The following is a 571,395-nucleotide window of genomic DNA, read 5'->3' as shown; positions in this document are numbered from 1 at the left end:
GTCTGCTGCTCCCTCTGCTTCTCCCTCTGCCCCTCCCCCAGCTCATGCTCTCTTTCACTCACTCACTCTTTCAAATAAATAAAATCTTTTTGTAAAAAAAGTATATTCAGGAACTTTAAAAATACACATGGACCAAAGAAGAAATGACATTAGAAGTTAGAAAATACTTTTAATTGAATGCTAGTGGAAATACTACACACCAGTTTTGGGGGCTGTGGTCAGGGGAAGCTTCTGGGGGAAATGTGCAACCACAGATGCACTCGACAGGAAAGAACAAGGGGGTTTCCGACTCCAGGGATTAACTCACTTAAAGGAGCCCCTGCACTGGGGATTACACCCCTCTCCTGAAGAGCAGTGGAAATCTGAGCCTGCGAAGGTATGACCAAAGGCAAAAGGGATCACAGGAGCCCAGGAAGGCTGTGCAGTGTGAGACTGCACGTCACCCCAAGAACATGGCCATCCAGGCACCCTGGGTTCAGGGCCACAGGCTGGTATAAGGTGGGTGTCTAAAGGGAGAGCCTCCCTATGAACCTGGACCCCTTCCCCTGACCCAGGAAAGGGGGTCTGGCTGGCTCCTGGCAGAGAGGGTGGAGACAAGAGGGCCAGCCCCCATAACTTGGCCCTGGACCTCAGGCCACAAACAGTGGTTCTGGTGCTTCTGGATTGGCAGAAGTGAAAGACCCCTCTCTGGAAGAAATTGTCATCCTTCTCAAACAAACCCAAGCATAAATGTTCACAAACTGACTTTGAAAATAACCAGGCACAGAAGACAGCAAGACCCCATGAGTGAGAACGCAGGGGTCACAGCTCAAGCAGCCCCATGAAGACACGAGAGATCAGAGGGACCAGTGACGACTGTTACACATGATAGAGCAGTCCCACTCAGTGTTTACAGAATACAGGACAAACTCAAAAAACAGTTTCCAAGAACAGGAAGCAAGAGAATCACGTAACAGATTCGAAGAACCAAATAGAACCTCTAAATTCTGGAGGAAAGAACTAGAAACTTCTAGTTTGAGGAAAGAAATTCTCTTCGGTAAATGGAGTTGGAGCAACTTGTTAGGTTTGGGGGGAAAGTGGACCTCACACCACATTCAAAAAGTAATTTACAGTGATTCATAGACCTACACGTGAAAGCTAAAATTGTAAAGCTTCTAGAAAACAGGAGAGCATCTTTCCGACCAGAGGGTAGACAGAGACATCTAAAACAGGCCACAAAAGGCTCCAACCATCAATAATAGAGGAACAAAAATTGCATTTCCTCAAAATCAGAAACTTCTTGTCAAGATGTATCATTAAGAAAGTCAACCAACCAACTGGAGAATGAGGAGCGGTCACAAAGCCTGCGTCTGAGACAAGGCTCAGACCCAAAATTCTACAACCCAGCCTTCTAATGGACACGGGAATTAAACAGGCATTTCACTGAAGAAGGCCTCCAAATGGCCAATGAGCACATGAGAAGGTGCTGCTCAGCATCATTAGTCATCAGAAAAATGCAAATGACTATAATGAGCCGGCACTCCACACCCATGAGGACGATTCAAAATAGGCCCCTACCAAGGGTTGGCTGAGGATGGGCACGTACTGGAACGCTCCTGTTGCTGGGGGAATGTGCAAAATGGTAAAGCCGCTGTGCAAAATGTCGGCAGTTTCTTTGTAAACATTTGCTCACCTGTGCCCTGCAGTTCCTCCTCCGATCACACGTGTTTCCAGGGGAGTGGAGGGTGTGTGGCCACAGAAGGCCCAACACAAGAAAACTGTCCAATCCATGTTCAGCTTCATCTCATTCACAACCAGAAACGAGCTAAATGTTCCCTCACAGAATAGACAAAAAATTCTGGTATGTTTGTGTAATGGAATGGGTGCAGAGTCATCTGCATTGTTGGAGAATCTCAACATTCTGAGCCAAAGAAGCGAACTATAAAAGAGACAGAATTAGTTGCTAGGGATGGCAATCAAAACAGTGGTCCCGGGCGCCTGGGTGGCTCAGTTGGTTGGGCGACTGCCTTCAGCTCAGGTCATGATCCCGGAGTCCCGGGATCGAGTCCCGCATCGGGCTCCCTGCTCGGCAGGGAGCCTGCTTCTCCCTCTGACCCTCCCCCCTCTCATGTGCTCTCTCTCATTCTCTCTCTTTCAAATAAATAAATAAAAAATCTTTAAAAAAAAAAAAAAAAAAAAAAACAGTGGTCCCCTGGCACGGTGGGCATTGCCTCCAAAGGGCCGGAAGGAAGGTCTGTGATGGGCAATGCCCTCTGCTCGTGGACAGTGGTGACATGGGTCATCCATGTGTGAAAGCGTGTCAAGCCATGCACGTAAGTTTTGTGTGGCTTTCTGTTTGTAAGTAAGAAACTCCTCCGAGAGATAAAAGCGCGTCCGAGCAAGGACGGGGCACCGTAAGAAGCCGCAACGAGCTCGGGAATGAAAGTCTGATGGCAGAAGTGCAACCCCTGAAGACTAAGACATCAACGTGGAGGAAGTCACATAAGGAACCACAAGAAGAAAGGGAAAATCATACACGAACTCCAAGGGCAAGCTGGTGGTTCGGCGGTCGGAGCAGGACCCAGGAGAGGCCAGAGAGGAGACGTCAAAATGTCCAAGAAAAGCCCCTGCAAGTGAAGAGCAACTTCACAGAACAAAAGGCCCCGGTAAGAGACGAAAGTAATAACTACAAGATTTAAAGGCGATGGAGGCAGAGACCGGGTTCCAAGTGTCGCAGGAAGAGAGGTCGGGACTCAGAATCAAGAATGGCGCGGGATGGGGCACCTGGGTGGCGCAGTCCCTGAAGCGTCTAGGCTGATATTCCAGAATTCAGACACTCAATCCAACCCCGTCTCCGGGGGCCCCCGGCCTCCAGCCGTGTGTGCGGTGCGGCCGCCCAAGGAGGGCCCTTGGGGGCAGAGGCGGAGGTAGGGAAGGGCGGTGGTGCAGGGTAGGTTGCAGGGGTCCTGGCCGGGGCACCTCTTACCTCTCGGCAAAGGTGGGGAGCCCTTCCTGGGCGCAAGTCGAGGGCCGGGTGAAACTGGTAACCGAAGCGTTAATAGGACTGATCCCAGCTGCAACCTGTCACCCAGACCTTTTCCTTCACCTTCACATTTCCCCGATTTCCCAGACTCCCCTTTGAGGAGGCGGATGTGAGGCTTGCCCCCCGCCCCCACCCCCTTCCCCCTCCGCACCCCCTTCCCCCTACCCCCGTCTCCTCCTCTGGCTGCCCCTTGAATAAACCCTTTTCTTGCTGCAAACTCCATGTCTCTGCTGCGCATCAGGCCGGTGGAACTTGTGTTCCGTTCCACAGGGTCCCTAAAACCTTCCTCCACAGCCACACCGTGCCACGTGGCCGTCCCCGTGTGGCGCTGTGCCGCCCTTCCCAGCTCTGGAGGAAGGACAGGCGGCTGTCCCACACTGCCTGGGTGGCTGCCACAGCTGACTACAGCTGGCCGAACCCAGCGCCCCCGGGGCCTCCTGCGCTGGAGGGGGCCGCCCTCCGCGGCCAAAGCACCAGATGCTTGTGGTGGCCTGGGCCAGGCCTGCTGAGCCCCTCGGGGAGCTATTCTTCATGAATGCCTAATACGTCCGGAACCCTGTTTCAGCCTTACAAAAACACAGCAGCCTTATTTCATTTTGAAAACAAGAGACCCCAGATGCCAGCCGCTCAAGGTCACTGGTAAGGCCCAGAACCCCAAGTTGCCTATCCAGAGTTGGTGTGCATGGACATCTGAGCCCCCTCCCACCCAGAGGGCAACTGCTCACTACTGGAACCCTGGACTGGGGTGTGCAGCCCATGCTTTGCTCCCCCCTTGTAATTTAAAAGGGAAGTCTGACTACCCCAGAATCTTGTCCAGGGCATGCTAGTGGGGGCCTTTTAGGCTTAGAATCTGACTTGCTTGCAGGATCAACCCTGAGGCCTTTGCATCCCAGAGGCTCAGGACTGGGCCTACTTCTGCCTTGCCTTGCAGGCTTCCCCAATAGTCAGGTGTCAGCTCAGAAGATGAGGCAAGGAAAAGGGTGCTGGTGCTCTGAAACCCATCAACCTGAGGGATCTCAGCTGAGGAGGAGAACATGAGTGTCAACCACTTACAGTAGCCTCAGACTCACTGGGTCCTTAGTGGATCGGGGTGGGGTGGGAGAGGGATGTGGATGGATGGTGGATGGATGATGGGTGGTGGATGGTTGGTGGACGATGGATGGTGGATGGGTGATGAATTGATGATGGATGGATGATAGATGAGTGGTGGATGGTAGATGGTGGATGGATGGTGGACAATGGATGGCGAATGGGTGATGGATAGATGGATGGCAGATGGATGATGGATGGATGGCAGATGGACAGTGGATGGATGATGGTTGATGGGTGGACGGATGGTGGATGGGTGATGAATTGATGGATGGATGATAGATGAATGGTGGATGGAAGATAGATGGTAGATGGATGATGGATGGATGGAGGATGGGTGGTGGGCGGATGACAGATGGGGGATAGATGGATGGGTGGATAGTGGATGGATGGGTGATGGAAGGTGGATGGATGGCAAATGGATGGTGGGTGGTAGATGGATGGTGGGTGGATGGGAGGGAGAAAGGGCGGGAAGAAAGTGTCTGAATAGGCTATGGTTGGAGACCCATCAGGCAGATCAGAGCCCCATTTCCTCTAGGAGACCAGGGTCAGAAGGCCCAACCCAATGCTTCCCTTTCATGACTAGGGAGGAATGTCAGGAAGCACCCCCACCAACTCTGGAAACTTCCCAGCGACCCAGACACCCATCAGCCAGTGGAGCCATGACCATTCCCTCCTGCTCACTGAGTCATGAAAATGCCACAAAACTTCCCCAAGGCCACAGGCACCGTTGGGAGGAAACAGGGAAACCCCACCCAGACCCACCAAGGTGGGGATAACCCGGCACCTGAGCGCCTGAGCTGTGTCAAGACGACAGAGCCGTGTCCAGGGTCAGGCAAAGCCACAGCCCAAGAAAGAGAAAGCACCTCATCCTTCAGGAAAATAATGTGCATGTTAAAAATAGAACATTAACGATTTTAAACTATCTGCACGACCAACAGTAATGGGTCCTAAGAAGCAACGCAGTCAGGTAAACGTGTGTGGGGCCACATTAGGAGCCTGGTGGGTCTGAAGGGGGAACAGCCCCGCCGCCCCCAGGGCTCCTGGGCGGCAGGGTCCCCAGGCACAGGGCAGTGGTGACCCAGGCGTGGGACAGCCGGAGGCGACTGCAGGACGCTCAGCAGAGGTGGGACCTGGTCCGGCCTTGCTGTGGTTTGGGGCCCTGTTTCCCAAGGGCATGCCTGGCCTCAGCTGGGGGGCCACCACCTCCAGGGAAGGGGAGGGTGCTTTGCATCCCAGAGCCGTGGACATTGCTGTCCAATCCCCCCAGGGCACCTGCAGCGACACGCTGCTCTGTCTCAGGGGACCAACTGCAAGCTGCCTGACGCCTGGACGCGTGGCTCCCCCCGACTTGCCAGAGGTCCCGCGTGACTCATGGAGGCCAAAGGAAGGGTCAGGTCTGGGCAGCAGTGACCAGTGGGGCGGGGAAGGCGTGGGGACCAGCCGTGGCCACCTTGCAGCCAGGAGGCCCCAGTCACAGGGCCCAGACCGCCCGGGATGCAGCAAAGCTGGCGGGCTCCCTGGTGCCCTCGGCCGCGGCCAGCAGAAGTGACTCCGGCTCAGTGAGCTGCCCCGTCGTGGCAGGGGGTGTCCTCACCGTAGGGCGCCCTTCCTCCTCCGCTCCAGCTCCGGCAGCCGCTCCTCCCGGCTCTGTGCATGCTGGGCCCCCACCCTGTGGGCCGCCTCGGTAGCTGTGATGTCGATCTGTGCATAGCGGGAGGCGCCAGCCCCTGGAAGCAGCCCCGGGTGAGCTGGCCCGGCCGCCCCCCGCCCCCCGCCTCCAGGAAGCCCTGCGTGGCCCATGCCTCCCGCAGAGGCCTCGGCCTGGAAGAGGTGATGGGATCCAGGACCGGAGCTTGGGGGGGTTGCTAAGCTGGGAGGAAGGTGGGGCCACACCCTCGGGACGCAGCTCAGCAAAAGCATGGACTGGGGGGGACCCGGGAGGGGGAGGAAGCCCCCTCCCCTGCGGCGGCCTGAGGCGCCCGGGGAGGGGAAGGCCCCCACGTGGGGACCCACCTCGGATCCCTGCGCTGGCCCCCTGGAGCTCCAGGCCCATGTAGTGCAGCTGCGTTTTGGAGGAGGGGCTGACCGGGATGTTCACGTAGGGGGGCGCCTCGCTGCACGGTCTCTCGGGCCCTGGGGCTCCTGCGGGGGCAATGACAGTGAGTCTCCAGGGGCAAAGAACTCTGCACCCACGCCGTCTGGCATGCCTCCCACCCTGCGCCTGGCCAGGGCCTGGGAGCCCCCCCGGGCCCCCGACTCCCCGGTTCCCCTGGCCCAGCACCGCCATCCTGAGACCCACCCGCTCCCCCTCCCAGACCCAGCACCACCCTTCGCCACCCTTCACCAGTGAGCTTCTAGAAAGGGTGTGCCCCTCTCCCCGATGCCGCGGGCTGATCACTGCTGAGCCGCCCCCTTGGACGCCCCCGTGGCCTGCGGTCAGGTGGCCACACTGCCCTCTCTTCAGTCCCTGCCCCCTGCCCTCAACCCCCTTGGCTGTCCTCCTGGGTCACCGCCCACCCCCACCGCGGCTCCAGGCTTCAGGGACCCTCTCTGGACCAGTGAGTCTCCCCAGAAAACCCCTCCCCTGCGAGTGCAGGCCCGCACTTCCATCCACAGTGACACCTCCTCCAGGATGGCCCCAGGCACTTCGAGTCCTCCCCCATCCAAGAAATGCCCCCCTGCTCCTCCCCGATGTCCTAGCAGCAGATGGCACTCTATACCCCCCTCGGTGTGGGGCGGGCGCAGCCACAGCCAGGGCACCGGAGGGATCCTTCTCGGGCTGCAAGGACGCACAGCCGACCCACCCTTCCCCACTGGCCCAGGAGCCCTGCACACCAGGCCTCAAGGAAGGACCAACCTGGCTGTTCTCCAGCAGACCCCCACACCCCTACCCTCAGGAACCCCTGGGCCACAGTCACACGGGGGCAGCCGCTCTCTACTCCTCAGAATCAAGGGGGTGAGAGCAGGCAGAGGGTTGAAGCTGCTCAGGACACCCTGTCTGAGCCGCCTGCTCACAGGTCGAGGGAGCCAGGCCCAGGGCTGGGGGGCTCCAGCAGGCAGCCCGTCTCGCTCAGGGCCCCAGCCCACCACACGGCACCTGCTGCCACAGGGCGCCTTCTGAAGGTCCACACCGCATGGGTGCCTTTCACCCTCGTGCCCTTTCGCCGCCCCAGCAAGGCCCGGGGTGGGGGGCACCGGACCGCCGGCCTGCTCCCAGCAGGGTGGAGGCCCCAGAGGCCCTGAGCTCGGCCAGGAACAGACCGAGGCCCACAGAGCCGACTGGGCCCGGCCGTGTCGGTGCCCCCACCTGATTCCATGAACCAAAGCAAGTCACAGGGTTCCTGCCCCTCCCGGCCTGGAGGCCCTGAGAGACACCCCCCTCCTTGCAATGCATGGTCCCTGCAGGACGGGACCCCCTCAGGATGCCGCACCCACTTCCTGATACGCATACGGAACACAGGTGCCCGAGGCCCTCCAGACCCCAGGGGAGGCCTGCACGCGGGGAGCGGGGGTCCGGGAGACTCAGAGCCAGGACTGGTCCCAGATGAGGAGGACTCGCAGCGCCCCGCCCCGCCCCGCCCCTCCCGAGGCCCTGCTATAGAGGGAAGGAGGGAGGGAGGGGCCAGAGCATCGGACGGAAGGAGAGAGGGGTGTCCTCAAGGAGGGAAGGCAGCAGGCTTCTGCTGGACACAGGGGACCACCTTCCAGGTTTGGGGAAACAGGCGTGTTGATTCCAAGGAGCATGGGGTGGGGGGCCCTCCGGACACTCAGCTTCCAAGCCAGGCTTAGGGCTCTGGGTGCCTGGGTGCACGGGGGCAGAGGCAGGTCATGCCACAGGGCACGCTCTGACGGGCAGCTCGGAGAGCGTCCCGCGAGCTTCTCAAGCCAACGATGGGCTGTTTTCAATCCCCAGAGAATCTCAGCTGCGAGGTGAGGGTTCTGTAGACCGGCTGCATTTGTGACCACAGAATGTATCATAGGGCAGGGAGCCGCCTCCCAGCGGACGGGCAGCCTTGGCAGGGCCCGCTCCCCTCCCAGGCACACCGTGTCCACGAGGGCTGTGTATACCCATCTGTACCCCAGCAGTGTGGGACTCTCCCTCAACCGGTCTGGAGGGGGCCAGTGCAGACCCTCTCCCACGTAACCCAAGGTGACAGGCAGAGGCACCCACGGGAGACACCTAGACCAGTGAGGCCAGGGAAAATCAGGGCAGGCTGCCTGGAGAAGGAGGCGTGTGCCAAGGGATAGAGGACAAAATGGAATGGGCATCTTAGAAGCCACCTTCCAGAACAGAGAAGAGGACGGATGAGCGTGGCCCTGGCCTCTCCTGCCGCCATCACCGGGGCTCAGGCCACACCATCTGGGGCCCGGGTCATCTCTGTCCTTGCCAAGCTCGGGCTCCACTTCCCCCAGCCCCTGGTCTCAGTGGAAAGGGTCTGTATCCTCCGGCAGGCATCCCCTCCCCACCCCTTGTCAGGGTTAAAGATGTCCACAGGGCCCCACGGGGAGGCGGGTGGACAGCAGGAGGACGTGTCTAGGACCGTCTGGGAGTGGGTGTCAGGGGATAACGTTGTTGGGGGTGGTCCTCAGGGCCCTATCCCGAGCCAGGGAACCCCAAAGCCAGCCGGTGTGGCCCTTTCCTGTGGACGCTGCTTGCCACCGGCCCTGCCTGCACCCTCCTGCCCCCAAAGGTACACTCCGGGTCAGCCTGCAGGGTCCGGCCCCAACAGACATCATGCGTTTCTGAAGAAGGATGGAGGATCTAAGCTCGTCAGGCCCCCCTGCCCAGAGGCTCCACCAAGAAGATAAGGCACAGAGCTGACCCCTGACCTCCAGCTACCCCCCCCACCCTGCCCAAGGCCAACCTTCCCCAAACTTCAGCTTCCCCCAACCCTCCAGGCCTTCCCCTGGGTGACGGCCAGCTTCTGCCCAGCCTTCACCTTCTAACTAGGCCTTGGAGACCCCGAGTCTCCAGGGCGGCCTGACTCTACCCACTCCATCCACACACCCCTCTGGGCAAGCTGGCCGCACCCTGGCCTCAGCTCCCTGCCTGGACCCGCCCCACCCGGGCCAGGGCTCCTCGCCGCTGCACACTGTCCCCCTCCAGTGCCCGTGTCAGCCTCCGTCCACGGCCTCCCGGTGTCCACCAGCGCCTGCCTCCCTGTCTGCTGCAGGGCTTCCAGCTGAGCCGTGGGCAGCCACCGCGCCCCCACTTCCCTTGTCCCGAGCTGGGGCCTACCTGAGTGCATCATCAGCAGGCCAGGGGCTGAGGCAGCCGCTCCCTAGACCAAAGAGAACACGCGTCAGTCTGTCCATCCTGCGCCGGCTCCTCCCGCCCCAGCCTCACAACCAGGACGCTGACCCAGGTGTGGCCAGGTCTCTGGGGGCCCGGCCACCCCCAGGGAACACCAGCCCAGACTCCTCATCTCCCAGGGGCCTCTTACCCACGCGTCCCAGGACTCCAGCTGGCCCACCAGCCCCGACCCCCACTCGCCCTCTTCTAGGGAGAGGGGTGGGCAACTCTGACCCCCAGGCCAAGTCTGGGCCTTCCTGTTGGGGCGGATACAATCCCACTGGCCCCCGGCCTCTCATCCACGGCCGCACGGCAGGGGGCGTGGCCCCCAGGTGCTCGGAGGCTGGAGCAGGTACCCCCCGGGCACCGCCGGCCCACTCCCAGCAGCACCCGTGGAGGGGCCCACAGAGGCCACGGGGATGAGCCGGGTCCCCCCAACTGCAGAACGACCTCACTGTGGTGCCTGATTGCAAGTGCAGAGGGACCCGCAGGAGGGAGGGGCCTTGGTGGCCTCAGAGCTGAGGGCAGGGTCTGACCAGGAGGGAGGGACAGTGGCCCATGGCCGGCACATTCATCGCCACCTGGGCCTCGACCTCCCAGAGCCCTCGAGGGACAGGCCCTTGCCAGGGCCCAGGGCAAGCGACGGGAGAGGATCCAGCACCCCCAGCGGTCTGGGGATCACAGGCCAGTGGCAGGGCCTCAGGGGGAGCTGGGAACTGGAATGGGGGTGCAGAAACCCCTACCCTGTTCCGGGGAACATAGCTGGATGCCACAGACTTGGGACAGAGCACTCTGACCCTGGGCCCGGGCCAGGCTGAGCTGGTCTCACACGTCACCTTGTGTTAAGGAGCCCTTGTGCGGGCCTGGGACTTGGGCAGGGCATGTCTGACCTCCAGCCCTGCGACGGAGGCCAGCTGCCGGCCAGGAGCCATGCATCAGCCGCTAACTGCCCACGCCGCCCCCATACTGCACCTGCCTCCGGGGCCCAGTCCCGCAGGCACAGCATCAAACCCAGCACCGAGCGCGGGCGGGATGCAGATCTGCCCCTTCCCCTTGCAGGGGGCCAGGACCCCTGACCCCCAGGTCTGGGCCAGTGGGCTGCACACGCCCTGGAGAGACAAGGAGGAAGGACTCCTGCATGGGCCTGCCCACTCTGGTTGCGCCCGGCCCCAGCAGGCAGGGCCCTGAGCCCCGGACCCCATCCCCAGGGCTACCGGGGGTGCAGGGACAGCTGAGGCACACTCGCTGTGCTGTGGAGGGCCAGGCCCTCCTCCTCCGGAGCCACGCCATCCCACAGGATGCCTTGGCCACCAGCAGCCCCCGGAGGGCCTCAGGGGTCAGTGACCACTCCCGTGGGCCCCCGCCTCCTCTTGCTGAGGACTTCATGCGACAGCCCAGCCCCGACCAGCCCAGCGCCGCGGCCACGCCTCCGGCCAAGACCCACACCTGCCTGGGTGGCCGCAGCCCGTCCCCCCTGCCCTACCCCCAGACAGACTTTCCCTGATGTTCGTCAGCCTCGGTCGAGGAGAACGGAGTCCACGGCCAGGATGCCCACCAGGGCAGGGGCCAGCAGAACGCCCCGCCCTGGCCCTCCCTGGCTTCCCATGGCGGGCAGGGGGCAAACCAGTCGCTGGGGCCTCAGCGGGCTCTGGTCGCAGACGCCTGCCCCCCTCCCCGCTGTCTGGGGCCGGGGACCCACGCAAGTGCAACAGGACTGAGCCCAGCCAACGAGGGGCCCCGGCAGGAGCAGACACCACCCCCACCCCCGGCCTGTGGTGCTGGAGCTCACAGCCTTATTTCCTTTGCAGCCAGACTGGCTGGGGCGCCTCGGGTCTAATGACGGCATCCCGTGAATAGACATCTACTGCCCACGTGCATCTACCACCTCATTAGACCCTCTCCGTGTGTCCGGGGAGGTAAGGACTATTGTCCCCATCTATGCAGGAGGAAACGGAGGCTCAGAGAGGTGCAGTAACTTGCCTGAGGCCACCCAGCTGGCGGGGCAGGTGCCGCTCAGCCCCCAAAGCCTGGCTTTCCTCACACTGCAGGGCACAGGAACCCCACCCAGAGCCCCCAACTCTGGGGGTGCAGAGCTGGCTCCCCAGCAGGGTGGTGAGCAAGGCTGAAAATGGGAGTGACAAGGCAGGGCATGGGCCCCCGGGATGCGCAGGAGACGTGAGCTGGGGTCCCTGGAGTTCTGCCACCCAAAGGGGGGAGATGGGAGGGGGTGGGGGTTCCAGGCTCAGAGCAGGATTCTCCCTGGCGTCACTTGGACACGGGGAGCCACCTGCCTGCGCCCAAGCAACCACCGGAGACCTCCCCGTGGTCTCCAGTGAACAGGGGAGCGTGCCACACGTGTGCACACGCATCACTCAGACCACACACATGTGCACACGTGTGCATTTGTCCACACAGCATGCATAGACACACCACACACGCAAGCACAGACACCACACCAACGTGTGCGTGTGCACAAATGCACACTCCTGTGCACGCACACACGTGTGCACACGCATCAGACATGTGCACAAACACCGTGCACACATCACACGCGACACACACATGCAAGTGCACGTGCACGCACACAGGCCCCACGGGCTGTCGGGAGCTGCCGCTCCTTTTTCAGGCCTCCAGTGCGTTCGGGCTTAAGGCAGACCACACAGGCGAGGCCTCATGCTGGCCCCTGAGACCCACAGGCTGGGGGGCTGGGCCCCCAGATTTTGGAGACCGTCAAAGGCCCCCCGGGAGGGCCGGGGTGGGAGGCGGGGAGGCTGGTAAATGGAAAAGGACAAGACGATAAGAAAAGAACATTTTATTTCCAGTCTAAGAATGTATTACAAACAGTGTCAGATTTTAAAAATGTCAGAGAGCGACAAAGGTCTTTAGCCAACAGTAAAGGTACAAAGCAAAGTCTTTACAGATGAGCTGCTTGCCCCCCGGCCGGGGGCTGACTGCACACAGCGCAGGACGGCGCCAGCCTGCGTCCGGAGCCGCACGGGCATGGGCCCCGCCTCTCGCGGGTGCACGGACTGCAGAACGAAGGTACAAAACCAGGCAAGGCAGCTGCACCCCATGCAGGCGAGCAGACAGACCACGGAGGGCGCCGGAAGCAGCTCTACCCCTGGGCCACCCACGGGCCGCCAAATGCAAATGAACGGGCCCTCGGAGCCCTGGCCTCCTCTGGTCCCGACCACTAGGCTCCGGCTCAGCCAGGAGGGTGGCAGGGGAGTGAGCTGCAGCCTCCGGAGCCTTCACAGGGGCCTCCTGGCAAGCTGACCCTGCTGGGCTGGCCAATCAAGGACATCACCGCCTTGCTCCCTGCTCCGCGGGGCGGGGGGCTGCCGCCGGGCCCTCCCTGCCCACCCCTCGCCCGGGAGCCTGCAGGTTCTGGAACAGGCTGGTGGGTGAGCCATGGAGGTCCGCGAGTCAGGAGACCCAGACCCCACAAGTCCCTGCACCTCCTGAGCCTCAGTTTCCTCCCCTGTAAGATGGGCCCCTGTGGTGCTACTTCACAGAGGAGGCGTGGGGCAGACAGGTAAAGCTTGTCCTGCACGCCCCGTGCCGCACGCCTGTCCCGGGAATCCGGGTCTGCAACTGCTGCAGAGGAAGCTGATTTTTAGCGGACGGCCTGACTGTGCACAATGGAGGGGATGGATCTGAGAGGTTAAGCACGGCGTCCACCAGGTAGGCAGTGGAACAGGAGGAGGCCGCGGCCAGCGAGGGGCCTCCCAGCCCTGATCACCCCAAGGGCCTGGCACGAGCCGGCTGGGACACAGCACCCGCCTGTGCCCCCAGCACCTGATCCTCTCCCGGGCTTCGGGACTCTACGGGCCCCCAGCCTGCCCCACCCAGAGCTTCCCACTTTCCAGAACACATTTCAGCAGCAGGCCGTTGGGCCTCTCCAAGTCCTGGGGGCCCTCCCTGCAGGCTCCGCTCCCCAGAGGGCAGGCTCTGGGGCTGTCACCCCTCCCTCCAGGCCCTCCCCACTGTGCCCACAGTTGCTGGCTTCAGCAACAGCACAAAGGGCACCCCATCCCCTCCTGCCGGGAGGGACAGAACCCAGCCCCCCATCCCTCCCCCGCGCCAGCGGGCCTGGGCTGAGGCTCTCAGGGAGGGGGGTTTACCTTGAGTCCTCCACAGACCGGACAGGTGGAAAAGAAAGCTGGAGGAGGCCCAGCGTGGGGGCTGCCTGCTTCCCAGCCCTCGCCAGGGGCCTCGCAGCCCGGAGCCTCCGTCGCCTGTCCCCGCCGCCTCGCGCCCAGCCAGCCGGAGGGACACCCCGCGGACATCTGGCCACCCGAGTCCCCGGCCCCACCGTCGTCAGGGCCGCCCTGCGCGGCCAGGGTCTGGTCCCTGGGGGCCTGGCGCAGGCTGCGCGGCGTGTCATAATGGTGCCGCAGGGCCGTGGGCACTTGGTACTCCGCTGTCCCCGGTGGGCAGGTGCACAGGCTGGGCTCGGGCACCCCGGCCACCGGCGGCAGGCTGAGCAGGGAGCCAAACTCGTCCCCTGCGCGCCACACGTCCAGGCTGCTGCCGGCACAGGACGAGAAGCTGCCCGAGTAGGAGGAGTGGCTGCCCGTGGCGATGCCGCTGTCCGACGAGCCCTGGCGGCCGACCTCCTGCAGCTGCCGCGGCCGCAGCGGCTTGGGGAGCGGCCTCGAGGTGCCCGGCACCGCCTCCCTGGAGGCCTGGGCAGCCGCCAGCCCCGGGCCCTCCTGCGACGTGCCGGCCGAGGACGAGGGCGGCTCCGGCCACGCGGTGAGCCGGCTGCTGGCGCTGACGTCCGAGTGGCTGGCCTCCGAGGACGAGCTGGACAGGCTGCGGTCATCCCCTGAGAGAGAGCACGCGGTGGTCGGGGGTGCGGACGCTGTGCTGGGGGCTGGGGCGGGCTCACCGCTCTCTGGGCCCACCCCGCCCCCTCCCCAGGCGCCCCCACCGCCTGGAGGCTGGTGCACGAGCCAGCTCACCCAGTCGGGCCCCTCGTCCGGACACCAGTCCTCCACCCCTCCGGCCCCCTCTGGAATCTGCGCCCTCCCTCCCACCCCCTCAGCCACCCCACTCCGGGAACCAGCTGTGAGCCCCCATAAGGTCGCGGCTCAATGCAAATCGAGGCTCCCTGCTTCTAGGGGCAGGCCACAGTGCTCCCAGCGCCCCCCATGGGGCTGGCGGCAGTCAGAGGACGGACAGGCCCCAAAGGGCAGCTCCCGACCCCCACCCCCACCCCCAGGCAGGCCCCTTGCAGGGCCGCAGCCCCTTCTGTCCGTTTTGCAGCAAACCGAGAGTGTGGGCTGCTGAGGAGGGGCCCTTTCGTCTGGGCACGAACGGTAAAGCTTGAGCACAAGAGGCCGCCGCCTTACCCAGGCCACACGGCTGCCGGGCAGCAAGAATTTGCACCAGCTCTCCCAGCTCTCTCGGAGCACCGTGGCTCCAGTCAGGGCCGAGGCCAGCGCACCATGTTTGTGGCATCATGCATGAGAGAACAAATGAGTGAGCAGAGGAGGGATGAATGAATGAATGAACAGAGGGAGCATGAATGAACGAATGAGCAGAGGAGGGAATGAATGAGTGAGCAGAAGGGGGGAGGAATGAATGAGTACAGGGGGAGGAATGAATGAGTGAACAGAGGGGGATGAATGAATGAATCAATGAATGAGCAGAGGGGGGAATGAATGAGTGAGCAGAGGGGGAAGGAATGAATGAGTATAGGGGGAGGAATGAATAAGTGAGCAGAGGAGGGATGAATGAATGAATGAATGAATGAATGAGCAGAGGGGAGAATGAATGAGTGAGCAGAAGGGAGAAGGAATGAATGAGTACAGGGGGAGGAATGAATGAGTGAACAGAGGGGGATGAATGAATGAATGAATGAGCAGAGGGGGGAATGAATGAGTGAGCAGAAGGGGGAAGGAATGAATGAGTATAGGGGGAGGAATGAATGAGTATAGGGGGAGGAATGAATGAGTGAGCAGAGGAGGGATGAATGAATGAATGAATGAGCAGAGGGGGGAATGAATGAGTGAGCAGAAGGGAGAAGGAATGAATGAGTACAGGGGGAGGAATGAATGAGTGAACAGAGGGGGATGAATGAATGAATGAGCGGGGGGGGAATGAATGAAGGAATGAGCAGAAGGGGGAATGAATGATGAGCAGAGGGGGGGAATGAATGAGTGAGCAGAAGGGGGAAGGGATGAATGAGTACAGGGGGAGGAATGAGTGAGCAGAGGAGGGATGAATGAATGAATGAATGAATGAGCAGAGGGGGGAATGAATGAGTGAGCAGAAGGGAGAAGGAATGAATGAGTACAGGGGGAGAAATGAATGAGTGAGCAGAGGGGGGATGAATGAATGAGGGAGCCCCGGGGGAACAAACACCGCCTACCTCCGCTGCCGGGCCGGACCGCGTGGGCGAGGAGGCTGAGCCGCTTCTCCAGCTTCAGGGCTTCCAGGGCCTCCTGGGCCACCCGCTCCTCCACGGTGGCAGGTCCCCCGGGGCTCGGGTCTGCCGCAGAGAAGAGAATCAGCAGAGACGCAGCCTCAGTCCCCGCCCCTGATCCTCGCTGCAGGGGACCTGCCGCCCGGGACGCACCGGTGAGTCCCGCACCACCGGGGCCACCTGCGTGCTGGGCGTGCCTCGAGGCCACGGCAGGGCCACGGGGGACCCCTGGGAGCCCTAGCTCCTCCCCACGCCTGCACCCCAGCCACGGGACACCAGTCTCAGGGCGCCTGCCCCCTCCAGGCCCCCCGGCCACCAGCCCACGTCCTGTGCCCCAGAGCCGGCAGGCGAGGCCCAGGTGGGGACGCGGGCGTGTCCTCCTGACCACTTCCCGTCTGGCAGCGATAGGGCAGAGAGACGCTGGTGCTGGACGGACTCCCTGAGCCCCTTGTCCACATCTGCAAAGTGGGGGTGCGGGGAGAGGGCACCCCGATCGTGGTGGGACCAAGACGGAGCGCACCGGGTTGTGCTCGGGGCAGGGCGGACCTCGGAACTCTCCCCTCTCCCCTCCCACTGTCTGCCTTTCTGGGCCTCGGTGTCCACGTGGGTCCGACTGAGCAGGGGGTGAACAGAACAGGACCCCAGACGGGCTGCAGCATGAGGCTGCTGACCCAGGCGAGGCCATGTCTCACGAGAGCCGGACGAGCACAGGGCCTAGACGCAACACCAGCCAGGCCGTCCACACCTGCCCATCCACACCCTGCCGTCTACACGGCCCCTGTGGCTGCAGGCAGGAGGGCGCCAGCAGAGGGCGCCACCACACCATCCCGCAGAGCCCAGACGGCGAAGGCTCTGGCCCCAGGAGCCACCTCCTCTGTCCCCAGCCCGTCCAGCGCGGGGCCTGTGTGGGGTTGGAGTTGGGCTGAGGGACCGTGCCGGGAGAGGGGGCACCTGGCGGGTCGCTCGCTTCTGTCCTCCCCAGGTGGCCCTGAATGACCGGCACTGGGGTGCGCATGCAAGGAGACCCCGGACCACTTGCCGCCTGGCCACAGGCCTTTGTCTCTTCCACCTGGACAAGGTGACAAGCACCGCCTCGCTGGGCTGTGGGGGCACCAGCGATCCTGGGTACCACCCACCGGGGGCCTCGGTCAACGGAGGCCGCGGCGACGAGCACCAGCCTTCGTCCCTCCCGGGCCGTCCCCCAGGGGAGGGCAGCGCTTCCTCCAGTGGGAGAAAGGGGCCAGGGCCTCGGGGGTCCAGCCCTGCCCGCAGCCCCTCCGGCGTCCAGCTCCTTCCCGGCCCAGGGCTCTTGGAGAATGCGCCCCAGGCCCGACCAGGGAAGGGGGGGCAAGGTGAGGTGAGCTCAGTGCAGCCTCACGCCCACCAGGCAAGCACACAAGGCAGCTTCCAGCCCAAATGCAAACCCCAGCCCACAGTCCCAGCCACAAGGGGCAAGGCCCCCACCCCAGTCTGGCTCAGAAGTTGTCCGCGAGCCCCACACGGGCTCTGTGGCCTCTTGGTGCCCCATCGGGTGCCCCACAGCGTATGGGTCCCAACCGGAGGCCCCGCCCCACAAGCGTCGCCAGGCCTGTGACCGGCGGAAGGAGGGCAGTGAGGGTGTGAGCTGTCCCCTCGGGAGCTGGGCAGCGTGACCCCTCCCTGCAGGCAGCCTGCACGGATGGCAGCCCACCCAACGCTGCTGACCGATCGGGCGGCCCCGGCCCCTCCCCACCGGGCCACACGCACCTGGGAGAACCGGCCGCAGCCCGAAGGGCCCCTTGGTTGGGGAGATGCCCCGGACGATGCAGTCGAACAGGAAGCTGATCTGCTCTCCCTCGGCGGAGGACAGGAAGAAGACTCCGGCCCCTGCAGCGGGAGGACAGACCCTGGTGTCGGAAGCTCGGGTAGGGCGGGACCGCAGCAGGATGGGCCCCGGGGCCACCAGGATGCAGAACGCGGGGACCTGGAGCGAACCCATGAGACCACACACACAGGGGCGGGGGTGGCAGGGAGTGTCCCCCGAGCACCCGGATGGGCTTCTGCCTGGCCCTGGTAAGCCCTGCTCCGTCCTTCAGGCCCACACCCCTCGTCCGGGCAGCTGGGGCGCAGGCCTGGCCGTCCCGGGCCTGCACGCACTAGCCAGCCCAGGCAACTGCGCTGGGTGTCAGGACGGCGTGGGGGAAGGGCGTCCCGCCCTGCTGGTCCTCGGTCTAACCCGTCGGCCCCCACTGGCCAGGACGGGGCTCCTGGGGCGCCTCAGGAGGACGTGGCCGCAGGAGGAGGCGGTGAGGGTGTCCCGGTTCTCGCGATGCCCAGGCTCATCGGAAGGGCAAGCGACAGGCCCACCTAGAGCGGGGTTCACGTGCCAGGAAGCAGCTGGGGGATCTCGACCTCGGTAGGTGCCCCCCGACCCTGTCTCCTGACCCAGGGCTGCTCTGAGGGTGAGTGTCTGCGGGAGGTGGGCCTGCCCCACACACGAGGCGGCCAGCGCTGCGGTGGCCGGCGACACATCCTGCCCACTGCACGGGCCCCCCTCCTGGGTGTGTTTTCGGGTGGGAAACGGGCCCAAGGTGTGAGGGGGGAGGCTGAGGTCGTGCCCACGGGGGCCCCCAGCCAGCAGAGGGCAGGCCGTGTGAGTCAGCACAGCCCGGCTGCGCCCCAGGCCCGGCCGCCCTCCCGCTGGGCCGGAGCCCCGCCAGGGTGAATGAAATCCCTCACCGCCCGCCCAGTGAATGGGGACACCGGGCCACATGGGGCCACACACTCGGCTGGCGTCACCACACAAGAATCTCTCCACACCCTGCCCTCTGCCCTTCGCCCAAAGAAAGGCCTGCTCACTCTGAAGGCCAGGTCCCGGGGCGCCCCCGCGGGCGGGCCGGGGTGGGAAAGGGAAGGCTTCCCAGTTAAACCTTGGCCGCCGGCCACGGTCACGGACGGTCTTCCCAGGATCCCAGGGGCTCGGGCCAGCCCCCACACGGGGAATGCCACCCCAGGGATCGGGGGGCTGCGGCACCCTCCGGTCGGGAGCTCCATCCGTCCAAGGCCCCCCAAGCTGGGTGACAGGCCCTCTTAGGGATGAGTGCACTGAGGCCCAGAGGGGGCCACGAGGGACTCCAGCCTGGCCAGTGGGCCACCTGCACACATCTGGGCACCACAGGGCTTCCAGCCAGCCGATGGGCCGGGACCTGGAGGGCAGGCGAGGAGAAGGCCGGCCCACGGCGTCCCCGCCCCAGCGAGGGGCCGGCCTGCCAGCCCGCACAAAGGGCCGGGCCCCTAATCCTGAGCTTACAGACAACTGGCAGAGGCCGCAGCACAACCAGTCCCCCGACTATAAAAAACCACATTACGAAGTGAGGGGAGCCGTCGGCATTCCACCAGGCGTCTGCTGAGCGTCACGCTCCCCGAGATGCAGCCGGTGAGGCCTGGGAGCGCGACTGCCACCCCCACGCACGCCAGGGAGCTGACCGCAGAGGTTCCCTGGGGACGGCACATGGCTCCCAGGGTCCGGGCTGCCCGAGCCTCGAGGCGAGGCCTCTGGGACACAGCTCGCTGACCGCCGGCTGGCCTCTGCGGGCCCCCCTCCCCCCCCAGGCTTTGGGGACCCTGGGAGCTCCCCCCACAGGAGGCGGCCACCCCCATCCCTCCACACCCCTCGGCCACCTGTAATCCACTTCACCTGCCGAGACTCCACTCACCTGACACCGCCATTCCTGACCCCTGAGCCCTGATCATTCACTCGGTGCTGCTTGGAGGGAGCCCCTCCTCCGGGTCACACCTGTGATCCTTTACTTGGCACGTGCCCTCATCTGCAGCTGTCCTGGCCTCCAGGCAGACAGGGGCTCCTTCTGAGGCACTGGGGCCCCAGTGTCTCACCGAGGGCCTGCTGCCCAGGGGACCCCAGCACTCGGTGTGGTGGGAAGAAGGAAGCGGAGGCGAGTGGGCCTTCCCCAAGAAAGTGTTCCTGGAACTTCTGTTTGCTTGCCTGCTTGCAGGGCCGGAGGAGGTAGGGCCCAGCCCCCTCTGCCACGCGGTCACCCTCGAAGACAGCCCCTGCACCTCCTCCCATTCCAGTCCACGAAGCCCCAGCCCAGGCAGGTCCATGCCTGGGGCCATCCTGGGCCTCCCAGCCAGGCCACCCTCAACGCCACTCCCTGAGTGATCCGTCCACCACATGGAGCAGATCCCTGACCCACAGAATCACAAGCAAGGAAACCGCCGCCAAGTCCTGGGGTGTTTCTTGCTCTGTGATCACTGACATGCGGAGACAGGGATAAGGAGGAGAGAGAGTGTGCTGAGCGGGAAGCCAGCGGCTTGCCCGAGCTGATGGCCACCTTTCGCTCTGGGCAGACCCTGTGGGTTCTCGGGGGCTGAAGGCAAACCTTACGGGCTTTACAAATGCAGTTAGTCCCTAGGACAATATCTGAATGCGAAGGCAGTTGCACCCCACGGAAAGAGTCCCCAGCCCCGAGAAAAACACTCTTCCATCCAAACGTGTGCCCAGTTCCGTGGGCGGATTCCTGTCAGAAGTTAGTCCAGAAAACCTCCAGTGTCCTGAGCTCTGTGTGTGCTCGGTGTCCTGGCTCCACGGAGACCAGAAGCACACGGTGAGGTCCTGTTCGGTAGAGAGTGCCTGAAAGCGTCTGGAGGACTTTCGTGCAGAGAAGGTTCTAGAAAGCTCTGCCTAGGCAGCACCAACCTGCCTGTTGTTAGACTTTCACTCAGAAGACCAGGACCCCTGGGGTCTCACTTTGCACAGGGCTCCCTAACAGAGGTACACATCTACTGATTCAAATTTCGTTTCTTTCTCTCTGTCCTTATTTTGAGAGACAGGACCAAAGTTCAATGAAACATGTTCATTCGAAATCAAGTTTTAAGTTTCCCCCAACAGTCTCACCCCCCAGGAAGACTGATTAAAAACAAAACAACAGAACGCAACAGGTGTTGGCGGGAACCTGGGCAAACTGGAACCCGGTGCACTGTGGAGGGGTCGCCGTGGAAAACAGCGTGGAGGGTCCTCCGAACATCACACGCAGACCCAGCGATCGCACGTCTGGTGTGCACCCGAAGGAACTGAGAGCAGGCACCGAACAGAGGCCCGCACCCCCGTGTTCACAGCAGCGACCACTGATGGAGGACGGATAAAGGAACGTGGTCCACACTATGGAATGCGGTTCAGCCTCGAGGAAGAAGGACATCCTGACACCTGCTACCTCACAGATGAACCTGGGGGACTCGGTGCTCAGTGCAGCGAGCCAGTCACGAAGGGACAGGGACCGTGTGATCCCACTTCTGCGAGCCCCATAGAGGAGTCAGATCCTAGACTCGGAAAGAGGACGGTGGGTGTCAGGGGCTGGGCAGGGGACATGCGGGCTGGTGTCCACTGGGGACCCAGTGTCAGCTGGCCAAGACGGGGCGGGGACTGCTGCACGGCATTGAATGCACCTGATGCTTCTGAGCTGTACTCCTGACCACGGTTCAAGGGGTAAAGTCTATGCGTGTCTATTCCGCCCCAGTAAACACAGGGCAAACCATTCCCGCAGCCCCTCCCGGGCACACTGCACGCAACGGCCCGCCCTGGGCAGAGTGTCGGAACACTGCTGGGGGAGCCCCAGCCCTGGGCTCCATCCCCAAGGAGGGGCTGCTCCCCGTCCCCGGCTCATGCGAGGCCCCGCTGAGACCACTCCCCAGTGACCGTCCCTCTCTGGCAGCCGTGCCACCCTCCCCGATGGCCCCACGGGGCACCTGGGCGCCCCCCGCTCAGGTAAGGGGCTTCTCAGGGCAGGCCCGTGATCTCACTTTCCCTGCGTCTCCCCGAGTGCCTGCTGACGGTTGTGAATGGGACTCTGTGCCCATGGACCGAATGTCTTGTGTTTGGAGATGGGGGTGGAGGCTGCCCCCCCCGCAGGAGGCCACACTGTCCATCCCTGAGGGCAGGGGGACGTGGTGCCTTCCCGGGGCCTTTCTGCCCGGGAGGAAACAGAGTGGAGCAAAGCCCCCCAGAGGGGAAGCCCGGGTCGCCATCCTGGATACTGGGGGCAGCCAGGACCAGCCTGGGAGGCCAACCCCTAGTGAGCTAGAGGGGCTGATGGATTCCAGGCTCGCTCCTGACCCCATCGCAGAAAATTCCCAGCAGAGGGGTGGGATCGACCACAAACCGTCTGCAACGTGACCAGTGGTCTAGACCCAGACAGCAAACTGCATCTCCTTGTAGGAACCTGAAACCGTCCCTATCAAATGACCCCAATTCATAAGTGTCCCCCAACGTGCTGCCGAGGGGAAGGAAGCGGGGAGCCGGCCTTTGCACGGGCTGGATGCCTCCCCGTGGGCAAAGCACTGGAGCAGACCCGGCCCAGGGCAAGGGCTCCATCTTCCTGGGACCCTCACCCCAGCAAGCACCCCTCCTTCTCCCGCCCACCCACTCCCTCCCTCCCTCTCTCCCCATTTCAACCGCTGGTAGTTAACATTCCTGCATCCCCGGCGACCCCCCACGCACACATGCTGCTGACTCAGCCTCAGACCACATCCAGAGCTTTCTCATAGCCCCCTGCATGGCTCCCCACCTCAATCCCATCTGCACCCTGGGGCCAAAGTTATCACCCTACACAGACGTGTGGGTGGCACTCCCCTGCTCAAGCACCTTCGATGGCTCCTGGCTACTCTGGGAAAACAGTGCACTCTGGTCCAGCTTACTGGGCTCTCTATAACCCGGCATGGCTTCCTCCTTCTCCAGCCCCACCTCTGCCACCACCAACTAGCGGGGTTCCTGCACACACCCTGCGGGTCACCATCCGTGCCGGACACACATTCCTGGGGTCAGAGACCAGGGCTTCAGCCAGCTCCATCAAGACTGCCCGGCATGCAGACCACAATGTCCACCCACCAGAGGACTTAGCAGAGCTGGACAATGCAAGTGTTTTAAATACGCAGCAAGAGAGTTCCTCCCAGTTTATGGCTTCATCCTTTACTCGCTTAAAAAAAGTCATTTAAAACTAAATTGAATTTAGGGACGCCCTGGTGGCTCAGTCGGTTAAGCGTCTGCCTTCAGCTCAGGTCATGATCCCAGGGTCCTGGGATTGAGCCCCGCATCGGGCTCCCTGCTCAGCGGGGAGCCTTCTTCTCCCTCTGCCTCTGCCTACTTGTGCCCTCTCTCTGTCAAATAAATAGGTAAAATCTGTAAAAAAAATTTTTTTTAACTAAATTTAATTTAAATAAAATTTTTTAAAAGACGCACTCTTTAAAAAAAAAAGTCACCTAGAAACGCCCTCCGTGCCCCAAGAGGCTGAAGCCCTGGGTCGCACCCCGAGGAGCCGGGCACAGTGAGTGGAGGAGGGGCCGGCACGCAAGACGCGGAGGGGACATTTCTGAGGGTCACTATCCACGACGTACCTCCACCACAGGCTCGGGACCTTTCTGCCACCTGCTGAATTCCTTAGCATCCGAGGACCCTGATCCTCTGCAAAGGAAGCTGGCTCATGCAGATGTGGAAATGCCCTTGACAGGAGGACCCGTCAATGCAAGGGACAGAGACCTCCTCTGGGCCCCCTCCTAGAAACCTCCATTCACCCTTCGGCTCGCTCACACACCCCTCCCCAAGGCCTGCCCTCCCTGGGCTCTGGGCGGGCCCCCCTTCTCCCATCCTCTGTTCCTGCCCGAAGCCCTCGCCACACACAGTGGGCCTCCACCAACCCGGAGACAGAGAACCAGGCCACCCCGGGAGACCCTGGACTCCCAGCCAACAAGCCCACTGCCATCTGACTAGGAACAGGCCACCGAATGCATGGAGGCCACAGAGAGGAAATGCCCACCTGGGAGGGACCCAGAGCCACACCAAGCCCCCACATACCTGGCCCGGCCCTGAGAGGCCTCTGCCAAACAATCCTGGTCATACCCACCTGGACGTCTCCCCCAAACCCTCAGAGCCCTGAGCCCTCTGCCTCGCCCCCCCCAGGGCCTGACCCCACCTCCACATCCTCCTGACACTCGGGGTGGGCAAAGAGGGCCGGGGACCGTTTCCCGCTCTCTGGAGAGTTATCTGTGGCCAAGGGGGTGTGGTTCTGGGGGGGCACAGGGACCGGGCCAGGGGAGGGAGGGGATGCTAATTCCTTATACTCCAGACCTGCCAGGCCCTTCCGATGATTCCAACCCAGCTCTCTGCCCTCCAGATTAAACGCGCCCAGGGCCACAGGCCCATCAGGACCCAAATTCTAAAATCTTCACAGTCAAGGTGACCCATGTCACGGGCTGAATGGTGGTCCCCAAAGGATAGGTCACACCCCAAACCTGGGACTGTGACTCTACTTGAAACAATGGTCTTTAATCAAGTGAGATGAGATGTGATCCCAGGTTATCGGCTGACCCTAAATCCCACGACTGGTGTCCCACAGAGAAGACACGGGGAGACGGCCGTGTGACAACAGAGGAGAGACTGGAGCCGGCGGCCACAAGGCCAGGGCCGCCGGGGGCCACCAGGGCCCAGAAGAGGCAGGAAGGCGCCTCCCTGGAGCCTCCGGAGGGAGCACCGCCCCGCCCACACCTTGACTTTGGACACAACTGTGAAGGAATCCGTTTTTCTTGTTCTAAGGCCCCAGTTTGGGGTCACTGGCTACGGCAGCCCCAAGACCCTGACGTCCCTGCCGGGATGCCCCGGCCCTGAGTGGCGGCGGTCTGACCACACGTGCGGGGCGCAGTGGTCCCCGTGACGGCCTACAGCCCAGCGAACGCGGGCACGGCCCTGGCAAACTTGTCCCCGAAGAACGGAGCCCAGCGGGACCGGCCCCCCCCGGGGTTCTTCCACAGTGGCTGAGCGGGCTGGCTTGGCCAGCGGCCCCCTGAGAGCCTGGAGCAGCTGGGAAGACCGAATCCCGGGTCAGCGTCCGCTGCGGGGCCCGGCTTGCCTGGGAACAGCCACAGGACGGCCCACCGGGCTCCCTCTGGGCTCCCGGCAGCCCCGGGACGTCACAGCTGCCCACCGTCGGTCACAGGCAGGGCCCACCCACGCCCAGTCGGGATTTTAAACTGGACGCCCTGTTACATTATGGCCGGCAAATATGAGGGTCTCTGAGGAAACGGGTCCTCTGACTGGCCTCCCTCGGGGCACATGTCGCCGCCACCCCCAGGCGGTCTGCACCCCGTTCTCCCTCTTCCAGGGCCCCCACGTGGAGGGGATCTGGTGGGGGGAGGGCTGCCCCGGACCCAGGGCACGTGGCCCAGCTCCGACCACCCACACGGCCGGGAACCCTGCGCCTCCACTGCTCTGGACCCCAGTGCTGCCCCCTCGAATGTGCCAGAACTCGGGGCCCTGAGGGCACATCCAGCAGGGGGGCCTCTGGCTGGCGTCTCACACGCCCCCCCAACGCCAGCCCAGAGCAGGTGCCCGAGCAGCTGTGCTCAGACTCCCACTCAAAAACCCTGGGGCCTGGCTCGCCCACCCCACAGCTTGGGGGCCACCGCCCACACTGCCCCACCCCGTAAACCCACTGCACCTTGCTACCCCACCCCTGTGGCCTGCCTTGGCATCTCCAAACACTTCCCCTCCCCCAAGCCCAGGGTGCAGCCCGTCACAAAATTCAGAGGTCTCGCTGCCTTGAGCAGGAACCTCACCTGCTTGTCTATCTCTTTGCATCTTTGTAGATCATGACGTACGTCCTTGGATGCAGGGCCCCGCGGGCTGGCCCACAGGGCTGGCATGTGGCCCCAGGCGGCCTCTCCCACCCTGCCCACCTTTTGCAGAAAGAGGGGCCCAGCTGGCCAGCATGAACACGTCCTCCAGCACAGTCCCTCTGCCGGGGAGATCCGGGCAGGACCAAGGTCCCAGAGCCCCGTGGACCCCACCCAAACCTGGCTGTACGGAGTGTGGGCCAGACCCTGCGATAGGGCCCTTGCAGGGGTGCAGGCGGGGGGAGGGGGAAGTACTGTCGGTCAAGGGATTAGCGCCCCTATAGGGAGGGGGCACAGGTGGGGAGAGGTTGCCAGCCACTCAGAGCCTCCAGGCCCCCCTACCCACAAGAGAGGGGGCCGTGATCCCCGTCTGGCGGGGGTCCCAGGCTGAACTGAGATGGGGGTGCACAGCCCCCACCCAGACTCCACTCTCCAGCCCAGCACACTGGCTGAGGTCGTCCCCGCCACCGGACAGGCCACCGGGAGGCCACCCTGGACAGCCAGCGCAGGTGGGCCTGGGCTCCTCGGGAGAGAGCAGAGAAGGGGGCTCGTGCCCCCGAAGCCGCTGCAGGCCCAGACGTACGCACACACCCATGCGTGGAGAGCAGTGTGCAGGAGTGTCGGCCCATCCCCGTCCGCACAGCGGGCGAGCTCTCGGCTCCAGGAGGACCAGGCTGTGCCCCTCCCGCCCCACTCCTGGCCCGTGCTCAGCTCGCTGGCACACTTCGCCACCGCACTCCCCCCACCCGGGAGGGGCCTGGCACTTATCTGCACCTCAGGGCACCTCTCCGCCTGCCCCGCCTCCAGCTGTGGGGACCCAAGGACCACGGGAGCTGGTGTGGCCACGAGGAATCCTTGGTCCACAAATGTGTCCTCGGCACATCCTCGATAAACATGCTCATTCTTTTCCCTTTTTCTCTTTCTCATTGAGTCGGAACATGAATGCCCTGGGGCTCTGTGACTTCAAACACAGGGCCACGCGTTGTGACGGGCAGGCCTCGCTCCGGGGTGCTGGGCGCCCCGTGAGTGGGCTGCATGCCCCTCCTCCCACCCTCAGCGGCCTGGGCCGGACAGAGGCAGCGGGGGTCTGGCCTCTGCTGAGCGCCAGGTTTGGAGACACATACCCCTCGCCCGCCACGTCCCCCAGATGCCAGCAAGGCGAGCGCACAGTGGGGTGGGCGGCTCTAAGCCGTGGGTTTTGGGGAGAGCGAGTGCTGGAGGGGCCTGTGGCCCGGGGCGCCCAGGCCCCGCATACTTACAGTACCCACACCTGGTCCCTCCTTCAAAGATGAATCCGTTGGGGACGGCCCCATAGCGCCGGAGGTCGGACAGCTTCCACTGCCCCATGACAGCCGGGGGGACGTCCCTGGCCACCACAAGGATGTCATTGCAGAGGTGAAGGGTGGCGGGGCCGCTCTCCAGCTTGGTGCCTGGCGCCACCGTCACGTGGAACCTGTGCACTGGGGGCAGGGGAGGGGCGAGGGCATCACCGTGAGCAGAGGCCCCAGGGAGGGGGCAGCTCCCGGGTGTCGGCACCAGACGCAGGGCTGGCCCCCCACCCAGGCCTGGCTGGCGCCCTCCAGCCCCCAGGGGCCGCACTCCCCGCTCCCAGGCACCAGACCCTACCCTGGTTCAGAGGCAGGCGAGCGCCCAGAGGGGCCGCCCTGGTCACCTTCCCTGTCCTAAACCTCAGCGAGCCCCTGGGAAGCCCCCAGCTCGGGACCAAACACACAGCGGCCGAGGCCAGCGATGCTGTGATGATTTTTTCAAGCAAATAAAAATTAATGCAAAAGTCCGTGATGAATGAGTATCAAATGGTTAAATAAAGACAAGGCTTGTCAGGGTTGCTGGGGGGCGGTCAGGAAAGAAGGGGAAGGCAGGGCAGGCTCAGGGCAGGCCAAATTTTGGTATGCGGCTCGTCACAGGCTTTGTGCATTGATCCTGAGGGTTTTAAAGACTGTTACAGTGTCACCGATCTTGACGGCTGTGTTTCTGGGCGTCTGGCATGAGGCCCTCCTCCTCCCCGAGCTCACCGGGGGCCCCCACCTCTGCACCCCGCCCAGCCACCCCGCAGAGCTGCACTGGCCCCCCTGGTCCTCCTGGCCTCCCTGGCTCAGGCACAGAAGCCACCACACCCCTGGGGGACGCTGCAGTGGGACAGGGTCTCTGCGGCCTCGCTGCCCCTGGAACCCTGGCTCTGGGCTCGGGTGGACAGGGTGGGGAGCAAGAGGCAGCACTTAGGAAGGTCACTCTGCTCAACAGGGCCCCCTCGGGATAAGGGCCCTGGTTCTAACTAACAGGATCGAGTCAGGGAGTTGGGGGGGGCCCCGCGGCCCCAGCTGCTCCCCGAGCCCCCTCACAGGGCCCGAGCGCTCTGGGCAGCACCGCGTCCTCCCAGACCGCGAGCCCGAAGCACAGAGCCGGGCGGCGGAGGTGCTCGGCAAACACTTGTGCATCGTGCCCTGGGGTCACGGCACGGCTCCGGCAGCCTGTGGGTGAGGGTCCCACGGGACACTTAGGGACGAGGTCTGTCGCCCCGGCCCCACTCACCCTCGCCGAGCGCATAGCGGATCCGGGCGTCCCAGGCGCACATGGCCTCGCGGCTCTCGAAGCCCAGCATGACGGCCTGGGACAGGCAGATGATGGCCAGCGTGTGGGCCAGGCCCTCGTAGGGCAGGCCGGGCTCCAGGCCACAGATGTCCTCCAGCATCAGGCTGCTGCGCTCCCGGAGGCCCTTGGCTCGCTCCGCCTTGTCCTTGTAGGCCAGCATCAGCAGGCAGTCTGCGGGGACGCCGGGCAAGACACGCGGTACAGGCCGTCAGCGGCACGGCCCCCTGCACACCTGCACCCCTGCAGGGGCCACAGCATGCCCGGAGAGCCCGGGCTTGAGGTGTGACCCCCAGCAAGCCACCCCAGCTCTGGGCAACATCTCCCACCCCGCCCGGCGCACAGGCCTCACGGACACTCCACAGCGAGCCTGCCCACCTGGCTCTGGCCCTGTGCCCCACCCCTGCATCCACCCTGCCCCAGCCCTGGGGCCCCCGCAGGCCACCCTCAAGGGCTGCAGGGCCTCTAGGAGCCGTGGCAGGGGGCCGTGGGGACGGGCAGAGAGCCAGCGGTGGCGGCGAGCCCCCTTCTGCTGCACGCAGACCCGCCGGGCCTCCTGGGTCTCTCGTTCTCCAGGGTGTGGACTCTAGCCCTAGGGGGGAGCCACTGGGCCTGAGGTCCCACCACCGGCCCCCACGCCGGCCCACCCCCAAGACCAGCAGGCCTGCCCTTCCCCCCCGGCAGGTGACACGCCTCTGTCCTGGAGTTCCCGACTGTCCTCAACATCACAGTCGCTGTCCCCGTCATCCTGATGGTATCCCAACGGGACAACGCGCCAGAGCCCGCGACGGCCCTTAGCCCCGGGCGCACCACGGTCAAGCAGACGGCACCTGTCCCTCCTACAAGCCTGCCTCGCCATCCCCCCACCTGCCCAGGCCCTCCCATCTCCTATCTCCTTAGCTTCTGAAATGCTTTTATCAGAAAAAAGCAAAGACGTTCCCATTTTGAGGGGGAAACGCCCAGAGCCCACAGAAACCCACATGCTCCCCTGAGGCTTCCCGGGTGTTTGCTCCCAAGAGCAGCCCAGGCAGAGGCGACCACCACTGCCACCCCTCTCCCTCCAGCAGGCTCCGGGATCCCCCACAGCGGGTTTTCTGTGCAGAAGTCTGTGCCTCGTCTAGCTGCCGTCCCCACCCCCACCAACCTGCTTGCGCACAGGGAGGGCGTGGAACCATCGGTCAAATGGAAGACCATCCCTTGAGGCGTGGCCTGACCTGCACTGCAGAGTGACTGTCACCTCCTTTGTTCTAGGAGTTATGCTCCCAGGAATAGAGCCGCAAGCAGGCTCAACACAGCTTTCCGTAAAGAGCCAGGCAGGAACTGTTTTTGGCTTCAGGGGCCATGCAGTGTCTGCCACAGAGACCTAACTCTGAAGGCAGCCAGTGTAACTGGTGCGTGAATGGCTCTGCTCCAGCAAAACTTTATTACACAAACAAGCAGAGGGCCAGATTTGGCTCGGGGTGGTGCTTTGCTGAGTCCTGGTCTGGAGTGGAGTGTACCACCACTGCCACGGTGCCCTCCCACCTCCCTGAAGCCTCCTGCGGCTGGGCAGGTGCTCCCACCTCAGACGTGCCCACGCGCAAGGCTGGTCTGGGGGCCTGCACGTGATGAGAGCCGGCAGTCGTCCCTGAGGCCCTCCTCCCACGCCTGCTCCGTCGTTTTGGATTCTGCCTACGTCTGAGATGCAGCCCACATCCCACTCCGTAAGGGGATGAGAATGCGAGAACACCCTCGCCCATCTGCAGCGGGCCGAACGGGCCCAGAGGATATGTCCACGTCCTGACCCCAGACCTGCAAGCGCGACCTCATTTGGAGAAAGGGTTTCTGCAGATGTCATCGGGTTAAGGATCTCACAGAGAGGTCATCGCGGATTATCCACGGGAGCCCTAGCCTGTCGGCGCTGGTCCTACAGGAGACAGCAGGCAACGCACGGAGGAGGCGGCCACATGAGGCCGGTCCCAAAGTGAGGCGGCGCCTGGAGCCACCAGGAGCTGGAAGAGGCCCTGCAGACACCCTGAGGTTGGACGTCCCGCCACTGGGACGGGAGAGGGCAGATCTCTGCAGGCCCAGGAGACTAGCACGTCCTCCAAGCCACTGCTCACGTTCCTAGATGTGAACCAAACAGGCTGAGGGACGCGGCTCTGACGCGCTCCCGCCTTCTGCCCGGGGGGAGCTGACCCGGCTCACCGCCTGGTTTCGGCTGGGGCAGGTGGCCTCCGCCCCATGCTCAGTGCCCCCAGCATGGGTGGGAAAGAGGTGGCGGGGAGGGGGCCGGGTTGGGCGCAGCAAGTGTGGGGCCCTCTCCCCTCCACGTCACCTGCAGCAGTCAATGGATCCTGTTTTTGGAACTCCTTCCCCAGGAGTGCTGCACAGGCATCGGAAGAATGGCAGTTTTCAGGTCAGGGGTCCGAGACAGAGCAGGGTCAGCCCAGGAGAGACGGCGCCAGCCCCTCCCGGGCCACAGCTCCCCTGCAGACACATGGGGCCAGCACGCCGGGGCCCGTCCCAGCAGGACAGCTCCGCGGGCCCCCTACGGCTTCTCCCCTCCCGGGGAGCCCAGCAAGACTGGTCCCCTGGTGAGGTCTCCTGGTCACCAGACCCCCCACTCAAATGGCCTCTGTCGGGCCCCTGTCCCCATGGCCGTGTGGACCCCGCTCACAGCCGGAGGGCTGCACCGCGGCTCCAGGGCCCGGACGCGGGGCCGTCCACAGGGACCGGGGAGGGTGGGGGCTCATGGGGGCAATGAGGTAAACCAAGGCAGCGGGGACTGACAGGTGCACACACAGGCAGACACACGGACACACACGCGCTCACCAACACACACACTCGCACACATGCACAGCCCCCGCCTCGCTGCCGTGGCCGAGGGCAGAGGTGCCACAGTGGGAGACCGGCTGACCCCGTCCCAACCCTGCGTCCACAACCGCCAACCCACGCTTAGCCTGCTTCCTGTCTGACGAATGGACGCCACCCAGCCCGCCCAGGCCCCGTGCTAACACAGCCCTGGCTCCCCGCAAATGCCACCCTGTGGGCAAGCACAGAGCGGCCCAGCAGCGGCCCCGGCCCCGAGCCCCGAGCCCACCCTGCCCTCCAGCGACTGCGCCCTGCAGTGAGCGAGGGCAGGTCCAGGAAGGGGCAAATGCCCCGCATGAGGTCCCGCTCCCTGAAAGACCCCCCTGCTGGGATCCCTCAGAGCCCACCCAAGCCTCCCGTTCTGAAGCCCTGGGCCCGGGTCATTGTGCTCCTGAGCGGGCAGGGGACCCAGGGCACAGAGCCCAGGCCCCCCGCAGAGTTGACACCAGGAGGGGGGATGGTCAAAGGGATGACAGCAGCTGCGGGGGGCCTGGGTGCCAAGCCGAGACCCTCACAGAGGGCACAACAAAGGTGACTCCCAAGGGACGCCAGAAGCCAGGGCGGCGGGCCCGGCAGGGATCAGTGCTGTGCTGGAGGGAACACCAGAGCAAAGGCCCAGAGGCAGGAACCCAAAGGGCCTGCAGGCGGGGGAGGGAGGGGAGAGCGGTGCCGGGTCGGGGGCCTGGTGAGCCTGGGGCAGAAGCTGCTCAGGCAAGAGATGCCCTTGGCCTAGGCTGGGCCAGGCCCTGCAGTAACCATGGCGACAGCCCAGGGGGGCCTTCCCCGCAGGGCAGATGTGGACACTGGACTGGGGGGCAGGGGCGCCCGGGGAGGGGGCTGCGGGGGCGGGGCTTGGGCCGGTCCCTCCCGGACACGTGAGCTGCAGAGGCCCATCGGACACCGCGCGCAGGCGTCTGCAGATGTAAAAATAACTGCGGGGTCATGAGCCCTCAGAGGTGCTAGCAGCCAGGGGCTGAGAGCCTGGGGGAGGGCAGGCCGGGCAGAGTCCAGAGGAGAGGCCGCGGCACGGCAGGGAGGTCCACACCCCCGTGGATGCGGCAGGAGGAGCGGCTGCTGGAGGCAGTCCTCCGACAGTGACCTCGACAGTGCGCCTTCAGCCGAGCCGCTAGGGCCCGAGGGGACCCTGCTGAGGGGGCGGCAGCCTGCAGCAGCCGGGGGTGGGCGCTGCTCACCAGGCCGCAGCCGCAGGGCCCAGCCCCACTCAGGGTCCACCTGGGGAAGGAGGCCCATGCAGTGTTCCGGGGGCGTGCAGGGCTGTGCGGCTCCCGAGGACGGGCCACCCCGAGAGCACGGGCGTCAGTGGGGGCACACAGGCCGTGGGGCTGGACCACCCGTCCACCCTCAGCAGGTCCCACGGCGGGAGCCCAACCAGGACGGGTGCAGACCACACGCCGAGATCTGCGCCTGGGTGCTCCGACGCCCAGCCCTGAGCCCTGGGCCTGTGGGGAGCCCAGGCCCCTTCTTCGAGGTCTCCACGGGGACAGGAAGCCCGGCCACCACCCACACTCTGTCCTCGCGCTGCCTGCCCAGCCTGGGACTGAGACGTCACACCCATTCCCGCGGGACACAGACCCTCCCCACCACCACCACCTGGTACCTGGCCCTTTGGAATACGCCCACCTTAGAGACGCTGCCAACCGCGTGGGGCACACGCCAAGGCCCCGCTCCCGGGTGAGTCTGCACGGCCCCAGGTGTTGCTGAAAGCAGCTGGGCTCACAGCCCCCACCAGGCTGCCTGTAAGTAGTGATGCGGGGTCCTTGCCCCCCAGGACTGGGGGCAGGGGTCAGGGGAGACTCTGGGTCCAGGGACAAGAGGTGGTAGGTGCAGGGCTCAGAGGGGCGGGAGCCTGCCTTGCATTGCCCTTCATCCCCTCCACCATCCAGGCTCTCATGCAAGGCCCTGCCTGGAGTGTCCTCCCCTCTATTCTCCAACAAGCCCCTCAAACCCAGTTCCAGTTCCTGTGCCAGAGGCTGCCCACCCCAGGCTCCTACCATGCTCTCCACACCGGGCCTGCCTTTTCTACACACACGGGAAAACCCAGGAAAGGCTTCATGACCACCGGCCTACAGACCCAGATTCTGGATGCGGGGGACCCCTGCAAACTCCCTGCAGTGCAGAAAGGCCCTCCCTCCGAAGGCAGGTGCTCTCCGGGTCCAGCAGGGAGCTCACCTCTCAGGGTAGCTCTCTCTCATACTGAGATAAAATCCACCCCCCGGGGCTGCAGGAGGGACAAAGACCACCTTAGGGGCTGCTCTTCAGGCGGGACATCTGGGCCAAGAGCCTCCTTGGAGGCCCACACGGGCCCCAGCTCACCACTGTCCACCAAGCAACACCCCAACCTGCAGCCAGGCCCTGCCTCCAGCCACAGCTGGCCACAGCCTCCTCAGTGTTACCGGGGGCCTCCGCCCTGCCCTCGGCCTGGCCGGTGCCTCGGCATCCCTGCCTTTCAGGGGCCGCTCAGTCTCCCCAGCCCTGACACCTTGTCGGTCAGGCCTTCCCCTGGACAAGGACCCCCAGGGCACGAGGCGCAGGGTCTGGGCATGGAGAACGGACTGGCTGAGTGAGCAGTCCAGGGAGCCCGGGCCCCCTTGGAGGGGGAAGCTGAGACCTGGGCACGAAGCGTGTCCATGACCAAAGGTAGGCCCTCGGATGGCGACTGCGAGCAGGCTCGGCACAGGGAACGAGGGGACCCGGGAGAGGGAGCAGGGAGGGCGCCCCCCACCCAACCTTTCCGGGAAATGACAGACACCCCAGGCGCCCCGGAAGACATTCTGGCAGGCCCACACGTGTGAGGCAATATGCACTCACACCCTGAGCACCCCACACAAACCCCGGGGTGCCTGGGCCTGCGCCAGGACACCTGTCTCCCCAAACAGCTGCAGGCCCGCAGCTCCAAGCCTCCCAAATGCTCGAGAACGGCTCACTGAGGCCAAATGCCCAAGTCGGGGCTCGCAGCCGGCCTCCTCCCACGTGGGGGGTGCTGGCCCAGGTGAGGGGGGCTGGGTAGTGCCAGTCACTGCCCCCCACCCCCAACGCAACCTCGGCTCGTCTCTTCTCAGACACAGAAGCGCCACTGTTCCTACCTGGCGGCCTGGCCTCTGCCACCTCCCCACCCCCCCAGAAGGTGGGAGGGCCACCCGGGTCAGCGCTGCCTGGAGGGTCCCATCCGGATTCGGACTCAGGGGCACCACTCCATGCCCCCAGACGCACAAGGGCGGCACCTCCCCGGGGAGCTCCTGCCGCCTGTTGGGGGAGGGGGAGAGCACTCCTGCACTCGAGCGTCCGGCCCCTCCAGCCCGCCCCCCACCCCCGCCCGTCCGGCCTCAGTCGGCCTTCCCCGGAAGGTGGGGGTGCGGGAGGGTCCCGGCGTCAGGGGCGGGGGCGCCCGGGGCTCCCGGCAGGAGCAGGCCGAGGCGGCGCCCTCCGCTCTCCGGTTACCGCCGGCGACGCCGCCGGCTATTTCGGGCGCGCTGGCCGCGCTCCGGGCGGCCGGGCTCCGGAGGCCGGGGCGCCCGCCGCCCGCCGCCCACCGCCCGCCCCGCGCCCCGGCCCGCTCACCTGCCACCGGGGACGGCTTGCGCAGCACCAGCCACCTAGTCTTCCACTGCGGGGACAGAGGAGCGTAAGCGGCCGCCGCGCCCCGCGCCCGCCCCGCGCCCGCCGCGCGCCCCGACCTTCTTGCCGTCCCGCAGCTTGACCTGGCCCTCCACCAGCGCCGCCTCGGTCATCTTCTGTCATGGTTCCCGCGGCGCCCGCCGCCCCGCGGCCGCGCAGCCCAGGGTCACTTTCAAAACAGCTCGGGGAGGGCGCTGCGCCGCGGGCGGCGGGGGGCGGGCCGGCGGGGGCGGGGCGCGGGCGGGGCACCTGGGGCCACCTGGGGCTGGGACGCGGCGCCCCGGGCCCAGCGGGCCGGGGGCTTCTCACCCCAAAGGAAGGGAAACAACCTGACCCCGCGGAGCCGCCATCAGTGTGTCTTCACCCTGGCTTCACCCTCGGGCACCTGCCCGTCCCACCACCCCGGGGCCGTCCCAGAAACCCTGACAACCCCCTGACCCCGGAGGACCCTGGCCAGGACGCGGCCTCACCCCCCAGCCCTCCAGCCCCCTCCTCGCAAGGTAGTGGAGAGGGAGTCCATTCATGCCCCTGGCAGCACGGACCCCAGTGCAGGTTGCTGTGGGGTGGTGGGTGGGACCAGGATCCCCCCCGCATGCACCACAGGGCCCCAGGTCCGTGTGTCTGGTCTCCCCGACTCGGCTAAGAGCCATCCCCCCCGCGAGGTGCTGTGCTGGGAGGCTGCTATTTGAAAGGCCCACTGGGAGTCCCCTTCACACAGGAGGTGGGGGCTCTGAGCTTCTGGATTTTTCCTCCCCCACCCTGTAGATCGAGTCCAGCTGCCCCTGGTTCTTCCAGAGCCCAGGTGGTTTGGGGGACAGGTGTACCCTTGGACATCTGCCCCCATTTCCAAGATGGCTTCCAACGCCCATACCTTCAGGAGCGTCCAACAAGGTAAGGGGGCGGAAGCAGAGCTGGGGCGCAGTACCCTAGAAACGCAGTGTGCCCTACTCAACGTTCCCAACCCCGACGGGCTCACAATCGGGCAGGGACGAGAGGGAAGGAGTAAACACTGTTCTAGTAACTCAGCACCTGCACAGCAGGAAGGCTGACGTCTGTGGGGCTTGAATGTGAGTCTTCACCCCGTCCAGGCCCTCCGGATGTAATGCTCAGAGCGGCGGGCGGTGGGGCAGGCAGGGGGTCTCAGTGCCGGGACTGCCTGTGGGGGGCGGACAGGGAGCCGCGGGGGCAGGCAGAGGTTTGGAGTCCCCACGCAGCAGCCACCATGCTGGGTGCAGAAGGCCAGGCTCACCCCCTTCGGGCGCACCCTCCCCACGGTCCCTGGGGGTCTGACAGCGCGGGTCCCTGGTGGGCCATGGGCTTGAATATGATGCCGGGGCCTAGCGCAGAGCAGGGTGACACCAGGCCCAGAAGCAGCTCTGTTTCTCCCACCGCCCCCAACCCCCCCACCCCCACATCACCTGCGCAGCCACCAGCCGCCTTCTGCAGAGCAGCTGCCTGGCCACAGAGCCCCATTCATGCCCCACACGGCTCAGGCCCCCGGGGGCTGGTGCGGGACAGCCGGCCTGGAGCCGGATGGCGGCTGGGGGCTGTGGCCAGAGACACATCCGCCGCCCCGGGCGCCTGGCACTCGGTCATCCCTGCAGGGAGGGGCAGCGCCCTGCTGCATTCCCCAGCGCTGGCCCTGAACCAGCCTCCTGCCACGCCTGGCAGCTGCACCTGCTCCCGCACTGGCCCCAGAAAATGCGGGCCGAGGCTCAGACACAGCTCCTCTCCCCCACCAGGCCGCTGAAAGGCGGGGAGAGCTTCCTGCCCGGCTCCCACCCCCAGATTTGGGCCTCTCTGCTCCTCAGCTCCTGCTGTGGACCCCAGATTCATGTGTTGAGATCAACCCCCCGAGGGACGGAGTTGGGAGGGGGGGCCTTTGGGACAGGATTAGATCATGAGGGTGGAAGCCCCATCACCCGGTGACAGATGATTCGATTGATGATTTTTCAACCTTAGGATGGTGGGGAAACCATACACATCCACTAGAAACTGTGCCTCAGATTTTGACATTGGGTCTTTTCCGGGGCCAGCGATCCGCGGCGCATTCTCTGTGATGCCGAGCAGCTCCCGGGCGAGCCCTCGCTACGCGGACCACCGTCTGTCCCCACACGACTGCTCCAGTTTTCACTTCCAGGGAGACCCAGGAGGTGCTCGACACTTTGTTATGAAATAGGCTTCGCGCTGGACGGGCCTGCGCACCTGTAGGCTAACGTGGGTTAGCCTGAGCACGTGGCCGGCGGGCCCGGCTGAGCCACGACGTTCGGTCGGTTAGGTGCGTTCAGTGCATTTTGGACTCACGCTATTTTCAACGTGACCTCATGGTGCGCTGAGGAAGGTGTGTAGTGCCCTGACAGCGTCCTTGTAAGAAGAGACACGAGAGAGATGCCCTCTGTCCACCGCGTGAGCACCCCCGGAAGGCGGCCGCCCACAGCCAGGAGGCGAGCATGCCAGCACCCTCATCTCAGACTTCTGGCCTCCAGGACTGTCTGCTTCTTAGCCACCCAGCCTCTGGTTTCTGTTCTAGCCACCCAGGGGCACGAAGACCGTTTCCCCGGCGGTTGCGGCCAGGGTTGCTGGTGGCAAGCGGCAGAAACGGACTCTGGCCACGGAAGCAGGAAGGAATTTGCTGGAAGCAGTCAGGCCTCTAGTCGAACCCAGGGGAGGCTGGAGAGCCAGCAGGAGCTCTGGGAGGCAGGGCAGTAGGAAGCCACGTTCCTGAGACCGGATGCCGCCCCGGCCCCGCACCCCCGCACAGCTGGGCTGGGCAGCCACGGGACATGGCCAGCGCCTGCCAAGCAGCCCACGGCCACGAATGATAGCTGCAGCCCTGGCGGAGCACACAGCCGGGGACGCCGCTGCTGGACATCGTGGCCAGGGACACCGCCACTGCTACCAGAGTCTGTGGCCACGGGGCCCTGCTGTCCCACCAGTGGCTCTGCCGCCAGACCCAGACACAGTGCCAGACCCCCCCTCCCTCGCGTCTCGCGGCCCCCCTCAGTCAGGGGGCGCTGCAGGAAGGAGGCCCAGCCCGCGTGCGTGGGCAAAGGGATGAGCACCGCTCCCAGGCCCAGCCGAGGGCGCCCAGCACCAGCCCCCACATACGTCACACAGGCCGAGTCGCATCCCCCAAACTCATGGGTTGAAGCCCTACCCCTCCCCGTATTTGGAGATGGGGTCTTTAAGGAGGCACGTAAGGCTGAGTGAGGTCACGAGGGTGGGGCCCCGATCCCCCAGGACTTCAGCCTTACAAGTAGAGGGAGCGACACGGCCATCTTTCCTCTCTCGGGGCGCACACAGACAAGGGCCCTGCGAGGACACGGCGGGAAGGCAGCCATCTGCGGTCCGGAAGGGAGGCCTCACCGGAAACAAGTGCTGCTGGATCCTGATCTTGGACTTCAGCCTCCAGAACGGTGAGAAGATACATTTCTGTTGTGTCCTCCCCAGCGGGCAGCCCAAGCCAACAGGGAATGGGGTGATCTTTTGAAAAGATGGCTGCAGTGATGCCCCCGCATCCACACCCCTGGAAATGAGGCTGTATGCCCCGTCCCGCTGAGACCCAGTCCGCCTCTCCCCCTGGAATCTGGCTGGCTCTGACACAGGAAGCACAGTGGGAAGGCTCACGGCCACTGTGTTTGGGAGCCCAGCCTCCACCACGTGAACAAGCCCAGGCGAACCCGGTGGGTGAGGAACCACATGAGGCCTACTCACCACGTGGCCCCAACCAACAGCCAGTTGGTCCCCCAGGAGCAGAACAGCCCCAGACCCACGGAAGCCTCCAGCTATGGGAAGGAGCCAGCCCAGCCCAGAAGAACCAGCCAGCCGAGCCCCGGCCAAGGTGCCAACCCATGGAATGGTGAGCCCGGTACGTGGCTGTTGGGTCTGGAGGTCAGTCATGACACACACACAGCGTTCTGACACAGTGTCTGACTCCAAGCCTCGTGGACATGGGAGGCTCCAGACTCAAGGAGGCCGGATCCCTGAGTCGCCACCGGGACGGGTTCCGGCTACCTCCCAGCTGGGCAAGAAGTCTCACAGACAACAGGCAGGGTGGGGAGAGGGAGGGAACCCATGTCAGCACCCGTCACGGTGACCCCACGGCACGTCGGAGAGAAGGGGGTTGGAAAAGCCACCAGAGGGAGAAAGGTATTTAGGGAAGGTCCACTGGAGTAAAGCAGATTCTCAACAGTGACACCAGTGGCTGAGGCCATGGAGAACCTTCCAGAAGCTGACAGAAAGGAAGGACGCTGGGATGTGTGAGATTCAGTGATGGGGGAACGCCGTCAGCAGCTCTGTGGCCCACTACAAAAGCTCAGACAGATCAACTCACCCAAGTGCACCTTCTGTGACCAGCTCAAGAAGAAACAGAATTCTCCTTGAGGCCAGTACCGATTAACATACTGAACCAGCCATAAAATGTCGTCTGGTAAAGGAAACACGGAGCCCAGGGCATTTTATCAAGGATTCTACCCGACTTTCCAAGACAGATCATTCCAGCCTTATACCGAGTCCTCCAGGGAATAAAAAAGAAGGCGTCATCTGGAACTCATTCTGTGAGTCATTCAAAGAGTGCAAGAAAGGCCCATCTCACTCACAAACGTAATGTACGATCCTCAACAAAATACAAGCAGACCCGAAAACGCTTGCAAAAAGTTAAAAGGGCGTGGGTCAGCCAGGGGCCCGACAGGCCGGCGCGGTATCAGGACAATTCAGAGAGGTGGTCTTGGAAGGGGGGCCAGCAGGGCTAAGTCGGGGGGGCCTGGGCTGGACAGGAGGAGTGGGTACCACCTCGAGGCCTGACGGGGAGGTCCCCGAACCACGGAGGAGAGGGTCATTCCCATGCTGGGAGGAGCAGGGGCCTTCAGCGAAGGGACCAGGTGCACCGGCACAAAGCGCCTCGGACAGGAGTCTTCACCAACAGAAGTTGATGCGCTCCGCATCAGAGTCCAAGACAGAGAGGCCGGCAGGGCTGGTTCCTTCTGAGGCTGAGGGAGAACGTGCTCCAGGCCTCTGCCCTTGGCCTGCGGATGGCCGCCTCCCCCTGTGGCACTGCCGTGTGCCTGTCTGTGTCCACATTTCCCCTCCTCCTAGGGACACAGTCCTATTGGATCAGGGCCCACGCTCACGGCCTCATCTGGACTTGATCACCTCTGTAACGACCCTCTCTCCAAAGGTCACATTCTGAGGTCCTGGGGGCTGGGACTTCAACATTTGAATTTTAGGAGGACACAGTTCAACCTATAACATGGAGGTGACCCTAAACGGAGGGAGCCAGGGAAATCAATATCCCAATGTCACTGCCCTCCCTCCTCTGACCTGCCGCCAGGGCCCCCCAGTGTCCTCAAAAACCCAGTGGGCACAGGAGCCATGCGGTCCGTGGGGATCAGCCTCCTGGGTGGAGAAGGCAGGGAGCAGACCGCAATCTGGAGGGGCAGCTGGAAGATGCCGGGCTTGCTCCAGGCAGGCAAGGCTGGCTCAGCGCCACACGGTGGACAATCTCTCATCGGGAGCCGCCTCTTTAACAGACCCACATGCAACACCCACAGGGGAGAAGAGGCAGGGGGCCATGGGGGGCCAGAGCAGGGACAGTATGAGAGAGAACATTCTAGATGCAGTGGGAACAGCATGAGCAAGGGCAGAGGGAGGCCAGAGTCGCCAGAGCACAGAGTGGGGGGCAGGGCGGGGCAGAAACGGACTGGAGGTAGGTGGGGTTCCACCCCAGGGATTGGGGGAGGCTCCGAGGTGGGGGGGGCAGTGACCTGGAGAAAGTCCTGGCCTGTCACCTCAGAGAGAGGCGGGAAGACCTGGTCCAAGGTGGGGGCTGTGGAGGTGACCAGAGAGAAGGAGGCTTTGGGGGTCCAGGAGGAGCAGGAGAGGTGGGTGGAGACTATGCAGAGGACCCCCACCCTCTGGGCAGCTCTGAGGAGGGTCCCCTTCCCAGAGCGGGATGGGTGGGTGTGGGTCTGGATGCACCGAATGTGGGGCCATCTCAGGCCTCTCCCTGAGACCAGGGCTCCCAGCTCCCCAAGGCACCGCTGCTGGGCACGGGGGCTGTCTACAGCACCTCTCTGCCCGCCCCCACACACCCCGGCCTCTCTTCCTGGCCGCACAGGTCATCACATGTCCACCCTGCTGAAGCCCCATCAGGGACCCCTGGGGCACACGCAGTATCTCACTGTAGCCCGCAGCAACTTGACCCCCCAATCCCTGCCTTTGCTGGTCTCCAGCCACACTTCCTTACTTTGATTCAGAGAAACCCCACCCCGCTGCCTCAGGGCCTTTGCATCTGCCGCTCCCTCTGCCCGGAATCCTGGGCTCTTCCAGGCATCTCTGATTCCTTGCCCCAGGTGTCCTGGCCAGCTGGCTGCCGCGGCGTGGCTCCCGGAGGTACATCCCAGTAGCGGCCCACTGCCCTTCACTCCCCAGACATCCGGGCCTGCTGGTTTCTTTGAGAAGGAGTCTCTGGCCTTCCTCCTAGGAAACAGCGCTAAGGGACAGCTGTAGTCAGGGCACCTTCTCGAAACAAAATGAGGGCCAATAAGTATTTCCAAATAACCTGTCTCGTCTTCACGTTCCATACGCTGCTTGACTCGGACCCTGCCCTGGGACAACCAGAGTGTGTGCGCTCCAGCCCCAGCAGCCTGGGGGTGGCCCGAGGTGGGTAGGCTAGGAGAGGGTCGACTAGGTGCCATGCCCTGACTCCCTGGGCCTTGGGGCCAGACCCTCCCTGCAGGGCTGTAGGCTCCCTTCTCCACTGAGAAAGGGAAGATGGGGAGCTGGCCCCGGGACCCCCCAGCCCCAAGCCACACCACCTATAAATGTGGGCTGGGCTCCTGGCCGGGGGAAGGCTGAGAGGCGCGGGCGGTGTGGGCGGGGTTCTTGGAAGCATCTTTATTGTTATGAGTCTGGGAACCGTGGGGAGGCAGGATGCCCAACCCAGAGGTGGGGGCTGTCTCAGGAGGGATCTGCAGGCCGCTTAGGGGGCCATATCCGGTCTTTGATCCAGTCCACGTACTTGGCCACACGCGTGTAGACACCAGGTTTATTAAGCCTCCCACAGCCGTCGCCCCAACTGATGATGCCATACAGGTAGGCCACGCCGTTCTTCTCACAGGCCAAGGGCCCGCCCGAGTCACCCTACGGCGGGGCTACTGGTCAGAGCCAGGCGCTGGCTCAGCTCCTCAGCAGTTGCAAAACCCCCCACCACCCACTCCTGCTCCGCCTCCCTCACCCCAACTCCAAAGATGTCCCCAAAGGGTCTCAGATGTCCCCTTTGGTGAGGACTCCCCAGGAGCTCCCAACGCAGACTTCCTGACAGCCTGGGGGACAGATAACAAAGGTACTTCCAAGTAAAGGAGCTATCCCACCTTCCCCCGGCCCCCGGACACAAAGTCTCCTCATTCCCAGGCTGCTGTGACAGCGTCTGACCAGTCATTCCAGTTCCTAAAGCTCTGCCATGGATTCCTCTCAACTCCGTGACCAGGAACGTGCTCCTCAATCTGGCTCCCCAACCCACCCACCAGCACGCACCCTATGTGGACCAGGTGGTCCTTGTGTTCTGGGCTGATCTCCCCACTTGAAATAATAGCCCCCCGGCAAACTCCTATTCACCCCTCAAAACAAGTGCAAATGCCCCCTCCTCCAGAAAGCCAGCCTTGACTTCCCCCAAAAGTGCTTGCTGTATTCATGTGGTCCAGTTGTCAAACCCCCCTTGCCACTTCTGAGTTGTGTGACCTGGGAAGAGTGATGGGACCTCTCTGGGCCTCAGTTTCCCCACCTATAAAATGGGAAGTAAAGCAGCTCCTCCATCTCAGGATTGACCTGCAGCCTAAACAAGAGGGTGCTTGTGGACCCCTGATGAACGCTAGCTCTTGGGATTGGCTGCTCGACTGAACCCACTTGGAAGAACTCTAGCTGTAAAGGGCTTTGGCCTTTGGTGTCACGTGACAGCCCCACCCTTGGCTGGACGTGTCCAGGCTTTGAGACCCACACATCCCTAGGCCTCGGTCTCCCCTGCTGGGAGGGCTTTGTGCAGTGGCCAGGCCGGCCTCCGGAAGAGGTGGGTGCCCATCCCGGGGGTCCTCTCTGTCCTGGTTCCCCGCTGGCTCTGCAGGGCACGGTCCCTCTCAGCTCTGAGCTCCCCTCCCCCGGGGGCGGCAGGCAGTCTTGGGATCTGGAGCGCAGCCCCGGCTCACCTGGCAGGCGTCGGACTTGCAGTCGAAGTAGCCGGCACAGAGCATGCTGGGGCTGATGTCGGCCCCGTACACCTCCGGGCTGCTGCACTTGTGGTCTGCGACCAGAGGGACCAGTGCCTCCCGCAGGGAGCTGGAGTAGCCACTGCCGTCTGTAGACAGGGTGCTCTCAGGCTGGGCGAGGCTCCCTGCGGCTGGCCACGGCTCCCCTGGGCACGGTGCCCCCACCCCCACTCACTCTCGTCCTGGTGGCCCCAGCCCGCAATCTGGCACTTGTGTCCAGCGGGGAAGGGGCTGCTGGGCTCAGGCAGGCAGATAGGCTGGACGAACTGGGAGCGGACGGCACAGCGGTCCCCCCTCTTCTTCAGCCGGATCAAGACTGGCCAAGAGAAAGACCAGAGGTCAGCCTGGGGCATGGGGGCCCATGCAGGGGCAGAGGGGCTATGGCCTGGGAGACCCGGGCGGAGCAGGAGGGCCGGCCCAGGGCTCAGCAAGGCTAGCCAGCCGGGTCTTCCTCCCACCAGGCCAAGGCCACTCTGCCATACCAGGTTTCCTTGCTGCCCTCCCCTCCCCCTCTCCCTTCCCCCCTCTCTCTCCTTTCCCGCCCCATCCCTCCCTTCCCCTCTCCCCAGGTCGGCCTGGCCCCTACCCCCTGCCTCGCTCCGGGCTCTGGCCTGGGGTGTGCAAGGCGCACACACATCCCTGGCCCAGTCGCACCCCAACGTGTCCCAAGCCTTACCCAGGTCATGGTCACTGGGGTTGAACACTGAGTACATGGGGTACGGGATATACTTCTCGATGCCAAACGTCTGTGTTACGTCCGTTGTTTGGTTGAAGAAGTGTTGGCCTAGGACCACTAAGACGTCCTCCCTGCGGGGGCTGTGCAAGGCTGCCGGTGGCAGCACGACCCAGGCCCTCCCCACAGGCCCCGCCCCTCGGGTCCCACCCCCTCAGGCCCCTCCCCTCCCCACAGGCCCCTCCCCTCGGGCCCCGCCCCCTCGGGCCCCTCGGCACAGGCCCCTCCCCTCTGGCCCCGCCACACGGGCCCCTCCCTTCGGGCCCCGGCCCTCCTCAGACCCTTCTCCTCGGGCCCCGCCCCTCAGGCTCTCCCCCCACAGGCCCCTCCCCTCGGGCCTCGCCCCCTCCGGCTCCTCGGCACAGGCCCCTCCCCTCTGGCTCCTCCGCACAGGCTCCTCCCCTCAGGTTCTCCTCATAAACCCCCTCCCCTCAGGCCCCTCCCCTCAGGCCCTCCCCTCTGGCCCCGCCACACGGGCCCCTCCCCTCGGGCCCCGCCCCTCCGGCCCCGCCCCCTCCGGCCCCTCGGCACAGGCCCCTCCCCTCTGGCCCCTCAGCACAGGCTCCTCCCCTCAGGTTCTCCTCATAAACCCCCCTCCCCTCAGGCCGCGCCCCTCAGGTGCTCCCCCACCGGCCCCTCCCCTCCGGCCCCGCCCCCTCCGGCCCTTCTGCACAGGCCCCTCCCCTCCGGCCCCTTCCCTCAGGCCCTCCCCTCTGGCCCCGCCACACGGGCCCCTCCCTTCGGGCCCCGCCTCCTCAGACCCCTCCCCTCGGGCCCCGCCCCTCAGGCTCTCCCCCCCACCACAGGCCCCGCCCCTCGGACCCCGCCCCAGACCCCGCCCCTCGGGCTCCTCCCCACCCCCGGCTGTGGCTCAAGCATCCAGGAGATGGGCCCAGAAGGGCGATGCTGGGCAGGTCCCCTGCAGCCCTGGGGAGAGGCCTGAGCAGGGGGCAGGGGAGTGGTGGGCTATGGCCACACTGGATCTTGGGCAGTGCCATCTCTAATGCATCCCCTTTGGTAACTCTGGGGGCTTCATGCAGGCGGGGTCCAGGCCGATTGAGGCCTGAGTGGGTGGAGACCCCAGCCCTGCCTGGAGGCCCTGACCCAGCTCCTGTCTAGCCTGGGCTCCCCAGATACAGCCCCTCACTCCTGCTGGGCACAGGCCCTGGGCCCCCGCGGTCGGCCCCTCTGTCCCCACCCTGGGCCTCTGTTTTCCCAGCTCCTGGTGAAGGGGTTAACTCGCACCCTGGCTTGGCCCTCCTTCATTGGACGCCAGCTCCAGGCCACTGTGGGACTTCGGCCCCTGGCCCTCCCAGGTCTTAGGCCCTTCTGGAAATGGGCTCCCATGCCATGGGCAGCCAGCCGGCTCAGCACACAGTGGGGCTTGGTGCCTGGCCTTGGGACAGGGTCAGCAACCCACGTCCAGAGCCAGACGGGGTGATTCGTGGGTCTCGTTCAGGTGGGCTCTCAGGGGGATGGCCAGTGAACCCAGGGCTTGAAACACTCAGGCCTCCAGGGACAGGAGGAGGACCGGGTTAGCAGAAAGGCCGTCTGGGCGTGCGGCAGGGCAGGGCGGGCTGTCCATCGGCTCTGAGCCCCTGGTTCTGTCCTTTGCCACTTTTGCTCCTTTGCCAAAGGAGCATGCCCCTCCTGGGGGGCCCCCTGGGAGTTCACCTCCAGCACCCCTGCCTCACCCCCCAGCCCCGCCCTGGATGTGAGGAGTGGGTGCCGGCCCCCCCCCCCAGCCTCTTAAACCCCCACCCAATCTTATTCCGTCCTGGGGAGGCCTCGAAGGTGCTATCTCCCAGGCCCAGCGGGGAGCCTGCTACAGGTCACAGCTCCGCACAGGCAGGCCTTGGTCCACTGCCCCCCACCCATGCTGTAGTCCCTGGGTGACCAATGGAGGCTCAGGGCCAGACTCAGGCTGCCAAACCCCCAGCCCCTGATCCTGGGATGCCACTGTCAGGCGCATCCTCTCCCACTGGACGCCCTGGGGGAGCCTCCCAGGCTGGACCCCCAGATGGAGAACCTTGTTCCCATCACAGCGGGTGGAGGCAGAGAGGGGCTGGCCTTCCCTGCTCTGAGTTGGCTGGCTCCTCTGGGTGTGTGGTGGTGGGCGTCGCATCCCAACCCCCACTCCCATAGCTGCCAGCCCAAGCCTGCCTGCCCACAGAAGGCTCAGCTCGCCGAGTGGGTGGGGCCTCGGAGTCCCTACTGGGGGGGACCCCACCTGTGCAGTCTGGGGTCCAGGAGGGATGGGATCTTCTCAGACAAGGGCCTGCCCATTACCCCCTTCACCCCCTGCCCCCCCACCCCCGCAGCGCAGGACTGCCCCCGAAGGACGGGGCAGTGACCCAGGGCAGGGGTGGGGCTGGTCTCCGCAGCCTCCAGGCCCAGCACCAGGCTGAACACTGAGGTGTCCCCCTGGGGTCAGTGGGGCCACGGGAAAACGAGATGGGGGCTGAATGGGTAGTGGGGACAGGTGGGGACACAGTGTGTGAGGAAAGGCCGATGGGTGGGTGGGAGGGTGGCGATGGAGGGTAGGTGGGGCATGGGTGAGTGGGTGGGGGAGAGATGGAGGGTGGCAGATGGTGGGCACAAAGATGTGGAATGGATGGTGGGTGTGTGGCCAGGTGGATGGGCTGAAACACGCGGGGCGGGTGCGTGGACAGAGCCACTCACCTGTTGGAGAAGCAGTGGGCCGCGGACACCACCCAGCAGGTGTGGACAAGACTCCCTGCACAGAAGTTGTTCCCGATGTAGATGGCGGCCAGCCAGGGGTGGGAGCCGGGCAGGGAAGATGAGCCGCCGATGATGCGTGGCCGGAGGAAGGTTCTTTTCTTGTGCCTCTTGCCACAGGCCTGGCGTCCCACTGGGGCAGGCTCAGCCTGCCTCAGCAGGACCACAGGGGCCAGGGGCGGAATTCTGGCGAGGGATTCTGGGAGCACACGTCAGCGGGTCACACCCCCGGGGCTCCTTCTGCACAGCCCCGCCCAGAGTGGCCCCGGCTGCTATCCTCACCCGCCTCCCGCCCCAACCCCAGGCAGCTCGTCGGGAAAAGGGCCCGGGCTCAGCCCCCTCTGCCCTCACAGCCACACCATCTACTCTCTGAGCCTCAGTTTCCTCTTCTGTACGATGGGCAGAACAAGACCAAATCGATCACAAGGCTTCGTGGGAACCAAAGCGGGGTGGCATTCTTAGCAGGGGCTCCTGTCCCTCCCAGAGCCCAGGCCGGTCAGGTGGCCCCGGGGGGCACAGGGCCGGAGGGCAGGCTGGCTTCTTGGAGTTGCCCACCCCCAGAGTCCGATCAGGGTAACCATTATTCACCCCTAACTGGCACTTCCCTGTCCCTGGGAGCCGTCAGCTCGGCTCAAGCTGGGTGGGAGCCCCCGAGGTCCCGTGATCGGCCAGCCTGCTCTGACCCCGGGGGCCCGCCCATCGCATGGCCTCGGGCGAGCCCTGCTCCGGGGAGCCTCAGTTTCCCCATCTCTCAGAGGGGGCAGTGGTCCTCCACAGAGGGGAGGCCGCAGGGAAAACGGCTGTGATCGCCGTGGGAGTGGGGCCGGGCCGCGCCTTGCTGCACATTCGCGCACCGCAGGCCGCCAGGCGGCAGTACTCCCAGGAGAGTGCGCTGTCCTTCACCACGTAGCACCAGGGCCTCTCGTCCTTGTCTGGGTTCCTGGGGCGCACGGAGAGGCGGGTGGGCCGGGGCCCGGGGAAATGGGAGAACCCTGCGGGCTGGGGCTCCTGACACCCCCGCCCCCTCCCAGCAGCATTTGGCTGACTCTGCAGATGGACACCGTGGCCTGGGGCCCCGTGGGCCTGACCTCCGGCCCCAGGACAGACCCTGCCCACCCTGGATGAGGTGGCCTGGGGCAGGCCAGGCCTGTGCTGACCTGCAGTAGGCGTGGGGGCCCAGGCCAAGCAGGGCCGCGGCGCCCACCGAGTCCACGTGCAGCTCCTGGTAGAGCAGGTCCGAGTTCCAGGCCAGGCAGCTGAGGCCCGAGGCCGCCGTGCTGGCCACGCCTCGATACTCGGTGCCGTTCCCCACGAAGCAGCGCTGGGTGGGCACTGTGGGCAGCACGGTGTGCGGTGAGCCTGGGCCCAAGGCTGGGTCCACCTCGATGCCAGCCCCGGGGCACGGGGCCAGGAGGCCGACCCACTCACCAATGTTGCAGAGCCGCCCAGCGTGGCCCGGGGGGCAGGAGCATACGGTGGTCCCAGTGGCCACGATGAGGTGGCAGCTGCCCCCGTTCAGGCACGGGCTGCTCAGGCAAGCTGCGGGGAGGGCTCAGAAGCTAGGCCTCAGGCCTTGAGGATGCCAGCCGCCTGAGGGCGGGGGCGGGGCCGGTCCCCCTGGGGCCTGCGGCTGGGGGGCCCCGGGCCAGCCCCTCCCCCGGCCATGGCGTACCTGTGTGGCGGGTGCCCTCGCAGCGGATGCGGCCCCCGGCACACTCACACTGTTCCACTTGGCCCTGGCTCACTCGGGCCCAGCGGTCGCCCACCTCCAGGTGTTCGTAGCGCGTCTCGTCGAAGCATTTCTCTGGGGGTCACGGAGCACCTTCAGACTGCTGCCCTCGGGCAGGCACCCCCCCACCCTGCCCATCTTCCCAGGACCTGGCCCTGCTTACCTGTGCTGCAGTCCTTGCCTGTGAAAGCCATGGGGCAGGTGCAGTGGTAAGACTCGGGGTCCTGGGTGTTGGAGCATAAGCCCCCGTTGAGGCACGGGCTGGAGGCGCAGGGGTCCGGGGCGGCTGGGGACACGCGGAGGAGTAGGGGGCAGGTGTGAGAGAACCCGGCCCGTCAGCACGGCTCCCCCAGACCCTGTCTGCTTGCCAAGGCCCGCCGTGCCCCCATCGGGCCTGCCGCCTTCAAGCTGCCCCTCCGGATTCCTTGGGGTGCAGCAGGCCTTCCCTGTCGTCCCAGCACTCAGACCCTGGGCAAGCAGGCCTCTGGCTCTGTACCGGGACCCTGGAAGCCCAGCCCCCCATCAGGCAGCACAGTCCCCCCCTGTGTGCCCTGGGGCCCTCGTAGGTAGGGCTGTCAGCGCCCACCCCCTACCCAGACCCTATGGGCCCTCGTCTCTGTCCCGCGCGCTGTCTGTGCAGCCCTGGGGCCCAGCCTGACCACCAGGGGGCGCCTTGGTCCCAGCAATGACCAAGGCAGCCCTGTGGCTGCAGGAGAGGGCAGGGTCCTGCCTGGGAGGGGCTCCACCCCGCGCTCCTGCAGTCCCCCTGGGCTGATGACTCCTCTGTCCCTTCCCAGGCCCCCAGGGCTGCAGTGGGTCAACCCCAAGGTCCCCTCCTGCACGCCAGGCAGGACCCCCCATCCCAGGTCAGCTCTGTCCCCTTGGCTCCCACCCCCATCAGCAGGTGGACCCTAGCACTCCCTTAGACTCACCCCACCCCCAGTACCCCCCCTTCCCCCCTCCGCCAGCACCCACCTGGGTCCTCCCTGGGCACCGAGACCTGTGCACAGTAGCCCCAGGCCCTGTCGCGGTCATAGTTGTGGGTGGTGGCGCACCTGGGGGTGAGGAGACAGGTGGGTCCCAGCCCCGAGACCTGCACCCCAGCCCGCCCTGGCAGGGCACCCGCCGAACGCTCCGGAGCTCTGCCCTGGTCACACCCAGGCCTTCCTTCCCGGCTGTTCACGGGGCTCAGGCTGGAGGAGGGAGGGTGGAGGGCAGGAGGGTCTCCGGAGTGGACAGGGGCCGCGGGGACCTGGAGGAGGGAGGCTGGCGGTCTGTGCTTGCCGGCCTCGCCCCCAGCCGGGACCCACCACTTCCTGTGGGCGCTTCCCTCTGAAGTGCACGAGTGGAGCATGCGGCCGCCGTAGCGAAAGGGAAAACTGCAGGGCCGCCCGTCCTCCGTGAGCACTGCAGGGGGAGGGCAGGGGGGGGTCAGGGGGCTCCACATCGCACACCCCGCTCCCCAGCAGCCGCCTGCCATCCTCCCGACCCTCCCGCCCAGGTGTAGCCCACCGCCTCCAGGAAGCCCTCCTGACCCACCTGGGCCCCCAGGGCTGCTGCCGGAGGGAGCTGCCCTGGGCGGGGGGGTGAGCCCCCTACCATGGGGTCCCTGTGCCTCTGGAGCACTCGTGGCTGGGGTCCCAGGGGTCACCGAGGTTACAGGGATCGTGGGGGTCCCAGGGGTCACTGTGGCGTTAGGTTCTGGGGGTTCTGTAAGGTTCTAGGAGGAGCCAAGAGGGCTGTGATGGGGTGGCCCCCCTCACACTCAGGCCACGCTGGCTGGCTGGTCGCCGTCCCCATCTTCAGTTGCCATATGGGGGCCCTCAGGTCTTAGAGCAGAAACCAAGGGGACCCTGGCCACTGGCTGTCCCCATCCCCTCCCGCCGAGCCCACAGGCTTAGCCAGGGCAGGCTCTGTGTCTGCCCAGGCTGGGGCACCCCTGCCTTCCAGCCTCAAATCCTGGGGATCTCTTCTGGGGGATGGACGAGAGCAGCCGTGAGGCCCTCAGAGGTCCCTCCGCCCCCCCAAATAATGGGACCCAAAAGCGGCCCAAAGAGAGGGGAGTGGCCCTCAGACCCCAGGCCTCCTGTCCCCCAGGCCAGCCCAGCACGCCCACCTGGCCCGCGGAAGGCCGGAAAGCCAGCTGGCAGCACGCTGGGCCCCTCACCCACTCCCCGGCCCTCCCTGGCCCTCCCCGGCCCCAGGACCCAGAGCGGGCACACGGAGCCCGTGGTCACAGCGCCCTGGGGTCAGTGCTCACCCTGCCAGCCTGGGGCTGAGCCCCGCAAGGCACCAGCAGCAGCAACAGGAGCAGGGCCATTCCCGGCGGGGGGCAAAGCCTGGGACCCCAGGCCCCGCGCCCCGTGGCTCCTCCTGCGCTGGCCTGAGGGGCAGCCGGAAACACAGCGACCAGGCGGGTGGGGTCAAGGCCACCTGGAAATGATTAACCCCGGCTGCCTCCAACGCCGGGCCCACATGGCCCCCGTATCTGCTGCCCAGCTGGCCCCGCTGGCATCTGCCACACTGGTCCTGCACTTGACAGTGTCCTCGGGTCTCAGCTTGGAAGCCTCCTCCAGGAAGTCTTGCAGGACACACAGCCAGCGGGGGCCCGGACTCTCGGCCCCGGCTTCCGGCCCCCACCTCTCCACAGGGCTGGCCACTGTTTGTGAACTCTCGGTAACCGGAGTGGCTGTGAGTGGTGCGCCTCCCAGGCCTGGAGGGCCCCACCAGGGGCCACAGAGACCTGGCTTGGGGTCCTGCCCAGGTCTGCGTGCACCTTGCTCTCTCCATCTGGGACCTGGGGTGGGGGCACCGCCCCTCGGACACAACCGCAGCAGGTCCACGGCCACGGACCCCAGAACGCATGCCTGGGGGCCGCGGGCAGAGCTGCCAGGAGAACCTCTTCAGCAATTTCCGAGCACGGGTTCCCCATTTGTCAGCTCGGCTGCCCCCAGAGAGCAAAGGTGCGGGCTGGCCCTCACTTTGCTCGAGGGATCAGCCTGGCACTGCAGCTACCTCACTGAGCACCCCCAAACCACTCTCTCTGGGCCCCCGTTTTGTCATCTGTACAAAAGGAGGGAGACTGGAAACTGGGGGGCACCCAGTTTGGTGGGTAGTGAGTATAGCGTTCAGGGGGCATGAGCATCAGGTGCGGGCGGGGGAGCACGGTGGGTGCGGGGACATGATGGGTGCTGGGCCCCCCCTCCCTCTGACACCTCCCAAGGACCCTCCCAGAGCACTGCTCCCTAGAAGATTCCAGAACCACCCCAGTGGTCTTGCCGAGGACTCGCAGGTTGGGCCCTTCCCAGCAACTTGTGGAGAGAGGGGTGCGGGGTCCCTGGGCGCTCAGCTGCTCCACGTTGGGGTTCCACCAAGGCGACTGGACCGGTGGCCGACGGGACCTGCTTCGGCCAACACCCCGCTGCGGCCCTGTCCCCCAGTTTGCCCCTCGCACGCCCTCCTGACGAGGCTCCTCCGGCCGCTCTCCGGGCCCGACACCACCCAGGCCCTCAGTTGAGGGCCCCTCCACGGACGGATGGACGGACGCAGAAGGGTATCACAGCATCCTCTAAACGAGGCCAAGCGCGGGGCTGGCGGCACCTCAGAGCCAGGCAGGACAGCACAGGGCGCAGCGTGGCTCGTGGGCCGACCCCCAGGGCCCTGCACTGACTTGTCGGGCAGGCAGGAAGCTGACATGACCGCCTCCTCTCACCCTTCAGGGCACCACAGCCTCGAGCCCCGTTAGGCTGGCTTCATTCTCTTTGCCCACCCTTGACCTCAGGACCAGAAGCCATTGCCTCCTCGACCCCTCTCCTGATACGCTCCCTGAGGGCAGGGCCTGTGACCCCCGCACCCAGCACGAGGCTAACACTCGGGGGATCCCCAAAGTTGATTTATTGAGGGAAGACTGGAGGCCGAGAGGCAGGAGGGGACAGGGTCCGAGGAGCCCTCTGAGCGAGCTGTGGCCAGTGTCCGAGGCCGGGCCACCCTGCCCTCTCCTGGTTTGGCTCCCGAAGGCAGGGTGGCCAAGGGGGCCCCTCCAAGGCCCTCAGGATGATTCGGGCTGTACCCCCGAGATCACGGGCGCCCGCACATGTCCAGGTGGGGCAGCGCCGATGCGGGGGCAGGAGGGACAGCCGGTGGGGCAGGGCTTCAGGCAGCCTCAGACGAAGGTCGCATGGTGCGGGCTGGCCTTGGGCTTGGCGGGCCCACCCGGGACGGGGCTCAGGCTAGGGAGGTCTGCTGTCAGAGGCCCACTGGCCCGTGACCTCTGGGGGCCTGTCCGCACCCCGGGGACGCTGCTGCCCAGCCCGGGGGCCAAGCCCGCGACGCGGTCCACGTCGATGATGGTGTTGACCGGGAGGCCCTGGCTGCCTCTGGCCCTGCCGCCTGTCACAAGAAGAGAGAGACTGTCACCCGTCTGCCCTGCCCTGGGCTCTGCAGCCCTGCAAGCACCCCGGGCAGGAGACCGCACCCCACCCTCGTCATCCAGACACTGGTGATCGGTGACCTCGGCTGCCCTGGGCCGGGGGCAGGATGCCCAGGTCTGCCCCCAACACAGCCGTTTCAGAGCGCCAACCGCAGCCCCCGTTCAGCAAGCCCCCAGACCCTCCTAACAGCGAGGAGCCCTCACAGAGGGGCTGCACAGTGAAGGGGGGGCCAGCCAAGGGGGCTTCAGGCATGAGTCACAGGGAACAGCGAAGGCAGGGACCCCGGGTGGGGTCCCCCGTGCCCCTCAGGCACTCCTGTGCCCCCCATGCCTCCACGTGGACTCAGAAACAGAGCTCAGCCAGCCACCTGCTGAGGTCCCCAACCCACCCTACCCCGCATCCTCCTGCTGGGCTGTCTGCAGGGCTCACCCTTAGGCCAAGGGGTCCTCAGGGAGGTGTAAGTGGGGGGGATAGGGCCCTTGGCCGTGCGGGGGGATTGCGGGGGGGGCACCTGTGCCTTGGCTGGTGGGGACTGGTGGGGAGGACCAAGCCCTGGGTGGGGGTGGGCCTTCCGCACGTCAGCATCGGGCACCTGGCCTGAAGGGTCACCGCCTGTCCCACAGCGGGGCTGCTCGGGGCCTGTCCCACTCAGGCAGCTCCAGTGGGGGTGGCACCATGTGGGGGAGGTCCCAAAGAGACTGCCCTCCGGAGGGTCTGAGGCTCCACACAGCACAGCCCTTTAGGCGTTTCAACAGCCACTCTGCTAGGGCTGGCTGGGATCCACCCCATCCCCTGCTTGTCACTGGGTCCCCATGGCCCCAAATGCCAGGCTGCGGGGCCCACACATGATGGGGCGGGGCTGGTCTTCGCCTGGGACTTGGGGTGGCACAGAGGCAGGGATTGGCCCCCTCAACCAGCATGTGTCTGGAGCGTTAAAGGGCCTGTGACCCCACCCAGGCTCAGGAGCCCAGCCTTCTCCCGTCCAGCCCCAGACGGACCCCCGGGAAGACAGACAGCTGCAGGGAGCGGTCAGGCCTTGGCCACGGGGCCCCCCGACCCCCGGGCAGCTCAGTGGGCTCGGGACGGCTTCTGGGGGCAGGGCATCAGGTGGGTCCTTGGGCCAAGGACGGGAGTGTCACGAGGGGGGAGGGAGCGGTGGCTGCAGTCCGGGCCCTTCCTGCCTGCCCTGCTCAGACTTGCTCTCCTGAGTAGTGGCAGCCCCAGGAACCGTGACTCAGTGGCGGGACCCAGCCCTGTGCAACAGGCGTGCGTCACAGCCCCTGGGCCAGGGCCCGCCCCAGAACGGCTCCCAGCCCAGAGCCCTCATCGGCACTCCCCGGCCGGCCGGGCTCCAGGGGCAGACATTTCCAAAGGGAGCCTGGTTCTGCTCTGGGCATGAGGTTTACTCGTGGCGAGGCTCATTAAGGTCCTCCGTCCCGGGTCCCTCACACACCCAGACCTGATACTGGAGCCAGAACCTTTGTGTCCTGCCCGTCGGGTGGCTCTGGGACCCTTCTTTTTCCTGGGGCACCGCAGACCCTGCGCCCTGACCATCCTGGAGCATGATTGCAATCCGGAGCCCTGGGAGCCCTGGGAGCCCCGGCTGCCCCTTGCCGGCTGTCTGTGGTCCGTCCTTCCCTGGGCCACCCCGTCCTTTGTCCACTAGCATTCCCTGTGCTAAGTACCAGCTCTGCTCAGGCCGCCAAGGCTCCGCATCGGGAGAGTGTGACACAGAGCCAGGACCCTCCTCTTGGGGACAGCATGGCACAGGGCGACCCTGGCAGGGCCAGGTCCAGGGACATGGCCTGACCCCTTGGCCACCTCCAAGTTCTCCTTCAGGATCCAACTCTCGCGGCCCTTCCTGACCCAGAGGAGCCCTCCCTGGCCTCCAGGTGCTCTGCTGGGACTTCAGCCCCCCATGCTGTGTGTCACCTGTGAGGCTGGATCCTGGGTGTCCCTCCAGGCAGGCCATCCTGACATCTCTGTGAGGCTCCCACAGCACAAGGAGAGGTGGGCACAGCTGACTTGGAAAGTTGGCAGGGAGGGGAGAGGACCAGGGACAGGGACCCCAGGGTCTGCCCTTGCCCCTGGCCCTTCCAGGCCCTCCGAAGGCCTCTGCTGGCCCTGGGTACCCTGTTCGGCCCGCTTTCACAGAGGCTGACGGGGTCCCCATGGGAAAGAGCGGGGACAATCCTGACCAAAGCCCTGGTTCTAGCCCATGAAATGCACAAGGGAGCCCTCCACTTGGACCCCCAGGCCCACTGGACTACGTCTGGATTAAAGCTCTTCATTCAGCAAATCTGTACTGAGCACCTACTGGGTGCCTGGACCACAGCACATGGCAGCACGCAGTGAGGGGAGGGGACGTCTTCAGGGAGAATGGGGACCAAGCAGTCTCAGGGCCAGACCGGGTGCGGGCATGGAGAGGGCGGCCCTGGGGACGGGCTGCAGGCAGGAGTCGCAGCAGTGCTGGCCCCGGGGGGGGCACTGTAGCTGGGGTCCAGGACAGCAGGGGACAGCCGGGGGGGGGGGGTAGGTCACGCTAAGGACCACGGGAGCCTATGGTTTCCACTCAGACCCAGGAGTCAGGGAGAGCAGACCAAGGCAGGGACAGCGGGGTGCGGAGCATGGCCTCTGGGAGGATGGGGTTGTCCTAGCCAGTGCTGGGGGTCTGGGGATGGGGCTGGGCCAGCACCGTCTGCCCCGGGAAGCCTGTGGAGGCTTCCAGCCAGGCATCTAGCTGGAGAAGGTCTGCTCAGGTCCTTTCCAGCCAGAGCAGGGCCAGAGCACCAGAACCTGCTCTGCTGGAAAGGGGGGTTCTGGCGAGTTCCCTGGCAGACGGCTGCCCCCTGACAACTTCCAGTCCTGAGACTGGCGGCAGGCCCCTGGCGCCGACATGTCCCTGAGAAAGCCGGCCAGCCCTGTGCACGGCATGGGTTGTACTGGGGGGGACTGGGCTGTCTGCCCCCCGGATGGCAGGGGTGCTCAGTGTGGGGATCCTTCGGCCACCCAGAGGGAAGGGCCAGACCTCTGCTGGAGAGAGAGACCTGACGGGACGCGTGCAGATGTGGGGAGGGACATGGGAATAGGAGGTGGCGCCCGGGGCTGGGGACACGTGCACGGCTGTCCCCAGAGGCCTCCCCGTGGCTACTGTCCTGGACACAGCTGCGGTAAGGCAGGGCATCCACGTCATCTGGGGCTGAGCAGGGGTGACACAGCAAGGCTGTGGCTGGGGGAAGGGAGGGGCGAGGGGGGCTGACCACTGAGCAGCCAGACGAAGACGGGCTCCCGGGATTGCGGCCACACCAGGAGCATGTGGTCTGGCTACCTTCACTGCCAAGGTCAAGGCCGTGGCCTCTGGTTAACGCTCCAGTTCTGTTCCCGTGGAAACCACATTACTAGGCCCCCGCGACCCCTGCTGGGTGGGCTATGTGCGAAGGGACCAAGGGCTACAGGTGTCTGCTAGGAAGTGAGCAGTGGGTCCCAGAGAGCCGCCACTCTGGGAACTGGGTGTGCCTTTGGGGACCCTGGACACGGACAGCTGGAGGAGGTGTCCAAGTGGGGATGACTTCTGCCCCAGCCAGGGAACAGCACCCCTCATACCTGAGCCCCCAGACCCCGGGCCGGAGTGGCTGTGCGGGGACCCCTTCCTGGGAGGGGTGCAGCCGTGCCCGTGTGGTCACCGAGGGCCCCACTGTTGCTAAGGGCCGCTGGCTGCTGGGGTCCCCAGGGGCCTCGCCTCCTGGAGGGGCTAGGAGGGGCTCAGCCAGGACCCTGACCCACTGCCCGGACACCAGTATGGCCAGACAGCGGTGAGGAAAGCTGGGCTCTTCCCACGCCTGCCTGGCGCCGGGTGAGGGGAGGGGGCGTGGGGCCCTCCCGGTCCCCTCTGGCCCATCCATCGCTCGGACAGAGGGCCAGTTGAGGGGAGATTTCTCTAAACCCAGCCCTTTGGGGAAGGGCTCCAGGTGTCCCCTTGCAAAGACCTCTCCCAAATCCCACATGGTCAAGCCTGTACCCTGGGGTTCCTGGCCAATGACCCTTTCCTCATGAGTGAAGCCCCGCCTTGGGTCCGACGCCACCTGAGCATTGGGCCGGGCTGAGGCGGGGGCTGCTGGGGCCACCGGCCCGCACTGAAGGCGGCTCCTGGGCCGCTCTGGACGCCCTCACCAAACACTCAGCTCCACAGATATATTTTGCTCCCTCGGGAGGAGGTGCCCTGTGGGACACAATTCCTACGCCCTCTCTGAGGACGTGGACACAGGCATCTCCTCGCGCACCGGAGAGAGGCCAGCACCACCCTGGGCGTGGGCCGTGGAGGGCCCACACTCGGAATCGGTCTCTGGCTCTGCTGGGACCCGAGGACGCGCACCTCCCCAGCTGGTCCTTCCCAGGACTGCAAATGCCAGGGGGTGCCCACAAACTCCCAGGGTGTCTTTGGAAGCCCAGTAGGTAACAATGAAGAAAACAGCCGGGAATCAGTGTCAAAGCCACCACAGGGTTCATTTTCAGGGGCCCTCTGCATCGGACTCACTTCTCAGTCCACACATCCATCCCAATACCCCGTCCTCTAGCCAGGCAGGGTGCTGACGGGCCTCTTTGTGCATGGGTGCTGGGGACTGTGGACCAGGGCGGGCAGGAGGACACCCCCCCGTCACCTGGGGGCCCGATGCTGGCAGCCGCCCAACTAGCTGCACGGCGCGGACGTGGCCATGAGCTGCGGAGCCCAAGGGCCCAGGGGCGTCAGTGCCCCGCGTCTTCACCCTGAACCCGATCCTCAGTGACCACCATGTTGCTAAGAAATATTTCACAGCAATTTCGAGAATTGGTGAGAGTAACTGTGGGTGCACTCTGCCTTCTAAACCCTGAGAAATAAAATTCAGTGCTCGGTGCCCCTTGGCGGCCCCAGGGGTGCAACAGATGCTCTTGCCCCACTCGACGGAGGAATCTCAGGGGTGGCTTCCCCTTCGTTGCAACATGGGGGCGCCTGACACACGGCTTATGGGGCCAGTGGTTCTCCCCCGGAGAGCCCACCAAGAGCCTAACTCAGAGGCCTCCAGGCTGCCGGCCTCCCAAGATGGGCCCGAGTGTGTGGCACGGAAGGAAGCTCAAGCCCAAGGCCCTTCCCAGCAGATGGGCTCGCCAGCTCCAGGGAGACACGCGTGTGTCACGACCCGCACAACGCCTCAGGGCCCGCCCGCTCCCCTGGCCCGTGGCCGGAGCCCCTCCGTCTCGGCACAGCAGCGAGCCCAGGGGCTGGGGCACGCGTGCTGGCCGAGGGGCCGCTCCGGCCAGGGTGCGCGGAAGACCCATGTTCCCGCACAGCTGCCCTCGCCCGACAGTGCGCGGCCGCTGCGACATGCCCGGGGGCCGAGCCCGGCGTGGCTGCACTTCCCACGCTGGTGGTGGTTCTGTGGGCAAACAGCCCCCGGTGGGGCAAGCGCGTGGCCCAGACGGCCGGTACCGCCTCGGAGCGCGCAGCCCCACCCCGGGCCGGCCAGCCCCGCGGGCTCCAGGCTGGGAGGAGCGGGCCGCTGAGCTCAGCCACGCAGCCTCACTGACCACCACCCGGCGCCCAGACTCTTCTCCCCTGCAGGGGACGGCAGACGGGGGAGGCCTGAGCACGGAGGCCCTCAGCACTCTCGGAGAGGGGGGCCCCTTCCCATCAGGCCCCCGCGCGGCCCGAGCGTGGTGCTGCGTCTCCCGATGCAGCCCCGAGGGGCCTCCGGGGTCGTTCAAACGGCCCCCTCGCGCTGCTCTCTGTTCCCCGGCCGTGTCTGTGGGTGTACGTGAGGTGCTCAGGGATACCCCCTGAGTGGAGGGCGGACCTTTAGAAGCCACTGTACTAAGGCAAAACCCCTTGAAAGTGGAAAGGAATTTTCAAAAGCAAAAGAAGAGAGCTTCAAACCAGTCCGATGACAAGGTCCAGAGTTTATTACTCTTGGAAGAACACAGACTCGGGACACGGGGGTGTCTACAAACGAGAGCAGAAAGGAAAGTCAGCCACAGCGCAGATGTGCAAGAGTGCAACACGGGGAGAGACCACGGCTCCTCCCGGCTTGGCGTCCGTGCGCGGCCTCGGGGGAGGGCGCCAGGGGAGCCTGCCCACGTGGCCCACGTCCCCAGAGTGCCCAGATGTGGACATACGTACAGAACACACCGCGACACATGCCTCCCAGGCCCCCGGTCCTGGGACACACTCGGACTGCCAGCGGCATCCTGGGCCAGGCCGAGCCAAGGAGGCACTGGCGTCACCCCCCACAGCAGACCACACGCGTGGCGTCAGGGTCCACGTGTCACCGAGCACACACAGGAGAAAGGACAGCCACCAGCGGCCCCGTCAAAGTGTCCACTGCAAAGGCTCCTTGTCTACAGCCCAGGGATGGGGGACGGGGGGCTGGGGTGGGGATGCAGGCACACACGTCGTGGTTCGGAACAGGACAGAACTGCTCCTGGAAGGCCGGGAGCCCCGCTTCACGCCCGGGCAGCTGCCGCTCTCGGGCGCCCACACCGCTCGGCTCCACACCCACGAATCCCAGCGTCTGTCTGGAGGAACGCCTAGGCCTATTCCGGGCCAGGGAGCCCCAAGGACTTCCCCTGGCACCCTGGGAACGGAGCCACAGTGCGGCCCACACGGGGCCACCCCCCCGCCCCGTGGTCTGCCGGGGTCGGGCAGGCGTGTGCAGTCGTCCCTACGGAGCACCGGGGCCAGAGAGCACGCTCCCTCCCCCAAATCACACGGGGCTTTCCCGGTTGCTCAAGACAGATGCTATTTTTTCTTCCAGTCTTGAGACTGCAACATGAAAAATGCTAGCTATCCACATTTTAGGAGTGGCACATACGTTTTCGGAGACTCCCCGGGCCTTGCTGGGAGGCGGTCCCGGCCACGGGAGCGAGGAAGAGGCTGGGGGGCAGTGCGGACACCGCTCACACGCACCTCCCTCCCAGAGCACCGCCCGGCCCCGGCACTCTCACCCCGGACCCCTCCAGGACCCATGCTGGCCACACGCAGAGGCGCTCCTTTCAGAAAAGGCAGAGGTGGCCCACAGTGAGCAGGACAACAAAGGTCACGTTGGAACCTCGTTAGAGCGAGGATTCTAGGTAGAGGGGGACTTACCACAGCTGTTTCTGTTTTTATTGGAAACGGAGTGGATAACACTGGGCGGACAGTGGAGGAGCAGAGAGTCAAAGGTGTGCAGGGGGGTCAAACCTAGAGGTACCTGGTCTCGGAGGTCCGGCCGAGTCCTGCGGGGTGGGGGTGGGCGGCAGTAAAGTGCTGTTGGGGCTGCTGATGTCCCCCTCCCCCATGAGCGTCAGGTCAGCCACGTGCTCGCCCTCCATGGTCTGGACGCCCCCGTCCTCGGCTTCCTGGGAGTGGGGCGAGGGGGTCTGGGGGGCACTGAACGGCGGGCTGTCAGCCGAGCTGGGGCTGGTCGCGGGGCTCTCGCGGCAGTGTCGGGTGGGCCCCCAGGACTCTGGGGGCCGGGGAGCCTTCTCCTTGCCGTTGCTGGTCAAGCTTCTCTTGCCAAAGCTCTTGGCGGCGGTGGGCGAGGGCAGGGCCAGCTCCACGGGGCCGGGCGGTAAGCGCAGGAACTCGGGCAGCACCAGGTCCTCCTTCCTCAGCAACCCACGCTGGTCGTCTGCTCTGTTGCTCTGAGCTTTGGAAATGAGCTCAAAAAACTCTAGTGGAAAAAACCCACATGGATCAAGCTTTAGAGAGTCCCACACCCAGGCCTGCACCGCAAAAAGTTCACCATCTAGAAAGCTCGTGTCGTGGGCTGTCCCACTGCCCCGGAAACTAGAGGCTCGGGCCACCCAGGCGCCTCCATCCGGCACCCTCTCTGCCCCCGGAGTTGCAGGGAAGGCCCCGCCCCGAGAATTCAGTTGTCTCAAGTCCAGACTCGAATAGACCAAAACCCCCGACTGGACGCGGCTGTGTGAGGACGCTTCGAAAGGCCCATTCATCGTCCATACTCCAGCCCGGGGTTTCCGAGTAACCTTGGAAGCCCTGTACCTACGTCCGGTTCCCTTGTGATGCTGAGGGGAGGCCACCTGAGGCATGAGCAAGCCCACAGTCCCCCCAAGAGAGGTCACCACCTCCTGACAGAGCGTGGTCCTGGCGGGGTCCCCACTCTCTCCCCCACCTCTGCCTCCAGCCTCCTCGCTGGCTCCCCCAGAGCTCCTGCCTCCTTACCTGGGCCGACCACCAGCCGCAACTGGAGTTCACTGTTCAAAGTAGGAGGAGTCTAAGCTGAGCTTTCTCTAGCATTTAAATGATACTCTTTGAAGGATGACAAGGACTTTAAAACCTCAAATCTTAGTGGCTCTCGGCTGGGAGCCTTGTGTCTTACTTCTGCCTCCTCGGTGGCCAGCAACGGCCAAAGGAGGGGGGTGAACGGGCTCAGGTTGGCCTTCATGGGGAGCTAGCTGTGGGCCCCGCGGCCTAGCAAGCACTCCCTGGATCACAATTCAGGTCCCAGTAACAGCTGTTAGTTTTGATTCTGCTGTTAGAAGCTTTCAGAAGAAAAAGCAGTTTCCATAAGAGATCACCTCTCCTTGGGTCTCTGAGGCCACCTCCCTCTCCCCTGCAGGCCCAGGGAGGGCAGGGCATCCAGCCAACAGGCTAAGGCACAGACCTGCCTCGGGGCCTCTGGCCAGCAAGGTCAGCAAGTCCAGGGCCCTCCTGGCTGCCGCCCCCTCACCTGCGCCCCCCCCCCCACTGGTGACCCTGACACGCACCCCCTGACACTAACTGACCCCTCGCAGGAGCTGGGGAGGGGAGGGCACAGGCAGACCCTTGGGGACCACTTGCTGCCCCCCTCAAGGGCACTCCCTGGCCGCTAAGGGGCCCGATGCTCAGTCTGACAACCGGGAAGCGGCACGGCAGCCCCAGACGGACCCGGGGCGAGGGGCATGCTCAGCTCAGTGTGACAAGGATGGCGTCCTTCTGACGTCAGTGGCTCAGAGGAGTCCTAGTGACGGCCCTGGAAGACTAACATCGCATTCACTAGAAAACGCCGAAGTTGTAAAAAGTACACATACCCTCTGCTTCGTCCAAATTAATTTTCTGATATTTTTTTTTCCCAATCTTTGCAATAGATTCTTCTCTCTTTGAAAGCCGGGGATCCCTAGCATTTTTTCCATTTTCTCCTTTTATTTTAATAGAATTAGACTTGCCTAGTGTTCTCTCCTCTCCCTGCATTAGAAGGAAAGTCAAAGTTCTGCTTACACGTCAGACACATGACAACACACAATCCATCAGTTAGAGACAAAAAGCACCCCCCGAAATACAGACTTTACGTGCCTTGCGGAAAAACCAATCACAGTGACAAAGGTCACAAGAACAAGAGCATGAGCGTGAGGCACCGCCCCCCCAACGCAGGGGAAGAGCCAGCCCACAGTCGGGGGAGCCAGGCAGCAGACGGGGAGCAGGGTGTGGGGCCGGCCCAGAGCGCACAGCCCCTGGGCACGACAGGAGGCGCACGGAGGAGCGTGAGGGGCCCGGCCCGAGCTGCGCCAGCCAGCAGCGAGGGACCCATGCAGACGAGGGCAGAGGGCAATTACCGTAGCCGAGTGATTTCTGGAACTGGAATTTACAGCTGCATTCTGTTTGGCTGGTGCACTTTTCTGTTTCTCTGTGGGTACTAAACATAATGAAACATGCTTTATAATTACAGCGAATTGCAAATCTACCCGAACATTCAAATATAATCATATTTCTATTGTTTTTGAGAGAAAGCTATAGAGAAGCCCAAGGTACGAGACATCCTATATTAAAGACGCACATATGGGCCAAACCCCTGGTGCAGGACGAAGGGACAAAGGCCACGGTCTCCCACCCGCCACATTGGGGCAGGAAATGCACATCATGTGAAGACGTGCACAGGAGGCACAGCGGGTCCCCCCCCTGCAGGCGCGGGGACTTGTGGAGGCGTGGCGGAAGAAAAGCTCATTTCAGGTACTGTCTGGTACGAATGTTCTTTAGAAAGCAGAAGAGTCTCACGCTTACGACATGTTTTCAAATACGGCTGTCGCCCCACGTCGGAATGGCAGGCTGGCTTCTGCCGGCACCAGAGGGACAAAGACCACCCCTCTGGCCCGGAATCAACTAGGGGACTAACCGCGCTCCGAGGTGGCTCCTGCCTGCAGCACCCCGTCACACCCCCTTGGGCACAAACAGGCCGGAAGGTCTGACCTTGCCAGACCCTGAGGGAGGCCCACGCCCTGCTCGGGCCACTCACCCCACCCGGGCCGGGTACCAGGCCCCAGAGTGAGAGCACAGTATTCTCTAGAACCGAGGGTGGGCCCAGGAAGATGCCTCCTCGGCAACAAGGGGGGAGAGGAGAAGGAACGAGCACGGGGGGCCGCCAAGGGGCAGAGATAAGTGAGCCCAGCTACACTGCGGAGCAGAGTCAGCCTCGCTGGGTGGAAGCCCAGGAAAGGGAAGAAGCCGCCCAAAGCGGCACCCACAGCTCCTTGCAGAGTTATCTCCTCGCTTGGGTACTGGGTAGGAGGTTCCAGAAAGCCCTCTCCAGGAGACACGCTTCCTACTGCCCTCCGCCTAGAAGGGGGCTGGGTGTTCTGAGGAGGAGCATCAGGGGTGAAGCGTGGGGGACTGACTGCTGGCCCCGACGTCGGGCACCGGCTGTGGGCACCCCAGTGTCCCCAGGGCAGGCCTGTCACGGCAGAGGCAGCATGAGGGAAAGGACTGTGTAAACCTCCCGGTTCCCTGCACACAAGCAACAATGGGACCGCTGACGGCACCAGCCCACCGCCTCATCTGCTGGGCGTATGTCCCGCGGGCAGACCACCGTGAGGCCTCCCAGGAGGAAGCACTCTCTGGCCAAAGCCCTGGACACAGGGAGCGCTGGAACCTCGGCGCAATCCTATGGGGAGGGGGTTTCGAGCAGGCCTGTCGCCCCTTCTTACAGCTGAGAGGACCGCCCCCCCACCTGTCAGCAGGCGGGCAGATCCCCGAGCGAGGCCCTCTTGCTCCTGGTCCCGCTGCCTCTGGCCCGCAGACAGGCCTGGACCGGGCTGGGCCCCTCAGATGCCCAGCTAGGGCTGAGTTCTGTCATGGCAGGGGGGTTGCCAGGCCCTGTAAGACCCTAAATGAGACCACTGGGGTAGCAGGGCTGGGGGCTTTCAGGAGGCAGAGAGAAGGGGCCCCAGCAGGCCAGGGGGACCAGGGAAGCCTCGAGGCCTGGCTTACCTTTTCCTCTGGAGGGCTCCTTCTCCTCCAAGATGACCCGCTGCCCATCCAGACTTGATATGGGCGCGCCAAGGTCCAGAGGCTCCTTCTCTCCACTCTAGAGGCAGAGATGGTGCATCGAGTCACTCACCCGGGTCAGAACTGTCCGGCATGGCTGTGCGTGGTCCAGCTGCTGACAGGAAGCCCATTCCAGGTATGATGGAGTCACACGCCAGGTGACCCCAGGTCCTAGCACCTTGGAGGGCTGCCTCGGAGGGCACCCCACAGGTGCCCAGCCAACACGCATGGGACCATGCCGGGGCTGGCCACGTGCCCCTGCCACAGAGAACACGGCCTCCGAGCCCTGGCCGGCCCGCGGGGATCGGAGACCCGGGGGAAGGAACGCTTGTGAATGCTGCGGACATCTCAGTCCACAGAGCCGACGCTTTAAATATCGCGTCAAGTTGGCATGAGTCTGCGCACTGCTCCTATCCTGGGTGAGGTGCGCGCGAAAACCAGCCCCCCGCCCCTCAGATGCAGCTGGAGGGTGAGGGGTGAACGCAGAACACCTCCCCTGCCGACTACTTAGACAAAGGACCCTGAACTCGTCGGCTCCCCGAGTTCCGTCAGTCGGGAGAACAATAAAAGTGACCAGATGCCACGTCGGAGAGTGGCAGCCAGCTCCTGGTGCCGGCCATGAGGAAACGGAGCGCCAGCTCACAGGGCTGCCCTGCTCTCCACCTTCCTGCCCTAGGTGGGCACCATTCACTGAAGAGGCCACATCTGTCACGACCCACTCCACAAGAATTCTCCGTGGCCGGAGCCCCAAGGCAGTGGACCCGCTCTTCCCAGTCAGGGTCTCAGCAGCCCGAACGCAGCTCAGCCGGGAACAAGCCCAGGGGCATGCTCCCAAGACTCACCCAAGTTTACAGATAGGGAGACTGAGGCCCAGAGGGGTGAAGTGCTAGCTCAGAATCTCAACAGAGTAAGCAGCAGGGCGCTCAGGCCACGTCCCTCTCCGACCAGCAGCTGGGGAAGTGGCTTCAGGCTACCCTCAGGATATCTGTCAACAACTTAACGTGGTCCTCTCACTCATTTCAAGGCTTCTTAACAAGGGGGGCCCAAGTCAGAGAAAAATTAAAATCCTAAAAATACTTGTTGGGCACCTGGGCGGCTCAGTCAAAGCGTCCGAGTCTTAAATTTCGGCTCAGGTCGTGATCTCAGGTCATGGGATCGGGCCCTGCATGGGGCTCCCTGCTCAACAGGGAGTCTGCGGGAGATTCTCTCTCTCCCTCTCCCTCACCCCTCCCTCCCCACTCACATGTACTCTCTCAAAAAAAAAAAAAAATCCTAAAAGTACTTGAAATCATAGCTCTGATAAAGTGTATTTTCTGAAGAAGGAACGCAAGGCGAACACTGTGTCATTAATCACCAGGTTTCACAGCAAAGGAGGATAGTGCGCTTGGAACACATGGTGCTTTCAGCAGAGACCAGGTCTCGGGCACGCGGGCTCCCTGACCCAGGACATCTCCCACAAACACCCTCTGCTCACAGGGACAGGGGACTCTGCCCCAGCTCACGGTGGTGTCTTTGCCCCAAAGTGTGGTCCGCTCTCACCCACTCACCTACCCCGGGGGTCCTGCTTGGAAATGACAGAGCTTTTAATCTAGCGGTGCAGACGGGACTTGGGAGGTGTCAGGGAGAGCGCCCCCCCACCCCGGGGGCCACCAGCAGAGGTCTAGCAGCCGCTCACATGCAGGACACATCAGTACCCTCGGCACGCGGCCAGCCGAGCACATCTGCAAACGGCAGCCGTATTCCAGGGGTTTTTAGTGGTGTGTTTCGCCTCTTGGTTTCCCTGGACCAAAGCCACATCTCCACGATCACCCAGAACCCACTGGGAATGATCAGGTGTCACTAAACAACGAGGATTTCCACTCGCGGGGACGCCCTCCCACCAGGGCCTCATGGCCTCTGCTTCTACACGCCCCCGTCCGCGGAGCCTCAGGGGCCAGCAGCCCGTGAGCTGACCCGTCCGCGCAGGGAGCACAGCCGAGGGGCCCCACGTCACTCACCAGCCTGGCCACCAGCTCATTCAGGTGCAGGCCATACTTGGCCACCACGGGCCGCAGCACTTCTGTGACGGGCTTGGTGGGCTTGGCCTTGAGTCCCACGGACCGGTTAATTGGAACCAGATCCAGCCTGGTTGGAGGAGACACATGAACAGCGTCGCTGCGGATACAGACTTAGCTCTCCTCCTTAAGGGCACCACAATGCAGCAGCACCGGGGGGTCAGCAGGTCGGCGCCAGGTTACGGCTGTGGAGCACTTTCAGCATGAGAAGGAAGCCACGGGGGGCGGGGGGAGCTTCTCGAAGGTCTCCAGTGGGCTGTCACAGCCGGCAGAGCGCCCCCCACCCCAGCAGATGGCCAGCACTCTGCTGTCCCGCCTGCGCGCCCCTGGGTGCGGCCCTACGGCGGCTGCCACACAGGACGGAGAGTGACCCCTTGGCTCCGTGGGTCCCTGGGGGCTGCGTGCGGCCGCTGCCACCCCCCACCCCGCTCATGAAGGGGGCGCCAGCCTTCCTTTCCCAGCCCAGCGTGCAGGGCTCGCCGGGACGCCCCCAGAGACAGCCGCGTGGCCCAGAGACGTCAGGAAACCGCAGGGGCGTTTTTCGTACCGAAACAAAGTCCGCTTCTCTAGCCGCAGGTCCCGAGACTCCAAGATACTACTGTCCTGGTGCAGCACCAGAGGCTTTGCGATGCAGGGGAGGAAAGAGACCAACGTGAGAGTGGGGGCGAGCCCGCGCCCCTGCGCACCCCCCGACTGCCCCGGGATGCACAGCTGCGCCGAGCCAATCGCAGCTTCAAAACCGGCTGCCCAGAGGAGGCCCCGCTGCAGACAAGCAAAGGTTTGCGTGCTGAGGGCTCCCGGCAGGGGGGCCAGGCTTCAGCGCAGAGCGTCAGCCTGAGGGCCTCAAGCAGCCCCAGCCTACGGTGACCGGGCAGGTTTGGCTGACCAGACCAACAGACCCGCCCTCCCCCCAGCCCCGCCCACGGGCAGGGCCCCGAGGGTCCACGCAGCCCCATACCTTGTCCCCGCCCACCAGGAAGAGGTCGACGGCAGCCCCGTTGATGCCGTGTCGTTCGCAGAGGCCAGCCAGGACCTCTTTGATGGACAGCCCCGGCTTGACGACCACCACGCAAGACGTCCCGTCGGGGAGCTGGATGCAGCAGGGCTTGGTGGCCTTGTCCCGCTCTGGCACCAAGGTCCTGCAGGCCTCCGGCTGGGGAGTCGGGAGACAAGCGTTACGGGCAGGTGCGCGGGGTGCCAGGAGAAGGGCTCTGGCGGGCTTGCGTGGGCCTCGGGAGACTGTACGGTGCGTCTCCCTGGGCCACACGCAGCTCCGTACATGCAGAAACGCCGTGACAGATCTACACGGGGGGCTGGGCACGAGAAGCCGACAAAGTTGTTGGGGCTTCTACAGTAACACAGGAGAGAAGAGAGCAAGTCTGTCTGCATCTCCAGTCTTATCTTCCAATCTCCTGTGGAAGCATTTCCAAGGGCCATATTTAAGGAGCTTTCGTGCTCAGAATAGGATGGGCCCTGCCGTGTTGTTTTCAGGGCTCTTGTCTTGGCCTGAGGAACCCACTCCTCCTGCCTCTCAGTCCGCAGCACTGGGGACCCACCAGGCAGGCTGGATCGCCCATGGAGGGCCTGGGGCCCAACCCAGGCGGGGAGGCCCCTCTGCTGCTTCTCCTGGCCTTTCCGGCCCCTCCTACCAGAGCTCCCAGGACTGGAGGCCTCTCTGACAGGCACGGACTGTGGACAGCACATCGGCCTGAGGCAGGGGCTAGGGCAGCTCAGACAAGGGCTCAGAGGCAGGAACATGCACCCGAGAGGGTAAGGACCCCCCCACATAGACACCAGCCATCAGGTCAGGAGAAAGCAGTGAGGGGCGGGGTTGGTTTGTTCTTGACCATTCTGTACACTACTCAGTGCCCAGCATGGTAAGTGTGGGGAGGCCAGGGGCTGCGATCCTGCGTTAGCTGCTGGCAGAGGGCCCGCCCCGCCAGCACCAGCGCCAGGCTGAGGCCTTGGGTGCCCTTTCCTCCCAGAGGAGGCTCGACACCTCTGCCTGGGTGAGGACATGGCCCAGGTTCACCGAGTGCTCAGCAGTGAGACGCAGCCGCGGGGTGGGGGAAGGTGGAGAGCGAGAGGCGTCTGCACTATTCACCGACTAAGCCAGGAGCGCAGGAAATTGCTATTTAGCGCTCTGTCCCAGCACCAGGACCCATACTCAGATGTGGGGGCTCCTGATGGGCAGGGGGCGGACCAAAGGGCCATCAGGGCCCCGTGTGTGCGGCAGACCTCTGCGCCTCTCGGCGACGTCTCCTGTGGTCTCTGAGTTACAACAGCATCCCCTGGCTGCAGACGGCCCCCCGCAGAGGTCCTTCCCATGTGCAAACTACCCCACCACTATCTCCTCCTGACAGTCTGGAAATCTCTGCCACCCCAACTGCATTCTGGAAAACACAGTTTGTAGGTGGTAGGCTGATGATAAAACAGGCCCAACTATTCCCTTCCCACGGATGCAGACGCAGGAATAAAGGGTCTTTGTTTTAAGCCAGAGTTTTGGGGTGGTTTGGCGGGCAGCCACACCGAACTGACATGTGATTAAACCCCTCCAGCTTTAACTGATACACAGTGTAACTGAAGAAGGAATAATATGCTACATTGTCGTTTGACAATGACAAGTGACTAGGATGTTGGCAACAATTAGGGTTTCCAAACCTAGTATCAGACCACAGCCAACAGCCAGCAGGCCCCTAACTGGAGACTGGGGCCACGTGGGTAGGGCGTGAGGGGAGGTGGAGCCCCCCGCCGCGGCCAGGCCCCCACTGGCAGAAGCACAAAACACAGGAAGGTTTGCGTTAGTGGGATATTCCAACTGTGAGACAGACACAGAGCACCTGGCTTCAGAGCCTTCTGTTTGCTCTTAGTGGGAGTTGAAAATATGGCAAATGAATGAGAGCAAAAAGACCTCCAGAGTAAATCCAGAAATATCTTTAGTACTCAAGGAGCAGCCCTCCCCCATCTGCCAAACACACGGCCAGGAGCGCTAGGCCGGCAAGGGCCCCGGCCCAAGCCCCGCTCCCCACATCCAACGCACGCATTCGTGGGGCCTTGTGAGAGTGGGCTCTGCATGACTGAACACTGAGGCGGGGTTCACCGATCAGCTGTGACCCTGGGGACGGGGAGGTGGCGACTTACCAGGTCCAGGCTCCCCGTGGAGGACACGGAGCCCTGTGACTCGCGGCGGCCCAGGCCTCCATTGGCGTGCAGGGGCTCTTGATGGGGAAACACAGTGACTCAGAAGACCAAACAGCACCAGCCCTACTTTTCCCCACTTACTGTCGCATCTCCCAACCCCGCCCTTCAGGCTGAGCAGACAAAGGACGTGGAGAAGCCTTTCCGAGGCACGGCCTTCCCTCGCGGTCAGGCGCACCTCCTGGGCATAGCTAGATGGCGCGCTCTGCTCTGCCCTTGGCCGCAGCCGGACCCCAGACCCCCCAGCGGCTAGCAGCAGGTCAGAAACACAAGTCCATGCTCCTGGTGCAAGACCTGCCTTCCCTTCGGTTAATCTGGGATTTTTATTTCAATGTGTGGCTTCTGGGCCCAAATGAAAACATCCCAGCCGGTTACCGCACCTCTGCCCATGGCTCAAGTCACATCTTCCTACAAAGTCCCCAAGTGAGCGGACAACCATGCCATTCACCTCACCGCCACCTGAACTCACTGCTATCTTTGGCTAAAGAGCATGAAAACTGACCCAGAGAGGCCCTTCGAGAACACGGGACCTGCTCCCCAGTCATGCCACCGAGCCACAGCCGGCAGCTGCAGGCCCGGGAGTAAGGAGACGGCAGCCCCGGGTCCTGCTGACCTTCTGAGCCAGTGGCCCACTGTCCTGTCTCCCAGGTGCTCAGGGGTCCCTGCCCCCATCTAACAACTCTTCCCACCCCCACAGCGGTCTCTCACTGGTTGAATTCTGCAAGTCTGTCTGCCCGGCCTTTAGAAAGAACACTTGCATTAACCACCCACAGCACGACCCAGGAGCACGGCCATCTGTAAAATGGGTACAAGAAGACAGAGTTGGCGGGCTGCTCTGAGGAGGAGATAAGACGAATGCTATCCAGGGCGCTTGGGTGGCTCAGTTGGTTAAGCAACTGCCTTCGGCTCAGGTCATGATCCTGGAGTCCCTGGATCGAGTCCCGCATCGGGCTCCCTGCTCAGCAGGGAGTCTGCTTCTCCCTCTGACCCTCCCCCCTCTCATGTGCTCTCTCTCATTCTCTCTCTCTCAAATAAATAAATAAAATCTTTAAAAAAAAAAAGACGAATGCTATCCAGACCGCCTGGCACAGCATCGGCCCCGTCCCGGGAGTGGCCACTGCCTCTTGCCCGCAGGTGCTCCCTGCTTGTGCTCTCTCCATAAATGCCCCAAACTTAGGGACCACAGGCCTGGAGCCTGTGGGTTATTTCCAGGAAAACAATCCCTTTCTTGAGAATTCCTCAAGGAGAAAATCCTTCCGAGGCCTTTCCGCCTTGTGCTTTCTCATGCCTGGTGTCAGCTCTCTGCCTTATCCAGAAAGTGCTCTCATTCCCTCAGACCTACCTCCCAGGATGAGCCTGTCCCTCCCACACCATCTTCTGAGCTACGCACAAGAAAGAAAGCGAGGAAGAAAATATCTAGAACAGGTGAGCTTTCAGATTTACAATAATAAGAAATTACAAAGGCTCATATAACCCTACGCACACCTGGAAGAAAGCGGTCCGGGTGCACAGGTAGGGCACTTGTATTTTTCTTCTCCTCCCAGTTTCCTACGAGAGGCCAGGAGAGGACGGGATGCAAGGCCCACCCCTGCAGGGCGCCCTGACCCGAGGGGGAGTGGGTTGGCATGCACCCTCATCCCCTTTCTCAAAAGGCACTAAAGCCGCCCTGGTTCACTCTGGCTGGCCCGCCCCGGAAGGGCCACGCCCGGGACACAGCGCTGCACTCCACGCGCCCCAGATGCGCCCTCCCGGCCCGGCCCCACCACCCTGTCTGCGCCCGAACGGGCCACCTCCCGGCCACCCATCTGCACACCACAAACCGTTTGCGTGGTCACCGTGCTCCTTCTTCTTCTGGGACCGCCCGGTGCTCCTGGTCCTTGACCAAGAGAAGAAAGCTCCTTTCCTCTTCTTCTCGCTGTCCTCATCCCCCAGCTCTTCATTCAGGGATCTTCCTGATTTCGATTTTCCGCTCAGCTGCCATCCAATGGAGACGTTAACATAACATGATTTCAACGTTACCCGAAGCGTGAAGGTGGCTCTGCCGCCGGCCGGAACCCCCACCCCCAGCCACAGGCACAGGGTGCGTCCTGGGGGGGCTGTGTTGTCCCCAGGGGGGCACTGCATCCCAGCGGCCTCTGCTCTCCCTCCCCACAGGGCAGCTCCCCTCGCTGAGAAGATGCGGCCGGAGCGCAGGTACCTTTTTTGGCGTGGACACGCTGGAGTGCTCTGAGCTGACGCTGTGCTTGGAGGCTGGGCTGCTGGGGACCTGCAGCGCGTCGGGGAGCGAGCGGCCTTCCACCTCGGCCAGGATGCACTCCTGGTACAGCTGGGACTTGAGAAAGCGGGTGTAGCTGTCGAACTTCATCAGGTTGAAGATCTACAGAGCACATGCCGCACGCTTTAGCTCCGGAAGCAGCTAGGAACGTGCAGTCCCGGAGACTCTACTTCGTTAGAGTAAGAATGAGACCCAGAGTAACCAGAGATCTGAAGGAAGTGAGAACCACCTTGGAAGTACTTCCCTCCATTTTCCCACACTATTTGTGTGATTTAGCAACAGAAGTCATCTCCGAGGGGGCCAGCGGGACCTGGGCTCTAAAACATATTAGGTCCCACGTACCCTTTTAATCACAGCATCATCCTAGAATTGAACAACTCCGCACCTACGTGCACGTGACATCCACGCATCTGTGACATCACACAAAGGAGAGGCCACCACAGCCTGCTCCCCGAGAGCCTGGCGGGTGACACGGGGCTCCTTCCGGCCACACCACACCCGTCAGCACCCCTCCTCTCCGGCTGGTGGCCGGCTCGCGAGAGCGCTCTCCCACAAGGAGAGAACCCTGGCGAGGAGTCCCTGTGGGAAACTGAGGCACAGTCACCTGGAGCTGCTGCTCCTTGAACATGTCGGGGTGCGGAGCACTGAGAATGTCATCAGCCAGCTGGGCCTGGCTATCGATGTTGACGGGAGTGGTAGCTTTGCTGCACAGGAACTTGCTGAAGATCTCGCGGGCCCTGTAGGAAAGCTGAAGGACACGTGTGTGAGCGGGGCGCGCGGGGCACAGCCCCCGTGTCACTCCGCATTCCAGAGCCGGACACGGGGCCAGGCACTGGAGATGTGTTTTCTGAGGGCCCAATAAATAATTCTTTCTTGAATAAATAAATAAAAGTCCAAGCCAGTACAAAACTTTCCACCAAATAGGCTCCTCCCTGAATTTTTTCAGTGGACTACGGAACTGTTCCAGAGACTCGGGTGCTGCGTCCAGGGGGCCCCCAGGGGCGCCGTCCCGTGTGCGGCGCCTCACGCACGCGGCCCCAGCGAAGGGGGAGCTCAGTCCGTGCAGCACCAAGCGTGGCAAGCAGATAAGAGGCCTCGTGTGTGGCAGGTGGAGGACCACGGACGGCCTCGAGTGGGCTGCAGCATGGACCGGGACCGGCCCCGGGGGCCTTAGCGGCCGGCGCGTGCGGCGCGTGCAGCGAGGCCGTACAAATGGACATCGTGAGGGGCTCTTCTGTCTGGGGATCTCGGTCCCCCTTTCAACACACTGAGTGGCAGCACATGTGCTGATCAACACCAAGGGCGTTTACGCACACCATGTTCACGCAACATTAAGTATCACATATATTAAGAAACTTATCCTGAAAAAGAAGCATTTAGATATCATATGAGGACATTTTTACGTCGACCTCAAGCTGCACTAGACGCTAGCCCATAGTGAGACCATCCCACGCTCCAGGCGTGAACACACTTACCTCCTTTTTATCATGTGCAGGTACATGGTTAAAGTATTCACAGGCCTGCCAGAATAAAATGTTCTCTTCACTGAATTCCTTCCTTAGGAAATCCTAAGAAAAACGCCATCAGTGAACGCTCACACGTGACCAAGCCGCTGCTGCATTCCCACTCCTTCCCTGTGTTCGCCCTCACGGACGCCAGGGGCTCATAAGCCCGTCTCCCTAACTCACCTGGGGCCACGCACAGCAGACCGCAAAGCCACGTGCACTTCAAGGACCGCTGTGGGCTCCCAAGGGCATGGCGCCCCTTCCCCCTAGCTGGCCTCGCCACATGTAGCCTGCCTCCCAGCGTTTACCAGAAGCTCCCGTGCCCCTTGCTGCGGGGAGACCCCCGATGCAGAGCCCAGGCCAGGCTGGGCAGAGGCCCCCCCCGACCCCTTGGCCTCGAGTGTGCCGAGCAGGTGGGCAGGGGAGACCCCTCGGGAGGGTGCCACGGTGACCGCACCATCTCCGTGCTCGGGGTCGGAGCCCCGGGTCCTGCTTGAGGAGCCCCGGCAGAGGGTGCTCGCGCCCACCCCCCCGCCCGGCCACATCCCCTCACTCACAGAGAAGTACCGAACCCCGAGAGGGTCCTGCAGGAGGCGCTCGAATGACACGGCCCAGCTGGCGGCTCTCCTCTCTCGCAGACGCCGGCAGCTCTGCACGCTTGGGAGGCTGGCATTGCTGCTCAGACTGTGGTGGCTCACGCAGTCCTTCAGGTCGGCGCCGGTCAGCTCTGCGGGGCCAGCACACAGCTCACCTGCAGGGGTGTCCTCCGCACCTGCCCAGCAGGGCCCGGCCAGCCTTCCCGGGGGGCGGCGGGGCTCTCCCCGACGCACCTTCCCTAAGACACGCACTCGGCCAACAGTCCGCACCGAGCGCCTACGACACGCCTGGCGCTGTTCTGGGGACAGGGGACGTGGCGTGGAACACGGCCAACCCCGGTCCTCACACGGCCACACGCGCACGCACACGGAGCAGGGAGAGCGGCGACCGCAGCCACACGCCCCAAGCCCGTGGCTAAGCGCACGCTGCAGACACAACGGGGCTTCCAGGTGATCCCACGTGTGAGGCTCGGGAGGCGCTGGGTCTCCATGGGGTGAGCAGAGGGCAAGGGGCACAGACGGGGTGTCCAGGACCTGGGGCGCCGCTCTGCATCTGGAGGGAACGTCTGCCGTGTGAAAGCACGCGCTCACATGTGTGCCCTGTTCTGCACGAGCACAGTCTCGATGCAGAATGTGTGGCATAACGTCCAAACGTCCTATTTAACCACAGTGTTGTGACAACTCATTAGAGGCCACCCCAGAGCGGAAAACATGACACATGCCGCAGGAGGTGGCTCCCAAGCATCTACAAAATAGCCCCAAATAGCATGAGTTTCTTTGTCTTTTAGGCGAGTTCCTGAATAATCCGCCCCCTTCACAAAGGGAAGGGGAGGTGCTCGGGGAGCCCCATGTCACCGTCTCCCATCTTGTGTGAGCAGCGCGGGGAGCTCCTGGTCCCCGCATGGGCAGGCCTGGTCGGCGCAACCCAAGGGAAGGACCCAGGCCGGCCGGGAGCAGGACCGGACAAACATTCTGCCATGGACACGTCCCCTTCTATACAAACAGCACGTCCCACAGGGCTGTTCCCTCCGCGGGCCCTAACACCAAGGAGACTGAGGACCGAGCCACGGCCAGCCAATCACAGAGGACACAGGACAGGGGAATCCCTAACGCGTGTGGGTGTGAGGCTTGGAGGAGCAAAGTTAACTAATGAAACAGGGCTCGTTTGCTACATCCTGGGCTCCTGTCCCACCGCACACAGGCGGCAGTCGGGGCTGGTGGCGGGAAGGAGCCCAGGGGACTAGTTGGTTAGCTCGAGCTCTAGGCCAACTGGAAATGCAGCTTCTTAGTGACGAGGGGCCAGCAGTGGGGGGAAGTGGGAGAAGTGAGGACCAGCGAGGCAGCGTGAGGCCCTGCTACCCTTTAGGCTGACGCCCACTCACGGTTGTGCAGAGAGAGCAGTGGACACAGGCCTGGCCTGTGGCCGCCATGCCCACAACCAGGAGCCCAGAGGGCCGCAAGGAGGCCATGGCACAGCCCCACTAACCCAGAGAACAGAGGGCCAAGAATGCAGAGCCCAGATTTTGGTCAAAGGGGACCCATGTGGTAACTAGAAGCCACTTGGGCAGGAATCACTTAAAGGTGGAAAAGCACTTAGATTGGAAAAGAAAAGAAAACTAGGAAGTCAAAAAGTAATCTAATATTATACTGCTATAGAAGAAAGTTTAAATAAGATTCAGAAGATGAAACAAGATGAGAGAAGGACAGCTTTAATTTTCTTAGCTGCTCAGTAGACTCCACCATGCGGTACATGTCACTTCTGAGATGAAAGCCTCGTGATAGAATCTGCCACCACTACTCACGAGGACTGCAGGGGAAGGCCCCAGCCCAGAGCTCACCACATGGCACAGACCCCCTGCTGCTAAACGCTGAGCACAGCATGGCCAGCCGCGAGGGGCGCGAGCACGGCCCTCAGAGAACTCAGCAACTCCGCCATCACGCCGACGGACCACCTGGACTCGCCTTGCTGCACGATCCCCACGTGCAGAACGCCCCGAGCAAGAGATCCGCTTCACACTCACACACAACCCCGCTCTCTCTGATTTGCATCCAGTAACTGTAGCAATGAGGGGCAGAGCCCCACAGATGTTAATTCTCCCTAAATGAACATGTAATCCCAACAGATTTCCCAAGAGATATTTTATTAGAACCAGACGAGCGGGGTGTAAAAGTTCACGTGGAAAACTAAACGTGAAATGCTGGGAAAACAAACCAAACCAGAGCCAGGAGGTGGGGCCAGCCCCACCTGGCGCCACACCACAGCCATGTCCCCACTGGGGGGGGGGGGGGGCGTGGACTCGTGACTGGGACAGAAGGCCACTTGGTGTGGGGACAACTGGAAAACCACCTGAGAGATGGTGAAATAAATCTCACCTGGACTGAAGGTTTCAATGTAAGAGCATCAAATTAGAGAAACTCTGGAAGGGAAGACGCAAGCCCAGAGCCGTGAGAGACAAGACGGATAAACGGATGACACCAAACTCTGAGGGCAGGGCTGGCGGGGCAGGCGGGGAGGGGTGCGGGGGTCAAAGGTACGTGCTTCCGGTTACAAGACAAACAAGTGCTGGGACGTGGTGCGCGTAGCTCCCAACACAGTGTTGCAGGGGGTACTGGGGAAGAGAGTAGATCCTAAAAGTTCCCAAGAAGAAAATCGCACGTGCACGCATGTGTGTGTGTGTGTGTGTGTGTGGTGAATATGTGACACCAAGCCATCATGTCATACACCTGCAGCCCCCATAACGTCACCTGTCAACTCACCTCGGTGAAAAATAAAAAATGAAATAAAAGTTTAAAAACACCATAAGCAAAAAAGACAAAGCGTGGGGAAATACATTACACAGATGAAGGACTCATTTTCTTTGTATTTAAGAACACCTACACATTGGGCGCCTGGGTGGCTCAGTTGGTTAAGTGACTGCCTTCGGCTCAGGTCATGATCCTGGAGTCCCGGGATCGAGTCCCGCATCGGGCTCCCTGCTCAGCGGGGAGTCTGCTTCTCCCTCTGACCCTCCTCCCTCTCATGCTCTCTTTCATTCTCTCTCTCTCAAATAAATAAATAAAATCTTAAAAAAAAAAAAAAAAGAACACCTACACATCACTAAGAAAAAGATCCGGGAACCAAAGACAACTGGAAGAACGGTGTGGCCGGTCACTGAGTGGGGGCTTGAGATAATTTTCAAAACACACTGTTAAGTATGAGCACCAAAACATTCTTCCTCCAGCCTTTTTTTCCCTGAGGCAATAAAGGCTGAACTGAGAACTGAGGGGTGAACAGAAGGTAACTGACCTCAGAGGAGCTGGGAAAGATGAGGGGCCAGATGTGCAAAGGCCCTGGGGCAGAAGGGGCATGACTCAGAGCCAGTGTGTCTGGGCTTAGGGGGAAATGGTGGGCCAAGGAGCACAGACTGTACCCTGGGGGCAGGGAAGAAGAAGGGAAGGTCAGGAAGACACTCCTTCACAGGTCCATCGGCCTGGCTGAGTGACAGGGCGGCCCGAGCTCTGCCCACAGGAGGGTGCAGGTGGTTGGGGCTGTGAGGGCAGGCGGGCACAGAGGAAGACCGGCTGCAAACTGCAGACACAGCAGCTGGACCCCAACAAGGGTGGTGGCGCTTTCTGGTGTCCTGGCATCTGGATTCCAACAGAGCAGCGTCAGAGTGATTTGGAACACCTGCCCTCCTCACTCCCAGGGCACGTGGGGCAGCAGTGAGGAGGGGCGCCTGGCACCCCGCCCTGGGCAGGTGCTGTGGGCCGCAGCCCGAGCATGAGAGTGGATGAGGGAGGACACGGCTCAACAGAACTTGGAAGTGAAAGGTGACCCATCTGTTGACTGAGCTCATTTTTACGAAACCTGGCAAATACTAATTTTTTTAAGACTCACAGATCAACAGCTGACACTTTAAAAGTCCAGTGGAGAAAGGCACTTTAAAATTGCGTCAGGACAGGGCGCCTGGGTGGCTCAGTTGGTTAAGCGACTGCCTTCGGCTCAGGTCATGATCCTGGAGTCCCGGGATCGAGTCCCGCATCGGGCTCCCTGCTCGGCAGGGAGTCTGCTTCTGCCTCTGACCCTCCCCCCTCTCATGTGCTCTCTCTCTCTCTCTCAAATAAATAAATAAAATCTTAAAAAAAAATAAAATAAAATTGAGTTAGGACACTCCTGATGCCCCACCCGCCCCACATGTCGTGCCGCCCCCAGACCTTGGGGTCCCCAGTGTTGACAGTCCGGCGGGAGGCAGGCCGAGACGCACGCAGGCCCGTGCAGACACAGGCGCAGGAGATGAAGGGGAGAGTCCCCGTGGCCGCAAACCCACTCCTCCTGAAGGCGCGCAGGCCCCAGGGGCTGGCTCTCCCAGGGCCCCGCAGGGTCGGGGAGAGTCATCTTGCCGCCAGGCTCCCTGCACCGCGGGAGGAAAAGCTGAGGCTCCTTCCCACGGTCTCCTTTTGTTCCCTTCTGTTTTGTTTCTCATTGAAACCATCAGAATGCCCGCTGGGCCTCAACTCCAGAGCCAGAGGAGCTTAGAGAGGGAATATGGGACACAAGGACCCCGAAGGAGCCGCTCCCCGACCCCCGCAGGGCAGGCCACACACTGTCTGAGGCCACGGACTCGCCACTTCCCTCCCGACAGCCAGATTTCAAGGAACATGCACCGTCTTCAAAGTGGGGAAATCAGAGATAATTGCCGGCTGCACAAAGCACGTCAATCCCAAGCTCTCCTAACCAGAAGGTCTCCTAGCAACTTTGACTGAAGGCACGTGGTGGGTGCCGGGGCCCTGGGGCGGGGGAGTGGGTGCTGCTCAAGTGAATCCCAGCCCCTTCCACGCGTCCGCACCACTCAGGGGCCGGCACCTCACTCTCCATACCCACCGTCAAAGCCTGAATTTCCTAACTCCACATTCAGGCTCGCTCTGGAATTGTTCTCCAGCCCAGACGACAGTGCACATTTGAGAAAGAACTGATCCTGAGGGCCAGGGCCAGACAGGAGAAGGAAATGAGAAGGCCCAGTGCGTCAACCGCACCGCCTGAGGCTCCTGCTTGCTCCGAGCAAGGAGAAAACGGCAGCTCTGCCCAGGATGCCCACAGTCCCGCGTTAAGGCATCATGCTAGGGAACAGTCCCTGCGCTTGGTTTCTTTTGTTTCTTTTCTCTTTCAATTGGCCAGTTTGAGTCAAAGAAATGCCTTCCCGGTGAGAAAGTTTTTAAAGTCCGTTTCGGATTTGCTTGAAAACCGGAAAAGCCCCCACCTTTATACTGGCTGGATAAACACGCGCGTTACGTGTTAGAAATGATGTCGACAACGCCTGGGATTACAATCTTATAGCTAATTCCGCACCACAAGGCTTTAGCCCATTACCTCACCGGAACATCCCGTCCAAACCATCATCTCAAGCCCCTTAAACGTGTAAATCACAACTTGAGGTCAGGATCCTGGGCTACCTGCCCCCGGTCCCCTGAGCCCCCTGAGCAAACATACCTGCAGCCTGCTCAGGTCAGCCAGCCCCCGACAAGCACGACAAGGCGCACAGACCACGAGGGACTTTACCTGGGTAAAGCTGATAAGAGCCACCGTGATGCCACTTAACCAAATACTTCCAACCATTCACCGCAAACCACCCCTCCGAATCCATACCAGGCTCAGCCGGCACAGCCCCCAGGGCCCTGGGCAAAGGCTCGGGCCACACAGAGAGACATTGTTCCCAGCTCACGCTCCCCAAGGAGGCCGGTTAGCTCACTCCCCGGCAACCTGGGTCCGCAGGCCAGGCCAACAGAGGCGGCGCTCCCCCTTCGGGCTCACGCAGAGGAAACCAATAGTCTATTCAACACAGAGCATCACAGGGGCTGCATGCATAATTCACGGTGAGACCTTTAGCCACCGCTGCTCACGGAACTTGAATTATTTAGTCGGGCAGAGCTCAGCTAGAGAAGCTGCGCGCTGGAGGCCCGCGTGCCCAGGGGGAAGCCTCCTTCAGAGCTTCCCCACAGGCTGCCGCGCTTTCCGTGAAACCGCCAGTGGGAAAGGAGAAAAAATAAATCCTCGTAGCTTTTTATGATAATTGTGAGGCTTTTAAACTTGGATTTCCCGATGTAGCTGAAAACTTTTCTAAATCCCATAAACACAAAGGCCTGTCTTTTCAAAATGAGACCAGAGAGTTCACCCAAAACTGCAGGGTGTCAGGAACAAGTATTGAGTTGGGTCATAAAGCAGCGCATTTTTAGCAGAAGCGCGGAAGCTTTCTTTTCGAAACCTGCAGGGGGCGGGACCGGCTCTGGCTGACGTGTGCCGTCCCCACGGGGACGCGGTTCTCCCGCGGTTCTCCCGCGCAGGTGTTCGGTGGCCCCTGACAGTTCCGGAAGGACGGAGAGACGAAGCGTGGCCCCCCGCGGGTCCTGCTTCCCCATCAACGTCCTTTCTAGCCTCACATTTCTGAAGCACGTGAAGACACCCCACAACCACTCGTGGGGTGGCAGCAGCGTGTAGGAGCAGGCTCTGCTCCCTCCGGGCCGCAGGGTCTCCCGGCCCCGGGCGCCCCCCGCCCTCGTGCACGAGGCCAGAGCAGGTGAAGAGGCCGAGTCACTGGAGCCACGGCTGGTGCGGCTCCCAAAGGCGGAGCCCTCAGGGCAGCGAATCAGACAATCAGACGGGGCGGCACAGGGGGCTGAGCTAGCAGGTGCATGCAAACCCTCACCTGCACTAAAACTGCCCCTTTCTGAGGGCTCTAAGTGCCGTCTTCTGGGGGCGACTTTTTATTTTCGTACACTCTCAAACTTGCAGAAAGGTGACAAGAATAGTAAAAGGAACTCCCACGCACCCTCTACCCAGATTCACCAGACAGCTACCTACACTCTGCCCTATTTGCCAGATCATCCTGTCTCTCCCCCTCCCTCCCATCCTCCTTCTCTACACACACACACACACACACACACACACACACACACACGTACCAAGCTGTTGGAGATTTAGCTGCAGATGGCGCCCCTCTTTGCCCCTACATCCTTCAGTGTGCATTTCCGAAGAACGAGGACAGTCTCCTCCACAAACGCAGCACTATGACCAAACTTGGGAAAAGCACCACAGTCCGTACTCCAATGTCATCAACAATGTCATTTCTAGCTATTTCCCCAGGTCAGCCCAGGATCAAATTCAGCTCACATAGCTGTCATGTCTCTCTGAAAACTCCCGGCCTTTGTGTTTCCAGACCTCCACCCTCACCATTATTTTGTAGACTGCCCCTCAATGTGGGCTGTCTGATGTTTCCTCGTGATTTGGCGGGAATCCTCAGGCAGTGACGTATGTCCTTCTGGGCACCTCTCATTAGGAAGCACAGAATGTCAGTTTATTGCAACCCTGGTGATGTTTGGGTGGGGCATCTGCTTCCCCCACCACAGGGCTGCTGTCTCCTGGGGGGGGGGGGGGGCAACGGGTGACTCTGGTCCCCCATCCGGCACGTGGCCACCACCCTCCTCCACTTCCAGTCAGAAGTCCACTGTAAGGAAGAGCTTTCCTTTCTTCCCCATTTTTACAAATTCATTTATCTAGATGAGCAGGCACTCAGTGGGGTTTTATTTTATTCAGTGGCTTATAATCCATAAATATCTGGGTTTTTTCTCCTCCCTTTTTTGTATGCTCTGCCTCCCGTGGCGCTGGCCCGTGTCCTTCCCGTGAGCCTGCACGCGTCCTGAGTGTCTGCTGATTTTCAAGTGCACTTTCATTGCTCCGGACCAGCAAGTAAGGCGTGGCGTCAGGGACCGCTGGTTCCTGTTACTGAAGAGTGGTATTCGGGCACCAGGATCTGCACACGAGGGGTGCTTGCAGCCACTGGCCGGTCTCACTGTTTCCAGAACTTTCCAGCAGACAGAGCTAGGAAATAGATTCACACGCACGCACACAGCCACAGGAGCATCTCCACATTTATCTGTACATCTACTAGAACCATGAGTTCATATTGACACCTCCAACTCCGACCCAACCCCAAGCACATTCTCCCTTTCCTATAACTCCCTCCCCAACTGTGGGGAACTGGGCTCCCATTGTCCTGGATTGTATTTGCTCATTTGCTCAAGCCCAGAATACACCTGAACTCTCTACAAGATCATTTAAGAACGGCCAACCCACACCACTGCAAAAAATAAACCTACTAACTGCAGTCAGTCTTTCTTTGTAGTTCTTTTTTAGATAAAATATACACAGAATCAAATGCACAGTCTTAGGTGTAGGACTCAGTGAGGTTAGACAGACACCCCACAATTTGCATGGAGGCTCGGGGGCACGGAGACACGTGGGCCCAGACAGGGGAAATCTACATTCTGAGCCTTTCCTCCCAGTCGGCACTAGAAGTCTGATTTCTCACTGTTCTGGAAGAGCAGAGCAAGACACACTCTCCACGTCTGAAATGACACAAGTCCTTCTGAAGAAGGAAATGCCAAGCAGATGGGGTAAAATGCTGCAGGAGCTCACGAGGCCACGGGAGTGGGCAGAACAGTAACCGAAAAGGGTCAGTGTGGGAAGTGTGAGGCGACAAGTGGAGATGGGTGCATCTTGCCACTTGTCACACTGAATTTTCAGGATTCTGGTCTCAGAGCCATCCACTAACGACCACAAGTGACTAAAGGTGGCATCCGACCGCAGGGAGCCTCCGGGACTCCCCAAAGGGCACATGGGACATTTTTCAAAGATGAGCCATCATCAAATTCATTTATTACACTGGTTTAGACCTAAAAAATGTGCCTTATTCACTTACTAGTTAATTCTTTGTGAAATCAATTTATTTCATTCCACTGAGTAAAACATGTATACTTTATGAAAGCAGTGTTCTTTTATCCTTGTGCCAAGGGCCACACGGGAAGTGTAGCTCTCCCAGTTGCAGCCTGCCCTGTCCACAGGACACTGCCCAATGCAGAAGCCCAAGGACCCCAAATTTGAGCTCCACCAGGAAGATTCAAAATGCTGCTGACCCCTCCCCACAGCTGAGGTAGGGCCACCCGCACAGAATACTAACGGCACAGCGACGGGCCCTGGGCCTGCACTGACACGGGGCAGGGGGAGACAGGGCAGGGGCACTTTCCCCAACAGGCCCGGGGGCTGGAGCGCTGGCCCTCAAGAAATGAAAAGGATTGAGCACACACGACCCTAAAGGATGTTTGCGGCAGGCAACGTCCTTCCCCAGGGACAGCGCTCAGGGCCCACTCCTGCGAGCGGAAGAAAGGTAATCGTGAGACAAAGGAAAAGACCGACTTTATGTGGCAGGTACACACAGTGCAGCCATAATCCGTGCCTTCTGGGGCAGTTATGGAGTCACGGCGTTTTAATGAAGATGGTAGGGTAGATAGAAAACCAAACACTATGGAATATCTGTGCCCCTTCTATGGCTTCCAAAGAAAACAATCATGTTTAAAAAGTCATTTGTCCAAAACTGGGTTCCAAAAATCTGGTCCCCATGCTGGTCTCATGTTCTCTGGGAGCCTTCAGCCTCCCCGGCCCAGAGAAAGCTGGTGTTCACCTGCTCTTCCTCCAGCAGCAGGGGCTGTGAGGCTCCCGGGACCGCAGCCAGCAGACTGTTTCTCCAGCCGGTGGTACTGAAGCCTGGGGTGCCCACCTCGCAGGCTGGCCACGGGGATCTGTCAAGCCTGACTCTTCTGTGGAATAAGCAGATGATCGGAGCTCCGCTATACAGGGAGCCCATTCTCCACGTTTTCTTCCTAAAACTGGGTGGGGACATTTAAGATGACTGGGAGGTAAATGGGCCACCTCTGGTTCTCATTTGATAGATATTTGTTGGAGGTCAAAGCTCTGTCCTAGGAGTAGGAGTCTCCAGCCCAGCTCCACCTGGCACAGGTGTGGTGGCTCAGAGCGTGGGTTCCGGAGTCACGCTGCCTGGTTGAATGAGAGCCCCAGTCTTCCCAGCTGGGCCCGGGACTCACCCTTCTGTAAAACTGTGGTAAAAGTCATGTGCCGACTCCACGGGGATACCGTGAGTCCCCTCCTTACTCAGGATTGTGACAAACACTGCCAGGCTCATAGGAGGCATCAGTAACATCAGTTGAATAAGTGGGTCGTGTATCCAAATACACGAGCTAATGATGTGGTACAGGTGGAAAGGCACGTAACTTGAAATTATATGTATCCTGTGGTTTTAATGCACAATTCATGAAATATTTTCTCCTTTAAAAAATTTAAACATAAATCTAAAATCTCTATTGACCATTACCTAAAATCCCTGCCCTATCTTCCCTCTCCAGAGAAAACCCATCTTATTAATTTGGTGTTGATCTTTCCAGATATGTTTTAATGCTTTTACCAACATATATATGTTCCCATAGAAACAATGTGTATTGTTTAGGAAAGCTACTAATTTTTGTCTTTCTGAATTCTATTAGAGTTCTGAAAGGCCTGGCCATCTGATTGATGTGCTTTGGGTTTTCTATTTAGATGCTAATAACATTCAAGAATAATGATAATTTGGTTTCCTCCTCTCCAAGCTTTTTGAACGTATTTCTTTTTCTTGCCTTATACTGTTGGCCAGAATTCCCGATACAATGTTACATAGTTGCTGAGACAGGGAACATCCTTGCCTTATTCCTGGCTCTAATGAGAATGCTTCTGATGTTTAACCATCAAGTATAACTTTTAAAAATCAGAGCGGGCAATTCTATCTGGTACTCCTTTAGCCTCTATTACGATAATCATATGGTTTTACTCTATCACTCTACTAACACAGCATAATCCGTTTATATGCTTGTACTAGTCAACTACCAAATACAAGCCCATGAAGTCAGAAGAAAGCAGGAGAAAGTAGGAGCTCAAAATATAATTGCTAAATGAATAAATGCCTCATTAGTTTCTGCTTTATTATTTCCTTAATCTTAATTTGCACTTATTTTTCTGTTCTATTTTCCTACCTTCTTATGTTGAAAGCTTAGCTCCTATATTTTCTAACTGTTCATTTTTATAATATATACATTTAATGCTATGAAATTTTCTCTGGAAACCACTTTGGCTACATCCCATGGTGTTAATATGTAGCACTATAATTGGGAAGCAGTTCTAAACTGTATTGTAATTTCCAGTTTAATTTTCTCCTTGACCCACAGATTATTTAGAAGTATAGCTTTGAACTTGCCATGTGTGAATTATTTTTTGCTGTCTTTTTTGTGATTGACATCTATTTAATTACACAACTGTCAGTAGATGTGCTCTGTATGCTATAAATATTTTTAAAATCTGTAACAATTCCATCTGTGGCATAGGATAATAGTCAACTATAGTCAACACCTTTGGAAAAAAGTATATTCTCTATTGGGTATAAAGTTCTATATACACTTGTTAGATTTTATGTTTCCATTTATTTACCAGCTCGATGTCTTAGTTTCTGAAAAAATTATGTCACAGTCTCTCTCCAGGAGTACGTGTCCACGTGTATTGCGGTCCCAGCTAAGTTTGCTTTGTAAATGAGATGCTCTATTTTTGGTGCACAGAGCTTCTCTTCTTACATTTTTTTTCACTATGTGTTATTCTGTCCAAGATTCGTATTCTCATACCAGCTTTTCTTTCTTAGTATCTGCCTGTTATATTTTCTTTCATTTAAGTATTTCAATCTGCCAGGGCTATTTGTTTTAAAGTTGGACTTGCAACAATCTAAGTAGAGAGTTTGTGCTGTTTGATGTTTTTCTCTTCCATCGAACTTGAAATCTTCTTCAGGACCTGCCCTAGGCTCCTTCTCTGCCCAGTCCCTCTGGGCAGCTGTATCTGCTTCCAGCGTTCCGTTACACTGAAACGCAATCAGAACAACAATGGCGACACTAAGCGGTAGCTCGGTCGCCACAGCTTGTGATGATGCACCGGGTGCTGCTCACAGGGCACCACGTGCATTAACTCTGAGAGTCAGTCCTGGAGCCCCCTGCACAGATGGGAGCACTGAGGCACACCACCAGGGGCAGAGGTGGGCTGTGGCCTCACTGTGCACCCCGCTGCCTCTCACACTCCAGCCCCCACTCACCCTGAAGGTTTGAGACTTGCCTTTTCTGCACCATCTCTAATTCTTCAAGCTTACCCAGGCATTCAATTCCACTGATACACTGATGACTCCCGAACTTTCTGCATTCTGTATCTGTTTATCTAACTGTCTACACAGCATCTCCCCTTGGACACTGAGTGAGCATCTCGAAAACCCCAGGTCCAAAGCAGAACTCTTGTTATTGCCTCACTGTCTGTTTCTACCCATCCTACTCCTTCGCATCCCTGCAAATACCATGATCATCCCCTAGGTGCCAAAGCGAAATCCCAGAGGTCAGCTTGGGGACCCTGTCTCCTCATCCATGCTTCCCCCGTGGACACAGGCATTCTCTCTCAGGTTCCCCACTGCCCCTAGCTGCCCCTTCTTGCCTTCTCCTGACTCCTCCTGTCTCCCCAAACCCATACTAGGGCTAAGCTCAATTCATGTTTCAGGCTCAGCTTTGCTCGGCCATGCCGACCCCTGGCTGGGTCAGGCCCCGCACCTTTGCCACTCCAAACAACATCACACCTGACCACAGTCCACCAGTTACCCACAGGCAGGCATGGTCTTTCCTCTGGCTTCTCTCTAATGTGATGGGTCACCTTATACACAAATCCTCAAAAAGTCTCATATGTTGCAGGCTTCTCCCTCACCTTATTTTGGACAATGGAATCTATTTTAGGGTGACACATTAGCCTGAAATCATCTCAGTTAATCCTGGTTTTAGGTGGTTATGGAGATCAGTCACCTAAAAGAAATAGTTAGTTAAAAGACAAATAAACCAAGCCAGATTTAGTGTTTATTCCTGGGGAATGACCTCAAGATTTTTATAGAGCAAGGCAGTAAGCGGCTACATAATGAAGACCACAAATGTACAGTTACAAAACAAATTTTTACACCCAACAGTCTTAATGTCAATGGCTGTTTGTGGCTTTATAATAACATTTCCAGGGAAAGCGTCACTCAGAAGTGCTATATCTCGACCAGCTGAGACAGAAGCGAAGATGACTGGAGTACGGCCAGGGACACACACACTGGCTGAGATGCACGAGCAAATGCACGGTGCCTGGAAGAGCAGGAGTGACCCTGAAGGCACACAAAGCTGAGACTACACCACAGGTCTCATAGCGCTCCAAGAGTGAGAGTAATTACAGCATGAAGTGTCGACCCAATGACAGACAAAGAGGCCAATGGAACAAAAGACAGAGGCCAGAAACAGACCCGCAAATATATGATTACCTGATAAAGGTGCTACTTCAATTCAGTGAGGAGAGGATCGGCGTTTGCGACACCTGGGACCAGGTCAGCTGGACCTCAGGTGGGACAGACGAGTCTTGTCCCCCGACTCACACTGTGCCCAAGAAACTGCTTCCAGATGATCTGAGATTTCAGAGGGAAACACTAAAACAATGGCTTTACCTTCACGGTCACGGGACCGCAGAAGGCACCACTAGCGGAGTGAACCGGTGAGCCACAGAGGGGCTTACCTGTACACACAAAGTTAAGACAAGCTGATTTCTAGGATATATTTTTTAAATTTTCTACAAATCAATAAGAAAAGAGAGACGATCTGATAGAAAAATGAGCAAAAGTCTTGCACAGGCACTTCACAAAGAGGATATCCAAGGGGCCAAAAACGCAAAAGGTGCTCGGTTCACTGGTCATCAGGGAACTGCAATCGCAAACCACGCCCCAACGCCCCATATTCCCTACTTGATGGATAAAATGCAAAGGGACAATGTGAAGTGTGGAGAGGATGTGACCCCACACATGCTGGTCGGTGCACATGCAGTAGAACCATTCTGGAACGCTGTATTTACGCCAGCGTGGAGCCGCCTGTCCCAGCAGCAGTGCTCATGGATGCTCGCCTTGAGTCCCACGCGGGCATGTAGCAGCGCGCCACCAGCGACGGCCAGCAGTCAAACCCACTCAAGTGTCAGCAGCAGTCCCGTGGACTCATGGCCACGGCCACAGAAATGAACGGTTATTGAGATGCACAGCATGTATAAAACTCATAAGCCTCAATGAAATGACAGCAGCTGGACGCCGAGGAGGGGGTGTGGCATGAGCGCATTGTGTTCAAGTTCAAAAACAGACAAACTGAGCGATGGGGTCAGCAGTCAGGCTACTGGTCCGCTTCGGGGTCAGGGACTGGAAAGGGGTACAAGGGGCTTCCGAGGGCTGGTAACACAGTGTGTTCACGTTGTGGAAAGTCCTCAGGCCACCTGTCGCAGGTGTGTGTCTACTTGCAGTGTATGGCTTATTCCCCAAGAACAAATCTCCATGGCTCGAAGAAGAGTTGTAACAAAAACACATCTGAGGTGTCTGAATGAAATATCAGGAAACGTGAGAACAGAAGAAAGAACAGCCTTTCCAAATTAGTATCACGAAATGTAAAACGCAACTTTGTAGAATGAAATCAATTATTCTATTAGACTTTGTTACTGACATCCCTTTCTAGAGTTGTTACCTACCGTTTCTATACTCAAATCAGCCAGGATTGAGTTTGGGGACTTGTCGTTAGGAACAAAGATGGGGAGCTGTCTTAAGTGAGGACTGTCCCATGTGTGTTCCAAGTGGATGTGTCAGCTGGGGGGGCAGGTAACTGTGCATCTGTGCTCTTGCATTTCCCCAGCAGCGGGGACAGTGACCGCACGCGCAATCTGCTGGAGGGAACAGTGGTGTGCCTGCAAAGAGCTGGGGCCTGAGAATGGAGAGGCCACGTGTGAGCAAAGCGGGCAGAGAGGGTCGAGGGCGCGCTGCGCATGGGTCCGGGGCTCTGGTTCCTCGCCTCCTTCCAGCCGCCAGCAGGATAGACGCAGGGAGCCTGGCCAAACCCAACCTGCGGCCGACCCCTTCCTCCCAGATTCTAGCCATTTCTCCACAGGTCGGTCACTGCTGTGTCAGTGAGCTGGAGCTGGAGTAACGGGGACTAACTCAAAGGGTTGTCTTTGTAAACCAGGGGAAAGAGGACGTATGTCAAGACTGTCAGACTTAGCAACACTTCAAACACGCGTGAGAGCTTTTCAGCAGCCAAGAACTGGGACAAGTGAGGCGCACACAGATTTGCTTCTGGTGGTAGCAATGCACTGAGCACTGGTACACCTGAGATGAAGCTACAGGACAACCCGTGACGGGCCTCCTGTCCACATGCAGTTAGCGGGCAAGTGCGTGCACTGCTGTCGGACTGCGAGGGTCAGATGCCCTGCCCCTCTGACCTGCGAGGCTGTCGACCTGCAGACTGGGAGCTGCCTGCTCACAGGGAGGACTACATGGGTTCAAGCATGGGAAGCACCCAGGAGAGCCCCTCCTAGCTCGAGGAAATGCACTCGGGCCCCTGGTGTTTCTCCGTATGGAGCTAGACAGCCAGGAATCCCTCCTGACGAGGTAAGCTCCCCGCATAGATTGCTTCCAATCAGAGGAAGGGCACTTCCTGGGGCCCTCTGGGATCCCCTGCACTGGTTCCTAGAGAGGACTGGGTGGTGCTGGAGACACAGGATGCCCCCCAAGTACGAGGCAGAGCCTAGTTACGGCGGCCACGGGAGGCCCGTCTGGGAGAGTCAGGGCAAGAGTTCCTCGTTCATTTCACTGGTTCATTCTGGCGCCACAACAAATTCCACCAGAATATTACAGGAATGTGAAGGTAACCCAGGCTTACTGGATTCCAGAATTCGGTGTTTGCTCATTCACTGGCTGTTCCAAGTGCCCCACGCTGAGCTGGTGCGGGATACACCAGGGACAGGCCTGGGGGGATGAGAACCCACTCTTTCTGGTTGTGAGGGCAGCTTTTATCCTCTAGGTAACGGGAAATCTTGGGAGTTCTTTGTGCAGGAAAGTGTCATGGTCTGAGTTTTGTTTAGAATTTGAGAGACCATATCCCACAATTACAGTGAAAAAAATTATATCACAAGAATTCTATGTGTGGCACCGATGGGGTAACTGGGACCGGTTGCCACATATTATAGAAAACTAGGCAAAACAGACCAACAACAGCTCTCAAAAACTGGACCACAGTCACTGTAAGACCCTGATTCCTGATGGAAAAGAAATCAGTGAGGTGAGTCCTGAGACTGCCCAGCAGCCCGCCACAGGCGCCCAGAGGGCAGCGTGGGGAAGGGGGAGCCGCACAGACGACATCCCTATCACTGTGCTGGACAGACAGAGACTAGACTCAGGGAAGCCCAGGGTGGCTAGAATCGGCAGGGGCCGCACGAGCGAGGGGAGAAAGAGCTGCGGGGAGCTCACAGGAGACCCTGGGGCCTGTTGCTGAGTTCCGGCTCACGCGGGCACAGGGTGAAACCCCACAAGGCTGGGCAAAGAGCAGCTGGCCAGCTGCAGGCTGGCCTGGTCCCACAGCTCACGCAGGGTTGGGGGATCTCAGAGTCCCAAGCAGTTCTTGTTGGACACGTGCCCCTCAGTGGAGACCACACACGTGTCAGGCTTAAGTGGCGTGGCTAAGGCAGCCTACAGGAAAAGCTACCTTAGACTTGCCCTAAAAAAGCCTAAAAACAAGCCTCAAAGAGATCGAGCCAACCACAAGTAGCTTTACTGCCTATTAAACAAACTTCTGTACTCTTCAAAGGAAGACCACAAAATCCAGCACCAGTTGAAAATCCCTAGACGTGTGAAGATGCAGAAAAATGTGACCCATAACCAGTCAACAGGACAGACTCACGAATGCAGCGATGGTGTGTTAGCAGCCAAGGACCTGAAGACGCGCAGAGATGCTGCGAACACGCTCACGGGTGTACGGATGGCAGGGACACAGTGAGGAAAGAGCAGAAGGGCTGGAGGAGCCACCAGGGGCACTGCCGAGACAGAGACACGGCCTCGGAAGTGAGTAGGTCACAGGACGGCACGAATGCATATTAGACACTGTGGAAGAAGAGATCAGTGGACTTAAGGACGGAGCTAAGGAATCTACGAACTGTGAAGCATAGGAGAGAAAAAGAAGGACTAAAAATGAACACGTCTCCAGGGCGGTAGGAAAAGCTCGAGTGGCCTAACATTCTTGTAATTAAAGTAGGAAATGCCTGATTCTCAAGAAGCACATACACAACAAAACCAAACCAAGAGTTATCATAGTTAAACTGCTGAAAACCAGCAAGAAAGAGAAAATCTTAAAAGCCTTCTGAGTGGTATGCCTAGATGCATACCCTTTACCTTCTTACAGTTTATCTAACTTGGGGACAAGGGAGTTTTTCCCTCTTTGCACAAAAACTATTCAGAGAGAGTCCTTGGGAAAAGCCCTGAGTCTTCCCCGACCTCAGGGTCTACTTTTAAACCTTTCCTCTAAATTATTCTGGCCAATCAAGTTTTAGACCCAATCTATAAAATGTGTTTTCTCAGCAACTTTATGAATATTCTGAGAGTGAATCTATTAAAATTTTTTAGACCACTTTGAAAGTCCTTTGGTAAAAAACCTCCAACATATAAAACAATATGATTTCAGCAGACTCTTTATGAAAGTATAACACAGACTGAAAAATGCACGTCACAAGTGCATAGCTGGATTTTCACATGTGAATGCACCCTTGGAACCAGCTCCCAGATCAAGAGGCAGAACTTGAGCAGCCCGGGAGCTATAACCACTTCCCAGATAGACACACGGCTTATGAAAACAGCCTGTACACTCCACTCTTTTTACACTACAGTTTCATAAAAGAGCCTCCCCCCGCCCAACCAAGAATCAAAGTAATCGATTCCCTTGGAGTAGGAAGGATATACACCTGCTTCCAGATAGGGCCACTCAGAGGAGGATGAGGAATGGACACAGGAAGGGTAAAGAGGGGACCTCCACTGTGATTTTAATGCTTTAGAAAAAGGGTCTAAAGCAAATATGCTCAAATGTTAACATGTGTTACTTCTGGGAGGTAGGTATATGCTCACTGGCTTTATTACTTTAAAATTCTGTTTGCTCAAAAAAAGAAATTCACAATAGAAATAATTACTAATAGGGCGCCTGTGTGGCTCAGTCAGTTAAGCGTCTGCCTTCAGCTCAGGTCATGATCTTGGGGTCCTGCGATCGAGCCCCATGTCAGGGTCCCTGCTCAGTGCGGAGCCTGCTTCTCCCTCTCCCTCTGCCCCTCCCCCCACTCGTGTTCTCTCTCTCTCTCTCTCTCTCTCTCTCTCTCGCAAATAAATAAAATCTTAAAAAAAAGAAAGAATTAGTAATAAAAACTCTCTCCAAATATCATATAGAACTGGAAAGAAAGAAGCACATTGGAAGGCATCTTGGCAGAAATCAAGTTTCCATGCCTCCCCAAACTAAAATCTACAGTCTAACTAGTGTTTACAAATACTTAGTACTTCATTCCCCATAAATACACTATGTTATTCTGGCTATAATTTTTCAGTTCTAAAGCAAACCATAAAGAATGTGACCAAAATAAAGAGTTCTGGTTAAAAGGGCCCCTCTCACACAGCAAATTACAAATTAACATTCCATCTCTACTATTTAGCAAACATTTTTGAAAAATGTTCAGCTAGGTTACACTGACAACAGCTTCTTCTCTGAATAAAGGCGGATGCAGGTCAGCCCCCCGCTACTCCATCAGCAGGGGTCACCTCCTGTCAGGGCTCACAGCAGCCTGACTCTGCACCCGCATGGCGATCCCCCAGACCCCCCAGATGGCAGAGGAGATGAAGACACAGACGGAGAGGACACACCCCAGAGGGCAGCCTGGGAGCCGTGCAGCCCCACGTGGTGGGAGCCTGGGCGACGCTGGTCACGGAATCCTGGTGAAGGTGGAGTTTCATAGAAGGAGTCAGTTATCTCCAGTGAACGATCAGAAGCAAGAGGGAGTTTATCTGAGAGTTACATTTATTCTCGTGCAGGATGATGTTAAGGGAGAGACTCTCCAAATCTCAAACACCTAAAACAGTAAGAGTCACTTCTAGAAATTAAAGTACACTATGAATGTGAAGTGAGTGGAGCTCAGAGCCTCGAGGCAGACCCACATGGAGAGCTGGAGGTTGGCTTCTGGTGGGAGGAGGCAGAGACCCCCAGCTTGGAGGTAGGAAATGGGGGTCCTCCTGTGGATCTGATCTAGACTGTGCCCACCATCATTCGCTGGGTGTCCAGCCAGAGTTAAAGAGGGGACAGAGCCTGGAAAGACATGGCCTGGCAGCCCAGGGAGCTGTGCTCAGCCTGTCAGGTGTGTTCAAACTTCTGGGGGGCAGAGCCCTTGCTGAGCCCCGGAGACAGAACGGCCAGACCCAGCCCCTCACCACCCAGTGCCCAGAGGAGCTGGCGAAAAGGGGGATTTGTAAAGCTCTTGTCTACAGCAACCTACTTTCTCCACTTTCATTTCCTACTAAAAGTTGTATTTAGAAACAAAACAAGCCTGCACATGGCAGCATCCCAAGTAAGTACGGGCACGTGAAGTAGGCTCCCAGGCCCCTTCCCCACACCACTGCAGGCGGGAGGGGGGCGGCAAACTTCACAAAAAGCAACCACAGGAGGAGGCCGTCTCATGCCATAAGCTTCAAACAGGAGAAAGAAAAAAAAAGGAAGGGGAGAAAAGCCAAAGAAAGATTAAAAAAAAAAGTTTCTGCAGGTTCTCTGCCTGACCACCCCTGAGTCCCCAGCAGTTGTCCTGGGGAAGGAGGTGACTCAGCAGAACCCTGACATTCTCAGTAAGGCAGGCTAAAGGGGAAGATGAGGAGAGTGGGGATAAACCTTTGTGGGTACATCCCCAGCTGGCTCTGAGGATCTCGGCCCAGGCAGGGAGGACGCAGGGGCTCAGCGCTGAGGTCTCCCTAGGCTGAAGAATGTCGGTACCAGAAAGTGATCAGGGTCATGGCGACCGCTAACCTACATAGATGGGAAGATGAATGGATAGATGGGTAAATGGATGGGTGGTAGATGGGGGGGTTAGATGGAAGGAAGGATGGGTGAGTGGATGGGAGGTGGGTAGATGGAAGGATGGATGGATGCGTGGATGAGTGGAAGGCTGGATGGGTTGATGGACGGATGCATGGATGAGAGAAGGTATAGAACATGCAAAAGACAAACACAAAGCCTGGTCTGAAAGGAAACATAGCACAAAGAACATTAAAATTCTTCATGTTCTAGGAGGGAACGAGGAGAGTACGCAGCTGACAAAACAAATTCCTCAAGATCAATACTATTACAGACCCAATAAAGAGGAAAAAAGAGACGAGATAGGTCTGAAAATCAAATTAATGACTTAGAAATAAAGACTTTTGCAACCAAGCTGTATGGAGTATGATGAGAACAGAAGCAGCAGAAACGTGAGGAACAGAGCACCGGTGGGCAGTTAGAAAGCCGCTGGTGAGCCCAAGTGAAAGAGCAGAGACAGAGAAGCCCTTGGAAGGGCTGACGGCGAGCTGTCTCTCCCGCACTCCCCGCAGAGCGGGAGCTCGCAGCCGTGGGCTGAGCATTCCACGGGTGACCGTACTCTGTGGCTATGAACCCAAGAGGGGTGGGAACACAGGAGGAGCGCGTGGGGGCTGCTGGCCAGGCCTCCCTTGGGCGTCTGAGCCACCGAGCAGCCTGAGGGCCCCCGGCCTGGTCCTCTCTGCTGATGCCACACCACAGGGGACCCTAATCTGCACGGATGACCTGGCGCACCGGGCAGCGTGGCTCCGACCTGCTGTCCCCCAGCCTCAGCTGCTCTCCGGAGAAACACCTGCAGTGACGTTTACCTATTTCAGGGTGGTTGGATTTGGGTTGATTTTTTTTTTTAAGATTATTTATTTGAGAGAGAGAGAAAACACGAGCAGGGGTGGGGGGCAGAGGGAGAGAATCTCAAGCAGACTCCCCACTGACCAGGGAGCCCGACACAGGACCGGATCCCACGACCCATGAGCTCACAACCTGAAGTGAAATCAAGAGTCAGCCGCCCAAATGACTGAGCCACCCAGGAGCCCCCTGGGGTGATTTCTTTAAGCCGTTTTCTGTTTTACTTTTTCTTATTACCTAAGTTATTTATGATACATATGTATCATTTTACCCAAAAAGGTCATTCTCCTCAAATATAGAACATGTAAAAATAAAGTGGGGATTCGGCATCTGTGGCTGGGAGGGGAGACGAGGCATCGGAGCTGAGCCCGTCGGCTCCAGTCACCCCGCGGCTGCCACCCGCCACATGGCCTTACCTCTTGGAGGCTTAGCTCCCGCTCTCCCAGCCTCCGGCATGAGCGGAGCACCGTCCGTCCCTGGGTCCTCTGTGTAGACGTGTGCCGTGGCAGGAGGAGCGAGCTCAGGGCTCTGGAGGGCTCCGGTGTGTGAGGATGTCAGGGTTAGTCACCAGTCTGCTGGTGGACATTGGACCTGCCTAGCAGCGGGGCATCAAGATGGGGGCGGGGCAGGCACCCAGCAGAACTCTCCTCCTCGGCCCTCCCCGTGCTCCCACGGGGCCTCTCCTCCTCGGCCCTCCCCGTGCTCCCACGGGCCTCTCCTCCTCGGCCCTCCCCGTGCTCCCACGGGGCCTCCTCCCTGGGCTCTTCCAGGCCCTGTGCCACACTCAGAGAACGCCAAGGCTGAAGGTCTGAACTGCTCGGCGCTGGCCATGGCGTCAGAAGCCCCTCTGCAGAAGGTTGGCGAACCCTATCTGGTAGACGAGTCATATCCAAAATATATAAGAAACTCATACAATTCAGTAACCAAAAACCCGAGTAACCAGATAAAAAGGACCTGCACAGACAGTTTTCCAAAGAAGACATACAACAAATGGCCAACAGGCATGCGGAAAGATCCTCAACATCCCTCATCATCAGGGAAATAAATGCAAGTCAAAACTCCAGTGAGCAAGTCCCTCACCCCCGTCAGGATGGTTTTCATCAAAGAGACAAGAAACAACAGGTGTTGGCGAGGACGTGGATAAAGGGGACCCTCGTGCACTGTTGGTGGGAAGGTAAGTTGGTGCAGCCGCTGTGGAAACAGTATGGAGATTCCTCAAAAATAAAAATAGAACTTATCCTATGACCCAGCAGTCCTACCCCTGGGGATGTGTCTGAAGGGACTGAAATCAGGACGTCAAAAAGAGATCTGCACCCTCATGTTCACAACAGTCAAGACATGGAAAAAAGGGTTGGTCGACAGGTGAAGGGATAAAGAAATTGTGACATCTCCCTACGGTGGAGTATTATCTGGTCTTCAAGAAGGAATTCTGCCTTCCAGACACCATGGATGATCCCGGAGGATGTTATGCTACGTGAAATATGCCAGACCCAGACAGTCAAATACTGTGCATTCTCCCTTGTATGTGGGATTTAAAATATAGCTGATGCTTGAACATCGTGGGGGTTGGGGTGCCCTAACCCCAATCCCCGCATAGTCAAAAATCTGAAAATCCACGTATAGCTTCTGACTCCTCAAAAACTTAACTACTAATGGTCTCCTGTTGAGAGGGAGCTTTGCGGATGACACACACAGTTGATCCACACATATTCAGTGTGTCATTTGTTATCATATGCTGTATTCTTAGAATAAAGTAGGCCAGAGAAAAGAAAATCATTAGGAAAATACACTTACAGGACTGTCCTGTATTTATCGGGAAAAAAAAATCTGTGTCTAAGTGTGCAGTTCAAACCTGTGTCGTTCTAGGCTCAACTGTAGTCAAGTCCACAGAGGCAAAAGGCAGAATGTGGTTAGCAGGGGTGGGGCAAGGGGGTCGCCCGAGGTGCTGATCAAGCTTTACAAGCTTTACCACAAGTTCCAGTTATAAGATGAGTAAGTTCTGAGGACCTCAGGTACACATGGTGACCACACTTCACAAACCTGTACACTTGCGGTTTGCTAAGAGAGTCAGTGTTAAGGTCCTCACCCCCCACACACACGTAACCATGCAAGGTGATGGCATGTTAATTATCTTGATTCACAACGTATATGTATATCAAATCATCACGTCACATACCTTAAACACATACAATTTTTATTTGTCAACTATGCCTCAATAAAGCTGGGAAAAATTAAAATAATTGTAAAAAAAACCACAGAAGCCTGTGTGCAGAATAAGGGTACTGGGAGCAGGGATGGACCAGAGTGCACACGGCCAGGTACCAAGTGTGGCCGAGGATGCGCAGCCTGAACTAGCAGCCTTCCTTCCGGACGGCACCTGTCCTAAGACCCAAGGTCCATGACATGTATGATCTTAGTGGCTGGCTAAAATGACATAGGAGTTGCCCTCTACTCTGACCACAGTTACTAAATGATCCCAACCTGCCAGCACAGCCTCTTGGCTCCCAGTTACACAGGAACTAACGAGCAGGGGACATCTCCCCATCTCCCCGCTACTGAGCGCTGAGGACTGAGGCAGGACGGGCACTGCCCCGGAGTTTGCAAAGCCAAGGCCTGTGTGCTGGGTCGATGGAGCCCGGCGTGGCCCCAAGCCCTGGCCACGCAGGGCTCCTCAGCCGCCCTGTCACCCCTCACCCGCCAGCCCAGGGACACGCCTGCCATCTCCCCACTGCCCAATGGCTCGCCGTACTGTGCACGCCCCTGGAAAGGGCAGACAGAAAACAGGGTAGAGAGTAGGCTTAAAATCAAAGGCCATCTGCATTCAGAAAACAAAGAATTAAAGATCACATGTCTTTTATCAGGTATTTCTGATTTCAAAAAAGGTTTCCGTTTTGGAACAGGAGGTTAAAGGTTAAAACAACCAAAACTAGTAGAAATGACTGCTTAGCTTATGGCACGGAGTTTACAGCTGACTTCAAATATATGTGTGTTTGTAGTAAGAGGTGATGGATGGCAGCTTCTGGAGGAAGACAAGAGACTGGCCACACCTGCCCCATGTGGGCCCGCTGCCTGGGAAGAAGGCGCACCCACACTCTGGCGCTCGGGCCGCGGTCACAGCGCATGACTCAACCAGACCCTCTGCTTTTGTGCTCTACCAAATGCAGTTCTGCTGAGCTTGTCTGCTTGTGTTTGGAGAGGGTTCCGCTAAGAAATAAAAACTTAGGAAGCCACTGTCCCAACCGAGGCTCGGGCGGGCACCTGCGCATCCTGTGAACGCCTTAATTCAGTCATTCGTCCAGCAGACACCCTGTGTACCGCCCGCCGCACGGGGTGCCGAAGCCACCACAGGGAGGCCACCTGCTAGTGGGTGGACGGGCAGGCAACACAGCCACATGGATGAATAATTAGGATGGCGGCCCTCGTCGGCCGTGCTGGGCAGAAACGAAGCCGGGCTGGGACTCAGAGTAAGGCTGGCGGCGGGCACAGGCCCCTCTGAGGAGCTGCTGCCGGATGGGGACGTGGCCTGAGTGGCATGCGAGACCAGGGCAGGAGGACGGTGCCTGGCGAGGCGAGGGAAAGCGCCACCTCCGGCCCCGGGGCTCGGAGCAGGCAAGCAGCAGGCCCAGCTGGGTGTCAGTGGGGGAGCAAGCCGCAGAGGGCCAGCAATTTCGGGGAAGGGAGCGAGGGGAGGCGTCCTGGCGTGGACAGGCCCCCAAGGGGACAGAGAGGCTCTGGGAGCAGCGCAGGGAGAGCTGAGAGCTGGACGGGTGAGGTGACGTTCATGAAGCAGCTGGGGCGGAGGTGTCGCGTGGCCCCTGCGGGGACTGCGCCCGTGGCCATGCCCGCGCGTGCCTGGGGTGGGGACGCTTACGTGAACGCTCCCCCTCACTCCTCACTTCTCAGCTTCAAAAGGCACATCTAGGAATGGCAGAAACCAGCCTAACCTTTTGGGGATGTAGGAGTTGGGTGGGAGGGGAATCCTGGCAAAGCTGCTCGGTATGGGGTGAAAAAAAGGAGAGAAATAAAATACAAGAATAAGCGTTTATTACAAGGAAGCCGCACTGTCCCGAAGCCCAGACTGAGAGAGCCGGCTGGCCCCTCTTGCGGCCCCACCTCTGCACTTCTGGTTTTCGGCTGTGGGCATCCTCTGTGAGCAAGTTTTGAATAACTTCCCACAGGGCGACGGCTCCATTTCTAAGCCTCTCTGTAATGCTAGAATGTCCTTCCTTTCCTGGAGGCAGAATCTGCCCCTGGACTTCACCCCCCCCCCGGTCCTGGCTTGCCCTCCACGGAGGCCGACCTCTAACCCTGCCTGCACAGGGGGTCTCTGGCTACGGGGAGCAGTCGAAGAGCCCCTCTCCTTGTGAGAAAGTGGAAAATCTCTTCAAGTTGACGAGGATCACAAAAACAGCACTGTCCACTTCCTTAAAACGAAGCCACACAACTAGATGGTGAGAGGCTTCGAGATAAAGAGACGCTATGTGAAACGGAAGACGACAGTTACTGACGGTGTTTCTGAGTGGGTGACGACTCCTCACCAAAGCCACGCGGGACATCCACGTGGAGACCACCCCAACCTGTGAATCGGCTCCCTGGGCCCTGCCCTCCTCCCGGAGCAGATGTGCTGCTTGGGCTCCCAGGCCCCTCGGGGAGCCCGACTCTCCCGGCCGGCACAGCATCTCACACATCCCCGTGTGGAAACCCACCCCGAGCCTCCACCTGGGTCCACTCAGCAGGCTCCTGTCCGCCGCTGGGGAGGTGTCCCTGGGAAGCGGGGTCAGGGCCGGGGGGGCCGGGGCTGGACCTGGGGTGGGAAGACGGGAGCCACGAGCCTCAGCAGCCGGGTTCCCCCCGCAGGCTCTGTGCTCGGGCCGACCTCAGGGTCTGAATCCCCGAATCCCAGCCACTAACTTCGTGTGTGACTCTGATCAGTGTAGCCTCTTTCGGGCTCATCGGCAAAGATGGAGGAATCCAACGTATACCTCCTAGAACTAGCATACAGATTCGATGAGGAAGTTTTTCTTCTTACAAATCAAAAGAGAAATCGAAGGTGGGAAAATAATAAAATCATTTAAAAAACAAAATAAAACACATATACGCTGTCTGGAGCAGTTCCTAAGATCCAGGGTGTGGTCACGAAATAGTGAGCCCCTCCCTTCCAGCCTATGGCACGGAGGCCCCAAGACGGAGAAGGGCCCGGAAGGTGCCCGGAGGCACCCAGGTCCGCAGGGGTGGAAGACCCTGCAGGGGAAGGGCCCTGCCTGCCACTAGCAGGCACCACTTCCTCAGGAAGGACACACAGGACCTTGAGTTGGGGGCTCCCCACGCTTGGGGGGCTTGGCTCTGTACACATTCTAAGTGGACGAGATTCCCAACCTCCGGGGCTCCCGCACCCGCTGCTGACAGAACAAAACTGTCACGACGATCGGGCTTAATATTTATGATGAAACTGAACTTCTCACATTTATAAATCTCCTACAGAAAGGAATATCTTCTACCAGGAAAGAAAGGGTAAGCATGAACAGAAGGCTATAGAAACCAGTCACTTTTGTCCTGGATTTTGTTACCGGGCCTATTTCTTTTTTTTTAAGGTGAAGACCGATTAAATGGCATGATTATCACTGTACGTAAAACAGGGAACGTAATTCCTTTTATTAAAATAAGTAAATCCCCAAACAACCTTCAGGATCCGTGGCCCCAGCCTCAGGGATCAGCACATCTGTAATTCAAGAGGTGCTCGGCAGGTACTCCACGAGCGGCGGGGAGCAGGGCCGCAGGCTCGGGGCCCAGCCGCCCACTGTGCCAGCCGCCCCATCCAGGGCCCACCACCAAAGCCAGCCGTTGTGGGACAACAGAAAGCATCGAGAAACCTACGCTGAGTTTCTCTTTCCCTTGCAGTCCCCAGGCACCCTCGAACCCCACACCTGTCCCGCTGCGGCCACCACCGCCTGCCCTCCGACCCACAGCCAGCAGACCATGAGAACACGGGGCTCATACCTTTAAATACACTAGAAAATTCAACTCTCAAAAAACGGAAGAATAGATTAATTAAAACATGTGGAAAACAAAAGGGAACTTGCGAGCATAAGGACCTTCATGAGTATCGTAGGAACTTTGGAACCAGCACTGAGCTAAAAGAACGAGGTTCCATCAGAGCTGGTTCCATCCAGTCAAAGAGGACACCTGTGGCCTCCCCGTGTTGGATCACTCCCAGGAAAGGAGTCCCCACGTACGATACTATTTAGAGGCAGGAAGAAGGCTTCCTTTCCACCCGGGGCCGCAACTCTCCCACTGGGCTCTTCCTAGGAAAGGGACACAGAGCACCTGAGTCTCACCCGAATTTCCAGAATTGCTCAAATTCGGCCAGAGCTCTGAAATCTTGGCTTGCTGCTTAGCAAGCCGGCGTGCTTGGACTCGTCAGGACAGGTGTGGGAGGACGCCACCAGCTCAGGGCCAGGCTCGTCACATGTCTCTGCAACGAGCGGCTTCCAGAACTCGCGTCCCGGCCACCTGGGAGCCACGGCAAGCTCCTCCACCTCTGCCCTGACTCAAACCCTCCCCCAGGGGCCGGGGAGAGGCAAGGCAAACATCTCTTCTGGGTGAATCAATGGCAAATACACTTTCACAATTGGAACACTTCATTAAAAATAATAAAAGTAGACATCAGAAATTGTGACTTACCCCCATCAGATACAGTTGCAGACTGAAAGAAAAGAGAGAGAGACATGAGTTAATGAAGCCTCATGACAAGTCGGGAAGCAGCAGGTCCGTCGTGTGAGCGCAGGGCTCCCGGCTCCGGGCGCGGGCGACCCAGGACACGCGGGCACCCCAGTGAGCTGAGCGCCGCGCTCCCACTTCCTGAACGAACCCCGCCCAAGCCGGGCGGGCCGGGGACACAGGGCTCTGCGCAAGTCATCACCACTTTCATGGGAAGAGAACAGATCCCGGCACGTTCGACACCATTAGGAACACCTTGGAGAAAGCTGGCTCAGGAGCCCACATCAGTGCGGGCAGCGTGTGGGGCGCACGGGGCACCGGGGAGGCAGGCCCCCTGCACACCGCACCCGGGGCCACCCCACACCAGGCTGCTCGATCGCCTCCACCTGCGTGGGGACCCAGGCCCAACCACGGGGTGCCGGGGACAGGTGCTGGTGACAGCCCCGCAGGGGTCAGCCCACAGCCCGCCCGCCAGGAGGGAGCCTGGAGCAGAGGAGGGCGGTGGGCGGTTGGCTCAGAGGCACCAGGGCAAGAAGGAACACGTTGTGCAAGGGGAAAACAGGCCAGTAGGCAGCAGGAGGCCGTGAGGGAGGGCCTGGCAGGACGGACGGTCGGAATGACAAAAGGCCCGTCTGAGGAGGACGACTGGAAGGTGCTGCGCAGGCCGAGGCCCGTAGAGAAGTGGGGAAAGGGGAGGAGCGGCTGAGGAAGGAGAGCATTTGGGTGCACAGACACGGGAAGCCGGAAGGAGCCAACAAGGAAAGGACTCGAGAGCCTACAGGGGACACCCTGCAATCCTGCTGGGCGTCCTGGCCCCAGCAGAGGCCGTGGCTCCCCAGGATGGCGTGTGGGTCAGGCCCCAAGGTTACAGGTGCTGAGACACTGGCCCTGGGCCCCCCCCCGGCCATCCCCCGGCTGTCACCGTGCGCAGGATCAATCCTCGCAGCTACATGTTCTCGGTGGTGACCAAAGCCCCCGGGGCTCAGGCCTGGCTACAGAATCCCTCCCTGGTGCCCTGGCATGGAGAAAGACCCCGTGTCCTCTCTGCAGAGGCAGGTGAGAGCACAGTGCACAGCATGAGGAGGGTCTTCCCAAAGGCCCAGCTGACAGCCCATTCCTGGCACCAGGCCCCCCTTAACCTCACCTCCCAGGCTGCATGGAAGATGGGGGACCCTCTCCCATTCAGAGCCCCTCACCTCGTGGGACTTAGACCCGCAAGGCTAGAGGACCGGCTAAGGGAGGACCTTCTGGCCCAGAAAGAGGGCCTGTCCTCCGACAGCCCGGGGAAGCCACCTCCTGACCGTTTTGGAAACGGGGCTGCTCACGGTTTCCAACCATCCTGAGTGCTGGGGCCAGAAATACTCTAAAACTGGACCCTGGCACCTTATCAAGACGTTCCCAACAGTGAACACACACACTGGTGGCATGTCCGGTTTTTACACCACCATCGGGCCAGATGGGCAGGCGAGTATGGGCCCCGCAAGCCAGCGCTGGGCCATCAGCCCTCTGCCACCAGACCCCTGGCGGTCTTTACTGCAGCAGTGCGGGGCAGGCTCCCTCCCGGGCTGACACGAGCAGTGTGCAAAGCGGTCCTTCCCGTCCTCACAGTAAATCACCTACAATCCGTTATAAGTTCAGTAGTATGAAGGCACGTTATTCCCTGGAGATTATGAGAAGAAAATCCGCAAGACCACACACAAAATCAGAAATACTGTCAATAATCACGTCTGAGAAGTTAATCATAAAATGCAAACTTCTATAAATAGGAAGGCCACAGTCAACTTCATGTTACGGTCACGGTGGAAACCACCTTCGCAGACTTCAGCAGGTGGAAAAAGGCACTAAAACTCTGTACGTCCACCCCCAAAATGGACCAAAACCCACGACCCAGGACAGAGGCGTGTCCCTGAAGCCAAAAGAGATGGAAGCAGGCGGCGTGAGAGTGGGGTGCCGTGGAGTGGCAGCGGGGGGAGCCGCGTGGACGAGGCGGGCAGGGCGCTGCCAGACTCCAGCCCGTGGGGCCTTCCGTGCGGCGCAAACGGATCCAGGTAAAGCGCAACAAACACGCTTTTTAAAAAAGTATCCTTTATTTTTTAAAAAAGTTTTAGATTTATAGAAAAATTGTGAAGACAGTACAGAAACAAACATGCTTTTAATATGCTGCTGCTCCGAACCCAGCAAAGGAGCCACGAGGTGGGACCCAGGGGCCGGGCTGGACGCTGGGCACAGGGCACAGCCCACACACCCCGGGACTCCTGGGCCAAGATGCCCAGCTCCCTAATCCTTCCGGGAGGAAAGCAGTCCGACTGAGGCCCGCAGGAGTTCCAAAGAGTGAGCCCACCCAAATTAGAGCTCACAATTCAAAAATCCCCCCGAACTCGAGGGAAAAGCCCACCAGGAGAAACGACAGGAGACGCACGGGCACTGGAAAGTTCACATACAGAATGCCCCAGAGCTCTGAAATCGTCGGTAGAAGCCGTAACGCAGACAAGAGGAGGTGAGGGGGCCTCCGTGAAACAGAACCCTCCACGAGGCGTCTGGCCGTGCACGATGCTGAGATTAGACACCGGGGAGAGAGGCGAGCAGAGGGGAGGCTGCTGAAGAGAGAGTCTGGGAACTGGAAGACAGCCCTGAAAACGGTCACCCTTGCGGCCACTTGGAGACCAGAGGGCCGGGAGCGAGCAGGGGAAGGAGAGGCAGGAGGCCTGGACGCGGGCCAGCGAACTCTCAGAGAGGACAGCTCTCCTGCTGGTGCCAGAGCTCACCGCCCACAGGCCACCCCCGGGACCCCTCACGCACATCCTCCGGGAGAGGTGCCCCAGCATTCTGGGTGCCTCGGTTGTTCACCATGTTCCAGGAGGCACTCAAGAGCTCTGAGCCACAGCCTCAAATGTGCATTTCCTTCCCTTTCCCCAGTTTGGGAAGCTGTGTCCAAAGAGCACCTCCCAGGCTTAAAATGCTAAGGAAGGTTCAGGGCACCTGGGTGGTGCACTCAGTTAAATGTCTGACTCTTGGTTTCGGCTCAGGTCGTGATCTCAGGGTCGTGCGATCGAGCTCTGCATCAGGATCTGCGCTCAGCAGGGAGTCTGCTTGAGATCCTCTCTCACCCTCTGCCTCTGCCCTGCCCCCCCAAAATCAATCAATCAATCTTTAAAATGTTAAGGAAAGGGCACCTGGATGGCTCAGTCATTAAGTGTCTGCCTTGGGCTCAGGTCATGGTCCCAGGGTCCTGGGATCGAGCCCCACATCGGGCTCCCTGCTTGGCGGGAAGCCTGCTTCTCCCTCTCCTACTCCCCCTGCTTGTGTTTCCCTCTCTTGCTGTGTCTCTCTCTGTCAAATAAATAAATAAAATCTTAAAAAAATAAATAAAAAATAAATAAAATGCTAAGGAAAGTTCTAGGCATCTGGAAAGCTGTGGGCTAGTGGGCTCATCCTGGAGGGGCCAGTAAGGGCGCAGAGGTCACAGATGTCCCCCGACCACCCCACATCTTCTCAAGCTCATACTGGGATTGCTCCTCGCCCACCGCAGTGTGAGGCAGGGTCACAGGGAGGCCAGCTCCGCAGCCTCACTCACGGCCTCCACCCTCTGCTCTGGACATGTTGCCCTGGTGACGCTCATACCCCTGGCAGAGCTCTACGGAGACATGCTTCAATAGTATCCGGACACAGGGCGCCTGGGTGGCTCAGTCGGTTAAGCGTCTGCCTTCGGCTCAGGTGTGATCTCAGGGTTCTGGGATCGAGCCCCACGTCGGGCTCCCTGCTCAGCAGGGAGTCTGCTTCTCCCTCTGCCGCTGCCCCTCCCCAGTCTCAAATAAATAAATGAAATCTTTAAAAAATATATACTATCCAGACATAAAACTACTCTCCTCTTCCAAGTTCACATATTTTTGAAGAAATAAGTAATGACTTTTCCTGACTAGATTATTTAATTTGCAAATAAATAGTGTATAATTACCATTAACCTGATTCTCCTGTTTACTGTCCAATATTTATTCCACTTTACAAGCATGCAGTGGCAGAGCCGGGCCATGACATCAGCCGATCCCTGCTCAGCACCCCAGCTCCTTGGCCCCTGAGATGGCCATGGGAGCAGGCTGAGGAGCATGGATCAGGGGCCTTCGCTCCAAGAGGAGGTAAGGCCTAAAGAGGTGAAGCGGTCTCCCACGGCCACAGGTGGTGGCAGGGAGGAGCCAGGAGGCGCCCTGCGGGGAGCTCGGGCCCAGCGTGCTTTACTGGTGGCCGGGCTCAGTGCTCGGCGAGCGAGGTGAGGAGACACAGGCAGACAGCCTACCAACAACAGGGAGCTGGAAAAGACAGGGAACCCCCAAATCATTCCTATTTGCCTCAGGATCAACAACATGTCTATGCTGACCCAAGTTACCCTTTTAAATCCTGGTATGCAATTTTTCTTAGCAGAGCCCGGCTGACGGGGGGAAGCAGTCCAAGATGGCAAAGCTTCAGAAACCCCCCTAAGATACTTCCCATGGAGCATCGCCCACAGCAGGGGGGATGACTTAAAGTCAGGCATTCCCAAGGTCTCAGCACACTGAGACCACTGGACCACTACAAACGCTTTTATGAATTACAGCTTAACACCCCTAAGGTTTATGCTGATATCCAGTATAATCCGGATCAATAACTCGTTTTCATTAGTCTGTACTCGTGGGCTCTTCCTGCATTCCCATATCTACGTGTTACACCTACAAAAGCAGCAGAACTGTAAAAACAAGCTGCCAGTGACAAAGATCCCAGTAAGTGAGCATCCGTCTGTGCTCATCGTAACAAAACAGCTCGAGAGTGTTCTAGAACATATGCCTACAGGACTGGAATTTACACTGACATAATGTATTTGTTTGAAAGAAACTTACAAAGTATTTAGATACGCAATTTAAGTTCAAACCATCTCCATTCCTCGGGTCAGCCTCTTAAACCTGATAGTTCAGTGGAAATCGGACTGATTCCCAGCAGGAAATTTGGACGACACAGGTTCCATGGATATTTTATTTTAAATCAATGGTATTGGGGCGCCTGGGTGGCTCAGTCGTTAAGCATCTGCCTTCGGTTCAGGTCATGATCCCAGGGTCCTGGGATCGAGCCCCACATCGGGCTCCCTGCTCAGCGGGGAGCCTGCTTCTCCCTCTCCCACTCCCCCTGCTTGTGTTCCCTCTCTCGCTGTGTCTCTCTCTGTCAAATAAATAAATAAAATCTTTAAAAAAAAAAGTTTTAAATCAATGGTGTTAAAGTTTCAGATCATTAATATGAAGGGAAGTACATGATGAATCTAACCTTTATCAAGGCTGATCCTGTCTGTAACATTAGACAAGAGCAAGTATTAAACTATATCGTCACCAAATTACTTTGATATACAGTAATACATAATAATATCAACTTTCAGTTTTGAATCACTGACAAAATTTCCTAGCTTAGACATAAAAAGTATTAATCAGTCCTATCTGAGTCCTAAATAAGAGACCAAAGGCTGTAAGTTGCCCAAATGCATCAAATGTTTTGAATACAAAGAGAATATAAATAACCCAAATGATGAAAAACCTTAAGAATTTAACACTTCCTATTTGTATCTAATATACACTTATTTGACTTTTTAAAAACTTCATCAATGGGGCCCCTGGGTGGCTCAGTCGGTTAAGCGTCTGCCTTTCACTCAGGTCATGATCCCAGGGTCCTGGGATCGGTGCTCAGCGCTCAGCGGAGAGCCTGCTTCTCCTTCTCCCTCCACCCCTTCTCCTGCTCGTGCACACCGTGCACGCTCTCTCTCAAATGAATAAATAAAATCTTTAAAAATTTTTTCAAAATAATGAAAACTTGATCATTTAAGTTTTAAGTGACTCCTCGCTGGACCGAGTGTGGAAGCGAGCAGGCCCATGTGGGGCCTGTTGGGGGCGCTATGCCCTGACTTGGGCTCCATGGGCCCAGGGGTCTTCACACCCAACCACAATCCCCTAAGGAGCTGTCAAATCAATTCGAGGGCCATGAGCCGCATTTGTCAGCCACCAAGTAAGATGGATAGAAAAATGTGAAAGGAAAATACCAAGTACTTCCCGGGATCCATGCTGTGCTCAGGCCCAGCTTCAGTCACACATGTGTGTGCACGTGAGCACACGCATCACGTGCGCGAGGTCCCCACGTGACCCGCATCTCCCCCTGCAGAGTGTAGTCCCAGGGCTCTGAGAGCTGCTGCAGGAAGGACCCAGCCCCTCCTGGACCCTCAGTGTGCCACTTCTCACACCCCTCCCCCCCCACCCCGCCCCGCTCCCACCTGCGGCCTCACCTGCAGCCCACCTACCTGGCTGTGGCCCCAGCTACGCCTTCTCAGGGAAGCCTTCCTTGCCAGGCCCCTGAGGCAGGCCCACCACAGCCTTGATGTCTGCCCTTGCCAGTCAGCTCCCAGGTCCCTTGGTGGCAGGGCACAGGAGCGACCTCCCAGAGGCCCGGCGAGAGGGCTGTGTTCAGCACCCGTCCCCACGCTGGGATGCCACAATGTTCTATCCCAGCCCCGCTCTCTCCATGTTCACGCATATGAGTCACGAGCACACGCACACCCCACACCACTGCTTTCCAGCAGCTCCAACCAGAGACACCTGGACATAGGGCCTCCCATGACACAGGTTCACGGGAGGTTCAAACTGTGATGTTCACAATGAAGAATTTCTGTGATCCGGGAGATAGGGATGACATGGGGTGAATGGCATGGGGTGAGGGCACTCTGGGCGCTTTCAGTGCCACACGACGTGGGCGGGGGTGGACCCATCACAGTGTTTGCAGGGGGGAGGGGACGGGGCAACCGAGTGTCAGATGTGGGCAGAGCCCCAGAGCTCAGAATGGAACCTGGGCTTCGCTCTCTAAAGTGCGTGTGCGTGTGTGCACCTGCTTCCCAGAGACCTCTTCATTCTTCAATAAAATCAGAAGAGAGCCAAGAAGGCCAAACCCACAATGACAGCATTTCCCCAAGGATTTAAGACTGAATGTTCATGTCACACCCTCAGTGAAGGCTGAGATGGTGCACTTTGCAAACACCCCGATGAGCGGCACGGCACACAGGCCCCACACTAACACTAGGTGTTCGGTGTGAGCATCTGACCTCACCCAGAAATCCTCTGACCTTGACATAAAGACTGCAAACCCCATTTCCTCACTGGCTGGCCCAATTCAAGAAAGACACGGGGTGGGAAGCGGCCGAAGGTCTGGGATGATGCCCACGACCTCGCACCCCAAGACAGGAGGGACCGCCAGTGAAGTGAAGGTAGGCACGGCCTTCCTGGGATGCTCTGTGCAGGAGGCGGCACCATGTCTAGCTCTCAGACACTGTCACGGAGGAGCTCCTGCAGGAATGGGACATGCAGGGACACGCAGGAGGCCGGAATCCAAGCCCCACTCTCGTGTGAAGTTGAAGCCCAACCCCAGGGACTCGCTTTCTCATAAAGGCTGAGATGTGTCGGTGGTTTTAAAACCTCCACCCAGCAGAGCTGAGCCTCAAGGTGGAGCCCCCCGTCCTCCCCAGGCTGGCTCCATCAGCTCCCAGCAGCCCCTGGGCTCCAGCAGTTGCCCTGTGGGTCAGGCAGGGCCGGGGGAGTTCCAGCTGAGACTGCTTCCACTCATCAACGCCTCTGCAGGCGCGAGGGATGCATGCAACAGAGCCACACACCAGACCGGGCAGCCCTGCCCCCAGGTGCTTCTGCTGGGCGCTGAAGATGAATCCAAAAATGTCAGCTCCCTGCTGCCTGGGCAAGTCAGGTGCCACGGGAGAGCATGGCACAGAGAAGGGCACACAAAGGTGTCCCCGCAGGGTGTCGCTGGAGAAGGGCTGATGCAGGGCAGTGAGCAGCGCCCAGGGTGCTGGCAAGAGAGCAAGGTGGGGCAAGGAAGGAAGAATGCAAGGACAGATTTGGAGGGCTGGTCCACGGGCCTGCCGACACGGAGGGCTCGAGGGATGGCCTGAGTGAGGGGCAGGGGAGACCGAGGGAGAAGCCCAAGTCCGACTTGGCCACTGTTCCCCACCCGCCTCCTGCACGTCCAGAGGGAGCTGGGAGCGGACATGGACCCGCTGCTGGGTCTGGAGCGTGGGGTCCCCGCTGCAGAGGCAGGCTGGAGAGGGCAGCCTCTAAGTGATAGCTTGGAGGCACCTGGAGGAGAGAAGCCAGGGAGGGATCCTGAGGGAATGGGGCCCCCAGGAAAGCTGGTCAAATGCTGGGACACCCAGACATCCTGCTGTTTTAGGAAATCTGGCCTTTCTTTCGTGGGAGGATGACAAGCACTGACAGACAAGTCATTCAGGGACGGATGGTGAGAAGGGGCAGTGCACTGGACACCCCTCGCGGGATCAGGGAGGAAGAAGCCTGCATGCCGGCCGCACCCCAGGACTGGGGGTGCAGAAGGCAGGACCGTCTTCAGCAAATACCAGGGAGGAAGAGCTGTTGCTGCAAGGCGGCCCACCTCTTACTGAAGGAGAGGGGAGAACGTGCAGACAGAAACTGGAGTCCACTGCAAATAGACCGGGGGGTCTTCTTATACAGACAGCCAGGAGCAGAGCCTCAAACAGCGAGAGAAGAATGTGTGCAACCAGTGCCTTAAGTGGGATGAACACGGATCACAGACCCGAGGCCCCTCCCCCAAGGGTTTTAGGGTCGAAAGCGATCTGGGGCAAAGTACGCACCGACTGACTGACCGCCAGTCACGCAGGGCCAGCCCACTGGACACAGGCCCGCGGCCCTCCACCCAGCTCTGCTTGGCACCGTGGGAGCCCTGTGAGTGGGACAGGCCGATAGGAGAGACGGGCAGTGAAGAGAAGTCCGTTCATCTGAGCTAAAAAAAGAGAAACTCAGCCAAATGCAAAAGAATTCTGTGCAGCCCACCCCGCTCATCCCAGAGGTTCGGAGCCAGCCGGGCGGGAGGCGGCCCACAGAAGGGCGGCCTGCCGCGCTCGCTCCCACCCCACAGCCAGCCTGGGAGCCGGGCAGCCCACACGGCCTCCCCTGGGGACCTAAGCCCGCTCTCAGCTCTCCCCCCTGCCACCCGCCCCGACCCCCGTGGGCCTGTGACCGGAGCCGGCCCAGCCCATCCGTGGCGCCACAGCGGCCCTGCTCGCGTGGCCAGCCCTGCCTTCTTCCCCACCGAGCCTGGGCCTCCCCAGGTGCAAGCCCAGCGGCCTCCTCCCCGCCACCTCCCTGTCTTCCTCCAGCCTCTGCGGGGCTCTCTGTGGGGCTCTCTGCGGGACCCGCTCGCCCTTTGCACGCCCCGATGAGGCGCCCCGAGAGCACGGCCACCTCCACCGCTCATCCCACGGCACCCAGAACACTCCACCGCGTCCTTCTAGTGCAGCCCTTCTTACTTTCAAAATGCTACCCAGAGCCCCAGTGCACGAAGAGGCGAAAGCCGCTTGGTCTCTGGGAAGTTCTTTCCCTCACGCAGTAGCAGCCCCAAGGCAGCCGCCGGGGCAGACGGACCTCAAAAGGCATCGGTGACATGAGATGTGCTCCCAAGCCCCTGCCCGGCAAACCTCTGCCAAGCGTGCAGCCCAGTGGGGTCTGTAGTTTAGGACCAGGAAGGAGGGACAGAGCCCAGGAGGGACTGAGCTCCGTGGGCAGCCCCGCCGGTGGGAGGCAGGGTGGGGGCCGCAGCCCCGGACGGGAGGCCCAGCCCCCCAAGTGCCACAGGGGCAGCGGGGCGAGGGGTCCACACGGGACGCCTGCCGCAGCTTTCTTCTTGTGACGCTCCTATTCCTTTCAGGCTGTGGGGTTTGTGTCCCCCACGCAGCCTTGGCAGCCTCTGCGGCTGACACCTGTCCTGACGTGCTTGGAGGACGACGGACGGCTTTGCTCGGACAAAGGGGCACATGTGCACGTTCCAAGTCTACGTCCGCTCAACTTCACTCCTTACAAGATGGACAAACTGCGATCTGTTCGTTTGGCCGAGAGCCTCTCGCTTTTCCTGGGCCGGCAACCACCGGCTCTCCTTTGTGCTCCTCAAACGACCGTGGGAAAGCGCTCCCACGGAGGCGGAAGGGCTCTCCGCCTGCAAGAAACACATCCTTTCCCGCCGCACGGCGTCCACTGAGCACGCACACACACTGCGGATGGCGGCCTGGCCCCCCGGGGCACCCCCACTTCCGCACCAGCAAGCGGAGGCTCCGAGGGAGAAGCAGAGCCAGTGAGGCGCGGAGCCAGCCTTCCCACACGGGCCCCCCAATCTCACTCCCCTTGCCCATGGGCCTGCGGGGTTAGCCCCCCACAAGGACCCGCCTTCCGCCCGCTTTCCCACGGGCCCCCTGGAGCCCGGTGGAGCTGCACGCAGTACCTACCACTCATCCCACGACCTTCCGGCACCCCTCGACCCCAGAGGGGAGGGGGCTGCTCGTCTATGCTGCTTAACACAACCATACCACCCGGTCTTCACACACCCATGCCAGCAACTTACTTGCCAGTTTGAGCCTTTGCAAGAGGTTTGGAAGGGATCCAAATCATTTATACAGGCAAGCACAAAGCAGATTTTTAGTGACCTTTTTTTTTTTACTCAGAATAAAAACCAACATTTTCTAAAACTTGCCTTTATATACCATTGAACTGAAAATGCAGCCTACGCATATGTACAAATAACTAACTGGCTAATAGGCCCACAAAGGTCACAATATATTCAAAATTCACTTTTCCATCCAGGACGAGGAGGGGGGTCTATGGGAACACGAGGCAGCCAGAGGCGGCCCTGCGGCAGGCACGCCCGTAAACATCAAAGGCGCCTCTCCACCCTCTCGAGTGAGCGTTAGTAGTCCCTGGGCTTTGCAAACTACATCCCGAGTATTTTTAAAATACATTAAAATCGGCACTCACTGCATCAGGATGATCCGTGACCTCTCCAACTGACCTATTCCTATTTTCCATGTAAAGGGAAGGAGACAGCTCCTTCCCCTTCACCTCACATCCAAACCCGTCACTTCTAACTGACTCCCCTGCAGCTCCCCAGAGCTCCCTGGGCATTTGGAAAATATCAGGATGAAACAACTCTCAGAAAAGAATGAATTTAAAATCAGTACCCCGTAATTAGTGACAATCTCGTGTAAGTAATTTCTTTTTACCTTTATGTCAACACAGCCCAGCCACAAGAGGAAAAGAAACATTCTTTTTTAAATCTCAAACCTTTTTTTTTTTAAGTTTCATAGTAAGTTCAACTTTATATATAAAAGCTCAGATAATAATTCCTATGCCAGAAGTTCCCTGTGTACCTGTATGAGGCAGAATCACCTCACTACGTTTTACAATATTAAATACAAAATGGTGATTTAAAGGCTATGATAGATTTTAATAATCCAGTTGAAATTTAACACTTCAACACAATGAGCTCACTTGCCTTAAAATCTGCTTAAAATCTCATTCCTCCAGTAAGGACGAGAAAAGCATGGGATGCTCTCTGTAGGGCCAACTTCAAGGCAAGCAGCTGGGAGCCGGGGAGGCTGGGCTGGCCTCGCTGCAGCCGACCGGCCCGGCCCAGCCTCGCTCCGGGGGCCTGGGGTCCCAGAGCCCCGGGCGTGTGCTTGAGCTCCGTGATGCAGACAAGCACTGTTTTCAAAGTTCACACCTAAAATCTACCATTCGCTGAACAGTTTAAAAACAAAACAGTCACGGAGATGCCAAGTTGTCTTACAGAAGATCTGTTAAATGACAAGAAACAGCTAGAATAACTTACCTGCTGATCATTTAACATGTGCGTTTCCTTTGACAGCCCTTTTCCCAAATTCATCTTAGGGCAAGAACACTTCCGACCCACACCAGGCGTGCGGATCTACACTATACCATTCGACGCAGCCGCATGCCCGTGCATGTCAGGGAAGTTTAAAGACATTTCAGATGAAGTTCCATTCCGCTCCCTCCGTAACCCATGGCAACAGGACACTGCAGGAAGCTGTGGTTTGCCAGGGATTCAGACTCTATCTCAATTGTCTCGTGTGGAAAAAAAAAAAAAAGCCGTTTACATAAGTCACGCTGTGAGATCATTTTTCAAGTATTTCCTCTACCAAATCAGAAGAATAAAACTTCAGCTGATAGGGGTAATTCTCAGTCAGTACAACAGCTGCAGAGAATTTGTTTTTTTAGCAGCGTGGCGCAGTTCACAGCCTTAATTACAGTTGCTGACGATTCTATTATAAGCCTCCATATGCACGAGTTTATGTGATGCCAACCTGCGGATTCGGCCGTATTCCTAAAACCCGTCTCACGCATCTATCTCTGTCCCATGATCCGCCTCATCTGCCTTCTGACGCCTGACACAGGCTGAGAGGGAGGGAACCACGGCAGATCCTGCTGGACAGAGGAAGAAGAAACAGGAAACTGAGTCTAGAACTTAGGTATCACTGCAAACGGACCTGTTGACTTTCTGGAGACCCAAGGGCAAACTGCTCACCCCAAAGGACTTCTTTGCACCACGTTATCCGTGTCTGGATCCCCTCTGCACGGGCTCCAGGGCTCAGCATGCCCACCCCACCATGGAGGGTTAGGCAGCCACAGACCTTGGGAAGCATCCTATCCAGGGCTGCAAACTCAATGCCAACAGGGTCAAGAGGCTGGGAGGATGGCCCTCAGGTTTGGGGTCGGGCCCTCAGCTGACCGCACTGACCATGCTGAGCCTGTCCTGACTTTTGCTTTTCCGTGGGAGAAACATGAGTATTCCCAACGTGAGCATTCGGTGAAGGAAGTCTGGGACACCGAGCACAGGATGGTGTTTAATGCAGAAATGTACGGTGCCTGCCTGAAAGGTGAAAATCTTGCAGACGAACCACGGGCATCAGCTCAAGCTGCCTCAGACTGCTTTTCTCAAAAGATCCACACACAACAAAAGTATGAACTGATGTCAAGGCAAAAGCGAGGAAGGGGCAGAAGCCACCATGACCATCCACACCGCCACCACTGAGCACAGGAAGCACCTGGCCTGAGGGGGGTGGGCGAGGGAGGGGCTGGGAGGGGGAGAGCACAGCCCAGGGCTGGGGGACGGGCTGGGGGACGCAGGGAAGGCTGCACGGAAGGCTAGGACCCGGTGAGAGAGGCGGGGATGGGAGCAGCAGCCTACGGCATGGGCCCCCCGGAGGTGGGCAGGGATGCGCCAGGCAGCCCCACCTCTCCCCCTGGCCCCTGCACCCTGCGCCTAGTGGGGGTGATGTAACAAGCCTCAGCCCAGAGAGCTCCTTCCAACCCTCCTAGGAGTCCAGGGCTCCCGTGGTTGACCCGCCAGGCCTGGAGGGGCCTAGAGCCCCTGCCCTCGCTGGGGCTTCATCCTTAAGTTCCATGGCCCACCCCCTCCGCCTGCTCTCCAAGATCGTCTTTCCCAAACAGGACAGTCGGCAGTATGAAGGAAGTGGGGGCCTCCACTAACAGATAGATCTCCCGGGTACACCAACACGTCACCTCTTCTGGGAATAAATCAAGTCTGGCAGACAAAGCCCACAAGCCCACCTCCTTCCCCCGGCGGCTGGAAGAGAGGAAGTGGCGGGCAGGGCGCTGTGTGGTATCAACCACAGACTGGCAAGGCTGAGACAGGCTCTGGCCAGGCCCAGTGGGCAAACAGACAGGACACATGCCACCCTCCTTCCCCAACCCACTCACCGCCACCCCTCCTGCCCAACTTCACCCTCCAACAGGCACACACCCATGCATGCACACACACGCACCTTCTGAGGACACACTCTGGCAGGTTTTCGTGGGTGGTCAGTCGAGCCCGTGACTCTGTGACCCTGGTTATTTGCCCTACCGATTTCCAAGGGGCCTGTACTAATTTGTAGGTTTGGCCCTAGTCCCGAAGGCCTGCCAGACCTCGGAGGACCACCAGGGACCAAGAATGGAACCAGACTACAGAATAGGAAGGCCATGCCCACAGGGCGCCCCGTGGGACCTCTGGCCAGGACCTCGAGAAAACCCAGCACCTGGGCGCTGAGCCATCCACACTACCACTCAGGGGCCAAGCTTCTTTTTCTTTTAATCACTTCAGACAGAAATGCCCACACCCCAGCAGAGGAAGCGCAATTTCATCTTGTCTGTGTGGTCCGTCACGTGTGGCCTGAACAGTGGCCTGCCCCTACCTGGCTCCACGCGCCACAGTCTCTCTGCATCCTTGTGTTCTTTGCAGGCTTTCTGTGTCTCCCCTCTGGCTGTCCGCCTGCCCTTCTCTGCTGTCTGCAGGGCGAGGAAAGGGAAGGGACGGGGGCAAGAATCTGGCGACAGACCCCCTATGCTGGATGGCACCTTGGCCCCCAGAGCCCGGCTCACCTGCAGGGGAAGGAGAGATTCCCAGGCTGTCCAAGCATCCCAGAGTCCCAGCAGCTGCTGAGGGCAAGTGTCCAGGACACCAGACACACTCACCATCGCATCCTCCCTATTCTGATGGGTATGTTGGCTCAGGGCCGGTTGGAGACTGAATTCAGACCTGGGCCCACAAAGATGAGCCCCTAATAAAACCAGGTGCAGGTTTGGGTACAAGAAAAATCTGGTGGGGGTGGCGGTGCAGGGTGGCAGTGAGCTGCGCAGAGGGGCAGCAGGGAGAGTGCCAGCTCAGCAGGAGGGTGGGGGGTCCTCGGCCCCCAACCCCAGGCCTGCCTGACCACGTGAGCCGCCTAGCAGAAGAGCCAGGGGCCTTCGATGGGGAGCTCTGGCCCAGGAACCCAGACAACAGGAAGTAGGTCCAAAGCACCCACTGGTGCATCACCAGGCTGGGGAGACCCCAGGGGCCCCTTGTTCCCTCTGCCCCGCACCTGCCCAGGGGTCTGATCTGAGCTGGGAATCCAGTGTAAGCACTTGGGAATGGCAGCAGAGGACATTCCAGCGGGAACACAGGCAAGCCAGGCAGGGAGAGAACCCTCTGTGGCCACCTAGAAAATCCTGCTGAGAGCCCCTCCTGTATTCTGGCAGGAGCCCTCCTGGCGGCAGCCTCCCACCTCCCCAGGCGCCCCTCATGGGTTCTTGCCCCCAGCCCCACGCCAGTCTTGGGAGGGGGAGGAGCACCTTCCCCTGAATGCCCTGGACCCATCAGGACTTCCCAGGTCTTCTGGAACACGCACACTCTACTAAAGGTTCCAGCATGGCAGAGGGAGATGAACACGGGGAGCAGCCCAACCTCAGGTGCAGGCACCCCCCGCCGCCCCCCGCCCCAGTCTGGGCAGGTTGGAAGGAAATGTATGACCTCGGCGCCCTCTGCTGTCCAGGCCCTGAACTGCCAGTCCTTGCTAACCACACCTGGGCCGTCTCCCCAGCCGACTTCCTCCCAGCACGGTGCTCTAGACCTCTAGACCTCCACACACAGGGAGGACCTCCTGCTCTGCCCCTGCGTCTGCCAGAGACCCTTCCACACACAGCCCCACTGACCCGGGCGATGAACACACCCAAGTTCTCCACATTCAACACAGAAGCATCACTCTCTCCCTCAGCTCCCTGTTGTGAGTTTCCCCAAAGCCTCCTTTACGCTTAGAGTAAGACCCCAGGTCTCACCCTGGCCCTCCCTGCCTTCTGTTCCCGAGACCTTCACGTGCTGGCCCCTCGCATCGATGGCTCAACGTGAACACTCCCTCCTCAGAGGGGCCCATCTCTGGTCACAAACCTATTCCAGTCCCCCCTGACATCCCCCTGCCACAAATGTGCCATGCCTCCTTCCAGGATGTCCGCAGTACCAGAGGCCTCCCACTGGTGTCCCCAGGTCCAGGGGCCTTTCTTCACCCTAATGACCCTCGACCCCCTCCCTGGGCCCTGGCCAAGCGCCAGGCACCCCTCAGCTCAATCCAAGAGCCTTCCTGCCACGCCTGCACCAAATCAGAGGCACGGAAGGTCCCAGGGCACCCTTCTCCCTTCCCCTGTGCCCTGGGGGCTCACGGGCCATTTCCAACCCCCACCCGTGACAGCCGTCCCTGCTGGGCTGCGCAAGCACCTTCCCAACACTGTCTGCTGACCCCACACACTCACACCTGTCACCCAAGCAGTCTCTCACATTCTGCACCACGGAGGACTTCCTGGCACGCGGCACGCTGGTCCAAACAGCTAAGGAGAGAAGCTCCCACCGACCTGCACTCGCCGCTCCCCGCTGCACCCATTCTGCGCTCTGTGGTGGGACCCCGAGATCAGCCCAGCTGCATGCACAAAGAGCACACGCTTCCGACTCCATGGCCAACAGCCCACGACGGCGACACTCGACGGAGGACCTCTAGAGACTCGGGCCTCCCGTGCTGGTCTCGGGGACATGGCTCCCTTTTAAGGCTGTGCACATTCAGCTCAGCCCCCCTGCCCCCGGGGCCCCTCTCCTGGGCCCTCTGCACCTTGGCAGCCTCTCACAAACATCAAGACCGTCGGTTCATGCCCCGATCCGTGCCTGACTAAACACCTAGGGGGCAGAGACGCCCCGCAGTCCACGCTAGGCCTACAGGGCGGGCCATGTTCTTCCCGACCGGCCTCTCAGGTCACTGCCTCCTGGGTGACCGTCTGCCATGGTCATGACCAAAATGGGCACCTTTATTAAAACACACAAGAGGGATGCCTGGGTGGCTCAGTTAAGTGTCTGCCTTCGGCTCAGGTCATGATCCCAGCGTCCTGGGATCGAGCCCCCATCGGGCTCCCTGCTCGGCGGGAGGCCTGCTTCTCCCTCTCCCTCTGCTTGTGCTCTCTCTGTCAAATAAATAAAATCTTAAAAAATAAATAAATAAAACACACAAGAACTCACTTCTGACCTTTCTCTAGCAACTGTCTCATTCTCGGACCCCACCCCACAAGGCCCTTCCCCGTTCCCGCCACCTGTCAGCAGCTCATCTGCTGAGGGCAGGCCCCGGCTCCTCTGTCCCATCTTCCTCCTCTCTCAGGCTCACCTGCAAGACCCCAGCCGGTGACTACTGCCCACCCCAGCAGTCAGCAGGGCTGCGAGGCTCAGGCTGAGCATGTTTTCTGGAAGCTGGAACACAAATTCGGAAAGGAGCACATAGTGGGAATGTGCGGTTCAGAGATTCATCACGAAGTGCAGCCCATGGGGCTCCTCCCAGGCCATAACGAAAAGCCACATTCCAGCCTCTCTCCACGGTTCTACGCTGAACATACAACCACACGCCGCGGCTCAGTGTGGCCTATTTTCTGACGTACGGAAATGGAATCTTTGGTGTCTGCCTTCTTTCTGGGACGTTGACCTGCGCTCCCGAGGCGGCCACGGCGCGTCCCGCTGCACGAAGAAATCACAGCTTACCTGTCCTTCCCAGGGCGGGCGGACAGGCAGGCGGCCCCCCCCCGGCACTGGTCGGACGCTCGCGCACGTCCCTCCGCGCACGTGACGTCTACTTCGGATGGAGTGGAGCTCCAGATGGCAGGGTGTGTGTGCCCCCCACACACCCAGCCACACCGACACGCGACACCGCGGTCCTCACTCCAGCCGCCCGGCTTGCTGACCTCACCACAGCAGTCACGGCACGTCCCTGACGACCAGCGTGGCTGGATGAGCCCTCGGGGCATCATCTTCCATAAAATGCCCCCCAAGTCTCTTGGCCACTCTTCTCTGGCAGGCGTCCTTGGATGGATGGGCCTTGGGGGCCACCCCTCCACACACCCCGGTGTTCTAGCACATGCGTTCGCATGAATGGAGGGTCCTGACGTTCACCAAGTTGGGGCAGCAGCCTTTGCCTTTATGGTTCATGCTCTTTGTGTGGGGTTTAAAGTCTTCTCCACCCCCACACCCAAGGCTGTGTGGCTGCGTGACCCTCTGGTGACGCTCCTGTGCTCTCTGCACGTCACATCTGCAGCACAGCTGGATTTAGCTGTGTTTGTACGGCATGGGGAGGACCGACTGACTTTCTTTTTCCCACGTGGATGTCTCCTATTCCAGCACCACTGAAAAGATCACACTCAGCCCTGCTCTGCACACAGCCCACATATGCAGGCACTGGGTCTATTTCTGCGCATGCTCTTCTAGTCCACTGTCTGTCTGTCCATCCGTGTACCAACACTTACACAGTCTTGATTTACTCCCACTCTGTCATAAGTTTTGGTAGCAAATAGCAGAAGTCCTCCTACTATTCTTCTTCAAGAATATCCTGGCTAAAACTATGGAAAGAGCCAAGATGTCCATCGACAGATGAATGGATAAAGAAGATGTGGTATATATATACGATGGAATATTATGCAGCCATCAAAAGGAATGAGCTCTTGCCATTTGCAATGACGTGAATGGAACTAGAGGGCTTTATGCTGAGCAAAATAAGTCAATCAGAGAAAGACATGTATCATATGACCTCAGTGATATGAGGAATTCTTAATCTCAGGAAACAAACTAAGGGTTGCTGGAGTGGGGGGTGGGGTGGGAGGGATGGGGTGACTTGGTGATAGACACTGGGGAGGGTATGTGCTCTGGTGAGCGCTGTGAATTGTGCAGGACTGTTGAGTCTCAGATCTGTACCTCTGAAAAAAATAATGCAATATATGTTAAGAAAAAAAAAGAAGAAGAAGGTAGCAGGAGGGGAAGAATGAAGCGGGGGAAATCGGAGAGGTAGACGAACCATGAGAGATGATGGACTCTGAAAAACAAAGTGAGGGTTCTAGAGGGGAGGGGGTGGGGGGGATAGGTTAGCCTGGTGATGGGTATTAAAGAGGGCACGTTCTGCATGGAGCACTGGGTGTTATGCACAAACAATGAATCATGGAACACGTCATCTAAAACTAATGATGGGGGGGGTATAGCTCAGTGGTAGAGCATTTGACTGCAAAAACTAATGATGTAATGTATGGTGATTAACGTAACATAATAAAAAAATAAATAAATAAAAAAGAATACCCTGGCTACCCTTTGCATTTCTATGCCAACTTCAGAATCATCTTCTTAAGTTCAACAAAACACCTGTTGGGATTTTGATTAAAATTGCATTGAATCCACATGGTATTTTCTAACTGTACCCACAGCTGAATGGTGTATATTGACAGAATATCCAACAACCTTGCCAAGCATTCATTAATTTTAATAATGACTCCATAAATTCTTTTAGATTTTTGACGTCCTAATCACATCATATAAGACTAAGAACACTTTCATCTTTTTTTTGCGGTTTTAAAATTTCTGTTGTTTTTACTTTCTTAGTATGCTGAGACTGGCGATAAACACTTGAACAACACGGTAACAGTGTACATCTTTCCTCTTGCTCCTGACCTCACAGGGAAAGCTTAAGTATGCTGCGTGCTCTCGGGGTTTTTATATCCTTGTCAGATTAAAGAAGTTCCCTTTAATTTCCATTTTGTTTTGTTTTTTACCATGAATGGATACTGGCTTTTCCCAAATGTTTTTCCTGCTTCTGTTGAGATGACAGACGATTTTTCTACTTTCCTCTCTTAATGTAGTTAATTATACTGACTTTCAGGTATGAAAAAAATCACGTCCCTGGAATGAATGTGACCTGCTGGGCTGTGCGTCTGTCAAGGGCGTGACGTCCTTCCACCTGTGCTCCCCGCTGGGCAGCCCTACCCCGCCCCTCTCCGCTCAGGTCCTCATCAGCTTTCGGGGCCAAGGTTTTTAAGGCCTCATACAAAGAGTTGGGAAGTAAGCCCAACTTCAGGGATTCTTTTGCTGGTTCAGCCCGTTAATTTTCTGTTTCATTAATTTCTGCTTCTGCCTCCCTCACTGCCCGGCCTCTACTGCCTCCAGGTCAGTCTCACTGCTCTCTCTCTAGGCTCCAGACAACCTTCCACGTTCAGTCCTCTCTCATGCCTGTATCAAAGCACTGTGAGCGCCCCCTTGGCACGGGGGCAGCTGGGTGCCACAGGTCAGATGCGTGCGTTTCAGCATCATCCCACTCTGCTCCGACCTCCACAGGGATTCTCCTTTCAACTACAGAGTGCTTGGCGGATCGCGTACCCACAGGTGTGTGGGCCTGCCTCCTCGTCGCTGGATTCCAGTCCCCCTGGCTGTGGCAGGGGACAGACTCTGTCAGGAGTCCTCTGCAGCTGCTGAGACTTGCTTTATGGTCAAGCATGTGGTCAACGTTCATACACGTCCCATAAGGGAGTGGAGAGAACGCGCTCATCGGGGGCAGTGCCGCGTGTGGTCCAGGAGGCCAAGTTGGGAGTCGTCCCCAGGTGCCCCATCACATTCTTCTGATTAGCGTTGCACGGTGAGTCTTTTCTCATTCTTCTGATCGCTTTCTGTGTCCTCAAGTTTTACACGTGTCTCTAGTAAGAGTATAATCAGATTTTTCATGCAGGCTGACCATCTTTTCTTTTTAATTAGAATATTGAATTCATTTAAAATCAATGTACTGGGGGGCCTGGGGGCTCAGTCGTTGGGCGTCTGCCTTCGGCTCAGGTCAGGATGCCAGGGTCCTGGGATCGAATCCCGCATCGGGCTCCCTGCTCGGCAGGGGGTCTGCTTCTCCCTCTGACCCTCCTCCTTCTCATGCTCTCTGTCTCTCATTCTCTCTGTCTCAGGTAAATAAATAAAATCTTTAAAAAAAAAAAAAAAAAGAAATACCATATCCTTGGGGTGCCTGGGTGGCTCAGTCGTTAAGCGTCTGTCTTCAGCTCAGGTCATGATCCCAGGGTCCTGGGATCGAGCCCCGCATCGGGCTCCCTGCTTGGCAGGAAGCCTGCTTCTCCCTCTCCCACTCCCCCTGCTTGTGTTCCCTCTCTCACTGTCTCTCTGTCAAATAAATAAAAATCTTAAAATAAATAAATAAATAAAATCGATGTACTTACTTCCCTCTCTCGCTGTCTGTCAAATAAATAAAAATCTTAAAATAAATAAATAAATACATAAATAAATAAATACATAAATAAATAAATAAAATCGATGTACTTACTGACATATCTGGACTTCACCCAGCGCTCTAGTGAACGCCGCCTCTTGTCAGCAGCTTCCTGCTCTCGCCCTCCTGTCCTCTCGCCTCCCAACTGTCTCACCTTCTTCTGAGCTGACTGTTTTTTATAACTCCATTTTCCCCTCTTGCAACCTAAAATTACTCAGTATTTTATTGTCTCAGGTTACCCTAAGGATTACAGCATGCATCCTCCTGTTGTAAGAATCAAGGATTAACTTGATTAAACTGAGGCAAGCGCCCGACCCTTGCGTCCCCTCTCCCAGCGCTCAGACTACTGCTGTGCTGTCAGGTAAATTGATATATTTTTAAACCAAACAAAACACGGTTATTCTTGTTTTATACAGTCACCATTCATCTGGATTGACCCACACATTTACCATTTTCTATGGTCCTCCTGGGTCCTCCTCATCGTCCCCAGGCTTAAATAGCTCTCCATCGGACTCTACCTCCAGGGGACACAACCAAGATGCTGGTGTGCCGATGGGCTCCAGGGAAGTGGACTCGAGACTGGACTCGTGACGAGGAGCCGGGCTGCTGGTGGTCGAGGGGATGCAGAGGCCCCTGGCAGGGTGCAACGTGCAGAGGGTGTTCCTAAAAGGCCCAGGATGATTAAGCACCAGTTGAAGGCTGATGTGAAAGCCAGTGCCTCTGGGGAGGGGACCATACAAGGCAGTGAAGACCAAGAGTCTGGGACAGTCTCAGAGACTGCCTAGGACACCTGCTAAAGAATAACAAAGGGAAGGACAGACAATGTGTTAAACGAGCTGCCCGTAGAAAGAGGCTTACCAGTGGCGAGGGTTCACGAAAGTTATGCGCAGCTTCTACATTTTGAAATCCTCAGACAGAAGAAAAAATAGCAAAGATTCAATCTTATGTCTCTATCGTACCACTTTAACAAAAGTGAGAGGTCCCAGATGTGGCAGAAAGACCACAGCTTGCAGCCTGGCATGGCCTGGAAAATGCTGTTGAACCTGCACCTCAGTTTCCCTATCTGTACAACAGAGATCATGACAGGCTCCTTGCGGAGCTGATCTGAAGGTCAGAGAGACAAGATAGGAGCTGCCAGCCTGCCCTCAATCAAGAGCAGACCACGGTGCACGGCGGGTGGCGTGGGGTGGGGAGCCCCGGCACTTCCTCGTGGGCGAGGAGAAGTGAGCAACAACCGCAGCGGCCTGAGCGGGCCGGGGCCCACGTCAGAGACATGGAGGTCTGACCACAGGCTGCCACCGCGAGCCCGGCTGGTGCTACCTCGTCACCTCGTGGTGGCTCAGACCCCTTCCACGCCCCTTCCAGAAACACGCAGACATAACACCTGGCAAGCCGCCTAACCTGAGAACGTGGGCGTAGTCGAGACACCCCCTTCCGGCGGGAGCAGCACCACTCTGAGGGCCCCCACCCGGCAGACCGGGCCTTGCCTGAGCACGGCCACGAGCGTGGCATGCACACCTCTGCTTCTTCCACGAGAGCATGGGTGCTGACCACGGCTGGCCAAGCACGGCATGCCGGCCTGAACTGCCCCCAGCTAACACAAGACCACGGGCGAGGGGTCCCACCACCAGCCCAGCTCCAGCTTCCGGCCTACACCCCCCCCCCCCCGCCCCAGGCCCGCCCTCCGACTCTGACAACCCCCCACATCCAGCCTCAAAGATGCAGTGGTCTCAAAGGCCCCTTCCGGCTCTAACAGTCAGTGATTCCAATTTCACACGAAAACACAAATTAACCTACTATTCTAAGCAAGAAACAACTAAAGTTGTTTGTTTCAGTTTATCGTTATTCAGGCTGTAAGAAATGATCTTATTTAGAGTTAGTTTTTAAAACAGAACCAAACGGATATTTGCACAACCGTGTTCACAGCAGGATTCTCCATGGCAGCCAAAAGGTGGGAGCAACCTAAGCGTCCACTGTTGGATGGACAGACGGACACAGTGTGGACTACCCATAAGGTGGACAAAATGGAGAAAACAGAAGGACGTTCTGCCACCTGCTACACCGTGGAAGAACCTGGAGAACACTGTGCCCAGTGAGATAAGCCAGACACAAAAGCACAAGTCCTGTGTGACTGTCCTGACAGAAGGGGCCTAGGGTCAGCAAAACCACAGAGACAGAAAGTGTGGCGGTGGGCACCAGGGACTAGGGGAGGGGGACAAGGAGTCCGTGTCTCACGGGGACAGTTTCCGTGTTGCAAGAGGAAGAGTGCTGGGGACGGAGGGTGGGGACAGCCGTGCGACACTGTGGATGTGCGTGATGCCACTGAGCTGGACGCTTAACAGCAGGGGATTTCACGCTACAACAGTTCACCGCAATTAAATACACGTATAACTAATGACACCCTAAACAAAGGCGGAAATGAGCCACAAAAATTTTTTCAAAACATTTATTTGACAAAGGACCCATATCCAGAATAATATATAAAGAAGTACTTCAAAATCTTTTTTAAAAATAGAAAAGGGATATGAATAGGCTGCTAATTCAGAATGGTGAGAACCTGACTGGCCAGAGAGCCCGCAATGGGCCACTCGGCCTCGCTCGTCATCAGTGAAATGCAAAGTAACAAAGATGCTCTTCCACTGAAATGGAGAAATTCCAGTCTGACGGCGCTCGGTGCCAGAGAGGAGGGGTGACCAGAGCTGCGTGGGAGCGGCCCCTGCGAGCGGCGTCTGGCCACCTGTCACCCAGCAGTCCGTGGCTGGCCCCCTCGCCCCCACAGGTGCTCAAGGGGCCCGTGCGAGAGCGTGTGCCCAGGCCCCGCACGGAGGAGAGGGCTTCCCGCTTCCCACCGGGTGTCGCCGACAGCAGAACGAGCGGACCGCCAGCTCAATCACAGCGGGATGCCACGTAACAAGTCACACACCGGACTAAGGCCCGAGGGTCGGTCTGGAAGGCGCCAGGCAGCGTGTGAAAGGGGGCAGCGCGAGACTCTGTGTAAAGTACTAGAACACACAATGATCCACAGGAGGATCAGGGGTTGCCAAGGGCTCAGGGGGAGAAGGGAGAGTGACCAGGCAGAGCACAGGGTTGTCGGGGCAGTGAAACCCCACATGCGACATTACACATCTGTCCACAGCCTGTGAACACACAGCACAGAGAGTGGCCGCTCACGCACACCGTGAGCCTAACAAGACCGCGTCCACACTGGCTCGTCAGTGTCCCGGGGCCACACCGGTGCGAGCCGAGAGCGCAGGGGGCTCCGTGCCTTCTGCTGCACCTCTGCGGACCTACAACGGCTCTCAAAGTCAAGTCTGTTCGCTTTTGTAAGGACTGTGGATAAAAGCAAAGACTCTCTCCGTGAATCCATACCCGATCTTTGAAGAAGGGGCCAGGAGAGGCGCTCCCTCAGAATTCCTGTGAGGCCCGAGCCCAGCTCACATGCATAAAGCGTTTATAGCCACGCTGGCCACACGGAATCAGCGCGAAAGCCGGCGTGCGCTCTGCAGGGGCGCGCGGGGGCGGGAAAGGCCTGGATGGGCAGTCGAAGCCGCCCCACCTGCAGATCACGGGTACCGAGGGAGAGGGAGGGAGGGCAGTAGGATCGGGATGGGATTCAGAAAGATTCAGGTATAGCTGCACAATTGATGTTCATTTCAACGTAAGAAACCTGATGAAGGAAAGAGAAAAACTGAAATCAAATACCTCAAGGTCATCAAGGGAGCGAGTGATACTAAATCTCTTGGATCTTCCAAACGATCTCCGGGCAGAGGTGCGTTGAGAAGTCTGAGTGAGTCCGATTCCCCGCCCAAATTTTGAGCCCTAAACACAAAGAAAAAACACATCACGTTACCTTCTTGGGAAGAGGTGCTGAGTTCTGCCAGGTGCACTACCCTGAGGAGGAGAAGGCGCTGGGGAACAGAGGCGAGCGAGACTGGAGCGTCGCCCGGGGTCAGTGTCACGCTCTGCATGTGTCACCATGATAAAAACCCAAAGTTGAAAACAAAAGTCACCCAGGACCTCCACATATTTGCCCTGCCACTGAAGCTCTGACCCCGAGGACAACCCCAGCTCACACCCCATAACCACCCCAAAACCACACGCTGGGGCCCCACCAGCCGGCCTCCAAAGGCTTCTACCAAGAGCAAATGAAAAAACATGTGTGAATATTTGGGAAAAGATAAAGTGTGTGGGGAAAGAAATAACTATTAATGTAAAGATCATGCTTTTGCATAATTTTATAGGCATTTTCGGGAATTAAAGAATCCTTAGACATTCAGCTGGTGTCTGAAGACCAAACCAATTCAGGTGCATGAAATAACTGGCCATTAAAACATCTTGTTCTTTTCTCCGGGAAATGACCAGAATTAATTCCCTGTCATTATGCTGGACACTTCCCCAAATGTGATTTGGGTCCAACAAATAAGGCATCACATTTTAAATATAAAAAGCATCACAGCTGAAAATCTCTGATTTCCTGGGTACTTGAAATCCTGAGTGACCGATTTCAGGCATAAAGGACGTTCACGTGTTTTCTAAAGACTGTGAGGCTCTCCAATCCCATCAGCTCTCCCCCTGCTGAGACCCCAGGGCATCCTACAGAAAGGGCCACCCTTGCGGCCCTGCCTAGGAGAGCTCTGTGGGCTGGGTCTCAGCGCCCCGCAACCCTCACACACACCCTCGATCCCACCGTCCCTCTCTGTCCCCCGGGCTGCACCTGCGCCCAGGCCACTAGGCTGCCTGGGGGCAGAACACACCCCCTGACATTCCTGATGCAGACTCGAGGTGCCCTCAGCAATGTGACCGCCTTCCCTTCACTCGCTCCCCCTTGTCTGGGACCTCAGGCCACAGGGGCCTCCAACACAACAACAGACAGACGGAGCACGCTGTCACGGTCACATGGCCGTGGCCCAGCGTCGGGAGCAGACTCCACCTCGCTGGGGTGAGCAGCTTCTTCCTCCTTCCCCTCCCCGGCCTCCCCCTGGCTTCCTCGCACCCCTGGCTGCTCCCCTCCCTCCCTGGTACTCACTCCCAGAGCCCGACCTCTCACCTCCGCTCCCCCCCAGCCACTCGGCCTGAACCGGAGCAACAACGAACACATTACTTTTAATCCCTCGATTTTTATGAATAAGTAATGTAGGAGCCAAGAGCAACTGCCTTTACTTCCTCTGCTCCGCGCTGCCACGGGGCTCTCGGCAAGCGCTCCCCGAACACAGCCAGTGCGCCGGACCCCGGGGTAGGAACCCCCGATCGATCGGGCCTCCGGAGGGGCCACCTGAAGATGGCCACAGGGTGGCTGCGGGCTCCTTGAACACTTGACACTCTGGAGGAAACCAGAGGCCCCTGGAGGCTACACGGCGGACCGCAAGCCCAGCGCTGCACAGAAGACTCCACGCCAGGACGGCTAGAACAGGCCAGGCTGACCGGAGCAGAGGTGAGGCTGGACACCACGGTGGACAGATGGGGCAAGGCCATTGCAGACGCCACTGGCAGGGCCACCTCAGCAAAGTCAGCTGACATGGTGTGCAAGCCGAGTAAAGGGCAGCCTGTGTGCGGCTGTGGGCACAAAGGACTGAACCGAGCAAAGACGAGTGGCACAAACAGCGAAGGGGGTGGGGAGGGAGGGGGAAGGGGGACGGAGGGAGGCAGGGGAGAGGGAGGAAGGAACTGTCTCGGGAACAGGACAGTCAAGAGGCTTGAAGAAAAAGGCGAGCCAGCCCAGGGTCCCTGTCCCAGACGCACCATGGCCACCACCAGCAGCACAGGGTCCTTAGAACTGGCAATAAAACATCCCACTATGCTCATCAAATCCTAACATCCCAACAAGATGCAAAGAGGATCCGTGCTAGCGGGTTACCTGTGCAGTGTGGTCCCCGCGCACCTGCCTGGTGGCCCCTGCTCAGCGCCCTTCAGAGGCTGCTGCACCAGTCCCTGCCGTCCAGACCCTTCTGGGCGCCTGCCTCTCCTCCCATGAGTCCTCCACCCCAGGCCACCTGTTTTAAGAGGCCACCTCTAACTGCACTGCCTGAGGGGCTGTCCTGGGGCCCCCCTCCGAGGCTGCGCTCTTTTCCTCCCCACTTGTTAGCACAAACTCCCCCAGAAGCAGGGCCCTCTGTCTTCCGAACACCTACGGCCCAGCACAGTGCTGGGAGAAAGAGAGCAAATCGTCCAGGGACTGAGGGCCCAGCAGCAGGGAGCCAGCCACTCTCGGCCACAGGAAGCCAGGCAGCCATCCAAGTGCCTTTGCTGCAGCCGAAGTCACACTATGGGAAATGCTTTTAGTCTGTTCCTAAACCAAAGAAGGCTGCAAACACACACAAGATGAACCTTTGTACAGATCATGTATTTGCGATTCTGTATTTTTATTTTGGGAGGGGGGGTAACGAGCACATGGCTTTGTGATAAGAACGCAGTATCACTGGGAAGCCCCAGAGGCCGAGGACACCTGGGCTGGGCCGGCCACGTGGCATTGGAACATGCTGGAAACCCCAGCCACCAACGGGAGTGAATGCAGGTGGCGGACACCTGATCCCGCAGGCAGACGCCGTGGGCTTGGACACGAGAAGGAGACAGACGGAGCACACTGTCACAGTCACATGGCCGTGGCCCAGCATCAGGAGCAGACTCCACCTCGCCCCAGCTCTGGGCATGGAGAACATGGCCTGACCACCGGCAGCCATACCGGGGCTGGGGTGTACAGCCGGGCTTCCAGAAGAACCAGAGGGCCTTCCCGTGTGCCTGGCCCCTGCGTAGGACGTGGGAGAAACAACCCACCTGGCTCCTGTCACCTCAAACCATGAGCGGGAGGGCCCTCAGGGAGGCTGAGAGGTGTCGGTTCTCTCCAGGGTGGAAATGGGGGGCGGGCAGAACCCCACTGCCCGGGGTGCCAAACTGCCTTGGCTACTCGGCACCAATGCTGAACCGTCCCACAGAGCCACTGCGTCAGGTGGCTCGTTTCAGCACAACCAGTGACCCAGACCAGCCAGTCCAACCTCCTCCATCTCCACAGGAGAACGTGGAAGCCAGCGAGGCCCCTGCTCATGGTCACCCAGCAGGGGCCTGGGGCAAGCCCCCGTCTGTCATTTTTTAGTTACAATTAGAACCAGAAACTCCTAATGCCAAGAATCTAAACACTAGACCATCAGCCCCGGTGGGGCCAGGGGGTGCCTGTCCTGCTCACATTATGCCCCCACCCCTCCCTCCCACAGGGCCCAGTACATAGCAGGTGCTCAGTAAGCACTTACTGAACAAATAGACCCTAACAAAGAAGACTGTTTGGTTCAAGATAGAGACCAAATCATCTGAGGGTTTTTCTAAAATGCGGGAACATAGAGAATTTAAAGAGTGAGACTTCCAGCTGACACACTGCTCCTGGTGCGTGAGGCAGAGTCTAGTCAGAAAGCAAGACCACACCAGTGGTTTTCACGGGAAGAACTCCCTGGGAAGAACAGTTAACCAGGCATCAGAGACCTGGAAAGGCAGAGACCCTAGGAGGTCAGGAGATAGCCAAGGCAGGAAGCAGCTGCACCCCTGGGGCTTAGACAAAGACCCAAAGAGGAGGGAGGGGTTTAAACTCAGCAGCCAGAGGAGGACCCAGACCTGGAGGGGGTGTGGCCACGCTGGTGTCTAAGGGGCCAGGTGACTGCCCCCGGGGGAGGGAGGAGACCAAAACGGAGCTCATGGGTTGCAGGTGAAAGAATTGCCTGCTCACTGGGGTGAGGAACCGTGGCAAGGTGGGGGGAGCAGGCAGGGAGAGGCAGGACGCTCCTCCTCCCCCCCCACCCGCCATTCCCCAGCACCCCTGGGGGCAGAGCCTGATGGGGACCCAGCTGGCCAGGGGAAGGGGACACAGACGCCAGCGTCCCGGAGCTGATTGCAGAAGGGAGGCTCTAAAAATAAATCTATAAACCTAATTAAAGATATTTATAAAGGGAGTTATAAATTTTTATAAAGAAAATAAAGCCTAAATAAATGGAGAGAAATACCATTTTCATGGATAGGAAGACTTAATATTCTAAAGATGTCAGTTCTCCCAAATTGGTCTACAGATGAAAATACAATGGCAACAAAAATGTCAGTAGCATTTTTGGACACTTTACAAACTCACTGTAAAATCTATATAAAAGAGCAAAGCTCAGCATAACCAAGATAAGTTAAGGAGATCCACCATATCAGATATAAAGACTCATTACAGAGCTACAACTTTAAAAGGAAAGAATTGTTGGAGGTGTGGACAGTGGGGAGTAGAGCACTGAGAAACAGACCCACACACGTGTGAACATGTGATGCAAAGGGGCACAGCTGAGCCATAGGGCAGGACAGAGGCAGTGTTTTGGGGGCTCCTCACCTCCAGTGCAACCCTGGTGTGCACAGGGTGACACGTAACGTGGCTGTCACTGCAAGGGCCCAGGGGCAAGGACTGAGCGCCGGGAACAGTGTGCTTGTTATGGTTCAGTAATTCAACCTGTCCCTGCTCCAGAGACCTGGCGTAACTCGTCAATACAAACAAATACAAATGCTAAAAACTCAACACGTGGCCATTACCTGCAAAGATGGACAAGCACTGCTATGGACCAGCCGTTCCACTCCGGACAGACCCCGGGAAATCCCTTCATGCATACAGCCAGAGACAGAGGTGGGTGCAGGGTGCCCACAAGAGCAGCACCCGCCATTCTTTAAATGGCTCGGGGTGTGTGAGTGTGTGAAAGAGAGAGAGAATGTGTGAGTGTGTGTGTGAGTGTGTGAGAGTGTGTGTGTGAGTTGCGTGTGAGTGTATGTGTGTGTATGTGCTGAGTGTGAGTGTGTGAAAGTTGTGTGTATGTGTGTAAGAGTGAGTGTGAAAGGTGTGTGCGTGTGAGAGTGAGAGTGTGTGTGAGATAGTGTGAGTATATGCGTCTTTGTGTGTGAAAGTGTGTGTGCGTATGTGAGAGTCGATGTGTGTGAGTGTGTCTGTGTGTGGTGTGAGATTGAGTGTGTGCGTGTGTTTGAGAGTGCGTGAGTGTGCGTGAGAGTGAGCGCGTGCGTGTGTGAGAGTGAGTCAATGTGTGTGAGTGCGTGCGTGAGAGTGTGTGCTTGAGAGTGCGTGTGTGCGTGTGCCAGTGTGAGTCCATGTGTAAGTGCGCGTGTGTGGTGAGAGTGTGCGAGAGTAAGCGCGTGCGCGTGAGTGGCGGTGCGGCCGCAACGTGAACGGGCGGCGGCCGCGGGCCTCGCGGGGGACGTCAGGGCGGCGGCGGCGGCGGCAGGACGGGGCCGCTCGGCTCCCAGGACCCCCCCGCCACGGGAACCGCGAGTCGGGGTGCGCCCTTTGCATCGGCTCCACGTGGCGCCACACAAACATCCGCACACGTTTGTTCGAGCGGTGGTGAAAGGCTCACACGGGCGTGGGCTTGTCTCAAACGCGCGTACTTCCGGGCGCCCCCGGGGCTTCCCACGCGGGGCTGCGCGGCCTCCGCAGCCTCCGTGCGGCGGGGACGCGCCGGGACCCCGGGACCCGCCTGGCGCGGCGGACGCGGCCGCACAGCTGGGGCCGGGACTCGACCGCCGCTGCAGCGCGGGCGCGACGCTGGCTTGTCCCCGCGGCCGCGTGCAGGCCGCAGGCGGAGGGGCACCAGAGGAACCCGGGCCTCGCGGGGCGGCGTCCGCGCCAGCGGCCGGGAAGCCGAACCCCCACGCCCCCCCCGGCGCCTAGGCCGCCCGTCCCGTCCACTGGGACCGCGCCGGCACTCACGCTGCCTTGAGATGAGCGCAGGTGGTCACGGCATTGTTCCTTTCAGCACTTTTTCATCCTACTCATTCATTAGGTGCCCACCAACACTGCCAGCCTGGAAGGGACTCACTCCTGAAAGTCTGTCCTGCGGGCTGGTAAAGCGTCCCGGGGGCACCCGTCCTCAAACACCGGGGTCCCAGGATGCCTGGACCGCCTTACAAACTACTGAGGCCCCCAAAGAGCTTTCGGCTCTGTGGGTTCCATCTATTGATATGATTAAAAACCAAACTGAGAAACTTAAAAATATTTATTAATTCGTTTCCAAATAGCAACAACAAATCCCTTAGATGGTATCGTAACGAACATATTTTCATTTCAAAATTTTCCAAAATCCGTTATGCGCCAAGTGTAAGAGTGAGGATTTTGCTACTTATCCAGATATTTTCGTTAATATTATTCTTAGAATATCCCTCGTCAAAGAAGCAGAATGAAATATTCTTGATGCAAATTAAATGTAATGGAATCATTGTTGGTGCTACAGACAGCATTTCAAGGTCTTGGGTTTTTCTCTTTCACATTAGTCATAGGCTCCCTTCTGAATCTACGGCTACGGACAAAAGAAAAGCAAAGTAAACAAAGCGGGCAATCACCCGCGTAGGCTCCACTTAGGCTCCGACTCCGACTCCGAGGAACTCCCCGCTCCCGCCGGTGCCTCGTTCTTCCGGCCTCCCCAGGCCCCCCCAGACTAGAACCTTCAGTGCACCCGGGCTGGCGCTCGGCTGTTAGCAGGACTGGGAGTGACCTTCCCCGTGGCTTGCTGGTCTCCAGGCTTCCACGGGAGTGGGGCTCCCCCAGGCCAGGGTCTGACTGAGCCTGGGCGGGAAGGGACGGAAGAGGCAGAGACAAAAGCATGGGCCGAGGCGGGCAGTGAAGAGACGGGGCTGTGAAGGGCACTCCTGGCAGTGGGCTTCCTCCTGTGCACCCAGGGCCAGCAGGCTGCATGCAGGAGCATGCACGAGCCACTGACTCGACAGGAGCAGAGCGTGGGGGCCGTCAGAGCGCCTAGAGACCAGGAAAGGCCATCTTGGGGCAGGGGGAGCGTGTCCCTCCCCAGGCTGCCCCCAGGGAGGAGGAGCCACGAGGCCGTCCAGGCCAGTGCTGCCCCACAAGCCCAAGAAACAGCCCTCGGGCACAGGCGGCCAAGACTGGCTCAGGGAGAGCTGGGGGCTGAGATGTGCTGGGGGGAGGCAAAGCTCCAACGTGTTCCCCACTCTGCCCAGGGCAGATGCGGAGCGGCCACGCGACGGCCTTCTCGCCGCCTGCTGGCTGGATGGAGGCTCTGTCAGCAGCGCAGGGAGGGAGGTGTCAAGGTCGAACAGGAGCTTGCTCTGGGTCTGGATGTCTTCCAGGTGGTGGTGAGTGAGTGCTGGGCCATTTTTCTCGGGGACGGCCGTCCAGTCCCGCAGTGGCCTCGGCTTCTGCACTGTCACCAGGGGAACAGCGAGACCCTGTGGCAGGGGCCGCCTGGCCTTGGGGAGCGGCCTCTGAGCTCCCCGCCTCTCCCCTACTGGCCCCTGCCTGGCCCCTACTGCGGGGCCTGCCCCAGGGTCCCCGAGGGCTCTCCCTCCTAGCAGCTCGCCACCTCTGGCCTCCTTAGCACCTCTTCACACTGTTCCCCTGCTCAGATCCTGGTGTTTTCTGTCTCTGAGCTGAAGCCCCACTGATAACGGCCTGATTGTGTGCAAAGGAAGCCACGGCTACGGCAGAGAAGAATGGGAGAAACCTGGGGCCTCCGCTGCACCCCTCCGCTTTCCCATTGCCTCCCCTCCTCTCCCCGTTTCCGACCACTTCCCTCATCCCTCCTGGCCTGTCCTCCTCATCCCGACACGCCTCCAGGAGGGACACCAGGAGACCAGCTCACAACCTCTGGAGGCAAGGGAGGCCATGGGATTAGGCAGAGCTAACAACCAGGAGAATCCACGGAGTGAAATAAAGAGTAACTGATAACTTTCAAGAGATTATAGCAAGAACAATTCACGGCTACTTATTTTTAGATGACCAAAGGAACAACAGGTCGTACAAACAAGTCTAATGTAGGAGGCCGGACAGACCCCGGCGCAGTCTGAGTCTCAGCACTTACTTGCACTCGAACATGGCCAAGTCCTCCAACGCATATAAACCTGACTTTCCTTGTCAGTAAAATGAAAATAAAGATGCCCAGCCCGACGAGCTCACAGACCCCATACCCGGGTCCGCGGTACACTGAGTGCCTTCCTGTTATCTCCCAACACGAGAGACAGCCCGACTCCACTGCTCTGTTGCAGCCTGAGTCCTAACAGCCAGGTCCTCCTTCTCACTACACCTGTGTTCAAGCCTGAGACCCTCATAAATAGTCACTGATCTCTGAAAAAGGAGGAAAAGGGCAACCCAAGGGAGCAGAGACGGCGTCTTCGACAGATGGTGCTGGAGCCATGGGACGGCCCTATGCAGAAAAATAAATCTAGCCAAAGACCGTCCACCCTTCACAGAAATCAACAAGTGCATCATACACCTAAATGCGAAATAAAAAACTAGAAAACTTGAAGATGACACAGGGGAAAAGCTAGGTGACCCGGGGCTTGGTGAGGCCTTTTCAGATACAACACCGAAGGCTCGGTCCATGAGAGAGAGAACCTGTCAGCTTGACTTCATTGCAACTAAAATGTTCTGCCCTGGGAAAGACCCACGTCAGGAGAGTAAGACAAGGGGCGCCTGGGTGGCTCAGTCGGTTAAGCATCTGCCTTCGGCTCAGGTCATGATCCCGGGGTCCTGGGATCGAGCCCCACATTGGGCTCCCTGCTCGCGGGAAGCCTGCTTCTCCCTCTCCCACTCCCCCTGCTTGTGTTCCCTCTCTCGCTATCTCTGTGTCAAATAAATAAATAAAATCTTTAAAAAAAAAGAGAGAGAATAAGACAAGCCACAGACTGCAAGCATATGACAGGGAAGCCTATGAAAGGTGCTCAGATTCACAGTCACGAGGGAAACGCAAATTCAAACGAGGCACACCTGTGAGCGCGGCCAAACCCGGGACCCCGACACTGGCACGTGCTGGAGAGGATGCGGAGCCTCGGGAGCGCCCGTCCGAGGTGGTGGGATCGCAGAAGACGGTTTGTCAGTTTCTTCCAAAACTGAACATCTACCATCTGAGGCAGCGATGAAGCTGCTTGGCATTTACCCGCAGGAGCTGAAAACTCAACGTCCACACAAAAACCTGCCCACAGGTGTTAACAGCACCTTTATTCATAACTCCCCAAACTCAGAAGTAACTAATACGTCCTTAGCAGGTGATGGGTAAATAAACTGTGGTCCCTCCAGACGGTGGAATATTATTCAGCACTGAACAGAAACGAGCCCGTTCTTACCAGCAGTGCCATTATTCACTTCCACACCAGCAGGGGAGACACGTTTGTAGGATATGTGCTCAAAGGGACGGTGCATTTTCCCATCTCAGGTAACACTGACCGCGTTCCGGGCCTTCCCCTCGGCCGCCCGCCCCAGCTGACAGGGGCGCGGGGTGGGGAGGCTCAGGTGCGAGGCGCTGCCCACGCCGCGGCCGGCCCTGTGCGGGCGGACGGGAGGGAGAGGGGCAGGGGCCACCGCCCCGAGATCCCAGGCCACGTGCGGCTCAGGCGACGGACAAGAGAAGGGGTGTCATGATGGCAGAACGGCTGGAGGCAGCGGTTTAGGAACTGAGCCAAAAACCCACATGATGACAACTGTTTATAAAGATGAAAATCTACCTTAGGCCCGTCAGAATGTGACCATGGCCACTGGGGGAGGGAGAGCCAGGGGGTCTGTCCTCCCTCCATCTCCAAGTGTCCTTTAATGTGGTGCACAGTGAAAACTACTGCGCTGGGAAGGGTACGGGCGTGAACGGAGTATTCGTCGGGCAGCCCCCAGCTCTCCCACGCCCCCGACCCTGCCCTCACCAGCTGGCAGCCCTCAGACGGTTGTGTTGTGAGGCTCTCAGCTGTCGAGAACAAAAATGTGAACACACGGAAGAGGTATTTAAAATCACGAAAGTCCCCTGAGGAAAGCCCTGTGGAAACAACCAGAGTCAGGCTCCCTCCACCTCTCGGCGGGTCATTCACACAACGGCTCAGCTGTCCCCCCAGCGCCGCTGGCCACCACCCTCTGCTGAACCAGGCCCTGCACGCTGACGCCCACCCTCGTGCTCCAAACTGAGCCCCTGGGGGGGAAGGCAAAGGCCCCAAGGGACACAGACGGATGTAGGACGTTCAGGGCGCTGCACCGAGCGTGGCCCCCGCCGTTTGATGTGCACCTGCAGCGAAGAAGGAGCGCGAGCCACCAGCCCGCTGCTGAGGTCGGCTGGTATTTTTTTTCTCAGCAGGATTTTCCAGACGAAGGAAACAGAGAAGGATCCACACCCTGGGAAGCTCCCTGTCCTGAAGTCAACCGTCTCTGTGCTTCAGGAATTTTCTCTCCTCAAAAGGGCATGCTGAAATGGGCTCCGAAGGGGCCCGGGGACAGGACCCTCCTCGGCACCCGCAGTGCGAAAGGGCAGGAGGAGGGAGGAGGGCCTGGACCCGGCGGTGAGAAGTGACGTCCCTTCCCCCATCACCTGCCCCACCCAGATGTCCTGCCCAGGACCCGCGAGAGGGCGGGCAACGCGTGGAGCCTACAGCACGTAAGCAAAAGACGTCCTGTGCTGGCCAACAGAGGCCTAAGGGCGGCAGGGGGAAGCCAGGCTTCTTGTCAACTAACATGCATCACCCCATCGGGGATCGACTGAGCCACAGTACCGAGCTCATTTTTCCTGAACCGCACCTAACAGGCTTACCTTCTTGTCTTCCTTAGTCTTTCTAACTTGTCGATGGGGACCAAAAATGTTTTGCATCCCAAAAGCCTTCCTGGACCAGTCCCTCTTCTGGGTGCTCAGCGGGGGCTGCACCAAGCTGCCCTCCACCCTGTAGCGGTCGGCGGGGATCTTGCTCATGGGAGGGGGCAGCGTGCCACAGTTGACACTGGACCACCCATCGGTGGAGTCCGTGTACGACTCCTGATCGCTGGCGTGTCCGCACTGCCACTCCTGCAGGACGTGGACCGGAAGCCACCGCTGGCCGAGACCCCCGCCGTGGCCGGCAGCGCCCCTCTTGGAAGGAGGGACCGAGCTCCGCAAGGAGGCCGGGGGAACCTCCGCGTGAGCAGCGGGTCCCAAGTGCTTACTGAAGTCCCGGCACCTGTCAGCCTGCGGAGCGGCCTCAAACGGGGGCCCCCCCTCGGCATCGTGGCAGAAGGCCCCGTTCCAGGGGGCGGCCCAGGGCTGGGAGCCCCTCCCACCTGCACCCTCCCAGCCACCGTTGCTGGGGCCGTGCCTGCTCGAGCTGGCGCCCAGGTCAACCACAAGCACTCGGCTGCTTCTCTCCTCCTGGTGGAAATTCCCAATGCCACTGTCACTGTTGCTGCTGGTGCTGGTGTTCTGGTGGGCGTCCGCATCCCCGTCCACAAAGGCCCGGGCCCGCACCCCCTCGATCAGCTCGCCCATGTCTCTGTAGAGCACGGAGATGAACTGGAGGACAGGGAGAGAGGACACCGGGAACTCAAGACAGCCATTGGTGTCGGGGTCGGCCGTGCACTCAAACCCAAACCGCCGAGCGATGCCTTGATGGATTTTGTGGTTGAACAAGTCTGGATCCACCATGAACACGTGGCAGGAAGTCCGCAAGGCGCCCTCCTCCTCGTGCGCCAGGCTCCCATCGTCGCTGCTCTGCATGGTCACAAGCCCAAAGAGCCTCCTGTCATCTGGGCACACAGCGCTGAAGGCCAGCTTCTCAGCCGGGTACTCGGCCAGAATGGCGGCCTGGTCGGTGCACAGCTGCACGCGGTCGTGCAGGACCCGCATGGTCACCAGGGAGTGGATTTTCTGCTCGGCCCGCAAGCGCCGCAGGCAGCCACGGATGGCCTGCAAACTGTCCGACTCCAGGTTGCAGCTTGTGGAAGGAAGTTCGATGGAACCTAAGTAGCCTACGACCATGGCAACGTTCAGAATACTTGCATCTAATGCAAAATCCTCATGATTCTCGGGTCCGATACTGAAAACAGAATCATCATGAATAACTTTCGATATTTCCTCCTTAGAGAGCAGGCTGGGATTCGGATGACTTATACTTTCACGTCCAAGGTCAAATCGCGCAGCGGCTGACTCTGAAAGGGATCTTTGTTTCAATTTCAAGGGCTCTGAAGTGCTTGCACGAAGACTAGGGTTTTCAAAAATCATACTGAAAATTCCACCGGACTGCATCTCTTCAACCACTCTCTCTGCCCTATTGATACCTAAGGCTTTGGAATCAAGCTTGGGCTTCAACCAGCCTTTTCCTTCATAAAATCCAACCTCTTCATCACTGGAACAGGACTCCACATGGCCCATGCCTTCACCAATCACCATGTGCAGGACGCCAGAACACTTCCCAATCAGTTTCACCACATCCTCGTGGGACGCTTTCTTCACATTGATTTCGTTGACAGCGAGTATCTGATCACCAGCACGGAGGCCCACAAAATCTGCGGGGCTCCCTCTCATGACACAGCTGAGCACACAAGGCGCCTGGCCAGAAAGGGTGAATCCGTACCCTGCTCTTCCTCTGGCCACCTCCACACTCCTCATGCGAGGGGGCGCCGGCCCGTGAAGAGGACGCTCCACTGTGTCCCCTGCTCTATACATCCCGATGAGCTTGCAAGACCACAGGCATCGTTCTTTACTCCGGGGGATCCATCGTTCACGGAAGGCTGGACGCTACCGTACTTCTTGAAATGCCCTAAGGAAGAAAATAAACAGCTTGTTACTAAAGATCCCATATTTCTATTGCTTACGCATAGTACCTAAACATAAGAAGAGAACTCATCCCAAAAACCATGACAGAAAGAGTCTTTGGTTACCACGGAAATGTCCAAGTGAAGGAGAAGTGGTATCTGCATACAGTCAACCTAAGTCAGGCTAAGAAATTTCCCTCCAGACTAGACCGTGTTTCCCAGAATTGACACCCTTTCCAACACTGACATGAGGCTAAGCCCCCCTTAGGTTTGAGGAACCCAGGACTATCGCGGAACCTGGACTGTTTCGCCTGCCCTCTTCTGCCTGTCTAGGCGGATAGGGAAGACCCCTCGAGACCCTTACCATTCGAAGTGTGGACCGAGGACCAGCAGCCCGGCGGCATCCGGGAACAGCTCTCAGGCTCCCCAGCAGACCCAGCACATCAAAGTCTGCACTTGAACCCGAGAGGCAGAGGCAGAGTGAGAAGCAGGGTTAGCTACAGACTTGGGTAGAAAGGCGCCTGTTTGGTCACAAACCCCTCCTTCACAAGCAGCTCTCCATCAGGAAAGAGTTAGCTTATGTTCTCTCATATTCCACCACCCTCCTTCGATTAATGTCTTCTGAACAAGGTACCATGCGGGGAAAACACATGAGTCTAAAACCGCCTCAGTCAATTACAGAGGCCATCGGATAGAACAGATAAAACCACCAAAAAGAGCAGAGGAATATGATACTTAATTGTTCCAGGGGATGACTTCATCATTAAAAGTACTGGTTGTCAGCCAACCTGTGTCAGGGTCCCAGGACCACCCCAGGGTCGATGACTTGCTAGGAGGACACACGGGACGCAGCACACAGTCGTGCTCACGGCTGAGATTTATCCCAGTGAACCCATACAAAGCAAAATCAGCGAAGGGAAAAGGTACGAGGTGGAGGGCGTTGCGGGGCACAAAGTCCAGAGGAAACAGGCACCAGCTTCCAGCACCCTCTCCCGGGGAGTCAGGTGGGACACGCTCTGTTCCCGGCAGCGCGTTGTGACAACACGTGTGGGGTCTTGTCTGCTGGGGAAGCTCGTTAGAGACGCGGAGCAGGGCTCTCGCTGGCGCTGGTCCCGCAGGCCCCTCTCCCTGGCTCGGCCCAAACCGCAGACCCCCAGGAGGAAGGGGTGTCGGCACCGGCCACAGCGTTGGCGCGGACGGGGGAGGCACAGCCGGGGAGCCGGGAAGGCTCCTGATGGCCAGGACCGGACACCTGCTCTGCGCGGGCCTCTGGAGGGCGGCTCGGGCCCGCGGGGGGGGTGGGGGGCTCCTGCTGCACAAAGCCCTTCAAAGATCACTTTAAAAAACAATATGGCAAATCATGTTATGGACCCAAAATATTATAGAGATCACGTTTTTTAAGGAGTGTATGTTTTTTAAGTAATTGTTTTAAGCTGTTAGGAGAAATTCTTCACCTTGGGAAACGTTTGCGGTCACAGAAGCATTAACTCCAAGTCCCGCACAGCCACACACGAGAGAAGGAACTGGGGGGACTGAAAGGTGTGCTCTGGGGGGACCCCACTGGCGGACGCAGGGACACAGAGGACATGGTACGCAGGACGTCGGTTTGAATAAAGTCATCCCTATTGCAAGAGGGATAAAAGAACAATTTACTTCTAAACTACCGTACTATTTAATACCTATGTGGTGATACATGAATCATTTAAGTATTATGACTGCACATTTAACTATTTGATATTCATCATTAAAAACATGTATATTAAAGTTGGCCAAGAATAGTGTTTGTGGGTCTCCTCACTGGGGCTCTTCCAGGCTGAATGGTACTCCCCGACCAAATATGCCTCACCCCTCCCCACCGGGGAGCTGGGAAGTAGCCTCACACGGCCAGAGACCTCGCGGCCATGGTCAGCTGCAGGCTCCTGACACGGAGGTTATCCTGGATGATCCGAGCAGGCCCAGGCCACTGGCAGGGCGGCCAGAGTCAGAGAGAAGCGGAGATCAGAGTGGCAGGCGGCGAAGGTAGAGGAAGGGCCACAGAGCTCGCGAACGGGGCGCCTTTAGAAGCCACAAACGGCGAAGAAACAGACCATCCCCTGGGGCCTCCAGAAGGAATGTCCCTGCGACACCGTGACTGTAGCAGGTAAGACTGACTTTGGACCTGCCACCCCCAGAGCTGAGAGAGAATAGAGTTGGGCTGTTCTAAGCCTCTCGCAGCCACAGAAACTCATGCCAGGGGAATCGCCCTACTGCTGGGGAGGGGGCACACAGGTGCAGGACACAGCACAACGGGGCTGCCGCTGAGCCGGCCCTTGCCGGCCATCACTGTGAACCCTCCCAGGACAGGGGTCGGCGAGGCCCTGTGGCGCTCCTCCAGGGACAGAAGACCACCTGGCTGTCTCTGCCAGCCAACAGGTGTTGCCTCTATGAAAGAAAGGATTTCCCAGTTTTACATGCAGCATTATTTTGTAATTCATCCAAACATCAGAGTCCTCGCACTGTACAAGGTTAACACCAAGGAGCACTATTCTATGTGCTTGCACCAAAAAAAAAAAAAAAAAGTTTCTAAGTCAGATAAGTAATATCTTAATGCCTATAACCACATGTTATGAGTTCAGCCTACAGGTGAACTTTTCCTTAAACTGCATCAGTTAATAGTAAAATGAGCAGGCAGTGAAATTCAGAAGAAACCATAGGACACAGTTTCCAGCTCCCACTGGCTTTCTCCCATCCGGGCTGCTGAAGTGCCAGTTCCCGGGTCCCTTTCCTCCACCAGGAGACTCTGGGTGAGTAGGTCTGAGCCACCTGCTTTGACAAAGTCCCTGCCCCCACCTAACCAGGTGCTTCTGACAGGTAGCAACACGTGGAACGCCCTGTCTCGAGATCAGCTGCTCTGGGCTGAATGTGTTGTGTCTCCAAATTCATGGGACATTGAAATGCTACCCCCCCGGTGTGCGGGTATTTGGAGGAGAGCCTTTGGGAGCGATCGGGTGTAGACGAGATCAGGAGGGTGGCGCCGTCAGGATGGGGAGGAGGGGATGAAGGCCCTCCCCACCTCCGCCCCTGCTCTCTGTCACATGAGGACAGGAGGACAAGAGAAAGCGGCCACCCGGCACCAGGAGGTGCCCTCGCCAGACACCGGACCTGCGGGCACCTGGGCCTCGGTATGCTTCTAGCCACTCCGCGGGCAGTGTTCTGGCAGCCCAAGTTGACAGAGACATCCTCCAATCCGGCCTCCCCGTTGTGCAGGAAAGGGAAGCGAGCTCAGAAAGAAGCTACAGCTTCCTCCCAGCACAGACGGGGCACGAGGGTCTCCTCAGTCCGCCCACTACCGGGATCAGTCTCTCGTCACCAAATGACATGGTCCTTCCTTTACCGACGCATCGTTCAGACGAGCAGGACCTACAAACACACGTCAGCTGTCTCCCGACTCCTCTCTAAGGTTTAAATCAGAGTAAGACGGTCCCGTCCGCTGAGTTTCTCCACTCAGGGCCACCGAGGGAGCGCCCACCCCGTGCCCCGCAGCGTCGCAGACCCAGAAGCCCCCGGGAGGGGCCTGGCCCTCAGCAGCCCACAGGCCCCAGCCTGGGGGGGGGGGAGGAGCAAGATGGGGCGAAGCACCACCACCCCGCACTGTGCTCAGGTGCCCCGCAGGAAAAGTCTGCGGGCAGAGCACGCACGGCTCGGCCTCCACCGCCACCCACGCTGGGGCGCATCTGTGAGGGCGCAGCCCCACTGCACCATGGTTCTGCCACCAAAGGCTACAGGCATTCCCGGGGCCGAAGACCAAAGCCGTGCAGAACAGCAACAACAGCACGTGGGGCGGCGGGGGGAGGCTGACAACTTCCAGGCAGGGAGTGCCCAGCGCACCGAGGACAAGCGGGACATGCAGAAGCACTGGCGGGGGGCCTTACGCAGTGCTCGGGGCTCCGTGCTCGGTGCTCCGTGCTCCATGCTCGGCACGGGCCTGGGCTGTCCTCAGGACTTTACATGTGGTAACACATGTGTCCACAAGCAACGCTGCTACGAGGTGGGTACGATTAGTCCCATTTTGCAGATGAGCAAATGGACACACTGAGAGGTAACCTGTCGAGGCTGCACAGCTAATGGGTGTCACAGGTGGACTGGAACCCAACTCTCTCTAGCTCCACACAGAGGGGTCCTCGGCGGAAGCAGAGACAGCCTTGGGGCTGAGAGAGCAGGCACTGTCCACCTCCACGGTCCCTCCCACAGCCCAACCCCTCACCGCAGGAGCCTGGCGGCACCGTGCCACCCTCTCTGACTGGGACCCAGCCACCAGCAGGCCCCGCTCCTCCCCTCTCCCCCAAAGCCACTGTGTCTGGGCGCTACCTCCAGCCACCACCCAGGCACTGCCACGGCACCAAGCACCCCTCAGGCACCACCTCCCCCCAACTTCCCTTGGGGACATCCGCTGCAGAAGTGCTAAGCCACCAAGAGGGTCGACCCGGAGCTGCCAAGGGGAGAAGTGGGAACGGAGGGGAGGAAAACATGTGGATAATTTGGTGACAAGTCTCTCTGCTCATCTGTCACTACATCACCCACAGAAGGCAGCCGGAAAGCGTTCCCCAAATTTGTAGGGTGTATTTGGGTCGTATGACTTAAATTATACATGATATGGAAAACACATTCTCTTCAGAGAACCCTGGAGGCAGCTGAGACCGAAGCCACACTTAAGCATTTGGTGGGATGTCTGGCCTTGTTTGATGTTAGAAAAAAGTAGAAAAGGAGGACTGAGAGAAAGAAACTGTAAAAAAGAGCAGAGGGGTCCTGCAGGTACCAGAGCAAAGGGGACACTCCCCAGCCCCACCCATGTTCAAGGGACAGGCCACTTTCTCAAGCCCCACCGACAAAGAAAAACATAGCAGTTTCATTACAAGCCCCAAACCACAGTCATGCTGAACCTCAGGGAGTGGTCTGCAACAGGCTGCTTCTGCAGGAGCAACAGGTTACCACAGCCCCAAAAACACAGCTCCAGTGATGGTGGGGGGCAGAGAGGATGGACAGATGTATGCAAAGATGGATGGGGGATGGATGGATGGATGGATGGATGAGGGATAGATGGATAGATGGGGGATGGATGGATGGATGGATGGGGGATAGATGGATAGATGGGGGATGGATGGATGGATGGGGGATAGATGGATAGATGGGGAATGGATGGATGGGGGATGGATGGATGGATGAGGAATGGATGGATAGATGGGGGATGGATGGATGGATGGATGGGGGATAGATGGATAGATGGGGATGGATGGATGGATGGATGGATGGGATGGATGGATGGATGGGGATGGATGGATAGATGGGGGGTGGATGACGGATGGATGGGGGATGGATGGATGGGGGATAGATGGATAGATGGGGATGGATGGATGGATGGATGGATGGATGGATGGATGGATGGGATGGATGGATGGATGGGGGATGGATGGATGGATAGATGGGCGATGGATGGATGAGGGATGGATGGATAGATGGGGATGGGTGGATGAGGGATGAATGGACAGATGGGGGATGGATGGATGAGGGATGGGGGATAGATGGATGGATGGGTGGGCGATGGATGGATCGGGGATGGATGGATAGATGGGGGATGGATGGATGGATGGGTGGATGGATGGATGGATGGATGGATGGGTGGATGGGTAGATGGGTGACAGACGGACAGATGAGTTGGGGGATGGAGAGATAGATTAACTGAATTTATTAGTGATAGTCATTGTTTGCCCAATAAAACCTGGTTGGTGGGTTGGTCCAAAAAATCAACGGACCCTTTCCCCGAGCTACAGAAAAAGAAGAACCTTTAAAACAAAGAGCCCACCAAATGCTAAGCAGGGTAATTGAAAAAAGTCCCATCGACCTCTTAGAGCGATGAGATGGGTCTTGTACAAAGGAACAGAATCTGCCGGAGAACACGGGAGAACAGCAGAAGGGCCTGGGAGGCTCTGCGGCTCCCCGCCTGCATGCGGAAGAACAAGCATGTGAGCGGTGAGAAGTGGGCAGACAGGTGAAGCTGGGGGCGGGGTCCCCAGCAGCGTTCCAGTGGCCACGCCCGTAGTGTGCCACAGCCTGCCGAGCTGCCCCGGGGCAGCCCGCACCTCCAGGACTTGCGCCAGGAACGCGAGGTTGTTTACCCCCATCCCCAAGACCCCCAATCTGTGGCAACTCTCAAAGGTAAGCGGGGCCAGACAAAGTAGCGTGTCCAGTCTCAGCACGTTAGCATGACGGTCACCGCAGAGCAAGGGAGGCGCGGAAGTGAGGCATTCACTCTGCGTCTGAGTCTGTCCCATGGCCACTCCTGTCAGAATGAACCGGATACCGCTGATCTGGGAGCCATCCCCCATTTGTACCACTTGTTTGACTCTCGGGGTTGTGTTTCTTCTTACTCATCCATGATGCAAGCTCTAGCCCGGTGTGGGGCTGGACAGACCGCACTCGTCCCAAGCAGCCGGCCAGACGGTGCACAGCGGGCGAGGCTCCCCGAACAGCCCCCCGGTATCTGTGGCGTTGTCCTGAACATGAAGAATCCAATAAACACCAACAACGTGTAAACAAGCCCCCAGACATCCTAGAGAGGTGGGATGAAGCCCCAAATATTCCAGGCAAGAAAAATTTCCCGTGCTCTCCATAAAAGACTTCTTGGACTTTGGCACCAAAGAAGGAAATTCTTTTAAAAGGACTGCTGCCCAGGCAGCACCAGCGTGTGTAGAATTTGACACTCGTCCCCTAAACACCAGAGGCACTGAAACAGCTCTGCTAACACAAAAGAGCGAGCTGATGTCTGTCCACATGCGTTTCACAAATACCTAGGAGCACCTTCTCTGCGCAGGCGTTCTTCTAGGAAGAGGGAACAAGACAGACAACAGGGCCCACCCAGGCGAGCCTGTCCCGGGGAGCCTGTCCTGGGGCAGCCCATCCTGGGAATCCTGTCCCGCAGATGCTGCCCTGGGGGAGCCTGGCCTAGGGAAGCCTGCTTTCTGGCCACCCAGCAGTAGGTAAGACAGAGTCCAGCAGGCTGTGCCAGTCAGGGCTCTTGTGTGGAACTGGACCTTAGATGACCAGCCCTGCCACTCCTGTGACCTTGGTCACGTGACGACCTTGATCATGTGTATGGTAAAGACCCCAGAGCCACGGCTGAGGTTGGGTCCGCTGAAATCATGCGTGAGAAGGGGGGCCTGCCCAGGCTTTCGCTTCCATCCTTGCCGGCACTCCGCACCCATCTGAGGAGCACAGGACCCGGGAGACCACACAGGACCCCACGCACTTCCCCAAGGGCAAGAATGTGCTGGCTCTCTCCCCTTGTCACCAGCACCAAGCTCACCGCACCCTCCCCTTTGGAACTCCCCTTCCCGGACCACCCACTGTCTACAGGGCCCATCACAGGCCCAGGTCCATCGGCTCGCTCCCCTCGCTGACCCACACGTGACGTGTGGCTACACGGGTGGTCTCTGTGTTCACGTCTACGGGCCCCCTGGAGCATAAGAAGGCGTTCAAGAAACACCTGCTGAGCCTTTAATGTGGCTGAAACAGTCTTCCCTTTCTCTAAGTGTTAGAATTTAATCATTTTTGTTCATAGCATCTAAAAATTTGAAAAAGAGCAAACATGACTTCTGTAATGGGAAAAAAAATAAAAGTTAACTGAAGCGTGTAATGAGTTTTACACGTAAATCTTCGTCATACAAAAATGACGGTGCACTTCTCTCTGCAGACCCACATCCATCCCGCCCCACCACAGGCCCGGCAAGGACGCAACAGCGGAGACCCGTGCCCCACGGTATGCGCCCCTACCCCACCGGCTCCCGTGCAGGAGACCATGCCAGAAGGGCAACAGGGCTGGGTAAGGGCCGGTGCATCCTAGCGGCCACGGAGCAAGTCACACAGCATGGGCTGCAGGTGCAGCGCGAGGCAAGTGGCCACAGACAGCAGAGCTTGGTGGGCCGGGATGAGCAGAGGCCATCGCGCCGCCCACCCCCACCGCGTCAATCAGCAAGAGTCTGAGCAACACCAACTCAGCAAAGAGTAAAGGGATGAAAGGAAGCAAAAATCAGGTTTCTGACGGGGGGCACCTGGGTGGCTCAGTCGGTTAAGCGTCTGACTCTTGATCTCAGCTCAGATCACGATCTCAGGGCTCAGGGTCGTGAGTTCAAGCCTTGCGTTGGGTTCCACACTGGGCGTGGAGGGAGGGAGGGAGGGAGGGAGGGAGGGAGGGAGGGAGGGAGGGAGGGAGGGAGGGAGGGAGGGAGGGAGGGAGGAGACAAAATCCCACTCTGGCACATTTCTGAGTTCCCTAAGATGAAGCTAGGATCCACCCCCATTCCCTGTTCCCAGACCCCGTTCCCTCTACCCCTGAACCCCTGAACCCAGCTCCTCCAACGAGGGCTGTCGGCCCAGATCAGCAGGCAAGAGATGCAGCCTCCCACCCAGCAAAGTCCCAGTGCAAAGGGCAGCATGGCGGCCGGCAGGTTGGGCTGGGGTCAGGCAGCCAGGACCGCGTGCTGCCCCCTGCTCAGCTCACCTGTCCCTCCCAGGGGCAGGACGCGGACCCGAAGGGGAGGTCCCAAGGTTCAAGTGCCAGAGCAGACGGATGCCTATTTATAGTGAAGGAAGGAAACAATCACCGAGAGAGTTTTTAACCAAGGCAGGTACCTGACAAGCGTACGGCATCCCACGTTCGCAAGCAATGCAAGACAGAAAGCCCGCGGGTGGAAAGCCAGTCATACGACGTGAGTCAAAACGGCGGAGAGGGGCACTGACGCTGCAATGAGCACTCCGTCCGGGCTCACCTCTCCTGCCCCGCGCTGTGCCCCTCTGGCGCAGCTGGGCGCTTCTCCCTGGGGGGGCTCACTGGCACCTCCTCCTCCTCCTCTCCACACCTCCTCGGAACTCCCATCCCCGCTGTCTCACGTCCTGCCAGCCCCCCTGCTGGCAGCCCACTGTCCCCATGGGCCCTGATGTTCCCAAACGCTGTCGCCTCGCCTCCTGCCTCAGTGCAGGCAAAGTCCCGGCGCATGTGCGGTCAGGGAAAGCCCCCCGGTGGGGGGGAGTGACGGAAGCATGGACGGAGCTCCTGAGAGATGAAGGGTGAGCCCCACAGATCCTCCCCTTGAACAATGGGGCCTCCAGGGAGCTGCTCGTGGCCGCCGTCCTTGACCCTTCAGGAGCCCAAGACGGAGAAGGGCTCGTCTCAAAGTTATCTGAGGGGGTGAACACCAATGCGATTCACAGGAGACCCACAGACTGGCCAGAAAACTCGATCAGCAGAGGCCCTGGCAGCTTGAACTGATGTGTCAGAAGCAGCGCAAAATGAAAACTGGACACTGGATCCCAAACCCTCAACTGGCAGGAAGCAGGCTAAGCGGGCCTCCCCTCCAAGCGTGTGCCGTCTTCCGTGACAAGGGAGGATGACTCGGAGAGGGGGTCAGAAGCCCGGAGGCAGAGCGAGAGCTGCTGTCCCCGGACCCCGAGACCTAACCCAGGCACTCCCAACACGCGCCAGGCCCCCACGCCCTCCCCCTCCCTCGTCTTGAGCAGGAGTGTCCGTGCGGCCATCCCACGCCTGTGCCAAAAGTGTGCCCTGCTGTGGGTGGAGGGGCTGAGAGCTGGCCTCTCTAGTCCAGGATGGACAGGAAGGGCACTCCAGGCGCTGCTGGATCAAGGAGCCACGTCTGGGATGTGCATGCGCACCTGCCGCTGATTGGCATGATGAGATTCTGCGCTGAGCTGACGCCGTCAGGGGAGGTTCTTAGGGGAGTGTTTTGTACGTGGGGGGGCCCCGACTCACTGGGGCCAGGGGTTGGACAATGGTAGAGCAGACTGACACCTATGCATATTTATGATATAACTCAATGATGCCCTCCTGGTCGTCCCACCCTTGGCAGCCCCCGACCCCTGGGGCCTGGGCTGGACCTAGTGCCTCACTTCTAATAACCAGGGCAGAAGCGATGAGAAGCCACTTCCAAGATAATTACAAAGAGACTGGCTTTTGTCCTCGCTGTCTCCCTCACTCGCTCAGCCCCGTGGCAACAATGTCTCGGGCCAACAGCCGGCAAGGTCGTGAGGCCTGCCAGCAGCCACGTTAGATCACGGGCCACCGCCACCGCATCAGGGAGCCTGGAAGCAGACCCGCCCCACTCAGCCTGGCCGACACCTTGATCACAACCTTGGGTGAGACCTGGGACAGAGGACCCAACTAAGCCTCAGATTCCTGACCCGAGAAACCGAGAGATAATAAGTGTTAGTTGTTGTAAGCTGCCATGTTTGGGGGACTATTTGTTACACAGCAGTAGATGATTAGTGTCCCATAGAATGCAAAATATGAATGTTTTCGTTTGATTTGTGATCACTGCTGCTATAAACACAGACAAAACGGTGCTCGATTTACTTCTAGGCAGCAATTCACAATTAACTTTCTCCAGGGGCTCCCCCCAACTAATCTGTGATGAGGTGATTCAGGAAATCCGACCGCACACTCCTGAGATAAACAGACTACGAATGGAACAAACTGGCCAAGAACAGTGACTGCATCGGATGACTCCCTAAGCACTGTGGCCTCACAGCTAACCCTGACAATCCCCTTTCACCACCGAGGACACGAGGCCCAAGCGCGCTGCCCATGGTCACAGTCACGACTCAACGCAGACTCAGCTGACTGATCCCAGGCCGGGCACGGTCAGCACACGAGGACCTCCCGTGAGGTTCTGCTACCACCAAAATTATTTCCCTGGCTCTCAGAGAGTCTAGCTCGATTCCTCAGTAGCTGCATCTCCCACCGTTGAACACCAGTCTAAGCTTAGGAAGACGGTGAGCAGCCACTGAATTCATTAGTGAGCCTCCTTGCTGAATAATTTATAAAAGGCTCAACAGAAGAGCACAAGATATACAATGTTCCGGGTCAGCACTTTGTGATTATGAGGGCGTTTCACGTGGGGCCTTCTTTAATGCCAGTTCTTGAGGGTTAACACTTCAGAGTCCAAAGAAACCAAGAGATCAAGCCGCAGGGGCTCATATTGGGCTCAGTACTACGGGTGCGTCCCCGTCCACCCTCCTGGCCGGGCCCCTCGCTAAGCAGCCACGATTCGCAGTGGAGCCGAGGATGCACCGCAATGGTAAAGCAGCTCTTGGAAACAGGAACTACAGCAATTAGAAGTAATGAGGAAAGAGGAGAAAGAAATAAGAAAAAGAGAGAAGAGATTAAAAGACTGGCAACTTGAAGGTTTCATCTCTTCCAACATCAGAAAAAACATATGTACAACGACCACCCCCAGGCTAATAATGTGAAAAGGAAACGGAATTCTGAAAATACTACTACGGAGCTGAAGAAACAGTTATGCTAATGTCATCCTTACCACTAAAGAAAGCTTGAAACACGAGCTCTAAACTTACCTAGTTTCCTCCCTCAGGAGAACACAACACCAGTGCATTTTCATGGCAGTGAGCCGATGGCAGGGCTGGTGCGGCTGGGGGCCCCTCGGCCTCCTCCAGGCCTCCCCTCGGCCTCCCCGCCTCCCCAGCCCCAGTCACAGCTCAGCGGCAGAGGGAGACCCGCCACGGCCACAAGCCTGAGGCCCTGCAGACACAAGGGCCTGTGGGAACGGGACAGCACCCGGCAGCATGGCTATGTCCCTCCCACTCCCGGTGTCCCACCTACAGGTCAAGGCCTGGCTCTAAGACCCCTCTAACCCAGCGCTTGCCCTTTCTCTAACACGTGAAGGACAAGCTCTAGATTTGGCACAAAGACTACCATCTTGTGAGACGAGCCCTTCTCCATCTTGGGCTCCTGAAGGGTCAAAGACTACCTAAAAAGATCCATTTTACTGGTTCATGTATCTTTCTGAGTGATTCGAATCCTTTGGGATATTAAGTTTACATCAAACAAAATCTGTAGGCTAACCAATTAAGAGAAGTAAGTTATATGTTCTCTCATCTCAAAGAAATAAATAAAAATGCAAGACCTCCGAAGATTAGGAAAACGCATTTTTTTTTTTTTTGAAGATTTTATTTATTTATTTGAGAGACACACAGCAAGAGAGGGAACACAAGCAGGGGGAGTGGGAGAGGGAGAAGCAGGCTCCCTGCCGAGCAGGGAGCCCGATGCGGGGCTCGATCCCAGGACCCCAGGATCATGACCTGAGCCAAAGGCAGACGCCTAACGACTGAGCCACCCAGGCGCCCCAGGAAAATGCGTTCTCTAATACTGGCTGGGCTCACACAATGCACAGAGGATGGGACAGAGCACCTGCAGTCAGGGCGACACAACGACACACAGGCTGTCACCGGCGTCCCCACGCACACGCGGGGCCCCGGCCACTGGCCTGACCCGCCGGCTCTCACCTGTCAGTTTGCGTTACTCTCCGCGGTGCTGGGCTGAACAAAGATACTGAGGTTGGTGCATTTGGATGTAACGTCTTTTATTGACATCGTATTAAGAACATTTTCTACACAAGAAGGAATTTAGGAAAGCTCTCGATCAGGGAAAGCAGCAGCTCAGCAGAAGGCAGGCAGCCGTCGGCCAGGAAGGAGCCGGCAGCAGGGATGGCAGCAAAGGGCAGGGCAGGGGGGAGGCTGGCTGGCGGCCCACCAGCACCCCGCAGCTGCTGGCTGGCACCCGGCTCCTGTGCAGCCTCCCCGGCAGTGCTGAGCCCCCCTCCTGCTCCCTCAGAGCCTCCTGCACTCCCTGCCGCCACCTTGCCCCCCTACACCTGCCCTCCCCTGCCCTCAGGCTCATCTTGAACCCGAACCCCTAACACTCCCCCACCTCTCTCAGGATGCAGCCTTAACTCCCAGCCTGCCTGCCGAGGCCACGTGAGGCAGGCCTGGTCTCACGGCCCCGTGACGGTCCCGCGCCTCCTGCATCCGTGTGCTCACTCCTTCCCTCAATGGCTGTGGAGTGGTTTCGACAGCAGCACCAGGTAGACAATCGTGAAGAGTGACCAGTGATGGCCCCTGGGGGACGGCACAGTTCATCAAGCCAAGACCACCACCCACGGAAGGTCAGGGGGACACACAGGACACAGAGCCCTGACCCCTTTTGAGAACTCACTCTTCCCCCAGTGTGCCCTCTCCCCATCCCTCCACTTCCTCCAATCCCCACCAACCCCCCCAACTATCCTGCAGACCAGGGGGCCCCCACACTCTGGCCATGTCTGCTGCCCAGGCTCGGCACCACGCCACCTTCCATGCCCTTCTGAGGAGCTCAGACAAGGGCCCGAAGCCGCAGCTCGCTCCCACCCGGCCCCCACCGCCAGGACCGACCCCGTCCAGCCACCAGCTCCAGCCACCAGCTCACGGCTGGCTCTGCAGCCGATGGAACTGTGGGGCTGTTTTTGATTCCAGAAACATTTCTAGCTCAAGAATGGTGGAATACTGGAGGTTAAGCCACCTCCATTTTCCCCCTGTTACTATCTGACTATCGCTTCTTACCTCTACTTGATATTTATTTCTGTCTGCAGCGGTTCAACCTGGGCCAGAGGGACCACAGAGCTGTCGGGTGTAGCAAGTAAAGAGGACACCCGGTTAAATCTGAATTTCAGATAAAAGACAGGTAACTTTTAGTCTAAGCACGTCCCAAATACTGTGCAGTATATTCTGTCTGATAAATCTAATTGAAGGGACAGAGGAGGCTGCAGCACTCACGGTCCCTGACTCAGTATCCCTCCGCTCCTCCTCGCTGGGGCCTGGCTGGCTCCATTACCCCCACCTGGAATGTCATCTCTGCCGCCCCTCACAGCAGCTTCTCTGGGCGACATGGACAGCCCAAGGACAGGAGGGGACAGGCCAAGCCCTGCATCCACCCGCCCTGTCTGAACCCCCGCCTCACTCAATCCCCTGCCCTAGCCTGCCTCCCTGCCTCACCCCCGGATGCCTAGGAAGAACAGGACAATTTTCCTCGTCAACAAAGGGCCTCATTTCAGGCCTCCCACAGGACATTCTCCTACCCACGTACAAATCTGGTCATTCCTTACAGGATTCAAGAGGAACATGCAGAGGAGTGTTGTACTGTCCCCTGTCTGGTCCTCTCATTAGGGCTGAAAGAAAGCTTTCTGCTCTCCACGTCTCTTTCTCAGTTACTCCCAGGAAGATGAGAGAGTCTGCAAACATACCAAGTCCTGGGCCCACTTCAGCGAGGCGCGTGTGAGGGAGAAGCGGCGTCAGTCCTGCCCACGGGGAGGCCGAGGGCAGACCCTGTGTGGAAGCAACCAGAGGAGGGGTGGCCAGAGGCGGTCATGTGCGCAGGAGGCCCCAAGCCCTGGTGACCCCACATGGCTCCTCCCATCCCAGGTCCAGGCAGGGTGTTGTGGGCTGCCTGGTGGCCCCAAAGACATCAGGCCCTAGTCTGCAGAACCCGTAAATGTGACCTCCTTTGGAAACAGGATGTGTGTGGATGGGCTTAAGTGAAGGATTCTGCAACAGAAGATGGTCCTGATGGTCTGAGTGGGCCCCAGACACCATCCCAAGTGTCCTTAGGAGAGGGAGGCGGAGGGAAGATCCCATGCAGGCAGGGGACAGGTCCCGTGAACACCGAGGCAGGGACGGGGCAGGGTGGCCACAGCCCAACTGCCAGCAGCCCCAGAAGCTGGAAGAGGCAGGACGGAGCCTTCCCGAGAGTCTCCGAGGGAGCCCAGCCCTGCCCACACCTCGACTTGGACTTCTGGCCTTGACAACTGCAAGAGAATAAATTTCCGCTACTTTAAGCCCCCCAATCTGTGGTGCTTTGTGACAAGCACCACAGGAAACTAATCCGGGGTGGGGGACGCCAGGGACCCCGCTGCCTCCTGGGGCCCGACTGCCCCAGCTGCACAGGGAGGAAGCCGACTGGCTGCTAAATGCTTAACTCCACAGAGCTGGCCTTCTGGCTGGACTCCAGGCAACTAGGGGTGCGGGGCTCTGGCGAGCGGGGTGGTCTGGGCACCTCACCCTGCCCTAGGCCCTCCTGGGGCAAATGTGTCCTGGGCTGGGCTCCTCTGGGCTGCACTTAAGAGAAGCCACAGAGCCCACAGCCTGCCACATGGCAGGAGCTTGATAAAGATGTGCTCCGCAGGGACGCCTGGGTGCCTCAGTCGGTGAAGCGTCTGCCTTCAGCTCAGGCCATGATCTCAGGGTCCTGGGATCGAGCCCTGGGCCCGGCTCCCTGCTTAGTGGAGTCTGCTTTTCCCTCTCCCTCTCTGTTCCTCCCCCCTGCTTGTTCTCTCTCTCTCTCTCAAATGGATAAATAAAAAATCTTAAAAAAAAAAAAAGAGTATTCCAAATATTATTTATGCCCCACCCCCAAGCTGCTTTGGAAAAATTTGTGTTTATTATAAGTTCATTAAAAAGTCTTCAGTTTGGGGGATATTTAAAGACTAAAAACTGTGAATGGACAAAACGTTCACAATCACAAGCAGAAACTATCAGACTAGATAAATGAGCAGGACTCAACCGTATGCTTTATAAGAAGCTGACTTTGAATATAAGAACACACACACAGGCTGAGAGTAAAAGAACCGAAACAGTAAATGGGAGAGAGCTGGAAGGGCTATATCTTAGTATCAGACTTCAAAAGCGCCTGGGTGGCTCAGTCAGTTAAGCATCCGACTCTGGATTTCGATCAGGTCACCATCTCAGCGTGGTGAGACTGGGCTCATGCTGAGCAAGGAGAAAGCTTGAGATTCTCTCTCCCCACCCCACCCCTCCCCGCTTCTCTAAAAAATATATCAGACGTCAAGACCAAAGCCCGGTTCATCAGCAGAATCACCATCACAAATGTGTGTGAACTTAATAACAGAGTTTTGAACACATGAATCAAACCTGAAAGAACTAAGGTAGAAACAGACAAATCCAGTCAGAAAAAAAACCTTTCTCGGCAACTGTTAGAACAACCCAAATCCCTACCACCCAAACATCAGAAATAATACAGGAGATGTGAACACTACATAGTGTTTCTTCTATGTGCCAGCCATAATTTCAGGTGTTTGAAATTAGCCATGAATAACACTGAGGAAAAAAACCCTGGTCTCATGGAGGACATAGTCTCCTGAAAAAATAGGGGGAAAAAAGGAAAATAAGAAAACAATAACAACTCAAAGTATGTTTATTATCTTCTAAAAAATAAGACCTTGAGGGGTGCCTGGGTGGCTCAGTCATTAAGCGTCTGCCTTCGGCTCAGGTCACAATCCCAGGGTCCTGGGATCGAGCCCCGCATCGGGCTCCCTGCTCAGCACAGAGTCTACTTAAGACTTTCTTTCCCTCTCCCTCTGCGCCTCCTTCCCACACACACTCTCTCTCTCAAATAAATCTTTTTTAAAAAAGGAAAATCATAAAAGAACTCTTGAAAACTGAAAAGGAAAACAGAAGTGAAACGACTAAAGGAAGAGGTAGAAGACAATGCAAAGCCGTCTCCCAAGAGCCGAGCAAACATCTCTGAGGTCAGCAAGAGATCAGGGGATTAGCAGGTCAGCCAGGGGATTCAAACTCCAAATAAAAGGAGTTCCAGAAAGAAAGAACACAAGACTGAAAGCAAGAAATTCTCTCAGGAGTAACACAAAACGTCAGTCCTCAGGCCAAAGGGTCCCAGCATGTGGCCGGCACAGCGATGAGAACGAGCACGTCATGGGCCACTTCAGAGCACAGGGCAGCAAGGGAAGCTCCTAGGAGCTTCCTGGGGCCACATCACAGGCAGAGAACTGAGATCAGAATGGCACCCACGCTAGAAACTGTAGGCAGTGAAGCAACATCTTCAAAGCCCTGAGAAAATACTTTTTAGTATTTCAGTATTCTATACCCAGCTAAACTAAAAGTAACTAAGGAGTAAAGATATTTTCAAAATCAAAGACAAAAGTAATATCTACAGTGGGGCGCCTGGGTGGCTCAGTTAGTTAAGCATTTGACTCTTGGTTTCTGCTCAAGTCATGGTCTAGGGGTCAGGGGCTCGAGCCCCATATCAGACTCCGTGCTCAGCGGGGGGTCTGCTTGAGCTTCTCTCTCCCTCTGCCCCTCCCCGCTTCAATAAATAATATCTTTTTAAACAGCACTATCCACATAACACTTCTTAGTCATCCAGAGTCCGTCCTTCAACAAAACAAGGCGTGAGCCCAGGCAGGGAAGAGAGGGATCCAGAGCACAGGTACCAATACAGAGGGAGAGCAGCCCAGGAAGCCCTGCGCAGCAGCTGGGCATAGGCCTCCCCGGGGCCGAACAGACTGGGGCAGGACGCAGGACTCTGGGAGAAAATCCCCCAACAACAAACACGGCCACAACAGGGGTGTGGAGGGATGCAGGCTGGGTGTGAGGCAAGAGAGAGGCCTTCCTTAGGCAGGTGACAGGGCTGGGCGGGAGAGCAGCTGAGTGTGAGTATCCTGCGCAGGTCAGTAACAGACAAAACCTAGCATCAGAAAGGTAAGCAATGACTACGGGCTTCACCAAAACACAGGATTACAGTGGAAAACGGAGACGGGGGGGGGGGGGGGGGCGGGGAGTAGGGCAGCAGGAGAGCGGAAGCGTCTGTACCTCTGAGAGAAATCCAAAGCGAATGTCTACGACACACACGGCAGCCGACGCAGCACGGAGCACCCAGGAGCACAGAAAGCTAAGCCCGAGGACCTCTGGGAGATGTGGGCAAGCAGACGGGACCATGCCCACTGCCTGATTTTCTCATCGGTCGACTTGGCTCGTCACCCAGTGTCCTGGAAGGATGAGCAGGGCCACTGTTAAGGGACAACAGTAAGATGTGGGAAAAGACAAGTAGCATGGTGTGTGTGTCTGTGTGTGCCCCTGCGTCTGTGGATGGTAGGCGTGCAGGGCTACGTGAGTATGCCTGTGCGGGACTCTGTGTGTAGATGTCGGTCTGTGTGGTTGCACTGGGGGGGTGGGGAGGGATGACTGTGTGTGTGGGTGTGTGCATGTGTCTGTGTGTCGTCTGTCTGTGTGTGTGTGTGGCTGTGTGTGTGTGTGTGTGTCTCTGGGGGTGTGGCTGTGTAGGCATGTCCATCTATAAATGACTGTGTGAACAAGAAAAAAGATGGGGAAGGATACCCATCGGGGATCACCAGGATTACAGGGCTGGGGACAGCAAAGCCACTGGACGGGTGACGGAAGAAAAGCAGAAAGCACAAACCACACGTTTTGGGGGGGAAGGCTTGGACGCAAGAGCTCTGCGTGGAGCACAAGCACGAACGAATCTGGTGAACTCTGAGAGGGTGACCCCCCCAACAATCATAGGGAAACTGTGTCTACGGTAAAATCGCGTGTGCGTGTGTATAGACTACACTTCTAAAGAGAGACCACAGTTTTTATCAGGTCAAGGGAGCTGGGGACCACCACCCCCCAAAAAGGTAAAAACGAGTCATCTAGCAGCCCTGAACCCCGAGCAAGGCTTAGCTTCTTTCCCGGCCCCCAGGAAGGTACAGGAGATGGTGCAGCGTGGAGGGGAGGAGCCAGTCCTCCCCAAACTGAAGCCAGGAGCGCGGTGGCAGGCTAGACTCAGCTCCTAGCTCCCTGGACCGGGAATGTCACCAGAGAGGCGCCAGGGACTTGGAGGTGTGATTACATGCAGGGCCCGGCAACGGGAGAGCCCCCGGGTCTGAGTGCCATCACGGGGGTTCCCGCGGGAAGGAGGCAGAGGGAGCCGGGGAGCTGGGGTGGGGGGGCAAGGACTGAGGACAGCCTCTGAGGCTGAAAGGGCTGGGGAATGGGTTCTCCCTGGCCCAGGCGCCACCTTGGTCTCAGCCCGGTGACATCCATGTCGGACTTCTGGCCTCCAGAAGCTTCAGCTGCTAGGTGTGCGGTCGCTTGTCACAGCAGCCATGGGAAACTCAAGTGCCAATGAGAAAGTGAAACGTTTCTAGGAATTCCACCCAAGTCAAAGAAAGTGTGAGATGTAACATGTACAAGGCAGGTCCTGGCTGCACCCACCCGCACCCAGCGTGTGAAGCCCCCACACACCGCCCTCCCTCCATCCTCACTGGCCCGGTCCGCTTCGGGCACAGACAGACGACAGAAGACGGTATCACCAGGAAGCCAGCTCACGGTCACCTTCGGCGGGACCTCCCACGGAAGCAGCCAGCACTTCATCCCTCCTGTCCTCCCACAGCCCGAGCCCCCCGCAGCCTCTCCCACAGCAACCCCCCCAGCTCCTCCTCTGCCTGGCTTCTGCCCCCCGCCCTCGGCCACCCTCGTTCTGGAAAGACGGGAGGAGGAGGCCTGCCCTTTACCCCGGGGCCACCAGCCCACAGCCGCCCTCCTCCCTGCCACGCAGGCTCGGTGCCTCCCTCCTCACCCCGACCCGCCCACGACCCTGCCACCACGGTTGCTCCACATGTCCAGCGCAAGTCCGTGGCCTTCCCTCCAGTCGCCGTGGCCTCCCCCGCCCCGCCCATCCCAGGGGTCCCAGACCTTGTCGCCAGCCAGCTAGTGCCCTCCCTGTGGGCACCCAAGCAGTGGGCGGCCCGCCTGAGGAGCGTCCCTCGTGCCGTGGTCTCTGGTCCTCAAACCCACTGGGTGAGGTGGCATTTTTATGAAACTGCACACGGTGACAATTATGTCTCCTAAGTAAAACCGTGACCACATTCTCCTGCTCCTCGCCTTCCGCCCACTGCATGTTCTAGACTCCAGGACCCCTCCCCGTGCCTCACCCCAGGCCTCCCCGCGGCCGCGCCCCTCCTCTCTGGAGCACACCCCCCTGCAGGACCCCCGGCCTCCAGGGCGGCCTCCCACGGGCCCCCCCCACAGCACACTGAGGCCACAGAATCACTGACGCGGGCCGCTCCCAGGGCCTCGGACACACCCCTCAGAGCCCGAGCGGCCCGCTGGCAGCACCATTCCCACGCCAAGCCCCCATGAGCGGCGAGGCGCAGAGCGGGGCGCCACCTGCCCAAGGGCATATCCCGGGAGAGTGGCCAGGCAGTGCACGCGGGGGACCTCTGCCTACGCCCCACGGCTCCGGGGCTGCTTTCCGCCTACACCCCACAACTCTGGGCCGCCCTGTCTACACCCCACAACTGAGCCACTCTACGCCCCACAACTCTGGGCTTCCCTGCCTATGCCCCACAACTCGGAGCCACTCTGTCTACACCCCACAACTCTGGGCCGCCCTGTCTAAGCCCCACAACTCTGGCGCTGCTGTCTACACCCCACAACTCGGAGCCGCTCTGTCTACACCCCACAACTCTGGGCCGCCCTGTCTACGCCCCACAACTCGGAGCCACTCTGTCTACACCCCACAACTCTGGGCCGCCCTGTCTACGCCCCACAACTCTGGCGCTGCTGTCTACACCCCACAACTCGGAGCCACTCTGTCTACACCCCACAACTCTGGGCCGCCCTGTCTACGCCCCACAACTCGGAGCCACTCTGTCTACACCCCACAACTCTGGGCCGCCCTGTCTACGCCCCACAACTCTGGGCCGCCCTGTCTACGCCCCACAACTCGGAGCCACTCTGTCTACGCCCCACAACTCTGGGCCGCCCTGTCTACGCCCCACAACTCTGGCGCTGCTGTCTACACCCCACAACTCGGAGCCACTCTGTCTACACCCCACAACTCTGGGCCGCCCTGTCTACGCCCCACAACTCGGAGCCACTCTGTCTACACCCCACAACTCTGGGCCGCCCTGTCTACGCCCCACAACTCTGGGCCGCCCTGTCTACGCCCCACAACTCGGAGCCACTCTGTCTACGCCCCACAACTCTGGGCCGCCCTGTCTACGCCCCACAACTCTGGCGCTGCTGTCTACACCCCACAACTCGGAGCCACTCTGTCTACACCCCACAACTCTGGGCCGCCCTGTCTACGCCCCACAACTCGGAGCCACTCTGTCTACACCCCACAACTCTGGGCCGCCCTGTCTACGCCCCACAACTCTGGCGCTGCTGTCTACACCCCACAACTCGGAGCCACTCTGTCTACACCCCACAACTCTGGGCCGCCCTGTCTACGCCCCACAACTCGGAGCCACTCTGTCTACACCCCACAACTCTGGGCCGCCCTGTCTACGCCCCACAACTCTGGGCCGCCCTGTCTACGCCCCACAACTCGGAGCCACTCTGTCTACGCCCCACAACTCTGGGCCGCCCTGTCTACGCCCCACAACTCTGGCGCTGCTGTCTACACCCCACAACTCGGAGCCACTCTGTCTACACCCCACAACTCTGGGCCGCCCTGTCTACGCCCCACAACTCTGGCGCTGCTGTCTACACCCCACAACTCGGAGCCACTCTGTCTACACCCCACAACTCTGGGCCGCCCTGTCTACGCCCCACAACTCGGAGCCACTCTGTCTACACCCCACAACTCTGGGCCGCCCTGTCTACGCCCCACAACTCTGGCGCTGCTGTCTACACCCCACAACTCGGAGCCACTCTGTCTACACCCCACAACTCTGGGCCGCCCTGTCTACGCCCCACAACTCGGAGCCACTCTGTCTACACCCCACAACTCTGGGCCGCCCTGTCTACGCCCCACAACTCTGGCGCTGCTGTCTACACCCCACAACTCGGAGCCGCTCTGTCTACACCCCACAACTCTGGGCCGCCCTGTCTACGCCCCACAACTCGGAGCCACTCTGTCTACACCCCACAACTCTGGGCCGCCCTGTCTACGCCCCACAACTCTGGCGCTGCTGTCTACACCCCACAACTCGGAGCCACTCTGTCTACACCCCACAACTCTGGGCCGCCCTGTCTACGCCCCACAACTCGGAGCCACTCTGTCTACACCCCACAACTCTGGGCCGCCCTGTCTACGCCCCACAACTCTGGCGCTGCTGTCTACACCCCACAACTCGGAGCCGCTCTGTCTACACCCCACAACTCTGGGCCGCCCTGTCTACGCCCCACAACTCGGAGCCACTCGGTCTACACCCCACAACTCTGGGCCGCCCTGTCTACGCCCCACAACTCTGGCGCTGCTGTCTACACCCCACAACTCGGAGCCACTCTGTCTACACCCCACAACTCTGGGCCGCCCTGTCTACGCCCCACAACTCGGAGCCACTCTGTCTACACCCCACAACTCTGGGCCGCCCTGTCTACGCCCCACAACTCTGGCGCTGCTGTCTACACCCCACAACTCGGAGCCACTCTGTCTACACCCCACAACTCTGGGCCGCCCTGTCTACGCCCCACAACTCGGAGCCACTCTGTCTACACCCCACAACTCTGGGCCGCCCTGTCTACGCCCCACAACTCTGGGCCGCCCTGTCTACGCCCCACAACTCGGAGCCACTCTGTCTACACCCCACAACTCTGGGCCGCCCTGTCTACGCCCCACAACTCTGGCGCTGCTGTCTACACCCCACAACTCGGAGCCACTCTGTCTACACCCCACAACTCTGGGCCGCCCTGTCTACGCCCCACAACTCTGGCGCTGCTGTCTACACCCCACAACTCGGAGCCACTCTGTCTACACCCCACAACTCTGGGCCGCCCTGTCTACGCCCCACAACTCGGAGCCACTCTGTCTACACCCCACAACTCTGGGCCGCCCTGTCTACGCCCCACAACTCTGGCGCTGCTGTCTACACCCCACAACTCGGAGCCACTCTGTCTACACCCCACAACTCTGGGCCGCCCTGTCTACGCCCCACAACTCGGAGCCACTCTGTCTACACCCCACAACTCTGGGCCGCCCTGTCTACGCCCCACAACTCTGGGCCGCCCTGTCTACGCCCCACAACTCGGAGCCACTCTGTCTACACCCCACAACTCTGGGCCGCCCTGTCTACGCCCCACAACTCTGGCGCTGCTGTCTACACCCCACAACTCGGAGCCACTCTGTCTACACCCCACAACTCTGGGCCGCCCTGTCTACGCCCCACAACTCGGAGCCACTCTGTCTACACCCCACAACTCTGGGCCGCCCTGTCTACGCCCCACAACTCTGGGCCGCCCTGTCTACGCCCCACAACTCGGAGCCACTCTGTCTACGCCCCACAACTCTGGGCCGCCCTGTCTACGCCCCACAACTCTGGCGCTGCTGTCTACACCCCACAACTCGGAGCCACTCTGTCTACACCCCACAACTCTGGGCCGCCCTGTCTACGCCCCAAAACTCGGAGCCACTCTGTCTACGCCCCACAACTCTGGGCCGCCCTGTCTACGCCCCACAACTCTGGCGCTGCTGTCTACACCCCACAACTCGGAGCCACTCTGTCTACACCCCACAACTCTGGGCCGCCCTGTGTACGCCCCACAACTCGGAGCCACTCTGTCTACACCCCACAACTCTGGGCCGCCCTGTCTACGCCCCACAACTCTGGGCCGCCCTGTCTACGCCCCACAACTCGGAGCCACTCTGTCTACGCCCCACAACTCTGGGCCGCCCTGTCTACGCCCCACAACTCTGGCGCTGCTGTCTACACCCCACAACTCGGAGCCACTCTGTCTACACCCCACAACTCGGAGCCACTCTGTCTACACCCCACAACTCTGGGCCGCCCTGTCTACGCCCCACAACTCTGGGCCGCCCTGTCTACGCCCCACAACTCGGAGCCACTCTGTCTACGCCCCACAACTCTGGGCCGCCCTGTCTACGCCCCACAACTCTGGCGCTGCTGTCTACACCCCACAACTCGGAGCCACTCTGTCTACACCCCACAACTCTGGGCCGCCCTGTCTACGCCCCACAACTCTGGCGCTGCTGTCTACACCCCACAACTCGGAGCCACTCTGTCTACACCCCACAACTCTGGGCCGCCCTGTCTACGCCCCACAACTCGGAGCCACTCTGTCTACACCCCACAACTCTGGGCCGCCCTGTCTACGCCCCACAACTCTGGCGCTGCTGTCTACACCCCACAACTCGGAGCCACTCTGTCTACACCCCACAACTCTGGGCCGCCCTGTCTACGCCCCACAACTCGGAGCCACTCTGTCTACACCCCACAACTCTGGGCCGCCCTGTCTACGCCCCACAACTCTGGCGCTGCTGTCTACACCCCACAACTCGGAGCCGCTCTGTCTACACCCCACAACTCTGGGCCGCCCTGTCTACGCCCCACAACTCGGAGCCACTCTGTCTACACCCCACAACTCTGGGCCGCCCTGTCTACGCCCCACAACTCTGGCGCTGCTGTCTACACCCCACAACTCGGAGCCACTCTGTCTACACCCCACAACTCTGGGCCGCCCTGTCTACGCCCCACAACTCGGAGCCACTCTGTCTACACCCCACAACTCTGGGCCGCCCTGTCTACGCCCCACAACTCTGGCGCTGCTGTCTACACCCCACAACTCGGAGCCACTCTGTCTACACCCCACAACTCTGGGCCGCCCTGTCTACGCCCCACAACTCGGAGCCACTCTGTCTACACCCCACAACTCTGGGCCGCCCTGTCTACGCCCCACAACTCTGGGCCGCCCTGTCTACGCCCCACAACTCGGAGCCACTCTGTCTACACCCCACAACTCTGGGCCGCCCTGTCTACGCCCCACAACTCTGGCGCTGCTGTCTACACCCCACAACTCGGAGCCACTCTGTCTACACCCCACAACTCTGGGCCGCCCTGTCTACGCCCCACAACTCTGGCGCTGCTGTCTACACCCCACAACTCGGAGCCACTCTGTCTACACCCCACAACTCTGGGCCGCCCTGTCTACGCCCCACAACTCGGAGCCACTCTGTCTACGCCCCACAACTCTGGGCCGCCCTGTCTACGCCCCACAACTCTGGCGCTGCTGTCTACACCCCACAACTCGGAGCCACTCTGTCTACGCCCCACAACTCTGGGCCGCCCTGTCTACGCCCCACAACTCTGGCGCTGCTGTCTACACCCCACAACTCGGAGCCACTCTGTCTACACCCCACAACTCTGGGCCGCCCTGTCTACGCCCCACAACTCTGGCGCTGCTGTCTACACCCCACAACTCGGAGCCACTCTGTCTACACCCCACAACTCTGGGCCGCCCTGTCTACGCCCCACAACTCGGAGCCACTCTGTCTACGCCCCACAACTCTGGGCCGCCCTGTCTACGCCCCACAACTCTGGCGCTGCTGTCTACACCCCACAACTCGGAGCCACTCTGTCTACACCCCACAACTCTGGGCCGCCCTGTCTACGCCCCACAACTCGGAGCCACTCTGTCTACACCCCACAACTCTGGGCCGCCCTGTCTACGCCCCACAACTCTGGCGCTGCTGTCTACACCCCACAACTCGGAGCCACTCTGTCTACGCCCCACAACTCTGGGCCGCCCTGTCTACGCCCCACAACTCTGGCGCTGCTGTCTACACCCCACAACTCGGAGCCACTCTGTCTACACCCCACAACTCTGGGCCGCCCTGTCTACGCCCCACAACTCGGAGCCACTCTGTCTACACCCCACAACTCTGGGCCGCCCTGTCTACGCCCCACAACTCTGGCGCTGCTGTCTACACCCCACAACTCGGAGCCACTCTGTCTACGCCCCACAACTCTGGGCCGCCCTGTCTACGCCCCACAACTCTGGCGCTGCTGTCTACACCCCACAACTCGGAGCCACTCTGTCTACACCCCACAACTCTGGGCCGCCCTGTCTACGCCCCACAACTCGGAGCCACTCTGTCTACGCCCCACAACTCTGGGCCGCCCTGTCTACGCCCCACAACTCGGAGCCACTCTGTCTACGCCCCACAACTCTGGGCCGCCCTGTCTACGCCCCACAACTCTGGCGCTGCTGTCTACACCCCACAACTCGGAGCCACTCTGTCTACACCCCACAACTCTGGGCCGCCCTGTCTACGCCCCACAACTCGGAGCCACTCTGTCTACACCCCACAACTCTGGGCCGCCCTGTCTACGCCCCACAACTCTGGGCCGCCCTGTCTACGCCCCACAACTCGGAGCCACTCTGTCTACACCCCACAACTCTGGGCCGCCCTGTCTACGCCCCACAACTCTGGCGCTGCTGTCTACACCCCACAACTCGGAGCCACTCTGTCTACGCCCCACAACTCTGGGCCGCCCTGTCTACGCCCCACAACTCTGGCGCTGCTGTCTACACCCCACAACTCGGAGCCACTCTGTCTACACCCCACAACTCTGGGCCGCCCTGTCTACGCCCCACAACTCGGAGCCACTCTGTCTACACCCCACAACTCTGGGCCGCCCTGTCTACGCCCCACAACTCTGGCGCTGCTGTCTACACCCCACAACTCGGAGCCACTCTGTCTACACCCCACAACTCTGGGCCGCCCTGTCTACGCCCCACAACTCGGAGCCACTCTGTCTACGCCCCACAACTCTGGGCCGCCCTGTCTACGCCCCACAACTCTGGCGCTGCTGTCTACACCCCACAACTCGGAGCCACTCTGTCTACACCCCACAACTCTGGGCCGCCCTGTCTACGCCCCACAACTCGGAGCCACTCTGTCTACACCCCACAACTCTGGGCCGCCCTGTCTACGCCCCACAACTCGGAGCCACTCTGTCTACACCCCACAACTCTGGGCCGCCCTGTCTACGCCCCACAACTCTGGGCCGCCCTGTCTACGCCCCACAACTCGGAGCCACTCTGTCTACGCCCCACAACTCTGGGCCGCCCTGTCTACGCCCCACAACTCTGGCGCTGCTGTCTACACCCCACAACTCGGAGCCACTCTGTCTACACCCCACAACTCTGGGCCGCCCTGTCTACGCCCCACAACTCGGAGCCACTCTGTCTACACCCCACAACTCTGGGCCGCCCTGTCTACGCCCCACAACTCTGGCGCTGCTGTCTACACCCCACAACTCGGAGCCACTCTGTCTACACCCCACAACTCTGGGCCGCCCTGTCTACGCCCCACAACTCGGAGCCACTCTGTCTACACCCCACAACTCTGGGCCGCCCTGTCTACGCCCCACAACTCTGGCGCTGCTGTCTACACCCCACAACTCGGAGCCACTCTGTCTACACCCCACAACTCTGGGCCGCCCTGTCTACGCCCCACAACTCGGAGCCACTCTGTCTACACCCCACAACTCTGGGCCGCCCTGTCTACGCCCCACAACTCTGGGCCGCCCTGTCTACGCCCCACAACTCGGAGCCACTCTGTCTACACCCCACAACTCTGGGCCGCCCTGTCTACGCCCCACAACTCTGGCGCTGCTGTCTACACCCCACAACTCGGAGCCACTCTGTCTACGCCCCACAACTCTGGGCCGCCCTGTCTACGCCCCACAACTCTGGCGCTGCTGTCTACACCCCACAACTCGGAGCCACTCTGTCTACACCCCACAACTCTGGGCCGCCCTGTCTACGCCCCACAACTCGGAGCCACTCTGTCTACACCCCACAACTCTGGGCCGCCCTGTCTACGCCCCACAACTCTGGCGCTGCTGTCTACACCCCACAACTCGGAGCCACTCTGTCTACACCCCACAACTCTGGGCCGCCCTGTCTACGCCCCACAACTCGGAGCCACTCTGTCTACGCCCCACAACTCTGGGCCGCCCTGTCTACGCCCCACAACTCTGGCGCTGCTGTCTACACCCCACAACTCGGAGCCACTCTGTCTACACCCCACAACTCTGGGCCGCCCTGTCTACGCCCCACAACTCGGAGCCACTCTGTCTACACCCCACAACTCTGGGCCGCCCTGTCTACGCCCCACAACTCGGAGCCACTCTGTCTACACCCCACAACTCTGGGCCGCCCTGTCTACGCCCCACAACTCTGGGCCGCCCTGTCTACGCCCCACAACTCGGAGCCACTCTGTCTACGCCCCACAACTCTGGGCCGCCCTGTCTACGCCCCACAACTCTGGCGCTGCTGTCTACACCCCACAACTCGGAGCCACTCTGTCTACACCCCACAACTCTGGGCCGCCCTGTCTACGCCCCACAACTCGGAGCCACTCTGTCTACACCCCACAACTCTGGGCCGCCCTGTCTACGCCCCACAACTCTGGGCCGCTCCGTCTACGCCCCAGGACCCCTGAGCGGGCCGCACGGCGGCGAAACCGACGCTGCTGCAGTTAATCGCCGGAGTTGGGGTCTCCGGAGACAGCTCTGCCCAAACAATGCGGCCGCCTACGGGGGCGGCCCGGAAACTCAAGACCGAGCTGCCTCGGGCCCCGCGGAGCCCCGGCTCCGGCCCAGGACCCGGCGAGCGCGGCGGGCGCGGCAGGCCCGAGCCCTCGGCCCGTCCGCCGCCGCCCCCGCCCGGGCCCGGGCGCTCGGGTCCCGCCACGGAGCGGCGCGCCCCACGGCGACCCCACAACCCGGCCCCGGGCGGCGTCCGCGCGCGCCGGGCCCTCGACAAGCCCCCGGCGGAGGGCCCAGGAACAAAAGGAGAGCGGCCGGCGGCCCGGGGGCGCGGGGGGCCCAGGCGAGCCCGACGCCGGCGGGACGCCGCGGCCCCCTCGGCCGCGCTGGGCGGGGCCGGCGGCCGGGCCGCGGAGGGCGCGGGCGCGCGCCCAGAGAAGAAAGAAACGGAGGCGGGGCGGCCCTCCGCCCGGCCCGCAACCTACCGGCCGCTCGCTCGCTCCGCCGGCCGCGGTCCGCTCCGCCCGCGCGCTCAACGGTCGTTCGGTCGCCGCCGCCCGCCGGGGGGCGGGGCCGGGGGCGGGGCGACGGGGCGGAGCCTCCTGTTGGGGCGGGGCCGGGAGGGGCAGGACCTGCGGGGCGGGGGAGAAGGCGTGGTCTCCAGGGGCGTGGGCGGGTCTCAGGGCCGAGCCGGCGTTCTCGGCCTGTGGGGCGGGGCCTCGGGGGCAGGGCGGAGCCGCCGGGGCGGGGCGGGCCTACGGGGGCGGGGCCTACAAGGGTGAGAAACTGGGCGCGCGGCAGGGCTTCCAGGGGAGGAGGGCAGAAAGAAGTGAGGGGCGGGGCCCTAGTCGGGGGCGGGGCCAGCGAGGCGGACAAGGAGGGGCGGGGGCCTCCCAGACCTGGGACGGGACTTCCGCTGCGGGAGCTGAGGTGGTGGCTCCTCCCGGCTGTGGGGTCCTTCCAGGTTCCCTGCTCGGGTCCTCTCCTTTCCCCTCACTCCGGTGCCTGGGTCCTCTTCCGTCCCCTCGGCCACTCTTGCACCCCCGCCCTGGGTCCCTCCCGATACCCCCTCGCACCCGGGTCACCCCCTCAGCCCGGGTCCCTCCTGAGCCCCTCCCCGTGTCCCCTCCCGTTTCCCCGGGCCCGGATCCCCCCCAGCTCAGGTCCCCTCCCCAGATCCCCGCCCCAGGTCCCCTCCCGCACCCGGGTCCTCTCCCATCTCCGTGGCCCCGGGTCCCTCCCACCTCGGGTCCCCCCCACCTCGGGTCCCCTCCCGACGCCCCCAGCTCTGGATCCCCTCCCAAGTCCCCCCGCCCAGCTCGGGTCCCCTCCCTACGCCCCCCGCACCCGGGTCTTCTCCCGTCTCCCCGGCCCCGATTTCCCCCCCAGCCCGGGTCCCTTCCTGCGCCCCTGCCCCCGCGGCCCCTCCCGTCTCCCCGACCGACATTCCCCTCCAGCCCTGGTCCCATAGAAGGTGAGATGACACTTCCTCTGCGCCCCTGCCCAGGCCGCCCAGCATCAGGGAGCCACACCCTCCGAAGACCTTGATGTGCATCTAGACTGCATCCCACCCGGAAATAGTTTAATTTTTTTTTTTTTAGATTTTATTTATTTATTTGAGAGTGAGAGAGAGCACAAGCAGGGGGAGCAGCAGAGGGAGAGGGAGAAGCAGGCTCCCCGCTGAGTGGGGAACTGAGGCGGCGCTCCATCCCAGGATCCTGGGATCACGACCTGAGCTGAAGGGAGCGCTCAGAGGTTTAATTGACTGAGCCACCCAGGCGCCCCTGAAATCATTTCATTTTTAAGGGAGGAGAGCAGATGAGAAGTGTGGTGTCCCCCGCAGAGCACAGTCATCCCCTGGTCCTCCCAACAGGTGTGAAAGCCAGGCGGCTTCTCCCTGCTGTCCTGGAGGTCCCCTCCCCTCCTGCCTGGGCCCCACAGGAGACCCTCCAGAGTTAGCTCTCCCCCTGCCTCCTCAGCAATCACTATTTCTTTGGAAATTACTTTCCCTGGAGTCCTAGTGACCAGCTAGAGTAGTTTGGGGAAACAGTCCCCTGAGCATTTGCTCTATGATCTAAGTGTGGAAATAAATCAAGTCCACGACTCCTGACAAGTTGGGCCCTGACCTTCAGTGACACAGCCAGCTCCCAAACCTGGCTGGAGCCTCTTGCGCTTTAACTCATCATGACAGATACACCAGGGTCACACTGCCAGCCCCCCCCCCCCATAGAAAAACCTATTCCTATTCCCTCCAGCGCTCCCAGAACAATAGCAAGGGTGATCCGCTCCCTACAGCTTGTTGTCCTGTTGTCCGTTTGCGTCTTCCCCTCACTGCAGGTGAAATACCTGCAGAGCATGGTACAATGGGGACCTCAGGCTAGTAGATGCTGGGAGCAATCCGCGGGGGATCGCGGGAGCCCCCGCTCAGAGGTCCTGGGGGCCGATTGTCCCCACAACAGCACTGCTACGGACTGAATGTGTACCCTGGAAATCCATGCGTTGAGGCCTAATCCCCAATGAGAGGGTGTTAGGAGGTAGGGCCTTAGGGAGGTGGTCAGGTCATAAGGGCGGAGCCCCCATGCGTGGGATTAGTGCCTTGTAATAGAGACCCTAGAGAGCCCTTTTATCCTTCCACCGTGTCCGTGAACCAGGAAGCTCCCACCAGACACCAAGCTGCCGCTGCCTTGACCTTGGACTTCCAGCCTCCAGAACTCTGTTGTTGATACGCCCCCCAGTCTAGTATTTTTGTTATAGCCACCCAGATGGACTGAGACAAGCACCCAAGCCCGCCCCTGCTGTACAAGGGCCAGAGGCCGGAGGGCAGTGTCCAGCGCAGTCGGAGGCCACGGCCTCTTTGGGAGAGGATCATGTGTCCCTCCTGCCTCCTGAGAGTCGCCTGCCCTGCCTGTCTCAGCAGCCTGGGGCCTTCCTCATCCTCTTGTTCCCCTCCCCCAGAGCAGGGGGCCCCTGCTCCTTCCTGCTTGCCCTTGACTCCTCCCTCCTCTCCTGCTTTCTTTCCCCTTCAAACCTGTCCCTCCCTGCCTGCCACCCTCCTCGCTTCATGCCCTGGGGGCCCGGTGCAGCCCCTCTCCTGTCACTCCAGGCCGCCCTCCTCAAGTTTTCCTCATTAGCTCTTGTATTATTTGTTCCGGTCCGAGGAGGAAATCCGAGAAGAGTCCAATAAAACCCCGATTAGAAGGGAAGCCGGAGAGGTAGTGAGGGCCAGGACAGGTCACAGCGGCGAGGGGAACAGGGACCACTTCCAGGGCTGAGGGGGCAGGGGCAGAACCCAGAGCGAGAGGGAGAGAGAGAGCCGCCTAACCCCGGGGCAAGGGGCATGGCCAGGTGGGGTGCACTGCCGTGTGGCCTGGCTCCCCACAGCACCTCCCACGTGGCAAATACAGAATGTGGCTCAGGCAGACCCGTGACCCAGGATCCGGGCGGGGCCCCTCCGCACCGGGCAGGCTCTAAGCAGACGGGCAGGCTCTAAGCAGACACGGAGCAGAGACCGGGTCGCGGGCAGGCAGAGTCGGCTGCCCTCCCGCGATGGAGACTGTGTGTCGGCCTGGCTGGGCCACCGGGCGCCCAGATGTGTGGCCCAATCTTTCCTGGGTGTGTCTGCCGGACACACGGCACATTTCCGTCTCGCACAACTCTCCCGCACTCCTGGGGGTCCTGATGGCCCCGCAGGGATGGGCCAGCACGCTCCCTCCCACGGAAGCAGCCCCTCAGCCCCACCCCTGCTGGACCAGCACCCTCTCTCCCCCCGGGGGTGCGCAGCCTCCCCACACACGGCAGCCTCCTTCCCCACCCAAGCCCGCAGCGCGCGTGGACGTTGCCCAAGTGTGGAGAAGCGAGCCAAAGGCAACGAGAGAGCCACGGCAGCATCTGGCAGGGCAGCTCTCCGCCCCTCTGCCCTGCCCCTGCCTCCAGAAGGTTCCATCAGGGGACTGGGCAGGAGCCGCGACAGTGGGGGCTTATTTCCTGGCCTTCCTCACTGTCCCCTGGGATGCAGGCCCACAGGAGAGGACGCAGCCCCTGGGTCACCGGGTCCAAGCCAGGTGAGCCTCAGTAGGACAGCGGCCTCATCCCCCTAACCTACTCTGTGATACCCCTTCACTGCCCCTTCACTGTTCCCCTCACTGTCCCCCTCACTGTCCCCCTCACTGGCCCTCTCGCTGACACCCTCACTGTCCCCCTCACTGCCTCCCACACTGTCCCGTCACTGCCCCCCACACTGTCCCCTCACTGTACCCCCTCACTGTCCCCCCCTCACTGCCCCCCTCTCTGTCCCCCCCACCTCACTGGCCACCATGGAGCAAAGCTAGTACCAAACTGTGCCCCACCACCCTGTGCCCTGGGTGTGAGCACCGACCCATTCTACAGATGGAGACTGAGGCTGGACACGGGTCTGCAACAGGTCAGCACTAAGTGTCACCCAGAGCAGCCGCTCCCTCGCGCCCTGGGCCACCACCTGAGGCCAGCCACACGCACTGCCTGGTGCACAGTCCCTGCTGGCGGTCCCTGGTCCCGGCTCACCGTCCCTGCTCACGGTCCCACGGTGGCCTCCCCTGTAGCACGAAAGCTGACGGCCCGGGTCCTGAGGCTGGCGTTCCAGGCTCACCTGCACGGGGCCCCTTTGTGCCTTCCCAGAAGTCACGAGACGGGACCGGGGGGGCCTCGGCCGGGCACACAAGGCCGGATCGGGCGCCTGGGCGTCCAGCAGACAGAGCTGAGCCTCAGGCCCAAGGCCTCTGCTCCCTCCCGAGCCAGTGCTCTTCCTGCTGTCCTGTCCTCGGGGCCTGCTGGCCGGCCACCCCGGGGGGCTTCCTCCTCGCCTGTCCGGGCTCAACTCAAGTGTGCACCCCCAAAACCCCACCCAGGGGGAAGGGAGGCCCATTTGTGCACCCACGAGACCCACACACACACCTGTCACCATCCTGTCACTCAGTAAAGGGGTCAAGCTCACGTCTGGCCCATGCCGCCCCCGCCCCCGGTGCTCCTGGATAGGAAGGACCAGGGCCGACCCTCAGAAGGGTGGACCCTGATCACCCGCCTGCGCTGGGCGCATGCCGGGCTTGGGGACACTGTCCAGAGCTGGAGAGCTGGAGGCTCTAGGATGTCCTAGTGGACCAGCCCCGCCGGTGTGATGGCCTGTGGGGCCACTTCGGGCAGAGTTTGGGAACCATGCCCAGGAGACCGGGCAGATTTGTGTTTCCAGAGGGGAGCGGCTGTGATGCTGGGAAGCAGGGACCGTAACCCAGCCTCGGAGAGGGACAGGGCCCGTGTGGCTGCCACAGGGGACACGAGGGAGAGGCACATGGGGCTTCGGGCCCCCAGCCCCCACCCGAACCGGCTCCACGTCCCCTCCCGAGGCCCTCTCTGACCTTCTGGGGGGCAAGCCGCCGCTCCCCCGAATGCCCGCCGAACCCGCTCACGGCACCTCTATGTTGTGAAGTCATTAGGGCCACTGACCAGGGGAATAAGTCACACGAAGCCTGATGTTTTTACCCAGAACACATGAAATTAATTAAATAGAGCACGTTGTTACTAAATAGAACTCGTATTAATTAGGGACATTGTTACCAAATAGAATATGCATTAATTACATAGACCACATGTTCCTGAACAGAACACATGCTAATGAAGCGGAGCCCACTGTCCCTGCACAGACCGGCCTTTATTTCCCTGGGACCCCAGGAAGGACTGAGCAGGGCCGCGGGGGGCCGGGGCCAGGGAGGCCCCCCCAGGCAGGCCAGCTTCGGGCACGGCCACGCGGCAGGAGAGGGAGTCCCCGGCATGGTGTGAACACCGCCTTCCTGGACAGACCTGACTTAGAAATATCTCTTCCCATTTGGGGGAAATGTGGCTTTGGAGAAAGACAATAAGCATGAAGTAATTCAGAGGGCATCACCTCCAAACAGGACGGTGACAGCGTAAGACATGTCTAACGGCGCGCTTTGAGCCCCGCCCCCGAGAGACCCCCCAGTGACCACCGGCCCCTGGCGTGTCACTCCCGGGGGACGCGGTGCCCCGCTGCCCACAGCTCGCTGTTCTCCTCGGTGAGCAGGCAGCTTCCAGAACTCAGCTTTCCGATGAGAATTTTTAGATGAGAAGGGATGAGCATTCTCTCCTAAAAATGGCAGATTCCTCGTTCTGAGTCCCCGACAAGCTGACGCTGCCGGCCCTGCCCTTGCCCAGCGGGGCCCAGATCAAGGCCGTGTCCCTGGCTGAGGCGCCCCCAGTTGGGTGCAGAATGGCCTTTGGCCACTGCCAGTGAGGTGACTTCTGGGCGCCACGCGGCACTGGGTGTTTTCCCCACCTTGGCCTCCTCATCCAGGTGCAGCCCCAAACGTGCCCATTTTACAGGTGTGGAGACTGAGGCCGGCCGCGGACACACCAGCCTTCCCCGAGAGGGCGAGGGTGCGGCGCCCCGGCCAGGCCTCCAGCCTTGCCGGCGGCTGGCCCGCTTGCCCCCCCGAGCTGGCTCGGAGCTCTGAGAATGCTCCGGACCCCCCACAGGCCTGCCGTCGGGGAGGAGGAGCGGTGGTGTGGCTGGCCGGAGGGGCCACCCTGTGTGGTGCGTGTCCTCTGTCTGGACCCACAGAGCGCCGAGGGTGGGGCAGGTGGGCGAGCACCGGAAGGCAGGAGCCCGCGACGCTGGCCTGAGGGTGGTCAGCTTCCCCCCCCAGGCTGCCGTGGGGGCCCACAGCCTTGGGAGGACCTGGGGGGCCCTTCCCACGGGCTTCCTGCGCTGTGGTGATGATGGGTACTGTGCGGGGGACTCAGCGCACCACCCTAGCGAGCCAGCCTCAGGAAGCGGGTGTGACGAGGATTATCCCAGTACCAAATGGTGAAACCGGCTCAGGAGGCGGGTGTCCCCCACAGCCCGCCGGCCGCAGGCCAGAGCCCGGCCGCTGACAGCAGGACGGCCGGTCTCAGGGGGCGGGCAGGCAAGCAGCGGGCTCCCATAGGCCCCCCGCCCGCCCACTCGCTGTAGAGGGCAGACGAGGGTTTGGGAGCTCTCCGGGGTGAAAGTATCACCTTTCCCTTTTGGGAGGACCCACTATCCAGGTGTGGCTGGGCCTTGCTGGGTTTGGGCAGCAGAAGTCCTGTGTCCCCGGAACCCCCAGCCCAGGGCCCTGCCTCCGTGCACTTCACGGCTAAGCAGGACACCGCCCTTCACACCTGAAGGAAGCTGGACCCTTTGCACCCCCGGTTCTTCTGCTCCTGATAACGCTCCCCCGGGGTGCCACCTACGTGGGCGCCTGATGGGGACAGCTGGCGTGGATGGCGGGGGTGCCCGGCCGGGGCCTGCAGGACCCTTTCCGGGTTGGAACACACGGTCTCTGTCCAGGGAAGCTCCCATCCTCCTCCTGGGAGACTAGAGAATTCTACCAAGCACTGGGCCCCGGGTGCTCCCGAGAGCAGACGTCATACACTTTCCCCGTCGCCCTGGTCAGTTCCGCAGTGAGAGGTGGGCTCCCCGGGGTCTCCCCGGGCAGCAAGACCACGCGAGGTCCAGCCTCAGGAGAGATGAGGCCCGTGTGCAGGTTGCTACTGTCCCTTCCCTCAGAATCCATCGTAGCCACTGCCGGGCAGGGCGTCCCCCAGCAGGTCCCCGCTCCTCCAAGGTCTGGTCCCAAACCGAATGAACTATGCAGTAAAACATCTTCCAGACAAAAATTCCTATAAAAACAAAACTGAAAAGCAGAGCGAAGGCGATGAGGTCTTTTTCCCCGATTTTTTTTAATGTGGTAAAATAGACACAAAATTTACCATCTTAACTGTTGTTAAGTGTCCAGTTCAGTGGCATTAAGTACATGCATAATATACATCCACCCACCTCCACCCCAGAACTCCTTTCATCCTGCAAAACTGAACCTCGGGCGCCTGGGTGGCTCAGATGGTTAAGCGTCTGCCTTCGGCTCAGGTCATGATCCCAGGGTCCTGGGATCGAGTCCCGCATCGGGCTCCCGGCTCAGCGGGGAGCCTGCTTCTCCCTCTGACCCTTGCCCCTCTCATGCTGTTTCTCTCTCGCTCTCTAAAAAATAAATAAAATCTTTAAAAAAAAAAAAAAACTGAACCTCTGTCCCCATAAACACTAACTCTCCAGCCCTGCCCACTCCGGACCCCACCAGCGACTCCTCCTGTACGTGGGGCCACCCAGCATTTGTCCCTCGGGGACTGGCTTCTTCCACTGAGCACAGTGTCCTCCAGGTTCATCCACGTGGCGGCAGGTGTCAGTCTCCTTCCTGTTTAGGGCTGGATAACCTTCCATCATGTGGATGGACCACCTTCTGCTTCTCCATCCATCCATCCATGGACACTTTAACTATTGTGACTAATGCTGCTATGAATATGGATGGACCAGCCCGTATCCCGCCCCTGCATCCAATTCCCTTGGGGACATGCCCAAAAGTGGAACTGCTGGATTATAGGGTGGTTCTGTGTTTGATTTTTTGAGGACCTTCCACAATGTTTCCTGCAGCGGCAGCTCCTTTGCGGGCCCACCCACGGTGCACAGGCTTCTGGTATCCCTCCTCTTCACCAGCACTTGGCATTTTCTGGGGTTTTTTTGAAATTAGTCATCCTACCGGGTGTGATGTGGTATATCATTGTGTGTGGGGGTTTTTTTAGGATTTTGTATTATTCATTATTTATTTGTTTGAGAGAGAAAAAGCGCAAGCAAGAGCACAAGCGGGTGGGAGGGGCAGAGGCAGAGGGAGAAGCAGGCTTCCCGCGGAGCAGGGAGCCCAACGCGGGGCTCGATCCCAGGACCCTGAGATCATGACCTGAGCCAAAGGCAGACGCTTAACGACTGAGCCACCCAGGTGTCCCATCATTGTGATTGTGATTAGTGATGTTGAGCATGTTTTTGTGTACTTATTGGCCATTTGTATATTTCTAAAAGAGCAAAATACCAAAACTGACTATGTTTTCTTGCTTATGTCTAGGGACTGTTAATGGTCAGCTGTGACCGGATGAGTAATAACAGAAAGACGCACCATTCATAACTGCTTACACATTATTTCAGCAAATACCTTTTCTTGTGCTCACTTTGGCAAAATCTATAATTACGTTGTTATAATCCAGATTTCCACATAATTTGTGCTGTATTTCCAATTTGGAGAAAGTTTTTTTTCTGCTGAGGCAGAAGCAACAAGGGCCATCAATAAAATTCTTAGAGCAAATATTTATAGTGGGAAAAGGACCACAGATTTTATGTATCGTGTTCAAATATTGTTACAGGGCCGCATATGAAACATAAAAATATGGCAAACTAATTTCATCATAGAAATCACTATCAACAGCAAGATTTTCACCATACCTTAAAGCAATAGCTAAATTCATGCAGTATTTCTAAAGTTCTTCCTTAAAAATCCAAAATATTTTTCAGTTAATCAAATCTCTCTTCAATCGAGATCATGTTTTCATCTAAACTTATAGGTAACTAATCTCTATGGAATTAGCTAAGATTATTTTTATGCGAATCAGCTCCTTCAACTTTGTGCAAATGTTTTCATTTCCTTGTTCTGATTTCCTTACATTTTCTAGAATGCTGTTTTTATTGTTTATTTCACAGGCAGGTGTTTTTTGTTTTGTTTTGTTTTTTTGTTTTTTTTAGGGAGAAAAGCTATTTTCTCTCCAATTTAAAAAAAGCCTTAATTTTTTAAAACATTAAGTAGCCAACCTGTTTTTTTTTCTTTTTTGGCAAGCTTTTCCTAATATTATCAATAGCGATGGACACACCAAATGACCGCGACAGAGCAAACAATTCACTTTCCTCTGAAGACCACGATTCCTCCTCATCCAAGGGTATTCTGCTATTTCACTTGACTCTTCCGCGCACCTGGAATCTTGAGTAAATTAAATCTAATTGTTTTAACAGCATCTAGTTGACAATCTTTTTGTGTTTCTGAGGGTGATTATAAGGTCAAATATGATACATGCCTCATCAAGAGGTTCCATTTTTGGGCAGATGTAGAAAATATCAAATAGAATGTTTGAATTATTCCAAAGCATATCATCATTGTTGGCATCCTCAAAGCCACATATAACAAATTCAGACTCTGTGCCGTAGCCGGCAAAGAAGGCTTCTGGGTTTCTGGCCAAAATTTTGGCTTGTTTACCTTTTCCTTTATGCATTGTGATAGCACTGTTATTATAGTCTTCCCTTGGCAATTTTCAAAGTATTAAATGAAGGTAAAATTGTTTCATTTGATTTTTTTTAATTTAATGGCATCTTCTTAAGTAAAATGATTCACAACCTCTGTGTTCAATGCCAGTGCTCAGTGGAGGTAAGCATCTTCACCGTTCGGTCTAGCCCGACATGCATGAGAACAGAAGAGTAGTATGAGTGCTCAATATTGCAAAACGCTCCTCGGTTGCCATGTGAAGCTATAACGAATGTTCTGCTAACTTCTGAGAACCTCTGGGAACAGTCACAAATAGAAATATGAAGAAAAGCAAGACAAATGGCCTCATGCGGAAACAATATTTTAGGATATGAGAATCTATGGCCTTCACTCCACCTGAGAGGCAGGATTTAACAAATGTGCTAATTTGTCTTTCACATCAGCCTAAGCACTTTCAATGTGGAGCATAATGAATAAAAGGAAATGGGACGTCTCCTTCCACCTGGGGTGTGGATGCAAAAGACTTTCACTCCCATAGTACAACAGAAAAAAACAGGAAAGAAATTATTGTATTCTTCGATGGGGTTAGTGGGCCAATACAGAAATTCTAATAAGCTGAATTCCTGAGAAAGATAAGCTTTTCACAGAGAACAGAATGTAGTAGCAATGTCCATGCCTGGAGCAGAAGTCTGGTTCTCATACTGGCGGAAGGAGGAGCAGAGAGGAAGAGAGACAAACACAGCCTTTGATGATAAGTCAGCACCAGCAATCTACATTTTCCCACCAGACTCAAACTTTGCAAAGAAAGTGAGAAAATAGAGTGGAAAGCAAAGTGAAATCACTTAGTCCTCCACATTCTCAAAGTGCTGAGACCCCAGGCTACACCGGGGTTAAATCTAAGGGACATAAATATATCCGAATCTGGCTCCTGGATCAAACTCTGACAAGATCAAAAAGACTGCAGTGGAATAGAGGTAGGGGGTTGGGCTGAACATACATGAACTCAATATAATTAAAGCTGTGTCTCAGTTCCAGAGTCAACTTGACTCTTAGAGGAATCTGAATGGTAAGCCCCTCACCCAAACTCAGGAAACGGCTTGCATTTGGGGGGAAATAAGAACAAAATAAAAATAAAACATTATATAACAGTCTCCACTGTTCATTTACACATGATGTCTGGAATGGGATAAAAAATTACAGGACATGTAGGGTGGCCTGGGTGGCTCAGTTGGTTTAGCGTCTGACTCTTGGTTTCAGCTCAGGTCATGATCTCAGGGTTGTGAGATCAAGCCCTGCATTGGGCTCCATGCTCAGCAGGGAGTCTGCTTTATATTCTCTCCCTCTCCCTGTGCCCCTCCGCCTGCTTCACATGCATTCTCTCTCTCAAATAAATAAACTTTTTTTTAAGATTTTTATTTATTTCTTTGACAGAGAGAGACACAGTGAGAAAGGGAACACAAGCAGGCGGAGTGGGAGAGGGAGAAGCAGGCTTCCCGCTGAACAGGGAGCCCAATGTGGGGCTCGATCCCAGGGCCCCGGGATCATGACCTGAGCCGAAGGCAGACACTTAATGACTGAGCCACCCAGGCACCCCTCAAATAAATAAATCTTAAAAAAAAATTACAAGACATGTGAAGAAGCAGAAAAATTTGACCCATGTCAAGAGAAAACACAATCAAAAGATGTAGACCCTGGATGTCCAGTAATTGAAATTAGCAGACATATAATGTAAAAAATAATATGAATATGTAGAAGAATTTGCAGATAAGGATAGCTATAATGGATAAAGAGATGGGATATTTTCGAAGATAAATGGAAACTCCAAAATTGCAAAGGAAGTTCAAGAACTGAAAATTACAATATCACAATATCTGAGATAAAAATGTATTGGCTAGGCTTCTGGACACTGCAGAAGAAACTTCTATTGAACTTGAAGGCAGATCAGTATAAATATATCAAACTATATCACAGAGAAGAAGAAAAGATTGAATAAAATAAAAAGAGTGCTTGTGACCTATAGGATAACATCAAGTAATGTGACATACGTGTAACTAGAATCCCAGAAAGGTAACGTGGGGGAAATATATTTGAAGAAATAATGGCCAAATTTTTCTCAAATTTTATCTAAAATGTGTTTTTAAAAATCAATTCATAGATCCCCAAAATCAACAAACCCCAAGCAGGATAAATAGAAAGAAAACACACCCAGGCACAAATTGTTGAAAACAAAAACTAATAACTTAGAAGCATCCAGAGGGAAAAGGATACATTACATACATTAGTACAATAATAAAAATGGCTGAGTTTTTATCAGAAACAATAGAGAACCAAAGACAAAAGAACAACATCTTTAAAGGACTGGAAAGAAAAACTGTCAACTGTGAATTCCATATCCTGTGAAAATACACTTGAAAAGGAAAGGCAAAATAAAGGTAATTACAGATAAACAAAAGCTTGTTGAATTCATAGCTAGTATATGCATGCTGCAAGAAATGCCAAAAGAAGTTGTTTAAGCTGAAAGGAAATGACACGAGATGGAAACTTGGATCTACACAAAGGAATGAAGAGCACTAGAAATGGTAAATATGTCTGTAAATATGAAAGACTACACTTCTATTTTCTTTATTTCTTTAAATACAGTTGAACATTTTTAAAGATTTATTTATTTGAGAGAGAAAGCGACCGATAGGGAGGAGCAGAGGGAGAGGGAAAGAGAGTCTTAGGCAGACTCTGCACTGAGCGTAGGGCCCAACTTGGGGCTTGATCTCATGACCCTGAGATCACGACCCAAGATGAAACCAAAAGTTGGACACTTAACCAACTGTGACACCCAGGAGCCCCAAGACAGTTGGACATTTAAGCAAAAATAATAACAATGTATTCTATGTTTATTTTTATAAGTACATGTAAATTATAATTTCCATTTGGAAAGGAAATGGAATTATATGTTGAAAGGTGTTTATCTTATACATGAAGTAGTATAATGTGATTTCAAAGTATTTTGAGGCAAATGATACATATCGGAATCCCCAGAATGAACTCTAGAAAGTAGTAAGAGGATATTGTAGCCAAAAACACAATAGAGGAGATAAAATTTTTAAAATTTTAAAATCAGTTAATCCAAAAGAAATGGGAAAGAAGGGACAAAAGAGCAAAGAACAAACAGGACAAATAGAAAGCAATTAGCAATATTATAGGTAGATGTAGACCTAATTATATCAATTATTATATTAAATATAAATGGGCTAAGCATTCAAATAAAAATGCAGAGCATGTCAGGCAGGATTTAAAGAAAACCCTGTTATATTCTGTTTAACAAAGACATGCTTTAAATATAAAAACACATTTATATTGGAAGTAAAAGGATTGAAAAAGAAATACCATAGAAAAAATAACCTTAAGAAAGCTGGAGTAGCTATATCTTCAAATATTTGAAGCAAAAATTATGAGAACTAAAAGGAGACAAATAATAATAGACAACAGCACACTTATAGTTGAATATTTTAACTTTTATATCATAAGTTGATGAGAAAATCAGACATAATAACCAATAAGGATATAAAGGATTTGAACATCATCAAACAATCTAAGCTAATTAACATGAATAGAAGACCACGTCCATCAGCTACAAAATACAGATTCTCTTCAAGTGCTAATGGAACATTTACCAGGAGAGAACATATGCTAGGTCATGAAATAAATCTTATTAATTTTAAAGGATTAAAGTCCTACAGTATATGTCTTCTATCAGCAACAAGAATCAATAATGGTATCGAGAAAAGCACTCAACTTTTGACAAGTAACATGCTTCCAAATAACTCACAGGTCCCAGCAGAAGGCAAATTAGAAAAATATTTTTAATTGAATAGTAATGAAAACACAATATATCAAAATTTGTGGTATATAGATAAAGTCTTATGGAAATAAATTTATAATTTTAAATGCTTATATTAGAGAAGATGGTTTAAAATGAATGATAAGCCTCCATATTAAGAAGCCAGCAAATACAGAGCACATTAAACTAAAGTAAAATAGGAGGAAGAAAATAATAAAACAGTGGAAATTAATGAAATAGAGAACAGACAAACCACAGTAAAAAACTGAGAGGTAAACGTTGGGTTTTCAAAAAAATTAATAAAATTTACCAACCCCTAGTAAGACCAACGAAAAGGAGAGGGAAGACACAAATGACCAATACCAGGAATATCATTAAAGAGACTACAGATATTTAAAGGACACTAAGAAAATAGTATGAACAACTTTGTGACAACAGATTTGACAACATATAAAATGGAAAAAAATTATAAACACAACAAAATTACACAAGAGGAAATAGAAAGTTTAGCTCTATATTGGTTAAAGAAATTTTATAATTAAGAACCTTTAAGGAGAAATGTGCTGATGTCTACAACTTACTTAGGAATGCATCAGAAAATAAGATAGACTGATAGATACATAGATGGATATTTGATTAGGAAAGTATAATAATAACACGTTAATGTAGGAAATGGAAATGACTCATTATCCAATTCTTTTTTTCTGAGTTGTTTAAACTTCTCATAATAAAATATTAGGTAAAAAGCCAACATTTTCCATAAAGAAATTTACCTGGGGTGCCTGGGTGGCTCAGTTGTTAAGCGTCTGCCTTCAGCTCAGGTCATGATCCCAGGGTCCTGGGATCGAGCGTTGCATGGGGCTCGCTGCTCCGCGGGAAGCCTACTTCTCACTCTCCCACTCCCCCTGCTGGTGTTCCCTCTCTCGCTGTCTCTCTCTCTCTGTCAAAAAAATACATAAAATCTAAAAAAATAAAAAGAAAGAAATTTACCCATAAGTAAACCCCCCAGGAACATATGGTGTTGGAGTAAAACCATTTAAGAAAGAAATACCATTCTTACACACTTTTTTCAAAAATTAGAGAAAGATGGAATACTTTAGTACTCATTTAATGAGACCTGCATAACTCTGATTCCAAAACCTGACAAGGACATCATGAGAAAAAGAAATTACAGACCCATGTCCTCATTAACATGAGCACAACAATTCTTAGCAAAATATTACTAAATTGAATAACACACCATGAACAAGTACGGTTTATCCCAGGAATGCAAGGTTGATTTAACATTTAAAAAGCAATTCTTGGGACACCTGGGTGGCTCAGTTATTCGAGCACCTGACTCTTGATTTCAGCTCAGGTCGTGGTCTCAGGGTCATGAGATCAAGTCCCACCTCAGACTCCATGCTCAGCGCAGAGTCTTGCTTGAGATTCTCTTTCTCCCTCTCCCTCTGCCCCTCCACCCATTTTTTCTCTCTCTCTCAAATAAATAAATGAAATAAAAAAATAAAAAGCAATAGTTCCTTGTTATTCATAACATCAACAAAATAGAGGAGTAAAATATTGTAATTATCTCAGTAAATGCCAAGAGAGCATTTGTCAAAATTAAATACCCATTAATGATTAAAAATTCTAAATTAACAAACTAAAAATAGGAACTTCCTCAATCTGATAGATGGCATCTGTGAAAAACCTATAGTTAACATTCTACTCAATGGTGAAAAACTGAGTAGTTTCCTCTAAGATCAAGAGTATGGCAATGATGGGGCTCTCCTAGCTTCTTTTAACATAGTACTGCAGGTCCTAGTCAAAGGAATAAAACACAAAAAAGAAATAAAAGGCATACAAATCAGAGAGCAAGAAGTGAATGCATTATTCACAGAAAACATGATTGTGAACCTAGAAAGTCCTAAGGAATTTAGTTAAAAAGTTATCAGACTAATAAGTGAGTTTTAAGGGTTGCAGGTTACTGATACAAACACCAATTGTGTTTCTATATACTACCAACAAACAACTGAAAAAATACATTGAGGAATAAATTTAATAAAGGATGTACTAGACTTTGCTAAAGGGAGAGATATACCATGTTAATAAATTGCAAGACTCAATTGGTAACATGTGAATTCTCTTCAAGTTGATCTATAGATTCAATGCCATCTCAATAAAAATTTCAGCAGGTTTTTTTGGGGGGTGCAAATTGACATGCTGATTTAAAACTTATATGTAAAAGTAAGAGATCTGGGATAACCAAAGCAATTTTGGAAAAGAAGAACAAAGTTGGAAGATTTGTACTTTCTGACCTCAAGACTTTCTATAAAAGAAAGGAGTCTACTGTCATGAAGGCAATGTAGCCGTATAGACCAGTGGAACCGAGTCTGGAAATAGACCCCCTCCTGTTCCGTGAACTGATTTTTGACAATGGCCCCAGAGAAACTCAAAGAGGGAAAGGAGAGTCTCGTAACAAACAGTGCTGGAATAACTGGGTGATCACGGGGGAATGATGAGCCTTGATACCTAACTCACACCACACACAAGAATTAAGTAGAGACGGATCGAAGGCCCAAATACAACCACGACCTCTAGAATGCAGTGCAGAACACACCTTCCGGACCTTGGTCAGGATTTCTCAGGATACAGGAAGCTCCAGCCACAGGAGAACATTGAACTAGATAATTCTGATTTTCTCTAAAGCAAAATCTCCGCCCACCAAATGACACCATTAACGCCCACTTTCCACCATGGTGGCATCACAAGGCCCGGACAGACTCACCACCCCACCCACTGCAAACTGAGAATGGGACAAAATGTGTCAAAGGGCTGTTTTCAGACATGGGACTGTGCCTCTGAGACGGGACAGGAGGCCAGTGAGCCTTGCGAGCCCCTGGCTCTCCGCCCAGGGCCTAGCAGCCCAAGGTGTGGTGGGGACACCCCAGACCTGCAACCCCGCTCAGAGGAAGGCTTCTGTGGGCACAGGCTGTGGGAGCCAGGGAGGGAGGGCTCTGGCCCCGGGGGGCAGGGGGAGCTCAGACCCAAGCAGGGAGGCTGGGGCAGAACTGACATGGTGCTAGGGGGACATGCCCTGGACTTGGGGTCCAAAGCCGGGGATGCAGGTCCTGCTCCACGGGACTGAGGAGTCCCACGGCCTCCAAATCACACTCCCCTCCCCTGGGGTAGCACAGACGCTCAGCTGGGGCCTGCCCCACCCCCACCCCCCCAGAGCCCCGCTCCTCCCGGAGGCCAGCACTGCACGGGGCTCCTGGATCCAGGCTGGGCGCAGTGCTGCTATTCTTGGCTGTAACCTAAGCCAGCTGCCCATTAAAATTCCATGAGTTTCGAAGGCTTGAGCTGCAGTTGATATTTCTAATTATTGTGAAATTAAAATTGTCCCTGTGCTTTAAGGATAATTGCCGGCGATGCCAGCTGGAACCCCAGGGACCCGCGCTGTTCCCAGGCAGAGCTTGGAAAGTCTCTGGAAAGTTCTCTGAACAGGAAAAGACAAAGGCCTTCTGAAAACGAGGGAGGTGTGGGGTCAGGCACGTAGTCGGAATCTGAATTTCCACGTTCCGGGCTCTCGTGACCAGGGCCCCCGCCGCGGGCAGCCTGCTCCCAGCGCTGCAGCCAGCCTGAGCCGTGGCACCCCCAGCAAGGGCGGGCTAGACCTGGGGCTAATTCGGACCCTGACCTTGGGGGTTAAGGAACGCAGGCAGGTGCGGCAATGCAGGGGGGTCTGGCGCCAGCAGAGTGAGGGGTGCTTGAGGGAACGCTGTGGCGGTGACAAGCAGCTAAAACAGGAGGGCCGCGCCCCGCACTGCTCCCCTGGAACAAGGCAGCTGACCCCAGAAGGACAGAGCCCGGGAGGGGCAGGGCTGGCTGCGGGCCCCCCAGCAGGGGCAGAGCCAGCCCGGAGCCCCAGGCCCCCTGGCTTCTCCAGGGCTCTCCCCTACACCCAGTGGCCCTTCTGCCTCCTTTCTACTTTGGGTTCCATGTACACAGGGTGTGGGGGGCATCGGCCATCAGGTCCTGCACACCCCCAGCTCCTCCTCCCTTGTTGGGTCCTGACTTCCCCCGAGTACCCCTGGGAGCCACCTAAAGATACAGGGAAGGCCTTGCTGCCTCCCAGTACTCCCGCATCGCCGCTGCCCTGCAGGCAGGCATGTGGGCCATGCGGCGCCTCCCGGGCTGGCTGGTTGCTCCTCAAGGGCAGGCCTGGGTCCCTGGGGGTCAGCCGCACAGCCGCTGCCCCGCACAGCTTTGAGCCGGAGCCCTGGACGTGCCTTAGGATGCAGCCCGTAATTCTGGGGCAGGGCTGCCCGCCCCTGGCCTCGAGGGAACAGGGGCTGGAGACTGACACCCAGGAGCAAGGCCCCTGATCCGATCCATCAGGCCAGTGTAGGGAAGCCTCCAGGAAACCCTGAGAGGGCGCATGGGAGAGCGTCCGGCCTGGTGACCCCGAAGGTACAGATGTGGGAGGGCGCGGGCCTGGAGAGCCTGTCCCCCATCTGGCTGATCTGAGCGACATCCTTTTATCATGAACCAGTGACCCTGTGCACGACACGTTCGCCTGGGCTCCGCGAGCCGCTCCAGCAAACGGTCAGACCCGGGGAGGGGGCCCTGGGACCCTGGATCCGCAGGCCGGCAGTCAGAGCGTGGGTGACTGTGGGGTCTTAAGTGGAGGGGCGGCCGCGGGGGACTGAGCCCTTCCCCGTGGGGTCTGACGCCACCTCCAGGAGGAGCGTGTCGGACTGAGACTGGGGGGACACTCAGTTGGTGTCAGACAATTGCTTGATGATGTCGGGGAAAACACATCAGAATTGGGTGCAGAATCATACACTGACACCCCTAACATCACACCCTTGACCCCCAGCCCTGCCCACCCCACAGCCATACCCATCCCACCCATAGACCTGCCCCGCAGCCCTGACCACCCACAGCCCTAACCACCTGCAGCCTTTAGATCCCCATGGTGTCTCCATCACTTCTGCCTCCCAAGCCTCACTCAAAGCTCACCTTGGACCCCATCTACCCTGGAACCGTGCAGGGAAGGATCCTGGGACACATGGTTCCCAGCACAGAGAGCATGGATAGAACACTCCAGAACACGCAGTGTCGGAAATCCACCTCGGGCCCTTCAAGGGGCCCAGCTGAAGAAGAGGGAAGCAGGCCCTGGGAGAGGCGGCCCTACCCGCTCTTGGGGGACAGAGGTGGCCTGGGGGGGTTGGGGAGGAAGTCCAGCGCTACTGCAGCCCTCCCCGCCTGCACCCCTCCCCCTGCCTCAGCTGGCTGGGCCGCGGCCCCCCAGCCCGTGCTTACAAGTAGGAGCTCCTTTGTCTGTCCTGCCTCCTATAGGCCTCACCATCTACTGCACATCTCCAGCGTTTTTAAAGTTCTTTGTCATACGCCATCTTGGAAATTTTATTAATCAAATTAGGCCACTTTTTCCTTTTATGATCTGTCTCATCAGAGAGGTCTTAGCCCCAAGGTCATATGTTCTTCCAAAATTTCTTCTACATGTTTTCCACTTTTAACATTTACATCTTTAATCCATCTGAGATGAACCTTGTAGAAGGTTATAAGACATTTGTCCCTGTCTCCTTGCCAGTCACGGACAACCACAGATCACCGAACGTTGGGTATGGGGGTCTCTGTGCCTACGTCTGTCAAATCCCAAGTCTGGGTGGGTTGGCCCGTTCTGGATCTTTCCCCACCAACACTAGTCTCTACCTGAGGCAAGTCCATGTGGCCCTGAGTGTTTGGTTTTATCTATGAAAAAACAAAATTCAACTGAGTACGTTTGAAGATCTAATTGGCTTCACGTAATGATTCATGAACCAGGCAGTGTCTCATCTTAGAAAAGGGTCCAAGGAGATGCACAAAATGGAAGCCATATATAGGCAGAAGTGGGGAGACAGGAAAATCTTGTGTCAGGCAAGATTCCCCCCAGGGACATCAGCCCCAGGGGATGTCCTCTCTCCCCCAGGGACGTCCTCCCCCCAGGAACATCTCCCCCTCAGGAACATCCTTCCCACCAAGTGACGTCCTCCTGAGAAACATCCTATCCCCAGTCCTACCCCCAGAGACGTCCTACTCCCCCTGGGACATCCCCCCGAGGGACGTGGCATCACACCTTTTGTCCAGGTGTCCCTCTCTGTTCTTTACTATGATTAGAGTCCTCTCCAGTTCCGTTTGTTTGTAAGCATTTCATAGCTTTGGTTGTTATGAATGGGAATTTTCCTGTTTCTAACCAGTTATTAATAATATAGGAAAAAGTAACTTTATGTATTAATTTTATATATTTATCACTTATTAATCTAGTAGGGTTTGTTAAATCTTTTAAGTTTCCTGGTTTTATGATCATGTCATTAGCAAAAACAGATAATCGTTGCCTCTCCTTGTCCAATATTTGCACCATGACTTTGTCCTTGGCTGATGCAGACCCACAGTGACAGTCCTACTGGGCGTGGCTGTCGCTGGCGGGCTGAGGGGTTTGGGGGGGTGCGTCATCTGTGTCCCTTTCCCTGCAAGTCCTGTCATGCTGGGAGCTTTTCAAGGGACCTTCTGCACGATGCAATCCGATGGCGTCCCCCACGCAGACCTGGTGAATTTGGTAGTTCTGCTGGAGGTTCTCTGACTGCGAAGGACTTCACTTTTCTCAAAGAAGCCTTACTTTGTTGTGGTGTCTTATATTTGCTAGTATTTTATTTAGAATTTTCACTTTATTTTCCTGGTGTTTTTTTTTTTGAGAATCAGGTTGGTATTAAGGCTTTGGTTGGTTCAGATAGGAACTGGGACATTTGCATCTTTTTTTAGGGTCTGACATAGTTCAGATAGCATCTTGGGAAGGCATTTTGACAATTCCTATCCTTTTGATCCTGCAATCCCGCACATAGGAATTGACTGCATAAAAATACGTGCTAGTTGGGCACCTGGGTGGCTCAGTTGGTTAAGTGACTGCCTTCAGCTCAGGTCATGATCCTGGAGTCCCGGGATCGAGTCCCACATCGGGCTCCCTGCTCAGCGGGGGGTTCTGCTTCTCCCTCTGATCCTCTTCCCTCTCGTGCTCTCTGTCTCTCATTCTCTCTCTCAAATAAATAAATAATCTTAAAAAAAAAAAATACGTGCTATTTACAACTCACACAGAAAAAAAAATCTAATTAAAAAACGGGCAGAGGATCTGAATAGACGTTTCTCCAAAGAAGACACACAGATGGCCAGCATGAAAAGATGCTCAGCATCACTCACGTCAGGGAAATGGCAATCAGAACCTCACCTCGTTAGGACAGCTCTCATCACAAAGACCAGAAAGGACCGATGTTGGCGAGGACGTGGGGAGAGGGGACCCTCGTGCTCTGTCGGTGTGCATGCCACCACACGGGTGAACGTGGAGGACGCCGTGCCAGACACACTGCACTCACATGACGGCCTGGGGGAATCAAGTGCCCGGAGACAGGAAGTAGGGCACCGGGTGTCAAGGGCTGGGAGCGGAGAAGGGGGGTGCTGCTCCCCGGGGACACAGGGTCAGTCGGGGAGGGTGGAGGGCGGGGGCACGCCACTGTGGGAACCGACTTGCTCCCACCAAACTGGACCCTCAGCAATGGTTAAAATGGTAGATTTTATGTTGCGTGTCTTTTACTGCATTTAAAAAACTAGGTGGATAAGCTAAGGACTTAAACTATCCAAACGATCTGTAAAAAGAATAACAAGGCTGAAAGACGTACAATGTCAGACTTCAAGACTTACCGTAGTTCAGACAGTTAAGTGTTGACACAAGAGTGGAAATCATCACTAACGGACAGAATGCAGACTGTGGATGGAGACACACACGTGGGGGCAACTTATTGATGGATTTTTAAAGCTTATTTTTTAGTAACCTCTGCACCCAGCGTGGGGCTTGAACTCACCACCCCGAGACCGAGAGTCACTCGCTCCACCCACTGAGCCAGCCGGACATCCCTGGGCCGCTTATTTTTAAGGAAAATCCCACAACTACTGGGGGGTGGAGGGCCAGCCTCGTCCGCAGTCGGTGCTGCAACATGGGACCCCTCCCTCACCCGCGAGCCACGGAGCGGAACGCAGGGACTTTCCTGGCCAGCTCTCCGTTCCCCTAGAGCTGTCTGGTCTGGTTCTAAGAATGCTCGCTAGCACGCACACAGGATGTCCTCCGCACCACAGCCGAGAGCCGGGAAGGATCTGCCCGTCGGCAGGAGAGAAGCCGACGGATGGCACCCCGGCAGGCGTCTGTGACCCTGAACGGGGCAGGCCAGAGGCTGGGTGCGGAGACACACACACGTGCCCGCCGGCTCCTCTCCCCGACCGTGTCACACACGCACACCAGGGTAACCAGGAAGGGCTCCCTGGAGACCAGAAGGAGTCCCAGGGTCGCACGCGGGCCAGAAACCCCGGCACCAAGAGCTGTTTTCCAAAGAGACCCGTAACCTGCCAAAGACGGTGCGGCCAGCTCCCAAACTGCAGGCGTCCTCCCGCCGCGGCCCACTCCCAGCCGTGGTCGGAGCGCCCACAGGACGTACAGCGAGGTGCGTGTGGCTGCCCGGCCCCAGAGAGGCCAGCACGCCCTGCGCCCTCGCCCCAGTGAGTGGCCGTTGCTCTGGGGGCCACTGAAGTCCCACAGCCCCCTGGGAAGATGACCCCTGCATTTTCCGGGGTTCTCTCCTCCCTCCTCTTCCGACATGTGTGCGTGGTTCACCGCGAGGCCCCTGCACCTGCTCCCTCCTCCTCCCCTGCCCTTACCCGGCGGTGGGGTCACCACTTGGGGAAACACGGGACGGTGAGGGTCCCTGAAGACAGTGGCACGCAGCAGGGGACTGACACCGCCTTGGAAGAAAGCAGTGATGCTGAGCTAGTGCCCTACGAGGCCCCCATCCGGGAACTCTGCTCCCGGGGGGCAGAAAGCGCTGGTTGTGGGCCTGTGGATCTGCTCCAGTAAACACACCTCACGTGGGACAGCAGCTGCAAATGGTGTGTCCCCCCTGACTGAGCTGAAGAGTCCCCCGTTGTTCTCAAAGACACATCTGTCTTGGAAGCCAACCGAGATGTGCCGGGAATCCACACTTCTGGAAGGTAAGGTGGCTCCGGGGCCATTCAGGGGATGGGCCTGTTCTTTGGTCCAGTTACACCTTCAGGAAGTGGGTAGGCGACCTGGGGGTGGGGGCGGGGTCCCACTGGGCCCTCTGCAGGTGGACGGGGGCTGGGCCTGCGCGTGGTGTGAGTGTCCGGACTCGGAGCCTGGCGATGCAGCTAGCTCAGGGGCCAGTCAGCCCGGGGACCCTGACGGAGACCAGGAAGGTCCTGTCGGCCTGCTTCCCGGGCGGGAACGTGTGGGCTCCCACCTCACCGAATTCCCGCCCCAGACTTGCTCAGCTGGTTCTCGGGAGGCTGCCTCTCGCGTTTCTAGCAGCCCCTCTGTTTCTCTCCGAAGCGCCGCCCCTCCAGCTACGAACCCACTGTCTTTGTTCAGGGTGTCTCCCCACCCTCATCATCAAGCCCCTGATTTACACCCATCGACTCCCCATTCTGGGCACACCACAGGGGGTCAGCAGGACGGAGGTTAGAGGCAGGGAGGCAGGGCCTCCTTCTGGGCCTCAGCTCGCGGGGACACAGCTCACAGGGGCCATCGGGGTGGGGGGAGGATGCACGCAGGCCTCAGCGCCCCTCCTCACCCCTGTCCCCGCCGCAGGACCCTCCGGAGCTTTCCAGGACACACAGCGACAAATAAGGCCACCGTGCATGTTCTCGTCTCCGTTGCCTTGCACACATGCCTGGGCCTCCCCCGAAGGGACTGTGGTCTGTGGGCCCCCCAGCGTCCCTGAGCCCCAAACAGTTGTTACGGAAGAAAAATGCCCTCGGTCATCTTCAGCATGCTGGCTTGCGCAGTGCTGGGTCCTCGGCCGGCGGGGTCCTCGGCGAGAATCAGGACGGGCACCAAAACCCTGGCCAGGGGTCCCGCGTCCCTCCCACCACACACACGCGAAAAGCAACAGTTTCCCAAGAGTGTCCCGATGAGGCAGTGACGTGTACTGATTTTATTAAATCTTGGCCCTTGGGCACATCTTTCTAGTATTCTGCGTGCCCACTCCCGTCCCACCCTCAGGACTACGCCCCGGAGAGCAGCCAGTGTGCCTCGTCTCGCTGCCGCCCAAGGACAGCTGGACGCACTCTCCACGGGAACACGCTTTTTACCTGAAGGGACTCGGGCGCCTCCTGGAAATGGACAGCTGTCCCTGCGGCACCACGTGGTCGTGGTGACCGGCGCCAAAATCCGGCTTTGGTGCCGAGATCAGAACCTCGGAGGAGCCGCCTCCACGGCCCGAGCCTAACGTCTTGCCCCGGGAGGCGACCAGAGTGCGTTTCTGCTGGCGTCTGCCGCGCTGAGGGCACAGAGCCCGGCCTGACCTGGGGGGGCGGTATGTTCCACGGGCCCAGCGCACAGCGGGGCAGGAGCGCGGCGAGCGGGGCCCCCTGGGCGCCACACAGCCCTGGAAGCGCCGGCGGGCTGAGTCCACGCGGCAACCAGCCTGCGCGGCTGGGGTCCTCCGGGAGGGGTGTCCACAGCGACCTGCACACGTTAGTAAAAGATCCCTTGCTTTTCCAAACACCCATCGGCGCGTCCCGCGGCAGACCGCGTCCGGAGCCGGTCGGGGCGGCGGTCGGGCAGCCCGCGGCCTTCTCCTGAGCCAGAGATCGTGGGGCGTGTGATACATGCCCCTCTTCTCGTGAAAACCTTTTGTTTGGGAAAGCGTATTTTTCATGCAATTGTTTATGTCAACATGTAATGGGTTTATTGTTATTTTTAAGTGAGTACAGTTTTTAAGTCTTGGGTCTGATGCCTAGTACAGTCGTCTATCAGGTCCTGAGGACCCACAGGAACACTGGTGGTAACATCTCCAGTCTCCCCCAGAGCGCGGGGGGGCTATGCGGGCGCCGAGGCCCCAACCAGCGAGCGCGTCTCCAGCCCCGTGGGATGAAGCCCCACTGCTCCCGCCGGCTTGTGGCCCGTTCCACTCCCCCTCGCGGAGTCCGAGTTTCTGTCCCCCGACGCTTTTCCAGGTCTGACCCTGGCAGACGGCACACCGGCCACAGGGGCGTATGACGGCATGCTCGCGTTTCATTCTGCGTTTCCCGGCGCTACATGAGGCCCTGCAGGTCTCCTTCCATCCTTTAGCCTCATTCCCTTTGCCCCCACTTCTTTTTCATTTGGACTTAAAAATACTTTCTTCAGGGGCACCTGGGTGGCTCAGTCAGTTAGGAATCTGACTCTTGATCTCAGCTCAGGTCATGGTCTCAGGGTTGTGAGTTCAAGCCCCGTGTCAGGCTCTGCGCTGGGCCCACTTGAAATAAACAACTTTCTTCCATTTCAAAACAAAACCCCACAATGTTATTGAGAATATTGTTGGAATTACATTAATAAAATGATGACACTTTACTTTAGAGCTTTTAGGAGCATGTGGTTTCTCCACATGCTCAGGAATTGTTTTAGATTTTACAATAAAACTGCACAGTTTCCTTCGTGTCAATCCTGGACTGTTCTGGTTAAACTCGTTCATAGATTCCCTGCAGTTCTCAATCATGACTGAACGGAATAGTCCATTCTCATAGTCCACAGGTTCAAGGTGGTTTAAAGAGCTCTTGATCTCCTGTATATCTCCTTCCTGGGAATATAAAAATATCATCTGAAAATAAAGGTAATTTTCTGTTATCCTGCTTATTTTGTTTGTCTTAATGCATTAGCTAAAAATGCCAATGTTAAATAATAAAGGTGAAAGCAAGCATGTTCGTCCGGCTCCCAACTTCCGTTTTTGGTATTAACAGGTTGTCTTGCTAGATCTTATCAAATAGCTCAGTGTTTACTGATCTCAGTGCCGATAACTACAGAAGAAATCAGAAACTCGCAACGGACACACGGCTTACGGAGGGCGCGATGTGGGCGGTTGCTCGGCTGACCTCTGCCGGTCCGCGCCAGCTCTGCCCCGGCCCAACGGAGCACAAGGCAGCACCGACTCCGTGAGACATGGAGAGAGCGAGCCCTGACCCCACACTCAAAGAGACAGCTGGGAAAATAAAACAGTGCGAACGGCCTCTAAGTACAAAGGTAAAACTGCTACGTAACACAGGGCACCTGCGGCCTTCCACAGCTGGGGAACGCTGGTGCACGCCACGGCCCGGCCCCGGCCCCAGGAGCGCCAGGACGGTCACCCAGAGCCGCGGTCTGTTGCCACCTCGGCGACCCTCGGGCACGGCCGCTCGGACGGGGATCCAGCCAGCGGCCCGGTGTCTGTCAAACGACCAAGTTCTCACTGGGGCTTCTCGTCTCAGAGGCAGCGGCTTCCTGTGCCTGCACCCAGCCCCCCGCCCGGGTCTTCACGCGACGCCCCAAGGTCTCCCCTGCAGTGGAGTGCCGCGGTTTGTTCCCCGCACGCCTCCCCCACGGCTGCGGTGACGTCGCGCTGCTCGCTGACACTGGCCCTGCCTGGTGGAACACCGCACGTTTGGGCAGAAATACGGCAAGTTCACACTTCCGCAGAACCGCCTGTTCCGCATTCACCAAACTACTGCCTTTGGTGCCAAAGCAGCGTGGCTGGAGTCCACGGCGCGTGCGCTGGGGAGGCCCCCGAGGTGGCTGAGCCGGGGCGTCCTGCCCTCTGGGCTCCACGGCCGCCCAGCCTCTCGCCCACCGCAGCCAGGCCTGGCGCTGGCCTGGGCACCCCCTGGGCGGCCACGGGCAGCTGCTTCACGGACCACTGCAGTCGGGCGACTGTGACCGCCTGCTGGCCGGACCTCTGCCCGCACCCCACCCCTGCAGGTCTGCTCAGGAGCCGCCAGGAGCTTTCCTAGACCCTAAGTCAAGCCACGTCACCTGCCACGTCCCTCCGAACCCTGCTGTGTGGGAGCAACACGCTGGTCCCAGGCGGGGAGCCCTTCGTCCCTGCAGCTGGGGACCAAAAGCCGCAGTGGCCAACAAGACTTAGGAGGAACTCAATAGAGAAGTGTCTGGAAAGGTCTTCCCCCTGGGGACAGGGCGGGGGTGGGGAGGTGAGCTTTGTCTCACAGCTCGGGCAGCGCACCCCTGCTCGGCCCGGCGCCGTGGGTCCCGCTCCCGAGCGCCACAGCCGGCTCCCACCAGCTCCCCGTGCCCCCGTGGGCCGCCGCGCCGCCTGGCTTCTCCCGCGGCCCCTCCTCGTGCAGTGCCGACCACAACCTGCTGCGCGTCATGTCCCTCTTCGCTCGTTTGCCGCCCCGACCGGAGCGTGAGTGCGGGAGGCCAGGCCTCCGTCTCAGCGGCGCGACATCCCGGGCCTGGAAAACCGAACCGGGTAGCGCACGTGGGCAGCTGTCCTTGCTTGGTTAGCGTTCTCGCGGGGACCCGGTGCTCCGAGGGGGGGCCGTGGGCTCTCCGAAAGACGCTGCGGGCTCCAGTGCGGGATGAAACAGCCGTCTCCCCTTCCCCCTTCGGGAGGGTTTCTGTTCTGGGCGCCAAGCTGCCACCAGCCTGTTTCTGTTCGCTTTTGTTTTTGGAATAGACCAACCTGGTGCATTCCCTCTGAGCTGAGAAAGTGAACTCTGCTTCCAGGGAGTCATGAAAAACTACACATTTGATATCAAAAGCCATTTCAAGCGTCACTGATAGTGACGGTATTGGAGAACAGATGCTAGGAGTTCTTACTAGGGAATCGCCCCAGAGCGAGCCTGGAGTCCCCGGCCTGTGTCTGAGGAGCGGCTTCCGTGCAGGGAAGTCCGATCCGGGAGCAGCCCCAGGGGCCAGCAGGAGGCCGTCTGCCTCCTCCGGGACCCGGCCTGGCCCGGCTGGCCCTTGTCGTGTGGCCGGCCTGCCCGGCCCTGGCTGCCCGCCCGCCTACCGCCTGGCAGCCTACACGTTGGACTTGGCGATCATCTTCTCCAGCAGGCTCATCATGCGCTCCTGTAGCTGCAGGCTCTGCACCTGCAGGAGGTTCTGCTGGTCCAGCACGCGGCGCACCTCCCGGCACGTCTCCTCCATGGCGCAGCTCAGCTTGCGCTGCTCCTCCAGCATGGCCTCCAGCAGCCGCAGCTTCTTCTTCTGGAAGTGGCAGCTCTGCACCTTGCGCTTCTTCACGGGCCGCTCGTCCGACCTGGAAGGACAGTGCCAGCGTGGGGATGGCGGGCCGCAGGGTCGGGGCTCCGCCCGCCCGACTCGCCCAACCGCCACGGCGGACACGTGGGGAGCGGAGGCCCTGGGCAGCGGTGAGGAGGGGCTGCAGCCCTCCCGCCGTGACAGGAGGGGGCCACCGGGGCCGCGGGCACCGCTGCCCTGTGGGACTCGAGGCAATCGGGTAACCTGGGTCCCAGGGCCATCCAAACCCCCGTAGCCTGGGTGGGTGGGGTCCACCGTGCCACCAGAGCACCCCGAACTCACTGAGCGGGTGCCAAACCCACAGGCCCGCTGTGGGGCTCGAGGGCAGTGGCCACACGGGGGGAGAGACGAGGAGGGCTGGTGGGAGGGGGCGCTGCGGCTTCTCCCCCGGCCCGGAACCTCAGCCCGCGCCGCGGCCGTGCCCTGTGCTCTCTGCCCCGGGGCGGTGAGCATCCCTGGTCTCACTGGCCACACCCCACCGGTCCCCCCAAGGCCTTGCCAGTCCCCCCGTCTGGGTCCTGTGCTTCGAAGCAGAGCGGCGCCCCAGCGGCTCCCGTGTCCCAGCCCTGGTGCGGTGCCTGGGGCAGCTGCGAGTCGGGAACCGGGTCAATCCACGGACACGTCTGGCCATAAACCTCAGGTTTCCAGCTGATTCCGTCTGCCGTCACAAAGGCATTCCTGTCTGGGGTCTTTGCTCCAGGGAAGGGGCGCCAGACAAACTGAACGGCAGCCCCTGATTTCTGACTCCCCCAGACCCTCCTCACCTCACCCCTGCCTGACAGACCTGAAGGCCAGCGCTCCACCTGCTCTCTGCCTTCTCTTCCCCAAACGGCCAACTCCTATTCACCCCTGAAAGCCGACCCCAAATGTCCCTCCTCTGCTTGCCGGGCCTGCACACCACTGGCTGTGTCTCTGCACCCGTCTGTGGGCATCCTGAGGGCGGGTTCACGCGGCCGGTGCTGGCCTAGCAGGGCGTCTGTGAAGGACAGAGGGGACGGGCACGCCCACTGCCACCAGCTAAGGAGCATACTCTGGGGGCTCAGCCCAATTCCCCTCCCAGCCAGCCTCGCCAGGGCAGGGACAGGGAGGAGGACCCCAGGGCAGGGTCTGCTAGGGGGTGACGGGGAGCCCCGAAGCCAGAAACTGGGGAGTCGGTGGGGGTGGGGCATTTGGTCTTCCTCCGTGTCCCTTCTCTCTCGTGACACTCGGACAAAGTGCTGATTTATCCCCATTTTACAGAGGGAGACTGAGGCCCAGAGAGGTCAAGGACTTTCCACACAGCCACAAAGTGATGGAGCAGGGAGATCAACCCAGACTATGGACATGATGGCCCGCACTTCAATACCTCCTGCCTCCCCGTCTGAGGCCTCCCCGTCCAAGGCCAGCCTAGTCTGAGGCCTCCCCGTCCGAGGCCAGCCTGGTCTGAGGCCTCCCTGTTTGAGGCCTCCCCGTCTGAGGCCTCCCCGTCCGAGGCCAGCCTAGTCTGAGGCCTCCCTGTCTGAGGCCAGCCTGATCTGATCTGAGGCCTCCTCATCTGAGGCCAGCCTGGTCTGAGGCCTCCCCGTCCGAGGCCAGCCTGGTCTGAGGCCTCCCCGTCCGAGGCCTCCCTGTCCCTGGAGGCCCTTGCATACCACCTAGGCCTTTGCAGCCAGCCAGGGACGGCAGAGGATGCCACCGCCCCGAGAGCTGCCGGCCCTCACCGCTCCCAGCCCCTCCTCTAGCCGCAGGGTTCCTGGCCCCTGCTGGAGGTGGGGGCAGGGAAGGAAGACACACCTGAACTTAAGGGACAGTAAGCTGGAGGAGCTGTCGGAGCCATCGTCCTGGAAGCGGCCTTCGTAGGAGCACTGGTTATACGGTAAGTACAGAGGGGTGGACTTAGCAGACGGCGACAGGGACGCCTCGGTCTGGGACGTGGAGGGCCCCGGCTGCTGGCCGTCCGGGAGTTTGCCATCACAGGACTCGGGGACCTTGGCCAGAATCCTATCAATGGCTAGGTAATAGGGCCAGTCGGGCGGGACGGACTCGCTATCTGTCATGCATTTTAATTTCCTGAAACGAGAGACACAAGAGCCAAGGGTGAGAAACGGAGCTGCTCCCGGCCTGTCCTGCCTGGCCCTCGGCTGAGGGGTGCTTGGGGCTGCTGGGGCCCCAGGGAACCACTCTTGGCCAGACAGCCTCTCCAGAAAAACTGGCCAGGCTCCAGGGCCAAGGTGACACGAGACTTGGAAAGAAGTCGGGCTGGGGACCTACCCCACGGTGGGTGCCAGAAGCACGCGGCCCAAACGTGAATAAGGTCATCTGTGAGTGGTGGGGCCCTGGGCTGTGTTTTACTGTTTCTGTCCTTGCTGGTCTGTAGTTTCTAAACTCCCTACAAGGAACAGATACTGCTTTTAAGTAAGTTAACCAGCAATAATAAAATAAACATAGGAATAAAATATTATTACAAGTATCATATAATGCAAACATAAGAAGTCATAATATAAGAAATCTGTTTTTCTAAAGAGAACGCCTTAGAAGCTAGAACCACAGGAGTTCAGGGCGCAGGCTTCAGCGTCCAACAGATCTGAGCTGTGTCTCATCTCCACCACTTTGCTATGTGACCTTGGACAGGTTCATTAACCTCTCTGAGCCTCCATTTTCACATCAATAAAATGGGATGAGCAAAGTAAACTCCTCACAAGCTTTAGGGATAATTTAATAAGACAAAGCCCAGTTCCTGGCAAACAGCAAACTGACCAGATAACATTCTTGGCTGAAGGTACCAGGAGGCAGCAGGATCCCTACTTAGACTCCGGGGCCATGGGTATGCACAGCACAGCTTTGCCCACCATGGGTGGGGACCCCACCCAGCCCTGCATCCTGCCCTTCCCTGCAGACAGGCCTTGTAGGGCCCTGGGCCTTGGCTGAATTCTGGGGGCTCAGGGATGGGAGACATGGCTGCAGGAGAGCTGGGAAGCCCTGGCCAGGCCAGGAAGGAGGCCACAACTCAGGTGGGGACGTTGCTGTCTGCCCCATCAGATCCAGCCTTAGTCTGTGGCCCCCACATTCCTGCCCCATGCTCTTCCCAAGTAGGGAGGCCCTCAAGCTATAAGAGATCCCTGTGGCCAGATAGCTCCTGCCTCCTGATGTGGGGCTCCTGCCAGCGTGGGCCCCTGGTCACACTGGTCACTGGAAACACTCAGCTGACCATCAGAATGAGTTGCCTTCAGCAAATGGGCCCACCTGGACGGCAAGGGGGTCTGTGGCTCAGGGCAGCAAGCCGAGGCCAACATCCACCAAGCAGAATGTCCTCAGTAGAAAGCCAGGGACAGGCCACAGAGGGAAAGGCATGGCCGCTCTGTCTCCCGACCCCAGGGCCATCCATCACCCTGGAGGCCTGCACAGATTCCAGGTGCAGGAAGTAGAGGACTGTGCCTGGGGCCCACACTCAGCCTCTGCCTAGGCTCCCTCCAGCCTTTCCAGAGGCCCCCCTGTGCTTGTTCTGACCACTCAAGCCAGGCTACTCCTTGGAGAAATGAGGGAAGGCCTGGCTCTGGCACAGGAGACCCCGGTAGGGTATTCCAAGAGACCATGCTCCATGGAACCCGGCTGCCCCCTCAGGCTTCCTTAGCCTGACAACCCTAATATGTAAAGAGCTACAGTGAAAAAATAAGAAAAGACTTTGCTATGGGAGGCTTTCTGGTTGTGGGTGGGGGAAAACAGATAAAGAACTAGTCAACCAATGAAAGCATCAGCCTGTTAAAGGCTGTGTGGCCTTGGGCAAGTCCCTCCTCTGCTCTAGGCCTCAGTTTCCCCCTCAGGGAATGGGAAATTGAAGTGTTGTATACGTGTGCAGTCCTTCCCCCCAGCAGCAGACTGCAGCGTCTGGAGTGAGCCCTGCCGGAGGGCCCAGGCCCCTGCTCTGCTGCATCCTCCTCTCCTATGGCCTCCTTGGCCCACATCCCCTACCTCCAGGAATGGAACAGAACACCTCCCCTGGGACTCTGAATAAGGCTCTCAGGATAAATAATGAATAACTCGACCAGACACTGATCAGAGCCCATGAATTACTGAGTCAGATGGGCAGCCCCCTCACCAGGCACAGAGGGACGTGCTGTGTGCGAGGAGGAGGGGGTAACGGGGACACACACGTCTACAGACAACTCAGCCCTCACATCATGAGCTGGTGGCTGGAACTGAACATGGTTTATGTTGTGAATGAGGCCTTCACGCCCTTAGTGGCTGCCTCCCTTCTGGCCCCTGGGCCTGCCTGGGAGCTGGGGCTGCGGGTGGAGATGGGCCTTCGGGCAGGTGCAGGCTCTGGAACTACTCCTCCAAGGGCCACAAAAACAGCCGATGGGGTGTCAGGGGCCCTGCGAGCCTCTGCATGTCTCCAGGCCCCAGACGGGCTGGGAGCTGCAGGCCGGGAGGGTCCTCTCAAGGTGCCCAGGGCAAGGCTGCAGGCCCTGTCTATACCCAGCCCTGACTGCACCTCTGGCCCCTGCTCATGGCAGCCACTAGGGCGGGCGGAGGCGGCCGGGGCTGGGAGCCGCTGGGCACCTGCACGTGCCCCGGGGACAGCGCCCCTTTTGGGGACATTGACAGGCCCACCCCTGCCAGTATGCCCTATGGCCCCCCCACTCTCACTGCTGCTCTTCCCCCCATGGCCCCCAGCTCCGGGGCGACCTGCCCCCCAGCAAGACCCTAGCCTGACCACGACCCTGGCGCTGCCAGTGACCCTCGCCATGCCCATGACCCGCTCCACACTTGTGACCTTGGCCACGCCCAGGACCCTCTGCACACAGTGACCGTCTGCAGACAGGCCTGGCTGCCACACAGCCCGAGGTGCTGGGCCTGGGGGGCTGTAGCTGGCTCCCCACCCAGGTACCAGAGCTCCCCCGCCTGGGAATCCCCTCCGCAGTCCCCCTCAGGCTGCCAGGGCAGGGTGGCCACAGTGGGAGGGTGGAGGCAGATGGGGGGCCAGGCCTGGTCCCCACTGCTTCGTTCCACAAACAAGGCCCCTCCCACGAGTGGGGGCCTGCTGGGCGCTGCAACATCAGCCCCGCCACACACCCCGCTCCCTGCCCGTGGCCCGCGCCGCCCGCGCCCACAACTGGGCTCGGTGGCTGCCGGAAAGGACAGAGCGCCAGCACCAGGCGGGACTTGCAGGCCTGGGAGCTGAGCCTCCTTCTCACCCCTGGTCTCAGTTTCCCTGCTTAGCAAAGCCACGCCTGGGAGGCCGGCCCGCAGTCTCCCGGCTGGCGGGAGGGCACGTGGAGGCCGAGTGGGAGCCGCCTGCAGGTGGCACCCAGGGCAGGGCCCAGGGGAGGGTGCTGACCGCCCTGGCCGCCTCGCTGGGCCTCAGCTCCCCCGCCTCCGTGGCGGGAGGCAGCACAGACGGTCTGTGCAGGCCCCATCTCGCGGCCGGGCTCTGCCCACGCAGGCCTCCTGACTCAGCTCCGAGGGGGCCGCGGCAGCCCCCGCAGCCCGGGTGCAGCCGGCCGGCCGCTGAGCGGGCGTGGGGGCTGTGCGGGGCGTGGGGGTTGTGTGGGGCGTGGGGGCTGTGCGGGGCGTGGGGGCACGCGGCTCGCGGCTCGCGGAGCCCACCTGTACTGGAAGGTCATGTTGGTGATCTTGATCTTGATCTCCTCGCCCAGCCGGCGCTCCCCAGTCATCTCCAGCAGCTTGCTGGCCATCTTCTCGTACACCTTGGCGTTGCGCTTGGTCTGCTTCAGCTCGTCGAAGAACTCCTCCCAGACGAGCATGAGGCCACGCATCTCCGCGTCCGTCCAGTTGCGGGCGCGCCGGTGCTTCTCTGTCTGAGGGGACACGAGGTAGCTGGGCACCTCGGCCGCAGCCATGCTGGAGGCACCTGTGGGGTCGAAAGAGCGTGCTCAGGCGGGGCCTGCGGCCTGCGCACCAGGGCGGGAGCCCCACTCCCGGAAGGCAGCTCCGCGCTCAAAATGGGGCCTACATCTGACAGGCAGGAATTTAGTTAAAAGCTTTTAAACGGGAAACGTCATTTTGATGTCACGTTTCCATAGCAACAGAGCAACTGCATAAAGCTACAACAACAGAAACCTTTTAACTGAAAGCGCAGGAATCAGGGCTGCCCTGACGGGCCATCAATACAGCAGCGAGCCGGCCAGACCCAAAACTGGCGGCCCGGGCGCCCGCCCCGCCGCCTACCCCGACCCGTCAGGAGCCTGGTGCACGCTGGGCTCGCGGGGCTCCCGAGGGCGGGGGTCCAGGCCACGGCCCCCACCTCAGCCCTGCCCCACTCACACAGGCCAGGGACCCAGGGGAGCCCAAGATGGGGAGTTGGGGGGCAAATGAAGAGAGAGAGGCGGAAACGGACAGGAGGGTGGGCAGCGAGGGGTGAGGGTGCAGAGGCGGACGCCCCCGGGGACCCACAGCAACCCTCGCCTACCCAGGACGTGCTCCACACACAGCATGTCCCTGGCCACGTGCTCACATGGATGGGAAATGCACGGATGCCAGGCTGGGCAGGATGGCCCGTCTCCCTCCTTGAAGGTGGGACCGGTTGCCGGCCTGGGTGACGTGGGGAGAGCGGAGAAGCCGGGGCAGTTCTTGAGGCCAGAGTGCAGCAGGCAGCAGGCGGGCAGTGTCCATCTGTCCCTCCCACCCTGGGCAGCCCCAGCACAGCCCCAACCTAACCCTGCTCAGCACCATCTGTACTCGACCTGCTTCCACCAGGCGGTGGCATGCTCCTTGCATCCCCAGTACCTCACAGAAAAGGGTTTGCTAAAGGCTTGCTGAATAATGAAATGAACAAATGAAGGGACCAATCTTAAGTAGCTCCTCCCTTCCCAATAGATCACCTAGACTCTGCCTTTGGACTTAACCGGCAAACTCCTAATCATTCTTCAAAGCCCTATTCTGACATCACCTCCTCTCTGAAGTCTTCCTACTCCGTTTCGGTCCTTCCCTTTTTCCCTCATGCCGATTGGCCCTACCTTGAGCCAGGCCATTTTATTTTCTACTCTAGTTGTGTGACCCCGGGTTCAGGACATTTGCAAACGTGAGAAAATAAGAATTCGAGGGGAGCCTGGGTGGCTCAGTCATTAAGCCTCTGCCTTTGGCTCAGGTCATGGTCCCAGGGTCCTGGGATCGAGCCCCACATCAGGCTCCCTGCTCAGCGGGAAGCCTGCTTCTCCCTCTCCCACTCCCCCTGCTTGTGTTCCCTCTCTCGCTGTGTCTCTGTCAAATAAATAAAATCTTTAAAAACAAAAAAAAGAATTCAAGTATTCTCCAAACACCGGGCACTGTTTTAAGAGTCTTCCACTTTGATCCTCGTGGTTACTCCCATTTTACACATGAAAAGCCCAAGGAGTGGAGAGGTGAGGTCAGCCTGTGGGCAAGGGGCTGGCTGGGAGCTGAGTCCGCAGTGCTGTGTGGCCTCCTGAAGGAGCATAGGCTCAGGCTCCCGGTAAAAGACACCTGTCACCCCTCCTGTGCCCCTGGTCCTGGGCGGGGCACACAGGATGAAGCCAATGCAAACTGCTGTGTGCTGAACAATCTCCCCACCGTTTCCTGGGGTCTCCTCGGAGGCCCCCCAGTGCTGACAAGGTGGCTGCTGCCTGTGGCAGGGGTCCTTGGCCGTGGGACCCTCACCCTCCCTCAGCGGGTCTCTACCAGGGCTTGGAGGAGGCTCATCCCGACATCTCGAGGGGCAGGGCCACGGACTGCTAGCGCTGGCGGGGCTGGAAGGGCACACCGCAGGACGAAAGTGAGCTCTGCACTGCGACACAGGGGGATGGGCCTGGCTCACCAGGAAGGCAGAGGGCACCGCCGGAAAGAACCAGGCTCACAGTGGCAGAAGGCCCGCTTGCGGGAACACAAAGGGGAGCCGGCAGTGAGACAGGGTGACCATCCCTGGGGGAGTGCAGGGGGTGGTAGGAAAGGTGGTAGGGACTGTGGGGGGTGGTAGGTAGGCTGAGAGCCAGGCTGGGGATGGGCTGCGGTGCCCCCTCGGGGCTGGCCAGCCAACGTCAGCAGGAGGGTCAGCCAGGGCAGGAGACCAGGGCCATGGAACCCATGAGGACTATGGACAGAAAGGGCCACCTAAAGGCATCAGCATTCAAAATTAAAAGATAAAACTCCAGTGGTTTTATCTGCAGGAGCCCACTGCACCTGCTGGACAGGGCCCAGCCCTGCTCCCTAGGCACAGGCGCCCAGAAAGGTTCGGTGTCCACGGGCCATCAGTGAGGCTGCCTGGCATTCGTGGGTTTCTGGCGGTGGCCTAAACCCAGGGGAAGGACTCCCGAAGTCCAGGCTGAAAATCACCACGGTTAACAGAGGTCCTCCTCAGACCTGCCCACGCGCCCAAGAGCTGAGGTTGGAATGGGGAGCTGTCTGTCAGGTGGAAGGACGGGAGGTGCCCCGGATGGGGTGGGTGTGCTGGGGTCAGAACTGGAAGTGCAGTGGGCGGGGGCAGCAGGGGCCTCTACCCCGCCTTCAGTGGGTTCTTGGGTTGAGGTCTGCATCCTTTCTCTCCAGGCCTCAGGGGTCACCTGGGGGCACAGGGACACCACCACCTGGCCAGGCACACCTCCCAGGAAGGCTCAGGGCAGCTGTACCCTCCAGGAAGACCCCAGTGCTCAGGCAAAGGCTCTCAGGACCCCTTGAGGGCTTTCCCCAGCACAGCTCCAAGAGCTGAGCAGGGCTGCCTCCAGGCACCTCCCGGGGCAGGGGGAGGCAGGCAGAGCATGGCGGTGGAGCTGCAGGCCTGGCTGGGGACAGTGAAGACGCATCAGGACAGTTGCTGCCCCAGGGCCCCCAGGCTGCAGGCCAGCTGGTCCCACTGCCTCCAAGGGGCAGCTGCCGGCCTGCAGGCGTCACTCTGTGCTCAGGGCTCTGGCAAACCGTGGCCCCAGAGGAGGGCTCTGCACCTCCTCCTTCCCCTCCAGCCAGTGCGTCCAGGGGAGTCAGGGCAAAAGGCTGGATGCCCAATGTCTTTGCAGGTTTCAGTGGGCACTGGAAGCCCCCAGAGAATGGAGTCCTGGGGGAGCTTCTGGGAGCAGAGCCCTCCGGGGGGGCCTCCAAGGAAAAGCCCTGGCTGGGTGGGCGGCCCTGTCTGTCCTTGCTGGGGAGGGGCTCCATACCTTGGCACAGCTGCATGGCCTGCTGGGACCCTCAGTCTCCGAGGGGTGGGGAGGCAGAGGGCCGGGGACTGGGTATCCAGCGGGACCTGCAGGGAGAAGGGGTAGTCAAGCCCCGGCAGGAGGCCAGGGGTACCTGTGCGGCCACGCCCTGTAGGCCTCTGTCTCGCCGTGAACGGACACTCGGTCTGAGATACTTGGCTGTGCCAGCCCTGCCCGGCCCGGCGGGCCAGCGTGGGGGCCCAGGGTAGGAAGCAGGTGTGCCCGTGAAGAGCCTCTGGCAGCAGGCAGGGGCCAACGCCAGTGAGCTGAGCCCATCACGGTGGGCGGTCGAGCTGAGCAGTGCGAACACTCCATCCTGGGCAAAGGCAGGAAAGCACGTGGAAGGTGGCGGCAGTATGGCAGGGGTGGCAGGGTGGAGCCCCGGGAGGGCGGGGCCAGAGGGGGGGCTGTCCCGGCAGAAGGGGGCGACGATCGTCCCAGGGTGGCCGGCTCACAGTGGAAGGAAGCTCCAAGCTGCGGCCCAGCGCTGTGTGGACGGGTGGGTGTGTGGGCGGGGGGGGGGGGGGGCTGCAAGCCCAGCTCACCAGGCCAGCACCACTGCCCTTTTCCCTACATCCCTGGGGAGCCCAGACCCTTACCTGCCAGCCCTCTGCCTCGGTGGGTCCCCTGGGCCCACCCACACCTCTAGTGCCCCTCAGGCCTATGAGCCCCAGGCTCCCCAGAGGACGTGGCCAGCAGGGAGACGGTCGTTGGGAGTGGCCTCCAGGTTTCCTGCTTGGGAAGCTGGTGAGGAAGCGCCGTCCAAGCAGACGTTAAGGTCCCCAAAGCAGTGAAAACTGCAGGACGTGCTCATGGCTTTCCATGAGCTTCCCTCACCAAAGGAGTCTTGGTGATGCCACAAAGCAGGCCCACGTCTGTGCCCACGTCTGTGCCCACAGGCCCAGGCAGAATGCTTCATCCAGCGGTGCTGAGTATGGCCAGGCTGCCTGCGGGGCGAGGTCGGCCGCCTCCAACACACCCAGCAGGCCTGCAGAGGCTTCCTCTGAAGAACAGCGGGGTCTCACCCTCTACGGAGGGCAAGCAGGGCGTGGGCAGCAGCAAAGCCCACTCACGCCAGGGGCCCTGGGACCCTTCTTTCTAGAAAGAACAGGTAGGCCAGGTGTGCTCAGGTGCACCAGGCAGGGTCTGGCTGTCCATGCTTGGACCAGGAAGGGGGATAGAGCCTTGGAAGCTGGGAGGGACCATCAGAGGCCTCGGAATTGTATCACAGAGCAGACAGATTTGGGGAGCTGAAGTCGCCCCCATCAAATGTTGACAGGAACTGAAGTGAGACCCCAGCCGCAGCAGACAAACGCCCCACCACGGTCCCAGTGCAGGGCAAGGGGTGCTCTGGCTCCTGAGGGCAGGGGCGCGGGGCCGCCACAGAATCCGGGGGAGGTCCGCACGCTCAGTCGCACTGCTCCCCCAAGGGCAGGGACTAAGCTGCCGTGTCCTCTGTCTGGCACCCACCGTGGTGTGGGCTCTGGGGCCGCCCTGTCGATGGGCGGGAACCCACCGGACTGCAGTGGACGCGGTCGCGGTACCCTGCCAGAGCAGCCCGCTGCCTGGGGGTGTGGCCCGGGCTACAACACCCACCACCATGGCTCACGAGCAGGAGCCCGCCCAGAGCTAAGAAGCACGGCGCCCCATTCAGCGGAGGAGGCAAGACTTCGGGGAACTGCGAGGACTTCAAGCAGAATGACTTCGAAACTCAAATGGATAGGCCAGGAGCCCGGGAGCCCAGGAGCCGGCAGGGCCCCGAGGGGAGCTCAGCGGCCAGGTCCCAGCCCACGTGAGCACTCCAGCCCCGCCCCGGCCCTCACCTCCCCGCAGGGCCCCAGACACACGTGGAGCCAGAGGCTCAACGCCCAAGCCACGTGGCCCTGGCACAACCAGATCGTAACGTCGCAAGCAGCTCATGTCTGCGGGGCCCTCCTGGGACGCAACCGGCCCGCTCTCCCCCCCAGCGCGGGCCCGCGTCCCCGGCGGGGCTTCCCCGCGAGCAAGCATGCCTCGTACAGCAGCATGGGGTGTCATTTCCCTTTAATTCAGATACACAACGTTTGCAGCAGTTTAAAAACTTAAATACACGTTGCAGGTCAGTCCTTCCCTCTCCTCTTGGCAGCGGACAGTCAGGTCCGGGCCAGGGCTCCGGGACGCGCCCCTCACAGCCTTGCTGGCCCCCGCGTGGGGTGGCGGTGGCAGGCGGCGCAGCAGGAGCACATGGCCTGCCGACAGACACTCGGCCACAGTGCCCAGGAGGGAGTTTGCACAGGTGGCCCCACTCAGAGCCCAACCACATGCAGCAGGTCCACAAGGGCCACCATCCTCCAGCGCCGGCGGTCACCACCCTGTTTGCACAGGGAAACGGCAGTGACTGTCCAGGGCCAGGTGCTCCCCGAGGCACTCGGGGCAAGGGAAGAGGGTTCCTTCAGCTGCATTAAAAGTGACAGGTGCGCGGGGGAAAGTGACCCCTGAACCTTCCAGGCCGGCAGCACCAGCAGTCCTCCTGAGCTCTCCAGCAAGGCCGCTCCCCTGCTACTGCCCCCTGCCCCCCACACAGAACCGTCCCACGGTCACACGGCTGGCAGCCGTGGCTTCGAGGGCTCACTGGAGAGGGAAGGACACAACACAGAGTGAGGACGTATGCTGGGAAGGATGCTCCCAGTATCAAGAGGAAATGAATCCCACTCCCCGGAAATGCCAGAGAACCCCGCCCCCTGCAGCCCCCCGCCACAGAAGGAAGCTTTGTCTACAGGACGGCCAAGGGCAGTTCTTGCTGGTCAGAGTCTGTTCCAACAAAACCCACAACAAGGGCTCGCTGCAGCTCCTGGGAGAAGCCGCCCCGGGGCCCTGGGACTTGGAAGTGACACGGGCAATGGGGGGGCCTGGGTGCGGTTGGGGGTCCTCTAAGAGGCAGGGCCTTCTGGTGCTACATTCTGGGTGTCTGGAGGGGTCAGCCGCATTCATCCTCTGGAAAAGATCCATTTGCTGGCAAAAATAGGGTGGAGGAGCGGGTACGGGCAGCCCGCAGCGGGGCAACAAGGAAGGGAGGCACGTTTCTGGGGAAGGCACGTGCATCACCCTGGTTTCACTCAAGTCTGTGCTCAAAGTGTCGGCAGCAGAACAACCCCCCCTCTGCAAACAAACCTGCCAAATTAGCATTTTCAACAACATTTGGATTGATGATATGACTGCTGCTTGCCACAGACCTCTAGGAACTTGATAGTCTTTTAATTCCTTGTGCAGAGAGCTGGCAAGGTGGATGGACCCTTTTCTCAGTAGGATTTTAATGAGCAATGACACAGTTCCTAGACGTCTCTGCCATGCAGCCGACTCCCCGTGGCACGGCTAAGAAAAGCCGACTTCTGCAAAGAACTGACGCGGCCATTCTTGGTAGCCTTGCGTATTTGCATACTGAGATATACGTATCGGCCAGAGCTGGGCTCCAGGCCCCCTTGTTAAGACTATTTCGGGTCGATGGCAAACAAGGGAAGACCAATGACGCTTGCAGGTGAGCCCAGTGATATGGATACTAAGGGGAACGGTTCCAAACCTCACATTCACAGTGTTACTTCCTACAGATATAAACTCCTCAGCAGGAAGAGCATGTGGCCCGGGGTGCTCAGAGCCACGGAGGTGACGGTGGGGGGATGGAGCACTTTCCTGCGCTCACAAACATGCTAGCAGGCTTTTTATGGGAAACGGCAGGATGAGAAATGGGAGCCCAGCGGGGGTGGGGGACAATGGTGACTTACTTTCCGTTAAGGTTCCCTTCTGGTCCTGCCCAGACATGGGACCCATTTCTACCACTCACGCCCTGGCTCAGTGGGGCCTCAGCGGGGGCTGGCGGGAAAACCCTGCACCCCAGGAGGTCCCAAACCGCTGCAGCAGGAAAGGGCAGGAAGGAAAATGGCAACTCTGGGGCAGGGGGTCAGCTTGGGGGTCTCCAGGCAGTTTGGTGTGAGCCCTGCAGGCCTGTGTGCACTGCAGTGGGCTGTCAGGCCCGTACTGGCCAGACGTCAGGGTAACTAACCAGGCACCAAAACTCCTTCTTTGCAGACTCTGGAAAGGACTTCAAAGTTATCTTCACTTACCACATGAAATACCCAAAATGCTGCCTGCGCTTGAACTCACGACCAAACTGACCAGCATGGCAGCATCACGTGACCAGCCCACCTCCGGGGGCCAAGAAGGCCAAGTGCCTGCCAGCATCGTCAGACAGCAAGCACGGCCCCATTCGTAGGCACGCCACAGGCTCTGCCCAGCAGGGGTCAACCCAAACGTCCAGGCCTCGTCTGCACTGGACGGTTTGGCTACTTTGGGGCTGGAAACAGCTGGTCCAGTGGCCTGGGTCTAGGGTAGAAGCAGCGGCTCTGAGGGACCACAGGCTGGCCAGTCGCTGCCCAGTCCTGTCCCTTCCTGCCCCCTCCAATCGAGCCCCATCATGGGTCCAGTGGGCACAGATCCGCACCCTCCCGAAAGGAGGCCCAGTGTATGGGTTGAGCAGGAAAGGAGACGGAGGAGGTGCTGGGGTCCTTCTCTAATGGTTGCCAAGACACCAAGCTTTGCTCTTGATGAAGAGAGGTGCAGACAAAGGTAACTCTATTACATGCCTGGGCCCTAACACACAAGAGAAACCACATGGGAAGACCCCAACAGCGGCTAGTCGGCCCCTGGGCAGACTGTAGCCCACACTCTGCTCGGGATGGGACAGACATCTGGGCCGGCGTCGCTGGACACGACAGACTGCCGCGACCAGGTGGGCTGGCCTTGTCAGTGCGGTGCCAGTGGTCCTTCACTGGGGAGCGAAAGCTTTAGAGCGGTCCGTGCGGGAGGAGGAGGGTGCTGTGGGCGGGCCCAGAGAGGCCCCGCCCGTGCACGGGACAGGGGAGCGGGCACCTTCCAATCCTCAGAGGGGCTGTGTGAATTCCTGACCGAACACCTGAACGTTAAACATCCCTAAATTCTTATCAGATGGGGACGCGTGAGAAAGAGTGCAGTGCACCACAGAACGTCACCAGCGTGTTAGTAAGACAGACAGGTGCCCGGGGGGAGGAGCTCCGGGGCAGAGAGCAGGGGGCGGCCGGGACAGGACCGGCTCAGGGGGCTTCTGCAGGCGCTGTCGCATGCGGCACAGACTTGGCAATGCACATACTTTACACGGGCATAGAAAGTTACCTTAAAATTAATCTCTTTACTGATATAATTAAACTTTAAATCCTGAGAAGAAAACAGAGAAAGGGAAGTGTGGCGCTGGGTGTCGCGTTCCCAGTACCCCCGACCCACACACCCCACGGCATTCCCATCGGGGGGCTGGGCATGGCCCTGGCCCCCAGGCCAGAGCCCTGGGGAGCGCTCCCGAAAGCCTGCCGGCGCCACCTTCTGCCTGTGGGACAGCAGAGAGGCCCGTGGCCAACCTGCAAGACCGAGGACTCCGTCCCGGACGCAAGAGCAGCTGTAGCCTGGTGGCCGCGGGCAGGTGGGCGCTAAGAGGACGGGAACAGCCGGCTGGCTGGCGTTTCGCACTAGCTGCAGCACAGAGGGTTAGTGACCAGCGGCTCCTGCCCTCCGCAAGGACTCAGGCTCAAACCCACGTTCCTGCGTGTGGTCCCTGCACGCAGCCTCCCTGCCACAGAGCTCCTCTGCCACGGGCAGAGCCGGACACCGCCTGCTCGGCCACGGCGCGACTCGAGGGGAGGCCTGGGTGCGGAGCCACGCCGGCGTGGGCAGGCCCCCCCGGCTCTGGTGCCTCTGCCCCGTGGCACTCAGCATGTGGCGACCTTGTGGACGTTCCGCAAACAAGTCAGCAATCGATGATATGGGTTTCCTGGTGCCGCGACCACCTCGAACACGGACTGGAAGGCCCGGCGGTCCAGCTCCTCTTCTATCTGGTGTCTGTAAAAGTCCGTGGCCACCAGGCAGAAGAGGTTCACGTCCACCTGCTCCAGCTTGCCCATCCTGCTGATGACGTGGGGAAGGCTGGGAGAGGAGTTAAGGGAGCAAGGCTCGAGTGAGGGAAGAGTGGTCCCCCGTGCGTGCCTCTCCGTCCTCACCAGGCTGTCCTCCCCCGACACGTGTCTACAGACGGGCCCGGGGCTGGGGGGGCCCTGAGAGCCGAGGCCGGGGCACCTGGACTGTGCACCAGCAGCAGCTGCCTCCCAGCTCAGCTCCTGCCGGCCAAGCGGGCACGGCCAGCGGGCACGGCTGTGCTGGCTGGAAGCCCGGCCCTGGCCAGCAGGGCAGGGGCGCGGGCAAGCCGGCTGGGGGCGCCCCGCAGCGAGGGGGCTCCGCTCCACAGCACTTACCTGGCCTGGCTCCCCGCACAGCACCGGCCGCCGCTGCTCCCACCGGCCCTGCTCCCGCGGGGAGAGGGCACAGCCATGGCCCCCCGGCCGGGCCCTCCCAGGCAAGGCTGAGCGAGGCCTGCCACCAGCACCCGCACAGCCGTCTGCTCAGACGCGCTGGGCTGTCTTGGGGGAAGGCTGCCAGAGGAGAACATCCCCTTTTGGCAGCCAGCATTTTTGGGGTGGGAACTGGATCTTTACTTAAGCCTTTCACCCGAGAGGATGACACAAGGCACAATGGACCAGGAGTAATGAAAAGCAGCGTCAGCCACAGACCCAGCTGCATGGGGCCCGCGGGCGGGCGGGAGGAGGTCCACAGGGACCTGCGGGAGCACCCCTCCGGCCCGCCTCTCCCGGCGGTCCCGGTCAGTGTGGTAAACACCCGCCTTCCTATTCCCTTACCCACGCTGCACTCTCTCGAGGCTTAAGATAAATGTCATCTGACAGCTGGCTTCCTTGCAAAGGTTAAACTTCCAAAACTTTAACAGAAACATGAACCCAGATGCTGAGAGGAGAGTCTGCAGGCCTGACAAACAGGAGCCACGGCACGCTGGCCTGGACCCGGGAAGGATACACAGCCGAGACCCACGGGCTGGTGGAAGCGCTGATGAAGAAGCAGGAGAGGCTCCACACGGCCATTGCCACCGGGGTCCTCTGGGTGAAGTTGGAGAGGGACAGCATGACCCAGTCCCGGACCATGGATGACTGCCCGGTGGTGTGCAGCGTCTGGAAAACCTGAGAAAGACGAGAGGCTGGGTCAAGGGGTGCTGCTGGCTCCCAAAGGTGAGGAACTGGGCCCACAGGCAAGTCCACTGGGTCAGCACATCCACATGGTAAAAGGCATTCAGTCTGGAAAGTCTGGGTGGGTCCACCTTGGGGGCCTCCCCGGCCGCGTGACCCAGTGCCCTCACCTTGTACACAACGGTGGCCATGAACTGAGGGTATGGCTGCTGGTTGGAGAGAAATTCTCCAATGACTTTGTTCATGACATCCTGGGGTGGGAAGAAGTCGTCTAAAAACTGAGGAAGGATCCGTGCCACCACTCTGGCTTCACAGGGGAACCCTTTCCTGACCCTAAAAGGAGGGGACACAGGTCAGAGTCTGGCCCCACCCTGAGAGGGCCTGGCATCTGAAGCCAGTTGGGAGATGCCCTGGGTCCTAGACTGTGACCTGCAAGAGCAAACAGGTGACACCCCTCCCTTGCTGACCTCACCGGGGACCTGCAGATGAATGCACAGACCCAGGGCCCCCACCCCATGGAGGAGGCCGATGACTCAGAGAGGGGTTTCTAAGTCATGTCAAGTAATAAGCAGAAAGGGTTTGATGATGCCATCAGAGATAAAAAAAAAAAAACTCCTAAGAACACTGTCCATGACATGTTGGCTTCTGTCCACGTCCAAATGCTCTCTGAGCTTCCTCTCAGCTCCCCATTCCGAAACCACAGCACTGCAGTCAGCAAGGACCTTTCTCCTTCCCTGACGGGGGCCCGCACACACTCCTGCGGACGCCCCTCCGCCCCCGAGACTCCGGTCTGCATGCTCCCGTGAGTGCACACAGAAGGGCCACATGCTGCGGAAAGGCTCCGGAACTGGCCCAGAAACTGGACCCGTGCCCCCTCGCAGGTGTGCTCGGATGCCCGCCTGCAGATGACAGCCGTGGCCGAGCATGTGCAAGGTTGCTGCCCTGGACGATGCCCACGGCTGAACACGACTTCTGTCAACCCGGCCCCACCCTGGGCGTGTGCGGCACGATCAAGCTGCATGCCTGTCGGCACTCGCTACAATCCTGGTTTGTTTGGTTAGCACCGGGGCACAGGGTCCACGAAGGCGGGGACTCAAGTGTGGGCTCCCCTGCCTGCCACCCGGCTGTGGTCGAGCTTGACGGATCTGTGTGGAATGGAAGAAGGGCTACAAACACTCATCTTAAGTGTCAATACAGAAACAGACTGCAATGCTCGGCTTTCCACAACACCTCATCTGGCCCAAGTGGAAAGACGGACAGCCTTGCTCAGCGCGCTCTTGTGAAAGCCAGACACTTCCTGCTGACCGAGCTGAAGGGACAGGACAGGCAGAGTGGCACACAATGGGCCTCCCAAGGCCACGGACGCATCATGTTGCCTGGGCTGGGAGGCCTGGGTCAGAACCCGAGGCCCTGTCCTGGGGAAGGAGCCTGGCAAGGTGCCTGACCCATTTTCCAGAACTGGCAAGCCGAGCCAACTCTGGACACAAGTGCACACAGTGGGGAGAGGCGGGGGTTAATGACAAGCCCTCAGGGGCACCTGGGTGGCTCAGTCGTTAAGCGTCTGCCTTCGGCTCAGGTCATGATCCCAGGGTCCTGGGATCGAGCCCCGCATCGGGCTCCCTGCTCTGCGGGAAGCCTGCTTCTCCCTCTCCCACTCCCCCTGCTTGTGTTCCCTCTCTCACTGTGTCTCTCTCTGTCAAATAAATAAATAATAAAATCTTAAAAAAAAAAAAAAATGACAAGCCCTCAGAGGCGCTTTTGTTTATTGTCTAAACCTTTACCATAGTCTACTCAACACTAGTCCCGAGCCGTTGCTAATGCTGCTCAAAGGCTGTGCTCCTCATGGCCCCGGGGGCGGGACCTCGAGGCTTTCCCCTCCCCAAAGGCGGCAGTGTGTGATGGACATCTTTGGGACTGCTCAGAACTCCACGCGCAGGACTTGTCTTGTTAACAAGCCCCTCCTGATGCCTCCACACTGAGGGGTGCTGCCCCCCACCTTCACGAGATGGGCAAGGGCTTGGACTGGCCTCAGAGCTGGTCAACCCCAAGCTCCCGGGTGCTGGTGTCCAAGGACTGCCCACCCCCGCAGAGCCCCGAATGAGGTGTATGCATAGTCTAGACACAAGTGGGAAGCTGGTGGACCACAGGGGCAAGGCTGAGAGGAAAGCAGGTGCATGGGAAGGCAGCTGCTCCTGGCGAGCACCCCAGGGCAGCTGACGGCAAAGCTGGGCTTCGTTGCTTACCTGTCAAAAAGAACAGACACGCGTTCCATAGCCACAATCACTGACTCACTGTCTGGGGCGCCGGGGCTGGGGTCTGAGGTTCTGCCCGGACTGATTTTCTCCTTCCCTGAAACAAATCCTTCTGTACGGTTACATGCTTTGAAGACTGTGCCTTGAACGCACACAGGAGTTCAACAAACCCCAAGAGATGATGTGAAACCAGGTGAAGGGAGCTCTCAGCAGCCCAGGGCCCAGCCCAGGTACACAGGGTGCAGTGCTCAGTCCGCAGACCACTTTGCAGTTACAGCAATGTGACCTTGAGCCAATAACCTCATGCTCCAGGCTCTGGGATCTCCCTCAAGCGCCAGTGAGGCCCTGTGGTCTGCGTCCCGAGAATGAGAATGCTCCTCGCTCACTGAGACGGGAGGAGGCCTGTGTGGCCTGCAGCTTGGCGGCACTGACCTGCCGGGCACGGGTGGGCCTGTGCCCCCGCGGCTCACCTGTGTACATGCAGGTGAGCATCAGGCCCAGGGCGGCCATGGCCCGGTGTGGGCTGTGCACATTCACTCTGTCCACACTCAGCTTGACCAGGGACTCCGCATCCAGGCGGCACAGCTGTTCGCACAGCAGGAGGCGCTCCAGGCCCCGCAGGACGCAGTGGTAGATGATGGACGGGGTGGCTTCCTCACTTCCGGACAGCATCACCCCACACATCTGAGCAAGAAGGAAGACTTGACCCTGCCACCCGCAGGTGACCGTGCGCGCACACCCGCTCCCTGCTCCAGAGGAAGGCGCCCAAGGCCGCTCACCTGTATGATTGACGCAGAGAACTCCGGGCCCACATCCAGGGGATAGTTCTCGATCAGGTAGAAGGCGGTGGCACACATCACCAGCACATGCTGCTGGCTATGAATGTTCACGCAGCTGAAACCATGAGGTAAGGCCCAAGCTGACAGTGTGCGGTATCCTCGTGTCTCAGGGGTCTCAGCCCCCATCCCCACGGAAGGGTGCCCCCCACCACGTGATGTGTGACCCCGCTCTGCCCTGGGCCACACAGAGACCCCCACGCAGCCGCTCGTACTCACTGGGCCACCCCTTTGAGGTTGGACAGGAGGTAGTCGCTGATGACTGGGACGAGCTGTTTGGCCGTCTCATCCAGGAGGTCACACTCCAGCACGTAGAGAGCGCCGTGCAGGGCCCCGACCTTGCTGGGCAGGTGGCTGCTCCTCAGGGTACTCTCCAGCAGCCGGCTGACGGGCTCTGCCACAGCCTTATCCTAGAGCGCAGGCACGGGGAGCAGAAGCTAGCCCACGATGAACGGGGGAGGCCAATGACAGGCTGGCCGCACGCTACAGAGGAAGACCGTGGTGCAGCAGGAGCCCCCCCCCCCCGCGGGCCCGAGCCGCCCTCCAGAGGCCCGCGCAGAGCAGGTGTCCGGTCCTGGCCATCAGGAGCCTTCCCGGCTCCCCGGCTGTGCCTCCCCCGTCCGCGCCAACGCTGTGGCCGGTGCCGACACCCCTTCCTCCTGGGGGTCTGCGGTTTGGGCCGAGCCAGGGAGAGGGGCCTGCGGGACCAGCGCCAGCGAGAGCCCTGCTCCGCGTCTCTAACGAGCTTCCCCAGCAGACAAGACCCCACACGTGTTGTCACAACGCGCTGCCGGGAACAGAGCGTGTCCCACCTGACTCCCCGGGAGAGGGTGCTGGAAGCTGGTGCCTGTTTCCTCTGGACTTTGTGCCCCGCAACGCCCTCCACCCCGTACCTTTTCCCTTCGCTGATTTTGCTTTGTATGGGTTCACTGGGATAAATCCCGGCCTTGAGTATATATGAATCCTCCCAGCAAAAACCCAGGGTGGTCTTGGGGACCCTGAACAGTAGTCTATACTGACCTGGACTAAAACGTTACCTGTGTCCTTTTAGCACCCTAGACCTAGTGGGGTGCAGCAGAACGCAAACATTCCGTGCACACTCCTCCCTCAGGACTCTCTCCTTTTCAGAGAAGAGGCGGCCGCAGTAAGCAGTGTGGAGGTGGGGGAGACTCCAGTGCTCAAGAGCCACCCCACCTGGGAAAGGTGGCTACTGCTGCCTGAGAGTCCCTGCGGGCCACCTGAGGGCCAATGTGCACACACCAGGGTGACGTGATGCCTTCCTAAGGACTCCCACCCGGGGGGCCAGTCCCCACCTCTGCAAACACCAACAGGACCTGCTGTGAGGAAGGCATGTTTCCCAACACCATGTAAGTATCTCAGCAGGAGAGGACCCGCTGTGGAGCCCCGCGGCCTGCACCAACGCGCACACACCTCCACCTTCACGAGGGACGTCTGCGTGCATGTCAGGATGGGGACAGCGTGAACATGCAGCATCTTGCCTTAGGGTCTTCTTAAAAAACGACTATTACTTAACTTATTGACAACACATTTGTCTAGGGGGATCTGGGCCTGAGCACAAAAACACAATTACAATGAAAACGAACCCAGCAGCTCAAACCCCCCACCAAGACGAAAGGACCCCTTCAAGTCCAGCTGCTTCCACATGTCTCTCGACACCCAGAGGGCACACACTTTGAAGTGACGTGCTCACGGGGGAAAGCCAAAAGACCCGTTGTTCCTGCTCCTCGATGGTGGCACCACGACCAACGGCCACCCAGGACGGGGGAAACCTGCCCAGGCACTCGGGGTCAGAGGGACAAATTCAACAGGGGGGCATAGCTGGGAAGGGGCGAGAGTCGGCTCCGGGCCACAGACGCGGGCTCACACCTCTGCCACGCCCCACATGAGCTGGTCTCATCCTCCCGTGTGTCGGGCCAGGTGCAGGAGACCTGCCGCAGCACCGGGACACACAGGACTGCGTGGGGATGTGGGGAGGAGGCCCACGTGTAGGGCGGATGAAGGAGTTGCCTGCTGCCAACAGGAAGCTGGGCTCCGGAGTCACTGGCAGCGGCTACAGCCCAGGGCACAAGCCAGCTCTGTGCAGCCTGGAGGCCGGTTACTTTCGTCTGGTAGCAGAGCTTCTGCCCCTCACCAGCTAACAAAGGCGGGGCCCGCGCACAAGGGCTTTCATGTGCCCACATCACGTCTGGTGAGCAGGTGCCACGTGGGGACGTATACGCAGAAAACTGGCGCACGCCGCCCTGGCCGAGTTCTCATCAACTGGATGCAGAGTAAGAAAGAACTCAAAAGTAGGCAGTGTGCCCTCCTGCCAAGAGAAGACCAGAGCACCCAGACCTAGGGAGAGGAGATGCAGGGCGTCTGGGGTAAAACGGCCCCCAGGAGGGAGGCTCCGTCGACAGGAAGCACAGGGGTCTGTGGGGGGCCGTGGGAGACTGTGGAGGAGGAGCCAGTCATGTTTCCACCACCCACACCCCTGGCTCCTAGGGGGATGGGTCACCATGATGACCCAGAGCAAAGGGGTACAGGAGCCCCAAACCGAGGCTCACCCATGACAGCACGCTTCACGGTGACCCACGGAAAGGCAGGGAGGACCTCCTGCCCACGTCAGACCTTCCAAGGCCGAGGCTACGCCCGTGGCATGCAGCCAACACAAGGCGGCCCCCACACCGCCTCTCACTCACCATTCCCAGGACGGCAGCCGCCTTGCAGGTGGCGGGTACCAGGTACTGAATAAGAATCTCATCTTCTGCAGGGTGCACCCTCCGCAGCTCTGTCAGCGTCAGATACATCATCTCAAACTGGGTGCGTTCAGTGAACAAGTCTGAGACCACTAGGAGCTGGAGACACAGAGCATTCGGATAGGAAGTGAGGAGTAAAGACCAAAATGCATGTGCTAACATCCACCAGACAATGAAATACAGGCATTCACAGGAGTCCTGACCGGGTACATAAGCAGCCCACACCCGGAAACCTACAATAACAGTGTAAACACACAACGTGAAGAATGACTGGTCGAGTATCTTAAAAATGCCGCTGCATCTACACTGCCCACTGAGAGCTGGCACCTGGATCTCAGTCACGACCGTGGGGCACTGAGAAGATCTCCAAATGCTATTCTGCAAAACGCCAGGCCCCCCTGCAGCATTGGGGACAGGCTCTCCAAAGCCCTGGAGAGAGAAATGGGCCACTGCTTCAGAAATAAATGCTGGGATGATTCCCTGTCTCCCCAAAATGTTCAGTTCTCTGAGGCTCGCTTCTTCACATGACATCCAGAAATCAACGTCCCCAGGCGTGCAGGCCGGAGCGCGGTCTCTCCTCAGAGGCCCGGGTTCGAAGCCAGTGGGGCTCAGCAAGTCGCCAGCAGCAGCCATGCCGAAGGTGGACGCAGCGGACACCGGCGGGCCTCCCGGGCCTCTCAGGGTCAGAACTGCTTCCGGGGTAACACAGACACCGTGTCTGCCTTTTCACTCCTGTTCTCTTCCGACCATAGGGCAGTGTTTTCTAGAAGTCCTTTGATATCAGACTGAATGCAAAGCAGACCTGAGAATCCAACTCTCTTCTAATAAACCAGTCAAGAGATTTGCAAAAATGTAAAACAAGGCTCTTCTTACTAATTCTTTAAAAAGTGTTATTTTTAAACTAAAAGCATCACTGTTATTTTAGATGAATTAACAAGTAAAAAAAAAAATAAGATCTTTATTACAAGTACTTATAATTTACCGATTTTTGGGGGAAAAAAATCAGGTTGTAAACTTCTACTACAAATTAAAAATGAGGCTCTTAAAAATCTCACCTTGACCAGATATCTAATGATCTAAGAATCATAAAAGGTGTGTACTGACAAGAGCCGGGCTCAAAACCACACGCCTGCCGTTACTGGACGGAGGCACGTCGGGGACAGAGAACCAGAGCCCCACACGGCAGAGACTAGCAGATGCTTCCAGCTGGCTGGTCCACGGGCAGGAAGCAGGGACGAGGGTCTTGAGCTCCAAACTCTCACTCACTTCCCACCACGTGACGGTAAAGATGCGAAGATGGCGTCTAATGAGGAATGATTTTTAAACCTCCACGTCTGTGCTCTGGGTTCTGTAAACACTGACAGACCTAACCCTTGCACAAACGCTCTTTGGGGTCCTCAAAAGCACAGGAACCCGAGTCCGCAGTCTGAGAACGACCGCCTGCCTCGGAGCTTCTCACAGGGGTGTGGACTCGGGACTGTCTGTCCAGCTCTCATATAACAAAGCCGACGTTCACGAGACGGGCCCTTGAGAGGGACGTGGGTAAGCAGGGGTCCTTTAGAGCCTTCACACAACGGGACGCCCCCACAGCACGCCTACCGGCCACGGATCAGAAATGTACAAACGGTCCCTCTGTGGCTGGAGAAATACCACTTGGTCCTCCTGCACGTGTGAGCCGCCAAGAGCGCCCTCCCAGGTCCCCAGAGACCTCGAGCTGCGCGGGCGGGCGCGGTGCCCACGCTGCTGCGGGTGCGCACAGCTGTTTGCACTGGCCCCGTCACGAGCGCCACGTGCCTGCAGGGCAACGGGGAAGGCAGACTTACAGATCGAACCACTTCACTGATCAGGATGATGGGCGTCCTTCGGGCTGACCCTGACGGTAGGATCCAGCGACTGTACAGTTCGAGCAAAAACTGGGAACAGGAGTGGATATCGACCCCAGCCCGGTGCTTCCTGCAGAGCAGACCAGAGGGGCAATCGCCCAAACATAAGATGAGAGGCTCATTCCAAGAGGTACCCAAACAAATCAAATTACTGCGAGGAGAGTTCAAAATGCTTGAAATGAAAGGCAGATGGGAAACCTGGAGTTGACGGGTGATGTGGGTGGAGACGCAGGGGCGGGAACATCGGCCTCCTCCTCCTCCTCTTCCTCCCACTCCTCCTCTCTCAGGGGTGTGATGCTGTTCCCCAGCCACACGGAGTGAATGGACACCTTCAGGAGACAAGGCCCCTGGGCTCAGCGCTCAGGGCACAGGCGTGGCTCCGTCCCCTGAGCTGCGACCCCCCAGCTTATTCCTGCTTCTTCTGGAGATGGTGGCAAGGGTGCTGAACAAGAGTCGACCCGTCCCCCAGGGCTCCTCCCCACGCTGCCAGTCCACCCAGACCACGCTCCCTCTCCACAGCCCCTGTGCTCCCACACGTGTCGGCATGGGAGTCCTCCGGCGCGCAACACGGACTTCACCCTCCCAGCCAGCAAGCACCCAACTCCCACTCCGCACAAACAGCCATTTCCCCTTTGGATCCCACCAGCCGTGGGGGCCCTGGCAGTGGGCCGGCAGGCTGGAGGCAGCTGCCTGAAGGCTGCCATAGACGGAATATGAACCACGAAGCCTCAACGTCATCTTCGGGCCTCGAGAGAGGGCGGCCCCTCTGCTCCCCTCACTCCCCAACAGCCAGTGATGGCTCAGCACAGAGGGATGTGGGAGCCGGCCGGTCTCCGGACAGGACAGGGCAGGGTGCGGTCAGGGCTCTGCTCCCGATGGCTGGACGTGAGCACAGATGCTGAAGAAAGGACGCAGCTGGGCAAACGCCTCTGGACCCAGAAGGAGGCCAGGTGCCCCCGAAAGCCACAGTTGCTCACTTGCAGCCTGCTCCTCAGAAACCCACTTCTGTAGAAACAACACTGAGCCCCATCACCCTGATTTATCTCAGGGGCAGAAACTTCACTGCAAGGACAGCACGGATAGCCTGGCTGTGTCCCCTTGCGCACAGAAGAATGTCTGAGCAGGAGACAACAGGATGGAGCGGGCCTGGGGGCCCTGCCGCAAAGCTGTGCCCAGAGCCGCTGGGGATGCCCTCAGGACAAACAAGTGTTTCTGACCCCTGCTGTGGCCAATGTCCCCTGAAACAAAAGCTAAAAAGAAAACAGTCCTGCATAACTGCTTTCTAAGTAAACCAGCAAGGTTTGAGAGGACACAGAAATGGACAGAACGGCCAGCAGGCCGCCCATGGGAGTCCCCTGCACCCAGCACACACATGCTCATGGCTCCAGGAGCCACATCCCTGTCCTCCAGCTCCTCGACCTGCACTATCACATGCGTGACTGTCCTATCTTTCTCACAAGGACACGGAAACACACAGTTCAAAGTGACCTACCCAGGAAGCTGTCGACCTGGCACCCAGAGCCGGCCCATCAGCTGCACTGGGCTATGTGACCACACTTCCCTCTGACCTAGCAGCTGGGATGCTGAGCCAAATCCGTGGCCCCCTGGAGCAAGGGCCCTTCTGTGTGTTCACTCCACCCCAGCTGCCCTTGCCTGGCTGTCTGACGCCCCAGACCTAAGCCTGACTCTCAGCATCCTGCTACATTTACACTCACATCCTCTGTATACAAGAGACCTTAAATCTTCCTTGGAGTAGAGAATATAAATGAGAACAAATAAAAGAAAAACCCTTAAAAAACGCATGTAATTTTTCTGGACGCAGCCAATGGCCCAAATTCACGGCAGTCAAGAGAGAGCGAGGAAAGCAGGAAGACATGCCCTGGCTGTGGGGCAGCGGGGGGGGACACTGACCTGGCCGAGCTTATAGCTCATGTTCCCCAGCTCCCGCTCGGGGTTGATCTGCAGCAGAAGCTTGTCATGGCTGATGAGGGCACCTGCAGGGCGACAACACCGTGTATGCTATCCTGCGTGGAGCCTACCCGACAGCACCCGCCCCGGGCAGCAAGGTGGACAGCTCTGCAGAACCCCAAGGGTCTCTGGGGTTTTCTCTGGCAGGGCCAGTGCGGCCAATTCTGAATTACCACTTTTTCTCTGTAACAAACCAGCTTCTGACTCTGCATAGGAGCCGGTTGGGGGCTGAGCTGCAAAGGCCTAAGTCAGCAGCTGCAGATGGGGCGGTGGTCCCACAGGTGCGCACTCCGGGAGCCCAGACGACAACGTGGGTGGGCGACACCTCCCGGGACCCTGCCCCAGTGTCCAGGCTGTCCGGTTGCGCCCACCAATGCCCCCACTCAACCCATCTTCTCCACAACCACTGTCTTTCACACCCTCTATACCCCAAACAACCCTCGTCCCCCAGCCAGAGGTCCCTGGCTAAGCCTTCACCAGACCTAGCATCAATGCACCCTCTCCCGGGACCCTTCCTGACCGCGTTCTCCTGGGGCGTTTGCACCTCTCCCGGTACCCACTCGCCCCGGCCTCCTGTGACAGTGAATGAGGCCACTTCTCTCTCCTAGGGGCAGAAGCTGCTCAGGGGACCCACGGCCATCGCAGTGCACACTTCTGAGCTTAGTCCAGCACTCCAGTAAATGTCTAGTGTCTGCACGTCCACACAGAACGCTCTCCAGGTAAAGCATTCGAGGTGTTTAAAATCACAGGACCTAACAACTCCTAAAAAAACCGTTGTGCTGAAATACTGTCTGTTCAACAAAAAACATATGCATTTAAAAAAAACAAACATAAAATTTCCTTCTTTTAAGCTAGGGTGGTTGACACACTCCAGTGCCCATTACAGGGCAGGCACACAGCCTGCAGGCCCAGACAGAACAGGCGCACCTGGCCAGCAGCAGATGCAGGGCCGGAGGAGGGAAGGGCCGCTGGGGGCGGACGGCTCAGACCCAGGGATGCCCAGCCCCGGCAGGCTCTCAGAGAGTCCAGTCCTGCTCTTGCCATAGCGCTCTCTGCTCTGAAGCCGGAGAGTCATGGGAGAGACTAGTTCGGCTTCTACACTCCCACGCGGGCTGCCCGTCTCAGGCTGAGCCACTCCGCTCCCCCGTGCCCTCACTGGTGAGGGACAGCACTCCGTTCAGCTCCAGACTCGAGCTCCAGACTGCTAAAATCGCCTGGTCCTGACCGAGACGGCTACTCATGAATTAGGGCCATGCAGTGAGGACCACGGCCTCCAAAAAGATGCCTCCAGTCCTTCTGCCCAGCCGGTGGTGTTAGTATCTTGGTCACATTCTTGTTCTGGCCCAGGTACAAATGGCCCCTCTTCCCACAGGTACCTGTCGTAGCTGGAGACAGAGAAGGGACGGGGTCCCACGCCTGGTATAAGTGATGCGTGGCGATGTTCTCTCTCTTTGAAACCATCGCTTGGATTTCCTGCTCTACAATTCCTCGGATAATGCTCAGCTTCCTCCCAAACCTAAAATTCAGAACAAAGGTTAAAGAATATTTTGCTTCCTTCAAAATCTTAAAAGCAAAAAACCTCAGGGCTTCCTCCAGCTTTGCCTATAGGAAACAGAGGCACCTGTAATAAGGAATGACACTCCCTTTGAGGGGACTCCTGTCCACGTGCCCTCGGCTGGTTCTTGATCTGCTAGAGTCTGCCCTAAACACTCAGCAGACCCCACTGCCCCGGTCACCAACCCTCCTGGATCTGCACCCTACACTGAGGCTGCACACACAGGGGTTTTGTCGCTCTGGCAACAAAGCGAAGGGCCCAGGGTGAAGGTGCTGGTCACTCGGGGCAGGGTGGACAGGCACTTCACTGTTCCCACCTGGTGTCGAGGGCTTTGAGGGGCTTGTTCCGGGGCTGCTGTTCCAAGCAGCTCACGGCTGGGTTGCCGGCCACGGGCACGGTCATGGCGCTCAGCACCAGGGAGGTGATGGCCTGCACGGCCAGGACATTGATCTGGGTCCGCTCCGTGTCTTCCTGCAAGGAGAGCTCGCACTTTACCCAGTCACGAGCGGCCAGACACCCGGAACCACTTCTGCCCCCACCTGCACACAGAACCCGAAGGCTGTGGTTCTCAGGCCGCATGGTCTTTGGGTGAGCCCCGAGTGCTACAGATGGACACGTCTTCCCAGCAAGGGTCCTGTCTTGTCTGCCTAAGTTCCCTGCATCTGGGACTTGAAATAAATCTGATGGCCAATGTCTACCTTTCAAAGCAAGGTCTCCTATAGGCACAAACCTCCTAATACAAATTACTTTTTAAGATATTGCCCTTAAATTTCCTCACTCTTTTTAGGAACTCTGCGTATGACAACCTGTTAGTTCTACACGTGAATTTGAAGTCACTGGTGATTTCGGACATATGTGTACTCTTTGAACTGACATTTCTACAAATTTTTGCCATACCATCTACTGGAATTAAGGACTTCTAGCCAATGGCTTTCCAATATCTCAGACTTTCCCTTACCAGAACATGGCTTTTACTAACATTATGTACCTTAATATTCTAGGAAGCCCGATAAACTTCTGCAAAGCAGTCAAATGAACACAGGTACATACACATCCATGGCCTTTATCACGTGCCTTTTCATTCTGATTCAACCTACACACTGCACGTGAATACTGATAAGCAGAACTCAGACATATTTTCAGGAAAGGGCATGATGCTACTGACCCTTAATGCGTGATGCGCCATGGTAAAGTGTACTGTGGCCACTGGCAATCAAGGCCACTCAAACTCGAGGGAATCTGCTCCTGCTCTGCAACATTTGTCGAGGTATGACCTGGCTACCCTGGTAAACATAAGGGAAGACCAAAACAACGAGCCTGCTGCCCTTCTCTTGCCCCCCACGAGCAAGTCACCAGCTGTCTCGACTGCCTGGCTACTGGCCAGTGGACGGGCGGGCCTGCACGCGGCCTTACTTCCGGCGGGCTCTCCTCCTGCTCCATCACGAGGGGCTGAGTCACCAGGACGCCAAGGAGGGTGGCCCACGTTTCCTCAAACTGGGTGCGGCTGGTCCACCCTAGGAAGGCAAATGTTACATGAGACAAGGTCGCCGGCTCCCCAGACTCCTTGATGTGACGTGGCAGCTGGGCCTCACGGCTGCAGCCGAAACAGGTCCCGCCCCCGGGAGCCGCACAGCAGCCCCCCTGACCCCACGCCAGTTCTAAGATGCAGCCGCACTGCCAGGTGCACTCCCAGGCAAGGACACGGAAGCACCCACATCTGAGGCCACACGACAAGCAAGCGGCCCCCTCTCCGCCCCTGCGGCAGGGATGCAGTCAGGCGAAGGGATGTCTGAGCAGCTGGCCACACTTGGGTGGGTCCGTGCCGCTCCTGCCCTGCTCAACAGAGGGCTCACGAGTCTTCCCCAAAGACAAACCGTGGCACCGAGCTGTGGGCCGCACGACCGTGCGCAGACCCCAGCCCACTGGGCAGCACGCTCTGAGTGGGTGCCACGTGTGCTCTGTGAATTCTCAGTAAAGCTGTTCAACATAAGTTAAAGCAATGGTTCCTCTGACCCTGTCTAGAAAAACAGCAGATCAAAAAAGGACGTGACCCAGCTGGGGCACTCACGTCTGGCAAAGGCGTGTCTAGCGGGTCGCCCTCGAGCACCGTCATCAGCGGCAGAGCCCGAGGTGAGGGGTGAGTGCCACGCTTCCTGCTCCCACGCGTGACCTGGGAGGTGGACATGGCCATGCCACTTGCATCAGGGCTACAAGGGACAGGAAGGGGGTGCTGAGGGCAGGAAACAGAGCATCTAACTTGAGGGTCTCCTTGGTAAACTGGATGCAGAGGGATCAGATGCAGACAGACAGACCTAGTGAGGCGGGCAGACTACAGACGATGTTTACACAATTTAAGGGAAAAGAAAAGAACGAACAGAGACAAGGCAAGAGTGAAGGCAACATCAGGAAGAGACTGTGGAGCTGTCAGGGTCCCTCCCGCAGGTCTGAGTGAGGATTCGAGCACGAAGATGCCTGAGCAAGAGCGGAAGTGACAGCATGCAGCGGGCGGCCAGGAGACTGCCCAGGAACCACTTTCAAGGACAGGAAAGAAACAAAGCTTCCCGAGGCAGCCAGTCTTAGGTCGCTGCTGAGACGGCACTTTGGACAGGGTAACCAATTGCCTACTTCACTCAAGGCAAAAGGAGAGGCAAGATGGTATCAGCTGCCTGAAACTTCTGGGATCAAGATGAGCACAAACTCTGCAGAAGCCTGAGACGGCAGGGGTCACGGGGATGAAGGGCGGGCCGCACGGGCAGGCAGGTGCCCACACCAGACTCAGGAGACCGATGTTCTGGGAAACACCATAGCTGGACACAGCCAACTACAACCCTCCCACCGGACCGGACCTCCAGCCATGAAATAGGGACAAAAAGGCAAGCCACACCGTGCCGTAGGAAGTGGAGAAGCAGCCTGATGGAAAACCACTAAAGCTGCCCTTTACTGATGACTGCACCAGTCGAGTCTCGTTACGCATAGCATAACAGCGCTACGAATCCACGACACTGGGGGTCCTAGAGGCTAAGACGCCTGCCCCACCGCCCAGAGGCCAGTGCTGTCTCACAGGATGAAGCCTCCTTCCCCTGCTCGCTCCATTTGCTCACTCTGCACCCGAGGAAACAAGAGCACGCTGAGCTGGGCTGCACGTGATCCATCACCAGGGGCCTGTACTGACTTCCAATAAGACTGGTGTGTGAAGACTTGGGGTTAAGCCCCCCCATCTCTCTCACACACCCCCAAACACCACACCAACCCGGAGAGAATTTTTCACGGTGCCAGTTCGCATTCACTGCAGAATGTACGCACACATGATCATATCACACCCTACATCCCTTGTGGAATAAACAAGAAGAACTAGGCGCTTTGAGGACTAACAATTCTGGAAGAGAAACCCAGGCTACCTAGTGCATTGATGCGGTAGATGAACTCTTTAAAGACTTCCTTCTCCTGGAGGAACTCCACCGGGATCTCAGGGAAGCATGTGCCAAAGTCACCTCCCGGCTTGGGCGACCATCCGAGCTTCCAAACCTGAGAAGATGAAAAAGAAACAGTGACCCCAGTCAAGTCAGGACAGCCGCACTTCAAGGAAACCATGAAGCATCCTTTCTCTAAAATGGTCTTCCTCCAGAGGCCACATGCCTACTGACGGCTCACGCAGACATTCCCAAAAGCGAGTGCACCATCCTTCCGGAAAAACATCTCCCATGCATCGCCCTCACCCAAGGATCGCCTGCCCCATCATGAGCCTCCTGGGTCTGCTCTGACCTCCTACTTCCCTGACTCGCCTGCTCCCAACCTGGCCCGGCCCCTTTCCCTGCCACCACCCCTCTGCAACCCCCAGCTGGCTGTTCTCAAGTAGGGTTCTTGAAGGTTCGTGTTGGCAGCCCCCAGCCGTCGAGGGCAGGCAGGAACACCCTCGCCCACAAACAGCAGCTGGTTTGTCAGACGAAGGCAGGCATCAGATGAAGTTCAGCCGCACACGCACACAGAGTCACTGGTGAGCAGCCACAAAAAGCCGTGCTGTCCACGCTTGTAAACCCCGCCAGCAGAGTGACCTGAGGCGGACCCGATGCTGTCCTGGCAGCAGGAGCAACCACCCTTCCAGCCAGCTGAGTGGACCCTTCAGCTCCCGATTCCCCAAGCCCACCGTGGGGGCCTCGGAGACACGGCCAGCCCACCTCCACGGCGCCGGCGCCTCTCAGTCCACTCAGGAAGATGCTGCGTCTCTCGCTAGCGTCGCCGAGCTGCTCAGCACACCCTGGCGGGGCGCCCTCCTCGCGGGGCCCTGGCGCATGCAGCTCCACGCAGGTGACAACCCTGGCTCGAGGAGTGCCCCCTACAGCACGTGCCCCATGCCGGCGCGTCTGCTCCAGACACCGCAACCTCCAGGAGGGGCCCCCCCACCGCGGCTCCCCGCTCCCCTCCAGAGGAGCAGCTGTCTCCAGACCTACACTGACTCCCTGTGCCCGGCCGCACCCTGCACGGTGCCCACCGTGCTTCTCTAGCGGGCTCTTCCTGCTCTCTTCCCAGCGGGCACGGGGCCGCAGACGCGCCTCCCTGGCACACCAGGCTGCAGCCGCTGCTCGGCGTGAGCCCTCCGGGTGGGCCCCCGTTGCCCCCGGGGGGCAGCCTGCCCAGCGTCTCCCTTTCACACACAGGCACTGAAGCTGTGCCCACTGGCAGGCACAGGTCCTTTCCAGGCAGAAGCAAGGTCGCGGCTCACCTTGACCTCTGGCTGTGCTGTGTTCACCCCGAGCCCCTACTTCTTGTCTCGGCAGCTTCCCCAGGGAGGGGCCGTCCGGTCACCTTCGACCCTCAACTCGCTCACACTAAGCCCTTCCTGTTACCTGAGACAAGAATCCTGACAAATGCTGGCTTGAAATTGATTCTGAGGACAGTCTGGAATCCGGAGTTTCAAAAGTGGTCACGCCCAGACAGCTGAGCAGTATCAGACGGTGCCTGCTTTTACGTACCCCAGGGGCACCACTTCCAGTCTACCGCTGAAAGGGAGCTGACTTACTCTCTGATCACATCCAACGTCGAGCACCGACCAGTGGGAGACGAAATCTTACTTCTGGACATAGTGCCTCACCCCGTGTGGGAAAAGCCAGCACTTCTACCATGACCGCTGTCACGCCCAAGGAGACCAGACAGGTGCCAGGACCACACAGCACGCAAGGCTCTGGCCGCCAAGGGGAGGCACCTGAGCAGCCAGCTCCCGCTCTCACCCTCAGGAGCCCCCAGCTAGGGGCTGGCCTACACATCTCATTCATTTCGGGTTTTCTGCCAAGGAATGACCAGACTCACCAGTGGGGGGACGCGCGTATAGCTGTTGACGAGGGGTAAGCGAGCCAGGCTGACGATGATGTTCCTGAGCACCAACGTGAGAAACGCTGGGGTGTTGCTATTCCTTTTATGCCCCAAGGCCAACACCGACGGCAAAGACTCCACCATTTCTGCCACCATCCCACAGGCTGCGGTGATATATGCCGGGTCTAAAAACAAACACCAGGGTTCAGAGGACTGTTCTATCGAAACACATCGCAAACCCGCCACCTCTGCTCCCGATCTTCCCACCCCCGCCACGGCAGAAGGCACACGCCTGCAACCAGTCGCTCAAGCCACAAACGCAGAGCCCCCCAGACGCCCAGGCAGTACTGAGGGCCTGCAGATTTTATCACCTTCCAACCTATTGAAACCGGCACTCTTCTCCATGCTGGCCAGGACCGTGGTCTTGAACCTGTCTCCCGCTCCGGGTCCCAGCCCTCCTGCCCACCCTGCACTATGTGGCCAGCACACGCTGGTGAACACCCGGGAGCAATCGTGCTCCAGCTTGCCCTGGTCCTCCCAGGACCTTGTGCTGCTCTCTATGCCGACGTGCAGAGCACCAGGTTGTCCATCTCTGGCTCACTGTTTCCTGAGATCAGGGGTTCTCCCGGGCTGCTGGTGGGATTCTGACGGGGTGCCAAGTCTCCCCTAGAACTCCTGAAGCAGGATGCTGAGGACAACCCCACACGCAGCCTTAGGTAAGAGCCGCAGCACGTCACGGGCAGGGACTGCTTTGCATTCACGCTGAGTCTGCCACGCAGCATGTGCCAGAGCATCATCTGTTGAGCTGACAAATGTTCTGGGTCGTGCATGAATATACCCCATGGTTCATGAGATCTGACAGGCTAAGCACCTTCATCATATGGACAGTGGATTCTTACTGGGCTTACGGAGTCAAGCCCCAAGCTGAGAGAAACGAAGCTGCCTTTAATAATACTGTCCTTTTAAGTAAACTTTGTGCCCAGGGCTCAAACTTCTGACCCCAAGACTAAGAGTCACGTGCTGTACCGACTGAGCCAGCCAGGCGCCCTTAATGGGCAATCTGTAAGGGGTATTATCCTATCCAGGTGATAAAAAGAGCAATCTTCTTCCTCTGGCCAGGAAGAAATTAACTGGCCTATACTGGGCCACGAGGAGTAAGTATAATCAACATAAACTACATACGCTCCAGCCTATGGGCCTGTCTGCTCTGACGCGACCCCTTGAAATGCCAGGATTATTTTCAGAGGAATGGAAATTCGTATTATGAATCAAACTACGGGAATGTTTACTGAGCACTTATAACAAGACTGGCACTTGCTCTGGGTGCTCTGATTTATGTAATCCTCATACCAACCCGAGGTCAGCGCCACCCATATCTCCACTGCAGAGGCCCTGGCTAGAACGTGGCCAAGCATGGGGGTAAGTGTTTGCATAGCCCTCACATAACAACGAGAAGTCATGAAACCACAAATTAAGGGATGACAGAACCAGGGAGCCTCGAGGAAAGCACCTGGAGAGGAGCTTGGCTGTGTTGTGCAATACGCTGTTCCTGGACAGGGTTATACCATTACAGAACCTTAAACAGGCGACTGGAAGAAAAATCACCATGCTGACTACGAATGACAGGAAAAGGCCATCCTCACCTGGCTGGCTGGTACACATGCCGGCAAAAGGACAAAGCATGTATGTACTTGCTCGGAAAGAGGCACGTTTCCTAAGCCACCAGAGCACGGCTAAGACTCGGGATTCCGAGGTAGAGCGTTCCATGAAAAGAGGCAGCCAAGAACCGCCAGGGGGCATGTGCTTCCCCTCTCTGTGGATGGGCTGCAGGCGGGTACTCCAGCCACACCCTCTGGGTGAAGACGCCTGGAGGCCCCCAGGGACAAGCAATCACTCAGCCAAGAGCTTTTTCCCCGACCTGCCTCTCCACACTGCCAGCGAAAGACCTGAATCAGGAGAGAACATGCACAGCCATGGTGCACGTCTAAGTCTAAACAAGGCTTAAGTGGATGGGGTGTGGATGTTTTTTCTGCAGGAAGAGTAGTAACTTCCATTTAAAAATCCACCAAAACAGATGACTCAGGTTACCTAACATTCATGTGGGTATGTATGCTAACTTCAAGTCCCTCAGTATTTTCCACGCAGTCGCTCATCACTGGATAAACGTTTGTCCATGAGCACTTACGACAGCAAGCACACAGAGTGCGAGCGCAGTCCTGCCCCGGGAGCTCAGGGGGCTGAGTCTAGGTGAGAGGCCTAGAGCAGGAAGCACTAGGGTGGAGGAGCAGCTGTGACAAGAGGGGCGTCGGGAGGGCTCCCGGGAGTGTGACGCCCCAGCCGAGTTTGGTAGGCCAAAGAAAGCCAGATGAAGAGAGCCAGCGTGCTCGCAGGAGAGACAGCACACGTGAGGTGACGTACTCAAATTGCTCTCAAATCTGGAGATAAGCAACAGAATGTAGCTAAATTAAGTAAGCTTTCAAATGTCCACACTGACCCTTTTAAAAGTCTCTTTTATGAATGAATTTCAAGCCCTCAGAAAAACCGGGTAAGAAAGAACGGATCTTGGGGCGTCTGCCTTCAGCTCAGGTCACGATCTCAGGGTTCTGGAATCGAGCCTCACATCGGGCTCCCTGCTCAGCAGAGAGCCTGCTTCTCCCTCTTCCACTCCTCCTGTCCGCTTATGTGCTCCCTCTCGCTCTCTCTCAAATAAATAAATAAAATCTTAAAAAAAAAAAAAGAACGGATCTTGAGACTTACTTTGTGTGTTTGAATCTACTTCATCCTCTCTGGAAGCCTTTGTGGTGTTCATCCTTCTTTCTGGACTAAGAAGCTGATCCCCAGGCTGCACCACAACTAAAAATCACAACAGAACAAACAATTTCCAAACACTTTTACTATTCCTTTTTATTCAAATTTTCACATTTATGCAAACATTTCAAGGTGAAAGACTAAGTCAAATGAGGTGAGGATTTCCTATAGTCAATTTTAGACAGTACCAGACTTAGGCATCAGTCTCTGGGCTAGTCTGAAATGCACGGTACTTGAGTTTTTTGCTGATATTTCCACGTCTGTCCACTGCCTACTGTTTGCCACGTCTTGCCCTGAAGGTTTTTATCAGACAGCTCGTGATTCATTACGGCTAAAAGCATCACTGCAATCCCCAAGAAGTCTCGCTTTGAAAAATTACTCCCTAGATCTTCGTTTTCAAGCTGACTACAAATGCACAGATGAAAACAATTTAAACAATCAAACTTCAAAACACCCTCTAACATGTAAACTATAATGTCCAATTTTTGAGAAATTTTGGCTAATGACCCTTGTTAAGGACACTGTCCCTTGAAAAGAATAAGTCACTTTTATTTTATAATATATTAATATTACAATGCATTATAGAAACAAGCATTCTGACTATAACAGAAAACAATCTTTTTAATGTAATCTTATTAAATCTTATGGTCATTTGGGACTAAAAGCATGAAACAGTCAAGTAGGACCAGAGATCAAAGGGACATAAAATTAGAGGAGTATTTTTTATGAAAGCTGAAACTCCAAAATCTAAACAAAATGACTACAAAAGCAAATTCAAATCCAATTCTAGTGCCGAATCCAAGACACTGGAGATGAACACAAGGCCCATATTTTATCCACCGAGTCACCCCCGGTTCCTCGCTCGGCACCTGGTAAACAGAGTTGACTGCCGGTCCCAGTGATAGAGGACAGAAATGTGTCGTGGTCACAGACTCACCGGCTTCCAAGACGAAGCGGACACAGTGAATGAGAGAGCAGGCATGGGTGACCATCTCTGGGGAGGATAGCACGCTCCAGAGGCTGGGCAGCTGCAGGGCCAGGCAACAGCAGTCTAGGCCGGCCTGTAGGTCCAGACTCAGTGGGATCTGCTCATGGATCAAATGCCACGCCAGGGCCTAGAGGGGAGGGTCGACGTGACAGGAGGCTTAGGCCCGCTTCCTTCCTGTCTCCGAGCTGCCGGGGAAGCAAACCACCCCCAGCTCTCTGGGAACTGTCCCAAGAGCGAGAAGCCGGCAGGTCCAGACTATGATTCGAGGGATGGGACCCTGTCGCCCACTCCCTTACATTCCAGCCTGACCACCCACTCCCAAGAGTGCCTGGGCTCACTTCTCTGCCAGAACGGCCACCCTGATCTCACTGCTTCTCCTTCCTGCAGCACCGTGGGCTCCTCTAGAAATCCTTCCCTGGCCACACGGCCTCCAGGTCAGGCTCCTCCTCGGGCCTCCCAGGGTGCAGGCAGAACCTGCCTCGGTCATAGTCAGAGACTGAATCTGAGAGCATGGGGCCTGGAGACGGCCAGGCTTGGGTTCAGATGCCAATGGGCTACTTCTTAGTGGGTGAAACCCGGACAAGCCAGACAAACATCTCCAAGCCCTGCCTTCCTCGTCTGTGAAATGGGAATAACAGAGCCCATCCCGCCCCGCACAAAGCAGGCACGGGACTCCGTACGGGAACCGTCTGTGAGCCTGCCAGCCTGCACACTGCACGAAGACCTGCAGGACAGGTGTCAGCAGCCATCTGACTTGGGCCGGCTCCAGCAGGCGCCTGTTCGTCGCGTGCCCTCCTGACACCTACCTCTCTTCCTGCTGGCAGGTGGAGCTGATGCTGAGTCAGCCGTGTCCTGCTCAGGCTGACAAACACAGCTCAGGCTCTGGCTGCAAGGATGTAGGCTAGACTATTTGCCAGAAGTTGTATGGAAAAGCGATGCACCCACAATGTGTACACATGTTGGGGGTGATTATAAGTGTCAACACAGTAATTTCCCATGGCTGAAACATCCAGGTTTTTACTCTATTTAAAGCCTAATAATTTTCGCAGATTATTTTCTTTAATTATCTAAAATTAGGATATACTCTACATTCGCAGTGCTTCCTTTTCCTTAGAGAAAACATATTTAATGGATGTCTGTCCTGAAATCAAAGGCATCTTAAGAGTCAAGGGAAGAGATCCACACATAAGCACAGGACTCCCTCCACTGTTTGAGAGATCCCTCAAAGGTTTCTGCTCATCTCTCCAGTCATCCTTGCTTCTCCCCTGCCCCGCCTCCTCCCTGCCAGACCCTCCTCTAAGACCCATGCCCTCGGCCCAGACGCGCGTGGGGGAGACACCGTGGTGGGAGCCCAGGTCCTAGGCCAGCTGGAAAGTAGGGACAGGAAGTGCTATGTGGCCAATGTCACAAGGCACCTGTGAGGACCCGCACGGTCAGGAGTGTGAATGTGCTCAGGAAAGTAGGGGATGGATGTGGTGCTTGACCACCCATAGTTATTGTCCTGGTGAGGACAGGAGGAGGCCCGAATGCACAGCTCCTGGGTTTCCTATTTCTCCAGTGATAGTCCCTCGGCACAGAAACACTGGCTTCCCGAGCTGCCTCTTACCTCGAGAGTCATGACCACAAATTTCACAGTGTCCCTCTCCTTCTCAGGAGGGAGGTGCAAATGGCTGGGCAGCTTGGAGAACACAAGCAGGTACTGGGCCAGGGCCCGGGCCAGAGTGGTCAAGGACCGATACAACACAGCATCCCCTGAAACACAAGACTGTGGGTGAATGCAACTCTACCCTGGGTTCGTGGCCTGTGAAAGGCAGTCAGCCCATTCTCTGAGAATCTAAAGGTACCTTCAGCTCAGAAGCACATTTGCACACACACCCAACTGTGCACATGACTCGGGACACGCCTTCCTCTGAGGTCTACCCTAGTGTTCCTCCAGGGCGAGGCCGAGGAACAGCAAAGGGGCAAACATGCCAAAGACATCCAGAGCTAGGGTCCCTGGCACCATCTCTCGGTCACCTCTGCACATGCTTTCAGTTTATTAGGTCAACAGCATTTACTGTATCTTTACTCAGTCCAAAGCATGGTATTGGCTCTGCAGCATTTTTAAAAAATAAAAGAAGTTTTAATTTTAACTACCAAATAGATCATTCAACTTGTTCCAGTAGGCGGTGGGCTCCACAGGCAAGAACGGCTGGAAAACGTGGTGGGTGGCAGGGAGCTGCTGAACCAGGCCGCTCACACGGTCCAGAGTGGCCAGGCGAGCTGCTTCGAAGAGGGGACTCCTCTGGCCTCCGGAGATTTCGCGCATGCCCAGGCCCAGGCACGGGGCCAACAGGCTTAAGTTGAATTCCTGAATCAGGACGTTAAAGGTTGAACAACAATTACATGCTTTTCAACCAGGCAAGAAAAACACAACAGAAAAAAGGATAATGCAAACGTTCCTGAGAAAGCACAGATGAGTAAACTATTAACAATATATTTTAAAGAATATTGTACTTCCCAAAATAAATACCATATGCTCCGTGAAGTGTATTTCTGGTCTCTTTGGGGTACTTTAGTATTAAGGATTTAAAATTTTTTATGCGTTCAGATTTGTTTCAAATAAAAAATTGAACATATGTAATTTTTAAAGGATAAAAATATATGGCACCCAAGAAATCCAGTGAAACCCCAAAAGTCACAAAGTTTGAGAAAGTTATGTTCAAAGGCAGCTGAAATAAATCAAAGTGGCCACAACTGTGGGTGAAAAGCAGCATTCCCATGACAGTGTATCAGTAGGTACTGGGTTTTACCAACTTTTAAAAACCATTTAAGGATTTTTTTGGGCCAATTTTCAGGTAGAATATTTATCTGAATTTAGGTAACATTCAGAAAAGTATATGTCATCATCAGTAACCAAAACTGAAGCTTTCTGCTACAGCCAGAACCTTTAAAGCTATTAAAAGTCCAATTACTGAATTTGGAAAATTCAATAAATAGATCATTAAGCAAATTTATCATTCAACAAATCAGCTTTCACTGAATGGAGCTTAAAATTATTTCAACAAGCTGACTCTGAGCCTATTCTGTTTTCTCAATGTAGCTCCCACTGTCAAACTGATGAAGAATCAGTACTTGGGAGCATACTGCTGTGTGGCCTCAGCCCTGAGTCCCTTCATCCATGCCTGGCCCATCCTTTGCTGCCCACCCCCGCCTGCCAAGGCCCTGCTGCTCCTCATTCCCATGTGGTACATATCGAGGCAGCATTAAAACACCTGGAGCTTTAGTCAGCTGCTGGTCCCAGGATATCTGGGAAGGAACCTGCTAAAGCTGCTAAGGCTGGTACGACCAGAGGGTCCAGTCCCCACAGGACCTACCCAGGAGCCTCCCAGCATGCATGCCTGCACAACATCAAGGGTGGGGACGGGGGCCCCAACATCTAGTTGGGGGCAGGGAGGAGAAGGCCTAACCACACATCATGGACTATTACGTACAACACATGTAACAGGGAGCGGACCTCACTGTATGAAGCAGGGGTATGGGGACCTCACTATAAGTAATGCGGGCAGGAGGACCTCACCACATAAAACAAGGGGAGGGGTCTTACTAAAGATCAATTTCCAGAATACCATGAGGGTCCATTAAATCATCTACCATGACACCATTTTAATACCTTTCCTCATGGCCATGAGGACACGCAGTGAGAACAGACTGCAATCTAAGAGAACCTCTTCTCTTCAAATGCATGGAAAGTTGAATTAGACACAATTTACCTCCTTTTGGATTCTACTATAGCTGAAATAACATCCCGTCCCATCTGGATTACAGTTTTCCCACGTCCTGCCCCATCTAGACTACAGCCTCCCATGCTCCATCCTGTCTGGATTATAGGTTCTGCCATTAAGGCAGAAAAGTGAGTGGCCCGTGTCCTAAGTTGATCACATGATGATAAAACAGATCAGGCATCCTGCTAGCATCCCGCTGCTCTCCGCCGTACCGAGTTCATCATGAATGTACTCATGTCACTGGGAGGAATCCGATTCACCAGTTCTGCCCCTTCCAGCAGCGCAGAATCTGACCTAGTCCAGCACTGGGATTTGACTAGACGTAGGTACCAGTCCTGGGAAGAAGAAAAAGATGGAGAACCCAATGAAATTGGGCATGGCTTTTAAGGGGCTTCAACTCTACTGAACGTGTGTTGTTTCTTTGCCCACTGCCCCTCACATCCCGTGGCCCCAGACTGAAGGACAAGTGGTCTCCCGGGGACTATGAATGCAGCTTCCAAGAAACTGGATTCTAGCTGGCCATGTGGCTGCTCACCAAACCACAGGCCTTTTCTGTAGGAACTGCTACAAAGGCTGTGTCTTCGACTTGCCATTCCCGCCGGGACAGGCTCTGCTTCTCCCCTCCCCTGGTGAGCACCCAAGTGTCCTAATTCAGCTCTCTGGCCCTCTGCTCTGTGCCCTCACCCTCTGTCCGCCCCTCGCCTGGCACTGCTCCCAACATCTTCTATTGGGGTGTCTGCAGCGCTCCTCTCTCTCCAAGGCCAGTGCAGCAGAGGCCTGAGCTCTGCCATTCTGTGCCAAGGTGATGGGTTTTCAAAATCCAAGCTCATGTCTACACTGACTTCCCTCCAGGAAAGCAGAGTACCAAGGATCTGCCAAGGCCCCAACAGTCCCCAGCTCTGAGGTGTGAGTAGCAAGGGTCGTGACCATGTACCAGGATCCTTGGGATGGTGCGGTCAACACAGGTCAGCGGGTTTGAGAGGCAGACGGGCCAAGTAGGCGAGCACGACCGCCTATGCAGGCTACGGCCACTGCTCTCTTTACTATCCCCTCTCCCCGATGCCACAAGTGTCCCAAGTCAGCATTCCCTTTCTCACGCCACACCTCCTGCTCATGACCTGGACTGGGCCTCAGGCGTCCTGTCAGTGATGGGACCCTGCCCACTGCTGGCGAGGAACGGCAGGCTGGGAGCCCCTGGGGGCCACGCCAGGTGCCAGGACGTCCTATTGCCTGAGCTGCCCCACCGCACACTCCAGATTTGCCAAAGATGTAAAAGAGTGGGCCCCACGTGCCCCATGCATACGTGCTGGACACGTACTTTGTCTGGAATCATGGTCTCCAGTGCCAGGGGCCCATCCCCGTCCAGCGGGTGGGACGTGACCGGAGGAGAAGGGCCACGTGAGCCGGGTGCAGTGGCGAGACGAAGCCTGTCCAGCAGGGAGTAGAGCCTCTGGTGTCTGGAATCCGACCACACGTGGGGTTAGAGCACAGTCTCCCAGGTTAAGAAGTGACAGTGGCCTCTTAAAGTGAGTGTTAGACACTTTCTCTTCAGAGCTGTCTCAACAACACTTGGACAAGGCATGATGCAATTTCAGGCTCCAGCTCATTTTTGATAACCACAGTTCACGCCCCACAAATGTTTTGCAGACATTTCATTTATACTCGAACATTGTAACAGGCAATACATGGTTTAACAGCTAATAAAAGCATTCTTTACAAATGCAAAATAGATCATCCATTCTAAGACCTAAGTGCACAAAATCTCCCATTGATTCTCCCAACACGATACAATTTATACCAATTTATGTTCACTTCATAAAGAAGCACCTCATCTGGCACAAAGTATTTATAACCTTCTTCATCTGCTCTGAATACTAAGTCTAGAGTCAATAATAGTTTGACCTTCTACCATCTGCTATGAGAGCAACAACTTCATAATGCAAATCACAACATAACTGGGCCCAGCAAACTGAAAAATCATGCAAACCATGTGCTGCCTACTGGGTTAGGCGCCTTCCCAAATGAGGACGCCAGCAACAAGCTACAGTGCAGTGATTCTACTCTGTTCTCTCTCTCATGTGCACGCGCGCGCACACACACACAGACGCGAGCGCACACACACAACACACACAGACGCGAGCTCGCACACACAACACACACACAGAGATGCGAGTGCACGCACACGCACACACAGATGCGAGCACACGCACACACGCACACACACAGATGCGAGCGCATGCGCACACACGCAGATGCGAGCGCGCACACACAACACACACAGACGCGAGCACATGCACACACACACAGACGCGAGCGCACACACACATGCACACACAGACGGGAGCGCACGCACACGCACACACACTTGCGAGCATGCGCACACATGCACACAGACGCGAGCTCACACACACACACGCACAGACGCGAGCACATGCACACGTGAGCTCGCACACACACACAGATGCGAGCGTGCGCACACAGACAGACGCAAGCGCACACACAACACAGATACGAGCGCACGCACACACACACAGATGGGAGTGCACGCACACATGCACACACAGACGCGAGCGCGCGCACAGACGCAAGCTCGCACACACAACACACACAGATGCGAGCTCACGCACACACACGTGCACACACGCACACACAGACGCGAGCGCACGCACACACAGACGCGAGCGCACGCACACACGCACACACAGACACGAGCGTGCACACACACATGCACACACAGATGCAAGCGCATGCACACACAGGCACGAGCGCGCACACAGACGCGAGCACACGCACACACACAGACGCGAGCTCGCACACACAACACACACAGACGCGAACGTGCGCACACACAGACGCGAGCACGCACACAACAGACGTGAGCGCACGCACACACAGATGCGAGCGCACGCACACACGCACACACAGACGCGAGCGCGCGTAGATACGAGCTCGCACACACAACACACAGAAGCGAGCGCACGCACACACACGCACAGACGCAAGTTCGCACACACAACACACAGATGCGAGCACATGCGCACACACACAGATGCGAGCTCACGCGCACACACGAACACACAGACGCGAGCTCGCGCACACACACGCACACAGACGCGAGTGTGCGCACACAGACAGGAGCACGCACACAGACGCGAGCGCACACAGACGAGAGCGTGCGCACACACACAGATGCGAGCATACACACACGCACACAGACGCGAGCGCACGCACAGACACGAGCGTGCACACACACACAGATGCGAGCGCGCACACACGCACACACACAGACGCGAGCGCACGCAGATGTGAGCTCGCACACACACAGATGCGAGCGTGCGCAGAACACACAGACGCGAGCGCACGCACACACACACAGACGCGAGCGCACGCACACACACAGACGCGAGCGCACACACACACAGACGCGAGTGCACGCACACACAGACGCGAGCACGCGCACACATACGCACACAGACATGAGCGCGCACAGACGTGAGCACGCACACACCACACACACAGATGCAAGCGCACGCACACACAGCACACAGACGCGAGCTCGCGCACACACAGACGCGAGCGCGCGCACACAGACACGAGCACGCGCACACACACGCACACAGACATGAGCACGCGCACACAGACGCGAGCTCGCACACACACACACAGATGCGAGCGCACGCACACACACGCACACACAGACGCGAGCTCGCACACACCACACACACAGATGCGAGCGCACGCACACACGCACACACACAGACGCGAGCGCGTGCACACACACCTCTTCCCCCATGTGGAGGGAAAAGGGTGAAATTTAAAGGTAAAATGTATTTACTTGTGGAAACAACAGACGTCATGATTTCTGATAAAGGCTTCTAAAAGGTTATGCAGCAGAACAAGGTGACAAATACTAGAAAGAAATCACATTTTAACAAGATGCAGCTATAATTTTTGCATGCCAAGAACTAGGTAACGCCTTTCAGATTTGCTCACTCTTACGCAGCAGCTAGGTACATGCTCTGATTTGGCTAAGATCACGCTGATGACTCGCATTCTCCTGCGTCACAGGTGGGCGGACGGGCAATCTGGACACGTCGGGCCTCGACCAGCCAACAGGATGCAGGCATGTCCCTATTACCACAGTACAGGTGGTGCTGTCACTTCACCTCACTTTTTATCAAGTGAGAGCACATTTTGTTTAATTTAGGAAGGCTTTCTATTAGGGCCTTTCCACAGTGAGCTCATCTACAAAGCACATCAATCTCTCATCCCGAGCTCGTTCCCGTACAAATCTAAGTCTATCCAAAAGCAAGGAATGCCTGGCCGTAGCATTACCTGTGAGCCAGGCCGCTGCTCTGAAGGTATTCCTGGATCCTGCTGAGCTCCTCCACTGGCAGCTGGGCCGTGCTGCTCTGAAGTAGACAACAGCACATCAGCAAGCGTGTAACATGGAACAAATCAAAACCACCTTGCGCTCGTTTAGGAGGGAAAGAGTGACATGTACACTTTATTGTAGCAAAGGCAGAGAGGAACGTACAGGAAGCGCTCATATCAGGCACACAAGGAATGACCAACTCATACATCTTATACATGTTTCTCGCAGTGGCGTGTGAAGAATATGCCTGTGGAGGAAAAAACCAGGCAACTGTTTCGCCTGCCCTGCTAAGTTCTCAGTAAAAATTAGCATCAGTGTTTTTCTAGTACCTGTAAATTTGCAGCCAGAAGCATTTCCACCCGGCGACAGGCTAGAGTGTCGACCATGCGAGCCAGCACACGGAACGGAGTACACAAAAGCTTGTCCACATACAGTATTAACACAGCGCCCGACTGGCTGAGGTGGATCCCTTCTAAGCACTGAAGCGTCTTCTTCAGGGTGGTAGGCTGGCGATGGGCAGAAGGAAAGCAACTAGAGCACAAGTTTGGCCAACTGGAAGTCAGCAGTTTACCAATTCCGATAGTACATTTTTAAGGTGGAAAAAAAACCCTGACTGGCCACAGTTGGCACCAGGGAGACTTACGGTTGAAAGGTTTTCACAACGAGACTGAATCGCCTGGATGAAGAGGCCACTGGCAGCGGAGTTCCGATGAACAGCACTGATAAAATCCTGCACGGGGGGCTCGTGGGATAGATTGATCAGGTCCTGGATGTGATTCACAATGAGCCATGTTAGGTGCTCTGAATCGTGTAGGTTCTGACACTGAGGAGAAAGAGTGACAGACTCATTCTCAAGTCGACAAGGACAGAACAGACATGGATGCCATAGAAAAGGCCAGAAGTAGGAAGGGGAAGACAAATTCCAAATTATAATCCTAACTGAAACTATCTAGTGTTTGACCACCAATAATCATCAGGGTCAGAACTCACTTCACAGGATCCATCACCTTCAACCCTACACTGGAGCCAAAGCTGCTGGAGGACAGACCCCGCCCGCCAGGGAAATGTGATGCTCCAGCCCAGCTCCCAGGGACTCTGGCCAAGGGCCAGAGGAGGAGCAGAGCAAGGCCCAGGGTGCCTGCCAAGGACCAGTGACCCCAGGGCAGCGGAATGGCAGGGGCAGCACCGCCCTGCCCTCAGGTGATGGGACCCCCCTGCCGTGAAGCGAGAGCAAATGACACACAGCAGACCCTGCTCTGTCCAGGCTTTGGTCTGGCCTAACGAGTGCTCCCCAGTTCTCCTTCCCCAGTCCTGTGACGGGTCAGTGGAGAAAATGGGCTCCCTGTAACTGCCACAGTTTTGACAGAATTCCTGAATCCAAAATATGAATAGATTCCACTAATCAAATGGATATTAAAGAGAGAAATTTTAAGATTTATAAGGAAAGAAATATCCACCTTTGAATATGTGTGTTGCCTTTTCATCTTAACTCATAATCCTTCTAGGCAGAAACTGTAAAATGAAATCAATTCTTTGACATCTGGTTAATGAGTAATATTTTCCATGTGGAATAATTTGATAGTACTAACTTATAAAATTAATATTTTTCTTACATTTCTGTGAAAGCATTATACAATTATACTAAATCATTTCTCAGAAGTAGAACAAGATAGAAAAACTATTTCAACATAAAGAATGTAAATCAAAAAATGAGTATCAATAAAAAATAGCAACATAAAATCTGTATGATAACAACCAGTTGCTTGAAGGATTCCCCTTCCTTTCCCAACTGAGAACATCACACACTTTGCTGTGTGAAAATAGTATGAATATGGTGCCATGTCTGTGCCAAAGAAACACGTGTGCTGTTTTGGGTAGAGAAAAAGCACCAAATCGCAGCCAAAATGCCACAACAGGTTTTCTGAGTAATGCAATTACAAGGAGACTGTATTTTCTTCCGTTTATTGGTTTTTGTCAATTTTCTATGTTAAACGTGGGATGCTAGTTATATGGTCAAAAACTCTACAAAAGTAATTTTTTTAAAGATGGCATTCCAACAAGAAGTCATTTAAAATGCAACAGTGGACACCAACACCCTCTGCACAGATGGTAAACAGCGTTTAAATCAGAACTCCACTCCAAGTCACACTCGCCCAAGAGGCGACATTTGAGTGAAACCCTCTGCAGACAGACCTCCACGTCCGTGACCGGCCGGAGCAGGATGCAACGCTCACTACAGCCCTGTGCCGGTGGCGGCAGGAGGTCGCTCTGCACAGCATCACGCACACCGGTGCCCTCCGGCCCCCGCCCTGCCAGGACTTACGACATAATCGCAGAAGAGAATGAGTGCTCCCCTTCGCACTATTTCTCTATTGCACACCCCAAGCTTGCAGGCTGCATCGGGGTCCTCCTCCTCTCCAGGCATCTGGGGGCTGAGTGACTTCGTACTGGACAGACTGCGTCTCCTGGAGGGAGCAAGAGATGCACTGACAACGTTTCCAGGACAAGAGCGAGCTTATCTTCAAAGCTGAAGACGACCAGAAGCTCAGTTCCAGGGCTAGAGCAGACGGACGGCACTGCGGCGATAGGATGTGATGCACACTCTCAGCGACCTACTTCTGAGCAGGGGCAAAGCACGTATGGACATCAAAAGAACACAGAGATCTCACCGGCAAACAGTCAAATGCTTGACTTAAGGCAGAACCTGCCACGAAGCCGCACCTTTGATCGGCACTCAGGCACCGGGCTCTCACCAACTGCGCCGGAAAACACAGCAACTGCATTCAGGATTCCCAGTGTGGGTCTGCAGAACGCTGCCCACCGCCGGGAGAAAGCTTGTACGCAGTCGGATTTCACTGCACCATTACTGGGGAAATGTTGCCACCCTCACCTGCCCACTGGTACGTGCCGCCACGCAAGCCCTGTCTGAAAGTACGGCCGCAAAACTCATTCCCCGCTCGTGAAGGTTACTTCACTTCTCAGTCGACGGGTTACACCCTCGGGGACCCTCGAAGCGGTCCTAAGTCCTCCGACAGGTGTCGCCACACCTGTGAACAGCCCCTGACGGAAGAGTCTGAGGACAATACCCGTCCCTCGGCAACAAAGAGCCTGTGCATCTCTGCTAAGGCTTACTGGGGACAGAGGTCACAAGAAGACAAGAATATTCTGAAATGTCTCAACTTTTCCTACAACACCTTGGGATTTACAAGAGCAACTGGTATAAAATAGTCTACAGATTAAAAAAAATGTTCCAACTGCAATGTCCCTTTTCTCACCTGGAGAGTGGACGCACCCGCGTTGTTATCCGTATGACGGAATACTACTTGCCAGTCCGAAGAACAAACCACTGATCCGTGCAAGGATATTTAAATGAGCTTTAAATATCCTGCGCTAACTGACGAAGCCAGACTCAAAAGGCTACAGACCCGTATGACTCATCCATAGGGCGTATTGTGCAACGGGCTGAACACAGGGACGGAGCATGGACCAGTGGCTGGGGGAGGGGGTGGCCACAGAGGACACAGGGGACCTTCTGAAGTCATGGAACCGTCCTGAATTGTGACTGTGGCATTGTTCACCTGACAATATTTGGTACAAAAGAGTGTTTCCCTGTAGTGTAAGTCATAGGTCAATGAAAAACCAACCAACAGAAACACCTCCTCTCCTCAGCCCTCCGGCCAGCCCCACATTTCACAATGGTACGCGCTACAAGGGAGCCTCTGCAGGAGAGGGGGCAGAACTTGCAATCCAAATCCAGCGGCAGGATTTGAATGTCAACCCACGTCAATCCAAACTGAGCCCCAGCTTGTAGGGGGCAAGCCCCGGAGACCTCAGGACAGATGCGGCTAGATACTGATGGTGAACAAACGCCCCAAATCCAGGCCTCAGAACTGACGCGTGGCCACACCACAGCCCCAGTGCCATGGCACGTGCAAGACCGAAAGAGGCCACCGGAAGGCCAGACAGACTGGAAACAAATCAATGAAAACAGAGCTCCCCAAACAAGCAGCAGACAGGAGCAGACCCTGCTGTGGCAGCCGCGGGTGCTTCCTGGGGCCGTGCGGCCAGAGTACAGCTTCTCTGCTTGCCCGAGAGCCTGCCTGTGCAAGCTGGGGAGGTCACCGTTGTGCAGAGCTGCATCTATCTACTGACTCTACAAATAAAGAAAAATGGAGGCCAGCCCTGTCTGGAGGGCCTGGTCAGTGTCCTGAGGGAGAGAAGAGAACAAGAGGAATACGGGTGGGGAAGGAAGAAGGGAAAAGTCTTGACCTGTGGATGATAGGCATGTGTTCACAGAGAACCCTCCAGAGCCCACAAAAGTCTCCTGGGGATGCTGCATGAGCTGGGCTGGGTCTCAGGATGTGAGGTCAGTACACAAAACCAAAGGCACATCTATAAACCAGCAGCACCATGGGCAACAAAACACTTTTCCACGTACCATTTAAAACAGCATTCCAAAACATGAAATGTGTAAGATACGAATAATGCTTGCACACGACACACGATGAGATATTGTTGTGGCAAATGAGAGACCGAAATACCCAGAGAGAGACTATGTTCGAAGACTGAAAGACCGGACGCTGGACGCCAGTGCTCCCTCAATCCCGGACCAGCAGCAAGCTCAGTCAAGAGGCCAGCGAGCTCGTTTGTAGACGCAACCTGATTCTAAAACATAAACGTGGACATACAAAGAACCTACAGGAGCCAAAACTATTCTGGAAGTAAAGAAGAGCGGGGGAGCGGGCACGGCAGCCGGGGTGGCGACGTGGTGGCGGCGGTGTGGGTGCTGCCGTGACGGTGGAGACGCCGATCGGGGGCGTGAGCAGAGTCCACGAGGTCCGCACGTCTGAGAAAAGTGCCAAAAGGGAACTCAAGAGAGAAAGCAGGGTCTTCTTCACAAAATACACGGAAAGAACCGCCCTTTGGGGGGGGGGGGGAGATGACTCTTCACCCTCACGCTTTGTCATACACAAAAATTAACTCGGAATGGTAAACACTAAAGCTATGCAAGTTCCAGAAGAAACCATAGAAGAAAATCATGATCCTGGGGTAGGCAAACATTTCTTGGACTGAAGAGAGAGAGAATGAAACAAAAAATGACACGCTTGATTTCATAAAAATTTAAAAATTCTGCTCTTCCAAAGAAACCATTAAAAAAATAAGATGGCAAACCAAAGTTGGGAGAGAAAACATTTACTTAGATTCAGAATATATAAAAAATTTACAACTCAATAACAACATAAGAGCCAAATTTCAAAAAACCAGCGAATATTGAATACATACTTTACAAAAGAAAATACACAAATGGCCAATAAGCACATGAAAACATGATTACCTTTATGTTACCATGTTATCAGTGAATCAGCGAAATGCAAGTGAAAACCACAAGAAGCAGTGCCCTGCATCCACTACGAGGGCAAGAAGGGAAAGCCCCCGTGACATCGAGTGTTGGTGAGGAACTCGTGACCCCACTTCCCACATCTCCTCCCCTCTGGAGCATACCTCCTCCTGTGAATTGTCCAGAGCTCCGTGGTCCAAAATGTCCCTACTTCCATGATCTTTTTTCCTTAACTTTTACTTTGAAAACTTTCAAACCAATAGAAAAGCTGAAAGATTAATTCAATGAACAAACCCTCTTCACCTAGAGTCAACCACTAATATGCTGCCACCTTTGTGTGCACACACACGCACACTATGCACACACACACGCACTCACACGTATGCATACTCCACAGGCGCGCTCACACGTACGCACACACTCCACACACACGTGCACACATGTACGCATATACTCTACACCCGCGTGCACTCACACCCACGCATATACTCTACACACAAAGACACACTCTGCACATACACACATATGCACTCTATGCACGCACACTTTTTGGCCTGTACCACCTGAGAGTACTCGCGGGTGAAGACACTTGCCCCTAAGTAGTTCAGCAGGGGTCCCCTGAGAACTCATCACCACAAAACAACAGGTCCCCTAGAACTCACATTCAAATTCCCTCCATTATCTCAACAGTGTTCTTTCTGGATGTTTTATCCCCCAGATCTGTGGAAGGCCCTTCCGTTTGGGTGTGTCTGACTGCTTCCTAATCATCAGACTGGGGTCCGCCCTCCCACTTCCTCTTGAACCCACTCTAGGTCCCTCTGCCCTCACCACCCACCAGCCACCAAAAGGAGGACGAGGAGGAAGAGGAGGTGGGAGAGGTAGAAGGGAGGAGGGAGGGGAGGAAACTCACTGGCTCACACACCCACTGGGGTAATGGACAATTTCTCACCTTCTGTCCACCTACACATACCTGCTACCATCAGCAGCTAACTCAGGCCCCACCCCACCAAGTCTTGCCCAGCACAACTCAATCTTGGGTGCCCATGGGAGTTTCCCGGGGAGACTCTGAGAACACGAGAGCCCAGGATCCTAATTCCTAAGGTACCCAGCTGCCAGGTCTGGTGGTGGGTTGGGTCACAGTCCTGGTCCCTGGAACAAGCTCCCTGGTGGCTCTGAGGCACACTCCTCAAGGACTCAGGGCCTGGCCTGGAGTGTGTTCCGTGGACGAGAGCATCGGCACCACCCAGGAGCCTGGCAGAAAAGCAGAGTCCCAGGCTTCCCCAGTGATCTGCTAGACAAGAACCTGATTTTAATAAGCTTGCCAGTGGATTTACATGTACACCGAAGAAGCACTGAAGCAGACAATCATTTTCTGTTCCCGACTCTTACAGCAGGTCATGTTCTTGAAGCATTTCCAATGTTTTCACCGGTCTGTCCCGACTAAATATAACCATGTGGAGGGCAGAAAATGCATATTATTTTTCTTTGCATATCCCATGGCATATAGCGCAGAACAGACATTGAAAGGTGCCTACTGACCCTGGATTTTCCAGCTGAGTGCAATGGAGTGGCCCAACTAGGACCCCAGGCCTCACACAGCTCAGCCTTTCCACACTGAGCAGAGAGGAGCTGACCTCCGCCCTGCAGCCCTTGCTTTCTCTCCTCACCATGGGCCCTTGAGCCTTCCAGAAACTCTGCACTGAGGACTCAGCTCGGCAGAGGGGCGGCAAAGCTTCTATTCCCACATGTGTGCAAATGTCTGAGCAGGACAGTGCCCAGAAATCAAGGCTTAACCCTGAAAACTTTTTTGCAAAAAGGGGGGTCATCCCCAGATACTTAATAAGTCTTTGTGAATGACAAAAAATAGGGTATTTCCAAGCAGTTTTGAAATGTTGCTCAGTAATTACTTCATTATCTAAGAATAACCAGAACCACATTTAACTTATAACGAAGTTAAGACATTGCAACATGTCTGGCTCTGGAAGCAATTTAAGGATGAGAGCCTAGCAGGAGGGACACAGCGTGACAAGAATGACCCTCAAGAGGCACCGTGTCAAAGAAACCGCACTTGGAAAGCAGCGGCTACTCTGAACGCCTTCGGTCTGAGCACATTTTCCCTGCAGCACAGCGTCCACGAGAGGAAGGCTCGCCGGCAGCACAATCCACACGAGGCCTCACGGAAACAGGGCCAAACCTCGAGCGGCCCCGCGCCCCAGCGCACAGGAGCAGGCCGCCCGGGGTGCCGAGCGGACATACCTGGGGGTCTGCTGCACCTCTGCCCACCAGCGGTAGTCGGTGTGGCTGACGAGCAGCAGGATCTGGCACCAGAGCAGCACGAGCGCTGGGTGCGTGGGCAGCATGGTGCGCACGCGCGCATTCAGCCTCTCCAGGTCGTAGAAAGTGCCGTCGGCGTGGTCCGCCGCGAAGAGTCTCGAGGCAGCCGCCGTGATTCTCCGGAACATTCCTAGAAACCAACCAAAAGTACAACTGAGAGGCAAACGTCGGGCTGCTCGTTGTGGCCGCAGGAAGATCTTCCACAAAAAGACACACCCTCAGCTCCTTCCCAGAGCCACACGTTCAGAGCCCAGATGCTAACATTCTTACTCTCCCAGGCCTTCTCCCCACTGCCGGGAGCAAGCTGTCCAGGAGCTCCACGGAGGAGCAGGTGGCCTGCACTCGGCGCCCCTGGGACGGCGAGGCCTCCACAGGGCCGGGCCGGGGGGCCGAGTCTGCTCTGGCAGGTGGGACAGGACCCTCACCACGCCCTACTCCTGCCACAACAAACACCTCCTCGTGGGCCACAGCAAGTGTCCGGAGGAAGAGGGCATGAGCTGGGCCCAGTCCTCTGTGCCCTGCATTACTGTGTGGGCTCCCTGTGGGGCCAATGGCCCCGAGGGAAGAGGCAGGTGCTGCTGTGGAGAAATGGGGAGCCCGGGCACAGAGAAGAGGGAATGACAGACTACGGATATGGGGTTTTACTCAACAGAGGACAGCAAGCCATGGTCGGAGCTGTGACTCTACCATTTACTCGGCCCTCGCTATACATTACCTGGGGTCTTAGTTTTCTCATTGCAAAACGGAATTAAGAGCAGTAGCTGCTCACAGGGCTGCAAGAGGATCACAGAGTAAAACCTGAGTGAAGGGCTCAGTACGGCACTGGGCAGAGCAAAGGACCACCAACCGGGGCTGCTGCCAGAGGGCTGCTAGGAAAGGTCGCATGGCCTCCAGAGGGGCCATGAGCAGAGAAGAAGTCAGACGGTTCACTGGGGCAGGGAGGAGTCCATAGTGATGCTGGGGTTTGAACATCTCCCATGATAGTGCGGAGCATGTTGGCAAGAAAAAGCCAGAATCAAGCAGCTATGCCAGGTGACGAGTTCAATCATCAGGTGTGGGCAAGACACCAAGTCACACACTAGAAGGAGAATGGACATAAGAGCCCAAGGCAGCCATGTCAGTGGAGTGACCCAGACTCTGTAGACAATGTCGAGTCATCTCTGCAACAATAACCAGGGGCAGGTCACAAAGGGGACAACCCTACTGAGCGAGAGAAGGGGGACAGAGAAAGGGAGAAAGGCAGAGGGTAGAGTCAGAGAGAGAGACAGAGGGAGAGAGACAGCAGGAGAGAAAGAACAGAGATCAAGCATCGAAACCAGGACCAAGAATACTCAATGGAGAAAGGGCAGAGCATGGGAGTGGTGGGGACGCACACACACTGGTGGAGGCTCTAGAAAGCCCCCTGGCCCACCTGGTGCCCTTGGCAGAAGGCTGACGGCACTGCTGATCCTGCCGTGACGCCTGCCTCTGCTGTCCATCACCTGGAACCTCCTGGCTGTCATCCCTACACCTCTGCCCCCAGGGTCTGTCCTGCCCAACAGGCTCTTGCTGGGAAGCAGTCACCCACCAGGGTGAACGAGCCCCTGTCTGGGATGGGGGCTGCTAAGAGATACACCAAAGAAACGCAAGCAAAGGGGATATAGGTCACTTTCAGTCCAAGGCAACAAAGCCTCTTCTACCTTCCCTGTCCTCCTCAACCAGCAAGGCCAGGGTGCTAATGCCCCGGACAGCTGAGCCCCAGGAAGAAGAGAGGCCTGGTCTTGAATCTCCACAGCAGAAGAGCCAGCAGGGACCAGGAACACCCTCCCGCATGGGCACAGAAACAAGAACAGCCCCCCACTGTGGCAAGCCACCGAAATGCTGTTCTTTGTTACAGTAGCTACGTGACCTTAATTAACACGTGGGGAGCGCGGGTACTGGGCCAGGATGGGACGAGGCGCTGGGCAGGGTCTCCCTTCCCTGTCTCCTGAGCAGTGACCACTGGCTGAGATAGAAAGAAGGCCAATGTCTGATGTGACTGGGAGGCAAGGGAAGCCCCAAGAGTTGAGACCTGGGAGAAGGGACAGGGCCCTGGGGCCAAGTGACAGTGACAAAGCACAGACAAGCACCTGAGCCAGGAAGGCTTGCCTTGTCCCGCCCTCCCGGAGCTGAAAGAGACGTGTGGCCAGGAGTGCTAGAAGCAGGGCTGGAGGCAGCGGCCCCATGTTACTGGACTCTCCGGGGCTGCAGGAAGTGCCCTGCAAACGTGAGTTACTGCATGTACCACTGGCAACCGAGCAGCAGCGTGGTGTGTAAGAACGAACAAAGGGCAAGACAAAATGGTTGGGTTTTCAATCTCTGTTTTACCATAGGACCTTCTGGAGCCTGAACTCTCTCTTCAGCAGAAAGGGGGACTATTTCATAGAGCTGCTCTAAGGACTGAGGGAGTGTACCACAGCGAACACCCCACAGTGAACACCCTGATTCCCAGCAGGGCGGCCATCCTCATCTTTGCCCAAGTGTGAATCTGAATCAAGGTCAATCTTATTGCTGCAGGAAGAACCGTTTTCGAAGGTCTCAATTTTCAATGGAGAGCTAGAATTCACTGCCTTTGTTTAAGCAAAGCATAAATAAAAATCACCAAATTGATATGCTAAATGCACCTCATTTATATAAAAGTACAAGATGATTTAAACTCTGTCTCAAAATCAAACACAGTAATTCTGCCCCCTAATATCTTTAGAAGAAATGCAGTCAAAATAAACATGGAAAAAGACACTTAGAAACACACACTTTATTCGCAAATACTGAACCAAATGACAGCATGCAAAGACACCGCAGCAGAGCCCGCGTGCCCAGCACCAAGGCCAGAGCCCTTTGGTAGAACGCACTGCCGCTCACATCCTGTCCTGCCTGATACAGCGGCCACTAGCCACATGGGGCCATGCAAATTTAAGTCGATTAAAATTAAATAAAATTAAAAAGTATCTCCTTAATCCACACCAGCCACATTCCAAGTGCCCAAGAGCCCCGTGTGGCTGGAAGCAACTGAACCACTGCAGACACAGAATGCTCCCCAATGCAGGAGGCTCTCGTGGACAGCGCTGCCGTAGACTACACAATACCTCCCCTGAGTTTTGAGACAAGGAACAGGAGGAAGTGAGGGTGGTGAGTCAGGATACACCTGGAAGGCCACAGAACTCCACGTGACGCACAAGAGGTCACTCTTGTCCAAAGAGGGAAGCAAGCAGCCCTTAGAGATGAACAGGTGTCCTTCTGGTATCAGACGCAAACCAATCAATGGCCAAGTATCAGAATGACCAACATATTACAAATGACCTTATCATTCATGTAGCTTAATTCTTTTCTCAACTTTAAACTTATTACGTGCGTCAGTGAAGCATAAATCAGAAGTTCTTCAAAACAAAAATTCTTTCAATGTTACTAATGAGGAGGGCTTAAAACTCTCGAGTCCACTTGATAATTAAATTCTGGCCGTGCCCCTGTCCAAGGGCAACAGCAGTTAAATGAAGCAGCCATGAAGACACCCTCTTCTCCGCAACCCCCACCCCTGCCCGCCTCCCCGGTCGCCCTCTGACCCTCGCCTATGTGCTCTCAGCGGCCGTCTGGCCGGAGTACAGCAACGTCTTGCCTTTGGGCCTTAGCTTAATATCGCCTCTCAGGGACCCTGTCCTCCCTTCCCCCCCCCACCCCCGTTCTGCCTATTGCTGTTCTACTTGCTTCCTTCACAAGCAACATCCAGACTCATGACTCCCTGCCTGTGCATCATCCTCCCCACTGGACTGCAAGCCCCACGAAGGCAAGAGCCACATCAGCCTTCCTGACCACATGGCACCAGAGCGGGCTGACCTGGTGCATCTTTGCCAAGTGAAGAAGGGCTGAAAATGAGAACTATGTCCTGCTCTGAAGGTACATACGTGGTGCATGTGTGTGTTTTAATTTGTATGAAAGTAGTATGTACACAACTCAAAAATCCAATAGTAGAGAGAGGCTTCTGATTTTACAAATGCCCTGCCCCATCCCTCTTCAGGCAATTGTCTTGTTTCTAGTTCTGACAGTTACCTCCGAAATTCGACTTGACATACTTTTATCACCTGCAGCAGACCATCTATTATTCATCTGCTCCTCTTGTCTTACTGTGAGGAAGTAGCCATCGCTCCCTCTCTCAACGAATGCTGTCCAATCTCTCACCTGGCCCAAGTGGGCCAGAGCACCCAGGGCCTCACGCGCACGCACAGGACTCACGCCGGGGCTGAGACCAGAGGTGGCCAGGGGTCATCCTTCCTGCCATGGGGAAGAAGCCCACCAGAGAACAGAGCCAACATAGAAATCAGAGCTGAAACATGGAAATACTTGACAGGGCAACAGAATGAAAGTGCCTGAGGTGGTCATACCTAAAGAGAACAGTGACCTCTGTACTTCCAGGAACTCTTAAGCTTTTCTTTTCTTGCTCTATCACAGGATAGAGTCCTCCCCTGCAAGTGAACCTGCTGGATTTGCCGGAGTCACGCTGAGTGACGGTTACAGACTCTACCCTATTAGAGAGGAGATGCACCTCACTCATGCTACCCATCAACCGAAGTTACATTTTTGGTTCTATTTGGTTAACTCTGTAGCCCCTATTTCCTGTTGTGTCAACTTCAGATATGACTGTATAACCCCAACAATGCAAGATGCGATTAGTGATCCTTCCATCCCTCCACCTTTTTCTCTACCTTCCACTCCCAAATTAAGTTGGTTAGTTTCCCTTTTATTTTTCTTGGAAATAAAAACATTTTCATTCTGTTCTGAAACCAAAATTAAGTAAATAAGTCTTCAATGTTTTATTCACAAAATGACTTTAAAATTGAAAAATCAAACAGCATTTATGATTATGCGAATATAGTTTCCAACAAAGCCAAGAAACGTAGAATAACATTTCTTTCTATAGGTCCTTGGTCATGACCCCTGAGCCACTTAAAGAAGCTATTTAAATTCAAGGGTTTCAATCAAATTGATTGTTGAAAATCATGCCATACTTTGGTTTGCTTCATATTTGGACCATGACTTCCTTGTTTATTTTTCCTAGAGATTAGAATTGCCTCTTGCTTTTCCTGCTGGAAGAAGAAAGATATAGCTGTACCCTGTAACTAAAGTCTTCCGGCTTCTCACCCATTTAATCTAAGCCAAGGCATTCTTCTTGAAAACACTCATTCCTCTTAGAAAGCACTGACTATCCTAGTATGGACTGGTTGTTTCTGATGCATCCTTTTTAATTCACAATCACATGTAAAGGTACAAAAATATCTTGGGCTTCCAAATCTTTAAGAGAGGAGGAAGCCCTCAGGTTTACTTTTTTTCACCAATAAAACATTTTCTTTTTTTTTTTAATTGTATGACATTTTGGGTTTTTTTTTTTTTTTTAAGATTTTTATTTATTTATTTGAGAGAGAGAGAGAGCACAAGCGGTGGGGTGGGGAGGGAGGGCAAAGGAGGTTCCCCACTGAGCAGGAAGTCCGACGTGGGGCTTGATCCCAGACCCTGGGATCATGACCCGAGCCAAAGGCAAACGCTTAACCGACTAAGCCACCCAGGCGCCCCAACAAAACATTTTCAAATGCACATTAAGCACAGCAGAGCTTGCACTGGGCAGCAAAGTTCCTACCTCTGAGAGTGTATAGTACAGGACATGGAATATACAGATGCTCTATGAAGGTTAGTCTGAGGTACCTACCAGACTTGAAGATATGGATCAGACACATTAGCAGCGTGCCTAGTTCTTGACAATAGAAAGTATGTTGCTGTTCACTCATTTCCACTTTTAGCTGTTTTGTAACAATATCCTCCAAAAGAATGCCAACTAGTTGTAGTAGAAACCTTCAAAGAAAGGGAAAAGCCTGATAGTCAATTAGGTGACTGTTATAGAGTAATTATATAAGGTATACTGGAAAAATACATATGGTAGAAGTGAAGTAAAAATATAAATAAAGTTAAGTAAACAAAGTGCAACATTTAATACCATCCCTTTGTATTAAATCACTTTCCCTCTCTGTGTATCACCTTCCTCACTTACGAGATGGCAGTAAACATATCACCTTCAGGACTGTTAGAAGGATAAAATGACATGTAGTGTTTCTTTAAAGCTTTGCAAACCATAAAGCATCACAGAAATACCAGACAACAATCCACTGTAGGAATTTAATGTATCATCCATTTTAGCCACCTGCTTAAATGTAGCAGAGGGAGCCAAAGGCTACCTGGTTGAACCTACAAACAAAAGGGTGTCGGGCAAGTTTACTGGATTTATCTCCATAAACACACAGGCACCTCACCAATGACCAACGACAGGGAGGCTAAACGGATGTTATGTGGGCCTGCCTGGAAGAAGCACATCCGCACAAACCACACTCATGGGACATCTCACCAGCTCTACCTTACTGAGTGCCCTGAATCCAGCAAAGGTGGACACACACTTGTCTAGGCAATAAGCATTTACTGGGCCTGACTTTTGATTACTGCCCTCAAGGAGCCTCCAAATAATTTGTGAGGGTAGACATGATTTCATATGACAAGTACACCATGGGGAACACAGTGGGAACAGTCACCCTGGCAGAAGAAAGATTTTATTACTGACTGTGTTTAGAATGGCCAGTACACATGAGAATAAAAATTAGACTTTTAGTGGGTTTTCTTAGATTTTTAAACTCTTTGCAGGCAACACAACACACATCCTTACTGCTAGCACCTAGGTCAGGCCAGCCTTAGCCCCCACTGCCATGGTCAACCACTGTGTGGCCTTTAACAAGGATACGAGATGGGACATGACAGAGCTGTAAGAGAGACATGAACCCAGGGCCACAGTTGAGGCAGATCAGGTAAAGAAAGTACATCCACACAGACTTCTTTACCCCACTTGCAGTGCTGAAGCAAGACCAGGAGTTATTGCAGACTTACTGATCGCAAAATGCTACGGCTTCCTGAAGGCCATGGGATGGTTAAAGGCTTAGATAGAGAGCATACCTTGAAAATGTTTCCTCTGGCAAACTCTTGATTTGTCTCCCTTCGTTGTGTTCTTCCGGTGTTGAAGTACTGTCCCCATCTCTTAACCTATCAATTATTGGACAGGAGATTAAATATGGGGAGAAGGAGAGCTCCTGAATACGAGAAAGAACAATATCTTCAGTTGACTGGGAAATGAGAACCCTCAAAATGGCCAGGATTCCTGAGATCCACAGTTGAACAGTGCTCACAGATGCCTAAAAGAGAGAAAACACGGGATAGTTGAAGTAAAAAGAGAATTACACTTTTTTCTGATTGCTAGTTTCATGAATGAAAATTACTCCTATTTTACCATTCTATCAATAAAGCCAATAAATTATCACTGGTTCCAAAGTGTGGTCCCAGACAAGCAGCATCAATACCATCTGGGAACCTGTTTAAAATGCAAATTCCCAGGCCCCACCATGACCCTGACAGAGTCCCCAGGTAACTCTGATGAACCGCTGCACAGGCATGAAAAGAAGGTGCCATCATGAGGCAAGACACTCACCATTGTATCTGGAGTGACAAACATACTCCGTAAAAGCATGTCCACGGGACGGAGGGAGGAAGGGGCCAGAATCTCAAATAAAGTATTTAACACTCCAAGGGCTTCATGAGAATCAATGTGCATCTGTTGCAATTAAACATCACAAATGTTTTCCCGTAAGTCAACAAACATGTTAACATTTCTACCTCAAGTTAGGTACCTCTAGGTCAAATGACCTTGACCATCCAAGCATTACCAGCCCTGCCTTTGAAAGCATCTTTAGCAGTGAACCAGGAAAACGGTTTTTAGAACACCGTATCAGCTACATTTTTCCCATAAGGGAAATTTTTTCATTTAGATTTTTATTATCTAAACAACATACATTTTCTGTAAAAGATTCAAATATTTAAAAGTATGGAAAAACCCGCTGGAATCACAGCCCTCTGACATGATCACCATCCACACTCTGGGACCCTCTCTCATGCAGCTCTTTTTTATACATACAGAATTTACCTAAATGGGATATCACACACAACTCTTTTCCTTTCTTCGCTTTACCTGCACCCCATCCCTACTCAGCCAGTTACGACAAATGTTAATAAACTGGCGTACCATTGAGTTTTGAACAACACGGGGGTCAAAGGCAGCCACCCCCACAGAGCTGAACATTCGTGTATAACTTCTGACTTCCCCAAAATGATAGCCTACTGATGACCAGCAGCCTAACGGATAACAGAAACGGTTGATTAACACATATTTTGTACACAGATTACATACAGCATTCTTACAATACAGTAAATTAAAGAAAACAAAATGTCATTAAGAAAATCATAAGGAAGAGGAAATATACATACAGGACTGTCCTGTATTTATAGAAAAACATCCTTGTTGTTCAAGGGTCAACTGTATTTCTAACTTTCTCCATGTTCCTATAATCCTATACCCAAACACACGTAGAGAGGTTTTTGTTTAAGTTGATTTAAAAAATCATGTTATGAATGTCTCTGCTTTTTTCCCTTAAAAATGGAATGGATAACTCCCAAGGCAACAGGTTTTAAAATCTAACGTTTTTAATGGATGCAAAATATTCCAAGCTAAGTGTCTCCCACCATGTGTTTAAGCACTGCCTTCGTGATGGGTACTGCTCATCACTAAGAGTGTGTCCACAGCCAGTGAACCTGTCTGCAGAGATGCACTGTTTTCAGGTGCCCATGTGAACACCACATGCACCGAGTCTACCTCAACGGTCAGGAAACCATCCAGAGAGCTTCTACACTCCCAAGCCTTCCACCCAGGCCTGCACCTGCCCCACCAGCTCTGCCTCTTCTGGGTCTTCAGGAGGAGTACACCAGGCCCACAGCCAGGGCCAGCCCCAGCCCCAGCCCCATGAGGGCAATCCCCTCTGCCTTTGCCCTCAGTATATGCACAGGCCCTAACCCCTCTTTCCACCTCTGGCTGCCACCCCACATCTACTCCTTCTCAGAGTCCGTTTCTTTCCTATTCCTCTCTCACCAACACACCTGAGCCAGGCTTCTACACCCTCCACCCACTCAAACCTCCCCAGTGGCCACCAGGCTGCCAAATGCAGGGTCAGCTCCCAGCTCATCTGCTCAGCCTGTGAGCAGCCGAAAGCTGACCCCTCTCTCCTCCAGGAAATGCCTTCCTTTCTTGGCTTCAATAATACCACCCCACCTGCTCTTCCTTCCCCACCTCCTCCATGGACTTGTCCTCACCTCTCTGGCCTCTAAGCTCAGAGCTCGGCCTTCCCCTCCTTCCCAACTACACAGGGTCCCCTGTGACCTCTTCCCATCCTGATGTTCACCTCCTGCTCAGCTCCACCTCAACAACTGCAGACTCGTACACCCAAATGCCGGCCTCAGCCTCTCCAGAGTGCCTCCCAGGTAAGCCAGCTGCACACGCCCAGACCAGGATCCCTCCTCCTCATCTCCCCAACTCCGTAGACAGGAGGCCCAACACCTGCGAGCTTCCCCGCTCCCATCCACGTGAAGCTGAGAGCCAAGCTTACCAGTTCTGCTTCCACACCGTATTTAGCAGGTGGCTACTGCTCGCCACCTCATTCCCCACCCTGGTGCACGCAACCTCCATGCCGCAGGCAGGTGCCCCTGCTCAGCCCTCACTCCTACCCTGAGATTATCCTCAGCTCTCAAATCACACCATGCCACTTCTTTGTACCAAACCCTCTACAGGCTTCCCAAAGTCCTCCACACCGGCCCGAGAGGCCCTCCACGCCCCCCAGACCCTGGCTGCCCTCCCTACTCCCCATGGCCACTTTGCTCCATGCACGTGGCCTCTCGAAGTTCTCTGATCCCACCGGGCAGGCTCCCACACCTTAGGGTCTGCACTGCTGTGTTTTCTCTGCCTAGAAAGCTCTTAACCCAGGTCAGGTTTAGGCAAATTGAGCAACGCAGCCCTGCCTGGCCACTCCCACCTCTCTTCTCTCCTTGGCCCACCCTACATTACCTGCTGCCATCTGGTGTTTCACACACGTCACTAAGTTACTTCTGTGGTCTGTCTCCTCCAGCCCCATCCAATGAAACTGTCACTCCTAGAGGGCAGGCTTTTCAATGGCTCTGTTCACGTTCGTATTTACTGCTGGTACTGAAGAGGGCCCAGCACTACCTGTGCATGGACCATGCACCTGCGCTTAGCCACCTGGTGGGCACTGTGCAGCGGTTCACACGGCTTCACTGGGGCAGGGATCAAGCTGGACATTTACCATGCCTTCCGGCCTTCCAGCTCCACCTTCCTTAGATTGTTTACAAACGAGAGACTGGAATAAAGTTTTTGGAGTACTACTCTAAAAATATAGATCCACAGACATGGAAACCGTGACCACGTTAAAACACCACATTCACCAATTTATTAAAACTGCCCTCTGTCAATGTCACCTCAAGTCAAGACTCCCTCCCTGTCAAGTGGCTGCTGGATAACAAGTCCGTTAGGAAACCAGAATGGGGCTGAGGCGATGAAGACAGTAAGAGCTACCGCATCACGTCTGCACATTTGCACCGACGGCCAAGAGTCACGGACACTGCCTATTACCCAGAGTACTTGCTTCCTCCACCAGGACAATCAAGATGAGCAAACAGGTATCTGCTGACGCATCCAAAGCGCTTAAGACCCAGAGCTCTGCTGACCGCTGGTGAGGCTTCCTGGAGGGCCATCAGAGGCACTCCCCTGCCACCCTGGGACACCCCCAACACCCCATTTACAAAGGTGCTGCTGCACCTGCAACGGGCATCCTGTCCTCGGACACCCGGTGGCAGACATGGCTCAGAAGCCCTGTGACTGAGTGGGCTCCATCCCCGACGGCACAGCCAGATCACCTTGCTCGCTGCAATTATGGAGACAACTGATCGCATCGCTTGATTACAGAAGTTCTGCTTAAATGATGGATCACGGCTGACAAGGGAAAACAAACAGCTCAAGATCAAATAGCAACACCTGACTGAGCAGAATGAGGGAGGCAGGGCAGCCAGACGGGAAAGGACACGGCTCTGGACTCAGACCGCTGGCTCTGCCTTGGCCCCGGCCCTCTCCAGCCATGCACCTCTGGGTGGGCCTGGGCTCTGCTCTTGTGAAGCGGGCGACACAGCAACCTGAGAAGGTCACTGAGAATGAATGAAATCCCTGCCCTGTTGAGCGGCACTGATAAGGATCACAAATCAAATCTGTTACAACTCAGTGAAATGCCAATCCCAAGCACCGCCTCCTATAAGAACCTTTGCCACTTTGGAAGGTGTCCCAGGGACCCCACGGCAACAAGGCAGACGTGGGACAAACCTGCTGCTTGGCTAACATCGGGAGGATGACGTCGGCTATCTGCCGAGACAGTCGCTTCCACTTGTCTTCGTTCTCCTTGTGGCACTGCTGCAGGACCAGGATGAACATCTCCAACACCTGCAGGGGGTGGGGGGCAGGTCAGAGCTCCCAGAGCACATGTGCCCGCACTGACCCCAGCTCCGACTCCAGGATGCAAACCCAGCGAGGGCCTGATGCCCCCAGTGCCACCCTAGCCCCGGGACACATGGGAAACCGCAGAAGAAAATGCAAGGGGCACCCTCCAACAAGCACAGTCCTTGGGATCACGTGCCATCATTATACTTCTATGCTTCTACGGAGTTTACAAGATTTCAATCAGAGAAAAGGCACAAAAAGAGAATCAAATTTATACTAACCTTTGGAAAAACGCAAACACAGCCCTGACTAAACTATTCTGCAGACGCCGCCTGACTTCTGTGTACATTAATTTCAACTCTGTGCTCTTTACAAAGCTGATCTCCTACCGAGTCGCACTTACTCTCAGAGAAGTTACCCATGGTCGAGCACGAGTTTATGAGTGATCAGTTCTAAGCAGAGGCAGCTAAAAGCCCGTTTTTGTAAATAAAGTTTTACTGGCACATGGCCATACCCGCCGTGAACACACTGGCTGGGACAGCTTTTGTCCACAGCAGCCGACCTGGGGTGTTGCAACTGATGCCCTAGAGCCTGCAAAACTGAAAATACTTACCACCTGCCTGTTGACAAAAATGCCTGTCAGCCTGGCCTGTTCACCACAAGCGCCGCAAAGGCAGCCAAGCCAATCCAAGCTACTCTGTAAGAAGCCCACCCGCCTGCCCCCTCCACAGCCGCCCCTCTGCTCAGTGGGCTTGGCAGCGCTTCTCCCACAAGAGGGGGACCTGCACTCCATTCTGACTCTCCTCAGCAAAGGCTAGCCGACCCTCTCTGTCCTCTGAAGAAGCAGACGGAGAGCTCCCCAAGTGCATGTGGCTGACGGGCCACTCTCCAGGCCGCCCTCCAACCCAGTGTGCTTTGTACCTTTCATTGTAATTATGGGATTTAACTAAACAGTAAGCATTTAATTAAACATTATATAGATTAACCAAAATGAGTATGCACAAAGAAAGTGTTTCCACGAGAAAAGCTGATGACTTTAAGATTCAAAGACAAATAGCTACCAAGAATTACAAAACAGTGAGGGCCAGGCAAGCGAGCAAGCTAAGAGTGGCCTCACTGGAGAGGCCTGATGCTAGATCTCTGCACTGAGGCCCCACCCCAATCAGCCTGAAATTGTGCTCCACCTTACGGAAAACAAAACCACAGTTAGCACAAAGGAAAAGACCCTAGTCCTACTTCAGTATATGGTAAATAGATGTACAAAATAAAGTCTTTAGATTACTTCAGATGTGAGATTTTTTTTAAAAAAGATTTTAGTTATTTATCTGAGAGACAGACAGAGCACGAGATGGGGGAAGGGAAGAGGGAGAGGGACAGACTCCCCGCTGAGCGTGGAGCCCAATGTGAGGCTTGATCCCAGGACCCCGAGATCACGACCTGAGCCGAAGTCAGACGCTTCCCCGACTAAGCCACCCAGGTGCCCCTCAGATGTGAGATTTTTAAAATCATCTTTTAGAATTCTATCATTTTGATCAATGTCAATTAACTGATTTTTGGTAATTTTGGAGAAGAGGGTCTCCAACTTATTTACTTCCTTGAATGACCTTGTGACTGTCAGTCAGGTGGCAGGTGACCTCCCCATGTGGCTGTACAGCTTTAAAGACCAAACCTCGGCAAGCCTATCCCTCCCTGGCATCTCCCCAGACTGAGAGCCGGCGGCAGCACAAAGGATCATCCGCTAATTAGTGGACCGTGGGCCACAGGGCATTTCCTCCTGCCCCTGCAGAGACAATGGAGTGCCAGGGACCGCCCCACGCCTCCCTTACCTGATGGTACTGGATGAGTCTCAGCAGCATCGACACCACCACCTCTTTCTGGGTTTCAAGCTCTTTTCCTGCGTCGGCTTTATTGGTTCCTCTCAGGACAAAGAGGTCGTGGACTATCGGCTGCAGAGCTGGTATGGCTGTGGTGTAAAAAGGCAGGCTCAGAAGGCATCGCAAACCGTAACACTGCAGACAGAGCTTAACACCTCCAAGACACGTCCAAAAAATAAGAAAACTCTAATCCGTGCACGGCTTATGATAAGGGATACATTCGGGTTATCAGTGAGCGCTACGAATTATCAGTATGCCATCATGGAGGCCACAGGTCTTCCTCAGACACTTACTGATCATTTTGTGTAATCTTAAAAAAACAAAAACAAAAACTAGGGTGTTGTGATGTAACATCATTTCTGACAAAAGAGACACAAATCCAAAAGCCAAATTCAAACTAAAATCTTCCAACTAACTAAAGTAGCAACATCCTACTCTAATGCACACTCCACTTAAAGATTTACCTGAAAAGATGACAGTGTTCTTCAAGAGAAAATATGTAAAGTATTAGATTTCTATGCTGTTTTAATAATAACTCACTCTCGTTAGATAAAGCCTTTCCCCCAAGTCTTGTCTTTATCCAAAACCAGTCAAACTAGGTTCCTCAGTCTACCGCCACCGCAGGGACAAACTGTCTAAGAAACGTCTCTCATGGGGAAGGGTGTGGCCCAATCATGTCACTGATGTCACTGTAAGGCGCTGTCTGCCTAGTGGCACGCACACTCGGGCACACTCAGGCACACGCACACACAGCATACTTGCTGAGTGTTCTACAGGAGACCACGTCTTCCACAAGAAAGTACTGGCCATTGATTTTCTACCCAAAGACCCTCTAATCGAGGGGGTTTTCGTCATCCTTCTATTTGACATTTGCACCAGGGACCCCAAACTCCGTGTGTGTACAAGTGTGAACTTTTGCTGTGGTGTGAAAGCCCTTGTGAGGCCACGGCAAAGGCGACTCCAGAGACCGTGAGAATCAGATGGTGCTGAGTGTCTACCCCTCCACACATTACCTGCTTTACCACAACCACATGGAACAGAGAACGCTGCACACCACAGCGCCCTCCTCTGCGGTCTACAAAGGTCTTAGGATGTACCTCACCAAGGTTCAAAAGCCTACTGATTCCTGACAATGGAGCCAGAGAGGAGTCAAGGGAAAATGCTGAAGATTTACAGTTTATTCTTCAAACCCCAACCTCCTTGTGCAGGTGCGAGGAGGCTGCTTGAGGGCAGACCATTGTCTGTGCTCCTCAGTTAAGTCTCTACAAAGAACCAGGCAGCACAGAAGGCCCTGAACCGAGGCCAGACCACTCCTTCCCGGGCCGGTGCACAATACACCAAGTGTCCTTACAGAAGGTGGATTTTTCAGTTTCGTGTGTTTCACGTAATCAGACTAGAGTTTTTATGTCAGACTCTCTCTGTACCTCAGATCACCTTACTGCTTCTTGTGTTTTTACCTTAGGAGACTGTAAGCTCCTGAGAGTAAAGGGGGGAGCTCTCTCCCTTCTGTGGCCTCGCTAAGCCGTGCGCATATGCACACACACGTGCACACACACACACGCCTATGCACACATGCACGCTTGCACACGCATGTACACACACAGCTACAAAGCACGGTGCAGCCGCGGGCACAGTTGGAAGTTGGTGTAATGAAGACTAACACTGTCCAGCACATCATTACTGACGACCACAGGGAAAGGTTTGTCCCGTTACCATGTGTCACAGCCTTCCTCCCACTGGCCATGATGCCATCACAGAGCTGAATGATTTTAGGAATTCCAATGATCTGTTTTGAATGATAGCGTTCGTAAGATAGTAATACCAGGAAGAAAAAGATGTTTGGAATAATTGCCTCTGATTCCCTAGAAACAAAAACATCCATTTAGATACTTCCTTTTAAAATTAAGATACATAATCAATATAAACAACATGAAATTACTAATGATTCCGAACTGAGAGCAAAAGGGAAAAGGACAGAGCAAGGGGGCAGGGGGGGAAGTGGGGAGAGTGAGGGGAGGGAATGAGGGGAGAAAGGGAAGCGGAAGGAGGGGTGGATGGGGAGGGCTGAGGGAGAGCCCCCGGAAAGCACCCAACGGCACTGGATGCCCCAAGGCACAATATTCTTAGTTCTCCTCCTGCCCCTTCTCTCTTCAGTTGAAGAAATTGAGACTCAAAGGAGGAAAAAGTAACTTGTCTCAAATCACATAGGCAAAATGTCACCTAATTAGAGTAAGAAAGTCCAGGGTCTCTAGACCCAACGGACACTGAGAACACATCCTTCTTCACCGTGTTTCCCTACTTACTAAGGACCACTGACCCCCAACAACATGGGTTTGAGCTGCGCGGGTCCACTTATACACAGGATTTTTTTTTTAATAAATACAATACTATACTATAAATATATATTATCTTCCTCACAGTTTTCTTAACATTTTCTTTTTTTCTGGCTCACATATTGTAAGAATACACACAATACATATAACACATAGAATATGAGTTAATCGATTGTTGACATTATCCGTAAGGCTTTTGGTCAACAGCAGGCTCTTGGTAGTTAGCTTCTTGGGGAGGCACAAGTTACATGCGGATTTCTGAGTATGCGGGGGTCAGCACCCCTGACCCATGTTGTTCAAGGGTCCACTGCAACTCAGACACTGAAGAGATCTCATTTTCAGTAACTACACTTAAACGCCTGTCTCTGGCACAGGAGAGGGTATTCAGGCCTTAGTGTCCAGTAAGGGAGAGCTGCAGTTCTTCTCAGGAAAGCACACAATAACCACCTTTACCACAGGCAGCCACATCTAAAACGTGTTTTCTCTAGAAAGCTCAAAAACCAATCAGCATTCCAGCAGAAGAGACTGCATTTAGCAGTCTGATATCATAATTAAACGCTCTGAAATGTGAAAACTGACACGTCTAGGGCGCCTGGGTGGCTCAGTTGGTTAAGCGACTGCCTTCGGTTCAGGTCATGATCCTGGAGTCCCGGGATCGAGTCCCGCATCGGGCTCCCTGCTCAGCGGGGAGTCTGCTTCTCCCTCTGACCCTCCCCCCCTCATGTGCTCTCTGTCTCTCTCATTCTCTCTCTCAAATAAATAAATAAATCTTTAAAAAAAAAAAACAAAAAAACTGACACATCTAATTCCAGATGCAGAACTATTTCTAAACAAGTCTTGAGACACATCAATTTTTAAGAGAAATAAAAACACAGTGTGTTAATCAGAGTTCCACTTAAAAAAATATCTAGCAAAAATGTGTTAACAATCCTTTAAAGTAAATGTTCATCTTAATAATCTAAAATCACATGTCAGTGCGTAATAAGGACAAAAAATCTAAAAGAACAAAATGCCATTACCTGAACTGGCCTACTTCAATGTATTCAAACTGCTTCAGCACAAATCCAATAAACACCTACAAGCAGGAAAATAAAATTTTCACATCAGTAATTAAAACGCGCAAACTAGGTTACTTTTCTCCCTACTTACTTGTGTCAGTTTTAACAAGTTCCTGGCAGTAAACTTGTGTGTATACAAGAACTCAGACGTATTCTGTCAGACTAGATTATCCAGGACGCTTTACTGAATAGTTGGTGGGAGATCCGGGAAGAGAGACTGCACGCTCCAGGAGACACCGAGCAGAACGCAGACACATCTGGGGGCCAGCTCGCCCCGGCTCACACCCCGAGCGGCATGGATGCCCCGACACTGGCTGGTAAGAAGATGCCCACATCAGCCCACCACCTCCTCCCAAACCCCGGCATTCAAAGGGGCTGATGCAGGGGGCTGCTGTCGGGCAGGGAAGGGGACCCTGAGGGCACAGGCAGCACTGCAGGCCTGGCTTTGAGCCAGTTTGCGTCCAATTCTGCTCCAAGCACCTGCGCTCTCCCAACCTCGAGCCTGGAACTTACATACCGCTGTTTGCTCCCAGCCCGCGGGCGTGACACAGACACGGAGCAGGTGCTCCACAGATCATGATGGGAACTGAATTAAATGGTCCGCCTGTTCCCCTTTCCTACAGTCATTGTACTGAACTCCTCGGGGATGGGGAGCAAGGGCTCTGAGCTATACGAGCAAATCCGAACAAATGTGAGGCTAGAGCACTCACGGCAAGGAAAGGCCAGCAGCACCATGGAAGAGGTGGCTGGGAGGCGGCTTTGCTGGAGCTCTGAGGCCGGCCCCTCTCCACGTGCACGCGTCAGGTGGAGATTTTAGTAAGACAGAAGGAAGCAACAAAAATTACACCGTCTCTGAGAAGAGAGTCTATGTAGAAAGACTGAAGAGAGAATGGCGGTCACACTGAAGGCAGCCCAGAAAGAGAGCAGCCTCTCCCTTCCGCAGGAGAACATCGAGCTCTGCCTGGGAGGAGTCACGACTGGAGGCTGAGGAGACGGTGGGGTGCAGCCCTGGGTGGAGCCGATGGCTCTGTGCCCCCAGAGCGGCCCTCGAGGTGGGCCCTGACTTCCGCCTGAAAAGCCCCCAGGGCGCCCTTATTCCTCACGCCCCAGTCAGCATGCACCTGTCTCCCTCTGGGCCACCACCGCCCGAGGCTTCAGACGAGGCCTCTCCCGCCCAAGATCCCTATGTCAGAGGAAAGGGCATGCTGTCCCTAACCGTCCTCCAACGAGCATCTGCCCCAAGGAAGGGAGCAGCTCTCTTGGACGATGTTCTTCTGGTAATTTGGCAAAAGAAGGAGTGCAAATGTCAGCCACCATGACGCCTGGTCCTTCAAGCCCCCCTTCATCAGAAGATGGCACCCCAATACTACTTGTGGGGAGATAAGCATTCTGAAGGTGTTTCCTCATTTCTCTGAGCAACAGACCTTTTCAGGTGAGTGTTGGTGCCAACATGATCTACCGACACACCGATGTCTACGAAACATTTCCCACCTCACTTGGGAAAGAAGCCCAAGGTCATGGCCCAGCAATGACAGTCACATTTTCATGACCTACAGGCGACTTTATGTGTGGTGAATGCAGCCGGCGTGCCGAGGGGCTGGGATTCCAGAATCGCTTCCCCACAGCTGAGTCCCACCTGGCCAGGGCGTGTCAACACCGAGCTGGTCAGACGGGCACCGGGAGGGCCTCTCAGGGCACAGCACCAGCTACTGCTCCCTTAAACCATGTTCTTCTTTACAGACATGCCCGGACGTCAGCTTGTTTGAAACCAGATGTCATAATTGATAATCTGTTCAAAATAAGTCCCTGCGTTTTGCAAAAATGCCCTCCTGAACAGTAAGGCTTAGTTGCATCTAAAATTTAAATGCACTTCCCTTGGGGTGGGGAGGGTGAGTGGACAGAAAAGCCCTGACCCTCGAGGATAGGCCACCCCGAGCCCAGCCCCGCCCGGGTGGAGAGCCCGCGCTGGGGAAGACGCAGCGGCGGCACGTCTCCCGAGGGCAGACCGCAGGGTCTCACAGGCTACCTGTATTGACTTACCAACAGCTAGGGCAGGAGGAAGCCAGAAACAACAAACCTGGTCCGAGTCCAGAAGACAGTAATTGACCCGTAACTGCACCAGCTGGGCCAGCAGGTCCAGGACCTGCCTCTGCAGCTGCACGGACGTGGTGGTTGTGTACTGTTTCAAAGCTTTAATAACCAGAGGCTCGAACAAGCGAATGTGATTATGAATAGCATTCTGCCGGGAAAAAGAAAAGAACAAATCCGTGAGTTGGTCTTCAACTGAACACTTCAGGCAGCCGACCTGGGAAGTGCCGAGCTCCGTCCTCCCTTCTGGCACGACACGTGCGCCTCTCGCTCACCTTATCCGCGCGGTTCTTTGTGGCGCTCGTGAGGTTGGTCTTCAACTGGGTAGACACCTTCTGAAGCACGTCAAACCACCTGCCGGATGGAGAAAAGGGAGCCAAGAATGGCCTCAAATCCTCTCCTGCGTCCCCAGCCACACTCGGAGTCAGGGGGCCTGGGGGGCCACGCACGCCGCGGCACCCACTCCTCTCGAACACAGACGGCCGGGCTGCGCCGAGCCCGCAGTGACAAGAGCCCCGGGCCTTGTCTGGGTGGCAGGCGCTCAGAGGGAGCGCGCCGGGCGTGGGAAACCCACCACCACCCAGCCCAGGCCACGCTGAGGCCAGAAAGGGGATGCCCACGAAAATCTCACTTGATTTTCTTAGGAAAAAATTCTTCAGGATTCACAATTATAAGTTAAACGAAGTTAGAGGACAGTTAACACACACACACACACGCGCTCCCTTAGTTTTTTATTTATACCCCATATTATTAAACAAAGTATTTGAAGACATTTATTCCTGAGAACTGGATACACAGTGAGTATGCCACCCACGTAAAGCCTGCAACAAGGGCATTTTCCTTCGCTTCTGACTCTAGTATGTTAACTGCAGCTCTTTTATCACAATCTACATAAAAGGAAAAACAAGGAATTCTCTTGTTACTACACTGAGTAGCAGCTCAAATATCTAATAACTACGGGCATTTAAGCAACAACTACTATATTCCAGGCATCAAAAACACAATCATAAATGTAAATGAAGACTTCAAGTCACAAGGTGATGAAAGGCGAAGTGCTGTTATAAGAGACTCTTCAGTGCCCTTCAGACACCTTCGGGGGCCGGCACTCCTGTACCACGTGGAAGCCGCGCCTTCACCCGAGTGCAGACCTGAGAGGTGCCCGCTCCCACCTGGCGCCTGAGGTCAGCAGGCCAGCACGTCCTGCACCGCAGCCCCGGCGGCCCCTACAGCCCAGCTGCCTCCCCACGCCCGCCCAGCCCCGAGCCTGCATGATCCCCCACACGCCACCTTACTCACTGGATCACACACTTCTTAGAAGGCAGGGCCATGCCTCCAGCATCTTGGTAACAATCACACTTTCCAAAGTTCTTTGGCTACAGTAGAGTATGAGAAGACTGTGGTTCACTTTTTTTTTTTTACTTTTTACAAACTGCACTGCTCGCTCAGTCATGGGTCTACCGAAGATGCCCCCCTGACACGACCACCCCAGCAGGACATCTGGAAGGTTACCCTGAAGTGTCGTGGTCCTGCTCCGCCTGCACCATGTTCCTCAGGCTGGCGTCGGCTAAGGCCTGGGTGAAGTGGGTGTACGGAGCCATGAAGCAGTAGTGGTACAAGCCTGGCCTCACACTGGAGGAGCCCAGACGCTGTGCTCGGCCTTGAGACTTGCTGGGGTTGGAGGATAAGCCATCAAACTGGGAGGCCAGGTTTGTCCCAAAGAGAGTCTTCAACAGCTAGAGTGAGAGAACTGAAGCCATGAGCATCTGACTTAACAGCATGAACCATACACAGAGCGTCTCCCAGGCAGAGTCACGTTAGCAAAAATTCAGACTGAAATCCCTGCTGGGAATCGCCATCAACACCGTGAGACCGCTGCGGTGAAGGGCAAAGTAAGCTGTAAAGAAGACCTCGGAGCCTCGCTACCGTGATTCTCAACGAGACTGAGCGTTCCGAACAGAACCCTGGAGGGACACTAAGACAGCAGTTCTCAGCAAGAGTCCAGCTGCCCTCTCCAGTAATGGGCCTCCTCCTCTTGCAGGGGAATGGGAAAGGGACCCCTCTGCCTAATAACGGAGTGAGCCAACGTGTGACACGGGGGCTGCCGGACACGCCCCCAGCACCACCTTCCACGTGACCAGTAGCATCCTGCCCTCCCACCCAGAGTTGGGGCTTTAACGGACAGGACAGGAAAGGACTTTCTTACCTGCTGAACGCAAACAGTTGCCATCACTGGTTCCCGACTGAAACAGGATTTCAGATACCCTAGGATCTCCTCAACACACTGTGGAAGAATAAGTAGCAAGACATTGAAGTAAGTGATTGACAGGTGGCTTCGTACGGCTGGGAGCTCTGCACAGACATCGGAGACCTGAGGTAGCTTCTGCGTAACTCCTGAGCGTCAGTCAAATCTGGAGGAAACTTGCAGTCTATCGCTGTGAACAAAGTCAGCAGAAACCACGGATGGTCAAGTAGCTCCCCGCAGCCTCTCTATCGTGTGTTCCCCTCGCTCGCTGGCTCGCTCGCCTGCTCAGGAACAAACTGTTCACCAAGTACCTACTGTCCCTGTGCTCCAGGCAGCAATTCAGAGAGTACAGAAGAGCCAGAAGCCCTGCAGATGTCCAGCTGAACATAAGGCCCATGCATTGTGTGATTTACTACAAAACGCCCTACAGGTGTCTTAGAGCAATCTGCAGAAATGACCAAAATGACGGCCTTCACATGACCGCTCTCACAAACTACTTTTACCACCCTAAGAAATGAGATAAGGGCACCCGATGTCTTCTTGGGGCACTGAGAAGGACGAAGACATGAACTCTCAGGATGCCGCCAGGCCAGGCACTCAGCACCGACGGCCCAACGCCTCGGTGCCTACACGGTCACCAGCCGCTGCTTCCGTCAGTGGGGCTGGAATTCACACCAACCAGACTGCCTCTCACTTCCCTTGTGTGGGACAGTTTCCTGCACTAAAAAACAAGACTTGTGTTGGTTTCAAATATAAGGACCATGTATTTTTAATATTCTGATTTACTCAAATTAGACTCCGAGCACTCAAGGTTGTATTCTGCAGGGCTGAATCTGTTACACGTTGCTTTTGGGTTGTACTAGCCCACAGCTGGTATCTAATAAATGTTAACTGGAAGAATGACAACTAGAGCTTCCAGATCACGATCTGTCTCGCAAAGGACCAGATCTCCTAACAAACACGCATGGAGGACGTGGTGGCACCAAACTCAGCAAGAGGCACTGAAAACTGACGAGGAAGGAGGCCGTGGCGACCTCAGAGCACGCGGAGAACCAGGAGCACGTCCCAGCATGGGCACCAACACGTGGTGGAATACAGACTCCCACTTCTGGCAAAACAGGGCAGGGGCCCCATTTATACCTTCCACCCAAACAACCAAAGAAGCACGGGCACTGTGTGCAGTCGCAGTGACAAGAGGCCAAACGGCAGGGACTGAAGGACAGTAACCCCTGAGGGGCGGGGACAAACGCAGCGAGCCCCACACTGCACTGGGGTCCACTGCCCTGGGAGACTTTCCAGGTCGAGGCACAAGGAAGAGAAGCACAGCGCAGCCCAGAGACCCCAAGTCAGGAGGAGCTGGAAGTCCAGGGAAGCTGAGGCAGCGAGGGTCCACAGGGCAGCCCACCGCAGAGACAGCTGCCTGGAGAGGGCTCTGGAGATGCGGGGAGTCGGCAGGGCATTGGTCAACATGGTGTGTGGGGAAACCTCCCCAAGGCCAGGGGAGAATCACCAGGAAGGGTTCCAGGGCAGTACTTGGCACTCACAAAGGGCTAAGGACAGTTACTGTTCCCCCCAAACTGGGGAGAATGGGAACTCACAGGGTCCCCTGCCTCCATCATGGCAACATAGCCCCAAACTGAGCAACCCACCTAACATTGCAAATGCAAGACCCAAGAGTAAACTTCCCACACAATTTAAATCTATCTCAGAATAAAGCTCAAGAAGATTTACAGGAGCACAGAAATGCCTAGCACCCAGCATTTCACTATGCCTGGCATCCAATCAAAGATGACCAGGAATGCAAAGAGGCAGCAATACATGATCCACAATGAGGAGCATAATCAATCAATCAAAAATGACCTGGAACAAACAGGATTTTAGAATTAGCAGAATGACATTAAAAGTCATTATGACGGTATATTCTATGTGCTAAAAAACTTAAGTAGAGACAAAGAAGATCCAAAAAAAGACCCAGATCAGACTTTTAGAGATACAACTACCACGATGGTGATAAAAAGTGCGCGAGAGGGGCTGACAGCTCAGACGCTGCAGTGGATGAGATTCACAAGACTGAAGACACAGCAGTGAAGTCCACAGAATGCGTTGCAGACAGAAAACAATAAAAACACTGAGAGGAGCCTCAGTGGGCCATGTAGAGGACAACCTCAAGCATCCAAATATGCAGGTAATTAGAGTCCCCTTAAGAGAGAAGAAAAAGCAGTGGGCAGGACCAGGAAAGATATCTGAAGAAATAATGGCCCCAAATTTCCCAAACTTTAAGAAAACTATTAAGCCAGAGATCTCAGTTCAACAAACCGAAGCACAAGAAACCTAAGGAAAGTTACACCGAGGCACATCAAAATCAAATCACTCAAAACCAGTGAAGGGTCCAGAAGCCAGAAAAAACACAGTAATAACACGGAGAGCCGTAAGGAGTTACATGGAAAATGTGCATGAAGGATTGCCCCAAGAAAACACCAACACCCAAACAACAGCACATTTCAATGACATAAAAATGGAGCATGGAATAAACAAGGTCTAGAAAAGAGGAAAAATCAGAATTATTTGAATTATTATTATTATTATTATTAAAATGAAGATTATTTTTCAACCCCAGTGTATTTAGGAAAACAAAAGAAAACAACTCCATTTTTAATTCTAAGTCTCTCTTTGCCTTCACCTGCTATCATCAGAGAAGCTCACAGAAATCTGAGGAAAAGTTGCTGGTACATTTTGCAGGTTGCATCCCCTCCCCCAAGCTGTGTGTGGGGCTCAGGCCCCCGGTGCCAGAGGCAGCACGTGTCCAGCGCGTGTCCAGTGCACGTCCAGTGAGTGCCCACCACAAAATCACAAGCAGCAGTTTGTGGGTCTACACCCTGATCTTGCCACCTGGGCTCCTGGACACGCTTCCACCCAGCTGGGCAGTGTGTCTGGCAGGGGGGTCCCGGGCCTGCCTGCGCAGCGACCAGCCAAGGAGACCCCGCACACACAGCAAGTGTCCAAGCGCAAAGAAAATCCTGGGGGGCTTCTACCCTGCACTCTCGCCGGAAAGACCAGGAGCGAGGATTCAGCAGTTAAGCAGAAGAGGCTCCCAGAGCACCGACAAGGGCAAGCCCAAACTGCAGCGGAAACAGGCCTTTGTCATCAAACAGCAAAACAGATCAACTCAGAACACCGTAAAGACAAAGGCAAGAGGCTGCAACATCCAGTGACTCCAGCCCCGGATACAGGATCTTCAGAGGTGAAGTTACTAAACACACACCTTTAAAAAAGAATATAAGCATATCCCTGTTTTCAGGAATATCAAGACCCCCAATACCAAGCTTCATTAGACTGACTTCATTATTTACTTTCACATATTGGGATAAATGCACCAGTGGATAAATTCACTGGCTGCCACCGGAGAACAACTATTTCTGTATACGTAGTAGTCAAAAAGAAAAAAGGAACCATGCTACTAGAAAATGAAAAAAATACAAAAACAACAAACTACAAAGTCATCTGGATTCCAAGAAAAAGGAAAATTTTATTACTTTAAAAATTCCACGTAGATGGTTTTTATTTCAGGATATCTAACATTCACTTAAAATGCGTTATATTTCCCACGTTGCTACAACGTGTTACATGCACACAGACCACAGGCCACAAGACCTGCTGGTAAGAGAGGGGAAAAGCGATGGGTCGCCAGGACTGATGACCCTACGGGAGAGCGCCGTTGTGCGCAGAGGCACAGCCCGGGCGGGGGGCCAGCCGGTCTCACCAGCAAGGCCGTATTAGGAAGAGCTCTGACAAGTTTCACTCTGAGGGACAACTGAGCGTCAATTAGGACACTATCTAGCCGGTAAAAAACAAGTGCACGCACTAAACAGACATAAAAAAAGCACAAGAAAGAACTGAAAAGAAATAGAATACCTCACGTAATCATGAAAACTAGGTACGCTTTTATGAGCCAAGAGAAAGATTTAGGGAAATAAAAATAAATGAACCTCATGAGCTACCGTACTTCCCTCGACAGAGATACTTGTTTAAAGGGGAAGCCACCTGCAGCTCCTCTGCAGCCCATCAGGAAGTACGACGCCCAGGAGCCGGCAGGTGGACACACGCGGCCAAGGCCCTGGGGTGCGGACACTTGAGACGGGCGCTCACCACACAATTCCTTAAACTCTTGTGTGTCTGAGCTCCTCCTTATACGACGATGGGGAGGGCAGACGGGCTTCTACCCCAGCTCTGCTGCCTCCCGTGGCACCAAAGGAGCTGGCCATGCACCCTCACCACGTCTGTTGTCACCCTTTCTGCTTACGAAGGTCAAATAAGAAAACAAAAATAGAGCTACCCTATGACCCAGCAACTGCACTCCTGGGTATTCACCCCAAAGACACAGATGTAGTGAAAAGAAGGGGCACATGCACCCCAATGTTCACAGCAGCAATGTCCGCAATAGCCAAACTGTGGAAGAGCCGAGATGCCCTTCAACAGACGAATAGATAAGGAAGATGTGGTCCATATATACAATGGAATATTACTCAGCCATCAGAAAGGATGAATACCCAACTTTTACATCAACATGGATGGGACTGGAGGAGATTATGCTAAGTGGAATAAGTCAAGCAGAGAAAGTCAATTACCATATGGTTTCACTTATTTGTGGAACATTAGAAATAGCAAGGAGGACATTAGGAGAAGGAAGGGAAAAATGAAGCGGGAGAAAATCGGAGGGGGAGATGAACCATGAGAGACTATGGGCTCTGAGAAACAAACTGAGGGTTCTAGAGGGGAAGGGGGTGGGAGGATGGGTTAGCCCGGTGATGGGTATTAAGGAGGGCACATACTGCATGGAGCACTGGGTGTTATACACAAACAATGAATCATGGAACACTACATCAAAAACTAATGATGTAATGTATGGTGATTAACATAACAATAAAAAATTAAATTAAAAAAAAGAAAAAAGAAAACAAAGGGACTGTCACCACAGTTTAAACCCACTCATATTCTAGAATAAACTGGATCTAAGCTAATATACAGAAAAAGAACTGAAAAGAGGAGAGAGGTAGAACACCCCCGATGTGAGGCTAAGACAAGCACCAGAGTCAGGTGCTGTGATGGGGCAGCCCGGGTCGGGGGACATGCAGATGTCTCCCAAGCTGCTGGCACCTCAGAAAACGTGCCTGGATGGTGGGGCTACAGGCTCACAGGTGCCCGTGCCGGCTACAGCTCAGTGACAAGGAATGAAACACATACCTTCCCGATGTCCTGCAGCGTCGCCAGCTCTAGTATCTGAGAGAGGACATCCAAGGCAGAGCGCAGAAAGCCCCCAAACTTTTCAGCGCTGTTCTGAAGATCCAAGGTAACCTTGGGAAGGTGGAGGAAAAGAACACAGGATTACGTGCACCATCCCATCCGTCACCTGCAACAAAGACACGCACTGTCTGTGTGATGAGAGCTGTCCCACTATGCAACCCTACACACGTACCGCGTGGGCTGTTTGTTTCCTGTGAGCACTGGGAAAATGCTTTGGAAAGGAAAGACAGCTTTATAAAACTGCCATCTCTCAGGAGCATCTTCTAACTTACATTGATACAACTGAAAGGAATAATTTCTGAGCATCTATCATGAGGGGAAAAAATGTAAATTTCCATTACAACCAGCATCTGATAAGCGCCAAATCAAAAAATATAAAATACACAACTTGTTCTACATACACTTGTTCTACATACATTAGTATCCCCAAGGAATCATCATCAAATCCAGAAACCGCCTTTCAGTCTGGCTACAGCAAAACATTGAACTCATGTCAAGAAGGATTAAATTAGGATTCTAAAGGGCCCAGCTGAATTAAATTATGCAATTCCCCTATTTAATGGACTGAGAGAAGGGGTTAGGTCCAAAGACATAACATGAAAGAACAAGGGAGAGGGGGAGAGATCAACTATGAAAATAAAAACTGGCAAAAACCCTGCAAAACGCTGCAACAGAGAAAGGAATCTGCTCCGTGAAATCAAACGTGGCCACCCGTGACGAAAGAGAAAGCACTTCCTGGGCCAAGGGAGGGGACGGCAGACAAGACACACACGGAAGATGACCACCAGGCAGGCCCGAGTGCCTCAGCCGCTCTGTGTCACCGGTGGGGGGGGGGGGGGGCGCTTTCCAACAGGCTGAGGAAGGACGAGTGGGGCCACGGGAGGGAAGGGGCTCACCTCCAGCAGGCAGGGCAGGACAAGGGGGTGAGGGGCATGAGCACAGGAAGGCCTATCTTGAAGAACAGAGGTCACAGGTGAGAACCAGGGCCATGGGGCACGGAGGGAGCTGACCCCAGAGCTAGAATGGAGGGCCGTGCACACGGCCACTCAGGAAGAGGAATGAAGGAGATGGAGAGACGGTGTGATGGATCTCACGTGTGCCAGGCACCCCAAACACGCCAGCCAGGCGGGCACCCAGAATCCTGGGGGGCCACGGTGCACGGGGTACAGCGTGAAGCCCAGGATGTCCCGGGGGAGAAATGGTAAGGACGGAGCAGATGGCAGGAGCATCAACAGGGCCCCAGGACCCGAGACAGGAGTTGAGAATAGGCAGAAAAAAATGTCTTCTCTGTGCACGGTTTCCAATGTGCCCCCTGCTATTTGGGTGGGTGACATAAGAAACACAGGCTAAAAAGAGCCTCCGAATCTGCTGTAAAACATGGTTAAGATTCTTATCTTTCAAAATTATCAATATCCTTCAGAAAAGAGGCCAGATAAGGTTTATAAATAGTTTTCAAAAAAACTGAGAAGTATCTATCAGTAACAAAAAATGATGACCATCTGGGGACTTGTTTATCAAGAAATACACAAGATCTATGTGAAAAAATCTTCAAAAATTCTTCTTAAAATTCTTTAAATTTTATGTACATCTGCGGCACATACAAGAAGGTTTCAACAGGGGCGCCTGGGTGGCTCAGCCATTAAGCGTCTGCCTTCGGTTCTGGTCATGAACCCAGTGTCCTGGGATCGAGCCCCGCACTGGGCTCCCTGTTCGGCGGGAAGCCTGCTTCTCCCTCTCCCACTCCCCCTGCTTGTGTTCCTGCTCTCGTTAACTCTCTCTCTGTCAAATAAATAAAAGAATCTTTAAAAATAATAATAATAATAATAAAAAGAAGATTTCAACAAAGAAAAACGCATCCCACACTCTAGACAGGTGTATTTAACATCCAAGATATCAGTTCTCTAGGAATTAATCTACAAATTTAACATGATCCCAGTGGAAATATTCTCAGGATCCTTTAGAAGTAGATTAGCTTATTCTAGTGTCCACATGCAAAAATAAACGAATATCAAGAAAAAATTCTAAAGCAGAATGGGGGAACTGACCACCTCAAAAATGTACCATGGAGGGGCACCTGGGTGGCTCAGTCATTAAGCGTCTGCCTTCGGCTCAGGTCATGATCCCGGGGTCCTGGGATCGAGCCCCGCATCTGGCTCCCTGCTCAGCGGGAAGCCTGCTTCTCCCTCTCCCATGCCCCCTGCTCGTGTTCCCTCTCTCACTGTGTCTCTCTGTCAAATAAATAAATAAAATCTTCAAAGAAAAAAAAATGTACCATGGAGCCACAGAATGGGCATGTGTGCTTCTAACAGATGAACAGATGGACAGACTGACGTCACCAAACAGTAAATGAAATGCAGACCCATGAGAATTTAGCATCTGCTAAAGGTTGTATTTCAGATCAATTAGTGCAAGAAAAATGGCTTACTTGGGAGACAGTGCTGGGGGCAATCGGGCAGGCAGCTAACCAATGAAAAGCCCGAAGAGAAACCATGGGACTTTTTTCCTTAATCATCTCAGCGTGAGAAAGCCCAAAGTACGCAACACACCAGTGCAGAAGAGTCGACAGAACAGACTGCTCTCCATCCAGAAACCTGTTTGTAAGGTTGGCCCTCGGGGGTGTCTGCACGCTTGGCCAGTCGACAGTTCCTTACACCACTAGCAGTGCTCCCTGTGCCTGGACTATGTGAACAAACCCCACGTTTTAGGCTGCACACCTGCATTCCTCTGTGAGCCCGGGGTTTTGCTTCGGGTCAGGCAAAGGAAGCCGCTGTGGCTGGAGGACAAGTGTGGGAGAGATAGAACCCAGCAAGCCTGCACCCGGATCCCTGCAGACTGTGCCCGTGTGTCCTTACCACACGGCGGTAAAAATCCCAGCTGTGAGACTGCGTGCGCGTCGAGACCCATGAGTCCGGCCAGCACATCTCTGACTGTGGGGGCGGCCCAGGAAGCCCAGACACAGCACCAATAAACCACAGAGAGATCGCTGCTCCAATTTTTATATGATGAGAACTACCACAAACAAAGCTGAAAGACAAACTTGAAGAAACTATTGATTTGCGTGTACTCATCTGTACGCCCATCTATGTATTACACAAGCTATAAATCTTAAGACACCCACAATCTATTAGAAATCTGTGTGCGTATTTTCACAAAAGGAGCCGCACCTTGTAGTTGGCGTGAGTAGCTTTCAGGACGTCATGCAATTTGAGGTACGAAGGAAGGTGACAGAAACTCCCCAGCGACGAGGACTTATTTGCTGTAACAGGCCCTGGGGCATCAGATTGTCGAGAGGCTTTAAAACACACAAAATACACTTTGAGCTCAAAAGTACACACTTGCCAAGTTTAAGAGATCACTGGCAGTAACGGTCTTTAAAGGTATTCTAAAAGCATAAAATTCAAATTCTCCCTCTGAATTTTTAATTAGTTAGAAGTAACAAGAAGTTGACTAATAAACAGAATCTGAGTATCTCCCCCAAAACCATAAAATAAGGTGAGAAAGAAGAACAGCGTACTGCTATTGTCTGTCATGGTCTGGCTGCCCGTTTGCGCATCAGAGCAGGGGGGTGGTGGCCTCCAGCCCCCGCGCAGCGTCCAGGAGCCCAAGGCTCCCAGCGGCACAGTGTGGCCCAGGGGCCCTGAACGCCAGCAACACGCTGAGAGACTGGAAAGGGCCAAGCACTAAATAAAACTACTCTCCTCAAATTTTAAAGATTTTTACTTGGAGCCTTTAGTTTCTTTAAGCCACCAGGAACACGATCAGGGACATACTGCTAAGTTACATTTGTGAAGTTCAGAAGATTTCAAAGCCGGTAAAGCCTCCTGCAATGCTCCAGTCAGTCCTCAGAAATTAGCCATTTGCAAACCCTTAACGTCGAGTCTCATGGGAGAGTCGCGACTGCCCAAGGCACCGTGAGACGCGCCAACAGGTCTGGTGGGGGCGTGACAGCACGGGTCGCCTCCCACCCTGCCTAGACCCTCCCGTGCCCACCCATGACAGCTGGGTCGGTGGAAGCCACAGGCTCCCACGCACACCCTGGCCCCTCCTAGGTGTGGAAGCCCCTCACACGGGTTTGTCAGGTTCCTCTCTCTCAGAAGACTGTTCCCCACGTTAGCACTTCCGTCTTCCATCTTCATGTGTCAGAACCAACTCCTTCAGCCGCTAGCTGTTCCCAGCCATCTACACCGCCTCCCTGACTGAAATCAGGGTCCCTTCCACCTCTCCTCTGCAGGGAGAAGCAGGGTGGGGAGGCCCACAGACTGCCGTGGCCACGTATTAGCCAGGGACACGGAGTGACGCTCAAGACCGGCACATGGTCTGCACACATTTGGGTATTAATATTTAGTACCTGAAACCACACCAGGGAAACTCTTTCTCTGGCATCACTGCTGTGTACTTTATTTCCAAAAACTACGAAGCTATTATATTAACCTGGGCGTGAATGGGATCTCTGTGATCCAGATGGCGCCCCAGCCCCACCCTTCCCCGCCGTCGCTTCATACCTGGACTGGCTTCACTGCCTTTCTTGGGGCTCAAGGGCACAGAGGCCGGCTCTCCGGGTTCTTTCTCCTTTCCCTTTCGTCGGATGGGACTTAGAGAAGGAGGGTTTGTCAGAGATGGCAAGGCTGCCTACAACAAAACGAAGAGTCTGTGAAGGACACCAAACCGACGCAGAAACTGAAAGTCACATACATGGTTTCCCATTTCTTGAGCACAACACACGCGATCATTTTTTCTTTGAGTCCTCGTTTACAGAACTCAGACACGATCCATATATCATCTAGTGTAACCCACACAGCCATCATACTGGCAGGTATTGACCTAGAACTTCCTAACAGGGGCACTGTGAATGGCCAAGGACGCAAGGACCCTCAGGGAGTCAGGCAGGGCCCATCGCCCCCAGCAGCAAGCAACCAGGGCCCTCTGTGGGAGCCAGGACGTGACAAACGGTATGAAGCAAATGAGGAAACAGGCTCAGAGATGATGTAACTTATTCAACATCAAGGCTAATGAGCCACACAGCCAGGAGTCCACAGACCCAGTACACAGGGCAGCGGACCCGCTGTGGGAGGGGCCGGCGTGGGGGCACATGCTCGGCGGGCCCCAGCGCTGCTCGCACTCTCTCCAGTCTCAGAGAAGTGGATGGAGCGGGACAAACAGCTGGCCTCAGGAGAGTGGACTGAAGGCAGTAGGGAAGGACAGAGAGGCCAGGACAGGGGCTGCTGCATCCAGAGCTCCTGCCAAGTGAGAGGAGCCAGACACAAGGGATCGCACGGTTCCTTCCCATGAAATGTCTGGGATGGGCAGGTCTGTAGAAACACCAAGTAGCTGGTGGCCACCTGGAGCTGGGGGGGCAGGGGAGGTTTGGGGGTGACACCTAAAGGGCACAGTGTTCCTTTCCAGGCTCTAAATGGATTGTGGTGATGGCCACATGACTGTGAGCATATGAAAACCCACGGAATCCTACACTCCAAACAGGTGAGCTGTAAGGGCACGGGAACCATGCTGCAGTTGGAGGATGTGAACAACACTGTCTGAAGCAGGAGAAGGGGAAGAGAGGCGGATGGAAGACTCCATCGGGCCACCAGTTTGCACCAGAACAGTGGCAGCAAATGCACAGAAGTGTGTGTGTATTCACCTACATGCATGTGTATTTGCATGTGTGGGCGTACATGTACACGCATGTGTGCATGTGCATATATGGGTTTTGCAAGATATTTAGTAGAGAAAACACAGGACTTGACAAGCGAAGGTGGGAAGCTATGAGACCATCACATTCCTAGCTGACAAAGGACAAAGGGATGGGAACATGGCAGGCACAGGCAGGGGGGAGGCTGAGCAGCTCGGATCCACGCCGTGGCTGAGATCTGCGAGCCATCCAAGTAGATGCATCACATGTCTCTGCACTGACACTCCAAAGACAGAGCTGGGGTCTCTGACGTGTGAACGCTGAAGACAAGCACAGCCCGGACTACCCCACACTGCCCCACCCCATACCTGAGCCACTGTCCACACATGGCCATTTAAATGTAATGACAAACAAAATCAGCAGCTCAGCGCCTCAGCTGCACTGGCCACGTTTCAAGTGCTCATTCGCCACGTGTGGTTAGTGGCCACTGTTCCGGCTCGCATAGACAGAGAATGTTCCCATTGCTGCAGAGTGGCACGGAATGGCACCGGCCCAGGAGTATCAAGAGAGAGGCCAACCTAGGATGGAGCCTGCAGGCCCTCTGTGCTGGGCAGAGAGGAGAAACCAGGAAGTGCCCAGGAGCAGAGGGGTGAGAGAGGAACAAGAGACAACCCGGAGGCCAGTGGGAGCGCCCGCATCAGGACCAGCGTGGCGGCACCGAGGGTGTGGAGGAGAAGTGAGACAGGACCCAAGAGGTACCCACGAGATGCAAAGACCGATCTTGGCGGAAGCGTGGCTCTGGAGAGTGGCAGCCGAAGGCTGAGCAGCCGGGGGTTAAAGAAATCGGTGGCCGGATCACCTCACACCAGTCAGAATGGCTAAAATTAACAAGTCAGGAAACAACAGATGTTGGCGGGGATGTGGAGAAAGGGGAACCCTCCTACACTGTTGGTGGGAATGCAAGCTGGTGCAACCACTCTGGAAAACAGTACGGAGGTTCCTCAAAAAGTTGAAAATAGAGCTACCATACGATCTAGCAATTGCACTACTGGGTATTTACCCCAAAGATACAAATGTAGGGATCCGAAGGGGTACGCGCACCCCGATGTTTATAGCAGCAATGTCCACAATAGCCAAACTGTGGAAAGAGCCAAGATGTCCATCGACAGATGAACAGATAAAGAAGATGTGGTATATATACACAATGGAATATTATGCAGCCATCAAAAGAAAATGAAATCTTGCCATTTGCAACGGCGTGGATGGAACTAGAGGGTATTATGCTAAGCGAAATAAGTCAATCAGAGAAAGACATGTATCATATGACCTCACTAATATAAGGAATTCTTAATCTCAGGAAACAAACTGAGGGTTGCTGGAGTAGTGGGGGGTGGGAGGGATGGGTGGCTGGGTGATGGGACATTGGGGAGGTTATGTGCTATGGTGAGTGCTGTGAATTGTGTAAGACTGTTGAATCACAGACCTGTACCTCTCAAGCAAATAATATATGTTAAAAAAAAAAAAAGAAGAAGAAGATAGCAGGAGGGGAAGAATGAAGGGGGGGAAATCGGAGGGGGAGACGAACCATGAGAGACTATGGACTCTGAAAAACAAACTGAGGGTTCTAGAGGGGAGGGAGGGTGGGAGGATGGGTCAGCCCGGTGATGGGTATTAAAGAGGGCACGTACTGAATGGAGCACTGGGTGCTATATGCAAACAATGAATCATGGAACACTACATCAAAAACTAATGATGTACTGTATGGTGATTAACATAAAAAAAAAAAAAGAATCGGTGGCCGGAGCTGCGGACAGCGTCCAGGCCAGTGCCAGAGCATGCAGGAGGTACTAGGGTGTGAAGTGGGGAGACACGACTCTTCAGAAAAGTTTGTAGTGACAGGGAGACCAAATGGCCGCTAAGGGAGAACGTGAAGTTAGAAGAGCTTTTTCATGATGGAAGTAACTTGAGATGGAAAACACGGGAGGGCAAATAATTGGATATAATTATAAGTGAACTCATCTATCTTAAATTCACTGTGCAAACACGTCACCATTTGTCCTGAAGCTCATTCGTGGACCTGTACTTCATAGAGAAGCAGAACAACCTGTGAACGTTCCAGGAGACAGCAACTTCAATTGTGAGCTTTCTCAGCTAATGCTTAAAGCCTAAGAATCCAGCTAGTTCTTTCCCTCTCAGAGGCGACAGTTAACAGAACGGTACCAAAAGAGCTACAAATTGGATGACACATTTTGGTATTAAACTTAGTGTCACCCTATGAGCAATTCTGTTCATTTAAAGCAAAAGAGAGTAAGGAAGGGGCAGACAAGTGAGCGAAGGCAGGTCTGGCGCCACGGGGTCACTGAGCTGCCCAAGCCTAAAGTTACCTTCATTGCTGGTCCCGGAGCCACATCGTCCAAGACGTGAGCACAGATATTAATCACCTTCAGCAGGTGGGAGAAGAGCTGTTCCACCATGGGCACCAGGGTCCGGTCACCCAGAGCTGGCCAGACCTCTTCCTGCTTGGCAGCTGTTGGGTTGGCCTCTTCTTCGGAGGTCCAGGAACTTCTCAGAGATTTGGGGGCACTGGCTGTGATGAGGGGAAGAGAAAATCACTAGGGAAGCTAAGTCATTTAGACCCGCCTACTTTGAGTTTGCTGGCCATCTCCACCTGGTGGTCAACTGATCCCTCCAACTCCACAGGAAATGGACTTTCACGAATGTCACCACCGGACATACACCCACCCATACATTGGTGACGTGCCAATCACCCCAGGCCCTCCAGATCTTTACAACCGAAGTTCCACTGGTGGCCATGGCCTGCTGCTCCTGCCCCTCCAGTCTCTTCCAGTCAGAGTCCTCTCCCACGGCCCACAGCCGGGATCTTGTTAAGACTCTCTCTCGCCTTGACTGCGACATGAACCTCCCAAGTGGGTTTCCCTACCTTGTTCTCCAAGCCACACTCAAGCCCGTGGAGGGACTCTGTCCCACAGCTAGTCCCTCCATGAGGCTCTTCCATGACCTCCCACAGCAAACACCACAGTCCTCCTTAACGAGGCAGCACCCCACACCCCTCAAGTTCAGCAGCCTCCTTCCTCACCCGCCACATCCTCCATCCTCGTCCTCATCTGACATCCCAAACTACTTACAGTCCTCACACGTCACACAATTTTTCATGTCTCCCTGACTTCAAACAGGCTATGCCCTCCGCCTGGTGTGCCCTTTCCTGCCAGCCCATGAAACCTGTTTCCTGTCCTGGTCCCCCACAGCACAGTGACTGTGGCTCCTTGGCACTCCCACCGTACTATGGTGTGTCACCCACTGAATCCACGGCTGACTTGAGAGCAGAGCCCAAATCCCATGCTTTCTTACAGCCATGGTGCCTGCTAAAGCGAAATTAGAAATGCGTTCACCCGTAGCCAACTAAGGGCCTGCACAGGGAAGGGGCTCCTTTAAACTACTCGGCTCAGAACAGCTGCCCACAGCACACACCCACGTTGGTCACATGGGACGCTCGGACTACAGGATCAAACCATCACTGGAGTAATTTCCCTCCATGTGCTCACCACCCCACTCCCTAGAAGGAAACAAAAGCTATAGACCTGAAGTCCCTGTTTCAGCTCAGTACCAATACCTGCAAGCAAGTTTCCGGCTAAAACCAAAGCATCCTGATGGGCTGAGAGATCCAGCGGGAACCAAGCTGATGAGAGCAAGGTGAGGATCATTGTGGCCATGCCAATAGTACAGCTCTTTCTCGATTCATCAGAGGTGCTCAGTGGGGGCACCCTGGAAGGAGACGTGTGCCAGGTCAAACGACAAAAACTTTAGATTTTTTTAATTTATTTTTATTTATTTATTTATTTATTTGACAAAGAGACACAGCGAGAGAGGGAACACAAGCAGGGGGAGTGGGAGAGGGAGAAGCAGGCTTCCCGTTGAGCAGGGAGCCCAATACGGGGCTCGATCCCAGGACCCTGGGATCATGACCTGAGCTGAAGGCAGACGCTTAACGACTGAGCCACCCAGGCGCCCCTAAACGACAAAAACTTTAAATCAAACAGTCCTGCCTTCTCTAATGAACCAGGAAGAAGGCATGTCACCACGTTTTATACCAGCTCATAAAGTGGTTTTACTATTGTTAACTGACATCCTTCCAGTAAGCCACAGCTCCATAAATATCATTGAGAAAGGAAACCAGGTAGCAGATCTGATTAAAACTATTCAAACTGGGGACGCCTGGGTGGCTCAGATGGTTAAATGTCTGCCTTCAGCTCAGGTCATGATCCCAGGGTCCTGGGTTCCAGCCCCACGTCGGGCTCCCTGCTCAGTGGGGAGCCTGCTTGTCCCTCTCCCTCTGCTGCTCCCCCTGCTTGTGCGCTCTCTCTCTGACAAAAAAATAAATAAAATCTTAAAAAAATAATAATTGGGCGCCTGGGTGGCTCAGTTGGTTAAGCAACTGCCTTCGGCTCAGGTCATGATCCTGGAGTCCCGGGATTGAGTCCCGCATCGGGCTCCCGGCTCAGCGGGGAGCCTGCTTCTCCCTCTGAACCTTCCCCCTCTCATGTACTCTCTCTCATTCTCACTCTCTCAAATAAATAAATAAAATCTTTAAAAAAAAAAAAAAAGAAAGGAAAAAAATAATAATTAAAAAAACTATTGAAACTCTTTTTTTATAACTTTTTAGCTTTCTCTGAATTTTGCCTTAGCATTATTTTACTCCAATGCCACAGTTGCTTAGTCAGGTCAGGTACAGGATCTCTGACCAGAAATTGAGGTTGCTCGATAACTACCTGTGGACAAAAGGAAGCAACCACTCTAGACCAGCAATCCATCCACTCCAAGCAAATGTTAGCTGGCCATATGCTGACACACAAGAAATCTGCAGATTTGTTTCCAAATATGATGGCGAGTCACCAAAATGTCTCTCAGTAATCGGTACACATAATAAAAGCTTACTCCTTAGTGCTGTAGGAGATTCGAAATTATTTCACAGATGCTATTCGGGCCATCTAGCGGAAGAAACTCATTTTTAAATAGAAACTGATCATATAAGCTTGCCAGTTCCTTTAGCTCATCATGATTTTACACGACAGGTCACATGTGATTTCAAACAAAAAATGTTTCTAAATTTCTAGTACATAGTGTAGCCATTTGGAGAGAATCAAGCCAATTAGAAACATCCTGCCAACATATGTGAATTGTCCAAAATGAACCTACAAATGACACCCTGAAATCCTCCAAAGCACTTAAGAGTGAGCATTTGACACCCATGAGAATCACAGAGAATCCAGATTTTCGAGAGCTCTATCACTAATTTCCCACACAGCTAACAGGGCAGAAGCAAGGATTCCTTTGGGTACGTGTCCAAAAGGTCACACTGAGAAAAGATTTAAGAAAGAAAACGGGATTCCAATAGCAATGTCCATATCACATGAGGGTAGATAACCATATGCTGAGAAAAATACATACCCACAATGCCAACCTAAACTCCAAATGCAGACGGGAAAGGTGGTTGAAAGGAGACACAGAGCTTCGCAGCATCCAAACTAAAGGAGAAGAGGACAGTAAAATCACACCCACGCACAAAAAGCATTTATTAAATTGAACCTTTCGCCCTTCATAAAAAGTATGAACAATGAAAACATAATTGAGGTCTGTGTCTAACAATATCTGTCCTACCATGGCACCCATTCATCCTTCAAAGACAGAGCAGGGCATGGGGAATACAGGCTCTAAGGAGGGCCCATCGTGTGCCGTGAAGACAGGCCGGCAGCTGGAGCAGCCTTCTGATCAGAATGTCCAACAATGCCACGTCCCCGCCTCTGCCCTGAGCTCACTGACGTCCATCTCCTGACAGACTGCAAGGACCACAAAGGCACGAACCCTTCTCTGTGTTTATATCCCAAGCCGAGAACAGTGCCCGATACGTGGAAGCCACAATAAATACAAATAAGTAAAGTTTCTGATATTTTAAACAAATCAAGGGAAGACCAAACTAGAGACGCCAAACAATATTTAGGTTTAAAAGGCACTTATGTTCTTATCAAGACAGCCTAATCCTAATTGTTGGCGTTTTCTACAACAGGTAAGCATTTCTTCTGTCACATAAAATAAACAACGAGGTTTAACCTGGCAATCAGCAAATTAACACTACCTTGTATAATATTCTCTATTTCTGATTATGGAAGTTACCCTTGTTCATTTTAGAAAATTTGCAAATATCTGAAAAATATAAAGAAGGAAACAAAGATGACAGCCCAAAAATTCATTTTGGCCATTTTCTGCCGTCACTTTCCTGAGTACGTGAGAAAGGTACATGTGTGAACAGGACTTCCTAACAGAGACCGGACTACACGCCAGCACACCCCCACTCCGCCCCTCTGTAACACTAGACAGTCCCGAAGCCCATGGCAATGGGTGCGTAATAGATACGAGTTTCGCTAGAATCAGAATTTAATCATCATGCATTCTTGGACATCACGGTCCTTTTCTGCTGCCAGCGTCACAGAAAATGATACAGGTGAGTACGTTACACAAACACCTTGGCTGGCATTTCTGATGTCTTTCCCTTAGCGTCCATCACATATCACGGAGTCAGTTATATTGGAGGCATTCTGAACTTCTGACACATTACCAACTCGATCATGGCAGTTTTTATTCTCATTTTTATGTCTTCCTGTACTGGCTGAGTTTTTTTTACAATGAGCATGTATTACTTTAATAATCAGGAAAAAGAAATAGTTGTGTAATCTCCATTTAGAATACACCAAGATTCTGTTCCAGGAAGCACAAGTTCTTAGTGAGCCCCACGAATGCAAGCTCTCACACGGCAACTCACCATGAAGAACCGACTGCAGGAACCACCCAGAGTCAATTTCGCCAAGGCCAACCAAGGAGACTTACTGTGAGTGCGCGCGTGGTGGACGTGACCAGTTCACGGGAAACTGCCGCGATGACTCTGGAGAGGTTGTTTTCCACAGTGATGTCCGTCATGCTCGGCAGTAAGTTATAGCCTCTGTATATTCTAACGAGAAAAACACGGAAACTTAAAACCTACTACTAAAGCTTATGACACGGGCGCCTGGGTGGCTCAGATGGTTAAGCGTCTGCCTTCGGCTCAGGTCATGGTCCCGGAGTCCTGGGATCGAGTCCCGCATCGGGCTTCCCGCTCTGCAGGAAGTCTGCTTCTCCCTCTGCCTCTCTCTCTCTCATGAATAAATAAATAAAATCTTTAAAAAAAAAATAAAATAAAATAAAGCTTATGACACTTCCAAAATTCAAATGGCATTTCTAAGTTTAAGATTAAGGCCTACGAGAAGTTCCAGCAGTCTTGACTTTGACGTGACAGACCGACCGGAAGTGAACCCAGCCCAGTCCGCCCCGAGCACCCACGCCGTGGCGCCCCGGGCCGTGCTGCCTCACCACAGGCTCACGGCCCCCTCTCCACCCATCCAAACCACTCATCTTTCAAACTTTTAAGGTGAAAGAAATCCTTCTTGAAGCTAGTCCCGACTGCAGGAAAGACGAAAGTGCTGGTTCCACTGCGGGGCCGCTGCGGTGCTTCCCGAGACCACACTCACGGCACACAACGATTTCCACCCCTTGCTGAAGTTACAGATCCTGAGTCCCCAGCCCTATCAGCAGAGCCCAAGCAGGACTAGTGCTGGATTCAGCTCCGAATCGCCCAGTGTCCTCAGAACCCAACAAAACTCAGAAGACTTCTTTTCTTCCCACATCAATTCTCAAACAGCAGACAGCTAATAAGGTGCCAACGGCACAGCTCAGCTGGCCACGGAGCTGGCCACGCAAGAACCAAATAACACAGCCAATGTCCAGAGGCCAGCCTGAGCCTGGGTGGCTCAGTTGGTTAAGCGACTGCCTTCGGCTCAGGTCACGATCCTGGAGTCCTGGGATCGAGTCCCACATCAGGCTCCCTGCTCAGCGGGGGGGTCTGCTTCTCCCTCTGACCCTCCCCCCTCTCATGTGCTCTCTCTCTCTCATTCTCTCTGTCTCAAATAAATAAATAAAATCTTAAAAAAAAAAAAAGAAACGGGGAAGACTTTCAAAGTAGTAGTGAGTAACCAATTTTAATGCGATATTATACTCATCTCTGCTGGCATTTTCTGAACTGATGCTCAGAAAAAGCAATTTACCTTAAGCTTGTTCAACTCCTGATGAGACCCTCTCACGCTGCTTTTGCTTATCTTTAACGAATATTTATCCTGAATCTTCTCAGAGAGAAGAAAAGACCACTTCTTAGGTTTATAAAAAGGAAATTCTCTGAGAAAATTATGTCCACGTGTGTTTTTAAAGCAATCTTTACATGAGATGTTATCTATTGAGGAATAACTTCCAAAATCTGACAAGCGGAGTTCCAAATTCACAACAAAAGCATCAAGCAAACATCTCAGCCTTGACAGCTAAGCTTTTAAAAAATATTGCCACTAACAAACAGGAGAGCTACATATAAAACTCATTTTTAAAGTAACATTTAAAACACAGAGAGTTAAACTGCATGAGATAGTCTTTTATGATCACTTCTGCAGCCTTCTTTGCAAACTAAAATGCAAAGGAATGATTGCTTCATTAAAGCGTTTCTGCACTAACAACTTCCACAGTCCATGCTCGTCTGAGGCCCGACAAGCACAGGCTGGATGCCACCAACGGCAACAGCACTTAAAAGCTTCTCACAACAACGTGAATAGTCCTAAGTGCAAAGCACTGCACCAGTGGACAACCCTAACTAACCCTGCCGAGCCCCCTAACAGTCGGGGGTAGAGCACGCAGATAGAGTGATAGAGTGAAAACGTTACCGGACAAGGTTTTAGATAAGACACAGCAGAAGCATCACACACAAAAACACACTTATGAGTAGGTGGCTGGTAGTGAGCGGATTGGAAGATTCATGAAGTCCTCGCTGCGACTATGGCTGAGCTTCCTAAATGAAGATGGGTGGCGGATCCCAGAAAGGACAAACTACCGAAGGAGAGCACCTACGCAAACACCCTCACCTGAAGCTTCTTCTGTAGAAAGCACGAAGTGTCAGGAAAGTCCCCCTCCCACCCATGACGTCAGGCCACACGCAGCACACGTACCTGGTGATGGTGCTGACGGAGAAGTGAGATGGAGGCTGCGTCTCGTGCATGAGGAGCTTCAGGTAAACACTGCTTTGATCTCTCGCCACAGCCACGACAGGGTCAGCTTGTCCTTGGTCGCACTTGTAGAACAGCTTTGGGACAAGCCTACCGTAGAAGTAAAGTATACTTACTGACGGAAGTCTCTGAAACTCACCTGTGATGCACCACCCTCCTCTGTCGAGGTGGGGAAGCCTGCAGCACAGTCTACCCACTGACAGCAGCTCCCTCCTTCGGGGGGCCCTCCAGCCCAGCAGAGCGGGGCTGCCGGTCCCAGGACCAATCGCCCACACACCAGTCACGCCAACCCTGATATGACGAGGCGCCGTACTGCCTTTCTGTCCGTCGTGGAATTAACTACCTTTCTCTACATATAATAAAATGCTCTGATTTAAAGTTCTCTTTCCAGTCCTCTTGAGCAAGATGAATAGGTCCATGAAGCCACTGTTCACAGAAAGTACTAGAGCACAGAGCAGATCTGAACACCAGGGGCCGGCCCTTACTCCCTTTTGCAGTTCTGCCTGCAAAACCAGCCCACACACTCCCAGATGGCAAAGCTCCAGCAGACGTCCCTCACAAATCTAAACTCCCCTCAAAAGCAGAATACAGGCAACATTTCCCAAAAGAGCAGAAGGGCTCGTTTCTGCAATGGACAGGGCATGTTCTGCATGAGTGTACTCATACCCTTGTGGACAGGGCTCATAACTCTTAGAAACAACTGCTTCATCACATTGCAAACCCCAGGATCCTTAATTAAAATCTCTCTTCTGTGGAGATATGATCATAAGCACAACTTTTTTCTAAGGTAAAATAAATGGCTATCATTTGCAGAAAGTGGGAAAGGTCCAAAATCGTTGATTAGGCAAGTCATACTAACCCAGTTAAGTGCACGAAAAGGTACACCTCACAAATAAACAAAGAAATATGCAAATGACAACACTGAAAACAGAAAAGATATACATCAGGGGTGCCTGGGTGGCTCTGTTATTAAGCGTCTGCCTTCAGCTCAGGTCATGGTCCCAGGGTCCTGGGCTCGAGCCCCACATCGGACTCCCTGCTCAGCGGGAAGCCTGCTTCTCCCTCTCCCACTCCCCCGCTTGTGTTCCCTCTCTCACTGTCTCTGTCAAATAAATAAATAAATAATCTTTAAAAAAAAAGAAAAAAGAAAAGATATACATCAAAATGGAACTTTGGTTTTGATTAGGTTGATCACAGAAATTTTTATTTCCTATTCTATATTTTCCCTAAATTTTGTTCAGCAAACATGTGTTATTACTTTTAAAAGATAAGTTATTTTAAAAAGAAATGCCAATTTCTGCCTCAACAATCGATATGTATTTAACTTTTTTTGAAATATTTTTTTGGTGAGAAGAATCGGGCACAGTCATATTCTGGTCATTAAGAAGTAGAGACTGGGGCGCCCGGGTGGCTCAGTTGGTTAAGCGACTGCCTTTGGCTCAGGTCATGATCCTGGAGTCCCGGGATCGAGTCCCGCATCGGGCTCCCTGCTCGGCAGGGAGTCTGCTTCTCCCTCTGACCCTCCTCCCTCTCATGCTCTCTGTCTCTCATTCTCTCTCTCTCAAATAAATAAAATCTTTAAAAAAAAAAAAAAGAAGAAGTAGAGACTGGTATGTTTCTGGACACCAATTTCACAGGAAGTACCAAAACCCGTAAGAAATCCACTTCTAGGTACTGACCCAAATGAAATGAGAACATATGTCCACACGACGTCTTGTGGGCAAATGTTCAGCCAGCACAATCCATAGTAGCCAAAAAAGTGGAAGTAATATCAATCATCTTGTGACTGGGTAAAGAAAAGACAGTGTCGCCCCTGTAACGGAGAACTATGTGTGTGGCAATAAAAGGAACACACTCTGGTACACACGACAGGATGGACGAACCCTGAAAACTAAGGGGAAAAAGCGAGAGGCAAAAGTCCATCTACTGTATGATCCCATTTATATAACATGTCCAGAAAAGGAAGTGGATTCGTGATTGCACGTGGGCACAAGGGAGCTTTCTGGGGTAATGGAAATGTTCTAAAACCAGGATCGTGGTGATGGCTACATGAATCTGTAAATTTACTACTAATCATTAAATCGTACACTTAAAATGGGTGAATGTTAAGAGATATAAAATCATACTTCAGTAAAGCTATGAAAAAAAAAAAAAAAAGCAACAACAACATCAGAAAGCTTGGCCTAGTAACTCAACTTCCAGGAATTAATTCTAAGGAAAAAAATGTACACATAAACATTTGTGTGTAACAATATTCATGAGCATTATTCATTATCTAAGTCAAAGAAAACTTAACATCCAACCAAATAACATTTACATAAAAGTTTATCGCAACTACAGAATAAACTACTGGCCACTAACTACAATTTCTTTTTCTGAAACAGCATGCATAGCCTTCACTGATCTCACTCTGTATGACATGTCACGCACTTCAGTACAAACATATGAACATATCTGCGCACAGGGTGCGGCCCTAGACATCACTGGTGGTCACAGTTTTTTTTACAGCACTTCCTTCACAGCAGGAAGATGTAATAACATATTAGGTGGAAATGATCAGATCACAAAATTGCACGTACACTTGGTCCCGATTCTGAAGAGACTCGTACACAGGATATACCTCAACATGTTCACAGTGAGTATCTCCAGTGACAGAAATGAAGGAGATTTCTATTTTCTTCTTCGTGCTCTCCTCTATATTTCAAGCTTCTGACAGTGAAAGCGCGTCACTTTTACAGCAGGAGGCTAGCCGTTTTCACCCTCACTTTAGACTCCTGGGCAGTAAATAGTATCTTTTCTGATAGTTTTGGAAGAGCTGAAAGTGAGCGCCAGGATCTGGGAATGCTGACCTACTCTCTAGATGACCCAGCTCCCCTCCTCCTACCACTTAGTGCTTCCACCACTAAAGTGAGCAAAGAGAGAAAATGCGTGGTAAATACCTCATCAAAGCTGCTGCGGCAACGTGCCGCACCCTGGGGTCCTCGTCCCCGAGCAGATAGATGACGACATCATGCAGCACTCGTTCTTGCAGTTTTAAAAGCTTCAGAGAGAAGGATAAAAAAGCTAGATATGATGTCTGTCTTTAACCCAATTTCAGGTAAGATACTCTGGAAGGCCAGTGAGGGAGAACTCACGATCACCAGCCTTAAATTCACACACACAAGCACGACTGTCAAGACCTGAATCGCAGAGTCGATCTAGAACAGAGCGCGCTGAGAGGAGACCCACACCCCTGGGAAAGCGCAACTCCTAGAAGTTACGACACGGCCTCATAACAATGAACTGCTTACCCCTGTGTAATGATGCGCCCCTCTGTGCAGGTTTTCTGCTTTTGCCTCCAAAAAGCTCACCAACCTAACAAAAGAACATTTTTAACACGAAACAATTTAGTGAGTCCACAGACACCCACCGTCGGCCTGCATGACCCTGACACACAGGACACAGATGGCGGCTGCTCCGGAGGGGGCTGGGCCGGCCACCCAGAAGGCCGGAGAGAGAGCACTTCCTCAGACCCACAGAAGGATGGTTTTTAAGTAAGTAGAGTTCATATTCCCATCCTCATTTCAGACTCTGTAAACTGTTTTCTTCAAAATAAATATCACCATCTATCACTGTGAGAGACTCCAAGTGGACTCAGAGTGAGCTCAGCCACCAGGGAAGGTGAGTGCGGACTGTGGGGAGCCCCACACGGCCTCGGGCAGGTTCCTTGCCCCCTCCCCAGGGTCCTTTCCAGTGGGCGGAGCTGAGAGGAACCCCTCATTCAGAGACATGTTCTGAGGGAAAAAGAAACTAACCACTAACCACTCAGGGCAATAGCCCTGAGCCTGGCACATAACAAAGACTTTGTAATAGCTGCTTGAAGAACACCCAAATGCCTGGGTAATAAAAGAAATTTCCCCTTCTAAAAGAAAGCACTGGAAGAAAACATCTTAAACCAAACTTATTCCTAGAAAATGCAGAAGGCATCAAGTTATTTTTTAATTGCAACAATACAGACAGGCTGTCTGACCTAAGTTCGGTATAATGAGGAGGACGTTCCTTTTGTACATACAAGCAGGAGTGATAGAAATCTGAGTTCTATCATTCCCGCCATCCAGGACGCTTAGATGACTGAGACCACCAGAAAGACCTACTCCTCTGCCCATATTTTAAAATCGCAAGCACAGAGCAAGCTGAGGAGGAAACCAGCATCAGCTCTCCACGCCACCCAGATTCCCAACTCACAGGTTACTCGATGACCATCACAAATCAGTACTAGAAGCAACTGGCCCAGGCCTTTTGATTCCTGGCTCGAACTCCCAGCAGCTTTGGTTTACGGACCTAAGGAACCTGATTCATCACTTACCTAAAGTCAATCTCTGCAAGAGTTTCCAAAAGCTCTGTCCTCACCAGCCAGTAGGAACTATCCCTCAAGGTCAGCATGTCGGTGATCAGCTGTAATCCCAATTCGCTATAACTACTGCTGCAGAGACTCATGACACAGTGCTGGAAGACAAGGCCGCCGCGGGACGGCGTCGGGGTCAACCCTGTGCCGTCACTGCCTCCTGACAGTTATGACATCACGCCTCCATATACCCGTTTCCTCTTCTAACCGCAGCAGGGATGCTGCATTTTTCCCACATCTCTCAGAAATGTCATTAACTCAAGTTTAAAACTAAATGTGTCCCTTCCACATCACTTTGTTTCTTTCTTCCTCCCATTGCTGTCTTGGTCATGGCCTCTACTCCCAGACACCAATTTCGCGACCATGGATCAGGGGTAAACCACTCCATTCTAAAACAAGTCTCAGACCCGGGGCCGACAGGGGACCCGTGCCCTTTGCTAAGCGGCCGTGTACTCCGCGGCCCCCCAACAACGGCAGAGCCCCCCGTGGCCGCGCCCTTCCCACCCCTCAGTGCACACGTGGGCACTTCCAGACAGCAGATGGGAGCTGACTCGGGGCCAGCAATCTGCTGTGCCCCTGGAGAGATAGACTGACTGAAACCTGGCGAACATTTGGAACTAAGGAACAATTCTGGCCATGAAATTTTGAAAAGGGAAGGTATCCTATTCATTTGACAACTGTTGGGTTTTTGCTTCCATTTTTACTGGTTAATTTTTACTGTTGTTGATTGGCCAGTTGTGATTTACTGATCAGCTGATCTACAGAGGTTCACCACGCTGCTGCATGAAGGCTGGAGGCGCTGCAGGGATGCAACACAGGGTCACTAAATAACCTCGAGACTCCCCTTGACTCCGCTCTGTGGGCACGAGAGCGCCGGTGGTGTTTAATTCAACAGGTTTTAACCTTCGTGTTGGCAAAGTATATTTCTAAATAGACGCTTTAGAAAAAGGAACATTTCAAACAAACACTCTGAGTACTGAAACTTACACTACACTCTTCCTTTACCGGTAATGCTTTCTTCCTGCAGCGGAGTGATGGACACACGCACGTTTACTATTGTTTACAGCTCTAGAATGTCTAGGACTATTCAGTATTAAGCCCACTTTTAGTTATAACAATGGTAAAATCTCCACTAATCAAAGAACCGATTTCCACAAAAGATTATGCTTACCCTCGCAGCTGTACAAGCCAACTTGCAAGTCACAGAAGATTCATCCTTCAAAGTTTTCTGCAGCAAAGGAATGCAGTCCACCAGAGAAAATGTATTTCCTGACCAGAAGAGCAAACAGCAAGTGCCTTTACGTAACCTTGAACTTGGGCGTTCTACCTAGAAGATACCCTGAAAACTCTGCCCTTACCTGTCAGGGCCCTGATGGTGCTCATCCAGTCTCCCACTTGGAAGCGGGACCTGCTGAGGATGGAGGAGATGAGGGTCCCACAGAGAACGGCCGTGGCTCCTCTGACCTGGGGGTCTCCATGATCGATGTAGTTCAGGATGTCTGACACATACTGCTCCTCTGTAGAGATAAATTGCCCAGCCACTGTATAAGCCCCTACCATCAATTTTCTATCTCAAAATAAAAGCTTCATTCTCAGTGAAGAAAAAAAAAACAAGGGTGAGGGGGCAATCCAAATCTAGAAGAGACTTGAATGTAACAGCCATGAGTGGTAAAAAATATTGTGGGGTTTAAAGATTCTAGATTCATCATAGCTCTGGTATCACTTCAACACAATAGATGTTCTGGATTATAATTCCAGGCTGCCGGCCAATAATCAAAATTCCAAGATTTCCCTTCAAAAAAAAGACTAGAGAAACTCAAACTAGTCCACACTTACCTAATATGAATTCAAAAGCACAAGTGTGTCCCCTCACCCAAGAAAGGGAGGGAACGGGAGGGTAATTTTAGAAGTGCGGCCCCTCCCCGCTTTGCTCCAACATGAGAGTGGGTCCCAGCGTGCACTACAGGGGCCGGATCTGCTGCTGCTCTGCTCGCCTCGGGTCCTGCTTGTCTCTGAGTGTGAACATCTGGCCCCACGGAGTGTGACCCAAAGCAATTTTGATTATACGCAATTTGTGCCTTTGGTATAAATCCAATATGTATGTAAAGTGGCTCTTACGTTCCCACATATCTACTGTCTCGTCACGTGTGTTTAAACGAAACACTGCATCGACAGGGAGTCCGAAAAGCAAAAAACATTACTAGTTATGTGTTTTATATGGAGCTACAACTCAGTTCAGAAATACCACAAATTAACTCAAAACACATACTACTCTAAACTAAAACAGCCAAGATGGTTTGACAGTTTTTGAAGTAAGGATTAAACATGAGGGACAAGCCGTGAACTTGTAACATACCAGGGTACTCCATGGTGTCAAGAGGTACTTTATAAAGTTTGCTGAAGAAAGACTCAGGATGAAGGGCCACAGCGGCCCCCACACAGCTGAGTGCCAGCGCCTTCACACTGACCCTCACGTCCCTGTCCGGAACCAGCACTGCAAGGAAACCACCAAGGTTACCTTCAAAGCAGCCAACATGTAGTTTCCACAGAAACAAAACTAGACCCACCAACCCGGCTCGCCCATCATCCCCTCCCTTCTCCCATCAGTCAGTGAAAGCCACCGCTGGGCCCAGACTCCAGTCCCTCCCTCTGCTACCGCAATTGAGGCGCGAATCAGTCACCAAGTTGACCTTGAGACCTCGGTATTTCCTTCGGCTCTGTACCTTTCTTTGTTGTTGTTGGTTTTTTTGTTTTTTTGTTTTAATTTTATTGTATTAGTCACCGTACAATACATCATTAGTTTTTGATGTGGTGTTCCACGATCCATTGTTTTCATATAACACCCAGTGCTCCATGCAGTACGTGCCCTCCTTAATACCCATCACCGGGCTAATCCATCCTCCCACCCCCTTCCCCTCTAGAACCCTCAGTTTGTTTCCCGGAGTCCACAGTCTCTCATGGTTCATCTCTCCCTCCGATTTCCCCCCCTTTATTTTTCCCTTCCTTCTCCTAATGTCCTCCATGCTATTCCTTATGTTCCACCTGTACCTGCCTTTCTGTACATACCATTTTTTTCCCCAGTCAGCAAAAATGAAGCAGATAGAAGGCGGACACAATGGACAAGAGGAACAGAATCGTCATCAGTAGACTGTCCTATGTCACCTTTGATCCGGCAAGGCTACAACAAAGAAAGTAACACTCGTTTGTCTTAGGATCAAGGAACCAATACATTCATTCACTAGTGTGTTCAACAAACAGGTCCAGAGCAGTAATTATGCCGGGTGCTAGGGATACAGAGATGCCCATCTTTGTCACACACAAGCCTGGCCTCACAGACCACGGTGGAGCAGAATCAGAGCGCGGTCAGAGGCAGCTAAGCTACACGGTCACGTGGGCGGTGGCAGGGATGAGCTCAGTGTGCAGGGAGGGCACGCTGGAGAGAAGGCAGCTGGGAGCCGGCACTCAGGAGAGGCTGCTCAGGAAAGGGCAGCATGAGCCACCACGGGGAAGCTACTTAGGCACAAGCAAGAGCCCTGGGAATGCCCAGAGCTGAGAGGGAGCAGACCTGGCTGGAGCCGGACCTGGAAGGAAGTGCGGAGGCTACAGGATGACTGAGCATCTACAGAGGAACTAAGTACAAAACTGTTTCCTGCCCTCAAGGAATTTAAAATTAAGGGAAGACAAGACACAGGTAAAAAGGTAAGCAATTCAGAGATATTTTACAAGCAGTACAATGGATAAGTCAACAACAACAAAGCCCAAACCTGATTAAAAACTGAGCAAAGGACTTGAACAGACTTTCTCCAAAGACAACATACGAATCACCAGTAAGCATATGAAAAGATGACCCACATCACTCATCATTAGGAAAACGCAAGTCAAAACCACAGTGATATACAACCTTACTCCCAGTAGGATGGCTACTCTCAAATAAAGCCAGAAAATGGCAAGCCTTGGCAAGGACATGAGGAAACTGGAACCCTGTGCACGGCTGGTAGGAACGCAAACTGGTGCAGCCCCTGTGGAAAACGGTGCCGAGAGTCCTCAAAAAAACCTAAAACTAGAACTACCAGAGGACCCTGAAATTCTACTTCTGGGTGTATATCCAAAAGAACTGAGAGCAGGGTCTTGAAGAGATGCCTGTAACCCCATGTTCACAGCAGCCAAAAGACAGAAGTAACCCAACTGTCCATCAACAGATGAACAGAAAACCAAAATGGGGTCCAGCTGCACAGTGGGATATTATTCAGTGTCAGAAAGCAAGGGAATCCTGACACCTGCTACAACACAGATGAACCCTGAGGACATTATACCCAGTGAAATAAGCCAGTCACAAAAGAACACTGCATGGTTCCACCTGTATGTGCTTCCTGGGGTAGTCACATCCACAGAGACACAAAGTAGATGGTGGGAGCCAGCAGCTGGGAGGAGGGAGGAATGGGGAGTTAGTGGTTAATGGGGACAGAGTTTCAATCTGGGGAGAGGAAAAGAGTTCTGGAGATGGAGGGTGGTAATGGCCACACAGCATGAATGCACTTACGCCACTGAGCTGCCCATTTCACAGCAGTTACAATGGCAAACTTTATATGTACTTCACCACCATAAAACAAACAAAGGCATAACTCAATGCACAGAAACAAGAAATGCTGCAAGACGATGCATGACCATCAAATGAATGGCCCAAGAAATCAGGTGAGGTAGCAATCAGTGTAAGACAGATTTGTCTGGGAAGGACTCTCAAGGAAGCAGAACTTCAGGCAATTCTCAAGGATTTGGGTAGTACCTGGAGAGGCAGAAAAGAAGAGCACACCTAGGAATGGGTCACTATTTAAGGGGAAACAGCTGAGCAGCTCAGAGATGGGAAAGCTAGAAGCAAGGCACACGGACAGTAGCCAGAGTAATTTTTTTTTTTTAAGATTTTATTTATTTATTTGAGAGTGAGAATGAGAGAGAGCACGAGAGGTGGGAGGGTCAGAGGGAGAAGCAGACCCCCCCGCCGAGCAGGAAGCCCGATGCGGGACTCGATCCCGGGACTCCAGGATCATGACCCGAGCCGAAGGCAGACGCTTAACCGACTGAGCCACCCAGGCGCCCAGTAGCCAGAGTGATTTTAAACACCCACACAAACTCAGAATGCCGAGTGGTCTCATGCTTAAGTATCTCACCTTGTTTTCTTGATCTCCCGGTTCGGCAGCTTCATCTCTGGAGACAAGTTTATCTATACTGCTGTCAGAGGGCTGCCTGCTGTGGCCCATACTTTTCAATAAATGTGCTTGCTGCAGGGCTTCAAAATCAGAGAAATCGAGATTGAGTGACAAGTTTCCAATTTAAAAAAACAATATTCATATTTATACAAAGTCCACATGGAACTACAGGATTTAGATCAAGAACAAGGACAGTCATTCCTCAACTGACCTTCCTCATTTGCTATTTACAACTCAGAAAACAAAGATACCCGCAGATTTCTTCTTGGAAGCTAAGGTAAAATTGAGATGTCAGGGTTGAAAACAAGACCATTCCACAGCGCACCACTTAAGTCTGCATACCAACTGAAGAGCTTCTGAAAGCATCTACGTCTTCATCCGGAAGAATGCCCGTGGCTTCCTCATCCTCGTCCTGTGGCTGTCCGATCTGCATCCCCGAATACTGGCTGTCGGCACCATCTAACACCTGCACGGTTCAAGAGGGGCTGGTGAGGGCTCTGAAGGGACATCACCGAGGGACAGGCTCTCCGACACAGAAAGGCAAAGGCAAAGCCAGAAATCACATGGACCACATCTCACGTATTCACACAAAGGTCATTTCCTGAAATGCACGGAGATGCATGCATGTCAATGGTCAAGCTTCACTGATCACACATTGCTATTACGTTACAAAAAGCTTTACAACTATAAAACTACCAAAGAAATTCCAACCTGAAAATTTCTCTGTGATATTAAAAAAAAAAAAAAATCTAAACAAAAATCTGTATCTTCACAAGCAAGTTTTACAGTAAGTCAACAATGAGAAAAATCTTTTAGAAAAACACCTAACACTACACTAGGTTAGCTTCTAAACTGCTAGAACTAAATCATCTCAGTTTTGGACACAATATATCATATACCTGGCCATAAACTTGAATTATGATTCCATATTGCAAAACTTTTCACATTCACTTGAAATCTCATGTAATTTACTTGAAAAACTGAGTGATGGAACCTCAATACACTACCAATAACTGAAATAAATTCTGTATCATTTTTAAAAAGTCATTCCAAATCCTTAGAGTTAAATAAAAAACATCAAGCCACATGTTCAAAATCAACCAAGAAAGGAATGATGTTCTCCACTCTCCCAATTAGTTTACCCAAAAAACCTTACCTCAGTTAAAAAATATATATTAAAATGAAAAATTTTACCATAATAAAAACAATACTTTTTGAATATTTTACTACACCCCAGGCAGAATCAAAAAACACTTTATATGTATCATTCCCCTTAAGGTCCGTAAGTCTTACAGTGCAAGTACTGTTACCCTCAATTTGTGGATAAGAAAACTGAGGCAAGAAGAGACACACACAAGTGCTCCAGGCTACACGCTTAGGAAGTGGCCGAGCCAAAATTCTCATCCTGTGGCTCCCGGCAGCAGTCCTTCAGCCACCACACTGGGCTGTCTCATGAGGAAATTCCCTATCCCTTGCACTTGTTTCTTTTTCTCTATGCACTCATCACCATCTGACTATGTATTTGTTTACTTATTGATTGATTACTGGCTTATTATCTGCCCCCCCACACATATGCACACACTCCAGAATAGGGGTAGTTAAGCCACGGCCTAATGACCGAACCTGGCTCACCACCTCTTTTTGTAAATAAAGTTTTACAGGAATGCTAGTTCATTTACATATAGTCAATGCCTGCTTTCACACCACAGAGGCCGAGAGGACCATACGCCAGAGGCCATATGGCTTAGAAAGCCACACATCTTTGCTGTCCAGCCCAATAGGGAAGGAGTCTCGTGACTCCAACTCTAGAACATTAGCTTTGTGTGAGCAGTTTTGTATGTTGTGCCCTCTACTTCATCCCCAGCTTGTGAACAATCGCTGGAACTTAACAGGTGCTCAGTACACTTGTTCAGCAAATAATTAATGATTACCTAACAGGCATGGAAGCATCCCATAAACCAGAAAAGAACTCCACCAATGTGGGAATTATCAAGGTAAGATGTTCATTCTCTACAGGCCACAGAGACCTGCAGAGGTCCCATTCCCAGCACTGCTACCCAGTGAACAACGGGGTAATTTCAAAAGACCAAAAAAGTTTTCAGAGTTTCCTATGGCCTTTCATTCCTAATTCTAACAAATTCACCAGAAATCATCCATTGTAAAGAGGCAAGATACCCCATGGAAGCTGGTGCAATAAACACACAGCAGAATCTCCCCCCAACACACACACTTACCAGCCAGCACTTTCCCTAACCTTGTCTTTTCCCTGCATACTGGCTAGAATTTGTTCACCCTTTCCTTACTTAAAATCCCTTTCCCACTATTCCAATTATTTGTCCTACCCTTCTCCAGGTCTTCTAGTTAAAACCCCAACTGTGAGCCCACTTCTCTACCCGAGGAATTATAAATCCACGTGGCCATCAGAAACTGAATCCACATGACAACTGCTCAATAGGGACATACAAGTGTTTTATCTCATGATTTGTCGTTCAATGCTTCTGCATTCATCCACATAAAAAAGCCTAAAAACCAAACCAAACCAAAACAAAAACATTCTTAGTAAAATCTATTCAGTAGTAACAGAACACTTAATAGTACGAATTGTTTTTTTAAAAAACAGAGCATTGGGCGCCTGGGTGGCTCAGATGGTTAAGCGTCTGCCTTCAGCTCAGGTCATGATCCCAGGGTCCTGGGATCGAGTCCCGCATCGGGCTCTCTGCTCCTTGGGAGCCTGCTTCTCCCTCTGCCTCTCTCTCTCTCTGTCTCTCATGAATAAATAAATAAAATCTTAATAAAAATAAATAAAATAAAATCATTAAAAAAAATAAATAAATAAATAATAAAAATAAATAAAAAACAGAGCATTAAACTCTGTATCACTTTTACCAAAGCTGGTGAATAGACCATCCTTAAGGAGCTTCTTGTCCACTAGCTCAGAGACCAGAAATACTTAAATCCATGCTCTATAAGATGAGATATGTTGTAGAAGGTTTTGAAAAGCCAAAAAAACGTTAAATACACAATATTAATTTTTTAATTACAATGCATTAAGACCACAGATCTGTTAATAAATAGGCTCCTTACAGATTTTTTAAATGATTTAATCTGTGCCCAACAAGTTCTTAAAGAATTTAAAATGCATTCAATTTTAGCAAAGTTCATATCATCAACTAACCTAATTTCTGACCTCCATGTTCAACAAAAATGACACTCGGCCATTGCCTTCAGGGAGGGTCTCAGATGGGGTTGAACTCCCCATTAATGACCTGAGTTGGTGACCTCTGCTCTCTTTTTAGTGAGTCAGATGGGAAGAAGGAAATGAGCAGGAGGGTCTAGGTCTGGGCCTGCAGGCGAGAGCCCTCCCCACCCACTTACAATTTCAGAACTGTCTGAAGGGGTCACAGCCGAATCAGGCCCCTCGGTGGTGGTCTGGGAGCTGTCGCTGACTGGGGAGGAGGCCTGGGTGCCATCGTTCAGGTCCATGGCCGGGTCAGATGGGACGGCACTGATCTGGCTGGAGCTGTGGCTCAGGATGTCCTCCTCATCCCCGTCGGTGGCAGCGCTCGCCAGGTCACAGCCGGTCAAATCCACCGAGTCTGGCTGTAGCGTGTGCTGTGACCGGGGCTGCTCAGTGATGATGTCGTGGCCCACGGAGTCGGTGGCTGAACTGGCAGAGCCAGGAGTGGAGACCCCGGAAGAGGCAGCCAGCTCGCCACCAATCTCACCCTTGACTGAGGCTGAAGACAAAAAAACATTCATTCCTCAAAGGGCCAGGAAAACGTTCAACAGGGTTCAAATGCTTACAAAATACCCCAAAATTCACTGTCACCAAATGTTTTAACTGCAAAAAAATCATGAAATACAGTGAAAATCTGAACTAGTAAATTTCAAAGGCAAGACAAGAGTGCAGTCTTCAAACATTACTAAAATTGCTTTGGGCCCCTGGGTGGCTCAGTTGGCTAAGCGACTGCCTTCAGCTCAGGTCATGATCCTGGAGTCCCGGGATCGAGTCCCATGTCAGGCTCCCCGCTCGGTGGGGAGTCTGCTTCTCCCTCTGACCTTCCCCCCTCTCATGCTCTCTCTCTAATAAATAAAAAAAAAATTTTAAAAAGTCTTTAAAATTGCTTTTTACTATATTCTTGACTTACCTTTTACTCTATTACCATGTCATAGTCATAAAATAAGGATTATCAGTAGATATTTTTTAAATGCTATATATGAATATTCTCAGATGGTATTCCACTGTAAAAACTGAAGTATGCTCGGTAACAATACCACTTCAAGCCCTTGAGCAACTGCTCCAGCCTCAGCTTGGAAGGTTCTGCGACCCACAGGCAGCCTGGTAGGGCACAAGCCGGTCGGCCGCGCTCGCTCAGCAGGCCGCGCTCAGAAATGACAGAAGGTCACCATCTCTCTGATGTGGGCTTTCCTTCTCCCCAGACCCTGTTCAAGACCTCTAAGCAGCCAGTCCTACCCTCCCGTAGGGCAACTTCGCAGCATGTTTTCCTAGTTTGGTTTTTAAATTCTCATTAAAAAAAGCCACACACTACATAAAAATCACTACAAGAAGAGCTACACCAAGGTGTTGGCGGTCTCGCCTAGAGACCACTGGGTCAGTGAGCACTTGAGCTTTATAATGTGGTGGAGAGCTGTAATTTTGTTTTTCTTTTTTCACTTCTATAATTTAAAAAAATTTTTTGTTTTATAAAAGTAAGTGAATAAATAATCACCACCAGAATTATTCAGATTCTCCTTCCCAAATACTTTAGTCTTATTTTTAGTTGTCTAAAAATATTCTTTTGGACAGGATTATACAGTCCAAACCACTCTCATTTAATCCAATTATTAGCATATTAATCAATACTTCTCTCTCATAAAGTGAATAAAGAATCTGTAAAGAAATGTAAATTTCTGGGGCGCCTGAGTGGCTCAGTCGATGAAGCGCCTGCCTTCAGCTCAGGTCATGATCCCAGGGTCCTGGGATCGAGCCCCACATCAGGCTCTCTGCTCAGTGGGGAGTCTGCTTCTCCCTCTCCCTCTCCCTGCTGCTCCCCCTGCTTGTATTCTCTCTCTCTGTCAAATAAATAAATAGAATCTTAAAAAAAAAAAAAAGAAATGTAAATTTCTTTCAAGTTAAGCTATCCACAGACAATTTTTAATCCCATCTTCCCCTCACAACCCATGTAATTCATGAGACACTTATCTACCACCCCCTACTACATAAGAAGACTTATGCTCAGGGAGTATAAACCTAATTTTAAAAGAGCCTAAGTCAAGGAAAAGAGCAAATATTTGATGCAAGAAAACACACACACACACACGTTTCAAAGTAAATGTTTTAAAAAGAGTGAGAATTAGCCACCATTTGAGCAAGCTGGCTTCACCGCTGTCCCCAGGAGCACAGTCCCTCATAAGGGGCAGGAGAGGGGCAGGAAAGGGGCCAGAAAAAAGGTGGGAGGGGGCACCACTGCCCCTCCCTGAGAGCTACCTGTGAAGGCGGGGCTGCTGCCCTCCGACCTGGACTCGGAGTCATCCTCCAAGGCCGCTGCTTCTCCGAAGAGCACTTTCCCTAGGAAATGATGTAGCAAGAATCCTTAAGCTTGCTATAGGAAGGACTTCAAAAATCAAACAGATGCACATTCTAAGTGGAAAATCATAAGCACATTTAATTCATTCTCTGATACGGTAAATATATTTTTATACCCCTAGTGTGCTAAACACAAAGAACGCCAAGATACTGTTTTTAGATATTATTAAAATCAGTAAACCATTACAGCACAAAGTTAAAAGCAATGATTCTCAAACTATAACACCAAGTATTTTAATGATTAGTATTTACTGACTTAGATCTGTATTAATGTTGGATAATTTATACTACTATTTGATCTTAAAGACCGTAAACTATGGCTAGAACCAATTCTATTAGCCCTTAGGACGGCCACATCGTATTTTCAGTGGCAATCAGAGTGTACACCTAACTGCTGGGCACCTGACCCTAATGTAACGCTACATGCTAGCCAACCAGAATCAAAATAAAAATTGAGAAAGAGAAAGAGTTCACACACAGAACTGTCACCCTGCAGGTCCCTTCTACTCTGTTCTCCTTTAAGCTGCCAGACTCTCTGGCGATAATCAGAACTGAGCGCTGTATGATCTGGGAAGATGGAATAATAGTTCATCTTTTACAAAGTTTAAAAAACATATTTTACAATTCTTGGTTTCCAAATTATCTCAATTTATGTTATATTGATAAGAAAAAAGGAAAAGTCTTAACATGATTTAATTGGACTAATTATATCATTATGGTTACATTACACATAAAGGTCACTAAATGACACTCTAGAAATAATTATTGGCAATTTCCAATGTCTAACTTCACTACTTTCCAAGGAATAGGTCATAGGAGTGACAACTTCCAGAAATCTATACTGATGTGACATTAAAGGGGGAAAACGGCAAAGAAAAAGCAAAGGAAAACCAAAATCTAGATAAAATTAACACAGCAACTTGGCTTATCTAAGTAACAGGGTCATTCCTTACAGAACAAGTGGCTGACCCTGAGAAAGCAAGTAAAATCCACCCTGCGCGTGAGGGGTTAATGAGAGAAGTCTCTGTCCTCAGAATCAGGATTTGCCCCCCTGTTCCAAGGAGCCCCCCCTCAAGGGGTGCAAGGTCCCAGCTGCCACCAGAAGGGCCACCAGGCCACCACACCAGCCCCTGCCCTCATCCCACATCCAACATCAACTCTGCTGTTCTCTCTCACAGATCTGCAGATCTCATGTGGAGAAAAAAAGGACTTTTGCAACTATAACAAAAAAAGCTTAAAACTGCAGCTCTCGATGAAAAAGGAAAACAAAACAAAAAAACACTAAAAACACAAAAAAGATATTGAGGACATACCAGCTTCCTACCCAGAAGGAACAGCTCATCTCAACGGTGGACCGCCCGGGAAGGCGGCTAAGCAACAAGGCACCTCAGTCACGGTCCCTTCCTGCTTCAGGAACAGAGAAGAGAGACCGACTTTGCCTGGAAGCTGGCGGCCTTCAAACAACCTCAGTGTTTCACCAAAATCTCACACTTGATTAAATATTCTACACTATCATGGCCCAAATATGATGGATTCTAGGTTCTAGGAAATGTTTACTTAACCCAGTCAAGGCCAGAATATTAGACCTGCTAAGGTCCCATTCAATACTGCGAGTAATACTAGGCATTAATTAGGCTCCCAAACCCTCAACTCAGGACACAAAAAATATTCTTATGTTGTATATCGATTATACCTCAATAAATTCTTAAAAAGATTTGTCTTTTAAGATTTCAGAATAGAGAATGGCAGCAATTCTTTCCTATGGAAATCCAGACCGGAAAATAAAACAAGTGGTGTGGTGAAAAAGTGTTCATGTGTACTAAAACTATCCGATTAGAGATCAGAAACCCTTTAATAAAAATAAATTGACAGTTACCAGAATGTTCTGGCATGTGCATAGCTAAATATGGCTGAAAAATTATCATCAGCCCAAATTAACCCAATAATTAACCAAACATCATTCCTCACTAATGTTACACAGAATTCATAGGAAAGGTAAGTTACCTTTACAAAACATAACACAGTCTCTCAGGCAAGGAGCAGGCACACTAGGGCAGGCCTACTTCTGGAAATCCAGTTTCATGGGAAGGAAGCCACAGCCGTGAGCTGAGCATCACCCGTGGCTGCCTTCTGAGCCGAATAGAGAGGAGGCAGGAAGGCCCACAAGGCTAAAACAGGCCCTTTACAGAAAAAGTTTGCTGACCCCTGACCGAAAGCATTCGAAATTTATGACAAAGCCATTTTGATTCAAGCAATTTTCAAAAGCCGCCCTCCAGAACCATTCTAAGCCCAGTTATATTTATACATACAATCGCTCTGTGGAGAAGAGGACGGGCACAGTCGACAGCATTACAGAAATACAGAAAAAGCAGCGAGACTCAACATGAGACTCTGATTTCTGAGATAATCACCTTTTTGTTTTCTTGAAAGGACAGGGCTGCATGAAGAACCCCCTCCAGCTGTAAATCACAGAAAATGACAGATGAAATTAAGGTAACAAGCAGCTAAAATGCAGAAGGCATTTGAAAATCTTCAAAAAGCGTGATTCAACTTTAGAACTACAAAGTGTGTGAACGAACGTATTTCCTCAGGCAGTGCTTAAACCCCGCACTGCAACACCTGAATCCTGACACACGAAAATCACACCAACACCCCAATACACAGTTCTAAAGATACGACGTAAAATGTCAAAGAAGTGCAAATAACGTGCATTTAAAAAGTCAAATTAAAAACATGAGAAATCTCAAATTGCTTGGTCAACTACTACTCAAATACAAATTTCCATTGGAAACAATCATTAGTCATTAGTGTTTGTATGGCATGCATTCCACAGAGAAAAGGATTCTGGAGTACGCAGGACGTGGACAGGCACATCCTCATTTTCTGCTCGTGGCTCAGGCAAACATTTATGTTCAAACGAGGCAGCAATGACGTCTCTAGGTCGCCAACGCTGCTGAGTAAAGGCCATGCGGCGCGTGCACTGTACTAAATCAGCTCAGGTGAGGCCTGGAGTCCACAGAGGCCTCCTCTGTGGCAAAGCCAGCTCTAAAGGCCATGCTTCAGGGATCCCACCTACTCCAGCTCGCAAGGGGCTGGAGGAAAACCAGTGGTCAGGCCGCAGGGCAGCACCCTGTGGAGGGATGAGGGCCCAATCCCCAAAAGCATAAAGAAGAGTAGTGGCGGCGTAGAGGAGGGGGTGTCCTAGAGTCAGTGAGGACAGCAAAAAAGGGCCTCAAGGGCAGAAAGGAACTCTAAAATCCCCACAAGGACCTGAAGATCCCATCTCTGGCCCAGTGGCACGAGGGTCCTGCAATACTTTCCCCAAATTTTCATTTCACGATGGACGAGATACCACGGGGAGGTGGCCGGGTCAGAGTAGAGAAACCAGCTTCAGAGGCAGGCCTCATGTTGTCACCTAACCTTGCCACCCTCCCGTCCTCCCGCCTACAGCCTGGGTGTCTGAGGAGCTGAGCCGCGCCCTGCCCGGCGCAGTGGCGGCCCCGGGTCCCACGAGGGGGCCGGCGTGGCACAGGGTCCCGCAGCAGCGAACGCACCTAGCAGCTCCACGATGCTGCCGCTGCGGCTCCGGCAGCCGGGCTGGCGGTGGGTGGCGGCGAATGGCCCGCCGCCCGGCGTGCTCAGGGCCTGCAGGAGCTCGGGCGGCGGCGTCCTGAGCAACTGCTGCAGGAGTTCCAGCGCTCCGGTCACGGCGTTGTGGTCTCGGTGTTGAGTGTACTGCAGGGTCAGCTCGTAGACCTGGAGGCAGAGGCACAAGCGTTATCGCCGTGGTTTTTAAAACGTGTCCGAGGATTCACGGTTTTCGTGTTTGAGTCTTAATGTTAGCAAAAGCTGTGCCTCAATTTCTGCCTCTAGAAATGTCTCCATCATGGCTTCGCGATGTTTTCCAAGTCCCTGTGACTTTGCCTGACAAGTAAGGACAGCACTCCCGCAAGCGCAGCAGCGTGCTAATCAAGACCATCGTCTGCCTGACTGGTGATGAGGAGACGGAGAAGAAGGCTCACATACACGGCGAGTACAGCCGGCCTCCTACACGGTATGCAAGAGACACCGCCCTAAGCACCATGGAAGAAGTCCCCACATAGCGAAGGCGTCATGTCAGATTCTACTGGTGCCTGTGATACCATATTACGTTATATGAACACACCGGGTGCATGCTTTTTCCTTGTATTTTTTTATTTTTATTTTATTTTAATTTTTTTAAAGATTTTATTTACGGGCGCCTGGATGGCTCAGTTGGTTAAGCGACTGCCTTCGGCTCAGGTCATGATCCTGGAGACCTGGGATCGAGTCCCGCATCAGGCTCCCTGCTCGGCAGGGAGTCTGCTTCTCCCTCTGACCCTCCCCCCTCTCATGCTCTCTCTCTCTTAAATAAATAAAATCTTAAAAAAAAGATTTTATTTACCTATTTGAGAGAGAGAGTGGGTAGGAGGGGCAGAAAGAAAGGGAGAAGCAGAATCCCCGCTGAGCAGGGAGCCCAACACAGGGCTTGATCCCAGGACCCGGGGATCATAACCTGAGCTGAAGGCAGACGCTTCACTGATTAAGCCACCCAGGCGCCCCTTATTTTTTGGGGGGGGGGGGGAATTTTTACACCCAGCATGGGGCTGGAACTCATGACTCTGAGATCAAGAGTCGCGTGCTCTTCAGACTGAGACTGAGCCAGCGGGGTGCCCCTCTTTTTCCATTTCGTTAGCATTGCCCAGTAAAATACTAAGCACCCAGTTAGATCTGAATTTCAGATAAACAAATAATTTCGCGGCCTAACTATGTCCTGTGCAATTTCAGGCATACCTGCACCACAAAATTACTCATGATGTCTCTGCAATTCAAATGTAACTGACACCCTGTGTGTTTATTTGGTAAGTTGGGCAGCGCTACCTTTAATATCATAAAAGTATATGTGTTTAAAAAAAAAAAAAAAACAGTCTAGAAGGGTATAAAAAAAAAGTAAAAGTCTCTGAGGCAGCTTCTTTCAATCGCTGGTGCCTCGTTCTTCTGAGGGCGGCCCCTATCACCACAGGGGCTGCAGGCCTGCAAACCACAGTCCACGGCCAAATCTGGCCCAACACCTTTCCTGTACAGTTTTCTTGGAGCGCAGCCAACCTCTGTGGATCGTCTGTGGCTGCTTTTCTGCTCTGCTGGTGCAGCTCAACAGTTGGCCCACTACAGAAACAGGCCGCTGTGCCCTGCTCTGGTCTTGCACCAGCACCCCTGCTAATGTATGAGAAGCCCTGAGCCCTTCACAGGACCCACACCAGTGCCCGTCTGCGCACGTGCACCCACATGCTGCACTCGCCCTCGTGCTCACTCCTCAGACCGGAGAAAGGCTGTGGTCTGTCTATAAAACTTCCCCCAACTCCCTGTGTCTGATCAAATCCCACTCACCCATCAGCATCAGCTCGTACTTCTCCAGTATGCCTCCCTGACCTTGATGAGACAGGGGCTCCCCGCTTTGTGCCCCTACAGCACCCCCCACCCCCCACCTTACCACACCATCTAGTGACTGTTTGCTTGCTTATCCCAGTAGACCAATGGTCTCCAAAATTTCTTGACTAAGCAGGCTTTTTCTTAAAACACCAGAAGAAAATTCTGAGTATGTAATCCTAATAGTTACGTATTTATTTTAAAATATCATAGGGGTGCCTGGATGGCTCAGTCGGTTAGGCATCTGCCTTCGGCTGAGGTCATGATCCTGGGGTCCTGGGATCGAGCCCTGAGTCAGGCTCCCTGCTCAGCGAGGAGCCTGCTTCTCCCTCTGCCCCTCCTCCACCCCTGTGCATGTTCTCTCTCTCGCTCTCTCTCATTCACACTCTCTCTCAAATAAATAAAATCTTTTTAAAAAATGTTACAGAAGTACTACAGAACTCAGATATCATGTACATTATAAAATGTACACTAAATCCGACAAGACTCTAGCTTATTATCAATTTATAGGAAATACAGAGACAAAGAAATATGTTAATTTACACAATGGGATGGCAAGTAATACATCCGACGGCCAGGAGTTCCACAGGACAACCTGTTTCTCCAACAAATGAACTCCAGGGGCCCCTGGGTGGCTCAGACGGTTAAGTGTCTACCTTCGGCTCAGGTCATGATCCCAGGGTCCTGGGATCGAGCCCCGCATGGGGCTCCTCACTCAGCGGGGAGCCTGCTTCTCCCCCTCTGCCTCTCCCCCTGCTCATGCTCTCTCTCTCTGTGTCTCAAATAAATAAATAAAATCTTAAAACAAAAAAAATGAGCTCCAATCTTATTTGCATACTGATTCCAAAAGAGGAAACACCTGACAGAGGGTGAGAGGGTATTTAATGTGCAGAAAATGTTCCTTTTTTTAGATGTGACAATGGGGGCCTGGGTGGCTCAGTGGGTTAAGCATCTGCCTTCAGCTCGGGTCATGATCTCAGGGTCCTGGCCTGCTTCTCCCTCTGCCTCTGCCTCTCTCTCTGTCTCTCATGAATAAATAAATAAAATCTTTAAAAAAATAAAAAATAAAAAGATGGTGCTCGTAAATGCTAAAAATTCAGCTCTCCAGGAAAAAATATGTTTATAAAAAAAAAAAAATGTGACAATGGCATTGTCATTAAGTTTTAAAAACAAAGATGAGTTCTTACCTATAAGGATATATACCAGAATGCTTACAGATAAATTCATATGATGATTGGGATTTGCTTCAAAATCAATACAAAGAGAGAGAAGTGGGATTATAAGTGAACCATAATTGGCCCTGAGTTGACAATTATTAACACAGATGATAATTACTGAAGGCAGTTTACAATGCTGTCTACTGCTGTATGTCTGGAAATCTCCATAATAAAAAGTAAAACAGACAGACAAGGTAAGGATGAAATAACCTATTTTTTAAATGTATTATTACCACTAGAACACCTATCTTACTCACTAAAACATCCAGTAATGTTTTTTGTGAGGGCACCATCATTCAGTGCCCTATCTCATGAGAATGCTATTGCTTGTATTCCGGGGGACAGCTGAAGGGCAGCTGGTTGGAGGAGAACGGTCACCCCCAGAGATTCTTAGAGCTTACTCCTGCTTGGTTACCCCCCATCCACCCACATTCCCAGGGCCTCACCACGCACCAGGAAGGATTCTAAGCACTTTGCAAGTATTACCTGACTCAATGCTTAAATAATCAAATCATCTTCAATTCATGATTTCTATGTAAGAATTATTTTAAGCCACTTACAATCTTGTACCCTACAAAATTTAGGCAAAGGACACAACTCCTAAGTCCACTTGACCGAAATATCTATGAACTACAATGTCGCCAATATAGAAAACAGAGCCAAGGCAGCCCTCTCAGGACCCCGGACTGTTGTCTCAACTCCTGTATGTGCCAAGTGGCCATCTGACTTATATAAAGGGTAGGGGCTTTGGCAGCATCCAGTCCATTCAATATGGTAAAACCCTTTTTTTTTTTTTTTAAGATTTTATTTATTTATTTGAGAGAGAGAGAGCACATAAGAGGGGGGAGGGTCAGAGGGAGAAGCAGACTCCCCGCTGAGCAGGGAGCCTGATGCGGGACTCGATCCAGGGACTCCAGGATCATGACCTGAACCAAAGGCAGTCGCTTAACCAACTGAGCCACCCAGGCGCCCAAAACCCTAACATTTTAAGCCAAGTTCACAAAATCCAATTGCTTAAAATGTAGCTGTACTGTTTCAAGGTTGAGAAAATAATCTGGATGAGCAAGCTGCAAAGAAATGAAGTCCATCATTGAAGTCAGATGCAGATCACACTGTATTAGAATGTATACGGGGTTTCTCTGTATTGGAAAGAGAAGCTTTGACATACTGTTCCTATACTCCAATGAACCGTGTCCCTAACTCCCTGGTGTATACCCTAGTGTACCAGACCACAGGTTCCAGGGGCAAAGACCGTACCCAAAATGATCACCAATGTATCCCCAGCACCTGTCCTGGTGCCTAGCACACAGTGGGTGCTCGATAAATACTTACTGAATGGAGGAACCCATCTCTTGAGTCCTGGTTTTACAAACAGGGTAAGAGCATTCTCTGTGCCAGGCAGGAGCCTAAGGGGCATATGTAACATTCTCGGTAACCTTACGAGAGATTACCTTCATTGTACTCTGATGTCACTGCCATCCAGAGGTCACGTGGCTAGGGGTCGTGACCCAGGATCTGAACCAGGTGGTCCAGCTGCAAAGACCAAGCTCTTAGCCCTTGGTTCTGCCATTTCTCTTCCGTATGTTTTTGTTTTTTTTTTTAAAGATTTTATTTATTTATTTGACAGAGACACAGCGAGAGAGGGAACACAAGCAGGGGGAGTGGGAGAGGGAGAAGCAGGCTTCCCGCGGAGCAGGGAGCCTGATGTGGGGCTCGATCCCAGGACCCTGGGATCATGACCTGACCGACGCTTAACGACTGAGCCACCCCGGCGCCCCAGGAGGAGAGAATCTTAAGCAGACTCTCATGACCTGAGCCGAAATCAAAAGTTGGATGCTTAACCGACTGAGCCACCCAGGCGCCCTCTCTTCCGTATGTTTTGATTCTTCGAATGCCCACCATTTATGTACAGGCACCAGGGCAAAGCACGTGGCTCCCACCTGGATAAGCTGCTCTGTCGATGGGGAGACTTCCAGTTCTTTCCGTGTCACCCCAAAGCTGCCTTTCAGGCTCGTGTCCTCGACCTGCTGCTGCAACAAGGGCACCAGGTATCTCAGTGTGAGCAGCACTCCAAGAATCAGGAGGGTAGAATGTTCACCCTCAACAGGGACCAGCAAACCTGTATGGGAGCAATGAGATCTCTTAACATCATCGTCTGCTGGGGGATTCAGGGCTCAATTTGTTTATGGTGTTATGAGGTGTTATGAGGTTGGTAGTGAGGTGTTATGAGGTTGGTAGTGAGGGATAAAGACGGCCCAAACATTACTGTGGGAAAATAGACAGGTATCTCATCTTTAGGCCAAAATCTAGGAAAGGCTTTAATAACCTTCGCATCCTTAGCTGAGCAAGCCCGTTAGAGGGAGTTCGGCTGCATATGCGTGTCAGGCCGTCCTTTCATATCAAATATCCACATGCTCCCCTCCGCCCTTACTAGTGCTGATTTCCATAAACGAGTCCACAGACAGGAGAAACCATCAGCAGAGAACGTGCGAAGACCCCAGGCTCCGCTTCGGGCCTCAGAGCCTTACTACACTCACAGCCCACACACACAGCTGTGCAGTCTGCTGCACGGAGGCCAGCTGTCCTCAGGCACAGGGGCGCCCACACTTCTGCACAGAGGAGGCCCCTTGTCCTAATCGTCACAACACCCAACATGGGCTCATGGCAGCCTCAACACAGTCGCCATTCACTAGTCGGCCAGCGCCAAAGGGCCTGGGCTGGGAGCTAAGGCACTGCCTGATTTTAAAAGAATTCAAAAGATGTGTCTCAGGGAAATGCTAGAGACTCCAGCACACCATGGGGAAAATCGCTCATACAACTACCTCTTACCTAAGAGCACATTTAGTAGCCAGCTATAAAAATACTGCGTCCTTCTCGAGTGCTGGCAGATGCTCACCGCTGAGCCAGCCGCCGTCCGCCGAATGGTCGGGGAGCTTGACTTCAGATTCGCTATGAAAGCCTTTAAGAGAACCTAGGGCAGCAAAAATCCAAGTAGATAAAAGACAAAACTCCTAGGAAGCTTATCATGTTATTTCATAAAATTACTCCAAATTCTTACAGAGTATAGGTTATGACCAACTGGACTTCCCTACAGCTGAATAAAAGCACCCCAAATTTGGGCTATTCCAAAGCAGTTTGCAGAAGGAGTCTATTTACTTCCTTACTGTAAGTAAGGACTTGCTCAGTATCTATGTCCTCTACCCAAGAGTGAAAACCTGAGCTTCTAGAAAAGGTGCACCCACAGCATCTGGGTATGGGGTCAGTAAACGACGCCATGTAAAATAAAGACAGTAAAAAAAAACAAACAAAACCCAAATAAGGAAGTCAAGGAGAAAAGCGCAATAGCCGAGGACAGCCACATCCCCGCCTGAGTCGGCCTACAGGAGTGCTGCTAACACCACCGAGAGACGCTCCCTGCTCTGGAAAGTGCTAATGAGCTGGGCCGCAGCAGCGGAGCGCCCGAGTATTTTCCTAAGGAGAGAAGACTTTGTCACAGAACCTCCAGGATAACCCAAAGTAGATCATGCTAGAATTCCAACGATGGCCATTTAAATCTTAACAAAAATATCCAAAGAATGAAAAGGCGTGGGCCGCCTGGATGGCTCGGTTGAGCGCCCAACTCGGGTTTTCGCTTAGGTCGTGATCTCCTGGTCGGGAGATTGAACCCCTGCATTGGGCTCCCTGCCAGTGGGGAGTCTGCTTCCCTCTCTCTCTGTCTTTCTCCCTCTGCTCTGCCACCCCCGCCCCCCATCGCAGGCACTCTCTCTCATAAATAAATCTTAAAAAAAAAAAGAAAAGGCATGACCATCTAGCTTCCTGAGTTGGAGAACTAGCTTACATAAGAACACCCATTTCCATCACTCTAAAACCCACTCTGAGCAACAATTTGGTCTCCGTTACTGTTTGGCATTCACTGAGCAAAGCTACCTGGGCTGGGGATACCGTCAGGGCACCGCCACTGAGCCCTGAACCCAGGCAAACGAGCAGCACGTTAACAGACTGGCATCTGACTTATAAAGAAGCTCCTTCTTAACAGTATGGTTAGCACCAACTGGTTCTCAGAGGCTCATCCATTCTTGGTGAGCTTACAGACTAGATCTCTGGAACCAGAAAGGCAGAGGACCAGACCCTCAGCCCCAGGATGTTCCCCATGGTTTGTGGCCTCCAGTTCCTCCTGCAGACGCCACCAGGAGAACCCAGTCAACTTACCTCAGACAAACCTTCTTAACTCTGAGAAAAGATACTGGCACCTTAAAGTAACTCGTCTGAGTGAAAACACACATACATACGTCATTGAACTAGTACGAATCATTCCGTATCAGTCCACACTTACAAGCACAGTGAAAGCTGAGCATTATTATAAACAGTGAGCCCACGGTGAACTTCAATAGTCTGGAATAATAAAACTGAATCTCAGAGTCTGAGGGGGCCTTCTCAGGTCCAAATCCCACAGTGCTGAGAAGGCAACTGGCAGACCACAGGCAGGCTCCTCTCATAACGGGAAGGAAGTGTGCTAGATTTTAGGGCAGACATCTTCACTTTTCAATAAATGTGTAGGACATATTTTTAAGAGTACTTCAAAAGGGAAAAGATGCAAAATCATTTAAAGTCAAGAGTACTATAGGGGATGGAAACGGAAATTAAAATCAAAATACGTCACCAGGGCACAGTCATGAGAATGGCTATTGAAGGGGCCTGCAGCAGTGAGGTCCAGGGGGAGGCAGAGCCACGGGGCTCTCGCACGTCATGGACACAGGCGTGAGCAGGGGCGGACACTCGGCAGCATCTACTGAAGATGAAACACATGTCCCTGCAGCCCAGCAACGCCCGGTCTAGGACCCACAACGGCAGGCTGTACCTGTGCTCCGAACGACATACGCAAGAGTGGGCGCAGCCGCAGCGCTCGCAATGGCCACAAAGCAGAACCGGGCAGACGCTCGGCTACGATAAGCGATAAAACGTGGTGTGTTCGCAGAGTGGCGTGCCCCGCAAGTATAAAATCTGCATCAATTAACACACCAATGACATGAGACCCTCACTGACTTAATGTGCAGCAACAAAGAAAATGAGACAAAAAGAACGCATACTGCACACCTCTACATCTGTCGAATTTAAGAACAGTCCCCATGGCTTCAGGAGCCAGGTCAGTGGTCACTCCAGGGAGGAGGGGAAGCAGTGACGGGGGCGGGCCCGAGGGGCTCCCGGGGGCTGGCAACGCTCTCCTCCACTTTGCGACGGTTCACCAAGGGGCACAGCAGTCATTTCTGTGCTGCCTACACGTGAGTAAAACAAGCCTCAGGAGGAGTCTGTCTCTGACAGGTCATCCTGAGAATGAAAATACACCTGAGGTGAGGAGACTTCGGAGCAAACGTGTTGTGTTGGATGTGTGAACGAACCTCTGCCACCCAGACACTCCCCTAAAATCATGTGCACAAGTTTTAAAAAGCATCGACTGACAAGGACAAAAAGAACAGGACAGGGACAAGAGCAGCGAGAGGCGTGCACAAATTCTGCAAGCTAGAAAGTAAACAAGTGCCGACTGCCTACCTTGCGGCCCACAGGAAGATGCTCGTAGGTAAGCTTTTTTGAGAGCTGGGGGTGGGGGCCTGTAACTAAAGGCAAGCTCCCTCAAGCCACAGAACTGCAAGAACAGCTCGGGCTTGGGAGGCTCCAGAAACATCTGAAAGCAGCCTGCCTGCCCCTGTGCACACTGCCGGCCACTCGGCCCTGGGTCTCCTCTCACCCGGGGCAGCCCAGGACATTGCCTTCGCTTCCCACCTCCCGCAAAGACTAGGGGATAATCTCCAGAGACGTTGGCATAGCCGAGGTCAGACATGAGGCACGGACAGAAAACAGACAAATGAAGAAAGAGTGTGCATTCTGACCAGTGAGACCGTTCGCCCCCTCTATCCCAGGATCCCAGGACAAACACAGCAGGCTTACCCTCCAAGCAGGAGAATGAGGAACCTTCCTCTGGGATACTGACCACCTCAAGAGGAAAAGACTTACTGAGACTGACACTTATGCAGTGTGAGTGGAAAAGGAGGCTCACCATCCATCATACCTCATGAAGCCCACCATGGGACAGACCCTGCCACACACTTGCTTCCAATAAGCTTTTTAGAGTCTCACTCAAATCTAAATGGAAAACTGCCAACATAAAAGTGAAAGACCAGGGCGCCTGGGTGCCTCAGTTGGTTAAGCGACTGCCTTCGACTCAGGTCATGATCCTGGAGTCCCGGAATCGAGTCCCACATCGGGCTCCCTGCTCGGCGGGGAGTCTGCTTCTCCCTCTGATCCTCCCCCCTCTCATGTGCTCTCTGTCTCTCTCATTCTCTCTCTCAAATAAATAAATAAAATCTTTAAAAAAAAAAAAAGTGAAAGACCAGAACAGAGAGTACAGAGGAAGTCAAGAGAAACAGACAATGAAGAAGTCAAAGAAAGTTGTCAAGAAAACTGTAATCAATATCCTCAGAAGATAAGGAGTGTATTCACGAAGCAAGAAGAGGATGCCAGAAAACATAAACATTCTGAACACAAGAAGGAGCTCTTAGAAATTAAAAATACAACAGCAGGAACAAAAACTCAACATACAGATGGACGTCTATAAAGTACAGAAAAAAAGAAAAGGAAAATAGAAATAAAACATAACAAAATACCATCACAATAAGGGAGTATGCCTAGGAAGGTAAAGATATGGCATCTAGAAATCAGGCATCCAACAGGAGAGCAGCAAAAATAATTCCTAAGAGGACAACAAAGAAAAGTCCTCAGACCTAAAGAGCATCTGGACCAGACTGAGGCAAACAGCTGGAGAATTCTAGGACAAAGGACTCTGGTGGAGAAAACGGACCCAATAAATTATCTGTCACGTGGAGAATTGCATTGAGACACATTTTACAAAGCTGTTTGAAGGTATGAGAAGACTTTATAAATGGCCAAAGAATAACAAGCAAAATAAAAAAGAGGCAATTATTAAATCCCAAAAAAACAAAAAGTTCAATAAAGAAGTAGAATACAAGGACAGATCATAACTAGTTGTGACTATTACTTGGACATGATAATGTCACACTGAATACTGATATAACTATAGTAAGAAGATGGGAGCCAGGTTAGGGTTAAATTTATCTTTCAGAGTAAAAATAATTTTTAAAAAACCCCAAAAACTAGCACTACATTGCTATAATATACATGCTATATAGCTTGCTATCTAGAAATGTGGAGGGAAATACCAAAAGAAACACTAACAAAGGACTGACCCACAAAAAGAGGAAGTCAAGAATCTATAATCTTCACACTATGTGGCAGGGTCACAATTTCTGGACATTAAAAACAAAACACAGGGGCACCTGGGTGGCTCAGTTGGTTAAGCGACTGCCTTCGGCTCAGGTCATGATCCCAGAGTCCCGGGATCGAGTCCCGCATCAGGCTCCCTGCTCAGCAGGGAGTCTGCTTCTCCCTCTGACCCTCCTCCCTCTCATGCTGTCTCTCATTCTCTCTCTCACAAATAAATAAAATCTTAAAAAAAAAAAATTAAAAAAAACAAAACAAAACAAAACACAAACGTGGTTGGGGAGTTTGTTCTGTTTGTTGAGGCACAGAACAAACAGGAAGGCAAGTGGTCCCCGCCAGCTACAAGGCCATCATCACTGGGCTTTCCCCTGCCTGCACTCCTGGGACAGTCACCTCTCCCAAGTTAGCTTAAAGAGTCAGTCCAATACACCAAAAATCAATCTGTTCTGGAAAATCACCTTTTGAATTTGCATCCATGCCCTCTCCCTACTGAACTCTCCACCACATGATAAGGAAGCGGAAGTAGGAAGCAGCTCAAAATAATTAAAAAGATTTTCATCTAAACCATGAAGCGCAGTAGAACTCAAGAAGCACTCCCAAACGACCGCCTGTCCAAAAGCCCTGACTGCCCACAAGACTCATTCATGTTCGTGACTTGAAGTAATAATCATACCTTAATTTCATTGTCATTTGCAAAATTGCCAAAAGAAGCCATAATTTTGGGTACAGCTGCAGCCAAGGTCTCCTGAACAGATTCCTCAGGTCTCTTGCTTATTCGAGTCAGGCAAGGCAAAAGGTTTACCAAGTAAGGCCTGCACATGTGAAAGGAACAGGAGTTATTCTTCCAGGTCTACTTTAGTGAGAAACATAAGCAATTATTCAGTACCTGTTAGGGAAGAGCCAGTTTTTATATGCATAACAGTCCTTAACAGAAAGTAGACAAATCTCAGCAAAAACAACTGGAGGGCTAAAATGCAGATCAACTTCTAATGTGGGAGACACTTATCTTTCATTTCTCCTATGATCACAGAGGACTCTAAAAGCTTGTTTTAAGGGGCGCCTGGGTGGCTCAGTTGGTTAAGCGACTGCCTTCGGCTCAGGTCATGATCCTGGAGTCCCGGGATCGAGTCCCACATCGGGCTCCCTGCTCGGCGGGGAGTCTGCTTCTCCCTCTGACCCTCCTCCCTCTCATGCTCTCTCTCACAAATAAATAAAATCTTAAAAAAAAAAAAAAAATTTAAAAACTATTTGTGGTAAACTATAATAATAAAACATTCATATTTTAAATTAGAAAACAATAGATAAGAAAACAGCAGTTAAAAAAAAAAAATGAAAAAGTTTTCTTGAAAAAGGAGTGTTACAAGGAAATATTTTTAAGTGTTCAAACTAAATAAGGCCTTAGAGATAAGACCGGGCCCTCCAGAGAGGAAGCGCAGACAGTGCAGGATGCAGGAGAAGCCAGTCACTGGGCAGAAGGCTGAAACCACATGAGTCCCCTCAACAAACACGGGACTAACGTGACAGGCGCCTTCTCTCGGCGGAGACAAGCAGGTCTTCACCTGGGACTATAGCAGGAAAGCTAGGCTGGCTTAAGGAGATGACTATTTTGCCAGAAAAAAAATAAACCAGGCATGACGAGCAAGAGAACCTGCCTGACTTTTTGAAGAAGCAAAATCAGGCCAATGAGTCAACTGAGAGTGTCTGAGATGATGGTGGCCCCTGGAGGCAAGATCTCCCTGGGTAAGGAGTCTGGATTTTATCTGAACAGCTCTGGGAAATGAGTAAAAAGTTTAAGTAAGGGAATGACGTGACCCAATCACATTTTTTAAGGTCACTCTGGCTGCTATGTGGAGAACTTGGGATGTGCTGTTTCAGAAGTATAACAAAATTTTCAAAATAAGGATAGTAAAAGAAAAAGGTTATATAAAAAGAAGTTTCCTTAGTGATGTATCTCTATGGCAGCCACTTAAGATTCTTATTAAACTCAAACTCGGTGTGATAAATCACTGTTTCTTTTTAACAGTGAGAGTTTCAGCCCCTCCACCTAGATGTTTACTATGTGTTCCTCAGGGACACAGCCAAGGGTCTATGGATATCAGTTTTGCCGGTTAAGGAGAAGGAAGGCACAGATGAAAACTGGGGTCTTCTTCTGATTCTCAATCCACTGAGGACAGACTGTTCCCACCAGTCAAACTTTATTCACAGTTTAATAGTCATAGTTTTAACTCATGTGAGAGACAAAGGCACACTGTTCTATAAGCAACAATGAGCCTGGTTCTCAACTTTCGACCATGTCTCAAGTATCTTTTCAGCAACCAGCATGTGCAGACACGGCTCTCAGGGCCAGGCTGCAGCAGAGGACAGACAGGGAAGACCCCCGCTGTCATGGGGCACACACCTCTGTCTCTTGGGGAGGGGGGCCAACAGAAAATGGAACAAGCACACTGACAGTGTCCCCGAGTATTACTGAGAGCGAGAAGTGCTACGAAAGGAAGACAAGCCAAGAAACCCCGACCACGACTTGGGGGCAGAGGCTGACAGCGTTAGAGCTCAGGGAAGACCTCTGAGCCAGTGACACCAGAGCCGAGAGGGAAAGAAGCCATAGGCGCCGGCTCCCCATCAACAGACAGTAATAATAATCCAGAGCGCACAACTTACCTGCACTTCTGAGGCCGGACCAGGTGAGCCAGTTCAGCAAACCTCCACAAGGCGGCGCGCAGGCTCCGGGGAGCACCGTTCTGAGTGGGTTGAGAGTGGTGAGTTACATTTAAGAGTCACGCACGCTACTCCAAAAGGACTTCACAGAAACAAGAGCATTTATGTGATTATTTATTTCTATGTTTAGACACAAGGCCACGTAAACATGTAACTGCTGCAGAAGCATCATGGTCTCAGGGCTTCAATTACAAAGACAGAAAACTTAATTCCCATCCCATCTCATAAATATGAAGAGGAACCTTATGAAGAAAAATAAAGCAGTGAAGTCTACTTTACCAACAGCATTTCCATCTAACATTCCCACTTAGTAAATAAAAGACAAGATTTCACATACACTGCTCAATCCAGGGAAGCAGTACCATTTGCTCAATAACAGAAAATCAAAGCCTACCTTTTTGATTTCCTTATAGAGTTCTAACTGTAGCCTCGGAAGATTGGAGTCCATCAGGGCCTGCAACAAAACACAAGAGAGCCATTCATGTAAGACTCACTCCACCAGCCCGGGAGAAAACTAAAAGGCAATTAAAATTTCAACTTGGGGGCAAAGTGGAATGTAGCAGCAACTAAACTAAGAACTGCTCATTAAGAAAGAAGCACATAGGGCGCCTGAGTGGCTCAGTTGGTTAAGCGACTGCCTTCAGCTCAGGTCATGATCCTGGAGTCCCGGGATCGAGTCCCACATCGGGCTCCCTGCTCAGCGGGGGGTCTGCTTCTCCCTCTGACCCTCCCCTCCTCTCATGTGCTCTCTCTTTCTCATTCTCTCTCTCAAATAAATAAATAAATAATCTTTAAAAAAAAAAAGAGAGAGAGAGAAAGAAAGAAGCACATAGGGTGCCTGGGTGGCTCAGTTGGTTAAGCGACTGCCTTTGGCTCAGGTCATGATCCCAGGGTCCTGGGATCGAGTCCCACATCAGGCTCCCCCTGCTCTGCGGGGAGCCTGCTTCTCCCTCTGCCTCTGCCTGCCACTCCCCCGGCTTGTGCTCTCTCTCTGTCAAATAAATAAATAAAATCTTTTAATAAATAAATAAATAAATAAAATAAAAAAGAAAGAAGCACATATATACAGGAAGTCACTGAATGAACTAGACACAGGTCACTCACTTGAATAAAAAAACTGAAGGGAAAGAATTTAACTTGATGTACAATCAAATACCACATGATATTTAAATCCAATGGTAGATGGTTCAAATTCATTCTAATGCTCTTATATTAAAGCTTTAATATGCAATGAGAGGAGAAAACACCTGAAAGGTTTCCTTCTTCATTAAAGTGCACGCTGCTGGATGGCCCAACATTAACAATGGCCTGAAGTCTGTGATGCCAGCAAGGCAGTGAGCATACTTTTAAGACCAGAGACCCTCGCTCCGGCGGGCAGAGCCCCCGTCCTTTCTGAAGGTTCTCCCTCGAGGCACGGATGCTCCCAGCCCCGTGGCTCAGAACCCAAAGGAGGGCGAGGAGCCTCGTGCTCCTCACAACACCTTCCTTGCCCCATCCCCGCTCACTTATGGACCAAACCAAAACTAACAGCCACCAGGCCAACTGCAACCCAGTAAGAACGGCCAGAGGCAACCACCACCAGAGGCAGAGTCCATGTTAGGGAGGGCTTCTCAAGATGGAAGGAAGGGAAAGGAAAGATTCCTGGCCCCCACTCTCGCCCGTGGGAACCCTCTCCTCTGAAATGGTACTGCCAATGGACTGTCCACCAAGAAGAGAGGAAAGGCGTAACCAAGCCTCAAACCAAGCTTCTTTCATGTGATATAGGGCTTATGACGTCTACAACCTGAGCTGCTCTTAGCAACTCACATGGGTTCACCTACTGGTTCAGTGAGCTTGAAAATCAAAAGCAGAGTCATATTTGGGGAGCTTCTGAAGTATAACAGTATCTCAGAAATTTGTAAATCCTAACTCCTCCATTTCAGTTTGTACTAAATCTGTAAACGAGCACACCAAAACGAACAACATATAGTAAGATGCTACTTTGCAAATAAAACCAGAAGCCACATCCAAGTGTTATTTCACTTTGTTTTATAAACTAATCTCAAACTTACTTTATAACAAGAGAAAACTAAACCTCAAACCCCTAATAATAGCACAGAATCGGGGTTCCCAGTCACTGGGTAATGGCAATCCAACCCCTCCCTGCTCCTAAATCTTTTCCTCACCAAAGTGGACATACCCACTCAGCTGCCAAATCAAGCCATGACAGCCCACCTCCGCCTCCTCGCTCCCACTCCCAGGGCCACCGTCCTGGCTCAGACCTCACTCTCCCAGGCCTGGACTACTCTGCCTCCCACGTGGATTCTCGGTACGCACGTTCTTCTCTACTCCAAGGCAGGCCACACACTGTCACCAGGTTGCTCTTCCTAAATAAAGCACTCCACTGACCACATCAAAAATCTTTGAGAGCTCCTCACTGTTTACCAAATAAAGGACAAACCTCCCTGAATTGAACCTCAATGCCTCCCATTCTCTGAGGGCACACACCGGAGCCACCCTCCTCTGTGAGCCTGCAGAGGCTTCCTGGAGCCCCAGAGAGGCAGGGTGCTGCACTGTTTAAGAGGGCCCCTAATCTCCTCACTCACCTACTAGCCACCACCTCCAGGAAGACTTTTCTGCCTTCCCAGACAGAAGATACCTCAGTCTCCAGAGAGCCATGATGACTTGTCAGCGTCTCTCAGAACTTAGAGTTTGTGCCATGTATTGAGTGATTTCTGTACAAACGTGCTTCCCCACCTGAGACCGTAAATTACATGAGGCAGGAGCACGCTGCCAGGCTGAATCAGATCCCCACTGCATTTTCCTATATAAATGAAAAGCAGCATGTCCCATTTGCTTGGGCCATGAGTCTGGTCTCATCAGAAGCATATAACAACACTCAAAAGAAGACAAAAGTCTAGGACCTGACCCCCAAGTGACCATGTCTATATTCCTGCCCCTGCCTGACATCGCAGCCAAGGGCCATCCCCACACTCTCCCAAGCCTGTCCTTCCTCTGCCACAATGAAAGCAAATCTAGCCAGACCCTGATCTGGCTCCAGCCTGCTGAACCTGAAGACTAGAGCATCTGAGGAAGCACAGATCTAAGTATAGCTAAACCCCACCACGCCCACCTTCAAGCAGGAAAAAGAGGTCGAGACTGACCTCATCTTCACATCTGGGACCATAACAGGAGAAACTAGAATCTCTGCACTGGGAGGCCTGACACAGGGGAAATAGGACAGGAGATGGCCAGAAAGACAACCCAGGCCTTAGGTTACGACCCAGGGTCACGGCCAACAACCACCACACATACACCAAGCTATTCAGTCCAGCAGTTCTTGGAAATAGGTCACTAAAGAAGACAGGCTTAGGGGTGCCTGGGTGGCTCAGTCGTTAAGCATCTGCCTTCAGCTCAGGTCATGATCTCAGGGTCCTGGGATCGAGCCCCGCATCAGGGTCCCTGCTCAGCGGGGAGTCTGTTTCTCCCTCTGCCTCTATCTGCTGCTCCACCTGCTTGTGCTCTGTCTCTCTGTCAAATAAATAAATAAATAAAATCTTTAAAAATAATTATTTAATTAAATCTCATTATTAATAATATTTGTTACCACCTGGAGGACCAGTGAGTGGCCAGGATGGTGCTAAGCACATCACCGCCTTTGATCCTCACATACACGCTCACACACACCACCAAACTTTGTCTGATTCCCTTTGTAGGTAAGGATACTTAGGCTCACAGAATTAAATACATTTCCCGAAGTTGTTCAGTTAGTAGGGGACAGAGGCAAGATTCAAACACAGGTCCCCTTGACTCCAAAATCCATGTATGCTCTATCTGCCTGGCAGAGGGCCTCAATCTCCTTGAACGTAGCAGGAGGGGGTGATCCTCTTTCTGAAGAAGGCTGGGCCCATGAAGGAGAAAGGAAGGGTAACTGCTTGGCCAATGTAAAATGTGACCACTGTCCAGAGAAAGCCCTGAGAAGGACTCCAAAGAACAGTTTCTTTATTGAGATCCCAACGAGAAGGGAAATATTCAACTGATCTACATTAGCTTGGAGTCCTTGGTTTATCCGGCCAAATGAGGGAAAAGCCTGCAAGGAAAATGAAGAGAGGTGGGCTCTTCTCCAAGACTTATCTAAATTTCAGGGGTGGAATTGGAAGCTGCAGGGGAAAAAAAAAGAAAACTAGAAAGGTCCAATAAACAAGGATCCCTGCAGAGAAAGAAACCAGGGAAAACGTCCGGAGAGACTTACAGGGCTAAGCACAGAGCCGGCGCACCGACAGTGGGAATGCTATCTGAGTCTGCACACACAACCCAAAAGGCCAGTCACAAACGCAAAGGTGGCCTAGAAGAAGGTGACCAGGATGCGCTGGGGACACAAAGCAGGAGAAGGGCAGAATGAGAAAAACAAGGACGGTTTTCCAACACAGTAAGAATTATGGAGGAAGGCCTTTATCTTCAAGGGCAGCAGAAAACAGGAGCTTAAAGCTCTGGTGGTCTTGGCCACAGAGTCAGCCTCTCTCAGCAGTGTCCTCTCTCCACCCACAGCTCGCCTGTGGCCCGAGCGCTTTGGCCTTCTGGCTCTGCCGTCCTTCCCTGGGAACTCCTTCCGCCCAGCCCCGCCACACCAGCCCCAGCTAGCCTGTTACAGAAGCCCCGTCTCCTGAGCAGGTCTCCGCAGGGGCAAGGAAAGCAGACGAAGGAAGAGGGGCTAGAGACACCACAGAGAAACCACAGACGGATTCCATTTACCCGTCCCCTGCCTCCCCAGGGCCTCGTGGCTGCTCTAGGCTCTGCCCAAACAAAAGCTGGTGCCTTAGTGACATCTTCCCCAAGAACACCCAGGGCCACCAGCAGTGCCCACGTGGCCTATGCACTGCACAGGCTTCCGGGGGAACGCACTGCCTTCTGATTGAGCAGGGGTAGCAAGCACGCGGGCAGATATGAGAGCACCGCCAAAGCTCACACCAAATGCAACAAGCACAAACATCCAGAGGGACTGCGCCACTCAAAACAGAAGAAAGTTAAGTCACAGCTTCTTCTCTCAGCCACAAGTCCTGCTCGGAGAGCACGGCTCACAGGCTCTTACTTTTATGACTCTGTTGAGGCACTCGTCAGCCACCATCCGGACATCCGACTCTGCATCATCACTGCACAGCAGAAAAAGTTCCATAGCGATGCCCAGAAGTTTCTGAAATTCTGGAGAATTTCTAAGTAAAAAAAAGAGAGAGAGAGAGGGAGAAACTGTCACAGCCAAGAGGAACCTACGAAGACGTGACACCGAAATGCAATGAGGTATCTGGTATCCTATATGGGATTCTGGAACAGAAAAGCAACATTACATAAAAACGAAGGTTAATAAGTAATTAATACTGATTCATTAATTGTGAAAAACATACCACAGTAATATAAGATGCTAATAATTGGGGTAACTGGATGTGGGGTATAGGGGGACTCTCTATACTGTCTTCACAATTTTTCTGTAAATCTAAAACTATTCTAAAATGTAAAAGCTTATTTAAAAAAAGAGATTGTACTTGCAACACAATTTCATTTTTTTAAAGGTTTCGTTAAAAAAATCTTAAAAAGAACTGTTTTATATGTAATGAAACTCAATAAAATAAAAAAAGAGGGGAAAAAAGACACTGCTTCACTCCCAGATAGCCATCTGCTCTCTGCCAACAGGTTACTTTTACTCTTACTTACAATATGCTTGGAATCCTGAACACAGTATACCAATATAACTTTTTCACTTCTTTTAAACCTTGCTTTCGATGTGTTCCAAAGCATAACCATATCGCATTGCAGACTACACACGATCACGGCCAGGCTGTGGTTTTGTTCCTCTAGCTCAGTCCTACAAAGACTAGAGTCTATGTAATGCTTGCAAGTGATCTTACAATGTTTGACTGAGAGAGCCTGTCTGGGCTGTCACGATCCATGTGGTTGAACACTGTCGAGACAGAGACAGGCTGATGGGCCACGTTCTAGGAACTGATTTCACAGCACCGTGAAGAACTGCAAGTCAGTTATACGGCCCCTGTATAATGCTGTTATTTTTGAAACCTCAGGCGCCTGGGTGGCTCAGTCGTTAAGCATCTGCCTTCAGTGCAGGTCATGATCCCAGCGTCCTGGGATGGAGCCCCGCATCAGGCTCCCTGCTCAGCGGGAAGCCTGCTTCTCCCTCTCCCACCCCCTCTGCTTGTGTTCCCTCTCTTGCTGTGTCTCTCTCTGTCAAATAAATAAATAAATTCTTTAAAAAAAAAAAAATCCAACTGCTGTTTCATGATCTCAACCTGGAATACTCTGAAATGGGGGTCCTCCCCCTTTCCCACTACATCCTAATTCCTACCAATGGTCAGAAGAGCCACAAGCCTAAGAGAACCAAAGGACCACCTTAGCAACGATCGACAAATATAAGCAAGAAACAAAACACCCAGCAGCACGTCAGACCTCCCACAAGCAGGAAAGGCCTCTCAGATGCGGGTAGAGCATTCAAATGCCGCCCCAAGCAACGCTTGGCTACGGAACCACAGCGTGAGCTACATGTCTGATTTTATGCTTTCTAATGGTTACATCAAAAATAAAAAGAAACAGGTAAAATTAATTTTAATAATATATTTCATTTAGGGACGCCTGGGTAGCTCAGTGGTTAAGCGTCTGCCTTCTGCTCAGGTCATGATCCCAGCATCCTGGGATCAAGTCCGGCACTGGGCTCCTTGCTCAGTGGGGAGTCTGCCTCTCCCTCTGCCTGCAGCTTTCCCTGCTTGTGCGCATGCTCTCTCTCTGACAGACAAATAAATAAGTTCTTTAAAAAATAATATTTCATTTAATCCAATATATCCAAAATATGATATTTCAACATTTAATCAATATGAAGAAATTATTGATATACATAACAATCTTTTTCACAGTACATCTTAATTCAAACACAAAATTTTCTTTTTTTTTTTAATTTTTTTTTTTTTTAAAGATTTTATTTATTTATTTGAGAGAGAGACTGAGAGAGAGAGAGCATGAGAGGGCGGAGGGTCGGGAGGGTCAGAGGGAGAAGCAGACTCCCTGCCAAGCAGGGAGCCCAATGCGGGACTCGATCCCGGGACTCCAGGATCATGACCTGAGCCGAAGGCAGTTGCTTAACCAACTGAGCCACCCAGGCGCCCCAAAATTTTCATCAGCAATATGTTATCTGTGTTTAGACTTGATAAAACCCACAGATATAAAAGAAGGTTCACTTGCAAGTAATAAATAAGTTCTGAAGATCTAATGCACAACATAGTGACTATAATCAATAATACTGTATTATGAACTTCAAAGTTGCTAAGAGACCGGATCTTAACTGCTGTCACCACAGAACAGAAACAGTAACTATGTGACTTGATAAAGGGTCAGCTAAGACTACTGTGGCAATCAGACTGCAGTGTATACACGCATCAAACCAACACTCTGTATACTGCAAATTTAGTGTCATAGGTCAGTCCCGTCTCAATTAAAAGAAAAAAGTAGGTTCATATACCATTTCTAACCATGCTTAAAAGTTCTCCAATAACTAGACTGAATATTGATTTTTAAATTTTATTAATAAAACTGATACAGGACTAATGAGGTCACAGATTTCTTCCTGAGAGAGCTTTAGAAATGTCTTTCATGTCTGTCCATGTCACCTAAATTGTCAAATTTACTGCACAAAGTTGTTCCTAATACTCCCTTATAATCCTGTTAATATCTACAGAACCCATACTAAACTCATCTCCCTCACTCCAGACACCTGTGTGACTTCACTCTTTCTTGCCTGGTCAGTCTGATGAATCTTATGGACGCTCTCAAAGAACTCACTTCCGGCTTTATTGAGCTTCTATAGACTTCTCTGTTTTCTATAACTTCTGCTCTTATCTTTATGTCCATTCTTCTGCTAAATTTGGGTTTCATCTGCTCTTGTTTATCAAGTTTCCTGAGATGGAAGCGGAGGTCACTGATTTGAGAACTTTCTTTTTTTCTTAGGACAGGCACCGAGTACTATGACCCTCCCTTGGATACACCGCAGTGGCATACCTCAACTTTCGAAATCCTTTCTTTTTATTTTCGGTCAATTCAGCATACTTTCCGATTTCCCCTTTGACTTTGTCTGTGACCCATGGGTCATGTGGAAATGTGTTACTTGTGTTCCAGACTATCTTTCTGGAACAGATTCCAATTCAATGCCATCGAGGTCAGAAAGCATACTTGTATGAATCCTTTTACATTGAGAGACCTGTTGTATGGCTCAGCATGTGGTCTCTCTTGGCAAGTGTGCTGTGAGCATCTGAGAAGAGCGTGTCTTCTGTTGTTCTGGGTGGAGTGTCTATAAATGCCAACCAGGCCACAGGGGTGGGTACTGTTGTTCAAGTCTTCCAGATCCAGATTTTATGTCTGCTGCTCTAAGAATGTTTGAGAGAGGCTACTGAAATCAGACTATAATTGTGGATTTGTCTGTTTCTCCTTGCAGTTCAATCAAGTTCTGCTTCATGTATTTTTGAAGCTCTGTACTTAGCTACTTAAACATTTAGGGCTGCTATGCCCCTTGATGAACTGATGCCTTTATCGTTATAAAAGTGACCATCCTATTTCTGGTAATAGCTTTTGTTTAAAATCCACTGTCTGAAATTAACACAAGCACCCTGGCTTCCCTCTGATCAGTGCTAGCACAGTCAGCTTTTTTATTTTTCACTTTTAAGCTATTTGCACCTTTATACTGAAAATGGGTTTACTGTAGGCAGGATACATGAGGTTTTGGTTTTTCATCAGATCTGAAGAAACCTGTCTCTTCTGTTTAATGTCATTATTGACATTAAGTAGATTTAAATCTACCATCACACTATTTCTTTCCTACTTACCCCAGGTGCTCTTTATTTGCCTTTTTCCCTATTTCTGCTTTCTTTTGGGTTGAGTATTTATTTTTATGACCCCGTTTTATCTCCTTTTTTGGTTTATTAGCTATAACTCTTTGTTGTGCTTTCAATTGTTGCCTTGCTTATAGGATACATCTTTAACTTATTCCAGTCCGCCTTAACGGCGTTACAGCACTTCACATACAACATGAGAAACCGACAGCAGTACTGGGTTCGTTTCCTGGGGCTGCTGTAACCGACCACTAGAAACCGGGTGGATGAAAACCACAGGTGTTCCCCTCTCACTATTCTGGAGGCCAGAAGGCCCAAATCAGTATCACTGGGCCAAACATCAGGGTACTTCCCTCGAGAGACTGCAAAGGGGAAGGGCTCCTTGCCTCTTCCAGTGTGGTGGTGGCCAGCACCCCCGGCCTGTGGCCTGATCTCCAAGCCTGTCTCTGCTCCATCTTCACACTGCTGCACACACGCTTGTGTGTGCACGCGTGTATGTGCATGTGTGTGTATGTGTCTGTGTGTATGTGTGTGGTGTATGTGGTGTGTGTGGTATGTATCGGTGTGATGTGGGGTGTGTGTGTGTGGTGGGGGGTGGGGGGGTATGTATGTGCATTTGTGTACATGTGTGTATGTGTGTGTTGGTGTGTGTGTGTGTCTGTATGTGTGTGTTGGTATGTGTGATGTGGGGTGTGGGGGGGGGGTGTGCTCTATGTGTGTGTGGTGTATGTGTGTTTGTGTGTGTTTGTGTGTGAGATCTCCCTCTGCCTCCTTCTCATAAGGACACACATGTGGCTACATCGAGGGTCCCCCCAGACAACTCAGGACAATCTCGCCATCTCACAATCCTTACCTTAATCACATCTGGGAAGACCCTTTCCCTTCGAGGTACATTTATACAGGATTCCAGGGATCAGGACCTGCTGTCTCGGGGGCAGGGGCACTACGTGGCTAAACACAAGCTACAGCCAGCCTTTATGCCAATGTTGTCACATATTCTACTTCCACATGTCATAAGCCCCAAAATACGTGGTTATTAATTTTGCTGCAAGCAAGCCATTAACTTTTAAAGAGATGGAAAATGAGGAGGCAGGTCTTCTAGTCACATGGCGCCAGGTTACCATGTCCCTGCTCTCCGGTCCTCTCCGTGGGTCCAGATGCCTCTCTCATCTTATTTTCCTTCTACTGGAAACACTCTGTACTATTTCTTAGAGTGGCTGCCTGCTGGACATACATTATTTCAGCTTTTGCGTGTCTACTTCACCTCTGTTTCTGAGAGACGGACTAACTGGCTATGCGGTCGCAGGCTGTTTTCAAGACTTTACAAATGACGCCCCACTGACTGCTGGCGCGTATGGTTTTTCCAGCAAGGAATCTGCAGCCGCTCTCACCTTTGTTCAACGCAGCTCTTTTTAAGGTCTTGTCTCTCTATGTAACACATTCCATCTTTTCTCTAGCTTCTCAAATACATGAAGTAACTGTTTTCATGGTTTTGTTTTTTATTTTTTTTTAACCATCTGTGCAATTTCTGAGTCAGTTTCAACTGACCACTACGAATTTTATTGTCCTGTTTATACGCACTCCTGAGAAGTTTTGACTGGACACCGGATCTTCTAATTTTTACCTTGTTGGGCCCTATATACTTCTGAATTCCTATAAACACTCCTGAACTTTGCTCTGAGATGCAATAATGTTACTATGAAAGAGTATAATCTTGGGTTTTGCCTGTAAGCTTTATCAGGCAGGACCAGAATAACATCTTAGTTTAGGGCTAAGTTAGCCCCCATCATGAGGGCAAACCCTTCTGCATCCTCCAGCCAAGGCCCAGGAAGGATACCTGTCCACTGTGGCTGGTGTGAACAGGAGCTCTTCCACCAAGTGTTCCAGCAAGTGTTCCTCCTCATCCTTCTAGGTGATCCTACCCCAGCCCTAAGTTTTATCCTTATAAGCACCTGCACTTCCATAGGAGCTAAAGACTCAAGAATCCCTCCCTCTGCAGGCTCCAGGGATCATTCTGTGCAGCGCTGTCTTCTTTGGGATTCTCCCCAGCTGGCTCTAGCTGGCAGCTCTGTCTGTCTCTTCAAACATGCACCCCACGGCTCTGCCTGGGTTTCCCCTCCCCACATAACTCCTTCCACACAGTAACGGCGGGGGAGGGGGGAGTCATGTGGCTCCCACACTTTTCCATTTTTCGAGGACTGCTGTTGCTCTTTGCCTGATGTCTTGAAAACCATTGTCACATATATTTTGTCCATTATCAACTGTCTTAGACAGGAAAGTAAATCTGTCTTTGGTATTTATCTTACCAGAGCAAATATCTTTCTTGCTATTTTAAATTTAAGTTATTAACATAGTGTTAATAAATTTCCTGGTCGGGGCACCTGGGTGGCTCAGTCAATTAAGCGTCTGCCTTCAGCTCAGGTCATGATCCCAGGATCCTGGGATCAAGCCCCATATCGGGCTCCCTGCTCAGTGGGAAGTCTGCTTCTCCCTCTCCCTCTGTGTGCTTGCCCTCGCTCTCTCTCTCAAATAAACAAATCTTTAAATAAATAAATAAATAAATAAATAAATTTTCTGGTCACAAATACACATTTCTAACAATCATCTTTTATAAAGTTAACTAACATTCCCTTCTATAAATGTATTTTACTTTTTCAATTCCCCAACTGGTAAGTCATTATTTTTAATTTTCTAATGGGATGAACAGCACCGCACGGACATTGTCACACTTTCCCGAGGATAACGTCCTCAGGTGAGACTGCCACAAAGATGACAGTCGGAAGCTTGATATTTTTGCCAAACTGCCTTTTTTTAAGAAGGTTGTATCACTTCTGACAAAAATCCTTAGTATTTCTTTTTTTTTTTTTTTTAAAGGTTTTATTTATTTATTTGACAGAGAGAGACACAGCGAGAGAGGGAACGCAAGCAGGGGGAGTGGGAGAGGGAGAAGCAGGCTCCCCGAGGAGCAAGGAGCCCGATGCGGGGCTCAATCCCAGGACCCCGGGGTCATGACCTGAGCCGAAGGCAGACACTTAACAACTGAGCCACCCAGGCGCCCCCTTAGTATTTCTTAATGTTTGTCAGTTTGACGGATGGAAGCTATTCTTGTTTTCGCTTTGGTCTCTTTCCCCTGATGACTAGTAAATGTGAATATTTTCCCACAGGAAACAAAAAATACATGTCAGCTGTCAGGTTTACTGGCCCACACATATTTCTTACTTCCTGAACCACCTGGTCATGTTCTTTGCCTACCTTCCTATTAGGCTGACAGTCTTTTCCTTAATGATTTATAACTGCTCTTTATACAGCTATTAAACCTTTGATATATATGCTGTCAATACCAACCCCAAGTTGAATTTACTTTCAAATCTGATTAAGGTGGAGTCTGACATACTGAACCATATTCCAGTCAAAACAATGTTTTCCTTTATATTATTAGTCTTCCTCTGCCTAAGATCAAATATCCTATTTTTAATAATAATTTCATTTTTTTACATCTAAGTAATTAACCTGACATTTATGTCTGTTTGCAATATGAGGCACAGACATAATTTTCCTCGAGTCATTTGGTTCAATAACCTATCGCTTCCCTTTTGATACAAAATGTTATCTTTACCATAAATTCACACACACAGATGCACACATACACTCTCCTAACTTTCTATCCCAAACCTTTAATGTCTAACAACTAATTTAACATTGTGTACATCACCTCTCACCATACTGCTGATGTTTCCGATTTTCTTTGCAACATTCATGTATTTATTCTTGCAGGTGAACAAGTTCAAAAATACCCTTACTAGAACTCTGATCAAGGCTATTTAAATTTATGGATTAATTTAGAGAAAACTCAGCTTTATAATAAAAAGTCTTCCATTTAGGAAGGAAAGTAGTCATCTATACCTTTCAGGAAAGCCAACAGCAGTCCACATGTTTTCTGCATATTTCTTGTCAGTTCCTTGAAATTCTAGATGTTGGTGCCACTGTGAATTGGATCTTGAACCCTGATATTTTCTGACTGACCTACGCTAATATGTGGGAAACCTATGGATTTCTGTATATTTATTTTTACCTAACCACTTTATCAAGGTGCACACGCTTAGATAAGGGTTCCCAAGTACTCCCAAGAGGAGACTTGTGAAAAACAAATCCCCAGACTACACCTGAACAGAAAATATAAGTGTGTTTGGGAAAGAGGACAGTGAGGTATCTTCATTACTGTATTTTTGACAAATTTTCTGGATGATCTTGACTCTCATCCATATTTAGGAACTCGTAGGTCAGACCACCAAATTGGGAGCTGAAATACACTAATAGTCACAATATCCATGAAGTTTTAGATGACTTCCCACATTAAAAACTCCAGAAGCTACCACTGAAATAACCCCACTGGAGACAAAGTTAGTATATCACAGAAGCTACAGAAATGTATCAAAGATTTAGTTATATTCAAGGACAGATCACAGGAAATACCAGCTATAAGAAAGAGTTGATAAAACACTATATACATAAATAAAATATCTACTTGAGCTCTACACTCTGAAATTCCTGCAAAGTATGGAAAGTATCTTAAAACTAAATTATTCTTTGGTCTGATGACATCAAAGACGACCTCTCTGGATCCATAAAATACCCCATCAACATGTCCCTCCGTAGAACAAGAAGCATGACTATCAGCATTACTCCATAAAAACAGAAGAAATACACTACTGTGAAAACCACTAACAGCTACTATTTTGATTTAAGATGGCAAACTGAGCCACAAACCAATCCTAAGATATCCCAACATACTTTACTAAAATTTAAATCTAAGCCAACATTCCATCAATTCCACTGAGAATGAGCAAAAGAAACTCAGTAAGTACAGAGCAGGAAGCATTCCAAGTGGAAGACAGCTCGTCTTTTGGGTCCGTAAGCTTTCACAGTGAAATGTTCCTGGACTCCCAGATGCTGGAGGTCAGATGGGCAAAACTCTGCTAGGGCAGCAGGAAAGCAAATGTTTGTCAGGGATCTAAGTCACTTCACATGAAAGCAGTGACACCTGGTAGCTCTGGACAAGACCCGTCACAACCCTATAGAGCTCTCGCTCCCATGCGACTAACAAACAGGGATGCAGTGTCACCCAATCTCACAAGAACCCCAAAAATCAGGACTTACAGTTCACAAATGCAGACTGAAAGAAGTTAAATTTATCCAAAATCAGCTGGCTTATAAGGAGTAGAGATGGAATTCTTTTTTTCCCTACTTTTATCACAGTGTTGTTTTCTACAACAGCACGCTAACTTATAATTTTTATTTTCAGCACATACTCTCATTTGTTATTTCATTTGCTTCCCACATTTCTACAAATTAGAAAGAGAAATCATCCACCACATTTCCCAAACGATGGAACAAGTTCAGCTAAAATGAACTATTATATGTGAAATCACTTTGAAAATATAAAATACAAATGCAAGGTGCCATTAAAAATAAGTGAGTCACTAAGTTTCTGTCAGTACTAAAATCAAGATTGTTATTCTAACAGATTATAGAGAGCTCTTTCCAGCTTCCAAGCAGGACAATAATGTGAATTACTTGTTCCAAGAGAAAGAAAAGCAAGGAAAGAAGTATTTCACCCATATCCAACCAGGTAACAGAATTCAGAAACCTCAGGCACATCTGTCTCCTACTGAGGCCCTAGAAACAGGCCTGAAATATTTACCCTCCACAGCCACTAGGAACAGTGGTTAGAAAGACAGACAACCGAAAGCAAAGAGAATGAGCAGAGTTAGCAAAGACAGAAAAGAAGATGCCACGAGTTCACCACAAAAGAAAGATGAAGCAAGGGAGACTGGCCTACAGTCCGCTGCCCAGGGCCCCGCAGATCCCCAAGCGCAGGTGAGCAGGCACCGGCCACTGCTGGGCGCGCCCGAACAGCAGCAGGGTGCCAATGAGAAGCAAACACAAGCCGTGTCACTGGACAGTCTCCTGCCTGTTGCGATTATTGCCACAATGTAAAAATATCAAACAGAAGATTTTTCAGTGATCACAGTTACCAAGAGTGCTAACTAAATATAAACACCCTGTTCAATTATCATAATGGTTACAACTCTTGTTCATTAAGTTACAAAAAGGAATATGACTCCGTATAGCTATAGCCAGAAATATGAGAAAATGGGCCTTTAAATGTCTTAAGAGAACTAGGGAGACAAAGAATATTCTAGCCCATTAGGAAAAAAATACAGGCTTAATTTTTACTAGAAAGTTCGAAGTGCAATTACCTGAGTGACTGTGCCACGATGTTTTCACATATTGTCAGACAATGGTTCACGCGGTCTTTCTTGGTGGCTGAGAGTTCCTTCTTTCTAAAAGAAAAAACAAGGGAAAGTGAACATGTACTGAATTATCCACTCCACCGATTTCCACATATCATTCACTCATTCCACAGCACTTCCGGACCACCAGGAAGAAACCGCATACTCCATGCTGGGGGCAGAGTGGGGTCAGCTCAGGGAGGCACAGATGAGCTCAACCAAAGGCTTCCTAAACTACACGGCTCCACAGAAAAGTTGGGTCATGTCACTGATGCACCTCTTTTTCCCATTTTAGAGGAGAAACTGCAGTGCAAACAGTGACTCGCCCAAGATCACACCGATGGAGGGGGCACGTGATTCAATGCAATGCAGCATCATCGCTACTCTTCATACCAAGCTGCCTCTGCTGCTCAAGATCACGTTGTAACTGACGGCTGACCTCCCACTCTTGGTGGGGAGACTGACCACTTCTACACCCCCAGACAGCTTGGAAGAAGCCTCCTGTAAGGACTTCTGGGGCAACACAAGGAGACAAACAGCCCGCTCAAGATCAGAGTAAAGGTGCTTGCTTCCCACCCACACTTGCAGCTTCAGACACCTTCAAAACAAGGGACAGAGGGATGATCCAAAGAGGAAGCCAAAAATTAAACCAGGCTGAAGAACTACATTCAGAGAAGAATTTGAGTGTGGTTACCAGTACCTCGTACTAACTAGAAACAACTAAACCAGAAGACTAATGGTTTTTGAGGGAATTATATTACCAAAGGGGCAGGGGTCTAATCTGCGAACACCTGTGACTGTTAAGTCCCCAATGCAACCCTCAGGCTCCAAAAAGTGCATCTGAAGGAACAGGCTATTAACAAACTACACAATCCAATGAAAGCAACACCTCCAAAAGGCACTTCAGACGTCGCTGGAGAAGAAAAGGGGCAAGGACAAACCTCCAAAGGGGGAAGCCAGGAGCCAAAAAGAACAGGCAGGGGTGGGGCGCCTGGGTGGCTCAGTTGGTTGAGCAGCTGCCTTCAGCTCAGGTCATGATCCCAGGGTCCTGGGATCGAGCCCTGCATCGGGCTCCCTGGAGAGCCTGCTTCTACCTTTCCCTCTGCCTGCCACTCTGCCTACTTGTGCTCTCTATCTCTCTGTCAAATAAACAAATTAAAAATATCTTAAAAAAAAAAAAAAAAAGAACAGGCAGGGGTTTCGAACAAGAAAAGAATCAGGGCCTGAGTGAGAAGCCTCCTTCATGGCAAGTTGACAGGGGGCTTCCCAATGAGTGGCCAATTATTAGAGACCATCATTACAGGGACTGGTGAGTATGTCTTTCCCACTGGTCTCTTTCCTAAAGAGGACTTTTACTAGCAAGTTAACACTGCAGACTGCCTGCTAGTCACCCACCCAAACACCAATCTTTCCTTCTTGGACACATGCCCCCCCCCCCCCAATTAGAAGTTCCATTGCTTAGCCTCCCTGTAGGTAGGGAGAGACACTCGCCTTCATTCTCACAGATAAAATGGGAATGGAAGTGATATATGGAGTATCTGCCTCACCAGCTTATCCTGGGTATCTCTCCTTCTAGTCCCTCGAATTAGAACAAACGTGCCTAACACCCAGTTTTTGATTGTACAGATAAAAGACAAGAAGATTGCAGAACCAACAGGATGGGAGGAGCCTGGGTCCCTAAGTGACCACAAGAAGCAGAGGGTTCTCACCTCCCATCCTCAGGAGCCACCCACTTCAAAAGCACTATAATGGAAACAACGGTTTCCATTACCCGGTAGACGGACGAACAAACGGACCTTCACCCGGTAGACGGACGAACAAACCCCCACAACCAGACAATAGAATACTGCTTGGCAGTAAAAAGGAGCAAACCACTACTACATACAAGGTGAATCTCAATGTACCAGATTCAAGACTACATAGTGGTGGATTCCATCTATATAATGTTCTGGAAGAGACGAACTACAGGAACAGAAAGTGATCAGTAATGTACAGGGGCTGGAGAGAGGCGTGGAGGCAAAGAGGCAGGGGAAGCTTGAGGGGGTGAGGAAACTGTGCTAAACCCCAACTGTGTAGTAGTTACTGCATTTGTCAAAGCTTACAGAACTGCACACTAAACGGGACACTGTGCTATTTGTAAATTACACCTCGATTTAAAGAAGAAAGTGCTCTGAGAATTAAAATGTTCTCTTCTTTAAACCACCGGATTAATTTCTCCATTACAAAAGCTTACAATTAATTTGCCCAGTGTAAGACCGCCATCAAGAAAATTAAAGAACACTGACCATTTTAAGCATTTAGGAAGCAAACTAACTCACCTACCCATTACCTTTTGATTTCCAAAGTGAAAATCTGCCCAAGGCCTTAAATGAACTGAATTCACATACCAGGGTACCAGAAAAGAGTAAAAAAGTTACCAGCTTCACAGTAATTACACACATGCCTGATCGAATACCCGCCAGGCCAATGGAACATTTACCTTTACAGAGTAATAGATACAAATACCAGTCTTAACAAGAACTTTGCCTCCCTCTTCATATATGGGATAAACCAAAAGAATACAGTGAGCAACAAACCACAGCTGTCAAGGCCTGCACCTGATTTCAAGAAGACCCACCTTGCCAGAACCTGAGTAAATGTGCATGAAACAAGCAAAAAGTCAAAGACAGACTATGGATCTCACCCAAGAAAATAAAAGCACATTCTTCTGTTGTCTATTTCCCTCTCCTTCCTCCTCCTTGTGGCCGTTCCCAGTGGGGAAAGCCTGTCCTATTCCCCTGGGGCTCCCTTCCCCGCCCCGCAAGCCAGCCTCCAAGCCACTCTGGTAACAACTGCTCCAGGAGTCGCCTTCCCAGGATGACAGACTAAGAGCAAGGGCCAGAGCACGTCTGTTACTAGCACTCAGCACAAGGCCTGCACTTCACAGATGTTCATAAAAAGCCGACAAGGGAATGGATAAATCAACATTTTCTGTACAAGAATAAGTAAAATACACATTAAAATGGGCTCAAAGGTTGAGACAGTCTTTCAGATAGGATTCAGAAGATAAATGATAATTACTTTGAACCTGAGTTTCTGGAACCAAGAGATGGAAAGAAAAAAAAAAAAAAGTAGAAACAGCAAAGCTACTAAAAAAACAAAGCAGCCTTGGAGTGATCCCTACTGGAGCTCAAAGGCTGTGGGAACCCAAGCCTGTGCAATCCACCCGCCAGACTTTAGACAACCAATCACAGGTCCCTTAGCAGCACCTTCTGTGATTCTTATTATGAAAACAGAACAGTATACTTTCTATCTACAGTTAAGAAGAAAGCACACATTTCAAGTTTCTCTTCTTACCTGATTCACAATCACTTCCTAGCAATGATGAAATCTGAATCTTTTCCACACAAAAATCGATAGCCCAAGAATCACAAAATTCTGCAGGCAGTTTTCAATGGTGCTAAACGTGCCATTGAAATTCAAACAATAATTAGTAAGTACTTGTTTTGTGTGAGAAGCATAAACACAAACCATCTGATTGCTACCAAATACTTTAATTTTGCTCTATTTTTCTCAAATCCATTGTCATTGCCAACATGGCTAAACGTGTGAAATTGACACATCATTAAAGAACTTCACAATTTTACATCAGAGTCAAACTCTAAAAAATGCCTGCTTAAAAAGGCAGACAAGTGTAACTAAATCCTGTAAAAAGCACCCCTTCTTTTATCACACTGAAGAATACCCATATTTTAAAGTGTGGGATCAAACTTTACCCTCAGACACCCCAACGAAGAGACATTAACCAAAACTATCAGAAAAGGGGAAAAACAATCATTCCAGTACCACCCACTGAAAGCGACAAGCACACCAACATAATGCACACAGCACAAGCTACGGCCCCGTGGTGCCCGCTTCCAAATGCAGTCTAACCAGGCCCGTTAGAACAAGGCCTCAGGCTACTTTCCAGTTGTCCACATTCCCCAGCCTTCAGGCAACTCTGGCCACTCAGAATAACGCAGTTGTTTAGGTCGTGCATCTTCAGACTCAATTCCTGTATAGTCTATGGTCCCTGCTTGAAATACCTCCTTGCTATCTTATTTTGTCCAATAAGCAAACTTGGAAACTTAGAAAACCACAACCACTTCATTCCCCCATGGAATTTAACTCCGACTGATGAACTGATATGTCAAACTGGCTTGTTCTACGTGAAAAGTAAGTATGGAAATTAAGGAAAAAAGGGAACCACCTTTTCTGAGCAGGAACTAGATCAACAGGGTAAGCAGTCCTGACTCTTCCAACTTGGGTAAATGCAATCATGTTAACTTCACCTTCAAAACGCAAACAACCTTCAGACTGCCCCTCATCCGTGCTAAAGCAATCTGCCCAGAAACACACATTTGCAAGGAGGCACCTAAAAAAGGCCAGGCCACAAAAGCATGCTAGGACCACGTTAATTACCGAAGGATGAATTCTAAGAATGGGAATTCAAGCTCTCATCTAAATTCTTATTGTTAATATCATGTTATTTTTAAGACCTGGCTTGAAAAATGCAGTTCCAAGTGGAGGGCTGGCAGGGGAAAGGTCTGGACTCCACAGGAACTTGGAAAACGCTGCTTGCCTTGCGCTTTTCCGGCTCTGTACTCACCTGGTGGAACCTGCACAGCCCAGCCAGCGAGCAGGACCGAGGCCTCCCCAATGCCCCCGCCTCCCGCCACTTCACTTGCAGCAAGTACGGTACTGATGTGAGTGGTCCTAAAACATTAGGGCTCCTTCAGACAGATTTTAAGAAGGAATGGGACACCAAAAATCATTCTGGAATTATGTGTCATACCTAAGTTAAAAATAAAAGTGCTGTTTGATTAGGGGGACCAAGGGCTAAGATTTCCCCAATCTACAGTCTGTGTCATAGAAAAGACCATTAAAATAAAACCTTTCTTGGAGCATCTGGGTGGCTCAGTCAGTTAAGCGTCCAGACTCTTGATTTTGGCTCAGGTCATGATCTCAGGATAGTGAGATCAACCTCCCGTTAGGCTCTGCACTCAGCATGGAGTCTGCTTGTCCCTCTACTTGCCCCATCCTGCCCCACTTGCTCTCTCTCTCTAAAATAAGTATTTTTAAAAAGTAAAAAATAAAAAAATAAAGCCTTTCTTACTGGTGATCTAACCAAATACAGTGATAACCACTACCTAAAAAAGGTGCATTTCAAAAAACCAATCTGTTAAGCTAAATGAAAAAAGTCTTTTCTTCATTATGTGTATGTGTTTAGTTCTATACAATTTTATCAGCTGTGTAAGTTTATGGATCCACCACAGACATAGAACATTTCCATCACCACAAGGGCCCCTCCTAGAGCCACAGTGCGCCCCCCCCCCCCGCCCTCTACCCACCACACTCTCCCTAACCCTGGTGACCTCTCATCCAGTCTCATTTCCTAAAACCCTGTCCTTTCAAAAAGATTACATATTAAAGAGTTTGTAGCCTTTCAGGACCGGCTGTTTTCACTGGCATGATTTCCTTAGGAGTCACCTACGTTGTGGCAGGTATCCGGGGCAGCTTAACCATTCACCTGTCGAAGGACATCTAGCTGCTTAACCATCAGCAGGAGCTTAACCATTCACCTGTCAAAGGACATCTAGCTGCTTAACCATCAGCAGGAGCTTAACCATTCACCTGTCGAGGGACATCGAAGCTGATTCCACATTTTGGCTATTATGAGTAAAGCTACCATAAACATCTATGTACAAGTTCTTACATGAACAGAGTTTTTCAGTTCTCTGGGATAAATGTTCAGGAGTACAACTGCCAGGTCAAATAGTGACTGCACATTCTGTTCTATAAGAAACTGCCAAACTGTTTTCCAGAGTAGCCATACTACTTCCTATGCCCACCAGCAATGATTAAGTGATGACCCAGTTTTGGCCGTGCCAGCATTTGGTGCTGTCAAAGTGATCATTTAGAAACATAAATTAGATCATTTGTTTTACCACACAAGTATGCATCTGGGCAGAGTAATGTCCAAAGTCCTTATTACAGTGGTGCACAAAGCCCCATTTGGTTGACCCTAATCTCTAATCTCCCACCTCTCTAACCTTGTCTATTTCTGCCCTTCATTTTGCTTCAGCTACTGGCCTCCTTACTATTCCTCAAATATGAACGCACACTGTTTTCTGTTCTCTCCCTGGATCTCTACTTCCAGATATCCAAACAGCTTGCTCCCTCCACTCTGCTCCAGTAGAACCTTCTCGGTGCACTTATGCCCTAAATAAAATTGCACACCCCTTCTCCCCCTTATTCTGTTTTGTTTTCCCCATAGTATTCATCACTATTGGTCTTGCTCGCTGCTGTAACCCCAGGGCCCAGAACACGGCCTAGCACAAAACCAGCACTTGGTTGAAAGGGCTCCTTCCAGGTCATCAAGTCCAGTCCCCACTTAAGTCCCCATTCCCACTGGGAGCTCTTCAAGCCCACTGTGGCTCATGTGTCAGGGTTACAACCCACTTTGGGGCTAGACAAATGCTCAATGGCCCTGGGACAGAGAAGTGACATAGCCTCAGCTATCCCTGGACATACACAAACAGCCCACGTCTTCCCTCCCAAACACTGACAGCGTTGTTCACAGAACCTGACCATCTATAGCGGGGCTTTTCAAGCTTTTAGTGGTGCACACAGATTGCTCACAGAACTTGTCAAAATGCAGACTCTGATTCGGTACATCTCAGGTGGGGGAAAGAGTCTGTACTCCTTATACGCTCACAATGACAGCAAACTGCTGGCCTGAGACCACACTTTGAGCAGCAAGAATCTACGGCAGATCGTATCTCTAACACGTACTCTAGCACCCGAGCTGATTCAGTTCAGCACATTGACCAGTGTCTTATACGGTGTTTTATTTTTTCCTTCTTGTCTGAATAAGACCAAATGTCTTGAGGGTGGACCAATCCAAGGTCAGATGGCTGGCTCACTTTCAGGAACTAGAGCTAACAGAGGTGGGGACTCTCTTAGGTGGAGAGAATATGTCAGCAGTCCATTTGAAAGGACAATGTGAAACCTCTGCCTTTACAGTTCCAAGTCCTTTTTTTAAAAAAAATTATTGTCCATGTATGAACTGTCACTGAATTATACACTTTAAAATGGTTCATTTTATGTTATATGAATTTCACCTCCAAATAAATAAATAAGAAATTCTACACTATTATAAGCGATTAAGAAGAATTTTATATATATATATATATATATATATACACACACACACACACACAAACACACCGCTATGGAACATATATGACATATAGCGGAATATCTATGATATACTGCTCTTTGAGAAATACAGGGCGATCTCAGTCATGCAAACAAAAACTGAGACACATTTAAATGCCTGAATATGCATTAAAAAATCAGAGAAGACAAGTTTAATAATTGTTATTTTTAGGGAATGAGACTAGGATAGACCTTCTGTGCTGTTTGAAAATGTTTTACGATATATATGTGTAACTTTTATAATTTTTTAAACTAGTTAATGGAAAGTAACCAGAAAAGAAATGCTTCACAAAAGTGGTTGGATCATATTTAATCTAGGAATGGGCAAGCTACAGCCTGCCTATTTTGGGCTGGTTTGCAAGCTAAGAAGTGTTTTCACATCTTTAAATGGTTGAAGATGATAATAATAATAATAATAACAATAGTTCGTGACATATGAAAATTACATGAAATTCAAATTTCAATGTCACCATTGAGTGTTACTGGAACACAGCCACACTCATCCGTGTACGTACTGCCTCCGGCTGCTTTAATTCTACCGCGGAGGTGAGCAGCTGTGACAGAGACACTGTGCCCACAAAGCCCAAAAACAGCCCCTCTCTGACACTTTACATAAAAGCTTTGCCAATGTTCATAAATCAGAAGACTTAACATTGTTAAGGTGCCAATACTCCCCAAATCGATCTACAGATTCAATGCCATCCCTATCAGAATCCTAGCTGGCTTCTTTGTGCATCTCACAATCTGATCTGACAACCATATAGAAACAAACAGGGCCTAGGATAGCCAAAACGATCTTAAAAAAGAACAAAGTTGGAGGACTCAAATTTCATGATTTGAAATTGTGATTAAAAAAAAAAACTATAGTAATCAAGACTGTATAGTATTGGTACAGGATAGACATTTAGACCAATTAAAAGTCCAGGAAAATAAAAAACTAATGATGTAATGTATGGTGTTTAACATAACATAATAAAATTTAAAAAATAAAAAGTCCAGGGGCACCTGGGTGACTCAGTCAGTTAAGCATCTGACTTCAGCTCAGGTCATGATCCTGGGGTCCTGGATCAAGCCCCGCGACCGGCTCTGCGCTCAGTGGGAGCCTGCTTCTCCCTCTGCCCCTCACCCTGCTCGTGCTCACTCTCTCTCAAATAAATTAATAAAATCTTTAAAAATAAATAAATAAAAGTTAAAAAAATAAAATAACGCGATGCTCGAGGCACCTGGGTGGCTCAGTTGGTTAAGCATCTGACTTTGGCTCAGGTCATGATCCCAGGGTCCTGAAGTCGAGCCCCACATTGGGCTCCCTGCTAAGCGGGGAGCCTGCTTCTCCCTCTCCTTCTGCTGCTCTCCCTGCTTGTGCTTTCTTGCTCACTCTCACTCTCTCTCTCTCTCTCTGTCAAATAAATAAAATCTTAAAAAAAAAAAGAATTGAAAATCCAGAAATAAATCCATACATTTGTGGGCTATTAATTTTTAACAAGGGTGCCAATACATATTCAACGGGGAAAGAAGAATCTTTTCAATAAATGGTGCTGGGACAACTGGACATCCACACGCAAAAGAATGAAGAAGGACCCTTACCTTACACCATATATAATAATTAACTCAAAATGGATCAGATGTAAATGTAAAACTCTAAAATTCTTAGAAGAAAACACAGGAATAATACATCTCTGTGACCTTGAATTAGGCAACAGTTTCATAGATACGACACCTAAAAGCACAGCAACCAAAGACAAAGTAGAAAACTGGACTTCATCAAAATTGAAAACTTTTGTGCTTTCAAAGGACACTACCAAGAAAATGAAGAGACAATCCACAGAAAGGAAGAATGTTTTAAAAATCATGTATCTGATAAGGGTCTAGTCCAGAATACGTAAAAAATTGTTTCAATTCCACAATAAAAAAAACAAATAACTCAACTTTAAAAAATGGGAAACAATGAGGACAAAGGCTTACAAACTAAGTATAAGAAAGACTGGGGCACCTGGGTGGCTCAGTCAGTAGAGTGAGTGACTCTTGATCTTGGGGTCCTGAGTTTGAGCCCCACGGTTGGGTGTAGGGAAGGGGAGGAAGGCGGGAGGAGGGAAGGGAGAGAGAAGAAAGGAAGTTAGAAAGGAAGGGGCCAGGTCCCTCATCTCGTTGTTCAGCCTCCTCACACGGACTCACGCTGTCTTAGAATGAACTGTCACCTGTTTGAGCTACTGCAGCAGGGTTTCCCATTATTTGCAGCCGAATATATCCTGACTGAGAACACCAACCTCAGCTAAATCACCTCCCACCCGGCAGAGAGGAACCAGTCCTGTCGGTTCTACCTTCGGTCACTTTCACCTTGCCCCTGCAGCATCATGACAGCATGCACCCCCGTCTCTCACCGGCCCACTTTAACAGCTTCTAACTGGCCTCCTGCTTCCGCCTCTGCTCCCCTTCACTCCGTCCTCAACCACCATTCACTGTAAAATGGAACTCAAATCCTGCCACTCCTCCCACCAAACCCTGCAATGACTTCCCACCGCACCTAGAATAAATGCCCATGTCTTTAATCCACCTACAGGGAGGGCCGACTCATCTGCTGTGGCGCTCAGCCCCTCTCCGAGCCCACCCCCTACTAAGAGTCTCCCTCTCACTAGTTCAACCAACCAAACCGACCTCCTTGGTATTCCTCAAACAGGGGGCCTTTGGACCTCTTCCCCTGCCTGGAATGCCCCTCCTCCATACACCTTCACAGCTCTATCTCTGAGCCTCTCCACGTATTTACTCAAAAGCCACAATCTCAACGGCCCTTCCCTGGACACCCTATCTAAGATGTCAACACCTTGTCAACGCTGACATTTCCTAGTTCCTTCCCCTGCTTTGCTATTCCTCCCTCATTTATCACTCTCTACCGTACTCTGTATTTTGCTTATCCATCTGGTTTATTGTCTATGTCCCTCACTGAAATGAAAACTTCACGAGGGCGGAGCTTTAACTGTTGACTGCTGCAGCCCTGCAGCAATTACCACAGAGGCATACATTAGATGTTCAGTAAATATTTACCGATGAATGAAGAATTAAAGTCGGGGGAGGGCGCCTGGGTGGCTCAGTTGGTTAAGCGACTGCCTTCCGCTCAGGTCATGATCCCAGGGTCCTGGGATCGAGTCCCACATCGGGCTCCCTGCTCTGCGGGGAGCCTGCTTCTCCCTCTCCCACTCCCCCTGCTTGTGTTCCCTCTCTCGCTGTGTCTCTCTCTGTCAAATAAATAAATAAAAAATCTTAAAAAAAAAAAAAAAAAAGAATTAAAGTCGGGGGAAACCACGTGGGAATCTGATGGACAGTAAGAAAGTACCAAACGCAAATGTCACGGCCCCATAATTACAGTTAGGACCGTCCCCCGCTCCGGCATCCCCCTGCATGCCAGCCCTGCTGAGACTGGAGCCGCTCCGGCCCAGCACCCCTGCATCCTACGTGCTGAGCACCGAGCAGGCACTCAGCTACTTCAACTGAAGCCCACGCGTGGCTGAGACACTGCAACGCCCCACAACAGAGGAGGACCATAAAAATAGAACAGATACTTTCTAAATTGTTTTTGGACAATCCTACTTTGGCGAATGGATTTTTCAGCTGAAGCGCCTGAACAGAAATGCCAGGATCCAAACTTGTAAGCAGAGTTTGTTACTCAAAATTAATAAATACCTGCCTTCTCAACAGCAAAGTTCCAACAAATATGGTATTTATGCATTTTATTTAAAATAACTACAATTAGGCCAATGTAGTTGATTTCAGAGCGTGCTAAGAAACTTTAGAAGTTACTATTCTGAAATACTTCTGTTTTAAATAACTTAAAATCTATCTTCATATGTGCATGGTTTATATCTGTAAGGATACACAAGGAAAAGTATAATAGAGCTTGCCTCTGGGAATAGAGGTACTCAGGAAAAAGGAGTGGGGGAGAGACATTTTAATTATTACCTTTTTGTAATTTTAGAGTTTGCATCACGTGAGTGCACTACTTACACGAAAATAATAGATTACACTTTTAAAATAAGTCAATCACACAATACCTTAAAATAAAGTAATAAAACAACATCTACCTACTTTTGTCAAGGCAGCTTTAGAAAGAAACCTCTTTGTACCCATATTTTGAAGATAAGCAGATTCAGGTTCGTCAAATCAGCATAAGAAACAGATGGCGGATTCTGACTGACCCAGTGTTTGAACAAGCCCACAGACAGTGACAGCAGTAAGGTCTCTCTTCCTACCAGAGCCCTGCTTAGCGCCTCCTGTTACACAAGATCCAGGCAATGTGTGAACCTGCATGACATCTACCTCCTGGAGAAGCACTACAAGAAAAGTCTGCAATGAATCATGATTATAAATTACTTGCCGTAGAAATAAGTCAAATTGTTTTTAAAAAGTGTTTTATTCTTGGGCGCCTGGGTGGCACAGTCGGTTAAGCATCTGCCTTCAGCTCAGGTCATGATCCCAGGGTCCTGGGATCCAGCCCCACATCGGGCTCCCTGCTCAGTAGGAAGCCTGCCTCTCCCTCTGCCTCTCTGCCTGCCACTCCCCTGTTTGTGCTCTCTCTCACCATATCTCTCTCTCAAATAAATAAATAAAATCTTCAAAAAAAAGTCTTTCTCTATGCATCCAAGAAGGTTTTTCACCTATTAAAGTAAAAATTAATTTTTTTCTAAAATTTTACCCTAACATAAGTCAACATTACTCTTGGAATCCTCATTTTCTAACTGGACTCTCAGGACACAGCAAGGATCACGTCAGAAACATAACGAGTAAAATAACATTACTAAAAATGAGAGGAAGCTCCTTAAAGGGGCTGCCCCTTGAAAACTGTCCTCACTAAATGCCACCATGTGCACATCCTGATGGACACGCAATGCCCCGAGGGGGAAGGCCTCGCGGAGGCTCTGGGGGGAAAGTACTTGGGTCCTGCGGGAAGGCACGGTCTCCACGCACAAGCAAGACCCCTAGCTTTCCGACGGCAGCAGGCCGTGTCCACAGAAGGAAAGAGGAGGCGCCCGCGCGGACCGCAGGCGGCTGGACCACAGCGCCGGTGTGATAATGCCCACCCTTCGTCCCGCCGCAACCAACCTCTCCCTCGACCACGGTCCGACTGAAAACAGGCGAGAAACTTCAGCCGACTCCTCCTAACAGCCAAGCCGACTCTGCTACCTCTCACCTCTTAATCATGACCTCCCGAGCAGCTCCCCACTTACTTGGCCACCACGACTCGAGCGCTGCAGCGCAACGTGAGCTCAGACAAGCGGGTCTCTTCCTGGTGCTGCCACCAGTGCGACTCCCGAACTCACCTACGTGCCTCGAGAACGTGGGAGGACAGCTCGAGGCGCAGGCTGCGTCAGGAGCGCCCGCAACGAACCCCCGCTGGGCCGGGACCGCACGCCCGCGGCCTCCCCACCCGCGGCCGCCTAGGGGCGTGCCGTCGTCACTGTCCCCCCATCGCTCCGGCTCCCGCTCGCCGCGAACGTCCCGTGCCCCACGCTCCTCCCTCTCAGGGACGACGGGACGGGAGGGAAGCGGCGGTCCCGGCTCTCCAAGTCCTGCCCACAGCACCGCCCGCTTCTGGCAAACACACGGCAGCAAGTTCCTCCCCTAACTTCGCACGCCGGGGAAGGCAGAGCGCCGGGGCCGTGCCCGCCTCGGTGCCCGCCTCGGTGCCCGCCTGCGGAGCGGCGCAGACCCACGCCGGGGGACCCGGGCACGGCCACGGGGCGGGGTCTCGCCGCGGGAAGGGCGACAGCGCGCGCGCGGAGTTCGGGGGGCCGCGGGGCCGGGAGCTGCAGCGGGCCGCACTCACGGTCGGGGCAGTGGCTCCTCGGCCACGGCCGGGCCGGGGGGCGGCGGCGGCGGCGGCGGCTGCGGCGGCTGCGGCTGAGGCAGCGGCGGCTGCGCCTGCGGCAGCGCCTGAGGAGGCTGAGGCGGCGGCGGAGGCTGCTGCTGCTGCTGCTGCTGAAAGGACTTGAGGGATTCGAAGGCCTTCATCAGCTTCTCGAGGGTCGCCATGGCGACCTCCCGCCCCGCGGGGACAGCCCCCCGAGCCCTCGAGCCGACCCGCGGCGCCGCTCAGCAGCGCGGCAATGAATGGGACGCGAGGCCGCGGACAGGCGCGGAACCGAGGCACCCGGCCATCTTGGACCCGTCCCGGCACCCCCCGCGGCCGTGCGTCCCTCGACGCTGCGCCGGCGGGGCGGGGCCGGGCCGGGCCAGCGGGATTGACAGCCAGTGGCGGCCACCTCTGCCAATGGCCGGCCGAGGCGCCGACCCAACCCCCGCCCCCGCCGGCTGGCCTCCCCGGGCAGCCGCACGGCTGAGATCACAGCACCACTCTCGGGTGGGGGCGGGCGGGGGGCGGGCGGGGGGCGGGGTAAGGGGCGGGGCGCGGCCCGGCGGAGGACTGGGGCGGGGCAGGGGTGCGGCGGAAGGGGCGGGGAGCGGCGGGGTAGAGGGCGGAGCGGAGGGTGGGAAGCGGGGCAGGGGGTTGCGGCGAGGAAAACACCTGCGGCGGGAGGGGATGGGCAGAGGACCGGGACGCGGCCGAGGGCGAGGCTGGAGGGGAGAGAACGGGGTGGAGGGTGGGGGCGGGGCAAGGGGCGGGGCAGAGGGGGCGGGGCGCGGCGGGGAAGCACCTGCCCCGGGAGGGGAGGGGCGGGGCAGGGGGCGGGGCGCGGGGCGTCAGGGAAGGTACCCCTGCGCTGGGACCCCTGTCGCCGCGGCTGGGGCCTCAGGCAGGACGGGCGGCGGGCTGGGAGCCGGAGACCCCCAGCGAGGCGCGGGCTGAGGGAGGGGCTCCCCCGGACCGCCGGGCCCTCCCTGCGGGGAGGAAAGGCGGAGTGCGTGCGCCCGGCCCAGCCCCGGAGTGCGGGTCGGGGAGGAGGGGAGCCCAGGCGCCGCCCCTGGCTGAGTCATCCGCCGGGGGCGGAGCGGAGGGCAAGGGAGGGCCTAGGGCAGGCTCGGGGGCAAAAACCTGCCGGGTCAGTGCCTGCTGCCCGCAGGGGCCGTGGCTGGGGCAGCGAGAAGCAGCTTTGACCCCAGAGGCGCCACCCACAGGAATGACGGCCCGACCCTAACGGGTCCTTCAAGGAGAGGACCCCGTTCCAGAGGTCTGTAGGGCACCTCGTGCTCAGGGTGGGGCAGGCCCGGGAGAAGGGTCCTGGGCTCCAGAGCTTCACCCCCTGGAGGGGAGGTCGGTGAGCCCGCAGAGGACCGCAGAAGACAGTCGGGCGTCGAGGGGCAGCCGTCCCGCCCGCCTGGCAGGGAGAGGGTTGGCCCCAGAGAGAGCTGCGGGAGGTGGGGGGGTGCAGGTGATGCATGCAGTACGAATCTTCCGGATCCCACTCAGGGCAGCGCCCTCCTCCGGGCCCATAAGCCACAACTCCACCTTCCCTCGCCGTGGTCCGTTGTCCCAAGCGGTGGGATAAAGGGAAGCCCAGCAGCAGCACAGAAGCATTGTCCCTGAGGGGATAGCGACAGGGCTCCCTTCGGGGAGGCGACATCAGAGAATTGCCACCAGCCTCGAGGTCCCAGCTCCCTGATGCCTCAGGCACAGCAGCCCACAATGGCCGGGCTCCAGGCTGTCAGGGGCTGTGGTCCGCAGACCCGCCCCCCCCACCCCCTCCTGATATTGATGCTATTCATGCCCTCGAATAGTCCCCTCGCCTTGAGTGTGGCCTGATCCTGGTCCCTTGCTTGTAACCAACTAAATAAGGCCAAAGTGGCGCTCCTGGGATTAGGTTACAAAAGATGGAGTCAAGAAAGTCTTGCTGTTACTCTCTTGGCCTGTACACGTTCATGAAGCAGGCTGCTATGTCTGTGTTCCAGAGGCCACGTGGCTAACAGTCGGTGAGAAGCCGGGGGCTTTCAGTCCAAAGCCCACAAAGAATGGATTCCTGCCAATACCTCGTGTGCTTGGAAGTGGGTCTTTGCCTGGTCAAGCTTTCAGGTGAGGGGCGGCTTGTACCTGATTGCAGGCTTTGCGTGAGGCTGTGCCCGGACTCCCGACCCACGGCGGCCATGCAGTGCTGTGCGTTGATAAGCCGGGAGATGGCTGGTTACACAGCAAAAGGTGAGTTTGCTGGGGCTGCTTGTAACAAAGCTGCACAGACCGGGCGGCTCAAACCACAGAGATGTATCCTCTCCCGGTCCTGGAGGCTGGAAGTCCGAGATCCAGGCGTGGGCAGGTTGGTTCTCCAGAGCCCTCTCTCCCTGGCCTGTAGACGGCTGTCTTCTCCCTTGTCCTCTCATAGTCTTTGTGTGTGTCTGGGTCCTGTAAGGTCACCCATGGGTCATATTGGATTACAGCCCACTCCGAAGACCTCATTTTATCTTGATCACCTCTGTAAAGGCCCCATCTCCAAATACATAATCCGAGATGCTGGGGGTTAGGACTCAACATATGATTGGGGGGTGCACAATTCGGTCATCACAACAAGTAGTACCCTTGCCCCCTAATGGCCACTCTGGCCGTCAGCAATAGGATGTTTTATCTGGGCACTTTTTCACTTAGTTAAAAGACATTTCCCGTCCTTCCTTTTAGCTGGCAGTAGCCATGTGACTCAAAAAGTTCTGGCCAGTGAGATGTAAGCACAAGTGATGGGTGTTAGTTCTGGAAAGTGTCCTTAGAAGGAAGGGGCACACCTTCTTCCTCCCGCTGCCTGGAATGTGGATATATTGGTTGGCGCTTGAGAAGTCATTTTGGGTCACAAGGGTGAAAAGCACATCCTGGCAGGACAGAGCTCGGAGCAGCCAGGGTGGAGGTGCGGCCCCAGCCTAGCCCGAGGAGCTGTGAGAGAAATACAGTTCTGTTGTGTGTAAGCTACGGTGCTTCGGATCACTGTTTATGCGCTCCTAAGCCAAACCTTAACCAATCCAGAGAGGCTGAGTCATGAGACCTCATTTGCCCACAACAGCTCGTGGCTGCTTCAGCCAGGGCAGGAGGAAAGTCATCTGCCCAGAACTCACTATAATCCTGACAGGAAATCTTACCAGAGAGCCTGATAGAAAGTGACTGTCACAAATCAGAGCCATTAAAGATGAACACAGCTGGGTGGGCAGTTTCACCTGGTGTCCCCAAAGCCTTAAAAACAGGCAGAGGTGATTTATATATTAATCCTTGTGTCTTTCTGTATTTTTCAAATCTTCTGCAACAAACCTGTACTATTTGGGGGGGGGGGGGGGACGTTAAACAATAGGTTTGGGTGGGGAGCTAAAAATGAAAGCCTAGCAACACACTGTGATGATCCTGCACAGGGAGAGAGGGAGATATTTAAAGCCCCCAACGCCCCCCACAAATGGGGTACACTGCAGCTGGGGGCCACCCACTCTGAATCCCAAAGCAGGTAGGAGCCCGTGGGGCATGAGGCAGAGCCACAGGGAACAGGGTGAGTGGGCTGCAAGCTCCCAAGGGTGCCTTGGTGGCTCCTGCCCGTCTCCCCTGAAGCTTCTTGCATTTGAGAGTGTCCTTGCTGTGTATTTTAATTCTACGTAAGTATACACACGCGGACCGCAGAAAACACAGACACAGTAATTGTTGGTTTGCACACTCAACATTTGTTCAAATTGACTGCATGTTTACCGTTTTTCTTACTCCTCATTCCCTCCTACATCTCCGATCTTCCATCTGGGATCATTTTCTTCTGCCTGGAAAACACCCTATAGAGTTGCTTTTAGTGGGCCTTTTATTGCTGAAATCTCTGTTTCAGTTTATCTGAAAAAATCTTTACTTTGTCTTCATTCTCAATGGATTTTTGGTTGGGTATAGAATTCAAGGTTGGCAGATAACTTTATGTGGCAGATGAAAGATCTGGACTTCACTGTCTTCTGCTTTTCATTCTGGCTGTTGAGAAGTCCATTGTTGATTTAATGGCCACTCCTCTGAGTGTGAAGTGTCTTTTTTGCCCCTCTGTCTGCTTTTAACATCTTCTCGGGGTCTTCGGCTCTCTGTAGTTGCACTGTACCATGTCGGTATGTACGGAGAGACAAGCCTGCCTCTTGGCAGTGACCCTGGGGATCCCAGTCCATCAGTGATGTAGCAGTGGGCTGCCCAGCAGGAAGGGCTCAAAGGCTGGCTGATACCCGTTCTGGAAGTTCTGGAATGCTCGATCCCTGGTGAAAGATGTCTGGGATCAGGATGTTCTTTTTAGCAGCAAAGCCACTGCCCAGAGCCTGAAGTCAGCCAGCACCGCATGGCCAGCCAGGGGTTCCCTGTTCCCTTCGAGCCCCCGTAAGCACGCATGATGACCAGGCGCATAGCCCCACACTTCGGCCACATGTGGCTATCAAGCATTTGAACAAAGGTAATGACTCTGCATTGAGATGTGCTGTTAGGTGTAAAAACACACCAGATTTCAAATACTTAGTACAAAACAGTGACATATCAATATATGAAGTTCCTCTCTGGGGGGGAGAATGGACGGCTGGTGTTTAGGGAGGACAGTGTCAGAATCACAAGATCAGTTCTGGAGACAGACAGTGGGAATGGCTGCACGGCCTCGTGAATGTACTAAATGCCACTGAACTGGACACTTAACAATGTTAAGAGAGTAAATTTTTTTTTTTTTAAGATTTTATTTATTTATTTGACAGAGAGACACAGTGAAAGAGGGAACACAAGCAGAGGGAGGGGGAGAGGGAGAAGCAGGCTTCCCGTGGAGCAGGGAACCCGATGCGGGGCTCGATCCCAGGACCCTGGGATCATGACCTGAGCCAAAGGCAGATGCTTAACGACTGAGCCACTCAGGCGCCCCAAGAGGGTAAATTTTATGTATATTTTACCACAGGAAAAAAAAAGAAAAAGAAAACACTTTGTTTCTAATGAAACTCTTCACCAAGAGAAAAATCTAGTTTTTGGTAAAACTAAGGGAACTATTAGACATTTTTGGTTGGAGAGGAAATTTTTAAAAATTTTCAGAAGGGCAATTTGTTCACATGGGTATATAATATATATTCTTTTAAAATGCCCACACATCTTTTTTAGAGTGTAATTGTGCTTTATTTGGGGAAAACAAATAATTTCACAATGCGATGTTTATTTTTATCTTAATAATACACAGACATGGTTAAAAGAATAAGTCAGACACAGTGCTTATAAAGAAAACAGCTCTCCGGCCCACTGCTGCCCATCCCAGGAGAAACGCTTGCCATACAGAGCCACTTTTAATCCCTTTAGCTCTTTCTTACAGGGTTTACTCCAGTTGTTCATACACTTTACTTTTTTTTAAAGATTTCATTTATTTATATGAGAGAGAGCAAGAGCAAGAGAGATCACAGAGGGAGTGGGAGAGGGAGAAGCAGGCTTCCCGCTGAGCAAGGAGCCCGATGTGGGGCTAGGTCCCAGGACCCTGGGATCATGACCTGAGCCGAAGGCAGAGCTTAACGACTGAGCCACCCAGGGGCCCCTGTTCATACACTTTAACCAAGGGATTCCCTGCTACAAATCTACCCTAAAAATATTATCACAGGGGCGCCTGGGTGGCTCAGTCGTTAAGCGTCCGCCTTCAGCTCAGGTCATGATCCGGGGGTCCTGGGATCGAGCCCCGCGTCGGGCTCCCTGCTCAGCGAGAAGCCTGCTTCTCCCTCTCCCACTCCCCCTGCTTGTGTTCCCTCTCTCACTGTGTCTCTCTCTGTCAAATAAATAAAATCTTAAAAAAAAAAATATTATCACATATGTGCACAAAGATGTAGGTACAGGGCTATCCATCCCATAGGTGTTTATAATAACAAGGAAGCTGGAAGCAACAATTGTTTGGATTGTTTGATAAATGATGTCCTAAATGTGCAGAAAAGATTGAGACAGATATTAAATGACATGGGAAGAAATAAATAAATACAGATTACATAAATATAGAGTAAAATGCTGATAGGGATTATCTTTGGATAGTGGCTATTAAAGATGAATTTTTCATTGTGTACACTTTAATTTCAAAACTCTCCTTAATAAATATGTGCTTGCTTATAACCAGAGGAGGAAGACAGTGACATATCAATACGTGAAGTTCCTTGTTTGTAAAATCCTTTCCCAAATTCGCTGTCTCAGTCAGGATGCTTCTGTTGAGCATGGGGGCGCTCAACTCAGACTAGCTTAAGCAGAAAAAAAAGGGGGGACAAAGGACTTAACTGGTTTCCAGAGCTGCGCCCCACAGGCACAGACAGCCCCCTAGCTCCCTCCCTGGCAGGGCTTTGCGGGCAGGGGCCCTCCACCCCGTGGTGACCGGGCAGGGACGGGGCAGACAAGCGCACCACTGCCCCTATGTCCACACCGATAACAGAAGGTCTGAAAGGTCTCAGAATATAAGCAGGTTGTAGGAATAAAGGTGATTCTATTTTCTTTAAACCGTCCTGCATCGTTTACGATGAGCATGCATTACTCTTCCACAATTACTAACAGATTTACTGAGCGGGTAGCACATACCAAACGCTCTACTAAATGCTTTACGAAGGCCTTGGGCCTCCGTCCCCCACCTCCCGCTGTCCTCAAACCGAGATGAGGGCCCCAATCCGAAGAGAAGCCATCCCTAAAATAAAGGCCCAGGACCCCAAGGTCACTCCTCCCTCTCCCCGCCCGGATACAGAGCAAGCTGAGGATCAGCCTCTGCTGGTCTCGCAGGACGCGGCCAGGGTGCTTTCCTCAAAGCGCGACCCCAGCACTGCTGTGTTCCAGGTGGCCATGAACACGCATGCACACGTCACCGGCACTCCCGGAAGCGCCGTCTGGGTTCAGGTGCCTGGGGACACACAGCTGCAGGGCAGCAACACTGAACCCGGGCACACAGCTGACCCCGGCTCACTTTCCTGCACACAGCCATGTGGCGGGGTCTCCGGATCCAGACCAAGTCCTTGCTGTTTGGTGAGTCACAGAGGCCTGGCCCCTGGCTTCTCACCCAGCCCCCACTGTAGGCCTCGCACGTGCAGATAGGGGAGGAAGCCCCGCTTCGGTGCCTCAGGGCCACCTCCCCCCAGAATCTGCATGCCCCTCCATGGTCTTCACAAGGCCTGTGGGCACCAGCTCCCCACCCCAGGCAACAGAGCCCACGTCCCACCACGGGGAAGGGGCCACCTTCCTCTTGGGGCAGTCCTGGCAGAGGGAAGGATTACTGACCCTGGAGTCCTGGCATCCCTTAGCCCGTGTGGGAAGTGAGCTCTGAAACTGCTAAGCGTGGAGGGGGCTCGTCGCCCACGGCCCAAGCACAGGCCTCTCCCAGACCCCCTTCCCCTGTGCTTCAGGCCCGGAGGCACTGCGCAGTCCCGGAGACTCCCAGGCTGCCGGAGTTGGGGAAGCAGCGCCGAAGGCCAAGCCCTGGCCTCGGGTCCTGCCCACACCCTCTTTCCGCACGTGCACAGGAACACGCATGCCTCACACAGGAGAATCTTGGCAAATGAGTGGATGTCAGTGTGGATGCAAACAGGCAAAGACTTTCTGGGGAAAGGGGGCCCCCCTGCCTCCCACCTCGGTGGGCACCAGAGGACACTCTGGGGTGAGGAAAAGGACCCTTGGCTCTGGACACTGTTGGGCTGATGTCCACGCCCACTCTTTCCCCCTCTCTGTGGGCACACGTGGGGCTAGGGCCCCCGCCACAAGATGTCCACACGGGGCTTCTGGGCATCGGGGCGGTCCTCAAGTGCCTTTTTCTTCAACCCAGCTTTGGTGAACACACGATTCAGGTATGAATATAGAGACAGCTGCAGACGCATGGCTCGTGTTAAGCTGTGTCACATGTTTATTGCGGCTCAGGGACAGGACGGAACGCTGAGCACGGGCTCCTCGGCGCTGGGTCGGGCTCTGCAGTGAGTGGTCACAGATTTGCGGGCAACTCTTCCTTCTCGCTGGGGCCACCGCTAATGCAGCCCTGCAACACGGCAGAGCGGCGGGGTCAGTCACTTACCTAACGCACGCCCACTTCACTCTCCTGTGGTGGACACAAGAGTTTACAACCACAGGACAGGGGCACTGACGTTAAGGCTGAGTTCCACACTTCTTTCTCATGGTACGGAGCATGCTCAGTTTGCACACATGCACACACACACACACAGCGTCTCAGATTCGCCATCTCTGTTGCACACTCAATGCAATTGCATGACCCGAGCTGAGCACTGCAAGGGAATGAGGCTGGGCTCCCCCTGCATGAGGTGGGCCGGCGTGCGGAGCGTGTCCAGGCAGGACTTCCTGCACAGAGAGACCGGCTGCCCGGGAGACCCACGGCGCTAACTCACGCCTGGCCCTGGTTCTCCGAGGAAGTGTGGTCCTGGTGGACATGCCCTGACAGACCTTTCCCGCCTAAGGCTTGTTTTTCCTACTGAACAAAGATGGACTCGAATGTTAGTGGACAACCTCTGAATAAAGTCTTTGAGAATGGACAGGGTATGAAGTAGGGCGATGCACTAGTCCAAGGAGAAAAACTTGACTAGGAAAAACATTCTAAGTATCATGCCACCCCAGGAGTCTCTCGGCACCACTCTTGGACGTCCTGTGTGAGAGCAGCCCGTGAGGGAGCCGCGGCCAAGTCGGAGCTACGTGACGTGATTGCTCCACGACCGGTCTACACGACACTCAGTTCTGAGCAAGCTCGCGGGCCTCCTCGCTGAAGGACGGGTCTGTGGCTGCATGTCAGCGAGCCTGTTTGCCCTTGTGCATCAGAACAGAGCCTTCGTACCAACAGCAAACGACATAGTGAGGATTTTTCTGGTGGGGCTCAAATCACACCATAGGGCTAGAGCTCTTAAATTATGTGAAATATCTTAATAAGAAATCTGAGAAAAGAAAGTTTTTTACCTTGGTGAAATATTTCTTTTCTTTTAACACATCCCATTAAAAACAAAACGAAACAAAACAAAAAACCAACATAACAAAATGCTTGTTACCCTTACCCCTCTCCTGAAGAGTCTGTAGAAGAAGCCTCTCTTCGGTTTGGGAACCGGGTGATACGTTTTCTCTTCTATATTCAACACCGTGTGTTCTTCAGGCTCCTCTTCATTGATGTCCTTAAAACAACCCGATTCGATCATCTGCATCCACACAAGAGCAGGACAGAGAAGGGGAGAGACACTGCGAGGTCAGTCAGCCATTTCCCGCCCGACACCCAGCTCAGCAGGCGGGGGCCACTCCCGTCCCCATGCTTGGGGGTAGGGAACACAGCCTCCTCCTCCTCCCTCTGAGTGCACCCCCAGAGCAGGTAAGGACCGGGCACCAGCCAGGCCCACTCTGAAAGTGGGACCCGGGATGGTGAACTGTCCGCCTCCTGTGCAGGGACCGGGGCAGCTGCCTTGCCTAATCTTACCTCCAAACACACACGCGCACACACAATTGGTTTCCTCCCAGGATAAACCGGCAGTACCTCGTTCTGCCAGGGGATGGAGACACAGCCCGTAGCAAACTGACTGTAGAATGTGTCATCTGTGGTGTCCAGGTGGACTCCTCTCACGGTGGAGAACTGCTCGATATCCACGACGTCCTTACAGTAAATGGCCTGCGGCTGTGCACCACCAACAAAGAGGCGTTGGCCTCTGGGATGACTGGAGTCGTTCCTAGTCTCCTTAATTACTAAGAACGCAGCGCATGTGAAACCGACGCGTTCACACCGTATTTGAGGCCTTTCCCTCCCTCTCGGGAGCTCTCCTCGGTCACAAACCCCGTGGACCCCCTCTGGTCCGCAAACCCCCCGAGGCCCCCACCTTTCCCTTTCCTGCAGTGGGAAGTGGGTGACAGGCCGGGGCAGGATGAAGGGCCATGGGACCCTTGGCCTCCTTCACGTGAAGCGCCCCACGCAAAGTCTAAGTGAACAAGGGCAGGTCCCGCTTCTCGACCTCCTGTCAGAGCTCCTCTAGTGGCCTCCAGCCGCCCCTCCTCTGGGACAGGAGCCCTGGCTGAGCTGCCCTCAGCAGCAAGCCAGCAGGGCGCACCCGAGCCTGGGCCGTGGCCCCCTCCAGCCCAGCCACCCGAGCTCCTGGAAATGGGGAACAAAACGCACCGGAGTCCAGCTACCAGCCAAACTATGGTCATGCAAGAGGCACCTGGCAGTTTTTTTGTGTTTTTTTTTGTTTTTGAAGATTGATTGATTTATTTATTTGACAGAGAGAGAGACAGCGAGAGAGGGAACCACAAGCAGGGGGAGTGGGAGAGGGAGAAGCAGGCTTCCCATGGAGCAGGGAGCCCAATGCGGGGCTCGATCCCAGGACCCTGGGATCATGACCTGAGCCAAAGGCAGACGCTTAACGACTGAGCCACCCAGGCGCCCCGGCACCTGGCAGTTTTGAGAAATGCCCTGCCCACGTATGGGAATCTGCACGATCCAAGAAGGGACATCCTGTAGGCCACTGGTCAGCACACCTCAGAGCAGCTGCTACCCATTCAGTCCCCACACAGCAGGGCCATGGAAGCAAGTGGGGGTCCCACTCGGGAGACAGTCCAGGGCAAGGCTGGGGAGGCCTGAGCCCAGGCTGAAGGCCCAGAACCCCATCCTGCCCCCTGACCCGTTACCACGGGACTCCCCTGTCAGCGGGCCCCACGGTTCCTCTGGTCACATTCAGTAGAATACCCAGAATGTCAGCTCCAGAGCCCCGACCTCGCAGGCCCTGCCCCAGGCCTCTGAGCACAGCAAGGGGAGTCATCGCTGCTCCCTGAAGATTGCCTTCCCTGCTCCTCTCAGACCCCACGGCCGTGTCAAGTCCCTGGGGCGCGCCATCCCTGTTCAGGGGTCGGCTGGTCTGCAGGCTGGAGCGAGCACCAGAGCGGGGACACCTGGCTTTCTTGTGCTCCCTGCGGTCCTAATGCCTCCACCTGTGTCTAGAGGTGGTGGGCACCCAGGAAACATGTAATGTGTGAACTAATTCAAAGGAAGGAGGTCCTACTACAACATACTGGAATATGAAAACATAGTAAGTCTGGACTTGCACAACTAAAAATGTTTTCATTGTACGTCTCAGTTCCATCATATCCTGCAGAATTATCTCCACCTTTCTGGAATGCACGGGTAGCAGACTGTTAAGAAGAGAGCCCAGACTGCTGTTGTTCATTTCTGCTTTCCTCAGCAGGAATCTCCTGCCTGCAGGTGTTCCCACCAAGCACTGACCCAAGCCAGGCCCTGTGCTAAGCATGTGGACACGGCCCCTGAGTAGGCCCCACAGCAGGCTCACAGGAGGCTCAGGTGACCTCCAGGGCTCCCTGTGGGCAGCGTGCTGCCAAGACCTAGGAGACACGGAGAGGGGAAGGGCTTCCCAGACTAAAGGCGCTGACACAAAAAAGGGGATGCTGTCACACAGAAGGCCTTGCAGGGCCCGACTAGGAGGTCGTGTGGTGGTGCTGGGGCTCTGAGCAGGAAGGCCTGTGGGGACCTGTAAGGACAGTGTGGTGAGTGGCCGGGGGCTGGGAGGGGCCACCCAAGCAGAAGCACAGTCAGGCTGCACCAGCGCTTCTGCATCTGCTGGAAAATTACGGGGTTCCATGGATCCATTTTCTTGGACACCCTGTTCCTGGGCGACGTACTTACATCAGGACAGAAAGGCGGATCTAACATATTTGCTTCCAGCCTCTTGAAATTAATGTCCTTGAACACGGGATGAGCCTTCACTTCTGCCACTCCAGCCTTGCTGCCCAGCCGCTGTTTGGGATTCTTGGTGAGTAACTGCAAGAGGCAGAAACGGAGTCAATTTAAGCTCCTAGGATAGAAGAGAGAACTCGGAAAGTCTCCATAATAATAAGCAAAGAATCAGGGGTAGCAAAGAGCATCGTCTCCATCTAAACAAAGTTACTCAAATTTCAAAGTTTCAACCAAACCTCCTTAATTCAGATTTCATGAGTTTAGAATATGCAATGCTTCAAAAAGGAGTGGAAACTAATATAACAGCCTTTGAGCTACCAATAAATAAAGGTCGGCTAAGTAAATCCTTAAGAAAAAAGTTTTAGCCACGTAAAAATTAGGGAGCTCTTTAAAAAGAAATAGGAACTGTCAAGAACTTCACAGATACCATTTGAATGCTAAGTTATGTTTATAATTGGAAACTATTTTAATCTATTCATTAAATAGATCACTAAGGAGCTCAGATGAGGCAAAAATTTGGCAAACCAAGTTCTAGAAATTGTATATTCTTAAAATGGACAGCATCGCTTTCAAAAGTATTCCTTTCTCATATATTCATAATTTTCACCAAATAGGCCCTCATCCACAGTTACCATCAGTCAGAAAGGTTTGGCTGTGCTCAAAGCAAAACAGGACAGATCTGGGTCTACAGCGTGGCCAGGCTGCGGCCCGGAAGCTGCCTGACCTCGTCGAGGAGGTTTTAGCACAACACAGCCCGGGCCGTGCTGTCTCGTTACGGTGGTGGGCGCCGCAGCTGTGCGAGGAACCGGCCAAGTCTAAGTATGACTCACTACCCGGCCCCTCACAGAGAAGTCTGCTGACCTGGCCTCGCCTCACAGCCCGCACCCACCGCTCTTCTGAAGAGAAACCAAACTCCCAGGCAAAGAGCCGAGCACATTCTGCGTCTGGCATGTGTGCACCAGCCCGCACACCCCTGCAGCCCTCGCTGTGTGAACTGTGCATGCAGCACACACCCTCCCTTGCTCACCTCCTCACGGCCTGCACACGCACTACGCCCTCTGTCTAGAAGACCCTTCGCCTGGCTGAGCCGGGCTCCAGCTTCCTACCTTCAGAGCGTGCTCCCTCAGGACACCTGTCCCTCCTGGTGTGACGCCATCACTTGGGGAAGTACTCACGGCCAGTCCCTCCTGCTGGACCCACACCTCCAGAGGCAGGGCCGTGGGAAATCCTGCTCACTGGGGCAGCGCCCACACCTCGCCGGGGCAAGGGCTCGACAAGATTTGCTCAGTGCAGTTATTCTTGGTACGCTTTGCTCATTAAAAACAGATCTGAGAATTCAGTGTGATGCCAAATACAATCCCAGCGTCTCAGGGGCTCCAGGACTCCATCATCAACCCTGCTGCTGACACACACCTATCCGATGGCCTTGGACTTGTGCTCAGAACGTCTGGGTTCAAGTTTGCCCACTGACATCCCATTATGGGATGTCACAGAAATCAAACTTAAGGGCACCTGGGCGGCTCAGTCGGTCAAGCCACTGACTCTTGATTTCAGCTCAGGCCGTGATTTCAGGGTCAGGGGCTCCGTGCTCAGCGGGGAGTCTGCTTGGGATTCTCTTTCCCTCTGCCCCTCCCCCAACTCTTGCGCTCTGTCACGCGCGCTCTCTCTCTAAACTAAATAAAATCGGGTGCCTGGGTGGCTCAGTTGGTTAAGCAACTGCCTCCGGCTCAGGTCATGATCCTGGAGTCCCGGGATCGAGTCCCACATCGGGCTCCCTGCTGAGCAGGGAGTCTGCTTCTCCCTCTGACCCTCCCCCCTCTCATGTGCTCTCACTCTCTCATTCTCTCTCTCAAGTAAATAAATAAAATCTTTAAAAATAAATAAATAAAATCTTTTTTTAAAATCAAACTCCTAATTTTTCAACTGTGAGGCTAAGAAAACCCCTTAGAAGTCCACTCTGAGGGTCAGATAAGATTAATATATCAAAGAGCTTTCAAAACTGCAGACAGGTGTCCACATGTCAGGCGCTGCCCTAGCCCCCTGTTTGGGCCGGCTTTTCCTCAGCCCTTCCTTCTGCTCTGTCCAACACAAGTACAACACTGACCTCAATCCACGTCTGCTCACTCATTCAACATGGGTGCAGCATGCTGGGAGCAGGCGCCGGGCAGAGGAGAGGCAGAGAGGGCAAGGAGCCATGCACAAGCCTGCAGCACCCCCTCTGCAAGGGCACTGGGCACGGGGCCCAGCCCACCATCCCTGTCCCCACAGGTGCTGTCCTCTGCAGATGCCCCCTGCCTCCGGAGATGCCCTCTCCTCCAGTCCCCGTCTGCCGGGGTTGAACCAACTCTCCAAGAACCACATGTCTCCGCTCGCAGGAGTTCCTGAGGATTTGTGCGTCACCAGGCTGGTCACACGCATTCCTGCATCGCCCCTTCCCGGCGAGCCTGTGAGGGCGAGGCTATCACCATGCACACGCCAGAGACAAGAAAGCAGAGGCCGGACAGGGAAGACAGGGAAGCCCGGTGCGGGGAGCTGAGGTGTGGCCCCCGAGCTCTGAGGCCCAACCCTGGTTCTCACTCAGGCACCTGCCTTCCCCAGTACCCTTACCAGAACACAGCATCTCTCCATCCTGAAAACCCTGGAGCCCTCGTTTCTCTCTTGTTTATGGCACCCATCAAATTCTGCTTTTTCACCATAGTTATTTTTCATGTTTGTTCTAGGCCTGCCATTGAACTGTGAGCTCCTTAGGGGCAAGCTCTACTTCCAACTTACATCTTTACATTCCTGCAGCCCTTATCAGAGTGTCTGGCGGGTGGCAAGCACCTGGTCAAATAGCAGCTTGGCCAGAACGCTGTTAACCCTGGAGGGGCTGGCTAACCACGGCCAGCTCCACGCAGAATGAGCTGGCGGGAGGGAAGGCCAGCCTGGTCCCACTGCTTGGGACAGGCCACTAACACGCCTCACTCCACATATGGCAACAACAGGGAAAGGGAAACAGAATCAGTATCTCCAGCCACCAACAGCTCACCTAAGTTACTGCCGTTTTCAGTAACGGGTACGGTGGCTGCTGGTTCCGGCAGGCACCCACTTGGGGACCCACGGCCCGCCTCTCTGTGGCCTCCATCCCCGCCCCCGCCACTCTCCCCCTCGACTCTTCATGACTAGCCAGCCCTGCTTTCCTCTCCGTGCCCTCCCAGACTTTCCAGGTCTGGCGAGAGGGGTCATGGCTCCGACAAGCAGTGCTCACACCTTTGCCTCCAGCCTCCTGACTTTGCCTTGAGCCCCCCTTCCTCATCCGCCCGTAACCCACCGCGATTCCACCCCCCACGGTTCAACCACTGCCCTGCCTGCCCCCAGCCCCGCAGTCTCTGTCCTCTTGTCTTCTCCCCTCTGTGACACGCAGCCTCGTGGGCCCCTTAACGCATCCAGGAAGGTGGCAGACACGTGGCGGCCCATCAAGTCGGGGTGTCTATCGTGACACGATCCCTGGCAGCCAGTTAAAGAGGAAGGAAACATGGGCAGACAGAAAAACCTCATTGTTCCTAAGAAACAAGGTTCTCTTTGATCTTTAGTTTCACAGGAAATGAGTGACCTTGGCACCACTCTTCCCTCTCAGAGGCACCTTTTGAGAAATCTAACAAGGCACTGCTCTGCTTTGCTCCCACGGGTTGGAAGCCCATCACGTCACTTCCCAGGCGAGGCCAGGATGCGTGGCCCTCTCCCCGCTGGAGGCTGTGTGGTGGGGAGACTGCTAGTAGAAACGACCCCCGTAAGCTGGGGTTCCACCCCAACCTCCCCCGAGCCCGACCCACCATCTTGCAGAGAGACTTGGCGTCCTCCGAAAACTTCTCCGAATACTGCTCGGTATCCTTCCTCACTCTTTGGTCCACCTCCTCTCGCTTGACTCTCTCTTTGAATTTTCTGAATGGAGAATGTCCCTCAATCATTTCATATATCAGACAGCCAAGTCCCCACCAATCAGGACTAAATGTATAGTGTTCATTATTGATAACTTCAGGAGCTACATAACAAATACAGGGAAATTTAAGTTAAATTTTGGTTTTTTAATTTTCTGGTAATTAATTCCAAATAACACATTATAAACTTAATGTTTGTTACAACATGAACCCTGGAAATGTGTCAAGGGGCAGAAGACAGACACAGAAAGCCCAAGAGCGTGTGATCCTATTTACATGGAGCGAGCAGAAGAGACAAGTCCATGGAGACAGAAAGTGGGCGAGCAGCCGCCGGACCGGGGCTGGAGGGGTGCTGACGGGCCCGGGGTCTCTTTCTGGTGGTGGTGGTTGCACAGCTCTGTGCGCGTGCTGAAATCCACTCAAGTGTACACTTGGGAGTGGTGGATTTTATGGTATGTGACTTACATTTCAACAAATGGGTCACTGAAAACAGTCTGCGCTGTCCCCAGGGCACGAAATGAGCAGCCAGAGTAACACACACAGGGAACTGGTCCTCTAGGGAAGACCCTGCCTCCTGAGGAGGGTGCTCCCTCAGACACCCACGGGCGCCCCAAGGGCACTGACCCCCGCAGCAGGTGACTGCAGACATGGCCCTCGGGGTCCCTCACGTCAGAGGCCACACCAGGGTCAGGCTGGCACTGCCGGGTGGGGAGCTGACCCCAGGCCAGGGCCTCCCAGTCACAGAGGCTTTGCAATAACCAGGGAACCACGAGTTCGCGAGGGCCTGGAGAGGCCAGCGTGCCCAGGATGGTGGCAGCAGCAGAGTGAGGGCCCCGTCCTGCCCTGGTTCTACCCTCACGCAGCTGCAGGACCTCTGCCGGCCTCACCCCCTGGTCTCTGTAAGACAGGAGGGCAGACAGGAGGACTCCTCTGTGGTCCCAACACTGGCCGCGTACAGACTTCCAACACCACCCGTGCTCCCGCCAACTGGCTTAGAACTTCTCTGCGCTATGAGGACGCGAGCATTCAGAGAGAAAGCACAGGGATCTGGAAGTAGCCGTTCACATACCCATGTAGCCGACGGTACCCACTCTTCCTCGGATGGTCCCCCCTTCCGGGATCTCCGTGGCTAAACCCAGGTCTGAGATCCGGATGTGCCCTGTGTGTGTTCAAGCACATTACAAACCACAGGGGGCATGCTGACACATTCATGACAATAAACAGTGGGGAAAAAATCTAAAATTACGTCTAATTTCTCCACATTTAGTAAAATACTATGCAGAGCATTCAGGTCCACTAACACAACAGGAAATTAGATTTATAGCTGGTTACTAATCAGGAAGCCCTTTAACCATAGACAACCATTTGTTAAGATAGAAGCACTGTGTTGGGGCGCCTGGGTGGCTCAGTTGGTTAAGCAACTGCCTTCGGCTCAGGTCATGATTCTGGAGTCCCGGGATCGAGTCCCACATCGGGCTCCCTGCTCAGCGGGGGGTCTGCTTCTCCCTCTGACCCTTCCCCTCTCATGCTCTCTGTCTCCCATTCTCTCAGATAAATAAATAAAATCTTTTAAAAAAATAAATAAATAAAAAATAAAAAAAAGATAGAAGCACTGTGTTTATTATTTAATTTCCTGTAACTACCAGATCCATAAATAAAACTACAATGACTAGTACATGAACTACACAATAGAAAATAAACACTTTCTGTCAGAATACCAGTAGGCTTATATACAGGAACAACAAAAGACGAAAATAAGGAGTTTTTCTCTGAAGAACAAATTATAACAGCAAAATAATAAATAAAATCAAGGAAACTCACTTAAAAGGCTATGTCATGTGTTCATGCCTTTATATAGAAAGATTTAAATAGTTATGAAAATAACTATAGAAAACTTTCTTTTGAGAGTCTAGAAAGATAAACCAGCCCTGGAGGCAGACGCCCCACTCACCTTGTTGGCCATGTGTCTCCAGCTCCTGATATCGTACCTGCATATAGTAGGTGCTCAATAAATATTTATTGAAGAGATGAATGCACCAACCAATAAGTATGTGCTCAACACTGAAAATCCACAACATGCCATTTAGGCACTGAATTTGCTTTAACACAGCCTGCATGATGCCTTAGACAGGAAAATCGACCTTTCCCTTAGCACACCAGCACTGTGAGTCACGTTACTCCCAGCGGCGGCGTGCCTGCATTGGGGGAGGCAGGAGGCTGGAACCACGGGAGCGGATGCTGGAGCCGCACGACCTGGGTTCGAGTCCCAGTTCTGCCATTTATCAGTGTGTCTGTTTCCTGCTTTCGCACAGGAAGATTTCCTCCATAAGGCAGCTTTTACGTATTTTATGTTTAAGTACTGGCATGTTGTGAAATTTTAAGTATCCTTTCTTATTTTTCTTTTAAAAAGTGATTTTTCTCCACTGAGAAATGAAGAGCAAAACTACTGACAAACGGGCGAAGACTCAGCTTGAGAACCCATCCTGCCAGCGGGGCCCCGGGGAAGCAGGTGCATGCCCTGCTAGTGTGCACACAGACCAGCACAGTTCCAATGCCAGGAATTCGGCAATGTCTGTGAAACTGCATGTGAACCCATCCTTCAGCCTCACACCCCACCCCCCACGGGGGCCTATCCCAAGGACACACTGGACAAAGCAGGAAATAACTTGTGCACGGGGCCAGGCATTGCAGCAGTAACCGAAAGAACGGAGAGCTGGGAACAGCCCACTGCCAGGCAGATCAAGCCAGGCCGTCCCCAGGCAGCTGGATGAAGAAATAAGGAAGATCTCCATTTAGTGTTGTATAACCATCTACGCCACATATTTAAAAAGCAGAGAAAAATACTGTAATCATATTAATGTCATTAGGAACTAATATTTTCAGCATTAGGAGAAAAAGGACACAAATGTGAAATGAAAAAGTAAAAGGAGAATTAGAAATATCAATATGATTCCATGATGAATATTTTCTTTTAAAACAACAAGAACAGATGTGTTCTCTCCCAGAAAAGGCCTGGGAAGAATGACCAGCAGGGCAGCGAGGGCACCTGGAACCCTTACTGGGCTCTCCGCACAGAGGACCAGGCCCCTTGGAGACATGGTCGACTCCAGGTCTCAGGGCACATGCAAGGTCATCCTGGAACATCTTCAGTAAGAAATAATAGCAGAAAACAAGGAAATCATTAGAGGCTACTGGACATCCACTGGCCAAAGAAGGGACAAAAAACATCATAAAGGATAATTACTCCAATGGATTAAACCCTATCACAGTGTTAAAATCCATACGTTCATTAATGATACCAAAACAGAATAAAACGAGAACCTCCCTTGATCATCTTGGAGAACGATAGAGAACTAACACAATCTCCTGAAAAGTAGAAATAAAAGGAAGCACTCACATATTTCACCTGCTTTTCCTGAACAAAGAGGTAAACAAAATTCTTTTTTACAGATGGATCTCAACATTTAAGTGCACCAGGAATGACAGAATTAGAATGCCATCACTTTACAGCCCCAGTGAAATGCTGTATCTTAATATTGATCCTGCATCCATTAAATGAAAAGCTGGTGGGAAATGGGTAATGGAGAGATCAAGCTGACCAAGGTGTGAAACTCTGAACACCATAAAAGGAGAGATGCTCAGTCCTCACATGCCCCCTGATGTCATGCAACAGGAAGGACACACCAAGTATGCTCACCAAAAATCAAACCTGGACCAATTCCAGCCTCCAATTTTAGCCACTGGCTTACAGGAAGAATAGGGGAGGCAGGGAACATGTTAGATCCAGCCAAATCCACAACCCGGGAACTTCAATAGGACAAATGTCTGTGTTCTAGCCTGCCAGGCTGCTGTTACCAAAGCGCCACAGCTGGGGGCGGAAAGGACAGATATTTATTTGCCCACAGCCCCGGCGATGGGAAGTCCAAGATCCAGGGCCAGAGGGCAGGCCTCTCTGCCTGGTGTGTAGACAGTGGCTCTCACCCGTGTATTCACAGCCTCTTCCCTCTGTGCACGTCTGTGTCCTACCTCCTCCTCCTATAAGAACACCAGTCATATGAAATTAGGACTCTCCCTAGTGACCTCATTCAGCTGTAATCACATCTTTAAAGACCTTCATTCCAAACACGGTTGACTCTTGACCACCACGGGTTTGAACTACATGGGTGAACTTATGCATGCGTTTTTTTTCAGTACGGACAGCACTGTAAATGCATTTGCTCTTCCTTATGATTTTCTTAACATCTTTTCTCTAGCTTACATTATTGTAAGAATACCATATATAAGGGGCGCCTGGGTGGCTCAGTTGGTTGGGCAACTGCCTTCGGCTCAGGTCATGATCCTGGAGTCCCGGGATCGAATCCCGCATCGGGCTCCCTGCTCAGCAGGGAGTCTGCTTCTCCCTCTCCCACTACCCCCTCTTGTGCTCTCTCTCTCTCTCACTCTCTCTCTCAAATAAATAAATAAAATCTTTAAAAAAAAAAAAAGAATACCATATATAATATATATAACATACAGAATATGTGTCAATTGACAGTTTATGTCATCAGTAAGGCTCTGGTCAACCGTAGGCTATTAGTAGTTACATTTTGAGGGAGTTGAAAAGTTATATGTGGGGGCACCTGGGTGACTCAGTCAGTTAAGCATCCAACTCTTGATTTCAGCTCAGGTCATGATCTCAGGGTTGCGAGATGGAGCCCCGTATCAGGCTCCGCGCTCAGTGCAGAGTCTGCTTAAGACTCTCTCTCTCTCTCTCTCTCCACCTCCCCCCTCTCAAGCTTGCACTCTCTCTCTCTCTTAAAAAAAAAGAAAAGAAAAATTATATGCGGATTTTTGATGGTGTGGGAAGTGGTGCCCCTAATCCCTACATGTTCGAAGGTCCTCTATACATTCACATTCTGAGGTGCTGGCGGTTAGGGCTTCATGACATGAATTTTAGAGAGACACTATTTGACCCATAACACTGGTTTCACAAATGAATAAATGACATAAAGAAGCAGGGAGGAGGAACCTATGACATTTAAAAAACTCAACAAGATATCGACCAAATGTAATATGAACTTCATGCTATATTCAATACACAACTATAAAAACATTTATGAAATAATTAAGGAAGATTTAAAGCTGATGGGAGGGCAGAGGGAGAGGGAGAGAGAGAATCTTAAGCAGGCTCCACACCCAGCACAGAGCCTCATGCGGGGCTCGATCTCACGACCTTTAGATCATGACCTGAGCCAAAATCAAGAGTCGGATGCTTAACCAACTGAGCCACACAGATGCCCCAAGGAACTGTTAAATACTTTTGGATGTAATAATAGTATTGGGTTTATGTTAAAAAAAATTAGTATCCTTATCTTTGATATACATTTTACAGATAGAAGAATATGATATATAGGATTTCCTTTAAAATCATTGTCAATAATAAAATGCTACTAGTTTTTACAAAGATTCACTGTTTATTCTGCTTTTTAGGAATATACTTATTTCATAAAACTGAAGTCTCTCCTATAGAAAATAATAGGCATGATAGAGCTTCCTTTTTTTTTTATCTCAACTACCAGTTAAATTTCACAAACCAAGTCCCTCTTAATTTGTAAGTTTTCAAAAAATAGGGCTGACATATTTAGGATGGACAAACAGTAAATGCACCTAACAACCTAAAACAGATGATAATCAGCTTTTTTTTTTTAAAGATTTTATTTATTTATTTGAGAGAGAGAGCAAGCACAGAGGGAGAATGAGGGGGAGAAGCAGACTACCTGCTGAGCAGAGAGCCGGACACAGGGCTCGATCCCAGGATACTGAGATCATGATCTGAGCTGAAGGCAGACACTTAAAACAACTGAGCCACCCAGGTACCCCAATCAGCCTTTTTTTAAACTTTATCTTATCTCCAGTATAGTTAACATAGTGTTATTAGTTTCGAATGTACAATAGAGTGATTCAACACTTCCATATATTACTCAGTGCTCATCATGGTAAGTGTCCTCTTCATCCCCTTCACCTGTTTCACCCATCCCCCCACCACCTCTCTCTGGTGACCATCAGTCTGTTCTCTAGAGTTAAGAGTCTGTCTTTTGGTTTCTCTCTTTTTTTCCTTTGTTCATTTGTTTTGTTTCTTAAATTCCATGTATGAGTAAATCATATGGTATTGGCTTTCTCTGACTAACTTATTTCGTTTAGCATTATACTCTCTAAATCCATCTGTGTTGTTGCAAATGGCAAGATTTCATTCTTTTTATGGCTGAATAGTATTCCATTGTATATATATATATCACCTCTTCTTTATCCATTCATCAGTCGATGGACCCTTAGGCTGCTTCCATAGTTTGGCTATTGTAAATAATGCTGCAATAAACATAGGGGTGCATGTATCCCTTTGAATTAGTGTTCTCATATTCTTTGGGTGAATACCCAGTAGTGTGATTATTGGATTGTATGGTATTTCTATTTTTAATTTTTTGAGGAACCTCCATACTGTCTTCCACAGTGACCACACCAGTTTGCATTCCCACCAACAGTGCATGAGGGTTCCTTTTTCTCCACATCCTCACCAACACTTGTTCTTTCTTGTGTTGTTGATTTTAGCCATCTGACAGGTGTGAGGTGGTATCTCACTGTGGTTTTGATTTGCATTTCCCTGATGATGAGGGATGTTGAGCATCTTTTCATGTGTGTGTTGGCCATCTGTGTGTCTTCTTTGCAGAAATGTCTGTTCATGTCTTCTGCCTATTTCTAATCAGATGATTTGTCTCTTGGGGGTTGAGTTTTAGAAGTTCTCTATATATGTTGGATACTAAGTCTTTATTGTATGTGTCATTTGTAAATATCTTCTCCCATTCAGTAGGTTATCTTTTTGTTTTGTTGATTGTTTCCTTTGCTATGCAAATATTTTATTTTGATGTAATCCCAAGACTTAATTTTTGCTTTTGTTTCCCTTGCCTCAGGAGGCATATCTAAAAAAAAAAACATTGTTATGGGTGATGTCAGATAAATTACTGCCTGTGTTCTCTTCTAGTACTTTTATGGTTTCAGGTATAACATTTAGGTCCTTAATCCATTTTGAGTTTATTTTTGTGTATGGTGTAAGAAAGTGGTCCAGTTTTCCCAACACCATTTGTCGAATAGACCATCTTTTTCCCATTGCATATTCTTGCCTCCTTTGTTGAAGATTAATTGTTGAAGATTAAATAAACCCACATGTAATTGTGGGTTTATTTCTGGGGTTTCTATTCTATTCTATTGATCTGTGTGTCTATTTTTGTGCCAGTACCATACTGTTTTGATCACTACAGATTTATAATATATCTTGAAATCTGGAATTGTGATACCTCCAGCTTTGTTTTTCCTTTTCAAGATTGCTTTGGCTATTTGGGGTCTTTGTGGTTCCATATCAATTTTAAGATTATTTCTTCTAGTTCTGTGAAAAATGCTGTTGATATTTTGATAGGGAATGCACTAAATCTGTAGATTGCTTGCAGTAGTTTAGACATTTTAATAATATCTGTTCTTCCAATCCATGAGCATGGAATATCCTTCCATCTGTTTACATCATCTTCAATTTCTTTCATCAGTGTTTTAAAATTTTCAGAGTGCAGGCCTTTCACTTCCCTGGTTGAGCTTATTCTTAGGTATTTTATTATTTTTAGCATAATTACAAATGGGATTGTATTCTTAATTTTTCTTTCTGCTGCTTCATTATTGTTGTATAGAAATACAGTGGATTTCTATACATTGATTTTGTATACTGCAACCTTACTGAATTCATTTATCAGCTCTGTAGTTTTTTTCGTGGAGTCCTTAGGGTTTTCTGTATACAGTATCATGTCATCTGCAAATACTGGAAGTTTTACTTCTTCTTTACCAATTTGAATGCCTTTTAGTCCTTTTTCTTGTCTGATTGCTGTGGCTAGGACTTCTAGTACTATGTTGAATAAAAGTGGTGAGAGTGGACATCCCTATCTTGTTCCTGACAGGGGGAAAGCTCTCAGTTTTTCCCCATTGAGGATGATATTAGCCATGGGTTTTTCATGTATGGCCTTTATTACATTATGGTATGTTCCCTCTCAACCTACTTTGTTGAGAGTTTTTACCATGAATGGATGTTGTACTTTGTCAAATGCTTTTTCTGCATCTACTGAAATGATTGTGTGGTTTTATCCTTTCTCTTATTGATGTGATATATTACGTTGATTGATTTGTGAATACTGAACCACCCATGCATCCCGGGAATAAATCACACTTGACTGTGGTGAATGAATTTTTTAATGTATTCTTGGATTCAGTTTGTTAGTATTTTGTTGAGGATTTTTGTATCTATGTTCATCAGAAATATTTGTCTGTAGTTCTCTTGATAATCATCCTTTTAAACCTAATTTCACCACAAATGTCAGGTTATGCTTTACAGACAAAAACAGAAACCTCAACAAGCTGTCTAGATGGGAAATGAAAGAGTTACTCTTATGTTCTATGGTTTCTGGTGGAAATTAGTTCTTGGGAATTTTAAGTGGGTGATACTAAAAAACCTAAAATCAATTGCATTTATAAGTCATAAAGTATAGCTAGGATTACACTTTTAAAATTAAAAGAGTAGGAAAACAAAAAGAAAAGACTAAAAGTCTCCTGAAATCAAGAAAAGCAAAACAAAGTTCTGTCATTCCTTTCCATTCTTAACAAGAATGTGACCAGGTCCAAGTATCTAAAGAACAAGAAACAGTAGGCACCCCAGAAATGACACTTGGCACGTGCTTTGGGACAGGGTGGCAAAGGTCGTGGTGGCCATGCTACCACTGTCAGCAACTGCACCAAGTTCTACTTTAAGGGCGTCCATGAGCCACAGCAGCGCCTGGATCGGATGCGCTGAGACCCTGTGTGGAGAACCAACCAGAAGGGAGCCTCAAGGGGCACAAGTGTTTTCTCAGAAGCATTTGCAAACCCTGGTCAAACCAGAGGCTGTTCACTGGGAGTGGGGGCGTACACAGCCACTCTCCAGCTGCTCCCAGCTGGGACTCTTGCCGAAGCTGGGAGCAGCGGGGAGCCGAGCCAAGACTTTTAGGCCCCCGGAGAGTCTGCAGGGACACAGACGCAGCAGGACTCTGGTGCTCCCAGCACTACAGAGACATAGAGACCCAGGGCCCTCAAAAACAGAGCCAGCTTCATCTTCAAAATATCAGAGAACAGAAGCTAGCAATCTATGTAAAGAATAACTCATAAAGAGCGGCTGGGTGGCTCAGTTGGTTAAGCGACTGCCTTCAGCTCAGGTCATGATCCTGGAGTCCCCGGATCGAGTCCCGCATCGGGCTCCCTGCTCAGCAGGGAGTCTGCTTCTCCCTCTGACCCTCCCCCCTCTCATGTGCTCTCTCTCTCATTCTCTCTCTCAAATAAATAAATAAAATCTTAAAAAAAAAAAAAAGAATAACTCATATGCCCACATCGGATTTATTTCAGAAATCAAAAGTTAGCTTAACATTTGAAAATTAACTATATTAACAGAAAAAAGGAGCATCATATAGTCATCTTGATAGAAAAAGCACTGACAAAATTCAACAACCATTTGTTATTTTTTAAAAAAGGAAAATTCTTAGGCGCTCCTGGTGGAAATACACCTCTAAGGGAAAAATCAAGACATGGACCAACAGCAAGAAATATGAGAGAGAAAAATGTTCTTATTGTGGGTTTATTTTAATATGTTCCTAAAACTCTGTTAACTGAAAATTATGACCAACTCTGCTTCTTGCCTAAATAAAGGGGAATGACCATGTTATTTCTATTATATTTTCCAAAGAGTTTTCCTTTTTGTTGTTGTTTGTTCTGCAACAATGGGCTAAGCCCACATCAACATTCTGTAACCAAGTCCCTCTTAACAAAGTGTTATGCTTTAGATGTGAAAAGCTCACTCACTTACCACGGTCATCGAGGAGAATATTCTCAGGCTTTAAGTCTCTACAAAGGAAGAGACAACAACAAAAAGCTCCGTTATTCAGAAGGTGACAATGGTTCATCAGCACCCAGCAGAAATAACTGCAGATGTGTGTACTATGAGCAGCACCAAGGACGGGGGATAACAAAACCGTCCTTTGTGGGTCACATCGTGAGTCCTTCACGCCGTCGCTGGAAGGACGAGGACGCCACAAAGGTTCATCTCAACCAACACCGTGCATGTGACCGCAGTGTGCTCTGTCCAGGTCCGCAGGTCTGAGACAGTTCAGTGATGGAAGGCACAGCCCCGTAGTAAGGACTTAGTCCTTAATGAACTTGGCTCAATTTCCCTTATCACTCATATGTTTTAACATGTCAACAACTGAAAATTTCCCATACCAGAATAACTCAGCTTTGGGAGTCAGACAGGCACGGATTCAAATCCTAGCTCTGCCACTCTTCCGCTGCGTGACTGGAACTGCTCTAGGCCTCAGTTTCCTCCCCTGTACCATGGTGTGATCCACACACACCCACTTCCCCGGTGAGGCAGGGTTGGGGGAGCTCAGGCCTTGCAGGAGGAAGTGTGTAATCAACAGCCGCAACTGGGGGAGGGACACCACAGGCTTTGAATAAATACAGATCACTAAAGAATAAAATATCTTAAATGTAATATTCCAAACTGCTTGTTTCTTACCTTTGAAAGAAAAAATTTACTTTTCAGAGAATTTATATTTAACTCTGGTTTCAAATGTGGCCCTATCACAACACCCCGTGTCCCCCGAGCATCGCCCCTCCATCTGTGGCCAGATTACGAGAACCTCCACAGGAGAGCAACAGCGGATGGAAGGCGGTTGAACTCGGGAAAGCTCCGTAAAGGGACAGAACCAGGAACTAGCTGAAGTGAGCCCTCCCAGCACCCTCAGAGGCCGCAGTTAGTGTGAAACCTGCTCAGGCCCAAACCCACACCCTCAGGAAAAGATGAGAAGTGAGCCTGTTAACAGCTCACAGACAGGAGAACACACCCTGAGTGGCTGCACAGGAACATTGCTGTGGTGCCGGCCATGCCCCCACGGTCACGGTCCCCTTGGGGAGAGGAACCAGCGGCAAAGGGGCAGGTGGCTTCCGCATTTGCATCTTGCAGCCACGTGCATATGCTCCTGCACTATCTGGGTGGGATGATGAGCATTTCTGTTTTTCCCTTTATTGTTTTCTGTATTTAAAAAAAATCCTTATAAATGCTATTGAAAACAAAGTAGCCTTCCTTACATGGAACCTCCACAGCCTGCTCGTTTACGTAGGCTTACGCTCAACAGCAACACAACACCTGCCCCCCAAATTACTTAAATGTCTCCCGGGACGTCCTAAACCTCACTGCTCCAAGTGTGGGCTGCAGAGCTGGTCCGAAAGCCGGCTGTGGGCCAGCCGTCCACTCAGCTGTCACCACGCACTGCGGGTCAGCCGGCTTGGAAAGGAAGCACCGGCAGCAGGAGTGATGTCAGCACCGCACCCAGTGCCCGCCACGCACGCCACGACTGTGCTCTCACATGGCGCAGGCACCATCTCCTATCCGGGCCCCAAAAGCTCTGGGAAGCAGCTGTAGACAGAGTGCAGAGTGCTGGTCTTGAGGACTAGCAAAGTTCAGTGGGTCACACAGAAGCCAAATGACAAGCTAGAACAAGGCGCAAAGGACCCTTGCTCGCCCTGCCCTGCCCCACACGCTGGACACTGGACACGTTCGAGTATCAAGCACCACCGCGTTAGGCCACAATGTGTTGTTGTTTCTTGCACCTTCCTTCAAAGACGATTTCTCCAGGCTTTTGATCAACCTAAAGGCTCTCTTCACAGGTCTCCAAGCTTGGGTGCGGGCCTTGTGTGGAGGACGCTGGACAATGCCTCATCACTGGTCAGCCACTCAGCCTCCAGGATGTGGCTTCCTCAAGTGTCAGGCGAAGGGGTTTCTTTTGGTGATCTTTTTGGTTCCTTTTGGATTGCAAAGTAATGATCCAATCACGGTCTTAAGCCAGGAACACAAACAAAGGTCAGCATGTACAGGAGGGTTCAACCAATGCTGAGATTAAAATAAGTGAGACTGTCTTCTTGCATCTGTACAGTCTCCCACCCCGCAGCCTACTGACTGGAGTACGGCTTATGTATCATTTGTTGTGCTCTCAAGCCATTTAAAAGTGATCTTGTACCTCCATGCTCTGGGCCACCAGAAACTCATTTTGCTGGTTGCATGTCCATCCTCTTCTTGTTAAAAAAAAAAAGCATTTGCCATTTGGATCCCATTTCCCAGCCTGTCACTGAGGCATGAATGACCATGAGAAGTTGATTTCTGGACCCTGAGGCTTGAACCTCTGCCTGGTCCGTGGTTCACCCGCATGACCCTCCTCTCGTCCCAGCTCATGCCTGCATCGCAGTACCCTGCTTTCTCCTGGTGACTCTCTGTCTCCCACTAACCCCCCACTCCCCGCTGGGTCCTGCCAGTTAGCCAGCCTCTCCTGGGGAGTGAGGGCGTGCCTGAACAGCCTGCTGGGCACACTTTGGGAGTCAGATGAAGAGAACAGCAGGGGTTGGCCTGGCCACAGGTGAGGGTTTCCTAAGCCCTGGCATAATTGGAACTTCAGTAGGGTCTAAATATACCATGGTCTTGGGAAACAGCTCCAACCCAATCAAAAGGCATCAGGAGCAATGTTCTTGATCAGGGAAGGGGCAGAGTAAGGGAACCAAAGCAAAAAGAACTTTGGCTCACTCCCTAAGTGTTCCCTTAAACATTCTTCAAGATAGTATGACTCACTAGCCTTGGGGCAAGAATCTAAGGTCTGTCCCCATTGCCTGCCATCCCACCATGCACCCCACCTCAGAAAAGCTGATCTGCCTAAGAGAGTCTCCAGGGAATGGGTCTGTTAGTTACTATTGTTTTTAGAGACAGATACTATGAGGCAGAAATTTCCAATCTGGAAAAATGTGGGTCATAGACAGATGAACAGTTCTTTTAAACGTTAAGATCTGCCATTCTTACTTTAAATTAACTTCCATGTTTCAAAAATGATGGAAACAAGAGATTATCCTTTGAGCACTTACTGTAAATGGTAAGCATATCTCCATTTCTGTGTTCATTTGCATGCTACCCTTCTAGCCTCTAGGTTAAAGGTTTCCTGAGAACAAGGACTTCAAAATCCAATTTGTTCCACAGAGTGTGTGTCTAGCACGCAACCAAGAAGTGTGTATACATCTGGGACTCAATCTATATTTCTGGAATGACTGAAAGATCCTTCTTGCTACTGAAAAATCTAATGTGATAGCAATAATCTGTACTGTCCAATGGCCTGTATGAGCCAATTCACTACTGAAACAGTCTCGGTCCCAAATGTCTCCTTCCCACCATTATTCTACACCCCAACTGCCTTCTCCTCACAGCGGATAATATCATCTACTTTTCATTCCACAACTCATTCACTAGAAAAAGAGATCCAAAGCACAGCTAAACATCCATTTCCCTTAATAATTTCCAGCTATAGCATTCCAGACAGGTGGGAATGTCATCCTGTTTAATCAGGGAAGAGCTCTTGAGAAATATAACAAAACAGTAAAACTGCCAGCTCAAAATTCAGGTTTTCCTCCTGTTCCGGAAAAGAGTGAGGCACAAAGCACAGAACCCAAGACCTGGATCAGGAACCGTCACCCACGAGGAAGGGGACAAGAGACAACCTCTCCTAACTCTAAGTGGACACGACCCCGCAAAAGACTGCGGGGAAGACACAGAGACAATGTGTGCCAGAGCGCTCCACAGATGAATGCTGTTCCTATACCTGTGACCGTGTCCAGCAGCACTTTGTTATTTATATCATAGTGGCGGTTTTCTTCAAATACAGATACATGGAAACAAAGTAAACGGGCACGCGCCACAAGGTTAATTTGTTCATCATTAATAAAATAAAACTCTAGAAATCATCTTGATTGAACAGTTACTTTCCCTGTTGTGAAAATTAATAAACGGAAACTTCATTTAGAACGGAGTCTGGAGGCAGGTGGGGGGCTCCGGCCCTACCACTCCCGGTCAATCGCAGACCCAACAGGAAGAGACGCACCTTGCACCTGGATATTACCTTAGCTACCACTCTACCATCCCCGCAGGAAGAAGGAGGGTTTCCTCCTCCCCCAGCAACAGCCCAGCCAGTGAGAGACAATTACAGCCCAGCCAATGAGAGACACTCACAGCCCGGCCAATGAGAGACAGTCACAGCCCCGCCAATGAGAGACTGTCACAGCCCGGCCAATGAGAGACACTCACAGCCCCGCCAATGAGAGACAGTCACAGCCCAGCCAATGAGAGACTGTCACAGCCCGGCCAACGAGAGACAGCCACAGCCCGGCCAATGAGAGACCGTCACAGCCCGGCCAATGAAGGACAGTCACAGCCCGGCCAATGAGAGACAGCCACAGCCCGGCCAATGAGAGACAGTCACAGCCCCGCCAATGAGAGACAGTCACAGCCCCGCCAATGAGAGACAGTCACAGCCCGGCCAACGAGAGACAGTCACAGCCCGGCCAACGAGAGACAGTCACAGCCCGGCCAATGAGAGACAGTCACAGCCCGGCCAATGAGAGACCGTCACAGCCCCGCCAATGAGAGACCGTCACAGCCCGGCCAAGGAGAGACAGTCACAGCCCCGCCAATGAGAGACAGTCACAGCCCGGCCAATGAGAGACAGTCACAGCCCCGCCAATGAGAGACAGTCACAGCCCGGCCAATGAGAGACCGTCACAGCCCCGCCAACGAGAGACAGTCACAGCCCCGCCAACGAGAGACAGTCACAGCCCCGCCAACGAGAGACAGTCACAGCCCCGCCAATGAGAGACAGTCACAGCCCGGCCAATGAGACACTGCCACAGCCCAGCCGCTGAGAGTCCACTACACTTCCAGCTCTCAGTTTACCCCAGTGGACTTTGTTTCTAACGTCCCACCCCACCCCCCCTTCCTCTATAAAAGAGCCTCCCCTCCTTTGCTCTGCACTCACCTGTGGTTTTGCTTTTGTTTGGTTGGCCCAGATTACAATTCTCTGCTAGTCCTGAACAAACCTATTCTTGCTGGGGAGATAAGGGCAGTTCTATCTTAAGTTTAACAGTTGCGAGCATTTGACAAGTGCTGTCCAAGCACGTGTGGGCATCAGCTCAGTAGATCAGCTCAGTAGATGCAGTAGACCTCAGTGGTCTCGGGAACAGTTCGCAGAAAACCGGGGCCGTAACGCGTCACCCCGAGCACGTCCTCTCCGGAAGCAACAGCTGCATCCTTTCTCCCCCAACAGAGCCGGGGCAGGGAGCTTCTGTTGTGAAGAATGTTACATCCGCAGAAAACGAACGCTCTTCCCAGAAGACAGCCTCACCACCTCGAAGCACACACACCCAGCTCGCTGCATCACGTCCCTCGTTCTTAACAGAGAGGTTCCTGATCCTGCTAGCTCACTCCTGACTCGCAGGACTATGGCGCAGAGTGTCCAGGTCCACTCGAGCCGAAAGGCGCACGGTCGTCCAGTAGAACGTCAGATAATGCCCAGCCTGAACAGTCGGGAGCATGGAGCGCCACTTTCGGGACAAGTGCGTTACCTTTCAGCATTTAATGAAATCACAACCAGCCTGGGTTCCACAATCACTGTAGTGTGAGACCTGGCGGTTTTCCTTTTCCTGTAATGCCAGTGTTTGACTCAAGCTCCGGTGGCCGAGGTAGCCACTTCAAAGACATCTCTCTCAATAAACACAGTGCTAGCCCCCCACCCCCCACCCCAGGCTCCTGTGTTTCAGAGATCTTGGTTTATTTAAATAACTGACCATTTGGGTAGCTTGTTTTTTCTCTTCCAGTGCTTTAAATTCCCTTTTTTTTTTTTTAAAGATTTTATTTATTTATTTGACAGAGAGAGAGGGAACACAAGCAGGGGAGTGGGAGAGTGAGAAGCAGGCTTCCCGCGGAGCAGGGAGCCCGATGGAGGGCTCGATCCCAGGACCCTGAGATCACAACCCGAGCCAAAGGCAGTTGCTTAAGTGACTGAGCCACCCAGGCGCCCCTAAATTCCCATTCTTATGTTTTAAGTTCACCAGTAAAGAGTGAGACTGTGAGACTCTAGGTCCCCACCCTCTGCCCCAATAACTGCAGAGCCCCAGGCCCACATGCTCATGTGTCCCCTCTCCCACCCTGCACCTCCAGACCTCTCTGTGTGGTCCTGGGTACTACATGTGATTGCCAGGACTTATAAGTAATAGCCTTTTTCTCTTTCAAAGTTTCTTGATGGCTCTTGCTGAGGGGCATCTTGCAGTTATAATAAGAACCACAAGGGCTGGTCCAGCCACAACACTGGTTGTTGACGGGCTGAGCCCAGCATAGAACAGTGGGTTTATTGGTAAAAGAGTACACAGTAAAGTTGCCACTGCAGAGAAATGTCTGGAGAAGATTCTGGATCACAAAAAAAGACAAAGCAAAACTGATTTAATGATTAAGTATCAAAATTCACCTCTCAGTCTGAGAACTGGCCTTGTAACCTAAAGAATCTACACAAAAGGAAAATATAAAACAAAATCAAACCTAAGTGAGAGAAAAATAACTGAAGACCTTATTATCCACTAAATATCTGAATTTGGTATCAGCTAAAAATTATAACCTCCACATTCTTAAATATAAAAGAATTACAATATTAGGCCTGACCCTCTAGTATGCAAACTGGAGATTTTGACTCTGACAGTGACATGGAGGATACCTGATGGGAGGGAAGGGACAGATCTGACCTCAGTGACATCATTCTCAAATTGTCTTTTCTCTGTATTCATTGTATATAAATGTAAACAGCATTCATCAGGCTGGTTTTTAATTACTGATTTTTCTAGTCTGCTTCAGAAGTCTCAGGAGGGTGCACTGATTCAAGCTTTTGTACGTCTATCCAAAACTTCCCTCTCATGAAGTACCAACAGAAGCAGCAGGGTTCTAGTCGGGAAAGAAAAATAAACATGAGTCTACTGTCTTTATTCACAGGTGACATTATTCTATATGTAGAAAATTTTAAGGAATTCACAACAAAACTTCTAAAGCTAATAAAAGAGCTGAGCAAGGACACAAGATCAATGTACGGAAATCAAATGTATTTCTACACACTAGCAAGGAATAGTCCAAAAATGAAATTAAGAAAACAACTGTACGGGTGCCTGGGTGGCTCAATCAGTTAAGCATCTGACTCTTGATTTCAGCTCAGATCATGATCTCAGGGTCGTAGGATTGAGCCCTGCGTCAGGCTCCACACTGAGTGTAAAGCTTGTTTAAGATTCTCTATCTCCTCCCTCTTTCCCAAACCACTCATGCTCTCTTTATGGAAAAAAAAAAAAAAAAAAAGGAAACAACTGTGTTTGAAATGGCATCAAAAACAATAAATTTAGGAATAAACTTAACAGCAAAAAAAAAAAAAAGGTACAAGATATATATACTGAAAGGTACAAAACATTCCTGAGAAATTAAACATCTAAATAACTGGAAAGACATCCCGTGTTCATAGGTCAGAAGATTTAGTATTGTTCAGATGTCCATTATCCCCAAACTGGACTACGGATTCAATGTAATCCTTAGCAGCAATTTTTGTCCCAGAAACTGACAAGTTGATCCTAACATTTATATGGAAATGCAAAGGACCCAGAATAGCCAAAACAATCTCAAAAAAGAACAAAGTGAGAAGCCTCATACTTCCCATTTCAAAACTTACCACAAAGTTACAGTAATCAAGACAGTATGGTACTGCCAGAAGGACAGACATACAGACCAATGGAATAGAATTGAGGGTCCAGAAGTAAACCCACCCTCTTACAGTCTATCAGTTTTAGACAAAAGTGCCAAGGCAGTTCAATGGGGAAATGATAGTATTTTCAACAAATGGTGCTGGGATGCAGACTCTTCACCCATCCACCCTGTCCTAAAAACTTAACATGGGTGATAAACTTAAAGGTAAGACTTAAAACCATAAAATCCTTAGAGAAAACAAAATCCTCATGTTCCTGGTTAGACAACAATTTCTTAGAGAAACACCAAAAGTGAATCAACAACAACAAAACCCTGATAAATTGGACTTCACTAAAATTAAAAACTTTTGCAATTCAAAAGATGCCATTAAGAACATGAAAAGATAAGCCACAGACTGGAAGAAAGTATTTGCGAATTTTACATCTAGTAAAGGATATGTATCCAGAATATATAAAGAATGTTTGCCATTTAATACTGATAAGGTAAATAACCCAAATTGAAAGTGGGCACAGTGTTTGAATAGACATTTAAGCGAAGAATACGTAAGGATGGCCAATAAGCATATGAAAAAAGTATCATCAGTCATCAGGGAAGCACAAATCAAAACCACCAAGAGAAAAAACAAAACAAAACAAAAAACACAAAAACCCACCATGAGATGTCACTTCACAGCCACTGAGGTGGGCTAGCATTAAACAGGGAGATACTAACAAGTGTTGGAGACAATGTGAGGGGTTGGAGCCCTGGAAGGAATGTAAAATGGTGCAGCCACTTTGGAAGAGAGCTTGAAACTGTCTTAAAAAGGTAAACGTAAATTTTCCATGCTCTCGAGAAATTCCACTTGTCAGTATCTACCCAAGAGAACTGAAAACATATGTCCAAACAAAACTTCATACAAATGTTCATAGCAGCATTATCCATAAAAACCCAAAAGTGGAACCAATCTGAAACACCCATCAACTGACAAAAGGACAAGGGAATGTTATTCCGCCATAAAAAAGAACCAGGTACTGATAAATGCTAAAACATGGATGAACCTCAAAAACATTATGCTAGTGGACAGAAGCCAGATGCAAAAGGCCACATGATGATTCTATTTGTGTATAATGTGCAGAAAGGTCGATCTACAGAGACAGAGAAATGATGCCCTCCTTCACCAGTGTGAGCTCTTTTTTAAAGGTGAGTGTGCTGGGTGCCTGGGTGGCTCAGTCGTTAAGCGTCTGCCTTCGGCTCAGGTCATGATCCCAGGATCCTGGGATCGAGTCCCACATGGGGCTCCCTGCTCGGCAAGAAGCCTGCTTCTCCCTCTCCCATTCCCCCTGCTTGTGTCCCTGCTCTCGCTATCTCTCTCTCTGTCAAATAAATAAATAAAATCTAAAAAAATAAATAAATAAAATAAAGGTGTGTGTGCTCAAGACAACATGGCTATGGTTAGGAGGGAGCATGGAGGCTGACCCTTCTGGAACCTGACAGACGAGGGCACTGAGAAAGAGCCAACATGGGCATCTCCAGCCCCTCACCCATTTGTTATGTTTTAGATGTTTTTCTATTGTTTCTGTAATTGCTAGAAAATGCAATGAAATTGAAAATTTTTCCTTAAAATTGTGAAAGGGTTCCCCCACACCAGTTAATGAACACACCCACCACCTCACATTTTTGTGTGAGAACATTTAAGTCTTAGTCCCTTAGTAAATTTCAATTATACAATATAGGGCTATCAACTCCATTTTTATGTTTTATATTATATCCTCAGGTTATTCATCTTACAGCTGAAAGTTCGTGCCATTTTGCCAACCTCTTCCTATGCCCTGCGCCCCCCAGCCTCTACTGACCACTTTTCTACTCTGTTTCCATGAGTTTGACCTTTTTTTTTTTTTAAGACTCCACATATCAGTGATACCATGCAGTATTTGTCTATGTCTGGCTTGTCTTACTTAGCATGATGCTCTCGAGGTCCATTGTGTCGTCACAAATAGCAGCATTTCCTTCATTCTCATGGCCAAAAAATAATTCCATTGTGGATGTATATACCACATTTTCTTCATCTATGCACCCACCAGTGGACACTTAGGTTGTTTCTATATGTTGGCTATTCTGAATAATGCTGCAGTGAACATGGAAATGCAGACATCTCTTTGACCTACTATGGATATATCCTTTAGAATACACCTCGAAGTAAGACTGCTAGATTATATGGCAGTTTTATTTTTAATTTTTTGAGGAAACTTACTGTTTTCCATAGTGGCAAAATTGAAAACATTTTAAAAAGCTAATTCTTTAAAATTTTCATTGCCTTTTGCCATATTCTCCTGCATGCAAACTATACATTATTATGTAAAATAATTCTCATAATTTAAAAGACACTACACTACCCAAACAATGGAAAAGAGAATACGCCCTCCCCAGAGTGGCTGAAGAACAGGGAGAAGGTTGTTCTCCATATCCAGCTGCTGCTAGGCCAGGACTTCCCTGAGGCTTCAGGCCAGTCTTGGGAATAACTTTTACATGAAAACAAAGTGTAGCTGGCCCTCGAACAACATGGGTTTGAACGGCTTGGGTCCTCTTTCACGTGGGTTTTCTTACAGTCCCAATGCTGGGATGTATGTTCTCTTCCTTATGATTTTCTTACTAACATTGCCTTTTCGCTAGCTTGCTTTACTGTAAAAGTATAATGCAGAATCCACAGAACATACAAAATATGTGTTAATCGACTGTCATCAGTGAGGCTTCCAGTCAACAGCAGACTACTGGTAGGTAAGTTTGGGAGGAGTCAAAAGTTACATGTGGATTTTTGACTGGTCGATGTCCCAACCTCTGTGCTGTTCAAGGATCAACCACACTGCCCAGAGACTCAAGTGCTGTTTACTAAGGAATCGGTCATTCCCGCATGTTAACATTCAGATGGTGCTAGGGCACTCATGGGGTCTGTCCCTAGCTAAAAGCATTTTAGTTCATCTGATTCTACAAAAGCTATGTTCCTCAGTTAATTTTTAAAGAACATTCAAAAACCCAAAGGCAACAGTCCCCTCCAGACTTCTGTATAACGAGCAGGCAATATGTCATGAAAAGGTGTTGGGAGGGAGAGTACTCAGCTGGACTGAAAATGCATGCAAACACAAATGTCTATGGGTTGTTCTGTTTGAACCAAATGGCTGACTTCTTAGATAAAGACATGGTTGCATACTGAAAACGATGATCTATCTCCAGACTCTCTTCAATGTATATTTCATTTCTTTCGCTTGCTTTTTCTCATTCAACAATTCAGACAAACCACGTTACAAGCAGCCGTACCTGAAGGTCTGACACAAACGACAACACCCCCAAACCACACACCCAGGCCACTCACATGGACGCCGCCTCCCTGCCTGTGCCCGCGGAGCCCAGCACTGCTTCTGTGCTTTGTCGTGATGCTCTTTCAGGCAGTTTATCGGAACAAACAGCAGAGGACGGCAGACCAAAAAAGATGAAATGCTCCAGGAAAACCACACCTGGAACAAAAGGGTCTCGAGGATGCTATGGTATTTTAGCAACTTCTTAACCTTTTCTCCAAATAAATAAGAGATGCGAAGGGCACAGCCGAGGGCCTGGTGGGCAACAGAAAGCCAACAGGTTTGCTTCTTCCATCCTCCTGTCTTTAGGACCACTCTGGTTTATGTGGACTCCTCTGCCCACTTTCTCCAGAACGCAAACACAGCGCACGTCTCCCACGGAAGAACAATCCCGTCACCCTCTACTTCGATCTTAGCCATCTATCCAAGCTGCCACGTGAGTCCCAGCTCCTCCCGAAAGCCTTCCCTGATCAGGCCTGGGCCCAGTTTAAAGCACGTATCCTAGAGGATTCTGGGAGCCCATGAGGTCTACCCGCTCACCCGCAACATCTGTGCTGGTGCTTCCGAGAGGCCCGCACAGGACGGCCCGGCTCGCTTGGGGCAGCTCCCGCAGACGAGGGTGAGGGGCCCCCAGGCTCTCCTTCTGACCGCGAACATGCTATACCCTAAGGATGGCTCAAAGCCCAGCCTGAGGGCCTCCTCCTCTCTGACCTCAGATTGCCTAAATTAAGTAGAACATTCTTATTTGTACGGTCCCTCTGCAAAAAGAAAGGTCATCTTTCTGGCACCTGGTCTGATGAAGGTTGTCAAGAGGCAACCTCTGACAAGAAAGAATTTCAAAGATGAAAGTGATACTTGACAGGTCCCTAGGGGACGGGATGCACCATCAGAGGCTGAAAGTCATCGGTCATTCATCCAACAGTGGGCACCTCCTAATGGTGGGTGTTGTGGACATGCGTTAAGTTCCCACTAAGTGCTGGCCAACCCATGTCTTTCCTCTGCTCTGTCTGAGGGCAAGTGGGGGCCTGAGGTGAAAAGTTGGAGGGAAATGAAAATCTTCTAACCAATCCAGTAATCCTGGCACACCTTAGAGGTATAGGGGATTGGTCCCAATCCTAAATCCCCTAAATCCCTTTTTTTAAAGTTTTTATTTATTTATTTGAGAGAGAGAAAGCACGAGCAGGGGCAGAGGCAGAGGGAGCCGACTCCCCGCTGAGCAGGCAGCCTGATGCGGGACTTGATCCCAGGATCCTGGGATCATGATCTGAGCCAAAGGCAGATGCTTAACCGACTGAGCCACCCAGGCGCCCCCAAAACAATGAATGCCTTAATTAAAAAGTGCTTTACTGCTACCCATCATCTGAGCTCTCCGCAAGCTGTGATCCTTTTGCTGGTGGAGGGTCTTAGCTCGATGCTGCCGGCCGCTGACTGATCACGTCGGGGTTTCTGAAGGTTGGGCTGTCTGTGGCAGTTTCTTAAAACAAGAGAACAAATTTGTTGCACTGATTGACTCTTCCTTTCCCAAATGATTTCTCTGTAGCATGTGCTGTTGTCTGATAGCATTTTACCCACAGTAGAACTTCTCTCAAAACTGGAGTCAGTCCTCTCAAACCCTGCCAACCTATCAACTAAGGTTATGCAATATCCTAAATCCTGGTCATATTTCAACAGTCTTCAGAGCATCGTCACCGGGAGTAGACTCCATCTCAAGAAATCCCCTTCTTTGCTCCTCCATAGAAGCACCTCCTCATCCGTTCAAGTGTTATCCTGAGAGGGCAGCGGTTCGCTCACCTCTCCAGGCTCCACTTCTAGCTCTCTGGCTGTTTCCGCCACAGCTGCAGTGACTTCCTCCACTGAGTCTTGAACCCCTCAACGTCCTCCACGAGGGCTGGCACCCGCTTCTTCCAAACTCCTGTTAGTACTGACATTGAACCATGGGAACATTTTCTTAATGGTGTCTGGAATGGTGAATCCTTTCCAGAAGATTCTCAATTTACCCAGATTGAGCACAGGAATCACCATCTATGGTGTGTCTCTTAAATAATACAGCCTTGCGAAGCGTGTCTCTTAAATATGACTTCAAAGTCAAAATTACTCCTTCTCCGTGGGCTGCAGAATGGATGTTGCATTAGCAGGCGTGAAAACAACACTAATCTTGCCGGACGTCATCAGAGCTCTTGGGTGACCAGGTACGATGTCGACGAGCGGTAATATTTCAAAAGGAATCTTTTTTTCTGAGCAGTAAGTCTCCACAGTGGGCTTCAGATATTTGGTAAACCATGTTGTAAACAAGTATGCTGTCGTCCAGGCCGCGCCATTCCATCTGCAGAGCACAGGCAGAGGAGAGGTAGCATAATTCTTAAGGGCCCTAAGAATTTTCCGGCTTCAGCTTCAAGTCACCAGCCGCATTAGCCCCTAACATGAGCTCCCCTCTGCTAGCTGCAGACTTTTCTTCTGCGGCTTCCTCACCTCCCTCAGCCTTCGTGGACTTGAAGAGAGTCAGGGCCTTGCTCTGGATGAGGCTTTGGCTTAAGGGAATACTGGGGCTGCTTTGATCTCCTATCCAGACCACCAAAATTTTCTCCCCATCAGCAACGAGGCCGTTGTGCTTTCTTATCACTCATGTGTTCGCTGGAGTAGCGCTCTTAACTTCCTTCGAGAACCTTTCCTTGGCATTTGCGATGTGGACTTTTGGCACAAGAGGCCTACCTTTTGGCCTATCTTGGCTTTAGACATCCCTTCCTCGCCAAGGTTAATCATTTCTAGCTTTTGATTTCAAGTGAGATATGTGTGACTCTTCCTTTCACTTGAGCACTTAGAGGCCATTACAGGGTTATTAATTGGCCTAATGTCCATATTGCTATGTCTCAGGGGACAGGGAGGCCCAAGGAGAAGGAGAGAGAGGGAAACAGGCGGTCGGTGGAGCAGTCAGAACACACAACATGCATGGTTAAGTTTGCCGTCTTATATGAGTGCAGTCTGTGGTGCCCCCGAACAAGTCTGATAGAAACATCAGAGGTCAGAGATCACTGTAACAAGTATAATAATGAAACGGTTTGAAACCCTGCAAGAATTATCGACATGTGACGCAGACATAAAGTGAGCCTGTGCGGCTGGGAAAGTAGCACCAATAGGACTTGCTCAGTGCAGGGTTGTCACAAAGCTTCCATTTGTACAAAAGGCGGTATTTGTGAAGCACAGTAAAGGGAAGAGCAATAAAACGAGGTATGCCTGCACATCTTTACACGGGAAGCAGGCAGAGGGGGCTTAACTGTACCGAACTGTAATAAACTCTAAGGTCCTCCCAGAGTGAAGAGGACTCAGAGCTCCTACAGGCTTGTTCCTTGCTTCAGGACCACCAGTCTCTCCCTGTGAGTGTGGTGACAGGCATTCTCCACTCAGACCAGGGCCTGTGTCTGTAGGAATGGCTCCCAAGGCAGCAGTCCACCCCTTGCTCAACATCGCAAGGGCGGCTGCACCAGCCCCGTGGCCAGGCCTGGTGTCTGGCCCTCAAGAGATCATAATGTGGCCCTGGGATATGTGAGACAAAGCCAAGAGTTCATCGGAATAGGGATCCGAGAAAGGCCTTCTGAGAGGCTTGCAGCTGGTGTGACCAGCCCTCCAGTGGGACAGCACAGGTCCTCTGAGGATGCCCAAGGGGAGCACGCCCCCCCATTATCAGGGGTGGGGAACTTAGGGATGAGCTGCAGTTTCTCAGAATGAAGGCAGAGGGGCTGCAGTGGAGAAAGGCCTCCGACAAGCAGACCGCATGTGCAGAGGTATGAAGATGTGAGGACGCTTGAGATGCTCACGTGTGCATCACGAAGGCAGAGAGTCCCCACTCGGGAAACAGCGGGACGCCGGGCTGGAGAAGTCAGTGGGAAGCGGCATCCCTCAGGGTCAGGAGAGCCAGGCCCACAGGGCTGCAAGCTAGGGACGCTATGACAGGATCGAAGGCCTATCATTGGTCTCACAGAGCAGGAACCGGGCCAAGACTGGTATCAGCAAAACCATTCAAGTGTCTGCCTGCCAGGTAATCTAAGGAAGATATGAACTAAGCCAGTGACCCTAAAGACTGACTAGGGAAACATTCAGGGGTGATTTGGTGACCAACTGGATGGGGAAGATGAGGGCAGGGGTCTCCCTTGGAAATGTAGGGTAAAGGGCAAGGTGAGAAACGCCTGCAGGGAATGGTCCTCACACGGAGGTGGATGTCTGCACAGAGGTGAAGGGACAGAGCTATACAGGGAATGGTCGAGAAGGGTGTCAGAGCCCAGGAGCTCCATACCCAAAGGGTGGCTGGAGAGACTGCTTTCCCTAAAACTAAATATTTGATCATACTAATTTAATTAGACCTATTGAATTAAATTTAATTTTCTTTACTTAATACTAAGATGCAAAATATTAAAATACATATTAGAGACATTTAATTGTTACACTATCTTGTTGGAACAGAGTCCACAGTCCGAAATGAACTATTTTGGAAATGGGCTCTTCTCGTGCTTACATGAGTTACACTGCCTATTTTTGATCAACTTAACAAATAAAACTTATCTACTAGAGATCAAAGAGAACTAAAAATAAAACCAAGGTCCACTGCTGATTGACCATATCCCCAACAGTGTGAGTGACCAGACCCTACGAATGGCCACCAAGGGCTCCACCGCAGCCCTTCTGCCCAGGCTCCTGGGTGGCCAGAGGGAGCCCGGTGGGAGCCTCAGGCTGAGGATGAACAGGCCCCCAGGCCCCAGGAGTTCATGCTGTTCTTACCTGTACACAATTCTTTCCCTCTGTAAATCCTCCAAGCCACAGCACAGCTCGGCAGCATAGAAAATAGCTCTCTGCTCATCAAAGCCAGGGTTGCCCAGGTTGTGGATGTGAAACTTCAAGTCCCCTCCATTCATAATGGTTAGCACCAAGCACAAGGAATCTTTGGTTTCATAAGCGTAGGACAAACTAACCTAAAGACAACAGCATCATAAAAAACAAAGCACAAACACCTGCTCATTCATTGGTGATTTACTCTATTTGCTAACGTTATTCAAATACTCCGTGTTAGATTTATCATTAGAACGCCCAAATACTATATTCAGGGAAATGCATACCATGCATGTGGTGCTTCTTGGACATCTACCTATCAAAGATCTTACAGGAATTCTGTACTGAGAAGAGAACTTTCTGTGGCTAAGTGGGTAGATGGCAAAACTTCACAAAGACAGTCGGGATCATGATTCACTGAAGCTATGCTCCAATCGTGCTCAACGTTTCATACTTCTAGAACACCCATGTTCAGTATACAAGTTAAGTTACGAGTTAATACACCCACCCACGGTGTAAGAGGGGTCTTGCGCTGCACATCTTTCCAACGTTTTATGTTGTCAGTCGATGCTGCTGAAAGTATAGTTGCCTCTTACTGCACTATTAATGTGCATTTCTCTGTATATACGAATACAGGACATATTTCTCATACTTTTTCATATACTTATCCATTTGGAACTACTTGTGTGAAGTACGTGTCCAAGTATTTTGCCCACTTTTCTGCTGGTTTGTAGGTCAATTTACACACACACACACACACACACCCCGTACTGGGATTTTGATTGGGACTACACTTCATTCATTCAATCTATACATCAATTTGGGAAAACCAACATCTTCATACATTGAGCTTTCTAATCCATAAGCATGGCATCCTTCCCTTTATTTGGTCTTCTTTAATTTCTTGGAATAGCGTTTTAGATCTCAGTGTAGAAGTCTTGCACATTTTCATTAAATTTTTGCCTAGATTATGATGTTTCTTGATGCTATTGTAAATGGTATCAATTAAAAGTTTTTATTTTCTAACTCTTTGTGGCTGATACTGTTTCTAATAACTGGGCTAGAAACACAATAAATTATATAGAAAGTAGTGGACCATTTCCATGCACACTCATGCTGTGGGCCAGCCAGGGTGGGCAGTGGGAAGGAGGGGGCTGAGCGTGCCACAGCAGGTCAGGACCCACCGATCCACTGTAAGCAGAGAGGAAAAAATACAACCAAGGATGAAGGAAAACTCACAGAGGAAATAAAAAGCTACCTGCAAACAAATAAAATGGAACCAACTTTCCAAAATCTATGGGACACAGCAAAAGCAGCTCTAAGAAAGAAGGACTTAACAACACAGGCCCACCCCAAGAAACTAGAAAAATGCCACACAAACAATCTCATTTTATATCTAAAGGAACGGAAAAAACAACAAAGCCCAAAGTTAGACCTATTGAATTAAATGGCTCCCATGTTCAGTATACAAGTTAAGTTATGAGTTAATACACCCACCCACGGTGTAAGAGGGGTCTTGCGCTGCACATCTTTCCAACGTTTTATGTTGTCAGTCGATGCTGCTGAAAGTATAGTTGCCTCTTACTGCACTATTAATGTGCATTTCTCTGTATATACGAATACAGGACATATTTCTCATACTTTTTCATATACTTATCCATTTGGAACTACTTGTGTGAAGTACGTGTCTCATGCTCTCTCTCATTCTCTCTCAAATAAACAAAATCTTTTAAAAAATAAAAAAAAAAGAAGGATCATACCTTAACATAATAAAGGTCATGTGATAAACCCACAGCTAACATTGTCCTGAATGGTGAAAAGCTGAAAGCTTTTCCTCTAAGATCAGGAACAAGACAGAGATGCCCACTCTTGCCACTTTTATTCAACATAGTATTGAAAGTCCCAGCCATAGCAATTAGGCAAGTAAAAGAAATAAAAGGCATCTAAATTGGAAAAGAAGAAGTAAAACTATTTGCAGATGACATGATGCTATATATAGAAAACCCTAAAGACTCCACCAAAGAGGGTGCCTGGGTGGCTCAGTTGGTTGGGCGACTGCCTTCAGCTCAGGTCATGATCCTGGAGTCCTGGGATCAAGTCCCGCATCGGGCTCCCTGCTCAGCAGGGAGTCTGCTTCTCCCTCTGACCTTCCTCCTTCTTGTGCTCTCTGTCTCTCATTCTCTCTCTAATAAATAAATAAAATCTTTAAAAAAAAAAAAAAGACTCCACCAAAGAGATTTGAGAACTAATGATTTCAGTAAAGCCACAGGGTACAAAATTAACATACAGAAACAGGTTGTGTTTTGATACACTAATAAAAAGCTATCAGAAATAGAAATTAAGAAAACAATCCCAGGGACACCAGGGTGGCTCAGTCGGTTAAGTATCAGACTCTTGATTTTGGCTCAAGTCATGATCTCATGGGTCATGGCATCAAGCCCCATATCAGGCTCTGTGCTCAGTGGGGAGTCTGCTTGAGATTCTCTCCCTCTGCCCCTCTCCCCACTCACATGTGCACACACTCTCTCTCTCAAATAAATAAATATATCTTTTTAAAAAAGAAAACAGGGTGCCTGGGTGGCTCAGTCGTTAAGCGTCTGCCTTTGGCTCAGGTCATTATCCCAGGGTCCTAGGATCAAGCCCCTCATCGGGCTTCCTGCTCAGCAGGGAGCCTGCTTCTCCCTCTCCCACTCCCCCTGTTTGTGTTCCCTCTCTCACTGTGTCTCTCTCTGTCAAATAAATAAAATCTTTTTAAAAAAATAAAAAGAAAAAAAGAAAACAATCCAACTTACAATTGTATCAAAGTAATAAAAAACCCAGGAATAAATTTAACCAAGGAGGTGAAAGACATATACTCTGAGAACTACAAGAGACTGATGAAAGAAACTGAAGGCAACACAAACAAATGGTAAGATACACCATCTTCGCGGCATGAAGAATTAATATTGTTAAAATGTCCATATTACCCAAAGCAATCTACAGATTCAGTGCAATCCCTAACAAAATACCAATAGTTCTCTTCACAGAACTAGAACAAACAATCCTAAAATTGTACAGAGTAACACAAGACTCTGAAGAGCCAAAGCAATCTTGAGAAAGAAGAACAAAACTGGAGGCATCATGCTCTCTGATTCCAAACTATATTACCAAGCTGTAGTAGTGAAAATGGAATGGTATTGGCATAAAAACAGCCACACAGATCAGTGGAATAGAACAGAAAGCCCAGAAATACATCTATGCGTATATGGTCAGTTAATTTATGACAAAGGAGGCAAGGACATTCAATGGGGAAAAGAGAGCCTGCTCAATAAATCGTGTTGGAAAAACTGGACAGCCACACGCAGAAGAATGAAACTGGATCACCACCTTTTACCATACACAAAAATTAACTCAAAATGGATTAAAGACTTGAACGTAACAAGTAAAACCATAAAACTCCTAGAAGAAACCATAGGAAGTAAGCTCTTTGGCATTAGTCTTAGCAATACTTGGGGGTGGGGGGCACAGTCTACTGAGGCAAGAGCAACAAAAGCTAAAATAAACAAATGGGATTACAAGAAACTAAAAAGCTTCTGCACAGCGAAGGAAACCATCAACAAAACAAAAAGGCAACCTACTGAATGGAAGATATTTGCAAATCATATATCAGATAAGGGAATAATATTAAAAATATATTAAAAGATTTATACACATTAATATGAAAAAATAACTTGATTAAAAAATGGGCAGAGTATTTAAACAGATATTTTTCCAAAGAAGACATACAGATGGCCAACAGGCATGTGAAAAGATGCTCAACATCACTGAGCATTAGGGAAAGGCAAATCAAAACCACCACGAGATATTACTTCACACCTGTCAGAATGGCTGGAATCAAAAAAACCCAAGAAATAACAAGTGTTGGTAAGGATGTGCATGAAATGGAACCCAGGTGCACTGTTGCTGGAAATGTAAGTTGGTGCAGCCACCATGGAAAACAGTATGGAGGTTCCTCAAAAAATAAAAAACTTGAAATACCATATGTAATGGTATTTCAAGCAAATGTACATTCCAGCAAATGTACCTCTAGGTGTTGATCCAAAGAAAACGGAAACACTAATCCAAAGAGATATCTGCACCCCTAGGTTCATTGCAGTCTTATTTACAAGAGCCAAGATACAGAAGCAACCTAAGTGTCCACTCATAGATGAAAAGATATAGAAGATGTGGTCCATATATACAATGGACTATTACTCAGCCACAAAGAAGGCTGAAATCCTGCCATTTGCAAAACATGGATAGACTTAGTGGGTATTATGCCAAGTGAAATAAGTCAGTCAGAGAAAGACAGATGCCATATGATTTTACTCATATATGGAATATTAAAAACAAAACACACTAACAAACAAAACAGAAACAGACTCAGACACGGAAAACAAACTGTTGATTACAAGAGTAGGGAGGGGTGGTGGTGCCTGGGTGGCTTAGTCGTTAAGCGTCTGCCTTCGGCTCAGGTCATGGTCCCAGGGTCCTGGGATCGAGCCCCACATCAGGCTCCCTGCTCGGCGGGAAGCCTGCTTCTCCCTCTCCCACTCCCCCTGCTTGTGTTCCCTCTCTCACTGTGTCTCTCTCTGTCAAATAAATAAATAAAATCTTAAAAAAAAAAATAGGACAATCAGAAAAACCCTGGCAGACTTAAATCCTAACATATCAATAATTACATTAAATGTAACTGGCCCAGGGGCCAGGGTCCTGGGATCGAGTTCCGCATTGGGCTCCCTGCTTGGCGGGAAGCCTGCTTCTCCCTCTCCCACTCCCCCTGCTTGTGTTCTCTCTCTCGCTGTGTCTCTGTCAAATAAATAAACAAAATCTTAAAAAAAAAAAAAAAAAAGAGTAGGGAGGGGTTGGGGGACAGAAAATAAGTGGAAGGGATTAAGAGGCTTCAGGGCGGGGCACCTGGGTGGCTCAGTTGGTTAAGCGACTGCCTTCGGCTCAGGTCATGATCCTGGAGTCCCGGGATCGAGTCCCACATCGGGCTCCCTGCTCGGCAGGGAGTCTGCTTCTCCCTCTGACCCTCCCCCCTCTCATGTGCTCTCTCTCATTCTCTCTCTCAAATAAATAAATAAAATCTTTTAAAAAAAAAAAGAGGCGTCAGGGCGCCTGGCTGGCTCATTTGCAAAAGCATGCAACTTGATCTCAGGGTCGTGAATTCAAGCCCCACATTGGGTATAGAGATTACTTAAATAAACAAACTTCTAATTATGAAACAGATAAGTCAAGGAGATGTAATGTATAGCATAGGGAACATAGTTGATAATACTGGAGTAAGTGTGGTGATAGATGGTAACTAGACTTATCACAGGGATCATTTCATAATGCATAAAAATACGGAATCACTATGATGTACACTTGAAACTAACAGGATATTGTCATATCAATTATACTTCAATTAGAAAAGAAAAGGATGAAGGAAAATATGTCTAGGTTCCTTGGGAGAGGCCAAGAATACAGAAACAAAAATATTTCATTTAAATAGAATAAACCATAGGTATTATTTATGTCCCTTTCATAAAGCTAGATTATGGATTTCTGTGTTTCAAGGTAGTTACACAAACATATTTAAAACAACTCCATGATGAGCCAGTTTTATTAAAGATTTTTGTGGAATGTACGATGAGAGACCTGTCACACACAGAGGTAAATGTAGAGGATGGCTGTGCAGGCCACTATTTGCAAAGTTTGTCCCCTAGCACAAAGCAGCGAACCTCAGTCCTGAGACAGAAGTGACTTGGAGGAAGTAAGCCTAACACCACAAATTCTGTCCTAAGTTATCTTTCCCTCTCCCCCTTACATAGACCCTCCTGTTGCCACAGATGCTACAGGAGATATGAAGGGGGGCAGAGAAGTTAGGTTTGGGGATGAATGCCACAGCACCTCATGCACAACACAGGGCCTAGGAGGGTCACCTAAGCCCCATTCGCCCAACCCTTGCCTGACACAGTGAAGGTGGGATTTAAGGCTTCATACGATTGGGGAATGCTTGCCGGGGGCCCGGCAGTACATTGGCCAGGTGTCAGACTGCGGCCTCGCAGAGAGGAGGACTTGGGGCAGTGCCTTCAAGCTCAGGAGGCAGTGGCCCCACGGCCCAGGATGAGCACCGGCTGCCCAGGAGAGGGCAGGGCCCTGACCGGTAACAGCCCGCTCCTGGGTGTGAGGAGGAGCCCACAGACCAGGCCCCGGGGGGTGGGATCACCACTGCTTTGTGTGTGTGTTCAGTAAGAAGGGGATAGGGAAGAAGAGGCCACCAGCAGGACCAGGCTGTCCCTGGCCCCTGGCCCCGCCGCCAGCCAAGGCAGCAGTGCAGGTGGGCCCAGCAGCAGATATGCCCAGGAAAGGGGTCCTCACCGCGCCATCCACAGCGAGGACTAAACCCAGATACTCACTACAAATCTGCTATGCACTTTTTCTAGGATTCTCTTTTCGTTGAGAGCCATGGCTTCACCTTTCCTCTTCTTTATTCTTTTTTTCTCTAGCTTCTTACACGCATACATCTTTCCTGTAGCTCGCACTTGACAGGCACAAACCTAGTTTAAAAAAGGGGAAAGAAAGGTTTCTACACACCTCTTAGGCCGCCGCCCCTACCACCACCCCCACCAGCAACCAAGCCCCATTTCCTCCATGATCAGCCCCTCTGGTGAACAGCAGGGAGGGGCTGGCGGCTGGCGGGGGTGGGGGGGGGGTGGAGGGGTGGGGGGGCCCTCGCTCTCCCAGCCAGAGCCGCGGCGCATCTGCCCACAGGGGATCACAGCACGTCGGGTCGGCCAGGGTCTCCCTGGGTCTTTCAGTCCTTGCACAAGGGCCACAGTGTTTGAAAGTAAACTGATTCCGCTTTCTTTTAAAAGTTTAAGAATAGGGCGCCTGGGTGGCTCAGTTGGTTAAGCGACTGCCTTCGGCTCAGGTCATGATCCTGGAGTCCCGGGATCGAGTGCGGCATCGGGCTCCCTGCTTGGCAGGGAGTCTGCTTCTCCCTCTCCCGCTGCCCCCTCTCATGTGCTCTCTCTCAAATAAATAAATAAAATCTTTAAAAAAAAAAAGTTTAAGAATATAAGAAAAGATATTGCATAGAGTTCATAAACTCTCATGCATTTATTCTACTTAGTTGTTAAAATACTATTGATACATTACTTACCTTCCCACTAGGAAAAAATTTCCAAAATCACAGAAGTGGAGATGGGGATGGGGCTATAACGAGCTCCCAAGGACCCATCCCACAGCTTCTGGGCTATCGGCACGGGGCTACTTGTGTCCTCTGACTCCCGTCCACTACGCACGCGCGCGCGCACGCACACACACACACACACACCCTTCATACCACGCACACACTCCCCACACACTTACTGCTCGCCACAGGCATGCACACACCCCACACACGTAACACATGCACATATACCACACATACACAGACACGGTTGCCTTATAAGCAAACATAAGACATGATATCACTTTAATCCATCAATAACATGAATTGATAAGAAAATATAGAGTTCATTGTGGAAAATACTGAAAGTATTAGTAAGGACAATGATAAAACTCACTGAAATCCCAAGATAACTGTATAGGGCTTCTGAGTCCTCCCGAATTTTGGGTGGGGAACCTCACCTTCTATTATAAAATAGATAATATTTTATAATCTCCTGCTTTCATCTTCCAGTGTGACTGTTTCCTTATCACTCTATGTTCTCCCAATATCTGACTACTCCAAAATTTCTTTAGTCATTTTCCTACCATTAGGTCTCAGCACATAAATCTTGGCATATCTCTTTACCGTTAACTTAAGACAAATTCTTCTAAGTGGAATTGCCAAGTCGAAGAAAGAGAAGGGAGAAGAGGCGAGGGAGCCAGACTCTGCACTCTCAGCTGAACACGAACATTCCTCTGCTGCTCGCAACCACCCAGGGAAGCAGGGATCGTCTCCCTATCGTGAAGAGGATGGGATGAAGCCGAGGTCCACCGCGGAAGCAAGGCCAGCTGCGCCGCCGAGCCCCCTCCACGGCACTGGCACCTCCACAGCCAGGCACACAGAGATGCCACCAGTCCTCTCTCCTCAGTGCCACCGCAGGACCCCACAAATATCTTCTGGAGCACTTGAAGCCTAAGTGAAAGCACTGCGGTCAACAAAATAAGACCAAAATGTCTGCCCTTGCAAAACCACCAGAAGAGGTGTTAGCATTTGGAAAAAGTAAATCCACTCCTGGAATTTGGATTTAAAAGGCACTGAGGCTGTCCGCATTAGGGTCACAGGGCTCCGTCTGACAGGGATGCACAGTGGAAATGGACTGTTCCGCTCCACCACAGACGCGAGGTAACAAATAACCCATCCAGAACAGGTCCGTGAAAAACCAGAACACTTTATCCATCTGTACAATCTTTTGTGTGGAAACACAAGTAAATGTGTTAAAAAATAATCTATAAATATAAATATGCCAAGTCTTTCACAACAGTTAAAATTCGCTAACACGTTACTACTGGGTCCATTTCTAGAACCTCCATGTGGCTATAACTAGAACTACATTCTTTTGTAAACACAAGAGCTGGAAACATCCTCTGTTCTTGGACAGAATCTGAGTTTTATACTTGGACATCATGAAAGGCAGAGTAGCACAAATTAAAGAGAGCGAATTACTTTCCTGCTTGAGGAGGAGGTATTCAAACAGAGGGTGGATTTCTTACAGGAATCTCTATCCTGGAAGGGTTGCAACAGCATTTGGTTGGATCACTGGAAATACTCTAACAGGTTTCCAGGACTGTGTCGGGCACAACATTGCTGGTTCTGAGATGATGGCGACGTGGGCCGATGTCTCCCTCACCCAAGCACAGAGGTAGGAGAGGCCTCACTTGTGGGACAAGGCCCCTTAGGTTGGCTTCCTAATCCACATTAAGGGAACTCTGGTGGCTTTGGTTTAGGCTTTCCGTGGGAATTTGGGAGCATGGGTGATTTTATCACACGCAGGCAATTTCACTTGCTTCTGACTACACGTGCAGCTTCGGTTCTCTGTGGCTGTCCCGGCGCTGGCTCTGGGGAGTTATAAATGCTAAAACTGAACCTGACCCCTCCAGACAATCAATGAGGCAACTAACACCTCTTTAAATGCCCTAACCAGAACGACCTGTGATTCTTGGCCCACCCCACACAATAGTCTCTCTCTAGGAGAGCCATCATGTTCAAAGACCATCTCTCATGGATTTATGGGTAGTGTCCTTAGGATTTTCCCAAATTTACACATTTTCTAGTATCTTTTGATATAGGTGTGGAGCACATGTCCACACAGAGTTGAGATAAATAGGCACATTTAATAATATACTCTGCACTATATGAGCTTTTAAGCTAGTCTTAAATTAAGGAAATAGAGTAACAGAAATTCAACAATATGGAAACAATCATCTTTTCCATCAGGACAAACTGAGATTGAATGTTGAATAATTGAATGCGGGAAACAACTTCTGTAAGAAACATAAAATGAAAGAAAAAAATCATGAAGATAGTGAATTTTTTCTTTCCAGATCTCCGAATCTTTTAAAAGCAGGTAGCAAAGTACTTTTGTTTGTTCAATCTTAATTCTTGCGGTTGGCTAAACCATTCCCAAAATACACAGTAGAGAAATAAAGGTATTGGTAAAGTTGACACATCATGTCTCTCAAGTACCATGCGGTCTTGCTTTTCTAGTCACGTATTACTTACCTCACCAAATCCGCCTTTTCCAAGAACTCTGTAATGCCTAAATGTGTTCTTTGTCACTGGTTGCCTAATTAAAAAAAAAAAAAAAAAAGCTTCAAGTGTCACATCACATTGTTATTTTAAAGCAGAAAATCCTACCTAGCTCCCGTCCTGGCCTCATTTATGACACTGCACTATTCGAAGGGAATGCCCGGGGCAAGAGTGCCCATGCTCAGGGACCGTGGCTCCCTCTGGTAGGATGACTTCCATTACGCTAAGAGATATAAGTGCATGTTAACATTAAGAATTATTGAAAACAATGAAGACAGATCTAGAACTGTCCAATTATCCTTACTAACTGAAGGAAGTCAGCAACTAGTTCACATCACGACATATGTATGTACTGGGCCTACTGGAAAGCTGCGGAGGAAAATGACATATCTACAGTGCACCACCCTGTGGAAAAAGAACCTCAAAGAGGTGTTTATACTCAACATCTCAAAAGAAACGTGAAGTAGAACTGGAAGTCTAATCAATCAATAACCATTGTAACAACCACACTTACTGAGCACTTACTTTGTACACCAAGCTATACACAATCCTCAGGGCAGTCCAGCAGCCCAGTAGGGTGCATTCTAGAATTACGTCTATTTTCAAAAACAGGGACCTGATGCTCACAAAGGCCAAGTCCCTTGACTGAGTCCACGTGGCTAGTACCACAAGACTGAACCAGTGCATATCGGATTATATTTCTGTGAATCTAGGATATGTTTTATTTTCTAACTCTGTGCTCACAAGGCTGAAGAAATTACATAACACATATTAACAGTTTCTGTACAGCAGTACCGTATCCAGCCCAAGATTTCCAATATTATTTTGACAGATGGAAAAGTATACATCAATCAGTACACATTCTGAGAAGTTACTACTTGTTTTTGAATTTTAAATTAGAACATACCTTTCCAGGGGCACCTGGGTGGCTCAGTTGGTTAAGCGACTGCCTTCGGCTCAGGTCATGATCCTGGAGTCCCGGGATCGAGTCCCGCATCAGGCTCCCTGCTCGGCAGGGAGTCTGCTTCTCCCTCTGACCTGCCCCCTTCTCATGATCTCTCTCTCTTAAATAAATAAAATCTTAAAAAAAAAAAGAAGAATTAGAACATACCTTTCCAGCCATTTCCACTGTAGAAATCGAGAAAAATATGGGCTTTCTTGGTATTCTCCAAATGGTTCTCCACTTAAATAGTTATGGATAATTCTAGAAAAAGATTTTACGTAATTATATACGTTTGTTGCATTACAATATGAAAACAACTATGTTTCAGCACATTCATCAACACTGGGTATGGGAAGTCAATCATTTTACACAATTAAATATATTAAAATTTGCAATTATAGAATTCCACACTTGTTTCTAATGTTATCAGTAAAAATATGAAGGTGAAGTTGGTGTCTGAGTTGAAGTAGAAGTCATCCAGATGAAGGAAGAAGGAAAGCGTCTCCCAAGCATGGACAAAAACCCAAATGGGAAAAGATCATAGTTTCCATGGGGAATTGCTGGTAGACCAGTAACTCAAGAGGCTTTGGGAACAATTCTGGCATTTTCACTGATTGTAAGAATGCTGAGCAAGCCACCTGATTTCACTTTATTTTGTAAAAGGAGGTTATTCACAAGTTCTCGGACTAACTAATATTATAGCACAGCGATTCTCAAAATGTGTTCTGAGGATCCCTATGGATTCTGAGACCCTTTCAGGGGGGTGTTTAACAATGAAACTATATTTGTAATAACGCTGAGACATCATGTGCCTTTTAAAAACTAAAAACCTCATTTTCACAGAGGGGTTTTCCAGAAGCACAAGCATGTGACATCATTGCTCTGATGGCAAGTGGAATGCTTATGTCTTCTTCTTTTTAAAAATGTAAGCCACATACACAAAAGCTGTTTGGGTCCTCAATCATTTTTAAGAGTGTAATAGACATTGGAAGATGTCCAGACATCAGAGGGTCTGACATGGCTGCTACGTATAATCTGAGACCTGAGCACTGTTCTGGAGGCTGGCTACCTAGACCACCTCCTCCTGTCCTAGTGGAGCGAGAGGGAGGGCCTGCTGCCTGCCTCTAGGAACACCCTTCCCTCCTAAGCACGTGGGCAGCCCAACTCCAAACCTTTGTGGACCAGGGCAAGGATTCTGATACTGTCGGCTTAAATCATCTTTGTAGACGTGTTTGTGTACTTCCATGAGAAGAACCACACACTATCAACTTATTCTAATATAATTGTATATTTCAGTCTGTATAAATTAATATGCTGATGACTACAATCAACTTACCAGTGCTTCTCAATTTCACTTCCTAATACTCCTTACCTCAAAAACAACAGACTCTGCCCCGCTGCTCTAATCTGAGAAATAAACCTACTGCACACACCTTTTTTTAAAGATTTTATTTATTTATTTATTTGGGAGGGTGGGGACAAGAAGACTCAGCACTGAGAACAGAACCCAATGCGGGGTTTGATCCCACAACTGAGATCCTGACCTGAACGGAAACCAAGAGTAGGATGCTTAACCAACTGAGCCACCCAGGCGCCCCCCTCTCCCACTGCACACATTTTTTTCAAAGTTATGATATTTAAAACTGTGTATCAGTTCCACATTGGTTTTTAATATATCCATCCTGGGGCTCCCCACCAACCATCGCACTATGCTTGCCTCTCACTACAACTTCTTACAGAAAACAGCGGGGAGCCTAAAGGAAACATTTATTTCTTTTTAAAGATTTTACTTATTTATTTGAGCGAGAGCGCGCGAGAGAGCATAAGAGGGGAGAGGGTCAGAGGGAGAAGCAGACTCCCCGCCGAGCTGGGAGCCTGATGCGGATTTGATCCCGGGACTCCGGGATCATGACCTGAGCTGAAGGCAGACGCCCAACCGACTGAGCCACCCAGGCGCCCTAAAGGAAACATTTAGGTTCATTATGCAGCATCAGTACTCTGGAATCCAAAATGAGAAGGAAGGCTTTCGGGGCAATGAAGGTTGCAGCAATACAGAAATGAGCCAGAATAGTAGGGAATTCTGAAAGTCCTCATTTCTGCACCGCATCGTGCTGAGGTCCCCCGTTAGCCAGTGCCTGGCCCAGCTGCTGGCAAACGACAGGCACTTAGTAAGAATGTAAGGAATAAACCGCCACCAGTCAAGTGAACTAACCCAAACAGACAGAGGACTGAGTACTAAAACTTATTTAAATATGAGAGACTTTTAAGTCGGTATCTCGAAGCGGATACACAGAGAAGGAGGCAGACCTGTGGCCAGTCTGATATGGTCGTGTACACCACCCCATTCGTCAACAACAGGACGGAATTGGAAAAGTGCCTCATCAGAGGGTTAAAAATATGAACAAATTAGTGAAGAGATGTATCAATGAAGAACCCTAAGGCTGGAATGGGGGAACACATGGTAACCATAGAAAAAGGAAAGAGGCCTAGAGGTAAAAAGAGAAATCAGGAAACCAGCTGGCAAGTGCTAGGGAAGTGAAATGCTGTCCCCACTAGAAAGCTGGTTCCCAGTGACAAAGCACAGGAAGCCATGGTGCGAACACGCAGCGTGGACCCACAGGCATGAAAGGACCCTTCTCCCCTGCGGCCCGGACCAGGTCTGCTAAGCAGTGTGACTTTCCCCGCACAACCTCAGGGGCATGCAGAGGTGGGTCTTTGCTCCTCACAATGTGTACTTTTCTCCACAGGTCAAAGTGGAGGTGTGGCTATTCCCTGGCACATGGGTGCTTGGTTTTTGGAAGGGATGGTCATGATGATGTATGCTATGGACTGAATGTGTGTCCCCCCAAAACTCCTATGTTGAAACCTAATCCCCAAGGTGACGGTTTTTGGAGGGTGCAGCCTCCCTGAACGGATTTGGTTTCGTGCTCTTATGAAAGAGACCCCAGAGAGCAACCTGGCCCTTCCTGCCATGTGAGGCCACAGAACTCTGAAGAGGGGCCTCACCAGAGCCGGACCACGGTGGCACCGTGACCACGGGCTTCCAGCCTGCAGAGCCATGGGAGACAGATGCCTCCCAGTCTGTGGCATCTGTTACAGCAGCCAGACAGACAGAGACACTGTGCTTCTGGGAGTGACCTTGAAAAGGCCAATGACACGTGGCCTGCCCTGCCCCCCTGAAACTGCTCCTGGAGGAGGTCCTGCTCTGCTGTCTGCGAGTGTGTCAGCACAGGGGACGGTCTCCAGCCTGGGGCTGTCCCCTTCTTTGTCTCCAGGCTGTGGAGTGCTGCAGTGGAGCCTTCCATCCTGCTTTTGTCCCTAGGGTGTCCTCCACGGGGGCTGGGCCAGACCCTCTGCCCACGGTGGCGTCACTGAGGCTCTGCCCTACCGCCGTCATCCTCAGGAAACACGGATGGGGCAGCGTTACCGCGCACTGAGTAGGAAAGAGGCAGCCGCCAGCTGGAGGCACAGTCACGCGGAAACGACTGAGCACAGGGCCGGCCCGGCTGCCAGCACCCTGTCTCAGAGCACAGGGGACATACCCTCCACTCCACAGTTGCTGATCTGTACACCAGTGAGCCACACACTTACCGCAGAAACAAAATGTAGTTCTTTGGTAATTCTAAATCACAAAGGGATACTTTGGGCGGCACAGAGTGACCGACTAGCCTAAAACCTTGTTCTTCCAGTTGCCAGTGCCCACCAATGTAAGCAAGAGAGGGGCTGAGCCGAGGTGCCAGTGCCAGACAGGTCTACGCCCACACTGTGGATGTGCCCATCACACCGATGTTACCGCTAGGAGATGCCACCACTAGGGCCTAATAGGATCTAGCGCTCTTCTGTGTGTCTACAAGTTAACATAAAGATCTGAGAAAGGAAAAACACAACATCTGAAGTGACTACTTAGGAATTAATTCTCAGATTTTTTTCTAGTAGTTTCTGCAAAATGAAAATGGAACCAAACGTGATCAGTTTTAAAAGTGGGATCTTCACAAAAGTTGCATGCAAACCAGGTTGATGACTGCCCTTCTTGGGGAATGCACCCGTGTGAGGGAGCTGGCTGCTCTGTCCTCAAGCAGAGGGGCCTGGGGCAGGTTACCAAACCTCTCTGGCCTCCAGTAAGGATAACAGTCATGCCCACTTCATGGGTTACTAGGAGGAGTAATGCATTCATAAGCGTTTATCACTGTTGTTCATGTGAGGACGCCCGTGTGAACACTTGGGAAGTGACAGAAAGGGCACCTGGGAACAAGGACCAGGGAGTGGGAGCCACAAGGACCCTCTCCCTAGCCCTCCTGGGGTGAAGCAGCAGCAATCCTCGACCAGCCCCTCCCCCTGCGGGTCTCTGTGCTCCCTGGCCTCCTCCTCAGCCTGCAGGGAAGGGTCTCTGAGAAGACTTGTGGCCCCAGGCTAGGAGAGGCACCCTCAATGCTCACTCCCTGGCAATTTATTCAGCACCTGTGGTAGGCTGAATAATGAATGACCCAATCCCTGGAACCTGTGACTGTCACCCTCCATGGCAACAGGGACTTTGCAGATGACTGAGTTCAGGGGACTGAGATGGCAAAATGATCCTGGATTATCTGGGTGGGCCCTAAATGCCATCACACATGTCGTTGTATGAGGGAGGCTGAGGGAGATGTGCACATACAGAGTAAGAAAAGGTTTCCTAAAGACAGAAGCAGAGAGAAACTTGAGGATGCTGTACAGCTGGTTTTGAACATGGAGTAAGGAGCCATGAACCAAGTAATGCATTCCTAGAAAACAAGAAAATGGATCCTCCCCTAGATCCTCAATGGAGCAAGGCCCTATGGACACCTTGATTTCTGCCCAGCGATACTGCTTTCAGACTTCTGACCTCCAGAACTAAAAAAAAAAGATGCGTGTGGTTTTAGGCCATCAAGTTTGTGGCAATTTGTTATGGCTGCAATAGGAAACTAATACAGCTCCCTAGAAGTAAAGAACCAACTCATTCCTGCTTATCATTTTATTCCTGGAAACTAGATTAATGACAGCACAAATAGGTGCTTAATAACTATTTTCCAAAAAAATAACTAATAAGCCAAAGCTCTGCAATTCATATTTTTTTAAGTCACGTAGGAATGAAAACTCAAGTCAGCAGTGTTTTGTTTTGCTCTCTAACATAACCTCAACCCAAAGAAGCAAACTATTACTGTGACTTGAAATGCTTCCCCCATACAGATATGTTGAGTTCTAACCCTGGTCTTTGCGGATATAAATAGTTAAGATGAGGTCATACCAGAATAGGGTGGGCCCTGATTCAATGGAACTGGTGCCCTTATAAGAAGAGGAGAGAACACGAGGACAATGACAGCAGAGACTGAAATGCTGCAGCTGCAAGCCTAGAAACAGCAGGGATCGCTGGCCTCCACCAGAAACAAGCAGAGACGAGGAAGGATCCTGTCCTTGAGAGGCCTTGACTTCAGACTCCCAGCTTTCAGAACTGTGAGAATAAACTTCTCTTGCTGTTTTTTTAAGATTTTATTTAGGACGCCTGGGTGGCTCAGATGGTTGGGCGTCTGCCTTCGGCTCGGGTCATGATCAAGTCCCGCGTCGGGTTCCCTGCTCGGTGCAGAGCCTGCTTCTCCCTCTCCCTCTGCCACTCCCTCTGCTTGTGCTCTTCTGTCTATCTCTCTGTCAAATAAATAAATAAAATCTTTAAAAAAAAAAAAAGATTTTATTTATTTATTTGAGAGCAAGAGAGAGAGAGAACAAGTGGCAGGGAAGAGAGGGGCAGAGGGAGAGGGAGAAGCAGGCTCCCCATTGAGCAGGGAGCCCAACACAGGGCTCGATCCCAGGACCCTGGGATCACGACCCAAGCCGGAGGCAGATGCTTCACCGACTGAGCCACCCAGGCATCCAGGGAATAAATTCCTGCTGTTTTATGCCACCTAAGTTTGTGGAACTTTGTGATGGCCACCCCAAGAAACGGACGCAGCACCTGACATAGAGCCAGCACTCAACTAGCCTCTGTTGAAGGGCTCTTAGGATAAACAACACCCGAATGCTGCATGACTGGACAGAGGACTCCGTGTTCTGGGCCAGATCAGTCCAGAAACCATTCTTTCTCCCTGTGTACATCAGGAGCCAGATTTAGTCAAAGTGCTTTCACTTAGAATTTCCCTGTCTGTACTGCAAATACCTAGAGAAAAGATATTTTCAGCAAGTTCCTAGGGCTTTAAAAAAACAACATTTTATGGGAATCCTTACATCCCAGACACACACATTTCAGAAGGCTGAGCGGAGGGGCCAGGGGCCTACAAAACCATGCGCATACACTGGCTCTCCACGATGTGACCCATTTCAGGGTGTCCCTTCTGTCTGTATAATTATCACCCTTCGTGTATCTCTTTCCAGTGAAAATGACCACTTTAATTTGGAAAGTCCTGCAGAGAGAGCTGGTGTCATGCAGAGAGAGCCCCTGTAAGCCTCCCATCTGGCGTCCGCCACACGTCTGTGCAGGGTGGCGCCGGCCGCTTACCTGGTGCATTCCTCAAAGTCGTCCTTGCCGGGGTTCTGCTTCAGTCTCAAACGACATTCTCTCAAAACACAGGAAGGTATTTCTGGTAAATGGACTGCTGACTTTTTAATACAGCACAAACCAAATGCATAACAATTAGTGATTTCATAATTTACCAATTGTAAACAGAACCTAATGCTTACTGTAAGAAAAAAGTACATCAAGTGTATGAAATAAGTCAAAGTGCCACCTTCACCCGCCACCCCGGTATCATTTCCCAGAGTTCACTGTGTTGTCCACCTTTTCAGATCTTTTCCTAAGTAAATCAAATCAGAGCGAAAAGCAAGGTTTTGGGGAGGTATCTGTACACCCATATCCACAGCAGCATTATTCACAATATCCAAAAGCCTGGAGCAACCCAAGGGTCCACTGACAGACGAATGGATAAACACTGTGGTCCATCCATGCCGGGGAATGTGACTCAGCTTCAAAGAGGAAGGACATTCTGATACCTGCTACAACACGGATGAACCTTGAGGACATTGTGCTCGGTGAAATGAGCCCGTCACAAAAGGACAAATACTGTATGATCCCACTTCTGTGAGGTCCCCGAAATGGTCAGAATACTAAAGATGGAACGTGGAATGGTGGTTGCCTAGGGCCTGGGGGAGGGGAAAGTGGGCGCTGTGTTTAATGGGGACAGAGTTTCAGATTCGCAGGATAAAGAAAGTTCAGGAGATGGGTGGTGGTACACGCTGCCCGCCAATGTCAGTATGTGTAATGCTACCGAACTGTGCACTTAGAAAGGGTTACGATGATCAATTTTATGTCTTTTTTGCCATAATTAAAAATATAAACACATACACACGCACACAAAGCCTCAGAAATAACAATTTTTTCTCACACAAATGGGATAAAAATACATATGTAGTTTTATAAATATGTGCCACTACCTAGAGAGCTAACGTATTTTCTTGAAGACTGCATGGTTTTCCAGAGTATGTGCTTATCTGTCCTTCTTACACATTCTAGCTGCCCATTTTCTCCACTGCAGACACCACTGCCATGAACATCTTTGTACAACTGTGTTTTTATAAGACAGATTCCTGGAAGTAGGATTACTAGCTCAAAGGATACACGTCTCTTAAACATTGATATTTATTGCAAAGCTGACCTCCAAAAGGCTCTACCACTTTACATTCTCACTAATATGTCCCTACGGGCCCACTTCCCATTCTCTTAACCCTCAACTAGAGAATTCTGGAGAAAGAAAACACATAACAAAACTACTGTCCAGATTTATTGAAAAAGATAACCAGATCATGTTCAATTATACATTTAATTTGTCATTAGACATGAGAATGCATTCTAAACTGATTTCTGACAGTGGTATAGCTGAGTTAACACAGCCAAACTGTGTTTTCTACAAATCAAAGAAACACTTTCATCAAAGTTGAACTAGTGATAGAAATATACAACAATATAGAAAACTCACATTTAAAAAAAATGAATATTGTTATAATTAATAATGATTAATAGGTGTCAATTAAAAGATCTAACAGAAGTGAGGCTTTTTCCCATCTATACTATGTCTGCCTTCGGCTCAGGTCATGATTTCAGGGTCCTGGGATCGAGCCTGTGTCAGGCTCCCTGCTCAGTGGGGAGTCTGCTTCTCCCTCTGCCCTCCCCACCCCCACCCCCTCGGCTTGTGCACACTCTCTCTCTCTCTCAAATAAATAAATAAAATATTTATTAAAAATAAAAAAGAAGGAGAGATAAAGAGTTTCCCAGGCGAACAAAACTAAAGGAGCTCATCATCACTAAACCAAAGCTGCAAGAAATATTACAGGGGACTCCTTGAGTGAAAAGGAAAGACCAAAAATGACGGTATGAAGAGAGGTAATACAAAAGCAGTAAAAATGAATATTTCTGTAAAAAATAGTCAAGGAACTCACAAAATAAGAGGATGTAAAATATTACACCATATACCTAAAATGTGGGAAGGAAAGGAGTAAAGAACTTAAACGACCATCAACTTAATATAGACTGCTATATGCAGAAGATGTTATGTATCGACCTAATGGTAACCACAAATCAAAAACCACTAATAAATATGCAAAAAATAAAGAGACATAAATTCAAATATATCACTAAGGAAAACCAACAAATCATGAAAGAGAGAAAGACAAGAAAGGATCAGAGAAAATCTTCAGAAACAGCCACAAAACAAGTAATAAAATGGTAATAAATACATATCTATCAATAACTACTTTGAACGTAAATGAACTAAATGCTTCAATCAAAAGACATAGGGAGTCAGAATGGATAAGAAAAGAAGCCCCATCTATATGCTGCCTACAAGGGACTCATTGTAGACCTAAAGACATCAGCAGATTGAAAGTGAGGGGATGGAGAAATATCTATCATGCAAATGTTTGTCAAAAGAAAGCCAGAGTAGCAATACTTACATCAGACAAAACAGACTTTAAAACAAAGACTATAATAAGAACAAAGAAGGACATTATATAATAAATAATAAAGGGGGCAATCCTACAAGAAGATATAACAATTGTAAATATTTATGCATCCAACCTGGAAGCACCCAAATACATAAAACAGTTAATAACAAACATAAAGGATCTAATCAATAATAATGCAATAATATTAGGGAAATTTAACTCCCCACTCACATCAATGGACAGATTATCTAAACAGAAAATCAACAAGGAAACATTGGCTTTGAATGACACATTGGACAAGATGAATTTAACAGATATATTCAGAACATTCCATCCTCAAAGAGCAGAATACCCATTCTTTTCAAGTGCACATGGAACACTCTCCAGAAAAGATCACATATTAGGCCACAAACCAAGCCTTAACAAACTTAAAAAGATCTAAGTCATACTGTGTATCTTTTCTGACACAACACTATGAAACTAGAAGTCAACCACAAGAAAAAATATGGAAAGACCACAAATACAAGGAGGTTAAATACCATGCTGCTAAACAATGAATGGGTCAACCAGGAAATAAAAGATGAAATAAAAAAGCACATGGAAACAAACGCAAATGAAAACACCAGAGTTCAAAACCTTTGGGAAGCAGCAAAAGTGGCTATAAGAGGGAAGTTTATAGCAATACAGGCCTACTTCAAAAAGCAAGAAAAATCTCAAATAAATAACCTAACCTTACATCTAAGGGAGCTGGAAAAAGAACAACAACAACAACAAAAACCTAAAACCAACAGGAAGAAGGAAATAATAAATATTAGAGCAGAAATAAATGATATAGAAACTAAAAAACCAATAGAACAGATCAATGAAACCACGAGCTGGTTCTTTGAAAAAAATCAATAAAATTGATTAACCTCTTGGGGCACCTGGGTGGCTCAGTTGGTTAAGCAGCTGCCTTTGGCTCAGGTCATGATCCTTGGGTCCTGGGATCAAGCCCCACGTCTGGCTCCCTGCTCAGTGGAGAGCCTGCTTCTCCCTCTCCCTCTGCCTGCCACTCTGCCTACTTGTGCTCTCTCTCTCTCTCTGTCAAATAAATAAATAAAATCTTTAAAAAAAAATTGATTAACCTCTTATTTGTATAAAGGATCCAAATAAATAAAATCACAAATGAGAGAGGATAAATACCAACAAACACCACAGAAGTACAAACAATTATAAGAGAATATTACGAAAAACTATGCCAACAAATTGGACAATGTAGAAGAAATGGATAAATTCCTAGAAACATATAAACTACCAAAACTGAAACAGGAAGAAACAGAAAATCTGAACACACCAATTACCAGCAAAGAAATTGAATCCATAATAATAATAATAATTTAAAAAAAAAAAAAAAAACTCCTAACAAAAGTCCAGGACCAGATGGTTTCACAGGTGAATTCTACCAAACATTTAAAGAAGAATTAACATCTATTCCTTTCAAACAATTCCAAAAAATGGAAAAGGAAGGAAAATTTCCAAATTCATTCTATGAGGCCAGCATTACCCTGATACCAAAACCAGATAAAGACACCACAAAAAAAGAGAACTACAAGGGCGCCTGGGTGGCTCAGTTGGTTAAGCGACTGCCTTCGGCTCAGGTCATGATCCCAGGGTCCTGGGATCGAGTCCCACATCGGGCTCCCGGCTCGGCGGGAAGCCTGCTTCTCCCTCTCCCACTCCCCCTGCTTGTGTTCCTGCTCTCGCTGTCTCTGTCTCTGTCAAATAAATAAATAAATAAAAATCTTTAAAAAAAAATAAAATAAAATAAAAAAAAAAAAAAAGAGAACTACAAGCCAATATCTCTGATGAACACAAATGCAAAAATCTTCAACAAAATACTAGCTAACCAAACCCCAAAATACATTGAAAAAAAAAAATCAGGGCGCCTGGGTGGCTCAGATGGTTAAGCGTCTGCCTTCGGCTCAGGTCATGATCCCAGGGTCCTGGGATCGAGTCCCGCATCCGGCTTCCCGCTCCTTGGGAGCCTGCTTCTCTCTCTGTCTCTCATGAATAAATAAATAAAATCTTAAAAAAAAAAAAAATTTAAAAAAAAAGAAAAAAAATCATTCACAATCATTCACAATCAAGTGGGCTTTATTCCTGGGTTGCAAAGGTAGTTCAATATTCACAAATCAATCAATATGATGTATCACATCAACAAGAGAAAGGAGAAAAACCATATGATCATTTCAACAGACACAGAAAAAGCATCTGACAAAGTACAACATCCATTCATGATAAAAAAAAAAAACCCTCAACAAAGTAGGTTTAAAGAGAACACACCTCAACATAATAAAGGCCACATATGAAAAACTCACAGCTAACATCATCCCCAATGGGGAAAAACAGAGCTCTTCCTCTGCAGTTAGGAACAAAACAGTGATGTCCACTCTCACCACTTTTATTCAACATAGTACTAGAAGTCCTAGCCACAGCAATCAGACAAGTAAAAGGAATAAAGGGCACCCAGATTGGTAAAGAAGAAGTAAAACTTTCACTATTTGCAGATGACATGATGCTATATATAGAAAACCCTAAGGACTCCACCAAAAAACTACTAGAACTGATAAATGAATTCAGTAAGGTTGCAGTATACAAAATCGATGTATAGAAACCAATTGAATTTCTATACACCAATAATGAAACAGCAGAAAGAAAAATTAAGAAAACAATCCCATTTATAATTATACCAAAAATAATAAAATACTTAGGAATAAGCTCAACCAAGGAAGTGAAAAGCCTGTACTCTGAAAATTTTAAAACACTGACAAAAGAAATTGAAGACGATGTAAACAGATGGAAAGATATTCCATGCTCATGGATTGGAAGAACAGATATTGTTAAAATGTCTAAGCTACTGCAAGCAATCTACAGATTTAATGCATTCCCTATCAAAATATCAACAACATTTTTCACAGAACTAGAAGAAATAATCTTAAAATTGATATGGAACCACAAAGACCCCAAATAGCCAAAGCAATCTTGAAAAAGAAAAACAAAGCTGGAAGTATCACAATTCCAGATTTCAAGATATAATACAAAGCTGAAGTAATCAAAACAGTATGGTACTGGCACAAAAACAGACACACAAATCAACAGAACAGAACAGAAAACCCACAATTATATTATAATCAATTAGTCTTGGACAAAGGAGGCAAGAATATGCAATGGGAAAAAGATGGTCTCTTCGACAAATGGTGTTAGGAAAACTGGACCACTTTCTTACACCATACACAAAAATAAACTCAAAATGGATTAAAGACCTAAATGTGAGGCCTGAAACCATAAAAATCCCAGAAGACAGCACAGGCAATAATTTTTCTGACACAGGCCATAGCAACTTTTTTCTAGATATGTCTCCTGAGGCAAGGGAAACAAGCAAAAATTAAGTCTTGGGATTACATCAAAATAAAAAGCTTCTGCACAGGGAAGGAAACAATCAATAAAACAAAAAGATAACCTACTGAATGGGAGAAGATATTTACAAATGACACATACAATAAAGACTTAGTATCCAACATATATAAAGAACTTCTAAAACTCAACCCCCAAGAGACAAATCATCTGATTAGAAATAGGCAGAAGACATGAACAGACATTTCTGCAAAGAAGACACACAGATGGCCAACACACACATGAAAAGATGCTCAACATCCCTCATCATCAGGGAAATGCAAATCAAAACCACAGTGAGATACCACCTCACACCTGTCAGATGGCTAAAATCAACAACACAAGAAAGAACAAGTGTTGGTGAGGATGTGGAGAAAAAGGAACCATGCACTGTTGGTGGGAATGCAAACTGGTGTGGTCACTGTGGAAGACAGTATGGAGGTTCCTCAAAAAATTAAAAATAGAAATACCATACGATCCAATAATCACACTACTGGGTATTCACCCAAAGAATATGAGAACACCTAATGCAAAGGGATACATGCACCCCTATGTTTATTGCAGCATTAATTACAATAGCCAAACTATGGAAGCAGCCTAAGGTCCATCAAGTGATGAATGGATAAAGAAGAGGTGATATATATATACAATGGAATACTATTCAGCCATAAAAAGAATGAAATCTTGCCATTTGCAACAACACGGATGGATCTAGAGAGTATAATGCTAAACGAAATAAGTTAGTCAGAGAAAGACAAAGACCATATGATTTCACTCATATGTGGAATTTAAGAAACAAAACAAATGAGCAAAGGGAAAAAAAGAGAGCGACAAAGCAAGAAACAGACCCTTAACTATGGAGAACAGACTAACCAGAGGGAGGTGGTGGGGGGATGGATGAAATAGGTGATGGGGATTAAGAAGGGCACTTGTTGTGATGGGCACTGGGTGATTAAAATTAAAACTTAAAAAAAACTCATGGGGAAAATTAAAACAATGTTTCATGTTTTGACTAATTATTGTGAATACAGTTATAAAATAATGTCAACGTCAAAATTATTTTTAAGGTAAGAAAGGTTTATTTCTATTGTCAAAAAAATAAAAAATATGGGCGCCTGGGTGGCTCAGTTGGTTAAGCAACTGCCTTCGGCTCAGGTCATGATCCCGGAGTCCTGGGATCGAGTCCCACATCGGGCTCCGGGCTCAGCGGGGAGCCTGCTTCTCCCTCTGACCCTCTCCCCTCTCATGCTGTTTCTCTGTCTCTCTCTCTTTCTCTCAAATAAATAAATAAATAAAATCTTTAAAAAAAAGAAAAAAGAAGAAGGATTTCACCGGCTCCTTGAACAAATTAAAAAAAATAAAATAAAAAAATAAAAAAAAGAAATCTATTCAGTGATTTCAGTTAAAAAAAAATGGAATTAGGTATCTTCCCAATTACTGGGGGTGCCTACAAACATGTGGATGCTGTAGCGGCTGTGCTGGAAAAGAATGATCTAGGAGCCATGGTACTGATGCTGGAGGCCAAGGCAAGCACAGGCTTTAGAGTCAAAACCTATCTGGTCCGAAGCACACCTCTGGCACCACTGGTTGCGTGTGCCTCTTCGTGCTCACTTGCCAGTCCACTGGCCTTCCCCGCCCCCTGCCCCCGCACTCTATCTTTTGCACCAGTGAGCTTCCCCATCTTGATGGCCCTACCATCTTCAGTGAGCTGGGCTCAGAATCTGAACATTTTGGACTCATTCTCACTACACTATTCTCCAACCCCAGTCTCTCCATGTTTGATTCCTAGCTCTCGCACTTAACAAGCTGTGTAACCTTTGGTGAGCCACTTAACCGCTCTGATGTTCAGTCTTACCAATGTACCCACCTCATAGGACTGTTGTATTACATGTACATGGCCTAGAGCGGTATTCACTAAGTGTTAGCTATCCTTGTGACTGTTCTCCTCCAACCCTACAACACAGGGGCCCCCCAGGGTTTAGGACTTCTAACAGCCTACAAAAGGGAAATCGTGTGAAGAGAAGCAGGTTACGGCTCTAATTTCAGGGACATACTAAACTGTAAGAATCTACTGAATGAAAAAGCATAAAACCTAAGACCCATTAAAGCTGTTAGGGAAAAAAATGTTATTTTCAGTCCAAGATAAATAAAATTCTCTAATGCTGTATTCTGTTTGAGGAAACATAGAAACTTTTAAATTCTTTGAATTAATTTTCTAAGAGATTTGTTAATTTCCTCACCCACTCAAAAGAAAATGCATAAGAGGAATATTTATAAGAAATTAAAGATTTTAACATACTTGCTATATGTTATCCAACTAAGTGAGAAGGGCTATGTCCTCTAATTATTTAAGTAAGCATTAATAAATCTTTGCACCTAAGGAAGAAAACACACCTCGGCACCGAAGAACATGTCTAAGATTTGCAGTCCACAGTTTCTCCGGTCCTCATCCGCAGCCACTTCATATTCCGCCTGACGGTAGAGAGGAGAACAAAGAAAAATAGTAGTGGAGCTTCTTCACTGACTTCACGGTGTTTCGAATTCTCTGACATCCAGAACTGGCTGGGTACCCTGAGAACCACAGAGCAGCTCTAACTGATTTGATATTGATCAAGCATCTGCAGCACTTCTTTGGGAAAACTAATGGCAATGAAGGGGAAAAAGTTTTCTTTGAGGGGTGAATAATGCCGTAGCACAACACATCCCACAGTGCTCTGTCTGTCATATTACACTTTCAGCCCTTCAATGTGGCCAAATAAAATAGAATCAAATAAACAGCTTGCATTGCTCTAGGCAACAGCATTTTAGAAATGTCTAAGAGGCACGTGGCAAACCTGAGCGCAGAGCTCCCAGAGAAGTCAGAGTTGGCAACACCAAAGCAGGAGACGTCCCTACGCAGGTGTCAGGCGGGGGACGGTAAGAGAGGATACTACCACGTAGGCCAGAAACCAGAAGAAGGGTCAAGGCAGAACTTGATCAATTATCTAAACCTCTACAAAGGATAAGCAAGGAAGAAACTGAAAAGAGAGAAAACCTGAGGAGAGATCATAAAAGCCTGGCTAAGAGTATTTCAAGCAGAGGTACTCCACAATGTCAACAGACTTGGAGACTCAGGCACGAGGAGGCCTCAGTGAAGCCACTGGATCCTGCAGGTCAGGGCCTGAGAAGAGCAGCGAAGCTAACAGCCAGATGGGCTTGGAGAGATTGGTGAGGAAACCAAGACTGAAGGAAGTTCATGTACTGAACACGTAAAGTCCTTGTTGGCAGGAGTCGCACCTCGTACTTGATTCTGCCTCCTCCGTGGGCCCAGCACAGGAGCCATGGCTGACAGGCTGACGACCAGTCAGAGCCAGCTTCGTGTTCTATGTTCAAAGGCACTGTATTCACCTGGACTAGTAACTAGACCCTGCTGACTTAGAGAACCTTCCAGCTTACGTTCTGGATGCTGGATGGCATGCAATCAATGGAAAAGAAAGCACTGGGATTTTGTGATGGTCTTTCCACGTGCCAACCTGGCAGGAATAATGTCCAGTAGTTGTTCAAATATTAATCTAGTCATTGCTGTGCTGGTATTTGTAGGTGTGATTAAAGTCTTTACCAGTTGACTTTAAGTAAAGGAGATTATTTTAGAGAATCTGGGTGGGTCTGATTCAATCAGTTGAAAGGCATTAAAACCACAGCTGAGGCTTCTGGAAGGAATTCTGCCTGAGGACAGCAGCTTCACTCCATGTTTGGAGGATTCCCTCCTGTCCTATAGATTTAAGACTCTCCTAACCAGGCCTCACGATTGTGTAAGCCAATTCCTTGCAACAAACCTCTTAATAAATCTCTCCTATTGGTTGTTTCTCTCACTGAACACTAATTGCCAAAGATGCCATTAATTCAGTCAACAAACACTAAGCAGAAAAGAGCAAACAATCATGCCAGGTGCCATGAGGGAAATAGATAAGATGCAGTCTCTCCACTCCCAGAGCTCCAAGAACCTGCAATCATATACCACAAGGACAGTCCAAGCAGCGAGGACTGTGCAAATGGCATAATTAGGTGTTACTTATTAACCCACACAGCTGCCGTCAAAAACAAAACAAAACACAGAACAGAACCTGTCACTGAACCTGTCAACTGGCAGTCACCTAACAAGTAATAGGTCTCGTGTCACTATGAGAAGATCCAAACCTGAACGAACGTTAACAATGCAGTTTAGCCATTTTGAAATAAAGAACTGTAGGTCCCTAAACTTTTAAAATAGAGCAGCTTGGCAAATGTAACCCCATACACTAAGCCACATCTATATTCTACTCCTGGAACTGACAAGGCCTACCCCACTACACCAGAGTTCCAGCTTTAAAAAAATTACCACCTTTCAAAGCCTTGTCTTATTCTAGTAAAGACACCAGGAAGGAAAGGGCTGGGGAGCTCCACAGAGGATAGGCAAGAGCCTCAAATGTTTTTCTGAAAGAATACAGGCATACCTCGTTTTATTGTGCTCTGCTTTCTTGCACTTCACAGACAATGCATTTCTTTACAAATTGAAGGTCTGTAACAACACTGTGGCCAACAAGTCTATTGGTGCCCTTTTTCCAACAGCATTTGCTTATGTCATGTCTCTGTGTCATAATATGGAAATTCTCCCAATATTTCAAACCTTTTCATTACTATTATGTTCGTTTTGGTGATGTGTGATCAGTGATTTTTGATGTTAGTTGTAACTGTTTTGGGGCTACCTGAACCACACTATATATGGCAGTGAACTTAAATAATAAATATTCTGTGTGTTCTGACTGCTCCACTGACCAGCCTTTCCCTTCTTTCCCTCTCCTCGGGCCTCCCAATTCATCAAGACACAATATTGAAATTAGGCCAATTAATAACCCTATGATGGCCTCTAGGGGCGCCTGGGTGGCTCAGTCAGTTAAGCCTCTGCCTTCGGCTCAGGTCGTGATCCCAGGGTCCTGGGATCGAGCCCCACATCAGGCTCCCTGCTCAGCTCGGAGTCTGCTTCTTCCTCTGCCCCTCCCCACCATCATGCGCACGCCCGCTCACTCTCTCCCTCTCTCATAAATAAAATCTTTTTTAAAAAAAAACCTATAATGACATCTAAGTGTTCAAGTGAAAGAGTCAATCAATGTTGCAAACTTCTATCTTGTCTTATTTTAAGAAACTGTCACAGACACCCCAACCTTCAGCAAACCCTACCCTGACCAGCCAGCAGCCACCAACATCCAGGCAGGACCCCCACCAGCAAAAAAGATGATGCCTCACTGAAAGGTCAGAGTATGGTTAGCATTTTCCAGCGACAGAGTATTTTTTAATTAAGGAGGGAACATTGTTTTTTTTTTTAGATTACTGTTATTGTACGGTTAATAGATTACAGTATAGTGTAGACATAAGTTTTATATGCAATGGGACACAAAAAAACTCATTTGACTTGATTCATTGCAACGTTCGCTTCATTGCCAGGTCTATACCCGGACCCATGGTACCTCTGAGTGTGCCCGCACTGACCATTTGTTGGAAGGAGGATCATCTGCTTCCAGACTCCAGCTGACCGCAGGTAACTGAAACCACGGAAAGCAAGACCGCAGATAAGGGGAAATATTATATAGGGATTTCCATACCAAGGTAGCATGACACCAAGAAACTAGTTTATCCGCTCTTACCATTATTGCCAAGGTCTACTTAACTTAGAGAGACCTAAGTTTTTAGATCTAGTCTGTTAATTTTCAAAAGCACAAGACTAGGTAGTTCAACACTGAGATACATTGCTTACCACTGCATCCAGGAATTCAATGCATCCTTTTAGATCATGTTGTGTATCACAGAATTCCCTGAAGAGAAGTCTTCCTATTGGTTGCTTGTCACAAAGACTGCTATAATCCTTTTCTGGGTGAAGAAAGGGGATAAGAAATAAACCAATATGATTGTTACAATTCAGAAAGTGCTTTCTGAACTTGTTTTCACCTGATAAAGTAAAAGTCAAAAATAGTATTTATGGGGTTTTTTTTAAACTACTTGATTGTTTACTAATGTAGACTGGGTCATCATGAATATTTATAATACCTGGATAGAGCCAAAGGAGCTGGAAGAATTGATAAATAAAGGTGTGTGAAGCATACCTGGAAATGTCCCCGCTCCCCTCCTCCAAAAGGAATTATGCAGGGGAGAGGTATTCCTGGGGAACTGAGCAGTCAAGATCACAGCAAAGGAAGAGAGGGGCAAAAAGGAGATCTGGCTCCATCCTTCCCCAGGCCTAACCCCCATGTGTTTGGCAGAAACTGCACATACGTGAAATACACCACAGGCATGTACTCAAGCACCTTTTTTAAAACTCTTTTCCATTTTGCTATCTTTCTACACTTTTACAAGTTACAAACATTACATATGCTTAATTATTTTTAAACTGCTCTTGGGGTTTTTTTTCTCTTCAGTGGGGTAGTATGTTATATACCTTAACCTTACCACACACACTGGTATTGTTTTGAGAACAAGGCACTAATATTTAGTCAAAATATCAAGAGGGATATAAAACAAAAATGTCATGTTCAAAATAGGTTAACTTAAACATCAGCAAGAAAATCAGTTGCTCTTTCAGCAGTGGCTCTGAACCTGAAATGAACATTATATCAAAGTACTCCTAAAGTGGCTCTAAAGCTGAAGAATTAAATAAAATTCATGAAAAGTAAGAAGCCATAACAAATTCCTCAATTAAAGGGTTTATTCATGCCAAGTAGTTCTAAGAATCTAAACAGCCCTACTTTAGGTGGCTGAGTTTGAAATGGAAAAGTACAGGCAAGGAGAGAAATATTTTGGTTGCCAGGACACAATCGCTTGTTTCAACAAACATAGTTTTGCAAAATTTCTACCACCTACTTTGTCCAATTTTATTACCACATTTTATTTTTGGGATACTATATTTAAAAAACAAAAGACACAGGCAGTCAAAAAGTGACACTTTTACAATACTGAGAGTTTTAACACTTTCCTCCCAAATTCAAGGGTTCAAGAATGTTCCTAGTTTCCAGCTAAGGATTGCAAAGGGAGCATACAGGTCTGCCTACTTTTTCTCTGAGATTCCTACGGAAATGACCAAAAATTCAAACAAAAACCAAAGCCACAACAAAAAGAATGAAACCCAACATGGAAAACGAATACAGGGCACCCACAGGAGTCCGAAATTTGAGGATTACCCGGAAGAGAAAAAGCCGCTGGGTTGGACGGTTAAAGAACCCTCAGCTTAAAGCCTACAGAAGAGCTGGACTTCCTAAGGGAGCCCCGCCCACACGCCTAGAGCCCAGCGGGGGTGGGGGGGTGGGGGGGGTGGGGGGGTGTCCAAGTCCTGATCAGAATGACTGGCTAAGGGCCTAAGATTTAGAGGCCCCACTAAGTGCTAAACATAACCAATGACGGCTGACCCACATCCAGAGGCATCCCGGTGACATTCCCAACAGTAAGGAGAAAGGAGGAAACCTCTGAGAAAGAGCAAAACATTCACTACAACACATAAAGCATCAGAGATGCTGTATTAACAAAGCCAGAAACTAGTACACCAGTGTTTTCAAAGTTCAGGGGTCAAGGGAGGCAGAAATATTCAATTCTGTAACTATCAAACAAGAAGTCAAAAAAGGGATATTTTCCAAAATTTAAAAACTCAGAAACTTTACCTTCCATTCACCCTATATAAAAAAAAAAGAATTCTAAAAAAAAAAAAAAAAAAAGAGGAAGAAGAAGAAGAATTACTTGAGGAGTTATAATAATAAAATAAAAGAATTTTAAAAAAGAATATAGAGGGGGTGCCTGGGAGGCTCAGTCGTTAAGCGTCTGCCTTCTGCTCAGGTCATGATCCCAGGGTCCTGGGATGGAGCCCCGCACCGGGCTCCCAGCTCAGCGGGAAGCCTGCTTCTCCTTCTCCCACTCCCCCTGCTTGTGTTCCCTCTCTCGCTGTGTCTCTCTCTGTCAAATTAAAAAAGAAAGAAAGAAAATAGAAACCAAAATGGACAAATAGTGGGTATAATCTAGAAGAAGCAAAGAAATATAGAAAAATAAATAACCCTATCAAGATATTGGGAATACTATCCTTGGCAAAGTGTGATCAGTGCAGAATAGTTTCCCTTTATTGGCTCCAACCACACTTGCTCGCTTCCAGATCACATGGAATATAATTATAATATGTACTACTGTACCATATTTTAACTCTTAAAATAGTCTGTGGACCAAGAGACATAGAAGGTAAGTGACTGACCCAACAAATAGTTCAGAGTGGCTGAAAAAGGGGACTCAGGGAAGCAAAATGTAGAGGCAAACGAAGCTTTACAAAACTGCAGGAAAAAAAAAAAAGACTGGGATCGTATTTTCCACAAGCCTTGATATCATACCAAGGAACTCTCTCTACCTTAGAAGGAACAGAGCATAATAACTAGTGATGACGCTTCTTCACCTGTCACAGTGTGTCAGATACTATTTTGAGTCCTTTCTGTGTATTATTTCACTGACTCTTCACAACAGTAGGTTTAGCATCTTAAGGAAAGCAGAGACCTTTTGGGAAGTGCTCACTCCTGAGGGCCACCTAGAACCCGGGGCAGTGAGAGGAAGTGGGGCAGCAGAGGTTGGGGCCAGGGGACCAGCCGGCAGGAAGACCAGCTGGACCGGAACAAAGGCAGCACAGTGGGAACGAAGAGGCCAATTCTCTGGTGACAAAAGAATTTCAGAAGGCAACTCATTCAAATTCTGTCAAGTCTCCTGCTTAACAGTGAAGAAATTACGACAGGAACCACAGGAGCCCTATTCTCAAGGAACCCATCCTCTACTGAGGGGACAATGAGGAAGCTGATGGGGTAAACAGGTGGAAGGCAGTGCCCCTCATGGAGATGAGAACCTGTGAGCAGAACAGTCCCAGACTCGGGCTCGTACTGTGGGCAACAAGATCTGTATTGTGTAGGCAGCACTGGGGAAATCAAGATCATTCGCTGGTAGAAAACAGAAGGAGGGGCCGGTTGGGCCCCGTGAGCAGAGGAAGGGGCTGCAAAGCAGAGAGCCAGAGTTACAGATGTGGGGTAGGAGACCCCTTTGAGACACCTAGGGTTGCAGAATTGCTCCACAGCCTGGGAGAGCTGGGGAGGACGCCATGGCAGGGGGTCAGGAGGGAACAGCCTGACCAGGGAGAAAACAGTGTACTCCAAATTAACCTGGCTTATTTGGCAAAGCCAAATGTCTGAAGTTTAAGTTTATTTGGGGTGTGTTGGGGGGGTAGCTGTGGATATATTTCAGTTTGTTTTGCATTTTATATTTATATCATCCTCAGATACTAAAAAATACTTGCTTGTTAGAGATGGATTCCATTCAAGCTTTCCAGATTTATTTCTGGATTACCCTTAATTTTATCCAGAACTCTTAGCTGCTAGATCTGAGTCCTTATTTGTAAAGGAAGCTACAAGTCTGAATTTAGGCGCAAGCAGGAAGAACATAAGATTATTCACACATTTTAAGTCTATATCCTAAAGCTCAGATACTATGTAAATTTCTATCATAACTATAAAATTTCTTGAGTAAATGATCACATGATGTAGGCCACATTTTCTAAAAGATCTTTAAAAACATAAACACACGGTAAGAGCCCCTTGGGTTTTTCCAGAAGGAAGCAGGGCAAAATCAAAGAGCATGAGGAGGTCTGAGACAAGACCAGCACCTCACACCCCTCTGGAAAATGAGACCGCGGCCCTGCGCCCACAGCGCCAGATCAGTGAAGTAAATGAAGGGTCTTAGGACACCACTGGGCTGAGAAGGCCCGATCAATGGCAGTTTGGTCCTGGGGACAGGACGGTCCTGCAGTGTGATGGGAAACAATGGAGACATTCAGACTGGACAGCATTGATACGGGCACATCACGAGAGGAAAGCCTCTCATTTTACCCGGGCCAGTTTTTTTAGATTGGCTCAGGTACAATAGCAAAAATGATGTGTGGTTCAAAAAGACCTTAATTCTAAAATCTTCCACTTATATTTGGGTGGTGGGAACATAGGTGATGATTTACTCAGTAAAGTCCTTTAATTATGTCAAAATATTTCATCACGCATACAATCTCCTCCATCCTACAGCAATTTAAAATTTTCACCCTGGGGGCACCTGGGTGGCTCAGTCGTAAAGCGTCTGCCTTCGGCTCAGGTCATGATCCCAGGGTCCTGGGATCGAGCCCCGCATCGGGCTCCCTGCTCAGCGGGAAGCCTGCTTCTCCGTCTCCCAGTCCCCCTGCTTGTGTTCCCTCTCTAGCTGTGTCTCTCTCTGTCAAATGAATAAATAAAAAATCTTTAAAAAAAAAAAAATTTTTCACCCCGATGACATTAACAGAATCTTAGAGCAAATGACAGCAACATAACAGAACCTATATGAAGTAATATACAGGGAATTAAAAAAAAAAATGTTTCTCTAAATCAAACTTTAAAAATCTGACATTTAAATAATCACAAAAACTTTAAACCTATTACTTTTTACCTTATCTGGCTCACAATTCTATTAATGATTTCACTTTTCCATGCATTAGATTTCACATATTACTAAAATTAAATACCATATACCACAGAAATACGTCACAAATACGTCTCAGAAACCGCAGACAGCCTCCTTCTGTCTTCCCCTCAGAGGCCCTGGTCCTGCAGGAACCAGAAGATCCAGCTTCTTCTTTTGACCCCTCAGAGACTACACAGTGAACCATCTACTGTTCCAGCCCTGAATGAGCAGAAATGGGGGAAGAGAGAGAGGCCATGCCACACAGGGAATTCAGGCCACAGGGAGGGAAGAGTCTGACCACAGTGGACAGGGAGAACCAGCACAGAAGCCCTCTGGGGCTGGAACACTCAGTGCACCAGAGTCGAAGTCCACTCCTGAGAGGCACTCTCCTGATGGGCCGTGTTGGAAAGGGAACCAGCTAATCAAGAGACTGGTGTTTCTAAATATACCAAATTCTGAGGCAAGGATGAGCCATTTATCAGAAGCTCTCTCTCTTATTTTCAAAGTGATCCTCCTTTAGAAAGGACACTAAGTCAAAGTTTTATAGCTCATGGATTCTCCAGCATCCACAAATTTAGAACAACCAAAGGATAAAAATTAGAAAACCCAAAATATGCTTACTACCACACTAAATCAAATGCATATGTAAACTAATAAAATAAAGAACTGCATACCAAGTAGAGGGTATCTGAATGGAAACATTCTTTTATTCCGTGAGGAAGTCTGCTTGTACATCTGCCCTGAAGCAACTCTAGCTAAGGTCACCAATTTATTCATTCATTTAACAAAACTGTGGCTGAGCACTGTTCTAGAGATGGAAACAAAGACCCTGACCTTGGGGGCAAAGCCAGCAGCCGCTCAACTGTTCTTCAACATGCCCACCTGCCTGGAGCCATCCTAGTCCTCAGTTGTCTCGACCCCTCTGCTCTCCAGACTGCATACAGACCCATCTGGCTGCTCCTCCTTGGTCTGTTTCACCTGAGCCAGACCAGGATGTCAGGATGTGAGGGCCCTTTCCCTGTCCTCCTGTCTCTAGGGAGAGCTTATATACTCCCAGTCGTGTGACTCCTAAATGCCAGGGACACACAGATATCTCCCAGATTGCACCTACAGCCCAGACTCTTTTTTTTTTTTTTAAAGATTTTATTTTTTTATTTATTTGACAGAGAGAGACACAGCGAGAGAGGGAACACAAGCAGGGGGAGTGGGAGAGGGAGAAGCAGGCTTCCCGCGGAGCAGGGAGCCCGATGTGGGGCTCGATCCCAGGACCCTGGGATCATGACCTGAGCCAAAGGCAGACGCTTAATGACTGAGCCACCCAGGCGCCCCTCAGCCCAGACTTTTCTGATCTCTAAACATGAATGTACAGATTCCATCCAACACAGCTCCTCACACCATGAACCTGATCTCAGTGGAAGGATCAGACCTGGAAGTCATCCTTAGCACCCCCATCCTTCCTACTTTCACACATAAATCAACCAGATTCCACTTCTTAAAGATCTCACATAGTCATTCGGTTCCATGGCCTCCAGCTGACACTGAATTTCCATCACTCTTGCCCGCACAAAAGCCAACAATCCTTTGGCCTCCCCCCTCCCCTTCTCCACACTCTCAATCACAGTCCTCACACTGAAGCCCGAGATGCCCTTCAGAAATGTGCATCCACTTAGGTCATCCCTCTGCTGAAAATCTGACGGCGTCAACTCTCAGCTAAGACAAATGCCCTTACCAGGACCATGAGCCCCACCTCCCTCCTTTCCTCTCATCCAGTGCCACTGTCCTTCTTCGTCTCCGCTCCAGAACACTGGCCTTTTTCATGTCCCTGGAAACTGCCATGCTCCGTCCCCCTTTGGGGTCCTGTACTTACCCAACAGTCTGTACCTTTTCCTTCAAAGGGCTTACTGCAGTTTGTAATTACGTGTATTTCTGCGATTCTTTATTTTATAACTATCTCTGCCAAGAGGGCGGAGGTCACATCTGTTTCTTAGCCACTGAACTGGTAGTGCCATACCCAGTGCTGGGTACACGGAGTGAATAAATGATGACATTCGAAAGTTAACTGATAGTGTTGTATACCTTAAACTTACACAGTGTGGTATGTAAATTGCATCTCTCAACGAAAATAAAATATAAAATAAAATAAACTCTTTTTTAAAAAGAGCATGAACTGTGGGGAAAAAGTTAACTAATGGGACATTTAATGTAATTTACTTCATTCTATGCACTAAAACCTACCCCCAAAGAATCAGAAGCACACTGAGGTAATTAATATGCAAGGAGACATGAAAATGTTTCTATAACCCTATGAATATATTCAACAGCATAAATAGTCCCAAAGTAAAATTTATAATATCTTAATTACAATGCAAATGTCAAATAACGGAATCAACCTCCATACTAATCACTCGGTGCTATATGCAGAAAATACTATTAACACTATGGATCAAATATCAACTGGCTCCAAGAAGCACAGCCAATAATCAATAAAAAGATGCTCGACATCATTAGTCATTAGTGAAATGCAAATCACACTCACTAGGATGGCTATAATGAAAATAAGTGTTGGCAAGGATGTGGAGAACCTGAAACTCTCATATATTGCTGGTGGGAATGTAAAATATACAGCTGCTTTGGAAAACAGTTTGCCAGTTCCTAAAAAAGTGAAGCCTAGAGTTACTGTCTGTAACAGGCTGAATAATGGCCCTCCCAATGTATCAGGTCCTAAACCCTATAAATATGACCTTATTTTTAAAAAAGAGCCTTTGCAAATATGATTAACTCAAGGATCTTGAGATGGAAGACTGTCCTGGATTATCTGGGTGGGTCCTAAATACAAACACGTGTATCCTCACAAGTGTTTAGAAATAAACCCTCACCTTTATAGTCAGGTGATTTTTTTATAAAGGCACTAAGACAATTCAATGGTGAAAAAATCATCATTTCAATGAATGGTTCTGGAACAACAGGATATCCAATGCAAGAGAATGAAACTGGATCCCTACCTCACGCCATATACAAAAATTAATTCCTGGATCAAATACCTAAATGTGAGAGCTAAAACTATAAAACTATAAAACTCTTAGCAGAAAGTATAGGTGTAAATCTTTGTGACTTTGGATTAAGTAGTGGTTTCTTAGCTATGACACCAAAAGCACAGCAATAAAAGAAAAAAATAGATCCATTGGACTTCATCAAAATAAAAACTCGTGGGCGCCTGGGTGGCTCAGTCGGTTGAGCGACTGCCTTCGGCTCAGGTCATGATCCTGGAGTCCTGGGATCGAGTCCCGCATTGGGCTCCCTGCTCAGCGGGGAGTCTGCTTCTCCCTCTGACCCTCCCCCCTCTCATGTACTCGCTCTCTCTCATTCTCTCTGTCTCAAATAAATAAATAAAATCTTAAAAAATAAATAAAATAAAAATAAAAACTGGTGTTCCTCAAAGAACATCATCAAGAAAGTAAAGGAAAACAAAGAATGGGAGAATATATTTGGAAATCAAATATCTGATAAGAGTCTAGTAACTAGAAATATAAAGAACACTTACATTTCAACAATGAAAAGATAAACAATCCAATTAAAAAATGGTCAAAGAGGGTGCCTGGGTGTCTCAGTCAGTTAAGCAAGCATCCAACTCTTGATCTCAGGGTTGTGAGTTCAAGCCCCACATTGGGCTCCCCACGCTGGGCACAGAGCCTACTTAAAAAAAAAAAAAAAAATGGGCAAAAGATTTGAACACATATCTCTCCAAAGAAGATATACAAATGGCCAGTAAGTACATGAAAGGATATTCAACATAATTAGTCATTTTTGGGAAACACAGATCAAAACACAATGAGATCGGGGTGCCTGGCTGGCTCAGTCAGAGGATCATATGACTCTTGATCTCGGGGCTGTGAGTTCAAGCCCCATGCAGGGTGTAGAGATTACTTAAATAAGGAAAACTTAAAAAAAACACACACACAATGAAATACCACTTCACACCCACTCAGATTGCTATAATAAAAACAAAATGGAAAATAAAAAGTGTCAGGGAGGACATGAAGAAATTGGAATCCTCATATATTGTTGGTGGGAACATAAAATGGTGTAGCCACATTGGAAAACAGTCTGGCAGTGCCTCACAAAGTTAAACATAGAATTATCATATTATCCAGCAATTCTAATTCTGGGTATACACACAAAAGAATTGAAAGCAGGGACTCAAACATTTGTACACCAATGTTCCTAGCAGCATTATTCACAATAGCCAAATGGTAGAAACAACCCATTCAACAGATGAATGGATACACAAAATGTAGTACATACATACAATATCCAAATCAATGCCACTGAACTTTATATTTAAAAATCGTTAAAATATTTTAAAATGGTCAATCAGTTGGTTAAGCATCTGACTCTTGGTTTCAGCTAAGGTCATGATTTCAGGGTCATGAGATCAAGCCCCACGTCAACTCCATGCTCTGCACGGAGTCTGCTTGTCTCCCTCTCCCTTTGCCCCTCCCTGCCACATGTGCATGCTCGCTCTCTCAAATAAATAAAATCTTTTAAAAATGGTTAAAATGGTAATTTTTATGTTTACTCTACCACAAAGAAAACACTTGTATATGAATGTTTCTAGCAGCATTATTCATTTGGGTTTTTTTTAAAAGATTTTATTATTTATTTATTTATTTGACAAAGAGAGAGAGATAGTGAGAGCAGGAACACGAGCAGGGGGAGTAGGAGAGGGAGAAGCAGGCTTCTGGCAGAGCAGGGAGCCCGATGCGGGGCTCGATCCCAGGACCCTGGGATCATGACCTGAGCCGAAGGCAGATGCTTAACGACTGAGCCACCCAGGCGCCCCTAGCAGCATTATTCATAATAGACAAAAAAATTTAAACAACTCATTGATCTACTGATGAATGGATAAGTAAGAAGTGATATATCCATACGATGAAATGTCATTTGCCAAGAAAAAGGAATTAAGTACTGATTCATGCTATAGCGGGGATGAACCTAGAAAACACTGTGTTCACTTCTAGAGATGATTAGTTGGGTCAAGGGGAGAGGAACTTTTACTATATTACTCTTCTGTTCTATGTAGAACAATGAGCACATATTACTTCTTAAAAGAATAGCATCTAACAAATGGTACAATGCCAGACATGATCTCCAGGCTGGCACTGCTTACTCACCAATGGAATGTCTAAGCTCGCTGCACTGGCTGACAGGGGGCAGCTTCAGCATTTCCCTCCATTTTTTACTACGACCACTTTTTTTGCCATAGCTTCCTAAATTTGGGGAAAAAAAGTATTTTTTTTAATGATCAGAAATATCCAACTATAACAACTATTTCCACTAATATATTCCGTTTGGTACCTATGGTGAGTGAAAATACAAGCTTATAATAATTTGTCTTATCTAGAAGGCATCTTGACAAGTAGAAAAAATCCCAAGTGATGCAATCAGTCACTGGCTTTATCATTTAGAAACCATGTGACCCTGACCTTCTATAACTAACTCTGCTGAGCCTAAGCTTCCAAATTTGTGAATTGGACCTAACATGACATATCATACATGGTTGCATCCCTACCATGGAGCAAATGCCTGCAAAGGACAGGAAATACAATGGTAAAAAGGACAACATCCCTCCCCTCCATTCTAGTGAGGGAGAGAGATTTTTTTTAAAAAGCAGGTAATGATAAGTGATTTAAAAAAATAGCCAATCATACAGTACTAAATGGTATACAACAAAATCAAGCAAGGCAAAGATGAAGGGTGCTACTAGGGCTAAGGTGAGATTAGAGAAGGTCTCTCAAAAGGGTCACACTTAGGCAGAGACCTGATGGGGGTGAGGGACTAAGCCTTGGAAAGATGTGGAAGCAAGACAAGAATGGTGGAAAAAGCTATTAGATGATATTTTAGCAGATTGCGGCTACACTGCAGTAAGCAAGGCATAAAGTATAGAGATAACGGAATCACTATATTGTACACCCAAAACTAATGCAACATTGTGTGTCAACTATATTCAAATAAAAGAAAATTTTTAATAAAGTAAAATAAAAATTTAAAAAGATAATATTTTAGAACTTTTTAAATAAGCCCCTTCAAACCAAACTCAAGAGAAATTAGAACCTTCAATTTTAAGCATTCTGAGGAGCTGAAATTTTATTAAATTTTATCCAAGAGAAAACATCACAGTTTTGGCCAGCGACTAAAAGACCTCAGGGCTATTGGAAAGAATAGAGAAATCGGGAGGAAAGCCATGTTCTAGGAAGTGATGAGCTCTGCCTTAAGCACGGTGAGTGAACCACTATGAGGGAAAGCCATCTGGAGGAGCTCAGGAGAGAAGGCCTGGCTAGAGGTACGGATTTGATAGTAGTCTGCCAAATAGATAATGCTCCTCTACCCACCCCTCCATTTCAACTGGGATCATGGTTCTAGACTTATATCCACTATGCAGAGGTCCCAGAGCACCTCAAGGTCAACAGGTTCAAATCTGACTCAATTGTCTTCCCCTCAAATTCAATCCTCTTTCCACACTATGCCTCCAGTTAACCATCTACTAGGCAAATGGAGCTGGAAACTGGGGCACTATCTAATTCTGTCTCTGAAGTGCCTCGCCCATTTATTCAGAAAGCATTTGCAGCCCAAGTCCTGTGTGCTGGGCACTGTCCAGGCACCAGGCATACAGCAGGTGGCCAGCCCTGCCTGCAAAGGTGCTCCTGTCCCCTGCTCTCCCTGCCCAGGCTAGTACCAAGGTCACTGGCCTCTTCTTCTGACAGGCCTTCCTACCTCCAGTCTTCCCTTCCAGACCCTCCTCCACACTACCTTCCACTGTTACCTTCCTAAAATGCAAGTATCAGCTCACTTCTGAGTCTAGAGCTGAAGGGAAAATAAAGCACAGCCCTGACATCATTCCACAGGCACACCATGCCAAAGCCACACTGTCTACGAAGGCCCCTAAGAAGCAAGAGCGGGTTCCCTCCAGGAACCATAAGTGTCTGGACTGTCACTCTGGCCTTATTAGTGTAGACAAATCTCTACTCAGCTCAAGCAGAACCCGCCCCCCCCCAAAGCCTACCCTGCCTTTCCTAGGGAGATGCAGGCACTTTCCTTTTCATGCCCTTTGCATCTTGAAAACATCTTCATTAAATCTCAGCAAGGGCAGGTTCTAGGTTCATGGTCTTATTCCCAGTGTATCTCCAGCATTCGAAACATGACTGAAGGGATGTAAGGGGGCTCCAGGTGCACTGCATACAGCAGACACTAAAGGGATGTTTGCTAACTTTGCGGAGACCTGAAAAATTGCAGATGCTGACTCTAGCACATGAGTCAGGTGGGGTGAAATTGCCAAGGTCTAGGAGGAGGAGGAGGAGTAAGAGTTAGATTTACTGAGTCTTTATCATGGACCAGACACTTTTCTAGGAGCTTCATATATATTGACTCATTGAATCATCCCTCACCCTATGATGAAAATACTACCACTATTCCCTTTTCTCAGATAAGGGACCAAAGCAAAGAGGCCAAATCACCTGTCCAACACCACACAACTAGTGAGATGTGTGGCTCTGCTCCAGGAATCCTGCTTAACCATTACTGCTATTAAGAAGCAAAATGGTGTAATCAAAGCCTTTTTAAAAAGTACACAAACATTTAAAATAAATTATTTGCCATAAACACATTTAGAAATTAAGCTGGGATTTGAGCCCACATAATCACACCGGCCAAACTGGGACACTACCTTTGTCATAACAGCTGTTTTACTATCAATAAACAGAACCACCAAGGTAAATGCATAATGTGAGAAAGAACTGGACCCTTGTCTACGAATTCTGCTGGATATTAAGGGGCTTGGGGGTCAGTTTTCTACTACGAATACCATAATTATTTTTATAACATATTCTATATTTCTGTAACATATATTATACACCATCCCTAGTCCCAGACCCACCAGAACCAATCACAATCATGAATTTGGTGTGTTTGTAAATGTGTGTGTGTGAGTGTGTACAGCCTTTAACAGTATATTGTTTTAGAGCAAGATTCCTAACCTGGCATTCACAGGCAGATATCAGGGTGTCCCAGAATTTGGACAGAAAAAAATCACCTTTAGCTTCACTAACTTCTAAGCAAAATTCAGCATTTCTTTCAGCCATAAATGCAGGCAAGAGTATTATAATATTAGTAGTATCTGTGACTTCATCACCAAGAGCATTCAGATTTTCCTATCACATCACAGTTGCTAGAGAGAACTCAAAATATTTATGCTCACACTACTTTGAAATTATCATAGAGGCACCAGACCAGCTGCCAGACTGTCTACAAGTACTCAGGTGATGGAGCCAAGCAACCCCTAAGCAGCTCTGTGCCTGGTAGTTAATTCTCCAGACTCTAAATGGCTAGGTCCTATGTTCTCACATGGATGGTCCAGCTACGTATTTTACTCTCTGTGACTCCCTACAACTGTGTTGATGGACACACAGAAGCAGGTGAGTCAAAGGCCATCCCACAGTTTAAAAGCCCCATTCAAACTAGCCATGATGGCCTTCACACTGATGGATCTTTAAAGGATGAAAACTTTAACTTGCTTATGTATTTATTGCCTTGTACTTAACTCTCTGATAACAGAGAACTTTCATAACACAAATCTGTTTTAAAAAATTTTACAATTATTTCAATATAGTTGACTTCTTTTACAATCACGTATTTTATTTTATTTAGATTAAGAACCCCTACTCTAGAGGTTGTTAAGAAAAATGGTGTGCCACTGGGGCGCCTGGGTGGCTCAGTCGGTTAAGCAGCTGCCTTTGGCTCAGGTCATGATCTGGAGTCCTGGGATCATGAGCCCCATGTCAGGCTCCCTGCTCAGAGGGGAGTCTGCTTCTCCCTCTGCCCTTCACCCTGCCCGTGCTCTCTTTCTCTCTCTCAAATAAATAAATAAAATCTTTTAAAAAAAAAAATGGTGTGCTACTGCAAACATCACTCTACAATTTGATTTTTTCCACACAGTTTAGTCCATTTTGACACAGATTGTTCACTGTCCCAGCCAGGCTCTCTTCTGCTCCTCTCTCCCCACCCCCACCCCCAGTTTCATGTTTCATGGCCCCTCTTCCTCAGCAAAGCTAGATCCCTTATGTCCTCAGGTCTTTGCTCCTGGCCACCCAACATGAGCTTTCATGTCCTACCTCCATGCCTAACCCTTAGCACCCCCCTTCTCTGCTTTATTATCTTTTCTTGACCCTTATCACTGTACACTATACAATCTATTTCACGTATCCTGTTGAGGACCTGTCTCCCCATGAGAATAGAAACTCCTTGAAGAGAGGGGTTTATCTGTGTTAATCACAGCTGTAACCTTGATAGCTAGATGAGTGGCTGGCATAAAATAGACATTCAATAACTATTTGGTGAATGAGTGAATTTAATTACTATATAGTAATCTACTATATAGTCTATTTATCTACTTCTTATTAATGGTCATTTAATGTTTTTGGTTTCCAGTATTACAAATAATGTTACAGCAAACATTCTTACGAATGTCTCTTTTACCACCATTTCTGCAGAGTATATGCCTAGAAGACTTCTTGACCTAGGTGTGTGATTTTTTTCAACATTAATGGATACTGTTTAATTGTTCTCCAAAATGGTAGTGTATTACGATTACTTAAAATACAGCATACATACTGGGTGTAATACCCTTGATAGCCACTCAGAGTTACTTTTCATATGTAACATAAATTTGTTGAATCAAAACGGAGACAACTTCTCTTCCTTCAGTTTATTTATTTTTTTAAAGATTTTATTTATTTGACAGAGAGAGACAAAGTGAGAGAGGGAACACAAGCAGGGGGAGTGGGAGAGTTAAGCAGGCTTCCCACTGAGCAGGGAGCCCGATGCCAGGCTCGATCCCAGGACCCCGGGATCATGACCTGAGCCGAAGGCAGACGCTTAACCAACTCAGCCACCCAGGCGCCCCTCTTTCTTCAATTTAGAATAACTTTAGTTAGTTAGAAGAGCTCCACAAAGAGCAGAGGCTGAGACTAAGCCAAATAAACTTAGTTCACTTGCCCCTTTTTTTTTTTTTTTTAAGATTTTATTTATTTGACAGAGAGAGAGCTAGCAAGAGCAGGAACACAAGCAAGGGGAGTGGGAGAGGGAGAAGCAGCCTTCCCATGGAGCAGGGAGCCTGACGCAGGGCCCGATCCCAGGACCCCGGGATCATGACCCGAGCCGAAGGCAGACGCTTAACGACTGAGCCACTCAGGCGCCCCAGTTCACTTGCCTCTTAAAGTCAGGGCATTATGCTAAGTGAAGTAAGCCAGTCATCAAAAAGGCATATACTGTAAGATTCCACTTAAATGAGGTATTAGGAGTCAAATCATAAGAGACAGAAGCAGAATGGTGGTTGCCAGGGACTAGACAGAGAGGAGACTGGGGAGTTATTACTAATTGGGACAGAGTTTCAGTTGGGGAAGATGAAAAAAGTTTTGGAGGTGAATGGTGATGTCTGCACAACAGTAAAAATTTACTTAATACCACGTGCACTTAAAAATGGTTAAATATATTTTACAACAACAAAAACATTTTTGAAAAAAAAAAGAGATTTACTCAAACAACATAAAGTCATTTGTTGTTTAAGTGCTAAAAAGATACCACCCAAATTGTCCACTTTATATTCATCAAGAAGTGAAAACAGATATGCAAACACAAGCCTTTTTTTTAAAGATATTTATTTATTTAGAGAGCATGATCGGGGGTAGTGGCAGAAGGAGAGGGAAGAGAGACAGAATCTCAAGCAGACTCCCTGCTAAGCACAGAGCCCTATGTAGGGCTCAGTCCCAGGACTGCGAGATCATTAACTGAGCCAAAATCAAGAGTCTGATGCCCAACCGCCTGAGCCACCCAGGCGCCCTGCAAACACAATCTTGATAAGGGTGTTATTCAATGTAACCACTAATCCTGTAGAAAATTCTCTCAGCACACAGAGCAGCATTTACCCAGAATCATTACACTGGAACAGTATATCTAGGTCCCAGCTTGCTCCTTTCATAGATTCCAGGGCTATTTTTCTTCACTGCAGCTAATGTCAGCAGTTACCTAATATAATCAAAGCAAAAGAGAGAAAAACTGCCAGTGTGCCTCCCAGTTTTTTCTCATCTCATGATAAAATCACAGGGTTTTGTTTTTGTTTTTTTATTTCACCAAACAGAAAAATGAAAAAGGGAGGATGGGAGAAGAGAATATATCAGATTTCCCTTTAAGTACCTTATTTGGCCAAGTCTATTTCATCAATACTTCCTGAGAAAGGCTATTGCAATGCAAAAGAAGTAGGGTGCACAATCTTAAAGGATGGTCTGCTAACTACATAGATTTGCTCTTATTTAGAATCCAGTACATTGTTTTCACTATCCCTACTTAATTATGCCAATGAAAACTTTGCCCTGGTAACTTCTGTCCAGGAGAAACATAGCTCCAACAGATACTCTGCTCTTTCATGCCCTGTTTTGCTTCCATACTGTTTTTTTTTTTAAGATTTTATTTATTTGACAGAGACAGAGACAGTGAGAGCAGGAACACAAGCAGGGGGAGTGGGAGAGGGAGAAGCCGGCTTCCTGCTAAGCAGGGAGCCCGATGTGGGACTCGATCCCAGGACTCTGGGATCATGACCTGAGCCGAAGGCAGCCGCTTAATGACTGAGCCACCCAGGCGCCCTTGCTTCCATACTCTTAACTGCATTGTCCATATGTGGCTTTACTTACATTCAAGTCTCTTCATCTTGTCTTGCTCACTGACAGCCCTTTTCCCTCATATCTCCCAAGAGTAATCTTTTTCCAAGCATTTATCTAAAATGCCTGGGAAGAGGAAGAAAGGGATTAGCAAAGACACAGGCCCAGTGCTCCTGATGCAGAAGAGCCAGCAAGGTAGATGGGCCTCCCCCAAGGAAGGTCACAGGCCAGGGCAGTAGGTGCTGCAGAGCCTTGGCCTCTGGCCCCAAGCCAGAGTATAGGGCGATGATAGGTCACTTCCCAGATCCACAGACTGGCAGGGAAGCAGCATACCCTGCCAGGCTAGGTTCTCCCTGTGTGCATGAGAAAGGCTGATCACAGGGTATCCAGTGACTAAATCGGAGCAAAGCTGTAAACAGAAATGGAGCTAGCATCTCCTATGTCATTTTCTTAGGGAAGTTCCCTAATTCAGACTTCTACTGAGTCATATTGGCTCACCAATTCATATGAGCTCAAGTTAATGAAATTTTAGTGTACTTGATTTATCTTAAAGTCTTCAGAAGAAAAACAGTGTTTCAGGAAAACACTGCATTGTATCCATCCAGCACAACCTCCAGGTTATCAGATTCTAGCCTTCCTTGTCTTTGACCTATTGTGCAGCTTTCTGTCAATTGTGGGTGACAGGAACACATGCAAGCTGTTTTGTCTGATAGTTTCCATGGACTTCTCTTCCCTCTGTAGAAAAATCAGTTTGCCCAGATTTGCAATTCAATTCCTTTACTCATATAAATGTGAGCCTTTTGACTTCATTTGAACTGTTTAGAACATTTGCCTGGTTCCCTACGTGAATAAAACAAAACACATGTTCATTTTAATGTGATCTGTGTGAGCGTAATTTTATCTTTCTCTGGCAATTATCTTAAGATGCCTTACTCCTAGTCAAGCTCCATCCATGGGACCTGTAGTGATGTCCACTCTTTCATTTCTGATATTATTTGTGTCTTTTTTTCTTCTTTGTCTGGCTAGGGCTTACAGATTTATTAACCTTTTCAAAGAATCAGATTTTCATTTTGTTGATTTCCTGCCTTTAGTTTCACAGATTTCTACTCTAATTTTTATTACTTGGGCATCTGGGTGGCTCAGCTGGTTAAGTGGCTGCCTTTGGCTCAGGTCATGATCCCAGGATCCCAGGATCCAGCCCCGTGTCAGGCTCCCTGCTCAGCGGGAAATCTGCTTCTCCCTCTCCCTCTGCCTGTCCCCATCCCCCACCGCTGGTGCTCGCCCTGTCTCCCATAAATAAATAAAAAATAATAAATAATAAATAATAAATAAATAAATAAAATCTTTTTTAAAAGTGTGTTGTCCCCAATTATTTGGGTGATTTTCCAGCTGTCTTTCTGTTATGATTTCTAGTGTAATTCCACTGTGGTCTGAGAGCAGACATTACACGATTTCTACTCTTTTAAATTTGTCACAGTGTGTTTTATGGCCCAGAATGTGGACCATCTTAGAGAATGTTCCAATGTGACCTTGAGAAGAATGTGCAGTGTATTCATCAATTTCTCCTTGCAGTTCTATCAGTTTTTGACCTACATATTCTGCCTATATGTTGTTAGGCACATACACATTAAGGATTGCTACATATTCTTGGACAATTGACCCTTTTGTCATTATGTAATACCCCTCTTTATCCTTGATAACTTTCTTTGCTCTGAAGTTTAAACTGTGTGAAATTAACATAGGTACGCCTACTGCCTTTGATTGGTGGCAGTATGGAATACCTTTCTCCATCCCTTTATTTTTAATCTATGTGTATTTTTATATTTAAAGTGGATTTCCTACACTAAGATCCAACAACATGTAGTTGGGTTTTATTTTTCTATCCACTCTGACAATCTCTTTTGATTGGTACACTTAAGACCATTGATGTTTACAGTGATTACTGATATACAATACAGGCATACCTCAGAGACATTGTGGGTTTAGTTCCAGATCACTGCAATAAAGCAAATGTCACAAAAAGGAATATAAATGAAATTTGTGGTTTCCCAGCGCATATAAAAGTTATATCTACACTATGCTGTACTCTGTTCACCACGCAATAGCATTATGCCTAAAAAACAATGTATATACCTTAATTTTAAGATACCTTATTGCTAAAAATGCTAACCATCATCTGAACTTTCAGTAAGTCATAATCACTGATCACACATCACTGTAACAATATAATAATTTAAAAGTTTGAAATATTATAAGAATTACCAAAATGTGATGGAGACATAGAGAAAAAATGCTGTTGGAAAAACAGCACCAAAAGACTTGACACAGGGTTGCCACAAACTTTCAATTTGTAAAATGTGCAGTATCTGTAAAGCACAATAAAACAAGGTATATCTGTAGTTGGATTAATGTCTACCATATTTTTACTATTATTTGTTGCCCTTGTCTTGTTCTTATTGTTGTCTTCCATGCCTTTTTTTGCCATTTGTGGTTTTGATCATTTTATAGGATTCTATTTTCACATTTTTCTTAGCCTATCAATTATACTTCTTTTTAAACTGTTTTTAGTGGCACCCTATAGTAATATACATTTATTAACTAATCCAAGTCCCCTTTCAAAGACAAATACACCACTTCACAGGTAGTACGAGTACCTTATAGGTAACAAAATATTCCTAATTCCCCCCCTATCCCTTGTATCATTGCTGTCATTCATTTCACTTATACATAAGCGTATCCTTTTTATATATGTGTGAATGTATATATCTGTTATCTGACAGCTATTAGATTAAGAAAAACAAGTCTTCATTTTACCTTCACGTATTCATTCTCCAATGCTCTTCCTTTATGTAGATCCAAGTTTCTGAATATATAATTTTCTTTCTCTCTGAACAACTTCTTTTAACGTTTCTTGCAAGGCAGATCTACTGGCAACAAATTCCCTCAGTTTCTGTTTGTCTGAGAAAGTCTTCATTTCTTCTCACTTTTGGAGGAAATTTCACAGGGTGTAGAATTCTAGATTGGTGGGTTTTTCTCCCAATACTTTGTATGTTTCACTCCCCTATCTTCTTCCTTGCATGGGTTCTGAGAAGAAATCAGATATAATTCTTACCTTTGGTCCTGTATAGGTAAAGTGTTTCTATCTGTGGCTACTTTCAAGATTTTTTCTTTATCTTTGATTTCCTGAAGTTTGAAGAAGATATTCATGTCATTCCTTTTTTTTTTTCCCCTAAGATTTTATTTACTTGCGAGAGAGGGCAGGGAGAGAGAGCGAGCGAGCATTAGCTGGGGGGAGAGGCAGAGGGAGAGGGAGAAGCAGGCTCCCCACCAAGCAGGGAGCCCAATGCAGGGCTTGGTCCCAGGACCCCAGAATCATGACCTGAACTGAAGGCAGATGCTTAACTGACTGAGCCACCCAGGCGCTCCTCCTGGGTGTCATTCTTTTGACATTTATCCTGTTTCATGTTTTCTGAGCTTCATCTGTGGCTTGATGTCTGACATTAATTGGGGGAAAGTCTCCGTATTATTATTTCAAATATTTCATCTGTTCCTTTCTCTTTCTGCTCCTCCTGGCATCCCCATTACACGTCTGTTATGCCTTTTATGGATGTGCCACAGTTTTTGGATATTCTGTTGTGATTTTTTTCAGTCTTTTTTCTCCTTGCTTTTCAGTTTTAGAAATTCTCAGTCATATCCTCAAGCCCAGAGATTCTTTCCTCAGCCCTGTCCAGTCAGTTAATAAGGCCATCAAAGGAATTCATTTGTTATTGTTTTGGTTCTGCTTAACTCTAGCATTTCTTTTGATTTTTCCTTAGAATTACCATCTCTCTGCTTACATTATCCATCTGCTTTTTGCATGTTGTCTAACTTTTTCCATTAAAGCCCTTAGGATACTAATCACAGTTTTTAAAAATTCCTGGTCTGATAATTCCAACATTCTTCCTTTTACTCTGTTTGGTCTGGGAGGCCATAACAAGGGTCTGGAGGAGAGGGCTGACACCTCAATTTAAATTTTAATAGGATCACTCTGGCTGGTGTGTTGAGAACAGACTGTAGGGTCAGAAAGGCAGAAGCTGAGACCAAGTATCAGCCAACTGTGGTCTTCCAGGCGAGAGAGGTTGACGGCTTGAGCCATGCTGAAGGTGGTGAGAGGTCAGATTCTTTGCATTTTGAAGGGAGATCTGAAAATATTTTCCTAAGGACTGGATGTGGGATATAAGGAATTAAAAGTCAACTGTAAGATTTTTGGCTTGAGTATTAACTAAGATGCAGAAGGGAAAAATTGGGGCAGAGTGAGTGTTAAGGGTTAGTTTTGACTCTGTGTGTGTGTGTGCGTACATGCAGATGAGGTTTCCAAGTAGCAATGTCAAGTGGGCAAGTGGAGAATGAGCTGCAGGTCAATGGAAAGGTCCAGTCTGCAGATCTGAGAGATAGCAGCTTGCCTCAAACCATGTTACTGGATAAGATCACAAGGGAGGGAGACTCCATGAACTGAGCCTTGGGAGCATTTCAATATGAAGAGGTCTAGCAAACAAGAGGCAACCAATCAAGCAGTCTGAGAAGGACAAGCCCTGAAACCGCAGAAAACCATGGAGGGTGCTGGTCTAGAAGGACATATTGACTGAGGTGACTCCCATGATGAGCTAGTCATGTGCAGCCCACACGTGTAATAGCATTAGGACTAAGAACTGACCGTGATGATCCCGACAAGGATGGTTTTAGTGAAGTGGTGGAGGTGAGAGCTTAGAACCCAGCACATAATTCACTCAATACTTGTTTAAAGAGTAAATGACACACACTCAATAGTGCACACACACCGTGTACCTCCAAACACCCACATTTCACTAAACACAGCAGTGCACACACACATACCATGAACCACCTTAGTAAACTATCACTATAAAAGACCCCCTCTGAAGAATGTCACAAGGTGAAGGAGAGAGAGAAGAATGGGATCCTCTCCACCGGTGTCTCTGTCACCCTGGACTGCTATAACAAAATACCATAGTCTGGGTGACCTAACAACAAACACTTACTTGTCAGAGTTCTGGAGGCTTGAAATTCTGGCAGATTTGGTGACTGGTGAGGGCCCTTCCTGGTTTGTAGATGGCTATCTTCCATTATGTCCTCCTGGGCCTTTCCCTGCTACATGCACTTGAACACAGAGATTGTGTGCCTCTCCTTTTTAATAAGGACATTAATTCCATCATGAGGGCCCACCCTTATAACCTGATGTAACCATGATTACCTTTCAAAGGCCCTACCTCCAAATACCATCACACTGGTGATTACAGCTTCAATAATTAAATTGGGAGAGGACACAAATATTCACTTCATAGCAGGTTTTTTTTTTTTTTTCATAGCAGCAGGCTTGGGGCACACATGCTAGTGAACTGGAGCAGCCAATCCTGCCCCTCAGTAAGCTGTCCTTGATTCCAAAAGTCTCCATTGACACATCACAGCAAAGTCTAGCTCCAATTTTCTGAGCTGTCCCATCCAGGTGCAGTCTCAAGATGAGTTGAGTGGCGCTCACCATACCATGTCAAGACAGGAAGACCAGTGGGGAAGATATCAGGCAAGAAAAGGAAGAGCACCCAAATTTGGTCATGTGACCATAGCCTTTATCAATGTGGTTGGCACGACCCCAGCTATTTACACAGAAGACCCTCCACAGATCCTAAAACCTGAGCAGAGTAAAAACAAGAGGCACAGTCCACTAGGGCAGTATATTGTGTCCCAAAAAGTAGACAGTGATGTGGGGCCACAGCATTTGAAGGCCCAAAGGTTTGAAGGTGCCCCTCCATAGGTTGCCTTTATCTATTTTATGGGTTGAATTTGTTATGGGTTAAATTTGCACCTCCTCAAAAAAGATATTTTAGAGTCCTAACCCTCAGCTAACCCCCACCCTTCAGAATATGATCTTATTTGGAGACAGGGTCTTTATGGAGGTAATCAAGTTAAAATGAGATCATTCAGGTAGCTCCTAATCCAATGTGACTAGTGTCCTTAAAAAGGGGGACATCTGGGGGCACCTGGTGGCTCAGTGGGTTAAGTGTCTGACTTGATTTCGGCTCAGGTCATGATCTCAGGCTCATGGGACCGAGCCCTACGTCAGGGACCGAGCCCTACGTCAGGCCCTGAGCTCAGTGCGGAGTCTGCTTGTCCCTCTCCCTCTGCTCTCCGCCCCCCCGCCCCACTCACTCTCTCTCTTTCAAATAGATAAGATCTTTTTTTTTTAAAGGGGGAGGATCTGAACACAGGCACACAGGAACAACATCATGTGAAGACAGAAGCAGAGAACAGGATGGTGCACCTACAAGCCAAGGAACACCAAAGATGCCAGTGAACCCCCAGAAGCTGGGAGACAGGCCTGGAACAGGTCCTCCCTCACAGCCTCAGAAGGAATTAGCCCTGCCGACATCTTGATCTCAGACTTCTGGTCTCCAAAACTGGCAGAGAATAAATGTTTGTTGTTTGAGACACTTAGTCTGTGGTACTTTGATTACCACAGCCCCAGCACACTAATCCAGTACCATTTTCTGTCCTTTCTTTTTCCTGTTCTTCCTTCCAAGTATCTTTTCCTTGCATTTTGGGCTACTTCTGCTTCTGATCCAGACATAACCGGAGTGCCCATTTCCATCTTTACTCATTCATTAACTCATCAAACATTCATTGAGCACCTACTATAGGCCACAATATTATACAAATGACCTCAGAGAGCCATATAAAGGGCTCAGTGAAGCACCGACTGTCCTATGGCAAATGAAGCAAGCCAAGCTGGCAACACGTGCTGAAACAAGTTTGAAGAACCATACAGATCATTCTGTTTTGAGGTCAAATGTATCAAAGCATAAACTGTAATGAGACTACTAATTTGTATTTTGCATAGCAATTAATTATATGCTTATTGGATAGTAAATACTATTAGCAAATTAGTCTTTATAGCCATGACATAAATATTAATGACTTTGCATGCATATATACAAAACACCTCATGTTTCTACAGAAGAGTAACTTAAGAAAGACCTAATTCCAGTGTTTTTCTGTGTCTCAGAATATGGTCACAATTGAGGCACATGGGTGGCTCAGTCTAAGCATCTGACTCTTGGCTTCGGCTCAGGTCATGATCTCAGGATCCTGAGATCGACCCCCGCTTCAAGCCCCGCGTAGTGTTGGGCTTCCTGCTCAGCGAAGAGTCTGCTTCTCCCCTCCTCCCTACCCCTACACCCATTCATGCACTCTCTCTCTAAAATAAACAAACCTTTAAAAAAAAAAAAGAAGAAAGCCAAAATTATGTTCACTGCCACCATTTTCCTTCAAAGCTAACTATTACCTAATTTCAGTCATTACATAAAATGTGACCCAAAAATATTTTAGAGTATTGGTTGCACAAATAATTTTCCTACAAATTAGCATAAAGTCACTAAATCCAATTTTTGGTTCACTGAGCAAGCAAGAAAAAAAGATTAGAGCCATCATATACTTTATGAAAAAGCCAAACCAAACTGGTTGCTAATAAACTGGCTGGTTTATAACTGTTCAAACCAGCAGTAACACAATGATAGTAATAGAATCTAGACATCATTACGTGAGGATGGGTTAACCCTTTGTTGGTTACCATTGTACAAATTACTCCAAAAGTCTAACAGGTAAGAAGAAATACAAGTAAAAAGAAACACTTCCACATTCTGCATGGAGCACTGGGTGTTATGCACAAACAATGAATCATGGAACACTTCATCTAAAACTAATGATGTAATGTATGGGGATTAACATAAGAATTAAAAAAAAAAAAAAGAAATATTTCAGGGGCGCCTTGGTGGCTCAGTCGTTAAGCGTCTGCCTTCGGCTCAGGTCATGATCCCAGGGTCCTGGGATCGAGTCCCACATCGGGCTCCCTGCTCCGCGGGAAGCCTGCTTCTCCCTCTCCCACTCCCCCTGCTTGTGTTCCTGCTCTCGCTATCTCTCTCTCTGTCAAATAAATAAATAAAATCTTTAAAAAAAAGAAATACTTCATAACTTTTCCTAGAAAACTTGGTCGGGATGCCTGGATGGCTCAGTCAGTTGAGCGTCTGCCTTCAGCTCAGGTCATGATCCCAGGGTCCTGCTTTATATATTTCAAATACTCAAATGTTAGCTATCATGATTATATAAGACTATCAAGCCAAGAGAAAGAAGGAGAAAAAAAATAAATGTACAAAAAATGATAGCAAAATAGATACCAAAAAAGTCACATAAAATGTAAATAGGGACTAAAACTTAAATAATAAAAAATGAGATTATTAGACTGGATAAACCATCAAAATCCAGCTATATATTGTTTACGACAGACACCTGAAGTATTCAAAAAACACACGAAAAGGCTGGGGTAGGGAAAACAGCACAAATTAGCAAAAAAAAAAAAAAAAAAAAGGCAGGCATAATAATAGACATGTCTGATGAAAATACAACTTAAGGTAAATGCAAATGCACTGGTGGGGACAGAGATGCACCTTACATAATAAAAAAAAATAATAATAATAACCCATCAAGAAGATACTGAAATCATTAACTAGTAAATACTTAACAGTGTCTTGGAAATAAAAATCAACCAAATCAGGGAAAACAAATTTGAAAAATCCACGGCCTTAGTGAGAGATATCAAGACTTTATCATAAACTGATTAATCAAGCGGACAAAAAGCAATAAAAATAGAGGCTATTTATATAGTAACAGTAGCAAGCTTGAGCTAATGGATGATCATACAGGGTCTTACCTAGCAAATAAAAAACACATACTCTTCCTAAGAACAGTTAAACATTTATAAAAATTGACCATGTACCAGCTTACAAAGTATATTTCAACAAATACCAAAATACTGATATCATGAAGACCATGTCCTCTGATCATATATAATTAAATCACCAACAATAAAAAAGATCATTTAAAAAGGTGCCATGAGTTTACAATTTCTTAAAAATCACACTCAAATAACCAAGGCTTAACAAAGAAATCACAATGATAATCATTAAACATAACTGAAATGAAAAAAACCACATGAAGAAACTTGTAGGCTGCTGTTAACCCAATACTTAAAAGTTAGAGTCTTAAATTTATTTATTTTAAAACAAAGTTTAAAAAGTATGGGTTAAGGGCGCCTGGGTGGCTCAGTTGGTTAAGCAACTGCCTTCGGCTCAGGTCATGATCCTGGAGTCCCGGGATCGAGTCCCACGTCGGGCTCCCTGCTCAGCAGGGAGTCTGCCTCTCTCTCTGACCCTCCCCCCTCTCATGCTCTCTCTCTCTATCTCATTCTCTCTCTCAAATAAATAAATAAAATCTTTAAAAAAATAAATAAATAAAAAGTATGGGTTAAGCATTCAACTTGAGTAGCTAGAAGCAAATCAAAATAAAGAACACAATACAAGCAGTAATTAGTAAAACAGAAGGCAAACATAATAGAGAAGAGCATATGAAACCAAAGACTGGTTCATTGAAAAGATTAACAAAAATCTTTTGCAAGCCTAACAAAAATAAAAGACCCATACAAATAATATTCTAAATTAAAAAGATCACAGTTGCAGTTGTAAAAATAGAAAGTGTTACAAATAACATTTATGCCAAATAAATTTGAAAGCTTAGATGAAAATAATTTTCTCAGAAAACATAAATTACCAAACCTAACTCAAGAAGAAACAGTCCTGAATATCACAGTAAGTATTAAACTAAATTGGTAATAAAAAGAAACCATCCCCAGGGGCGCCTGGGTGGCTCAGTTGGTTAAGCGACTGCCTTCGGCTCAGGTCATGATCCTGGGGTCCCGGGATCGAGTCCTGCATCGGGCTCCCTGCTCAGCGGGGGGTCTGCTTCTCCCTCTGACCCTCCCCCCTCTCATGTGCTCTCTGTCTCTCTCATTCTGTCTCAAATAAATAAATAAAATCTTTAAAAAAAAAAAAAGAAAGAAAAGAAACCATCCCTATCCCTGCTTCCAAGTCAGGAGGGTCAAGGTGGGGGCAGGGGGAGACTCCAGCCTCAGGCAGTTTCATGGGCAAGGTTTACCAAATCTTTAAGGAATAAAGAGGCCCTATCTTATAAAATTTTTTTCCTTAAAAAATACTTTCAATAGACACAATTTTCACAATAATATTCACCAATCTTATTATCACTCAGTGAAATGTTGCAAATGCATAATTACCAGCTGAATCAATCAATACACTTTTTTTTTTAATTTTTTAAAAAGATTTTATTTATTTGAGAGAGAGAGCACAGAGGCAGAGTAAGAGGGAGATACAGACTCCCTGCTAAGCAGAGAGCCCGATGTGGGGCTTGATCCCAGGACCCTGAGATCATGACCTGAACTGAAGGCAGACACTTAACCTACTGAGCCACCCAGGTGCCCCAATACTATTACATTATCATCACCCCAGAAAGTTCCTTCCTGCCTCTTTGGTGTCAATCCCTCCCTTCTTCAAGGCAATTATCATTCCAATTTGTATTATCATGGATTAATTTCACTTCATATCACTGGAATCACAGAGGATTGCTCACTCTTCTGATTTTTTCCTTGACATAATGCTCCTGAGACTCGTCCATGCTCTTGCGTGCATCAGGAGCTCTTTCTTTTTACTGCTGCCTAGCATTACACGCACCAGTATTTCTTTATCCATCCTCTCATTGAGGAACGTTTGGGTTGTTTCCAGTCTGACACTATTATGAATAAAGCCACTGTAAACATTCTCGAACAAGACGTTATGTGGACATGTGCATGCTGAACTGGGTATATTTGGAAGGAGAATCACTGGGTCATAGGGTAGGTGTGTGTTTGTCAGAAACTGTCAGGGGCGCCTGGGTGGCTCAGTTGGTTGGGCGACTGCCTTCAGCTCAGGTCATGATCCCAGAGTCCCAGGATCGAGTCCCGCATCGGGCTCCCTGCTCAGCAGGGAGCCTGCTTCTCCCTCTGACCCTCCCCCCTCTCATGTGCTCTCTGTCTCTCTCATTCTCTCTGTCTCAAATAAATAAATAAAATCTTTAAAAAAAAAAAGAAACTGTCAGGTTCTCCAGTTGTGCACTCCAACAAGCAAAGTGTGAGAGTTCTAGCTGCAGCTGCTCCATGTCTTCGCTAACACTTGATATCACCAAGGAATGCAGGCGGCCTCCAGAAGCCAGAAAGGGCCAGAAAATGGATTCCCCCATAGAACCTCCAAAATGAATTTGTAATAGCACTCCAACTGGTCTGAAGGGCGAACTCGTTTCAAGTTTACTCACTCTTGGCTTGCTGACCTAACTCCCTTGGTCTGTAGCAGAACCAACCCCTTAAGATTTGCAGACCACTAGCCTTCAGGAGTAAAGGACCAAACTTTCCCAGAAGACGAGGCCTGACAACATTCAAACCCAGCTGCCCCTGATGCCAGCGAGTGTGTTCAGGGTCCCGCTGACACTGGGCTTACCGCCTGAGCGCCTGCTTCTCTTGCATGTAGCCCCCTCCTTTCTCCCATGCCTTCCCCTCTAAAACCCTCCAGCTTGGCCTGGACAGGGAAAATGGTCTTTGAGACGTCTGTCCATTTGCCTTCCAGGTTGCCGGCTTCCTGACTAAAGCAACTCTCCTTTCTCACTGTCACTTGTCTCTAAAGTACTGATTTTTGAGCAGCAAGCAGACAAACCTGAGTTCAGAACCCGTTCTTTGTCTGGTAACATTCTCCCTAGAAGCTCCAGAAAGGAACACAGCCCTTCTGACATCTTTTTTTTTTTTTTTTTTAAGATTTTATTTATTTATTTGACAGAGAGAGACAGTGAGAGAGGGAACACAAGCAGGGGAGTGGGAGAGGGAGAAGCAGGCTTCCAGCTGAGCAGGGAGCCCGATGTGGGACTCGATCCATCCCAGGACCCTGGGATCATGACCTGAGCTGAAGGCAGATGCTTAACGACTGAACCACCCAGGCGCCCCAGTGACATCTTGATTTTAGCTTACCCAGACCCATTTCAGACTTCTGACCTCCAGAACTGTAACATAACAATCTGTGTTATTTTAAGCCATTTAGTTTGTGGTAGCTTGTTACAGCAGCAATAGGAAAACTAAATACAGCAAGTGGGAGAATGGGAGATCTGTGCAATGTATACTTAGTATCCATATTACATAAAAAACTGCTATAAATCAATAAGATACTCTGCCTTCATTGTGCAGAAGATATGGCAAGCAATTCACAAAGAGGAAAGATGAATCACCCTCATTATGAAAAGATGTTCAGTCTCCCTGGTAATTAGGAAAATGCAAATTAAAACAGTGTTATATAGACTGATTTGTATCCCACCACCCCACCCTCACCCCCAAATTCCATGCTAAAGCCCTAACCCCCAATGTAACTATAGTTGGGGATAGGGCCTTCAGGGAGGTAACTAAGGTTAAATGAGGTCAGCCAGCTAGGGCTCTAATCTGACAGGTGTACTCATAAGAGGAGGAGTCACCAGAAAATCTCTTGTTTCTCAGCATAAACACAGAGGAAAGGCTATGGGAGGACACAGGGAGAAGGCAGTCTTATACAACCCAGGAAGAGAGTCCTCACCAGAAATCAACCATGGTGGTACTTTGACCTTGGATTCCTAGCCTTCAGAACTGTAAAAACAAAACAAAACAAAACAAAAACAAAAAAACCCCCAAGCATTTCTGTTCTTTAAAACACCCAGTCCAGGGGCGCCTGGGTGGCTCAGTCGTTAAGCGTCTGCCTTCAGCTCAGGTCATGATCCCAGGGTCCTGGAATTGAGCCCCACATCAGGCTCACTGCTCAGCATGAAGCTTGCTTCTCCCTCTCCCACTCCCCCTGCTTGTGTTCCCTCTCTCTGTCTCTCTCTGTATATGTAAGTAAGTAAGTAAATAAATAAATAAATAAATTTTAAAAAACACCCAGTCTGTGTTATTTTGTTACGGCAGCCCAAGCTGACTAATATAAACAGTAAAATAATACTCCATGCCCTTTGGGAGCAAAAGTCTTAGAGTCTGAGAATTCCAATAATTTTTTAAGTTATAAAGATAACCAATACAGAAATTTAGAACAGTGATGTAACTACATGAATGAGGGAGAAAGAAGACGGAGGAGCTGGTTTAGAGGAGCTATGTCCTCATCCAACAGCATAAAGTTAATAGAAGTCTAAACTGACAAGCACTATTCTTCAGAAATGCAACAGTAACCACCAGAATAACTAAAACAGAAACCATGAAAAGAATCAACGCGGCTGCACCTGAGGGGAGTGGGGTCTTTGTCTGCTCCTGCTGCTATAACAAAATACCATACATGGGGGGTGGGTTATATACAACACTTCTCACAGTTCTAGAGACGGGAAGTCCATGATCAAGGTGCACAGACTCAGCATCTGGTGAATGCCTGCTTCCTGATTCATGGATGGCTGTCTTCTCATTGAGTCCTCATATGGTGCAAGGGGCCAGGGAGCTCTTTGGGTTATCTTTTCTAAGGGCACTATCCCTTGTATGAGGGCTCTACCTTCATGACCTAAGCACCTCCAAATACCATCACAGTGGGGATTAGGTTTCAACATGTTAATTGGTGGGAGGTGGGGGGGGGTAGGGGAGGGATAATCATTCAGTCTAGAGGAGGAGGAGTATGAGGAAGGCTAGAGCTTTCTGTCAGAAGTCCTACTATTCTCTGATTTTTAAAATTATGGATTCTTTGGAAATTTTTTTTAAATTGGTAGAACAGAACCAGTCAAGAATTCTGTTCCTAGCTCGATGAAGGGACATGAGGAGGCTGTCCTTTTGAGAACATGCTGTGTTTAACCCAATGAAGCACCTGAAGGAAAGAACACGAGCACGGTAGGCAAATGTAATAAAAACCGAGTCCCTTACTTCCAGAACCAGAGTGACGTCAGGAAGGCCTTGCCCCATCGCCACTTTACCATCACTTTCAGCTCTGGTATGGACTCCCAATGTAACTCTGAACAACACTGTTGGCTCTGTAATTCTCGTGGCTCAAACACAGACACTGTCTCCAAATGTCTCCTTGTCAGATGCGAATCCAGTGGCCCCACCTTCCCTGCCACATCCCAACTTCTGTCAACCGTGCTTTCACTGTTCCAAAGAGCGACATTCCCACATCTAGAAAGCTAATTTCATGCCAGAAGCTAAAGACAAAACATCAACCCATTTCCACTAAAAGCAGCAAACTGAGGAAGTCTTTCAACAGACAGCATTACATGATTGGTTAGATCATGTGTCTGGGGCCAGGCCTGAACCCTGATGCTCCCATTTACTAGTGATGTGACCTTGCGCAAGTCACTTCTCCTTCCCTCCCTCATCTGTGAAAGGGAATAATAACACCTGCCCCTAGAGGTCCGGGGGGGGGGGGAACACCACCAGTAGCCTTGTTGACCTGGCAAACTTAGTGCACACAAATGTTCACAAAAAGGATCTAGGATTACCCTGCAAACACTCAAGCACAATGTCTCTGCCCGGAAGTGAGACAAATTAGCACAGCAGTAAGGGGGCAACCAAGGTGGTATTGCCATGTGGTCTTTGAACTAGGAACTCTCGTTCAATTTAGTAAAAACAAAGTGTTCCCATTCTTAAAAAAACCCAAAAAAGAAAAAAACAGAAACACATGTGCTTGGCCTTTTGCTAACATCATAACTAGTTATAGTTGATCCTGCTGTCTTTGCTAGTGATGAGCATGTAAATACTGAGAGGGGAACTAGAGCTTGCCTTGCAGATATAATTACATTTTAATACTGATTTAATAAAAACAAATATTAAATTCAAAATGAAATAAAAAGCACTCACTACTGACATTCTAAAGTTGAATAAAATCTCAGTTTTTGTTCCCTATTTCCAGACCACTAGTCTAAAAAGACAGCTTAGTTTGAAACCTTAATTTCTGGTTATCATCGGTATTGAAAGAATTCCTAAGATGTGCTCCTTTGTCCTCAGTCACAAGTGGCATTTGTAGAGCATATACTGGGTGCTACCACAGGGCTAGTGGTGACACAGAAGGGAGACCCAGAGCTGCCTCCAGTCAGCCCAGTGCAGTAACAGCTCATCCTGGGCACAAAAGATGGGACGAGCAAGCCTCCAGCAGGAGTGTCAAAGTTCTGGGAAAGACACTCGAGCCGGAACACGGAGGAGGAACAGGACTTCAGCAGGTGGGAAGGCATGAAGAGGTGTAATACAGATGGCCAAGGAAAGCAGAGCAGGTCACTGAGTCAGGTAGGACCCTGTGGGGGTCCTGGAATGGAGGTCTAGGGCCATATTGTAAAAAGAAGATTAAGAGAACAGATGGGTGTTTTAGAAAGAGTGTTCTAGCAGCATTGGGGATGATAAAGGAGAAGAAAGTCTGGAAATAAGACCAGCTAGGAAATTCTGGCCCTCAGCCAACTTAAGAGCTATAGGGGACCATGGCGTTGGGGGGCGAGGGGTGTGCACTGGGTGAGGACAGACAGGAATGGATGTGAGAAATAATAAAGCTTAAGGCTAAATGAGGTTCAAGGACCTCCCACACGTGAGAATTCAGGAAAAGGAAAGCTATGCTTTTGGGAAATCTAAGAATGAGAATGGACTAGAGACAAAGAATGAGGTACAAGGTCAATTAACACAACTGCATGTTCAAGTGCCAGCTCTTCATGATGACACTGGACATAACAAAATCTACAGCCACAACTATTACCCTTTACTGAGCACTTTCTGAGTGCCGAGCACTGTGCCACGTTATCCTTCGAAGTAGAATTACTGTCAGTCCGGTTTTACAGGTTAGGAGAGGAGGGATAGGACTGGCTGGGATAATGCCCATAAAGAATTTAGCTTGCTTCCTGGACAGAGCAAACGGGCACTGATGTTAGCTATCCTTATCAACCACCAGGCACTACCGCAAACTTTATTATTTATTATATGTATTATTATATATATAAATACAATAAATTATATTATATATTATATATTTATATTATTTTATATAATATATAATTATATATATTGTTATATATATAATAAATTATATTATTATTACTTCATTCCCTCCGAATGGAGCCAATCCTTTCATTTTCAATATGAATTTCACCTTCTCTTTCTTGAATTTAGCAAAATAACAAATCACCCCCTTAGTCTCCAACTGTTTACCAAGTACCGATTATATGGCTAGCCAGCACTGAAAAGAATAAAAAATCAAGGTAAACCTATGCCCTGCCCACACATGGATTACAATTTAGCTTGAGAATCACTGACTACACAGTGTTCTAAACCCCAAGTTCCAAATTCCCCGAGGGCAGAGAGTGCCTCCAAGCTGGAAGAATCAGAGCAAGCTATGAAGATGAAGGTAAACTGGATTCTAGAAGGATGGAAAGAAATGAACAAGAAGAAAGCAAGGAGGGCCTGCTGCACAGAAGGTTGGAATAGCAAGCAAACAAGAACATGTCCAAATGAACACAAAAGTTGTTCTTTTTTTTTTTTTTTATAACAATAATGTATTAAGTAGCTCTTGGGTGTGGAATCAAATGAAGTGCAATGAAGGAAACAAAAATATTAGCTACTATACTTCTGGAATCAAAGGATTTATAAGCTACTTCTAGAAACCCCTTACAACCAAAATCCTGGGGAGGAAGCCTCAGCAAAAGACAGCACGAATGATAGCAGGTGTATTAACTCTGTGTCAGATGCTGAGCAACTGCTAATCACACTATCGTTTGAAATCTGAACAGAATACTACATAGAAGACCAAAATCCACATTAAATGTATCCTTATTCTCCTCTCTGCATTTATGCTGTCAATTTCTCCAAGAGACAAAATGGGGTGAAAGTCTCCTCAGAAGTATGATGTGAAACAATTTAAGGTTATCATTTAAAGCCATGAGAGGTCACAAATTGCTTAACAAATGTATAACACAGGAAAATATTTTAAATGTTAAAAAAAAACCAGCGATTTTGTGTCTTATTAACAGTATGATCATTTTCTACTTCCTTAAAGTGTGCCTGGCAAAGTGACAAACAACTTTTTCAACGCCAACATTCCTTAAAAGGAGGAACGGTTTTAAACACCTTCTGTGTGAGAACAGAGACTGATTTTATTTGAAATAAGTCTAGAAAATGACTGGACTCACTCACAATATGAAATCGTGATCCCAGAGCCAACATATAACTGCTGCGCTGTGTACACAGCTTCCAAACATTCATTTTCCAATACATGAGCCAGAGAAACTAAATGAAGAACTAGCCATGCATGAGCCCCTAAAGCAAATAAAGTTTCAACTTGGGAGAACAGCCCTAAGTTATAACCAACACTCAGTATATATTCATCTTTCTGATATTTCATATTTAACTTCTCTAACCATTAGCCACACAGACAAAAAGACTCTTTCTGAACACAGGAGTAAACACTCTTTGTTGATGAGGAGCAGACCTCCTAACAATTACACCACTATGAGTTAATACTTTAGGGAACAAAAATTAAAACTCTTTTGAAAGTATCACTGCAGTCCTAGGCTTTATGGCAGAAAATACTGGTTTTATGTATTTATTTTTTTTAAGATTGTATTTATTTAAGTAATCTCTACATCCCACGTGGGGCTCGAACTCACAACCCCGAGACCAAAGTCACACTCTTCTGAAGGAGACAGCCAAGCGCCCCTGGTTTTATGTATTTGGCACTTAGAGAGCACTTACGTTTACTTCCTTATCTAATCTCTACAGCATTGTACAGAAATCTGCTTAATAGTCCGTTTTGTACATTATGCCAAGGTGATGGTACAGTGGAAAGAAAACAGGTTGAGCTTGGGTCAGACCCGATTTCCGCGGAGGACGTGTCACCTCTGTGACCGATCTGGAGTTCAAAGTGAGAAACACCAGACACAAATGCTCCACTGAAACCTACTGCGGAGGTTGCCCCACTGCCTTGACAGAAAAATAAGACCCCGTTCTTTTCCCACCCACCCTCAGTCTTCTATTCAGAATGATTCAAGAAGAGGTCTCCATTCTCAACTCTTAATAATAGGAGACACTTTAGAAAATAAAAGTTCACTACTTTTTAAATCTGGATCCTTCCATTTAAACCCTCTCTTGGGTATCTAATTCTCGGCACCAGTGACTGTTACTGCAAGAATTCCTGACGAATGTTTCTGACCCAAGGTCTCCAATGAGTTGAGGAACCAGGCACTTTCTGATCCCACCGTTCCTCGTGAAGGACACAGATGGGAAGGGGGGTGGATTAAAAAGGAAGCAAACCCCAAAGATCTGAAAAGAGCGGTATTCCAGGCTAACCTCTCCCACAGAACGTTATTCACTATTCCAGTCACAAGAGGAATTCACTGATGCTTCCCAACAGCATCCCAAGTCACCAGGAGCTCCCCTTCCGGGCCATGTGCGCCCAGGACGCAAGCCCAGCCCTGGGACATGGTGCATAAAACGCCCTTTCCACGTGGTCTTCAACACGGGGTTCTGGCCAGTGGGCACCTCGCGCGGGCACCAACCGCGATCGACCGCAGCACAAACACGAAGCACCTGCTCCATCACCGACTCCGCAGGAGCCCCGGGGCTGAAGGACTACAGGTGGGCAGCTCTGGACACAGAGGGCTCTACCAGCGATCTCCGGGCGGAGGGGCCGCGCCGACTGCTGCTTTTACACGGACAGAAGGCTGAACTCTTACTGACTTGCTCCATTTACGCACCCTAAAGCCTCAGCTCAGAGCTCAAAGTCAAGACGCTGTGCTAAAATACCGGCCCACAGCCGCTAAGTGCGGCTCTTGCTCGGGGCCGCCTGCAGGCTTCTCTTCCTTGTCCTTTAAAAACCGCAAAGGCTGGTCGTTCTCGCCGCTTCGCGAGGCCGTCGGGCCGCCTCGGCCTCGGGTTAGGGCCCTGCTCGCCGGGCGCTGACGCACTGGGCGTTGCGCGGGGGCGGCAGGTCTCGGCAGCAGGCCCAGCTAACGAGCGCGCGGCGCAGGCTGCCTTGACGTGGGGTCCGGAGGTGCTGGAAGGGGCGCAGGACAGCGGACGCCTCGGACCGCCGGTCCCGAGAGCGAGGCCGCGCGGACCGCGGGTCCGGGCTCCCCGGAGGCTCCGGGCTCCCCGGAGGCTCCGGCCCCGCCGTGCACACCCACCTTGGCGCGCTTTCAGCAGCAGCGAGTTGGCCACGAGGTTCTCAAGCTCCACGGCGCGCAGGCGCCGCCGCCGCCGCCGCCGCCGGGGCCCGCGGGCGCGAAGAGGCGGGGGAGGGGGAGGGGGAGGGGGCCCCGCCCCCTCCGCGCCTTGCTCGCAGGACGCCACCTGCCCCGGCGACCCCGCGCGGGGTCTGGGCGAGCTGACCCGCCGCCGCCGCCCCTCCAGCTGTGGCTCCTGCCGCCGCCGCCGCCGCCGCCGCCGCCGCCGCCACGGCCACGGCCACCACCCGCCGCGCCGCCTCCGGGCCCGCCTGCGCCGCCGCCGCCGCCGCTTCGGCCGCTGCTGGCGCCGGCGCCGGCCGGGGAAGCCCTCGTCCTCGAGGCCCGGGCCTCCGGCGGGGGCGTCGCTAAGGCGAGAGGAGCTGGCAGCGGGGTGGGCGGAGGACTCTGCGCTCACCGCCGCCGCTCCGGGGCCCGGGCTCTCGTCCTCATCGCGCGCGCCGGGCACGGGCAACTCTCTCCTCAGAGCCCGGCTCCCGGGCCGCCCGGAGTCTCCGCCGAGCCCCAACTCAGGGAGGGGCTCACCGGCCGGGGCTGCCCGTCGCCCCGGCGGCGGCGGCTGCTAGTGCCGCCGCCGCCGCCGCCGCCTCCTCGCAGAGCTGCCGGCTCCCTCCAACGGCCTCCCAGAAGAGGGAGCCCGAGCGCTCCCCTCCCCTCCGCGCCCTGAGGCGCGTGCGGCGCGGCGCACTACCGCTCCCAGCAGGCCGCGCGCAGGGAGGAGGCGGCGCGTCCGGCGAGCGTGGCCTGCTGGGAGCTGTAGTCACTCGCCCGTAGGCGCGCAGGCTAGCCTGCGGGTCGCGTGTACTTCTCGCCGGCTCGGTTCTCGCGGGACGAGGGCGGGGCGGCTCCCCGGTGCCCGCACGCGTCTCCGGAGGGAGCGCGCCGGGCGGCTGGCAGAGTGGGGCTGCGAGCTGGCGGGAGCGCCATGGGGAAGGCCCGGCCGGCGGCGGCGCGCAGGAAAGGCCCCGGGGCCCCGGCGGGGGCGCAGGGCGGCCGCGCGAGGCCCATCCCCAACCCGTTCGAAGTGAAGGTGAACCGGCAGAAGTTCCCGGTGCTGGGCAGGAAGGCGCGCCATGCCGTGGGACAGCCCGGGGTGTCGCGCGCGCGGGCCGTCCAGAAGGTAAGGGGCGGGGGCCGCGCCGCGGGGACCTGCCGGCGGGGCGGGGCGGGGCGGGGGGTGTCCGGAGAGCGCCAGAGCCCTGGGGTCTCCAGCAGCGTCCGGTGCTTAGGATGGTGCGTGCCCCGGCCGGGGGTCCCCCCGATCTTCCTGCGCGCGTGCAGGGAGCCGGCCCTGGGAAGCTGGCCTCGGTGGACACGCGGCGCGCGTGTGCCCCTGTTCCTCGGTTCCACGGGGCGCCGTGCACGCCTCTTCCAGCCTGTCCTCGCAGGGACTTGGAGCCTCTGGTCCAGGGGCCGCGCATCCTGTTCTTCGCAGGGCAGGGATGTCACGGATGTTGGGAGAACAAGTGCGTCTGTCTTTCCAAGCACAGCACCGTGTCCCTCGCGGGGAGACTGAAACGCCACCCTCTGTGCTTACCGTCCCAGAGTATTCTGCGCCTTTCAGCCTCTGTGCAGGTGGCATTCCATGTTCGGCTCTGAGACGTGTTCCTGGGTTTAACAATATTCAGTAAGACACATAGTATCCTACCGAAAAAATTAAGGTGGGTGGAAAAGTCAGGGCACAGAAGGGACCTGCACGGTTCCCAGGGTCTCAGCTAAGGGCTGGGCTTCACTCGGTTTGAATGTCTGGGAAGCCTGAAGCTCCCTCCTAGCTGCTGGGGGTTAAAGGTCAGTGAGGACTTGCCAACCCAGCCTTCCTGGGCCTGTCCTCCGTGTTCTGCCATGCAGGGCGCTATCCGGTCCTTCTCTGAACTGAAGGGAGTGTCTCCTTACTGACAAGACTAACGTCTGGGGCTGATGAGGCCCCCAGGGCAGCCGTGGGGGACCATGGGGGACCGGGTGACGTGCGCTCCAGAGCAGCTATTTGTTTCCACCAGCGAAGCGTTTTTTCTCATTTCTAGAGCAGGGATAATAACATCCATCCTTTCCCTAATGGTTGTTGTAAGACTAAATAGTACATATTAAGTGTTGCCTAAACACTAGACATTATTCTTGTTTCTCAGCTTGTCATTCTCAGACCTCTTCACAATCTGGCCACAACCTATTATCCTTGCTTTGCCTCTTGCAACCCAGTTTGTCCAAAAGTCCTGTCTTATCCCCCCAAATCCCTCAGGGGCCAGCACAGGTCACCACTTCTGATACTTTCCCAAGCCTTACAGCCCCAGTAGGGCAGGGTGCTCATCCCTGTAGTACCTGACAGAGTCACCTCCGTGCTCTGGCCGGCAGTGAATGGCCCAGAGGCGGGTGTTGGTGCCTCCTCCCATCCCCCGTGCTTTGGGGGCTCAAGTCAAAAGGTATGATAGGAAAATCAGAAACTCCTTCCTAGAGAGAGTCACACTCAAGATTGGAAGGGTGAGCAAAATGTTACAGGTGGGGATGAAGGCCCGTTGTCCCCTGTCACGGGGTGTGTGGCACAGCGTGGGGTGGGAGGGCTCAGAGCTGTCCAGAGGGGACTCGGGTCATCCAGGGCAGTTAGAGCGTGCGGTGAGTGTCGGGGCACGTGGGGCGGCAAGGTGGGCCTGTTCTTCTCATCGGTGACCGTCCCTCAGAAGTAAACGCGCTGTCCCATGTGTCTTCTGCTCCAGTCAGTGGGCAGCGCTTTGGGTAGCACTTGCGTGCACAGCGAGACTGCAGGTGTGGTCAGCGCCATCCTGCGGCCCAGAGTCGCACTCCTCCGTTCTCGCTCAGGTGGTGAGATAACCAGAGTTGACATGTCCGTCGCCCCTCCCAGTGGAATAGGCATTGTATCAAGAAGTGTATATTGAATGCTCACAGTCAGCCTTATGAGGGAAGTACTGGTATCATCCCCATTTACACATGAGAAAACGGAGACGAGGAACCATGCCAGAACTTTCTTCAGGTCAGGATTGGGGGTGTTAAGACCCAAACCCAGAGTTGAGCATGTAACAGACAGCAGTACCTGTGCCCGGCTCTGTCCTGAGCAGTCTTGCATAAATTCTTGTGATCCCATAATCCCGTAGCAAGGGCCAGCGGGAAGGTGAGGCCTCTGGGGACAGAGAGGCTAGGTGCCCCCCCCCGCCCCGAGTCTGAGCTGTCACACTCATGACTGCACCTTGTAGGCCTCACACACATGGGTGATCACGGAAGTGCTGTGGGTAGTGGTGGGGGGGGGTCCCAGTAACCTTTAGCAAGTAGACAGATTTGCAGATCCGGAATCCAAGAGGAGCAAGGATCGACTGTATACAAACGAAGGCGTCCGTGTGACAGAGAGAAAATGGGCAATCCTACTATAGTCTCTGTGTAATCGTAGTTGACACGCATGGCGTCCTTTTCACCTCCTTGTTCGTCTCCCTTGTTCGTTTCCTTGCGGCTAGAACCTCAGCTCCCCTGGCATCTCTTCCTGACGGAGCGACTTCCGCGTACTCATCGTTCTGCTTTCTTTGGGTTGCTGCTGTTTTTCTTTAACCTCTAGTACTGGGCACAGAAGTCCAAGGCACACCCTAGAGAGACCCCCAAGCTTCAGACACAGTCCTCTCTGCCTTCATTATATGGGGCAACCCGCTTCCTCAGTAACTGAGATCTGTCTTTCCAGCCAGTAGATTAGCCCTTTTTTGACTGTTGGTGGCAGTGGCCTCGGGCGTCCAGAATGGCTGTGACAGTGGCATCTTATAATTCATTGGAACCATCGTGTGTCCCCCTGTGGGGGCATTTCCTCTTTAGGGACCAAGATCGCCGAGCCATCAAGAGCTCACAGTTGCCAGGACCCACACTAGATTTTTCTGTGATCTGTTTTCCAGCGCACCCAGACGTTACTGAAGGAATACAAAGAAAGAGATAAGTCCAACGTATTCACAGATAAGCGCTTTGGGGAGTACAGTAGCAACATGAGCTCGGAGGAGAAGATGATGAAGAGGTTTGCCCTGGAACAGCAGGTATGCAGGACAGTGGGAGGAGGGTCTGATGCCACAGTTGTCCACAGAAGCCAAGCAGAAGGAGCTGGTCACCCCGTCGTTCACTTACAATTGTGTGGGCACCCCCCCACACAAGGTACGGTGGCGAGTGCGGCGCCTTGTCTGGCCACCAGCCTGGTGGAAAAGTATCTTGACTCGAGGACAACACGGTGTCCTGAGTTCTTGACTGCAGTGCGGCTCACAGCTCGGTCGGTGGAGAGCCAGTCGGTCGTGGAACATTGGCGGGATTTGCCCATGGCTCGGGTGGGCCCACTGATCCATTTACCTCCTGTGGCTGCTGTTTATCTCTGGATCATTGCTCAAATGACCCAGAAAATCTGATGTGCTTGGGCTATGTTGTCACATTATACAAATAGTGGGAAAATACCTGGGTTTTGCTGCTAAATGGATTGGAAATTTTAGGAAGCTGATTTTTTTTTTCTTCTGTCAGCGGCAACATAAGAAAAAAAGCATCTACAACCTAAATGAAGATGAAGAATTAACTCATTACGGCCAGTCTTTGGCAGACGTCGAAAAGCATAATGACATTGTCGACAGTGACAGTGACACTGAGGAGCGCGGAACGCTGTCTGGTGAGGACGGGGAGCCAGGGGATGGTCTGCTGGTTTCGTCTTCTGTGCCTTTCTCTTCGCACGGTTCATTGTTGGAGATTTTTTGTGCATGCTTACCTGTTAAATGTGGTCACTTAGGTGGTCCTAGCTCACTGTGATGAAGGTAAGCGCTTGGTACCTTCATGTTGACAGCCTGGTCTCCACAGGGCGAGTGGCCTCAGGCTTATCGGCACAAGAGGCTGTGATGCTCAGGTCACTAGGGGAGAAGTCGGGTTCCATGTGTTCCCAGCCTTGGGCCTTGGGGGCTCAGCTGTTCCTTAGACATTTCCTGGCATCCTTTGAATCTGGCTATGAGCTCATCAAAACCCAGGTAACTTAGAAAAGAAAAGCTCTTACTTTTGAGCATACGTGTATTTATAACTTCACAAATGCATCATCCGTAAGTACGTTGTGTTTTGTCTGGCTGCGTGATGAGGTGTCCTCCCTAGAGTAGGAGAGGTTCGTCGTAAAGGTCAATCCTGTCAGGTAGCTCTTACCTCGTTGTGATGGAGGTGTGGGAGGGATCAGAGGGTTCCCAGGGTCTCAGCCGGAGCACCTGCTAACGTGGGACTGCCAGTCACTGAGATGGGCTACCCTGTGACACACACTGGCTTGGGGCAGTTTGAAATGTTGCCGGACGTCCGGGGGAGGCCTCGAGTCCCGGGAGCTGCAGCCTTAGGGATGGGAGGAAAAGAGCAGGTGGGGCATTGGGGGCCACTGCTGAGTCCTGGAGCTCAGGGGCAAACCCCATAGAGAGAGCCTTTTCAGAAGGGAGTGGGAAGGGGGCCTTGCTACTGGCGATAGGAGCCATGAGAACTGGTGAATCCACCCCAGAGGGGAGGCAGGAAGTCAAGGGGAGTGATGGGGGAGTTGGGGAGAGTCAGGACTGAAGGTGGGGTTCCAGAAGCCGTGGTGGGAGAGGGTGGTGAGGAACGCTTCAGCAGGAGAGAAATCCGATAATGACCCAATAAAATAAGAAAAGTTGATTTGGGACAAGAGGCAGTGGAGTTGCTTAGGTCATTTCCTTGAGTAGCTGGGAAGGGACAGCCCAGCCACGTGAGCCCCAGGGCTGCTCTGGGGGAGTTTGGGGGGCGCTGAGAGCCGGGGGGAGTGGAGCACCCTCGGCCCTGGTGATCACTGCCAGGCGGCCTCGAGAGCCCAGCGGGAGTCGGCGGTTCAATACACGGGCCTCTCCTTCCCGCACGCACATCCATCTGCGCAGGTGTGGCCGGGAACAGGTGGCCACGCGAGCAAGGGGGCGAGGGCTGTGGGCCTGCTGTGGGAAAGCAGCCTGAACGTTCTGTTTCTGTTACTGGCAGGTCATTTGGGGGAAATTGCTTCCCATGCAAGCTTCCATTTTCTCATCTGAGATTCTGGGTTTTTTAAGGTTTCTGTCCATCCCAAGTGGATGATTCCCACAGTGTTTTCTCTCTTCTGCCGCGGTGGCCGGCTAACCGACAGGGGCCCCTGCTGCAGGTGCAGGCTCCTGCCCTCAGGACCTTCCAGTCTCGGAGCCCCTGCCCGAGGAGGCGTGAGGGATGCAGGTTCTCTGCGGCCCAATCCTGGGCTTTCTGTCCCGAGACACAGACTCCGCCTTGTTTTACTGCATTTGCTGATCGTTCATGAGATTTGAACACAGTTTACTAGTAGCGCCTTGGTGTTTCCAGGCGTCGGGTCCCGATCAGGGGGTTTTATGGCTCTGGGTTTTCTCGGGATGGTTCATCCTGGGGATTTCTTACATGCCGCTGTGCCTGTGGTCTCGTGCAGCTACGCTGCGGGAGGACTTTTTCCTTGAATATGGGATTGGTTGTCAAATCTGCGCTTGGATGAACATTGGCAGACCAGTGCAGGAACTGGTTTGTGCGCCAGGCCAGCTTCACAGACGCCTTTTCTGCCCTTTGTCCCCAGCCGAGCTGACCGCCGCCCATTTCGGAGGCGGTGGTGGCCTCCTTCATAAGAAGACCCCACTGCAGCAAGGGGAGGAGGAGGAGAAGCCGAGGTCACGCAAAGAACTCATCGAAGAGCTCATCGCAAAGTCCAAGCGAGAGAAGGTGTGTTAGCGCTCCCGGTGGGGCGCTCTGGCCCGGGACCCTCACCAAAACAACTCCCGGGCTCTTCTTCCCTTGTGTGTGTTTAGGCTCTGTTTAACGTTTTCTGTGACTTTAATAGAAGCATTCGTTTTGAATAGGAATATTTTACATTTCATCTTGCGTATACTTCTCACAGTCTGTTGTGTTTGGGGAGGACTTGGGGGTGTCTTTGGTTGGCTTTGTGTGTTGACGTGTATCGCTGTCTTTACTACCAGCAAACTGCTCAGAGCATCCAGATGAACAGTTGATAGCAGGGACTTAGTTCTGTGTGTTGAGATTTTGTAGCTTCGCTTTCCTAAGACACTCATTTCTCGGGGTGTCTCCGTGCTGCTGATCCGAACGCGTTGACTCTGGCTGCTCGCTCGCGGCCCCGCGCTGGCAGCATGCACCACCTTGCTCTCTCTCCCCAGAGGGAGAGACAGGCACAACGGGAAGGTGCCCTGGAGCTCACAGAGAAGCTGGATCAAGACTGGAAAGAAATCCAGACTCTCCTGACACACAGAACTCCCCAGTCCGAGAACAGGGATAAGAAGGAGCACCCCAAGGTGCGTATCAAGTGGACTGGACCTTTCCTCCACTGGTGGAGGCCAGCGTCCCTTCCGGCCTGTTCCTTGACGTAGATAGCTGCCCTCCTTTTCTCTTAGTTCCTCTGTCTTCCAGTGAGATTTCGTGGAATTTCCGGATACGTGTAGTGTCCGTGTAGAGCTAGACAAAAAGAGACTTCAGTATCTACTCCTGGATAATTAAACTAAAGAAAACGGTTGTTTTTGGTATGAGAAATCCTTCGAGGGGAGGCCTTCTCCAGACAGTGTTTGAGTTTTCCCATCACACGTCTGCATGTCCATATATACAGTTACTTAGTTTTCCCTCCAAATGGTGTACGGCTCCTACCACATCCTTTTTAGTCTAAATTGTTGGAAAAGCGGCATTCACCTGCGTGTCTGGCTTCTAGGAAGTATCCAGGATTTCGCCAGACGGCCACATCGCGTGGCCAGCCGTCCACCTTTGTGGGCCACTGACACTGTGGCTGCCACCTTTACCCCAGCCCGTTTTGTGGGCTTCATGCCTAATGAACAATGTTTAGTTTTGTTAAAGCAGGTATGTTCTGAGAAGAATTTCCCAGGAGTGAAAAATCCTATGTGACCTTAAAGGGTCCTGCAGATTGGTTAGAACAGTTTTCTTTCAAGAAGGAAAGACTTGGATACGGTTCGTCTCCCTCCTTCATGATGTCCAGACGTTACCAGATACGTAGGAAGCTGCTTGTGCAGATCATTTAAAAAAACAACGACTAAAAGTGAAAAGTTTCTTCTTTCTGCCCTAGCCTGACGCGTATGACATGATGGTTCGTGAACTGGGCCTTGAAAGGAAGGCCCAGCCCTCTAACAGGATGAAGACAGCGGAGGAGCTGGCAAAGGAGGAACAGGATCGGCTCCAGAAGCTGGAGGTACCGGTGTGACTGCGACCGCGATGGGGCCACAGGGCCCAGCGCCATGCAGGGGGTACCGCGGGTTCTGGGTTTGAGGCCTTTCTTCTCCGTTTTGTGAGGTGGGTTGCAGATGCGCTGTTTTATCAAAGGAATCTTCTTAGACTGTTTAAAGTTTGTTTCTTTTACTATAAATAAATTCCTCTTTTTGATATAAAAACAAGAAAAATGCAGATGATACCCCAAATACACCAAATAAATGAAAGTTTGCTCTAATCCCCTTACCTCAGAACAGCTGCTTACAATCTAGTGCACGGCCTTCTCAACTCATTTTCTGTGCCTTAAAAAAGGCTTTTAAAATTTCATTACTCTAAAACAAAAATGAACATTGACGCACTGTTCTGTATGTGGCCCTTTAGTCCAGCCCTACCCGGGTCTCTTCCCGGCCGGCGGCCTGTGTGCAGACAGCCGCGTGGTTGAGCCCCCGTGGCGTGCCTGCCCCCTCCGTGGCTGCGCGGTGGGGAGTGAAGTCTGCGTAGCTCAGCCAGAAAGACCTTAGAACCACGGGCTTGCCTTCCAGGTGACTAGACGCGCTTGTGCTGCGATACTTGTTTCCATTTGCATGCGGTAGGAGGTCCCTACACGCTAGGGAGAAGGCAGGCTCGGAGCCTCCGGCTCGGGGACCATGGCCTGCAGGAGGGCAGGGCTGGTGTGCCTCCCACGACATGCTTCCTTCCCACCCAGGCTGCGAGACTGCGGAGGATGCGTGGCGAGGACGAGGCCGGTGATGCTAGAAAACCAAAGCACCTGTCCGCGGACGACTTAAATGACGGCTTCGTTCTGGACAAAGACAACAGGCGCTTGCTTTCTTACACAGTAAGGAGTGTGCCTTCGCCAGCTTACTTGCTCTCTGAATTCAGAAGCACGGTTTCTGGTATCTGAGAGGTTCATCCCAGATGGAAATTGAATTTGTAAAAACGCCCGTGTGCTCTGTGTCTGGGAGCACGTGGCGGGTCCGATCCCGCACCTGCAGGCAGGCTACCTGGAGAAGGGGCACGCCAGCCTCGTGCTGTGTCCTCGCTCGCCGACATCGGCTTCCTCCACTCGTAAGTGTGTGGTTATCTGCAGGCTCAGCACTGCTGTTCTGGGAGCCGGTAAAATAATTGAGTTTCTAAAACTCTGTTAGGTCTACACCCTTTCCCCTTCAGAGAATCAGCCTGGTTTCAGGGCGGGAATACAGGAGGAGGCCAGGAGTGTTGAGCAGAAGGGGATCCAAGATGCTGGGTGCTCACAGAACACTGGGGGATTTGGCAGGAGAGCGTCGTCAGGGGTTACCCCCAGGTGTTGAGGTCCCGCCACCTCCAGGTGCAGCCCAGTGTCAGGAAGCCCCTGCTGACCCACCATTTCGCAGCCCCAAAGCCGGTGGTGGGAGGCTGCAGACACAGCCGCTGGAGCCCGTGGCCACCGGGGCGCCTGCCACACCTTGGGTCCCTGCTGCTCCGTGGCAGAAGCTGAGCCTTGCCCGGAGCCCTGGTGGCAGGAATCAGGACGCTGTTCCCCGGCCTGCTGGCCCTGAGGCTCTGGAGCTCGCCACCTGGCACGCAGCCGGTGCGGAGGGTGGATGCGGCACTCGGTGCTTGTGCTCCTTGTGTGTGCAGTGTCCAACATCGCTACAGGGTGTTCCCCCGGGGTAGTGAGGCCTGTGGTCCCCCTGCTCTACCCTAGGATGGAAAGATGAGCATCAAGGAAGAGCAAAGCAGGGAAGCTAGTGACGGCGAGAGCAAAGAGGAACAGGGCGAAGACCCGAGCGAGGAGGACCCAGAGGACAGCAGTGACCCCGAGGGACACTTAGACTTGGAATCGGATGCGGAGAGCGAGGAGGACTGTGGGTGGCCAGACAGAGAGCCCCGGCAAGCCCCGGGGAGAAGAATGACAAGCGATGATCACAAAGCTCGAGAACCTGCCAGAACCGAGCTGCCCTATACATTTGCAGGTAGACAGATGCTGGCTTTTCTTACATGTTGGGATGACCTCTGTGACCTAGCGACAAGTCTTCCTCACTAGGACCGAGGGTGCGCTTCTGGGCACGTGGACCCATAACGTCTGGGCTTGAGGAGCACTGTCCTCCTCGGCAGTGTCTGGCCAGTGTTAGCCAGCTTCTGTCGTGTGGCTGGGGACAGTTTCGTGGACCGGCCACAGCACGAGGACGACACGCCTTTCCACTGGAGGTCGCCGTGCTCTTTCCATGGCCAGCCTTTTGTGGTGGAAATGTGGCTGCCACAGAGAGCTGGGGCGGGGCCTGGGAGATGGGGGTCACCTGTGAGGAGGCTTCCTATGGGCCACATAATCCCTTACAGCGAATGTTGTGTGTTGTATGGTCTGGTGCGTGGAGAAGAATCATCCAGTTCTAGCGAGCAGTCCTAAATTGTCCCGTGACTTACGGTCACTTCCAGAGGCTGGCTCCCTCGGGCATGGCCGGCGATCGGTGGGAGTCTGGGTGGTGACAGCACTCTGCCACGTGGCTCCTTCCAGCTCATTCTGGGCCAGTGTGGACACTAAACCCAGTGTCTGCTGCCTGGTCGCCGATCAGTAGCCTGTCCCACCGCCCCTCTCCCCCAGGACACGCAAGAGCACCTGTTAGATCCAGCGGCGGTGGTCCTGGTGGGAGGTAAAGCGTGTCTGAAATACGCGTGAAGTTGTCTCATGGTGAAGTGATATCACCCCTGTTCTGTTTCATTTCCAACCTCTGTGTGATCAGAAACGTGATTCTCTTTTTAAGTGTGTTTTGCATTTTTGACAGCCCCTGAATCCTACGAGGAACTGAAATCCTTATTATCAGGAAAAACGATGGAGGAACAGCTTGTGGTGGTGGAGAGAATTCAAACATGCAACCATCCAAGTCTCGCCGTGGGAAACAAAGCAAAACTGGAAGTACGTGCCCCGTGTTGGGAGTGTCAGGGCGGCCCCCCACCCCGTCTGTGTGTCCGAGGTGTGTGCGCCTTAGCCCCCTGCGGCTACGAGCGCCCCGTGCCGTGACCCCACCGCGTGCCCCGGAGTGGGTGCTGTTGCCCTCCGCTCACAGGTGAGGGAGACTGAGGCCCTGGGCGTGTGGCTCACGTGGCCTCAAGCCAGAGAGCGAGCCCTTCAGGGAGATGAGGACTTGGAATGTGCCTTTTCTTCTCCGCGAGTGCTGCCCGTTGACGGATAAGGCACAGGGCTGGGCGCGCTCTTGGTCTGAAGACCTGGGCGCTGTCTGCCGTCCTGCAGAAGCACACGCCCCAAGGCCTTCTGCTGACCCCCTCCTGGTGTGGGACCGGCTTCTTGGCCTACGCTGTGCAAGGTGCTCCCGTCAGTGGCCCCGAGGCACGTGCGCACACATGTTAGCCAGACGCAGGGGACGGCCCCCTGTGAGCCGGTGGCTTTATTCTGCGGGTCGGCACTGAGCTCTGCTCCCAACCTGTGTTTCCGCAGAAACTGTTCGGCTTCCTTTTGGAGTACATTGGAGATTTGGCTACAGAGGATCCACCAGACCTCAGAGTAATTGATAAATTGGTTGTGTAAGTAACCACGGCAGGTTGACTGGAATGCGGGGCAGAGGTGAACAGCTCTTTCCCTGTTTGCAGTCATAAAAGTACGTCGCGGAATTAGAAAGGTTGACTTTGTAAACAGGCCCCCTGGCATACGCTAGCTACAGTGATTTCAGTGACCACAGCCCCCTCAGAGTGGCGTTAGCACACTGCTCCCATCACCCTGGGGACGGACATGCTGTTAACTACAAATGAGTCAGCTTTCAGGCAGTTGAACACTTCATCCTTGCTCGTGCTGTTTGGAGGCTTATTGTGTGTTTCATTCGCCAATGAAATTGCAAGCTCTGCTCAGACGGGCCGACGGGTGTTTGGGACACGTGGTAGACTGTGTCCTGGTATTGTCCAGAAACCCGCCTGCTCCAGGTCCACGCTTCAGTGGGACCCGACAGGCTGGTGCTGCGAGCATCAGGGAGGCCAGCCCCCCTGGTCTTCCCGTTCCCGCCCTGCCCAGGGACGGCTGAGCCTTCGCTCCCCGGGGACCCCCGTGAAGGCAGAGACTGGAGCGTGGCTCCTGGCCCCTCGTTGGCCGGAGGGAGGTGTGGTAGATTGAGGGTTAGTGAGCGCCAGGGCCCCATAGGGGCCTGTCTGGGGCCAGCCCCATGCTGCGCAGCCCACGTCCCCATGCCACCTTCTGCCGTTACCACAGCGCTTGTGAGGAACCAGTAAGTTCCTGTGGATGGCACCTTGGAACCGTCCGCCGAGCCTGGCTCGGAGAATGTGCTTCTTATGGCATTATGCTTCTGCCGTCGATGTTGAGAAGTTAGACTTTCTAGGAGGTGGCCAAAGTACGTATAGATTGTTATAACACAAACATGTTAGAAGCAGTATCCCGACTGCCAAGAAGGGCAGCCAGACCAGTAAGAGGAAAAGTGGGTTCGTCCAGGGGCTTCTGGGCTGACTTGCTCAGCCAGCAGGTGACTTCGCAGGAGCATGGTGAACGTGAGGTTTGCGGGCTTTCTTTCTGATTTCGTTATCTGAGGTCATTTTCCCCTGACCTGTGTTTCTGATGAACAGGCAGTTATATAATCTTTGCCAGATGTTTCCTGAGTCTGCGAGCAACTCCGTAACATCTGTCCTGCGAGACGCCATGCACGAGATGGAAGGGGCCATTGAGGCCAGAGGCCAGGCGGCGTTTCCGGGCCTGGACGTGGTGAGTGGGGACTTGGTCTCAGGCACGGGGGCCGGTGCTGTTGGCCGGCCAGGAGGGCTGGCTGAGTGGAATGTGTGTGGTTTGGCGGGTTCGCCATGCCCTCGAGCCTCCAGACTGAGCTGGAGAACAGACCGGAACAAGGTGGAAAGGACTGTTTACGCGTGAACACGTCACTGCGGTGTGTTTCAGTGGTTTGATTCCGTGCGAATGGGGCTGTCTGTGGTCTTCGTGGCGAAGAGGCTTTGGGCCAACAGAATGAGTGTGTGTTGGGAAGGACTGAGCCCGAGCCCTGGCCCTGCTGTGGCCCCACTGAGACAGCCGAGCCCCTCTGAGGGCTCTAACGGCTCGTGGCGGCTGCGGGCCACCTCGTCAGCATCCGTGACCTCGAAGAAGTACTTGCTCCGTCTGTTCCCTGCTCTGGGATTTCTGTAGAAATGAAAAACCGTGATTAACAAAAACTCAAAAACACAGGGTCTGTGTTCCTGGTTTTAGTGGACCCCCCCCCCCCAAAGCGGGATCTGAGTCAGTGTCCGTGAGCCTCAGCCCCCGGCAGACACTCCCTGTGTCACCGGAGTGGCCTGTTCCCGCAGACTCCGTGCGACAGGCCCGGCCAGTTCCTCCGATGAGCTGTGCGGCCGGCTCCTTGTCTGTGAGCAGGGGTGGGGGGGTGCAGTTAAGCCTCCCGTGAGGTTCGTGACCGTGGCACGGCTGGACGCAGTGGTCAGGTCGCGGGCTGTCGCCATCACAAGCGCTCCCTCAGTGGACACGCGTGGTCCACTGCGGGCGAAGCGAGGCCGAGCGGGCTGGGTGCGGGAAGCCGCGGGTGCTCTCCCTTCCCCTCTGCCTCCCTGAGCCTGCGTCCCCTGGAGTCCCAGGTCAGGGCGGCGGAAGGAGGAAGTGGGGGCTCCGGGGTGTGCCTGACGTGTTCAGGGGGGTTGGGAGGATTTCCTGGTGCCTGTGGGCCAGAGGGAGGGTGTGCAGACCCTGCCGAGCCAGGGTGCAGGGGTGCTCTTCGGCTTCAGCGCGAAGCAGCCTCCCTGGCGCCTCCCGGGTGCGGAGCCCGTGGGCGCGTCCGGCCGGGGGTCCCCGGAGAGCGTCGTCCTCTGAGCCAGCACTCCTGCCGCCACCCACGTAGCCTCGCACGTCGTGGTCGGGCGCGCAGGCCAGAGCCGCGGCTCCGGCTGGCGGCTTGGGGCCGAGCCGAGCCTGGTGCGGCGGGTGGACTCGCCCGTCCTTCCTCCCCTGCCAAGGCGCGCCTGCGCCCTCGGCCGCCGCAGTAGCCTCGCCAGCCACCCAGCGTCTCGGCCCGCTGGGCAGTGAAGAGTAGTCTGTGACGTAGCTTTGGTCTGCGCCTCCCTTGCTGGGCGCCGCGCCCACGACGGTTCCGTGTCTGAGAGGAACTCCTCTGGGTGAGCGGTTCTCGCCGCGTCCTCCGCCCGTCGGGGGCTAGTCCTGAGGCGGCGCTCGGGCAGAGTCCGGCGTGCGTGCGTGCGCGCGTGCGTGCGCGGCGTGCGCGGGGCGTGTGCGCGCGGGGGCGGCCGTGGAGGTGGGGCGCCGGCAGGGGCGCCGGCAGGGGCGCCGCGGCCCCTCCCGGGCGGCTCAAGCCCCGCTTTGGTCCTGGCCTGTGGGAAGGGCCGTGTTTTGAACCTGCCTCGCTTTCTCTAATCCGGGTGGGGACGCTTTTCAGCTCGTTTATTTGAAAATCACCGGGACGCTGTTTCCAGCCTCCGACTTCCGGCACCCCGTGGCGACGCCCGCGCTCGTGTGCATGAGCCAGCTGCTCACCAAGGTACGTCCTTGGCGGCCGAGCGAGGCTGCGGGGCGTCGCGCTTGCGGCCCGGGCGCGGGAGAGGCTCAGGAAGGGGCCTGTGGACGACCCCGGAGATGGCCCCGGCGAGGCTGTGGAAGGTGTGACGCCAGAGAAGAGCCCTGGAGTCAGTGGTGACGCACCAAGCGTGCCGAGGGCCCCGTTCCCCTTTCGGCTTAAGCCCGAGGGGTCGTGTTTCCCGGGCCGGCGTCTGGTGCACGCTCGGGGCCAGTGTTGCCCCGCGGGGCGGGGTCTTCGCGAAAGGGGCGGAGCCCCGGGGCCTTGACGCCTTGGCCGCCTTTAATCCCGCTCGGCCCGCTGCGGGGAGGGGCGGTGCTTCCTCCGGGCGGGGGGCGGGGGGGGCGGGGCCTGGGGCCACAGACCTCGGCCGGACGCCAGCCGGGGCAGCCGGCCAGCCTTCCGGAACGTTCTTCTGACCCCCGGCCGCCCCCTGTGGTCCTTGCCAGTGCCCCGTCCTGTCTCTCCAAGACGTGGTGAAGGGCCTGTTCGTGTGCTGCGTGTTCCTGGATTACGTGTCTCTGTCGCGGAGGTTCATCCCGGAGCTCATTAATTTCCTCCTCGGGATCCTTTACGTCGCGACTCCAAACAAGCATGGCCACGGTGAGTGGGTCGGCCGTGCGCCTTGTGGAGAGTGTGGGACGTGGAAAGTGAGACGTCAAACCCCGCCGTCCAGAGCGACGGCCTCTCCCCTGTGCGGCTGGGCGGACGCCCCTGCACCCAGCGGAACCGGGGCCCCACTCTTGCCGCCACCACGGCCACGCGCAGTGAGTCCCATCCGTGGCGTGGACCCCAGATGGCTGAGCTGTCAGAAGCTCACGAAACAGCTCAGTTCTTTCATGTTGATTCTGTGTTGAGATAACATTTTTAAGACGGGGTTAGACGAATGTATCATTAAGATCTTTTTTCTGTGCCCCAAGAACGTTTGCGCTCCCTCCGTGTGGCCCACGTGGTTTCTAGTGCGCAGCCCTGTCTCTAGTTTCTAGAGTGCCGGGAATCCTGGAAGGAGTGACCATCAGAAGCCACGTTGTAACGAGAGGCAGTTCTAGCGTCTGTTGACCTGCTAGGCTGTGCTGGTCTTAAGGCCCCCCTCCCCCCAGCAACACCCGCGATGCTGACCACTCACTGCTCCCCTGGGTTGTCGGGCTGCCACCCGGTCTCTGCCCCTCGCTCTGTGTCCTTAGGCTCCCCTTTCCTGCCCCGATCGATCGTCCGTCGTATCTCTGATCCAATGCCACCACGTAGGATGCCAGTCATACGGAGCACCTCACCAGTGCCGGGGGGGGGGGGCACTTCAGCCCCAGCAGCTCCTCCGTTCAGGACCCTCAGCACACTGTCCTGCTTCCCCTGCGTGCAGCTGCTGCGCCCGGCCAGCACTGACCCCCTCGCCGCAGACTCCCGTGCGCCGGGCCTGGGCCTGGGGAGGCACAGTCTGGCCGGGGGGCCTGTCAGAGTGGACGCTGCGGTGGGGGCGGGCGGCGGCCCCTCTCCCTTCACCCTGCCACCGCCAACTTTGCTGTGCCAGGCGTACGCCAGGCCGGCCGGGCCCAGTGCCTCGATTGCTCTTCCGGGTGGTGACGGGGTTAAGTCCACTCCGCCGGCGTTCATCCTCCGGGACAGGCCTTCTCTGACCTTAGTTTACTAGGTTCCCTGTGCCACCTGCACCCACTCTCCCCCCACCCGCCACCCCTGCCCTGCATCTCTGGCCCACCACATCTCTTTTTGATGCTCCATCCAGTTAACTCTGTCTTCCGGGCATTGTCTACTGCCTGTCTCCCCTTCGAGGTCAGGGACCTGGGCTCTTCCTTCCGTCACCCCTGCGGAGGCTGTAACTCCACCTCTGTGGGGTGAACACAGGCTGCGTGTGTCCGAAGTGACCCTTCTAACTGCGTCACCATGCAGAGTCTGCCCTGTGACCTCGTGATGCTCAGAGGCCACCTCTGTCCTTATCCCGCTTGGACTTCAGGTTACACTCTGGTGCACCCTTTCAGAGCATCTGGGAAGAACTCGGAGTTGCTCGTGGTTTCTGACCAAGAGGACATAGCCACGTGGCAGAGGAGAGGCCTGTCCCTCGGCTGGGCCGGTGGACTGAAGGGCCAGACTAAGACAGAGGCCAACCACACCAGGTAGGCGGGGGGCTTGGGGCGCCAGGGAGGGCGTGCTCAGTGCCGGGCCAGCCTGGAACCAGACACAGCTGGGACCCGTGAGGACGCATCCAGTGTCACTCCGCAGATGGTACAATCTTATATGAGGGAAATCCTAAAGACTCTGCAAAAGAGCTGTTAGATTTCATAAACTAATTCAGTGAAGTAGCAGGATACAAATTCAACAAAAAATCACTTGCGTTTCTATATGCACTGAACAATTGAAAAGGAAATTAGAAAATTCCGTTTACAACAGCATCAGAAAGAATAGAACATGGGAATTGAAAACCAAGGAGGGAAGGATAATTGAGACAAAACATCGTGGACGCTGTTAAGTAAGACAAAGTGCAAGAAAACAGCTCATGTTCGTGGATCTGAGGACTCCCCTCCAGACACCATCACACTGGGGATTGGGTTTCAGCATGTGAACTGGGGGGACACACACATTCAGTGCACAGGAGGGCTGGGGCTTTTTATTTATTTTTTTTTTTTTAAAGATTTTATTTATTTATTTGAGAGAGAGAGTGAGAGAGAGAGAGCACAAGAGGGGGGAGCGGGAGAGGGAGAAGCAGACTCCCTGCTGAGCAGGGAGCCCGATGTGGGACTCGATCCCAGGACTCCAGGATCATGACCTGAGCCGAAGGCAGTCGCTTAACCGACTGAGCCACCCAGGCGCCCTGGGGCTTTTTATTAGATCTCCTTCTGTTCTCTGATTTTTTAAAAGTATGGATTTGAAATATCCTTTTGTTGTAAAATACACAACAGAAAGTTTACCGTCTTCATCAGTGAGGCCAACAGTTGAGTGGAATTCAGTACATTTACATCCTGGTGCAGCCACCACCTCCTTTCACCCCCAGAAGTCCCCATTCGTAAGACAAGTTGTGTACCCACCACACACTCACTCCCCAGCCCTGGCGCCCCACCCTGCCGGTCTGCCTTGTCTGCAGCATCTGGCTCCTCCGGGGACCTCCTAGAAGTGGGGTCACAGTGTCTGTCCTCTCTGGCTCGCATATTTCACTTTATAGCATCATGTTCTCCCAAGTGCATCCACGTGGTGGCAGGTGTCAGAATGTCCTTCCTGTTTAAGGCTGGATAACATTCCATCGTGTGGATGGACTACGTTTTGTTCATCCATCTGTCCACCCGTCCACGGACACTGGGGTGCTTCCCTGTCTCAGCTGCTGTGCATGATGCTGCCATGAACATGGGGGTGCCGGCATCTCATTGAGGCCCTTCTGTTAATTCTTTTGGGTATATACGCAGAAGCAGAATTGCTGGGTCGTACAGTAGTTTTAGGTTTCGTGGTTTTGAGGACCCCCCCCCCACTGTTGAATCCCTGCCAGGTTCTCCGTGTCCTCCCAGCATTTATTTTTTTAACAGTAGCCATTCTCCTGGGTAAGAGGTGTTAACTCCATGTGGTTTTGATTGGCATTTCCCTGAAGAGGAGTGCTGCTGAGCGTCTGGCCATCTGCAGGTCTTCCCCGGGAAATGTCTGGGCAGGTCCGTGAAAAGAGAAAAAACTTTCCCAGAACGTGTATTATTTTTCAAGATAATGTCGGCTTGATTTTGCAGATAGTCATTTAAAAACTAAAGTGGAGCCACTCATTTTCAAGTTGCTGCTGCATTTCCCACAGTGACCCTCTGTGCTCAGGGACACGGGGCATCTGTCCCACCCACTGCCACGCTGGACGTGGACTCCAGCCCCTGTTGGGTTTTTCAGAGCTGTGGGTTGGACATTTTAGTTTTTGCCGAGAGGATGGACACTGGCAGTGACCGAACCGAATGAGCTGGACCCCTTCCTGCCTCTGGCCCTGAAGCTGGGTGTTGCCCCCTTGCAGACTGTCCTGCCTGGCCGTGTGTCTGGCCTTGGTGAAGCGCTGCATGCTACTCTACGGCCCACTGCCGTCCTTCCAGACCATCGTGAGGCCGCTCGGAGCCCTGCTGACAGAGCACCTGGCCGACAGCAGTCGCCCCCCGGAGCTCCAGGTGAGGCCTCCCACCATGCGGCCCTCTGCGCAGGCTCGGCCGCCTCTGTGAGAGGGAGCAGGCTAGTGGGCGAGCTTGTCTAGAGGTGCAGCTCTAGAAACAGCCCTGGGAAATGACGGTAGTGGGATGACTTAGGAGAGGTGACCGTTCTCCTGCACGGGGTCTTGCTCGGTGCCCGTGGTGTGCCCCCTCCCCCCGGCCGCCGGGGCTACAGTGAAGGCGCTCCCGTGTGTGTCCATAGGGGTGGGTCACTCAGGCCCATTGTGACCAGTTTCTCTGGGGAAGGAGATTCCATGGTGTCTGCTGGATGCCGAAGCACTCCCAAGTGCCCAGGGAACCTTCTAGAAGGGTCTCAGGCGTCTGTCGTCCTGCCAGCGGGAAGGGTGCACAAGGCTGTGAGCTGTCCCATGCGCAGGCCCCCCACCCCTGTCCGCACGGCGGTGGGGCTCCCTCGGCTGTGCCCCCGTTTAGCAGAGGCAGCCCTGGGCCCCAGGCCCCATGCCAGGCGAGCCTGCTGCAGCCTCAGCGTGCCCCGGGTTTCAGGAGCTGTGCCGGAGCGCGCTGGCCGACGTGGAAAAGCACGAGCAGCGCTGCCGGCCGCTGGTGTGTGAGAAGAGTAAGCCGCTGCCGCTGAAGCTCTTCACCCCCCGGCTGGTCAGAGTGTGCGTGTCGGGGTCGGGCGGCGGGGGTGGGGGCGGGGAGGCAGGCGGGCTGGACCTGACACTGGCTTTCCTCCTCAGCCTCGAGTTCGGGAAGAAGCAGGGAAGCAGCAAGGAGGAGCAGGAGAGAAAGAGACTGATCCACAAACACAAGCGTGAATTTAAAGGAGCCGTCCGGGAGATCCGCAGGGACAACCAGTTCCTGGCTCGAATGCAGCTCTCGGAGACCCTGGAACGGTGAGCGGCGGTGGTGGCTGGGGCTGCCGGGGGGTCGGGCCGGGTCCCCGTGAGTGACTGCCGGCCCCGGGGCCTGGGCAGGCGCGTTTCCTGCCGCTCCGTGTGCGCTGGCCCGCATGGATGCGAGCTGCTACTGGGTCATGTAGGGAAAAGGGCAAAAGCTGATGTAAAAATGGGGTTTTTTCTTTTTTTTTTTTTTTAAGGGATGCGGAAAGAAAGCGAAAAGTGAAACAGCTTTTTAACAGCCTGGCCACACAGGAAGGTGAATGGAAGGCTCTGAAGAGGAAAAAGTTCAAAAAATAGTTTCCCAGACAGGGCAGGGAGGTGCTGTGCACTGAACGTAATAAAGGCCGCCTTCCCGTGCGCCCGGGCTCCTCCCTGTGCTCCGGCCCCTGGGCCTCCCGGGGAGCCAGGCCTCGCCAGCGAGCGGGGGCTTCTGCTCCATCCCCTGCAGATGCGCCCCCGTTAATCACAAGGTTTGGGACTGAGGGTGAGGATGCGTTCTGCTCAGTACCATCCGATGAGGCAGGCAACGTGGGGCCCAGCGTGGAGGCCCAGCCCTCCCCGGGCTGGCGCTGGAGGCCGACGTCACACAGCCTGCGGCGCACTGACCGGCCCTGCATGGTGGCCCCGGTGCCCAAGCAGCGGGTCCCTGAGGTCACACAGCCAGCCATAGCAGTGACTGCAGAGGGATCGGAGGCCTGGCCAGAATGGATGTGGGGGCCAAGGGACAGGGTGACCTGACGGTGGTGGGGAGAACAGGGACTTTGATCTCAGACAAGTTGGGGGGTGTTGGAAGTCAGGACGCAGAGCATGGGGCCAGTGTCCCTGCGGGCGCGTGGGACTCAAGCCGTGCTTGCCCAGATTAGCCTTGGGCTTGGGCGTGAGACGCGGGAACACTCAGCCAGCCTCCCCTAGGCTCGTTGGAGACCCGCTTGCCTCGTGTGTGGCTCCCCAAATCCACAGGCCCTGTCACACACTCTCGGCTGGGGAGGCCTGGCCTGCTGATCCCACACAGCCTTTGCCGTTACACAGCTGTTGCTACTTTAATTCCCCAAGTCCCTGGACCCAGGACTCTCGCCCGACCGCCCCAGGAAAGGGAGACCAAGTCAGGTGCTGGGCTTTTGGGTGGAGGCCTTGCTCGTCAGTCCCATGGGGATGGAATGTGCCCACCACTAGCCCATAACACCCCAGCTCTGGATCACGTATCACTGGAACATACCTCACTCTGCCCACCCTGAGCCTCTCCCCAACCCCACTCCAGACGTAATTCTTGGAAATACATCTGTGCGGCTGGTCCGTCACAGCCCTGCCTCCACCCCTTGCAGAGGGGAGTATATAGAATGATGGAAGAAGGTATGAAACCCAGCTGGGACCCACCTGGCCCAGGAGGAGGGCTGTCCTGAGCAGTTCTGATGAATTCTGCGTACGTATTCCCAGCTCTGCCCTTCTGCCGGCACCCCCAGCATCTAAGGACGTTAACGGGGCCGGGGCCAAAGCCTCAGGCGTGGAGGCCACAGGCTACTGAAGGGGCGGCATGGCTCAGCTGGAAGAAAATGAACATGACCCAGACCCGTCCTTTGGGGAAAGCTGACTGGTTTGGGTTAGAGGTAGACTCCTTGCCTCTATCAGGCAGCGTGTGACTGCGATGATCTTTATTTGGGATTTTAATATGGTGTAAAGAGGGGGTATGCGTGCCAAGTTGACAAGGTGGGCTGTGGACACACATCAACATGGAAACCTAACCACATTTACCAAACTTCCCGTTACTTTCTGGTTAAGGCTGGCCAGTCTCAGGAACCTTGGAAGCCAGGAGGTGGGAGGGAGGAGGGCAGAGATGCGGAGGTGAGGAGGGAGATCGGGGGGGGGGGGGGGGAAGGGAGGAGGTGAGGGCCTCCGCGACCCGGGGCCAGGCCGGCGGCAGGAGAGGCCAGCGGGGGGCCCCCTACCCCCTCACCCACCTGCCCCGGGGCCCAAGTGTGTGCGGTCCCAGCCGCGCGCCGGCACGTCGGAGGCGCCCGCTGGCCGGAGGGGGTCGGGGCTGGCCCGCACCGCTCGGCCCTCCAGGGCGCAGCGCCCCGCACCACCTGGGCTCCGCGAGTGCGGCTGGACGGCGGGAAGGGACTGTGGCGCCCGCGTGCGCTGACGGCCCTGCAGGAAGAGAGCCCGCGGTTCCCCAAGACCAGCCCGCACTCAGCGACCGCCGGCCGGAAGAGGAAGCCGGCCTTCGTCCACACTTCCGGGGCGGGGCGGGGGCGTGGTCGGCGTGCGCCCCGCCCCTGGCAGCGTGCCGGGCCGTCCATTCCGCATCCGTCCATCTGTCCGTGTGTCCGTGTCCGTCCGTCCAACCCGAGCGCGCGGCCGCGGCAAGTGCAGGGCGGGGCAGCCCCAGTGCGCGCCCCACTGCCCCGCCCAGGAGGCGAGCCGGGGCGGGGCGGGGTCCCGGGTGGGGGCCAGGTCTGGGATTCCGGGCGGGGCGGGGGGGGGGGGCGCGGAGATCGGGGGGCCGAGGTCCCGGGGGGCGGGTGGAGGCCGGGGTCCCGGCTCCTGGGAGGGGATCGTGTTCGGGCCGCAGGGACGCCGCCGGGGCCTCAGTTTCCCCGCCCGCTTCTCACGAGGACGTGGGGTGGCCGCGTGGGGTGGGATGGTGCCCGGGGCCGCGATGCCCCCATCCGGCCCCTGGCGACGGTTGGCATCAGTGGCTGCGGTTTCTTGGCGCAACCCCGCAGCCGCAGTTTCCTGCACCCGGGCTCGGGGGGAGGGCGCACAGAGGGACCCCTGTGTAGGGTAGGCGTCCGGCGCTCAGGTACCCAGAGGTGGCCTCATGCAGACCTGCCACACTCTCAGCCAGGCGGGACCATGGGCTGGGGAGCCGGAGGGAGCTGCACCCCGCGCCCACCCATCCGCCAACAGACGGCGCAGGAGACGCGCGTGATCACTGTGGTCTTCCTCGGCCTCCTGCTGGACCTCCTGGCCTTCACTCTGCTCCTGCCCCTGCTGCCAGGGCTGCTGGAGAGCCACGGCCGTGCCCACGTGAGACCGCCCCCATGTCCCTGTCCAGGGCGCGCGACTCCCCCCACGATGGCTGCCCACGCCCCCCACCCTTGTCACACTTCCGTGTTCCCCAGGACCCCCTGTATGGCTCGTGGCAGCGAGGCGTGGACTGGTTTGCCGCAGCGATCAGGATGCCAGCCGAGAAGAGGTACAACAGCGTCCTGTTCGGAGGTATGGCGACCCGCCCCGTGCTGGGCCCTGTGACCGGGTCTGGACTCCAGTCAACCCCAGTCCCTGTCCCCGCCCTCCTGCTGCTGGGCACGGTCTGCCCCTCTCCAAGTGCAGCGTCCACTGGTGGTCAGGGCGCCTCAGCCGGAGGCCCAAGGCTTGGGAGTGCAGCGCCCACCCGGCGCGATCAGACCCTTGGGGACAGACTGAGTCGTGGTAACCAAAACCTCTGTCTCCTCCAGGTCTGATTGGCTCGGTCTTCTCCTTCCTGCAGTTCCTCTTGGCACCACTCACGGGGGCGGTCTCGGACTGTCTGGGGAGGCGCCCGGTGATGCTGCTGTCCCTGGTACAGGGCGCCCGAGGCGTGGGAATGTGCGGCTTCCTCTCGCCCGCCCGGCAGCCCTCTGGGGAGAAAGGGGGTTGGCTGTGAGCCCCTCATTGCCCCCTGGGTGGGGTGCTTGAGCGGGTGGTGGTTCCCGTGGCCCAGCCAGGCTTTCCCAGAGCTGCCCCTGCCACCTGTGTGAACATTGGGAACGTAAGTGGACCTTGATGCTCCAGAACAGGGCCAGGCCCCCAAGGTGTTACCTGGGTGGGGTCGGTCCAACTCTGGGCCCCTCGTGGCCTCAGGTGACCATACCTGCCCTGTGTATCCCACTCTGAGGCAGGCAGGTCTGGCCACTTCGTATGCCGTGTGGGCTGCTTCGAGGAGCTTCGCAGCCTTCCTGGCCTCCAGGGTGATTGGGGGCATCAGCAAGGGGAACGTCAGCCTCTCCACGGCCATCGTAGCTGACCTGGGCTCACCTTCCGCCCGCAGCCGAGGCATGGTGCGTGCAGGTGATGGAGGATGAGCGGCTGGGGATTCCTTGGCTGGGCCTTCCTGCGGGGCTCAGGTGGCTTTCTCCCCAGGCAGTCATCGGGGTGGCCTTCTCCCTGGGCTTCACCCTGGGCCCCATGCTGGGTGCCTCCCTGCCCGCGGAGACGGTACCCTGGCTCGCCCTGCTCTTCGCTGCCTCCGACCTGCTGTTTATTTTCTGCTTCCTGCCGGAGACCCTGCCCCCAGAGAAGCGGGTAAGGGGGGACCCGGGAAGAAACCAATGAGAGGTCCCAGGGCTGGGGGCTCAGTTCTGTGGGCGTGCAGGGATGCCAGGGGATGCTGGACTGTCCTCTCCTGGTGCCCCGGCCTCTAGGGCCCGGCAGGGGGACTGGAGGCCAGGGCAGGTTCAGGTCATGCCCCTCTCCAGCCTCCTGGCAGGCCCCTCCAGTCCTGCCCCCGCCCCAGGCACCCTCCATCACCCCCGGGTTCCGAGCCGCTGTGGATCTGCTCAGCCCCCTGGCCCTGCTCCGTTTCTCGGCTGTGGCCCGCGGCCAGGACCCACCTGCTGGAGACAGTAAGGAGCCACCCCCCTCTCGAGGGTGGGACCATGGCTTCCTCCAGCTGCCCAGGCCTCCCCCAGCTATCGTCAGCCCCTTCCCCCCTGCTCCCCAGGACTTGGGAGCCTTCGCCGCCTGGGCCTGGTGTATTTCCTCTACCTCTTCCTGTTTTCGGGCCTGGAGTACACCCTGAGCTTCCTTGCCCATCAGCGCTTCCAGTTCAGCAGGTAGGCCCCTCGCAGGACCTGGCCTGGGAACTCCCTGCCGTCTCCCGAGCCTAACCCCCCCCCGACTTCAGGGCTGACTCCCACCCTGGCTCGGCGGACCGTGGAGAACCGGCTGTCACCCTGGCTCCCTGGTTTGGCCACGGGGAGCAGGGGCGAGGCACTCACAGCTCCCCCGCTCCCAGCCTGCAGCAGGGAAAGATGTTTTTCTTCATCGGCCTCACCATGGCCACCGTGCAGGGTGCCTACGCGCGGAGGATCAGCCCTGGCGGGGAGATTGCAGCTGTGAAGCGGGTATGGGGCTCCCCCAAGGAAGTGGTGGGTAAGGGGGGCAGGCTGTGTCCTGAGCCCTGTGGAAACAGCAGGGGTGGGTCCTGAGCTCTGCTGTGCCCCCCCGCAGGCCATCCTGCTGCTCGTGCCCGCCTTCCTCCTCATCGGCTGGGGGCTCACGCTGCCTGTGCTGGGCTTGGGGTTGCTGCTGTACTCCTTCGGTGAGTGGGTCCTCCCAGGGCCAGGGCGGGAGCAGCAGGGAGCCGGGAGCCAGGAATCCTGGGTCACAGCCCTCCCTGGTGTCTCCCACCAGCTGCCGCAGTCGTGGTGCCCTGCTTGTCCTCTGTGGTTGCCAACTTTGGTAAGACGCCCTTCTGCTGCTGGAGGCCCCCCAGGTGGGAGGCCTGCAGGCACGTGATGGCCTCCTCTCCTTCTCCCCCCAAGGCTCGCCCAGGCAGAAGGGCACGATCATGGGCACCCTGCGGAGCCTGGGCGCCCTGGCCAGGGCGGTGGGACCCATGGTGGCTGCCTCAGGTGAGGGCCCCGGGGCGGCCGGGCCAGGCCTGGGGGCTACTGGCCCACGGGGGGGGGGGGGGGGCCGTGCTGCTGCCATCCTGGGGCTGAGGGGCGGCAGGGACAGGGTGGGCCCGCGTCACGGCTCAGGCTGTCTCTCCACAGTGTACTGGCTGGCAGGGGCCAGGGTCTGCTTCACCGTGTGCTCTGGCCTCTTCCTGCTCCCCCTCCTGCTCCTGTGGAATCTGAGGCCTCCAGCCCACGCACTCAAGGCCGAGTAGCTGAGCCAGCCCCGCCCCGAGCTGGGGGAGAGGAGGCCTGGGCCGGGGACCCCCCGCCCCGGGCACAGCCCAGGACAGCCCAGGGCCTGTAGCCCCAGAGGGCCCGAGACACTCACAGCCCCTCCCTAGGTGTGGACGGCCCTGTCAGGCTGGGGGCAGTGACTCCAAACCCTTCCAGGCTTTCTGTTGGCTTCTCTCTCAGTGACAGTGTCAGCCAGGCCTCTGAATGACAAAATAAAGCAGCTATTTTATATCCAGTGCCTCTCTCCAGTACACCGCCGTGCCTCGCCACCCGCCACCCCCCACCCCCAGGCGCCAGAAGCAGCAACTTAAGCTGAAGGCTCTAGAGCTGCACTGAGCAGAAGCGTCCCAGGCTCCTCCCGAGTCGGCTGTCATTCTGCACAAGACTGAGGACAGAACGTGGACGCAGGGCCCTCCAAGCCTGGGCTCGGCACATGCTGGGCCATACCCGGGCTGTGCCCTGCACCCTGGCCGACCAGGGAGGAGGGGCCCCTGTGCCAGAGTCTCCCCATCACACGTCCCGCCCCAGCCTGTGGCTAAAGGGTCCTCCCCAGTGCAAAGCAACAGTGATCAAGAAGTAAACACTTGGGGGGCGCCTGGGGGGCTCCGTCAGTTGAGCGTCCGGCTCCTGATTTCAGCTCCGGTCATGATCTCAGGGTCACGGGATCTGCCCCTTTCGTGGGGCTCTGCGCTCGGGCCGGGGGGGGCGGGGGGGGGAGGCTGCTAGCGAGTCTCTCCCCCTCTGCCCCTCCCCCCCCACACCCACACTGTGCCTCTCAAATAAATCTTAAAAAAAAAAAACTTAGGGATCTCTTTTTGGGATTAAAGGAGCAAAGGGAAGGAACTGAAGTGCAAAACTGCTTCCCAAGTTTAGACAAGGAAACTGCTTCAAGAATTTTATTTGTGAAGAAAACATGTTACAGTGAAGGACGCAGGACCCATCCTCCCAAGCCTGTGTCCATATATACGACTAACTTCATGTCGTGATACAAAGAGTTAAAATAAACTACAAAAGTGAAATGAGAGTCATTGCGTATGTGCGACAAAAGGAAGGGCTAGAGTCGGCGGTTAACTGAAGGACGGGGCGAGGGCAGAGAACCCGAACACCACAGAGGCAACAAAACGATACGCTGGAGAAAGCACGTCTCCAGAAGCTCGAAGCAGCGGCCAGCGCCATGCAGCCGGCCTCAGGTCCTGCTTGGGGTCAGGAGTGTGGGACCCTAGGCCGGCTCTGGCACCAGGTCCACCAGGGGCCCCTCCCCGCTTCCGGGGAGGAGGCGAGCCGGCACCCAGCCAGGCCGGCACCGGGCGGCCCCTGGAATGGGTCCCCCACTAGTTCCTGCTAAGCAGCTGCACGTGATTTTTCAGGAATCTCAATGAAAATTTACGACGTCCCACGAGGAGAGCCAGGCCTGGCTCCACAAAGGACGAGTGTGAGAAGTGAGGGAGGGACCGCTGGGTCCCCTTCTACCTTGAGCTACCTTTTACCAAAACCGGGCACCTTTCAGGCTGAGTTAAAGTAAGAGGCGATCCCTCCCAGTTCCAAACCCTCCCGTACAGCGAGCCACGCTCTGCTGCACTGTGCGGAGGTAGAGCGAGAAAACTAAAGCAAAAAGTGGCCTGTTCCTGTTCATGGTCAAAGATGGAGGGTGAATTACAAACCTGCTGAAGGAAAATTCTAGAAAGGACTCTTCCCCCTCTTAATGTATCTTCTCTATGACAGTAATCTAGAGACCCCAGTAAGAAAGTGGGGGCCTCTGAACCCCGTTTCTGGCCTCAGGGCCATCAGACCATGCACAGGGCACGTGGGGTGTACGCAGGCCCCTCTGCTGCTGGGTCCCCGGCTCTCAGAGGCCGTCAGGGTGCCCGGGGCCGCCGGCAGGCACAGGAGTGCTCGCACAGGACTGAGGTTCTGTAGCTACAACCCAAGTGAGATCACGAAGCAGGTAATGCCAGCAGGAAGCTCCAAGTCTGATTCAGTCACCTGAGACGTGGGGGTGAAGGGGAGCCTAGCAGACACACAGCATGGGGGACTGCACCACAGGAGGAGAGGGAGGGCAAGGCCAGAGCCGCCAGGGCCTCCAACTGTCCGGCCAGAACCAGGACGGACCGCCCCCGGGGGAGAGCGCGCCCGCGGGGTGCTAGCCCGGGCAGGGCGGGCGGAGGCAGAGGGGCCGCGGAGACGTGTCCCCCCAGCCCCCAAGGCTGAGGCCCGCTGCACGCGCACACGAGGTTAGCACCGGGCTACGTGGGGATTTGGTCACACCATGAGGGGAGCTCTAGCTATGAGGAGGGATGGGCTTTTTGCATTCCATGACACAGGAAGACAGGACACGAGACGCAATCGGGGGCAGTCTGGTGGCTTCGGTGTGTGCAGGACGGGCCTTCAGGAGTCACTCCTCTTCTTGCTCTTCTTCAGAAAGGAGGGGGTGCGGAATTTCTTCTTCTTCTTAGAAGGGGACTTGCCCGGAGACCCATCGCTGCCAGGGTCCACGGCAGCCCCCTCCTCTGCAGCTGGGGAGGTGGCCTCTTCTGCCACCTGGGCGGAGGCTGGCTCAGGGCTGGCCGCCACGGGGGACCTGGCGGGGCTGTGAGGCTCGTGGGCTTCACCGAGCCCCTCCTCCTCCTCCTCCAATGTGGGGAAGCCGAGCGCTTCTGAAGGCTCATCAGGGGACAGGTCAGGGAGAGTCGGCTTGAAGGTGGCAGCATCACTGTCCTCTCCAGAGGTGGGCTCCTGCGGCAGGTCTGGTGGGTGGGGGACGAGAGACAGTGCTGAAGAGCAGTCCCCGGACCTGAGCGGGGCGCCCCGAGAGAGGCAGCGCCCGCACCAAGACGGCCACGGGGCTGGGCTCTAGGGGCTTTTACCGACACGAAAACAAGAAACTTTAAATCAGGTCTACTCTACTTCAAGGTTGGATGTGGCTCAGGGTACAAAACGAAGACGCAACCTCGCAGGGGGGTGGGGGTGGGGGGTTCAGCTCCTCCTCGTGGACAGTGTGCTGACAGACCCAGATGCCGTCCTGGGACCTCGGGCCCCAGTCAGAGAGCTGGGCGAGCTGACGGCACTGCACTAGGACCATGTTCCACGTTTAACACTCCAACAGTCTGTTCTAGAACCCTAAGGGCACGTATTAGTAGTCCTGAAATTAGGCCTAAATTTGGGTCCCACAACACCTGGTCTCCCCCAAGAAGAAAACCATGGAAAACCATGGTTAACTCCCAGACCCCATGGGCACTATCAACATCAAACAAAACAAAGCCATTGTAGGCTGGAGAATGAAAGAAAAGAGAAGAACTGTAAGGTAAGGGACAGGGGCAAAAACCTGGCCAGCTTCAGCATTCGAACATGGGAACATGAAAGGGCAAAAGGTAACTCGCTGTAAAGACACAGCCCGAGGGTGGGTTTCTGGGGAAGGTCCCATCAGCAAATCTCTATGCAGACTCTGACCGGGGGGAAACCAGTTTTGCAGAGTTTTATAACATCCTACAGAGTTACGAGCGACTTGCTGCTTAGGCAACACTAAACCATTTAGTACAGAGAAACCAAGCCCTGCGTCAGGGGGGACTCAGAGCTGAGTGTGGTTGAGGTGCAGCCGTGGGAGGCTCTGGGCCCCAAACACTTAGTGCTTCAGCTCTGGGAGGCTGGGGCCGCCCCAGCTGGCCCCTGAGCCACCTTCTATCCCGGAACAATTAAATGTCCTTACTTAGGGGGATAGGAGGAAGTTAGCGTTCACCCTACAGAGCACGCAGAGGTGGCCTGTGGGTGCCTCTGGGAACTTTACCATGTGACCAAATGTCACATTAAATACAGCACCAGAGTCTCCTGCCCCATCCCCAATTACGCTTAAGTGCTCAGCTTAAGCCAAGATCCCAACAGAAGCGACCGGCATGCAGCACGAGGCAAAATCCTCCCCCTGCCTGAACCTAGTCTGATGTGTGTCTGATGCTGCCGAGCGATCACATGCTGAGCAGGACCACAGGACGGCTCTGGAACTCCTGGAACCCACAGGGCCCTGAGCAGCACCGCCTCGGTCCCCGGGAGCCCCCAGGGCAGGCTGCCACCACCTAGCTCTCCGGCCACGGAGCCCTGCCAAGATGCCACTGCCTAGGTGGAAGGAACTGAGTACAAGAAAGGCAGAGTGGGGGGTGGGGGGGCAGGGACTCTATTTTTATTTTGAATAAACAGAGAACAGAACTTGGTAAGCAACAAAGAAGCAGGAGAATGAGGCAAAGCACAGGGACCACTGGTTAAACGGCAGAGGGCCAGACGAGGGCGGTACTTACTATGGTAACAGGTACTCTTTAGCACATCCAACTCCTGTTTGTAACGCAGCCACAGGAAGAGAAAAGCACAGGGAGAGAATCTAGGCATTCAGTCACAGCCACTGGGTTATAGAAGAAGAATGGCTGAGCCATTCTTGGGGACAAACGGGGGAGGAAGGCGAGCCACAGGCTCCCCACAGGCACGGGAAGCACGACATGTAGGACCAAGGGACAGACACGCAGTGGGTGGTCTGAGAGGCCAGTGGAGGCCAGCACTCTGCATGGACTGACTACGACGGCAGGTCACACAAGGTCCTGCAGCCCAGACACAATGGAAGATGTTTCCAGAGGGGTGATCTGGACACAGTAAGGTTTGAGAAATGCGTAAGCAGTGGGCAAAATTGGCATCATAAACGAAGGTGGGATCCGATCCCCCAAGTCTGTCCTCCCACTTTGTCCTGATGTCTCACTACGAAATGTGTAGCCTCGAGTGACCCAGGACAGAACCAAAACAGGAGCAAGGGAGGCGGGCCAGTTCAGAACCATGTGTCGTGCTGGCTTCCACACAAATGCTCGCTCCTTCACCACTGTCCGTTCAGCTACTGACACCCGGGTGCTCTCCCTCCACTGGACAGGACATGAAATCCACCTCTCATGGCGGACATCGGACCACAGAAGGCCATGCACCCTCCCACAGCGGGGCAGCCACATGCTCACGTCCACCCCAGAGCTCACCTTCCTCAAGCTTGACAGGGGTGCTGGGGGGGGTGTGGGGGGCAGCAGGGGGCTCTGGAGGACTCTTTTCTTTCTGTTCTCTGGTCTCGTCCAGATTCTCTGCAGACGGACAGAAAGTGAGAAGCACATGGTAAAGAGCTTCAGACATCGTGAGCCTTCACCCTCCTGAAAGGCAGGCAGGCCCTCCTGCCCTGTCCATCCGGCTGCCTTGAGGGGGACAGCTGAAGCTTCTCTTTCTCGGGTACATCCAAGAGACCAGGAGGGCTCACGGCCACGCTGTCTTCATCTCTCCAAGGGGACAAAGAAGGCCGATTGTGACTGGGGTGTGGATCTGAATCTCAAAGATTCAACCGACTTTGGATACAAAATTGATTTCCATTCTTATTCCAGAGAGAATCTGCCAGAGCCAACAGTGTGACACACGGTGAATGGTGACCCCTGGGGTGTCCCCACCTGTGTTCCAGAGAGGAGCCCCCCCCACAGCTGAGCCAGCAGCCCAGGGTCCCAGGCACCCTCACCCTACTCGCCACCTCAAGGATGTCACATGAGCACTGCATTGGTTTTCATTGTTTTATGCAGAATATTTTCTACCAATAATTTAAACCTGGCAATTATAATATTTTTATTTTCTGAAGTAAAATATGCTGATGAGGACCAGAGGAAAAACTGCAGGTACTAGGACCCAGGATCAAGAAAATTCCAAGTCTACTTCTCATTTAGGGAAATATGCATACCAATGTTAATCCTAATTCCTTAACTCTCCTTCTCTCATTTAAACTTTTTATATTAACAGCTTGGTATCACTAGGTCTCATATTTTGAACAAACAGCTCTAACCGGCAAGGCCTCTGATCTCCTAGAGATACCAACCTACCTTCCTGAAGCCAGAGGTCTATGAACAAAGGCCTTTCCATCTCCCAGGAGCTCCCTCAACCAGGAAAGGTGCCCGAGCCCCACAGCTTGCTTCCTTCCTCCTGTGGGAAGGGCTGCCGTGCGGCATCCCCATGCCGACGGCCAGCACCGGGCAGGGGTCTCCTGGCAGCACCCCCGGCTGGCACTCCTGCCACGGACAGCCCAGTGATCACAGAGCATGGTCATAGTCGCCCCATCCACTCAACGGCTGAAACATCCCTCCTCATGGAGCCTCACGAGGAGGGAAACCCCTGCGTGTCTTGTGCTTTGACTCAAAAACCATTTTCTTGTACTACAGATTCCCCAGACACTGGGAGGACCCAAAGGGCAGACACACGTGTGTGCGCTCTGGAACCGGGATTCGCCCACAGGGCCAAGAGCTCGGGCCCACGGGCCACCCCAAGGCAGGGACTTATGGCGACAGCACAAAGCTCTCTGTGGGGCTCAGCACACCATTCAAGGGAGACGATGAGAAGTAGAGCTCAATGTGACGGAAACACCGGGCTCACTCTGACTCCATGTGTGCGAGGTCTTAATCCTAACGCACAGCTAACAGAAAGTGACGGGCCCTGATGCTGGAACGCTCACTGAAAACAGTTCAGCAATAGTTTTCTGTACAACTCAAATTTCAACAGCATCTACATAATGCGTTAGTTGGTCTAAAACAAGGCCAAAAAATACCTAAATTGGGGCAAATCAGAGATTATATGAGGAGCAATATGTAATTCCCTGGACGATCCTCCACAGCCCCAGGGCTACGGAACACTGTGGGACTTCCACTCCAAAGGCTGATTCCCGGGGAGCAAGCTGGGAGGACGTGCGGTCCCTGCTTAGGATCCGAGGCTTCGGTACAAAGACCAGGGCTGGAACTTACGGCCCTAAGGACGCAGCATGAGCCTCCTGGCTGGGGGGGTGTCTGTGCCCAGGGTGTTCCTAATAACCAACCAAGGGTGCTCAGGGAAGGTGCGCCTTCACGGCAGAAGCAGGGGAAGGCCGGCTTCTCGTGTTAGTTCTCCAAATTCTTGGACCTACTTTTCAAAACCTAGAGTTTGAAACCATCTCCTCCGTGAGGTTCTGGCTCTTAGTCACTGATTCTCATTGTTGCAAAATCGTCCCACTGTGTTTTACAAAAATATGACCTCCTGGGTCAGTGAGTCAGCTACCAAGAGAGACAGGCTGCACCCGCACGTGGCCACTCTTCACTCAGGGCGCCGGGGCGGTCAACATGCTAGCACCCGGGCCTGTAATCCCAGCCTGCCCAGAAGACCCTTAGCGTTTGTGCGGAAAGACAGCAGCCCGGCTCTCGGACACAGTCTCCCACATAGCCTGCTTGCAGGTGCCTCCTAAGCCGACCGTTCACAAATGTGTTAGCCCTTCTAATCCTCCAGAACTAGGAAATGTGCACGTTAGAACGTTCTGGTCTTAACCAAACAGAAGGCTGATCTTTCATACAAGTGACTGTCCTCATCACCCCCAGTCACCGCTTGGGCACAAAGGAGCTCGCAGAGCGCCTTCTCTCGCTTCAGGCACCCCCCATGCTGAGTGTGCCCACGTGCCCAGGACCCGCGCACACTCACCTTCGGGGCCCTTCTGCTTCCGCTCTACCTCCCGGCGGTACTCCTCCAGCTCTCTGTCGGTGAGCGTGTTGAAGGGGTTGGGGCCCGTGGTGCTCACGATGACGTGGGGCTGGTACTCCTTCTCAATGATGGCCTTGGAGGCTGTCACCAGCTCCCCCTGCAGACAAAAAGGGAGGCCCAGTCTGCGGGAGCCCTGCCCGCAGGGACTCTCCCCCCTCCCGGGCAAGGCGGCAGGCAGGGCGGGGTGGGCGGATTTCCCGGAGTACACAGACAACCCTGAGACTTGGCCTGGGCCTCACCCTGGGCCTCACCCTGGGCCTCACCCTGGGCCCTGAGGTTGAGGCTGAGCTGAGGCCTCCAGTGGTCGGAGACAGAGAAACACAATTTTGAAGGTACAAAACAAATGTAACAGGAGAAAAAATTCCTAGGAAAGTCCTTCAGGTTTCAGGTGCACAGAGGGCACAGAGCACCTCAGGGAGACTGCGGTCTCCTTCCTGGCAGGGATGGAAGAGCCAACTCTTTAAGTCAATTGCCCTCTTCACGACATCAGGAAACATCCAGCATTCCAAATCAGAGAAGGTATGCCCAGAGATTCGCTTACTGTCTAAGTTCACAGATTAAGTTCTGTTCTTTTAACTATGTGTTTAGTTTTTAACTAGCTCCTGGAACTTATCCCAAAACACTGAGAAATTTTTTAAGAAGTCCCAAAATACCAGTATTTGTCTGAGGAATTTGGAAAACCGAGAATGTGTAGGAAAGAAAAAGAAAAGCAAGCAAGCAGAGCACAAAGGTGGATGGCAGTCAGCACCCAGTCTGTAAAGGGAGGTAGCCCCATGCTGGGCAATCACTGGGGTGGGGAGGCAGGCCTGGAGGGAGGGAGGGAGCCGGCAGGGGGAGGCAGCTCTGGGGTGTGTGAAGTGATGTCCAGCCTACACTCACCTGCCCCAGCACAGCTCTGTGCCCCACCGCCCAGCCTGGTTGGCCCCCAAATGCCCTGGGTTCATTTTCTGGGAAAGTTAACCAGAACACACGCACATGCCCATTACTTAATGGGAGCTTCCAAAAACCACCCATGATAGGAAAATCCAAAATTTTGACGCTAGGCCTGGTCTGTCCATACCCTCCTGAGTAAGGGGCGAACACCAGAGAGAGACCGTGCCCAAGCAATGTGCACGAGAGACGGAGCCAGACTGAGTGCTGGGGAAATTCAGCTCACCTGGGCCACCTGCTGCCCTGGCAAAGGCTGGGGAACCTGGGCTGAGGGGCTTCTGTCCAGCAAGCTGGGTACAGAGAGTCCAGAGCACTCCATGATCAATCAGGGACGCAGAGCCGGGGAAGAGAAGCAAAGGACCTGCTGGAATTGGCCACCTTTGCTCAGAGAGCCTCAAGATTCAAGATGACCTGGATGGTCAAGGGGGGCCTCTTTCTGACCAATGCTGACCCAAGGTCAAGTGGCCTTTCGCTCAGAAGCAGCCCTGTCTCCCCAGGGCAGGGTACTGAATTCCTGCCTGCCACTCACTACTCATTGACGCCTATTCCTGTGCATGGGCCCGGGTTTTGCCTCCTTGAGAAGAGCCTGCTGGGCCAACAACAGCTAAGGCCCAGCTGCGCGTTTCCCTAAATCTACGGCCATGTGGCCAGTTGCATTTGCATCCTAGTATCACTGCCGAGAAAATGAGGAGGTGACATGAGGTTTGAGAGAAATGTTTCAATTCACTTAAATCAAAAGTTCAAATCAAGGGATGAGTAAAATATCAAGAATCACCTGCCACAGAGGCGCCTGTGGACCAGCAAGGCCCTTCCCGCCCTGAGACACCTGACCCTCAAGGCGCAGCAGGGTTGCCTCCCTCCTCCAAATTCTCAATGGCGAGCAGTTGCCAAGACCCAGGCTTGAACAGACTGGGGGACAGAGGGAGCCTGTTATCTGGAGGGAAGGAAAAGGAGCGAGGCCTGGGATGCAGAGAGAAACAGGTCTCCTGCGGAGCAGCCTGGGCTGAGAAACCAGGATGTGACGTGGCTGCTCTCGCCTGCAGAGGCCACGGGGAGGCTCTTGCAGCTTCCCTCACTTCTAGCCACAGAGCAGGGGCTCCAAGCAAACCAGATGCTTCTCCACTTGGCCGAGGCAGCTGGCGAGCCACGCAAACATGGCTAGCGACCCAATCTCTCCGAGCGTCAGGCTCTCATCCATAAACCCCACTCAGATTTGAATTTACGTTCTCAGTGCCGGGCCACACACTTCTGGGTGCTCAACACCAAATGCACCATGGAAGTGTGCAAGGTGGGCCCAGGCCCCTCACGTTTCTACCGCGCAGCACCAAGTGTGGGAGGGCCACAGCCTGTGTGCACAGAGGTGCACAGAGAACGGGGCTCACGGTGTCCAGACCCAGCAGCACAGTCCTCGGCTGCGCTGGGCCACCTTCAGCATAAACTTGTCTGCCCTGACGTCTAACAGCTCGATTCACGAGTAACAAAGTCCAGAAGGCCCCAAGCTACATGCTGGCAGGCACAGTGCCGGAGCCAAGAGAGCCCTCGGCTAAGCTCAGGACTCCTTTTGGAACCAGAGCATTGGGGTGTGGCTGACGGCTCGCCGCTCCTTCTTCTCTCAGAAGATAACATGCTCTGAGTGAACGGCCACCGCCAGGGAGGGACAGATGGAAGCAAAGGAAAGTCCTTCCCAAAAGCTCCAACTTCCTAGGTCCCAAACACACATTCCTCAGATTCTCAAATGGAAAAATTGTCTACACACCTGCCTCACTGGAAAGAGGACATTTTTAGGACATTTAACAAAGTCCTTTTCACTGGTTCAAAGAGAAATCGACATTGCCGGCCAGCAGCGCCCATCTTGTAGAAGGAGCAATGCAGTCTGTGTTTTGAGCCCCACACAAAAGCTGTGGGGACACCCTTGGTCAAGGGCATGGGTGGAATCATGTTCTCAACATAGAAATGAAATAAGATTAGTTGGTGGGAAAAAGACCAAGAGTGCAAATGTGAGCACCAGGAGGAGGGTGGTGGAGAAAACACAAGCTGGATCAAGAATCCAGGTACAGGGACACCAGCATCTCAGCTGGGCTGGGCGCACTTTCCTGGGCTAACTCCCACCCAGACGCATCACTCACAGAGCTTGGTGCTCAGACTGTGGGGAGGACACCGGGATCGCCGGGAACCCCATTCCCACCGACTCTGACCCCCTGGCCTGGGGGGCCCACATCTCTACTTCATGAAACACAAGTGGCAGGGCACACACCCAAGTCCGACATCACAGGAGCAAACCCAGAACAGGGGCTGGGTGAGGGACCTGCCAAAACAGCCCCCTTTCAATACCACCTGCCTTCCAGCAGCCCTGACAGGTGCAAGCAGAGACCACAACGTGCGGTACCATACCAGAGGGACTGCGAGCAAGGACTGTTCGAACCGGCTCGGCCCACGGAGCCACAGGGTGGCAGCCACAGGTGGACTCCGCACAGGAAGCCCCCGGGCTCATGGACTTGGCATACCCTCACACATCTGAGAAAAAAAAAACGAGGAACTCACAAGATCACAACAGCTTCCAGCCCAAAGGACTGAGACGCAAAACAAGTACATCTTTCTCCTTTGCTCTGAGGAGCTCCTCCAAGAATGGCAGCTGCAAGTACATTCCACCGATAAGGAAAACGGGACTCGCGGAATTAATACGTAAGTATGCAAAATAGTGTTAATGGTGGGGATTCCACACAGGAATATACCGTCTTTGGTACAGGTCTGCTTCTTTCTGGCAACTGGAACATCACTAACATGATACTTGCATTTCAGTGGAGGTGTATGAATTAAAAGAAACACCCCTCAGATTTCCTTTGAATGCAGGATGAATGTGACTAAGACTCAAAACGTGCAGGCAGCTGTGGTCCACCCTTGGCCGCAAGGAGTGCAGCCTGAGCGCTCACGGAAGGTCTCCTTCCACCACGTCAGGTACACATGCACACAGATGACAACTCTGGGCTTCAAATTTGCATGCCTTTTCCCCCGTGAAACACTTTTAAAAAATTATCCAGAATTTTTGAAGGGAAAAACGAAATATATTTCATCAACAATAAAACAGTCTGACTGATTTCCCCTTCCTCTGAAATGATGTCTTTCAATCATACAACCTCCAGTTGCCACGTTCACGGCACGTGCGGTCACAACTGAGCAAGCAGAGGTAGAAGGCCACACAGGAGAGCCGCCCCTGCCCACAGTCTGCCCACAGGAGCCTTTTGCAAGCAGCATCTTGTAAAAGGCAAACAAACACCCAAAAGCATGTACCAACCACAGGCATGTGCAGAACTTCGGAAATGCGCCACATCGTTAAGATGGGCCCGCTCTCCGCAGCCTCGTGGAGTAACGACAGTCGTGAAAATAGCCTCATACCAAATGTCTTCACAAAAGAACAGGCAGAACAGAACCTCTGCACAATCCCAGATAACCCAGAGACAGGTTTAAAGCTACTTCGGTAACTAAGACGGTGCCCAGCGAGGACAGTGAGGGACGGGGCAGGTGAAGAGCAGCGCGTGCTGAGAGGTAGCTGAGGACAGGGCAGTGAGTACCTTTCTAAAAGACAGAGATCTAGCAGGACTAAAGGTCTGCTCTGTAAGCTCGAGCCCTTCGATTGTTTCCGTACAGTCAGAGAGGGGTGCGTCCTGCAACAGTAAACTGAGTCATCAGAGCCCACCAGGCCCAGCTTTGAAACATCAACAGAGAGCACAGGACAGAGCCAGCCCAGGGCATGCAGCAGAGACAGCCAGCCACGTGACAGCAGCGGTGATGGTGGGGCCACGTGCGAGCACAGACCACGCAAGCGGGGCCACAGCTGGCCCAATTCGGAAAACGGTCACCTACCCTGCTGTCGTGTTTAAAGCATTAGGTGGCAACTTCATTTTCAGAGATAACTACTTACAAGATTATCTTCCGTGTGCCACAAAGTACAGTCCTTTTCCAGAAAAGCGTGTAAATGTGGAGGCCACATTTACAGGTACCCTCTGTAAGCACTTTACCCCAAGCAGCACTTTACTGCAGACAGCAATATACCCAAGAACAAAAAGTCCATTAAACCCACCCTCTTCTAGCATTTTCCCCGGTATACTGCTAAAACCAGGGCACATCCCGGTCCCCAAGCAGACGGCGTTGTGTGCCGCCGTCACATGGGCATGCATCGCACGGAGCAGGGCTGGCGCGGGTGGGGGACGCGGCCCTCAGGCATGCTTATGCTAAATCTACAACCTCAGGGACAGTGGCAGGGTTATTTCTTATCGTGAGGATTTTTCACGGAGAGAACGGGTTGCCTAGAACACTTACCTCACAGAGTCACTCTCTCCCCACTCAGGACTAATTCTGAAGTGGACAGTCATTAGCGCCACCGCCCACCCACGCCAGACATTCTGAGCTCTCACCTGGACGAGGCTCCTGTCCATCATTACACCACACAAAACCTGGGACTGGGGGCCAGCCGTCTTAATGTCCTGTAAGTTCTGCTCCCGGATCTGAGGACACAAGAAGGAGAAACACACGTCAACAGTACAGAGAAGGCCAGCTGTGCCTTGGGGTCACTCTGCCCTCGGGGGCCCCAGAGCCCCACCCAAGCCGCACTTCTGCTCTGCCCCGCTCCTCACGGCCCGCGTGGCCACAGCGCCTGCCTGACGGGGCCAGCCCAGCCTGTCTAAGGGGGTGCGCGGAGCCACTCCTGGCTTTCTGCACCTTCTAGAGGGCTGTGGTAAGCACCGGTCTCTCACCGCACTCGTTAAGTGGAGGGGAATATCCCCCATGTGCCCGTCATACAGTGACACTGTGAACACGGGGGGAGCCCCTGTTCTCACACAGCAAACGTTCACAGCTCAGTGAACGAACGCTGAAGCGCAGGGGCAAAGGCTGTTCTCGCCGGAAACTAGCTCTCCAGCTTCCGGTTCTGCCCGGCTCTGTGAGCAAGCGTCACTTCAAGAACCACGGGGCCCCGGACGTCTGCTGCTCACACGGCACACTTGTTGGCGCGACAGTGGAAGCGGTGGCGAGACGTGGCCTCGGCTACAAGAGCGGCGGCGGCAAAGCCCTCCGCCGGCCACGTGCGCTCCACACCCTGTCCCACCCGCCACCGCCTCCGCCCGCAACAGTTTCCACGGAGGGCTGATGGCCGCTGGTACGCACCTTGTTCCTCATCTCCTGGACCTCTTTTGGGTTAGTGTTCAATGGAACAAACAGGTTAGGGACAGCAGAGGTGGAGGTTCTATGTCCATCCTCTTTAGTCCACTGCAAATATCAAGAACAGTTTGAGAAGTCAGAACGGGGACAACGGTATGTGACACCACAGCATCCAATCTGTCCACCGTGTCTCACACCTGGTCATGCATGAACATCACAGAGAATGAACCAATGACCACACCTCCTGTCACCGCAGCGGGGGGATCGGGGCAGGGCATGTGCAAATAGGAACCCAAGTCGTGACTGACTGGCACACGCCCTCCAGAACGCCCCGCGGGAAACTCGGGCACGGCACAGGCTGACAAGCGAGCTCTGCTCCGTGACTCCGCGGGGGGGGGGGGGGGGGGGGGGGCGCCTTCAGGGCACATTGGTTCACCGCCCTGAGAGTCATCAACGCCAAAGCCGCTGGAAGCATGAGATGGCAGGGTCAGGACAAGCGATGTGATGTTGCCACCCAGGCGAAGGGAAGGGCCGCACCGTGAGGCAGGAGTGGGCACCACCCAAGTTTGGCCCGGAAATAAACTACGGCACTCGAACGCGCTTCCGGCATGGCTCGTCCCGCCCCAGGAAGCGAGCGTGCAGACGTTGCACGGCGGCCGCCCGCCGCAGTTTGGTCGTGTCGAGTGTTTTATAGACCTTAACCCCTCAGAGTGTTACAAAAACATCCCAAAGAGACGTGAGGCGCCTCACGAGTCCGCGTTAGCAGGCTGCTTGGTCATCAGTGCGGAGCAGCGGCACAGCGCGCCTTTCGCAGGCGGGTTTTGGGATCTCCGACCAAAGACGGGGTTTCTCACCCCACTCTAATTCCGCGGCGTGGGGGGGGCCCTGAACGGCAAAACAAGGCCGGCGACGTTACGCCTTTCGGAGCGCTTTCAGGAGGCAGTCGGCGAGCCATAAACCGTGAGGCTTTGAAGAAAGCGACACAACCGGCAAACGCTTAGCCGCCGCGAAGGGGAGTGTGGGATGGGCAGGAGCTGTGAGGTACTCACTGACGGTTATCTTCTCAGACACAAGTAACTCCAGCTCTTTACTAAAAACAGGTTTTAGTCAAAACATTAACCCAATAACCTCAGGAGCCTGAACGCGTCTGAAACTTAAGAACAGTGACCGTGAGTTCACATACCAACCTGCGAGCACCGCCTGGAGTCTGCATACCCCGGAACGGTGAAGACCCGCACCTCACGGCCGGCGCGCAGGCGCACGGGCCGCGCTACCTCACGCGCATGCGCGCCTGCTCCAGCCCACAGCTGCCCCCCGCGGGTGCTGTGGAAAACCTCATCACAGCCGCTCAGCGCTACGGCCTTGTATCAGCCCCAGAAAGCTGGTTTTTAAGCCCAGTCCCCTTAACAAGTAAAATAAATAAAAACGAAACAAATGAAACTGGAAAAGAAAAGCAAAATGAGGGAGAGGCAGAGAGGGAGGGCGACGGCGAGAGGAGAGACGGGCTCGAACACTGAGCCCCGCCACGGTCACGCGGAGTCTCTGCCCACGCGCCCCATCTGCTCAGGAGCTCAGAGGCTCTCTCACCAGAGCCACCTGGGGAAGACAGAGCTGTGTTCTTTGGAATAAATCTATAAAGTAAAAACACTGTTGTTAGGGGAACAGGAGGCCCCGCCTGCTCACTTGGGGCCCACTGTTTCAGGCCCGCCGACCTAACGTCACGTGGACGCCTACAGAACGAGTCATGCAGAGAGGAGTCTGCCCCGGGCCCGGCTCTTCACGAGACCCGTGAGGGGGCCTCCCCAGCCTGGGGCTCGCGAGCCGCTGGACTGTCCGGGGCCAGCTGGGGGGGCGGGGAGCGGAGCGCAGACGGGTCCGCACAGGGCGTGAGCACCAGGACAACAGGTATCTCTCAGGGAAGTGCCGGTGGCTCCTGGCACAACGCACGCCGCAGGGCCTGTTGCGGGGCCTGCGGGTGGCCTGCGCTGCACGTGGGTCACGCCACACCCAGCAGGAGTCACAAGACTCACCACTATGGCCGTCTACTCACATGCAACAGTCCATGCACAAGGTAGCTGGCTGAGAGCATTCGGAGGCTTTGGGACAGCAAGCAGGGCACGAGGCTAACGAGAAAGGACGAGGTCAGCTGAGAAAATACCCATGAGACAGAGGGAAAACTGCTTAAGAAAACACGGAAGACTTGAAAGCACAGACTGCAGTGACTTCAAGAAACCACTGGAGATGACGACACTGGGATCACAGCTCAAGAAATTTTACGATTCCTTAAATACAATTTGAATTAAATGGCAGCTCCGACTTAGGGGTTAACACACGTAAGTTACTTAGTATCTCTGCGGAGTTAGGTGATGCTGGAGTTACTGAAGACCTACGACAGATCTTAAGCAGTTTCAAGCAGACAGATTTACTTGAATTACAGCTGATGCATAAAGCAGATTCTGGTTCAGACTAAAGAAGGTTAATGAGGAAGGTTTGCTTTCAATCCAGGTCAGAGGGGCTGGATTCCCAAAGCCTCCGAAGCCCCAGCTACCCAACTTGCTCTACGTCATCTAACTATGAACAGTAAGGTAGGCACAGACCAAGCAGTTGGTAATACAGCTTGGCACGCAGACACCGGACGAGAGAGACTGCAGCAAGGGTTTCACGCGATCGTGTGTAACGTTCGTCCACACCTTAGTCTTCGACTTGGGGCTGCTTCCATTCTGCCCCTCCTCAGAAGCATCGTCGCCCCGGCCAGAGCTCAGCCATCTTGTCTTCTCCCGCTGCTGCTTCTGAACACTGTGTCTGAGAGGGGAGCAAGTGCCCGGGTCCCCATCACCAGCGAAGGAGTAACCTGTGACATTCGCAGGAGCCTCCACATCGCTGTGTTTTTTAGATTTCTCTCTCAGAGCAGGGTATCGGTAAGGGTAGCCAGTTCTGTAACCCTAGGGGCCAGAGAGACGGAAAGACAGTCACCATTCCAGATCTCGACACAGTGTCACTTTGGAAAACCGTGTGGAAACCCCCAGAAAAGCTGGGCGCGCGCATACCCGACCCTAGGTGCATGCCAGCAGAGACGCAAGGATGGTCACTAAAACTCTGAAAGCAGCACTGTTCCTAACAGCCCCAGGTCAGAAAGAGCCAGCAACACCTGAGTGGGCCAAGTGAGGAACCCCACACAATGGACTAGGGTCCCTGAATCAGAGCAAACACTCCAGTACCAGGGGTAACATTAGGGTGAATCTCACAAATATGATGCTGAGTCAAAGAAACCAAATGGGAAAGAACACATTGTATTATTCCACTCATAAAAAGGACAAAAGAGGTAAAACCAATGTTTGCTGTAGAAGATAGGACAATGGTCACCTCTGGGATGGGGTAAGTGCCTGAAAGGAGTACAGGGGGTCCTGAGGTGTTGCTGGGGTGTTTTGTTTTAAAGTAGGCTCCAGGGGCTCCTGGGTGGCTCTGTCGTTGGGCGTCTGCCTTCGGCTCAGGTCATGATCCCAGGGTCCTGGGATTGAGCCCCGCATCGGGCTCCTTGCTCCTCGGGGAGCCTGCTTCTCCCTCTCCCACTCCCCCGCTTGTGTTCCCTCTCTTGCTATGTCTCTCTCTCTCTCAAATAAATAAAATCTTTAAAAAAAATGAAAAAAGAAAGGCTCCACACCCAACGTGGGGCCTGAACTCCCAACCCTGAGGTCAAGGGTCTCATGCTCTACCGACTGAGCCAGCCAGGCGCCCGGTGCTGCTGTCCTTTGATCTGGGAATCGGTTATACAGTGTGCTCAGTTTCAGAAAGTTAATGAACTGAACACTTAAACAGGGCTTACTTAATGCTGGCTACAGTACAGGCTGTATTAATCAACCTACTTAATTTTTTGTTTACTTTTTAAGATAAAGTTTAGATACTGTGACAATCTTTGGGGAAGGCCAAACAAGTATCCTCGTGACAACTGGTTCCTGGCAAAATTGCTTCACCTTTGACTATAGCAATGTTCGAGTTCAATCTTCCATTCTGCCTCATAACCACTCACTAGGGCTTTAGGACACGGGCCCTGCTAGCTCGCGCCTCTGTAACACACTGTAATGGCACCAAGCCCACGTGCAGGACCAACGTGTGTTCGAGTTCCCACAATCTCTCCAAGGCAAGGATGATGTCTTACTCATCCCTCCTATCCACTGCTTGGCATCTGGTGGGTGTGGCATACAGACTTTATGATGACCCCCCCACCATGGTCCCTACCCCCTGTAAGGCCCTCCCTCCTGGAGCACGGGCAGGACCTGACTTGCTTCCAGCCAGCGGAACGTGGCAAAAGTGACTGGATGCATTACTTAAGAGTGTAGCACCCATCTTTTTTTTTTTTTTTTTTTTTAAGATTTATTTCAGAGAGAGCGCGCACAAAAGCGCCTGAGCAGGAGGGGCAGAGGGAGAGGAAGAGAGAATCTCAAGCAGACTCTGTGCCAAGTGCAGAAACTGACATGGGACTCAATCCCACAACCCTGAGATTGTGACCTGAACTAAAACCAAGGGTCAGGAGCTTAACTGACTACACCACCCAGGTGCCCCATGAGTGTAGCACCCATCTTGAGAGAGTCTCTCTGACCATTGCTGGCTCTAAAGAACCAAGCTGCCAGGACTCTTACAGCTGTAAGAAAATGGATCCTGCCACAATCTCAGGGAGCTTGGAAGTGGATTCTCCCCCATCCAGCCTTTTGATTACAATCCAGTCCTGGCCAACATCCTGACTGCAACCTTTCCTGTGAGACCCTAAGCCAAGAATCTGGTTCAGCCGGCTCCTGACCCACAGCTGCATGTCTGGACCAAGTCATTCACAGCCATGAAGAACAGTGAATAACAGGAGAATCAGGGGCTGGTCATATAAGAGGGACCATGGCTGGTGCCCTGACTGCCAAGGTGCTTTGGAATCCTTCACATTTCTCCCAATTCAGGAATTTGCTCCCCTTTGGGTGCTCCTTTTCTTTGGGAGGCCACTTTCATTACCAATCATTCCTTTACTACATTAAAAAAAAAAGGGTGGTAATAACCCCTAAATGCAGTTGTCGGTGGCTGTTTCTTTTCCCCACCACTACCCTCAGGAAGGTAGGTAAATGTCTATACTGCAGTCTTTCCACTGCTGAGCATGCCCTGTTGAGGAACGATAAAAGATAACAGCTCCGCGGTAAAAAGGCTATCTTCAGAAAAATACAGTTCTTACTAATTCAAGCTTCCTCTTGCTTAGGGAGACATCTGAGTCGTCTCCATGACTCCAGGATAAACCACCAGAACCTCACAAAATTTTATCCTGAAAGAGTAGGATTTCTTATTCTTCCCCTCTAAATGCTGTAATGCCAAAATTAGAGGCAATCCTCGGGCCTCAGACCTGCTGTAAGGGCTTGGCTTATAGTTAAATACACGGATTTCTTCCTTCTTTGAGAAGTTGGAATTACATCTTGATTTTTCTGGGAAACAATTTAGCATTTCTTCTAACTCTACGTTAAAATACTTCTTACAGTAGGAGAATCTTCCAACTATTATCTACCCTACTCAGTTATGGGCAAACATACATGGTTAATCAGAATGTTACATTAAAATGTGGACCATAATCATAATTACTATTTCTTATACACTACACAGCCTTCTCATATCAAAAATGACAATAATCAGGACACCTGAGACACTCAGTTGGTTAAGCGTCTGCCTTCAGCTCAGGTCATGATCCCAGGGTCCTGGGATCGAGTCCTGCATCAGGCTCCCTGCTCAGTGGGGAGCCTGCTTCTCCCTCTGCCTGTCGCTCCCCCTGCTTGTGTGCGCGCAGTCAAATAAATAAATAAATAAATAAATAAAATATTTTTTTAAAAATGACAATAATGACCATGCGCAGTAAGGACACTGAATGCCACACCCTTGTAACGAGCGCTTCACTATTCATCTTTCATCCTTTCTCTCCCTCCTCTAGCATATTAGAGTTACTGCCTAATTCTGGTTTCTCTCCACCTTCAAGAAGGCACTGAGCACACAAGATGTGGTGGGCTGGTGTTCTCGATTCTTAGTCCTCCTTCCTGTTCCCTGCCTGACTTAGAGGTCACAGAGCAGTGAGACATCAGAGTGCCTGACAGGAGGAGAGAAGAAGCCACCCCAGCGCCCCTGCCTCACCAGGCCCCTCGGGGGAACCTGCCACCCAGGGAGGACACCTGAGCCTCCACTGCCCCCTGCTACCTAAGGGCAGCTGCTTCCTCCATCTCCTTTAGCGAGCTCCGTTCTTAGCCCTGCTTCCCGTGACCGGTCCCAGCCTGTGCCCCATCCCCACCTCTGCAGCCCTCATCACACTCTGTCAGAACCCAGATCCCAGATGCTCCACTGCATCTGGGATTATGTGTCCCTCTCTCCGGCTAGGTCATGCACTCCTCGTGTCCTATTAGCGGCTACAGGCTCAAGAGCAGATGGTCAGTTAATGCAATCCAATGCATTCAGAAGTTATGGAAGATTCTGCTCTCTCTGTTCCTTCCTCACTAACAAATCCAGCCTCTGAGGACACCTGGCACACCCGGAATCAGATATTCTTTTAGTTCCAAAATCTTTGAGAAAGTTAAACTTCCTGCCTCCTGAAACCACCTACCCCATCCGTTACCTGGTCCAATAGTCAGGACATTCTCCTGTTAGGCTGGAACGTGCCCCACAGGCCCTGGTGCTGCTGTCGACAGCGCCCAGAACACCATGGCAACGCACGGGGACTCCAGCCTTCCTAAGGCCTCTCGCTCCCGTGCTCCTGGGACAGGTCCTCGTGTCTCCACTGCCTAATGTCATGTGGCAAGAGGATGGACTCTCTCGAACCCCATCTAAACAGTGTGACACGGCAGCAGGCACAGGGCCCAAAGTCTCTGGAGGACAGAATCGTTTGCCTTACAATGCCTTGTTCTGAGTATCTGAAGAACCTGCTCACACCAGGAAGGCATATCCGTACCCCTCACCCCCCTGCAGTGTCTTCGGTCGCACAGACACCTTCCTTCTCCCAACTCAGCCTACCACAATTTTACCTACTCTTTGAGGTCATTTCCAAGTGACATCCACTTGGTGGATGTTTCCACCAAGTTTCCTCCCTGATCCTTGCCAAAGGATGAGGTCCCTCACTGAACCCTCTAACACAGACCACATCCTGCTGGGTATCATCCGAATAGCCCTAGTAAGCTGAAAACACCACGGTCCCAGCTTCCATGCGGTGCTGGGTTCTGTGTCCCTGCGATATGGAGGAGGGGGTCTCCCACACAATGAATCAGCAGCAAATGTCTGTGGAACACAGTAATCGGACCCCATGTAGCTAGAACTTACTGGTTTTTTTTTTTTGGTTTGTTTGGGTTTTTTTTAAGATTTTATTTATTTATTTGACAGAGAGAGACACACAGCGAGAGAGGGAACACAGCAGGGGGAGAGGGAGAAGCAGAACGGGGAGCCCGATGCGGGGCTCGATCCCAGGACCCTGGGATCATGACCTGAGCCGAAGGCAGACGCTTAACGACTGAGCCACCCAGGCGCCCCTAGAACTTACTGTTAAAACAAAAAGCAAAACACTCGGCTAGCTGATAAGAAAGCACCCCCCCACGCCCCTCCCCGGCCTGCCCGTGGGAGGACGGGTGCTGTGCTCACTGCTACCCCAGGGGCGACCTAGCCGCTCCCGAGTAGAGCACGCTCTAGTGCTCTTGTCCCCACACCGTCCAAAGGCGATTCTTCTCAAACAACAAAGGAATACAAGAAACCCTCCCCTCTGTATTTCATCGTGACTTAGGAGTTCAATTGCCCTGGTGCTTCTTCATGATTTTTGAGGGTGAAAGCACTCAGATACCACACAAAGACAGCAATTTCACTTGCTATAAAAACAGCACGCTGCTGCTTTCAGAACCAAAGCCTATTGTCAGGTGGTAACCACGCTCTTACCAGATTATCGAGCATCCGCATGAGGGCTTCAAATTCCTGCTCGCCAATCTGCCACCTGGGAGGTGAGCTGGTGCCCTCCCCAGCCGGGGACCCCGGGGAACGGGACTTGGCTTTGTACTTGCCAGGATCGAGGAGGACCAAGTTGTCCGGCCCTCCTGAACTGGCCAGAGTTCGAACCTTTTCCAAAACAAGCAAATAGGACAGTTTGAGTTCCTTACTGACGGCGAGAGGGTCAGATGAGATGATGACAAGAGATTACTCACACAGAAATGTAGTTCTCAGGAGAAACCAAGTCATCAGAGTGTAAGAATAAAAAACAGAGGATGGACAGAGACAGGCTATCCACACACAAGGTCATTTTCAGAAGCTCTTCTTTAGCAAAACAAAGATACTGGGCACTCATGCTTGGAGGAGAAAATGGGGAAACAATGCCCTTTTTAAGGCTGTATGAAGGAGCCTGGGGACTGCAGTGCTGCCCAGATGGAAGTCAAGGTACCAGTGGGGAGAGCACAGACTTGGGGTTGAACAGAGCTGGCTCAGTGGCGCCTGGGCAAGTCTCTCCCCTCTCTGTACCTGCTTCTCCATGGATAGCACCACGAGGGGCAAATGAAATAACATGTAAATAAAGCATCTGATACCGGGGCTGGCACACACTGGCACTCCATAAATGGTGGTGACTTATGTATTTGAATAACAAAAAACTAGAAATGAAAAGCCCAGTAATCACTGAAATGGCATTTGTTCTGGGCAATTTCCAAATCTACTAGCTCACATTGGGCAAAGAAATTATGCAAAGACTCATTCCTACAAAACAAGTATCAAAAATCTACAAGAACCCTGCAAACGCCCAAATAAGCCACAGCCAGCAGAGAGCGGCCGCCCCCTACCTGGATCTCACACGCGACCACCAGGTTATGGATATAGTAGAAGGCCTCCTCAACGCTCCCTCCAACCGACACGAGCCCGTGATTCCGGAGAATAAGAACCTGTGAAGAAACACAAAAACTCGAGGGAGCTAGGCAAGAAGACAGCTACTTTGACTTTTTTCTTCTTTCCTCTAGAATTTAAATGCCAGATTAGATGCCTACTGACCTTGCTTTTAGGCCCCAAGTTTTTCTGAATTAATACTTTTTCCTCCTCCTCAACCAGAATCCCATGATAATCATGGTAAGCCACTTCTCCAAGGGAAAGTGCCTCCGGGGAGATTGGCAAGAGGCCACATTTCATCGCAGAGACCTGGAGAACAAGCAGTCACCATGAATGAAGGCAAATCGACAGTCATAGATTGATGACGTGGCAAACGCTTTCCTCAAAGAAATAAAAAGGGGAACATATTTTATTTTGTTCTCTTCCCAAATAAATGAACCTACGAACTTAAGATGAACTTCTGGGGCTTACTACCAATGTACACTTAAAAATCAAAGGCATCACAACGCTGGGAGAGCCTCAAAAGAAATTCCACATCTTTCTGGACTTCTCCCACACTGATCGTTAACACTGTATGACTCAGGCTTCCTAGCAAGATGAGCCCGGGCCCTACTGCGAGGAGAGACAAGGGCTCCCTCTGACTGAGCCATGACCCTGCAAAGAGGGGGTCTGGACATGCTGTAAGGTTCTGACGCACTCGTCATCTCGGGTTGTAGGGGAGACCGAAAACTGGAATGTAGATAAAACCAATTTCTGAAGTTTAGAATAATTATGCTAAGTTCTCTTCTATTGCAATAAAATAATCTTAAGTGTTCATATAGGCCAAATGGACTTTGGAACGTGCTAATCTTGAAGGTTTTCTACCTAGACTAACAGGCTCCAAAGATTCCAATAGTATCCACACAAAAGTTCATCTAAAAGACACCACCGTGAGAAAGGCTACACCACATGAAATCCCACTCACGGCATCAGCCTTCCCAGGAGAAGAAATTTCCAAGAGAAGTGACTTGGTATGTTTTAAGACAAATTACACGGTAAGCTGTTTGCAACCATTTTCGCAAAGGTACCTCTAACGGTTCATTAAAATGCACGGACTTTTTGTGGTTGGAAGAGCACGCATTTTTTTAGAAAAAATTTTCAGAAAATGATAGCTCTAATAAAACTCTTATGTTGATATCTAGAACCACATATTCAAAGTAAAATAAATAAGCCAGATAGATCTAACATTCATCAAAACAATCTAATATGCATGACACTGAAACACCAAGATAGGTGAAAATTCAGCATTACTGATTCCATGAGGTTATGTGTGGTACAAATAAATAAGCCCAGAAAGTCATTAAAGTACATAACTGGTGATAAAAAGCCAATTCTGGACAGTTGTAGTACCAACAACTGGAATGGGCATGTTCATGCCCACAGGTCTAGCCTGTGGGCACCAGAAGGGCCCAGGCGTGGTGACCGAGCTGGGGCGGGCTCTGGGGAAGCTCCGGGCTTGGGGCCAGCTCTCCTAAGAGCCTACAAGCTCTGTGCCTTCATCCTGCAACAGCTGCTCCTCCTCTGTCCTATCATGATCCAGCCCAGGCGTCTGCTGGCTCCAGGCAGGCATCTAGGGGCTTCTAGGCCTCAACCTCCCCCTCTCCCTCCTGGCTCCTACCCAGGGACCATCAGCAGGCCCAGGTCTCCTGCATCCCACTAGCATTTCCCTGAGCCCACAGCACCTTCCCCCTGCAGCCTGTCTGGGCCCCTCCCTCCCCACCCTCTTCACAGACAAGGTGTCCGCTTCTGGCCCTCCCTCTGCAGCTCCCAGTGGTCTTCCACACACTGAAGTCTGACCTCCCCCCTCAACTCGCTCCGAGTTTCTGGTTTCTGTTAAGTCTAACGGACACTTTCAGATTCACACAGGTTTTCCAAAACTAGAGAGTGTATGGACCCCTTAAAAGAAAAAAAAAATCTTTTAAGAAAGTCAAACTTAGTAAAAGACCTTTTTTACTCCAACAAAATTAGGCTTATTGACTTGTTGCCTCAAGAGAGCACAACTGTGAGGAAGTGTGAAGTGCCTTTCACTAAACAGCTTCAAACTCTGGGTCGCTACCTGAGCAGCGCACTCACCGCGGCCCCTGCTGGGGTGTGGATGTGCACCACGCACTTCACGTCCGGTCGCGCAGCATAAATAGCAGAGTGTAACACAAAGCCAGCCTGATTTACGCCCAGATTAGTGCTTCCACGATCTACTACATCTCCTTGTATATTGATTTTAACCTGAGCATAAGCAAATAGAAATTTAAAATGTCAAGAGGATTTCCCATCCAAGTACTAAGCAGGCCTGACCCTGCTTAGCTTCCGAGGATTTCAAATGACCCTTCCTAGAAATTATTTAAACCAAAGTTTAAAGTTTTTATAAGTAATTCTAAAGTTTTTCTCTGAGTTTATCACACAAAACATAAACTTCTTCCTCTTTCTTAGGTTTTACATGTCTCATGGGGATTAAAAGGTGTTTAATTATCGACTATGACCTAAACATATGTGATGTCCAAGAGGAAAAGGATATTCTTACCAAACTGGATGCAGTCACTTCACTATAGAGAAGTCCAAAGGGAACAATGAGGAAATGTTCCTGCTCAGAGCTCACTCTGGTCTGTAAGGAAAATTGCTGAGTCAGCTCAAAAATCCAACTGAAATTATTTGCATCTCTATCCATCCTCAAACTCACAGGTTTGCTCACAGAACAAACCCAACCCCCCACTTCTATAATTTAGTTCTCAGATACCTGAAACTACCCATCCTCCTCACGTCACCGTCGTGCTAAACTCACTTGACTCCCAAAGTATAGCATAATTCCAATCCACAATCACGTAAGACCTCAGTTAGAATCCTAGCTCTGCTAAGTATGGGATAGGTTGCTTTGGGACCCTGGGTTCCTGGTCTCCTTATCCTTAAAGAGGGGATGATAAGAGCTCGTACTCACAATACAGCTCTCAGTAAATGGCATCTCCACATGCAACTAGTGGTAGTAGGAGCAGCATGAATGAATGAATGAATGAATGAATGAATGAATGAACGAACGAACCTGTTCTAAATCCACCTCCATGACATCCACTCTCTGTAATCCCCATTTCCCCGTTCTCTGCTCTCCTGGTTGTTTCAAAAATGCACATGTGATTTCCACCCTTCCCGAAAATATTTTCCCATTAATGGTGAGTTAGCAAGGCTTATTTCTAAAGTCAGTTCTTATAGTTTAAAAAGCGTGCATCTTTTTAACTATCTAAAACAAAACTAACTATACAATTGTCCCAATTCCCAAACTGGGTCAAAACAGAAAACAAGGCATTCCTTTGTTTTTTTATTGGTTGGAATGAAAAATAAGGTTGGAAATAAGGAAAAATCAAACGTCAGATATTTTTACTTACTTTAACAGCTTTTTTCTAGCAACAAAGTATAAAGAGTGTTTAGAGGGTACGTGTACAATTTAAATATAATAATAAATCAAACACCCTCTAGTATCCCAGAAGCTTGTCTCTTCCCTCATTCCACAGAAGTAACCACTATCCTGAATTATGTGTTAAGCATCTTCTTCCTTGACCTTAGAGTTTTACCTAATACATATTCATCCCAAAGCCATATCTTGTTTAATTTTTATCTGCTTATGAACTTCAAATAATTAGAATCATACTGTACTTCTCAGTGACCTTTCCTTCTCAACACTATTTCTGAGATTCCTCCACATTATGATATGCATGGCTATCCTTTATTCACGGTCACTGATGCACGGCATCCACTGGATGAATATACAATGAATGTGTCCATTCTTCTGTCAAAGGAGCCCATGGCTCCTGTTCTGCTACTAAACACAATGCTTCTGTGAACGCTCTTGTACCTGTCTCCTAGTATACATGGTCAGGTTTTTCAGGGACACTAAATTATCTCCCAAAGGGCCTAATTAAATGTATACTCCTGACAGTAGCATATGTTATCTCCGTGCTTCTACTTTAAAAATTAAAATCTAGGGGTGCCTGGGTGGCTCAGTCGGTTGAGCGTCGGGCTCTTGCTTTCAGCTCGGGTCATGATCTCGGGGTCCTGGGATCAAGCCCCGAGTCGGGCTCTCTGCTCAGCAGGCAGTCTGCTTCTCCCTCTCCCTCTGCCCCTCCCCCTGCTCATGCTCTCTCTCACTTGCTCTCTCAAATAAAAATAAATCTCAAAAAAAAAAAAAAAAAAAGAGCCTAGCAAATCTACACATTTTAATGGAAAAAGCTTAAAATACACTTGTGAGTTGGATGCTTAACCAAGTGACCCACTCAGGCGCCCCAGCACTTTTTCCTTTTTTGCTTCAGACTCAAAAAATTGTATATTTTAAGGAGAGGTCATGATCTCAGGGTTGTGAGATCAAACCCACACCTGGCTCCATGCTGGGTGTGAAGCCTGCTTGAGATTCCCTCTTTTTCTCTCCTTCTGCCCCTCCCCCCCCACACACGCACACACACACTCTCTCTCTCTAAAATAAACAAGAGCAGCAATGTCTGCAATAGCCAAACTGTGGAAAGAGCTGAGATGCCCTTCAACAGATGAATGGATAAAGAAGATGTGATCCATATATACAATGGAAGATTACTCAGCCATCAGAAAGGATGAATACCCAACTTTTACATCAACATGGATGGGACTGGAGGAGATTATGCTAAGTGAAATAAGTCAAGCAGAGAAAGTCAATTATCATATGGTTTCACTTATTTGTGGAACTTAAGGAATAACATGGAGGACACTAAAAGGAAGGGGAAAATGAAGCGGGGGAAATTGGAGGGAGATGAACCATGAGAGACTATGGACTTTAAGAAACAAACTGAGGGTAATAGAGGGGAGGGGGGATGGGGGCTGGGTTAGCCCGGTGATGGGTATTAAGGAGTGCACGTACTGCATGGAGCACTGGGTGTTATACAAAAACAATGAATCATGGATCACTACATCAAAAATTAATGATGATTATGGTGATTAACATAATAAAATTAAAAAATAAAATAAATCTTTAAAAAATAAAAGCAAAAGTACTAAATATAGGTGTGAAATGAACAAGAGCAGATGATATCTGCAAGTAAATTTCCAACAGGCTGGTGCTACCCTCACTTTGAATCTTCCTGCATACCTGATGCCCCTTGTCTGTCCACAAGGACTGAGCACTCACGTAGCAGATTTTAAGATCACTCCCTGAAAACCAAAGACACCCAACACAGCATCTCTGGCAAAGATCTATACCACGTCCCAGAAGCACAGCACACTGGCCACAAAGGTGGGCTCCAGACCTCCTCCCGCGAGGCTTAGCACTCCCCGGAGTCCACACTGGAGCTGAACCTAGCACCACTACCACCAAGAGGCATTTAGAGACGGAAAGGCCTCCGCATTAGCTAAGCACCACCACGAGGAAAAGTCCAGCTCATGTGCTAACTGGGCCACCCTGGCTTCTGACACCCCCAAAGCTTCTCAAAACCTGATGCAATCTTAAGACAGAGATCTAATTCAGACAATCATTTCCAATCCTCTAATGCCTGCTAGCACTCTTAACTCCCTTCAGCAGAAAATCCCTAGGCCCTTTTTCAAAGAAAGGGCACAATGACCTGTTAGCACTTTTTGGTTGCACTGACAAATACTGTTAATATTTCTTTTCTGTTAAGAGTTTATATAGTAACACTTAGATTGTAAAACAAAAAATGAATGCCATAAATAGTTTAAAAAAAAAAAACTTCCTCAAAGATTCTCTAGTTCACAAGACACAGGAAATATTTTTGCGCTTCAGTATTTTTTTTACTCAGTATTAAAAGCCACACAGATCATCTACAAAAGAGTGAGCATTTAACTAATGTTTTAATTTTGCCAAGTCCTAAATAAAGGGGGTGATGGGTGGGAAAAGCAATTTCAGCAATTTAAACAGCATTCATACAGGGACTACTGGTAAACAGCATTTTAAAACCCCCAAAGAATGTGAAGCTGTTAATAAAGCCAAGGATTACATTTCTGATTATAGATGTAATATTTTCATGGGACAAATTTTTAGCCAACCATTGAGCATTAAATCTCTACACAGAGCACTGTGTCAAGTAGGATCAGTCACAGATGTAGCAATTTTCACGCAGGCACCAGGAACAGAACTGGCACCTTTGGCAGGCTAAGTGGACCCTCTGACCAAGCATCACAAGGCACCATGGAGTTCTTGTTCAATATTTTTACTGAAGCCAGATTTCGGTACTGTGTGCCTACAGAGGCCCCCTTCACAGACTCAGTATTCCTGTGAGTGGAGATAAACGGCAGACAAGCAAATGGAAAGTATGGATGATGGTAACTGCTTTGGGGGAAATGAAGCAGGCGTTGGGGTGGAGGTAACATCCTACAGGCCTGACAGTGTGGATACGACAGGGCCAGGTGTGCATTTTGAAACGTGAACTTTAACAGCAACGTGGGGAAGAGACGGAGGGGAGGGTAATGCAGCATCTCTGGCAAAGATCCATACCACGTCCCGGAAGCACAGCACACTGGCCACAAAGGTGGGCTCCAGACTTCCTACTCGGAGGCTTAGCACTCCCTGCAGTCTACAATGGAGCAAACCTAGCACCACTACCAGTCCATGTGTGAAAATCACCTACATGTGTGCTGGGTATGGAGAAAAGGGTCAAACAATCTAAACGGCTGTTAACATCAGTGGCCCCAAGGGAGGTGAAAGTACCGGCAAGACTGACTTCTATAGACATCCGTGGGAGGTACACTTATTACTAGAAGTAGGCACTATATTAATAATTTGAAATGTCCAATAACAAATTCAATGAAGAAACAGAGATTGGAACAAATGTAAAAGTAAGAGAAAGAGGTTACCTCCTCAGAAGAGCAGAGAAGAAAACAGAAACCTGACAAGGCATTAGGAATCAAAGAAGGCAAGAGGGGGTGAAACTCCAACTGGGAAACAAAGTTTGGCTGCAGGTAGGGAAGAGGCAGTCAGGCGCTCCCGTATGCTGTGACCTGCTGTGCTCATTTGCTAGGAGAAAAGAGGTCAGGAGTTTCGTGGACAGTAGAAAGAGTAGAGAAACACTAGTGAGCTTCTAAGTGAGACGTCCTACAGTGCCAGGCAGCACTGGGGGTCCATTTGAAATTGGGGCTGCAGTCTAAGGAGAAAGCCAACAGGCTATGTCGAGGCTCCCTGCAGCAGGGTCTGGTGCTCGGGGGCAGGGAGGGATAGCACAGAATTGGCAAGGAGTGTCACGGACAGGATGCACCAAGCTGGACCAAACGGAGGAAATATGGGCCAGTGGCTTAGCATGTAGAAAGGAAGAGCCACAAAGGCAGGACTTGTCCCACTCAATGATAGAACCCCAGAGTTAGAACAACGCTTGGTACAGAATCAATATTCACAGCCGACACCCAGTAAATATTTACTGCAAGAAGAAAATGGAAGTCCTAATAATGTTAAAAATAGCTAAAACTACAGTAGCTAAAGAAAAAACTATGAGAAATAGAAGACTTGTGTCAGAACAGGAAAAGAAAACATCTTCATTCTTAGGTTTTTAGGCATAAAAAGAATTTGAGGAACGGCCTGTACACTAGCTCCCCCTTATCCGTGGGAGAGACATTCCAAGACCCCCAACAGATGCCTGAAACCACAGACATACCGACAATTCTACCAAACCAAACATACGTGTTTTCATCTATGCATACATACCTGTGATAAAGTCTAATTTACGAATTAGGCACAGCAAGAGATTAACAACAGTAACGAATGAATAATAAACTAGAACAAGTATAACAATAATAAACTAGAATAAGTATAACATAATTGTGAATAACAATTCACACAATGAAAGTTGTGTGAATATGGTCTCTCTCTCTCTCTCAAAATGTCTTACTGCCCTGTGCTCATCCTTCTTCTTGTGATGATGTAAGGTGATCAAAAGCCCCCATGAGGAGATGCAGGAGGTGAGAGATGTGGGTGTGTGATGCAGCAAAAGGCTACTACTGACCTTCTGACGATACACCAGAAGGAGGGCCATGTGCTTCCAGAATGGCCGACTGCATGTTTAACTGAAGCTGCAGAAAGCGAAACCCCAGGTAACAGGGGACCACTATACTTTGGTAAACACTCATTTATTAGGTTAGCATGCAAGAAAAGAGTTTTAAAGAACTACCATCCTCATAATTTTTTATTCAAACTACATAATTCTCAAGATTATTATACTCTGCAGTCAGGAATGAGAAAGAAGGTGTTCCAAGATTTACTTCAGCTCAGTCGACTCCCCTCTCTTACTAAACAGGAAGAGGTGGTGCCAGACACGTAATATTCCATTTATCACTCAGTTACTACCCCATTTAATACTCACTGTGATATGATTGTAGATAAGCTGAGACCATCCAAAGAGATCTGCCAGCCGGTAAAATGCTGCCAACTTACACCGCAATAATTTCTCCCCTTTGTCATAGGCAATCGAATCAGATCCTCTCAGGTCATTCACAGGGGTCACCATACCAAGACCTGAAATAGAAAAGAAACAAACTCACTTACTACTTCTTATGAAACTTAAAACAAGTAATAATAATTCTGAGATATTAATCTTCCACACCAGGTCATGAAGTCTCAAAAACTTCAGAGACTATTTCATAAAGATCATGTTCCCCAACATTAATACAATTAAGCTAGAAATCAAGAACAAAACAGTAGCAAAATTTGTGGTATGCAATAAAGCAATGTTTCGAAGAAAACTTCCAGTAATAAACATATATATTAGAAGAGTTTTTTAAAAAATGATCTACGTTTCACCTTATGAAACTAAAAAAAAAAGCTAAATCCAAAAATAGTAATTAAAAAAAAAAGAAGAAGGATAAAAGGAGATATCAATCAAACAGAAAAATAACAGGGGCGCCTGGGGGGCTCAGTCGTTAAGCGTCTGCCTTCAGCTCAGGTCATGGTCCCAGGGTCCTGGGATCAAGCCCCGCATCGGGCTCGCCACTCCGCAGGAAGCCTGCTTCTCCCTCTCCCACTCCCCCTGCTTGTGTTCCTGCTCTTGTTATCTCTCTCTCTGTCAAATAAATAAATAAAATCTTAAAAAAAAAGAAAAAAAAAACAGAAAAATAACAGAGGTGGGGTGCCTGGGTGGTGCTGTCGGTTAGGCATCAGACTCTTGGTTTAGGCTCAGGTCATGATCTCAGGGACATGGGATACAGCCCGCATCAGGCTCCACGCTCAGTGGGGGGTCTGCTGGAGATTCCCTTTCCCTCTCCTTCTGCCCACCCCCAACACACATGCTCACGTTCACTCTCTCAAAAATAAATAAATCTTTAAAAAAAGAAAAAGAGGAAAATGGATTTAATCTTGAGAGATTAAAAACAAAATAATGAGGGGCGCCTGGGTGGCTCAGTCGTTAAGCATCTGCCTTCGGCTCAGGTCATGGTCCCAGGGTCCTGGGATGGAGCCCCACATTGGGCTCCCTGTTCCACAGGAATCCTGCTTCTCCCTTTCCACCCCCACCCCCCCGGCTTGTGTTCCCTCTCTCACTGTCTCTCTCCCTCTCTCTGTCAAAATACATACATAAAATCTTAAAAAAAAAGAAAAGAAACATGAAATGAAATAAAACAAAATAAAATACACCTCTAGGCAGACTCAACAAAACACGGCAGAGGTAGAAGTCACCAGTATGAAGCAATGGAGAGGGGGACATCACTACACATCCTACAGATATTAAAAGAATATTAACAGGATAATATGAACAACTATACCAGAAAATGTTTTAACTTACACAAAACAGACAAAATCCTAGAAAGACACAAGCTACCAAAGCTCACTCCAGAAGAAACAGACATCCTGAATAGCCCTCTTTCCATTAAGCTGAATTTGCAGTTAAAAATGTTTCCATAAAGGGGCGCCTGGGTGGCTCAGTTGGTTAAGCGACTGCCTTCGGCTCAGGTCATGATCCTGGAGTCCCAGGATCGAGTCCCACATCAGGCTCCCTCCTCTGACCCTCCCCCCTCTCATGCTCTCTCTCTCTCTCTCAAATAAATAAATAAAATCTTGAAAAAAAAAAAAAAAGTTTCCATAAAGAAAACTCCCTGCCCAGGGGTGTTTGGGAGGCTCAGTGAGTAAAGTGTCCCACTCTTGATTTCAGCTCAGGTTGTGATCTTGGGGTTGTTGGATCAAGCCCCACATGGGGCTGTGCTCAGGATGGAGTCTGCTTGGTATTCTTTCCCTCTCCCTCCCCCTCCCCCTCAGCCTCTCTCCCCTCTCCAGGAGCTCCCTCTCTCTAAAATAAATAAATAAATAAAATCTTTTTTAAGAAAAAGAAAACTCCAGGCCCAGGTGACATCAGCGTGAATACTACCACACATTTAAGTAAAAAATAATACCAATTCTATACAAACTCTTCTCAAAAGTTCTACACAAATTCTTGCAGAAACACTTTCAAATCCACCCTATCAGGCCCAGCATTACATTGTTATCAAAACCATACAAAGACATTATGTTGCATGACATCACAAGAAAAAACAGACCAGTATCTCTCATGAACACAGACTAAAAATTACTTAACAAAATTTTAGCAAATAGTCCAGCAATAAATAGAATAACGCATCATGATAGGAGTAAGAAGGGATTATCTCCGGCATACAAAATTGGTTCAGCATTCAAAAAGCAATAAATATAATTCACTATATTGAACTAAAGAAGAAAAACCATGGGATCATTTTAATAGATACAGGAAGAGAATTTCACAAAATTCAACATCCATTTAAAAACCTCTCCACAAATTAGGAATAGAAGGTAATGTCCTCAACTTGATAAGGGACATCTACAAAAAACCTACCACTAACATAATGATGAAAGACTGAATGTTTTTCTCCCAAAATCAGGAAGTAGGCAAGAATGTATACTCTGGCATTCTTATTGAATACTATACTGGGGATCCTCACCCATGCAATAAGGCAAGAAAAAGGAAAACAAACAAGCAAAAACATACATACAGGAAAGGAAGGGGAAAAAAAAGTATATGTATGACTCCTCATTACATCTTGCTAGATTTGAAACTTTCCTTGTTAATTATAAACTATCTTAAGCATACAGAAAAATATAGAGACTACAAAAACCACCTATTATCTTGATTTAACATAGGTCAACCACCTACTTTAGATCTTTAATTCTTAAAAATTGCTTTTTAGAAGAGTTTCAGAAGATGGTAGCAGTGATAGTATAGTTTTTGAATCTTATTAAATCTCTTATCCCAACCCTACACAAAAAAAATTAGCTAGACCAACTAAGATATCAAAGCCAAAAACCTAAGGATGATATCTACAACACTAGGTAATAAGGTAGACCCACGAAACTGAAAATATAATTGGGTAGGAATGACATAGACAGAGTGTAGGACATCAGCATCTCTGTAGGAGGAAGCAGAAGGAATCATGGGCCATTTGCCAAACTCCCAAAAGAACTACCAGGAACTTACTACAAAGCTCAGAGGGCCAATTTGAGAACAGCAGCTAAAACCAAGAGCTCTGCACACATAAATCCTTAAAAATTCTCCAAACTAGCCATTTAAAATTGACTTTCAGGACAAAGTCTCACACTAAGAAATCTGTGGTAATTAGAACCCAAACTGACTAGCACAGAACTATTAAGAAAACAGGCGAAGAGTCCAGATAAAAGCAAGGAAGGGGAACAGAACACAATTGCTTCAATAAACTGCCATATTTTGTAGCACTTCACAAAAACAACAGAAGAGGGAGCTCTAGAGCCATGACATTAGAAAAGCTTTTCTGAACCAGAATCCTCCAAGAAAACTAATTTCACGGAATAATGAACAGAAAGGGGTGCCTGGGTGGCTCAGTCGTTAAGCATCTGCCTTCGGCTCAGGTCATGATCCCAGGGTCCTGGCACTGAGCTCCACCATTGGGCTCTGTGGTCAGTGGGCAGTCTGCTTGTCCTTCTCCCTCTCCTTCTGCCCCTCTCTCCCCCTGCTTGTGCTCTAAAATAAATAAACAAAAATCTTTTTAAAACAAATGAACAGAAAAATATCATGATCAAATACCATACAAAAATTATATCAAGAAAAAAGAGCAGAATCACATCCCTACAGATAGAAAGACATGTCCACAAAAGAAAACTATAACCTGTTATTTCATAACATGGTAAAGAAAGGTATTAAGAAAACAATAAAAGATAGGAAAAAACATATAATTAGAAAAACTCAGAAATGAGGGCTAGAACATAAAAGGAGTTAGATATAAATGAAAATATAATTTTATTTATTTTATTTTTTTTTAAGATTATTTATTTATTTATTCATAAGAGACAGAGAGAGAGAGAGAGAGGCAGAGGGAGAAGAAGGCTCCCTGCTGAGCAGGGAGCCCGATGCGGGATTCGATCCCAGGAGTCTGGGATCATGACCTGATCTGAAGGCAGATGCTTAACCATCTGAGCCACCCAGGCGCCCAAAAATATAATTTTAAAAATAAATACTAAACTCAAAGTAGAAGAAAAGAATGTGAAAAGGAGAATTTTTTTAAATCATAAAGAAATGAAGCAATAAACTGGACTTGAGAACAAGTGACAGTTAAAGAAGACGAAGAAACTCCAACATGCACACAACAGAGTCTGGGCAGTAGGAAACAAAAGGGAACAGGATAAACACTAAAAACCAATTCAATGTTGCTATAACACAAAAGATCTGGAAGAGCATGTCATCTGAGAAAATTAACCAGGATGACTGATGCTAAGACATATTCTGGTAAAACTGCTGGTCTCTAAAGAAAAAGCAAAGTACTCTGAACATCCAGAAAAAGAGACCAAGTCACCTACATGGAAAGATTATCTTCAATTTTAACAGCAATGCTTTGAGCCAGAAGAAAATTATCTATTTAAAATACATAAAATATGGGCGCCTGGGTGGCTCAGTTGGTTAAGCGACTGCCTTCGGCTCAGGTCATGATCCTGGAGTCCCGGGATCAAGTCCCGCATCGGGCTCCCTGCTCGGCAGGGAGTCTGCTTCTCCCTCTGACCTTCCCCCCTCTCATGTGCTCTCTCTCACTCTCTCAAATAAATGAATAAATAAATAAAAAAAATCTTAAAATACATAAAATAGGAAATGTGAGTCTAGGGTCTAACTAACCAAACCAAATTCATATGGCCACATAAAGGCCACAGCACGCAAGAACTCGGAGTACTGTTTCCACAAGCGCTTCCTGAGAAGGCTACTGCAAAAGGCACCTCAGGCAACCAAAATGAGTAGGGGTACACTGATACGAGGATGGCGCTGAGCATTAAATATATATTTATTACAGAATGAAGTTATTAATTATAATACTAAATGAGTGTTATAAGAGGGAGATCATGTTGTGTAATGGTTATATGCTCTGACAACATATAATGTAACTATTTTCAATCATGAAGAGAGAACATATTATTGGTAGAGTATCGCTATCATGTGTGATATATGGGAAAAACAAATGAGTGATTATGTACTATTCTGGTTTTGTTATTCCCGTTGTCCTTAAAAACCAGAATTCTTGTTGTGGAAGAGAGGAATGTAAGTGTTAGAAGAGATCAGGTAAAAACCCCTTAGTACTGAATTTTAATTGGAATTATGAGTATAATTCCACTATATACTTAAAATTCCAACGTGCCAACAATATGCCATATAATTCACAAGGTAATAATATATTTCCTAGTTCTATCCACTAAAAAGGCCTAGAAAGAATGACTAACCCAGTAGCAATGAGTATTCCCTAGTACCCAGACTAATTTCCATTTTCCACAAAAACAAAGATTTCTTTTTGAAATGGCCAATTCCAGACCTGGGGCAGGAAATATACTCAGTGACAGCCTAGAACACCTCCTCACAGGGGATGACTTGGAAAGTCAAAGACTAGTAGGCTCAGGAGTCAACCCGGAGGGACTTCCACTGATCAGAAAGGATAACTGCAATGTTCTGAAACACATTAAATATACTGAAATCTATGAGTTCAAAATAATACTAAAAAATAATAATTGGTCATCTTAGAAACAATGACAGGAAACCAACTTATTTTGAAAAGGGTATATATAAACTGTACCACTGGGTAACCAAAAAAAAGTTGAGAAGAAGCTCCTTTTCTTATGTGCATACCTGATTTCTTTTTTTTTTTTTTTTTTTTTTAAGGTTTTATTTATTTGAGAAAGAGAGGGAAAGCAAGAGAGAGCGCGCACTAGTCGGGGGTGGGGGACAGAGGGAGAGGAGAAACGGGCTCCCTGCTCAGCTGGGAGGTTCCCCTCGAACACGCAGTGAGTGATAGGGAAGGGGGTGGCCCCTTTCCAGCTATGCCCCATTTCCAGGGAAGTTTCTCTTGATAGAAATATTCTAGTTAATAAATACAAAGAAGGAATGATAGCATTAAAACATCATCTTGGAACCTTTATTAAATTAATGGACCTACATATTGAGCATCAATGGCTGCTAACAATGCAAAAAGAACAACCAGACTATGTGCCTACTGACAGAACACAGAACCACCTACAGAGATAGGCTTTGCCAAAAAACTGAATCCAAACACAATCAAGCATCTAGATCCAACTACCAACTTACTGTAAATACAGAAGACAAAAGAACATGTTAGCAGTACCATGGAGATGGAATCAGCAAAATTCAGACCATAGCAAATTCTACAGGTCAACAAACCCGTTTTATTTTTTTTAAAGATTTTATTTATATTTGTCAGAGAGAGAGAGAAAGAACACAAGCAGGGGGAGTGGCAGGCAGAGGGAGAAGCAGGCTCCCCGCTGAGCAAGGAGCCCGATGCGGTACTTCATCCCAGGACTCTGGGGATCATGACCTGAGCTGAAGGCAGACATTTAATCAACTAAGCCACCCACGGGGCACCTGGGTGGCTCAGTCGTTAAGAGTCTGCCTTCGGCTCAGGTCATGATCCCAGGGTCCTGGGATCGAGCCCCGCACCGGGCTCCGCACTCTGCGGGAAGCCTGCTTCTCCCTCTCCCATTCCCCCTGCTTGTGTTCCCTCTTTCACTATCTCTGTCAAATAAATAAATAAAATCTTAAAAAAAAAAAAAAAAAACTAAGCCATCCAGGAGTCCCTCTTTGTTTTTAAAGATTCATTTATTTGAGAGACACAGAGAGAGAGAGAGAGAGAGAGAGCAAGCGCGAGAGAGGGGAGGGGCAGAGGGGGAGAGAGAGTCCCAAGCAGTCTCCTCACTGAGCAAGGAGCCCGATGCCAGGCTCAATCTCACAATTCTGAGATCATGACCTGAGCCGAAATCAAGAGTCAGACATTCAACTGACCTAGCCACCGAGGCACCCTTCCTCCTTACACATTAAGTTTAAAGAAAATGGGTTTGGGGCGCCTGGGTGGCTTACTCGGTTTGGCCTCGGACTCTAGGTTTCAGCTCAGGTCATGATCTCTGGGTCGTGAGACTAAGCCCTACATTAGGCTCTGCGCTCAGCAGGGAGTCTGCTTGAGATTCTCTCCCTCTCCCTCCCTCTCCCTCCTTCTCCCTCTGCCTTTCTCCCTGCCCGTACAAGTACACCCATCCCTCTCTAAATATAAATAAATAAATGTTAAAAAAAAAAAAAAAGAAAGTGTAAGGAGGGAAAAAAAGAGAGATAAAGGGTTAAACTATAGCCTGAAAAAGGCTAAAGAGATAGTACTAAAAATAGACAAAAACTAAACCCCAATATTTAGGGATGACCATTTGGGTAATGAAACCATGAAGAAAAGCAAGGCAGTAGTTACAAGTCAAGATGGAGTTTCCTGGGATGCTTAGCTGGCTCATTTGGTGGAACATGTAACTCCTGATCTCCAGGTTGTAAGTTTGAACCCCACGTTGGGTGTAGAGATTACTTAAAAATAAAATTAATGGATCTACGTATTGAGTATCAATGGCTGCTAACAACGCCTGGGTGGCTCAGTCCGTTAAGCATCTGACTTCAACTCAGGTGATGATCTCACATTCTTGGGATCGAGCCCCGCAATGTCAGGCTCCCTGCTCAGTGGGGAGCCTGTTTCTCCCTCTGCCCCTCCGCCTGCTCATGCTCTCTCTCTCAAATAAATAAATAAAATCTATTAAAAATAAATAAATTTGGGGCGCCTAGGTGGCTCAGTTGGTTATGCGTCTGCCTTCAGCTCAGGTCATGATCCCAGGGTCCTGGGATCGAGCCCCACGTCAGGCTCCCTGCTCAGCAGGAAGCCTGCTTCTCCCTCTCCCACTCACCCTGCTTGTGTTCCCTCTCTCGCTGTGTCTCTGTCAAATAAATAAATAAAATCTTTTAAAAAAATAAAAAATAAATAAATTTTAAAAATAAAATACAATCTTTAAAAAAGATAGCATTTCCTTCCGAGAGGATGATAGGGGAGATGCAAGCAATCAATACCCTTAATTTCTTTCTTAACCCGGGTGGGAGTTATAAAGTGTACACCTTAATATCATGTGTAAGTTACATATCATTTGTTCTATGCCATCTACATATATTTTACAACAAAGGTTGTAATAATTTGTTTTTAAAATTTGTATCTTGAAGAAACATACTATTAGATATAATTAAAATTAATTAGATTTCTTCCTCTTTTTTTGGTGTGGCATTACTGCCATAAAATTTCCTTTTCTCTAATTAGAAGATAATATGCAAGTAAATACATTACATCATCCTTTTATCTAATTCATACGAGACAGCACTAGAATCCATTAAGAATTGTGTGAACGCAAGAAAACCTGATACAGTTTGACTTCAGAGTAAAAGTTTGAGCTAGTAAATTAAATGTTATTCTCATCATTTGCTGGACATTAACAAGGCATCACTCTGGTGGGTCTCAGTCAACTTCTAAGAATACCATGGAACTGACAGGGAAATAGCAAATGCCTGGTGACCTAACAGAAACCACTGGCATATGCTGGCCCATCAGAAGCTGACTATCCAACTGCAACTGTCAGGTATCGGTCCAGGACGCAGTACACAGTAGGTCAGAGTGGCTACCCTGGGTTCACCCTGTCATGTTAACGTTTACAAATTCAACAGCCACGGCAAAGCTCCTCCACCTCTGCACAGCTAACCATTATTTGCTCATGTTCACCCATCCAAATTCTCCCCCCAGCTTGCTTTTGGAATTTCTATGTTTCTCACCAACTTGCAAGCAGCAGTAAGGAATGGTGGATAGATGCTGGCCTGGCTGAAATAAGTTCAGGCAAAATTAATGTGCTACTCCACAAGCACTGTTTCTGATTAGTTTTAGTTCACAAAGGGTCTTGTTGGCTCATAAAAAAGGGCGCCATCTCGGCGCGTCTGGCTCTGTCGGTGAAGCGCCGGCCTTCGGCTCAGGTCATGATCCCAGGGTCCCAAGATCGAGTCCCACATCGGGCTCCCTGCTCAGCAGGAAGCTGCTTCTCCCTCTCCCTCTCTCCCTCTGTGCGCATGCTCTCTAATAATAAAATCTTTAAGAAAAAATAAAAAAAATTTAAAAAGGGAGCCCTCGGGCACCTGGGTGGCTCAGTCGTTGGGCGTCTGCCTTCGGCTCGGGTCATGGTCCCGGGGTCCTGGGATCGAGCCCCGCATTGGGCTCCTTGCTCCTCGGGGAGCCTGCTTCTCTCTCTCCCACTCCCCCTGCTTGTGTTCCCTCTCTCGCTATGTCTCTGTCAAATAAATAAATAAAATCTTTAAAAAAAAAAAAAAAAAGGAGCCCTCTACATTGAAGACATTTTCACACTTACAGCCTATCTTTCACTATAACTAACACATTAATTTTCAAAAAACTCAGTTCTATGTATTACAATGTACACTGATCTATCTCACGTGAGAACAGGAAATGTAAACCCACAAAATGGTGGAATGTGTACCAGAGTCAGGAAGTACTCACTCATGTTCAAGGCCGCCATCCCCCCTTGCGGAGCTGCGGGGTAGACGTTCGGCACGTTCGCAGTCATGAAGTCCGCCATCTGCTGTAGCGCCAACAGGCCTGTGGGGTTCTTCCCCTTCTTAAACTGTTCCTGTATCATCGATTCCAACTCTTCACAGAAAGCCTAATAAAAGGCAAATCGAAACAGTGAGACGCTATCCACGCCTTGGGACGACAGAGGTAACTATCACACAGACTGCCTTTTTGCTTGTTTTCATCCAGGGCTGGAATAGTAAATGGATATTCTCATATATTACCACTCGGAGCATCAATTGCTACATTATTTCTAGAAAAGTAAACAACACGAATGCTGAAAAATCTGAACACTCATTCTATCGCTAATAATCTTTTCGAAAGAAAGAATCAGGGATATGCTAAAAGATGAATTCATATGGATGTTCATGCCAGAAGGACTGACAAAAAGGTAAGCAGGTAACAGTCGACATATGAAACTGCAGAAAACTGGTTACACACACACAAATCCACCTTACGATGGAATTCTATGCACATGGTCAACATGAAAGGCTTAGAAAAATTAAATGACATAAAATTGCTCTTGATATATTTTTGATTGTGAAATGGTTGTAAATCAACAGAATCAGTGTTTTGTAAGAGTGAATACGTATCTAAACATAGAAGACTAAAGTAAATACATCCAAATGTTCACTATAATTATCTTAGTGATGGAATTATTAGCAATTTTCATGTTCTACTTTGTACTTCAGTATTTTCTTCAAAATGGTTTTTTTAAAATAGATTCTCTTAGTTACTTTTTAAAAGTTGAAAAAGAGATCCTAAAACAATCCTTTATCAAATAATCCTAATTTTTTTAAAAAGATCCTAAATTAGGCAAAAGGATTAAGTTGGGTTGATGGCGATTTAATATAAAGTCACTACTGAAACAATACAGGTTAATTTATAGCTTTGCTTTCCCAAACCGCATTGAAGTAATTTTTCACATATCCTATAAAGAAATATCTTATCAAATAAATACTATTTAACATGAAAATTGAGCTCACTGAATGAACATCCACATCTGATTATAAACACTCTGAGGGTTTCTGGATGATTCTATATTAAACTTCTAGTTTTTCACTGCTTGAATGAAAAGCTGAAGAGATATAATGCCCAGGGACAGTCTGAGCATAGCTATCACTTGCAGGAAGCAAGCAACACATGTATGACATTTAATACAATGGTATAAAACAATGTAAGGAACCAAGAGCTGCCAGAGGAACCCCTGTTTACCATATGACAAATGATGTCACAAATCATATTCTGTGGGAGTGAAGGAGGGAGGAGAAAGCTGACGGGCTTTGACTGCCAAGAAGAAGTCAATCGGGCGCCTGGGTGGCTCAGTCGTTGAGCGTCTGCCTTCAGCTCAGGTCATGATCCCAGGGTCCTGGGATCGAGTCCCACATCGGGCTCCCTGCTCGGCGGGAAGCCTGCTTCTCCCTCTCCCACTCCCCCTGCTTGTGTTCCTGCTCTCACTATGTCTCTCTCTGTCAAATAAATAAATAAATAATCTTTAAAAAAAAAAAAAGAAATCAATCAACAAAACACAGTTTCTCAGCCATCTCTGTTATCAACACCGAAGGCAATGATATAGACAGATATGCAGACACAGGATAAAGGGATACAGACAGATGCAGAGAGCCTCACTAAAGGTCACAGAGTACGCTGGGCACAGAGGAGGCAAGAGTTGCATAAAACGAGCCCCATCCTCACGGGCCCTCAATCTGAAAAATCAAACCATCTACTTCCACGGTTTCCAAAACCACAGATGTATCTATGGGAAGCTCAATTTAACATGCATGTACCATGTATGTACACCATGTAACTCAGCACACGTACATAAGTAAGAGGTGCTGTTCTAAGCACTGAAGACACGCAGCTAGAAAAAATGGTCCTTGCCATCACGGAACTTAAAGCTTAGCATGTAACACACAAAAAGAAAGACAGGGTGCAAGAAGCCCTCCGTACCCACAGCATCCCTGATGACCTACATGTGCAGTAAGGAGCTGAGTGCAGCAGTGGCCAGTGAGGGCCTGGAGCCACCCATCCAGACCCCAGAGTCTAGCTCCAGCAAGCAGTCACCGGCCAGTGACCCTGTGTGCTACCTTGGTACCAACTCCCAATGGTTCAACATCCACACCCTCACCTCTCAGCGAACTGCCTGCCTCTCCTCCAATTACCCTGTCCTCCAACTCACCCGGGCATCCCATGTGCATGAGCATGTCCTAGACATGCTCTTGCCTAGTAAACTGTGCCCCAAGCATGGGTTCCCCAAACACCCCCTACTAGCATCCAGCTCACGATTTCTTCAACCCCACCGTGACCCCAACACCTGTCCACCATCCCTTACCTTCCCTGCGTCCTGACCTCCCTCACCCAGCTTAGAGCCTTGGTTTAACATTATAATCATTCCGTTGCTCACACCTGCAACTCTCTACCATTTCACCTGGCAAAACCCCCAACCCTGGTTAAATTCAACCCTTCACTCTTTCTACTCATGCGGCTGAAAGTGGCTGGAGCAGGGGGAGGGGGGACGAGGAGACCATGCTGTGTCATCTCACTATAAATTCATGACCCTAACCTGAGTATGCCCTTCACACTAACCCAAGGACAGACCATCCCCTCACCTACTCTCACACCTTCTCTCTCCTCACACCTCCCCGGGCCCGTTCTCAGCAGGTGACCCCACTTACGATTCCGAGAACAGAGGATCAACCTGAAGAAAACTCTCTCGAGCTCCCTCCAGCATCTACCCAACCATCGGCATCTGTGCCCACAGGGTGGGCCTTCCCACTGCCTGCAGTGGCTCAACTCTTATGCTCCTAAAACCAAGATTCCAGCACCAGTACCTTACTAGGAAGCAATCCCAGGCTTTCTGGTCTTTCAGCTTATTCAGATCCGTGACCAATGATGCTGACTATGTGTGTCCTAGACGACCTGTGGCTGGGGGCCCGTACAGCACCCAGACACACTAGGTGCCGTAAGCTGACTTTCTGCACTCTGCCCCCAGTGATGTTTACTTCATTTCTTGTGGCTTTTACATAGGAAACTGCTCAAGCCAAAAGTCTAGATGTTCCCTGATTTCTTTCTTCCTCTTACCTCTTCCTTGCCACCCATCAGCAAGTCCTACTGATCCTACCCTCAAAATAAAATTCAAAAATTTACTGCAACCTCCTGCTTGGAAGACGGCTTTCTCTCTTGCCCCATACAATACTTTTTCTTTTTTTTTTAAGTAGGCTCCACACCCAAAGTGGGGCTTGAACTCACAACCCTGAGATTAACAGTCACATACTCTACAAACCGAGCTAGCCAGGCACCCCTATAATACTCTTTCTATACCAAACCCAGAATGAGTTCTTTAAAAACTAAATTGTGCCAGGGGCACCTGGGTGGCTCAGTCAGTTAAACATCTGACTCTTGATTTCAGCTCAGGTCATGATCTCAGGGTCATGAGATTGAGCCCCAAGTCCAGCTCCAGCTCGGTGTGGAGCCTGCTTAAGATTCTCTTGCTCACGCTGCGCCCCCCACCCCCTACCCTCTGCTCACACGCTCTAAGAAAATAAAATAAAACTGAATAGTGCCATTCCTGTCTGCAGCCCTCTGATGACTCTCTACTCTGAATGCAAAACAAACTCCTGACCTGAGCCTACAGAGCCTTCCAGGACCTGCCCCCTCCCTGACGCCTCCTGTGCTCAGACCACACTGGTGCCTTGTGACTCTCCAAGCCCATCCAGCTCATCCCTAAACTAGGGATTTCACTAGCTGCCCCTCAACTGGAACACTGCTCCCCCCATCCCTGCATGGCCGGCTCCTTCCGCTCATTCAGATTCAGGTGAAACCTCCCTTCCTCAGAGAGGCCGCTTCCAACCACCACTCAATCTAATCACCCCACTGCTTCCTGTACTGAGCTTCTGTTTGTTGTTTCTTGTTACACCTCCTTTGAGAAGGGTGTGAAGTCTGAGACTTGACCCAGGTGCTTACACAGGTGTTATGCACATGTCAAAATTCACCAAGCGGTACACGTAAGATCTGCATACATTCCTAAGTTATACTTCCACAATATGCAAAGAGTAATAATAACCAAACAAAACCTATTAGAGTTAGAGGGCTTATTTGTCCTGTTCACTGCTAACTCTCCAGGTTCTCTGAACAGCGTATAAAAGATAATCAAACATTAAAAAAATTCAATGGGGGCGCCTGGGTGGCTCAGTCGTTAAGTGTCTGCCTTCGGTTCGGGTCATGATCCCAGGGTCCTGGGATTGAGCCCCGCATCGGGCTCCCTGCTCGGCGGGAAGCCTGCTTCTCCCTCTCCCACTCCCCCTGCTTGTGTTCCCCTCTCGCTGTGTCTCTCTCTGTCAAATAAATAAAATCTTTTAAAAAATAAATAAATAAATAAATAAAAAATAAAAATAAAAAAATTCAATGAATATCTGCCAAATGACACCCCGAAGTTTTAAGGGAACAAAACAATATTAGAAGGGAAAAAAAGAATAAAGCACATACAAGGGCAGCAAGCACCAACATGAGGAAGCGATGGAGACAGAACTCCTTTATGTAAGGACGCAAACAGAAGACAGTGGGCATGCTTGTGGCTTAAAGTGCTCATGTCACGGGGCACCTGGGTGGCTCAGTCGTTAGACGTCTGCCTTCAGCTCAGGTCGTGATCCTAGAGTCCTGGGATCAAGCCCCACGTCACGCTCCCTGCTCAGCAGGAAGTGTGCTTCTCCCTCTGCCTCTGCCTCTCTCCCCTGCTCATGTTCTCTCTGTCTCTCTCAAATGAATAAATAAAATCTTAAAAAAAAAAGTGCTGGTGTCACTAAAGGTAAAACCAATCAATGATGAGGTCCTGTTAAGGCCTACCAAGTGCCTGGCACCAAGCGAGGCGGTCTGGAGGGAAGAGTTATTTTTAAAGGGTCCCAAAATAAAGTGACTCTCTGGAGAAGTAGTGAGAGGGTAAAAAGGAGAAGCAAGCACCTCCTCTCCTTTATGACACTGAAGATCTCTCATTTATTCTGCCTGATAACTTGAACTGAACAGAATTCTTCCCATGCACATACACACGAGGCACAGACTTCCAAGGTGGGAATGCAGGGACTCTGGCACACATAACAGAGCTAAGAGCTGAAGTATCAGAGAAGGAAGAAGACCCTTATACAGAGAGAAGATTTCTCTTACAGGACTCTGGAGGATCATGGACACCCTCTTCTTCTGCTCCATCATATTGAAGTCCTGGCGAAGGTCTGGTGCCATGTTCCTCTCTCGCAAATACTCTGGATTGTTCTCATCCACCCTGTCGAAGTACCGCTCCTTGTGAGGGGCTGTGGTCGGGGGTGGTGAGGTCACCACGGCGGCCCGAGTGTCACCATTCATTGCACACTCTTTCTTGGTTCCTACAGAATCAAAATACAAGAAAGTCTTGTGTTTGAATCAATGTCCAATAGCATTTCATCACAAGCACATCAGCCTGACAAACACAATCTTCAGCGTGAGAACATTATGAGTGACTGAGTTGGAGCCATGACGTGCGAGGCTTCTTTGTGACCTCGGAGGCACATGGCTCATCAGCCATCTCCCACCCTTCTACTGACCAATGGCATTTTTCGTCCTCGCCATTGTTCTTGGGTAGACAACAGGAGAACAAGCTCACAAAGCTTTTATGTCCTCTGTCAAACTGAAAAAGAACTAGATACTGAAATTTTTAAAAAGATTTTATTTATTTGTCAGAGAGAGAGAGAGTACACGAGCAGGGGGAGTGGCAGAGGCAGAAGGAGAAGCAGGCTCTCCACTGAGCAGGGAGCCCCATGTGGGGCTCGATCCCAGGACCCCGGATCATGACCTGAGCCGAAAGCAGGTGCTTAACCGACTGAGCCACCCAGGTGCCCCGAGATATTGAATTTTGACAAGATAGTTTAAGTCATGATGCTGTCCCAAACAGACAGGACCTACCAACAGCAACACAGTTCATTTCTGGAGAAATCTGATTTATGATATTTTCCCAAAAATGTGTCAGTAGTGATTTTGCAAAGGATTCTCCAAACAGATCAATAAGAAAGCAGCTGCTCCCACATCTGTATTCATGCAGATGGGAAATGCTCCTCATCAGATCTTTTCAGTTGAAAGAACAGCAGGTACTGAAAATGTCAACACGCCCTAATTTGTGACTAACCTAAAAGATGCCCAAATGACTCAAATTTAAAGGTCTGTTATTATGGCTACTTACACTCTTTTTAATCCCACTCTTTTATTTGAAATGATGTTCAAATACTAAATTATATTCATCTTTAACTACTAAATCTCTAAAGAGCATCCTTCACTAAGCATACAAAGAGTTTCATTTCTATTGCTGACAGCTCTAACTATATATATGAAGTATTTACTGAGCATCTATTATGTCTCGCCACTGGGCCAGGCATAAAAAGTGATCAGACACTCTGCTCACCTTGGGGAAGTTGGGCTTACAGACTCACTGAGAAGGAAAGGGGGTTGGTTCAGAAGTCATCAGCACAGAGACAGCAGCTAAGGCCGGAGAGGAGAGAAACTGGCTAGCGGAACACCCAGTGAGAAGGAGCAGAACCAGCACCTGCGGCAGTCCCCCACCCTTAGCAGTATACAAATAAACACTTTTTGAATCATTTAAGAACAAGAAGGGAAGGATGAAGAGACAAGGTGAGAGAGACTCAGGAGCCACACGCAGAGTTGTAATGGTGAGTCAACAACAGTTCCTCAGGCCACACAGGGTGAGCAAGGAAGAGATTTTAAAGAGTTGATTAAATGAGCAACTCAAACGCAATCAGAGCCCTTTCCTTACCCAGCATATAAAAATTCATTCCAAATGGGGCACAGGCCTAAACAGAACAGCAAAATCCATAAAATTCTTAGAAGAAAACACAGGAGTAAATCTATGAGACTTCAGGTCAGGCAGTTCTATATGACATCACAAGAGGACAAGCAAAAGGAAGAAAAAAAAGATAAATTGCACTTCCTCAAAATTAAAAATGTCTGTGCGTCAAAGGACACGTAAGTAAAGAGACAGCTACAGAATGGGAGGAAATATTTGAAAATCATGTATCTTTGAAGAGATCTACATCCAGAATGTATAAAGAACTCTTATAACTTAATCATTACAATCACAATGAAAAAAAAAGAAACTTGAAAACCATCACGCGGCCTCAGTGGATGCCACAAAGAACACAAGAGCCAAGCAGCTGAGGCTGCCTACATTCCCGATGCACAAAATCATGAGACATGAGTAAGATAATGACTTTAAGCTGGGAAGCCCCCAGCCTGCAGTTCACACTGCAAGAGTGCTGAAACAATGGTGATGAGGGGAGGGAGAAGCCATCGGCTCTCACGTGTCCCGATCCTCTGCCTCCATGTGTGTGGATCCACTATTGTTTTCCTCACTTGACAGATGAGGGGACTCAGGTCAGTCAGCTCTGAAGCAGCAGGGCTAGGATTCAAACTGCTGGCCATCTGGCGGCAGAGCTTTTGTTCTTAACCTCGAAGCCATACTGTAAATAGTGAGGAGGACAGGGGCTGGGGCAGAAGCTGCAATGCGGGGAACAATGGCCCCAAAGGGATGAGAAGGGATGAAATCAAGGGCCTGAGATTGTGCAGGTCTCACGAGCTCCCAAGTCTCACCAATGTCACTGAACTTGGACCACAACGGGAATAGCAAGGCTCTAAAGAAGAGTTTATATAAAAATATCTTATGGTACCAACAGCCAAAGAATCAGTTGGAGGAAACCCCCCCTTTTTTTAAGACAAATCAATTTGGATATTGCTCTTCTGAAACCTAAAGATATGATAGAAATAACAGTATGCTTAAAGTGACACTATTTCAAGGACTCAAAGACGAAGTATGAAAATAATCAGGGACTAAAAGTCAACGCAGAATAAATAAACCAAGAACCTGAATGTAGTCTTTAAAACTTACTCTTCTCTAAATGTATCCTTTAAATTTTTAGTTTAATCTGTTCACTTTAATCTAGTTTGTTCTAAAAGAATGACACAAAGAACAAAACAATGGTTGTCTGACATTTCTTCATCAGATGTAAAAGAAGCTGAACGTTCTGAGCCGATGACACAAAAGTTCTACTTCAATGTCTGAAAAACAAGAAAAGGAGAAGAATATACAGCATTGTTATTTCTCTATCACTAAATGAGTCCCCATCTGAAGCTATTTTCACCAGTGAATAAGGACCCGGGCAACAATGTAGAGGCAATGGTAGCCGTTTCTTGTCCCAGAGCTGACTCACGGGATCTCTGAAAAATGAGATAAGGCAGAGACCGCTCTTATGACAGCTGCCGTGCAAATGGGATAAGATGAAGACTGCAGACTAGATATACACGTGTTCCTTCCTTCAACAAGGAAGTCTATAAACTTAAATCAAAATACACATATTCTGAGCCCAGTAATCAAGAAAAAACATCATTCCATTTTTATAGCACAAACCTGTACTTAGTTTTTGTCAATTATGCCTTCAACTTTCATTACCCTAGTTTGTTTTTTTCTTTTTAATTTACTCATTTGAGACAGAGAGATACAGAGAGAGAGAGAGAGTAGAAGCAGTGGGGAGAGGCAGAGGGAGAAGCAGACTCCCCGCCGAGCGGGGCTCGATCCCAGGACCTGAAGATCATGACCTGAGCCAAAGGCAGACGCTTAACGACCGAGCCACCCAGGCGCCCCTCATTACCCTAGTTTTTAAGAGCATGTTAAGACAGCAAATTTTTCTAGAAAGATCTCTACAAATAAGTTATTACTTAATCCAAATTTTTTTTTAAAGATTTTATTTATTTATTTGACAGAGAGATAGAGAGCACAGATAGTCAGAATGGCAGGCAGAGGAAGAGGGAGAAGCAGACTCCCCGCTGTGCAGTAAGCCCGATGCGGGGCTCGATCCCAGGGCCCTGGGATCATGACCTGAGCCGAAGGCAGACGCTTAACCGACTGAGCCACTCAGGTGCCCCTTAATCCAAATTTTTAAAAAAGAAATGGGAAAATACAGATGTAAAGAAAAATTCTGGCAACATTAGAGTATTTTTAAAATAATTTAAAAGGTATTGGGGCGCCTGGGTGGTGCAGTTAGGCATCCAACTCTTTTTTTTTTTTTAAAGATTTTATTTATTTATTTGAGAGAGAGACAGAGATAGCGAGAGAGAGAATAAGCGGGGAGGAGAGGGAGAAGCAGACTCCCACTGAGCAGGGAGCCTGATGCAGGACTCGATCCCAGGACTCTGGGATCATGACCTGAGCCAAAGGCAGACACTTAACCGAATGAGCCACCCAGGCGCCCCCCAACTCTTGATTTCAGTTCAGGTCATGATCTAGGGGTCGTGAGACTGAGCCCTGATTCAGGCTCCACACTCAGCGGGGAGTCTGCTAGAGATTCTCTCTCTCTCCCGCTCTCCCCCTCCCCCCATGCTCGCTCACTCCCTAATAAATAAATCTTTAAAAAATAATAATATAGTAATATGAAAGGTAGTAACAAGCCCACTAGTTGTAAACGTCTAACAGTACACTACTGGTCACAAAATCAATATTAAAATCTGCTCAATGCAATATTCTGAAGTTATAAAGATCTTTGGCATAACATACATAAGAGATTATAACATTTAAGTGAAAAACTATAAAATTTCCTATTCTATTCTGTAATCTTACCACTACTATAATTATGACACACAGACAAGATGACACAATGGCAAATGAGCTGTACTAAAGCTGAATAAATTGATTAAAGAGAAGTGCAGATCAGTGTTTCTCTATCTCCATCAAGCCACTATAATTTTACCCGTGTAAAAATTTTAAGATTTCACTAATCTTAATATGTTGCTACCTAAATCAAAGGAACCTTGGGAACAATCCTTTCAAATAAACACACACACACTCAAAAGAACCCAAAGGTCTGGATGAACCCTGACAACTGAGCTTGGCCTGTCCACATGACATCTCACATCCACCCTGCCCACGTCACTCCTGGACACACAACAGCCTCCTAATTAGTTTCTCTACTCCTTGTCTCCCAACAACCCCCTCACCAACCCATTCCCCCAGAGAGACCAGGGAGTTTCAAGGTTATGCCTGGTGTCAGCACTCACTCCCCTGCTTAAAACCTGATGGCTAATAAAAGGACTGTGGCTGAGTCCTGATCTAAATCTAATAATGACATTTGAGACAGACATCTGAACACCAACCAGACCTGGATGGCATTAAGGAATTATTATTAACAAGTTTTAGGTGTGATATTATTATAGTTATATTAGATATATAAGATACATGCAGAAATACTTATAGATGAAATAATAAATTACCTAAAGCTTCTCGGGGCAGGGAGGGGGGGGGAGTACGGATTACACAAAACAAACAAGACGGGCCACGCGCTAATAATGTTGAAGCCGGATAAAGGATAAAGCAGGATTCACCATAGTATTCTGTCTATTCTGTACTGTCTGAAAGGCTCCATAATTTTCCCTGTTTTTAGAATAAAGCACCTCAAGACCTTACATAAGCTGGTCCATGCCTGCCTTCAGATGAACACATTTCAGCAAGTTCTTTCACACAGAAACCACTGAAAATGGGATGAAAGGATATTTTAAGATTAACATCCCTTGTCTAATGTCCCACAAGACACCACTGTGCCTTGTATGTTATTTACTGATCTGGAAATAACAAAGTGTGTCCTGGAATATTCTTTCTTACCAAAGTTATTCTAACCCCAGGATGATCCATCCCAATGTGTAACTAAACCTTAGATCAGAAACTAGACAAATTTTCGTTTCTCTAAAATATCTATGAGCTCATTCTAAAGCTTGTGGGCCGATTCAATTACTTCTTCACATCTCCCTTCCAGCACAAACATTTTGCTAATGGCTAACTATTCCAGCCATTCACTTGACTTACTTCTGAATCCCTAAAGGCAGAACACTCAAACCAAAGGCTGAAACAAGAAGTGGACATTAACAAAATCCTCTGGATCAAGTGTCTGCTAGAAGACCCAGAGGGTCATATCAGTTTCTAAATATTCTTAAAACATTTCTCAGAAACCATGACTGCCAGGTAATAATGAATTATTGCTCCAAAGAAAATAAACAAGAAGGTATCAAAAATGCTCAGTCATAAAAGTGGTAGTTTTTGCTGGTGTCCTTGGCCACCTGATACCCAACTCCAGACAGCCTTTGGAGTCAGTAGGAGAATAAGAGAAGTGACCTCTGTGCTACCTTCCTTTACCTCTATTATCTCCTGGTGCTTAACAGATCTCCACTACTGCTTCCCCATTATGTGCAAGGCCCTGGAGATAAAAAGTTGCAAAATGAGTAGATGATAGACAAATAAATGTAATCAAATAGTCTTGCTGCCATGACAGAAACCCACTTACGTATCAGCAAGGGAAAAGTGTCTGATGGTGGGAGGCAGAGTGAGGGTGTTATGGGTTGAACTGTGTTCCCCCAAAATACATCTTATTTGGAACAGGATCACTGAAGATGTAATTAGTTAAAATGAGGTCATACTGGAACAGTATGGGCCCCTCATCCAATATGACCGGCGTCCTTATAAAAAGAGAACATTTAGGGGCGCCTGGGTGGCTCAGTCGTTAAGCGTCTGCCTTCGGCTCAGGTCATGATCCCAGGGTCCTGGGATCGAGCCCCGCATCGAGCTCCCTGCTCCGCGGGAAGCCTGCTTCTCCCTCTCTCACTCCCCCTGCTTGTGTTCCCTCCCTCGCTGTGTGTCTCTCTCTGTCAAAGAAATAAATAAAATCTTAAAAAAAAAAAAAAGAACATTTAGATACAGACACAAATACATGGAGAAGGCCATGTGAAGATGAAGGTAGAAGTCAGCTGAGATGACGCATCTACAAGCCAAGGAACACCAACGATTACCAGAAAGTTACCAGCAACTGGTGGAAAGGCCTGGAACAGATTCATCGTCATGGCCTCAGAAGGAATCAACCCTACTGATGCCGTGATCTTGCATTTTTGGCCTCCAGAACTGAGACACAAAGAATTTCTGTTGTATGAGCCACCCAGGCTATGATACTTTGTCCTGGCGGCCCCAAGAAACTAATATAGAGGATTGTCCGGAAAGCTTCACAGGAGAGATGCTTTCACAGCGAAGCAGTTGCTTCCAGGTGCACGGGACAGGTGGCAGTCACCTGGTGAACGAACATCTACTGAGCCTTCAGAGAGCAGCAGAGCCAGCACGGTGAGTGAGCGGTCAATGTCCCTGCTTTCACGCTTGCTGCCTGGCACCCAGCAGGAAGGTGCTTAAGGAGCTTTTAATGCCCTACCTGAACTGTTCTCTCTTCCAAACCTTTCAGCCCTGCTCATTCTCAAGATCTAAATATATCCTGCTCTATGAAGCGTCCCCAAGCCCCTGAGCTTGGTGCTTGGCCTGCTGTGTTTTGTTTTGTTTTTTAATTTTTTTTTTTTAAGATTTTATTTATTTATTCATGAGAGACAGAGAGAGAGAGAGAGGCAGAGGGAGAAGCAGGCTCCCAAGGAGCAGGGAGCCCGATGCGGGACTCAATCCCAGGACCCTGGGATCATGACCTGAGCCGAAGGCAGACGCTTAACCATCTGAGCCACCCAGGCGCCCCAGGCCTGCTGTGTTCTGAGGTATTTTACTCTGACCTCTCTTCAGCCATTTTCCAACAGGATCAGACATCTGTGTGTATGTTCGCTCCATCACCAGTCTGTGGGCCCACAGAGAACAGGACACTCAATCTCTAACTCATTTTTGTAAATAAGCCCTGGGAGAGTAGGGACTCAAGAAAGACTTTGTTCCTGCAGTAGGCTACCCGCTACAAGGGACATCCTAACTTCTCTGGAAGGGCTCCATGAGGTTTCCACCCAGAACCAAACTGCATCATCAGGACACACTCAATGAAATAAATGGCAGACTCACCCAAAACAAAACAAAAAATGTAGTTACGAGAAGTGATGAACGTGTTAACTTGATTGTGAGAATCATTTCACAGTGTATATGCTTATCAAATCATCAGACTGTACACTTTAAATATATTACAATTTTGTCAATTGTACTCAACTACCTCAATAAAACTGGGGGAAAAGCTTTAAAAAATGTGGAGTCTTTGCTGGAAAGAGTGACAAGCTTTTCAACAGGAGAAGCTGACACTGATGGATAAGCTCAGGCGAAGGACAGGGCCCAGTGCTGCAGAGACCATCCACGCCCTGTCCAGCGCCTCAGGTGGAAAAGCAAAAGAGACATGAAAACTCCAGCCAGAAATTCATGATGAACTGTTAGCAACTGGGTTGCTATGCCAGTCAACGAAAGAGGAGTCCCTAGTATCTCCTGGCAGGAGGGAGTCCAACATTAGAGCTCTCTCCCAAATTAAACAGAACACAACCATAATGAGTTATACCCCTCACGGCTCACATTACTAGCCTCGTTCTCCACTTCCCCTAATGGACAAACACCCACCTTATGTTTAAGATTCTTCTTCACAGGTTCAGGCTGACTGTTGGCCTACTTGGGACCTCAAAGTTAAGTAAAAGCCTTTAATTACTCTGATCGGATCATTTCTATTCCTGTGTCTCCAGATGTTCTCTTGCAGATGAAACTGCTCAAAAGTCCCCTTTAAAATAATCACTGCTTACTATGTGTAAAGTGCTGATTTAAAACTCAATTGTAGGGGCGCCTGGGTGGCTCAGTCAGTTGAGCGTCTGACTCTTGATTTCAGCTGTCATGACTTCAGGGTCCTGGGATAGAGTCCTGCGTGGGGGGGGGGGGGTCCCCGCTCAGCAGGGAGTCTGCTTGTCTCACTTTCCCTCTGCCACTCCCCCTTCTTGTGTGTGTGCATGCCCTCTCTAATAAATAAATCTTTTAATAAGTAAATAAAAATAAAAACACTCAATTGTATATGTATTAACTCATTTTTTCCCACAGATAAGATAACTGAGGCATAAAGCAGTTCAGCAGCCAGCATAAGGTTGCTGCATCTGAACTCCAGCTGCCTGGCCCCAGCGTCTGCTCCTAACTACGTGACACACTACCCCTCACCATATGTCCTAGCACAGATCAAAGCAGAAAAGAAAGAAAAAGTAAAAAGTAAAATTTAGTCAAAGCAATGCTTCCCAGATTTGTCACCCACCCTTATGCTCCTTTTAGTCAGGAAATGATGATCTGGGTGGGTCCTCTTTCCTCCTCTCTCCCTGATGGTGAATGGTTCGTTAACAAGTCCCCAGCCTAAATCTTCCTCAGTTTATTTCGTGTTTACATACAGTCATATACCTGATGTTGTTCTTTTAACTATAGCTTTTTTTTTTTAAGATTTTATTTATTTATTGAGAGCATGAGTCGGGGCGCGGGGGAGGGGCGGGGGCGGGCAGGAAAGAGGCAGAGGGAGGAGACTTCCCACTGAGCAGGGAGCCCCATGTGGGACTTGATCCCAGGACCCCAGGATCATGACCTGAGCCGAAGGCAGATGCTTAACCTACTGAGCCACCCAGGCGCCCCTAACTATAGCTTCCTAATCTCTATTACAGAGAGTTCAGTTGCTTATTTAAGGATGCACAGCCATAAGTGGAAGAGCAAAAATTTGAAAACAAGACTATGGTTTAGAGACTGCCCTCCTTAACTGCTTCTCATCAAACGGTCTTCATGCACTAACAGGACCCTCCAGTGTCAGGGTCAGTACTGGGCAGTGGACAGGCCACTGGGCCCAGCGTCAGTGGTTAGCCCCACTCCTTCCACCGTATAACTTCAACAACGACGAAGTCCTCATCCATAAAGTAAGAATATCTTCCTAACCTAATGACTCAAATGAGACAACGCAGCCAAGAGCACCATGGGGAAAAAAATGAGAAAATGGGATAGAGAAATCATTATCACTTCTATGACTCCCAAACTCCACACCTAATGCTTCTCACTCCAGGTGAGAAGAATGCATCTAGCCAGTGCAAGGGATCCAGAAGAGAGCCCTGTACAGGACCTTATAAGAGTGTGACAAAGGGCCCCACAAAGTACCATGTTTCCACCCACATTAGTCCACGTGAATAACTGTGAGTTCCCCATTTGCAGGTGAAAAGTTGACTCAGTTTCAAGCCCCTGAAGTTGCAAGATAAATAAAGGGCCAACTCAAGCCGTGAACCCAAGCCCACTCGCTCCAAGTGCCAAGCTCATCCCTCGAATGCCACACAAGAAGTCGAAAGGGGGGCACAGGCCAAGGGCAGGAAGCACCAGTGCTCTCTTCCCACCATTTAGCACCTAACAGCCCCTCAATAAAGATCTGTGAAGTGGATGAATGGTGAAGAAAAACAAAATCATCCTCCAAGACTCATTTCACAAAATTTGCTTCTGTCCAGAAAAACTGTAGTGACATCCAGTACTTTCAGATGGCACGTGAGCTCATATCAATCAGTTTCCTCTCAAACAACTGCTTTTCTGTCTTTTTTCCAAAGATTTTATTTTTAAGTAATCCCTACCCCCAATGTGGGGCTTAACTCACAAACCCAAGATGACCAGTCCCAAACAAGTGCTTTTCAAGAAGAAATTCCACAAAGGAAACTGCACTTCAGATTTCAAAAGAGGAATGTGGGAGGAGTAATTTTATATACTGTGCCTCACAATTTAACAAGTAACGGCCACTCCGTAGGAGTCTCCACTGCACTTACTGATCTACACGTCCTAAGCCACATGCCCTGAGCCACCACACAAAATCAAGAGCAAAAGTCAACTTTATCCTCTGACAGTGCCAACCACTTTCTCTATTTTTGCTCCTTCGTGATACTATTCCTGTCCTTCATTTATTATATGATTTTTATTTTTCACTATATTTTTACTGAAGTTATGGAGTCTTTCAAAACTTGCTGTTTTACTGAAACAAAACTCTTTCTGAATTTCATTCCAGAAGCAAGGCTTGCTAAAAGTAAGTGAGTTGGATTTCTGTTTATTTTTCTGGCAGGAGGGAGGAGGTGGGGAAGTTTGGCAGGGTTGTAAGTAAGGGAGATTAAAAATACCACAAAAACAAACAGCTTTTTCAGAATTTAATGGTTGGTGACTAAATGTTCTTATTCGTGAAGTAATTGGTTCCCGTGGAAGACAAATGATAAAAGGAAACTTTGAAGATAATAGTCACCCAGGGCTAACAGACTGAGAAGGACACAAGTGCTGAGCGTGCTAAGACATAGATATTCTGCACACGCAAAGGTCGAGCTGTGAGCTACTTTATTAACTCTGGGACTTCTGAAAACAGGGCCAGGTTGTCCTCTTTGGAGCTAGTCAGGAAGTATTTAAAATCACAAGCATAAGTAAAATTCTGCCAAAGGTGTACTCTCTGAAAAGTAATTATGCCATCTGATGGGGAATGAAACCCCTTTATGCTACCAAGTAATTACGAGCACCCAAGTTTTTAGATGGTTTAGTGTTCACAAAAATAAGGATATACTGTCGGGCACCTGGGTGGCTCAGTCGGTTGGGTGGCTCAGTCGGTTAAGCGGCTGCCTTCGGCTCAGGTCATGATCCCGGGTCCTGGGATTGAGCCCCACATCGGGCTACCTGCTCAGCGGGGAGCCTGCTTCTCCCCTGCCTGCCGTTCTCTCTGCTTGTGCTTGCTGTCTCTTTCTCTCTCTAGCTCTGTGTCAAATAAAATCTTTAAAAAAAAAATAAGCATATATTGTCAAGTGAAAAAATACGAAGAAAGATGTACGGATGGTGCCTTTAGGGGAGAAGAGGAGGGATAAGAAAAATATTTGTATTTGCATAAAGAAATTAAAGAAGAATATAGAAGAAACTTAAAATGGTGGCTTCCTTGTAAGAAGTGAGAAGGATCTGGGTAGAGGGAGGACTGAGATGGCCAGGAGAGTTCATACATATGTATTTTTTAAGTTTAATTTATTTAAAAAAATTTAAATATAACACCATTAAGAACATAAATAATAAGCATCACTGAAGGTATAAAATGAACAGAGTACACAGCATACTGGATTTCCAGCAGCATGAGGATATCAAACATCTGTTTATAGTTTTATATTTTAATATATATTCTGTTAAGTGTTTCAGTAGGGTGGCCCTATCCTGATTTTATAGGTGATAAGATGTAGGTTCTAAGAGACTGTCTTACCCTAAGTAGAGATGGCAAGAGTTGAGAATGTATTGGGTTAAATGAGCCCCTCAAAGGCTCTCCTCCAAAATGATTCTGTTCATATCAAAATCGTTTATAACTGAGTATTTCTTTAAATCGGTACTGGCTGATTAAAACGGAATATTTCTTTAAATCCATATTGGCTCTACTTCGCAGCCAGTATTTCCTTGCTGCCAAAAACCGTGGAGTTCCTGCCCTTGAAGGACCAAACGGCATTTCATTCTATAAGAAATCAGACAGGATGCAGCTCCCTTCTGGCGTTAGAGAATGACAGGCAAGGTTCAGCGCAAGCACAGGGCCCTGGTCGCATGGGCCTGAAGTCTATAGCTATGAGAGGAACACAGTCCAGCCTGCTTTATGAATTTCTGTGGTCTAACGGCATCTTACCCTGCCATCGGGCGCACAGGAGGTGCTCCCTAAGTGCGTTCAACTGAGGAGTTAGTAGGCAGGAGAGCAGGCGTGAGGACCTTGCAGCCTTCGGACTAGTATTGTAAAGGTCTCTGCAGGAGACCCCTTAACTCTGACCCCTTCGTTTTACAAGTGGGAAACTTGAGACGCAGAAGAGAGGACTCTGGGCGCACAGGGAATCACTGGCGGACAGCAGTGGCCTAGCGTGTGTCTCGAGTCAGACCACGCTGCTCACCAACGGTGTGATCCTGGACAAGGATCTTCTCTCTGGCTCTGTTTTCTCCTCTATCAACCAGATGTGCTGATGGTAACCTTGAGGGGTGTCGCAAGAATCCGAAATGCTGTTTGGGGAGCGTTCAGCAGTGTTTAGCAGACGGTGCGTGCACAGAAGGAGTAGCCATGATTGCTGGACACACACCTAGGGGCCCCAGCCAGGCCCATGAGCATTCTACAGCACCAAACCGCTTCTTGCTCATAGGATTTGTATTGTTTGTGACAAATAACTAATATTTCTATCTCTGTCACAACTACAACTAGTTTCAAAAATACATTAAAAAATAATTTCTCACATATATAATTTATTTCTCAATACTGCTAGCACTATGTTAATATGCAAAAAAAAAAAAAACCTCTGAAGTCTTTAGAAATTCCAGATGATACCTTAAAGGGGAAATTATGAAAAAGTCTTAATAGCCATAAACCAAAAAAATGTCAAAAACAAATTTAGACAAAGGAAAATTATGCTTCAAATTACATACATTCATTAGTTTTTACTTTTCAAAATGGTGCCATTTCAGTAGACATGACACTTACTGCGGTAGAGGGGACAATCCAAACTCTCAAAGGCTCTGCAATTTGCCTGCAAACAGAAGTGACAGGTCCTAGCAGAGGGGCCTGGCAGTCAGCAGGAGAAATCAGTAAATTACACAGTGTGTCGGCAGGCGAGAAGGGCTATGGATAGGGGACTGGACACACAAGGAGGTGGGGAGGCAAGTCACAGCATTAAGTAGGAGGGCGGAGGGATGCTCTGGGCAAGGTGACGTCACAGGTGGTAGGGAGAGAGGGATAAAACAAAGTTTATCATCATTTTCTTTAAGCATTAAAGTATTTCATTTACATTTTGGTAAAGAAGAAAACAAAGATACCAAAGGGCTACTCCAACCTAACTTGTCCAAAACAGGACTCTTAATCTTCCCCTAGTCTTATCTCCCTGCTTCTACCCTCAAACTCTTTATAACTTGTTCTCCACAAAAATATAGTCAACCCATGTCCTGCCCCCGCTTATTTCCCACCAATGGCTTCCCACGGTCCCTAGAATAAAATCTGAAATCCCGGCCATAGCCGGCGGGGCCCTTCCCAGTCTAGCCCCCAGCGTCTCTCTGCCCTGCCGTCCCAGGTCCACTAGCCTCCCTTCTGTCCACAAACACACCCAATACAGCCTTTAGACTTGCTCTTTACTCTGTCCAGAACAAACTTAACCCAGCTAGACTGAGTGTCTGACTCCGTATTTTAGGAATAAGTTCTAAGTCAAATTTCACCTCTAAATTTTGAGATTGGTTTCCCTGCACACACTATTCAGAGTAGCCCCTACTCCCAGCTCTCTCAAGCCACCCTCGGTTTTCTTTCCCTTCAAGGCTCTTATCACCCCTGTCAGAGCACAGACTCTGGAGCCAGAATGCTGGAGTTCAAATTCCAGCCCCGCCACTTACTGGCTGTGTAAGCTCGCGAAGATTTCTTAACTTCTCTGCCCTCAGTTCCCACTTCTGAAATAATAAGGCTAACAACAGTACCACCTCACACGGTCGATGCATGTAAAATGCCTAGAAACAAGGATCTGACACACAGGAAGCATTCAAGTGTGCATTGTTAGTATTACTGTCTCCCGATTAGGATGTAGCCCCAACAGGGCAAGAGACTCATCTATACTCATTACTGTATTACATTCACTACTATACTCACAGGGCTAATGCTTTATGTATATATAGGAAGAGAGACACACAGAGAGAAGGAGAGAGAGAGAGAGAAATACATGTTCAGGTCTCACATTCCGGACCGGTAATGCTAACCTAAGTATCTAGATTCCAGAGCATTCGATTGTAAGAAAAGCCATGGCTCTGCTTCATTTAATCACAACTGAAGTGTGACTGAAAAGACTCTGGGGACACAAGTAGCTAACTCAAAGACTCCAAATCTCAGTCTGCCACTCACAAGGCAGCTCATCCAGACTGCAAATGGACAATCTGTATATCAAATCGGGTTTTGTGTTTTGAGGTGCCTGGGTTTTACATTTCTAAGAATTACGTCAATTCCCAAAGCTGGTATACCAAGACAGTAGCTGTATCTGTCTCTAGCTGACTGGATTTGAAGACTCAAGCAAGTATAGCTCCCAGAGGCAGGAAAATAAGAGAAGGAGAATTCTAGACCTCACAACTGAGTGTGCATGGTACTCTAGTGAGGCTCATAAAGACGGCAGAAGTCAGGAAGCACTGGTTAACCAGATACATGTGAGCACAGGAAAATTCTATCTACATTTGATAGGGAAGAAAAACCCACTCTGCACTCTAGTTAAACACATGAGGGACTAACAACACTAGCCTGAGATGAGAATGTTTCCCGACAAACATAGGAATCAGTATCAGAGGAAAAGTTTAGCAGTTACAAAGGAGTAGGATGAAGAAGTCATAAAAATGATCTTATGAGCACGATGTAGGACGTGGGCAATACTTTCAGCTGTTGAAACAGCATGTACAGAATATTACTGCAGCCATGGGACCAGGCAAGTCCACAATACTGACAGAGGCCAACACGGTGAGACAGAGACTTCTGTCAATCTCTCCTTCATCCCACACCTTAGTATCTGTTGGCTGAAATAAGAACAGGCTGTTTGCCTGGCTGTCTCTGAGTGATCCGACAGCTCTGTTCCCCACCTGTAATCCACCTGAAATCAATATCCTCTGGGAGGCAGCAGATGGTAGGAAAGTCCGTGAGCGGACAACCTTCAGGTCCTGCAACGGTGAAGAGGCAATGATGCTTAATGGGAAGAAGGGAGGCTTTGGGGTCACCAGGGTTCAAACCCCAGCCCAGATATTTACTAAGAGGATACCCAGGACAAGCTCACTATTTGCACCTCAGTTTTCTCATGAGTGCAGGGGGAACAATAACAATATCCAGTGTACACAGTTGTTGAGTGAACATGATATGCTTGCTACCATGTGTGTATGAAGTCTCATTCACCAGCCCGTGTAATCATGACAGCTGGTGCCAGAAAACACCTTCCCTCAGTCATAGGCAGCATCCCTGTTCATGTCCCACCCCCTAAGCCAGATCTAGGCTTTCAGGTCTACTTCAATGAATACCAAAGGAACTCCCTGAAGTTACTGAGTAGACAGACATGGCTATTAATTAAACAGAAAGATCTAGTGAACTGATACTCTGATTAGTAAGACCGCCAGTTCCAAAATTCTAGAATATAATAAAACATACTTACTACTAATAAACACTGAGTAAACCAACCTTTGGTAGTTAAAATTCTCTAGAATTATTTTAGGTACCTAAATGAATGTCAATAGCTCTCAAATATAAAACCCATATTTTAAAAAGTATTACATATTTTGGGACTGAGGGAAACCCTGTAATTTTTGCATACCCCTTTTATTTAAAAATGAAAACAAAATGGTAAAACACAGAACTATTTAACATCTGTATATGCAGCGGTGCTTTTAAAACCTTAAAATCATGGGGCGCAGAGCATGCAACTCTTGGTTGTGAGCTCAAACCCCATGTTGGGTGCAGCATTACTTGAAAAAATAAAATAAGTAATAAATAAATGAATGAGTAAATAAATAAAACCTTAAAATCATGAGGCTACTGATTAAAATTTTAGCAACAGAACCTTTTCAATTCAGGGGAAAAACAGCTTGGAGGGCAGTAGAAAAGATTCACATTCTGAAACCACTGACTGTTGATTTTACTCAGACACGCTAAGTGGCAATTATGTAATTGGAATTATGGAAGAAATTCAAGACACAGGGTGAAACATTAATAGTATGTCCATACAGGAGACACTGTTAAGCCCAGCAGAGGCCAATCGCTCTTTTCAAGGAGAAAAAAAGAGTTTATCCCTTTCATTCTGTCATTTAACACCTACCTAAGTAATACTAGCACTTTTAACCTGAACTTAACCCAGCTCTGAAATGAGCAAATAATTCATTCTTTCCCAAGTATTTTATACTGCTGTGTCTAGGAAAATCTTGAGCCTTGGTTTTGCAGTGTGACCTTCTTGGAGTTACATTAAATAGAAACAATCCATCAAGGTGTTCAGCCCAAGCTTCAAATGAATAAAAACACTTTTACTTAGGGAGACAATTCTGTTCAGGTCCCAAAAGCATGGCATACTGCACTTCAAAATTATTTCCACACAGCAGCAATTCAGAACACTTCTGAAAAACTACGGCGTATTTTAACAAGCCAATAAAAATGCAAAGCATTCTCCGGGCGCCTGGGTGGCTCAGTTGGTTAAGCGACTGCCTTCGGCTCAGGTCATGATCCTGGAGTCCCAGGATCGAGTCCCGCATTAGGCTCCCTGCTCGGCAGGGAGACTGCTTCTGCCTCTGACCCTCCCCCCTCTCATGTGCTCTCTCTCTCTCATTCTGTCTCAAATAAATAAATAAAATCTTAAAAAAAAAAAAAATGCAAAGCATTCTCAAATAATTGTGACATTGCAAATAAAATAAATATCCCAGAAAATGTGACCCCCTTTAGAAAATCCTAGCTGGAGGGCCTTGCCTAGGGTGGGGGCTGGAAACGCAGTTAATAGTGGAAAACTAGGTCTCTAAAATAACTGCTGTAAAGGTAAACCTACCGCTGGAAAGGAAAGTGCACAGTAAAGAAACCCCCAAATGGGCTGGGACTAAATATAAAGTTACACTTCCTTTTTGGCTCAAATACTCTGAAAAAGAAACAAAGGTGTCACTAAAATTTCCCTGCTCTGGTAGATCAGAAGTGGCTGCTTTGTCATTTCTCCGATTAGCAGGTAAGGACAAATGGTTTTCATGTGTTTATTTACATCTCCAACTTCTTTGTCCACCTACCTAACAAAATCTTGACGAGTTATTCTGACAAATTAAAAAAGTAGTATACCTAGTGACCTTTTGTCATATTTGATTCCCCAGACTATTACCTTCCGTAATTTTATTTTTCAATGAGCAAATATTTTAATATTTTGCATATTTAGTTCTGCAAACTTTTCTTCTGAGATCTTCTGCTCTTAAAGAGACAGTTTTCATTCCTTCACAGGCACATGTCACAAAATGTTCCAAGAAAGTTTTCAGGAATTACCTCTGATAAACATTCTATTTTGCTTTTCCCCAGTCTCTATAGTTTTAAACATTTGTTCTTAACCATCTGGAATTAATTTTCATGAATGACGTTTTCCAGTTATCTCATCACCAATAACGCCTCTCCCCAGAGACACAGAGGTGTGGTTCTTCACTCCCAAGAGGCCTGCTGGTGCACGGTTCAGCTTTGAGCCAGCAGTACCCCTCTGCTTCCCCACAAACTACATGGTCTGACCTGCAGCTCAGTTTCCTCTCAAGTCATATGGTTCCAAGGTTGTTGGGGCAATTAGAAATAATAAAAGTAAAATATCTAGCACCATGTCTGACACATAGTGGATACCCTCTCAATAGGAAATATTTTAATTATCTGTCTGATGAGAATATAAAAGTAACATGCTAAAAATTTCACTTCAGAAACTTCAAGAACATTAGGTTTAACCAACTAAAAGCTAAAATACATTATTTTAATTAAAAATAACATTCTAGGGGCACCTGGGTGGCTCAGTTGGTTAAGCGACTGCCTTTGGCTCAGTCATGGTCCTGGAGTCCTGGGATCTAGTCCTGCGTCCGGCTCCCAGCTCAGTGGGGAGCCTGCTTCTCTCTCTGACCCTCTCCCCTCTCATGCTGTTTCTCTCTCTCAAATATATAAAATCTTAAAAAAAAAAATTCTATTATAAGCTCATCTTATTTTACCTTTTTATATTTCAACAAAAAAACTATTGCATTCTATCTGTATCAACACACGTAGTTTAGTTAATTGAGATTTCTCACTTTAACTCAATCCCTAAACCAGTACTCTAGTGTGGCTTGCTGAAACTGACTTGGGTGTGGTTTTGAAAACAATTTAGGGCGAGTGGCCTAAAGATAAGCCAACCAAACCATCTGTTTGACTAAACAAATTTAAGTGAACTTTAATGTACTCTATCCTGTTTATATTTCCAAAATCCGTCTGATACCAGATTGGTACAGAAAGATCTAGCTTCGGGGATGCCTGGGTTGAGTGTCTGCCTTCGGCTCAGCTTATGATCCCAGGGACCTGGAATCAAATCCTGCCTTGGGCTCCCTGCTCAGCAGGGAGCCTGCTTTTCCCTCTGCCTGCCGCTCCCCCTGCTCGTGTGCTCTCTCTCGCTCGCTCCCTGCTCTCTCTTTGGAAGGGAGGGAGGGAGGGAGGGAAGGAAGGGAAAGAAGGAAAGGAAGGAAGGAAAAAAAAAGAAATCTGGCTTGGGTCTTCAACAAAATTCCATTAGTCTCCCAATGCTAACTGATTAATAAACATGCTCAATTCACATTAGAGTTTAGACCCCAGGGCCAGACCACCTGGGTTCTGATCCCAGTTCATCACTTACTAGCTACATATCCTTAGGCACATTTCTTTCTTTTTTTTTTTTTTTAAGATTTTATTTATTGGAGAGATACAGAGAGAGAGCTAGAGAGCACAAGTGAGGGAGAAGGAGAAGCAGGCTCCCCACAGAGCAGGGAGCCCAATGTGGGGCTGGAGCCCAATATGGGGCTCGATCCCAGGACCCTGGGATCATGACGTGAGCCGAAGGCAGACGCTTAACAACTGAGCCACCCAGGCGCCCCTAGGCACATTTCTTCATCTCTCTATATATATACTTTAGTTTCTTCATCTGTAAAATAAGAATGATAGCATTATCTGCTTCCTTGATTTAAGATTAAATGAATTAACTTTATCAATTGTTTTGTATAGTACCTGGTACACAGTAAGCAATAAATTAAGGCAATATAAAATGGTAGCTATTATCATCATAAGCAGCAGCACCTTTAAAGATAAACTGAATCTCTTAGAAAAGGACACTGGAAGAACATTGTTGGATGGGCACTAATTAACTATCCTCCTTAATATGTGCACAGGGACACACAGCACACCACTTACTAGAGGTCCCTCTTACAGATGGCATCACTGCTCTGTATTGTCCATTTTTTAAAGGATTTATTTGTTTGAGAGAGAGAGAGCACGTGCGAGTGGGGGCAGGGGAGGGACAGAGGGAGAGGCAGAGGGAGAGAATCCTAAGCAGACTGCCCCCTGAGCAGGGAGCCGGACCTAGGGCTCAATCCCACAATCCTGAGATCACTACCTGAGAGGAAATCAAGAGTAGGATGCTCAACTGACTGAGCCCCCAGGTGCCCCTGTATTGTCCGTGTTTAAACAAAGGCTAGACTGCAAGCTTACTAAGTCAGGAGCAATTACAATGCTTATCTTCTGACATTCCCAACACAGTGCTCTGAACAGGGATCTTAAATAATGCTTATAAACTAACATAATAAGGGGGCGCCTGGGTGGCGCAGTCGGTTAAGTGTCAGGACTCTTGGTTTTGGCTCAGGTGGAGATCTCAGGGTTGTGAGATCCAGTTGCGCGCTCGACCTCAGCACGGAGTCTGCTTGAGATTGTCTCCCTCTCCCTCTGCCCCTCCGGCTTGTGCTTGTGCATACACTCTCTCTCTAAAAATAAATAAATCTTTTAAAAGAAAATTAATATAACAGAAAAAAAGGGCAGTAAAACAAAACCTTAGAAGCATACATTTTTAGCACCAGAAATAACTTTAAAAGTCATCCAGTTATAGGGGCGCCTGGGTGGCTCAGTTGGTTAAGCGCCTGCCTTCCGCTCGTCATGATCTTAGGGGTCCTGGGGCTGAGCCCCTTGTTGGGCTCCTAGCTCAGTGGGGAGTCTGCTTCTCCCTCTCCCTCTGCCCTCTCCTCCCCCCTCTCTGGCTCATGTGCATGCTCTCTCAAGTGAATAAATCTTTTTTTAAAAAAGTCATCTAGGGGCACCTGGGTGGCTCAGTCGTTAAGCGTCTGCCTTCGGCTCAGGTCATGATCCCAGGGTCCTGGGATCGAGCCCCGCATCGGGCTCCCCTGCTCCGCGGGAAGCCTGCTTCTCCCTCTCCCACTCCCCCTGCTTGTGTTCCCTCTCTCGCTGTATCTATCTCTGTCAAATGAATAAATAAAATCTTTAAAAAAAAATAAAAAATAAAAAAAAAAGTCATCTAGTTCTTTTACAGATGATAAAACTGAGCAAAGTAATGACTTTACTACTGAAGTTTCACCTGCTGGCCAAGCTAGAGCTAGTTCCTTCCTATACCAAGAACACCAACACATCGCACTCACTCCACTGACCCTCAACTGTGCACATTAGAATCACCTCATACTGAATATACTTTTCCTAAGTTTTCAACCAGTACATAACCACTATTTCATTACTAATAAATACCACTTGGAGATCGAGTAAGGCAAATATCTGAGAGGCCCTACCACTCAATAAGATTTTCCATAAAAACCAATGTTATTCGCATATAAGAAATACATGAAACCTCCGAGGGCTAAACAAAAAAAAAGGCCCAAAACCATGAGAATGAAACTAGTTAACTTCAAATGGGAACCACTCATAACAGGTAGAATTAGCAGAGGTCAAATACCAAAAATGAGCACTGCTAGAGGCAAAAAAGGAACCAATGAGCTGGAACTCTGAAGAGGGTGGAAATGGTCTCAAGTGGGCAGTGCCCCTGGCTCACAGTAGAAATAAATAACAATCCTCTCAGGAAAAACATCCTCTCAACGTTGATCCCCAGGTTTTTCCCCAGTTTAAAATCAACCAAATAGGAGGTCTTAGTAAAAATTCCACAAACCCAGAAACAATCTGCATAAGTGACAGTCATCAGAAATAATAAACCATACACTTAGGCCCTCAAAGACTTCAGATACTAGAATTATAATACAGAACACAGAATAACTATGTATGAAATGTTTAAAAAATAATCACATATATGACAAGCCTCAGAGACTATCAAAAATGAACAGAGTTGAAAAAGAAACCAAATAGAACTTTCAGAAATAAAATGTTAAAAAAATTATTTACAGGGCACTTGGCTGGCTCAGTTGGTGAAGCATGTGACTCCTTGATCTCAGGGTTGTAGTTCAAGGCCCACCTTGAGTGTACAGATCACTTGAAAAATAAAATCTTGGGGTGCCTGGGTGGCTCAGTCAGTTAAACATATGCCTGTGGCTCGGGTCATGATCCTGGAGATCTGGCCTTGGGCTCCCTGCTCAGCAGGAAGTCTGCCTCTTCCTCTGGCCCTCCCCTGTTCATGCGTTTTCTCTTTCTGTCTCTCTCTCTCTCTCAAATAAATAACATTTTAAAAATAAATAAAATAAAATCTTTTAAAAAAAATTAAAAAAATACTTTACAAATCAACTAATGAATTAATAGCAGCTTTGACACAGATGAAGAGGAATTAGTAAATTAAAAGAGAGATTTGAAAAAATTCCCCAGAGACCAGCACAGGGAGACAAGGAGATACAAACCATGCCAGAAGAGATAGAATAAAAGTCCACTACACATCTACTGGAGTTACAGGCCAAGATAATAAAGAACAGTGAAGAGTCTGCCCCACTCTGCCCCAGAGCCTCCCTGCACCGCCTGCCATGGTCAACCCCACCATAGTTTTCGACATCTCAGCGGACGGCAAGCCCTTCAGCTGCATCTCCTTGGAGCTATTTGCAGACAAAGTTCCAAAGATGGTGGAGAACTTTCATGCTCTGAGCACTGGGGAGAAAGGATCTGGTTATAAAGGCTCCTGCTTTCACAGGATTATTCCAGGATTTATGTGCCAGGGTGGTGACTTTACATCCAACTATGGGGAGAAATTTGATGATGAGAATTTCATCCCAAAACACACAGGTCCTACCTTCTTGTCCATGGCAAATGCTGGACCCAACACAAATGGTTCCCAGTTTTTTGTCTGCACTGCCAAGACCAAGTGGTGATCGGATGGCAAGCATGCAGTCTTTGGCAGGTGAGAGAGGGCAGGAATATTGTGGAAGCCATGGAGCACTTTGGGTCCAGGAATGGCAAGACCAGCAAGAAGACCACCATTGCTGACTGTGGACAAACCTTTTAAGTTTGACTTGTGTTTTAGCTTAACTACCAGACCATTCCTTCTGTAGCTCAGGAGAGCAACCCTTCACCCCCATCTCCTTGAAATATCCTATAATCTCTGTGCTCTTGCTGCAGTTCTATGGGTTCCATATTTTCCTTGCTCCCCTGCAAGTCTAGCTGGATTGTAAAGTTTTTGATTATGAAATAAAAACTAAAAAACAACAACAATCAAAGAATAGCGAAGAGGCAATATAATATCCAAGGAGAGAATGGCTAACAACTTTATGTAACCGAAAGACATGAATCCACAAATACCAAGCAAAATAAATAAAGAGAAATACACATCTTGTAGACACAATAATGAATCTATAGAATAGCAAAGGCAAGGAAAAAAAATCATCTACAAAGGAATAATAATTAGACACTGGCAAACTTGTAACAGAAACAACAAAAGAGGAATAGAGTATCTTCAAAATGCTAAAAGGAAATAACTGGCAATCTGGATTTCTACACCAAGCAAAACTATCTTTTGAGAATGTGTGCAAAATAAAATCACTTCAGATAAACAAAAACAAAGGTACTACCTACATACCTGCAGAAAAGGAACTTCTAAAGAAGAAAAAAATGATCCCAGGAAGAAAAATCAGAAATGCCATAAGGACTGTGAGTAAAGAAACTGCTAAATGGGAAAAAAATCTAAACATGTATTTTGTATATGGATGATGATGTCCAATTTATGAGTTTAAAAAAAGGCTGGACTAAAATACTGAACAACAGTAGCACATAACTTGATTGTTGCGTTTCACTGGAATTAAAGTGCTTTGATGTTCTTGTTTTGTCTGGTGGAAGAAGACAGTATTAATTTCAGACTTTGTCACACATATGCCAGGTAAAATTTCAAGTGCAACCACTAAAAGAGAACAAAACAGAGTATGTAATTTCCAAACCAAAAGAAGGGAGAACATAAAGGGGAAAAAAAAAACTAAATTTAGTTGTTTAAAAAAGCAAGCATGAGGCGCCTGGGTGGCTCAGTCCATTAAGCGTCTGCCTTCGGCTCAGGTCATGATCCCAGGGTCCTGGGATCGAGCCCCACATCGGGCTTCCTGCTCAGCGGAGAGCCTGCTTCTCCCTCTCCCTCTGCCTGCCTCTCTGCCTACTTGTACTCTCTGTCAAATAAATAAATAAAATCTTTTTAAAAAATGAAAATAAATAAATAAATAAATAAAAAGGTAAGCATCGGGCCACCTGGGTGGCTCAGTCTGTTGAGCGTGTCTGATTCTTCATTTCAGCTCAGGTCATGATCTCAGGGTCATGGGATCGACTCAGCAGGGAGTCTGCTTTTCCCTCTCCCTCTGTTCCTCCCCCTACCGGCTCGCTCGCTCACTCACTCTCTCTCTCTCAAATAAATAAATAAAATCTTTAAAAAAATAAAAAGGCAAGGGCACCTGGGTGGCTCAGTCAGTTAAGCATCTGCCTTCAGCTCAGGTCATGATCTCGGGGTTCTGGGACTGAGCCCCACATCAGGCTCCCTGCTCTGTCGGGAGCCTGCTTCTCCCTCTCCCTCTACCTGCCGCTTCCCGTACTTGTGCTCTCTTTTTGTCAAATCAATAAATAAAACCTGCGGTACCAGGGTGGCTTGGGTCATGAACTGCAGGTCCTGGGATTGAGCCCTGTCTCTGGCTCCCAGATCAGCAGGGCGTCTGCTTCTCACTCTCCCTCTGCCTCTCCCCCGTTTGTGCTCTGTCTCTCTCTCTCAAATGAATAAATAAAATCTTTAAAAAAATAAAAATAAATAAAATCTTTTTAAATAAATAAAAAGACAAGCATAAAGGGGAAAAAGACAAATAGAAAACAAAATGTAGGGGCACCTGGGTGGCTCAGTCGGTTAAGCGTCTGCCTCTGGCTCGGGTCATGATCTCTGGGTCCTGGGACCAAGCCCTGCGTCGGGCTCCCTGCTCCGCGCAGAGTCTGCCTGTCTCCGTCTCCCTCTGTCCCTCCCCACCACTCATTCTCTCTCTCTCTCAAATAAATAAAATCTTTAAAAAGAAAACAAAATGCAAAATGATAGAAAAGGTACACATTTATCAGAATCACGATAAATATAAAGCCAGTTAAAAGACAGAAATTACAACCAGTATGGTACACTGAATAATGGTCACCAGAGATACTAGTTCTAACCCCAAGAGCCTGTAAATGTTATTTTACATGGCAAAGACTTTGCAGATGTGACTAAAGATTCGGGGTGATGAGATTATCCTGGGCTACCTGGATTACCTAAATGCAATTGCCAATAAAAAGAAGGCAGAGGGAAATCTGACCACACATTCATAAGACAAGAGAGCAGTATGACCAGGGACACAGAGACTGCAGTGAGACGGCCACAGCCAAACAATGCTGGCAGCCCTTAAGGCAGAAGAGGCAAGGGGCAAATTCTCCTCCAATAATCTCCAGAGCTGTCACCTTGATGTCAGCTCAGCGATACAGATTTTGGACTTCTGGCCTCCCTAACCATAAGGGAATACTTTCTGTTGTTTTAAGGCACCAAGTTTGAGGTAATTGATTACAGCACCGCCCCCAAAAAACAAATATATCAATAAAACATAAGAACAGAATATAAAATTTTGCAAGTAAATGGATGAAAATAGGTATACCAGGCAAATACCAACCAAAAGAAAGGTGGAGTTTCTATGTTAATATGAAACAAAAAAAGACCATGGAAAATAGAAGTATTTATTTGGGATGGAAAAAGCCACTACATAATGATAAAAAAAAAAAAAGTTCACTCCAACAGGAAGATTAAAAAAAATATATGCCTTATAAAATGGTCTCAAGACATATGAAACAAAAATTGCTGGAACTCAGACAAAAACTGATAAATTGACCATCATAATGGGGAACTAAAACATTGCTCAATTATTAATAGGCAAAGTGGTCAAAAATTTGTAAACAGTAAATAGAAAATAAGAACAATCAACAAGTTACATCTTCAGAAGTATACAGAACCTTGCACCTCCCTGTTTTCTAAAAAAAAAAGAATATATACTCTTCTCCAGAATACAAAAAACATTTATAAATATTAACCTCATGTCTGGATGGAAATTTTAAAATCTCAACAAATTCCAGAGAATCAGTAGCATATAAACCATTTCTCTGGTCACAGTGCAGTTAAAACATATTAATAACAGAAATTTTAAAATGTATATGTATACTAAAAATATATGTGCATATATATACAAATACATCATATATATATTTAGTAATTTAAAAGCACTTTTTTTTTTTTTTAGAGAGAGAGAGAGGGAAGGAATCCCAAGCAGGCTCCATGCCCAGCGCAGAGCCCAACATGGGGCTTCATCCCACGACCCCAAGATCATGACTCGAGCTGAAACCAAGAGTCAGATACCAACACACTGAGTCACCCAGGCGCCTATAAAAGCACACTTTTAAACAGCTTACAGGCCGAAGAAGAAATCATAATGAAATTTTAAACACACTTACGTTTGAAAAGATAATGAAAAGATAATATGTTGAAAACCATTAACTTCACTAAAGAACTACTTTTAGAGAAATACATAGACTCAAACACTTTATGTAAAGAAAAGTGACCAACTTCTAAGAAGTTAGAAAAAGAGTAAATTTCACACCATTTAGCAATCCATAACCCTCACTAGACTTTATACACATATATGTGTGTGTGTGTATATATATATATATATATTTATATTTTCCCCCCCAACCCTTAAAACAACTCTGAGAGTCAGATTATAGCTACAGTTAAAATGTGCTGATTACCTGAGTTTAAAAGCACAAACCATATGTCCTTTCAGGGAAAAAAAAAAGTGTGTACATCACATTTCAAATTGTAATTCATGTATCTACTCTAGCAAATGACATGCAGCCTTGATTTTTACTGAGAATAAAGATGATGTCATAGCTTTTTTCAAGGGGCGCCTGGGTGGCTCAGATGGTTAAGCGTCTGCCTTCTGCTCAGGTCATGATTCCAGGGTCCTGGGATCGAGCCCCACATCGGGCTCCTGGCTCAGCGGGGAGCCTGCTTCTCCTTCTCCCTCTGCCTCTCTCCCTGCTCATGCTCTCTCTCTGTGTCTCAAATGAATAAATAAAATCTTTAAAAAAAAAAAAAAAAGATGATGTCATATGTTTTTTCACAGCACAGTGAAATCCAGGGTCAATGCTCTCAAAAGCAGAAATAACGTACAAATAATTTGTTTTATGAAAAAGGTACTGGCAGTCTCCCACAGCTCTAGTCATGAAAATCTGCATTGTTTTCATGAGGAGTCTACTTCATCCTAGTGCATTATGAAGAAACAAAAATGGAAATTATCCACCAGAAAAAATTAAAATATACTTTAAAACAGAAATGCTTGTTTGATTTTTTTAAGATATCAATGATAACAGTGTAGGTGGGGCGCCCAGGTGGTGCAGCGGGTTAAGTGGTTTCAGCTCAGGTCGATCTTACAACAAGCCCAGGTCTGTGCTGGGTGTGGAGTCTGGGTGGGATTCTCTCTCCCTCTCCCTCTCCCTCTTGTGCTCCTCTCTCTCAATAAAATAAATAAATCTTAAAAAAAAAAAAGTAACTGTGGGTGAGAGACAAGAAACATCTCAATGACTTGAACAGCCTTAACAGGCATCTACCTTGAGTCCCTCCCAAGACCCTAGCAGGAGATCCTGGACAGCCAGCCTCATGGGCTTACCCTGCGCTGTCTGGCCTGAAGAGCCCTGAGTCCTTGAAGTGGGACTTCTGTTCTTGTTATCTTTGATTCCTGAATGCTCAGTACAAATCCTCCTACGCTGAAGGCTTTTTTAAAAGTTCAAAGAATTAATAAGTCTCCAAAATGCTAGTATCACTTAGAAACTAGAGAAAAAGAAAATTCACAGTCTCATCGCTTGAGTAAAAGCTGGAAAAGAAATGCTTCCCTCCCCTGAAGAAAACCCCTGCTTTCCAAAACAATCAATCCGTCAGAAACCCTAGGCAGCAAACAAAGCACACTAAATGTTCCAGATACTCTAGGTCAGCGACATTCCTGGTGTTTATGCTGTCAAAGTACACTGTGCTTCCGTCCCTGGAGACGCTGCTCAGAACAAACTGAGATAGCATTATCTGAATGGTGGGGCCATCTAGTTCCCCTAAAGAGGGGTGGATGCATCACATCCCTTCCTCCTGAAGTAGACAATCCTAAAGGGAGCTCATTCCGTGAGACTCAAGCCCCATTTCTAACCCTCCCTTGCCTGCCTGAAGCTCTATGCAACAACTTGATTAATGGTATCATCTGGGAATGAGGCGGGCCTGTTAATAAAACATTCTTAAATCTTGGAAAGCACTGTTAACCACAAAGTTCTTGCTAAGCTGCAAACATGTACAGCTGTACAGTACACAAATATCTCTGCACAGAGCTTGGACTTATTTTTTAAAAAGTGGGAGTAGGTAGTACTCAGGGCTCTCTATTGCCCTTATGTGCCTTTCCCTGTTAGCGTCCACTTCTCACCAGTCTATGCACTGGAAAAAGAGGAAAGGAAGGGAAAATGCATACTGACAGCACACCTGTGTGCCATAAGTAGGCAAATGTCTCACTGTGGCCCCACAAGACTTTGGGTTAAACAAGACTGTTAGAGTTACTACGCCTACTTCTACAGATGAAAAAAGGAGTTCAAGATGTTGGCAAGAATGCGGAGAAAGGGGAACCCTCCTACACTGTTGGTGGAAATGCAAGCTGGTGCAGCCACTCTGGAAAACAGTATGGAGGTTCCTCAAAAAGTTGAAAATAGGGGGCGCCTGGGTGGCTCAGTTGGTTAAGCGACTGCCTTCGGCTCAGGTCATGATCCTGGAGTCCCGAGATCGAGTCCCGCATCAGGCTCCCTGCTCAGCAGGGGGTCTGCTTCTCCCTCTGCCCTCTTCCCTCTCGTGCTCTCTGTCTCTCATTTTCTCTCTCTCTCAAATAAATAAATAAAATCTTTTTAAAAAAATTTAAAAAGTTGAAAATAGAGCTACCCTACGACCCAGCAATTGCACTACTGGGTATTTACCCCAAAGATACAAAAGTAGGGATCCGAAAGGGTACGTGCACCCCAATGTTTATAACAGCAATGTCCACAATAGCCAAACTCTGGAAAGAGCCAAGATGTCCATCAACAGATGAATGGATAAAGAAGATGTGGTGTATATATACAATGGAATACTATGCAGCCATAAAAAAAAAGAAAAAGAAAGAAATCTTGCCATTTGCAACAATGTGGATGGAACTGGAGGGTATTATGCTAAGCAAAATAAGTCCATCAGAGAAAGACAAGTATCATATGATCTCACTGATAAGAGGAATTCTTAATCTCAGGAAACAAACTGAGGGTTGCTGGAGTGATGGGGGGTGGGAGGGAGGGGTGGCTGGGTGATGGGACATTGGGGAGGTTATGTGCTATGGTGAGCGCTGTGAATTGTGTAAGACTGTTGAATCACAGACCTGTACCTCTGAAACAAATAATACATTATATGTTTAAAAAAAAAAAAAAAGAAGACGATAGTAGGAAGGGAAAAATGAAGGGGGAGAAATCGGAGGGGGAGACGAACCATGAGACTATGGACTTTGAGAAACAAACTGAGGGTTTTATTTTTTTTTTTAAGATTTTTATTTATTGGGGCGCCTGGGTGGCTCAGTTGGTTAAGCGACTGCCTTCAGCTCAGGTCATGATCCTGGAGTCCCTGGATCAAGTCCCGCATCGGGCTCCCTGCTCGGCAGGGAGTCTGCTTCTCCCTCTGACCCTCCCCCCTCTCATGTGCTCTCTCTCTCTCATTCTCTCTGTCTCAGATAAATAAATAAAATCTTTAAAAAAAAAAAAAAAGATTTTTATTTATTTATTCATGAGAGACAGGGAGGGGGGGAGAGAGAGAGAGGCAGAGGCAGAGGGAGAAGCAGGCTCCCTGCTGAGCAGGGAGCCCGATGCGGAACTCGATCCCAGGACCCTGGGATCATGACCTGAGCCGAAAGCAGACGCTTAACCATCTGAGCCACCCAGGCGCCCCAAACTGAGGGTTTTAGAGGGGAGGGGGGTGGGGGGATGGGTTAGCCTGGTGATGGGTATTAAGGAGGGCACGTACTGAATGGAGCACTAGGTGTTATACGCAAACAATGAATCATGGATCACTACATCAAAAACTAATGATGTAATATATGGTGACTAACATAATAAAATTATATTAAAAAATAAAAAATAGGGGCGCCTGGGTGGCTCAGCCGTTAAGCGTCTGCCTTCGGCTCAGGTCATGATCCCAGGGTCCTGGGATCAAGCCCCACATCGGGCTTCCTGCTCGGCGGGAAGCCTGCTTCTCCCTCTCCCACTCCCCCTGCTTCTGTTCCTGCTCTCGCTAACTCTCTCTCTGTCAAATAAATAAATAAAAGCTTTTAAAAATAAATAAATAAATAATAATTAAAAAAAAAAGAGTTCAGAAAATTTCACCAACTTGATCCAGGGCCACATACTCTGAGTGGCAAAATTGGACTTGCATCCTGACACCACATCCCTAATACCCAGCACTAATACGACAGTTGACAACAGACTCACTTCAGGTAGACTAAAACCCCCAATGCAGCACTGGCATGTTTACAGTTGTACTGAGATATGTTCACATACCATAAAAATTCACCCAATTAAAGCATACAGTTCAGTGGTTTTTCATTTATTCACGGAGATGCGCAACCACCACCAAGATCTAATTTTGTAACATTTTCAACACCCAAGAAGAAACCCCAGGCACGCTAGCAGGCACTCCCCATTCCGACTCCTCCCTCCTCCCCCTTTCTCTAGCTTCCTTCTTAGCATAAGATGTTCCAAGTTCTTGCATGTTGGGCATGTATCAGCACCTCATTCTTTATTGTTGCCGAATAATGCTCCATTGCATGGATACACCACAAGTTGTTTATCACTCATCAGTTCATGCACATTTGGGTTCTTTCTACTTTTCGGCTATTAAGAATAAAGCTGCGGGACGCCTGGGTGGCTCAGTCATTTAAGCGTCTGCCTTGGGCTCAGGTCATGATCTCAGGGTCCTGGGATTGAGCCCCGCATCGGGCTCCCTGCTCAGCGGGAAGCCTGTTTCTCCTTCTCCCTCTGACTGCTGCTCCCCCTGCTTGTGCTCCCTCTGGCAAATAAATAAATAAAATCTTAAAAAAAAAAAGAAGAAGAAGAAGAAGAAAGCTGCTGTGAACATTCACGAAACAGCTTCTGTGTGGACAGATGTTTTTATCTGGCATTTACATTTTCTTGTTGGTTGTTGTTGTTGTTGTTGTTTTAAAGATTTTATCTGGGGCACCTGGGTGGCTCAGTCAGTTAAGCACCTGCCTTCGGCTGAGGTCATGATCCCAGAATCCTGGGATCAAGTCCTGGGATAGAGCCCCGTGTAGGGCTCTCTGCTCAGTGGAGAGTCGGCTTCTTTCTCCTCCCTCCCTTTGCCCCTCTCCCTCTCTGCCTCTTCCTGCTCGTGCTCTCTCTCTCTCTCTAATAAATAAATAAATGCATTTGCATTTTCAAAGTGTTTTCATAACATCCTCTGCTTTGATGCTTCACTTCGTGATGGAGAAAATGGGAGTCTCAGAGCAGTAAAGTGCCTTTATCACCTATTGCTCTATCGCCCTCAGTTAACCAGCAGTAAACCCACACCTTCCAGCTGAAGACCTGCTCCTTCCTTAATACCACGCCACTGCATCTCCACTTCCTCTGCAAGGAATTTCAAGCAAGAGCAAGCAGACGAGAATATCCACACTTTCAGGTAAAGACTTCCTCAAGTCATTCTAAGTCAGTCCATAAGGCAAACCAACATTAAGCCTTTCAGAGTAAGAGAAGGGAAGAGCAAAGTGCTCAGGACAGGATATTCTAAAGCTCCCTCTCAAGTGATGGCCTTCTCCCCATGCCAACAGCAAAAGCTGCCACTGCAGGGTACTGTGAAGGCACATGCGGAATAAATGTCCCTGTAAGCAGCCGGGGCCTAGCACAAACCTGCATGTGCATGCAGGCCCATCCCCTGACACCAGCCTCCAGGGGCTCAGGGGCTCAGGGGCTCAATGCAGAGCTAATTTGTTCTGACATAGGTGACAGTATCTGGGGGACACACACTGCTAGGCCAATTGTATAATTTCTCTTTCCCAACCTCCTGAAACAGTTCCTAGACTTATATTATTTCTGGTAATAAAGTTCAGAAAAAAGGTTCATAATTATATTAGTAATATATAACAGCCATTTACTGACAGCTTAGAAGGCATCTTACAATATCTATATAAGACAGGCACCATTCTTACTTCCACAGTACATGTAAACACTTCCTTATTGGGGAAATCATACAGCTGATGGGAGTATAAATTGGTACAACTTCTCAGGAGGGTAATTTGGAAATATCCTTGGACCAGGCAATTCATTCCTCAGAACAGACTTACAAATAAACATCACAGTGCCCAAAGACCGAGATGCAAGAATATTCACTGAAACAGTTCATAACAGTAAAATTCTGGAAACAACCCATCGATACAGGAGTGATTAAATAAATAATAGTATACCTGTAAAATGGGACACCTAGGACTGTTGAGGAGAATGAAACAGATGTCTGTGTGGCGATACTGAGCATTCTCCAAGATGCATTAAGGGGAAGCAAGATCAATATCATTATGTGTAACTATTTTTTTCATACAGTTATTAAATTGTCTGCAACTTGTTTCTTGTGGTTTTTTTAAATGAGCTCTATGCCCAACATGGGGCTTGAACTCACGACCCCAAGCTCAAGACCCCAAGCTCAAGAGTCGCATGCTCTACCGACTAAGCCAGCCAGGCGCCCTATGTGTAACTATTTCTTAAAAGAGGTATATGTGCAAACCAGCGTTCTGACTGTGCGCTCTCAGGCAATTACGCAACAGCTTCCTCATCTCCAAACTGGGACAATACTTCCCACACAGTGCAAAATAAAAATCACCTGTGGCCGCTGTTATAATTTAACGATTACACAAATCATAATACTATTATAATAATAACATTAATAATTTTACTGTTGCTGTTATTAGATGGGCTCAAAAAAAAAATCTGTTCATACCTACACTGCCCAGTGTCAGGCATTAAGCAGACATAGGGCAACGGCATCCACCATGTGCTGTCTCCTCATCTAGCTCATACCCCACAAGGGCTTCTTTTCCAGACACCTAGCCCACGTGGCCTGGCCCCTTCAGTATCTGCCACCAACGGGCAACATGAAACCACGGGCAGTGAGATAGATCCCCACTTCCACTACCCAAACACGTGCTCCCAGATGCACACAGATTTGATCTCTGATCAAATGTCTCCTCCTCAGTCAACCCAATTCTCCATCTAAAATAGATCCTGCTGCCATCATACTCTATTTCCTCACACCTCCCATCTTCACAGCACTTACTACTACTTAACATAGCATTTATTCCTTATCTCTCATTCTAGAATGGAAGTTCCCAAGAGGGGGAAATGTGTCTCTGTCCATTGGGCGTAGAACGATATCCAGCATGTAAGAGGTGCTCAATAAGTATGCTGATATGCAAGTTAATAAAGTTATAGAAAGGAAAATATGCTTGCAAAATAACATTTTTAAAGATTACTGTTGTTACTTTTACCCCAGCAGAGAGGGTTCTCAAGGCACTGTTAAAAGGTAAGTGTCCTACAGACTCGAGTCCTACTGTATTTAAAATGCTTTTTTCCTATGTAGCATAAACTCATTAAAAAAAACACCTTGTCAAAATATACTGAGCACTTTTAAATTAACAGCTATGAGAAAAAATGTACATTAGCCATAACAATTGTTTAAAAGGTGCGGGGCGCCTGGGTGGCTCAGATGGTTAAGCATCTGCCTTCAGCTCGGGTCATGATCCCAGGGTCCTGGGATTGAGCCCCACATCGGGCTCCTGGCTCAGCGGGGAGTCTGCGTCTCCCTCTCCCTCTGCCTCTCCCACTGCTCATGCTCTCTCTCTCTCTCTGTGTCTCAAATGAATAAATAAAATCTTAAAAAAAAAAATTGTTTAAAAGGGTACTTCTGGAATGAATAAAGCTCAAAGGGCAAAATGAATTCAACTTGCTCCCCTTCATTCCCTCCAACTCAAGTTTCTTGCATGTAGGTCAGAATAAGCATTAACTATTAAACAACTCTGTTAAAGTTTAATGTTATGCTATGTTAAGATTCCAAACTATTTTAAGGAGACATGTGACAGTCAGTAAGCACTGACCAAACTAAGAGGGTATTAACATATTTACTCTGTTACTAACCAAATCTTAGATTTGGTTTTGAAAACCTTTAAACAGGGAATTCAAAAAAGGACATCCCTCTTCTACTTGCCAAAATAACTTCCCAAAGCACGGAGGAAAATAAAAACAAAACAATATATAGGATTCACAGGTAAGTGGATTTTTAAGTGAATTTAGATTCTGAAGAAGGCTATGAACTTAATTTATATAAAAAGAAAATGTTGCAATTCACCAATTTTTCACCAAGAAAAATTTTAAAGTCCTGTTGCTAATGTAACAGAACAAACATCAAGAGCACTTAGAGAAATAAATAACTATTCAAAACGCAATAACATAAAATAAAATTTGCAATGTCTGGTATCCATAAAAAATTACCCAGCAAGCAAAGAGCAGAAAAATATAACCCAGAGGAGATAAATCAATCAAAACTAACCCAGCACTGAAAGAGAAGTTAAAATTAGCAGGCAAGGTCATTAAAACAGTTGGTACAACTATATTCCATATTTTCGAAATCTTAAGTAGAGAAATGGAAGATACAAAAATGATGCAAATAGAACTTGTAAAGATGAAAGCCAGGATGTCTAAGATGAAAAATTACACTGAACAAGATCAACAGCAGATTAAACAGTGCAGAAGAAGAATCAGTGAATGTGAAGATACAGTACGAAAACTATCCAAAATGAAACCTACAGAGAAAAGATAATCAAAGGGGCATCAGTGAGCTGTGGAGCAACTTTTCATTGTCTAACATGCATGGCATTGGAGCCTTCGAAGCACGGGACATGGAGAAAGAATAGGAAAAACCGTGAAAAATAATGCCCAAGATTGTCCCAAATTTGATGAACATTATAAACCCACAGATCCAAGGAAAAAGCTCAATGAATCCCACAAGCACAAGAAACATGCACACAAAGACACATGAAAATAAAACTGCTCAAAACCAGTGACAGGGAAAAGTCTTAAAAGCAGCCAGAGAAAAAGGACATGTTACGTAAAGGAACAAAAATTAGGACGATAGCAGATTCTTGCAGGAAATGATACAGCAAAAAGACAGTGAAGCAACACCTTTTGAAAAAGTAAAAATTAAGAGTTAGCCCAAAGGTTTTAAGCTCCAAGCCTTCTGGCTTACATCTACACTTCTGTGTAGCAAACTTCTGGTTTGCAATAGCACCTTTGAATCACAGACATTCCATTTTCTTCAACACCATCATCTCATTTGGTTAGATGCAGTACTGGTGTGCGGAAAAGCCACGAGGTACGTATCTGTTGGGAGGGCACCTAAGGGAATCCACTGTAACCTCCGGGCCAGGTATAGTGCTACCCAGTTCACTTACATTGTATCTAATCCCCATAAATATGCCATGTGAAGCAAGAAATATCTCCTCCTGTTTTACAATTCAGGAAACAAGGTTAATTTGGCACAGAAAATTACACAGCTAGGCATAACCAGGTCCTTCTCACTCCATATAGCTCTTTCTATTAACGCACAACTGAGGGGCGCCTGGGTGGCTCAGTTGGTTAAGCGACTGCCTTTGGCTCAGGTCATGATCCTGGAGTCCCGGGATCGAGTCCCACATCGGGCTCCCTGCTCGGCGGGGGGTCTGCTTCTCCCTCTGACCCTCTTCCCTCTCGTGCTCTCTGTCTCTCATTCTCTCTCTCAAATAAATAAATAAAATCTTAAAAAAAAAAAAGATTTAACGCACAACTGAAATATATTAAGCTAAAGGAAAACCATAAAATACCAAAGTTCATTCTGGGATAGAACTAGAATGATAAAGTGGAGAATTCTACTCAAATAAAAGTAAAGCAGATTTCTTAATGAAAACAAAGAATGGTCTTTTTTCCACTTATTATAATGGACAAGGCCCCCAACAATTGCCCTACAACCAATACGACACGGTGTTTCAGAACACGGTCTCTTCTATACGCTCTTTTATGGAGACCAAAGTACAATGCAACAGAACAAAGGCCACTGACAGACAAAACAATTCAGTTCCAGGGCGCCTGGGTGGCTCAGTTGTTAAGCGTCTGCCTTCGGCTCAGATCATGGTCCCGAGGTCCTGGGATTGAGCCCCGCATGGGGCTCCCTGCTCCGCGGGAAGCCTGCTTCTCCCTCTCCTGCTCCCCCTGCTTGTGTTCCCCCTCTTGCTGTGTCTCTCTCTGTCAAATAAATACAAATATTTAAAAAAAAAATTCAGTTCCAGAGACAGAGGTCTACTTCGATCTAACGATAAAATTTATTCTTTGGGCAGAAATCAGCAAATGATGACCCCTGCCAAGCCAAATGCTTTTTTTTTTTAAGATTTTATTTATTTGACAGTGAGAGACACAGCGAGAGACGGAGCACAAGCAGAGGAAGAGGGAAAGGGAGAAGCAGGCTTCCTGCTGAGCAGGGGGCCCAATGCGGGGCTCGATCCCCGGACCCTGGAGCCTAAGGCAGACGCTTAACGACTGAGCCACCCAGGTGCCCCGCCAAATGTTTTTATAAGGGCCACAAGCTACGAGTGACACTTAAAGTTTGAAAAAATAATAATATTAAACATAAATAATAATAGATGATAGACCTGGAAATCAATTTAAATTTCAGTGTCCATAAAGAAGGCTTTATTGAACGGTCATGCACATTCATTTGCATATTGCCTGCACCTGCTTCCTGCAGCCGCAGCAGAGCTCAGGAGTTGCAACAGAGACCCTACAACTCTCAAAGCCTGAAATATCTATTATCTGGCCCTTTACAGAAAGTTTGCCAACCACTGCTTTAAGGGAACAGATGGGGCACACCATCTTTAACAATTTGCCATGAACACTATTCCTCACAACTAAGCTTTTAAAAAGTCGGGGCATGCCTGGGTGGCTCAGTCGGTTAAGGTCTGCCTTCAGCTCGGGTTGTGAGGCTCGGGTTGTGATCCTGGAGTCCTGGGATCGAGCTCTGCATCTGGCTCCCTGCTCAGCAGGGAGTCTGCTTCTCCCTCTGCCTCTCCCGCCCACCCCTGCTCGTGTTCTCCCGATCACCCTCCTTCTCTCAAAAAAATACATAAAATCTTTAAAAAGTAACTGAAGATCACTCATGCAACAACTATTTCTTAAAGACCTGCTCTGTGCCAGGCATTGTGCTAGACGTTCGGAATACAGTAGTAATGAGGCACAGCTCTTGCCCTCATGGGGAAGACCAGGACCAAGAGTTATAATCAAGTGCCTAACGTGTTAGGACTGAGAAAGTATACAGAAGGAAGGCAGCACAGCCTGGTAGTTAAGAGCATCATGTATGGAGTCAGACACCCTAGGTCTGAATCCCAGCTCCACCACCTAACTGTATGACCTTGGCAATCACTTAAACTCCCTTAGTTTTTTCATCTGAAAAAGATAATCGGGACGCCTGGGTGGCTCAGTCAAGTAAGCATCCAACTCTTGATTTCGGTTCAGGTCATGATCTTGGGATCATGAGACTGAGCCCCAGGACGGCTCCATGCTCAGCAGGCCTGCTTGGGATTCTCTCTCTGCCCCTCCCCCCAATCGGACAGGCACGTGCATGCTCAAAAAAATAAATCTTAAAAAGATAATCATAGGTACTTACCAGGATTGTGGTAAGGATTAAATAATACATAAAAGCACAATGCCTAGCATATAGCAAATATTTAAAGAGATGAAAATTCAAGTCTATAAACTAGATTTTAGAAATTCTATATTGCCAATTAAAAGCAATATTCCTGGTTTTTCAACAATCAGTTAAGCAGGGAAAAGGATAAATCTCAGAGGAAAGTCCAGAAGCACTTAACATGATGCACACACCCAATGTGGAAGTAACTCCACCACCACAGAATGGTGGTCCTGGGTCCATTGAGACACTGATTGAATGGCGGACCACTGTTCTAAAAGCAAGGCCACAGAACAGGGGTTCTTAATTAGAGGATACATTTTAATCACTGGTCTGAGGCTGGAATTCAGCAGGTCTAGATGGGATTCCTACATGTGTGTCTAAACCATTGCCATAAAACAAGGTTACAAAAAAAAAAGTCTTTAAAAAAAAAACTTCCAGAGTGCCTGGGTGGCGCAGTCGGCTAAGCGCCCTACTCTTGGTTTCAGCTCAGGTCATGATCTCAGGGTCCTGGGATTGAGCCCCACATCAGGCTCTGCGCTCAGTATGAAGTCTGCTTGAGATTCTCTCTTTCTCTGCCCCTCCCCCTCGTGTGCGCGCACTCTCTCTCTCTCTCTCAAATAAATAAAATCTTAAAAAAAAAAACCTTCCATTTCTCCTTCACAGAATGGTATTTTCCCCTTTACCCACTGTACCCACCTTTTGTTTTTAAAGATTTTATTTATTTGGGCGCCTGGGTGGCTCAGTTGGTTAAGCGACTGCCTGCGGCTCAGGTCATGATCCTGGAGTCCCTGGATTGAGTCTCGCATCAGGCCCCCTGCTCAGTGAGGAGTCTGCTTCTCTCTCTGACCCTCCCCCCTTTCATGTGCTCTCTCTCTTATTCTCTCTCAAACAAATAAAATTTTATTTTAAAGATTTTATTTGTTTGAGAGAGAGAATGAGAGAGACCCAGGACCCCCACACGGGGCTCAATCCCAGGACCCCAGGATCATGACCTGAGCCAAAGGCAGACACTTAACCAACTGAGCCACCCAGGCGCCCCCGTACCCACCTTTCAAGGGTAAGTTTAAACTCTACCTTCTTTATGTAGCCTTCCCTGAAGCTTTATGACGTTATGTTTTTAGCTATCATTTTCCCAAGAGTGTGACTTAGTTTCCCAAAGACTTAAAGAGACCGAATCTTAAATCATTCATTCCACAAACTGGGAACCTACTGTGTGCCAGTTTACCATGCTCAGAACACAGTGGAAAGCAAAACCAAGGTGCTGTAAGAGATAAAACTGGAGATATACGTGGGAAGATGCCAAACCAAGGCTGGTCCAAGAGCTCAGAATTTATGGACCAGGGATCACTGAAAAGCTCTAAGCAGGGAAGTGTCATGGTCTAGTCTATGACTCAGAACTCATTCTAGCAAAAACACAAAGGGGCCAGCTTAAACAGTGGATAAATACATTTCTCTGCCTTCATGAAGTATCATTACTGTGGGGGGAAAAAAAAGAGAGTAAACATAAATAAATCATTTAAACTGAAGGACACCAGAAGTGTATGAGTTAGTAAATAACAGGGGAAACCTATTTGAAAGAGGGCAGACAGTCTCTTTAAGGGATATTTATGCAGGGCCTAAATGAGGAGCTGGCCATGCAGAGTGGTATAAAAGTGTTCACTCTAGGCAAAGGGATCAATGTACGATTCCCTAAATTGCAAGGGCTAGGTTCCAGGAAAACCACTGTAAATGCAGCATAAATGAGCAACTGGAAGAAGGGAGAAAGTGAGCTTGAAGATCATGATAAGAAATTTGGATTCTGTCATTAAATATAATGGGAAGTCACTGGGTTTTTGTTTGTAAGATTACTTACTTTATTCTGAGTATGTACTCCAACTACATGAACTAAAACATACATCCGAAGATATATAAGCTCATACAGTGAAAAGTAATTCTCCCTCCCACCCTGACCCCTAGCCACAGAGATCCCCATCCGTAGAGGCAACCACTTTTATCAGTCTTTGAAAGGTTTTAAGCAAGACAGAACAGGATCTAATTTATATTTATGTATATCACCCTGGCTGAAAGGTAGAGAACGGGTAGGAAGGGCTCAGGGAAACCAGCTGGAGCCTGCTGTGCTAGTTCAAAGGAGACGTGATGGCTGCTGGGTCCCAGGTGGTGACAGTGGAGATGGGACAGGAGGATTGATTCAGGATGTATTATGAAGGGAGAACTGACAAAACTCACATTGGCGAAACAGCATTAACAACTATGACCATAGGCACTGTTTTTCCCACACTTAGAATCTATAGGTCTAACAATTTAGACTTTAAAGCTTAAATATCTGAGTTCAATGAACATGTACATAAATAATGGGTGAGAGAACAATGGGTAACATAAGAAAAAACAGATTACTAAAATGTAATGTTAACAAATTGATTAATAATGGACTCACTGGGTCAATGAGTTAGACGATTTTATCTCAAAAATGACATTGCTGAAACCAACCCAAAACAGTATTGCTGTAGTTGAGGGGCTGAAATGGCAGCTATTTAAAAAAAAGAAAAAAATGCAAAACTGAAATCTTTAATACTGGTAGCTGTCAACCGCCACATAATACAGAACACTGGAATCTTCTCAACAGAATTTCTGAGTATGACATCATACCTATGTGATGTATTTCCTTCCAGTCTGATAACTTAAACTGCATGAGAAAATTCTCATCAGTTCATAGTATAAGGGAAAAAAATGCCATTAGTGGATAAAATTTTTACATTGAGTATTCATTAAAAAGCAGTTAAGTGCTGTATCTACATAATGGAGTATTATTAAGTCTTCAAAAGGAAGGACATTCTGCACCTGCTACAACCTGGATGAACCTTGAGGATATTAGGCAAATGAGCCAGCCACAAAAGAATGAATACCGCATGATGCCAATTATATGAGATATCTAGAGTAGTTAAAATCATAGAGACAGAAAGGACAGAGACAGGGGCTAGAGGCAGGGGAGAATGTGTTTGATGGGCACAGAGATCCAGTTTCACAATGAAGGAGTTCTGGGATGGACGGTAGTGATGGCTGAACAACAATGTGAACGTATATAATACCAGCGAACTGTACATTTACAAACATTAAGATGGCAAATTTTATGTTGTACGTATTTTACAATTAATAAAAACTTTTTAAAGCATTTTAAAGAAAATGTGTATAATACACTACCATCTATCTGATAAAGGGAAACTATGAATGTAACCATAAAATTAAAAGGTTGGGGCACCTGGGTGGCTCAGTTGGTTGGGTGACTGCCTTTGGCTCAGGTCATGATCTCAGGGTCCTGGGATCGAGCCCCGCCATCAGGCTCCCTGCTCGGCAGGAGGCCTGCTTCTCCCTCTCCCACTCCCCCTGCTTGTGTTCCCTCTCTCGCTGTCTCTCTCTCTGTCAAATAAATAAAAAAAATAAAATAAAATGTAAAAAGGTTATCTATAGGGAAGAGGGATAGGTGAAGATGAAAGGATGGAAAGAAGCAATACTTTGACTATACCTTGTTTCATACATTTGACTTTGAAAGACTTTTTTTAATATTTTATGTAATTATAAAATAAAATTTTTAAAAAGTAATCCCTAAATACTAAGAGAAAAAAAAGCCCAAAAACCTAAGCACCCAGTAGCAAAATCAGAGTAACTATTCTAAGTGACTTTAAAACACAGTAATTTGAGGGGCGCCTGGGTGGCTCAGTCGTTAAGCGTCTGCCTTCGGCTCAGGTCATGGTCCCAGGGTCCTGGGATCGAGCCCCGCATCGGGCTCCTGCTCCGCAGGAAGCCTGCTTCTCCCTCTCCCACTCCCTCTGCTTGTGTTCCCTCTTTCGCTGTGTCTCTCTCTGTCAAATAAATAAATAAAATCTTTAAAAAATAAAAAATAAAAAAAAAAAAAAACACAGTAATTTGACTTTATATCTCTAATGGGGATGCAAAAAACTCAATTTTTATTAGTTGATGATAGTCTTCGTATTCTTCTAAGACTGAGAGGTGTACAGTGTGGGATAAAACAATAAGTAATTAGGGACACCTGGGGGGTTCAGTCAGTTAAGTGTCTGCCTTCAGCTCAGGTCATGATCTCAGGGTCCTGGGGTGGAGCCCCATGTCAGGCTCTCCACTCAGCGGGGAGTCTGCTTCTCCCTCTCATTCTCCCTCTGTGCTTGCTCTCTCAAATAAATGACTAAAATCTTAAAAAAAAAAAAAAAAAAAAGAGTAATTAGAATCAAGAGGTCTGTCTTCGAAGAAAAAAAGATAAAGGAGTAAGATCAAGAAGGTTAAATAGAACTCTGTATAGTAACTGTGATCTGTGCACTGGAAAGACCTAGAAACAATGATCAACCTAGTAGCAGTGAACAACCCCAGGACACAGACTGTCATTACTAAATACTGTTTTTCATTAAAAGAAACCAAGGTCCCTTGGAGAAATGGATGATTCCAGGGCTTGGGACAGAAAATGTGTAAGATGGGCCTGGTGCAGTTTGTCACACCGGAAAGATCAAAGACTTTTAGAGTCTTGTTTAAAGGGTTTAGGAAGCAAACAGAACAGATTCCTATTGGACAAAGATCGGACAATCTCAGCATCAATAAGGATAATACCTACAATGGACTGAACCATATCACATATGTTTAAATCCATGAGTTCACAATGACACAAACACGTAACACAACTCACTGACTACTTTCAGAGGATTCCCAACTTATTTTGAGAATTAGTAACTTACTGGATAAATTAAGCATTTATCCCACTTTTCCCAAAAGAGCTAAAATTCAGGGTAACCAAATTATGGAGAGGGCATTTCTCTTTTTTTTTTTTTTTTAAGATTTATTTGTTATTTGAGAGAGAGAGAGACAGAGAGAGCAGGGGGAGGGGCAGAGGGAGACTGAGAGAATCTCCAACAGACTCCACTGAGCACAGAGCCTGATTCGGCGCTCCATCCCAGGACATCAAGATCACGACCTGAGCCGAAACCAAGAGCAGCAGCCCAACCAAATGAGCCACCCAGGCGCTCCAGGACATTTCTCTTTATAGAAGCATTCCAGGGGCGCCTGGGTGGCCCAGTCATTTAGCATCTGCCTTCGGCTCAGGTCACAATCCCAGGGTCCTGGGATGGAGCCCTGCATCGAGCTCCCTGCTCAGCGGGAAGCCTGCTTCTCCCTCTCCCACTCCCCCTGCTTGTGTTCCCTCTCTCGCTATGTCTCTGTCAAATAAATAAATAAATAAAATCTTAAAAAAAAAAAGCCACATTCCAGCTAACAAAGTTATAGAATTAAAATATCAACACCTTCCAATGCCTAATAAAATGATGACTCTGGGGCATCTGGGTGGCTCAGTTGTTAAGTAAATCAACTCTTGATTTCGGCTCAGGTCGTGATCTCCAGGTCATGAGATTGAGCCCCTCGGTGGGCTCCACACTGAGCATGGGAGACTGCTTGACATCCTCTCTCCTTCTCCCTCTGCCCCTCCCTGCTTGCGCGCGCTCTCTCTCTAAATTAAGTAAATAAATAAATAAACAAACAAACAAATAAGGACTCTAGGCATTGAGCACCAAGGGTTGCTAACAAGAAGAATGACTACTAATCATTATCTGCCTACCAATCTATGAAGTCTTTTTGCTAAAAATAAATCAAATCTGAATCTGATCACATCTTTAGATTTATCTACCAGTGCACAGTCATTTCTGTATAAACTACAATACAGAACAAAATACAGACTGTGTGTAACTCCACAGGACAAATCATGGAGTTTCACCAACAAAAAAATTACAAGGAGAGACAAATGATGGAGGGGGACCTACAGACTAAAACAAGTCACAATGTATAAATAGCATCTGGATCCTGATTCAACTGTTATAAAAAAGACTATGACACAATTAAGAAAAATTTTAACATTGGTTGGATATTTGAAGGTAATGAGAAATTATTAATTTTTCGTGATAGTGGTATTTGTTTATCTTTTTTTTTTTTAAAGATTTTATTTATTTATTTGAGAGAGAGAGAATGAGAGACAGAGAGCATGAGAGGGAGGAAGGTCAGAGGGAGAAGCAGACTCCCTGCCGAGCAGGGAGCCCGATGTGGGACTCGATCCCGGGACTCCAGGATCATGACCTGAGCCGAAAGCAGTCGCTCAACCAACTGAGCCACCCAGGCGCCCTGTGTTTATCTTTTTAAAAAATGTATGTAAATATACACACTGAAATATTCAAGTCAAAATGACATGAAATCTAGGTTTGGGGGATACAGAGAAAGTCCGGCTGAGTTAACAACTGTTGAAGCTGGATGAGGGTAAACAGGGACTTATTACACCATTCTCTCTACATGTGCCTGAGAACAATTAAACATGTAAAATAAATAAATCAATCTTTAAGTTTCATATAATAAAAATATCTTTTATTGTTAAACTTATAAACTGAGACAAGGTAATTTTAACACTGGTTGGATATGTGATTTTTTTAACAATCTTTTTTAGAGTATCTTTTTTAAGATTTTATTTCTTCATTTGACAGAAAGAGAGAACTCACAAGCAGAGGGAGCAGCAGGCCGAGGGAGAAGCAGGCTACAGACTGAGCAGGGCAACTATGCCCCACTCAAGCCCTGGGATCATGACCCGAGTCGAAGGCAGACGCTTAACCAACTGAGCCACCCAGGGGCCCCTTAAAGTATCTTTTAAAGCATTTCAAATTATTTACTTTTCTGACAATACAATGACTACTTGAAAGAACTAACTGGAAACTAGTAATCGTCTAAAGAAACAGCTTTTACGGTAAAATCAGTAACACAAAGCTGAACACCAAACAAAATCTTATCAGTATCAGGTAATGTCAAAGACTTAAAGGGGAAAACGGTCAGCTGTAATAAATTATATTTTAGAAAGAAAACTATCCCACCTTTTGGAGACTGGGCAGAATTTAGATTCATGGCATTCAGTGAGCCTCTGTGACTAAAATCTAAACATAGCGACAAGCAGTAAAACAAATCGTACCAGCTGTCCTGCTGTAAACCACATCAAAACTCTGAAAAGCAGTTCTGACTGCCAAACCATTCACTTCCTTAAAAAACATCTTCACTATTCTAGTTTTCCCCACAGTCAGAATCAAGGAGTATATTGAGATTTCGGATTTTAAAATATAATTTCTCCATCGCTAGCATCAGCCCATCAACTTCAGGCTGAATTTTACAGTCCCACCCTCCTACATTTCCCCCGCGGGGCCACAAAAGCCCTCCCCTCTCTCGGTGCCCGCTGAACTCTTACTCATCCTGTCCCACTCGCTTTCACCGGAGGCCGCACGGATGTTTTCGCAAAGGAGACCAGAGTGCACCTTTCAGCAAGCCTACTTCTTCTCCCCATTAAGATTTCAATCCATCTTTCACAAATACGCGAAAATACCTTTCTGTAATAACTTACCAGCAATGCATACAGCTATCGGATGTGTTCTGACCCTTAGGGATACACCAGCTGCTTTACGTCATTTAGGCATAAAATTACGTATCAAACCACCAGCAGTTCCAGGTGAACCGAAGCATTTATTCGAAGGCAGGTATGCAGGAAGTGAACACAAATCGCCCACAAAATATCCCGAGCCGTGAATTACAAGAATACAAAGTAACTGTTCGGGGCAGCAGCCCTCCGACACCTCCCCCCCCGCAACAACGTTCAAGAGAGAAAAGAGCGAGATGACCAACAAGCTCCCTGGGCCGTCCAGTCCCCGGACCACCGCACGGCCGTCTGCAGGCAGGTCTGGCTGGCAGAACCCGCCGCCCGCAAACGCTCCAGAGCCACAGGCAGCCCCGAGCGGCGGGCGCTGCAGGCCGCGGACCGCGCTGTCGCCAGCACCTGCTGACCCAGCGCCCGCTCCGGACCCCCGCCGCCCACCACCCAGCCCACAGGCCAGCTGCCCGGCCGCTCCCGCGGAGAAGCCCGCGTCCTCTCCGCACCCGGTCACGGCCGAACGGCGACCACCCCTCCCGGCGCGGCCCCGCGCCCCCGCGCCCGACTCGAGACCCGCCAGCGCCCCGCCCGGCGCGGCCCCGCCCGCCTCCGGCGGCCTCCCGCGGGGCGTCGGCGCCGCCGCCGCAGGCCCCGCGGCCCAGCCCGCAGCCCCTCGGCCGCTCCGCTGCTCCGCCGCGCCGCGGGCCCCGCCGCCGCCCCTGCCCGCGGCCTCACCTCAGGGGGCGAATCGCGGGCAGCGCACGGGCGCTCCCAGGTCTGAGGGCGGCCGCCGCACGTCGGCTCCGGCTCGGGCTCCGGCTCCGCCCCCTGCCCGCCGCGCGCTCCCCAGCCCGCAGCCCCGGCCCGCCCGGCCTCTCCGCCCCCTCAGCCCCCAGCGCTGCCCCCGCCGCGGGAGCTGGGTGCGGCCTGCGGCGCCGCAGTCCAACAACGCGCCGCCCTATAGGCCCATCCCGCGCCGCGCCGCCCAGCAGCGCGTCCTGCGATTGGCCGACCGCCAGGGCGGTCAGGGTCGCGGGCAGTGACGGGGCGGGGCTCGCGCGGCGAGGGGGCGGGTAAGGGCGGAGGCCCCGCCTGCGGCCGCCGCGAACCGCAGGGACGCCCCTGGGTGTGGTCCAGCCTGCCCACGGCGCTCCGCGGAGGGTCTGGCAGCGCTGGCCGACTGGGCGGCAGCTTCGGCACGGCGGGTCGCAGCCGCACAGGCCTCCCTCGTCGCTGACGCAAGCGGGCCGGCTGTGCGGGCAGCGCCCGCTGTCCCAGACCGCTTGTGCACTCGCCTGTTGTCACTGGACAGACTCTCGTGGAGGCCCCCCGCGGGCCAGGCGCCCGGGATGGGCAGCAGAGCGTCCTAACGGCCCCGTTTCAGGCCACAGGGGCCCTCGGAGCCCGGGGCCGGGCCGCCCTCTGCCCACCTCGTACACTCCTCCGGCAGACAGGCCCTTGGGCCTTGCGCCCGTGTGCCCGGCCCTGTACTAGTCTCTGTCCAGAAGCACCGCCCCCTCCCCGGGCGGGCGGGGTCACAGGCAGAGTTTGGGCTGGCAGCCAGGGTGGAGTCAGCGGGGTCTGTGGATGGCGATAAGGCTCCACAGACAGGGAGTCCGCCTGCTGCCCAGGGCCTGGCCTGCCAATTCTGGATGAACAAGCACCAGTCACCTCCGCAGAACCAGTAGTAAGAGTCTAGGCCAGGGCATTGGCAAGATCAGGTCACCTGCCAGTGACCTGGAGGCTAGCCTGGAGACCGGACCAGCACCTTCCCCTACCCTCTCGCTCCTCTTGTCTCATCTGAGCCCCCAAAAAGCCCAGGACACAGAAGCAGAGCTTCTTGTT

At 51.9% G+C, this 571,395-nt stretch overlaps 9 protein-coding genes, 1 long non-coding RNA gene and 1 pseudogene across 67 annotated transcripts; 4 read left to right on the top strand and 7 right to left on the bottom strand.

Annotated features, from left to right (window-relative positions):
• Window positions 1-4,781: 4,781 nt before the first annotated feature.
• On the bottom strand, window positions 4,782-34,816 carry DOK7 (docking protein 7). The gene is made up of 10 exons (XM_045881572.3): window positions 34,653-34,816; window positions 34,537-34,582; window positions 28,048-28,278; window positions 26,757-26,957; window positions 17,587-17,706; window positions 15,787-15,906; window positions 13,532-14,238; window positions 9,354-9,396; window positions 6,128-6,256; window positions 4,782-5,841 (listed from the first exon to the last, which is right to left on the bottom strand). Exons 1-10 carry the CDS (start codon window positions 34,704-34,706, stop codon window positions 5,705-5,707), a joined length of 1,788 nt encoding a protein of 595 aa, XP_045737528.2. The 5' UTR covers window positions 34,707-34,816; the 3' UTR covers window positions 4,782-5,704.
• Window positions 34,817-41,314: 6,498 nt separating this feature from the next.
• HGFAC (HGF activator) lies at window positions 41,315-51,748 on the bottom strand. Its single transcript, XM_064581843.1, has 15 exons — window positions 51,653-51,748; window positions 50,313-50,435; window positions 49,592-49,772; window positions 49,363-49,459; window positions 49,028-49,107; window positions 48,216-48,338; window positions 47,996-48,127; window positions 47,752-47,862; window positions 47,481-47,655; window positions 47,178-47,263; window positions 46,267-46,522; window positions 43,528-43,667; window positions 43,027-43,167; window positions 42,792-42,940; window positions 41,315-41,733 (listed from the first exon to the last, which is right to left on the bottom strand). The coding sequence occupies exons 1-15, from the start codon at window positions 51,746-51,748 to the stop codon at window positions 41,551-41,553; spliced, it is 2,073 nt and encodes a 690-aa protein (XP_064437913.1). The 3' UTR covers window positions 41,315-41,550.
• Window positions 51,749-51,937: 189 nt separating this feature from the next.
• Window positions 51,938-166,559, bottom strand: RGS12 (regulator of G protein signaling 12). 6 transcript variants are annotated; one of them, XM_064584210.1, is made up of 19 exons: window positions 166,461-166,559; window positions 155,543-155,718; window positions 136,074-138,048; window positions 125,233-125,349; window positions 100,752-100,773; window positions 73,341-73,510; window positions 72,754-72,846; window positions 71,883-72,026; window positions 71,201-71,380; window positions 70,824-70,977; window positions 68,947-69,023; window positions 66,764-66,958; window positions 66,353-66,426; window positions 65,749-65,875; window positions 63,695-63,791; window positions 62,047-62,126; window positions 61,525-61,678; window positions 59,703-60,164; window positions 51,938-52,441 (listed from the first exon to the last, which is right to left on the bottom strand). In XM_064584210.1, the coding sequence occupies exons 3-19, from the start codon at window positions 137,952-137,954 to the stop codon at window positions 52,215-52,217; spliced, it is 4,254 nt and encodes a 1,417-aa protein (XP_064440280.1). In that variant the 5' UTR covers window positions 137,955-138,048; window positions 155,543-155,718; window positions 166,461-166,559; the 3' UTR covers window positions 51,938-52,214. The 6 variants fall into 6 exon arrangements, with proteins under 6 accessions (XP_064440280.1, XP_064440278.1, XP_064440279.1 ...); XM_064584208.1 differs by lacking the exons at window positions 155,543-155,718; window positions 166,461-166,559 and adding exons at window positions 138,408-138,493; window positions 139,498-139,665; XM_064584209.1 differs by lacking the exon at window positions 155,543-155,718 and having other exon boundaries at window positions 166,461-166,549.
• Window positions 166,560-189,637: 23,078 nt separating this feature from the next.
• On the bottom strand, window positions 189,638-208,245 carry MSANTD1 (Myb/SANT DNA binding domain containing 1). Its single transcript, XM_045881575.3, has 4 exons — window positions 203,173-208,245; window positions 199,655-199,919; window positions 195,842-196,117; window positions 189,638-194,066 (listed from the first exon to the last, which is right to left on the bottom strand). The coding sequence occupies exons 1-4, from the start codon at window positions 203,186-203,188 to the stop codon at window positions 193,826-193,828; spliced, it is 798 nt and encodes a 265-aa protein (XP_045737531.1). The 5' UTR covers window positions 203,189-208,245; the 3' UTR covers window positions 189,638-193,825.
• Window positions 208,246-208,388: 143 nt separating this feature from the next.
• On the bottom strand, window positions 208,389-347,982 carry HTT (huntingtin). 10 transcript variants are annotated; one of them, XM_064584168.1, is made up of 67 exons: window positions 347,616-347,982; window positions 334,529-334,612; window positions 324,479-324,599; window positions 319,805-319,864; window positions 319,354-319,433; window positions 317,369-317,507; window positions 312,232-312,373; window positions 311,343-311,521; window positions 306,295-306,496; window positions 305,152-305,199; window positions 302,642-302,722; window positions 300,529-300,890; window positions 297,496-297,619; window positions 297,115-297,233; window positions 295,016-295,127; window positions 294,306-294,443; window positions 293,308-293,466; window positions 293,121-293,218; window positions 291,911-292,050; window positions 290,856-290,919; window positions 290,505-290,605; window positions 287,509-287,655; window positions 285,317-285,437; window positions 283,883-283,959; window positions 282,048-282,199; window positions 280,801-281,003; window positions 277,290-277,416; window positions 275,952-276,079; window positions 272,728-272,838; window positions 267,448-267,525; window positions 266,754-266,977; window positions 265,520-265,598; window positions 265,234-265,395; window positions 263,118-263,173; window positions 261,479-261,627; window positions 259,718-259,854; window positions 257,778-257,894; window positions 253,995-254,117; window positions 253,466-253,701; window positions 252,180-252,322; window positions 246,389-246,596; window positions 241,118-241,259; window positions 239,438-239,617; window positions 239,124-239,300; window positions 238,755-238,831; window positions 235,738-235,876; window positions 234,632-234,754; window positions 232,792-233,005; window positions 232,262-232,407; window positions 230,605-230,782; window positions 229,617-229,712; window positions 226,857-227,044; window positions 224,951-225,077; window positions 222,906-223,066; window positions 221,869-222,023; window positions 221,374-221,513; window positions 219,941-220,023; window positions 218,228-218,358; window positions 217,970-218,099; window positions 216,090-216,245; window positions 213,607-213,797; window positions 213,331-213,445; window positions 213,022-213,235; window positions 212,543-212,660; window positions 210,470-210,632; window positions 210,133-210,293; window positions 208,389-209,193 (listed from the first exon to the last, which is right to left on the bottom strand). In XM_064584168.1, exons 1-67 carry the CDS (start codon window positions 347,819-347,821, stop codon window positions 208,980-208,982), a joined length of 9,456 nt encoding a protein of 3,151 aa, XP_064440238.1. In that variant the 5' UTR covers window positions 347,822-347,982; the 3' UTR covers window positions 208,389-208,979. The 10 variants fall into 10 exon arrangements, 9 of the variants coding, with proteins under 9 accessions (XP_064440238.1, XP_064440239.1, XP_064440240.1 ...); XM_064584169.1 differs by having other exon boundaries at window positions 212,543-212,648; window positions 347,616-347,981; XM_064584170.1 differs by having other exon boundaries at window positions 222,966-223,066; window positions 347,616-347,981.
• Window positions 347,983-348,491: 509 nt separating this feature from the next.
• Window positions 348,492-363,162, top strand: LOC135363566 (uncharacterized). 2 transcript variants are annotated; one of them, XR_010409245.1, is made up of 3 exons: window positions 348,492-348,918; window positions 349,637-349,880; window positions 361,615-363,162. It is a non-coding gene; the product is annotated as an uncharacterized LOC135363566 (long non-coding RNA). The 2 variants fall into 2 exon arrangements; XR_010409244.1 differs by lacking the exon at window positions 361,615-363,162 and adding an exon at window positions 356,250-356,559.
• On the bottom strand, window positions 355,508-454,039 carry GRK4 (G protein-coupled receptor kinase 4). Of its 23 annotated transcripts, none has more exons than XM_064584185.1 (21): window positions 439,401-440,508; window positions 437,179-437,448; window positions 427,831-427,926; window positions 426,201-426,352; window positions 417,930-418,042; window positions 417,665-417,717; window positions 414,554-414,631; window positions 406,290-406,390; window positions 399,956-400,048; window positions 398,818-398,881; window positions 396,904-397,053; window positions 395,522-395,662; window positions 389,052-389,242; window positions 373,165-373,202; window positions 367,245-367,298; window positions 364,333-364,422; window positions 363,159-363,367; window positions 359,296-359,430; window positions 357,145-357,282; window positions 356,678-356,815; window positions 355,508-355,659 (listed from the first exon to the last, which is right to left on the bottom strand). In XM_064584185.1, the coding sequence occupies exons 6-21, from the start codon at window positions 417,665-417,667 to the stop codon at window positions 355,606-355,608; spliced, it is 1,677 nt and encodes a 558-aa protein (XP_064440255.1). In that variant the 5' UTR covers window positions 417,668-417,717; window positions 417,930-418,042; window positions 426,201-426,352; window positions 427,831-427,926; window positions 437,179-437,448; window positions 439,401-440,508; the 3' UTR covers window positions 355,508-355,605. The 23 variants fall into 23 exon arrangements, with proteins under 23 accessions (XP_064440255.1, XP_064440253.1, XP_064440267.1 ...); XM_064584183.1 differs by having other exon boundaries at window positions 426,201-426,349; XM_064584197.1 differs by having other exon boundaries at window positions 414,554-414,730; window positions 426,201-426,349; window positions 439,401-440,507.
• A 194-nt stretch (window positions 454,040-454,233) lies between these two features.
• NOP14 (NOP14 nucleolar protein) lies at window positions 454,234-473,589 on the top strand. Its single transcript, XM_045881595.3, has 18 exons — window positions 454,234-454,603; window positions 457,362-457,496; window positions 457,966-458,107; window positions 460,034-460,176; window positions 460,626-460,760; window positions 461,537-461,659; window positions 462,383-462,514; window positions 463,364-463,631; window positions 464,439-464,569; window positions 465,110-465,195; window positions 466,240-466,375; window positions 468,063-468,164; window positions 468,650-468,803; window positions 470,167-470,326; window positions 472,183-472,330; window positions 472,874-472,992; window positions 473,071-473,226; window positions 473,430-473,589. The coding sequence occupies exons 1-18, from the start codon at window positions 454,409-454,411 to the stop codon at window positions 473,527-473,529; spliced, it is 2,565 nt and encodes an 854-aa protein (XP_045737551.1). The 5' UTR covers window positions 454,234-454,408; the 3' UTR covers window positions 473,530-473,589.
• Window positions 473,590-475,476: 1,887 nt separating this feature from the next.
• Window positions 475,477-479,360, top strand: MFSD10 (major facilitator superfamily domain containing 10). Of its 10 annotated transcripts, none has more exons than XM_045881600.3 (13): window positions 475,477-475,592; window positions 476,078-476,259; window positions 476,355-476,451; window positions 476,691-476,794; window positions 477,114-477,272; window positions 477,355-477,516; window positions 477,728-477,836; window positions 477,935-478,046; window positions 478,229-478,337; window positions 478,444-478,534; window positions 478,627-478,674; window positions 478,758-478,847; window positions 478,992-479,360. In XM_045881600.3, the coding sequence occupies exons 2-13, from the start codon at window positions 476,086-476,088 to the stop codon at window positions 479,105-479,107; spliced, it is 1,371 nt and encodes a 456-aa protein (XP_045737556.1). In that variant the 5' UTR covers window positions 475,477-475,592; window positions 476,078-476,085; the 3' UTR covers window positions 479,108-479,360. The 10 variants fall into 10 exon arrangements, with proteins under 10 accessions (XP_045737556.1, XP_064440275.1, XP_064440276.1 ...); XM_064584205.1 differs by having other exon boundaries at window positions 478,118-478,337; XM_064584206.1 differs by having other exon boundaries at window positions 478,444-478,674.
• Window positions 479,361-480,009: 649 nt separating this feature from the next.
• ADD1 (adducin 1) lies at window positions 480,010-571,033 on the bottom strand. 12 transcript variants are annotated; one of them, XM_054509021.2, is made up of 17 exons: window positions 570,286-570,451; window positions 527,452-527,621; window positions 524,691-524,905; window positions 519,462-519,624; window positions 509,960-510,111; window positions 504,166-504,246; window positions 503,721-503,870; window positions 501,774-501,917; window positions 501,569-501,667; window positions 500,682-500,858; window positions 495,356-495,700; window positions 492,765-492,866; window positions 492,017-492,106; window positions 491,174-491,266; window positions 486,615-486,771; window positions 484,127-484,225; window positions 480,010-481,873 (listed from the first exon to the last, which is right to left on the bottom strand). In XM_054509021.2, exons 3-17 carry the CDS (start codon window positions 524,883-524,885, stop codon window positions 481,515-481,517), a joined length of 2,406 nt encoding a protein of 801 aa, XP_054364996.2. In that variant the 5' UTR covers window positions 524,886-524,905; window positions 527,452-527,621; window positions 570,286-570,451; the 3' UTR covers window positions 480,010-481,514. The 12 variants fall into 12 exon arrangements, with proteins under 12 accessions (XP_054364996.2, XP_054364998.2, XP_045737557.2 ...); XM_054509025.2 differs by lacking the exon at window positions 527,452-527,621 and adding an exon at window positions 483,413-483,446 and having other exon boundaries at window positions 481,733-481,873; XM_054509023.2 differs by lacking the exons at window positions 527,452-527,621; window positions 570,286-570,451 and adding an exon at window positions 570,846-571,033.
• LOC123849006 (peptidyl-prolyl cis-trans isomerase A-like) lies at window positions 546,802-547,277 on the top strand (annotated as a pseudogene).
• Window positions 571,034-571,395: the final 362 nt, after the last annotated feature.

Source organism: Mirounga angustirostris, unplaced genomic scaffold (assembly GCF_029215605.1).
Source record: "Mirounga angustirostris isolate CCGP_5_RB_7025 unplaced genomic scaffold, mMirAng1.0.hap1 SCAF_2, whole genome shotgun sequence".
NCBI lineage: Eukaryota > Metazoa > Chordata > Mammalia > Carnivora > Phocidae > Mirounga > Mirounga angustirostris.
This window is presented reverse-complemented; position numbering and strand designations above follow the sequence as displayed.

Bases quoted from the DNA above. Each gene is read 5' to 3' on its own strand.
- DOK7 (XM_045881572.3), bottom strand. From the start codon at position 34,706: ATGACCGAGGCGGCGCTGGTGGAGGGCCAGGTCAAGCTGCGGGACGGC. The intron at 34,583-34,652 runs GTCGGGGCGCGC...CTGTCCCCGCAG, and splicing joins AGCTGCGGGACGGCAAGAAG to TGGAAGACTAGGTGGCTGGT. The intron at 6,257-9,353 runs GTAGGCCCCAGC...TTGCCCCCGCAG, and splicing joins CCTGCTGATGATGCACTCAG to GAGCCCCAGGGCCCGAGAGA.
- HGFAC (XM_064581843.1), bottom strand. From the start codon at position 51,748: ATGTCAGCTTCCTGCCTGCCCGACAAGTCAGTGCAGGGCCCTGGGGGT. The intron at 50,436-51,652 runs GTGCCGCCAGCC...GCTGCCCCTCAG, and splicing joins CTGTCCTGCCTGGCTCTGAG to GCCAGCGCAGGAGGAGCCAC. The intron at 49,460-49,591 runs GTGGGTCAGGAG...CTCCCCCTGCAG, and splicing joins CAGCAGCCCTGGGGGCCCAG to TGCTCACGGAGGACGGGCGG.
- RGS12 (XM_064584210.1), bottom strand. From the start codon at position 137,954: ATGTATAGAGCAGGGGACACAGTGGAGCGTCCTCTTCACGGGCCGGCG. The intron at 125,350-136,073 runs GTAAGCCTGTTA...CTTTGTGTTTAG, and splicing joins AGACTAAGGAAGACAAGAAG to GGCTCAAAATTTGGGCGGGG. The intron at 69,024-70,823 runs GTTTGTGGTGTG...TTCCCCATCAAG, and splicing joins GCACGGTGACCACGCAAACG to AGCCCCTGCACGCCAATGGA.
- MSANTD1 (XM_045881575.3), bottom strand. The intron at 196,118-199,654 runs GTGGGCTCCGCG...CTCTCGTTTCAG, and splicing joins AACATGACCTTCCAGTACAG to GAAATTAAAATGCATGACAG. The intron at 194,067-195,841 runs GTGTGTCTTCCT...CTGTCCTTCCAG, and splicing joins TTACTGTCCCTTAAGTTCAG to GTCGGACGAGCGGCCCGTGA.
- HTT (XM_064584168.1), bottom strand. From the start codon at position 347,821: ATGGCGACCCTCGAGAAGCTGATGAAGGCCTTCGAATCCCTCAAGTCC. The intron at 229,713-230,604 runs GTGAGTCTGTGA...TGTGATTTTTAG, and splicing joins CCGCTTCGTCTTGGAAGCCG to TTGTGGTGCAGCCTGGGGAT. The intron at 213,446-213,606 runs GTGAGTACGAGC...TCATGGTTTCAG, and splicing joins AACCTCAAAGGGGTGGCCCA to CTGCGTGAACATTCATAGCC.
- GRK4 (XM_064584181.1), bottom strand. From the start codon at position 427,882: ATGCTGAAGCTGCCCCCTGTCAGCCAGTGCAGCGAGCTTAGACATTCC. The intron at 400,049-406,289 runs GTAAGCGGCCGG...ATCTTTTTCTAG, and splicing joins GACTTTGAGGAATGCACCAG to AATTATCCATAACTATTTAA. The intron at 395,663-396,903 runs GTAAAGAGATAT...TTTTTAAACTAG, and splicing joins GAATTTGTCTTAAGTTAACG to GTTTGTGCCTGTCAAGTGCG.
- NOP14 (XM_045881595.3), top strand. From the start codon at position 454,409: ATGGGGAAGGCCCGGCCGGCGGCGGCGCGCAGGAAAGGCCCCGGGGCC. The intron at 462,515-463,363 runs GTAAGGAGTGTG...GCTCTACCCTAG, and splicing joins GGCGCTTGCTTTCTTACACA to GATGGAAAGATGAGCATCAA. The intron at 472,331-472,873 runs GTGAGGCCTCCC...CCCGGGTTTCAG, and splicing joins GTCGCCCCCCGGAGCTCCAG to GAGCTGTGCCGGAGCGCGCT.
- MFSD10 (XM_064584201.1), top strand. From the start codon at position 476,086: ATGGGCTGGGGAGCCGGAGGGAGCTGCACCCCGCGCCCACCCATCCGC. The intron at 477,837-477,934 runs GTAAGGAGCCAC...CCTGCTCCCCAG, and splicing joins GGACCCACCTGCTGGAGACA to GACTTGGGAGCCTTCGCCGC. The intron at 478,338-478,443 runs GTATGGGGCTCC...GCCCCCCCGCAG, and splicing joins AGATTGCAGCTGTGAAGCGG to GCCATCCTGCTGCTCGTGCC.
- ADD1 (XM_054509023.2), bottom strand. From the start codon at position 524,885: ATGAATGGTGACACTCGGGCCGCCGTGGTGACCTCACCACCCCCGACC. The intron at 504,247-509,959 runs GTGAGTATTAAA...TTTTCCTTACAG, and splicing joins TTATCTACAATCATATCACA to ACCAGAGTGAGCTCTGAGCA. The intron at 492,107-492,764 runs GTGCGTACCAGC...TTGTGTCCTCAG, and splicing joins TCCAGGAGATGAGGAACAAG to ATCCGGGAGCAGAACTTACA.